The sequence below is a fragment of the Anser anser genome, assembly GCF_964211835.1.
Source record: "Anser anser genome assembly, chromosome: 3".
In the NCBI taxonomy this organism is placed as follows: Eukaryota; Metazoa; Chordata; class Aves; order Anseriformes; family Anatidae; genus Anser; species Anser anser.
The window spans coordinates 65,286,774-65,788,535 of record NC_139722.1 but is presented as its reverse complement, the minus strand read 5'-3'; the positions used below and the strand labels follow the sequence as shown (position 1 = coordinate 65,788,535).

The following is a 501,762-nucleotide window of genomic DNA, read 5'->3' as shown; positions in this document are numbered from 1 at the left end:
CAGTGACGCTAGCAGCACAAAGTAGCTATGGAAAAGAGTTTTAATATAGATCAGCTCAAGGCAAATTCCAGCCTGATTTATTCCGTATAAGCCCAGAGCCACTCCAGTGATCCTGGGACAGCTAACTTAAATTCAGAGTGCTGCCACTTATTTCAGGGGAAGCCCTCTCTGCCCACACCCATACAGCTGAGACCAGAAATCTTCCTCTCACATGTGCCTCTAGGCTCCTTCCCAGCCCATGAGACCGACCAAATGAAACCCTGGCCATAGGGGAGCAACTGCAGGGCAGGTGGGGCAGAGGTGGTGGGGCAGCAGGGCTTGGGGCAGGCCCCAGAGGGTGCAGAGGTGCACTGGTCCTTGGGGGATGTGGGGGCCTGTGGATGCCACCCACCAGGGAAACACTCATTGAAGGGGGCCCATCAGAACCGTTGGCTGCTGGCACTGGCTGCAGAAATGGCCAGGGCATGGCAGGTCAGTGTTCAGGGCAGGTCAGTAGATTAAACAACACTTGAGAGCCTCCCCAACACTGTTGCACCATCATCTGTAGTCAGTAAAAATCATAGCTGACCCTTCCGCAGCCTCTCTGGGCCGCTCATTCACATGTGTACAGGCACAATGTGGTTGGGGAGGAAAGTCCCTGGATATTTTGGTTCTGCTCCACCTGGAAACCGTGGCAGAGGAAAGCAGCTTCACCCAACAGCACACCTCTCAGAGACCCCCCCAGATCTCCCCACCGCTCCTGCCTCTGGTTTTCCCACTTGCCCTTCTGGCTTCTGGGGTTTTGTCCTTGCTGGGGCTCAGCAACCACGGCGACTGCTCAATGTGAGCTGTGCATAGTGCCGCTTTCCCACAAGTGGTTCAGTTTTTTTCAAGGGGAGGAGGAAGTGGGTTTGCCATTTTCACAATGACTCTCAGCTGTCACGAAGGAGGGGAGCAAGGAGGCATTAGTTCATCCTAAAGGATTTTAGATGAGGGTCTGCAAATTCTCGGGCATTTCTGAAAGGTCTCAAGAAACAAAGGTCCGAGATTTTTAGAAACTGGTTTAGTTTTCAGATTGTGCAGGCTCTTGCCTGCTGAAAAATCCAGCCATGTGAGTCTCTGCAGATGGCAAAGTCACGTACCTGCATCTCTCTGAGGGATGTAGCACCTTGAAAGGCTTTTCAGATGAGTAAAAACATCATGTGTCATGGCTAGCCCACCCAAGCAAGGGTGACTAAACTCTGTTTTTTCAGTTTTTTGGTGCTGACCAGTATTAGCTAACAGAAGAGTTTTGACTTCTCTGCTAGTTTCAAACGGAAAATCTTTCGGTGCTGGAGTTGTTCTGCATTCTCAGTGCCCCAGATCCCACTGCAATGTGCACAGAAGTGAGATTTTTTTTTCAGGCTTTGCCTCCCATTTTCCTGATTATGGTCCTTCTTGGTCCATGTGGTCCAGTCTTCATGCAGGTCTCCTTGTGTGGATGCCTGGGATTAAGCTCACTTAGGGAATTTTATTAAATAAATGACTCCCAGTTAGTACACCTGAAACTTTGAAATGTGCAGATGTTGCTGGCATTATCTATTGTGTGTATCTGAGTGGGAGCAGGTTACACGTGAGAGTAAAAAGAGCTGGAGTTTAATGGTCTAAATGAGCTTAATGGTTTAAAGGGCTGGAGTTTAGTGGTCACCACAATATCTCCCATAAAGCAAGAAAAGATTTCTGTTAACCAGAGGAAAACTCCTGAAGAGACAAAGTGTCATGTAATCAGTAATCAATACTGGCACAAATGGGTTCAATTCCCAGCTCCTGGACCACAGGGTGAACTTAATTCAGCTCCTCCACACCTGCTGCAGTTAAAAGTTACATGTAATTTTTTTTTTTCCACCAAAGTATCAGCAATAATTGGGAATAAAGCTTTTCTACACAACACAGCACTGTCTGGTTCAATAAAACAAATGAAGGTAAGCACCCTCTGCATGTAATTTGAAGAGCAAACACAAAATCCCACAGGTATCATTCTGTCCAGGCATTGCACTGCCAACCTGACCTTGCCGTGCCCACCCGTGCTGGCTTTTTAAGGGGTTTCCAGAGAGGGCAGGGAAGTTTTGCTGGGAACCACGCAGGAGGCTGGGGAGGTGAAGATGCTCAGTCGCTGCGAAGAAGCAGGAGGGCTGGGAAACATTGGTGCTCCTGGGGAGCTGCTGGCAGTTTCTCAGGGAGCTCTTCTTGCACTGAAGAGGACTCAGGCCAGAAGGAAGACATGTACGCTCCATGTGGGAACACTTTCTGTGCCCCATCCCTGCTGCTGAGCCCGGGGAAAAGATAGAAAGGGCAGGCAAGCGTCCTCCTTGAGCCCTGGAAGCCAGCAGGGGCTTGGTGTCCTGGGATGACATTAGCCCTGGGGATTGCCCACAGCAGGGTGTCTGGCTCTGTCTCTCCTCCCTGCAGGAATGACTTTGGGTTCCTGCCTTAGCTTCTCAAGAGGTCCTCAAGCATCTCAGCTCAGAGCCAAGTCTCTCTTGTATTTGGACTGGGAGGAAAAACATCAGGTCTGGTATTTTAACTGGTGCCAAAATGTGTGCGTGCGTGCATGCACGCACATGTGTGTGCATATATAACTTGAAACATATTGCTCATTTAATCCTTATTATATGTACTTGGTAGACGAAATTGTGCCAACTCCAGAATAGCAGGAATAACTGCATTTGTACAAGTTCAGAGAGAGGAACGAATCTGTTCTTCCCAACAGCGATGTCTCCCTGGTGATCCGCTGTCCCGGGCACCAGAGCATTGCAGGGAAGGCTGTGACTCCCCCAGCAGCCCCCCACATCTGCTCTGTGCAGAGCATGCCTCTGGGCTTCCCTGGGTGGGTTCAGGAGTGTTTCCCAGCCGGTCCCTTGGTACCACTTGCTGGTTGCACTCGAATGAGGATGGTACGTCTCCCCGTGGGCAGCTGCTATGGCAGACAGCACTGGCACAGACCTGTGATTTAGCTGCACACTGCAAAACCAGTGATGGACAGACCCTGCCCCACACATGTATCATATTTTAAACTGGAGATGCTTTTCAAAGAGCCTGCAGCGCCAGTGCACAGCCTCCCTGTGCCGTGCTGTCCTCTGCCATGAAGCTGGTGAAGCCACCCCAGCACGAACTGAGCTTGTCCCCTGCTCTTAGCCCCATCCCTGGGCTGTGGTCCTGGTGGGCACAAGCAGGAGGACGATGCCCCAGTATATGTTTGGAAAGTAACCCTTCCCCAGAACATGCTTTGCTCTGTGTACTCAGTAGTGATGGCTGTGAGAGCAGCACTGGCTGCATCACGTACTGACCTTTTGTCGAGCAGCTGACTTCAAAAACACTTATGGTAATAATGAGTCAATGTTTATCAAAGAAAAACCTCCTGCTCTGATAACAGTAACATGTACGTAATAAACAATTTTAATGTCTGCGTTCATTTCTCTGACTTCTGATTTGGTGTTTTAAGGTGTTTTTCGAAATCAGGCAGCAAAAAAGGCCATGGTAGCGCAAACATGGGTGCAACCACCACGCTCAGAAGCCAGCTCTGCGGGTACGAAGCAGTGTCACACTGCCACTGCCATCACACACACAGAAAGGCTGCATGGTCCCCGGGGGTAACAGAGGGCCGAGGACACCAGTGCACACCAGGGTCATCCCTAATGTCCTCCCACAGACATAGGGACACCACAGCCTGCCCCCTCCTGCCACAGCTTCATGGCAGCATGCGAAGTGAGGCCACTTCTCCCCCCGCCGCTGTGTTCTGCCCTGCTGGTACCGCAGCCAGGAGCATCCCTCGGCTCCCCTGCGGGACCACGAGGCCACTCCTCCACTTCTCCCGGGGGAGAAGACCTGCAGACACAGAGAGGAGGCCTTGTCTGCCCGTTGTGAGACGAGTGGGGTGGTACACCGCTAACAGCCTTCAGGAGTTAACACGGAGAGGTAGGTGAAAGCTGCTGAAATGCTGATGGATTTGGGACAAAGTTTTGATAAAAAGCAGATGGCACTTTTAGTCATTCTTTTTTCCACTCAGCAAGCGGGGCCAAACATTCAGAAAGTTGTCTGTAAACATATCACCCTGTTTTACAACCGCCTCGAAAACTACTGTGAATATGACTTTAATAACACAGGCATCCCCCGCGGGCGATGGCCTGCCCTTTATCGGCCTCATGTCTGTGCTTGGCAGCCCGGCACCATCTCTTGTCTTTGATGCAATTCTGCCGTGCCAGTTATTCCTGAAATAGCCCTGTTCCCTGGCACTCATGCTCAGTGCACGAACTTTATCCTCTTCCCATGCGTGCTTTGTAGCAAAGACTCCTTTCCATGCTCAAAACCCTCACCTTTGCGGGAGCTCTGCTGGATGATGGAAACTGATAACACATTCATTCTCATTTTCAGCCCCTCAAGACCGTTCCTGCCCGCTGGGGTTCCGCACTATCACTCTTATTCAACAAAGCGTTGAGCAAGCCATGGCTGCCTTCAGCCAGGTATGTACGTTGGGTGCCATACACAGGTGCTTGATGCATAGGACCGAGGCAATGTACCTCGACCTGCCTGTGTGTACATCATGCAGCGGCATCGTCAGCATCCTGCATTAGTTAATAGTTATTAGTTATTATTAGTTATTAGACTGCAGGCTGGCTGCAGCAGGTGATGCTTGCCCAGCCCCATACTGCGGCTTCCCCCAGGCCAGCTCTGCCCGACCGCAGGGGTCTGGGGGTTTCCAGCTAGCAAAAGTCTGAGCTTTTGAGCATTCCTCACTTGGGGATGGGGCATGCTGAGCTGTAAGAGCACTCGCAGTGAATTATTCTTCAGTTATGCCTGTTTTTGGAGCGAGCACATTTTCTGCATTAATTTCTTGACGTGAACATCAGGAGCTGTCAGACTGCGAGAAAGGCTGGGTTTAACACATTTTGCTTTTGCTGGAAACGTTCCTGCTTGGAGCCTGCACAGCAGCTCTGCTTGACACCTCCTGGTTTGCCATACGGCTCCATCTCAGAGCCTGGAGTCATCCTGCAGCCGGGAGGGACAGGTGCAGCTCAGACACTGAATAACTGCACAGGAGACACTCTTCTATTTTCTTTAATGTTGTAAATTACTATGTGATACAAGCAAAAAATAACTCATTCCCCCCTAAACCATACAAACTGGGGGAGCAGAATATAGGAGCTATCTGACCCTACAGGGAAAAGGGGCTGACGAAGTCTCTATAGGAAGGAGAGCAGAGCAGCATCCCTGCGTTGGCTGGTGCTGGGTGAGTGGCTGGAGGGGCACTAATCCCCTGCTCCAGTCCCAAGTCCCTGCTTCCCTCGGCCTCCACTGCTGGCTTTCAGACCAGGCTTGAGCAGGAAAGTGGCCGTGGTGCTTCATTTACATATAGAGCCTTTCTCATTTCTGCATTTCTGCCAAAAGCATGGTGAGAGGGTGACTGCCATCCTCCCTGCCCCACGCCTTGCCTCCACAGCCAGCCTGGCTGCCCAGGGAGCTGCTCTAGGCAGTGTGGGCAAGAGAGCTGGGATGATTTTTGCACCACCATTGATCTGGATCCGCTCCCCTGGGTGGCTGCCTGCTTCGCCTACCCCTAGAGTTAGTGCTAATCCCACCAAATAGCCCAGGCAGAGCCTCAGCTGCTTCCCTGCCACCTGCTCCACAGCATTAATGGCAACAGAGGCCCCAAAACAGCCCCTCTCACAAGAGGAAGTATCACTGCCACATTTGGGTCAATGAATACACCAAACCTCTGAGGTGCAGAGGAGGCTTGAGTGAAAGTCAGTTAACCCAGCTTCCTCCGAGCCACAAGCACAGTCCCTCCCTGAGACCTCCCAGCCTTGTGGCCAAGCTATTGGCGGCTTAACCGTGACGTGAAGCAACACAGGAGGCCCACAAGGCCCTAAGGAAAGAAACGTCTTTTGTATTCTGTAAAAGGTTGCCTGTGTGCCATGATGCCCCATCAGTACTGAAATGCTGTGGTCTTGAGGCAGAGCTTCTGAAGTGCTGCCTGCAGACATGTCTCTGAACCTACAGGAGCATGCATAGAAAAGCTTCTGTTACACTCACTAGCAGGAAAATTGCCTCAAGTCAGAGAACAACCCACCTGCAAAAAGCAGTCTTCTTTCAAGATTCAGAGCAATCACAGCTAAGAAGGCGGAGTATCTCCTAAATTTTTCTGTGCATAAAGACGTACTAATACCGCAGAGAACTTGGTGGAGCATTACATTTCATAGCTGCTTGTCTGCTGGGATGAATTTCAAGTGGAAGCAAAAAGCTTAGTGATCCAACTGCCAGACCCATGGACTGTCCAGTCCTTAGGGTTCCTGGTCTAAATGATGATTTCCCCTTTTCCCTGCATAGGTTCATAAGCTACTTGACTGGGCAAATGCAGGTGATTACAGCAACTGAACCATAATCCATTTCCAGAAAATTGATGAGTTTATTCACCTTGCAGATTCAGCTACCCAGAGACCAGTTTCCTTCAGCTCTCCAACCAATTCCTGGCTGTAGTAGCAGTTCCAGATTTGAAGAGTGGGTTCTTGGGATAAAATCACTGCAGGTCTGGTTTCTGGACCCACTGAGCAATTATCAGAAGCATTAGGAAAATGTGATATAAGCATACTCTAATACTTACCTTATGGTTATTAACCTGCATGCAGACAGAAAATCCTTCAGATTTATCAGTAATAAACTTCAAGAAATAAGTTAGGCAAACCTTTTGATTTAAAGAACATGTCCTCCACAGCAAACTAAGACCCTGAAGGAACTTATTCTTCAGGCTGTTGTCTAGAGGACATTTCACGACAGTTTATGTCTATCTTTGTAGCGGGCCTCTTCTGTGCCTCCAAGGCTGAGTTTGCATATTGCACTTTAAGTGGTAACTTCATTACTCTTGGCATGGGAAGACGTTCAACAAGGTGTTTCCTTTTCAGACATTTATGGGGATGGGATTACTTACCCAGAGGGTTAGCAGAGAAAGATTGAGCTGGCATAGTCCTGGAGAGGTCAGTGGGCCCAGACCAGCTCTGGCTGTGGCTTCAAATGCAATTAGAGAAGATGAGAGGAGCGGCATACTGAAGATGGCACTGAACTGCGCTCTCAGGAGAGTGAGGCAGGTCTGATTCGCAGCTTTTTTTGGTGTGACTTTGGGAAAGTCACTTAATTAACCGCTGTCAGCATTCACTGAACCTCCCTGCAGAGACGCTGGATCCCATCCCAGCACCAAAGATCTGATTCCTGTCATTGTTTGACCACACTTAGTCGCCTTTTGTTTTTTCTTGTTGTTGGTGGTGGTGGTGTTTGTTGGTGTGACAGACTTGCCCCACCAAGCTGAGAAAGCTCGGGGAAATAACCAAATGGGTGCAGAGAGGGTGAGTCATGGGGAGCCCGGGGGCTGGCGGCAGAGACCCCTGTGTGTAGGGCTGTGGTTGTGGGAGGTGGGAGAGTGGCTTGCTGGCCGCAGGGATGAAGTGGGCAGGTGTGGATGACTCAAGTGAAGGCTGCTGCAAAACAAGAGCTCTGAAGGTGAAATCGGGGGGGTTACTGGTAACACCCGGGAGTTTTATGGGTCAGCTCAAAGCTTCAATTTCCTTTCTGTAGCCTCCTCCTACTTGTTCTTGAGAATCACGCTGCTTCTGCCCTTCAGTTTTTTTCTTCATTCACTCTTACTCTCTTCTTCCATGTTTCTTCTTTTCTGTGTTTATTCTAGCTAAATGCTAAATGCTCCTTCTTTAGCCAGCTGATGAGTGTGATGTGAGTTTTCTTTTATAGACAGACTGGTGGGAAAATAACAAGTGAAAAAATAATCCTATTACAGCACCAGCTTTATGGAAGCATAATGGGCAGGGTGCTGCCTGGCAGGGGAAGTGTGGGCCTCCTTCCCCTTCTCTGCTTATTAATAACATAACATTCACCCTGTTTGTTAATAACATAAGTAATAATTACAAGCACTTCATATTAATTGAGAGCACTTTACTTGAGAAGCAGTTTTGTGAAAACAGGCCTATTTATAAACATCTCTGTGCAGAGGTAACATAGCTTCTTGTGTTGCTTGATTCAAAACAGTTCATAGAAACTGTTCTGATAAGAAACTCAAAGGCTGGCTGACATTATTACAGAAGGTGTCTTCTTTCTTTGGAAATGTTATACTTTTGTTGAAAAAAAAAACACACTTAAAATATCACCCAAACTAAAAAGTTTTTCAATAGGAAAAAAAAGTCATCACCGTTACTAGAGACCTTAAAATTTTCACTCTACCCATTTTCCAACCTTTCCGTGAGCTCCAGATACTTGGTCTCTGCGCCTCTCCTTTGTGCTGTTGATATATTACAGTCTCATGAAAGCTGCAGTCCAAATTTGTTCAAAGAGCACCAAAACTATGTTTTCACATCAGTAAAGCTAGGTACATTTTGAAGCAGCACGGCACTGTCACTGCCACCACACACACTTATGGCTCAAAGACCAGTCACTGGTAGCTGTGATGTGTCCATAGATGCAGGGGACCATCCCATCGGGGCATTCATGAAGCTGCTGGAGGGGCTTAAGGTGTTTCTGCCCATTTCCTACTTGTCACCATTCTCTTTCTGGAAGTTATAGCCAGTTACAGTGGGTGGAAGTTCGCAGCTCTGGCACCGAGTCCGCTAACTCTGTGTGGTGGTGCAGGGGTTTGGTGGCTGAGCTAAGCTGGAGGTTTTCCCCTGCCGAACATCTGGGAGCGCTCATGTGCTCCGCTTCACCTGCGGGCCCAGGGGAGCAGGGCGCTCACCTCGTGGGCAGGATCCAGCTGCTGGGAAGCACCCGTGTCTTCCCCGGTGCAGAACCGCACACTGAGCCACACCAGGCAGTTTCTGCTTCCACCAACACAGATAGTTTTAAACCAACAGTGATGAACTTTCATTATGCACCCAAGCCTCCGTTGTAACCTAGCTTATCCCTAAACAGCTATCCTTTCATTTTGTTTCAAACTGAAACTCTCAGGCAAGCCAGAAAAGGTTTTTCAGACCTCTTCTGCAAAAACACAAGCTATTCCTGTGTGTGTACCACAAGAAATGTGCAAGGATGAATGCAACATCCTTGCTTTTGTGGGACACATCTAGGACTCAGCTGAGCCCAGTGGTATTTCAGACATCTGGGGCTATCACATCTGTATCCAAAAGCACTCCATGGCACTCACACACTGCTTTTAGAAAACAGAATTCTGTATTCTTTGAAAAGTGACATAACTAGAAAAGAGACATTGTAAAATACTTTAGTAAGGTGGTGTCCTCAGTGCTGTGTCCCTGTCAAAGGACCAGGGTGAGAAGAAATAGCCTCAAACTGAGACATATGCTGACAAAAATCAGGAGCATTGCATCGGAGGTCTTGATAAAAGCTAATTAACACTTGTGACAGCTTACATCCTGTCTGACGGTGGAAAGGAAACACACCGTAGGCGTCCCGATGCTGACATTCATGCCTGGCATTTCCCCAAGCTATCACCACAGCACATGCAGCATCACCGGCAGCATGTCTGCGCACGGGCTGCCCACACCTCCTCCGGGCTGGGACAGCATCTCCTGTCTGACGGGGGTCTCGAAGGGACGAGGTGTGAACAGCCCTGCCAGGCCCATCAGGAGTGTCAGTCAGTAGCCCTAACCTTTGCTCGGGGTGTGCCAGCAGCCCCTCAGGACCTCCAGCCAGTACATCCCCATGCTCAGCAGCACAAAGCTGCCCGTGGAGGTCTGCTCAGATGTTCCTGGCATGGCTCTGCCTGGGCCAGCAGCTCCCCAGCACCATCTGGAGGCTGGCACAAGCTGGCAGTCCCCAACAAGCAGCCTGGACAAGGTCTCCCTGCTTGGCAGGGCGATGGCATTGAACAGCAGAGATGTCAACAGGTCACCTCCATGCCAGGTCGCCCCCATGCCAGGTCCATGCAATCTGCCAGTGTTGCCATGGCTGGAGTTTGGCATTTCCCTAGCATGCAGGGGAGGGCACTGGGAAAGACATCCTCTGCCCTGGGCATGGGGAGGACCTGGACATGCTGCTGGTACATCCCCAATCTCTTTGTCTCCATTCCCCACCCAGCAAATTCACTTTCCCCCTGTTCATTGCATGTAGTGCCAGACCTGGGCATGAGTCTCATGCTAGGAGAGTGTTTAGGGGACTAGGTCCATGATATCAGCACTGTCTGCTTACTGTCACTGGGGCTGCTGTATGCGGCACCGCCGCCCTTCAGCAGGTCTTGCAAGACTTCTCCTCATGTCCCTGGCACATGGCTGCTTCTGGGGCAGGTAGGGCAACCCTGTCTTCTCCACAGATGCTGGAGACTTTCACCTTGATCACCGGCAATGCTCTCCCCTGCAGGGATGAAAGGTTTGTTACCAAAGGCAAAGACAGAATGGTTTCCTTTCTGAAGACACATCAGAGAGCTGCATGTTTCCTTTGCGCTCACAAAACCAGTGCTCACCTCCTTCAACGTCACTGGGCACCAACCCCAGGTGAAACCGGAGCCTGGTGGTGGGAGCCAGGCTGGTGGAAAGGCAGGCTCTGCTCTTCTGGCTCTCATGGCAGTGGGCCTGGTCAGCTTGGCTAGGCCTGGTCACCTCGGCTGGGCCATGGGGAAGAGAGCAGGAGACAGCAGTGGATGTTGGACAGAAGACCTGTGGTGAAGAAACCAGGCAGGAGTGGGAGCACTGGGAATGCTTGTCTCCTCCTTGGCCTTGCAGGATGCCCACAGCCACCTCCAGGCCAGCCTGGAGACAGGTTCATCATGGGCCACGCTGACAGGACAGGGTATGGAGTCCACACCTGCCCCATGGGCACCAGGAGCTGTGCTCAGGAGAGGTGGGGAGTTGGCAGACAGGACACCACAGTGGTCCTGCAGGTGGGCAGCAGCAGCCCCTCTGGAGACCCAGACCCAGACCCAACAGCCCTCCTCCATTCCTGTGTCCCCTCAGCTCCTGGGCTGTGGGGTCACATAGTCAGAAACATGAGGTCTCTTTTCTAAAACATCTTGAGAGTCTGAATCACTTTTGTGCTTGGGATTCAGCAGTGGCAGCCCATAGGCTTTTTTCAGAGGATGTCCCCGGTGCTCCCCCTATTCCCGTTCCTGCCCCCAGCCTCATTTCGCACTGGCTCTCATGGACCTGCTCCAGCTCCATGTCCCTGGGTCTAAGAACAGGGTCTAAGCTAAGAACAGAGCTTACTACACTAATGGAAGTGTACTCAGTCATGAAGCCCACTACTCTCCAGTGATGATAGGAGCCTCTGAGAGCAGGAAAGATGAGAAACGGAGGGCTGCAGGGCCCTCCCAGTGCTATGATAAGCCCTGGGGCTGAGCTGAGCCATATAACTCTTGTCCTCCCCTTGCTCAGGACATGGTCCCTCAGGCAAGTGCCCTCTCCCTGACAGAGAGCTCCCAGCGCTCACCGAAGCTTGAAGAGCCAGGCAAGTGTCATCTCAGCAGGGTGAGAAGGCTGCAGGCTTGTTTGGGGATCAGACTCACGCTGTGCCATGGTGTCAGCCCATACAGGCTATTTCAGCCACCAGCATGAATGGAGCCAAAGGATTTCCACCCACCCCACTGCTGTGCTCTCACATCTGGCAAGCTTTTAAGCCCAGTTTTAAGCAGTTATTCACTGCCAGACAATTTCCTGCCAGCTAGAAAAGTACTTAGCATCCAAACTCAGCCAAGCTCGAGTGCCTGCAGCCTCACATGGGTGCAAGGGACCCAGACGGGCTCAGTCTGTAAGAAGACCAAGGTCAAAATGGGTAAGCACGATCAAACGACTCCTACTGCGTGACACCTGCTACTCCTACTCCTTCTCCCATCCACAAATCACCTCCCACAAACAGCATCTTTTGCTTCAGTCTCCACAAACTGGCTGATAGTAAATGTCAACCAAAGCAGTGAAACCTTTACAAATTTGCTACAGCCCTGAGCTCCCTGACACCACACAGCCTGACTGCAAGAGAGGCTCCAGGAGGAAGCAGCACGTCCCGTACACGTGGGTGTGCTCCTCTCGTTGCATGAGGGGAGGGTGGTACTGGAGTATTGCTTGTGTCTCTCATGCAGCTTATGATTCTGTCACCTGTTCTTCAGGGGGAAAGATATGTGGCAAATTGTGGGTGAGGCGGGGAACAACCAAATGAAGCTGCAGTTTTCTGACGTGGGCAAACCTTCATGTGCCTTGAAGGCACAGTTCACACCATATTGCCCTCACTCTGCTCTCTTGGAGGCCCCTGAAGATTTCAGTGTTACCTGTCAAGGAAACCACATATAAATGAGGCAGAAAGTCCAGCTGTGCTTCTTAACCTCCTGCAAAACAGACTGGGAGGCGCAGGATCCCAAGGCAGACTCGACCCCGTTCACAACATGCTGGAGGCTCTCCTTGCCTCTGCTTCCAAAGGTGTGCCATACCTGTGGGCTGAATGATGGAAGGCAAACGGGGAACAGAAAAGTGTCTTCAGCTATGAAGCCACGTGTGAACTTGCTGGATCAGGTGCCAGAATGGAAAATCTTGTCGTCATTCCCCCCCCCACCTTTGAGGCAGTAGCTGCCTTTTTCTGCTTTAGTGTAAATATCTATTGACTACCCAAGCCAACCGAGGACCCTGGCATAGTGTGGGTAGGACTGCACTCTTTTTTTTTTTTTTTAATGGAAACACAGGATCCTGAGCTTCTCTGCAGTGACCACATAGAGGCGGCCTGGCACTGGAGGGTAATGGAGAGGTGCCTCCTGCTCTTCCCAGAGTCCATGTCTATTGTCAGGTTCAAGTAAGAAGATAAGATCACAGCTGTCCTCCTTCCATGCCACAGCTCATGACCATCCCATAAAGCTTCCCCTGCCTTGCATTCATTCAGACTTTGCAGTGAGGCTTTCCCCAGCTGGGTCTGATTTCCCAGCATCACCAGAGCTGGCCTTTATCTGATGACTGTGGCAATGCTATATGTTGAGCAGGTGTCCCGCAGTCACTTGGCCCAAGCAAAAGGTCTCACAGTGTAGTCCCAGCATAAATCCAGAGTTGTGGCACTGAATTCCTCCAAAGGAACTAGCAGAATAAGGATAGGAATGCAGAAATTAGCCCTATAAAGCTGCAGCCTGAGCCAATGCTGCTGTTTTTGCACAGGAAAGAAATTGCAGTCATCAAGATTTCAAGCATTTGGTGAAAAGCAGGGGATTTGGGGAGCTCCCACTGCAGGATAAAGTACCTCCTGGGTGCTTCCTGCACAGTGTCTGTCCCTCAGTGGATGGCTATTTCATTTTAAATCAGTTACAGGCATAAAGGCAAACTATTCAAATAGTTAAAAAGCAATAGCTTAAACTACTGTTTTTCTAAGCCTCTTGTACCCACCATGATCCCAGAAAACTCATCCAAAAAGACTCTTTATCCCTGTCCTTGCTGTGTATTAACAGCATGCCAGTCCTTTCATTCTTAGAAATGCTCTTGATCAACACTGCTCATCTCTATGAGTGCTCATCTCTCTGCACTGTGTCTTCATATAGGGGAAATTTATCAGCAGCAGTAGAAGTTCAGTTTAGGTTTCCTTGAGACTGCAGGCGTGAAGCTGCACAGAGGTCCCCAGAGCCTACAGGTCTGTCCATAATACAAAACAAGCTTTGCCAGGGGGTGGCACAGAGCTTTGACCCTCCTCATGTTGGCTGTCCACAGTTTTGCTTTAATTTGCATAGATAAGGGAAGCAAGGAGAGGTTACTTGTTTTAAAGTCTCTTGCAGCTGTTTATTAGCAAGAAAAACACTTAAAATGAAGCCTCATTTGATATTACCACAGTCCGTGGATGGGCAGCCTGTAAATATTAGCTGTTTTTACTGCCTACTGCTCCTTACTGAACTCATGGGGCTGTCAATGGTACATGGTCCCTCTCCCCTCAAAAAGACTTCCCCCCCCACTGTGTGAACCTGTCCAAAACAGAGATGTGCAAAAGGGATTTGTGAGCCATGACACACAAACTGAATTATTGTGATGTCCTGTAGTGTCAAAACCCTGATGTTCAGGTGTATAAAAAACAATTAGCATAAGTATGGAGACTAATTTTAGCTCAGAAATGTGTTTGAAGCATTGGATCTGAAAGACTGTGGACACTCTGGTGTCTGCACTTTTTAAAGGGCTTGGAAACTTGGCAAAACTGTAGAAATATCCCATAAAAACTGCTGTAGGCTTTGAAAAATCTCTGTAGTGAGAATATGAAGGATATCAGCCCAGGTAGATAAAACAAGGAAGGTTAGGAGATGACTCAGGGTATGTGTGTGAATTTACTCACAAGGGGAAAACATCTGCCACAAGGACCTCTTGAATTTAGCAGAGGCAGGCACTAGGAGAAGTGGCAGCTGTCTGAGCTGGGAAAAGTAAAATATGGAAATAACCACACAGGTAGTAAGAGTTGTCGAAAGCTTGAACCACAGGGAAAAATATTATGAAGGTAAATGGTGGTCTGTCTGCCGAGATCTCCTGGTGGGAAGGAAGAGCCTCTTGGGGGTATGTGTGGGAGCCAGAAGCAGAAGTGTTTTAGTCAGACGCACGCTGCTGGGATTGCTCTGGGACTAACTGGCCGTAATTCCACGATGGACACGCAAGCAGACTAGATGGTTTCATGGACTCTTTCCTGGTTGTGTGGATGAACCTAAGTTTCCATGTTACCTGTTTTTTTTTTTATTGTTTGTTTGTTTGGAAAAAAGGGAAAAAAGAGAAACATCTCTCTCCAGCCTGATACTGCCTTATCCTACAAGCCACACCTGAGCACAGTTTCCATCAGCTTCAACAAAGTGCTGTTTGCATAATCCTGAAAGGCCAAGGCCAGAGCTCTGTCTTTGCCATTCTCCTGGCTCAGACCCTGACTTTAAAGTGCCACTCCATTTCTTCATTGCAAAAATTAGGGCCCATTTGCAAGACAGGAAAAGAATAAGCATCCAAAAGGCACCAAGAAATCCAGAGGCACCTTAAAGGAGAGCTCCCCACTTTCTTGGGCAAGCAGAAGTATTTAACTACAGACAATAACACTATTTTCTTGTATGCAATTGTAAAGTTGGTACCTGAAAAGGCTCTGGATCTGAGGTCCAGAAACCCAGTGATGAGCACCCATCTGTCCTTGGCTAACACCAATAACCCTACTTCCATGAAACAACATATATACACAGATTATGTCTCAAAAATATCAAGTCAAATCGCAGAATGTTTTTTCTTACTTCTTATACTTCTCTATTTTTATCTCTAAAAATAGTCCCTGAAACCCCCTACCTTAAGTGCTTTTTCAAAAAATAACAAAAAAAACAAGAAACTCTCCAGTCGGTTATAAACAGAGGATGGGAAAATCCTGCACTTGACTAATTGTAGTACCGCGACCTGACTTTGTTCTTCGGGGATTTCTCAAAGTTCAGCTTCTTCATGAGTTAAGAGCCAAACCGAAAGCGAAAATCTGGCTCTGTTTGGAGCTGTGCTACGCGAACCGCAGGTGAGCTGGGCAAATCTGCCACTCCACTTTTACTTACATGAACCAAGCAAAACAAACAGGTCTTTTTGGAGCTGGTTTGAGGAAGAAACTTGAAAAGAGTCCAATTTCTTAAGAACAGCTGGCTCAGAATCTCTTTTTTTTGGAAGGCTGCTGGGGACTTTCTTGGTGAAAATGGAAGAGGTGCAGGAAGTTGACTTACATGTTGGTTTTCAGCTGAGGAAACCTTATTTTTTTCAGTGAAAGGATTTTTTATTTGGTTAAACTTCTCGCAGTGCAAAAGTCATTTCCAAAACAGCTTTAGTCTTCCCTTCATTTCGTAAAGAGACAAAACATATGAATTTTTCCTCAACACTTGTGTCCCTTTGACCTGGCTGGGGCTCAGCACAAACCTGTCCTGGGGGAGCACCTGCAGCATCACTACTGTGCTCAGGAACCCAGACCATGCAAATGGACACATCACTGCCCCCATCCCCACCCCACCGAACTTCAGAAAGCCTAATGCAGACTTCTCTAGGCTGTTTTGGTTAGGTTATGAAGATATTTCCCAGGAAAGCAGTAGCAAAATCCTTGTTTCAGAAGGATTACTGATATCACTCAAAGCTGTAATCTTGCACCCACTGTGCTGGGGCTATAACCTGCCTACGCAGAGACCTGGTCGCCAGTTGGTTGTGGTGCCCTGGTTTGGCTGAGCCCCAGGCACTGTGCTATAATAAGCAAAGTTTATAATAATTATAGTAATGACTAGATCAACATGAGCATCAGTCAAGCATACCTACCCTCAGACCCCCAGAGCAGTCTCTCTATATTTAACATACTGACACAGTCACCTTTCATTAGCAAAACAGTTGATTGACTCTTTATCTAGCATTTAAGCATCTGTCACTGGCTTTCATATCAGCCATCTGATGTTGCCCATTTTATTTGTGAAAGGCAAGCATTCATTTCTGAAGGGTGACTGGTACAAAGCCTGTGCTCACTTGAGGAAGTCATTCACTGATAGCCACAGCTCTTGCACTGAACATTCAGTCACAGGCAGCTCTCTTCCTCCCACTCCACTTTTATATTGGGACTTGTCTCCATTCAGACCCCCATAACACTCTCTTGTCCAGATGCTACCTAGGGAGCAGGCCCTTCCAAACAAATGGGTGTGGAAGAAACAGCAACTCTGCTTATTTTACAGACTTTGAAGCATAATCATTCAAGAATATACTTAAAGCAGAAAGGGAATTTCCCTGGACAGGCTTCTTCTGAAGGGGGCTGCTAACACAGTCCTACTAGGGAGTCCACAGCACAGTAAAGTAAGGTCAAACCTTTAAATAGATTTCATCTGCTTCACAGACCATAAATGTTCCTCTGGATTCTGCTTGGTAAAGTGCTCATTCAGGGTCCCATTTTTTATTTGTTTTTTTTTTTTGTTTGCTTTTGTAAGCTTTGTAGGTGGAGGCAAATGAAGGAAGCTAGGCACATGGAGGGAAGCTATGCTTCTTAAGCCCTTTATCTTCACAAAAATGCATCAAGAGTCTAGTACACTGTGTAGGTCAACATTCAGAAAATGCTGCCACTCAAGCCAGGTGCCAGCTGGATTCCTAGTAATCTAGTATATAAATAGAGCTGGTTAGGGACTTTCAGCAAAGTATTTGCCCAGCAGACCAGGACAGCTCTTTTGTAGCAATAAAAGGAAAGGTTTTCTGAACCCTAGCAGACAGCATGTGTTATGAAGTACAGTGTTCTCTACTATCTAGGGGATTTTTTTTTTTCTTCGCATCTGCTCAGTATGTGCGTTTCTAAAGTCTGCATAGCTCATACATCTAGTAAAAATGATCACATCCTCCTTCTATGTCCTGTCCAGGTAATTGTGCCACATGTTGTAAATGCACCACAAAACAGGCTTGTTTCCCTGGCAGCACAGGAGAAAGGGACTCTGTGTGTCTCCCTGAAAAAGAGGGGATGGGAGGATTGACCCTGACTTTCAGAGAGGGCTCATCTCACACAAGGTCCAGCCTTACAGTATCGATATCCTCACCTGGGCTGGTCACACCAGCTCCCTTTCTAGCGCATAGAGGGAGATCCCCATTTTTACAACTTGCTTTAGATCTGCTTTAGGATGAGTTGATTATAAACAGCTGGCTGGCTGTGTTTTGTTGTGTGGGTTGAACGCCTAAACGCACGCATGTATGGGTACACCCACAGCCTCCCACCCACCCACGCACTGCCAACACAGCATGCTCAGTGTTCACGTTGTCCACCCTGGAGAAGATTTTAGCTTCCTACAAAGCTTCCCTGCATTCTGCCCTTTCATTCTTTCTGCCCGTTTGCTCCTTTCTGGGAGGAAGGATCTGCTTTTATTCTTGGAAAGACCCTCTGCTGGGGTAAAATTATCAGCTAAGCTCTAAATCCAGGGGGGAGAAAAAAATACCAACTTTTCTGAAAAAATTTCTGCCATGGTCTGACCCTGCAAACACTCTTGGACAGCCTTTCTGTTTGCATGGGTAAACATGCAGCCTTCTCACAGGTCAGCTAGCCCACCACAGCTCTTTGAGTTTTCGCTCTCCTCCTACATTCAAACAAGTTGGCGTTTCTTCATCAAGGCTGCACTTCTCAAATTACTCAGGGGGAACTTAACTTATCGGTCTGAAGGTCTGGGAAATAACAGAGGCTACACCTCCTGATTCAGCCTCAGTTGTACTAATGGACAAAGTGGCTCTTGTGTTTCTCATCAATACTATTCATTTCTGCTGAGAAGTGACTTGGCAGAGAGAGCTGACTGAAAAAGAGCAGAAAGATCTAAATGTATTCCTATCTAATTTCTTCTCAGAGTCTGTTCAGATGTAGTTTTTCATTTCCATTGTTTGGGGTAATTAAAAAAGTTTCAGTTATTGTATTAGGTAAACTTCCCATCAGAAATCCCCCTATAAGCAGAATTCTTACAAATTGATTTGCAATGTCACTTTTGTGATACTGAGATATGGCTTTGGGCTTTTTTCTGCTTAGAAGCACAAGGAGGAGCAACAGTCTTTCCTGGATCTTTGGGGTGTTTTTTGTTTTTGTTTTGTTTTGTTTTTCCTGGTAGAACTGTCGACAGTTGTAAATTTTGTCTTTGTTTTTCTTGACCTCTTCTTGGCTGACAGAAGAAGGTGAACAGGGGCTGAGCTGAAACTTAAAGATAGGCTATGCCCTTAACGGAAACATTTTCATCTACCTTCTTGTAGCAGACACATTAAAAAAGCTGAATTTTAAAGAGCCTTCAAAGAAGAAATTGAGTAATTAAACACAGAATTTTGACTATACGGTCGTTCAAGCATTTTTCATCTTGCTTATGTTATGTGAATGGACTAACGCAATAGTCAAACCCATTAACTCACTTTGTTAGTCATTCTTTAACACCACAAGGACTGTTATCTGTATGCTGCTCTTCAGAGAACAACCAAGATAAGGGTCTCTCTGGATATGACTGAGAGAACTGAGTGACATGGAAAACATTGGCTTTGGCAGAGAAGAAGTTCTTCTGCCTACAAGGACAGCAAACTCAGAGTCCTGCTGCAAATATTTAATGCAAAAGGGCAGTGTATGTGTCACAGGTTGAATAGGTTAGACAATCATTTCTTCATTGATTCTCTTTTGGGGGTAGAAAAAAATACCAGAAAAATATTCAGGGTCCATACAAATAATCTGTCCTTTGAACACTGTCCTCTTTTGTGCACAGGGACAGAAGCTGACGTACTGGTAAAACTGAAATGATCGCCAGCGTTATTATGACTCCTTATTTTTAGGCAAATGGTTCCTAATTAAATAAGAACCTAATTCAGCCTTCTCTTATACTTCTTTTGTCAAGAGAAAATAATGTTAATGAACCAGGGTCTTGGAATAAATAGTTTATTTGTAAAGACATGAGCATTGCAACTATTTCTGAAGCAAGTAACGATAGTTGCCATTAAAGGTAGAAACTTGGATTAGGTGGTTCGCCGGTCTGATACGATCTGCTCACTCCTACACTCCTACGCTTTATGGACACTTTTTTTCCCCCCATGAGATGGCTTAAGCCAAAAAATTCGTCTGTATTCAAGTCTTCCACGAGCTGGTGATTATTTGGATATAGAGGTTAGCTGTGGTCACCTGCAGGGGCTTCCCACCACCACACGTCTTCAGAGATCTTACTTTCAATTGCAACTACAAGCAGAAGTTCCAGAATAGCACAAGAAAGGATGTTCCCCAAACTGTTTCTAAAATCAGGAAGTAGAAGAAAGCTGTTAAGACCTCCAGAACTAAAACAAATGCTAACCTCATTCACAATGTATGCATTCTTGTTGGGTGCTTCTGCCACCCAGGCTTTTGGGCTTCCCCATCATTAAGTAGCTTTAAGGCTTAAATGCAATGCGACGGGACTATGCTTGGCTGTTCAGAGAACCACAAACCCTGATGATCAATCCACAGAACAGAAGCCTGCAGGCTGTTTGAACCTGTTGCTTGGGGATTAGCTCCGTGGACATCTCAATACAACCAGCATGGAGAAAGGTCAGGGTAGTCCCCTTAAATGGGCATCTTGTGGCTCAGAACTGGTTATACACCGGTTTCATCTCCTTTCCAGCACAGAGCACTTGGGCTGAGGGGCAGGGGGTGTCTGGAGAACCAGTTGGACCTCCCTGACCTTCCTCCTGGCCCTGGGGCCTGGGGTCTGGCTGCAACTGCTTCTAGGTTAGAAAATACTTGCAAAAGGCACATAGGCCTGATAAGTTTCGTACTCTGGAGAGAAGATTTGTTTGACTGATCTCCTCCAGTCTGTCTCCAAGGCTCTCTGTCTCGAGACTTCACAATAAGACGCCTCATATGGCAGAGACAAGAAGCACAGAGAGGTCTGTGAGCTGGATGGTAGGTCCCCAGCGACCAACCAGGGTTTGAGGAGACCTGGAGAAGAATGCGGCCACTCTGTGTGTGTCTTTTTCTCACCTTGCACAGCCCATCTTCTCCATCTTTTTTTTGTCCTGGAGGTGGGGAGGATGGCAGAGGTGCTGCTGTGCTAAGGTTGCAGTCAACCAAGGCTGTCAAGCAAGGGGAGGCTGAGGCAACTCAGGAACACGGCAGGATGGATGAAGTGCCCCAATGACTCGGCTTGTTCAATGCAAACCACACTCAACATATTTGAAATGCAGCCCGCATAAGTGTAAGCAGTAATGTGCAAAAGAGTTGTTTGTATCTGTGCTGACAAATGTAGGTTTTCAGAATTTCCCACGTGTATTCTGATTTCTGAAGACCTGCATAGGCTTAAAGTCATTTGTGAAAGTAACACCACAAGAGTGAAAGAATTCAGCCAGGGGTGGTGTTGACAGGGACACAAGAGAGAGATTTTGCTTCAGTTTGGGCTGGCTCAAAGCCATTTGCTAAAACATGAATTTGGCAACTGTAGGTTTTACTCTGAGATCCCAGCTAATCTGAAAACCCACCTCTGGCTTTTTCAAGTATCACTGTGATTTGTAAATATTGACGAAGTGTTCTGCTAGAATACCTTTCCGACTGCACCCATGCTAGTATTTCCCAGCCCCAACGTGAAATGTAAAGCTGGCAGCTGACCCTGCCCCTACTTTTGCCTGAGTGAACAAGAAGAACAACAGGTAGCAAACACAGCCCTAGGCTTGTGTGCACAGGGCTCCCCAGGCCTTTCCTGAATGCTGACAGCCACTGGCTTGGACTCAGGCAGTGATACCTCGAATTCCCTAGTACAAATGTGTTGCAGTGAAGTTGATCTCTGGCTGCAACTTTGTCAAGGCCCAACAAGTGAGCCTGACCCTTGCTGGAATAAATCTGGTAAACCCTGCTCCAGCTGCTGTGAGGATGATGCATGATGCTCAACGCGTACAAGCAAATGGAGAACTCTGGTCATGGGAATAGACAGGGATTCGGCAAGTTTCTCAAACAGCAAAAGTCACAAAGTTGTTTTCAAACGAATAGCACAAGCCAAGCTGAGTTATTTTACAGGCCACAAAATGAAGAGCTCATTTAAAAGAAACCAGGCATTTAAAAGAAACCAGGCATATCTAAGTTGTAGCAAACTTCAATGTTTGCACAATAAGCCACTAAGTACTGAAGCAAGACACCAACCGGCTGCCACAGGTCATATGATGCTCCCAGTCACATGAACCAGCTTTACAGAGAAAATCTCTCTGATGTGCCTTTCGGACACATTAGTCAGCAGACTTGCTGCCACGGCCCTTGTGGAAGGTTATCTTCCCCATTTTGTAGCATTATGTATTCTCAACCGCCTATTTTCAGGTATCCGCAGGAGGGTTGAAGAAAGAGATAGGCGAAGGCCTCCAAACTCTGTGATGTTGACAGTGGGCAAACTCTTACCTTTTCATACTCCAGTTTAGATTGTTAGATACCTAAAAATGGTTATACCGGGTCAAATTGAAGGGGCTGATTTTTCCTTGCTTGCTTACTTAGTTCAACACAAGCACGCAGACCCCTCTTCTAGTCTGTCAGCCTCCCAAGAAAAGACAGAAAGTGTAACCCCTCAGAACCTACCAATTTCTCTGGGAGGAGGAGAGTGTGAAGAAATGCCCCCAGCACTTTCTTTCCGAGTGCCCAGTGGGCTGGGGAGTCCTCTCACTGACACCCCTGTTATGCAGCCTTTGGAGGACCCCCTTGCTGACGTAATCACAACTGGAGATCTGCCTCTGTTCTCATTCCTTTTTTGCCTTTTGCTTGGTCAAACTGGAAGCATAAAACAGCAATGGCTGCCTGGGCCTGGAATTGCTTTATACTCACCATGCCCTGGGCAAAGCAGGGGAGGACCCACCTTACAGCATCCTCAGCAGTGTGATGGGAGCCTAAGGCAGCCACAGCCACCCTTGGGGATTACTCTTGACACAAACGCCTTGCCCAGAGAGGAAAGCTGCTTTCTTACAGCTGTCACTGAAGGCAGAGGTCAGGGCTGAGCGGGCCCACAGCTGCTTGCAGCTGCAGGACCATTCCCAAGGGGTTCCCGTTGGGACTGCTCTCAGGAGGGATCCAGGGACCAAACGTAGGTAGTAAAGGGTAGAGATAATAAGGAGAAGGATGTCATCTCCTCTCCTTCTTCTTGCTTCAGTGACTGTGGGAGCACAACGCAGCCCTTTCAGCACTCATCCAAGTGAGTTGCAACAGGCATTGATGCTAGGCAACTATGGCTGAGCACTGGAGAAAATAAGGAGTCCACAGAGCCACAGAGGCCTGGCTGAGACTGGCTTAGGAGAGCTGAGTGTTGGATGTTACACCCACCTGCTGAGATGCACGTCCAGGCCTTCTGCCAGGCCTTTCAACCTGCAAGCCCAACACAGTGGTTTACCTATGGATGTGGCCTTTGTAAGGTACCAGCACAGTCTTGAGACCAGATGAAGTGGTATGTACAGGCTTTTCCAAAGGAGGGGAAGTTCACACCATTGCACTCATCATTTTCCCTTGGCCCACCCCAACAGTTCCCAGGAGTAAAAGACAGATAGACGGCAGCTCAGCTACAGATTTACCATTATTTTATTCCCAAGCAGCTATTATAAAGCTGTCAGGAAACAACAACAACAACAAAAACACCCACCACCACCAAAACAAAAAATCAACCTAAACAAGACATGGGAATCCCAAGCTTCCTTTGTCATAAAGGAGGCATGAGAGCAGTACAGACCAATTCCACTGAAGGGAACCTTGATGAGTAAATGAAATGTATCTCGGTGCATAAAAGAAGAGAGTGAGAGCTACTGCTGAAGAGAGCAGTTTAAGAAGTTAAAGTTAAGGTGGAAGGAAAACAGTTGTGTTATTTCACTAGAGATGCACAAGGAGAATGTCCTTCTTTATCAGGAACTGAAAGAAGCTCTTTTCTATAGATAAAAGCAAGATGAAGACATCATTCACTTCCACTTTATTTCTTCATTTGAAAGATAGGCTTACTCCAGTTTTCCTCTTAGACTGAAGAAAGCATGCTGCCATCTATGCAGTGTATGCTACTCTGAGTATACTATATGTGTACCACCCATGTATGGTGCTGTCAGAAGTACTCAGCATCTGAGCCTATGGTGCAAGCCCCTTTGCAGTCAATGGGGAGAAAGAGTCAGTTCCAGCTGCACAAACCCTCTGATCTGACATAGGTTCTTACCTTAGGAGACATGGCTTGCTTTTTTCTGGACTACGGAGAAAGTCTAGCTGACTAACTTGGATGTAGATGTATCAGCTTAGACGGAGGAAATACCCAATGTGTGTTATGCCCATTACCTTTTGCACTGGCACAAGAGGTCTCTTTGGATCCTCGTGACACCCCATTTTGTCAAAGGCTGAGAGTGGCTGTGTCCACAAGCAATCTCAGACTTTGCATCCTCTTTGGGCAAAAGCTGTTATTTTGTGCTTGGGTTTGAACAGCACCTTGAGCAAGAAGTTCAGTCTTCATTCCTTCAGCAAACAGTTAGTTTTGCCACACACAAAATTGAGTATAATCATCATGCCCAAAAATGGAAGCATGTAAGTCTCATGCTTCTGTGATTTCAGCATTGGGATACCAAAGCTAGTGCAAATGGCAGCTGGAGGGAAAAGACAAAGACGTGTCATAGGTCAAAAGCCATGGCAGAGCCAGCCAGCATGTCTTCATAGCGCTGACTGTTGTTGATTTCCACCACCTAAGACTCTGGGTCTCCATTCCCAAGGCTCTGCCTCAATAAAACCACCCTCCAATAGAAGGCTGCCCTAAGAAGGTGACTTAGAAGTAAGTCCCTGCTGCTCCTCTCTGGAGATATGACGTAACTTTCTGCCTGAAGCACGTGCTGGGTTCTGGTGAGATACGGGTTTTGTGCAGTGAGATGGCAGTGTACCGATGTGAAGAGCAGGGGGTATTCAACTTCAGATGTTGCAGTTCTCTTATCCTTCTCTGGCTCATCAGCTTCTTTATTCTTACTTTCTGGTGAATTTTTGTGTTATTTTGCACCATTGTACTGGATTGTATGGCATAGCGTTTATCTACCATCCTGTCCGGACTATCTCAGGCTGGTGTCAGAATGTGGGAAGTGAAAGCAGAGGCAACAATTTTATTTAGACTGTGATCACATTATTCTGAATTGATCTTCTCCCCTTTGTAAACAGCTCATGCAGCAAGTGTGAAGCATCACAACAACAAGGCCAAGTTTGCAGGTGGGGTGGGCAAAGAGATATGCATGTGTAGGCAACTGGAACAAGAAGGGCAGATGCGCAAGGGTGCATCTTCTGTTTACTCCACACCAAATGGAAAGTGGTCAGTCTTGGTCACAGAAAACCACATATTTGCTTTCACTTAGGAGTTGTCTAAAACCAGTTAAATACCAGTCAGCAACATTCCTCTTAGGAATCCATTCTTCAATTTCAGGCTGTGACAGCTTTAGAAGAACTGTACAACCTGCATAAAATCTAGACAACATGACAGAGCTCACCAATAAATGGGATCTATACAAGTTGTAGAGATACAGGACTGAAAGAGACTGCTGAAAAGACTTCTTCTGGCTTTGTGCGCCTTTGCACCAGACAGCCTCTAGTCATTTTGTGATTTGCTGCTGTTAATGTGCTAAAGGAGGACAAGCAAGTCTGTCTTTTACCCCATCTCCTTTGTCCAATGCCACGTGCAATGGAGAGCGCCTCAGTGGAGGCCATTTTGGTACCACTGGGATGTGACCACGGTCCTGGTCTCCAACCTCCCTTTCTGTATGATCAGGGAGATGACCCCCTTGTCTCTGTTCCCCAGTTACATGTGGGGATACATGTGGGGACGGAGGCTTTTCCCTCCTCCAGAGGGCTGTGAGTTGAGGGGTAGGAGTGTGCTTTTGGAGCACACGGCACCACAGGCCTTTCCCCACCCTTTAGCCAGCAGCAAGGTGAGGGGACTTTCTCTAGGCAAGTATCTGTGGCTGTCAGAGCAGAGCCCAGATGATCTGCTTTGGAGTAGCCCTGGTGACCTCACTCAGACATTGCTGTGACTGATCTAAGGTACTATCCTTACACTGCAGCCCTGGAAAGAATTATACGGGTACAGAGAGACTCCAGGCAAACAGCAGCCTTAGGTTCAGCAGAATTAGGAATGGGAAAACGGAAGGAAAAAGACTATTTGTGTGTATTTCCTGCCTAAAAGCAGTGCTCCTTCATTCTGGAATGGGACTTCGCTGGTGCAGGCACATCCAGCACCAGCGGTGCTCCAGGAGAAACTTAGAGCCTGTGCTCAGAGCTGAAGGGATTTAGCACTTGGTGACTGACATTCAAACCCAATTAATTCTCGGTAGCCTCTTCAGCCCCTATTCAGTGAGGAATTAGTGGTCCTGTCAGATATGGGAGGAAGAATTTGTTGGGGAACACTTTACCTACCCCATGAAAAGTTTCCAAGTTGTAACATTTTTCAGAAGAAAATTATATTCAGATTGGACAAAACTCCAGTCTTGCAAGGTATTTCCCAAGAAACAGGAAGGGCAGATTTAAGAGCTGCACTCAACTAAACAACAGTGGGAAAACTAGGCTGGAGAGAAACTTAATGCCAGTCCCAGAACAACCACTATTGGGCCACTTCCCCATCTTTCGCTTCAAACTAGTAAAATGAAAGTTAAATTCACTGGGTGGATTTTTAATTGCAACAACATCCTCTGTGATGTCAGTTAATGGATGTTTGTTACATTGGGCCGTTGAGATAAATATCTCCACAAACTGAGGAAGTAACTGCCTTACTGCCCCTCTTGTTCCAGGAAATCATGAGGGAAACAGTAAGTCTAGTGAGGATCCATTTCCAGGAAAAAAAAATCAGCTTGGATGGGCCACAGAGAAATTGAACAGTGTGGAAGGGAAACCTAATCACAGCAAACTGTGTGATATCTCAAAGCAGGAATAAAGACGTGTTAGAAAGCATTGCATGGGTTGCGATGAGATGTATTCAAAAGTTCTGAGCTAAGAAAGGTACGAATATTATTTGTATTTATCTTCAGCCAACTCATCATGCATTCATTTCAAATACAGGACGTGACAGGGATCTTATGAAAAAGAGAGATACTCAGTCATATAATTGGAGACATTATCAGAACTCATGGAGACAGGACTGCTAACATAGGTTTGCCCGGGCAGCCATAAAGTGGACGCTTCCCCGTTTGACTCAGCGGTCAAAATCACTGCCTTTCTTCAATGCAGTTTCCCAGGTCTTTATTAGTAGGAAACCAAAGACATCTTTATTACTTTGTTTTGCAGACACATGCATCCTTTTACTTCAGGTTTCATTGTTTGTGAGCCTGAGTTTGAAAGCTGCATATCATTATATCCAACTTTCACTAGCATCTACTTTTCTTACTCCACTTACCCTCAGACCATGGTCTGAAAAGAGAAAATGAGAGAAAAAGAGAAGAATATCATATTTAGATAGGCATTATAGAATTCTTTTTCTCTTCTAATAATTATTTGGTATCTCCCTGAATATGTCATCCAAATGCCCTTGTCAGAAGCCCTCCCTCTATGCACCGAGACACTTGATCCTTTCATCGTTGTAAGGGTCGTGACAAAAGAAACAGGTCATGGTGGCTTGCACCAGCCTGCTATCTCAAAAATAAGGATGTATATTTGCATCTGAGAAGTCAGCCAGCTCCTCACCCAGCATCTCTGTCAACTGCTGCCTCCCCACCTCGTGGGATTATGTGTCTGAGTACAGGTGGAAGCTGTTCAGCTAACCAAACCATCTCCGTCCTCCCTGGTCTGTTGCGGCTGCTTTGACAGCTCTTAGATAGTCTCAGCACAGTGGCTGCTGCTGTTGCTGGATTGGTACTGACATGAGCTTGGCCTTAAAAGTTCCTGCATTTAGTTGTTATTTGGGCAGGCTGGTGAATAGTAATCAGGTTAGCCAGTAACAGTGAGGTGAGGCCCTGCGATGGCTGGGGAGTCTATGGCACAAATTAACTATGACATGTACAGGTGCTGTTAGGCATCATCAGATAATATTGGTTGATGTTTTTCTCTACATTTCTGTTATTGTTGTATATTTTAGGAGCAGATCAAAACATCTCCTGAATTCCTGTGAATTTTTAGCAGGATTCATATTTTGCTCTTTGTATTACAACACTGCTTATTAAAGTAAATGGTACGTTGCTCAATTTCCTGTGACCATGCATATCGCTTTTACTACACCAGGTTTGTGTAGAAGGAAGGTCTTCTTCTGCTTGAGCATAAGATAATTAACATGGTAAAAGTCAATACAGCATGGCACCATGATAGAGACATGACTAAGATCTCAATGATCCAGTCTCCATTTATGCTAGAGGAAGCTACACTAGCTACACATCTCACTGTGCCCCCATGTTATTCTAAGGCAGAGTTTTGAAAGTAAGAAGTCTGTCAAGACAATTAAGTTCCCAACTCCTATTTAAAATTGAGGTGCTTAAGTGATTAAAAAGGAGATATGTCCCCAGATATTTTGAGGATCCGGTCCTTGGCTCCACTTCCTCAACAGAGCCCTTGGGGTAACTCCCCAGCGCAACGCTGCCCATGGCTGCCAAAGCCAGCTCCAGCCTCCTCCTGCTGAAATGGTGCAGAGGGCATGGCAAAGGAGATAAGATCTCACAAGTGGGTAAATACTGTTTCCATCCCCTCTTCTCTTCTAAGGAACAGATATTTGGGTGGTACCTTGGCTGTATAGGGTAGAACCCTCACATATGTATCATTGTGAAAGAGTCAGTAGTTTCTGATGGAAATCCCCCATTCCGAAGACAGAAAAATTTGCTAAAAATAATAGAATATATCAAGACAGAAGGCTTTTATGGGTGTCCTATCATAAGGGCACAACCTGACAACAAATTTGGGGATTTTTCCCCATTTTTGTTGTCACCTTTCCCTGTTTAAAATTAATTTTGAACACTACTTACATCAGAATGGTGGCACTTTTTTATCTGGGTTGCATGGGGAGCAGGGCTGCAGGAGTCAGGACTTTTTCAGTTATACCTGCACCAATACAGAAACAGCAGCACAAACCACTGTGAGGGAAGGTATTTTTGGCGGGAGAATTAATTCTGCAAAACTTCCAAATGTAGACAACTTGTGGTATCTTTCATTTTGAGAAAAAGAGAACCAAGCAAATTGCATTTTGGGGAACTAGCGCTAGGATCTGATAAGCAATAATAAAGAAGAAAGAAAAAGAGAAGGAAGAGAAAAAAAAAAGACAGTGTCTGACTGTAATTTCCTTCTTAGAGGATTAACACTGTGTAAGAACTTAAGCAATTATTTCCAAGTTGACGATTTTTTTTTCAATCAATACAACATAATTCAGCATCTAGAAACCAAACCAGAAACTACAGGCATCTTTTTTTCTTAGTTTCTTTAAAATCACTTTATCTACATAGAATACTGGCCAAATCCTAGCCAAAATTCTCTCAGGTAAACTAAATAAAAATCTGACTTTGATGAAAGAGATGATACTGTTCCCATTACATGAGTTATTGGATTCTTCTCCCACTGTTAAAACACTGTTTGGGGTGTAAAATGGGCCTGCCTTGCAGGTACCTCAGTGTACTGAAAATCAAAGAGGGGAATTTCAAGCTCTGAAGTGATTGATAAGCCCCAGTCCCATTGATTTTTATTTGTTAGTGATCGCAGTAGAGGAACAGAAAAATGTATTAGTGACAAGGCTAAAGTAGTGATTTCTGTTGTGGGACCAAATGTTCACACTCCAGCTCAGCCTGTCCAGCTAAGCATTCGTGTATGCTCGTTGCTGTAAAGTGATGAACTGAATCAAGTGCTTTGATACAACCTGAGCTACTGTCTTAGTGTCGGCACAAACAGCGTCATGTTCTGTGGAAAGGGATGTTCTCTGACCAATCATTAGGATCTAGATTAACATGTCTACCTCCACATATACATCCTCCTAGTCATTACCTCAGTGAGTTGTTTTTTAGAAGATCAAATACGACATTTATAAAAATCAGTAGATACCTTTTACCTTCAGCCCTTCTTGTATGTTGAATATATGACAAGTTCTTGTGCATTCTGGCAGACCTTCAGACATGTATCTGTTGACAGAGGAACACCTTGGCACATAGTTGATAAATAAAATGGGTGGTCCATCTAACCGCCTTCCACGCTCAGTTTCCTCATTTTTGCATCTCAAAACTTGAACAAAACAGTGGAACAAACGGTGTCTTGTTTTCTGTAGACTCATGTCCTTTGTGCCTGACCTATATCTCTGCAAAGCCCTTGACCTCCCCCATGATCATATGGCATCAGACGCATCACAGCTACAGGCCCAGCAACTGAGTGGCCATGATAAACATGCTGATTTAGCAATTCACAACTGTCTAATGACTTTTTCTCAGTGAAACAAAAAAATTTCATTTTTCTACACACAAGGCGCTAACTTCTAAAATGTTTGTAGGAAATTCATTGCCTTGGAGAAGAGTAGCTCACTTGCCTGTTGTGACTGAAATTAACCCAGATACTAAAACTTACTGGGGGTGGTAGAGGGTAAAAGAACAGCTGGAAAAGAAGTGGAGTCACGTAAGTGTTGCCTGTGAAACTGGGAGCCTGAGATTAAAAACACAAAAAAGACAAAATCCAGCTAACTCTGGTAAAAGTTTTGTTTGTTTGAAGATAAAGATTTTGACATAGCCTCTGCTGTGACTGTGCAGGTATTCCTGTGCCAGGTCCCAAACCAAAGGACAGGCAAAGGGAGGGGAGTTACCTACAGAATCTAGCTAAAATGGTTAGGTCTGTTACCATATTGAATGGTCATTTATTTGTGAAATTGTTGCATTTCCTCATGACAATAAGCTGCATGCTTAAAATAAGTGACCATTTGATCTGGCTAGAAGGTTTCACATCACAATGTGGTAAGTAGAACTGCAAAGACCTTGAGGGACACAGGTAATGCCTAGAAAGTAACATACTGTCCTCACAGATGATGCATTTAAAATGCTTCCATTTGTCAAAGATTTCTCAATAAGGTTAAAATTAAGGTCTTCTCTTTGCTATGTGGCACATAGGAAGCAGAAGAAGCAACAGCTGCCAAACTCTTTACCGGGTTCTCCTGTATGTACTACTTTTCACCAGTAGATATCAAAGCATCCTACACTGTGCAGTGACCTTATATTTTCTGCATGTTATTTTAGGAGAAACTGAGGCAGAAAGAAGGCAAGCTCCATTTCAAATATTGTGTGGAATATTCAAGGGCAAAACAAAGCATCTCCTAGAATTAAGTCACAGAACCCCAATGCACAGATGCAATTACAGTTTTTAGCTGGACTAAAAAATCTGTAATTGGGGTATTACTGAACTATTTGTTTCAGGGGTAAGCCTGTTTAAGTATCATAGTAACTACTTGTTTTCATGCCTGTGTCATTCTTCAGGATCTTTCTTCAAGGTCAATACAGAAATATTATCTGCGTTGCTTATTCATGTCAGTCTCACAGTTATGACAGGTTTACATTGCAGCACACTCTCATCCAAAGAAAACTCTGGGAATGTGTGGTTCTGGAAGTAAACAGAAATGTTGCAGGGAGGAGGGACAACTGCCGGGACATAATGCAGGCCTCCCAAACTCCTCTTCTAGCACATCTGGCTCTCTTAAAATAGCACAGACAGGAGTCAATTACAGTGATATGTTGCATTTCATTGCCTGAGTTTAGCAAATGTTTTAGCTGAGTATAGCATTGGAGATGACTAACTCAGAGCTATCATAATTTCAGGGTGTTATGTTTGAAAGATACACTCTGGGCATCTGTGTGTACTGCAGTAAGAATAGCACTTTGACTTGTTACCTACCGGCTGGAAGTAAGACCACCTTACAAAAGTAAGAGCATCTTAGGTTTGGCATGACTTATCGAATAATGGGTGTTCATTTTTACTTTCTGAATATTATTCTATTAAGCTACACAAGGACAGGATCAGTTCACTCTGTTGCACGAGGAATGCTAACACTGAAACAATACGGTCTTTGGCCTACTGAAATACTACAGCAGTTGCTGGACTGTACATCTTTTGGTTTAGCATCTTGATATCCGGTGGTGTGTAGAGGTAAGAGGGTTCAATCTCCCTTTGGAAAGGGAGTACACATCTTGTTTCTAGTAAATTTCAGAGCATTTATTCTCAACTTGTCTTTAGATTGAAGACAAATAGGCACTTCTTTTCAGACCTGGGAAAGGGCTTTGTACCTATATCAGTTGCTCTGGTAAAAGATATATCCTCCTCATTGCAAACTTTCTTGCTAATACTAAATAAGGCAGTTCATGACTGTAAAACCACATGCAGTAATTGTTTTCAGAGTGAAAAATCCAAAAGAAACAAGTTAATCTGATAAATTGGTGAAAAGGTAAAGCTCAAACAAGCCTTTAAAAGGAAGTGGAAAGGGAGAAAAAAAAATCTTCCATTCAAATCTCAGCCACCACTGAGCTGGCAAATGGACAAGGTGGCAAGTAGTTGCCTTCTCTACATACTCCTTACTGTCATCTCTGTGCAGGACTGCAGATCTGAAAGCAAAGGCAGGGTTCAGAGCAGGCACACAGAGTGGAATAAGCAAATACAGACAGAACAGCACCTGGTCTGAGTGGCAGCAGCAGTAATTAAAAGCCAGCTTTGCAGGAATGCAGGCCTGAACAGAACAGCCCGGCTGTCGGGCTGAACCCTCTCAAGCAATGAGTCAATACAGCTGAACTCATCGCAGAAGACTTCTGCAGCCCCTGCTTTGCTCTCACGAGAAGGTAATCCCAGATCCTGCTTGCTCTGGGTGTTAGGAAATCCTCTCTTGTTCCCAGCCTGAAAGAGCCACTGTGCTTTTGCAGATGCAGAGGCTGGGATCTGGCTGCCCTGGCTCCGCATGGTTCTGCTGGTCAGTGCTGGTGCCTGAGGCCGGCCTGCTGTGGTTTGGGGCACCTCCATCCTCCCCACGTCCCCTCTGCAGAGCAACAGTCCCCTTTGCCCAGAGACCTCCTGGTGCCCTGTGGTAGGAGCCAGAGCCCATGCCAGGCGAGGCACTCGCTTCGTGAGATCCTCATAAGGTAGTCCCGCTTCAAAGTGGGACAGCAATACAAAAACGGAGTGTTTATAAAAAGCAGCAACACAGCAGCTGTTGCTAGTAGCAACAAAATGGCAGTCACCAGCTAATATGGAGATGTTTGTCTTGAATTTATCACCAGCTAATATGGAGATGTTTGCTTCGAATTTATCGTCTTGATTTTGATGGGCGGCCAAAAATTCATGAAGAACATTTTATTTTGCTGTGTGTGGATGTGCATACACAAGGACAGAGGGCATGACAGCAAATAAGTCTCCCAAGTACAGGACCAAATGTACTCAGGGGAGATTGATTCCAGCCAGCAAAGATACGCTTGGAAAGATTTACCTTGCCTGATGTTGCATTTGCCTGGAGGATTGAGTCAGGTGTGTGGTTGTAAATGTTTCCATACATGGTTCATTTGGTGGTGATGAGGATCTGGTTACCGGCATTTCTGCCTATTGCCTAGGAAGCAGGTACAACACAGGAACAACGTACTCACAAGGGCATCATTACGATGAACAGTTTGGGGATATTCTGTCATACCACCAGGGCTCAGAGAAACCCAATTGGAGATGAAATTCCAACTACTTCTGGTTATTCCTCCTGGGAGCATCCAGTGATAGCTGTGTTCAAGGCGATGGGCAGTTTCTGTGCCTGGAGCAGCTTCCGTGCTAGCACTGGATCTGGGAGGTCTTGCCACTCCTGAGCCTGGTTTTCTTCTCTAGCTTTGTATCTGTGTGATGCATATACAAAGAATCCTAAAATTACACTCAGGACAAATTTTCTTGGTCTTATTCTGGATTGGTTCCTAGGCCATTGGCAGCCTGCAGATGATTTTTTTATGTGTGTGTGTGAAAGTAAGATAACTTACACCTGAAAATCACATGCAAGTTGGAAATCAGTGTGAAATCCAGGTTCTCTCTTGTTTCCACTGATTCTCGTTTTGAGATTTGAGATGGTTTTGATGCTGAAATTCAAAGCAAAACACAAGGTGCAGAGGCAGGAGAGATACAAGTCTATGTCAACCAAAATCTAAAAGGAAACACTTGCATTAATCCTGAAAAGCAAAATCAAGATTCACACCTCTCTGGTTTCGGTAAGAAGTAAAATCTATTCCTGAAAGCAAATGAACCTGGCAGAATAGCACCATAACAGTTTCTGATTCATGAATGGACAACAGAAAGAAGCAAAATAAGTGAGAAACCTGCTGGAATAACACTACCACCAACAAAATGAGTAGCATCTCACTTTTGATCCTTTTTGAGTACCTTCAACCAGAAACCTCAAAGAGAATTGAATTGAAACATAGTCTCAAATATTCTCTATGGTTTATTATTTGTTGTTGTTGTTGTTGTTTATTGTAAGTGAGCAAGGGCTGAGATCTGCATCTGCTCAGTCAGAAATAACGGGCAACCTAAATTCACGGAGGCCTTTGTGCTGGCCACCTCAGGCAGCCCAAGGAATGAGTGGCTCTCAAGTACCTCTTGAGATATACCAGCAAGCTGAACACCAACACCAACCCTTTAAAAAAATGATCTACATACACTAGTTCTCCACATCTAAAAAACACCCAGTGGAAAGAGTCAGCTGATGACTTACAAAAATCTTTATAGCTGCCAAAATATTCTTGGGGGAGGAGGGAGTACCCATGAAAGATCAAACAAACCATCCTGCAAAACAAGAGCAAACAAAAAATGGGTGTCATGGGAAGGGCACAGAATACTCCCCAGACTGTATCTACAATATTATTTTTGTTCTGTAACTTCTTCCTGTGCAGTAGTAGCCCAGTATACAGAAGGGTGGTGCACCCACATTGCAGTCTAACCCTGATATCTGATTAAGGACAAAAATAACAGAGCAGATCTGGGAAAAAATGACAGTGGGTTTCACTTTCCAAAAGCAGGGGTAGCATGAACCCAGGTCCTACATGACTAAAACTGTAAGAATTCAGCATCATCTGGCTTCATGGATCTGGCTTTGAACTATTACTGGTAGAGGGTAGGGACTGGTCTGATTAGAGCTCAGACCATGCTCTCTCCAGTGATCAAACCTTGGACTGTGCCTGTGGGATGTAGGCAACACACTATGGACAGTGGTAAGAAACGACAGCTGCATTCAGAAGACATGTAGAAATGTGCCCCATTCCCCGCAATCCACACACTCTGTTCTTTGACTTTGTGGAGAGATCATGCAGAGCTTTCATCCCCCTCCCTCCCCTCCCCGGAAGAAAAAGAAAAAAGAAAAAAGAAAAAAGAAGAAAAAAAACCCTCTGACTTCGGCATAATTGCTTTCCTTATTTTGGTAAATGTTCCTACTGTTCCCTTGGGAGATTGCAATTGTGCCAGTGAAGCTGAAGCTGGAATACAATCGGTTTTCTGTATTGAGAGGCACTGGTGCTGAACTTGGCTCTTTCTGTGGGATTATATACGGGCTTGAACGAGGCAGTGCTCCGGGCGCATCTTGTTGTGAGCTTCTCACAGCTATACTTCTGCTGCTTTCTTGCTGGAGAGACGGCAAGACAATGGCAGGTTTCAGGATTTGTTCACACGCTCCCCCATTTCTAAGAGCCGTCATGTCAAACATGCGCTACTGTGGTGTTGAAACAAACAAAAGTGAGCTATGGCTGGGATTTTCCCATTTGTGGTTTGATAAGGAGAGAAGAAAAACAGACATTTCCCAGCCGCAGCAGATTACTTGTGTCTTTGTTCTTTTGTTTACCATCAGCTCTTGATTCCTTCCTTCTCCCAGCTGATGCTGCCTCTTCATTGCTACAGCTGGGTTCTTTCACCAAGCCACAGCGTGAGGTTGTTGCAGAGAGAGAACATGTCTGGTTTGATTGCAGTTAGAAAGATTTAGTCTCCATTTGGTCTGTGTTGGCACCAAGCAATGTATAAACCTTCTCTCCAAAAACTGGCTGGACAAAGTGTTGGGAGTGGGCCACAACAGCAGCTGGGAGGGAAAAAGGGAGCCTGGGCATGGTGGGAAGCAGAGGCATCAATCTGATGTCCTGGCTTCTATGAGGAAAATGTTTCACACCTTGAGGAGCAAATGCAGTCCTGAGAGGCCTGGATTTACCTGGGGTCAGCTGCTCTGCTCTGATTCACAGGAGGGGAACAGCTCGTACACAGACAGTCCCCCAAAACCCTTGTAAATCCTCCTGCCCCATGCCCTGACACTCATGTCAATGTGCCCTTGTCTTCGAGGGGGAGCGCATTCACTTAGGGATTGCCTGGGAGAAAAAAACATCACCTACAGACAGCTCCAGCTCCGTAGGGTTACTCCACCAAGCCATGGCTTTTCAGGATGCCTGCAGTTCGGATGGGGCGTGCTTGTTTGCAATGAAATAGGCTGCTTTAAAGTCCTTCTGGCACAAGTTATGTGTTTGTGATACACGGCATATGAGAGCTATAAAAACCAAATGAAATCATGAGAGTGAAAAAACAAACAAATGTTTTCCATATGTACAGGCGGTCCTATACACATACCTTCCGTGTACAATGCCATTATATCCTGCAAACTGTTAATAAACGGGAACTAATTAGACAGAGATACAGCAGAGCGTGCTAACTGGCAGCCTAGTACGTGCTATCAATACACCCCTCATTACTGTAGCTCTCCTCCTGGGAAATTCAGAGCATTATGCCCTGTGTACAGCTGTGTCCTATTTGTAATCTAAGCTTCTGGCCCGGCTAATCACCACCCATTAAACTCGCATTTTCTTCACCAGTCACATGTTTTCCAGATCAAACCCTGTGTCTTAACCGTGAAACAAATTGAACTCAGAAATAGGTCTGCACGCGTTGCTGGAAGTAAGGGCAAGGCAGAACTGAATGACAGAGGTCCCCTATCCCTCCTAGATGCTTAACAGACAGAAATATTCAGACACACTTTTACCAGACACGTGCTAAAAAATAGATGCTCCTTGTCGCAGAAGTCCTGCTGGGACTGTCAGCAGGGGTGCTGCAGCTGCCACGGAGCCTCGGAAGAAATCTGTGAAACCTTTCTGTGACTCTTGGAAATGCTCAAGAGGACACTGTGCAAGATGGCAATATTTTCCTAAGGATGTAAATCAACCCATGGAATTTAGTAGGGAAATGACATATGTGCTTTAACACCTAATGGGACTCTTAATTAACAAAAAATCAGTTACAGCAGTAACTAAACAATCAGTGTTAAATACACAGGTCTGTAGAGTAACTGGTTTTGATTCATCTAACTAAGTTTTATCCCTAAACAAGTCTACAGAAGGGTGTACCTACAGAAGCACAGAAATTTTGACCCTCCAGAGGACTTGAAAGGTCACTCCCAACACCTCCATCCCCACAAAACCAGAGTAGCTTTCCTTTTTCCCTTCTGGATGCATCTCTGTGTAACCAAAAGTGAATTTTGTACTCTGGATATCTGCCAAGCAGAACCGAGCTAAGACCAGCTGTCTGCTTCACACAGACATATCTGGGCCAATAGTCCACGGGACAGATCTGATGTGGTTATGCAAAGAGTGGCTCGCAGGGTGAATTCAGCAGCGGATGTAGCCGTAACATGCTATGACACAGCCTCAGCCCCGGCAGATATGAAGCAGAGCATCCTCCAGAGGAAGCAGCAGAGAGACCACAGTTCCACACGCCTCCTTCCCTGCTAAATCCACTGCTGAAATATTCCCAGCCCTTTGAAACCCAGCTCTAGCCCCTCTGCTTCATTAGAGGAAAAGACTGGTACCCAGAACACTGTATCTCAAATTGCCTGTGCCAGTGAATCAGCAGAGCTCACACCTGCATTTTACAAATGATGAGTTTTCATGATGACCCTGTAAGTAAGTCCTGTTGTCATTAAGTCCCTGTCCCTGATGGCTAAACTGCAGTAGGGAAGTGAAGTGCCCGGGCTGGAGGGAGTCAGTAACAGACCCTGAAAGGTACAGGGAGAGCAGAGGTGGATTTCTCCTGGCTTCTTTTGAGCTCTTCAGCTGAATTAATCTCTTATTGTTTGGACACGTACACATAGTTCTAATTAAGAAATATTTTATTTGAGAATGTTTATAACATATTGTTATATATTATTGTATTATTACATAACATCACTTCTATAAAAACAGAGTAGCATTTTAAAATTGGAGTGTTCTCCTTTTCAGGCAGTTTATTTTTTAAACTTCACTCATCTTCAGCAACGAAAATCTCACCACCCAATGTAACTTTATCAGATAATCCATTTCCAGCCTGTCCAGTCCTTGGAGACTCAAGAACTAGCTGGCACTTGCAAAGTGTGTGCCTACATTTGCTTGCAGACATTAAACCGTTGCCATTAGTTTTGCAAAAAAATATATATATATATATACAAAAACATTTCTCCGAATCTTGGCTATTCCACCCCCTTTCTTTTTAAATAGTCTAAGCATAAGTTGATTTGGCGGGGCATCTTTATGCTACAAAATCTCAGGTCTCCGGGTAGTCAAAGAGCAGACGGCACCTGCTGCCCTTTAGCAGTGAGCAGCTGCCCACACTGCAGCCCCCTCTGCACATCCCACCTCGCGATTGTGATGCAAGATGGAACCTTTACCTGGCAAGTGTCTCATCTTTTCCATGCATAACAGCTACAAGCTTCTCTTTTTTTTTTTTTTCTTCATCTTCTTTAAGGGAAAAAAAAAAAAAAAAAGAGAGAGTAGCTCCTCTAAAAGGAAAGAGGAAGGCAGAAATTTCACAGAATCTCAGTCCTGCCCCATGATGCTGCTTCCTGCCTGTGAATTTCCACCTGCTGTGGCGCGCTATATAAGGCAGCACGCGTGGGGTAGAACTGTTTAGTCGCCTCCGTCTGTCCAAGGGATTAGTAGCAGCGGGGAGCGATGCTGTCTCTCCTTTCCTCGGCAGTTCGCGGGAGGTGAAGGAGCTCTGGCGGGACTCGCTCCTTGGGTAAGTAAAGCCCGGGGATAAACGCGTGGTGTCGGGGTGAAGCTGGTGGGGTGCTCCAGACGCAGCTGTACAGAGACACACACAAAAATATGGGTGGGGCAGAGGCACCCACCACGAAGTGCGGCTCGTAGGCAGAGCTGCCTGGCTTGCTCAGCCTTGTGCTTGCACATTAACAACAACCTCACACAGCTGTCACTGCCTGATCGGTTTTTTGCATGGATTAAAAATGGAAAGTCACTTTTTTTTTTTGGATTTAATAAAGAGGTGCGCAGAGCTCAGGACTGGATGCCTTACAAAGAAGGGCTTTCAGCGAGTGCTGCTTTATGACTGACTTGGGTGGGATGTCTTGCTAGTTCGGGATCATACTGAATTGCCAGCCTGGCTTGCAGGGAAGAAAGGAAAGAAGGGTGCAGTTTTACAAAGCTCTTTGTCCCTTCCTTTTTCAATAAACAGGCAAACAAAAGGACCTAAGGAAACCAGAGCGTCCAGAGCGCCCCTGATTAAACTCCTAATGAAAGTGTTAAGCAGCTGTAATACTGTGAGTGTCTTTATTTTTTCAGCTCTGTCAACAGAGTGACTTTGAAAAGCCCTGATTCTAAGCTGTAGCATTAAATTACTCACGCACGGTCTTTGTTTTCTTGCCTAGTCAAAGACACTAAATGCTGGCAACATGGAGAGTTTGATCGAGTGCCCGTCAGAGGTAAGCAGCCTCTCCAGTCCCCCAGGTCTCCTCCAAAGGGGTGGCCCCTGGGGGAGCGCGGTGGGCACGGGGCAGGGAGGAGAGCAGGCAGAGCTCTTTGAAGGTGGATGTGTGCAGAAGAGCTCTGGGCTCCCAGGCAGTTTTGGGCAGGATCCCGGCAGGCTCTGAAGCCACCGAGGCAGCAGCCCCCTCCTCACTGGAGGAGCTGGGGAGGAGATGTCCAGCAGCAGGGGGAGGATGGAGAAGGGTGGGCTGTCCAGCTTGTTTCCAGCTTCTCTGGGTCAAACAGCAGCCTGAAAGAGCACTGGGGATGTGAGTGGCTGGGCAGGTCCGGAGGGGCTGGCTGCAGCATCAGCCCTTGCCACCACCACCACGGTTGGGCAGTGAGGCAGTGTCACAGCTGGGCCCAGGGGTCGTTCAGCAGGTGTCTGGCTTGCTCTGGTCGCTCCCTGGAGCCTCTCATGTTTTTCTGTGCGGCTGCAGCAGCTCGCTCACGGCCCTCGTGTAACCCCGGCGTGCTTCTTGCAGGCTGATGCCAAGAAATGCCCCCTGTTGGGACCAGCAGACACCGAGGATGGACTTTGCCACTTGGCTGGTGAGTTTTAAAAACAGAGGAACTGCTTTCTTATACAAAATGCTTGCAAGCTGGTGCTTCTGCAGAACTCTCCCGCTCCACCTCCCCCGGCACAGCTCAAGCCCTCAGCGCTGTCCAGGGGCGGCTCAGCCCCAGCGTGCCGCCGCGTGTGGGCGACCTCTCTCCCTTATGCTCCATGGCAGATGGCAGTGCTGGGTGCCAGCGTATCCCTATTCTGTGCTCCTCGGAGCCAAGTCTAATTGTGTTCGGCAGCATCAGAAAGGAAACGTGCTGCTTTCTGCCACGAGCATCGCCGCTGGGGTGTGGGCCTGCCGGTGAGCGCCGCTACCAGCGGTTACGCTCCAGGGCAAATAAACCCTCCTGGCAGCAGCGACCGCCTGCGCTTGTTTTCTCTCACCCTGCAAAACCTCAGCACCTGCAAAACAATCTGGAGGAGACCATTAGCAGGGCGGGTCTGGAACAAGCTTGCATGCCACACCATTTCTCAGGAGTGTCAGAAGCAAGGGTTTTATATGACTCTAACATTGGGTTACTTTCTCACAGCCTTTAACCCTTGACTATCGAGGACTTGTGCTAAGCCACAAATACAAATCCTGAGAACTTGTATAATTTCATTTTGGAGTAGAAGGCAAGTTCTTTAGAGTAAATTTGCAGAGGACAATGCTTTTAGAAAACTTTCTAGCAGAAAGACTCTACTGATAGGAAAAAAGCACAGCTCTTACCAATGCAACTGTCACCTCCAAATTCCTAGCATGCCCTCCTCTTTAAGGTGCAGATGCAAAACCCATGCTATGAGATTTGTGACCCTGAAGCCAATGAGGCCCAACGGTGATGCTCCCATCCTCTGGAGCAAGTATCACCATCCAGTGGCTGGCTGGCAGGGGGCAAGCTCCAGCAGGGCCACTGTCATCGCAGCACTGCTACTCTGGAGCTGGCAGAGCAGGAGCCATGTGTTGCCATTGCAGACTGTGGAAGAGGCTGTAAAGCACAAGTCCCTAGTTCCACCCATGCCCTTATACTGGCCACGGTCATGTCTGCATAGTGAGAATTGTTGCCATTACAAGCTGCCCAAGTAACATATCTACCTAAGATAGTTATCACAGAAACCTCTGCAGTATCAAAAATCTCTATAAACATCAAATATTTGCTGTTATTGCTGTGCCTTTTATGTCCCCGTTCTCTAAGAGGAAATAGTGACTAGAGCGCCAAAAAAACCAACACCAAAAACAACAAAAAACCAACAGGAAAGGTGGTGTCCTTAGAGGGATGGTGACAGCCCCACAGTTTAGGCAGTGGTTTCCTTAGCAACAACTTGGTTGTCTTTCGGTTTAATTTGAGGTGTTGTTTTGACATACATCTCTGCTCTTCACGCTGCATCACACAGCGCTGCACACAGATGAAAGGCAGCATAATTGCATAGTTCTGTTTTTTTTAAAAAAAAAATGTTTTTTGTTTGTTTGTTTTCCTTTTGCTTGCAGCAGATGGAATGAAGAAAAGAAAGAAGGTGATATCGTGGCCGTTCGCTCTGAGACGAACCTCTACCAGTGGGGATTCCCCGGGGCAGCTGGAGTCTGGCCTCAAGATCGCTCTGTTTGGCCAGCCTCTGGCAATTATTTGTGGGGAAGATGACACGCTGCCCCAGCCTGTCCAGGTAGGCGATCCTGGTGGTACATTTATCATACTTCTGGCTTCCAGCGGGAGGTGGGATCCCCAGCACTTGTGCTGCAGTGCTCAGGAGATGAGTGATTTTGGTGTTTCCCCTCCATACACACTTCTGAGAAGCTCGGGGCCCATCCCAGATGTAGAAAGAGTTAGGTTTGTGGGCTTTGTCCACCCCATGCAACTTTCACTGGAAGTAACGTTGAGTGGAGACAACCCAGGACCAGGAATAGGTGAAGTAGATCTGCTGCTTAGTATAAACATCTGTGATTTTACAGAAGTCATGTAAATGAATGTCTCAGCATCATAAAAATCCAGAGATTTCTGTATTTTCCCAAAAACTTGTTCAGCTATGGACTGCCACCGATAAATAACTACAAACTATCCTCTAGTTAAAAAATGATCTTGTGACAGTTCTCCCACTGAGATGGTTTTTCCAATTTTCCAGGCTTCTAAGCAATATTTGCTAGGCATGCAGCCTGGCTTGGGAGGGAGGGAATTTGAGCCCAGGCTTGAGCCACCTCTTGTTTTCTTCTGGAAGGAAACAGGGATGACTCCACTGAAGTTAGTGGAGTTCACTGGTACAAAAAAAAGTATGGATTGGGAAAAAAAAAAAAAACCAGCTTATTACCAGTATAATCTGCTTGGAGACAGAACTAGATGTTGACTTGTGTAAAGCAGAGTGTACCTCCAACCAAAATTTTTCTTCTGCTTCTAAAGGAGTGTTCACCTGCTAAAGGACCTTTCTTCACTCACAGTAACAGTTCTTCCATCCCTGCCTGTTTCTTTCCTGCAGGATCTCCTCGCTATATTGTATATGAAAGGACCTTCCACTGAAGGGATATTCAGAAAAGCTGCCAATGAGAAAGCACGAAAGGAGTTGAAGGAGGACCTAAACAAAGGCGAGAACGTTGATTTGAAAAGCAAAACTGTGCATCTGCTGGCAGTGGTCTTGAAGGTGAGTTGCTCTGACTTTCTGCTGTGGGTGACATAGCTAATCTGCACAGGCACATGTTGCAATTTGGTTTAGGTGTGGCTCCAGGGTAAAAAACAGAGTGAAACCAAATGAAAAGTTTCAGACATGGGAAAGTTTGGCATTTCCCTTTTCTGCTGGCTTTTCAGCTCCACTTCTTCTGCCACTGATTTCCTGTATGCCCACAGGAAACTCATTTCATTCTCCTCCTCAGCAAGGAATAGTGAGATTTAGGGGTGAACAAAAAGCAGAAAAGAGCCAGGACCTCTTAGTGTATTGATGCAAGCGTACTCAGCATGTACTCATGAAGCCCGCTGCTCCCCAGTGCTGACGGTCACCTTAGGGAGCATCCAGCTCCTGCTCCTAGTGAGCCCAAGTTGCGGTGATGCTGTCTATGTGCACAGGGGAAAATGTCCAAAGCCTCATCTGTATCTCTGGGCCTTGCAGGACTTCCTCCGAAATATTCCCTCCAAGCTCCTGTCAGCCGACCTGTATGAGAAGTGGATGCTAGCGCTGGAGAAGCCAAGCAAGCAGGAAAAAATTGAAGAATTGAGAGAGTAAGTGTTGTAACCAGCATGTTTTTCAACCAGCCTCCTCTGGAAATTGAGCTTCATTTGAAATCCTGTGGTGCTGCTCAGCTGCCCTGTGAGGCTGGCTCAGAGGCCAAGTGGCACAGGGAGGCACTCTCACAGCAGCACCTCCTGAAGGCGTTTGGGCTCTCCATAGTTATCGAGCAGCCCGGCAGGAGGGACAGATGGCAGTGAACGTGGTCACCATGTAGGGGGACGGGCGCTGAGGAGAGCCGGCAGGCCTGCTGGCTGTGAGGTCGGGCACGTGGGGCCACCTCTGTGTTGTGCCCCTCAGACAGAGCTGAGGTGGAGGCTGGCCAGAGGGCTGTGAGAGCCGTGGCACAGCCGCAGGCCTTTCACGTGCCGTCGGGAAGCCTCTGGTGACACCTCCTGACGCCACCTCAGCTGCTCAGCGGCACGGACGCCGTGACGCTGCCCTTCAGTCGGGATCTTGCAGTGCGAGGCCTTGTAATTAACCGCATGCAGCTGCCGTTGGGGATTTCTCAATGGTGCTTCTGCTCAGCAGTGAAAGAAGCGCACGCGTTCCTCTTTCTGGAGGAAGCGTCGTCTGCCTGAGTTTAATTGAGACTTGCTCAAATAAAGAAGTAGCGGCCCCCGCACCACCGATTAACGTCGCATTGTGTTTGTGCTCGCTTAGGGTGGCTGACAAACTGCCCAGACCAAACCTCGTCTTGCTCAAGCATTTGCTCTCCGTGCTGCACCGCATCAGCCAAAACGCCGCCAGCAGCAGGATGGACTCCAACAACCTCGCCATCTGCGTTGGCCCAAACATGCTGGGCCCGGGGACGGACAGCACGCTGCCACTGGAGGTGCAGAAGGAGATGAACGACAAGGTATGTTGGGACAGATCTGAGCCGTGCACAGGGATCCCACTGCCAGTGCAAAAGCCACACAAAACAAAACCGCACCGCTGAGAGGCGGGGGTGCCCCGCGTGCCGGGTGCCTGTGGTGTGACAGGCCAGGCTTCCTCTCCTCTGAGCACAAGCAGAGGTTGCCCTGCAGTCCCTGCGCTGCACCACAGCTCCTGGGCACCTCACACCCAGAGAGCAAGGGGCACCCTGGGGGCATCACCACCCGCACGCCCTCTGGCTGATGGAGTTCGGCTTGTATCGGGGCAGGCCACGCTGGGTGCAGCATCAGGCCTCGTGCTGTAGTGTGGACTCGGTCTCTGACTAGGCAAGGATTTTGGCAGGTCAGCATCCTTCTCTGTGCTGCCTTTCATCTTACATTAGGCAGGAACAGGAAAAACTGTGCAGTATGTTTTCAGCCCCTTTGACTGAAATATGGTTTTCTGTGTGCAGGTGACGGTGTTGGTGGAGTTCCTCATAGACAACTGCTCAGAAATATTTGGGGAAGACATTGTCTGGCCCACGAGTGCCTTGACTGAGGAGTCAACGGAGCACACAGACAGCTCCACAGGTGAGAGAACAGACTGAGGGTTATGACAGACTGGTGCTGCTGCTCCAAATTCTTTAATTTTATGTGCGAATACATCTGTGGAAACACAGAGAGTTGCAGAGGGTTAAAGACACTGTTGGTCTGCACTTCCACAGGAATATTTTCCAGATAGTTCCCTTTTATTGTCCAATGACCAGTAAAAACTAACAGGTGCTTTGTCCCCACAGAACACCTATGTGCTGCTCATCAGAATGATTCCGCCTATGACAGCCCAGATCCTGAAGCTGAATGCAGCTCCTGTACCTGTGAGGTGGAACATCCCAAAGGGAGAAGCACTGGTGTGAGCAGAAGATACCCAACATGCATGTCTGCCAGTTCACTGACTAGCTGTAAAAATGACATCAGCACAATGGACAGGAGGTACTCAGAGCCAGACCTGTCCTTTCAGAACCGCTTTGAAAGCAGGATGAGGAAACAGAAGCTAAACAAAAGTGAGGACAATTTTCCAGTTCAGCAGAAACAGCAAGGGTTGGAGAATGAGGCTCTGGAAAAACAGCTTGCAATCCTACCTTCACAGTTATCAACAGAATCTCTACCCAAAACATCCTCCAGTTGCTCCCTGGAGAGCTCTGATGGCTCAGTCTTCACCAGTTCCCCAGTAGTTTCACCTTCTAGTCCCAAAAAAACCTTTTTAAATAGGCCTCAGTCCTTTTGCACCAAGCCCAATGAAGACTGCAGCACACCTCGGCGAGAGATCAAAAAGCACTCCATGTCATTCTCTTTTGCAAACCACAGGAAAACACTAACAAAACCCCTGAGTTGGGGGCCTGGAAAAAATATGGCTTTCCAGAGAGACAGTTTCACAAGGAAAGATCAATTCTCTTGCAGAATTGTCCAGGAAAACAGCCCTGAGGATGACAAACCATTGCCTGTGCCATGTCAGCAAAGGCCACGTTTCAGGTCAGCTGATGAAGTCTTCAGAGAGGTAGACCAGAGGAATCCTGGAAGACCACCCTCTTACGAAGAAGCTACTAGAAACTGCCTGGCCACTCATGTTCCCTCCTGTAATCTCACAGTTCAGACTATGAGATTAAAGGTTTCAAACCAGGACGCTTTGCTGCCCGATCCATGCAGCAGCTGTGCACAGGGCACAGCCTGTGCAGCTCCAGGGGATCTACCCAGTGACAGAGTTCCTGCAGTGAAGGACTCTGATGGAGAAACTGAAACTCTCAGTGTTACTGTTGGAATAAACTCCCGTGTGAGTTTACCTGTGACCCCTGGAGTGTACCGATTGAGAGCCATGTCTGAATCCTATCAAAAGAACAAACACGAGTACGTGGCTCGGAGGTGCAGCCAGCCAATTTTTGAGGTAGACCAGATCCAATATGCTAAGGAATCCTATGTTTAAAGAGCTTATCCCCCCTCTTTGCACTGTGCAGAGTAAATATTGTAAAAACAGATATCTTGCTCACCCTTTGTAAGATTTTACTTTCAAGGGACCAAGAATAAGCTAGCTCCATATGAACTTTTTTTTTCTTGGAGGCTCTTCTGAACTGTTTGTCAGTTTGACATGTCACATTCATCCACCGTAAGAGGTGGGGTGGGGGGAGACCTGTGTGTATTATTATGTAAAAATATGAGTAAATATGCTGTACATAACCTTTTGTGTTTGAAAACTAGTCTATAGTTGATAAACAGTGTTGTATTTGTATCCATAAAAGGACAATTAAAAGGTAGGCAGGTCCAAAACCTGCCCCACCTTCCTTTTCTTCTCTGTATGGTCACAGGCTCTATGCCATGTGTGTATGTCAGGCTGATGCAATGCTTTGCTGATTTTCTGCATTAAGAAGTGGGTTGGCAGTTACCCCAGCAGGGGAAGAGCTCTTCTGTCATCAAGGCCATTTCTACACTCTTCCCTGAAGCCCTATGTACCTGCTGCCATTCCTTCCTCCTGCTTGCTGGTCATGAGAACAATCCGACCACTAACCAGCATTAGTATTGTGTACTGAGCCTGGGTTTAGAGCCACCGAAGCCCTACAAGGTCATTACGGGCATGTATCAAGTAAGCCTCGTGTGGTCTGAGGTGCCTTTATTTGAAAGAAACTGGACGGCTAATCAGAAAGAAAGAACATCTCCAGTTTTGCTTTTATAAGAAAAAAGAAGAAGAAGAAGAAAGAAATCTTGTAAGGAAATATTCTAGATTCCAGCTTTAACTAATCAAAATTGCAGTTTATTTGTAAAATGAAAAAAAAAAAAAGAAAGAAAAAGAACATCTCCAGGTGTTGTCCTTATAACCTTGTAAAAATGACTAGAAGTGCAATGTGTTTTTACATGTAGGAACTTGTTTTGGTTAGCACTTACCTTTATGGCTCAGTAAAGCCTTGAACCAGGAGCAGGCAGACTTTTGTTTTTCTCCTGTGTAACTTCACTACAATAAAACACTTTTCTGCATGACCACCACGCTGTCCATTGTCTCCCTTTAAAACGCTCAGGCACTGCAGGTATTGTACCTACTTTTATGCTATTTCATGGCACTGCAGTTGTGTGTGAATGACATGACATATCTAAGTGGGAAGGAAAGAAACTGACCGGCAGTATCTCTGTTAGTGATGTTGTAAGAGACTGCAGCCTAGATTTTGGGAACAACAACTTCTGTCAGGAAAACAAGTTACACGGCCACATAGCAGCAGCTGTCAGTAAGAAGGAGAGGGAGTCACAAAGAGGTGATGCTGCTCTGAAAGTGGCTGGTTGGAAAACAGTGCACAAGCATCTCAAAGAGGGTATTTGCTGTGTGTATCTGTTCACAAGACAGAGAGAAAAGGGGAAGGGAGTCCCTGGTGTGACAGGAAAAATGATGCAAGAAGGGCCATATGGGTAGGCTGCAGCTAGAGAATATGCCATGTCACTCAGCCCTTGTAAGCAGTGGCACTCTGCTCCCAAGGAAGCCAAAAGACAGGGCTCTGCTGTAAGTTGCAAGAGGCATTTGTCATTTTCTGGAATCCACAGCTCTTGACTCACAAAATCACAGCATGGCTGAGGTTGGAAGGCACCTCTGGAGGCCGTCTGGTCCAACAACCCTTCTCAAGCAGGGCCACCTAGAGCTGCTTGCCCAGGGCTCTGTCCAGATGGCTTTTAAAGATCTCAGAGGATGGAGACTCCACAACTTCTCTGGGCAACCTGTTCCTGTGTTTGACCACTCTCAAAGCAAAAGAATGTTTCCTTGTGTTCAGATGGAATTTCTTGTGTTTTAATTTGTGCCAGTTGCCTCTTGTCCTGTGTCAAACGGGAATGCCAGCTTTGTTTTGTAAAATACACACACGTTTTGCTGTTGTGGCAGAATGGGCGTGAGAAAACAATCCACATCCAGTGGAAAGACTCAGAAGGCACTGAACAGAAAACACAAATTTCAAAATATACTTAAACAACAACACAGTTACTTCTTCAGTAGCTGACACATTCTTTTTGACTGTGAAGAAGAAAGGATTCCTGAGAAAATTAAGGATCCCAGAAAGAGGAACTCCTTTCTGGCCCTATAACCACACCAGAAAACCCAGAATAAGCACAGACACTTCACCAGAGAAGAGGAACATATCCCTTTAGGTCCAAGGAGGTGTCCTAAGACAGACATGACAATCATACTCAGAAAGCTTACCTGGGCTCTAAATACTCGATACACAAGGGACTAAATCTTTCAGTTTCTGGGTAAGAAAGTCCATTCAGAACTTGTTTTAGGGCACTTCAACAGAGGGAAAAAAAGGAAGGTGAACATATCAGAGAGGAACTCTACACCTTGTTAACAAACAAGGGTAAAGTAAAGGAGTTTTATAAAAGACTAGCCCAGTCCCCCTCACCTTGCTCTTGTATTTCTTCAAGTCCAGGAAATACCATATGATTAAATAAAATCTGAATGTAAACAGATCCCAAAAGAGTTGTATTCCCTCATTAGCAGACAACTTTGGTCTTCCTCCATCTCTGAAAACTTGCCTGTTCAATCAGCATTATTTTCATGTCATGTCCCTTCACACAAGTGATTTCTCCTCTATATAAGCACTTAGGATGCCTCAAAAGGCTAGGATGACACACAAAACAGAGCTTTGCTTTAGCACTTACTCATCTGCCTTCAGCTCAGAAATAGCTTTGTCTTGCTACCAGTCCACCCTACTACATTCAGGGATCCAGCCCAATGTTCCTGGCATCCAAGAGAGAGGCCCTTTAACTGCAACGTCTAACAAGTGAATTATCTCAGTGACTCTGCCAAAGCTGCCTTTGACTCCCTAGTCAGAAGGATTAAGTACCCCTTTACAGAAGGGTCAGTTGGAGCTGGATTTCAGCACAGGAGAGGAGTGATGACACTAAGGATCCTATTCTCCACACGTTACTCCATCATCGGTATTGCTTCAATTGCTTCACACACCTGATTTTCTAAATAGGTTTTGTGAAGACACTTCAAATATACAAGGTGTGTAAGACCAAAAGAGGGAAAAAAAAAAAACCGAAAAAACCCACTATATTAAAGCAGAAGATCCAAGGCTTTGGACTGTAAAACGATAATGAAATTAAGTATATTGGTGCAGCTTGAGTTCAGTTTCTCATGTTTGCATCCTGCTGCTGTTTTTAATCACATGCTGCACTCTGTTCTTCCCCACAGGATGCACCTGTTCCGGGGAGGAACCTGTTCTGGGGAGAAACCAATGTTGTGCAGCCAAGAAGAAAATTTTAAGCCTGGGATTCCCCAGAATGGTTTGCCCTGCAGGGCTTTGAACATAGGGGTATGTCTCATTCCTAGGATTTGAAAGAACCAACAGAAGAACAACGGAGTTCCTCATGGAGCAGCACACTGCTCTCCTTCCTTCCACACGTTGTGCACCACTGAGTTGCAAACTCTTTTTCTGGGCAACCTGAATGAGGACTGCTACTTAAAGCAGAAGTCCATTATCATCAACTCTATGGCCAAGCATTAGTGAAGGCTGAGAGAAAAAGCACGCCTGCAGGTTTCAGAAGCTTTTGGAGTGGGACTCAGCTGCAGAGTGCAGGCTCTTACTATCCTGTGTGCAAGCATTTATGTGAGCTCATGTCTCATCTTCTGCATAGCCTGCAATTGGTGACCCCTCTGGACTCCTGTGACTGAACTGAGCACAAGTGAAATTCTGTTGCCTGAAAGTAGGTATCTACAGTCATTGGGGTACCTTAGGGCACCTTGAGGGATGTTTTAAGACATCAAAAGTAGATGCAGCTCTGGATGTGGTGATACAAGATCCATAGTTTTCTTCTTTGGATGACCTTATGGAAATGGAGGACAAGACTACATTCCCTGCATTGACTGGTATCACTTGGAGTTCAACAGTTAATATTAGGGAAGGCAGGGCATTGTGTTTGTCACCCAGAACTCTGTTTCTTTTAGGACTAAACCACTCTGTAGGATGTGGCTGTGCTCCAAAATGCTGACACCTAAAATAAAGCCAAGAACTTCGGATTATTTTTTTTTTGTAATAAAATTCTCTCTCTTCAGCTTTTTGTCTAGAAATAGATCTTTATATTTTCCAGTAGCACTAAACTAAAATGGTTTAGGGATTCCTGCCTGGACTATGTATGATTTTAAAATGTTAAAAGATAATCACAAAATTGCTGCCTTGTAACTCAGTTACATATTGCAGGGAGTTCCGTGTGGTCCATTTTCACCATAATGTTCCCTTTTGAAATCCGCTATCAAGTGCCTTCAACTACAAGAAGTATCATGTGAGACAAAAAAACACCTAAGGAAAAATGATATCTGGTTTTTAGTCTGAGAACAGGAGTTCTTGTTTCTCTGCTGCCTGTTCTGTCTTTGGCGCTAATCCATCACAGGAGAGCGGTTGGTTCGCTGCAGTACCACACCAGCCCTACTTGTTCCCAGGTTGACTCATTCCTCACCCATACACCACAAGTCACAATTTCAGCTTCCCCTTGCACCCATGCAGATCTCTTGACTCAGGGAACAACATCATTGCCATACCGAGGCCCAGAGATTACACCGCTTAATTATCACAGGGGTGAGCTTTGAAGGAACAGGTAGGCAGCTCGGGATCCTGAATGACAGTCTACAGCAGATAAGAGAGTTATCAAGTTAAGGAGCTACTAATTTCCAGTGCCTCTTCTCAAAGACCTTTTAAGCTCAGGTGTTCCCTAAAAGAAGATATGATTATGGTGTCAGGAATCATCCCCTACCACCTGAATGTGTCCAGAGACACTTCTTCCCACAGGATTCATACAAATGGAACCCCATCCACTTCATAAAAAAAGGACAAAAATAAAAAAATAAAAATCCTGAGTGGCTCACTGCCAAAACTGTGACAATAACAGGATCTTTCTTCCCTGAAATCCATTAATTTATTCCCTCTCTCAGGAAAAGAGGGTGTTTTCAAGTGTCATTCTTACAGTTCTGCATTTTTATTCAGTGTAAGTCATGTTTCCAATAATGTGCACAAGTCATTTCACCTCCCTATTACAACATGATCCAGACAGCAGTCCGGCTTCTCCATTGCTTTGCAGATTCAGGGGACAGTGAGAGCTGCATGGAGCAGGCATGAAAAGCTGTTTTTTTTGGTCCACATTTCCTCCGCAAAGCAGAATATATTTGTCTCAGATGGAAAGCAGCATAGAAACTCATTCACCAATTTAACTTAGAAACTCAGCCCTGAGATTGACCAAGTTAGCTTTGAAGTTTGCTTGGTCAACTGTGTGACCCAGCAAGCATTTTATGTCCAGAACTGATCACATCCAGCTGCAAAATCCAGGTGATTATAACATGCTGTTAAACTGCTAGCTTTAGCCAGATCACAGTTGCTGTGACTATCATGTGTCTCCACAAGGACAATTTCTGACTACAGGAAAAGGAAACCCACCTTGGTTAGGCGCTCTGGTTACATTTTTCTCTGAATTTTCTTACCAGTCTGTTCTTATCGCGTGTGTCATCAGAACAATGAGCGAAAACTTTAGAGGAACTTCTGAAGGCTAAAAATTCACAGGGGGAAGCAACTTTTTCAAATGGTCTAATGATAAAAGAAAGAAAAATCCAGGGAAGAAGGGCATCTAATGATAAAAATCTAATGATAACATAAAAATATCCAGGGAAGAAGGGTGTCCACTCCTGAAGAAATGATATAATCTTCATATGGGCAGCTGACTCTCGTGTATATAGAGACCGCAAGTCTCTTTCATTTTTTTTTCAAATTTTTTTTTGTCTCTTTGATACTTAGAAATGCTAATTATCTTGTCTTTTTTTTTTCCATAAAATGTATCGCTTATCATTCTAAATCAATCTCTTTCATTTGATGTGATAAATATAAAAATTTAAACCTCACTTCTGAGTGAAGCTTCTACAAGGGGAGAGGAGATCACAGATCATTTTCTGTATCTAACCCGAGGTGCTGGCATGTGAATCTGAACAAACAGTTCACAAATCCTGAACGGGGTTTGACTCGTTGAGCTCTGCTTCCTCTGTTGGGTAATAATAAGAAAAGGTTTCTATGAAAGACCTGACACTTTCTAAACAAAACTTGCTCTTTAGCCAAACAGCTTTTTACAGAACTGATCCAACGGCTGCTTGAAACTCTTCCTTCCTACAGCCCACAAACCTCTCAGCAACTTCCTTGACATATGCTACAGTCCAAATCCCAGCCCTGCACCTTTAGTATTGTACAAGTCAAGTTGGAAATTATAACACTATTTTTTAGGTTTTACTTTTTTTAATTTTAAGGCCAAGCCCAAGCAGAACCCGGGTGATCAGGGAGGATAATCTTCTGATAAAGATGAGAGATTTGCCTTCTTTTCCTCATGCTTCCTGCACAATCTTGGGCCATGCAATTCAACCTCATCATATTCAGGGAATAGGCCTGTCTACTTCCTCCATGCGCTGAAGAAGATGTTTCTTCACTCACCTTTCCCCCTTCTCCTCCAGGTGTGAATTCTGTCTCGCCGTCTGTGGTGGTTTTACTCAGGTGGGCAGCTGAGCTCCACCACAACCACTCTCTCACTCCCTCTCCTCAAAGGCAAAGGAGAGAAAATCTAATGAAAAGGTCTCAAGGGTTGAGATAAGGACAGGAAGATAACATTGTAATGGGCAAAACAGACTTAGCACAGGGAGATTTGTTAAATTTATTGCCTATTACTAACAAGCTAGATAAGTGAGAAACAAAGGAAAGAAACTAAAAACACTTTCCCCTCATCCACCCTCTTCTATGTCCTTCCCACGAGCGGCACATGGGAATGGGGGAATTGGGGTTGTAGTGAGTCTATGGCGCTTTGCCTCCACCGCTCCTTCATGGTCACTCTGCCCCTGCTCCACGCGGGGTCCCTCCCACGGGATGCCGTCCTGCCCGAACTGAGCCTGCAGGGGCTGCCCACAGGCAGCAGCTCTTCAAGAACTGCTCCCACGTGGGTGCATACCACAGGGCTATTCAGAAAGAGCAAACTTCTCCAGCACGGGTCCCCCACGGGCGGCAGCTCCCCCCAGACCCCTGCTCCTGCGTGGGCTCCTCTCCACGGGCTGCAGCTCCGGCCCGGGGCCTGCTCCTGCGGGGGCTCTCCATGGGCCGCAGCCTCCTCCAGGCCACATCCACCTGCTCCACCGGGGGCTCCTCCACGGGCTGCAGCGTGGAGATCTGCTCCGTGTGGGACCCATGGGCTGCAGGGGGACAGCCTGCTCCACCAGGGGCCTCTCCACAGGCCGCAGGGGAACTGCTGCTGCCTGCCTGGAGCACCTCCTGCCCTCCTGCTGCACTGACCTTGGGGGCTGCAGGGCTGGTTCTCACTCCTCACTCTCCCAGCTGTTGTTGTGAAGCATTTTTCCCCCCCTTTCTTAAATATCCTCTCAGATGCACAAACAACATCTCTTATTAGCTCAGCTCTAGGCAGCAGTGGGTCCCTTTGGAGCTGGCGGAAACTGGCCCTTATCTAACATGGGGCAGCTGCTGGATTCTTCTCACAAAAGACACCCCTGCAGCCCCCTGCTACCAAACCGTTGCGAGGTAAATCCACTACACTGTCATAAAGCTGTAACTTCGTACAAGCGCAGCTGGAGAGCTTTGCATGCAATTCACCAACCAGTTCGCTTTAGCACAAACAGCTATGAGGTGAGAAAGTAACCACAACGTCATTCAAAAATTTTGCAGAGCCCTGCACTCAGAGGAGTACTTAACGTTACATGACAAGGTATACAAATGCATATTTGCATTTGCATAAATGTAACTATGAGCTACAGACACCAGAAGACATGGCACTTGAGAAGTCTTTGGGTGTGTGAAGGAGAAGAGCAGTCACTTCTTAAGTGATCAGGAATGGTGGTCTTGAGATAAAGGCTGCAGACTTGTTCAATTATTTGATATCTGCATTTTCCACATGCCTCATGCACGCTCTTGGACTGTGCAGTTCAACCTCAGTAAAGCAAAGATGATACTGCTCTGTCTTCCAGAGATAAAGGGCAATTTCTTTCCAGATGGACAAACACAGATGCTGCAGTGATGGGGCAACAGAAGCAGATCAGTCTTCTGCAGATTTAGTGCAGTTGAACAACTACAACTACAACTACTCACAGTACAGGGAGATGGAAATTAAGGCGGAGCTTTCTGAGGCAAAAGGAAGACAACTGGGAATGCTTTGTTCAAGGAGGGTTCAACGAGGCCAGAGAGGGAGTAACGGTGCATGATTGACTGAAGTTTAAATTGGAAGGTCACCAACAATGGATTTTCCAAGTAGCGGTTTAATGAATGATAGTTTAAGTGTGCACCACTCTACCCTCTAAAATGCTTTCTCACTCTTCCCTAATTCTTTCTAGTCACTGTGTATGAAGTCCCAGGGTGGAATAGGGCAAGGACACAAGCCTCTTAAGCAAGTTTGTCATGAAAGCTTTGCTGAAAAGCAAAATTGTGGGGAAAATTGAGGGAAAATGGTGCTCAGAGTGAGAGGTCAAGTGGTAGGGGAAAGCAAAATTGATAATTGTGTCTTGAAATCATGAGTAATAAAATCCTGACTTTGCCTAGTCTTGGAGAAATTAAGGCTTTCAGAATGGGAATTTCACAGCCCTGCCCAGCCCCATCAGGACTGGGGTTAAGATAAAGCTGTAATGTTACAGAGAAAAGGAAGTTCAACTATTTTGGCTTGAAGACATGAGTGATAGGATCTGCATTTTTTTTCCTATCGACAATTGCAGATCAAGATTTGCAACCCAACTTAAAAAAAAAAAGTAATCTCACCACTGGAACTCAAGTTTAGCTCAGGTAGGATGGTGGCTTTTTTTTTTTTTTTTTTCCCCTTCGATGTCTCTCATTCGTCAGAATTTGCAAGCTTGCACATATTTTTTAAAACTAAGTGCCTCACTGGCTAGGCTTACGTGTAGGTAGTGGCTGTGTATCACAAACACATTAAACCCAGTGCCTAAAAACAACAGCAAAGACGACATTTGACGGCTGACAGTTACCAAGGGTATGATACCGGAGCAGTATTGCTGATTCCCTTTGATCATGTCACTGCAACAAGACAAAAGCAGGTTTCTGTGCACTTCTAGTAATCAACCTTCAAAAGCATTGGGGCAAAAAATACACGTCCTCATCTGGGCTCTGTGATTCTTTCATCTTTGCAGTCACACTGATGGCTTCCCATGCTGTGTTTTTATATTTCTGTCAGACATCTCAGGACATTGATTAGCAGCAGCACAACACTTTCCAGGATTTTCAGTGCCACCCCAAGCACTTCTAACCCTGGAGATTTACAAAATTTGGCAGGATGAGGCCACAATCTGATCCACCTTTGAATTTGTTCCTGCTTAGGCAAGAGGCCTACACTAGAGACCTCCAGAATCCCTTTCAGTCTGGATTGCTTCATGATTCTGCGATGTCTGCTTGAAGACAATGGCATTTTTGGGATTTGCTAACCTGCAAAGACCAAGCCCTTTCTCTCCACAGAATACATCCAATGCTTTTGCTCTAAACCGGTAACTTCGGAGTTAGCAGGGTTCTACTGGTTCTGGTCAGCCTTGTCAGTTCTCCCAAATTTAAAGGCCACAGTCCTCTGGGTTGGCTGGACAAAACTGCTGATTAACTCTGTGTGCCCAGACGTGAGCAAATACTGAAGGTCTGCTCTCCCCTCTGTTCCCAGTGACACTTGCACTGTGTTCCTGCAGCCTCCTATCTTCTTGTCCCACCACCCTGCTGTTAGCCCTGTAGTTCACACAACTCCCATTCCTGCACTGACTGCCAGCTGCCTGCTAATTACGAAACCATTCCTTCCTCTTTTCCCTTGCCTCCCACACTTTGCCTTCGCTTGTGGTAGTTTTTATTTATTCACTTATCTATTTCTTTTCTACAGGCTTCTCTTACTACACAGCTTCCCCTGTGCCTTGCAGGCTTCCTGTGAAGAGCTCTCTGCTACTCGGAGTCCTCATCTGTGACTGTCCATGGGGTGTTGTGCCGGAGCACAGACCCCTGCCATAGTAACATAACCGAGATAAAGTAAATAGCTTTTCATTGGTAAGTTACATTTGAACCAAGGATTTCTAAAACAAAGGCCATGGGTATTTTACATATTCGGCAAAGTAATCAAAGCTTTGTATCACCACCCACATAGATTAAAAAAAGCTCTAACAGTAACACTTAATTGCTGTTATGTTTCACTTAGTATTTATTTTATTTTATTTTATTTTATTTTATTTTATTTTATTTTATTTTATTTTATTTTATTTTATTTATTCAGAATCTGAAAACATATTCTCGTTGTTTGCCATGACAGGAAGTACAGAGGGGGTACCAAGGGACACTCCCCTATTTCCTACCACACTACATCTTTGCGGTGTCCAAATCCCACGCCACTTTGTGTGTGCGGGGAAAACAAACCAGAACAAAACAAAACGAAAAAGCTCGGTGTGTACGGAGAGCATTTTCGGCCGCCCTTCAGGACGCCGGCACTCCAGCCACCCCCATGCGATCCAGCAGACTTTTATGACCCCCCCGGCAAACGTTCGCCACCCGCTGACTGCGGATCAGGTTCAGACACCGCCACAAGCTTCACCCGACACTTCTCAGCCCCTCGGCAGCTCGCACGCGGGCGGAGGAACCACAGCGACGCCCGGCGGGCCCAACGCCTCCTCGCTTCAGCTCCACGCAGCCTCTCCCTCCCACCTCCCCCGCGGCTGCAGGGTGCAAAACACGCGTTAAAACCTAAAATTCAAGCGATTTCCACGGCCGCCCGCAGCCCCGACGCCGCTAGGGGCGCCCCGCGGCCCGGCCCGGCCGCTGCCCTGGAGACGGTTGAGGCGGGGCGAGGCCCGAGGCCGGCGGTGCCCGCGCCATGCTGCCCGCCCCGCGCCGGGAGGCTGCGGCCCCCAGCGCCGTCCCCTACTGCTACTGCAGCCCGCCCCGCGCCCTGCCCGCCCGCACCAAGTACCGAGCGCCGCCGGAGGCCGCCCAGCCGTGAGTGCCAGCGGCCTGCTCGGCCCCTGCCCCCTGCCCCGCCGCCGTCCCCGCTGCCCGTCCCGGGCACGGCAGCTCCCAGGTTGCCGGGGGAGCCGCGGGCTTGTCGGCATCTCAGAGCCCTGCTGGCTCGCCGAGGTGTCGGGGTGCGGGTTGCGCCTCTGTAACCGCGGCTGTTGTTGTTTGTTGTTGTTGTCCTTGCTGCAGGGAGAAGGAACCCGTCCGCTATGCCAACCTCATGTACGACCGGAGGGTGGTGCGCGGCAACACTTACGCCCTTCAGGTCGTGCCCGCGGTATGTTTTTTACGTACATCATGCTACGTAAAAGCTGCAGAAGCTCTGCTTTTATAGCTGGGTGAGCCTAAGAATGCCCCAAGACTTCAATTTCCCATTTCTGCAGTGTAATGGTGCAGAGCACGAGTCGTCGCTGCATCATCTGCTGCCATCTGCATTCGCAGTGAGAGCATCACCTCTCGGGAAATTTAAGCCTTGGGGTAAGCTTAGGCTCACCCAGCTATAGAGGCAGAGCTCTGTGGGCCAGCTTTATGCAAAAGGTGCTTGGGTGGAGGCAAAAGCTACAGAGAAAGACTTGGGAGTTCTGGCAGACAAAGAGCTTAACATGAGCCAGCAGTGCACACTTGCAGCCCAGAAGGCCAACTGTGTCCTGGGCTGTATCAACAGGAGTGGCCAGCAGGTCGAGGGAGGTGATTGTCCCCCTCTGCTCTGCCTTGTGAGGCCCCACTTGGAGTGCTGCGTCGAGGTCTGGGGCTCCCAGCACGAGAAGGATGTGGGGCTGTTAGAGGAGGTCCAGAGAAGGGCTACAAAGGGCTGGAGCACCTCTCCTGTGGAGAAAGGCTGAGAGAGCTGGGGATGTTCAGCCTGGAGAAGAGAAGGCTCTGGGGTGACCTTGTTGCAGCTTTTCAATAGTTAAAGAGTACTTACAAAAAGATGCAGAACGACTCTTTGCTCAGTCAGACATTGACAGGACAAGGAGAAATGGTTTTAAAGTAAAAGAGGGGAGATTTAAATTAGAGGTTGGGAGGAAATTCTTCACTCAGAGGGTGGTGAGGCACTGGAACAGGTTTTCCTTTCAGTCGACAAACACAGTACTGAATTTAAAAGTTAGTGTGGGTTTCTTTTCCTTCATCAGCAATAAAGATCTTCTATCTAACAAACAATTCTGCTGATAATAAAATAATTGGACTTAAATCCATTTGACCTTCTTAGAGCTTCACCTAGAAACTCTCAACTGAACAAGAACATAGCATTTTAATATGCTTTATCTTGTGAAGTTCTATATATAATATCCGCTTCCAAATAGCAGTTGATTGCTCTTGGTGTGAGATGCCATTAGTATGTGCCTATAGGTAGTTATCAGACCTTATTAGTTTCATGCCCTACAGTCTTAAAGGTAACTGACTCTTTAGGGTCAGTTACCATGAGAAGTAGATCTGAAATACTAGGCTTCTTGTGTTAAAAACAAACAACAATGTTCATTTACCAACAGAGAGAAATTAGTAATATTTCCAAGTACAAACTGTATGGTAATGTATTTTTTACGTTCATCCCTGTCCAGAGTACCCAGCTCGATCTGTTTGAGATTCAAAGGCAGAGAGAAGCAAGGAGGAGAGCACTGGCTAGAAAGAGAGCGAAAGAGCAAATGCAGCTAAGAACACCTGAGCCTGTGGAAGGCAGAGAGCATGTTCATGTGCAGACAGGTAAAAGGACAGATTTTTAAAAATTTGATCTGAAAACAAAAACTTGCTGATCTATATTCACTTTCTAAGTGGATGATGCAATCAGTAGATTCACAGATGGTTAAGGTTCTCTAAGCCTTACCACTACAGCACCCCTATTTTTAGTACTATCTAATTATTTATAAACTTGGCTAAACAGAGTGACATTTTTGCAGAGGCTCTGTTTTTCAGTTCTCAGTGTACATTCGTGAAGACTAGTCAGGATTACTTCATTTATTCTTTCATTTTCTACTATCTTCAGAGACGTTTTGGTATATGCCACAGATAGAGGTGTGGTTTTTTTAATCATTATTTTTTATTTATATTTTTCTGAAGAATGCAGTCATATCTAGGATTAAGATCACTATTGAAAGTTACTGGGGAAGGGGTAGGAGAAAGAGGATGGGTGGTGGCCCTAATTTAGAATCAGAGACTGCCCTATATGTGAGAAAACAATCTGATTTGTTGCAAAACCAAAATTTGGAGTAATCACGGGGTAAGTGTAATGTATTGCTGTGTTCCTCTGAAAAGCATTTCAGATTGGACTGACTTACAAATGGTCAAACAGCTGTGGCACATGCTAATCAGACATGGCCTTTGTTTTCTGAACGTTCACTGTGCCCCGGCGCCATTGAACCTCCTATACCACCTCTGATATATGCAGCAGCTTTTCACCATTGAAAAATGCAGAAGGCGGCTATCTGGTATAGGTATCTTGGTGTCTTATCCTTCCCATTGACTAGTGCTGATAATCTTAAGTCCTCCACAGACCTCATTTTATGAACCAGGCTATTTATCTCTGCAGTAGGGGACAGGTATAATTCAAGTCACGCGCATGTTGTTACAGATGTGTTGTTACCTCAAGGTCAGTGCTGGTGGGGCCAGAAGTAGACAATCATTCTTTAAACCCAACAGATACAGTGTTTTTCATACAACAGAGAAAAATGTGTTTGTTTTTTTTTAGTATTAATGGTTAGTAGATATATAATCTTTGTCCCTTTTTGAAATTGCCATATCCCGTTACATCTACCAAGAAATGTTTATTCTGCAAGGTGGGCTGAAATGGTCTAGACACTCCTTTGAAACCTGGTGATAGAAATGTACTTCTAGGAGTCATTTCCAAGAAGCACACCAGACATTACGAAGTACGTGTCCTCAGATGGCCTGTGCAGCGAACTGATCTGTGCTGTAGGTCAAATCTTTTTTTGGTTTGGTTTGGTTTGGTTTTTACTTCATAGAAGACATTTTACTGCACTATTTGGATATAATTCACCCAGTACAGTAATAAGGAGTGGTTGAGACTTAAAATAAAAAAGAATCCGATTTAGAGCATTCATTATGCTTTTATTTCTAGAGCTGTATTTGGAAGAGATTAGTGACCGGATAATAGAGGTTGATATGGAGTGTCAAACAGATGCATTTTTGGACAGACCACCCACTCCTTTCTTCATACCAGCCAAAACAGGAAGAGATGTGGCCACACAAATAGAAGAAGGAGAGGTATGAAGCAAAGTCGGGTCCACAGGTAGTGTCAAAACATGTCTCCTATATGAAACAAGTTTGAGGCAAAATTGAGGCAAAATCAGAAGGGAAATTCTCCTCACAGAACATGCAAAAGAAACCATGCAAAACTAAGGACGGTGCTTCTCCATGTGCATTGGTTCTGCTGCTTTCAGCTAAGAACTACAATGCTGAGAATGCTCTCCCCTGCAGAAACAGTGTCCAGCCTGAGAGGGGGTTGGAAGCACAGAAGGGAGCAGCAGTGGGGTGCAGGTGAGAGCTCTGCTTCTCCCTGGCAGTCCCCCACGTGGCTGCAGTTTGGGGTGTGTGGTGTCTCACTCCAGCCCACTCATCCTTAGTCCCGGGTGGCATTCACGCTTCCTGCCTTACTGACACTGGGCCCCCACCTGCACTTCTCAGCACCCGCTTCAGAAAAAGTGCTTTGTTCATCCTCCTTTTCTCCTTGCTGAGCTGTTGAGAGGGACTGTGGTCAGGGGTCATTTATCTCTGTCCCACTGACCCCCATCCCCAGCTGTTTGACTTTGACGTTGAAGTCGAGCCAATCCTGGAAGTGTTGGTTGGGAAGACAATGGAGCAAGCTTTGCTGGAAGTGATGGAGGAAGAAGAGCTGGCCCAGCTGTGGGCACACCAGCGTGCCTACGCTGAACTGCGCAATGCCGAGCTGGCGGAGGTGCAGCGCCTGGAGGAGCAGGACAGGCGGTACAGGGAGGAGAAGGTAAGGCTTGCTAGGAGCAAAACAGGCCTGTCTGGGTGCCCGTCAGACAAGAGGAAACTGCTTCCAGTACTGAAAGACAAGCTGTGAAGTAAGCTGGATGAATGTGAAAGGGTATTGTCAAGCTTGATATTCCTCTAAGCATTTTGGTGCTCAACAGCTGCACTGTTTGCTTTCACGTTCCAGCACTACTGTGCTGTTCTCTTCCTTTGGAGCCGTCATACTCAAGTGACCTGGTGTACTCAGACACCTGATCAGGAGGCCAAACCTGACAGCATTTTCCTCTGTACCTGGTGCAGCCGTTACTCAAGCCTTTTTGTTATGATAACTGCTAAATGAATAGTCAGAGTGCTTGAAAATAAGAGGCACCTTCTAGACTTTCACTGAATGCATGCATACACATACCTCTCAAGATCCCCAAATACAAAACTGCATTTATCTAGAAACAGCAATGGCAAGTCTTCAACAGTCTTATATATTGGGGTTTTGAATATTTTCCTGGACCAATCTAAGTGGTTTTTTGTTGTTGTTGTTGTTGTTTTTGTTTGTTTTTGTTTTTTCTTACGTCAAATAGGATATAAAATTGAAAAGGTGAAAAGTTTAGGAAATCTTCACCCAACCTCAGCTCATTCCTAGACCAACAGTCAGCTCTATCTGCAATAATAAAGTAATGAGTCAAGAGATCAGTGCATGATAAGGTATCAGAGAAAGATTTCATTTAGCCAGGCACAAGACCCTTATTTTACAGACTTGACAAAATTAAAAAGGTACACCAAAGGAATCCTCTAGTCCTTGTGGTACTCCATAGATCGAGTACAAGCTTGCTTTCAAGCACTCTTTTTTTATGATGAGTTTTTGTGAAAGTTGGAGGCCACAAATACTGGCTTCTAGCTTAGAAGTCTTAAGTATTGGTACTCTTGTTTATCTTCACTATTTATGAGTTTCACACTGTGATCATTCTTCAAAATCTGGATCAAAGGAGTAACAGGTAAAGGGCTGAAAGTTTTATGTGCCATATTGTCTTGACAGGAACGTCGCAAACTCCAGCACATGCAAATGCTACAGAAACAGAAAGAGACGACAGAGAAAATTGCAGCTTGGGCGTTTGCTAAACGTTACTTGACTGATCTCATTCCTTCAGTCTTCAACAATCTTCGTGAGAGTGGGTTTTTCTATGATCCTATAGAAAGAGGTTTGTCTTTTATTTTTATTTTTTTTATGTGAAGTGAGTAATATGAAAGTCAGAACAGCCTTAGAATACAGTTTATTGTCTTATTATTTAGAAAAATATAATAAGATTTCATTCATTTACATTTGTGCTTGCACAGATAGTTTTCAAACTCAGCTTTTTTTAAAAAGAAACATTATTGTTCACCTGTACAAGTAGTCAAGAATAAGCAAGAGCTGACAGTTTTGCTCGTAATGAGAAGAGGTGCTTTTGATTTGAGAAAAATAAATGGGTGGTTAGGATTGATAGAGAAAGAAAGAGAGGGGTCCAAATTATATTAAATGTATTTTGATAGGACAGACATACTATTCTGAATCTTCGTTAATGATTACCAAAGCGCGGGAAAAATAGTCAATAAGAATTAGGCTCTGAAAATAATTTTGGAGTTGTACATCTGTGACTCCCAAGCTTTTAGAGTCGGCAGCATTTCTCATGGGCTACCTTGCTGCATCCCACTTCCCCAGTCCCTGCACAGATGCCCAAGACCGCAGCTTGGGAATGGATACACTGTCTCCAGAAGGAGCCATGGAGCAAATGCAGAAATGAGTGTATTTTTCAAGCAGGGCAGGGTTTGGGACCACTGCATACAGAGTATGATGTAAGCAAGAGCTCCTTAGTCAGAGGGAACAAACATTTTCAGCAGACCAGAAGCCAGATGTACTTGGAAAACAGAGCAGGAAATGTTATTCTCCTGACTTGTTCAGGATAGTTATTTTCATCTGACTGGAACATTACTGTGCTGCTCGTTTGTGCTTGCCGTTCAAGGATGCCAGGCTCCTTTGAAAATCAGTGGAGTTGAGGAGACTCTGGTTCAGGTCCATAATAATGAGGAACTTCAGTAAAAGAGGGAGGAGATAAGACACCCAGTAATGCCTGAGAGGTTTCATCTGGCTCTTGCAAAGCAAGTGCCTTCTGGCAAGGATGTACATCCCTTAATGATCACAGCAAATGAAAAACAGCCTTGAGATCCTGTTGCTCATCCTTAATAAACAGATACTTTTTCTTGCTTTCCTCCTGCCAAATTCATACAGATATTGAGACAGAATTCCTTCCATGGCTGATGACAGAAGTGGAAGAAACACTAGAGAAGAAGGTTTTGGGAAGGATGATGCTTGACTGTAAGTTACCAAATCCTGGAATATAATCTGGGCTGCTTGTTTGTGGTTGTTCTTTCCCCAGTCAGAACAAATATGACATTTACAGGGTCAGTGTGGACTAAAGAAGGAATTAGGAAGAACTCCAACTGCCAAGTGTGTTATTTTGTTTATTTTTTTTTGTTTGTTTGTTTTTTGTTGTTGTTGTTTCTCTTCTCCATTTAAATATGTTTTTAACGTTGGGAAAACCACTATAGCAGCCATCTGGATAATTGATTCTCAGCTGAAATACTGAAAGTGTCAGACATGGTGCACTACTGGCTTTATACTGTTTGAGATGTGTTGCTGCTGGACGATGCAATACCTCTGGCAGAACAAGAATAGTTAAAGTATGCCAATTCTTTTCTCTGCTATAAAAACTTGTATTTCCCATGTGTTACACAGCCATCGTTGCTGTGCTGTTTTCTGTGTGATGCCTGATTTTGCCAATGGGACCAGAAAAGCCCATCCTTTCTAGAGGCACATGTATAACGTGAAAGTTTGTTAGTGCATTTGTGTGAACTCCCTGAGCTACAGAGTAATGTGCTACGCCTTTCATCCAAAGTGAAAGAAGAGAAGGATAATTTTGGCCGTGACTGACAGAGAAGTCAGGTGACCGACACTTTTTATCAAAACAAGAGCTTACTTCTTCAGCAGTCAATAATCATGTCTTTGCTTTTGAAATAGATTAAAATATCACTCTCTGCTGTCTTTCAGTCTAATTCAAGCTAAGTATGCAGGTTTGTTTCTTGGTCAGTCTTCAGAGGCTGCATTGAATACCTGGACAATCTAAACTCTGTCTTGTGTAGAAGCACAAAATTATGATGAGTGTGTGTCCACCTTGGTGGTCCCAGGTCAAACCACATCTTACACTTGCATTGTGTCTTTATTCTTGTGGTTTTACCTCTGGCTGTGATTTTGGGTTTAAATTACAATCGTGTTCATTTCCTTTGGGTTAATTTTCAGTTTAACCAGGACCCTGAATTTCCTTTGTTAAGGTCCAGTTTGGATGGTTACATCTGGCCTGTTAGTATTTTATCCTATGATATATGTGCTTATATGTTTACTCAAGGATCACTTCTTAAAGCAGCTCTTCAGAAGAGAGGGAATTTTCTCTCCTGTTAAGTAAGAAGTATTGTATGTGACCACTAAATAAACATCCCAAGGAAAATGTTGCTCTAGAATACAGTCTTGATGAGAACATCCATCATATTCCTGTTAAATCTTTGTGTAATTTTTACTGCCAGTAACCCTGGTCTTGCACCAGTTCTTAGAAGCACAGAGCAGTTGGAGCAGGCTAATAAGTAATACCAGCAGCCCCTGTTTTGCTACTTATCCTCTGTGTATCCTGGCTTATACCCAATCACGCATTGTTGAATAAACATTAACTCTGCAAAAGGAACTGTGGATTGCCTTCTCAAACAAGTTTTATAGAGGCAGACAGCCTCAGCTGAGATTGTGGCTTCTTCCCCATCTTATGCAAAAGCATAGGAGAAATCTCTAAGGATACATTTTTAACCTATTTGAATGTAGAAGCTACTTAAATGGTTTACATTTTATCACCATCCAATAAAAAAAACGTGAACTACAAGGGAAGCATCCACAGTCTAAGGTGGCTGTGTTTGCCCTCTGATGACCTTTCCTTCTTTTACTTGCAAAGCTCAACCCAAGAATTAACACCCTCTTCCTCTTCTGTATTAACACCTTCTTCCTTCATTGTTGGCCTTTTTATTTTCCATATTTAAATTATGTACTACAAAGTGAGTGTTGAGTTGTTGTTGTGTTCATAGATTTGGAAGGTGTATAATGTCTAGAAAAAATTACAAGGGCTAAGCATCAAAAATAATAAAGAGCAGATGCTTTACAGCTGCTTTTCAGAAAGAGAAAAACTTTTTGATGACTCCCACAGTTCCAGTACTACGCTGTGCCAAAAACATCACACTGTACGCAACCTGGCTGGTCCCCTTTCCTGGCAGGGTGACCTGCTTCAGAAGTGACCAGACAACAGTGAGGAAATGAACAAGGCAATCCACGTGAGCCATTTCAAATCACTGCTTTCAGTGCAAACTGCTCATTTGGTTTCAATTAGGCTGCACCAACAGGGAAGATTTTTCTTATTCAACTATTTTTTCATTTTAGTGTTATTTCTTTTTTTTTTTTCTTCTGCACAAGAATTCATAGGCCAGTAATATATAAATAATTTCAAATTACAGGGTTTTTACGCTGTGTTTGTTAACTGTATTTTCTCTGTTTCAGCCTTGATTCGTACAGTAGTTGAAAAACGCTTGGATGCATTTAGCCAAGAACCTCTGTCTGGTCAGACGGAGGCCCCCACTGAAGAGCCCGGACCGATAGACGCAGCCCCGCAGGAGGCTGATGAGACAGAAGCTGCTGACCTGCCAGTCACAGCAAGTGAGGAGAGTGACCAACCTGTTGCTGAGGAACAGCTTTCACGTCGCATCTCTTTCCAGTTAGAGGAACCTGATCGAGCAGAAACAGAGGACCTGGAAACTGAGTAACAAGCAGGCAAGTCATCGTCCTGTCTATTTACAAGTGTTGTGCTGTGTCCATTCCGAAGGATGAGCTTAAGCCACAGTAGAGCATTAAAGGATGTTTTCCAAATACTGGCATTGCTGATTTCAAGCTAAAAGAACCAAGGGAGGTTACTAGTGTAATGAGTGGCAGTGAAATTCTATCCTCTTCTACACAATCCAACCCATCAAAAACATGAGACATTTACAATTGAAAACTAATGCTGTCCCAAACCCCATGCAAGGACATGAGAAGGGTATTGAGAGCATCCTAGCAACTTCTGCAAGTGCTTTGATCATGTTTTCAGAACAGAAGTCAGTATTTTGCTTACTTTGAAATGTAACTACAAAATGTTACATTTTGTAACATGTTCTAAAACACGTAGAAACGTTCTGCAAAACTTAAATTTCTTTCCACTCATGTTATTCTCTCTTTCCCTGACCAACTTCTATGGGCATCTCAGCAGGTGGTAGGGCAAAGGCAGCTGTTCCTGAAGCTCTTCAGGTTCAGAGAGTTCTCTGCCACTGGGCACTTGTGCCAGTGCAAAATCCTCCTCAGCCTCCTGACTCCCGCAGCACTGGTGAGGGGCTGGAGCCTCGCGCTAAGCCCAGCCTCAGATTTCTTTCTAACCACCCTTCATGCTGCTCCTCCGCAATGGTGCCAGACACGACTGACAGAAGGCACCTGCACTGCCACGCATACCTGGCTGCTCCCTGGGCAGCTTTATAAGTGGGGCATTCCCGCTCACAAAAGTGCATCGGTGCTCCACTGCAGCAACGCCATTTCCTCTTTCTCTCCAGCACTTCTCCCAAACCAAAGCCTTGTAAGTTGCACCTCACAGCACCAGAGAGGTGGTGGAAGGAGAAACACTGGCTGATGATGTTCTCCTGGTGAACAAGGAGATCTGAAGTTCTGTGCTTTTGGTTAGAAACACAAAGAGGGGAAGCCTGCCAGTCTGTGCTCGCTGCTGCCTGGGGCTTTTGTGACCGAGTCCCAGGGCGGACATGAGTGGGGGAGGCACCAGCTCCTGCAAGCTGCTGTACCCAATTTCTGTGTGCTGCAGGGGGCCCACCAGACACAGCCGAATGCCAGAAGGAACCTTGTGCCTGGTGTCTGAGGGGGCTGGAAAAAGGACCTGGAAGCACCTGCCCTTCTGGGGAGAGCAGCTTGGTTTTAGAGCAGCAGTTATCATCCTCATTCATGTGCAGGCTCCTGCACCCTCCTGGTGCTGCCGTTTGCAGCCGAAGATGCTTGCTGAGGGTGAGCACTGCCTGCGCACTGCCACCAGGGCTGGGGTTTGGGCTTTCTGGGTCACCTTGCAGCACTTCAGTTCCACAGCCACCATGGGGCGAGGGTGGGTGCACGCACACAGGTGCACCCTCCCGTTTGTGTGCTGCCTGCTGTGTGAAGCTCCGGGGATTGTATCAGAGGGCTGGGAGGTGTGATCAGTTGATCCCTTGGCAGGGGTCCCAAAGACAGATGATAAGATACTCTTGAGAGAGCAAGTTATCATTAATAAAGCGTCATTACTGTATTCTTCTTTTCAGACATGTTAAGCATTCATTTTGCATACAGACAGATGCCATTTCTTGACAACAACCAACAGTCTGGTGGCAGAATGAGAAGCTTTGTTCACCAGCCTTTATTCTTGGATGTTAACACCTGCTCTTTTTGAGACTTCATTTTTTTTTTTTAATTGAAAAGCAATGCCTTTCATGTTGGATATCTCTACCCATATATGTTTGTACTTACACAGAATTCGAAAACTGTGACGGTTACTGTCATTCCCACAACTAACCTGTCTCTTGTCTCTCCCATCTCTTTCAATCCCTTCTTTCATCTTTGAACTCCCTTACCTCACTCATCTTCCACAGGTACCTTGATTCTGCCTACCAAGAGGCCGTAATTGCTGGTTGGCTTTCGTGCTGAGGGGGCTGAAGAAAAGAGGAGACATCGCCGATGAGAACTGAGAACACACGAGCCTTGTAGCTGACTTGTATGCATTCTTTATCAAACACCAGGAGCTGAATCATGAAAAAATCCTTGCGCAAGATTGTTTCCTCTCACTTCCATTCAGGTTGCTGCAGAGGCTCCATCCTTCTGTTGTATTTCTGCAGACCTAGTTTAGATAGAAATGACTTACCCAGTGTGGCCTTGGAAGAAAGTCGAGAATACATTTTTTCTGTTGTTACAGACTTCCCTTTTCTTACAGGTTTCTAGAACTGTACTGCAGTGTGCTCTATGTGTATGTCTTTGTTCTGATTTTAATGTATAGCCGTGATACTTCTGTACCATTTAGGCATACTATCCTGGAGAGGAAATTGATGGTGTCATTTACTATTTATTGCCTGCTTCTTCATTTGGAGGAAAGGAAAGAGGGGTAAAGGCTAGGTGATGAATTCTGCCTTGAATTGTAAAGGCTGGAAGGGAACTTTGGGGTGCTGAGAATTTAAAAACCTTCACACAAAGTGAATGTGAGGGGGGTTGGACCGATAACAGCCTTACCACAGAATGAGGAGAGCTATTTGAAGGTGGGAAGAAGCTCCGGTTCTAGAACGGCGCTTTACTTCTGGTGTTTACATTAAAATCAAACACAGTGGGTATAGTCCCAATTCTGAGGTAAGTGACGAGCTGGTTTCCACAGGAACAGAAGGGTGTCCTAATGTGATTGGGGAGTATCAAGGTTAAGTTTGCTGTAATAGGTTATGTCTTACGGAGCTGGAAAGCCACAGAGCAGGAACTTAACCAAACTCCTCACGACGCCGTCTCCTCCAAGCCCCTCTCCTTGATCCCTGTTCCCAGAAGGAGCTCTGTGCTCCCAGTCCCTGCTTGCAGCCCCGGCAGCATTATGTGTGGGTGTGGGTGAAGGATGCGGGAGAGGACATGGGGACAACGTGGCTAGCACTACAGGGTGGGACAGGCTGCAGCCACCCTGCCGCGACGAGGTGCCAGGCAGGCACCACTCTGACCTGCAGCGGGCGTTCATCCTGCGCCAGGGGCTTTGCGCTGGGCCCTGGGGACACTGGCCTTTTGCAAAGCCCACATATGTTAACAGTGTGAGGAGCCAACAGCAGTCACCCAGCAAAGTCCTTGGTAAGATCGTGGGATTCTGGGCTTTATAATTAATAAGCGACTTGATAAGTGGCACGTCGGGTCAGGATGCAGGCTGTGGGTGCTCTCCCCAGGCAACGCCAGAAACCAGGCACAGTGTTGGTTTTGGCACTGAACTTTGGCCAAAGGACCAGCTGTAGCTGTCAGGTACCCAGCGGGGTACTCTAAGGGTCAGTAAAAGCCCCAGACAGTTGCATGCATGCCCAGTGAGGCTGCTTGTCTCTGTACATCTTTCCCAAAAACTGCTGGTGACAATAAGACTGCATCCACGTGGTTTCCATCTCTTGCTTTCTCTGCAAAGCAGAGCCAAAGCATTGCTCCAACAACCAGCTCAGCAGTTTAGCTTTGTGTTTACTTCAGCAATTGTTTGAGAAGTGGGGAAGACATTGAGATCGCCTGTTCCTGATTTAATTTGGAAATCCTCTTGAAATCCTCTTGATGCTGACGGACCAAACCAGACTCTACGTTTCTCTTTAGCACTGTGACAGACTGGGAGCAATCTCTTGAGACCAAAATTCATGGCTGGTTTGCTGCTGACAGAAACCACAGGTTTCAAAGAGCTGAGGAGAGAACGGATAAGGAAAATACACCTATGAAAATACACCTTGCTTGCTTTTTTATATGCATGTGCTAAATATGAACCTCGCCTTATCCATCCTTAATGTCCATAGCCTTTGGGGCCCTCAGAAGCTGCATTGCTCTAAGAGCAGCATGCAGCAATGGACAGCACTGGCTGTGCGGTGTTCACAGAGCTGTGATTCCTGTCCTGCCCTGCAGGAGCCACCTTTACACCTCTGTGACAGTGCCTATTGCAGTCAGATACTGTATTCCAGTGCAGTTTCTCACTGCTGGGGTAGCTATCCCGGCACAAGATAGGAGATAGATATGGCCCAGAGTACGTTTCTGTGCTCTGGCTGTAATATAGCTTTACTGCAGCAGTGGAGTAGTTGCAAACTGCCTCACGTTGCTTCACTCCTCCTCCTCAGCTCCTCCAAGAGCATTTCGGCATCTCGCTTTGCCCAGGCCTTACGTATTTAGGTATGATTTTACAGTACATGCCATACGAAGTGAGGCTGAAGAAGTTGAATGTGCTCGGCCTGGAGAAGAGGAGGCTCGGGTGGATCTACTCGTGGTTTTCCAGGACTGAACCCGAGGCTGTGGAGCAGAAGGGGGGAGCGCTCTCTCCACAAGGACGCGCAGTGACAGGCCAAGAGGCAACAGGCACAGGTAGCTTGAGGGGAAGTGCTGCCGGCAGGCGTGCACACGCGTACCCCCCGGCCCCTCAGCACCCTGCTCAGGTCGCCGAGGTGCAGAGATGCGAGACAAGGGTGCAGGACAGGACGCGTGCAGGACATTTTAATGCCGTAAGGCTCCCTCCTTTACAGGACCAAGCTCTACCCGATGAAAGCCAGGACATTTCCGCGCCTCCTTAGCAGCCCCGACAACTCGCTGCTGCACCCCTGACAATTTCCGCGGCCGTAAAGCTGCGATATTTCTACTTCACCTTAAAAAAACACTAAAACTTTCCGGCCCGCGCAGCGGCCCAGCAATCCCCCCCGAGCCCGCGGCGGGCGAGGAGGGGAGAGGCGGGGAGGAGGAGAAGGGGGCAGGCGCCGCGTCCCGCCCGGCCCCCTCCGCCCCCCACCCCCGGCCCCGCCGCCGCCGCCCCGCCGCCAGGCGTCTCTCGGGGGCCGGGACGAGCCCCGGAGCCTGCACCGGAGCCGCCGCTGCGCTCCCCGGCCCGGCGCTGGGGCAGCGGGCGGCGCCCGCCGAGCCGGGCCATGAGGTGAGGGGCGGCCGCGCCGCGCCGGGCCGGGCCGGGCCGGGACCGCCGGGAGGGGCGGCGGGGCGGAGGGGCGGGGGGCGAGCACCGGCCCCGGGCACCTGCACGGCCGCGGGGAGGCCATTACGCCACAGGAGTCCGCCGTCGGGTTGGGTGGGTTTGTGCTTTTTTACTTTTCTTTTTTTTTTTTTTTAACTCGTCGCCCCCTCGGCTGCCGCTGCCCCACGCCGGGTGCATCGGCGGGCTCGGGGCGGGGGCACCTCTCGGCGTCGCCCCCGGCACCCTGCGAAGCCCCGGCAGAGGCTGCCCGGTAGCACCCCGGCAGCACGAAGCTGTCTGGGGGCTCGTTTCCGTGCCAGGAGCAGCCGCGGGCTCAGCCCGTGCCCACCGAGCTGCTGCCGGCTCGCTTCGGTCCCCGTCCGTCTCCAGCGGGCAGTGCCCAGCTGCCGCCGGCCCCCGGGGGAGACGCGGTTGCTTCCCGCCGGGGGGAGGAGGGATCTGCCGCACTGGACGGGTTGTTTGGTTTTTTGAAGGGTCTAAGTTTGTTAATGTTTAACTTTCAGTTTTGTTTTGCTCTCGTTGTTCTGTGGAAAGTCTGCGTCTCTCACAACCCAATGACAGTTTGGGTTTGTGGGCAGGTGAGTGCAGGACAGCCAAACTCTTCCCCAGCGGCTGCTTTCCGTGTTTGACTTGAGCATAACGTGCGTGGGCCTCCTTACAAAAGGCTAACCACCTCTGTAGCAGATATTTAAATTATTTGATGAGAGCACAAAGTAGTATCTGTCTATAAAACGTGAGCTTAAATATGATCTTCCACCTGCAGCTGATATCTTTAAATTTATAAAGGACAAAATCCAAGTTATGCTTTGGGTACATGATATGCATGTGTATGTATGTATATATACATGTCTATATGTATCACCTTGATGACAAGTGTCTTCAATAATAAATACAAATACCACCCACATCCTCTTTCTGAAAAGTGCTAGGAGAGGATGTGCATGGTGGTATTGCCAAAAGATTAGCAAATCCAGCTCTGGCAGAATGAGGAAGGAAGAAGCTCCAAATCTGTAGACCACTCAAGTCTCTCCTCGCTGCAGTCACAAAACTGCCATCAGCCTGTGGGACCTGAATCTCGGTTCTGCCAATGGTTGGCAGAAAATGTGTTTCGAGTCTCAGATGCCTAATCACGTGCAGCGATGCAAAGTGTCAAGTGGTGCTGCAAGGATTTGGCAACTTCTCTTAATTTCTTTGTCCTGGAGCCCTTGGGAGAAGTGGTACTGTTTTGACACTGGTAGAGCAAAGCGGTATCAGGATACTCCTAAAGCGTTTGGATCAGAGGCCAGTAGGGTTTCAAAGAAGAGGTCTTGAGTCCTCTTCCCTCACCACCTGCCCTGGCCTTCAGGTGATCTCTCTTGGGGGCTGACCGCTGTCCTGGGGCAGGCTGACTGCAGCACTAGGAGAGGGGACACACCTCTTCTGCTCCCTTACGTTGGGCATGGCATACTTCTCCTGCAAGACAGCAATATCTCGTTTTCTTGCAATGCCCTCCGCGTTGTACTGACCCACGTGTGCAGCACCTTCGTTATGCCCTGACCCTTCACTGGAGAGAAATACAAGTGCTGTCGTTGGGAATTCCCATTCACTGGCCCTTCCCGTCCCCGCTAGGGCTTTGGAGAAGCTGTGTACCAAGCACCGCTCCACCTCCATGCGTGCCCAGCTGTAGCACTGTAAAACACATAATGGGGCTGTGCCAGGCAGGTGGCTCTGTGTGGAGCATGAGCAATTCCTCTCTGGACAGAAGTATGGATACAGTGACAGGATCAGTGACAAATTGTGTGATTATTATTTGATATTGCGTGCATTTGCTGCCGTGGTGCAGCTATGCATTTTGTATATTTTCCACCATTAGTGTGCACTTACTTGTCCTGCATTGTAAGTCAAAGCAGTCAAAATCTCATTTGCAAACCTAATGGGAGCTGGTATAGATCCTGGAGTAGTATAACTGCGTAATAGGCCGGCTGCCACAGTGTTCTCATTTTTTTCTCGGTGTCAGAGTGCATCTCTGACATTTGAACAGGACCTGGTCATTCAGAATTTATGGTAAATACTGATTATTTACGTAAGAAGTAGATTATGGGTTGAATGGGAATAAAATCAAGAAACAAGATCAGAAGAACTACCGGTTTCTGTGGCCCTACGCATCATAGTGAGAACAGCAGTGGGAGGTTTTGGAGAGTTCTGTTCAGGAAAGCACATAAGCACAACAAGATAATTATTTCTTAAAGGCGGAAGGGGCTATTAAATAATGTACTTACACCTCCAAGTTTAACCAGGTTGAAGCCTTAGATTGGCTTCTTCAAGGTAAATTAAAATTGCTCTGCTTTTAAAATATGGAGTTAAATTGCTTTGAGTTCATTGCTTCTGAGTAGACGTTCTGTTTTTTAACATAGACACTTGTTCAGCATTCATTTTGCAGTAACATAAGCCAGCAGGTCACAGATTAATGCTCCCTGACTAAAGACAGTAATTTCTGTTTTCTCTCAATTCAATAATCTGCTCTGCAGTGAGGATCTCCTTGTTGTGAGGATCTGGGAGCACGCACGTTTCTTATTTCCCTGCCTGCCCCTCGGCCAGGATGGGGTGGCAAGGAAGCAGCACGAGATAATTCCCCCCAGACTGTCACAACATGCTTATTCCGCAGTGTGTTGCAGGGGCTGGGACCTGGGCCTCTGTCTCTTGTGCTCTTTCCCTCAAGCACTTAATTTCTTGGCTGATTATTAAAAACCAAACCCATCAACCTCCACCCCTCCCATAAGTGAATACATGCGCTGCACTTGAGGCTGGCTGTGCTGGTGTTTTATATAAGTTTCATTTGCTTGAGCACTTGACGTTACACCTAACTTTATGGACGTAAATAGTCCTCTTCAGTAAGAGTAATCTTGCTCACAAGATGTTTGCAGAACCAGAGCGTATTTAAAGCATGCATTGCCAGCTAGTTCCCTACTGGCTCCACCGAGTTTTTATTTTAAGATGTTCCTGCTTTCTAAGATAAGCATGAATCAAGTGAGACTGCTCCAAATGCCAAGGGAACAGCGGTCACACACCTACTTAAGCACATGCCACCGTACAACTGACCACACCATTTAATTGTCACTAAACCCAGAAGAAACTGTTTGTTCTTTTTCCATGTGTGTGTGTGGAAACAGGTAGGAAATCTCTTTAGAACGCTGCCAAGGATACTGCTATTTTGTGAGAACAAGTAGGAAATAACAAGGCTTAGGACAGACAGAAGGTCAGCCTCCTTGAATTCTGCATGGGGAAAATCCTGAAAGTTGATTGTAAAATTTAACTCCACACACGTCCCGAGAATAATCAAATAACTTGCTTTTAGCTCTGTTTTGCTGCTGACTTTTCTCTTTCTTCAATGCGTTCTTCTGAGTATGGGAATTCACTTTGAAAGCATGTTTAGGGTCACAGATGTCTCTAACATGAAGATGTAAAACAGACAGGTCTTTCCACTAGTCCTTATCTGTGTGTGCCTGATATTTGCTCTTTTCTCCTGGTTTTTCTGTCTGTACCATACAGATTGAACACCCTCTGTAAAATGGCATGAGTTGCAGTGCTAAATCAGGATCAAGGATGCCTTGGTAAACTAATTCTGTCTTGGAGGACAGAGATCTGCTTTTATCTTTCTCCTTCCTGTGCCTAGAACACTATTTTAAGGAGAAGCCGTTTCACAAACAACTTGAGACAGGAAAATCTATACTTCCCAAATAACGTTAACCATTTGTAATTCCAAGATGGAATTGTGATACAATACAGATTGCTTTATGAGGCATTCATTTATAATTGTAATGAGTTGGAAGGAGAACTTGATCACATTGATTACCTCCCAGTGTTTTCTCCCACTCAGAATATGAGATTTTCAAGGGACATCCCTGGACGCACTGACACTGTGTATTACCTTGCTTAAACCTGTTGAAAACTGCAATGAGAATAAAATGCAGAACTACAAAACACGCATTTCTAGTCCCTGTGGTGGGCTATAAAAGTGCTTAAATTACTTTAAACAACCCAGATCAGTCTGGCTGGGTTGGTAATTCAACGTCTGACTTATTTTTTGTTTTTCATCATTTTTTCCTATGGAGAGCCTCAGCTTTCAACTATAGGAAAAAGGCCTGGAGATTTGAGTTGATAATAAATCTTTGAAGACATTAAGCAAACATAAATGAAAACTCTAGTTCTTGTCCGTGTCAAGAGGCTTGATGAGTAGCTGTGAAGGGTAGGATCTGTGTGCATTTCATCTTACTCATCTCATCTTTGGTGCTGCTATTGGAGTATGAAAGAAAGTGTAAGGAGTGTCTCAGGCATATCACTGTGGTCTGCTGCTTGGAGAAGCACCTGGTCCTGACTCTCCAATGATTAAGTGCTGGAGAAGATGACGTCCCAGCTCTGCCTGACCTACAGGGGTCAGAGAGTAAGTGCTGACATTCATCCCAGCCCAACTGCTGGGACTCTGTACTCCACGTAATGTGGGTGAATTCCCCATCCCAGTCATTTTCTCCTTCTCCCGTAATTTGAGAGAGCCAGGAATGGGTCTGCCCTAGCAAGATGTTTCTTCATTGCCTGTTTTATGTGTATATCCTGGGGAGGAACAGGGGATTTGTCTCTTTTGTATGTTGAGATCTGATGGGAGAATGCCTTTCTCTTACAATACATCAGTCTTGTCTGGATTGGTGGTATTCTTTTTGCCTTAGGTGAGGCAAGGGGCTCCTGCCGGGGAAACCTGTGCACATGAGTAAGGTAGCTTAGCTGGTGGCTAAGCTGGTCTGGACCCCTGTGTTGCACTTAGAGCACTTCTATTATGTTGCACGTAGGCAAGGAAATACCCCTGTAGTCGACTTGATACCTAGAGCAGACAAAGACAATACACAGACAGCATTTCCTCCAAGTGTTGTGCCATAGCGCAGGTAACAAAGTCAGCAGAGACATGCTTTGCTTTTCTTCACAGCATGTCATAGAATTGCACTTAGGAAAATATGAGTGTAGTGGAATCTAATGTGGCGTAGCGTGCAGATGTAGTGCATTGAGTAGCAGTACGCGTTGCTCCTCCGCTCAGTCTCCTTTTTTCCAGGTTCCTGTTACTATGAATGGTGCTGAGGGACTTTTGAGGTGTAAGCAAGGGTAACTTCCGCAAGAGTATCATGGATGTCTTTCAGAGACAACTGCAGCAGCGTAAGTCCCACGTGCTTTTTTGGTCATTAACTGTCATGACTATTTTCTTCGTTGAGTTTAGCTAGAGTGTTACTTCACTGCAGCCGTACGTGATCAACAGCACTTGTTTGTCTTGTCCTGTCCTGTCCTACCCTACACAAGTAAGTAACATTAGAACCAATACAGGTTTTTTAAAGATTAAAATGAAGAAAGTGCTGCAAGGCTGAGCAATAAACAAGAGATTTATGAAGCATTACCATTCTGTTTTGCCAGTGCCTTGATGGATTGACACCCAAAGACATCAAGTATCTGAGTGTTATATTACCCTACGATAATAAACAATTGAGGGACCAGTGAAGTACATGTTAAAAACATAGCTAAGCTAGTTCAAAGTTTGCCTTGTCCCCCTAGAGGTGGCTGTTCCTTCTGTGCCAGGTAGAATCACCTCCAGAGCCATCTCTGTGTTTGTGGTGTGCTGAGTCTGGGGACAGAGAGTCAAGGTGGATGTGAAAGGAGGGGAAAGAGTGATGGCAAACAAAGGTTCGGAAAGCGACAGTAGGCAGGAGGCAAAGGAAAGATAATGAAATACCAGGAAGTATTAGCTGAAAGAAAGCAGTTACTAAAAACATAACTGAAGTTGGACTGAAGAATCAAAAGAGAAACTCTTAGAGGAGCAGAACAAAAACAGATCTGCTTTTTTCAATGTAAGAAGTTGTACTTGAATTCAGTTTTCAGTTAGTCTTAGGAACCAGCTCAGCTTTCTGTCTGGAGAGGTCTCTGGCAGCCTTTTCAATGTTCTAGAAAGTGGCAAGCTCTACACATGCAGCCCAGGATGCTTTCTGGCCTTTGATTTTTTTTCTTCTGTGTTAGTGAGAGTCATGGCTCACCTGCATCGCTGAGTAAGCAGAATGCATTAAACCCTTTCCAATACTACTAATGTTTTAAAGCAATTAAGTCAAGAAGCTAAGATCCACCATAACTCTTTTCTGCTTCAGCTCCTCTTAGGTATATCGTTGATCACCGCTACTAATTAAATAGGTGACTTAATACCTCTCACAATGAAACAGAGGCAGGTGATTTGCCTTTTGAAACACTACCTTTTTGTACGCTCAGTGCTCATCCAAGAAAAGCCTTGAGTTGCTGGCCAGAATGAATCCAAATGCAGCAGAATAAAACCACTCCTCCTCCTCCTCCTCATTCTTTCAGAACCCTTTCCGTGGAGGAGAAGTTTCACAACTAGTACACGATGTATCCAGGGTGAATGCATCACTTGCTTCGTGTAGACCTGGCAGCCAAAATGGTCCTTCCTCGTTCTGATGGTGCCAAGCACTGAAAAGGGATCGCTGTTCTCTCACAGCCCTCAGGGTGGGTGCTGACGACATTAAGAAAAACAGTGCCAGGTGAGGATTTCCACACTTGGTGGGGGCTGTTGTATCCCCCAATGAAGGAGGGTGAAACTAAGAATTTCAGCAAAACGTAACGCAGCCAATAGCACTGCTTCATCACAGTCAGTGAAACCGATACGTGTCTGTAGAACGTTTTAGTTTCAGTATCTGAGCACGTTCAGACCAAAATAAGCTTTACTGGAAATATTCTGACTGGTACATGACTCATTTGTTTTTACAAACCTAACGCTGTTTTCCTCACAAAGCAAGTAAATAAGCAGGCAAAGCTAGCACAGGTTTACTCTAAAATCTGTAGATCTTGAAATTCTGTACCTCTAAAAAGTATCCTCTGCTCACCAGGGGTAGGAGTAGGGATGATGGTGAAAAGTTTTTTACTGCTATAGTGACATTCACAGTGTCCTGTTTTGGAAACTTGTTGCTTTGGATTTTAACTTTTGCTTAGAACAAAAGCTTGCGGAGGAATTTTCAGTATTTTGGAGGTTGCAGATGGATCTTAATGATATTCTTATCACTGTTCATGCCCAGCAAGGCTTCTGGGCCTTATTACTTCTCGCACAACAGCTGCCAGTGACAAGAATAATTTTCACGCTTGGAAATCATCTTTACTTGACCTGTGTGCATTTCCATGCTGTTCTTCTCTAAAATATTCTGAGCATGAGTGATAGAGAGAATCATCTCCCTTTTTAATTCATGAGCTTGCTCTACAGATTTTTCACTGCATCTGCTAAGATATGCGGAGCTTTTTGATTAAGAAAAATGTTGTCTAGTTTTAATGCATTTATTGACTAAAATGAAGAGAGGCTGCCCTGGTCAAACATAGACAAAGAAGAAAAGAAGGATAAATAGCAGAGTAAAATGATTTATCTTATTCTATGAGAAACTAGAAGACTGTAGCTGATTTTTCTCCTGAAGTTGAGCTTAGAGCTTCAGTGATTTGTCAACATTAAAGCCTGAATCTCAGAACACTGTAGTCTCTACGTGCCTCAGCACCAATACGGATGACCGTTTTTCACAGGCATCTGCGAAAAGCAAATTTTAGGTTCTGGACCCCTGACAAAGATGAAATTCTGAGTTACAGAGTGCGTGCAAGTATGTAAGAAGTCATCATAGTGACTTAGTTGAGAAGGGGTTTGGGGTCTTAGTTTTTATTAAAAGAAGTTTGTCAAACTTTTACTAAGGTTTTCATAACATCTTTTATTACCGTTTAAAATAAAATTTATTAAAATTTTAAGGCATTTTAAAATACGACATTACAAAAATGACTATTGACTCCCTAAACTAATTTAAAACAGTATAAAAATTAAGTCATTTTAAATATTTTGTATGCAAATCAGTAGAACAGTTCACAAGATATTTGAAAACAATGCAGCATTTATTTATTTATTTATTTTAATCTGTAAAAATATTAGGAGGATAATTTTTTTTTCTTGTGAAATTCATTAATTCTTTGGGCTATATAAGTTTCTGAATTTTCTTTTTGGTCTGTGGTTTGCACTGATTGTTTTATTAATCAACCAATTTAATTTTTAAAGTTATAACCTGGCCATGGCTTTTTCTAAATTCCAGTCTGTTAGCAAAAGATGTTGTGGACCTATTTGGGTGCTAATGTTGCTGTTACAAGTCTAATAACATATTTTGGTTTCAGAATCTTGAATTGCAATAAGTAGCCATTTTTCAATCTTTTATTTCAACAAGGATGGTCTTTAAAAGTTGAATCTGTGGAGTTTACAGGACAATATAAAGCGTTATCTTTGAGAAAAATGTGAACTCGGCCTTCAGTTTGTGCCTGCAGAGCATTGACATCATAACGATTCCCCCCATGAGAATCTGGTTTGCTTATCATCAGTGACCAAATACTAGAAATCCTGTGGTGTAGGGTTTTTTTTGTTTGTTTTGGTTTTGTTTGTTTTGTGTTTTTGTTTTATAAGCATTTTAGTGAAGTTGAAGACCGGTACAAGTATAGTACACTTCAAAACCATCTAAGTATTGGAGAGTGGACGCTCTTAGATAGCCCAAAGTTCTTCCACCTGCAGACCTTACATCCCATATGAACACCTCACGGAGTATGTTCATATAAATTTTATAAATTGCTAAAATGACCTTTTGGTAACTTGGGGTGCAGATGTCAAATGTCTGAGTGGATTTGGGTTTTCATTAACTCACTGAACCATGCTGAATGAATGTTTCAGATGTCAAAGTTGAAGAGGTCATGCAACCGAGTGAAGAAATAAGGACAAATGACCTCTTGGTGAACTTTCAATGAAAGGCTGGAGATCACAGGATTTTTTTCTAGATTATCATTACAAGCTTTTCTACATCAGGGCAACTTTTAACTGAAGAAATGATGTATTCCTGTACTTACCATTCCTCCACAATACACCAAATTTCATGTAACTAATTTAGTATTGGTATGGGAGTTAATGGTCACTTATTTTTATGTGTTTTCTTCATTCTGTGGAGACAGTGGCTGAGAACTCATCCTTTACCAGCCTCCACAGGACTCTTCAGCGTTGGCCTTGTTATTCTGATTTCCTAATTCCTCTTGCATTCTCCAGCACTGAAAAAAAGAAGCTTGCTTAGGCAGGAGCCAGCCTCCTTTCATTTAACTTTCAGCTTTGCCAGAGAAAAGATGAGGACTACATTGCAGGATGAAATTACAAGGCTAAAATTTTTAACAAGCACAAACACTGTGCATTTAATGCCACTTTTTTTTTTTTTTTGGCTTCTTGTTTGAGTAACGTGCAAGGAGTGGCACAGGACCCAAGGGGGTTTGTGTACCGTACAGTTACTAAGAAGGCTTCCAGTCCAGACCTCTGAAAGGAAGAGGTCTAATTATAACTGTGTGCTACAAGCTGTCAGTCTGGGAAAACAAGAGGTTCAACAGATCAGTAGCTGACAGTGGGGACCAGCTTTTTCTCTTTCCTGTACCTCTGATATAGGTGGTTATGCTGGATAGGAATGGTGTATTGTAGTGAATTTGTGCCCATATCTACATTTATTTAGCAGTAATCTGTGAGCCGCAACTTGCTGATTTTAGGAACCATCATACGGTTCCTGAATCAAATGAAAAATGAAAGAAACAGATAAAGAACTTTTGGGAACCTGTGCAGCTTTCATTAGTGAAGTATATCTGCAATATTTGGAGGATTTGGATTTCTTTAGGGTTTAGGGTTGTGCACTACAGGCATCGCAAGCATACTATGAAAATGGAACCCCTAAAATGAACATACTCTTTATGAGGAAAAAATAAAAGAGAGATATCACTCCTTGAGTATTAGGCCCTGATGATTTAATGTAATGACTCTAGTTCAGTAAGCTATATTTAATAATTGAATTAAATGATAGTTTCCCAGGATTGAAATTTAAAGCTGTTTAAGAGGAAGAGCAAGACTCTGAAAGTGATATTTGATCAAATAATTTGTGTATGAGTATTTACATAATTTAGCAGCAATGCTACACTGAAATACAGTGGTACAGGACACATCTGGATGATGTAGGTACGTGCAAAGTTTATGAGTATATGAAGCTGGGAGATTTTAAATTACCATAATCTAAGCAAGATGTGCAAGGTAAAATATTGGCTTCCAGATGGTAAATCTATTTTAAAGATTTCCTGAATTTTACCTCTCTTGCTCTAGTACTTACTAAATACATTTACCCCCTTTCTGGTCACAGGTGTGATTATGGCTGTAAGTGGAATCGTGTGGGCCCGCTGACTCGTTGGCCTGCTGTAGGTTTCATTCATTTTTGGAAAGCTGGCAGCTTCTAATATGTTTTACTTGTAGTGAGTTTATGAAAGGAGATAGTGTTAAAGCCAAGACTTTCGTAAAACCTTTTTTAAGCTCCAGGAGGCTTGTTGACTTTTTGTGGTAGGCTGCATAAAGAGAATGCAGACAAGGAAGGGAAAATCTCTCTATCAATCTGCCCAACTGTCAGTGGCTTTCCTGGCCAAAAGCGAGTGCCTGTTCCTAAAGGGAAGATTGGAATTTGAGTCTAAAATGATGAGAATAGCTTAGCCAGTGTGTTGAGAAAGAACGTCTCACAGGAAAAGTGCTTTTTCACATGACTTCATACAAGTGGGTTTTGTGTTTGTTTTGTGCCAGCTCAGTCCTGAGTTTCAGCTAGTAGACCAGAATCCTCTCCACAGACTCATTGAAATGGAAATGTTTCTGCCCTCTGCTGTGGAATGCAAATTATTTTAGGAATGTTCCTGGGTCTTGAGGCTTTTTAAAACTCACACTTTTAAGATTATTTTTTTAGCTCTTTTTTAACTGATTCTCAGAACAAAACAAGGATCCAGAAAGATGATTGGTGCCTAGGACTTGACCCAGCAAAACACAGAAGCGTAGGTTTGTCTTCACATGTACAAATAGTTCCCTGTAAGCCAGTGGTGGTAAGACATGGGAAATGCAGAAATGCTTTGCTGGATCACGGTCAAAGAGCTGAGTGCTTTGCAAAGCCAAACAACACAGAAGCCCTCAGTGTGGAAGAGTGGTATGAGATGCTATTTGGTATCATTCCCTAAGATTTGGGCTACCTTTTGTTACTATCTTTTTAAAAAATACTATTTCATAGTGTTTCCTCTGTCAGAAGTGCACTGGAGATAGGCAAAGAGCTATACTTGCTGCACTGTCTGCCATAGGTCTTTTGCTGACCAGCGTAGACCGACATCAAGTGGTACAACGTTAGGAAAATGATGAGAGACAGTGCCGTATTTCAGAACAGGGAAAGCTGCCTAAGGAGCAAGACGTGGGAATTTTTGATCTTTGTGTTTCTAGGATTAAGACACAGAATATAAAGTGGATTTGCTTTTAATGCATATTGCGATTTCTTTTAAACTGAAGGTAGACTTGAATAGGTTAGGTTTATATATGGACCATATTTGATAGTGCTACATGTTGAGATGATCATAAGCAGGTTAGATTATTGATTGGTTGGTGCAGGGAATGTAAAGACAGGACCTTTTTAGGTATGCTGTTCAAGTTTAACACAGTGTAAGTCTGGCAAAATAAAAGCCAACTGATCCAAAAATTATTGAAGTCAATAGGATGTCTCATTGCCTGATCTCTTGAAGTCACTGGAAATTGACATTGCACTGGGTTGCTTCCATTTAGGCTTTAGAGGTGCTATAAAGTATCCTTCAGCAGCAGGCCTAGTTTATATATTTGTATGTATGTGTGTGTGTGCATACGTGCATTAAAAGGATATGAAGAAGGTATACAAAGTATTCTCAGTAAACGCATTAGAGAAACGGTATCCTTGAGTGCATTACTTATTCTCCACTCACTGTCTTCCTTAGGATTTTGCTCACCATTCTTGTACCTCTGCTTAGTCCTCTTAGTCCTTTGTAAAAGAGAAACGTTCCATATGTGACTCCTGATTTTCTTTATTTTTTACATTCACAAATAAAACTTCCATATGAAGAACTTCTGCAATATCCTTGAGCCAGATTTCTAGAGCTGGGACACAAGTGTTTATGTGTTACTATGTTCAAGTTCTTTTCTTAATCAGGGAAAGATGCAGAATACCATGTAATAAATAAAAAAATATTATAATGGTAAAATAGCTATACTGTTTTCTAATTATAAAAATAATTCCATGATTTGAAAAGATTATGTAATTTCACGAAAGGGACTCCATATGTAGTAGATATGAAATGCACAAAATTTTACTGTGGGATGTGTTTGGTGGATTGTAATCATCATATGCCAAATCCTGATTTTGGATGCACACGTGGGACTAATACTAACTTCGGAAAGTCGATGTAGGTTTCTCTGAATGGAGATTTTGGCCCTTTGTATTATTTCCTCCCCTGTTAATACTTAAATCATTTCTGTATCACTGTGATTTTCCTTCCTGTTCATGAATTCAAGAGAAGAGAAACTATGTCAGCAGAAATGCCCAGCACGAGAGCTAGCGACAGCCAAAAAAGAACAAGTAGGGAGCACTAATGGGATTCTAATGCGGTGCAGTAGATGCGTTGTCACCAAAAGGTGTGCTTTCTTCTAATGGATACAACCCGAGGCATAAGGTATGCTGAAAGTGAAGCCCTGGCAAACAGTTTCTGTCAGGGGGAAGAAAGAGTCCTTCCTGATTTAATCTTGGTGTAAGTAGGTTAAGTGTGGTTTTCCTGTCACGTCTTTGCTTGTGTATTTTAAAGACATCTGCAACCGCGCAACTTAGCTTAAATGTCTTGAAAGAAAATGCTTTTACTTGCATTTTACCTCTACTCAGTTAAAATGTCATGAAAGGTACTTGGGCAGTTACAAGCCATCTATTTTTACTTGGGGCTGTTGTGAATCTATAAACGGGTTGCACAGCACATTCTTCAGAGTATCTGAAATATAGCAGCATCCCCTTTACATCTCTATGAAGAGGGTGGAGAGGTGGCTTCACAGCGTCAGGAAAAGTCTTCCAGGGACTGATGAACTAATACATCTCTCTGGCGTGCAGCACAGCACTGAGGTGCGTTTATGAGCCATGTAATGTCAAATCGTCAGAAGGGCTGTGCCTGCACTGGTAATTGGCATTGGTTTTTGAGGCAAACTGTTGTGCCAAGAGCAATGTAAGGAGCTCTGTAACAAGCTCTGAGGGCTCGGGGGGTGGGGGCTGGGGTGTTGTATTCTGTAGTAGGTGCTGACTAGTTCAGAACAGCCATACTTCTAATCGCAGTGGATTCATAATTCAAAAATTATCATATAGGTCTTTGTCTCTGCATGACATGGGTTTCTTCTGCAGACAGCATGTTCTCCTGCCATCTGCAGATGGCATCACGGTGCAGGCATATTCATATCACCCACAGCATAAGCGTGTTACTATGAAAGCTTTTCCTGTTGCTGATACTCATCTATTTCCTTGTCTACGCCTGCTTTTCCTCCGACTTTCTGGACCATGATGCCTGGGAAGGCGGGTGTACATTTTCTGAAAGAGAGTCAGGTCCTAGGTAGAGCCCTAACACATGAGCCCACGTGACAGTGCCGTGGCATTGCGTGCAGGACAGCTGTCTCGAACGTCGAGCTCTCGTCTCACGCTGCAGATGTTGCAAAGGCTCCTCTCAGTCAGAGCAGTTTCCTGGCCCGCCTTGCAGTGGAGTTTGTCGTCTCTAGTGAAGACTTCGGGTGAGAACTACATTCAGAAACCTTAGCCAGGTGCCATCATCGCATTTTCCAGGCACGGAAGGACTAAAGGGGACCTTTTGTTGCCCCTCTTGCTGAGTCGAGCTCTCAATGCTCAACCACTGGCATGCAAGGTAGTTTTCAAGGCCACTGTAGGCAGCCCTCACGTGTCTTATCCGTGTCATGAACAGCGCCATAGGTCCTGTGGGGGCTGGTTTCCCTTGCTGTCTGTTTTCTTGTGGAACTCACCTTCCCTCTGGTGCAGCACAGGCCCTGATCCTCACGCAGGGCCTCACGGACCATACGTAGAAACTGGCCGGCTGATTTCATTTCTCCTGCATCCTCTGTACCAGAGCAAGCAGGGTAACAGATGTTCCTTTCCCAGTGGGGACCCTGGATATCCCAGGGCTCTCCCACTGCCACAGTGTACACCCACCCCAAGTCACACATGCTTGCAGTGTGCCCACTGCAGTGACTTGCGAAATACACCATGCATATTCTGTAAATTTTTGGCAATAGTAGAACACCTAAGAAAAACAAAGCCTGAAATCCTGCCTGGCTCATATACCAACGTATGCTGCAACATGTCCTCCTCAGTAGGCAGAACCAAATGCATCTTCAGTTCCTCTTACCAGTGCATGACCCATGTTCAGCACCACAAGGCATTGAACTTTTCCTCATCCAATGTGCCTGTAGTCTGTGCTTTGCTCTCTGTAAACATTGCTAACCATCTTTTATACCAAGTCCTACTCATCTTAAATTCATAAGCCAATTTCCTAACACATGAAAGCCCTCGAGAACCTCAGAATGCCTTGCCTCAAATTAATTCTCATGGCTGCAGTTTCCAAGTATGGGAAACATTTCCAACTCTGTTCCTCCTCCTCTTCTGCCCATCCACTGATGAAGAAAGACAGTATTTAAGGGCAACCACAGTCAACTTTTGGTTGTGTGGGCATCATAGTAGGTTTGGCTGATATACCTGCAACACTTCATGTAAAGGCCAATGTGGCGTACAAGGAGTAAAACCACAGAAGACTGGCCAACAGGAATGTCAAACTGAGGCCAAGGTGGCCAGAGGCCAACCACCTAAGTTTAGGTTGACGAGTAGCCAGTGTGGCCAGAAACCACCAGGCAGTGTGCCTAGCTGGCCCAGCAGAAGTGGCTGCCGTGGTTGTGCATGTGCCGTTCTGCATGCGTTGCAGCCCCCTGGGACAAGGGGCAATACAGCGTGCAAGAGGTGCCCTCGTGCACCAGAGGACTGGCCTTGAAGCAGGAGCAGGATTATGGTGGCTGTTTTCTGCGGCTAGAAGGACAGGGGTTTCGGGGTCTGTGTCGAGTGTAACTGCAGGGAAGGGCAGGTGCAGCTTATGAAGGAGCTTTTAGCTCTGCTTACACTCCCTTGCCTCTGCAAATACTGTGCTTATCCTTGCACCAGCAGAGATAACGTGACCGGCTGCTGGAAGAGGAGCAGCTCCTTGTGCTGGTGCACTCACCGCTCTACTGCCCTGCAAGTGGCTTGTGTTGCTGGGGCTGGGGTGCCCTCAGCAGGTGTTTGCTCTTGGTCTGAGGTCTCTGTGCCCTCCCCAAGTGCGGGACTTGGGCACTACGGGGTTGCTGCTGTTAACACTTGTTCACCAGAGGGTCGTATAGAGGAAAACAGAGGAAGTTGCTCAGGCTTTCAGGGCCTATGGAGAAACACGCTTTGGTGATTTATGGTTATCTTCTTCGTAGTACCCTCATTGCCTGGGCTGAATCTTCTGCAGCAGTCTCGTACCTTTGGCCACATCCTATGGTGACTGTTAGGAGCAGAGTACAAGGTGACCTGCCTGTCCTGGTAAGCAGCTCTAATACCAAGAGGGGCAGCAGGTAGATGGCAGTGTCACGGACTGATTCCTTCCTGGCAGATCCCAGGAGAAGCATGGGCAAAAGGGATGGCAGAGTGAACCCGGGCAATAGCATTTTTCTGCTGTGGTTTAGTAGCTGGTTCTGAGTAATGGGTGAACAGAGAGCCTCCTCACGCTTACTGTAGCTGCCCCCACCCCTGCAGGAGGTTATTAGAAGTGCCTCGCACGTTTGTGTTGCTTTGCACTGTGCTGCTCTTCATCCAGCTCAGAGAGTGATATGGTTTTGTGTGCTGCTGTGGATGGTCTAGCCAGCTCAGACCTTGACCTCTCCTCCCTGCCCTCCAGAATACGTGCTGCCATGCAGTGTTCCTCCGTCCCTATACTACTCAGTAGGCTGATGGGGTGTGCCATGGGCTCTGCTCTGGTAGAAACCATACCTATGGCAACTGCGGTGGTGGTAAATAGAGGATGCTGCTCTGACCCGACGACTTTGATGTCACTCAGACCTGTGACTGCCTCGGTGTGGTGAGGAATGACCTTCTGTCCCAGGGCGTGTGTGTACTCCTTCTCCATGCCCCCCTCCACGGCCACCAAGTGACACCACAATATAATTCAACCCAACCTTAATTGGGATGTTTGTAGGCCACAAAGTCACTAGAGTATAGCTGGGCGGCAAGTATGTGAGGGGCAGGGAGAGGATGGATTGAGGGTGGACTTTTACCTGAGAAGGGACTTCTGGCAGACCAGATGTGGGAGGATGAAGGTAAACTACTGACTCACACTGCATGAAAGGTCATAGCTTCTTGTCTTGTGATGGTTTACTAGGTGATTGCCCTGCAAAAGGAATGCCAGCAAAATTAAAACATTTTGCCTCGTGATTCAGTGGGGGAATGAATTCTTTATTAGTTTATGGCACGGCTTTGACAGCAATAACATGTAGTCTGCTGTGTTTGGGGATGAGAAAGGTTGGCATGTGTACGGTCACACATGGATGCCATTAAAGTCCACTGTTCCTTCTGCAAGACCTAAATTCATGGAAAGTAATACCACAGACAAGGGCCTCACTCTCAGCCAGAGTGGAATCCAACTGCAAGAGTAGGGTTTTTTAATTGTTTTGTTTTGTTTTGAGAATTAAAGTATTGTCTGGTTGGTGGAAATCAGGAATAGAAACCCTGCTCTCAGCATGACTGTTTTCATCTGGAAAGGAGGACTTACACATGTCCTTTGAGAATCCAGGCCCCTTTACTGCTTCTTTCTCGTGTCTGCACACAGTCCTAGTCTGAGACAAAAGCAAGTTTGTACTGAGCTCTGTGTTCAGTGGAGACAGCTGTTTTGGCAGAAGACAGAGGTTACAGAAGAGAAGTTGATGTGCAGGCACTTCTGTTTCATGCCTTGTCCTCGGTCTGCTTGATCTCAGAAATGATGCACTAGCAGCCTGGCTGTTCTCAACCTGGCATCTCGTAAAAAGAGAAACAGCAATACTGTAAGATTTGATTCATTTGCTTAAACATAAGCTTCCAGTGAGTGCTGTCTGAGCTGCCCTGGGTAATCCTGCCTGGCTTCTAGCTCCTGGCCCAGGAGGGACCCATTTTCCCATGTAACCAGTATTATCTCTGTCAGCCTCATGTGGGTGCTTCAGGTACCCTAGCACATCTCAAAGGGCACTGGATGCTTGTGTGTGAGCAACTGAAGTGTCTTTCCTTGTAATGTCTTCCCTGCTGAAGTCCTCTGATGATCTGCTCCCTGTCGGCTTTATCCCCTTGATGTTAGGGAATGTATGCTGCCCAAAGGTGGGAGGAATCTTTTTGGTTTTGTGTTGAAAATCTGAATTTTCAAGAATAAAGACTACAGTATGCCCATCAACTACCCTTCACACCCACCCCTTTAAAATGCAAAGTATGTACTTGTCATCTATTTGGTGAAGGCAGCATAGGCTTGAAAGACATGTTTAAGCATGTGGGAAGCGAAGACTAGGCAGCTGTTCATTTTTCAAAGTCAGAACTCTTCCAAATTCCAGTGTGGAGCGTCTATAAAATGTATTTTCTTTATGTATTGCCCTTTATGCGAGGATTGACAATTTAAATCCATGGTGGGTTATGTTGTGGTGAGAGACATGGTAAAACAGCAAGTCTGATTTACTAGCTTTACGTGTGTGATGGTTTGGGATGGGGTCTGTGAACACTTACAGATGAGGATATGTATGTTTACCAATTGTTAATTTGATAATGTCATCAGCATACTAATCATGTTGCTCAGTATTGATGATCCGTACGTACATCATTGGGGAGGGCGAGGGAAGCTCAGCGTGGCTGCTCGTGTATCCAGGGGCAAACACGATGTCCTCCAGCTGAGGTGGCAACTTACGTGCTTACAGTGGATCACCAGAACTGTCATCTTTATCTTCTCAGGCTTGAAAACGTAACCACAGTGTGCTCCTAAATGGCAGCAGATAGCTGGATCGCAGCTTCCTCACCCTGCTGGTGGGCAACCTGGCAAAGTCATGGCTTCTTTCTTGGCGTATTCTCATCAATCTCTGGCCAATTCCAGTCAGCAACAAAATACCATTGTCTTCACCAGCGTCAAGTTTTCACCCTAAATCACGTACATACACCTTCAGTCCCTGCCTGAAATTTTCAAGGCTTGTGCAGGGCAAGGCAAAATGGCATATGCTGATGAAATTTTTAGTGTTACTTGTAAAACTATTATTATTATTACTTGCTTTATTATTTCTGTTGCTCCAAGCAGCCTTATCCATGCACTGAGATCCCACAGTGTTAGAGACTGCAGACAGCTACAGAAAAGCAGACTCTGCACTTACAGTAAAGTCTGTGCTTATAGTAAAATTTCAGGCAAAAAAACAGTAGATGAATGAGGAGGGAACAAGATGAACAGAGTTCAGCAGGAAGCTGGAAGTCTACAGAAGTCTTTCAAGAGTGCAAACAAAATGCCTTATCCTATGTGTAGTTAATACTCCCTTTGACTTTGCTGCTGTGAGGACTCTTAAGATGAATACCAGAAATAGCAGGCTTAAACATAAAATGGCATGCAGTGGGGTAAAATATGCAGCAACTGAAAATTCTGCTTTTATAATAAATATCAATGAGGAAGTGGGATGTAGTGAATTGCTCTGACTTAATTACTATGCATTACTTTAATGTTGTCAATTCACATTGTGAAATGAAGTGGACTCATTTGTTCTGGAGTTAATAATAGATGGATTTACCCTTTTCCTCCTCAAATTTAAATTATTCCTTGCTAGATTTCCCTAGATATGTTTGCCACATTTCCTAAAGAACCAAAAAACTATGGATATGATAACTAGCATGAGATTTAAATATGAATGGCACTAGTTCAGAAAACTGATCTTTCTTTTTCGTTTATTTTATATAGGTTTCCTTTGCCTGATCTGTAAACATGTCCACAGACCTGCTATGTAAGTACATTTCTCTCATCCCGCAGTGATTTTTTTGTACCATATGTTTATATCAAATTCCCAGATGTGCTCATGGTTGATGTCTTTTATCTTAAGTATGAAGTCTGCTTTTACATATGCGTTTGTTCTGAGACATCTGTGGAACAGTATTACCATCATAATCAATGGGATTATTCTTGGAGTAAGGCATGACTTAATATGAGTAAAATTGTAAAAATCTGTCCCCTGTATAAGAACAGACTGATTCATTGAGGCTTTAAAAATCACAATTCTATTTAAAATGTTTTATCTATCATTGGCACAAATACCATCTGGGATTACTACCAAGTGATATGCTTGGGAGGTTTTAATCACTTTGTGAATTTAACTCTTGTGTTTCCAGGGCATCATTATCCATGTCACATCCAAATCTCACTCCTCATCGCTATTACCCATCCTTCTTTTCATACAGTAAAGAATATGCAAGTGGCATATTCTTACACTTTGCTGTCATAACTACTGCAAAATCTACTTCTTGTGTCTCCTTGATACTTGCACTCTCACTCCAGCCTATCTGCAGCATTAAGCATGTTTTCTATGCTTATTGCTCTATCTAAATACTTTCTTTTGGAGTCTCTCCAGTGCTCAGCTGCCATTTTTTAATCATTGCCTCCAAGGGTTGCCCAACTGCGTGCTGTACAGTATAAGAGAGGGTAATTTGGGGAACCCATTTTATCAGTCTTCAATCCTTCCTAAGAAGGAACAAGGAAAAAATATATATTTTTTGTCAATAACTGCAATCAATTGTAATCAATTAATAAACATAAAAGCATCAGCGGCTGACTGGCAGATAGCACCTGTTTGTGGAGGCGATGTATGTAGTTCAAGATCAAGTTATTTGAGAAAGTGAATTTTTCAGCCTTTGTTTGCCAACTGGCAATTCTGGATTGTACTTAGGTTCTATTAGATACAGAGAGAGCTCGAAAAAAGATAGATAAGGAAAGTAATATGCCTGACTGTGTTATATACAACAGGCAAACAGCAGGAGTGTAATGTTAAAGACAGGAGAGAGGGTAGGGTGACTTGTGCAGTAGTCCTGGTCAGATATGCTTAAAATTCCTCAACTCTGCTTGGTCATATAAGCTAGTTCATCCATTTCAGCTAATTTATGCTCTAGCAATTTCTTTTTTTTTTTCATCATCAGCTCAGTGTCAGCACTGCTCTAATGCTTTCCCTAATGATCAGTGGTTTGAGGAACCTAGCATGTGAGGAGAGGCTGAAGGAGTTGGTTTTGCTCAGCCTGGAGAAGTGAAGGCTTGGGGGAACTGATCATGTCTCCAGTATAAAAACAATGGTTATGGAGAAGAAGGTGGAAGCACTCTCTCCATGAGAATGCACCGTGGTGGGACGAGGCAACAGCCACAAGTTGCTTCGGGGTATATATACATTGCCTCTGGATATAAGAAAAAAAATCTTTACCATGGTGTTAACTAAATATTAGAATAGACTGCCCAGAGAAATAGCTGAATTTCCCATGCTGGAAATATTCACGATGTGGCTTGGCAGGGCCCTGGGTGGTTCTAATCTAAGTCCCTTGCCTTCACTAGGAGGGAGGACTAGTTGATCTCCAGAGATCTCTTCCAACTTAGGTCTTTCTATTACTCTGCACTTCTGTGTTACTTTATGTCCTCACCTATCTTGCGTGCAATGATCAGTTGTCCCTACCAATTTATTGTAGCCTGCCCCTGGTCTCCTCACTGTCATACCGCTTGTGCTGTGCCGGGTCCTGTGACACTCGGCCATGCTAGTAGGACGGACGCTTGTCTCACTCAGAGGTGTGTGAATAGCATCCAGGCAGTAGCAGTGCTCAGGGGACTTTCCAGCTTCCAGCGGGTGGAAAGACATACGCATGTGGGGTTTGTGACAGCCAGGTAGTGCCTTGGAAAGATGTCAGTACACAGGAGAATGCTGAGGAGTAACGTAGGAGATATGTACAGATGCGAATTGACTCTAGATCTTTATGCCTGCTTTTATATAAATAGATAGCACAGAGGCAGGCCATGAGCTTAGTAATTATGGTAAGATGCAACACCAAGGTGTATTTTGGGGATAACGTCTGCCAGGCTCTGTTCCGTGTAAGGAATTTGGATGTAACTAATCTGTTTATGGGGGAAAGAGAAGGCAGAGAGGGGTGTTTAGACATGTGGACCATGTGCCAGGTGGTCTCAGCACCAGAAAGCAGTCTCTGCTGGTAGCAGTAGACATGTAGCCTTAGCACCCAGTCCCTAAGCTTAACCACAGTCTGTCACTAATGCTTGGTTCAGTACAAGGTCAAATTCTAGGACTCGAAATCTTGTTCCAGATCACATTAATGAGGACTACATGTATAATACAAATACAAAATCTATCAAAATACAAAATCTAATACAAAACCAGAACAACCCCCCCCCCCCCCCCCTTAGATTCCTAGAGAAAAAAAATGCTGCAGGTGGGGGCAAATTACACATAGAAAATGTCATAGCTACACAATGCAAGGGCTGCTGTGGCCAGGCCTGAAATTCCAGTAGCTACCTCTTACAAGCCCGTGGAAATAATCCAGAAAAGCCAGCATCCCAATGAAGTTTCATCACGACAAATTGGAGATAGGGAAAGTTTCTCCGTTTCAGATGGAGAAGCTAGGGGCAGAAAGGAGAGGGGAGTTTATAAAATGTCTGGCAGCTATTGAGGCTCGACCAGTCAGGGAAGTAGCGGACTTCCCTTGGAGCTTGTTTTTCTTTTTATCCTTGGATGAACTAGCGTGCAGTACATTATGCCGCCTGAATGTAGGGGTTTGTCACGGTTGGCGCTGGGGCCGTCCCGGGAGTGTAGGAAGGCGATGAGTGTGAATGGAGCATGCGGTGGTCGCTGGGGCTCCAGCCCTGTCTTCAGGAAACCTGTCGCTGCTTCTCTGAGAGCCATGCAGGAAAGGAGGTGGGTCTTTGATCCCTTTGTTGTCGCTGCTCCCTGGGAATTTGCTGAAATCAATGCCCTGTTTTCCTGGAGAAATGAATGGCTATGCCTAACTAGCTTTGTGAAGCTCTGGGGAATTCACTGCCTCTGTTTATTGACAGCTGAAAAGGAGCACATGGTGCTGAATGGGTCCTCTTGTGAAAACAAAACAGAGCAGAGCTAGACTTAGTTGAACGCAGGGGCATTTGGAAAACTCTGCTGAAGGAAGATGGCATGTTTCCTGCCACCTTCTACTAGAATAGTGTGACTTTCTACTAAAAGTGCAATTTAAACTAAGGTAAGGGCTGTTTTGAATTCCTCCGCGTAGTATGATTATGAAATGTTTGCATTTGTATTCTTGAGTGCAAAAACAGTGTTTGCATTGTGTTGTGTCATGGGAAACACCTTAGTGACTCTTGTGCTGTTTTTAGCCTTTGTGTTATGTTCACTTATTCTTTAATTAACAGTGATTAATGAATATGAAAAGTAATAGGAAATTACTTGGCATTTGAGTCTTGCAGTCGGGTCCTTAACATCAGTCTTTTATGTAGGCTATTACATACAGAGCTTTATGTCTCCGAGAATCAACTGAATTGCATCAGATGATTTCTTGACCAGTACAAATCACTGTGTTAACACTTATGCACACAGCAGCTGAGTAACCAGTGGCCCTGTCTGGCAGAAAATCTGGGAACCTAAAATCCCTTGAAATGTAAGTGCATATTTCCAAACCTCTGTTTCTGTGCGTCGACTCAAATTCAAGAGCTGGATTTACCTTTATGTTTGCTGATTTTAGGGATATGGGTTTTTCATAAAGACAACAAAGAATAGCAACAGGAGGATGGTAATGAAGAAGCAGTTTTTTCTTCATGCAAGTCCGGAACAGTTTATCAGACCAAAGGAATTTGGTGTGTAATTCATATGTAAATTTTCTACTGAAAACAGGAGAACAGATCACCAGAGTTTCTATATTAGTTTCTGCAGTGACTGAAGAAGAAAGTTTCTCAGCTCATGTAGCTACAACATTCAGGTGTGGGCAAGTTCTGACGGCAGGAATAAAGTTAAGTAATGTCATCTCGTCGTTTGTGGGTAAGCTCCGGGTGGAGTACTAGCTATCACGCTGCCTTGTTCTTGGAGGGCAGCAAGAATTGCTGTTTTTGTGTTGTAAACCTGATTCAAAGCATCTCAGTGTGTGCTGTTCTATGAAAACTTTTGGGTAATCCCATAATTTCAGTGGGAGTGCTTGGAAATTTTCGTGTATTATTGCAGTAGCTTGTGTTCCTCAGTCTGGCATTTTTCCCTTAAGTGACTTTAAGCTAGTAATCTTACTAGTTCTGTCTCATTTTGCTCTTCTCTGCAGCAGATAACTTATCTGTTTTCCTTGGAAGCATCAAGGCTGCATATACAAACATGCTTTCTTTAGAATCCTTGGTGATCCTGAAAAGGAAAACATGTAGTTTAACTGTAAACCATCAGCATTTTTGCATGTGGGTTCTGCTTTTAAATTTCCAAGATTTTCAGAGGAAAAAGCAAAAAAACAAATTCATTTACGATTTTGAAAAAGATGTAAAAACATTGATGTCAAGCAGCCTGATATTTATACCTGTGAGCTGCCTAATGGCAATTATTGTTATACAAATGTTTCTTTTTTTTGGGGGGGGGACCACATGTAAGTGTATTTATAGATGGTAGGCATTGGAAGGCACTAAAATTTAGAGCTAAAACTAATTTAAAGCTAAAATTTAAATTAGAAAAGAGATGCATTTGTTGGTTGGTTGAATAACATAATCTAGATATGTTATAAAAATATTGGTCAGTGAAGGTTTTGGATTCTGAGTAGTTGTAATGGTGTAAATAAAAAAGAGTCACAGTCTTGGAAAGCTCAGTTGATCACAGCTTTTTTTCGTGAGTATAAGGGAAAGAAAGTACATTCGCATATGACACTGAAGTTAGCATTTGTGTTTGGTTAATTGGGTGATAAAGCAGGGAAGAATCACTTATGCCTAACATAATTGACTGGAAAGTGTTTAGCCAGATGTGTGAAGGAAACTGCATGAGGATGTTTTGGCAAGATAATTTTATCTTCACCTCTTCTAACTTCAGGGATTTGTGAAATATTAATATTTCTGTGATCTATTGGCGATGTTGAAGTACAAGGCGTATAAAGTAATTTATGCCCAACCAATAGAATAAGGTATACTTAAATACATCGTGGAGTATGTGACCATATACAGCTCCAAGTACATATGGATATTAAATGTTAGGGTTATATGAATACATATCTGAGGAATGGTGCATTTCCCCAAAGATAATGTCTTTAACACCTGTTGATCTTGTTCTTTGAGTTAGCAAAATACAAAAATGAATTGTTTGCAATTTTGCTTTGCAAGGTTGCTTCTTAGATTCTAGTAATAGACACTATTGTTTTTATTTTTTGATTTTTGGAAGTAGTTTAAAGAAAATAGAAATTAATCAGAAACAACTGTAGATAGAGTGCTTGGGTTTTATTTAATCACAAACCAAGATGACTGTCAACAGGAGGATAAGTAGGGCTTTATGGAGATACATTGTAATCTGAATTTAGAGTGCTTCATCTGCAGAACAAAATCTGTAATCATTTCTAAACTCACAAATTTTTGCAACTTTTAAATGTAATTCTCCAATAATACTCTAATTGTGTGCTATGTAATTCTATATTTCAGAGAAATAGATTCAAGGTTGTCCTTATGCCTGAAGAGAAGAATTATCATAAGGAAAACATATTATACTGCTGCCCAGTCTATTGATGCTATTTTTTAATCTTTTCCTAATCAGTCTATTAAAGAAGCTCAGATGGATGTAATTTCTTTAGTACAGTATCACTCAAGACACTAGATAATTATCCTTTGGTTCTTATTGAAAATCTTCAGGGTAGAAAAAAGAAGTGTGTGTTAGATCTCAGGAAAAGATAACAAGTAAACGGAAACAGATACGACAGTTGTATGTGTGAATGTTCTCTTCACAGAAATGGTTTTGTGTTTGTTCAGAAGCAGAGCTTCCCAATGTCTATACTTTTTAAAGAAATCACATCATGCCTTAAAAGAGGAAAATAATTTAATGGGACCATAAAAGCTAGGGTTAAGGGTCTCCTACTGACTTTATTCCCAGGAAAACGGGGATTGAAGCATCCTCTGCATTCTGGAAATCAGAAAATTAAGGCACTTCATGCCATAACAGAAATTGTTTGCTGTGTCCTCTGTTATTCAAGTTATGCAGAGGAAGGGTTAAAGCTGTTCTGCTAAGCAATTAGTGACCCTTCATTTATGAAAACAAAACTTTTAAAAGAAGGTACCTGTATTTCAGTATTCTAAATACTCTTCGGGATTCATGAGCTCAAAGCAGAATTAAAGTTTTTGTTCTTTTGGATGAACTAGAATGCCAAAGGAGGTTTGGAATGAGAAAACTAACTGGTTCCCCAGTTTTATCCACACTCAGTTTCTCTTAAATGTAGTGCAGATAGTGAGTGTTCTTCAGGTTTGGCCCTCCAAGGTCTCAATGCCACAACTCATCCCAAGTGTCCATGTATTCACTTCTCCACATCAACTTCCTTTATTCCTAATGTGGCTACTCACACATCAGAAGAGCTGAGCGTAAGGACTTCTGCCTGCAGAACTGGGTCCCATGGTCCCACTGTGATTTTATTCCCACTAGCTGTGCCTTGCTTCATTTAGTTAAAACTGCCCCTAAAGACTCCAGGTGCTCCAGCTGCAGGACGAGTAGAGCTTCTCTGTCATGCCACTCTTCTTCATTGTGTCCTACAGCAAGCACGTATTTCCTTCTCCAGAGTATGTCTACCTGCTTCATTCTTACTCCTAGGGAGAGACAGGTTTTGTGACCAAGCCATCTGCCATTCTCCTCCGGGCAACATCTGAACTTGGTGGCCAGTAACAACCAAGCTCAATGGAAAGTTTCACGGCAATGTGTTTCCACATAAAGGAGAGAGAGACCCAATCTAAGGTTCCCTTTTAAGGGAGTGTTGCAAGTGTTGGAAATACTTCAACAGATTAATATGAGGCATTAGTCATTAGAATCTCTACACTTCATTTATCAGAACTGAAACCGTGTTGTTGACCAGCCGTGAATAAAGTTGTTGGCCACATTCACACTCTTGATACAGTGTGTGTGGTTGTGTGCGTGTGTATTTATATTGTGTGTATGTGTATACATACACACAAGAAGACATGCATGCTTTTTTGTTGTTGTTTGTTAGAACAACAACAACAAAAAAAAGGAAATTTCTGGTGTCTCTGTTAAATTACAACAGTAGCATTAGCATTATCTGCTAAATGATCTCACACTAAAATAAATCAACCAGCCTGCCAAAAATCTCCCCCAAAGAAAAGTCCTTGAGACCAATTAAAGCCACTTCTGCTGTGGGTGGTAAAACCTCTGCTGCGAGGGGCGTAGAGCAGGGGGTCCAAAACGTGCCCCAGGAGCCACAGGGTGCTTACGAGCAGTTTGGCCGCGGCTCTCTTGATGGTTGCCTGCGTTCCTATGGATGGTGGGATTTTATTTCTGCTGTCTGCAGTACTGAAGCAGCGCGGTTTGGATGGTGCTGGCAAAGACCTAAAGCGGGGAGGTGGCGCAGCCAGGGGCCGCTGCCTGCACCAGCACCAGCTGCCGCTGGCTGATATGGGGGAGACGGGTGGACTGCAGCAGGGAGCCTTTGCTTGGCGTTCTGTGGGAGCACGCCGCACTGGCTGAGGCTGTTTCTTGTAAAAAAAAAAAAAATGGCAGTTGTTTCTGTGAATTTGCTGTTAACCTCCTTCCCTGTTTCTTGATCTAATTTTATATGACTTTATGCCAAGCCAGTGGAGGGAGGAGAGAAGGGAAAAAAAAAAAACCTCAAAAATCGAACTGCATTTTTCAATTTGATTGTTTGAAATGTATTCAGCTTTCAGCAACGAGAGAAGTCTCTTTGTTCATGCTGATTAGAAGCTATTACATGTAAACTACAGGAAGTGACTTCATTTGAACTGTACATTAAATATATGGATTCTGATAGCAACCAAACCAGTGTGGTGTACCAGAAATGTGACACATACATTTTAGTCCTGAGACTAACCAGAAAAAAAGTTGTTTTTTTTTTTTAACTTAGCTTTCAATCAACCAATGCTTTGATCTGAAGTCATTTTTAGATGAGTGAAGCTAACAAGAACTTTGATAAACTTGTTGTTCAGACTGCAGAGTGAAGTTAAACTTGATAAACACTCCAGCATGCTTTCCCTGCTGTTTATTTTTTCTTTTCTCTAAGTTTACAGAAAAGTCCTGTAAGGCACTGCCCTTTCAGGCATTCAAACCATGAAGGTAACCTTTCTATTTCCCCTCCATGTGAAGTTTGTAATGTACAGCAGAGCACAGGTATCCTGCTGCTGCACAGCCACCATGAGACCTTGCCGAAGCTGCTGTGTGCAGTCCCTTTTTGAATTTCGCAGCCCAGCTGTGCTCCTTGAATCTTCTTTAATTATTTTGCTCCTAAGGCTTGCTCGATGGAAGGACGACAGTAGAAAGCCTCGTAGGGGTCAGTGGGAGGAGGGCTTTTTATGGGAGGCTGGGTGAATTCTTCCTGACCGTGCCTGTGGTAGTACTGCATCGTCACCAGACGAAATCCTTACTGCTCCCAGATGTTCTCGACTGTCATCACGGTTACTCCCTCTTAGGAACTCGGAATGAATCACGGTCACTGTTATCATTTATGTGTTTGTATAACAAATAGTTTTGGAGTTCTGAAAAGTTTACGTGCTTGGACTCATGTCTGTCAGGAAAATGCATGTGTACTTTGCACTGGAAGCTTTCCTCACAGTCAGAGATGTGCTCAGCCCCTCCGGGTCCTTTCTCAAGCCATCCTTTCATCACAACAGCCGTGTGGGACAGGGTCATACCTGGGTAAGGCAGGAGCGGGTGCCTGGGCCGATTACCGGTGTTGGAGCACACGGAGGGTGTACGCTCCATACGAGTCGTCTTCGTTCACAGGTGGGGGCGCAGGGCCCTGACAGGGGCGATGGGAGGGAGCACGTCACTTCGACACGTATCGGTGCCTAGGGCCTGGGCTCACCTGCAGGGCCGGTCCTGGTGCCGGGGAGCAGGCGCGGCTTACCAGTCTGACCAGAAGCGTGGGGCGGCAGTAAGGCACGTTTCTGTTTTATTTCCATCTCCAAATATAGTAACTCGGTTTTTAAGTTCTACATTTTAGTAGAATGAGGTCATGTTACTATAAATGTGCTTAATGTTAAGAACGATTGCTGGGATGTTTGCAAGCCACCCACCACCGTTCCCTTCCCTGGGGAGTGGGGGCACTAAGAAAGGCATAGGCGCTCGTGCTCACAGTGCTGCTCATCCCTGCACGAGATCAGGACTGCTCCTCCACTGAGTTTCCCAAATAATACAAATTCACATGTGTATGAATGTTGAAGTTTGCAGTCTTTGCTCAGGTGAGCGGTTATGATTGCAAAGTCAGCCCCAGCTGTGGTTTCCTGATCCTTCCTTTTTTTTTTTCTTTTGCATAGCTGATCAGTTGCATCTGTCTGCTAATGCAAGGTTTTCTTTTATGAGGTAGAAGGGATACAAAAAAGAGAAATTGAAGAAAAGTTCACCTATTTTCATGCTGGACTAGGGATCAGTTATTACAACTAAAGACTGGAAGTCAGTAGAAAATGTAGCATGACAAAATATCGGAAGGTAAAGTTTTTAATAAAATTCTTATATAGTTCTGGTAATTGTAACCGGAGATCTACTTTACTATAACATAAACTGGATGAATTATTTATCAGTTAAGAGCTTCAGCTCCTTTGTAAATGCACTTTGTACATCAAACTTAGAACATGTAAGGCTTCTTTCATAAAGTTTTTTTTACAGAGGAAATGTGTGGCAGTGGTCCACAATAATGGGAAAATAACTTGGGATTAACTGTTTGCTAATTGAGTACTTTGAATTTTTGCCAAATAAATAATATTCTGGAACAAGGTTTTCAAGCTTGTCCAGCAATGGGTGCTTCAAAACAAACCACAGAGCAGGGAAACCTCACATACTTTTAATGTAAGAGGAATCAAGACTTACATACTGCAAATGCAATAAATGTTAGGAAATTTCAATAAGGTATTTGTGTGGCGTTCCTCTACATGAAAGCTGCACGAGGGTAATGGAGCAGTACAGTTTTACTTTGGGGTAAATTACTGTTGTTTGCTATGCAAATCCTATGATTGTAATTAGACTTGGATTTGGAGTGCTGTGTACACTGATCTTTGTTCCCTCCGTGCACGGGAGCTAGCTTTAATGCTGCAAAACAGCACAGCAAATCTGGAGCGCTGCTGGGCCAGACAGTCACTTCTCGCCGCGCATCTTTGGAAGAAATGGGCGTTGTAAGAGGAATGGTTTGCCTCCCTGCTCACAGCGCACCCGCGTAGTGCTGCAGACGCCTTCTGAGCCGCTGAAGGATTCAGGTACCACAATGTCACTTGACAGCAGAGGTTGGAGAAGATGCAGGAAGGCTGCCTGATAAGGATCTGGTTGTTAGCAAGCCATTTTAAAAAAGTTTTGCTCTACGGCTGATTGGCCAAGGAGCTGGTGGTATGTTCGGGCTCTCCCGGCAGAGATTGCTGTTCCTAGTATAGCTATGTATAGCTCCGTTATCTCTGCAACCGGACTTTGTGTAACCGCGGCCCGTGGCGCCTTGCCCACGCTAATGAGCTCTCCCTTGAGGCCGGGCTTGTGCCTGTGGGGGTGGCACTGCACGGGGACCGTGCCACCGTTTTGGAAACACGGGTTTGTTAACCGTGCTCGAGCCCAGCTGGCTGCTGCTACCCGCAGGAGCTCGGCCCCGAGCAGGGCAGACGGCCCTGTAGTCATCCGTGGGAAGAGGGAAGCAGGCCGGGCTGTGGTCTGCAGCGCTGGCAGAGGAGAGCTGTCACCTCCACCTGGAGCAGGGGGAAGCACCACCACGGTGGGAAAGGCGCAGGTGAGCCACGGGCACGGCGCTGGTGTCACAGTCAGCCCATTGCGGTCAGCCGGTGGGTGGGAGCCCGTTCTGTGGGCACCGTGGCCGCTGGCGATGCCTGCTAGCAGCCAGGCAGAAGCTGGCCCCATGGCATGCAGCAGAATGAAAATCTTACCAGGTACGGGATCTGCTAGCTTGTGCGGTTTCATCTGCAGGTAGATAAAAAGGGCATTATTTGGATCTTTGTAAGAATCTTTACAGGCACAGAGAAAGAACCAACAAGTACCCTGTAGGGGACAACATAGCACTGCTGCTCTGAAGATACAGTAAATGGCATGATCTGTTTTTTGGAGCTTGTAGTTCCTGTGAATTTGTTTCTATTATTTTTGTTGCCTACTCATTTAAGTAGCAGCAAAGCAGAGGAACGGAGGCAGTTCTATTAATCCCTTGCAGGCTTGTGCATTATCAAGTATTTCTGTAAACATGACATGGAATCCATCAATCTTGTTTGTGTAAATATAAGTTAAGGGAGCAGGGAAACTGTAAAACCACCAAGCAATATACTAATGTTCCCAACAAAAAGCAGAAAACATTCTTCACCAAGAGTGAAGAATTTCTATCAGACTGCATTTCAAACCTAGTGCTAATGCTGCCAGGTGTGTGTTGCTCCCATAACAGGATGCTTCATAGTTCAGAACACCTTAGAGGGTGTGAAAAAAAAAAAAAAAAGTTTTACCTAAGCAGCCAAGTGAAAACAGGGCATAAAATCTGTGTGTGTTGCAAACTGGTGCCACAGTGTACCTATAGTAATGTATACATTTCTTGCCTTGTAATTTAGCATTGAAATGCAAGGGATCCTGACTGAGCTGGTCTTTGACTACCTCCAAGGAAGAATATGAACTTGATAGTTTTGCACTGTTAGTTTTGGGGGAAGGAATCTCAAAGACCCCCACTCCTCAGGGGAATTTTTTAAGGCAGTGGGTACTCTCAGCAGTTACTGTATTTGCAGTGGCCCAATCCTGTGCTTGTGCCCAGCAATTTTCAGTGTGCAATACATTCAGAGTCAGGCTACCAGCATGCCAGTGCGGGGTGAGAAGTACTGTGCAGTGCATGTAATTCCAGAATGCCCGTTAAACTGCTAAATTAGCTGGTAATCTTCATATTCCACATCACAAAACACAGGCGGTCCTAAAGCAAGCATTGGGCAGGTCTGGGTGTTTCGAGGTGCTGCACGGAGACACCAGCCCAGAGTCACCCCCAGCAAGGTGCTTAACAAGCACGTGAACCCAGACGTACCAAGCTGCTCCAGGCTGAAGTGGGTGGGAAGGCTAATTAACTTATAGCAGTGTCCTAACTCAGATCTGCTTCCAGCTATGGAGTCTGCTGTTTTGTCATGTCCTCCAGGCCAGCACCCCGGTGTCCCAGGTTTTGGCTAGGCACCTTTCTGGCAACTATGTCTTTGTGCTAGTCTTATTTTCAGTTTCAGGGAGCATCTTCCACGTGTGTGTTTTAAAGTTCCATGTGAGAGTGTTAGATTTCCGTTGTTTTGAAACCAAATCCTCCCCCGGCGTGGACGGAGGCTGGTTGGGAGGTCAGCTCTGTGCTTGTGACGGCACCTGCAGGTGGTGGCGAGTGCCTCAGTCAAGAGCAGGGATGTCACCACCCGTCAGCGGGGCCTTCGCCAAGCTCGTTTTGTGGTTGCCACCGCTGTCTCTGGGAGTATTTGATCATGAGCCTTCCCAGTCAGGCCACTTCAAACCAAACCACCTGCTTGCATGGCAGCAGGGTTTAACCGACAGGATACCAGTGACGGATTTGGAGGCAGGTTCAAGGGAGGCCTGTTGTGTCCTTCTCCCCTGCTTTCTGCTCCTCGCCTACCCGCTGCCTGCCCCGGGGCCTCCACCGTGGCACTGCCCCGGGAGGGCTGCAAGGTTTGCTCAGGAGCTGGGCATTCAGGCGATGAATCACAGAGGCATGGCAGGGAGTGATAAGGTCGTGTACTTTATGATTAGATACATCCTCCCTCTAACAGCGGCTCTTTGTCTCCCTTTTGCTTTTGGTAATGTTTTTCGGCTATTTGCATACAACAACTCTCCAAGCAGGAGCTGTGCAACATGAAACAAAGTCGCTATTATTCTAGGTAAGCCCAGGAAGCTGGTAGAGGACCCCTAATAACTTGGTTGCCCTCAGAAGACATAGATTGTTTGTAATTTATTTAAAAGCCTATTATGTTAAATCACCATGAAAATATTTTTTTTTCTTGCAGCCTAGCTGTAAAGGACCTTCAGGTACATAAAATGCTGTGTAACAAGAAAAATCTATCCTGCAGCTGTATTTAGGGTGGGGTTTTTTTTGTGCATTTTCAGTGATGGCTGAAAATGTGGCTTGTGGTGATGCCACAGTGATGACAGTAGTATGGCATGTTCTTTATCTGTAATACTAGCAAAAAGAAAAAAAAAGTCATGGATTTCAGCTATTCGTAGTGCAGGTGTGCCACCTGGGAGCCATGACAAAAGAAAACTATTACATGGTCCCCAAAGTATTGAAAAATATGGACTCCTGCCATGTCTGCAGACTGACAAACACGTAGGTCTACCTCCTCATTTACAGCTAGTGAAGACACCAGAGAACTCAGTAGGAACACTTCAGACTTATTTGGGGAGATTTTGGACCAGACTCTTGAGGTGTGTAATTTAGTCTACTGCCTACTTGTGTTTTCAAATGGAAACTATTTGGAGCCACACTGAATATTGCTTCTGTGTCACTACCATCGTTTCTCAAAGACCATCTCCATTGTCTCTCCAGACGGTGTCTTCTGAGCCCTTATGCTTCTCTGAACCTCTTTGGCTACTAGCTCCCACCTGTAGTGAAGCCTCATTTCTCCTGGCCCAGTCTTTGCTACAGCTTCCTGTGGCTCCCTTGAACTCTCTTGGCTGTCTTGGCTTCCCCCTTCCATTGCTTACTGACACTTACTTGAATAGACTTGCTCACTAGAGTTGTCAGAAGTAAAACAAAGCAAGGTGGTCACGGATGACCAACATCATCTTTTCCTCTTAGCTCAATCATAAAGCATTGTTGGCTCACTGGTTTGGTTTCTACTGTCTATAAAAAGGTTTCGTGCAGTGTTTTTCCCATCGCCCCGTGTAACTCCATTGCCTGGATTACTTCTGTTGAAGAGTATCATGGGTGGGTTGTGTCCCTGCTCAATTCGAGTTTCCCTGGCAGCCAGTCTGAGCTACACTGAACCAAAAATACCGTACCGTGCTGGGAGAAAGTCAGTAGTTGCAGACATGTATTTCTCATTAGGGACTTCTCTGGATGGTTTCTGTGTTCTGCAAATGTGATTACTAAGAAAGGATCACTGGGAAATGTGGTGTGCCCGTTGTGTTTTCCATAGGCTGCACACTCTAAGAAGGCTGCCTTGCGTGGCGGTTGACTGAGTTGCAGCTGTAACTCCTATCACACCCATTTCTGTGTTACACCAAGGGTCTCATCTCCAACTAAAAAGGCTCTGTGTAAGCTCACAAAGTCACAGTGATCTTTCCTGGGATGCTTGGATCTCTGCAAGTTTCTTTGGTTATTACTAGTAATGTTGCCTTTCTCATTTATATATAAATATATATACCTTGATTTAAAGGTGTGCATACTGCGAGCTCCAGTTTTCCTGCCATCCTAGTCTCCAAAGGGACTGTTTGCAACACCTCAGAATGAGCTTTGTATAAATCTTTGGAGTCAGGACCTACCAATGCGCACAGGAGTGAATGCACAAACTGGAGGTCTTATTTTCAAACCTTCCTATTTCAGCTTTGGTTTGCAGATCTTTTCACGACTTAATGTAGAATAGTGGGGTAAAGGAAAAAAAAAAGATAATCTAAGCTGTGTTCTCAGGTGAGAAAATTAGAAGGGACAAAATTGGAGAGTAGCACAGCATTTTAAATAACAGGTTCTCTTTTCTGGATTTTTAGGGTGTGAGGATTGCGGTAAGAGCCTTCTAGGAGAATGCAAACTCCATGGACCCCTCATCAAGGCTAAAGACAGGGTTATTCCTAGCCGAGCCCGTCTTACCCTACCTCATTACCTTACTTTGCGAGTGTTGGAGCTGCGAGCTGGAAATCAGCAGAGTAAGTATTGTTGCTCTTTTCCCCACATTTGAGAAAGAGGAGGCCACTGGCTGTACTAACACTGGCTTGTTTTTATGAGTAACTTAATTGGGTATTAGCTGTACGAAGCTGAGCGTAACCAAAGCTCAGACTCAGGTACTGTTTTCTATGACTGATTTCTAGTAACCTCAATGCATAGACTGATGTCAGGACATTAGCCAGAGCTGGTGTGACATTGAACTGTGAGCAATCAGTTGGTTCTCTTGAGGAGATAGGCTTCTAATGAATGTTGAATTTGTATCTAATGGTAACAGCCATACACTATTACCTGTCTCTTCTTTTCCCAAGCATGCAAAACAGGAAAGAGTATTCAATAAAAGGCCAGAAACAAAATGGTAAATAACATCCCTCATCCACCACCCACCCCCTGCAGACTCAAAAGAACACAAGGTGTTAATGTACCTTTTACAGCATCTTCAGTTCACATTGTAGAGAGACAGTTGTTTCCTTTAGATGGCAGGACAGCTCGAATGTCCACATTTGAGCAGGGGAACTACATGCTCAGTGTGCAAATCTTACACAGATACCTGTGTAAAATTAGTTCTGTGTAGATGACATTTCAGAAAGAGAATGGCAAGAAGCCTGTTGTGTTGATCCATTGGTATTAAATTAGACCGGGTAAAATGGATAATTCCGAGTTTTTATAGATCCTCTTCTCTCATATTGGGAAACGACAACCTTGTCAATTATACCAACAAGCACAGCACTGTGATAACACCAGCCTGTACATTGAAGAGTATCAGCACATTTGAGTATTGTATGTTAATGTCTTGTCATGAGTTTTATGCACTTTTGCAAATTGTATTCAATGTAAGTCCCATTTTTAAAAAGCCTCTGTAAAGACTCGGATCCTTTTCAGACTCTTAGCCTTTGAATGATTTACCTGGTTTATTAGTCTAGAAGAAAAACTAATGTGTTCAGCACTATTGGGTGTCTCCATTTTCATAACTGTAATTACACAAGAAATAGCTCATTATGCCTGTATTAATATTAGACTGGTCTTATTTATTTATGTATTTATTTATTTATTTTTCATTCACAGTCCTTGGAGTATTTGCAAAGAAAGTAATACAGAAGAGAACACAGTTTGGTCCTTATGTTGGTCAACTGTCTACAAAACTGACCCGTTATGATGAGAGTAGGCTAGTCCTTCAGGTAAAAACCCTATGACTTAACATGAAGTACATATATGTCTTTGACATTTCATATTTATTTTAACTGGGCAGCTTGCCTTCTAATCTATTTAATTAATTGTACTTCTGATCTCCACGTATGAAGTTAAATCATATTACTAGATTGTACAGCATAGCCTGAAGTAACGATATGTTCCTATACGCTGAGTTTGCTTTCCTGCTTTCTAGTTTTACCACTTCCAGTGTGATTTGCCTATTGGTCTAACTGCTCTTGATTAAGTTTTCATGGAATATGGCTCCTGAAAGATTCCAAGGATAGTAGTCTTCCATAACAGAACGAGAGGATCTGTACTTAACACCATTCCACTGGGAGAGTTAAGTGTGTGCACTGAGTTAGCGATAGTGGCAGAAATATGCTCTAGGACACTTGCTTAGTAGGAAGGAGCAGTGCAAGGATGGGGAAACATTTCTTAATGATGTGATTGTATATAAACTTTGACAGACAGTGTACTAATTCAATTTATTTATTCAGTTGGTTATTTAGGGCTGTTACCATCCCTTGCTGTATATTCATGGAATCATAGAATTGTGGAATCACAGAACGGTTTGGATTGGAAGGGACCTAAAAGCCCACCCGGTTGCAAACCCCTGGCCATGGGCAGGGACACCTCCCACCAGACCAGGTTGCTCAAAGCCCCATCCAGCCTGGCCTTGAGCACCTCCAGGGATGGGGCATCCACAGCTGCTCTGGGCAGCCTGTGCCAGGGCCTCACCACCCTCTGAGTGAAGAATTTCCTCTTAACATCTAATCTAAACCTACGCTCTTTTGGTTTAAAGCCATTACCCCTTGTCCTATCACTACACTCCCTGACAAAGAGTCCCTCCCCAGATTTCCTGTAGGCCCCCTTTAGGTACCGGAAGGCAGCTATGAGGTCTCCCTAGAGTCTTCCTTTCTTCAGGCTTAACAACCCCAACTCCCTCAGCCTGTCTTCACAGGAGAGGTGCTCCAGCCCTTTGATCATCTTCATGGCTCTCCTCCGGACTTGTTCTAATATGTCCATGTCCTTCTTGTTCTGGGAGCACCAGAGCTGAATGCAGTACTCTAGGTAGTGTCTCATGAGAGCAGAGTAGAGAGCTGGTCAGATGCTGGTCACCTCATCTGGACCCTTTACACTACTGTTAGTATTTTTCCAGCACATGTAATGGCCTGTCTCAGGACCAGCCTAGTTTAGATATATCTACATGCACATTCTTTCTCACAGCAACACCTTGGGAGTAATGGTTGACTGTAGTCCTCTAAACCCCGGTCTCTGCATTTTGCTGCATGGGGTCATGCCTGGGCACACGTCTTTGTCATGCAGCATGTCCGTGGTCAAGGCACAGCCTCTCCTAGGACTCTCTGACAAGCCATGATTCTTCCAGAGTCTGTATTTAATATCAGGCCCTTCCACCCTCCAAGAGAGGCCAGCAGCAGCTGTCCCATGACATGCTGTATGTCTTCCTTTGAACTTTCCTCAGAAGCCTGGGACTGGAAAACAGTTTGCTGTGGAGGAAGGCATAGATGTAGATACTCCTGTAATTTCATTTCAGAATGAAAGCAATAGCTTCAGTAATTGCTGAAGATTTCATTTGCTCATGGAATTCATGTGAGTGGTCTGCCAGGAAAGGAACACTATTCTGCTGTGGGATTTTCCTTGTATGTTGATACCAGAGAGCATGTGTTCTTCTGGATAACTAAATTTCTTCCATCCTTACGTGACACTGTAATTCTTACAAATGCAGAAAAGGTACATCTCTAGCAAGTTTGTGAGCGTGGATGAGCTAATCACCCAGTTCCTTCCTCTCCACCAAGCCATTGTAAACCACACCCTATCCTCTATCAGTCAGCCCAGTTTGCTTTAAAGTGTACTCTGATAAGCACAGCTCTGGCTGATGAAAGGGCTGTTTCTTCACAAAAAGAGACTGAAGTCCCAGATTTTCTACATGACATCAGTAGCTGCCTTGGCATTTCTCTAGCAGCATTCTGAATGCAATCAAACCAGGACTTGACCATCAGGCATGTATTTTCATTGGAAACGAGGCAAAGTTAGGTAAAGTAGTTCCCAGAATCAATGGAAATGAGACTTGTTTTGTAATTAATTGTTAGTGTAAGTGGGTTTTAGAACAGATATATGCAGTGCTGACATGTTATGCAGCTTCAACTGTCCATGTTCCAGAGAGTGTGGAAAAGCAACTGTCTTGTATGAGAAGGTCGGGAGTGTTTGCCTTGTAGAGGCATTCTCTTGCTAAGGAATCTAGGAAGAATGAAGTAAAGCAAAAAGAAGGATCTTTCTGGCACAATTGTTCATTTGTATTTATTTTTACATTGTTAAGGAGAAAATGAGATGACTGTTAAAAAGTCATTATATTGTACGTTACCTCTTTGGACTTATTACACAAGCTGCATGATTGTTCCATGCAAAACATAGCATTAATGCATCACTAAAGTTTGAGATTATCAAGTACTCAGGAAGTACATTAAGGCACAAAGCTTATCTTCCTACCTGCTTGCACTTAGTTCTTATAATATTATCTTTATGTAACATAAAAAAATGAGAAATATAAACTGGAAACACATACAAAGACCTACAGCTATTTTAGTAATTGGGCGCCTCAGAAGGTACTCATTCTTTGCTTTCTTTTGCACTTGGTGTTCTCTGAGAGTGATCTATTTCAAAACAACCATGATTTCAAAGAATGTATCTCTGAGAGAAGGTAAATAACTAGTAGCTCTGATTCTAAGTTAAAGAAAATTAATGTGTCTCTGTACAGGACTTGGTTTTACCCTGTTCTTTCTCCCATCTTCCACCTTTATTTCAGGTGTTGAAAGATGGAGGGAAGTACTTTCTGGACACTCCCAATGAAGACTGTGGAAACTGGATGATGTTTGTCCGGCTAGCCCGGAACCAAGAAGAACAGACCCTTGTGGCTTATCAGCACTGTGGAGAAGTCTACTTCACGACTGTTAAGGTACTTAAACCCATATTGCTTCACCTGTCACTCACATGGCAGTTCACCAACAAAGATTCTGAAAGACCAACCCTTTTACAGATGAAAGATTGATTATATTCAACCGGAGCTTTACGACATACCACCCTTTATGTCACTTAATCCATAGTAAAGCAAGCAGTGTATGGGGTTTTCCAGTAAAAGGCAATGTGTACATACTGTTGTGGGTAGTGAAGAAACTGAGCAGAGAAATAAAGAAATATCATTTGTGGTGGTGGTGTTTAAACATGAATGCTGTAAAGTCTTACCACTCTTCAGTTCCTAGTAGGCACATGGAGAGATTATCTAGAAGTGTTACATTCAACGGTACTTTTTCTTGGAAAGCACACACACACTTCTTTCTTTTATTACATTTTTGGACACACGGTATGTTCTGAGCACATTACCAGGTGCTCAGAAACAGGATACTAAATAGCCTCTTTAAGTATGATTTTCCAGACTTTTTTTCATTTTATTTGTTTTAAATCAGAACTTGAACTTTTAATCAGAACAGAATTACTAATCAAAGCACTTTTTTTTTTTTATCAGAACTTTAATCAGAACTCTTGTTCATTTAGGAAACTGAAGTCTGTATTTTGAACATTCCTTGATCTTTTTTTTTTATCATTCTAAATAAATACCTGTATAGCATAGTGAGCAACATAAAAATAAATATAGAATACTAGTCAAAAGAGGTTACTGTGGAAATATTTACCACACAGTGATGGTGTGAGAGTAAGTTAATGGTGATAACACTTTATATCTTCAAAGTCTTTTATAACAATGTTAGGTATATTTGCCTTTGGATGAATAATAAAGCAATTAAAAAATCAATGTAAAACAGTATATACCACTCTGTGACAATGTTTAGGCGGTGCTTGAAATTCTGATACAGTCGGTACCATTTGAGATTTGGTATGTGATTTTAGATGCATGCTATACATGTAAAACTAACAGGATTAATAATACTGTATTTGGAAAGCATGTGCAAATGCTTTTCTAAGAAATTGTAGTTACAAATTGATAACTTGAAACTTCTGATACAATTTAAATACTGTATTGAAACAGCTTTCTGCTGTTTTCAACAATACTGTTCATTGGCATTAATGGAGAGTTGCATCCTATATATTAAAATGAAGAGTATTTTAGGATGAGCGATGCGTTTTGGAACCCTTTCTATGCATCATGGGGAGTTACTCTCTTTTTCTCACTCCTAAGTCCCAGTACCATTCATGGTACCATTACATCCTGCAGACAGTGTCCAGGTCAGTAAGGTGATAGCCTTTTGCTATACTTAGGCACACCCTGCTGGTCACATTGTGAGGCTTCCTTAGGGCTGGTTATGAAGATATTTTCTCAAGATATTTTGAATAAATTCTGTTAAGTTGGGAGTAGAAGTATTGTCTCCTCTCTCTACTGTTTTTACAGAGATATCAGTTTAGAATAAAGGTAGAAAAATTTCAGTAACATGAAACTACAACACAAAAGCATACATGTATGTATACGTCTAAGTGGCCTACTGACAGCACTGTTGGTGTACTTGCCGATCTAATGACTGCAATCCCTAGAAATAAGTGTTTTTTTAAAGCACTGAATTATGAGGAAGTAAAAATAATCCAGGTTTGCTCTCTGTTTCATCACAGGAGAATCTCTTGTGGGTGCTGTCATAGGTTTCTGTTATTACCACAGCTGAGACAGAGTAAATGATATCCTGTAGAAGATTAGGATACTAGAGGTTCAGAACTGAGATTAGGGCTTTCATTTTACTAGATTATTTCACACACTCACGCACTTGCTTCCCCTACAAAGTCACATTCACTAGGTCTCAACTTTCCACGAGGGAGATCGCTGCCGGTCCAGGAGGGCCAGGCAGGAAGTCCTGGCGGTATCGTGCTGTGCAGCCATTTTGTGGTGTCACTGGCCAAGGGCCCAGGGCAGCCCCAGACACGTATCTCTGTATATCTCCCCCATTTCCAAGTTTCTCTTCCTGATGGCTTAGTTTTCTCCATCTAAATAGACTATTCAGGAGCTCAATGCATGATTGGCCTCTGAATTGGTGGTTCTGCTTCACATCCTTTATTAATTGGAAGATTCACCACAGACCACTTCTGTTTAGACTAGGTTGTATCAGAACATACAGCCAACCCATAATGGTTGTAGTTAATAAGTAGGCTTGTGCTTGGGAGTTCAAAAGTTCAGTTTTGGACATTATGCACACAATTATCTGTCACCTTTTGCTATTCACAGACTGTTATCTTTTACCTACTGTGCTTATGCCATACTGATTTATAAAATAAGTCCATTTTGAGATGGCACATTATGTGGAATGAGACTCAGTTGCTATCCTTCCAGGCTAGTTTGTTCTTTTTAGTGGCATAAATTTAGTTTAGTTGAAATAAAACTACAAGTACAATGCAGATTGGCTGTACACCTATTACAACAATGTTGTCCGATTGCTTGTTTGGTTGGTCGGTTGGTTTGGTTTTGATTATAGATGAATAAAATGGTGTACAGGGCCAGGAAGTCATAAATCATGACCCCAAAGTTACTTTTCTCCTTTGCTTCTAAGTACATAATGGATTTTTAGCCAGTGAGTATAACCATTCAACTTTTTTTTTCTGTTTGCTGTATTATTGACTGAAAGTATTTGTAAGAGGAGGTCATAGTCCAGTCCCAAGAAGATCTGTGCAGGCATGACTGGATGGGAGACTGCAGAGTATGGACTCCCTTAGTCCTGCGTAGGAAGGCTTCAGCGAAATAAGAGCAGAGGTACAATTAGCACGTGCATAGTGAGCCTGGCCCATTAGAGACAGCAAGTGTGAAGAACTTCCTTAGCTGTCTTGCCAGAAATGTGCAAGTTTGACTTGCAGTTCACATATTAATTCTGTACCCATGCCCAGTAAGCGTGACACATCCAGGAGGCTTCCAAGCTGTTGTGCATTCATAATGCATTTTTCTTTTGCCTGTACCTGACAGTTAAGTGTTGTGTCCAGGGGGGCTTCAAGACATGAAGGAATAGGCATGCCATATTGCTCAGAAAGACTGCTGGATGTCTGGACATCCCAGATAAATACTTCTCACTGAGCGAAGGTCATGAGGCTGAGGCACCCTTCCTGCTACTGTCCCCCCAAAATCTCTGTACATACTCATATCTGCTTTTAGAAACTCTGAAAGTGTCAAACCCCAGCGGATAGTAATGCTCAAAAAACATTTGACTCTTGAAACTAAGTTATCAATAATTTAAACAGATTCAGTTAATGCAGCTTGGGTAATGATAACAAATTGTACTTTCTCCTCCCCCGATCTTCAATACAGTATTATTTTGTGTAGAAAAAATGGCACAAGTAAATGTGAACTATTTGTTTTCCATTCACAGCCAATTGAACCCCACACAGAATTGAAAGTATGGTATGCTGCCGATTATGCCAAATTTATGGAAGCTTCTGCAGTCTTTATTAAAGAAGAATCTGATGTCTGTCCATTGCCTCCAGTAGCAGTAAGTACCACTAATCTGCATTCAAGCCATCAACAGACACAGTAAATTACAGCTTGCTTACATGCTTCATCTGATTATGTAACTCTGGTAATGCTAGAGCAAGTCATAGAACAGGTGGCTAACACAAAGCCAAGAGCAATTTTAACCAAACAGCTATCCATGGAAAGGCTGCGCTTCATCTCCTGTGTTCATTATCCAGTGGAGCCATTAGAAGTATCCAGACTACAATGGGATGTGTTGGAAAGACTTGAGTTTGTCATTGTTTTTTACGTAACCAAACTGTCCAGCCTCAGACTTTTCTCACCAATTCCCCTTTGTTACGCTGTGATTGGTTGGTCAGATAATGCATTGGTTATTTCAGTCTTTCCTGGGTAAAAACTCTTCTTTTAATCCCAATACCTTTACCTTTGTATGATAGCTAGAATTCTTAAACTGATGGAAAAGGTGTCTAAGTGTTGAAAATGTGACTGTGAATATTGATACCTAAGCTAGAAGGAAATGTTAAACAGGGAATATGATTGAACCAGGAATTCAGGGGTGCTCCATGAAGGAAAGTAACCCAATTGATTCATAGAATCATAGAATAGAATCATAGAACCATTAAGGTTGCAAAAGACCACCAGGACCATCTGGTCCAACCATCCCCCTACCACCAATGTCACCTACTAAACCATGACCCTAAGCAACACGTCCAACCTTTCCTTGAACACCCCCAGGGACAGTGACTCCACCACCTCCCTGCGCAACTCGTCCCAATGCCTGACCACTCTTTCTGAGAAGAAATGTCTCCTCATTTCCAACCTAAACCTCCCCTGGCGCAACTTGAGGCCATTCCCTCTGGTCCTATCTCTAGTTATCTATGAAAAGAGACCGACCCCCAGCTCCCCACACCTTCCTTTCAGGCAGTTGTAGAGAGCAATGAGGTCTGCCCTGAGCCTCCTCTTCTCCAGACTAACCAACCCCAGTTCCCTCAGCCGCTCCTTGTAGGGATTGTGTTCCAGGCTGCACTTGCATTGAATTCACTTGCATTGAAGGTTTTATACAGTCTGGAAAGAAGGAGTGGGAGGGCCACAGCATAAGACACAGAAATGAGAGAGGAAGCCTCTGTTTGTAAACAAAGACAGAGTGGGCGTAGCCTCACTATACTCTCCAAAGCAAGCTAACCCAAGAACAAGGGAAACCAAGGACACTTTATAAGAAGCGTAAGTGAAATACAGAGACAGCTAAGGAAGTACACAGTTGTGTATTGTTTGGAAGTATATTTCGTCAGTGACTGTTGGTTTTGTTGTCGTCGTTTTTTCCAATTGTTTTTCATTCGAATTTTTAAAATGTCTATATTCAAAGTAAATTCAAGTGAATCCAGTAGAGCTCTTATTTCTACAGAAATAATAATTCCAAATAATACATTGCATTAAAAAAGAAAAAAACTGTTTTAATGCCTTTAAGCTAGGATAGGCTTGATATCCCCAAAGCTAAAACTTATTGAGTTTAAGAAAGTCTAATGCCAAATGTCAAGCTGAGTGAAGAAATCTCTCCTGGAGGCATTAACAAAGGGGCAAGCAGCATGGAGTCAGCCCAAAACAGGGAAATCCTGTGTGGCTAAACTACATTTGTGTGCAGAAACCCATCCAATTAGACAGGTCTCAGCTCTGGGATTTTTATTTGGTTGCAATAGCAGATAAATTATGTCAGTCCAAAGTTAAAGTACAGTTCTCAATTGCGTTTATAAGTAATTCCATAATAGGAACAAATAGACTTTGAAATCTAATACACAGAGATGAACAAAGGTGAAGGACTCAGTACTATTGCAGTAAATGCTAAACAAAAACGTGAAAATCAGTATTCAGCCAACCATTTTTTTTTCCTTATAGTTGCTAGACTCCTAGAGAGAATCCATTTCCAGCTGAACAGCTGTGCGGTAGTAAACTGAAGTAAATATCACTAAGGACAACAGGTCTTAGGAAAGCCCAGGAGAAGATGTAGTGTCAGTGAGAAGAATATGACCTTTCCTTAGAATGGCTAATAAGAAAGACCTGCTTCTGTTCTCATTGCAGAAAGAGCCCGTAGACCCTTGGATATGCTCCAGTTGTAGAAGCGCTTTTGCAACTTTTGCTCTGCTGGAATCTCACCAGTGCATCAATAAAGACCGAGTCCTTACCACAAGGTTCAGACCACCAAATAAATTGGGACCCGTAAAAGCAAAAAGCAAACTTAAAGGGAAACTGAGAGGATCGGCATTAGGCAAAAGCATCGCTCAGTGCTATGGGACCATTTCATGTTCCTCTGCTGCAAAGCTTAGTTGTGCCAGCTCAGGAAGCACTTGTGATGCTCTTGTGAGGTTTATGCCTAAATGGAGAAATGGCCGGTCTTCACTGTTGAAGGGAAAAGAAGTGAAGCAGCCAGACAGTTACTCTTGCCGACTTTGTGGGAAGATATTTGATTCCATTGAAAAGCTCACAGTCCACACTTACGCGCACAAAGGGGAGCGCCCCTACAAGTGTTCACAGCACGGATGCACAAAAGCCTTCATTTCCAAATATAAACTGCTCAGGTACAGCTCTGAAGGCAATCCTTTTCTTGTGGGTGTGTGGGGGAAAAACAAGGACATCTTTTGCCTCTTGAGTGTCTTAGTGACAGTTAATCCCAGAGTTCCAGTTTTCATATTCCTGTGCAGGAAGAATTGGTGAAAAGTAGTCTCCCTCAATTGCAGTTGCTACTCAAAAAGATTATGTTGAGCAATTTGAACCTTCTCTGTGCTTTATGATTAACACGCCTTAAAAAAAAAAAAGCTAGGCTTTTTACTAATAATTCAAGAACTTGTGAAAATGCTTTTCTTCTTTCTGTGTTTGAGTCTTGAGCTGCACTGTGTACCTAGAACAAATGTAAATGCTGGTAACGCTTTTTTTGTGTGTGTCTTAGGCACTCAGCCACTCATTCTCCACAGAAATCTCACCAGTGTGGCTACTGTGAAAAGACCTTTCATAGGAAAGACCATCTGAAGAATCACCTTCAGACTCATGACCCTAACAAGATGGCCTTCAAGTGTGAAGAGTGTGGCAAGAAGTACAACACCAAGCTAGGTTATAAGAGACACTTGGCTCTTCATGCAGCCACCAGTGGGGACCTTACCTGTAGGGTGTGTGCCCAGGAGTTTGGCGGTACTGAAGTTTTGTTGGAACACCTCAAAAGTCATGCAGGGAAACCAACTGGCAATACCAAGGAAAAGAAACATAAGTGTGACCACTGTGAGCGTCACTTCTATACCCGTAAAGATGTGCGACGTCACATGGTGGTTCACACGGGTTGCAAAGACTTTCTATGCCAGTTTTGTGCCCAAAGGTTTGGGCGGAAGGACCACTTGACTCGCCATACTAGGAAGACTCATCCACAAGAACTGCTGAAGAGCAGGTTGCAGAATGGCGACTCAGTAGGTCTCCTTGACCAACTTTTTCCATTCAGACTGAAGGAAGATGCCAGCATACCATCCCCTTTTCCTGAAAGAGTCTCTGCGCAGAATGGAATTTTGAATAGTCCAGAACCAGAGGAATACAACTGTTCACATCTTCATCCCCAGCCAAGCTTACAAACTGCTCTTCCTCTTGAACCTTCTCCTCATTTGCAAAGGATGGGCTGTGCAGACAGCCTTGCAGCTGTCCATCCCACACCGTGCTCAACAGCCATTCCTGCCAACCTGAACCTTCATCAGTCTAATAAATATGACCTTAGTTCTACCTCATTTGCAGCAGGATCCCTCAAAAATCTTCCAATCAGAGTGGATGTTAAAGGTTACAATGTCCATCTTCTAGAGGACCTGCCATTACCAGAACCTCAGTCTCTCCACAAAATCAGTCTGGAAGAAGCTTCCTCAGGGCCTGTAGGTGATATTCACAAGTACGCAGTGCACAAGGAGACAGAGACAGCAGCTGAAACTACCAGCATGCCTTTCATGGATCTCACTCATGTGATGAGTTTCTGGCAACTCCCACCAGGTGACAACCAGAACACTACTGGGGACATCACAATGGCATTTGGTCCAGAGGAGCCATCACATAGGCTGAATGGCCAACAGCAAGGTCTACAGCTAGCAACTGGTGGCATGGCCATAAACCAGCTGCATCATTTTCCTCGCTCCTTTCCATCCACTACAAATTCTGTAACGTTGCCTCATTTTCATCATGCCTTCAAATAACTATCCCTTTAAAAAAAAAAAAGACTGATTTACTTAAATCTGTTAGGAGAGGGTTTTTTGTTTGTTTGTTTTCATTTTGTTTTAAGAAAAACTGTCCCAAATGTTTTTTAAAGCATGTTATGAACATGGTAGTTCAATTCAGAATGTTAATAAACAAGAAGCTCTATTTTTCATACTACTATTAGTTTTTAGCATATGACAATAGTAGGACTAACATATTTCCCTCAACATCCTCTGTACTTTTGTTTCTTACCTTTCAAACAAACAGCTGAATAAATATCTTCAATAATAGCAAAGCATCATAACAGGCACAATGAAACTTTGGCTGCCGCAGTAGGAGAAATAGGGTTAGGGTGAATGGGAAGAAGGGGGAAATCACAGAAAAATAACTTTAATGAGCCAAGAATCACAATAAATGTATACACATGGAAACCTTAATATGAACAAGTTATCGGTGTGATCTAGATTTCTGTTAAGCACTTAATTACTGAATTTTAGGAATCTTTAATTTAAATCCAAATAATTCCAAGAATAAATCTTATCTCCTTGTTTCACTCTTTTAAAATGAAGAAAATTACTGTTGTGATTATGTTTAACCAGATTTTTTTTTTTCCTGAAGCACACTTCAGCGGTGTGCATCTCCTGCATTATTCCTATGGCTGGAAATAACTACCACTGCTGCATGACTGTGCCAGAGCAGCTGTCTTGTATGGGTGTGGTTTTCGGAATGGGGAGTGAATTTTCTCAAAGGTTAGCGCAAACATTAATTTTCACTTAGAACATGATCATCTAGCAAGATACAGGAACCTGGGTCTCACGCTAGCAAAGCACTTAAGCATTTGCTTAAATTTAAGCACGTGTAATCCCATTGGGTCAACAGCTTGCCTGATTTAACACTCAATAAAAAATAATGCTTCCTACCTAAGGGGCCTTTATTCACCTTTTGTTGATTTTTTTAAAAATGGCTTTTGTTTAGCATGGGAAATTATTCTTAATCATAGCTGTGTGAGACATGGACTCCTTGACAGAAAGCCAGCCCTGGCAAGGCAGCCCGCCTCCATCCAAGCTTAACCTCCGTTGAGTCAGGGGTAGGTCCCCATGCAGGAGGCTTGTGGTAGTTACCTCAGGCTGTGCCCTGTTCTAAACCACAGGTTGTGGCCCTATCTCAAAAGCATCTTGCGAAGTTAGTAGGTACGGTAATGGTCAAAGCCATCTTAATCATGTTTGTTTTGCTCAATAGTATTTGGGCAGTTAGAATTGGGCTTTCAGCCTGTGTTTCTTCCAGAGCAGCTTCACAGGGACTTCTCTTTGTTTCATGTGGTAAATTGTCCTTGTATGTTTCCAGTTTCCAGCTGGAAACTGGTGTGACAGTCCCATCACCTGACCAATATGTTAGCAGAAATTGCAAAAAAAAAAATCACATCTCCCAGTAGATGACATTAAATAATAAATAGGTAAATAAAAAGCCTTCCGAATTTACTTTCTTGCCTGACCCATACTTAAAAAAATAATAATAATCCCATTCTACTGTATGATGCCATTACTAGTGGATTTTGTCACAGCTGAAACAGGTGAATCTGAATACACAATGTCTTCCATTAAATTAAAAGATAATTAATTGTACGTAATGATCATTACAGATAAACCATGAAACAAGTTTGTTCTTGTCTCCCCCATTAATCACAGAAATATTTCCAGATAACTCCTAATAAAAACTATTTTTAAAATGATTGTTATTTTGCTTTTAAAGAACTACAATGACAGATATTAATATTTTTACAAGCTTATGATTATTTGGATTATGGAAAGGTGGTATTATTGCAGTTTGTGCAAGAATATGTTCTTCAGATCCATTTTTACTTCAAATGTTTTTGGCATAGAACAAAACAAAAGCAATTTTAAGATCATTTAAATTATGAGAATAGCAGTAGAAAAAGCGGGTAGCTGCACAGTCATGTCCAGCTAGCGGTTATTTCAATGACAAGTGTCAGAATAGTGAAAAAGTCTAAAACAATGTTACATGCACAATTTACAACTCATCTCATAATTTTATCCAGACGTGGAAAGGTGTGTTTATATTCATTTGCTGCATTGTTTTCCTTGTTCATGCAAATTGTACTCAGTTGCCTTTGTTCAAGCATGTGTAGTTGTGAAAAAAAAAAAAAACACCACAACACATTCTTGTAGCACTGTCTGATCATATGTTACTAGTAGACAATTTGTCCTTTTGGTTTGTGCTTCTATAAGAGGTGTAACTAATTATGAAAATACTTGTGTTTGAATTAAAAAAATAATGATAAGAAGGAACCATTACACAAACATTGAGCTAGCCTGACACCCCACGCTCTGTGAGCTGCTCGACTGCAATCAGGAACCAGAGCACTGGGCTGCCAAGAGACGCGTTGGTCCCTGGTCACAAGCTGTTCTGAAACATGCAAAGTTATGTTAATAAGCGGCATTTATCATATGTAACTATGGGTTAAAGACCAAGGCTCAGTTAAGCAAAACGAAGACAAAGAACCTTTGTAATAGTAAGACTCTTTAAAAGCGCACTATAGTGGTGTCTACAAGTAAAACACAGAAGCAGACCTTAAATAGGTGATCCTGTTGGTTTAGCTCTTCAGTCTATTCAATTTTTTTTTTTTTTCTAGATTCTTGACATTGTAAATAAGGAAGGTGCTCAGCAGTATTCTGTATACAGCGTATGGTAGAAATACCCTAGTGTGCAGCAAATTAAAGGACCTATTTTTGCCTGCAGATTAGCTGTTACCACTTCATTATAAGTTTTTAATTTATCCATTACAAAATTGTGTCTGCATTAGAATGTGGCTTAGTCTAGGCTGACATGAAAAATGCATGTAGCCAAACTGCGGGTCAAATATAGCTGTATTTAATTTTGCACAATTGTGGCTTTGGGTACATATATGCTATCCATACATCTCTTCCTTAAACCAAGGTAATTGTCTTTCAAGAGTATCCTAGCACCATCACACATCTACTTCAGAAAAGATTATTCTATTCAGGCTCCATTCATTAAAAACCACGGTCTAATCACATTAAGCCATCTCAGCATAAATGCTCAATGACAGTACCGTAATATAATGGTGTTACTGTGTTTGTGCCATACTACTATTTGTGTCCTTGATATCATCAAGTCTTGTATCCATAATATCCCTATTGCTGTAACCATGAGCACAATTCCTAGAGGCCAAAGAGAGAACTGTAACAGTTCAGTGGTCATCTCGTTTTTGACTACAGTCAGCGCCACATACTCCACACACAGACATGCTGCAAGTTGTGCTCATGCTGAGCTCTGCAAGAGTTTTGTGGCTGAAGTCAACGTAAGCAGGAGTAGATTCCTGTACTCCAAGGCACAGAGTGTACTACTTTTGATACCCCATCCCTGGAAGTGTTCAAGCCCAGGCTGGATGGGGCCCTGGGCAACCTGGTCTGGTGGGAGGTGTCCCTGCCCATGGCAGGGGGTTGGAATTAGGTGGTCTTTAAGGTCCCGTCTTAACCCAAAGCATTCTGTGATTCTATGATCCTGGTCTTATTTCTCTCCTGGAAAAACATTACCTTCCTTTAAGAAATGAGCTCTTAAAACCACCACATTCTGTGCACATTTTTGGAAGAAAAAGGTTGGGAAAATGTGTGGCTCTGCAGACCACTGACCTGCAGAACAGGAGGACCTGATCCAGGTCAGGCACTGACCCTCTGCGACATCTCCGGTTATCTTACCTTACATTATAATAGAAATGAAAATAGTTTATCTATCTATCTGAACACTGCTTGGAAATCTGTAGAAATAGTGTGATCTGTGGCAGCTGAACAACAGAATTACTATAATCAAATGCTGTAAAACTGAAAAACTTGGTGAACATTTGCTCTCACAGAAGAAAAATACTAATTTAAACAAGAACATGGAAGCCACATAAGCCTGTTGAAATAATGTTAAGGAGCTAACACTATATTATGTGGAACAAAAGAATCTACAAGCTCTGTGCACACAACTATTTCCCACCCCATATAGGAAAACATGTTCATTTCTTTTTTTTTCCTTTGGTTTTCTTTATGAATTGTTCCTGTCCTGTCAGACTCTCCGTTTTCTTAACCAGCACTTTGCTGTTAATTCTCAAGCTTTTTTTCTTTTTTTTTTTTTTACAATCAGTCTGAAATTGCTTCATATAATTGATGACTGAGTGATACATTTTCTGCTAGCAGAATTTTTAACTATTGTTGTTCAATAAAATGTTCCTGCCCCTAGAATTAGGTTTTCTGTAAGACACAGGAAAGTGATTTGTGGAATCAACACCCAGAAGTTCTAGACATATACAGAATATACAGGGGGACTTAAAAAAAAAGACATAGAAGCACTGCTTTAATATACTTGGGCTAACTTAATGCCCGTTGTATATTTCTAAGACAGTCTAGCTATAGGAATTGCACTGATTTCAGTGCCATCCTTTTTATAGTTATCTAATTGCTATTAGCTAGAGTCTAAGAGTAAAGTCTCGTATTTATTACTGCTGTGTCCAAGTGCTTTTCATCTTCATTTGCTTCATAAACATTTAATAGGAGAGAAATATTCCTTATGGGTTTTAAGTGAAAGCCTTATTGGGAATTGTTGGGCTAAAAAACCCCAACATACTGCATACTGGAAGTTTATGCAAGGTGGTCTAAGGCTGCTAATAAATGAGATGGCCAAAAATTAGAGGGTGATGTGATCCACCATATTTCTGGCTTACTACTAATCAATTTCTAATAGCAATTAAAATATTTATGGGAGAATGAGATTTGGTTTTTGGCTGAACATGAAGTGCTTTGAAGCTGATGTCCCATATATCACTTATCACTTATTTATCATTACCATTTATCATTTATTGGAAGATTCTATAAATACACACACACAACTTCAAAATGTTCATTCATCTTGTTCAATATATTCAAAGCAAAGCTTTAGGAAAAAAAATGCATGACACTGGCTCTTACTACATTTTGCTGAAACTATTGCATGAAATACTGGTAAGATCCATCCCCTTTTAGGTGATTATTCAATTAAATTTTGGCATCAGCTACAGGTAATCTCACAGGATAGCCTAATAAGCTTTTTAGCCTAGGAAAAAAACAAAGGAGAACAGTGAACTTCAGTTTGCTTTCTTTTTAATTGAAGGTGGCAACCCTTTTGTTATTACAGCCGCCTTGCAACGTATTGAGCTTTAGCACTCAAAGTGGAAGAGGAGCTGGAGGATTGCGTTGTTAAGGTCTGTAATGCTTCAGTAGAAAGCCTTAACACATCCTCGGCAAGCAGCCACTCTATCTTCTGTTGTCCATTTGCAGTCTGAAAGCAGTAGCAAGCCATATACTTGTTACTTGCATAGAAAAATTTAACTCCATTTTACATAAGATGATTAAACCAAAGCAATAGTATATAAAAAGGTTTACTTTTAAATATTCATGGTTAATATCTTTCAAGCAAATGTATGTATTTACTAAAATATTTTTAAATGTTTGGCATTTAAGCTTTTAGTGGCTACCCTACATTACTCTCTCTAGCGGTCTTCTTGCCCCTTCTCAGATGTTTGCTGCGCCTTCTCCCTCCTCCAAATAATTGCACAAAGGTTAAATTCATAACATTTTTAAGTCAGTGAAATCAACTTTATGAAACCTTTTTTTCAGTTAGCTTAAATACAGTCCGTGAGAACTAGACAAGTCTAAGAGCTGGTTGTTTTTGTCATTGCTTTTCAGATTGAATAGTCCTTAGAGAGATTTGCACTACTCAAAGCCATTGTTTCTCACGTCTGCTTTCTCAGCTATAAAGCACTCTTGGTTTGCACTGAAACTTAGCTCTTGGTAGCCCAATGCGCTCTCTAAAGCACCTGGAAAAGCTCAAGTTTTATAGAAAACACAGCAATTTCCAGCAGCCCATGAGGTGACTCTTCATTCCCAGGCTGGGGGGAAACTGTGCATCAGGGCAAGTCCACGACCATGGCATCTCTAGTGTATGTTTTCCATTGCTGGTCCCATCATGATATCCCATGCACATAGCAGCTAGCAGCCAGGACAAGTCCTTCTCTGCGTTATTCCATTCCACAGCCTACACAATTTCTAGCAAGCACATCACACCATACAGATGCTGTTTGGATGGGACAGTCACTAATAGCCATTCAGAAGAGAGAGAGGAAGAAGGGGCTGAACACTTGGCTAGTAACTAGCACGGGGAGGTGAAAGGGGATGTCTGAGATGTGGAAAGCAGAAAGGAACAACAGAGGGAAAGCACACTGCCAAAGGACAGCAAGGGAAAAATATTTCACATTTTCTCTCAGTGCCACTAGGAAAAGAGGAGCCTTCTCCCCGAGGCTGTCTAGCCAAGAGTGTAAGAGTTCGCTGGCTAAACCTTGAGAATGGTGGTGGTATCAGTAAGTCTCTGTTGGTGGTCTGTGAAACCCTGCACGATAACCGTAGGAGTTACTACACTGTTCATGTAGACACTCAACATAGATGGGCCCTGCAAAGACTTCAAACTTGAGTTCTTGCAACAGAATGTTTTGTGCACATTTCTGGTCATCCCCCACTCTAATAAGCTCATATCCCAGGTTCAAAATATCGTGCCAGCTATAGGGAATCCTTCTTGGCCACATTCCCTGCCAAGATCTGTTTCTGCTCTGGTGGGGGTGCCAGATGCCGATCATCTGAGCCATCCCCTTGTACTATGGTACCACAGCCATCTTAGGCAGGGTCTGTGAGGCCTAGTGGCTGATCTGGCATGGCTCTGCCTGGACCAACATGGAAACAATTCTGACTGCATGATCTAAAGAGCAGAAACACCAAACATCATGGTCTGGGAAAGGAAACAGTGAGGAGAAGGAAGAACCTCCACACCATCATCCTGACATGGTGATAACTGAAACAGATACTGGCATCTCCCTCAGACAACAGGAGCACAACAGGAGAGCACGAGACCTGCTAGAGAAGTCTGCATTGTCAAGAAGCAAACACCCTCAAGATGGCTGTTAAGGCAGAACATGGTCACTGCCTACTTGAGATGAAGCTACTCCAAACAAAGAACATTTCATGCCAAAACAACTCTCAGCAGCCTACACTGGGGACATGAGGAGCTCTGCAAAAATTTCAGTGCAACCAACTGCTTTAATTAAGACAAAAAATATTGATAATGTAAACAGTGCACCAGAATACTATACATACACAAAAGCAAATGAGGTAATACTATGTCATTGTGTTGGAAAAAAAAAATATATCCTTACCTGAACTCTCCTGAAGATTTTTTTCCAGGAGATACACCCAAAGGTTTTCTGTTTTTTTGTAGTGTTCCATGAGGGGTCTCTGCAAATAATTATGTAAAAATATTATTGGACATAAAAAATTCTAACATACATAAATTCAGCATAAACTCCAGAAAGGCAGTAATAAAAGATATGGGTATACAAAGATATTGATTTGTACTGGTAATACAAAGAGCAGTATGTATTATCATTCATGGATTACACAACAAATAGCCACTAAAATAACTTTATAAATCATCTTCTAATAGCAAGAATATTTTGTCAATCCTGTTTAAAGGGAACCATTTTAGGGATGTGGTGGTATAAATTTTAAGACTGAATTAACAAGGGAGAGTCATATCAAATGAACAACAAGCAAAGCTTGGTGCTTCACCTACGTGGACTTAAAGATATGTCATAAATCTTAACATCAACAATTAAAACTTATGGAATCATTTATGGGACAGAGGGAACTGGACATCCAGACTGCAAATTTTAGGTTTATGTTGGAACTTCTGTTTGAGAACCTCTAACCAAAAAGGCCAAGTCCCTTCTTAGAACCTACATGAAACCCTCTATGTATACAATTGGTGCAATGGATCAGGATAATGACTTGTAAAGCCATTTGATATCAAAAACATCCATTTGGAAGTGGTAGACTTCGTTGTAAGACAAATATAAATACAAAGATACAATACAAGACAAAGACAAATATAAGTATGGCTGATTGAAATCCTTACCTGGACTAGGTTTATCTGTATTGGCAGCTTCTTGTACTCTCTTCTGAAGTGATAATGCTGCAGTTGTTAAGGTTGGTTTTTTTCTCTGAGTCACTGGTTGCTTGCCCTAGTAAGAGAGTAAGATGCACAGTGCACACTTAAGTCTAGCAAGAAGTATATGGAGCCCAAGAACAACTCTCTGAATATTGATAAAGCACCAAATCATTGATGAAGCAGTGCTAGGAAGGAACAGGAAAAAGTACACCCCTCCCATTTGGAAGCTGTTTTTATGCCTGAAATAGATAACAAGGTTTTCAAACACCTTTTTTTTTTTTTTCTTTTTAATCACTATCCTCACTAAGGAATTGCTTAAATATTCCTACATACATATTTTTAATTACACTAAAATAGGAGCTTACTTCAAAACACTGCCAATAAGCTCCGCTTTTCTGATTCCCCAAAGGGGCCTAGCCCTTTGGCCTTGAGCCTAGTGTTCAGGAAGTAAATCAGCTATACATTTGCAAACAGCAGGGAAATCTAATGAACAAAAAGATATATCGATACCTTGCAAAAGCTGCCCAGATTTCAATTTCCCTGCAATTGTTACCAAAATTGTTGTCTAACATACTATCATATGTTTCATACTATCATATTCTATCAATTTTTATATCAGACAAAGGACTCCAGTTTCAGGTAACTCCTATCTACCTACTCCTATCTTGTCTTAAGAGTTTACCAACTTTCCTCTAACCTTAGGTTATATATTAGTACAGGTCTTCGCTCACCATAAAAGATATTTTGGTGAATCTGTCACCAGGACAATGCAAGTATGAATGTGTTTGCTTACCTCAGCCTGTCTGGTGGTCTTTGCAGCAAAGGCATGGCGAGCAGCTTGTTCTTCACAAAACTTGATGTGCCTTTGTGCTGCAGCCTCATTAAATCTTCTTGAGCAGTATGGACACTGAATGTAGTCTGATCATAAGAAAGGAACAACTTATGTCACAGCTTATATACTGCAACAGAGGAATTGCCTTACTTTACTGTAGCACTCAAGGTGCAGTTCAAAACCTGGCTCCATCAGGTATCCCAAATTAGAAAATTAGAACTACAAGAAAAGCACCTGGGATCCTAAAACCCTTGCTTACAGTATTAATACAGCAAACAGTAATAGCTTCCAGAAAGAAATCTCTAGGGATTAATAAGAGCAAATTTTACTAACTTTGACTTAGACCCCCTCCCTCAAAATCTCATAATTAAAAGGTCTGCAGAAAAAGCAATATTTAGAAATTCCTTGAATAGTCAAAAATATTTTAAGACTATTTTTAAGGGTGGTCATTAAGACTTTTATTTGTTTTCAAGAAATACATTTCCTTTGGACACTGGCAAAATGGTCCTCAAGAAGTTGTGCCTACCAGACACCAAAGAACCAGGTTACTGGGTGTGAAGCAGTACTGTAAAGAACACATAGCAGTGCTGCTTCCTAGAGTTGCTTTTGACAGTGCTACAGCCCGGATTCAGCAGAAAGCTGTTCAGCTACATTCAGCACTGGTGCAGTCCTACTCGTTTCAATGAATGGTCAGTGTTCAGGGTCAGTGTCCTTTTAATTCAACACAGTCGTGTTCAGCCCTTGCATTGCGCTAGTCATTCTCAAGCCATTCCTCCCTGCCCAACACCTTTCACAAAAGTATCTCAGTTGTCCTTATCTTAATATTATTAGGTACAAAGTCTTTGCAAATCGCTTTTCCAGATCAGCTGTGTGGGCAAAATGCTTCTGAAAATGGAGGAGGGAAGGGAGAGGGACAAGGCAGCTGTCTAACTTTGGGGTTGCGGCAGTGGGAACCAGCACAACGGGAAAATGGGGAGATCTGGGCTTGGACTCTGTTTGGAGGAGGAGAAGGAAGAAAGGAAGGGGAACCTCTCTCTCTTCTCCCCACAGTCCATGTCCTTCCTCTCCAGTCCTATGCTATAGGGTATACACACTGAGGTGTCACTAGGCCCCCCAGGAATTCTGTGTTTCCTGAAAAGCAGCTCTCTGATTCCCTTCTCCAGAACTCCCCCTGGTCTTGCACAACTCCAGTTTGCTCAAAGAAGGATAAGGAAAGGGAGCGGTTTGCTCTCGGAGTCAGACAAGAAATAACAGAGTAATCAAAGTACTCAACAGTAGAAGTTCAAAGAGGAGCATGACTCCAATCAAGGAAGGAAAATGTGTCCTGCTGCTTATACTGCATTGCTGTCATCTATAAGAGGAGGAAGACTGGAGTTCTCACAGCTGGTTTTGGTATCAGTCGTGAATTCCTGCTCTGTAAGGGAACTGAGAGAGCCCTCCATCCCTCTGCCTTTATCGCTCAGGAGGGAACCCACAGAGACCCTTTCCAAGATTGCTCCCACATTTCATAAATCACTTATCATGAGAAATATTGGCTGTATATGTATATTTCTGGATCTGTAATTTCTAATACAGTGAGCTCTGCGTAGAGACCACACCTGCTATTAGGAGTAAAACAGACTTTTTTTTTTTCTAAATGGCTTTCCCTCACTGCACAGTTGGGGTGGGGAGGTGATAGTGGAAAAGCTATCTCATGGGAGTGGGGAGGCCTGCGTACACTACATTCGGTTTGACTGGTGAGGGGATATGTTTCGCCCTTTGTTAGACGACGGTACAGTTTGTGCTAGAGTACAGGCATCCCAGCTTTATTCCTACAGCACGAATTATCAGACCCCAGACTTGCCACCTTTATAGGCTTAAAAGGTAGAATTAGTTTTCTCATCCTCTCCACCACCTCTTCATTGCTCTCCTACTCAACTTAAGCCAATACAGTTAATAGAGAAAAAAATAGAAAGTATGGATGGAATAAATGTTCACATTGTTTTCTGCAGGGAGGTGCAAAACTGAAGCCCAGCTGTGAATAACAAGAGCTCACTGCTTTTCTAAAAATCAGTACAAGATCAATAATTAGATAAACTAAACCACAAACCTGGATTGATACTTGGTGGGGGAGGAGGCGGAAGAGGACGGCCTTCTTGCATAGCTTTTGTGACTTCTTTGGCTGACTGAATAGCGTTAATAAAATCCTCATGCTGCTGTCTCCAGTTAGATTTCTTCACCTGCTGATTCTGTAAAGGAAATAAAGGAAGATACAAACAATATTTTCTCCCTGCAAGGGACAGAGAAGTGTCTTACAGTGAGGGTTCTTCCTTTCCCAGAGAAAGGAAAAAATGTTACAAACAAAAGAAACTTGCTTTTTTGAAAGGCACAGGAGAACTAAATTAGCCCTTTGCCATCCATTGACAGCACCAGAAGATGGATAAAAGAATAATGTCTTCCAGCAAAAAAATTCTGGTCATAGCAAACCAAAGGGTGCTTAAAAGGGAATAGAAAAGATACTGTGACGAGTGCCTTCCCTTCTTGCCCACTTTTCAGATTCTTCTTCTTGCTTTAAACTTGTGTGCACTTCTATTTCTTTCCACAACTGTCTTTAAAGGATATTTTACCATGTCAGCCTGCATGGACACCGAATCAGCAATCAATTAGCATCTCTGGGTAAAAATATCCACATATACGTACATGTGTATTCCCCTCATCATCACCATTACATGAAGAAAACTTTGAAGAGGAAGATGTCAGAGATTTGTGTAGTCTTTAAAATACATAAATGTTCATTTCCTAGATAAGCAAAGACACTTACATTCCCAGAGTAGTCACAATACCTACTACTTTGGCTTCTGAACTAAGAAATGTTTTCAAACACTAGCAGCACGGAGAGGGGGAGGAAAGAATTTGGCACTGAGTCAAGCACATATGTGAGACTCATCCACAACATCCAGGCTTTGTCCCGGGAGGAAACAATAGTTTCGCTGAATGAAAGACTTCATATGGAGATAACAAACACTCTTCAATTTTAACCATACCTTTTGTGGGGGCTGCTTCTTCACAGTACCGATTTCTGTTCCCTGCAGTCTCTGTTTAAAAGAATTGAAGGGCTTGCGCTTCTTGTTGAAGACTTTCTTGCATATTGGCTCATGTCTCGGCTGGGATGCAAAGAAAAATAATTGTTTGTGAGCTGAAGTCATGCTTTGTTAATGGTGCTGCTTAGGCTTTAAAATTACTTGTATTCAGGGAGCTGAAGCAGTACTTTTACCAGGTTCAGTTTTACTCCTGGAGGAGTTCACCAAAACTTAAAAAAAAAATGCTCAAGTACAGCTGCAGTTAAAAAAAAAAAAAAAAAAAGAAATTGAACCCATTTCCAGTTTGTTCTGCTCAGAGGCATGCTGGAGTAGAGCACAAATAAATATTTGCAGAGAATAACAGAGTGGGCCCGTGAACAGGAACTGTCTCATTGGACTCTCTCCCTGGCCCTGCCACACTCAGTTTTCTTTCTTTCATGGTTAAGAGGGAGAACAGAGTGCTTCTGTTCAAAGGGCTGATATTTACATTATTAGTTCTTTGAGCTTAGATAAAAGTATTCCAGACTCAGGGATCCTCTGGCAAACAACAGCACTGTTCATCCCATCAACACCACTAAAACAGGGACAGCTGCAAGCTGAAAGGGAGCTGCTGCTTAACAGCATGCAGTAACCCGACAATTCGGAATATCATCTGTAACTGGAAGTGTACAGAAGTTTTAAGTAGATATATAACCAGAGCTGAATTCGTGGAAGAGCCACGCCTCACAACAAAGGTTTTACGATTCAGAAGTGTCACAGATTTTTAGCATCAATCTCACTCCTCTGCAACTGAACGTCCAATTTTCTCTCTGTGAGGAACACAGTGAAAGGGAGGAAAAAACTACATCCTTACTCTGGTGCTGAGGATCACATCCATTTGAGTCCATCTGCAGGTAGCATGTTAAAGACCCCATTCCTATCGTCTTTTGCTTACTTCCCAGTTCTCAGTTACTCTTCTTGACCGTCTCACTACCCTCCCAGTGCTGTCCCCTCACCTGCCATTCTATTTCTTCCCTATCACATCTGAGTTAAGCCTCTGCCTGAGCAAGGCATTTCAGTTCCAGTTCACCTGGGCCAAGAATTGCCTCTTTTTACCATATCATACCTTTCTAGTAACTCATTTCCCTTTGAAGCTCCCTGCTCTTGTGCTTCAAGTCCTTACCATCTATTTCTAAAAGTGTTTGACAACAAAACCAAGAGGAGGACTCCTCTGCTGGGCAAACAGGGTAGCAGACACCTGCGTCTTGCTCACAGATGAGCACACCACTCCTGTATCATCAGAGGCATTGCAGGGCTTGTACCTCAGGCTACTCATACTGACAAGAAACTCGCCCCCTTCCCCCACCCCAAGACCACAGAGAAGCTGTCTATTCAAAGAAATTTGCCAGATTAGGCCATCATGTGCTTCGTGCATCTGATCTAAGACACCAGATGCGGAACTATTGGTTCCACCTTTGTCTTGACGCTCACAGTTACTCAGTTTTGCTTTTTTTCCCAGTCTTCTTTTTTTTTTTTTTTCTAATTTGTTTTTTAGTTATATCATGGGGCTGATCTGAGAGGGGGAGGGGTGTGTGCAGAGCCAGCCCTTTCAGAAAAATCCTGCAGTTGGGTTGTTTTAGGCAAATTGCAAAGCCACCCATTTAGCCTGTAATCCAGGGATCAGTGAGGTCAGTAGGAATCTTTTCACTCACTTCAGCAGGCTTTGGAACAGAGCCTGGTGCCTGCATTATGTTGTCAAAGGGACTACTTATCAGATGGTTTATTAGTCTATTTTTCCCAGGAAGCCTGAAATAACAAATTCTGTCTGGAAACCTGGAGCACAAAGGAAGCTTCAGGTTAGCAATTTATGTCTTCCCAAGAGATAATGCAGTATTTTAAACGTGACATGCAGCAAGCGGCAGTTTTTGGAAGAGCAGGTAAATTAAGATAATCTGCAATCTTGCGCTAAGTCACGATATTTTTATGAGCATTCACCTATTCTCTAATCAGTTTTACTAATGACAGCAGCTACTGGATCATTTGCTCTTTTAAACATGTGTTCAACCCATTTCTCCACTAATCAGCCACCTCCTTCTTCCCCAGCGCTCACCACCCCCTTCAGCTAACTGCATTGATGCTCCCATTTAAAAGAAAAGGATTGTTTTACCAGAACATCTTGTGCAAAATGTCTTCCACAGATTCTACAAGGAACCAAATCTTGACTTCCGGCAGCTGTATAAAATTCAAACCAGCAAAGTCTCAGTTACACAGTACAGGACTGCAGTAATATCGACAATACAATCAACGTGCAGGCTGAGCCTTAACGCGCTGAAACCGATTGTTTCTCTGTCAGAAAGGGACCTCTGCAGCCATGTGCCAGGGCTCCTTTTTGCAGGACCACTTTATTATCTTGCTCCCACAAAACACAAGCTTTCCCTTACTACGAGTGACAGGTTTTTGTTCTCCACATGACTGCTCAGGCATGTCCTTCCCCAGTGGCACCACAACTGGGAGAAGGGATGATTGAAGAGCACTTACTAAGTTGCTGCTGCATGAACTCTGGGAGGAAAATCAAGAGCAGGTCATTTGCACTCAGGTTTCTTTTTTTCTTTTAGGAAGTCATTAACAGCAGCGTAAACCTTTACCATTCCAGAAGCTACCAGGCTTCGCACCAAGTGTGACACCACCTTCATTCTGAAGACAGAATGTTTCCACGAGGCACTTAACAGCGTTCCAAGATGATCTTTCTTTCTCCATTCATTCTTTCCCCTACTTTTAAATCAGTAATTTTTGGAAAAACAAACACAAACCACAACCTAAGTTGTATGCAAAGTAGTTCTACGCCTTTATGACTCCACTGCTATTTACATATTCTCATTTCACTGCAGGGATGTTTCCTGTATCAAACAAAAACAGCTTTTAGAAAAACTTGAACATAACAAAGAGCCCTTTTCATGGGACTTGTAATCTAGAGGGAAAGACTTCTACATTTAAGCATTCCTTACCTGCTCTTGCTGCAACAAAAGAAATCTTTGTATTGTTGAGCAGGAGCAGATGTGTGAGTGCTTCTGTTACCTTTTCATTCATGTTACCATACTCCAAGGCTCAGAGTAGTTACTACAGTATTTCACTGATTAGAAGTGTAGATGAACAAAAGCAATTCTATGACTTTTTTGACTGTATTACCTGTTTAAATTTCACCCCACTTTTGTTCCCAAGAAATATCTTTCTGCACGTCTGTGCTTAGTCCAGACTACACTCTCCAAGTGTCTTCCTCTACCTCTCCCATTTCTTTTATCCTGCTCTCATCCCCTCAAATTTTGACTGATACAACCTAATTTTTCAAACAAACTTAAGTACAAGCACAGTATCACCGTATCAGCAACAAGAAGCCGGGAAAAAGGACAGCCTGCTCCAAAGGACCAGTGACCTTAGACGTGTTCAGTAGCAGATGAGGTAAGGACTAATAAAGGACATGTGCACTGTCTTTAGGAAATGATTTTCCTTTTTAGTAAATCACAAAATTACACTCCACTTAAACCACTGAACAGCATCTGTTACTCACTTGTTCCATTTATTTCCTTTGCTGGTATCTGACTCATCTTAATGTGATAGTTTCTCAAATGTACTCTTCAGCACTGCTATCGGAAGTCATGAGTGCTAGGTGGCCAGCCTTCGTTACTCAAAAGCTCACAGTTTATAGTAGGTCAAGTTCCAGGCATCAGCAAGCGCATAATGAACGATTATGACATAGGCAGAACCGACTAAAGCCTGTGAAACATATGAAAACTAGCACAGATATAAGCTAATTGAAAGCCCCAAAACTTTTTATGTAACAGCTGATTTCTGCTTATTTGGTTGATTGAACTTCAGCAACTCTATAAAATGCTTAATTTTGATGTTAATACTGACACTTGCATTCTGACCAGTGAGGAATAAACTTGTAGACTTAGTTGCCTGTTTATTCCTTCTCTAAAACCCCATTACTTTATCAACTAAAATATATTCTAAAAGCTTTTTTCCCCAATATAAGCAAGTACTTTGAATGGTTTCTGTACATTAAAGGCCGTCCGAGCTCTTCTGTTATCTTGTCCCTAGTTAGTATTCAGAAAAAAGAATATTTAAGATGCTTTGAATTTAGAAGTAGTCGATCTGCTCTACTGATGTGTTGGTTTCTGTGTTTCTTACCAGTAAAACAGTTAACCGCTCACGCAACAGCAGATTTCAGAGGGATTGACTAAAAATCTTGTTCATTTCAATCACATGTATGGACCAGTAACAGTCAACAGTAGTTCATACACATTGTACAGAAATTTAACATACCAAGTCTATCATGCTCATCCTCTGCCCACCTTCAGAATTTTTTTTTTTTTTTTTTTTTTTTTTTTTTACAAACAACTTTGTTGGATCACAAGTTTGTATTTCAGTGAAACCACACTGAATGCAAGACCTGAATAGCCATTGTCTTGATTTTCCTGAAATACTATCTGCAACATATTCTTCTAAACATTTGCTGTTTATTACACCTTGTTTGCCACACTACTTGGGCTGGCTGCTTGCAGCAATGTTGCTTTCAAAAGCAACAATAAAGGTTGACTACTGCAATTGCAATGCTCGTTGCAAAAAAATTAATTTGCTAAGAAAGGTCAACTCATGTTAGGTAACGTGTCTAGCTACACAACAGCTTTTCAGACACATTTATAAAATGTGATTTTACCTCTTTCATTACAGTATTCAGATTATAAATAACCAACCTAAGAAAGAACTAAGGAGTGGGTGAAAAATTCTTGATTTACAAAACTGTGCAGTATCAAGGCACTATATTTAACCATCAGGGTAAGGGAGAGAAGAGAAATGGATATATTCTTGAGTACAAACTCAAATAATTTAATAGAAGAATCTAATCAAATCAAATCTGTAGGATTCTGCTGATGTGCTGAATACATTCAAAATATATGAAACTTTTTGTTCGGTGACAGCTTATAAGAAAAATATAGGTTTTTAATTTAAATACATTTCTAGTGTAATGGAAGTTTGCAACAGTTGCCATGTCACTCACGACAAAATAGACATTACTAATGCATTGTTTAAGGAATAAATTCATTTCAGAAATTCAGAATGAATGACAAAATTTCTGGTTCTTGTTACAGTAATATCTGAATAACCCCCACAGTACATGACTGGCAACTCTATCAGTTAGCAGTTCCCTTCTTGATACAGACGCAAACTTAAAGATGTTTCCACAACAAAAGGTCCTCGGTTTCGTTAAGACAGCTTCAGTCCTTGAATGTTTTGTTTCAGATTGAGCAACTCTTTTTCTTGCCTTGTTTTCTCCAGTTTGAAGGCTAGCTTGTTGGCTTTCTTCTCCATTCTGCGTTCCTGTGCATGTGAACAATTACAAATGTACAAAATAGAAAACATTGCAATTAATGGTTCCAGATCATGAAAATAGCAGCCATCTGGCCAATGATCTTATTTATGGCATTATTTATTGGTAGTCAGATTCATCTGTTTACCTCTGGAATTATCATCTTTAATTTGCTGAAGTTTCTAATATGCTGACAATTTCTGGTCCTAGATAAAACTACTAGTTTATCAATGTGGCCAATCAGATTTTCCATGTGTCTTTTGGAGATTTTTCATTTTCTGTGATATGAAACATTACTACTGTTTTCTTTGCTTCCCTAAATAATAGTGATATAAAAGGTCTCCTTCCAAAGTTACCTACGTTAATAGTGGCCACAGTAACAGACCCCAAATTCCCATATAGGAAATTAGGATAGCAGAATTGTAACATTAGCTTTCTCTCTATTTTTTTGATCTTCTTTTGAAAAGAAGCAATAATTAGCCCTTCTGGCCAGGAAATTTTACACGTTAATTTCTAGACAAAAAACCAAAGGGGTTTAAGTTTGTAAGACAGAATTCTGAAGGTATAACACATTTTCATAGGGTTTATTTAAAATAGGGCATACCTTTCGCTCCTCTTTTATTGCCTGTTTCCTGGCTTTGCGCTCCTCTTTGCTTTCGTTTTTGGAACGAGGCTGTGTTGATGCTCTTGGCAGGTCACTGTCATTAATCATTTGCATACGCTCAATCTGCTTAGCCGTGAGACCTTTCTGAGGCAAGATATGTAGAGGAATTCCAGTCTTCTGGGAAATCTTTATTGGTTTGGGCTAAAATAGAGAGTGCATATGCATTAATGACCCCCAGCTTTCTCTCCAGGAAGTGTAGACTGCACTGCCTTATCTGCACAGAATAAGATTAGATTCAGATTTGACAGTAATAAACGTAGTACGAGGAACCTTGTATGTTCTTCCCTCAGAAAGATGCACATTAATCTCAAAGTAAGAAATCAAACACACCTGTAAGCAGAACTTGTCCCAGGGAACCAAAAAAAAAAAAAAAAACTTTTCTCCCTTTATTTAAATATTACTGAAAAAGGACTTAAGCAGGCACTTAATATTTTTTTTTATAGGGTTTCAGGAGAAAGGTTTCCTTTAAAAATCACACAGCTAGAACATCAAACTGTGCTCTACTTCTGATGGGGAGCTTCTGGAAGGCCAAAGAACTAGAGTACATTGTTTCAAATTGTAAAATTGAAATAGAAACCTATTTTCGAGAAAAAAACAAATATGTGGTTTTAAGAAATAAATTACATAAAGTTGTATCACACAGAGTGACACAACTTTCTTGTTAAGATTCTGCTTAGTTATTAAAGAAATTCTGAACTTCTAATGATATAATCACCTAGGTCTTAGTCAGATTTCCCTCTAATATATTTTTGATGTTTTATATATATCCAAACCCTTCTTCAGTGAAGAAGTAATACCAGAGGCCAATACCCTCCCCAACCTGTTTTTCTCCTCACACCTTCTTTTAAAAAGACACATCCACTGAGAAAGCAATCATTTTTGTCTCAAGTTTTCCCAAGCCACATTGTTACCTTGAATAAGTTTAATGATTTTACCTTTGATGGCTCCATAATAAGCTTCGGATGATTATATAAGTTTGAATATGTACCTAGGTCACAAACACAAAAAAGTAGCAATGAAGAAATTAGACAAATATATTATGAACTGTAGTACTAGTTAGTCTTTGAAGGCATAAAGTTGCAAGAATTCAATAATCTACATAAAAGCAATAGTTTTATTTAGCAAGAATTCTTGCTGCTGTGCTCCAGAAGCATATACTATTTTACCTCCAAAAATTGTTAGAAAAATTCCCAAATCACCTATCATTTACTTTGAAATCCTAGGAACAAATAAGAGAACTCCAAAATACTTACTCAAAATGGACTCACAATCCCACTTTTCTTTTGGTTCTTCAATAACTAGAGTAACTATTCCTTCTTTTTCTTCCTCACTTTCTTCATTTGCAGGAGAGTCTAAATCTTCACAGGGTTCAAGAGAATCCAATTTCACACAACTTTGAAGAATTCCAGAGGAAAACAGAGGCAAAAGAAAAAAAATGACCAAATTAATTTGACATTGGGAAGAAAAAAAATAAGGTTCACCTTTTCTTGAAAATGCTTAATTACGTAAAACCAGTCTCCCCTTAGTAAAACCCCAAGCCAAAAGTGAGCTATTCCTAATACAACTTGCAACAAAAATAAGCATCTCCAATACAAACTAAAACATGAGGCAAGAGACAGATGACAAAGTAATTACTCCTGCATATCAAAAGCATCTGGCACAGAATATTTGTGACTGTAGGGAGGGCAGAGGATATACTTTACAGCTTGTAAGCACTGCAGTGCTAGAGGTAATTATGTACTCCACTAGTGACCAGCCGTACTTCACTACAAAGGACACACTACCTTTCACTCTCAATCAGGGAGCGCAAGGCTGATATGTGAACATTTAGACATTTAGCTCTGAGATAATATCGCTTGTTTTTAAGAGAAAGTGAATATACTGTGGAAATTCAGTACATCGGCATGGGGCTGCTTGGCTATGCTCCAGCTGCACATGAGTAACAGTCACCTTTGAGTTTATAATCATGTAACTAGGTACACAGTGGAATCAGCTGCATACCAGCAGTGAAAGGATATACTTAGCTACAGAGTCTGTCAAGTTTCTCCTTATAACTTAAAGTTTGTTTTTAAGTTACACTAAAAAGGGAAGAGTGCCTTTAGACATTAGTTATACTAGACGTAATAAAATTATACAAAAGGAGCATTATGTCATATAAACCAACAAAATGTCTCCACTTAATTTCATCATCTACTAACTTCAGACTGATACTCAGCGACAAAAAAAAAAAAAGGGATACTACTCAAATGAAAATGTTTTATTGTGGGATGCAACCTTCAAGTCCCTGCACAGGAAATAACATACCCAAATTTTCAGCACAAAGCTCCTATTACATAACCATGTATGCAGAGCAGTACATCTGGGATTACGTACTTCTTTGCTTTCTCTTTGTAGTAGTCATTCAAGACTTCCTGCAACCGAGTGTTGTCCGTGTTAATATAGCCTTCTAATTCCACATTATCCAAGGCTCCAATTTCATCTTCATCAAACTGTTCAAAAAACTAAAATAAAGGAGTGGATACCTTTAATTAGACCACACTCATCATTCAACTTGTTGGTAACTTAAAGAGTTAAACGTTTCATTGTATTTGTCCCTTTTTCCTCTCCCCTCTCTCTTGCTGAACAACTACAAAACACATCTGTGGTAGGATTTCCTTCTTACTGATGATATTCTTTCATCATGGGAGTAACAAAGTTACTGCAAGATAATGTATATTTTTGAAAGATAACATATAAGTCAGCTTCTGCAAAATGTCTCTTATTTTGATTCGTTATCAATTGGTACATTAAGAAGCCTGTCACTGCTCAGAAAGAAAAGTTACACCCTATTTCCCCTGCTCTGGCATCATTTCTTGAACATATACTTGGCACAGTGGGGAGAATGGATGAAATAAGTTTCTGGTGCAGATTCACTTCTAATTTACTGTGTGGAAGGGAGCCTCTCAGAGAGAAGTGTAACAACAACTGTGAATGCCGATTATAGTCACCAGAATAATTTAACTATATCAATGTCAGACCTTTTAATACTCAGTTAACACTGCAACCTATTTAACACAAGCCACTTAGCGCACACAGTATTAAATGCGGAGTATCTGCAGGTAACGGCTGTTTGAGGCCCCACCTACCAAAGGCAGGAAGAATTTGCACAGGCGTACAGGACACCACCGTATGGGATGAACCAAAGAAACGTTTAGCACCCTTACGTTTAACAGTTACATTCCTGAGCTGCTTTACCTTCTCAAATCTGTCATCCAACAGGGTTAACTGCTCGTTCCTTCTCATTACTGAAGATGTCATAGAATATTCTGTGAAACGACTCCTGGTTTCTTCTTGCATAAAAAGAAATTCTTTTCCCTGTCCATTAACCCCATCATCTGATAAAGGACCTTCTGAATCATAATCGTTACAACAACTATCCTTTTCATCACTGTCATCCTCCACATCTTCCCATTCATCGTCATCCTCAGCATCTGATCCCCTAAATGAGAAGTATGAAACAGCTTTAGAATAATACACGGACCTTTCCACAACTCTGCCCAATGTTAAGTTATCTGATACAATTTGTCAATAACAGATTTAAGTTTTGAGAGGCAATGATTTAAAAACTGATTATTCTCAAGCCAGTAAAAGAAGAAAAAAGAAAAACTAGCAATGAAAGCGTTGCCACAGTCAGCATAATACTACTTTTACCTGAAAAATGAAAGTGTTTCTGATAACTGTTGGATCACACATCTGTACACGGAGAGTAAGGTTATGTTTATGTTCTACTAAATTTGTCAAAGTGGAAAAAAATACTAGAACTGGTAAAATTTATCACTGCTCGTAAAATGTTAAAGATACCAAAATAGAAACAATATGCAGTAGAGTATCACTTGAAACATTTCTAAAGGTCCTGGAAATACCAGTAGTAATATTGATCAAGACTAACAGAAGTACTTTAAATGTGACAGATAGTATTGTTTTTATATACAGTTCAGGAAACCTATGATATACGTCGCATATGTAAACAACTACTTAAGAGTGTGTGAGCTCAAGGTGTCAAGGTCTCTTATCTTGGCTACCACGTGAAATTTTGATTTTTTTAAGCTACTACCCACACAGTACATGGAAATACATTATTCCTTTGGCTTATATGTATTCAATTTGAAATCTGAAACCACTCTTGCTTCCTACAACACAACCACAAGAAATACCAAATAGTATCATTCCTATTCACTTGTGGCATAAACAGTTTTACAAAGCTGCACCTTTTCTTTGGTTCATTTGCTTGTAGAACAAAATCATCTTCCAGAATATTTTCTGGATTGTCAAAGTCAAAATCATCGTCAAGAGCTGCAACAATATCAGGGTCAAAATCCAGCCGTGGTCCTAGAAAGTTAAAAAGAAAAAGATGTAAGTATATAGGTTGCTGTGATATCATGAAGCTACCTTCCTGTATGAAAAGCAATCCAAATAGATTGTTAATTTGCACTAGGAAAAGATTAAACTTAAGAGTCAAAATAGCAAAACATTTGTAGATTTTATTCAAACTGCTAGGCAAATAACCATCCTCTTGTCAATTCTCCTCATTCAGAAATGTCTTAACCTTCCAAAAATGTATTTTTAATAGAGGTTACTTATAGAAGAAAAATTATCCAAATTAAGAGTACTGTATGACCACTATGTAACTGGCAGTGTGGAACTGCCAACCCTAGTTGGCTCCTACCCTCTAAAATCCCTTACTTTACAAAAGGTCAGAAAGCATTTCTCTACTGCAATTAACAGAAATGTCTCTAGCACCCTGCTGTAAAGACAGAGAGAACAATCACAATTAATTACAAAGAAATAAGATAGCTCAAAAGTGAATGTTCAGTACAAACACATATTCATAAAAAGCACACTTTAAGCCTGTAACACTGAAATTATGAGGCAAAGGAAACACCTTTCAGAATTTAAAAAGGGGAATTTTGAGTAAAAATCCAGTTCTGCACACGCATTCAAACAGATTAAGCAATAAATCAATAGCATTATGTACAGAGCATTGTTAGAACTATAAGACAACTTTTCCCTGTTCTATCTGCTACATATTAGTAATAACTCAAGGCTTTTTTCTCCTCTAAGCAATGCTGAGAAGCTAATTAGCATTGCCTCAGAGAAATAAGTCTCAAATGGAAACATAGATCTCCTATAGATTATTCTTTATGTCTGCTCATCAGTCTGTTCTAAAACAAAACTAGTAACACTATAATCAAAGCCATAATCACCAAGTAGTACCTAGATGGCAACTCATGCTATAGAAAAGCAAAAGACTTAATACCTGAAACAGGAGCAGCTTTATTTAGTAAGCCCACATCCTCTTCAAATTCTGTGGCAAATACTGAGGAAGGCAACTTAATAGACGGAGCCTTAAAACAAAAAAACAAACAAACAAAATCCATACCACAATACACTTGCTCTCAGTTGAGCTCAACAACATGCAGATAATCATATGACCAAAAGAAACTCTGTGAGTGCCACTTAAATATTATGACAAGCACTACTTTATTGGTGTCAAATTTTCAAAGTTATACAATGAAAGCTAGGTAAAGTGTTGGCAGTATTCGTTCCCATATCAATATTCCCTAGGTACTGAGATGTATCTAGGAAGCTTTTTGAGGAACAGAAGGCACAACAAAGTTTTTAATTTTCTTTAGGAGAACATTAACATACATTTGAAATTACCACTTTATTGAAAGGCTTGCTAACGTGCACCTTTAAAATAACTTTAAATCTTATGCAGTGTCACCAAACTGGACCTGAAAGGTACTTCCGACTAAGAACATCAGTTTGGACTAAAATTACAGTATTTTGTTAGACCAAACTCCCTCAATTAAAAGCGACTGACTGGCAACTGCATACTTTATTGCTTAAAATGACATTTCCCATTCCAACATTATCCAGCTATGCCAGCAATAGAAAACTTCATTCATATCCTCTCTGGGTTTAGATACAATCCGCTTAAAAAAAATAAAAATACCAGGTTATATTAGCAGTACCCCATATTCCTAACTCCCAGAGCATTCAAAAGCTTTAAAATTCTTCAGAACAAATGCCAACCCCAGAGCAACACAACTTGTTCAACCAAATACATCTGTAAGAGGTCAATACTCCATCAAGAAAAGCTTATCACGGGTACATAAGATATTTTAACACCGTGGTAGCAACAGACCATCAACAGACCTTGGCTTGTCAACTTTTATTTTTACTTGTAGGAAAGTCTGACTGTGGATCAAGAGCATCCTTCATATATAGACCACAGCCACTGTAACACCTGTTCAATATGATTAATTTGTCTACAGGCTGCTACTCTCAACAGTACAAAAATAAGATGATTAGTAGCAAAGTACAACTTACAGCAATTCGTTGAATTTCATCCTCTATGTGACCCTCACTTGTGATGACAATTCTGCTTTGCTGTCCACGCACAGAAGGGACAAGCTCCGAGGGACCAGAGGCTTCTTTCAGATGCTGCAAATAGTCATAGTCATCATCGAAGAAGACTCCATACTTCCGCTGCTCTTCTCTCCTCTGCTCATCATGACCCTTGGAATTGGAAGAAAAAGTGCAATTAGTTATTTAAGTCCACATAAAACTTATTAGCAAAAAGGAAAGCAATGCATTCATTGACAGTGCCTGAACTGCCTGAACCAACCAATCAAAAACAAACAAACAAAAAACCACAACAACCAGCCTAATTCCTCCGTGCTGAAAACAGCTTGCAGAAAAAAAAAAACAAAACGAAAGAGGCAGGAATAAAATTAGGCTTAAGGTATGGGTGAAAGTACATTGAAAAGGAAAACCCTGATTAAAAAAAGCACAGGTTATGTTCACTTACGTGAAAGAAATGTATTAGGAGTAAGAACTAGAGGTCTCTGAATTGGATCCAAGCGAACTTGGATCCAATTATGCTGACTCCACAGCAGTTCTTAGAGTCACCTCTCTGCTCATTATCCTAACGCACTGTAAATGAGAATGCTGTGACCATCTGCTTCAGCACCTGGATGCTGTCTGAGCACAAACTTAAAGAACTTCTTCTATAAGCAGCAAAACTAACAAAGCCTGCTTTTTCCAGGCTGGGTTGGTCAATCTTTGTGGATACGAATATATTTTAAAACAGAAATAAAGCAGTGTCAGCTAGTCCTCCTTAACCCACCAGACAGTAACTCACAACTATCAAATCCCTGCAACATCTCCTTCTTTTTAATAAGCTGGACTAAACAGTATCTCCTTTCAGGCTACGGGCTTGAATTGTACGATTGTGCAGCGCTTTCCCCTCCTGCAGCACCTCTTATCCGAGCGAACCCCAGCGTTAAAAGCAAACGTTTACTTTCTGGGCAGGCAGCAGAACTCTCTGTGGCGCGGTATCGTCGGCAGCGAGCGGGTCCCTCTGGCTCCTGTGCACTAGGTGAAACGTCACAGCTTTCTTCTTCTCTATGAAGGGCTTCTTCTTCTTGTGCGGCTGCAGGAGGACATTTGGTTAATCACCGGTAAAACACGAACGATGAGCACGGCCCCCCCAGCGCTGCCGCGGGCCCGAGGCTGCCCCCGGCCGGGCCGTTGGGGGGCCGTTGGGGGGCGGCACGCGCCCCCCTCCCCCCCCGCCCGGCGCTCACCATGGCGGCCCGGCCCCGGCCCCCTCACGCTCACGCGGACCCGGCCTCAGCGCGGCCGAGCGGCGGCCTCCGGTTTGGGACCAACCACCGGCCGAAAGGGGGGACCCGACATGGTGCCACCGCGGCAAAGGAGTCATTTTTCCTCAGTTAACAACAACGGCGAGCTTTCTCTGAACAAAGTCGGCATTTAAGTTGAGAGCGAGCCCCTTAAACGCATAAAGGGCACGTGGCCAATCTCCACAGACACACCCTCCCCAGCTCCCCCCCCCCCCCAGTTAGCGGGGAGTGGTTTCGCCCGCGGGCGGGCCGCAATGGCGGACGGCGGTGGGGCGGGCCAACGGGCCAGGCGCAAGCGCAGTCGCGGGAGGGCGGTGGCGGAGGAAGGGGCCGGAGCGGGCTGTCGAGGGGGCGTGGCTATCCGCCACGGGGGCGTGGCGATCCACCGAGGGGCGTGGCTTAACGCTCGGGCCCCGCCCCCCCCGCACCTATTCGGGGCGGTGCGGAGCAGTGCGGGGCGGTGCGGAGCCCAGTGCCCCGGCGGGGCTGGGGGGGGCTCGGGGTGCACGGGGGGGGGCGGGAGGCGCCCTCTTGGGGACGGCCGAGCTCTGCCGTGCTAAGGCAAAAAATAAATAAATAAAAAAATAAAAAGTGAACAAAAAGCCCTGCCCCTTCGCTCCCGGCTCAGCTTCCACAGCCCGTGGGGGGCAGCGGGGTGCTGGCAGCCATCCCCAAGGCCCCTCAGGAGCCGTGGTGTGCCCCGAACGTGGTCCAGGGGCACGGCAGCTTCTCTCAGCTCTGTTGCTCACAAGCACAAGTTAAAGTTACCTCTCTGGTATTTTAGGCCTCAGGGTTTTCTGCCCTACCTCGTAACCCCCCGCGCTGCGTTTCCTGCCTGCACCCCCACAAGAGCGTGAGGGAAGGCGCTGTGCTGTGTGCTGCGTGCTGCGTTCAAAACAATAGGCCCCCTTATCACGAGAGGCTGATAGTGTATGTCAACAGCGATATATCTGGAGATTAGTTTTAAAACTGAGAGATTAGGAGTAACAAACAGCATACGGGCTCCTTTGCTGATCCCTAAGGCTGAGTCACCTCGTTCCAATGGGCTTCGGATTTATCAAAACCCCAAATGTAATACCTGATGGACGTGATATGTGTGTGAGGCTGTCTCTCGGATGGCGACTCCACCTATATGTCTGTTTTCACCAAAGCCCTACAAGGCCATATATCCCCCTGCACACTGCCAGGCACCTCTGCTCAGGCACCTTGCAGGCCCAACACACCAAAAAGCATCTCACTGCAGAGGCAGTACTGCCCGAAAAGCACTGTGCTGGAAGTCCGCCTTTATCATTATCAACAATTTGCCTTCCATGTCAGAAAATCCATACTAGTAATTTTCAGTTCTTGCAAAGCAAAAGTTATTACGAAGTAATTACAGAGCGAAAGTTGCCATCCATCGCTTTGAAGGCCTGGCAGGCAGGCTGCAGGCTAGGCCAGCCCTCAGCTCTGCAGAGCAAACTTGTCTGGATGCTGTAGGTGGGATTGTGGTGCTGACCTGATGTCAATGAAGTTATTCCGCTCAGGTTGCTGATAAATTAACATCTGAAGCTGGGAGCATAAATTAGGCCTCTGAACCACCAAGCTACAACCCTAACTTTGTATTTTTGACGTAACTATCTCCACTTTGAACGCAACTCTGCAGGAGTACACCACCCACAACAGAGCTACCAGATATGATCAAAGGACTCCCAAAGTTTTAAGGAAGGTTTCAGGAACTTTCTTTCATTTCATTTCCATGCAGAGTGACTTTTAATTCAATCTCTGGAGATTGCTTCCCAGCAAGAAACTGCTCTCTGAATTTAACTCCATTACACATACCCATGTGCTTGCCAGAAGATTCACCAACAGAAATGTTTTCTGTAAAGATTTTCTGAACAATTTTATTGAGGTAATTTTCTTCATTTTATATTTACTTATATTCATTCATATATATCTGTAAGTCAAAGAACTAAACACTTGTCTAAGGCACTTGGAACTGTGCACAGCAGAGTATCCTACAGTACTGTACAACTAGGCAGCACACATTTTTTTGCTTGTGAAATAAAAACACCATAAAAGAAGCATAGTCTATGCTCTGTATAAAAAAAGATAGTACATATTCTATTTTTCAGATAACAATATTGGAATATATTTGTGTGTGTGTATGTGTTTATAGGTATATACTACCATACAGATAAAACCTCAAGAAGCAGCTATGATTTGTAACGTTCCCAGTTATTTACATTCACAAATATCCATACACCTGTGTAAAATGCAGTATCATACGAGCTACTTCTTTAGAGTTACCAATCACTTTAGGTCAAACAGCTAAAATACAAGTAAATGCATTAATTTTATAATTGTTATTTAAAATACTGCGTAAGCTGAGAAGTTTGGGAGTATTGATTCCCCATAGCCTCCCATCTTTTGAAAGTCATTGAACATGTGGAAAGTACATTTCAAAAGGCCAGCAATTCTAATTTGCTAACATTTCAGGTACATTTTTTATAGTCATCAATAACTACCCAGCGTGATGGGCAGGGGGGAATCACGTCAGGAATTTTGTTTGCTTTATTTTACTTGTACATGGGAACATCTAGTGAAGCTCAAGCAGATTACTTTGAGCATAGTTAGTTTCTATTTTTAATCATATTAATAAAAGCATTAAAGAACTGGCCCGATGCCTGTTGGTAGGTGACACTCTCCATTACATGCTGCAAAATAATAGTTCCAATGAATTCCCGTGAAAAGGCAGTACGACCAAAATTTCATCTCAGGCAATTGTAGCCACAATCCTGCTCACAGTAAATTCAGCATGTAGAAACCTCCTGGCTTTACCAGACCCTCCAAAGACCCTGCTGGAGCTGAACCACCAGCGCCTGCAGTGGATGGGTCGCCCAGCCCTCTGACCAGCGTCACCTCTCAGAGGTGCCCTCGCAGACTGGAGTGAGAGTTGAGTGCACAAGGATGCTCAGTACTGAGCAGTGCCCTGCGCCTGGCCGTCAGCTGCAGCTCTGCCACAGGAGACAGAGATTCTTGAAAGCCCCTTTTTTAAGGTAAAGGTGGGTCTATGAAACATGGCTTTACAGAGTAAAGCATTTGGAAGTGATGGTCTTCGTAGGTCCTTTCCAACTGAACTATTCTATTCTATTCTATTCTATTCTATTCTATTCTATTCTATTCTATTCTATTCTATTCTATTCTATTCTGTTCTGTTCTGTTCTGTTCTGTTCTGTTCTATTCTATTCTATTCTATTCTATTCTATTCTATTCTATTCTATTCTATTCTACTCTACTCTACTCTACTCTACTCTACTCTACTCTATTCTACTCTTCGAGCTGTATAAAAAACTGGAAAGGGACATAAACTTGAGCCACCTCCACACCCTTCCCACCCCAAGTCATCCAGATGCCCGTTGAGACAATCCACTGACATCTTTTAGTTTTGTTTAAAATCATACCAGCTAAAATAATTGTCCAAAACACAGTATTTCTTTAATTCCAAAATTTATACAAGTTTACAAATCAATATACCACCACACAAAGTAGTGAAAGGAAGAGAAGATATGTTTAGAAACATTTTACTATAACAATGCTCAAATATGGTTAAATTTGACATAGTATTGCAAGACTTTTTATATAAAGAATTAATGATTGAACAAGGAGATACAGAGAATACCATTAATTTCTTTGTTCCTATCCAATGCAATATTTAGCTTCTAGAAAACAATGAAATATTGGTGAAATGGCATATCTAGTTCGTATGAGCTCTATTTCCATTAAAATCCTGAAACAAGATGGGAACACTGACAAAATGAAACAAGACCTTATTAATCATTAAAGTTAATAAATAGAAACCTGTCAAAACATTACAGTGAAATATGTTTTTACTCTGTTCCTCCCTTTTTCTATATAGATACACTTCCATATTTTTTCCAGGTGCCTGTTAAACAGAAACTTTGATGTGTTCTGGGGAATTTATGTTTCTTTTTATCTGACCCTTGAAATATTTTATTATCAACCTAATAAAAACTTTCAGAATTGCTTTTATTTTTGTTGTCCATCAAAAGCTAGGTCCCAGCAGTGAGTATTGCACTGAGCTTTGTACAATAAAAATACAGATAGCAACAGTAATGGAGCTAAATGTGAGAGCTCCTAAAGGCAGGAGGCAAGTTTATTCTGTTTTTTTTTCACCCTGAGTACATCTTTATTTTAGTTCACAGCAGCGGCACAGGTCTTAACTCCATGAGATACAAATAAAAAATGATGATATGAAAGCAGTAAATATCGCAGTCCCGGTATACCTGGCAACTTAATGCACAAATGTAGGCTTCGAGCTTGGTTTACGTTACGATGAAAGCATTAGCATGCACGTGAGGAGAAGGGCTCACGCTCTTGTCCCTACTTTGGACGCCAGCAGTGCTCAGACAGGGGGTCCTTGGGGTGCAGGCTGCGGGGCACCCAGGCTGCCATGGCCCAGCCTGGCCTGATTAAACACGATGTTTTAATCATCTGTTCTGTGATGATACAAAACTGGGGCTCAGGCCGTATTTATAACCAGGCAGAGAGCTGCCCAAAGTACCGCCCCGCAGCAAGGAGCAGGCAGAGCTGTAGGAAAATGATAAATCCAGCAACTAAATGCAGCCTTGCAGACCTGCAAGTGGCTGTGAATACATTCAGTGATTTGGAAAAGACACAGCTCCTGGTCCTACATCATTTTAAACTACTGCTTGAAATAGTTTTTAGCTTAAATAATTACTGGCATTTAGCCTTTTTTTTTTTTCCTACTTTTTGACTCTGCACATTTATCACATTTCGAGGGACTTCAAATACTCTATTTTTCATTTGAAAGAACAGATTTCAACTATAAGGACTAACTATAAGGACTTTCATGCTACCTGAAAGTAGACAGGCATCCTAGAACCATTTCAATTGGTCTTGTGAAGAACAAATTAGGATTTGCCTATGCATCCATTCTCCTACACCTACAGCTGCAATGCACAATCATGCCAATAAACATGACCCAGGGGGTGGGTTCAGAAACCACAATTTCAGGTCACTCGTTTTCTCTTGTGTGGGTGTAGACATCTGAGTTCACATCTGACTTTGTGGAACATAGGTATGTGCGTAAGGTTTCTCACAAGTTTTGGATGACATTTAAACGAACTGTCCAACCTCATAAAAATTAACATCTTGATCTCTTTTAGCCAGCTCGACAGTACTACTTGTTGCATGAGAAGTGCTGTTTTTTTCCTTGGCCCTTTCTACATCTTCTATTTTTTTTTCCACAAGGATTCCTCACTCAGGAGTTTCTCAGAACTTGTCCCGATTTTTCCCTGCTGACAGGCATGCAGCATCATGGAGAGTTAGTTACATTACATATTCTTTCCAACAGGCTGTTGTAGCAACTTGAAGATGTTTGAAATCATCAATTCAGAGGACCAGGAGATATAGTAGAAGCTCTGCTTTAGGCAGGTCAATAAGGTAAAGCAAACTTGCTTCATAGTGACATACCGAAATCTCACTTTTTATTGCATGGGTAACACTTTACAGCTGTTGCTATCCTGCCAGTTGATATTTAGAATATAAAAATAATATGTACAATTCTAAGCCTGTGCATGAGTACAATACACAATGGATAGTTTATAGTTCTGATTCTGCATATATACTACATTTTTACATAAGTCCCAATAAAGGCAACTCTTTTTGTCCAGTTACATACATTTGCTTAAGTAGTTGGATGAACCACGGGCCAAAGAATGCATCTGATTATTTATCATGGAAGTATTAAGAAATTACATGAGAAATAAAGGATAACTCAGCATCTCCAGCCAGGCCAGTACCCTGCCTGTAGCAATGGCTTGTAGTGAATACTTTTTTTTTTTTTTAAAAAAAAAAAGAAACCAGGAGGAGGATAGCCTGAGTGATGCCTCACCTATGCATCCTCATGCCTTATGGCAAAACACAGCTTGAGAATGCCTGTGCCAGAAGTTGTATCCTCATCGCTGTGTCTTAATTCTGAAATGAGAAGGCGGCATGTTTCTTGCTGTCCGTGTTCCTGGTCTGGTGTGGAGGAATGTCTTCTTGCAGTGTCACTTGGTTCACTTCATCCTAGTAGCCTAACAAATGTTAGTTCACTTCTGTAGCCCTTGCACACCCTGGCATGTCAGTGGAATAGCTATCTGTTGTCAAGCTTATATGGTCTGACCTGACCTTGGCCAAAGCTATTGGTCTGTGCCCCAGCCATCTTTCTGCCTTGCGTATCTTGGCTACTTCCAAATGTTTGAAAGTGATTAAGGCAGCACTAATGTCTACTTAATTGTTCCAACTTGTCTTCTTTGAAGTATTGTGTTTTATACTTAAAAGTCAACATAGTAGACCTTTATAGGATTTTGGACACACACTTCCAAATTTGGCAACAAAAAAAAGAAGCCTTAAGCAGGAGAATTATTTATTAAATGCTAGTGTAAGTTTTTAAGTTTGGTCTTCGAATTCTAAAAATAAGAATAAGGATTCTACCAGAATTGCTGACAAACCTTCACTCTAATGGCCTGATCATTTCTGTATAATTTAGTGCCAAAGAATACATTTTCACTGCTTCCTTGATGTCAAAGTGGTGTTTCTATATTTATAAAATGATGGGCCATGCAGAAGCTGAACTCTTTTCTGCAAATGGAATCCTAATGCCTCTTATTGATTCCATTAAAAAAGGAAGGTGCTCGTCCCTCATCTTTGCTACAAGCATGTAGATGGCTATTTTATTTGGTTATTGATATTTTTGGATTGTACGTCATTGGATTTTTACTAAGATGTAAGCGATCCTAACAGTTATATAAATCTGTTGTGTTTTTTTTAAAGGTTTGTCAAATCATTTAAAAATAATAGGATGCCAGCTGTTGGAAAGCACTCTCCTGTTACTTCAAGTGCTCTTTACTAAAATAATCCACCACATTTATGCAAACCTGATCTTGCTGTAAATATCAGTAAAGAGGGAGATCTAATTAAAGCAACTAAATTGCCTTCCTGCCTTTAGGCTGACATCTAAAACAACAAAATCGTCAATTCTATAACGTAAAAACATTCCACAAGAATCTACTGCAGGTTCTGAGGTAAGAATCACATCTACACAGACCTTTTATTGCCTGAAAAAGAAATACTTACACTTCATAATTAAAAAACTAAACAGGGCACATAAAAGACAAAAATAAATTGTAATATGTACACACATTAGAAAGGATAAATAGCATATATATTGTAATACTGCATTAAATGTACGTATATGTGAATTCCAGACCCCCCCCAAATGTTGTGTACATTAATTCAAAGGATAAATAAGTGCTAATATATGACAGAGAATTCCTTAGTGTAAACAACGCCACAGGCTTTTTAATAGGCTTTTGTGCCAACTTACAAAAAGCATGTATTGCCTTTCACACTCCATACCACTTAATTTGAATAGCACTGTCTTCACATACACAATTTCAAGATAGTATAAAAAATTACGGATCTAAGAAGCATTCTTCACACTGAGCAACAACAGGCTGCAGACGCTCTAAGGATTTTCGGTTAGCTTTCACGAGACCGCGGGCTGAAGACACACTGATTCCCCCGCGAGTCCTTCCTAAAAGCAGTGCAAGGGTTCTTACATGTAAAACATCACATTAGCAATCACTGCTCAAACCTGCCGGTAAGGAATTCTGTGCCCCATTCCAATTCTGAGTTTGGACTCACACTAGCGTGATGTCGAAGCTGCCACTACTGCCTGCCATAGGTGCAGAAGATAACGATCCCTCTGGTTTGAATGACAAATGACAGGTGGAAAGGAGTGTTTCTAAACACAAATCGCTTCGTTGCATTCATAGTGTCGCGTGTCCTTTGTCCTTCGAATCCTGTTTACGTATTTCCGAGGATCCAGAGCACATCAACATTAAAAAATGAAAAATATATGACTTGTTCTGTATGAACATTCAATGTATTTTCTTGAAGCATGCTCATCAGGATTTTAAAAAAGACATCTGAGTTATAATAGGACTAATTTCTGGCAACTGTATTTACTGGCACCAGAGAAAATTACAGTTCTTCACTAAGTACTGATGACATGAGGACTTGTGGCTTTCTGTCTTTCTCAGACAGGCTGTGGCCACTAAAAACTACATGCACAGCTGCTCACACTCTCCTTTTTTTTTTTTCTTTTAAATGATTCCTCCCACTGGCCAAGTGCATCCCTACGCAGTGCCACCCACCCCGCTGCTCTCTGCTGACTGACAAGGGAAGTCTCTCCCCCGGCTCTCCCAGTCCTTCTCATGCTCCCCCCCTGAGTTACCCTCAGTCACAATGCCACAAGCTCTGATGAGATCTTGGCCGTAGGCTCTCAAGCGATTGTCTTCTGCTCTTCCTGACTTGTCAAGCTCCGAGGAAAAAGGCCATCAACTTGTCTCTGTGGGCTGGCCACAGGACCATGCTCTGTCTTAGCATCGAGATGTATCTTTGTTAAAACAAACACTTCATATGGGTTCTGCTCCTAGTCAAATCATTTGTCCATTGATAAAGACAAGGGCCACATCCTTCATTAACCTCAGGGCAAGCTGCAAGACACGCTCACACTCAGTCAAGTTCCAGTGCAATCTCGGGTCTTCAGGACGCAATGATTTCCCCAAAGAAAATTGTTACATGAAACATGGGATGTGGTCGAACAATTATGGACGATGAAACCTGAAATGATAAACCATTCAGAATTATATTTTTGCAACTGACACAGGGCTATGGTGAGGCTCAGGTGCTGGCATATGTCTGCCCATACCATAATTACCCATGGGACCTGCTATAGGGAACCTGCTTTGGCAGTGGGGTTGGACCCGATGATCTCCAGAGGTCCCTTCCAACCCCTACAATTCTGTGATTCTGTGATACTCGAGGCCACACCTCGAGTACAGTATTGAGCTTTGGGCCCCTCACTACAAGAAGGACATTGAGGCCCTGGAATGGATCCAGAGAAGGGCTACAAGGCTGGTGAAGGGCCTGGAACACAAGTCCTGTAAGGAGCGGCTGAGGGAACTGGGGGTGTTTAGTCTGGGGAAGAGAAGGCTCAGGGGAGACCTTATTGCTCTCTACAACTTCCTGAAGGGAGGTTGTGATGAGGAGGGGGTTGGCCTTTTCTCCCAGATAACTAATGATAGGACTCAAGAAAATGGCCAAAAGTTGAGCCAGGGGAGGTTTAGATTGGATATCAGGAAACCCTTTTTCTCTCAGAGTGGTCAGGCGCTGTAACGGCCTGCCCAGGGAGGTGGTGGAGTCACTGTCCCTCGCAGTGTTCAGGAAGCGCGTGGACGAGGAGCTATGAGATATGATTTAGTAGCTTAGTGGGTAGTATTGGTGATAGGAAGACAGCTGGACTAGATGATCTTGTAGGTCCTTTCAAACCTTGTGTTTCTATGATTCACCTGTTACCATGGTCCCTAGCACAGCTTTGCTTGGGTCAACCACCGCTCTTCCAGATGCTGCCTTGGCATGGCAGGGTGAGCGCAGGCCAAGGGGCAGACTGGACATGGGAGGACACTATGACAACTCGCCTGGTGGTGGTGGGAAAGACGTTAGCCCCAGGAATTCAAGCCATGCCAAGCCTGCTGGCCTTAGGGCTAGAGAAGAGCTTCCAGTCCACTTTGTTTACCAGCACAGCCTGAGTCACGTTGCATGTACTATTTGGAGATACTGTCAGTAAATCAGAAAAGCCTTGCTGAGCCATAAAACTTAACTTTCCATATTTCAATCCTTCTGCCAAATAAGGCTAACAAAATATTTAGGCAATTTTTTTAAAGTAAGAAACAAATTTTATAGCACTGCAGATGCTTTATCCTATTTTTGCCCGCTGTGGCAGATAAAGGCCCAAATACACCTTGCCTTTTTTTTTTTTTTTGAGTTTTAGATAAGGCGTATACATCACTCCAGATTACCTGTATGAAGGACAGAGAGACATGGGTTGCACCAAGGGTGTCACCAATCTTTTCTAGAATAAGTTGGGTGCCTACAGCAACAGCACTTCTAACTTAGCTTAAACAGAGTGAATCCAAAGGGAGACGAAGGAGGGTGCTGATACCAGGTCCTCAGTGTATCCATTACCAGATTTCTAAATCTGTTTAAATGGTTTTAAAAGTGCGTGTGTCCACGGAGCAGTAAAAGGTGCATCAACAGACAGAACAGTTAATGATCCACCTACCACAGCGGGTTTGGGAAGGTTTTTGACACATTTTCTCCTAATAGATCCAGAAAAAAGAAAACAAGCCCCACATTATCTCAGCAATGTGGTACAGCACAATACAGGGATGCAGTTTTCAAATACAGGAGATACACACAAAAGCTGACATTCACAAGGATGCAGCTCATCTGCTAAGTGAGGGCACAGTGCATTGCAAAAAAGACTTGGTGTTTTTGTATTTGTGTAGAACAACAATATATTGGACTATATATAGCATTTCCATTAGAAGCACTTTATAAACATCTGCTAATATCCTCTTCCCAAACTTTTGTTTATTCCTGTATTTTTAGAAACTCAGTTTCTTGGATTCTGTTACAAAATAACAGAAGGAATCAATCTAAATTACTAGGAGTAGAAAAACCATTCCACTGACAGTCATTACAGTAAATCATGAAAAATGAAAAACAGTGGCTTTTCTTTCCCAAGTTTAACATCAAATTTGAACAATTCAAAGATACTGTGAATACTGACTATAATAATAAAGCTTCTTATATTGATTAATTAACTGTATGTTGTAAGACATTTTTATTTAATAAGCAGCTTTATTTTTGTCTCATTCTATCATAGAACTTCACAAATAAATGTTTGTTAACCTGCTGCCCATACAAGTTTGCATTATCTCAGTCATCATCCTTCAAAACCTTTTTTTTAAAAAAAAGACTGACTTCCTCTCTGGCTCTTGTCTACAGTTTTCATAAAAAAATCACTTTGTTGTTGCATCAATCCAAATGTAATTGTGAACTACATCATTTTTAATGAGAGGTCCAGGAGGAAACTGAACCTCTTTATGTTCAAAACTGCAACTGACTTAAAACGCCTGCATTAATTTAGCTACCTTAATGGGCTTTTCCTAGTGTTACTCTATTTAGAGTTTTGTGCAGTGGCTCCACAACACATCCAGTGAAAATAAAGGGTAGGGAGGGAGCAGGGAGAATCTGATCTCCCTCAGGTTGAAATTCCTCCAGGATCCTACAGAATCATTGCCTATATTTATCACAATCTGGCCATGCCTATTTTTGACTCTATTTTTCAATGCCCTCCTCAAAAAATGTTTTCACTTAAAAAAAAATCCCTGAGATTTTTCGTTCAGCTTTCAAGAATCCTACTGTAATCAGTCTCAACTGTTTTCAATTCTAGTGAAAAAGTATCTGATTCTTTTTGTGTGACTCATGCGTATCCATACTTATGCTCCTATACTGCAATGCAACTCGGAAAATCAAACAACTTCAGCAAGGGGTTGCACTTCATCTCTCCCAGCACACAGAAAGATTTCAATTCCTGCTCATTTTCCTTTTCTCACTTGTGAAGTCTATTTTTTTTTAATTAATACTGCTATAGTTTTGAAGAAGATACACTTCCTACTACCTGAAAAGATAATGACCCCAGAAGCCAAACGAGAATATAGAAATCCATATCTGAAAAGGACGTTTTCTAATTGTCAGAATGTGACACTTCATTAAAACCCTGCCTCTTTTTTCATCTCCTGGCTTAGTTTTGCTCTCTGTGAAACTGGTTTATTTTTTGAAAATTCATTTTTTCATGTTATATCTACACGGAAGTGTGTATATATTATTACATAAAAAAACACGTTTTGGTGAAAAAGGAAATGCCAGAAATCACCAAACACCTATCTCTCGTTGTGAATTTTCATTTTGACACTCTCTTTAATTACAGGATTCACACTCACCTGCTAGGATCTTAAGTTTGACTGAAATAGTGAGACCTAGTCTAGGCCAGCTGTATCTGATAACTCTTTGTGAAAGTGAAGACAGTAATACTATGTTTGCAATGCTGGTTGATCCTAACAGCAAGTTCTGCTTGCTGGTGTCAGTTTTTAGCCTTTATAATTTCAAAAGATATGAACAGATGCCATGGGGCTGGCAGAAAGCACCTCTCTCCTCCCAGGAATAACTCTGCCAGTTTTTAAGTCCTACTAAAAACTATGGACACTTTAGAGCTCTTTAAACAATAATGCTTCAAACAACATCTTGGTGTTATCCAATACGTAGAATGAAACAACTCCTGATTAAAACATTACATGCAGCAAACAAAGAATATTAGAGTCTGCCTTGTTCCACAGAAACTGTTGGCAGGAGCCTACGTGACTCATAGGAAGTTCCCCATAATATCGATAAACTTAGGTTCAACACATCATCTACTTTTCACTTACCAAACATATCTGCAAAAATGCATACTTCCATGACCAAGGCAGTACTGCCGGAAGACCCTTTTATATGCTTGAGGACTGATAAATTCATCTGGGAGAAAAGCTGAGTCCTTTCAAAGGATTATTGTCTAGATTTCCCAATCTTTCTCCATTTAGCAACTAATCCACTGCAGTCACCTTCACTGCCCTATCAACTTCAGGGACTGCATCAGCAATACTGAGCATCCCACCAGAATCGGTGGTGGGATTCAGCTGGAATTCAAGGGGACTCATGGCAGGAATCTGTTGATGGAACTAATTATGAGACAACTGCAGAGGACCTGAAGAAAAGCAGATGGCAGCTGTCATCTCTCTGATGCAAAAAGATAGATTCACCCACCTGGTAAATTGCCGACTTTCCTCATGTACTTCCATTTCTGTGCTTTTAAATTCATTCAGTTCTTTCCGTATTGCTGCCTAATAAACAATAAATATATATTCAACCATAAGAAACATGAATTGTAAGGAAAGTACAGAGTCTGAGAGGAAGCTAGCCCTACTCTGGTAGCTCTCACACCTTTCTGATCATAAACATGAATGAATTCTTTCCACTTACAATTATTTGTAGCAGTACCTTACAAAGAAAACCAAAGCATCAAACAACAACAAAGAAAGACAAAATATACTGCAGTGGGCAAGCCAACCCCGCACTGCAATATGGCATTTGCTACAGATGAAAAAAGGAGAAGAAAGTCTGTTACCTCCACAGTCACCCGTTGAATATGCATCTGCAAGGGCACTGTATCGCCACGCAAAGCCCCAGAGGAGCCAATGAATCACAGGTCCTGCACGGTAATTGTACAAACAGCAGGATCCTTGTATCTCCCACTGGAGACAGGACTTCAGGGATGCAAGATGAATAGCACTTTTTAAGTGCGAATTAGTCACTTGGCTTGATTAATTTTATGAAAAATTGCATGAAATATTTGGACATTTCAGGCTTGTGTTTTCAGTTGGCAAATACTAAAGAGCAGCAGAAATTTAGTGCACTTTACAAATGCCAGTGCTTGTTGCTTACATTAGAAGAACAATAAGCAATTTACTTCATCAGGTAATTCATATAATTTCTGAAAAATTCTACTGTATATTAGAAAGGTTTTTGTTTCTATGACAAATGACTTCCTACCTTCACTGCTAAATGAAATGCCAGTTTATTCTTGCTCCCTCTTTTCTTTCCCCATTTTAAATAAAAACAGTATCATTTCATTAATCCCTAAAGAAATCTCATCTGGCATGCAAGCCTTTCAATGCAGAACAGACATAGAGCATGATAAAATTACAGCATCACCAGACTAAGGTCTCATAAATGAGAAATTTCATTTTAAGCAGGGTATGGTTCTGTTTAGCCACAGCAGCACACTTACACGAGGCTGCTGCAATAACTAGGAAAGAGAGCGTCATTTCTGAGCACCAAATCAGCAGCAAAACCACCAGAGCTCCAGCTCCATAATATTGTTACAGTACTATCTTCTGCTCCCACTGGAATTAGAAAAATGAATTCCTTGGGAGAAAAGGGCAAAGGAGTTTCCAGGCAACCCAGGGGCTTTGCCTTTCTGCTGAGGCCAACGAACATGGGGATCAGAAGCAGCCATGGACATCTGGTCATTACAAAATGAACTGAGATTAAAACCCATCACCCTAGAGTAGACAGGAAACTCCCCTGCTTGTTCTAGTGAAGCTTACCCATTTTTTTTGGTAAGATGGACCTCAGTGAAAGTGGAGGTGCTGCGTCCTCTAATCTTCCACAGAGTATATGAGGACTAGAGAGAGTTCAGTACCTCCCAGAGCCAACATCTTGAAACATTTTAGGTACATTTTTAATGTCTCCACCTTGACTTGCTATGAGAGTCTCCCTTGAATATCAGGAGAGCTGTCATTAATGCTAAAATACAAGCTAAAATAAAATTAGTGCTTCACAGTCCTCAGCCAGAAGACAATGGATTTGTGCACACATAACTTTTCATACCAAGCACATGTCATAGGATTACCATAAAAGTTGTTTCAAATCAAGTACTAAAAGGGCCAGAACTTGATATGTAAATCTAACATATAAAACTTTCCTTTTATGAAGTGGTGTAGGAGGAAAATGGATGAGTATTTTACGGCAATCTTTCGCCAATTTATCCTTTAAAAGGGAATCACAACATAATTTGTCCCATTCCTTGTAGTTAGGCAGAGGAACTATTAATTGCAGCATGTTTGGGGCAAACCTCCCAAGGACTGCTGCCTACATAGAATTATCTCCAAAATTGGTAATTATGGCCAAGAATCCTTAGAAAGATGGAACAGCTTCTACCTTTTACACTTGAATGGATTGCAAAAATAACTCTTGGTGATACTGATGCAGGCTTCTGCCTGCAGAAACTTTGCCTGAACTCCAATGATCATGGCTATCTTTTCCAACAGCACGTACCTGGCTTAGCAAGGCTTTAAAAGTGCAAGAAATTCTGGCCTGATCTGTTGTAAAAGAGCTGGCAAACACACCCTTAACAGGCATCTGAGTGAGTTTTCTTAGCTGCAAGCAGTAAATGCCCATCACCATGACAATTTTGCTGTCTCCAGCAGATGCAACGCATGATGCTTGCACCAAGAAATCACAGACCAGAAGAACCAACCAAAAGTGAAAGATGCAAGAATTTAATTGTAATCTAAATCTGCCCCTTGCCTTGTCTGCGGGAGTTAGCCTGGCCCAAGGCTTGTCAGCACGACGATCATAATCCGGAGAATCTGTGACCTCCACATACTCATTAAACCGCAGGATTCGCCTTGCTTGAAGTTCGGCCACTGTAGGCCTCAGGCTGAGCTGTAAGCCAAAGGCAGAAAATAGTACACTTAATAAGACATAATAGAAGAAAAGCCGAGGGTATGATGTAATCTCTAGAGAACTTTAATGGTGTTTCTAAATAGGGTCACTTTCAGGTGTCTAAAAAAAGGCACCACCCTGGGAGCACTGTATGGGAATGGGGGAGCAGCATAACCTAATTTCTTCAATTATAAAAATAGTCTCTGTCAGGCAGGTCACAGAGAATCTTGACAGTTATCCCTGGAATATTAATTGTGACTTTGCAACTGTCACTCTGTTTACCCCACTAGATGATAGGTCTGTCTGCATTTACGATTACACACTCTGGTATGTTCGGCTATAATACAGAAAATAAGCCTGATATGGAGGGACCTGCCTAACTGAAAAAAAAAATTAACATCTGGTGGTCAGGCATTCTATCTTAGTCATTACGATGCCCAGCCACAGGGTTCCAGTCACCTCAAACAACATTCATTTTAATCAGCTAAAGACAATTACATTAAGGAAAAAAAAAAATAATACTGCAACTATTTTTGCAGAGAAGGACAGACAAAGGAGACGTACAAAAATTTTTCCCATCCTCTCCCACAATGACACCCCAGAGCTGGAATAGCACATCACTGTTTTGTTTTGTTTATTTATTTATTTATTATTTTTATTTCACAGGGACAATGAGCACAATCCCATCTGGAGCAGGCAAGACTCCTGACGTGGCCAGGAGAAGGGTGAAGGAATGGGCACACACTGCTTCGCTGCCCTCTCTGCTGCCCAAGGGAAGAGTGGATCTATAGGCATGGCTGCCCTTGAACATATGTGACAGCGGTGGTCATGGTCACAGAGGAAACTCGCAGATCATTTCTTCCCCCTGCTTACACGGACAAATATTAAGCATGGGTAGACTGTATGCTTTTTTGAGGTATGGGAAACCAGAAAGAATGGGGTTTCTCCCTAGAAGGATTTGGCTGGTACTGCCTTTTAAACAGATTTCTAATATGGGGACATGACTAACGCATATTTGCATTAATGTATGTACACTAAATTTTTGAATCTTACAAAAAAATAATCCTATGCGCACAAACACACAATATAAAACAAAACAAACAAAAAAAACCACATCATCACCTTTCTACTGAGTCTACGTTTTATTTCTCTTTTGGCTTCCTGTTCCTCTTCTTCATTCTTCTCTGTTTTTAGAAGAGAGAAAAAGCAGTGAATATTTACATATTGTAACTTCACATACTTAATTCTCTTGGTTTAAAGCTTCAGGACTTCAAATCTTGGCTAATGTTTGCTCATAGTTAGGGGTGATCCTGCATGTATTCTCTGCTTTTTGATTTTGTGTGCTCTTACTTCTTTTCCCTATCCACATTTCCCCCCATTTCTGTGGACTTCTTGAGTCACCATGATGGGTCAGGAACATAGCAAAGAGAAGGCTTCCGTGTAACAGCAAGTAAGAGGTATTCTGAAAGAGCTGTCTAATGATTCAATTACTCATCCTAGTATTAAAATCACTATTGCTTTTACTTCCAACATGCCATCTCTTGATTAAGAGTCTAATTATTCATAAGGGTCAAAGAAAAAACTTTGCTCTGAGTATCTGAATCAGCCGAGTGTCCTCTACTGCTACAGAATGGAATGAATCAATGACAATTCTTTTTACTGTCAGCTGTTAGTGCAAATTGTTTTTGTTGCTTTAACATTTTTTTCTGACTTTATAATGAATGTATATGATTCATTACTCAGATATTCTTGGTTAAAGACCACTAGCTAAACCAAATGCAATGTATAACTTCTATGCCCTGAATGGGTACAACAGAAAATTGCACGTGCATTTTCTGAATGTACTTGGGAACAAAATTGAAATGTGCTATTAATAAATTTCTGAGCTAACCAAACTTGATTTCTTGAGTGCCACTGACAAGAACACTTACAAGGGCACATTCATATAGACTCAGCATTTTTTTAATTTGATGTGTGTTCTGAAGGATATTATCTATTTTATTGATCCACCTCATAGTTACATGCAAGCTTAACTTTGTTGTGGCTGAAATATACCACCTAGAAATATTTTTAGAATTCAGATCCTGTTTTATTCAAGGTTGGTAGTTATGGATTCCAAGTTGCAGTTCAAGGCTAACTATAAAGCTCATTTGTCTATTGTGGATGCAGCCAACCTGCATAGGCGAAAAGGCACTTTTAAATTCCAGCGTCGTTCAACACTCTGTCTGCTATGGCCAGCCTGTGGAGTTACTATAGGCAACCTAGCTGCAAAAGAGCTTCCATGTCATGGCTGGTATGCTGGAGGTAACACTGTGACAGGTCACCTAACAGCACTTGCACATTTCATTGCTGACTCAAAGGCTCTCAAGTAAGAAGAATACAGTGGAAAGGGGAAGAAGGACAAGTGATTAAAGAAAAAAAAGAAAGAAAGAAAGTGACGATAAGAAGAACCAGCCCAAGAACTGTTCTGGGAGAAGATCCCAACACCAACCCCAGATTTCTATTGGCAAGATGCAATTGCAAGGGCTTGCAGCCAGAATTAGGTTGGATCTATTGTTGATGGTGATTTTATTGAGATACCGAAATATGAACATAATTCATGGTTTATTAATAGCTTTTCTCTTAAACCATGAAGAAATGGATCTGTAAGGATCTGTAACTGACAAAACTGAAAAATGGAGAGTTAAAGATTAATTTACTTAAACTTTATTATTATTATTATTAACATATCTATCAATAACCAAGTTGTGTGTATTTGAGGACTTGACTTTAGAGAATAACTCTTTTTATGACATCTTCACCTAACAAAATCAAAAGCTCTCTAGCTTTTTTTAGGACAGGTAAGTCATCTGTAGGCTTTTGTTTAAACAAAATATTACATAGTACTTAAACATAAATTATTAATTTGGGGTTCCATTTACCTGGGATTTGTTTGACATACAAATTTTTGCCCCTTCAGGAACTGAATCACTTCAGTCCTACCTCATAGAAATTCTCCAGTAGCAGAAAAGATGCAACTGGATAATGCACATCAGTGGATATACACACACAGTTACACATTCAAATTGGTTTATTTCTAGAAAGAAAACTCAAGAGCTGACGTAAAGGGACTGAAATCTGGTGGCTGCTGTTAATGTTCTTAATCTGCTGTTTGGCCAAAGGCACCTGGTTCCTGGCACTGACCACTCTCCCTTGTACCTAAAGCACCTATTGCATCTCTCCAGACTGCTGAGCGGAGCGGTGCTCTACAGAAACACTGCTCTGACAGAAATTCTTACTAAGAATAACACTATAATGCATTTTTTTGTCTTTTAAAGTTTTGAAAGTTGCCACAGTGATTTAAAAAGATGCATTGAGCTAAAAATAATGGGCCTTGTGCTCCTTCTCCTTCAGGTGTCGTGGAAAATCCCTCCCAGAGGCTAAGTTCCAGCTGCAGGTATGAACTGACTGACTCGCCCAAACAGGAACATGTTAATGCACTGATACACCTTTCTGACTGCTTTCCACCTTAAAAGCAGATCTGATCTGTAGGATGTGGAGGAGGAAAACATAAACACAGTGTTCCCAGCTCCAAGTCCCCTCCTCAGGCTGCCACGGTTGCTGCACTGGCAAAGGACCAGCTGAGCAATCGCCCTTTGCTTACAGCACTCTCCAGTCAGGTCCCAGCGAGCTGTGGCTTTCCTCCTTCCCTGCCTGCAGCTCCTGGGAGGCACATCAGCATCAGCACACAGGTCAAACGGGCATTTGACTACCCACTGAAACCATTTTATTTAGTGCCATGGTCTCCGAGTTAAAAAGCCCAATGGTCGAAGTAGAACAAACAGCTTCCCTGGCATCTGTACGTTATCGCTCCTGCAACGCCTGCCCCATTAAATCCTGTCACCTTCTGTTTCTGCGGGACATCTGCTTCACAGCAGAAGGGGAGAAGAGAAGAGAGGATTTGCTCTGCCCAAGGACTGTTCTGCTCTTGACCAGAAAGCACTCCAGGAGCATGAAACTGAACTTTCCATTGTGTCCCTGTGGGGATTAGCTATGTTTAGACTTCTCTGTGGGCTTGCTGAGGAAAGAAAAAGAAAAGACAAACAAAGCGCCTCCCTCTTGGAATGCTGTGGAACGCAAAAAGCGGCTTCTAATTCCCGGTTTTACAAGAAAAGATAATCATTAATATTCCCTAACTAGCACCAAGGGCTAAACACTGCTTTCTACAAAGCCAGTACTGGCAAGCGTGCAGGTGCACCGGACAAGAAGTTCACTGTCCTTTACAGATACGGGAAAAAATACAATTATCTTAATCTAAAATTCCTGGAAGAATAAAAAGTTTCTTTGCTGTAATACAATGCTATAAATACTACCAGTTCAGAGCCAGTACAAAAGAAACCTGGTCTGTATTAAAACCACAAGGCTTTATCTGTTCCTTTGAGTGGACTCTTGAGCTATCATAACTTTGTTTTAGTGTGGGAAGACTAAAAAGTTTGGATAGTTTTATCCAAATTGTTTTTACACAAAGCAGCCTGCAATGTCTTGCAATTTTACTCCGTCACAGGATTTTCAGCAACTGGTTTATCTGGTAATATTATCAAAACAAATCTTCTTGCAACACAGATTTCCTCATCTTAAATGGAAATACAGAAAAAGAAGACATTCTGACTTTTTCTGAACCTCTTGAAAGATTTGGGCTGAACTTAATCCTGAAATAAACATTTGGACCTTTACCACTTAATGTAACCTCAATGTCTGATAAATATTACTCAAAACAATACTTTCCCTTGGATGCAGTTTACATACAAGCAATAATTTTCCCCACGCAATACTTAAAAAGGAGGAAGGAAGCTTTATGAAAGGAATCCCAACTTATTCACAAAAGTTGCCTACAACAACAAAGGCATTTAAGAGATGTAAACATTTCTGAATGATCCACAGGAAGGGAATGCCATAATTTTGATAAATGATATGCAGGTTTTAGAGCTGAGAAAGAACTTGCACTCTCAAAGGGCTCTGAGTCAGACTGTCATCACAAGCACTGTCTTTTCTTGTGTTTGCTTTGCTTTTTAAAGATTAACTTGAAATATTTTATATCTCTGTGATGAGCAAAAAGCAGTTGTGTATTCTACATGTGCTTGTCAGTGGCTCTGCTTTTGTTATTTATTTATTTTTCCATTTATATGTCTGCACTTCAGCACTTATTTTTGCTCTCCCTTGCACCTTTAAGCCAGACACAGGGAAGCAGCAGGGAAGGATGGCTGGCTACGGAGGAAAAGAACAGTGAAGGGGTATTGAGTGCAAAGCATGGTATGTTGCCAAAAACATCAAGTAAACAACCAAAAACATCAAGTAAACAAGCTGAAACAGGAGTAGAAATCTATTAACTGCTTTCCAGTCTTGAGCTACTTATTGCAAAATCAGTGACCAGAATAAACAATGAATGAACAATGAACAATGAATACACTATAAATATGTTGGTAGATCAGTTATCTAGAGATTAGCTAGACAGAGAGCACAAGAAGCCCAGCTGATGTTCCCACCTCAGTGTCCATATCCTGGAGCAGCAAAGATGTTTTGGAATTACGTTTCCCACATAGTTCAGTGTGAGCTGCTTGTCATGTCAAATACTTCTGTATTTCCCATTTTATCTTTATTATGACTATGCAATCTACAGGTTAAGAAATTATGCCCTTAGAAAGCTCATTCACGTTTTGTATTTGACATGAGTCCCTTGAACTTGTGCACAATAATGCATAAACAGTAGCTTCCCCTTTTCAATAAGACATGACACAATTTGACTTTGAAAAGCTTGCACAGTAGCAATAGGTTTTCATTAGCGCAGAAAGTTGCCTGAAAGCTAATAATTCTTATTCCTCCTTGATTTGCTGGCCTGAGCAGGTGACAGTGACCAGTCCACGGACTTTGTCAGGAAAACAGCCTATTAGCTTTTCTTCCATTGGCATGCTATGCACCAGGGTTACACAGATGAATTCCATATTTTTTTGAACAATTGTTGGAAATAACTGTATTATACCTGCTCTTTCAGTTACATCAGCTGTGGAAAGTTTTATATATATATATATGGTATATATATATACCATATATATATATATATATATAAAGAACAGATGAGTTCTGAGATTTGTTGCTATGCATGAAAGGCTTCCATGTGCATTTTCTTCCTTGTAAATGTTTGTATCATTTATTTCTTTGACGTAAGCATCAGCTACTAGCCACTCCTGCAGAAAGAACACAGGGCTAGCTGGAGCTGGGCATGGAAATTGTTACAGTGCGTGTTTAGATAACATCTATATTATAACATTTATAGATATAGATGTTCTATAGATATAGATGTTCTATAGATATAGATATCATATAGATAACATCTATATTATAAAAAGATTCATAAAGACAAAAAATGCCTGTTCTAAAGAGTTTAACAGCCTAAAAACAAAAACAGCATAACTAAATTGGAAAATAAGTATAGAAGGTAAAAATCCAGTTTTCCAAAGTTATTCCCCTGACTATTTGAAATACACAATACACAGACTTAAATTTTTCTACAGGGATACTGAAGAATGATTTAATCATCAAAAAGATATTCAGTAGGAAGGTACTATCCAAGTTTCAGTACTGAAGACAAATAAATACATTTATTTCAGAAATGGATATAAGTTATGGATATAATGCTGAAGCATTTGGCATATGCCTGTTCCCTTTTCTCTGAATACTTCACCTTTCTTCGTAATCCACTTTCCAAACTCTGTCCTTATATCCCACCTCCAAGTCTTACTGATATTCCCTCTTCCTCCTCAGAAAAAATAGGTGGAAGTTTAACCAGTCTTGAACTGCTTCTAAGGGGTATCTAATTCATTTCTGGGTTTTAGGACTGGCTTCAAGAAGTGGGATTGTGACAAGAAAAATTCAGCATCTTGAATATATGCAATTTTCACAGCTACCATTACAGGTTAGCATGTAAGTCTAGTGTTGACTTGTTATTTTCAAGAACATAATTTCTCTCCAATTATGGATCTAACACTAGAGTACCAATGACCAGGCCTCCATATGAATTCAACATATGCTGTGCTCACTTTCTAAGTAAGTATTAACTTAAACCTGAATAAAATACTTACGCTTTAGGATATTTCTTTGCTCTAGCTCTTCAGTTGTAGGCCTCTGGCTAAGCCTCCTGTAAGAACAAAGTAAGTGACTGATTTTAAACCAGATCTAAATAACACCTGACGATTTGTAATGCAGCTTAAAAGGTGTCTTATATAGCCATTCTTATAAAGCTATTCATTTCCAGTTGAGGTATTCAACCACAGACAATTTCCACATGTAGTTATAATACCTGGGCATGTAACCTCAGTACTGACTGGGTATTTCTTTTAACATTTATATACTCACCACTTGAATACATAAGTGATACTTGCACAATATTACAGAAATTGTACAAGCGAATTTAAATTCCTCATTTACAGGTATAATTTTATGAAAGAGTTTGTAAACCTTTTTTATCCCCAGGCATCATAATTACGATAAGCTGTGCAATCATAAGATTATTCTCAGGTATTTTGAATGCAAATCCTGTGTTTTTTTTTTAACAAAACAAAACATAAGCTGAGCATTCCTCATCAATTTGCAAGTACATTAAAATTGTGGAGTTTCTATTAAAATTTGATTTTATTTAGTTACTTATATATAAAAATGACCGTTTAAGAAATATCCGAGATACTAATTTTCTGGTCTATATAGCAGAGAACATGGTGGATATTGTCTTTGTGTTTAATAAACAAGTTCACTTGTTTGCTTGAGAAAAGGAGCAAGAAAAATTTCAGCAGTAAAATTGATGTTGCAGATGTCTTAACAGTTGGAAATCCCCTCTGCCCAGCAACCCCCCCCAGCTCACTACAGACCATTTGTGGCCTCATGAAAGCCACCTGATCCAAACAACGCTTAGCATTTCTGTGACACCTGGAGACAAAGAGGATGGTGCGGAGGGTGCTTGGGTGCTTGTGGCCATCGAATGGGACTGGAGAGCTGAGTTTTGACTCAAACAGGGACTTTCTGGTAAGGAATGGAGAAAAAACACTGTGATGGAGAGACTGGTTTCCAGCTACACTATGGGGGGATCATTTCTGGGAAAGAACTGCTTCAGCATCAGACCTTTTGTTTTTTTAACAGCTCCAGGTCTCATTATGTACAAAGTTTCCGTTGTGTTCATGTGATTTTCGGATTGTGAGGAGGTTTGAAAGGAGTGACCAACCCCATGCTGCAGGAAGTTCCTGACCCAGCACTCACTGGGCTGTGGGAACAGGACTTCCACTGCCTTCAGACACTTTCCCACCAGATCTCTGCTCTGAGGTGCTGATCACGACATCAGGAATTTTAAAAGAAGATGCCATAAACGTGGCTGTGATTTCATACCTGAGCACAGGTATTGCACCTGGCATTGTACCAGGCACCATAAGCTTTGCACATCTATTTCATCTCTGCGTGGTGAGGGTGCCAGCCTGGCAGAACTGGCAATGCCAGGCAGGAGAGCTGAGGGCAAGAATCAAAGAGCAGCTTGTTCACTGTAAGCCCCAGAGGGAATACAGATAAGCGGGATGTGATTACCAGAGCTGGAATTTGGTTAGGAAAGCACTGATAACAACCAGGCTTCTTTATTAGCAGGAGAAAAATGACCTTTGGGCTCTACAAAAAAAGATGTATACCTCTCACAGTTAGGGAATGAAATAAATTACTTAGCTAGCCATGCAATTCACGGAGCACCTCAGCACATGTGCTAAGTGCTGGTGCCGGGCTGCTGGGCTTCTGTACTGGAGTAGCACTGGCTGCATTGCCCAGTATCTGGAAATCTAACAAACACAGGACATCCTCCAAGTCTGCCTGGACGACATTGCCGAGCACAAGAGAAACAACGACAGGCCTGGGAAAATCCAGATGTATTGTAGTCTGTTCTCAGAGACTGTTATAACCAAAATTAACACTTTGGATGATTTTTTTTTAAGTTTGTAAAAATAAAAGTGAAAACTATTTTTTAATGCAATGTTCTCAAGTTCAGGAGCAGAAAGTAATCTATGTCCCACAGCAGTTAGGAGCATGAGAAAGACATGCTCAGAGATGAGCACACTACTGATCTACAAATTCAGTCTCTGTCAATTTCTTTTGTTGGCACCAGTACATGAATAATTAACCATTTAGAGAACAGGAGAAGGGTGGGAAAGAACATAAGGGAAGAACATGCACAAGCATACTTTATGAGTCTGAAACTACAGCTCTGACTGAGAGGGGGACACGTAAGTTCAAGTCCCTGCTAACCAACATGAGGAAAAGCTTGAACCATGGTACTGATTGTTCTGGAGTCACTTTTATTCCTATATAAAACAAACAAGCAAAAAAAAAAACAAACAACCAAACAACCAAAACAAAACAAAAAAAACCTCAGCCTCTGAAGCTCTCAGGTTTGTCTCCAGCAGAACAAAAATCTAACACTGACATTTTAAAGTTTTGTGAGAAATTAAAATACAATTTTCCAGACTGTTTTACCGTGAAGATCCTGCACTGCATATTGGGCTGAATTTAAAATGTGAACCCAATGTTATTCACCATCTTCCTCCACCTCCACCCAGTAAAAACACATTTACACTGCAACTAATACCTCACTAGCTTTGTTCCAATCTGATGTCTGATTTCCTGCCTCTCCTCTTCAGATGTGCACTGCAAGATGTTTTTGTCTTCTAATTCTTTCTTAGATGGTCTGTTGCCAAGTTTGATAGCAAGAGTATCCCTACGACGAATTTTACTTGCCAAAGAGCCTGAGGAAAGGAAGAGGAGGGTAAATTTAGTTCATTCATGCTTAGGTTACAAACACAAACTGAGTAAGGACTTTAATACCTCCCCAAAGCAGCCTTGTTCTGACATGCAGGTGAAGAATTTTAATTAACATCAAAAGGGAAATAGTTTCAACTCAGCTCACAACAATAAAAAGTTGGAAGACTTGCATGAAAAAGCTAACAGCCAAAATGACAGAGGAGTTTTACAAGGACAAATCTACATTTATGTGTCTTTGAAGTCTGATACATTATAGGCTGATTTATTTACCTACTTAGTACTGTTAGCAAAATGCTGCTCTTTTTCTTAAACTTTAAATGAAAATGAGAACAAAGTCTTGTTCTTTCATCTTTCTCCTCATTTTTTTTTTTCCCAATGTAATGCTACTTGTTTCTTGTATACTGCTTTCTATCTTTAACTAGCTTGTAAAAAATAAAAATAAAAAAATAGTTGAATAAAATGAAAAATACTCTGAGAACTTGCAAAGTATTCTAGGCAGGATGCCCCAGGCACTGAAGCAATCTCTTTATCCATAAAGCAGATACAGTAGGGACAACAAACACACCATTTTGCCTGTGTCAGCATCAGGCAGCTGTGGAACAACTTCCCTTGTCTCGTTATTCTGACAGAGAGGGCTACCTATGTCCTATGATGGCATGATTTTATGATGTATGACAGTTTGTTAAGGTCACAGGCTTCCATTTCACTTCTTATTAAGACACTGCTGCTGTCTGAATCGATGAATTTTTAGTTGCTACCACTTTGGATGGTATTCAGACCAAAGGGAGAACTGCAGAAGACTTCAGTGTCTCAAGCTATCTGGCACTTCACCATCTGCTGCACCAGTGTTCATGCTGTTACATGCCTTGCCCTTCGGTCTCCTGCAGGGCCTTCCAGAAGCTGCTGAGGACAGCGTCCAGTGTGAGCCAGTCCTCCTGGAGGTGGGTGTGCTCCTCTGTAACCAGCAGTCTGGAATGGTGGCTACATGATTTTGAGCCATTTTGGGGGCTCAGTTTCAAGCAGCAGCTGAGAGCTGCCATGAAGCAACCTCCCCAGTCACCTGACTCCCACAAGATCTCCAGTGCAAGTCAGTTCAAAGCCACAGTGGTGCTTTAAGGGTAAAGATTCACTACACGTATGAGCCCCAATCAATAAAACTTAGGGCTGATGCCCGAACGTGGAGGCCTTGTTCAACCCTCTTCTCCTGAACCTGCTCCTCCCACCTCCACTCCCATCCATGCAATGCTTGATCTGGTGCCACCATTGCATGGGTCCCAGCAGGTTTTTGATCACAATTGTCTGGGAAGGGAGAAGAAGGACACTCATTTCTCATTTACCACTAGGTAAAACACTACATCATCTAAAGCCATGCCACGCAGCCATATCCTGCTCTCTTTACTCTGCACTAACAGGGGTCAGGCATGGTCACATAACACAATGTGCAAAGGGTGGTCTGCAACTTGTCAGTGGGATGCCCTGCAGTAGCACCACATCCTGGAAGAGAATCACCCACAGACTGATAGGCTTGTTTCCAGCTCTGTCCCAAAGTCTTTGCTCTGCTGCAGGCCACAACTTAATGGGGTCATCTACACAACAACTCACTGGGCGTAGGAGTCATGGACTACACGCAACCAGTGAGCTCCAGTTAGCAATCTGGCTACCACAGCAGCTTTGCAGGCTCTCTGAGCCAGCCCAGGACAAATGCATATTAAAGATACCCTAAGATGGCCACCCCTTCCCAGTACCCTCTTCTTGTTAGGGGCTTACTTTCAGCACTAGCATTATCATCATCGTCGTCATCGTCATCATCTGTGTACAGTATCGGCCCATCAGAGTCCGAGTCGCTGCTGTGGCTCTCTCTGCTGCTTTCACTCTCAGCAGGGGCAGCAGCATCAGAAGCCTCCTCCAGTGGTTCAGAGTGGGTCTGGTCAGGTGCCTCCGCTTCTTGGTCATCCTTGGTAGCCAGGCTATGAATTCATAAGCAGACACGGTGTCACATTAACGCAAGCAGTAGAGAACACGAATGGGAGACAGACTGCATAAGCAAGCATGAAAATAAAAGTTCTGCTGCTTGAACTAACTTCTCTCTCTAAAACTGTATGTATGCAAAATATATGCAATGTATATATATGTGCATGGGTATATGTATCTGTTTATGGGTAAGTATGTTATGAAGAAAGATGCAAACAGTCTAAAAAGATGGGCTGCAAAGCCTTTGTGAAGAAACATGGCTGTTCCTGTTTATTTCTTGTGGGATGGGACCAATAGTACATAAAAGCTAATGAGAGGAGAAAAACAGCTCATAAAATTGGGGGTGAGAGGAGTCAGTCAGAGAGCAGGCAGACTTGCAAAGCTTCCTCTTCTAGAAGCCTGACTATTTACTGCAAATATAGTTTTATTGCTGTTGGGTGCAAAACATTCATTTCTATGACTGATAAATATGGAAATCAGCAGCAGAGGGCCCTCTGCCTTGGGAAAATCCTTTGTGTAAACGAAGGGTAGAGCAAAGGGAGAAGCAGCACAGGAATGTAACATTGGCACGGATGTACCAGCAAGGCTCCCTCTATTTCAAGGAAATTCTCTCGGTCACTGGCATCTAGACTAAAACCTCTTGGATTGTTATGAAAGACACTGGTTCTTGTGGCAGCGAAAAGACAGATTAATAAGCCAGTCACTTTTTAGCTGCCAACTATTTTGCTTAAAAAAAAATATAATTATGACTTTGCTCTTGACTAGATTTTATAATATCTGAGACGTAGAAAAGCTATTAGGCAGTAGCAGAACCAAACATTTACTAACCGTTGCCTAAAACTGTCATTACGTTTGCTAGTGAATTCAGCTACTGAACTGAGAGCTTTATCAATGAGATTTTAAACGATATTCACCACTAAAAAAGGTTTCGTTTCTGTTTTTTGTCTGCTTTTTAAAGAACACATTTATAATTCAGCATCCTTTCTTGCTTGCCTTTATGAGAGAGAAATAAAAGTGTTATCTGTGGCTAGCTGAGCTGTTGACTGCAGTGGTCAGTATTCAGCCAGGCAGCAATATAGGTCACACGTGATGAGAAATGCCGTCACGGGGAATCATTAAATATTATGGGTAAATGGCTCAAAGATGCTGGCAAGGGACAAATTGTGCTGGGATGCCTCTAAGAAATGGACACAGATTATTACCAGTCAGCATGCCTACAGCATCCTTTCTGCAAAGGTAACACTAGAAATGTGGGTTCCTGTAGGCTTTGCCACTTACCCATGACAGCAATGACTTACCAACGACCATCTCACCTTTTTGAGTCTTCTCCACTAGCATCTGGACCGCCGTCTTGGGCCGTACTGCTCAGGCTATCATCTGTGCCTTGCTCAGCCTGGAGAAGAGGTTTAGTATCTGATCCAGGGACCGATGGCCTCGCCACCGAGCCCTCTGGTGCATCTTGGGCATCTGAGGAGACAGAGGGCTGACCGGCTGCGGCAGGAAAAGGAGGTGGAGGCGGAGGAGGAGCCGTGGTGGGAGGAGGGGGTACAACCAGCTTGCTCCGTTGGTCTACGTCCTCTGTTTCAGAAATTACTATGGAAGGCTGCTCAGGCTCAGATTTTTCTGCCTTCGCTTCCAACCTGCTGGCTGTGGCACCTGAGGGGGAAGAAGCTGCCCCATCTGGTGCCGTTCGTGGGGCTGACTGCTTCCCAGGTTTTTTCTTGCCCCTGGGAGTCCCTGATGTGCCCGATTTGCTGGAAGTCTCCTTAGAGGCTTTGGAATGAGATGATGTGGACGAAGGAGATGGTGATGAAGAAGACTTGGAGACTGGTGTTTTTTTAGCATGTGAGGAACTAGAACTAGCTAAAATAAGAAAAGAAAAAGCATTTTACAGTCTTGCAACAATACATTTTTTGCACCTTTCTGCATGAATTGCCTTGTATGCTGATACTTCAAAAAATGAAAAAACTACACTTGATACTTCTATAGTTCTCCATCTATATGCTTGAGATGAGTAAATGCTGGAATTCACAATTCAGCTTTAGAGATGGGAAAACTGAAATGATAAATATTTGTCGAAGATCAGTGGAGGGGATCAATGTTAGATATAGGTGAGATTTTGATCCTAGCATTCTGAATTGGCCCATTAGAAGTTGCCTGGACATCATCCGCTACTTTTTCCCAAAATGTTTCTTGCCCTAGTTAAAAAAAATAATAAATGCTACTGGACCAAGAAAATTGTCTGACCTTTTCTATTATGTGATTTTTATGGTCTGAGCAGTAGGAGAACAATATGTCCTTACACCTTTCAATGAACATCAGGACCATTGAGGGCATCAGTTAATTACATTTCACAATGTTCTTGCAAGTGGTGTGCTTCTAATTAATGGCAAGCAGCAGAGGGACAGTAAAATGAGAGGTACTTTTGAGTCCAGATGGGTATGTCCATAAAACAGAGTTGGAAACCACTGATCTCATTCTGCACAAATGATCTCCAGAAGGAAAGAGGCACTGAAGGCCTTCTGTATATACTGGAGCTCTTTGTCTTGACAGTGACCAACTCAAGTAGCCTTGAAAATGTGGTGACACAAGATTTTGACGCTAGCTGCACAAGCTGGCCAGCGATGTTGCTGTCTGCTGTTGTGATACTATATTGAAGCATATATGGTTGCACCTTGGCTCCAGTCAGTGCCCAGGTTCGCAAGAGAGTTCAGCTAGCAAGGTATGCCCATGTGCATCCCAGCCACATTTCTGATTGCTGCGTTGATGCACGCATCATCTGGACTGGGAGCTTCAGCATTCTGACTTTCATTTTAAAAGCAATAAAACTGACAACCGCCTTAAAATTCAGTCCTCTTCATCAAAATGCATCCAACTCAAACACTTCTGCTGCAGTAAAAATACATTAACCTCAAGAGCACAAATGAAAGCATTATAAAGCTACACAGCAGCCTTGAAGCTAAGCTTACCGAGTAAAACAGAAAGCTGTAATAAAAATCTGCTGAAAGGCCTACTTTACTTAAAGCATTTAAATAAAAACAAAACCCCAGCAGATTAGGATAGAATCAAAATACAGATACCGGCCATAATAAGCTCACGATACAAAAATAGCTTTCACAGCGTGGCTGTTCTTAGTCTCAAAGAAGATGGAAAATAATTCAAAAGACACATTATACCGTTCTCTCCTGCAGCAGAATGTTATGGTTTATAAACATTTATAGAGCCGTGCGGCTTTCAGTACATCTGGAAAAATTTGCAGGAACTCATGGCTTCAGGCATATCAGTGTCCCTCTTTGTGCCGTGAGGTAACTGTACGGGGCACGGCGCAGGATCTACCGATACTGCAGTCACCAGCCACACCAACTGACTTCACTTACCAGCAAATCAAAAGGAAACAAAGAAATGTTACAGGCGGCAGTTCCTAATTGCAGTGGAAATAAATGGTGGCTCCAACCTGTGTATTATTTAGCAGAAACCTCAGTGAGTAAGTAGATGGTACTAACAAAGGGCTCTGGTTCTGATCCAGCAAAGCACTTAAACACAGGCCCCAGCCAACGAAACCAGTTATGTGCTTAAACTTAAGAACTCCAGCACAATACAAATATACAGCTGCACTATAATTATCATTGGGAAAACGTCAGAAGATGTTTCCATTGAATGAAACCTTACATTATTCTCAGAACCCTCCTGGACTTGCAATCAGATACAAAAACTTGAAAGAATTCTCCCAGAGAAATTCACCCCCACACACTTTCGCTCAGGTCAGAAGTGCTATTGCTATTGTTGCTTTAAGCTGGGCTGCCTGACAACTTTCTGTCAAGCCTCTTTTTCAGTAGAAAATTTGAATTTTGATTAAGCACAGAAATTTCACGACCATTATTTGCCTTTTGGCAAAAGTACATGCTTACGTTCATGTCCCCTTTCTCCCAACTATACTGTTTCAGTTTGGAAACCACCTGAGTAACCTCAGTTTCTCAAATCCTATTCTTCTTCATGGGACTAGATCACTGGTTGCATCACGTGTTCACTTTCATGGGGATCTGATGAACCTCTTGTATTAAATACTGCTCCCTATGAGTTCTCTTTATTAAGCATTGCCCCTATTTAAAATGAAAACAATGTACCTAATGCTGAAAGAAATTGCTAGTAGAAAATGTACCACTTTATACAAGAGGTACATTGATACATTTTATAGCTGTATGGTCTCAAGTATTGCATGAAATTTCATCAAGGCTACTAAAAGACAAATCTGGAATTTGAATGTGTTTTAATTTAAGAACTGAGATACCTGAGAGCTTGTTACCAACCACTTGCCTAAGCACTTCTCTATCTGATGGGTTGTTCTGTTTCTGAAAGGTCTGCTGTTATTAGGTTCCTTCACCTGGGAGGAACTGAGTTTTCCAGCTGCAAGTGAAATACAAGCAGCAAGTTCTGGGTTTTCAAAATGTTTATTCTTGTGGTCTATTGATGTAATAGGGACAGTTAATACCAAGTTAATGGATATTTTATGGCAAAGTTATTATTGTAACTTTAGCAGTCTTGCAATGTTTTCAAACAATCCTCTTCTGTGTGCTTCAAATACGAAACTTGCCAAAATGTACAAGTTATGAAGAAGTATACTTGGAGAGAAAACTGGAGTGACTGAAAGGCTTTGAATGACTGAAAGAGGATCGAAAACACAAGGTTTGTGTAAGTTGGCCAATGCACATATATATACAGTCTATTCATCATAATACTGCTCGCACTCAAATTATATTTGAATGTTTTCTTTTTGGTCATTGTCTAAACTACAACCACTCAAACTCCAGATCAGTACCTTAGAACAGCTACCTATAATCTAGCATCTTTACAGAATTTTGGATAAAAAGTGCAGTGATAAAAACATCTATTATGTGCCTGATGACTGACATTTTCCATTCTCAGTGCATATTTAGAATCACAAGAAGCTATCAACAAGCTCAGGGAAGTCTGTCTATTTCTAAGGATTTATAATTCTTCTTTTTTTAATTTTTTTTTTTAATTTTTTTTCTCAGTTAAAACAACCACTACTCAACAATCTTTAAAGATGTCTTCCTTGTTTTATCCTTTACCTCTTTGAAATCTTCTCATCTTGTCACATTAATTGGAATAGTTGTTACTTCCAGCAGAAAGTTACAGTAAAACCAAAATAGTTTTACTTTGGGGCAACTCAGATGTATTTGGTTTCAGAAGTCACCTTTTTCCCTGCTGATTCTTTGGCAGTTCTCTGGGTTGTTTTATTACCAACACTTACATGTCACCTGGGAATTCAATATAGTCTCTGTTGTGCTTGGTTTTGTGCATACATTTATTAGACAGTGAAGTGATTCATCTGATGTCTGGGTCATTTGCGGACAGCAGAACCAGAGCTCAGTGGGAAGCTAGCTGAAAACATCAGGGGCATGCTCTTTAGTAGCACTGCTATTTACAAAAGCAGAAGTTCTCACCAGACAAAGTCAAGCACCCCCATGCACATGCACCCACTGCAACAGGCACGGCCTGTGCAGTACTCACCAGCTTCCCGATTTGCACTGTGACTTGTTGGCTTTGGAGGTGGGAGAGGAGGCTGCTTAGCAGGAGCCTTTCCCTTTTTTTTAGCATGAGATGCTTCATTACTCTTATGGCTGGTGGTGGTGGAAGCAGCAATAGCATTTTTTGGTGGTAACGGAGCTTTTTTAGATTTAGGCTTAGACTTGGGTAGTGGTGGAGCATGGGATGCCGGTATTTCTGGGCAGTGATCAGTAGTGCTCTCTATGGATAAGAAAGTGAATAGAAGCCAACTGACACAAACATACGCCACATACATTTAATAGCAAGCTTGACAATGACTACTTTTTGCTGCTTGAGCTCTTGGGAATCAGCAGAGACTTCTTCATCTTCTGAAGTATTACTTCAGAAAAAAAAATTGCCATCTGTCTCCACTCAAGTCCTTCTCATTGAAGACTTTTGTCTGGCACTTCTCTCATTCTCACCTATTCTAGATCTCCAAGAACCTTTCTTAACTCCCAACATCCCCAACTAGACTGCTGGCTGCAAACAAAGCACGGGAAATGCCATTTACTCCTCTCACAAATTCCCTTAGATTCTTTCCAGTCCTCTTGAGATCAACAGGCTATAAAACTCAGATTCATGTGAATCTGAATGTGAACAGGGCCATACCCTCAGCCACAGGTTCAAATATGGCTATGCAGCTGAAATTTTCCCCTGCAGGAACCCATTCTCCTAAGCTGCAGCGTGCTTGCTCAGAGAAACAGCAACTTTATTTTGGGTATCTTCCCCAGGGTATTTCTACTCTTCAGGAAGAGATGAAGCTAAATTAAAATAGGATGTCATTTGCCATGGGAATGCTCTTCTCTCCTGCATGCTCTCCGAGTACTGCCACAAGGCTGCAGTTTTAAGAATTGTCAGTTACTTAGCCCATGGAAATCCTGACTTTATCTACATTGTGTAGTCCAGTAGGAATGGCTCTGCAGAGTGAAAACAGGTAACACTGAGGACCCTACGTCCATACTGTGTGCACATCATGAGGTCTTACTTTGGACTAGCTTCAGCCTAGTTCTGTAGACCACATACCCAGATGTGGTGGGAGCACCACCAGTCCCTGAATGCAACTTTGGTTTTAGTTTCATTCAAAGGGAACCTGGTTTGTGTGCTCTGCAAACCAAAGAATGGTAAGCAGGGATGATCTGGAAATTCACTTTAAAACTGCACTCCTAGCGCTAATGTAGATTAGCCATTTAGAGTCAGCACAAAATTTTGCAATATAATCTCTACAGTTGTTAGACTGTAGCTGGTAGTCAGAGGGGAATCTTTATTTATTCCATCACACCAGCTCTGTGCCCATTTGGGCTCAAGATAGCCTTTCCAAGCCTTTTGGAAAAAGGATTTTATAAAACCAAGAGCATACCATCAAAATCATATGGGCTTTACTTGCATGTTAGTATAATTTACAATGGTCAGGGAACAAAGAAGCCAAGCACATATCAAAAGTACTTCTAACAATCTCTTTTTTTTTTTTAATCACTCGAGAGGAAACCAATTCACTTCTTGAAGTATGTTCCTACAAAAGCCTTACTCTTACACACATTAAGTGGCCATTCCTGGATCTTCTGCCCATTCTCCACCCTCTTCCTTCCTCTGTGAAAGATTCCCAAGAGACAAGCAGCATCTTTTCATTTTAAGATTAGTAAATGAAAAACAAAAATTGTGTTGGACAATGATGACATTCTTTATCTGAGAAACAAAGCCTTTTCAAACTCTAGTTTAAGGCTTGTTAATATGAACCTAATGCATCACCTGCAGATATTAAGAGAAACATGCACACGTGTCTCTTTAACAACCAAAGGAATTAAGACTAACAGTCCAGTGTCTTCCTCCTTTATTTCCAGCCCATATAATCACATGATAGACTAATGTTTTTGCTAATGTTGTACAAGAACCATTGTTTTAAAGCTAGCAAGCAGATTCTTTGGAGCACAGATCCTTGTATGACCTCTTTGTTCTCCTACCTCTTTCTTCTGGACCAGAGAAAGACTTTGGAAGAAGAAAAAAACATGTTTGTTACATTTTGCTTTCCTCTTTTATAGCAAACAGCATCTCCTTGAGAAAGTCTACTTAACTTCATTCAAAGTTGAAAAACTGATTTAATTCTGAAAAAGCAGGACATTTTAAAACTTTAGTTCCATTATACAAACATAGCAAGATAAGATAAAATTTTGAAGGGCATGATGATCAGAAATAATTTTAAGTGTAAACCATTCCTTGATATACCTTTTCCTTATGGGTCCAGCATGTTAAAACTTCATTTACTAACAAGAAACAACTGCAAATTTGTGTATTTATACATTGCCACTGTGTTCTGCTTCCAGTCATATTAATACAAAAAATCTTTAGAAGAGAATAATAACCTATTGAAAAGAAATACTCCACCATATTCTAAGGAAATGCAGTGCAATTATTTAGAATCTTGGTCAATTAACATTCAACTATATAAGTGATTAAATAATGTGTCACAGAATTTATCTTATGTATTAGCAAAAAAAGTACAAAATACAAGGCTAAATCTTTACTTAGTTGCAAGTAAGAATATCTTATTGACACCCAACCAATAATTTCCAGTTCTGTAGAAAAATAACTAAAAGCTATAAACGAAAAACAAAATTAGAACAGTTCATTCAAAACAAAGTCCCTGCTTGCAGACTTCAGTTGTGATTAAAACTGGCAATTTATATAATATTGATTTTGACTGAAATACCTCACCATCCCTGGGATATCATCACTTTATCTAGGACAGTTCTTTCCATACTGTTATGTACATCATACCAAAGGCTGGCAGACTCTTTTTGCACAGCAGAACCCTATTTGCTCAGATAGTTACAGCTCCCTTGGAATCTTGACTGCACCGTATATGCCCTTTTCTTGGCCTTGACCAGCGAGTCATCTCGTATCCCCGAGGAAAGCCATGGTAAAGACAATTGCTCTTCCCATTGCTTTTACCATGTCATATTATCATATTATCTTTGTCTTTACTAACTTTGTTAGCTTCACTTTTTATCTCATCAGATACAAGCCCAATGGCCCTCAACGTTAGTCCAATCCTGCCATAACTGTTGTTTCTCACTTACTCTTGAGACACTGATTCCCAGCTCCCACCTGACTAGGCCATTACGCTAGCTTTTGCTGCCAACAAGCCATATGTTGAAGCAGACAGTATTTCATTGATTTTCCTTTGCTGCCCTCAGGTTTGGAAGGCCTTCCTTGTCAACATTCACAAATATACCTATCAACTGTCGTCTCCTACATTACACTCTATTATGATGCCAAAGCTGACAATTTTTAAGCTGCTGGCATTGTGTTTGTTATTCTGGTGCAGTCTCCTCTTGTTTTTCGGTGTCTAACCACAGCGTCCTCTCTTTTGCTGCAGGTCCACTGGGACATTTCTGTGTTTTTCTGTACTTATGTAAGACACCATAAAATAAATTCCTGGTCTGTGTGTGAGTAATGCAGTAATACAAACAGCTAATAATGAAACACTGGCACGCTCTTGAACAGCAACAGGAATGGTCTGATGTCTGTAAATGGTTCAAGATAAAATTATGTTGTAATTGTACCTCCCTAGCATGACTCTACTTGAATATGGGTCCTTGGTCTTCAAGACTGTTCTTTCTCATCTCAGTTGTGACTACCAAATCAAGGAGCCAGCTGAATCAGCTCAGTTCATCTATTTGTTCAAGCCCATCCCCAAGGTATCTCAGTACCAGCTGCGATGTATTTTTATTGTTGTTTCTTTTCTTAGTTTACAGATCTGTTCATCACAAACTGGACTTTTAACCAAAGGTCTCCAAATGACCATCAGATAGGAATATCTTTTATTCACTTCTGCCTTCATCAAGACGTCTGCTGTAAAAGCAATCTCCCCATAAATTATTTTTAATAGGAAAGCAAAGCAAATGTTAACATCTCATTAAGCATTTGGATCAATAATATGTTTATGCTTGGAACAAATTTTCCAAAGGCCAGATTTTCAAGAAAGCTCACTTTGAGATCAGATTTTCTTGTTCCCAGAAATTGTGATGGAGGCCAGGCTTTTAAGAATGCTGTTTTCTCATACAAACACGTAAATGATGGCCAGGATTACAAAATACTCAGTGTACAGCAGCTCTTGTAGGAACCCTTCAAGTCTCAAAGATTTTCAGAGATTCCAACATGCAGTATCCACTTATTCACTGGAATATCAAATGACTTATATTGGAAGCTAAATGTGGCACCGTTTGTAAACTGTGGACCAAATGGTGGTTCTGAAGAACTGTGTCAATCCTTGACATAGTCTTGGAAACCATACATAACCAGGTTGTATAATACATGTATGTTTTCTTTACTTTTGTAAATTTCTAAGGAATTGAAGGTCCAAGCTTTTTTACCCCAGGATTTTGTCATACAGTACTGACGCTTTTGTTTTTCCAGATAGAGCAGTGATACAAAGATAGCTCATGGAGAACCAATACTGCTGCAATGCAAGCATGTAATCTATATCCACTGCAAAGCACCCTTCTCCTGGAAGATGAGCATAACTCAGTGGAGTAACACTACATAAAATCGAAGTTGGAAATAACATATGATTTGTTGCCTTTTGCAGAATAAATCCCTGTAGTAAGTTTTGAGAATCGAGAGTTTCCTTTCCAGTCTACGCAGAGACCTGTGTTGTGATTAATCAAAACCCAGGAAGTTGTCGTTCAGAAACGTGGGACGACAGACAACACAAGGTGTCTTTTGTCTCATTTTTGGACTCACTGACTGTGCTGACGCAGGTGGTGAACTCATTCAGATGCTTTCAAAAACTTCAGATTTAACCGGCTTCATTTTTTGTTCCTGCTATTGCTACTAAAATTCTGTTTGAGAGAACACCCATTTTAATTGTTAGAAAGCTTCCCTTAATTTCCAGTCTAAACGTATTTAAAGCCACTGTTTATTCCTTTCTACTTGTGCCAGCATTGTCCTTCAGCCATGCTCTCTCCTGGCTGTATACCAACTTGTCACATTCATTGAATGCACTCAGACTAAGGCTCTGTTTTGCTAGGTTGAACAAGAACAGCTGTCTCATGATGCTCCTAGCAGCCCTATCTGCATTAATTCCAGTTTTGAATGCATCCTTCCTGAAGACAGATGAGCAGATCTGTACATCTGCAGACTTCCAGATCTTGCTTACTGTACAATGTCAACAGCACCCTGTGCAAGAGGCCTTGTAACAGAGACAATGTAGAAATCAGAAGGAGAAGGGAGAAAGGGCCAGGTGTAACATCTGACTTAAAGTAACCATGTTCAAATATTTCACATTGGTTCCAAGATAAAAAAGGAAACACAAAAAAACAACAACCCAAATCCACTGACTATCATTTTACACTGCTAACTACCCAACTGCGGTGTAAAAAGTAAGCTATTAAATCAAGACAGAATATCTAAAACATCTTCACTTTAAGCTGCATATTTCAATCTTTTCTTATTCTACAGAGACTTGGAAAGTGAACAGGCATGCTAGTTTCTACATTCCCTTATACTTTTTGTATAGATATTTTCAAACAATTCAATGGTTAGTCTTCTAAAATCCTGTCTACAATCCTACTCCTGGAGCCAAGTTAGGATATCTTTTCTATAAATGAAAAAAAAATAATAAAAATGGCAGCTTTACAAATTAGGAGCTTTCCTCTGCCACTCAACGTATGTGGGTGAAAGCCTGCACCTCTCACGTCAGCCTACTGGCATGAGATAGCCTGGCTGACTTAGCGAACAGTCTCTGCTCAAACAGAGCTTTATCTAGAGTAGCTTTCCTTTCAAGAAGACTTGGATTCAGCCTCATTTACATACTTCAGGTGATGAATAGAAGATATACTATTCTTAGAAGAACTGTTTATAGCCAGCAAATAACTCAGATGGACTGAGACCTACAAGAAGATTCTTTTGAGCCAGGCAAAAAAAAACAACACAAAAACCAAACCAAAACAACAAGAAAAAATAAAAACCACAACTTTTATGTATTGTGCTCGTAGATGATTCGATGATATACAGAGCTCAGGGCTGTAGGAAGCCAACAAGACACAGAAGAGGGAGAAAAGTCTGCTTTGTCTCTCACAGTGAGTGGTTTGAAGCCTGTTGAGAGGCTCCTGTATAAGACCCTGGAAGACAACATAAAGCAAAGACCTCTGAGAAAAAGAACCTAGAAAATTTTAGTTTGAAGAACATGCCCTTGTACGCAAACTAGAGTGCTGGTCAGCAAGTATGCATACTCATAAGACCAGAGCTTGTGATTCCCTTTTTCCTTTTCTGTTTATCCATCAGAAAAACAAAAGATTAAATTTAAAGGCAGAGTTAAGAGACAGCTGATAAAGTGTAGGGGAAAGAACCTCTGAACCCAACATACTATGACCTGAACGTCTGCTAGCTCTCAAGATGAGTTATCTGGTGGGGGAAAAGCATTATACACATGGATCCTATGAATTCATTTGGAAACAGGACGACAAATTGTTTCCTTCACTGAAAACACATGAGAAAACCTAAGAGGATCTCAGGTCTGCTATAAACGGTATAGGAACATTTCAGAAGCTTATGCTTCATGTCTCCCACAACACCCACAAAGGAGCTCTGGCTTCCTGCAGTGCAGTTATTTATCAGAGTTCTATCACACATACCTGACTGATGGTATGCAAAATGAAACTTCTTCTTACTTTTTTCCAGGCCATATCTTACTAATGGTTACCAAACCTTTCACTTCTTCAACCCCAAGATAACAATGAGATGTGAAATTATCTACCAGAATCTTGAAAATATATTTAGCTTCCCATGATAAAAAAAAAAAAATTACAAACAGAACTCAGATACAAACTCAGTGTTCTCTGATATGTCTGAATGCCAGAGACATCCTGGGAGGATAAGGAGGAGAAAAGGAGCTCTGACACAGTACCAGGAGTTTTAAAATGTGCAGCAAGTATGCTGTATCATCATGCTATGTCCCTGTACCTACAACAGCTACAATTTTGACATCTATTCTACTGATGTTGCTTTTGCTCTTCTCCACCACTGTTGTAGAGGACAGGAGGCAGAAAGCCTCTTTGGATCCCATATGGGATGCCCATACCCCACTGTGAACCTGGAGCACTGGAGTCTGCAGGGGCTGCAGATGTGCCAGAGGTCAGCAGCCCTGGCATGACAGCATGGTCCAGACTGCTGGCCAGACAACCAGCAGGTACTTTGGCACGCTGCCTGTCCACTTGCTGCTCTGCATCCCTTCCAGGGTGCTCACAGAGAAAGGCTACAGTTTAACTTTGTGTTTTCTGCAAAAGACAAATGATACTAGAGACTTTTAGTGAGAACAGGAAAAAAAGTAGTAATTCAGAATTCAAGCCGGTGCATGTATAATATGAATAAATGATCTAGAAAAAAAGATCCAGAGTCTGGTTTCTCCTCTGCAAAGTTTTATCACTCAATTACCTGTTTTTGTAAAACTGTCACCAGCTTCTTATTATCCTGCCATGAAGGAGAAATTTCCTTTTAAACATCCCACTCGGATGATTGACATATCATTACTACAAACAGTAATAGTTACACTATGAAATTTCCAAAGGGATTTTTTTCCCCAAATATGAAAGGCACCTGCAAGCTGACAAGCAGCAGAGGGGTGCAAGGTTTGTAGAGTTGTCTGGCAGCACAGGGATCAGCTTTCAGGCTTCTTCTTTACACCCTTCTGCTTAATTTGTTTCTGTGCTGTGTGGCTGAGCCTATCATTTGCCCTGTTGACACTCCGTTTCCGCGGCTCATGCTGAAACAGCTTTTTTTCTGTAACTTAACTTAACCCCTAACATATTCCCCATTCTTTTACGCATTGCTGCCAACTCTCGTCACTTGATCACCATGCGTGTCACCCTTTTTAAACTTCCAGTGTCAGCAGTTATCATATTTATATTGGAAGTTCATTTTCAAGACCCACTTGAACTAGAGAGCAAGTAAAGACCACCACAATTTCATAGAAGAGTTTTAAAATAACCTCATAGCTTTCAGGGGCTGAGATGCATTTTTAGGAACATTTTCCTTTGGCAGGAGTTTGAACTGCAGCATAGCGAGCTACTAAACAGCAGGAATTAATCCTGTCTTCAGGTCTTATAAACATGCAAAGTATATATAACTTCCTTTAAGATTTACGAACAAGAGTTCATGACTCTAAAAAGCCTAACATCAGCCTCTATAAAGATGAACTAGAATCCATTTTTTTGTGGCAGTCTGGTTAGTATTCATTCCACCCATCTCAGTTCTTCTGACAGAGGATTGTGATGTGAAATGGGAGCGTTTTATGGTCTGAGCAGAGTACACCACCCTAGGTATTCCTGCAGTCCTGGTGCAGCTCTGGTTTTGATGCTCTGTAAGATGGCAGATAAATATCAATATATAATCAAATAAATATCAAACCATCAGCAGGTCATTTCTCACTCTGCCAGTGGCTGTAGGTGCAACGCATGCTTATGGCACCTGCTATAAAAAAGCACCGAGGATTAATCTGCTAGGTGAGATTACTCTGTGGTCCTTACTCTTGCATCGAGTTCAACAGACAGGCTCACCTTCTTGCTTAATGTAGTATGAAGGGACTGGAGTGATAGTTATATATTCTTTGGCACCAAGCCTACTCCTGTACAGCAATCATTTCAAATTTCTTTAAGGTTAGCGCAATATATAGGGTGTGCAGAGTGTAATAACGAGTTTGAAATAGATACTGAACTTTCCCCTTTTCATTAGAGTTCTACATTCTGCAGAGTCAGCTAGATGGGATTTCAGAAATGGGATTTTAGAAATGTGTATGTTAAAAAAAAAAAAAAAAGCACCTTAGGAAAACTTCCAAAATCTGACAGTTCCAGAAGGCATAAAATAATAAGTGATCTGATTTAACCCCAAAGTTAACCTGAACCATTTTAAAGGAGTTTTCCATGGCTTTTGCAACTCTTTCTTCCTGACCCAATACACATCTGGTTCGAGTTGGCATCAAAAGATAGATGTATTTAAATGTCATGAAAAAAGCTAATCATGTATTTCTGGCTTGTTGGGAGACAGGAAGTACTAGAAATCTCATAAGAAAGGCAGTTTTGCTTAGATATCCAGCCACTTTTTACATAGTTAAGTGATTTACATAGTTCAGAGAAGAATTCAAATTGTTGTTAGTTGAACTGGCCCTCTCAACCTCCAGAGGCTCATTCATCACTAGGTAGAGGTTACTAGAAAACATTGGAAAGACTGCTCAGTGTAACAGCCAGCCATGAAGTTCTTGGTCTTTTGTATCCTTGCTCTTTCCTGTAGAAAAATCCAATAAATGGAATAGCATTTAAGAATGCTTTTTGGGGGGGGATTACGGAAAAGAATTGGTCCAGTACTCAAGATCCTAGAGAAAGAAGTTTATAAGCAGTCCAAACCCTTGTGATTCCACCTTAGCGTTTACCTTTTCTTTATTTAGTCAAGCTCCTTTACCAAGGTGAATCTGAATAACGGTAACAAAATTAATAAGGACCTTAGGATTTAGTGCATAATAAATATTAGCAGTATTATGTGCGTTGTATTTATAAAAAATCCTAGGGTCATAAAGTACATTTTCCATAAATGACCTAGGTTCATTTTGCAGTAGCAATATATTCCCTTGAATATTTCTGAAGAACTTGGAATACAAGTGTTCAGGATGTAATGAAAACCACTGGGAATGAGCTGCTGAAGTTATTTTCAAAATGACACATGGTTTTTAAGTAGCTTAAACACATTTGAACATTTAAGCCGCAAGCCACTTCTGCAATGATATTGCAAGGTGATGCATATGCACTTAGTGTCTTCTTTCACAAAAGGAAAACCAGAAACCAGAGCTTGCCCTCAGCTTCAAGGAAATGTTCACAGGGAATTTAGAAATCAAACATCTCTGCATGTATTTTCATGCGCAGACCATGCTTCTCTTTATTACCTTACTATATCCACAGTAAAAAGTGTGCCTACCAGTGATGAAATACTGATGTTTCACAAGTCTATCTTCTCGGCAGGTTCTGCTGGCATCCTTGTTGCAGAACAGAACTCACAGCACGTTAGTGTTAATGGAAGAACATGTTAATATTTTAAGCAGGTGAAAAACAGTTTGTGATAAATGTGTTCATTTACCTTTTTGATCTTCTTTTTTTCCTTCCAATGCAGAAGCTTTCTCTGATAAAGTACCATTATCTCCACTGGCTTTTACTATGTTTTCTTCCTGTATGGTTTCTTCACCAATGGCTATGGTATGTCCATTTGAAGTTTCAAAATTTACTGTTACATCACCATCTGAAATGAAAATGAAAAAGCCATTGTCTAAATTAACTACTTGCTTAGCACCCATTGACAACACACAACGTCTCTCTGCTTTCAAGTTTCCATGGAAGCAAAGAAGAAAGATTTACTGAAACGTAAAACACGCTGTAAATATGCTCTGAAAAGTAACTAAGGACCTCTGTAGGCTGCCAGGTCTTTGGGTGGATACCTCTGCTGGAGCAGGCCTACTTTCCAGATCTATCTTCATGACTCCATATTGGGGTGTGAACTCAATACACATTAGCATCCCATACTCTTCCTCCCCACATCATGGCTTATGCAGCTAAGAAACGTGTGTGTGTAACACAATGTAGCTGCACTATGTTTCCATAGGTCCCAAATCTGGACAGTTATGGGGTAGAGTTGCAGGACTACTATGGTGCATCCCAGTAGGTAAATCAGGCAGGAATTCTCAGAATATGAGTGCCCAGCTGATGAATGCGACTTTATTATTAATAAGTAAATATCCAATCTTAAGAACCAAGGTACGGTCCTCCTGTATCATATCACATACTGTTATTAAATTTTGCAAGCCCAATTCTTTCCCAGCTCTGATGATATTTTACTCACTTACCTGGACTAGCCCAGCTATGTTTGCTTTTTTCTCATGAAAAAAAAAAATTCTTTCTTGTCCTTATTTGTGTCTATATTCCTGAAAAATGCTATGTACTCTTGCTGGCTCACAGCTTTCACTATTCCCTGATTTCTGTTCTCTATTCCACGCACTTTAAAATCTCTGCTGATTTTCTTCTCCGGTCATTTCTCAGATTTGTTATCTTTATGTTGCTCACACCTCACCTGCAGTTCACATAGATGATTGCCTTCATCCTACAAGGTGCTCTTGCCATCCATTCAAAAATTATGCAACTTTACCTGGCATCTCTTCTGGTTCCTCCTGTTGTTTCTTCATTAATCATGGTTCTTCTTCTCCTCTTCTTCATTGCTGTATGCTGTCAGACTTGGATTTTGGCAGTTCCCTCATTTCAATACAATTATGCAGATTCTCTCTTACCCCCTTAGGCTGCTCAGTGGGTTAAGCTGATGGTTTCATTTTCACCTACACACTAACTTTAACTTGATGTGTACAAACAATGTGTAAAAACTAAGTTCTGCCTTCTTAACCTCGTCTCATTCACTATAGCTGCTATTTGCACAAGGCTTCCCTCTTACCTGACTGCAACATTCAGCGTCAGCTTTTTCCTTCCAGATCTTCATAAATCCACTCCGACCTTTCTGCCTCTGCTTGTAACACTCCCACTTTATTCACGTTCTGCAAACATCTCATCTACGCCCTTGATGCTTTCCACCTCCTTCGTCTTCATCCCTTGTGAAACTGTCACTTCTTCACATTTCTTACCTCTTACATTTCAATACTACGTGTCGTTTCTTCATCTAGGTTTCATCTCTGTAGTTATTCCTTCCAACTAGCTTCACTGCCCAACTGTTAACTGTCCTATATCTCTGTTTTTAGAGATTCAACCTATAATCTGTCCTATATCTCTGTTTTTAGAGATTCATTCAAACCAAACCTATATTCCTTCAAACTGCTCCTTAAAGATTATCATTTTCATCACACATGAAGCACAATGTGATGAAGGCAGCACAGACTGGACTGATGGCCTTCTTAAGAGGGGAGGAAGGGGTGAAATTTGTTCACCGTTACATCCTTCTCTCACTTTGTTCTGAGCCACTGGGACGATACAGCCTCTGTAAGGGATACAAAGTGCCATCCCCTTTTAAGAGTGGAATAGCAGGTCAAGGACACTAACGATCAAGTAACACATTTCATTAAGTGTCCCAACAGTCTAAATGAAATTTGCAACCATCAGTCAATAAAGTCACACAGCTGCCCAGAAAGCATGTAGCAAAAAATATACACATTCACAGATGGACAAATAGAGGTATGGAGAGCTTACATTTCTTGTTTTGAGTCAAAGACAGTGGCAGAGACAAGTTAAGAAGCCAGCTATGCTGGTTGTCGTAGTCTAGTAATTAGACAAACACTGTAAATACAAGTGATGTCACATGTCAACAAACAAATCCTTTACTTCCAAATATCAATGTGCACAATTCTTCAGCTGAGACAGTAATACAATTTCTAGGTGAAATCTGGTTTTGGAAAACATGGAGTTCACAGAATTCTTGGTAAAATGATGAATGCTTCAATTTTAAGCTACTGATAATTATTTCAATCATTTGTATTTTAATTACATTTAGATTTATAGAAGCTCAAGAATATTAGAAAGAATACCACTAGGAGCATTTCAGAAACATAATCAGACCTAGTGCATCAGTATTGACCATAGTTTACTCATGCTTTTCCAAGCACAAACCCTGGTTACCCGTTATTAACCTCAAATTGTTTTGAAACAAGTGGTGTCTTCCTCACAATCTCTTGTTTGTGCCATTTGTGAATACGGTTTGTGTGACAGTGGTGGGATCTGCATGATCCCAGCACTAGTACTTTTTGATATGTGAAATATCTCTGTTTACAGGGAGCATCAAAATTCTTGAGGATGTGACCAGAACTCAGATGGTGCATCCTGGCAGGAGCAGTTATGGAACATATATGTCTTGACTCCAACTTTAATTATTCAGCTGGCTCAAATTACCTTTCACACTTTCCAGCTTCTACTTACACCTATTTATACTACATGGAAACAATGCAATAGGGGTTTTACCATCCATTTTTAGCACTTAGGAGCTAATTTCTAGGTAATGTGTTATCACCTTGCTCGGGCATTTCCTTCAGCACTCCCCTTCTTATCAGCTCCTCTCTGCTTTGTCTTGTCGAAATCTTCCTTTCCAACACTAAAGAAAAAGCACAGTTAAGAATAGATTTATTCTCATACTTGTTGATGCTTGTGAAAAACGTAGAAAGACTTTTAAGAAACCCTGAGAAATATTGTTTCCTCTGACTCTGCAGGAGAAGTGGCCTGGGTTTTCATGGACGCCCTCTGAAAACATTCTCGCTGAACTTCAGCCACAGAAGGTGGGAATCACCTGATCCAATGTCTTCAGCTGAGCTAGACTCCATGAAGCTTCCTTTACAGTTAATAGGAAAATGTACTTCCAGAGTGAAACTCAACTCATCCTAGCACAGACATTTAATATTTAAAAGCACCTCTTTCTCACTAACTGGGGTGATTAGGTCAGCCAAAGATACCTTCATCTGTTTTTGTAGACGCTTTTTGTTGGGAGAGACTGCTCAGAACAAGCAGTATCCTCAGCCAAGTCACAAAGCTGCTCACAGAGTAGCCTTTGTGACACACAAGCTGTTTTAAATGAAAAAAAAAAATCTTAAACAGAAGTTAGAAAGTTCTGTTCTAAAATGGAATAACATTTTCATCCAGGCTGGTTGCCTGTCATGGAAAAAAATGCAGCATCCTGTTTTTAGGTTTAAAAAAAAATGCATACAACACACAAAAAAAAGACTGTGACATCAAACATTTTAATTATTATGTTTATTTCCCATGAGAAAATGTTAAATAGTTTTATAGGGAAAAGCATTTACAGATGGCAAAATAGAGTAATTCCCCACTCCATCCCATCCCCAAACCAGTACGATTTTGGTCAGTGATCTGGGAAGCCACTGCAATGATTTATAGAACCGTGGTGCGTGGTCCAGAAAATGTGAACATCACTGTTGTAAAATCTCCTTTGTTAGTAAAAGTTAATCACCCATCCTGATCCTGTTTACATATAGGCATCGAAACCCAAGTAATGTTTGGAGCAGAAGCTGAGATCACGCGGCAAAACTTCAGCAGTGCTGGACTTCATCCTATTAATGCTGTGGGATAGGGTAATTTATCTCATCAACTAATTCAAACACTCTGGTAATCCAATTACTCTCTAGTGCATATTTAACTGCTGTATGTAGATTAAATGCTGCAAGAGGTATTGTCCATCTCACTTGAGCTGGCCTAGTTCAAGTGAGCAGTCATATGGCAAAGTGAGTGCTACTGTGAGGCACACAAGAGTCCTCACCCACGTTTCGGCACTTCTGAGAAATTTACCCCCTGTGCACAGCAGTTGACAAACACCTCTCCCAGCAGCAGGTAGCTGTGGTTGCTGGCTCGCAAGCAAGCTGGCTGAGCTCAGACACCTAAAGGAATCGCAGCTCCCAGCTCTCCACTCCCCTTCTCTGCCAGGGGAGGGGATGGTCGAGCAGAACACGATGCAGATTCTTCACTTCTCAAATTTACAGCACTGGTTTTATTTCTCACACTGCAAAATGTGGGGATGCAGCAACTGCTCCACGTGGGATGCGTGTGCCTGCCAAAAAAACACCAGCTTCTGGAAGAACTGGTGGTAGTAACCATTGTGACCATCCTGGTTTAAGCTACGCACTCCTGTAAGATCAAGAGCTCATGAACGAGAGCAATATTGGCTCAAGAACGTATAAGCCGGTTTTAGAGCTGTACTTATATATACTTTGCGAAGTCTGTCTCTTAAAGGTCTAACTTTTGCTGTGTTCAAATAAAACGGAGCCCACGAGCATCACTGCACAGCTGCACAAGCCAACCTACCTACGCCAGTGTTGTTCCAGCTCTCCCGCTCAGCTGCCCACTCCCCTGTCCTCCCCAGTGCTATCAGTGGGACCTGGCCCCGTAGTTAGCCACCACGACAAGCTGTCCCTTAAACCAACACACCAGGAGTGCTCTTCTGCCAGTCTAACTCCCTCAACTGGCTCCTGGCACAATTGGTTGAACAGGAGTGTGGGCATAAAGCAGGGCACTAGAGAGGTAGGAGCACAGTGCCGCCAACTTAATTTGGCTTCCTTTATGCCGGAAATTGATCCTAACCATGATAAGCACCTACTTGGACTGTACTGCTCACAAAAACTACTGTTGGTGCAAAAGTCAGGGCAGAAAAGCATAGCTGGGAATGGGGGAGAGTATGGCAGCCTGAATGCAGATCAGTTGAGACTGCCCTGGGTTCCGTTCCTAAATTAAACAGGAGTTCTTCCAGTTTTCCCCCATAACTTTTTAAGGTATATATCCTGCAACTGTGTGCCACACAAGTTATTGGCACAGCAAACAAAAGACAGGAAAGTGCCCTATTCTAGCAAGGAGCTTTTCATGTAGGTCAACTCCCAGAAAGACTTCTGGAAAAGAGAATGGGAACAACAAAGCCAGAAGACTGTGGGCAGGCACTGACTGAGGGCTGTAATCATTCCAGAAAGTATGTGTATTTATCAGCAGAGTGCAATTTCCTTTGATATAGGCCCCAAGGATGAACTCTTTGTGCACGTACTTTATACCTGTTTTGTCACTGGCAATATAAATACTCCCTTATTATTATTTAAACTTTGCAAGTATAATTTACTTCCTACTTTTTTTCATCTCTGCTTCCTTTTTGCATCTGTTTTATTGTGGACAATGAAATCAGATGCTCTCTCATGTATTTCTTTTTGTGAGATTTAATCCAATACCGGTTGAAAACAATTACGTCCTTTCCCTCAAATTCAATAACATTGGATCTGATCCCCTCATCAATGTCTCTCTCTAGTTTTCAGGGTGATGTTTTTTGTTTGTTTGTTTTTTCAGTTCTACAACACTGAATTAATAATTGTACCAAGCTAAACAGTGAAGAGTCATGGAAAATGTCACATGGAATTAAAAGATGTTAACTCCTTACACTTCCACTGGAAGATCTCAAAGCATTTTATTAACATTACGTAGGTCTTGTGACATCCCTTAAATATAACTATCTCCATTTTACAGATTAGAAAATTTATGAACAGATAAGAAGCTTAAGCCCCAATCCTTAATCATCTAAAATGCTAGCCACGAGTGTTGTTTTTATTTAAACTGATAAAGCTCAGTTAATTCAGCTTGAAAAGATAATTTATTTAAAATTCACTACCTTTTGCTATATCTTTTAATTCCTACAAACAGGCAGAATTTAAATTTAAATAAAAGTGATCAAAAATATGTACCCTTGTGTAAGAGGAATGAGTAGACTGTCTACTTATGAACCTGTACTGGTTGCTGTTTAGACAGGTGGACTCATTATTTATTGCTTATTACAGTCTTTGGACTATATAATGCATTTCACATTTGCACAACCAACTATTTTGATTATCTAGCCCAACTGCACTGAGCTTTAAGGGTCTCAAACTATTTAGTTGTGCAAATCACATTAGACTACTGTTATGTTTCAGTAAACTCTCCTAAAATTATGTTATTTTTTACAAAGTCAAGCATTCAGAAGTTAAAAAAAGTTTTAATGAGGGCTGACAAGTGTGCAGATGGTACAGCTCTTATTTGCTTGTTATGTTTTACCTTTGCCACCCCTGCCTCATTTAGGATACAGACTGCACTGTGTTCAGTGAATGGTTTCTTTGACTAAATTTTTAACTTTACCTTACCTTTTAACTGTGGCTCTGACCTCATTTAAGAGGCAACCTAAACATTAATTTGAACAGAAAACTATTAGTTTTACCAAACTGAATCAAAGAGAGCACATTCTTCTCCTTGATGCCCATGTGAGATGCAAGTTGGGCAACTTTTGGCCATAGCATAATTTAGTCATAATAAATGTCAGCATGTTTGATAATAAGTGTATAATTCAAGGTAAATTTTCAGATATAATTTCCCACCTTAAAATTGTGATAATTCAAACAACAACAACAAAACACAACAAAAAAACAACAACAACAAACCAACAACCCAAGCCATAGGAATTCTGGTTGAATTGACTGTTTATAAAATCAACAGAAAGAAAGACATGACCACAGGTGATCTCCTGCTGAGCTAATGCCATAGACAACTGTAGAAACAGTTATCATCTATCTGAACCACCCGGGATGGGTATCACTATTTGTCACCTTTGAAACAGTTCAGTCTCCTGAACTCAGTACAGGAAGAGCACTGTACTTTGGTGCTTACACCACTGTCCCTCTTGGCATGCTCCTTCCTCTCATCACCTCTGTAACAACTTCATCATGGTCTTTCTCCTTCGCTTGAAAGAGCTTAATCTTCTTTAGTTTCCAGACCTAACTCTCTTCTCTTCCTTCTTCTATCAGAACTTGCCATACACTTTTCATGTGCTTCTCCCATAATCACACCTTTGTGTCTTTCTTCCTGATCTTCATTCCTGCAATGTCTGATCTTGCAGGTTATTACTATTCCTCACTTAGGAGCAGAAGGCTAGTACTATCCTTGAAGAAATATATGACAAATACTGTTATCTGTACCACCATCAGGTGGAAATCCTTAAGCTGAGTGACCAACGGATCTCATTAAAACAAATCTTTTCTGTCATATATGTATAAGCTCTCGTGAGGCCCCACTGAAGATACTGTGTTCAGCTCTGGGGCCCCCAGCACAAGGAGGAGATAGATGTACTAGAACAAGTCTAGAGGAGGTCCACAAAGACGACCAGAAGGCTGGAGCACCTCTCCTATGAAGAGAGGCTGAGGAAGGTGGGGACGTTTAGCCTGGAGAAAAAAAGGCTCCAGGGAAACCTCATTGCGGCCTTCCAGTACCCAAAAGGGGCCTACAAGAAACCTTGGGAGGGACTCTTTGTCAGGGAGTATAGTGGTAGGACAAAGAGTAATGGTTTTATACTAAAAAAGTGTAAGTTTAGATTAGATATTCAGAATAAATTCTTTACTCAGGGGGTGGTGAGGCACTGGAACAGGTTGCCCAGAGAAGCTGTGGATGCCCCATCCCTGGAGGTGCTGAAGGCCAGGCTGGATGGGGTTTTGGGCAACCTGGTCTGGTGGGAGGCGTCCCTACACATAGCAGGGGGTTGGAACTGGGTTTAAGGTCCCTTCCAACCCAAACCGTTCTGTGATTCTATAATAATGTGTGTGTGTGTGTGTATAAATTTATATAAATCTTATAGGCATCTGTGATATCTGTAAGTATATAAATATGTGTATATAGAAATATTACATATATGCACACTTCCCAACATTAACAGTAACATATTGTCTATAACAGTAAGCAATAATGAAATGGAAATAACAATTTCTCCACCTGTGTACATGTGCATATTGAGATCAATTGTACAAACGAGTCAGTCCTGCCTGTAAGTGTAATTGGTTACCAACCCTTGCCTGCTGAGGATTTTGGAGGTGAGGCAGGCTTACCTCTCAGACATCATGCTCCAGTAGATTTAAAAAATCTCGAGTCAAAATCTTTCTCCTACTGCAATCAAGAGTGAAGTTTCCACTGACTTCAGGTGTAACTAACAGAAAGCATGTCAATTTATCACGCTCTATGTTGCCTTGAACTGCAGCCCTCATTTACTTGAGTAAATTTTACTCATCCAAGGGATCCCACAAACGTGTATTTTTAGCCCAATATAAATAACAGTAAACCCAATCAAAATAACAGTCTACCTCAAAAGGCAGTTTCCATCACTTCCTAACTGCCTCCTCAAAAGAGAAGTCTTAGCGACATTCAGCAGCTACAAACCTCAAGCAGTTTAAAAAACCATCCTCTTATTTAAAGAGTAATGTGAGATTCTGGATATTCTCCAGTCATTAGTTTTGCCCGTCCAAGAGAAGCAAGAGAGAATTCCGATTTTTAATTTTTCTCTGACCCAGTAAGAGCTAAAATTGCCTCCTGCTCCCTGTCTGCACATACCGCCACACTGGGGCTTTGAAGTGGCATCTATTTCATGCCAAGACAAACTGCTGCCTTGCTTGCCTTCATATAAAAACACTGAGGCAGGGAACGGGGAGAAGCCCTTGAGATAATGCCATCTCCTGTTTGATTTTACTTAATTTTGAAAGCCCTATGGGCAGAAAGTATACAACCAGTGCCCTGAGAACAGATTTTCTGAGATGCAGCATGGAAAATATGTCGCTGAAGGAAAAAATTCCAACCATCATTCCTACATTGGCCCAAATACTTCCACATCACATCTAGTTCTCCATGTTTTTTGTTGTTTGTGGTATTTGCTGTTTATGAATATCTTTCAGCTGCTAGCATAATACAGGCACATGAGATTTTGTCAACACACTGCATTGTACAGCCCTGTCAAATCTGTAACAAGAACCTTTCCAAAAGCTGACTGAAAACCCAGTTACAGCAATAGAAATTCTTATCCCTGTTAAGAGAATAAGCAATACATGCAACGATCATCATACTGCCTCCCATGGTCTCAGAACAAGAGATTAGCCTCCTGCATATGAGATACACGTACACACACACACCATTCTGCAATGTAAATATATCTCTGTCTGAGTTATCTGAGGAAGAGGATTTCCTGTAGGAATTTTATTTTGTACGGATGTTTTCCCCATTCTCATATTAGATAAGCAAGTTTCTTCTGCTGTGTCAATTAACCAGCAACAAGGGGCGACTTGCCAACTAAATGCATCTTTTTAATCTCTGCTGGCCCTGGGTCTGTTTCCTCAAGAAATACAAGGATAACTTTTTTTTTTTTTCTGAAACAACCATCTGAAGCAGGATGAACACAATCCAAATTGGTTTTAATTTCAAATTCCAGCCTCACAGGAAAGACGTATACAAACGTAAGTGGTTCCATACCTTCCTTACATAGAGCTTAAAAACAAATGAGTTATCTCCCTACAGCTCTGGGGTTTCCTGACAGCAAAATAGCCCCCAGGCACGTCAAGATATGCTTACAGCGCAAGCTAACCCGATTTACACTGAATAGCTATAGCTCATTCGTGATGCAGCTGGGGCTGGCACCCTGTCTTGTTTCTGGGATTTCTGAGGACACAGTCCCTTAGTGCTGCAGAAACAGCATGATTTATCCCTATCATTTCTCTGTATGGAATTATGTGAGGAGGTCATCTGTGTTTCTGGCCAAGACAGAGGAGGAACTGCAGGAGGACACTGGAAGTCAACACAAACGACTTATGTGTACTCCTGCCAGCACTACCAGTATTACTAGTAGGCAATCAGTACAAATGAAAGATATATCTAGCTCAGAACAGGCTACTAGCATAAGACCAGTACAGCAAGACTTGGAAGAAAAAGTTCTGATGGTATACAAGACAGTAAATGACAATAACATCTAAACAAGGCTATGAACTAAATTTGCCTTGAAGATGTACTCAAAATCTTCACTCCGTAGAGATTAGTCAGTATGGTCAATTAGGTGCCACTTTCACCTAGCCAAAGGTTACATCTTAGAGAGCCACAAGGGGTAAAACTCCAATATAACAAGTAGATGGAAATTAATTTGGGAACCTTTCATTTACTTTTAAAACTTACAATTCATGTCATCCAGATTTACTTTCTTTTCATCTCCCCAGCTTATTTCTTAGGTGAAAGTTGAGACATTCAGATATTACATAACTCCCAGAATTTCACTTTTACAGAAAAAAAAAAGGCAGTAAATACTGTGATGGTTGGCAAAATGCATGTAACCTTACAAATGCAAGCTGGTGATACACTGAATGTACAAAAGAATACGAAAGCTTCCAAAACCTGAAATTAATACCCCATATCACTATATTTGCACAATCCCACTCAAATGAGTGAAATTTTACAGCATGGTGGGATAGCTCATTAAATCCTTATTAAAAATAGAGCATATGGACTCTTTAGAGAAAATAAAAACAGTCTACTGAATAATGAAAAAATATAAGAAGTTCCTAAACCTGTGTATAAAATCATGTTCTATTCACCAAGACATGCACTGAATTTGCGGTTTGTATAATTTAGATGATTAGAATGGTTTTGTGTTTTACTAGCTGAGTTTTACATTACTTTATGTTATTAAACATAAGAACAGCTTTTACAGTATAAAGCTTGGGTACACACTACATGGTTATCTAGCAGGATGTTATCTAAACAATGAAATAAAAAAAATGATTTTTTTGTAAGGATAATTTAAAAGTCTAGATAGAAGATATTCAACACAAGATACATTAGGCACTCTAGCAAATCAATTGCGCTAGTAGATTTCTTTTTTCAAAAAGAACTATTAAATATAAAGTTCAGTGACTGAACTTAAGAGTGGGGACTTTAATTATTTAACTGTTACCTCCTCCTGCATTGAACTTTTCCCATGCCCTACAACATTTATAGAGATACTTCATTTGTGCCGACAATTAACTTCCACTTTTCAATACATAATTATATACAGTCATGTATTCAATTGACCAAAAGAGCTCCCGGTTACATGATCTATGGACTACATTGATCTTTCACCACTGACTCTATTACTCTTCTGACGATTCGTAGTGCAAATTCTCCTAACATTCATGGATTTCTCCTTGCACGCTGGTGCTCCTCATTTTGAAGAAAAGATTTATCACAAAATAAAACTCTAACCTTGGAAAAATAGACAAGGAAATCTACATTATTTTTTTAGCTTCCAGATCTGAAAGGCAGTGATGCATAACTGCAGTTGAAATAAAAAAAAAAAAAATCAGTTGTCTAAATTTTAAGTCTTCCAAAAGAGTGGGTCTGTGTTGCTCTCTACTTCAGTATCCTCTATTGACAGTAATCACAATGCAAGACCACAAGTCCAAGTGGTAACTTTTGCAGAAAATTAAAAACTACTACTTCTTGTTATGGTTCACTGTATTAGCTTTCTGCTGGATCAGGTTGGTGATCTACTCATCACAGAACGGGTGCCGTTATGCAGGAGGCAGTGGAAAACAGAAATGCCTGAGATAACTGAGAAGACAAAGTATCACTTGAAAATTAGCTATAAGGTAGTTGAGATAGACTCTGCTTCCCAGTAATTACCTCCTTCTTAAGAGTAATAAACACAGCTATGCATTGAGAGCACACAGGGGCAAAATCAGAGACTCACTGTAAAGTGCTCAACATATTCTGCTGTAACGCGAACAATACTGTAGCTCTCATGCATATAAATGCAGCAAACTTCAGGGAAAGAGGTAACATCCCTTATTACCAACTGGTGTTGCTGTACCGCACCTGAAAAAGGCATTTTGTGACTCAGAGTTTGTTTATTTAAACCTATAGCATAATTTTAAAGCCAGATTTTTATTACAGTTCTGAAATTATTTAATGTTTTCTGTCCATTACATCGACTGTTAGGCATCTCCAGTGTTCAGGTCCTCAATCTAAGATGCCTTCATCCTGAATAACTTTATCTGAAGTCAGTGCCAGTGGTACCTGTGGATTCCTCACACCTGTGGAAGGACCTGAGGGACTAAGCTATCATAAACAACACAAGCAAATTCAGTATATGCAAGTAACAAAGCAGGTACTTTTGGAAACGCTGAGCTCAATTTCTTTGTGCCTCATTTCCTCCTTTTGTAAAAGAAATATGAACGTGTGTTTTGCCTTGGTATTATATGAATTGACGTCATGCTTGTACGATTGTATTGAGGCTGCTAAAGATATCATAATGTAAGAAATACTGTATTTAACGTGAATATATCAGATATAAATTGGTAAAAAATGACTGCAAAATGATACATGCATTGTTATTTAATGGCTTAACAATTTAACATAAGGTAATGTGTGGTGACAGTTTGGGGAATGTCTGTATACAGTAATAAAAATACTGATTATTCTGAAGAATTCAGTGCATATCTCACCATGTACCTCCCTAAAGGTAGAACATTCAGGAGTCATTAACTAGGAAGAACTTTGCCCTAGAAATATGATAAAAGTACTAGGAAAGCTGAAGGAAACTGGAAGCAAGGCAAGAGTTATCAGGCTTAGGAGAACTTTTTGATTGCAGTTGTAGAAGAAATTGTGTTGGGGGTGTCACAGGGTACCCAGAGGAAAAGGATGGTTTCCTTTTGCCTTCTGAGTAAATATAGCATGTTTTAGAAGTTACACTGAAAAACAACAGAGTTCCATTCTGTAATTGTTATCAGTTGCTGGGTTTAAAATATAAAACAGTGTACTCCTGAGAGTTCAGAAGAGACTATTAGGGACATTTTGGGAGGTTAATATTGGTTTTCTAACCCAAAGGCATGGAAGACAGTGGACAGAGAACTTGTACTGTGGAAATGAATCTGAAAAGCCCATAGATGCTCCATGGACTCTGATAAAGCTCAAGTTGAGAAAAGCATAGCATCAAATATCTGACTCCCAAAATAGAAGTTGGGGATTTTTCTGGAGAAACCTTGGACAGAGCTCTGACACACAGAGACATACATGCATGATTGGGTTCAGTTTCCTAAGCATGACTTTCTACAGCCACTTGAGATGTCCCAAGATTTTGGGGATATCTGCAAAGCGATGGCAAACATGATGCAAAACCTTTAGGGAGAGCAGCCAGGATGTCCAGAGCACCTCAGGTGGCACCAAGCACCTGTGTTTAGGTGACTGAATCCCAGCCCTCCATCTTGCTCATTTTCAGAAGGAACATAATTCAGTCACAGCATTTTATTTCAGACTGTTCTTCAAGCCTATCCAATAGGGGAGTGAAGGGGCTGAGCAGACAGTATGAAGGCAGTGGTAGCAAATCTGATCCTCGTTCTCCTGCTGGGCATGACCACATATGCTTCTCACCTCTGAACAGACCAAACTTCCGTCCCCACGAAGGCAGGGTTTGTTTCATAACCCAAGCCATTGGCTATTAGGAGAAGACAGAGACACTTCCAACATTCCTGAGAACATGTAGCATACAGTCCAGTGTTTCTTAGTTAAAAAATAACACTTTCAACATCAAAAGAATATCATATATAATGAATATTAAATGAACAAATTGCACATTTTTGGTGACAGGCTCAGGACAGAAGCTGAGTAAGGTGTTTCCTTGCCAAGAATCAAACAGTTTTTGCGTATGTCAAATACCGTGCCTAAATTATTTCTGCCATCTAACATCTAAGACCTTTTCAAGTATTATCCTCAAAGCTATTACTGCATTTCTTACTATTTGTCACCAAAGGACCACGTGCATACCTGCCGATGTTTCTCTGAATTTGTCACTGGTCTTCTTCTTCCTCCATTTCCAAGGTTTAAAGATTTTGCCGATGGTAGAGAGTTTGCCCTTTCTCTTGAAGGGGGGAGTTTGGGATCCTGGGGCTGGTCCATCAGAGTTAGCGATTGAAGCCTTATCCAAGCCATCAACTGCATAAACAAAAAAAGCAAAGGTAACTGAAGGATGGAAAATAAAATGGTAGCTAACAGATAAAGCGCTCCATTATCAGACTGCAAAAGGCTGTGTGGCAGTCCCCATTTTTCTCTTCCAGAAGGCACACCTGTAGTCAGAAGCCAGTCCTCACCTTAGCTAGCCCCATGCTTCACTTCTGCTCAGCATCCCCACTAGAGCCAGCCAGAGCGGGCTGCTCACAATGTGCCTCTGGCATGTGTGCGTTTCTCTGGTTCTTCTTCTCTGTTGAAGTACTCCTTTCAACACATGTTTATGTGACATTTTCTCTGTCTTTGGTAAAGCTGAATAACTAGCTATCATGATACAGAAAACAAAATCCGCACAATGTAAAAACATAAACCGTTTCTTTGGAGTAAAGCAAATCCCCTTTTAAAAGAGCTCTAATGATAACTGTGCTGGCAGCAGAATGGAAATAGTTCAGTTTGATATCCCTGGTAATCAGTCACGCACAGTGGAGCATGCCATGAGTCAGGCTTTATACTAAGAAAATGTATTTAACAATAAGCTTTTGCGCTGTAGCCAAAATATAAGGAAGGATCACTTTTCTGCAAAAACATATTGAGTGATATCAAAGCCAGTATTTATAATCAATGGCTGTAACATTGAGTTTTGTGAACCAAATCAGTGCTCGTTGAACAACACGCAGCAGCATAGAGTTAAAAAAAATTTCCCAGAAATTTCCCTGAGAAGTCTACTATTATCTATTTCTATATAAGAACTACGGTTTCTTAGAGCATTCCACTCCTGATCCTGCAAACACTTCAAATGAGCTTAATTTTATTCACGTGAGTAGCTTCACTGAAGTAACCGCGATCACTTACGTACATAAAATTAATCACAGGCTTAAATGTTTGCAGCATAATGGCTCTGTAATTGCTGTCATTCATCTAAACATTCCAATTATAACCAGTTTGGAACAGAGCTGATGCCACTGTCAACAGTAATAATGATAATCATAGACCATTAAATCAGAAAGTGCTATTCAAAGAACAAAATATCGCTGCTCCCATTTTACAGATGGAAAATATGAGGCACGGAACAGTTAAGTTTTTAATTTCATGTCTGTCAAAATGGCTTCCTAAATCCTGGTACTGTATCTTAGCTGCTAAGATATGTATTCAGACACATAACATCATGGTGAAATCTTATTACTCTGTTTCTCAGACAAATGGCATTTAATGAGACCTATATTTGTCCTAGACTTTAGATTGATATAGGATGCTAAAAAAAAATCTTTTCTGTGAGAAAGCTGATGTCATGCAATCAGAGTCCAAAAAACTTCATTCCCAATGTCTTGAAATGAAGTACTTGGAAAAAAAGATCCATTGTATAACTTAATTGAAATCTATGAAGTTAAAACCAGAGATGAATTTGTATGAAAATGATAGCATTCAAATCAATAAATCTGAGTTATGCCATAAAATGCAACAAATTCTGTACTGTCAGAGGGACAGAGCAAACAGCTTAAGAAAATTTCCAGCAGAAATTACTGTTATTCAGATACATCAACATTTAAAGTTATTTTTCAAGTGTTTTCCCTGGGTACTTTCTGGCCTATAACACAGAGATAAGATGGAAGAAAGGTGCTGAAACGGGCTTTAAATGTAAAAAGCCAAGATTTTCATACGGGCCAGGCTAGGTCTATCCATCACTTGCGTACAAAACCCCCATCTTCCTTGCTTGCACATCCTGGAAAACGTTATCAGGGTGATCCTTCGGGAGGTTTAAGACGACACTCCTGTGCAATGGATGAGCCCCTAAGAGGTGGGTCAGAGAGTCTGAGCAAGAGGTGGGGATCAGAAGACCATCAACGCAAGCCAGCAAGCAGCTTGGCAGGCAGAGAGAGACATGGGACAGCAGCAGGACCTCTGCAGGGGTGTCCTGTCTGGAATTAGGGATTGCATTTCTTTCTAGGTTTCCAGTCACTGCCTGTGGAGTTTATAATCCTGTATTGAATACTGAAGCCTCTGCTGCAAACTGTGGACCTAATGGAGAAGTACGTAAGATAACAAGATACAAGATACATAAGATAACATAAGATACAAGTACATAAGATAACAAGATACAAGATAAGAGAACTGAATTTTTCTTGGCAATTCCAGGTGATACAAGGAGGTGCAAGGGCCGCAGATGGTGGCTGGGGAGAGCCAGGTTGGACATGAAGAATGCACTTCCAGGAGGAGGGTGCAGGCTGGGGAATCCCTGCCTTCGGAGGTTTCCAGGGCTTAGTCAGGGCTGTCCTCATCTCCTGTCAGGAGTAATCCTGCTCAGAGAGGCTGGACTAAGTCACCTCCCAGTCAATGCTTCTGCAGTGCTGAGGGATGTGGAAAACCACAGTTGCTTGTGAAATCCGTGCTAGCAAACCCAAAGACTCAGGAGCGAGGTGCTGAAGGAAAGAGATGAGGATCTGGTGGCTGAAGAGCTTTGTCCCGGGACAGGAGCCAAGCATTATCTCATTTGCAGAGGCAGTCCATGAGTTCATTAGTGAAAGGCTACCCGCTCCTTGGCTGCAGCAGGACAAAACCCATGTTCTTGTCTTCACTGGCTTTGAAAGGCCGGGTTATTGATGTGAAGAGCCTGCGCCCTGGTGATAGACAGCACAGTCTTTATAAATACTAGAACATAGCTCTTTTCAACTCCTCCTGGGTCATGGAGTCCAGCCTGGTGCAGGCAACCACTTTCACAAAAGGCTCATCTGAATTTTTTCTCCTGTGCCTGCCAGAGGGAATGGAGGATTATGGCTCCAATAGTTCCCCACAGAGAAACATGGATTTGGATCACTCCTTCCCTCTGCCCTCTGCTGAAAACATTTAACTCTGAAATAATGATATTCATCCCAGCTAAAGAAATCTGTCTGCTTCAAATTAGCCAGCATACCAAAAAAAAAAAAAAAAAAAGGATCAATTCAATTCAGTGGTGAATAATTCTGTCTAGGAAGACTGCAACTCTTGAAAAGGGGATTCAACATTAACTCCTTCTGACCATAAAACACGAGGAGTTTATTTATCAAATGAGCTCCGTAAGTGCTCATAATTAGGAATTTACTCATCCATTGACCTTGTACCACTTCCTTCATTTGGAAAAAAAGGATCTAAATATGTATCTGAAATGAAAGAATAAGCATGGCCAAACATCATAGGTTGGTTTTAGAAATAATCTGAGATAAAGTAACACTTCTAGGAAAAAGGACGTATTTAAATTCAAAAGCAATAGTAAGGTAGCATATTTTAGCAATTAATAAGTTGCGTAGAGGGAAAAAAAAATTTCAGCAGTGACGTTCCACAGCATACATGGAAAGATCTTTTCAAAAGCTATTAGTTCTCATCTTCGAAACACTCAGCAGGAAATTGGTGTTTAAGATTTACACTGTTTGCTTTATAGGTCATGTATTATTTAGGAATAAAGGAGTGTATTTTTCACCTCAGAGAGCTTATGTACCTTCTATTAATCATTATAAGCACTATACGCTTTCACTCAGATGAAAGGAAACACCTTAGTTTTCCAAGATTAGAGGAATTCAGTCACTTGTGTTATTCTTTCTATTTGTACAGTGTCTTGAAGACCTCCCTTCTTCCCACCATCGTCAGAAAGCCAATGAGTCATTCCACTGCCCTCAACAAACATAATTTTTAAGTTTGACATTAGGACTTCTGACTATACTACCTGCATAGTCTATTTTGTTATATCGCTGTCCTTTATACTAGATGCAGATTTTAAATCTGAAGGATAAGTGTCTGATTATACCAAATGTTGGAGAAAATGTAAGAAGGTTCATTTAAATGAAGTTTGCTTTTAAAAAATAAATAGCTTTATTGTTGGCTAGCCAGACACATTTTGGAGGTTGCGTACTATTTCACTGGACTTCCTTTATGGAAACTCGTGACAGTGCTGCAGTGCCATTCGTGCTTTGATTCTGGGGGACAAAAAACAGTGGGCTGGAGAATTACACACACGTTCTTCTGAACTGAGAGTCCGAGAATAAGAATGTTACAAAATGGAGTTTGAAAAGCACAGTTTAAAACAGAAAACAAAAAAAAAGTAGGGAGGGTTATCACTGGAGCTTTACACATTGATATTCTAGCTCTAGGCTCCTGGATGAGTTCTGTGCTGATGCTCCCCAAACACTCACTGTAAGCAACAGCGTGCCTCTGTCAGTCTTTCTGTTTGCATCAGGACTTTGCTTCCGAAGGAAACCTCCAGACTGCTTCCACTTGCTAAGCTTTGGTTTGTATTTCACAGCAGCTATGAAGAGCATGAACAAGTTTTGTTAAGCATGCAACTGAACTGGAAGATGAACTCCAGGAGGGCATCTTGTGCTCCATGTGCTGAGGAGCAATCAGTCTGGGGTACCAGGCTACAGCCAGCTAAAACCAAAACAGCTGCAACTGTTTTACGTTACACACTCGTTCCCACCACACCGCAATGCCTGCCAACGTAGACATAGTCTGAATAAACTGAGACAATGCACTGGTACCAGCAGTGCTTCAGTCAAGTAATTTGAAAGGTTCAAGGCATTTGATTCTGCACTGCTTGACACAGCTATTTCTGACCTTTCTTGTAAGCTGGAGGGTGGCATTTAAATCAGTACCATCAGGGACCTCTCACTCTAGGTAGCAGAAGATGCAAGAGAAATAAATCAAAAATCATCATCCTGTAAGTCTATTAACCATTCCTGTTGATGTCATCCCAAGCATTCCTGTTGATGTCATCCCAAGCATTATATCATAATCTCCAAGAGGAAATTCTGTTGTAAAAGACCAACTACAACACTGAGACACTGCAAAGCCAAATCGCGCTGGCACAGGCTCGATGAAAGAAATAAAAAACCCTTCCCTGAGCTTGCAGGCAGCCAGCAAAGATTAGATTGGTTTAGGGATGACCTTAACTTTCCTATAAACAACCAAAGATGGAAATGCCCGAACACATCTGATCCTAGGAAGGCTACTTGGAAAAAACAACTTTGATCTCTGTAGCTGCCTGGGAGACACTTTTCTGCTCTGAATGATCTCCAGAGGTGTTGTGCAGCTGCAGCAGCTGCACGGATTATATGCAGTTTTTCCATAGCACAGTGCATTTCAGCACTGCAATGTTCACGTCAGCACTGAAACACGCAAATACCTTCTTCAGGTAAGAACTCAGAACTCACTTTACAAAATGCAACAAAAACTATCCATCAAATTGTTTCAAGCAAGTCTACTATAAATGCCTTTGAAATAAATAGCTGTGATTCTACTGGTTCCATGCCTTTTGGTCTAGAATGCATTTAGACCATTTCTTTTTAAAGATTTGCTTTAAAGATAATTCATGAACAGAAAAAGAGGGCTAACCTTATGCAATAGGTTGTGCTGTACTTTTTATTCTTGGCAGTGAAAGTGGAAAGCCAGTAGAAGAATCTAACCTCACTACTGGATAATCAGAGTCATGCAGATTATATATAAACATATATATGATGTTGTTATGGCATTCTTATTCTAGTAGAACCACATTTTAATAGGTAATGGATCATAATTTGTTGCTTGTAGTTTATTGCTAGTAACTTCTGTCAGTGATGATTTAACAAAGATAAAACCCAAGTAGCTTAAGTAGCTGGTAGATGTATACTCAGATTTTCTTTTAAAGAGTCCTTTACTGAATCTGAATAGCTTTAATTAGTCCATATTCACATTTAGTCCCAATGAGAAGTTTATTAGGTAGACTTTGCTGTGAGTATGAAATATCTTACAAAATTGCTGTTTAATAATTCTCATCTGAAATGTGGTTTAAATAACAAGTACACTGGAATCAATGCCTCCAAGCAAATTTTAATTAGTTTATTCTTGTCACAATGATACTTGTTATCCTGGAGTAAAAAAGCTCTTAGGGATATACCCAACAACAGAAATAAGGCAGAACTTAGGTCCCTATGCCAAGAGTTGTGCTATTGGGAACCTGAGGAACTCTGATCAGAAGTGCCCTGACTCTGAAAGTGCAGGTGCTGCAAGTCATGAGATTAAAATTATCTGAAAACTCTGCTTTACTGCACATAAAATATAAGCCCAAACCAGACTCTCACAGCAGACTGGCTTTGGCGATGAAGGAATTTTCTTCTCTACTCTTCCATCTGCTCACTCCTGACCCTAAAAAAATAATCCATCCTTTCAGTTGTAAAAAATGCAACTGTTCATTGGGCTTGATCTCAAGTAGATCTCAATGATCCAGACAAAAATCGTCTCCCCTTTCTACCCTCTTTCCTTTTTTAAAAGATTACTTTTAATCTGGGTCACTGTAGTGATGTAGTCTTCAGCACAATCCTACAAATGCTTGAAGTGTCAGGATCGGATAAGGAGAGAGCTGTGGCATGGGCCAGATTGGACTGGGCAGACAGCCTAAATCAGCTGCAGCCAGAATACCATGAAACTGTAGCCACGGACCTGACAGCACTAAACAGCCTAGCACATACCATGTGCCTGAGCCCAGATTAATCCACTAAATGAGCATGCATTTGCCTAGAGTATTTACAGGGCAGGCAGAAGACTTGGGTTCCTCCTCCTCCTTCCCAAATGAATAGCATTGCAACCTCCTGTCCTTTCCTTCTCAAAGAACACCCTACCTGGCAGTGTGAGTAATGGTCCTCTGCAAAAAGCATTTTGGAGGCCATTCAGCCAACAGCAAGAGCCGGAAGAAGGCGATGCTGTACTTGGGTAGCTACATTAATTAATTTATAGAGATATGGGAAATCACATGTACATCATTGATGCAATAAGTATGGGCCTTCTGCAAGAAAAATTGTTGCTCTGCTTAGATGAGAATATACAACACCACTTGAATCACCAAGCAGGAAAAGGCACAGAACCAAGTGCTCCACTGACACGCCGTGGTAGGACCGGTACCTATTACCTTCACTGGCACTGGGTATCTCACTTGCAATATTAATGTGGTATCACCCCGTCACCCTTAAATTGTGTCAATATAACCTTTGTTGCAATACTCAGGGGATTGCCATATCTAATCATGAATGAATTGAGAAATGCAACAGAAGATGCAATGGCTTCAGTTGAAGGTTACCTTATGTGTGGATTTAGGTCTGCAGGATTTCTATACTTCCTACCTACCAGTTAGCTGGTTCAGTTATTTTTCTCTTCCTCTCACTGCACCCAGCTGTCCTGCAGGGATGTGCTGCTAAAGTCATCTTGGTTTATTGAGACCTCAAAACCTCTTTCTGACAGTGTTATAATTTTCTATACAGTCTTGCCAAAGGGAACAGAGTTTGAAGTCACGGTTTTCATGCCAGCAAAATCAACATGTTTGTGCAGCTGTATATTATCCCAATTTAGTGACAAGAACAATAACTCATCAACTTGCTATAGAGTATGGTAAGCCACTTATTCCTGGAGCTTACTGGAAAAAAATCAAGACACTGCGTGGTAAAATGTTTGACGTGGTCATTAAAAACCAGAAGTCATTCTGACACTATCAATGTCATTTTCAATAAATCTCTCTAGTTCTGTAACGTTATATCAATTTTTCTTGACCAAAACCAGATGGAAAGACAAGTCTTTTTTCTTTCTCTCTTTTTATTTTCTACTTGGAAGGGAAAAAAATGAAACTAATCCCCAGAGGATAAACTGACAAACGGGAGAGCTATAATCTACCTCAGAGCAGCACAATGAATTGGCATCTGAATGCTTTTGCCTTGCCATACATCTGGAGTTTAACTTTGGGGAAACTCTGTCATGAGCTAATTGACTTGATTGTGTTTTAATTAAATGAAAGGAAAGAGCTGAAGTTCAAACGTAGGCGGCTGAATGGTAGTTTCCATATGGAACTGCCAATGTTGCAAAATGTTAATTGGGCCTCCTGCTGGCAATGAGCTAAACAGGGTGGGCAGCGGCTACTTCAGATGGATTCTGGCTGCTGCCTGAAAGCAGCCGGCATGGGTAGCGGGGGGATCCTCCTCGGGTAGCTGCAGCCTGAGTGCCCCCCGGGCTTCCGCAAGGGTATATGCAGAGACACCCTTCGGGTTGTCAGAGTCGCACATGGACCAGCAATGCCAAAGTTCAGAGAGATGAATTTTTATAGGGGTGAACCATGCAACTCCCATTTCACCACAGGCAAAGCGTTACCTTGCTGCAGAAAGCCAGAGAAACGGAAATCCAGTTTTGCATCTGCGGACAACAGGCCATATTCTGCTCTCCCCTTTGGTAAGTCCCTGCCTAGGCTCTGCAAAAAGCACAGCCAGCACCGTACTAATCCTGTACAGGCACTGCTAAACCCCTTGGAGAACAGCATGTTAGCGTGGAAGCTAGGAGAGGCACACCCTGCCACCCGCTCCTTTGATGCTGTGCACAGAAGAGGAGGATCATGAGCCAAGTCACACGTTTCAGATTTGCCTGAGCAATGGTGCTGTCTCCCACATGCATTTATTCCAGCTCTTTCTCTCAGCTGTAAACCTAGGATTAATTTCTTAGAGCCTGGACGAGCTTGTTTAGCTGTTTGTCTTTTTACTTTGCCAGATTAAACTGCCCTTGCCATACCTGTGCAAGGCTCCCAGCTACATCTGCACAGGCATTTGAGCAAATGGGGGGTGTTCTGTGGTGCATTAACACTGTGGTTTTACCTCTGTAATCTCACCTACTCTGTTTTCACCTGCTTCTCGTGTCAAAACATACTAGGATTTTGCTTAGGGATTGAATAAAAATAAGGACCTGACCTTATGCTTGTAATATGCCCACAAATGTGTTTGCAAATTAAGAATTTACATTTTGGCCTCATGCAGTCCGTATTAGCACATCTGCACTACTTCCTGCTCTCCAGCCCAGTGTTTAACTTCCATCCCTTTGCCTTACCAAGAAAGGAATAAACAAATGCTTTGCAATCCCGTTATGCAGGTCTGAAAGTGATCTGGCTGCAAACGTCTCGATACCTGCTCTCTGACTGGAAGGTGGCTGGCTCAGACCAAAAGAAAAGGGATCAGCAGTTCAACACGGGCCGCTTGCTCCTCTCTTCTCAACCCCAATACTCCAGTGAAAAGAAGCAAATGGAAAATTTCCAGACAGTTACGTTTTCCAGATATATGAAACATCAGGTCAAAGGTTGCATTCTAGATCCAAGCAACTTCCACAAAAATGGGGAAAAAAATCCAAGCAGAGTAACAGAGATGTGGGAGGACAGAAACAACAACAACACAGTACATGTGAAAGAGCATCCAAATTGCTTTGAAAGGCTGAGGATTGAAAATTAATGCTGTGTGTCAGAATATTAAGGGATAAATCTCCTTAAAGTACAATGGTATATATATTTCTATTTATAGTTTTAAAACCTTTTTGGATAATTCTGTAATTCAACCTAGAAGTGCGCTGCACATACTCATCTTGTTAAATTCCCTAATGATATTTTTAATGTCACATTTGAAAACCAGAACTGCAGAACTGGAAATATTTCCTTACTGACTGACTTTTCTTGATGTCTTGATGTAGTCCTAATACAGGGGAGTAAAATACCTACAACAAATTTACAACAGATATTTTTAGCTACAGGCAAGTGATAAAACTTCCCAACAGATACTGGCTATCGAAAATAATCTGAAGTGAGTACGTGGCCCCTCTTCCTATGCGGTAATAAGCAGGAATAAAAACAAAAACATCTTTTGCGGTAATTAATACGTATGTACTACTGACGCTGAGATAAAAGCCGGCCAAGTGTGCCACGTGGAAGCCTTTGGCCCTGTTCCCACTCCTCCAGCTAGCTGCAAAGTTACTCTCCATCTGCTCAGCGGGGCCAGCAGCTCCTGTACCACCTGTCCTAGCGGCAGCCCCTGCCGAGGAGAGGGAAGACAGGGGAAGGCCGTGCCCCTGGGGCTCCCCGGTGCTGGTTTGTCCTGACGAAAGGGGGGCAAACGTAATAGCTACGCTATGTCATCACTAAACTGGAATGTGCCATCCCCAGAGCTCCCAGGAATTTGATGAGAAATACAGTCAGTAGGAATTTGTTGGAAGAAAAACTGGAAGAAGCACGGCGAGTGACAGCCTGGTTGCCTGGCGCAAATCGTGCTGGGCAGTCCTTGTCCCCTCGGCCTGCTGAATCCCTGCAGCTCTAGCTGCTAAATCACGGCTCCTCTCAGGAGCCAGCCCGGGGAGTGAACCAGCACACCCTCAGACGGTCTGAGCGACTCACTGCTACAGCTGAGTCAAAAACCTTGCAAAACTGGCAAAGCACAGCCAAAGTTACTCTGGGCTTTTCCTCAAAGGCTTTCTGGCTTCACTCCCCTCCATACCTAAGCAGCCACAGCTCGGGGCTGCTTCAGATCTAAGCTGGCTGGTTCACCTGGAGCCTGACATCATCCCGAGCGAGGATTTTGCGCTGCCAACAGCTCATCCGGCCTGCTGTGCAGGCTAACCAGCTCGGCTGCTGATCTCTCTCGGATGCCTTTCTACCCCTCCCTCAGCACACGTGGAAAGACAGAGGTGTTTCCTCACAGCTCGCGCCCAAAGAACCGCACTGCTCACCACGGTGCTATGAGCAGTGGGACGTCTCCAGAAAGCATCAACACTGCCAGTGGAGTAGGTACGCAGATATGGCTTTCTAGAGATGCTGAGCCCACAGGCGTATTTCCAGCTATTTCAGCCTGGGTTCTCACAGCGTCTTGGTGGAAACCTCAGCTGAACAACCATGTCGGTCGCTCTTTGTGAGGCTGCACCTCATCACTGTGCTGAGCCAGCAGAAAAAACAACTGTTTTGTACAGAATTTTAAAGACAAATCAGCTCCTTTCTACTTCACAGGAGGGCCAGCGAAACAGCGTGCTGACAAGACTGAGCTGTGTGGTGTGCCACGGAGCTCAGTCAGGAACAAGCAGGAGGGGACAGGAGGGGATGGGGACGAGTTTGGGAAGAGACGGAAGAGTTTTAGCAGGAAGAGTGCCCGAGTTCACCGCCTGTGGTGTAAGGTCTCACACAAGGATACAAGAGCTGAGAGGAGAGGCCCTCACAGCAGCACGCCCTGACCCCCACACCACATCAAAGGCTCGCGTGATGACCGCCTGGAGCACTAACAGTGGTGGCTGTTTCCTTCTTCCACATGAAGGAAGCCGGGGAAGGTAGTTACGCATCTCTCCTCCCCCGCTCACCCATCCCAATTCATTCCTGACTACCCAACATCCCTGCCAAAAACAGTTCTGCATGAACACTGCATGTGTGCTTTTCCCATTATCGTACATCTTTAACCAAGTCTTCCACAGTTAATGCGTATATAAATCTGAAAGCAGGCTTGGTTTTGGGGGACTCCCATCCCAACACTTCCTCACGTTTAGGTAAAATAATAAGGAGCTCTTGATTGCAATTAACAGAACATTTACTTACAAAAAATCCTAGGATCCATCTGATCAGCTGTGTAATTAAATTCCCTGCACACAGCCCGGAGCTCGCTGTACTGCCATTTAAAGGTGACGTTTTCTTTCATACTGGCACTACTTCAACACCTTTTTTCTAGCACAGGAAACAGCATACTGCACTTGTCCACAAGTGTGCAAGTCAAACCTGTAGCAAATAGTTTCTTTCTGTGGCCCAGCTGGCCTCTGAACCCAGCAGAGGTCAAGGACACTTTTAAATCCAGCTAGCAAATTTCTGAGTGTTGCTGTCACTGCAAACGTTTTTGCAGGCTATTAGTCCTGCAGTCTTTGTAGAGAAAACTGTGTTTATTTTAAGTTTATTTTTTAGCTGCCTTTAAACTGTTTGCCTTTGTTGCTAGATACTAGCTTGGATAAACAGAAATAATACAACTCCAACGCACTCACAAGAAACTACTTATGATTAAACATAGCTCCTCTCAGTCAAAATGTCAATTTGTCAATTCTAAAGCTACAGCACGCAAAAACCGTTCATATTTTTTCTGTGTGTATAATACCAGGATCCTGAATACAGCTGAAGTTATCTTATTTGCTAGGAGAAAATGGGAGTCGCCAAGTTGCAGCTGACTTTTCTTCAGCATCATGTTTCATTACTCTCCTCATGCCCCGCTGCACAGCACACAGCTGTTTTATTCCCTGCATCTTGTTCCTTATTAGGGCCAGGGTGGAGAAAATCAGACACAAGCTGACATATTTGTCAGCCCAGCTGCTCTTCCTTTACCAAATTAAACTCTGAAGCTCAGGGGCGTTTTCATGGAAAAAAAGGTCCATATGCAGTTTGCGATAGGATTTAGTTACACTTTAAATAAATAAAAACAGTATATTCCCTTTCCTACACAATCACGAAGTAGTAATTCCATCAAGCAAGCTAGTGGCGCCGTAAAACACTACAGAATTACAGAATCATCTTTAAGCAGATTTGAAGACCGATCGGTATACATTTTGAACTTTATTTTTTCCATTGAATCAGCATTTATGGGAGGTGCCCCATGAGCTGCCCCAGGTGCTGAGCCTGGAGAGGTGAGCAGAGCAGCAGCTGAAAGTAGCCTGGGTGCCCCTTCAGGTCTCTGTTCCTGGAGGTCCCTGACAAAGCCAACCAGAGGGTCTCATGGCTTGGTGAGGCCTTGGATGGGGAGAAGCCATCCTGTCATCAGAAAAGGTACTGAGAACTTGCTCAGCTTTTACAGCAGAATTTTCCTTTTTCCCTTAGGGGAAAACAACAACTCTAAGAGCACCATAAACACAGCAAATACATAATTGATACAGCATGAAACAAGGAAGTGGGGAAATGAATGTATTTCAGGTCCCCACTTCTCCTCTGCTCTCCATTAATAATAAATGACTTGTATTATCACAGTGCTTAAGAGGTGTAGTCATAGATCAGGACCTGTTTGTGACAAGAGCTGTACAAACAAAAAAAACAGAGACCATTTTTACACCAACTCTAACTACAAAGTGAAAGAGAAGAGCTTGAATAGCAGAGTTCTGATTTTTCATCGCCACCTGCTCACCTGTTGCATCTTAAAGATTTTTTAGATATCAAAAAAAATTTGTTTTGCTTTTTTTACAGCATATAATTTTCTAAAACTTCCCTCAGTCACACATTGACATTGAACAATCTTTGTAATCCATAGGCTAAAATAAAGCATCAACTTGAATTTCTACGAACAAGTTTAAACTGAATTATTTTAGCTGGAAGTGGATGAGCATCCCTTGAGCCTCGAAGCAGCTATACAACACAAGACCCCATTTTGTTCCTGACAATGCATATTTATGCTACACCATCAACATTCACGCAGTGCTTAGCTTCAGCACACAGCATTGATCTGAGTTTCAGCAGTGATGCTCCGTTGCCTGACATGGAGGAACTGCAACCACCCAGCTCCGTCAGCACGTGCCACTGCTACAAACATGAATATTTGATTCTGCAGTACCTTGGTGAAGAAAACTTGAAATATTGTGGCCACTGCAAGCAATACAAAAATCAACTTAAAACCAGCTATGAACATGAGTAACTCAACCTCAATATCATTCACTGTTGTACTTTCGTTGACAATAAGGTCAAACTTAAAGCTGCCCTAAACATTTGAAAATTTCAGAGTATTGCTGCTTAATGATTCAGAAGAAACAGAGTGCCACTGGAGAAATGAAGCAAAGCAAAACAGGGTCATGGGCTTGGAGACAGCTGAAGTTCTTGAACACGTCGGAAGTGCAGCTGATATTGTTGGATATTTCTATAAAATGATCTGCTGGGAAGAGTCAATGTTTCTGGTAGCACATCCTCAGGAGGATAATAGTGTATTAAAGAATAACCCATTCATACTTGAAATATAACACACTTCAAAGTGAATTGAACAAGCGTAACATTTAAGAGCTTATAGAAGAAATTCACACACAATTTTGTGCCAAAGATAGGAATAGGATTAGGCAGTAAAAAGTGTGTATAAGGTTGAGGACAAAGCTCAAGTTTTCCCACTTTGTGAGCACTGTGGCCACATTGATCCAGACAAACAAAACACAGAAGTGTTAGTATTTAGTTGTGTGTTTAAAAGGATTTGATTTAAAAAAAAAAAAGTACAAAAAGCCTGAGTGTCACTGGAAGGCTCTGCAACTATTGCTAGCAGCTCAAACCAGCACTGGAAATTCAACATCATCCCAAGTAAAGTATGTACAGCATCAGGGTTCAACAAATTCACTTTGGCTTTACATAAGCTCTCTGAAGTTTTCTTTTTTAAACTACTACCAAATGTTTTCCTAGGGAGGGAACATTATGTGATAGAGCACACGACTGTTTCCAGAGGTCCCTGGGAAAGCAAGCCATCTCTTCGAAAAGCCCACAGGAATACCCCAGAAAGTGCCACTCTCAGTTTTTGCCTGCCCTGACTGCTCCTCAAACTCTCATTGTGGGCTTTCACGTGACAGATTTGGCAGCTTGCAGGCACCACAACAGAGAGCGTGGGCTATTTACCCACTCATCTAATAAGCTATGTGGATCGGTTCTCCCACAAAGAAATGAGCCTCAAATGCTGAGTTTCCTCTGGAGGTGTTTGCACAGGTGTCCTTCTCTGGGGTTGCTCCCAGCAGGCTTCTGGGGGTCCCTCCTTTCCCCCCGGCCACGGCTCCCTGGCATTCCCCGCTGTCCGACACAGCTGCACAAAGCAGCCGCAGGGATTGCATCCCGATCGCATTCCTGGCTGGAACACAGCAGGCATCACAGCCTGGCTGTTCCCCCAGCACCCTGCTCGCCCCCAGAACAGGAGGCAAAGGAAAGCAGGGAGCCCACAGCCGACGGACACCCTCGCTCACGTGGGTGCTGCAGCTCTGCAGCCTCATTTCCTCGCCTGAAGCCTGCTCAGCTCTGCACTTCCCTGCCTGCCAAAGGCACGGGGCCCCTCCAGCAGCCAGCTGCAACTTGCCTCCCTCAGAAAACACCTCCCAAAAAACCCTCTTTGACACGCCAAACAAAGCTGATGCGTAACTTCATCTCCAGCGCAACAGGCTTGGTGTAAAAGCAGGTTAGGAAACAGAGAGGCTAACAATTATTTTTTAAAAGAGCGCTTTCAAGCAGCTTGCAAACAACTGACTCCAAGCTTCCTGAGCTCAGGGGAGTGGTTGTGACATTCTGGAAATGAAAAGGAGTGATCAAGGGTTCAATCACTTCTCTTGGCTTAAAAAAAACGTTTATAATTCCCCCTAAACCTCCCTCCTGCTCGTGCAAACATTCAAGCACTCAGCATTTCCAAGCCCCATGCTCACTCCCCGGCTCGCCTCCTTCCACCCCAGCTGGCTGCCAGGCTCGGGCTCGGCGAGAGGGCGGCAATTTTCACCCGGCAGGGACCCAAAAGGGGACGGGCAGGGGACCCCGCACCGCTCCCGCGGTGCTCCTGCCAGAGGTATGTATGATGTAACTAACTCGAAGCTTCTTGGCAAATCTCACGGCAATTTCATGCTTTTATGAATAGCAAGTCACTGGGAACCGGTTCTCTATTTAAATTTTTTCACTTAAAAATAAACCCAAAGTTTTCAGCTTCGTGTTTGTAAGAGACAGCTTGAGATAGCAACCTCCAAGTGGCAAAGAAAGAAAAGAAAAGGAAAGGTCCAGAGTCTTATTTTTGATGCGTCATGACCTCATGAGCTTGACCCATCATTATTGAATGTCTAGTGTCAGCAGTAGCATGGAGACAACTCTGTGACCACGAGGGAACGCACAGGAGCCAGCAGTGACCATATAACCTCCTATTTTAAAGGCTGCCCTATGGGGTTCAGACAGGTGTCCAGCAGCAGGAGGCCCAGCCGTGGCAGGGTAATGATGTTAACAGGATTGCCCTGCCATCCCCTTCTTCTCATCCAGCTTTACGCTTTGACTTGACTGCAGCAGCTCGGCCAGGTTTCTCTCGGTCCCTGTCACACCACCAGCTCTCCAGAGGCCTTCAGACAGACACAGCCCTGTCACGTGGAGTGAGGCTCCCGGTCCCACCAGCGGCCTGCCCGCCCAGCTCCAGCACCAGCACTGGCGTCCTCCACAGTCAGCACCCCCACGGTCTTAAACCTGCCTTCAAACTGATTTCAGAACCATAGCTGCTCTGGAGCTCACGGCCCTGCATGCTGGCTCTCGGAAAGGACCTTTGCCTCCATGAAGTATTTTGATGAACCCACCTATTTCCTGGCTAAAACAAGACAGAGCTTAAATGCAGAGCTGAATACACGCTGGCAGAATACTGCCCTTGGTGTGCTTCAGTCAAGCTTTTCAAGAACATAGTTGACATTTTATATGGAGTCAGAGGACTTTTGGGGGGGGGTTATTTGGATATTTTGTTTATAAGCATGAAAGCACCCGCTAGTAAAAGCAGGTGACTAATGGGTGAAAATGCCTGGTGGACAATAAAAAACAGAACTTGTTTGTGTTTTTTTTGAGAACAAAGTTATCATCAACAATTTCATTTCAGGTCAAATTTAATGTTCACTGTAACACAGATGGCTCTCTTCTCAGGTAATTACAGCAAGACTAGGTGACATGGAGGGCTCTGTCCACCAGACTAAAGGACCCCTTTTACCTCTTATGACACAGCTTATGGCACCTACCCAGCTTCGGTGAGACCTAAGCAAAACCCTGCTGTAGCAGGGTTTACCCTAAATCCACTATATCCTGCTACAGAGGAGCTCTGAGGAGTGCTGCTCAGTGTCTCATGTCCCAGTTCTTTAAGTGGTTTTAGACAAAGAACCATTTGCAGTGATCGCTATCGGAGCTCTGGCGTTTCTGTTTTAACTGATAAGAGACAAGAAATACTTTGAAAAATGTCACAGTTTTCTTGAAAAGTTCACTACAGAAGTTTACACCAAGAATATAATATAAATCTTAATCGGATAGTAAAAACTTCTACAAATATATGTGGCTGCACACACGTGTGTAGCTCTCTGTGGGACTCCAGCCCCAATCCTTGGGTTAGAAAAGGAAAGTTCCTGTCAGTATGTCAGGAAAAAAAAAAAAAACCTCTTTACTTTGCTGTCTCCTCTTGAAGGGTGACCTGGTGCACCATCTCAGTATTACCCAAATTTCCCTTCTCCCTCACCCCAAACACATTCCTTTTTCTTTACCCCCTAAAGAACAACAATTTTTGGCTTGTCTCAAAAGTTCTGCTACCATCCCTTGTGTAAAAAATTAAAAATGCCAAAAATGGTGGGAGCACAGAGTGAGTTATAAAGAAATAGAGTAAGACAAAATAAACCCCTTGGGAATCTTAAGTTTTCCCTGCATTAACATCTGGGCATGGAAGTAACTGCTTGAACCAATAAAAATGGGCTACGTGCTGGTATTTATTTATTTTTTAAATGAGATTGAACTGCCTGGTATTTATTTGTTTTTAAGAAATGGCTAATTTAATTAGCTCTGCCTCCTCTGTTGTTCCTCCACTCTCCTCTCACTGCCATGTGGAATTTAGTGCATAAAGAGAAAGAGTAAAAAATTAAATTGGAACATAGTAATAAAACCTGCGGCCCCATTAACACAGAGGGTGTGTCAGTTCTTCGGGGTTAAAAAAAACCCGATCTCTGCTGCCAGACAGCTTTGTGCCGCTGAAAAGACACTGAAGGCTCAGTTCTGCCCTGCTGGTATACAACCCATGAAACAAGCCCTCAGGGAAAAAACAGGTTGCCAATTATGCTAAACAGCAGCATTCCCATCCAGGGACTGTCATGATGTAATTATGTTATCTGCTAAACCACAGGCAGAGTAACAGAGATGTGGGAGGAGAGAGGAGGCTGTTCCCATTGACAAACTGAAGGGATAGCAAGCAAGTTAACCCTGTGCTGTGGCTAACTATCTCCAGATGGAGTCCTCCACCACCCTCAACTCGCTTAATGAAGGACTTTATTTGTTTTTTGGTTCACCTCATCTTCTACGGATGTTTCTTGCAGTGTTTTTCTTCTGCGGTTAAGCAAACCCTGGATGTACTGCAGGCTGAGCAACACGGAGAGAGATGTTTTCTCTACAGGGACAGCTGGCTGAAAGATGTGAATGCAAAAATCCGGGGCCTGACTTTGTTCATTTCTGCTCACTTAGTCACTTGGTCTATAGCTTTCAGTTCACCAGGTCTTGTATGCTCCATTTTTAGTGAGGAAGAGAGGATGACAACATTTACCACCCAATGGCCATTTTCAGGACTGGTTAATGCCCATGGAAGACTTCAGAGTTGGGAGAGACAAACCTTCCTAGTCCATGCCAGGGCAATGAGCTGGGGCCTTCACTCCTGTGTGCTAAGAGATCACACGAACACTCCCTACCCCACTTCAGGGCAAAGTCAGTGGAAAAGCTTCAATTGCCCTGGTGCAGGGTTTCAGCTAGCCGTGCTTATTCTGCACCGGGACGCAGCTTGGGAAACACTCACACACTAGCTATGCAAGGAGCAGCTTCTGCGTAGGGGAAGGTAAGCAAGCACCTGGGGGTGGAACTAGCAGAATGAACAGTACCAGAGGGGAGTTAAGGCAGAGGTGTTGCTGTAAGCACCCAGGATGTATTTTTCAGTTTCAGGTGTCTGCAAACTCCCCCAAACTCTTCCAGCAAAAACTTTTGTCCTCTCTTCAGAATCATGTTCACCATACAGTAAACATGATGGCGCTGTCAAACAAAAGGCTTTAAAAGCCAAGCGTCATGGTCATGTAGTTTGTGCAATGCTTTGTAGTTCACATCTCCTTTTTCCTGCTGGCTCATGTTCTGCTACTCTCCCTGACTTCCCTTCCAACTAAACTATAGACCATCTTTCATTTTTGCCTGGTGCTTGTCCAGCTCTTGACAACTTGGCTTTATCCACAGACCTCAAGTTGTCCATGTTATTGTTCACTCACTTGCACAGACATAGCTTCTTTCATGTCTCACAATCGGGCCTTATGTAGTTCTTCCATATTCCATTTCCGTGTTTCAAAAGTGGCAATATTCAAGTAAGAAACAACAACAGCATTTTCTTCCCAAGTTACCAAATCCGTTATCTTCTAAGAAGAGTTGGACCAGCCTTCAAAACTTCTCAATTCCAGTATTTAAGCACAGGAACTACTCTACAACTAATGAAGCTGTTTTAAGTCACATATGGATTTTTAATACAAATTATTAATACTAGTATTTTCCTTCTTTTTATGAATCACTTGAACAATTCATCAGAAGAGGAGGACCATGCACGATGGTCTAACACACAGGACAACAAAGCCACTACACCCTTCTTTGTGTCTACATAAAAGAGGCCAGATTAACGGTGTACTAGAACACTACTTCACATTTTCAGAACAAGAATACTCGTAGCATCTGTGCCAAAACCAACACTTCCTTCCACTCAGAAATGCAATAAATCTACAAAACTGCAAGGAACAAGCCAGTAATCTTCAGACACATTGAATACATTTACAGGAAAGGAAATACACAGCCAGTTTTGAGCTATTACCAATGAAATAAATTATAACACATTATACATGTATACTTTAAACGTGCCCAATTTCTTGGCAATTAATTGTTTGGTGTTTTTTTCCTCATAAAGACAGCCAGTATCTAAAAATCATTTCCCACCAGCTTATAATGACTTTAAGTGGTTACAAGTCTAACTGCTTGTCTGTACCCCACTGAATCTACGTGTTTCATAAACGCAAAATGAAAGTGTCAGTTCTTTGTTGACTCTCAGGATTTGGGGAGGGGGTGAATGGAGTGGGAGTGTTTAAAGAAAAAAAGCCCCCAGGAGATTAGTTCTCAGCCTGGCTGACTTTATATTGCTTGTTATGACAGGTAAGCTTCAGGTAAGTTGATCTCTGGGGGCTATAAGCAAGAAAAATGTACAGGATGAAAGTCACAAAGCTGACAGGCCCTTCCTATTTGCAGCTGCATTGTGTTTTTGCCTCAGGATGCTACTGCGTTGGTTAACATCGCCTGTTTGGCAGCCAAACATAAGAAATCTCCATGCGTCCATTAAACAGCAGAGGCTGGAGACCTACAAGCCACATTGAGGTTTACCAAAGCCTCATGGGTCACAAAGGGCTCGTTAGGAGTAAGTATCTCAGGCCTCTCACTCGCTATAGTATCTGCAAAAACTGGCTGGGGGCATATTAGGACGTAAATTGGGCCTACAGCACCGTGACTCCGCCATGAACTGCTGTGCCTTTTGGCATCGGTGCAACAACACACATCGGCATAGATTAGGATCTGGGATACATCAGCAGAGGTAGCAGCTTGCTGAGGACAAAGACAAGGACGCTGGCACACAGAGCTGGCTTCCCAGACCCAATTTCACTCCCGCTAAGTGCTATTTTATGTAGCTCAGGTAGCTACCAAACACAAGCTTGGATCCAGATCGCTTTCTGTTGCCTACCCTGGTAGTTGCCTTGACCACCGTTTTCTGCTGGTTTGGGCAGTGAGAGTGCAGACATCTCACAACACGAATTAAAAAGCACATTTGCAGGGGTAGGGGTGCAGGTTGAGCTCTGGGAACAGGCCCTGCTTTCCTGACAGCTTGCAGAGCTAGGAGAGCGGTACCACAGCCCGGTTCTGTTCAAGGAAACATCACGCAGATTCGCTGGTAGCCAAAGCAGGAATCAGAGAGGGAAAAGGCAACACACACTTTGCAGTTTACATCTTTTCAATGAAACTTCATTTTCATAAGGGTATTGTTGTCACAGGCTTTTGTATAAATAGTCAGACCTGCCAAGTGACAGTGTTATCACAGGCTTACCGTATTATATAGAAGCGTGGCGTCCAACTCACAGATAGCCAATCACCATAAACCAGACAGTAAGTCAGTATCTTCACATTTTTTCTCATTTTATTTGCATGCGACCTGTCTGCATATCCCTGACTACCATACAAAATGGCAGTGCAACCAAGATCCTCATTTTTCCCTAGCTTTTTTTCCCCACTTGCACTGGTCATCACAGCTGTTTAAAGCAGTGAGAAAACACAAAGGTAAACTGGACTTTCACTTTGGACAGAGACTTTGTTTCCAGGTGCCTGAAAAACAAGCCATAGAAGAAATTTGTTCCTATGCAGTAACCTTGTATAAGGCCTGTGAGCAACTTAAGTCTGAAATCAAATTCCCTAATAATGAGACTCCACGTGATGGACAGGGGTAACTGCATTGTCTGTACAGACTGTTAGTCCAAAACACCGTATGGATTGCAAATAGGCAAGGCTAAATTGATTCACAAAGTGTAACGTTATAACCCAGCCCAGAAAATGGAAAAAAAGGCACCAAAAAAGCCAAGAGAGGACACCCAGCTCTGTTACCCATGAGATTCTAGTCAGAGATGGTGAGAAAACAGCTCGTCTTTACCACCTGTATCAGTTTGATGTTCACAGTGACCTTCCTGACTTGTTTCGACTGAAACATTTCCATAATACAACATTATACAAAATAACATGCTCTAGAGCCACAGCATAGTTTTAGATTTGCCAAAAAATACACCTGGCAACCTAGGAGTTATAGAGATCACCTGAGAACAGACGTAAATGACCCAGTTCGGTTCATTGGTTCAAAGGCACACTCAAAGCTTGCCTTTGATTCTGTTTTGGGGAAAAAAATAAGAAACCCTCACTGTCTGCCTACCTTGCCTGATGATGGTCTGTATTCCTGTTTTCTTTCTCTTCCTCTTTGCACGTATTTTTAACATCAGTATCATTATGTGGCTTGAAAACGGATCTGACCAAAGGCTTCTCAGTAACGTTGGCAGAACCAAATTCTGTTGACTCACAAGCACATGCAACATTAAACTGCCTGTTACCAGAGCCAAATAACCATCACCGGCAAACTTCCACCTCTATTTTTCCCCCTATGCCTAGCGCTGACCTTGCCCAGACACATGAAAATCCCTCTATCACACTGCCATGGTTCCCATCAGAAAGAGCACAGGACCAGGAATCCCACTTAGGCCAACTAGAGAAGGCAATGAAGGGACTCTTCAAGAAGCACTCCTCCTCCACATGGGACTGAATAGTACCTGGTTTGGGCATTTCTGTGGATCAGAAATGTTTTTCTAGCCATTGCTACGACTGAAAAACTACAGGCAGAAGTAAATTCCAGAGGCAGGCTAAGTATCGGCTGAAGTATTTGTAAAAAATGCATCAGTGATTGCTCCAAAGCCTTAAATGAACTCTATTTTTTAATCATCAGCATGTTCTAAAAGAACTAAAGCAAAAAAATAAATCCCAACCCAGCAGTGATTCAGAAGTATTTTTCAGAAATGTTAACCACTTCTTCATTTTTAGCCCTAGAAACGCATCATTGTCCAAAACAATTAAAGGATAACTCTAAGGGGGTAAAAACACACGAAGAGAGATATTAACATTCAAGCATTTCCTGCTTTTAATAGGTGGGTCTGTGATAGGGCTCAAGCACTGACGAGGACTTGGGAGATCTTTTTTTTCTCCTTCTGGTTGTGTCTTAGGCCCACTGAGTGATTTCAAGTAGGCTGTCCTGCTACCTCAGGCTCAGTCTTCCCATTTAAATCAAGAAATATTATGAAAACAACTGGAAAGTGTTTTGGAACCTGTAATGAGAAACACCATCTAAGAACAAGGCATCACTATCCATGAGCAGTAAGAAAGCTGAGGAAGAGGACCTAGGAAGGAAGGACAACTGATCCAAGGGGCGGCTGAGATCTTACAGGGTGGGATCAGTTTTCAGCGTGCCTTAGCACAGGGGGCTCAGGGGGCAAATGAGAGCTCCTGGGAGCTTCTGGGGGAAGTATCGGGGTGGCCATCTGATAACACTATTCCACACAAAACCAGTCAGCACACGGGGCTTTACAGCCCCATCAGCGTTGACCTCCTTGAAGTCAGTTCTCGTTCTCCTCATAGCAGATGAGGAAGGTGATGGTTAATGCTGCAAACAGGTGATCAGTGACTACCAAACATCAGCACATGAAGCCATCTCAGCCAGCATGCCTGAAACGAAAAGTCACCTCTGCTGGCAGCAGCAGGGGAGAACTCTTGGCATCCTTGAAGCAGCCTCAAAGCGAGAAGAGGTGACACGCTGCCCCATAAATAAATACTGATTCACTTCACATGGTCACACTTGGACCTTCCCTGACAGCACAAACCAGAACATGGTTTTGGGTACTGAGACCCACATTTACCCAGGAGTTTCTATTATTTTGGTGTTTCAGCTCACAACACACAAGGACCAACTTTTAAAAGGTCTAAACACTTACAGATCCCATTAGCAATAGGTGAATTTGTGGCTACCCATTCTGTCTGAAAACATGGGCTTTCTGGGCCTTTGACAAGGTATCTAAAGTATTCAGTCCCTCAGCCCAAATCCTGGGGCAAACTGTCCACTTAATTAGTCCAAATCCTGGAGCTACCACATCTGCAGCCCCATCTGACAACACAGGTAAGATGAGAAAGAGTTTCCCATGCTCAAGATCCAAAAAACCAGAAAAGCTTTGGATGCAAATTTAGCAGAATCTGAAAACAGATTTCCCTTTACATCGTACTTATAACTCTTCCAGAATTCACAAAACCATAAAGAAGGGACAAAAAAAGAATAGGATTCCCAGTGCAGTACTGCAAGGATTCAGCCTCAGAGCCCTCAGTCAATTTAAACCTGAGAAAAAAAAACACCAACGATGATGCTCTCTGCCAAGAACTTCCTTTGAGACTGTGGGCAAGTCATTTAGTGCTTCACCTCAAATGGGACTTGACTTTTTAGCTAAATATCTTGCCTTTCCTTTCTTTAAAGTGCACTGGTAACTGAAATGACCTGCTAACAGGTGTGTTGTGAGTAGCTCAGTGCACCTGTAAATGCTTTGAGATACCCTGCTGTAACGTGCAATGATGTCAAAGTTCTTCCACTTTTAAAAGGAAGAGAAGCTGGAAGAGAAAAATAAATTTTATCTTTTTCCCCAATTAGGAATTATTACTATAAGCGCTTTGTCTGCACCTTCAGATTTGCAGTGGACTGAGTCAGGATGAAAATTTAAGGCTGTTGCTGAATATCTCCATAGGAGCAGAAATTCTTGCTCCAGCACAGCATCATCAGTACAGCTCAGAAGTAGCTACTACTGTGGAGTGCTGCTGGAATAACTTCTCTTCCATGACAAACCCTGATATTGCTGCACGGATAACCAACTAATTTGGCTGTCAACACCTGGAACTGCTGAAACAAACATCAGTTTTCCATTTCATTACAGAATTAAGATAAGTTTGCCCAGTTAAGGCAATTACAATTTCTCTGCACAGACACAGGTGAAGCTGCTGTTTTCTTGTCAATTAAGAGGAAATCCCATAATGCCAAGAGAGATGAAAAAGAACAGTCTGAGAAACACGTTAACTTTTGACCTATGGTAATTATTTCACTGAGTGCCAAAGTCAACAAACAACAGGATCCTGAGAGTAACTGCTTTCATCTCATGGGGTGAGCTGGGTGGGAAATGGTTTTCCTGTGCTGTCGAAGTACATTTTCATGTCCTGGAAAAAAAAAAAAAAATCTGGTCTATAACAGGATGAACCCAAGCCTGACAATTTGTGCTCTGTTTCTACTAAATGTATAAGATGAAAGGAACTCCCACCCATCCCACAGTAAACAGACCCATGGATTACGCACATACGCGGCTCTTTGCAGATCAGTACAGGGATCTGGCCCCCGTCTTCAGCTCACACAGCTGAACACCCTGACATCAGGGCAGGAGGTTCTTGAGACCTGCCCTTTACAGCCTGCTCCTTCCCCTCTATACACTCGGCTGTGCTCCACAGACTCCATGCTGAACTGACGGATGCCCTTCTAGGAACACCTGTAGATGTGTTTTTACCATGCCTCATTTTTTGACAAGTCATAACTGCAAAAAAAAATCACCAGAAATCTTTTCCACCCCATTGAAAATACCCTTTTTCTTTTTTTTTTTCCTTTAAGTGTTTGCTTCGCAATATGACAATCACGCTTCCACTTGAGGACTCAGCTGTTTGCCAGTACTCTGTGTGGTACTGAATCACCCAAGAACAAACCCAAAAGGAAAAAACGCACAACTCTTATCTTTTGATAAGCTGTTTATCAGAAAGAAGTAATAGCCTTTGCATATGATGGCTGATAACCCCAAAAAGCACCAAACCCTAGCCAATGAATGAAGAGAGAGCACTTTAATCAAGTCCTGCCAGGCATGGGATAATCACAGAAGAGGAAGGAAGACGAACAAGGACAGTATGCACTCATCCTTTTCCACGTATCTACGCTGTCTTGCTATCACTGGCCAATTCCTTTTTTCTGTCCACAGTTGCAGACCACGACAAATAACAAACAAGCTTTAGAAAATGAATCTAAATGCCAGCGAAATTGGAACTGAGAGGGAGAAGGAACAACAGATTGCCTGCTGGGTGTCCCCAGACAGCTAAGACCTGCTTTGCTGTCCATCTACCCATCACAGTTAGGGGAGGAGACCAAAGCCCTGGTTCTTCCATCCAAAATACTTGAACACCCACAGCCGACAGCAAACCCCAGGGAGAGAGCATTGCTGCATACAAACGTTGCATGTAGAAGTTGCTGGAAGGCAGTGGGACACAAAAACACCATTCCTCCTCTCTGCACAGAGCTCTGCTCTGGCTGGTGTGAATAAGCATTTGCTGAGTTGAGAACTTAAGAGTTTTATAGGAAAGCCTCAGTCTTGCACTTAACCCAGCGGGAAAGTGCCCACAGGACGTCGGGCTGTTTAAATATTTCAGTTTATATTTCCCTTTCCAAGAGTAAAATCTTTTATTTAAAGTAAATCTTTAAAGAATGGAGGAAAAAAAAAAAAGCAGGACACTGAATTGTGCTCATACTGAGTATTGTATTATACGGTATATTGTATTTATTATAATACCTTTTCAGGAAAAATCTTTTATTTGAGTTTTCTGTATCAAACCATTTTCAGCCTATCAGCCCAGCTGAGGCCCCGCTGTGATTCACCAGTACCGTGCCCTGCTGTGCCCAGAAAACAGTCCCTCTGAACCCCACATGGGCACATGAAGGGCATGAGAGAGCAGGATCACAACCCCTAAAGGCTGGCGTGTTTGGGGAGAAGAACGGAGCCAACAGGCAAGCGACTTCTCACAGCTGCTTTTGTTTGGCTCACTAGGGATCTGAATGCACTATTGATTCCTTGGCACTAAAACACTAAAACTGTGCGTACAAGACAGGGATCTCCTTCAACTCTAATCTCTAGCAGCTGTCAAAGACTTGAACAGCTTGTCGTTGGCCGGCGTGCCAAAATCAATGAAGATTTTAGGATTCCTCGCGTAAGGGGCGATCAGTCTCAATCAGAAGCAATGGGAGCCAGGCCCCGCCCTGACTGAGCTGGACCAGGCATCCCAAACTTCGTGATACATCGAGCATTCAGACCATGCCCACACAGCAGATGAGAGAAAATACACAGTTCTGCCCCCCACGAACGTCCCTGCCCCAAGGGCTTCTCGTTGAGGGCATGCTCTCCCAACATTTCTGATGGGGCTGAACCTGCAGCGGGACTGCTCTTCTGCGAGACCTCCTGAAGGCTCCAGCAGTGTCTCAAGCCCACTGCTCTTGAATGGGTGATGACAAGAATTTATTTGGCTGCACCAAGGTAGCATCGTTATAATCCGCACCTTCAGATAACTGCATCTTATTGCTCCTGATTTGAAATACCATTTTCTGTTAGGGAAATATTCAAGGGTGACGTTTTTTTCTTGTAGTTAAACCTACAAATCCAGCCCAGTTACAGCGCAGTCACATTCTGCGGAGACAACGCAAGCCCAGCTATGATTTGTCAAAATACAGGCCCCCCTCCTGCCAAAATAACCCCAAAATACACTTTTGCACATAGCAGCTCAGACGCGTTTTGGTACAGGAAGTTTAACAAAAGCTTTTAACCCGTACATCTGTTTCCTCACAGCTGTTTCCTCAGTGCCTACCTCGGTACAATCCTAACGTGCTGTCTGCCGGGCGAGACCTTCAGCAAGATGGGGAAACGCATTGGAAATGGTCCAACGTAACGCTTGGCAGAAGAAGAAATCGTCCAAGATTTTTTCCTGGGGTGGTATGAGGGGAAAGCTGCACCACGGACAACACAACGAAGCTTTGCTAAAACGTAGGTGTTACTGCTAAAGCTATACTTGAATGTCCCATGAAGAGAAGAAAGGGGGGAAAAGGGAATAAAAGAAATCTGTTGTACTGTCTCCTGGTAGACAGAACATTCCTACGTTAAAAGCAGTGAGAGAATTAAGAATGAAGTTCAGAAGACAACTGATACAGAGGACTACAATGGGATTTATTTTTTTTTAAATGAACGCAAGGGAAATAGACGTGGAGGAAAAACATGCGTGCGATGCCATTTCTGCAGGAAACTTCAGACCCTGCTGGAACTAATTCAGCCCCTACATCCCACGGCTGCGGGAAGGGACCCACGGCTCCTTCCTACCTCCAGAAAGTCACTCCGCAAGTAACTGCGGCTCCTCCATTAGTAACACTAAGACGAAGTTCCCCTCACATGCTCTTTATTTATTCCCAATAAATACCGCTCACACAGCGAACCGTCCCGGAGCCGAGCGCAGCCAGATGGGCGGGTTACCAGCCGCGCTGCCGGGCGAGGTGCCAGCAGCCCTTTCCTTCCCCAACTTTTTTTTTTTTTTTTTTTTTTTTTTTTAATTTTTCCCCGTTTTGCCCCCTTCTCCTCCCTCCTATTAGTTACCCGGGGGGCACGGAAAGAGGAGCCCGGGGCCGGGCCGGGCACGGGGGGCTCGGGCAGCTCCGGTACTCACCGCCGGGCGGCTCGGGCAGCGTGGAGACCGAGGTCTGTCCCATGGCTCGGCCGGGAGGCGCCCCGCCGTCACGCCGCCCGCCGGGGGCGCAGCCTCCTCCGCCGCGGCTGCTCCCGGGGGGCCGGGGCCGGGGCCGGGGCCGCGCCGCCCGCCGGCTGGCGGGGGGCGGCTGCTCCCGGAGCGGCGGCGGCGGCGGTGTCCCGGCGGCCGCCCCTCATGCTGCCGGGGCACGGCTCCGAGCGGGACGGAGGCCCCGGCGCCGCGCCCACCGCGGCCCCCGCCCCCGGCACCGCCTCGGCCCCGCTCGGGGCCCTCCCCGGGGCCGTGACGGGTGGTGGGCCGGGACGGCAGCCCCCGGCAGCCAGCTCTCTGCTCCGAGGAGTGGAAGAAGGGACGCGGCCAGGGGGATCAGCCAAGGGGGACGGCTCGGGGCAAATGGAGGCGTCCTGCCTAGCACCGGGGCAAAGGGAACAAAGTTTCTAGTTTTCGTTATTATTTTTCGTTTAATGCGTAATCCAAGCCCTGCTGCGGGCTTAATCCTAGAACAAACAGGCAACTGTTAGCCGATGGAGGATAAAAAAAGAAAAACACACAAAAAGATCCCAAACATCTCAAGTGCCTGGTGGCTATTGCCGCTCAGTACCTAGGAACGGGCAGGAAGATGCATCACATGGGGACACGGAAGGCTCTTGTGAAGAACATGCCAGGGAACGTCTGTTAGTGAGACACAGGGTGAAGTTAGCACGGTTTTGAGTGGCATGGGAGTCCTAGAGAGGGTGGCTGAGGAGATTTCTGGCCTTCCAACATCACGGTGTTGGTACTGCGATGGTGTTTTGGGAGACGCAGAACTGTGAGGCCCGTGCTCAGAAAGCAAATAAGGTTAACAGCAGCAGCCGCTTAGCCTGGCATCAGTCATGGGCAGAAGAGTCTTGTAGTCAACTAAGACACGGCAAATAGACAAGAATACAACTAACACCAATCTTCATGTTTTTTATAGAAAACTAGTCTTAGTAAACAAACCTATTCCCTTGTTCGATGCGATTAACACTTCCAGTTCCCAAAGGTACTGGCTTGAGTGTAACAGACTTCCATCAGGTATTTGATTTAGTACGAGAGGAAAAAGCGAGGACAACACAAAATTGCCAAAGCACAAACAGATGAAGAACTAGATAAACGAAAAGAAGACCAATTGCTTGCGGGGAACTAACATTTAACGAGGGTGCTTCTGTTGGAGAGCTGTAGGGAGGCTCTCGGTGCTTTCATCGGCCATCTAGAGAGGAATTATTTCAAACAGCTCTGAAAGGCTAAATAAATCACTCCTGGCAGCAATTTTAGGTGGAGTAAATATTACCAGAGTGATAACGAGGACAAGGCAGTCAAAGACTTATCTGGATTATTTAATAAACTCAGGTCGTTCAAGTAAGTTTGAATAGGGTCAGAAGAACGAAGTCAGACACGAAGGATTGAGCAATGCAGCCTGCAGGAGCTGTATCTGAGAAAGCTGATGCATGTGAGCTGCTGCTGATGCAAAGGAAAGGTAATATTCTCATTTGGATGTGCAAATAGGAAAATGGTAAGTAGAGATACAGTTACATCATTGTGCTTCTTATCAGACAAAAAACACTATACAGTGTCTAGTGCTGCTGTCTGCAGCTTTAGAAAAACCCTGAAAGTTGGGAGACAACTCAAAGTCCACAAGATGAGATGCAAAGTGCAACACGTGCTCTCCAGCAAAAGGCTTGGTGTGGATGTACACAGGAAAGACTGACACAGGTGCCGCATTTCAATATACAAGTGTGAGAAGAGCAAGTATTACAGCGCTCCTGGCAATCCAGGAGTCCCCTGCAGAGCACAGCATTGTAGAAAAGTGACAGGGACATGTACAGAGACACCAGACTGAGCTATGCAGCAGGAGTTAAGAAAGACACTAGAGGAGATGCTCTGATGATCCCTCCTTCCACGCAAGGAAATGCTTCCTGAAGCTTCTTAAACAACTGAATCCTAGCACGTCTTTCTCAGAAGAAGATTTTTTTTTTTCCCCAACAATTCCCCACATTTATTACCTTGAAAAATGACTTTAAAAGGGTTTGTTTTGAGAAACTTGAATTCTCCCTTTGGAGTTACTTGTAAACAGGAACATAAAAGTGCTCCTGTCTGCCTCTGGTGGATCTCATTAATTTTATCAAAGGAATTTGTGTTCCCCTACCCAGTTTACAATGCAAACGTATAGATCATCTGTCTGCAATGATTCCTGTGAAGGTAATAAACTCCTCAAAGTCTATTCGTAAGCACATAAAAGGGGTATAGCTATCACATCCTCCAGTCCTGGTGAATTAATTGCCAATACTTTTTTTCCCCCCCAAAAAAAATTAATTGCTGGTTGTGATTTTCTTTTATATCATTTCTTTGCAGCCATCTCATTGCAAGGGTCCTGTCACCACCATACCTCAGTGGTGGTTAGCGGTATGTTGCAGAACTACTCTGGTAGGACTACTACTCTACAAAATCAGGGAGTTCAGTTCTAGTTTAGGGAAGATAAATATTAATTTATAATACTAACAGACTGTAGGCATATCATATAGAATAAGAAAATGAAGCTTCTGATTATAAAATGTACCAAAAGAGCAAACATTCAACAAGAAATAATTTGCTTGCATTAGCACATTTAAAGGTCTTATTAAGGAGATTTATAGATCCTTTATTCAGCCTTTGCAAAGTGGGCAATAGCAAACACTCTCTCGTTTCCAAACAGGGAATACTAGTTAAATATGAAATATTCATAAAAAATAAAATATTTAAAATAGCACTGATCTATAGAACACTTATGTCTCTTTCTGCTTTATCTCCTACCTAGAGATGCAAAAAAAGTAACATATATTTGTTCGGCTACTCCAGTCACAGTCATTAGTGGTCTTAAATTGGGGAAAAAAACATCACTTTTCTGCTTAAATCTTGCTTTTTAAGGTGTTAGATTGAAGAATTCACCTTATGACTCACTAACAAGAGGGTACTCTGAAACTTCAACAGTGTATGAGAAGACACCTACCAGTATCAACTATGAGAGAAACTGGACAGTCAATTATATATTACATTTCTCATATGTAGAGCTATATTTATGCAATTGGCTCCACATAGAAGAGATTCTAGCATCCTACTGACATTCCCCTATGAGCATCCACATAAAATACATACATTTAGTATTCAGTTGTCTAGAGACTTTCAATCTACAATATGATAGAGATATTTTAATCTGTGTAGTAAATTTCTTGCGACGAAGCTGGCTTTCAGGACAGTTAAAAGTTTAAGAATATGATAATGTTTGATAACAATTGATTCTAGCAGAGATTTGAGATTGCAATTAATACATTTGTATGAATTCACTTTTTTTTAGATGTTTTTTCCACTTCATCTTTAAAAAAATAATGAGATGAGACGCAAATGGACTACCCAGTCGTTTGTAGTTGTTACGGTCTTTGAAGAACTGAAGTTTCCTGAAGTCCAGAATTACAAGCAAAGCTAAAATGTCCCAAAAGATAAAAGTGAGAATTTCAGGATTAAAATTTCCACTTTAATTTTAGCCAGGGCTAATCTTGTACTGAGGAAAATGCTGCAAGAAGATGTTGAAACATGGACATATATTCCAGCCAGGTGGGGAAGCTGAGGTTCAGCTGATGGGTGGCACAGGTCCCAGTAAGTGGTGCCCAGCTGCCCTGACACAACATTCACATAAATGTGGTCAGTGGATGCAGTGTCCTAGTTAGGTTTTGGTGTCAGAACTGTGGTTATCTGATTGCATCGTGCTACCTGCACCTTTCTTCCCTTCTTGTCCCAAGTTATTGTGTTGGGTACCGTAGGGAATTCTGTTAAACTCCGCACTTGCTCAAATCTTCCACCAAAAGAGGAAGAATAGCTTCTTCGTGAACTTCAGAAGTGTTTGTAGAACACAAATACTGCATGTTGTATAAATGGCTAGAATGAGATCTCTTTACTGGAGAGAATGTAAAATTTCAAAATAGTTTCCAAGGGAGAGTGGAATAATGCACAGCTTTTAACCTCTCTCATACATCAAAGAACAAACTCCATCCCATCAGTAAAGCTTCAAAGAAGGCTGTATTTCAGTGGGCTTATTATACTGGGACGACTGATGGCACTACATGACCTACAATGTGTAGGATGCTGTTGTCCCATCTTTAGAGCTCTTTAGGATCACATTCAGTAAAGAGGCATTTTTAAAAAGTGAATTTATATTACTCTTCCTTCAGTCAGTGAGATTAAGTTATGGCACTAAACATAACAGAAGCTATAAGGAGAGGATACCTTATTTAACCAGAGGATTCAGAATGCAAGACTGGCAAAAGTATTCAACCTAGTAAGAGGAAAAAATATTAATCGAAATATAAATATGAAATAAAATACAGTGCAGAGCTGGTAGAAGAGGAGCAGCACTGCATCCTACAGACTGTAGAACTGTGTAATTAAGTGAACAAAGCAAAGGTTATGATATGAGCAAACATGAACAAGAAGATAAATATTTTTTTTTAGTCATAGTTCACACTAAGGTTTATAACAAGGACAATGAATTTGTACCTGCTTGTAGAGAGCTTGCAGCTACAAACAGGAGGAGTCTGGAGAGGGCACCACACGAGCCCGTTTGCTCAAGACTAGAACATCGACTGGATGTAGTTCTTAAACAGGCGCTGTCAAAATAAAAAACCCTAGATTGTTCTCTCACTTGGAAATAAATTTTTAAAAATATTTCAAAAATATTTTATAATATGTTTGTGTCCTTTTTTCATATTGAATAGCCATTCAATAACAATTCTGTGTTCTCGCAGTGTCACCTCCCATTTCCCATACACAAATACAGCACAAAAAGAGTTTGAAGTCTCTTTTTAAAAGGAGGCCATTGTGTCTGAGAGATCATCAGCAATCTACGGCTTCCCCTTCCCCCCTCAAAACAACCCCACATGCATACTTTCTGCATAGTCGAATGAAAGGGAGCTATGCAGAGCAGCTAGCTGAGAGGAACCTCTGTAGTTCAGTCTTTAAATTTGGAAGCTAGGGGTTCAAAGCCTTAGGCCAATGCAATTAATATGCTAATGAGGACTATTCTGATTAAAACAAATAGTGGGCATTCCTTGGATGAGATCTGCTTGTACAGCAGTAAGGCTGCGCTGGGAGACTGCACTAGGCTGGCCCTTACCTAAGAGAGGTCTGAGGGGCTGAGACTTTTATCAGTGTTCAGGTGATCTTGGCTCTGTTTCAGTATCTCCTCGTATTTGCCCTCCCCAACTTGCTGCCATCGCAAGCACAGCTGGGCAAACTTACCCGTGGCAATTTGGCACAGGCAGTTTTTCTTTCTGCTCACAAATCATCTGCAAATAGGCTGTGCATTTACAAACTTGTTTGCTAGCCTAAATTATTCACCAAACACTTTGTAGGCAAATTTCAGACGGTGGTTAATCACGTAAACAATTCATTGCCACAGCAGTTCAATAATTTATCATCCGGGCCGTGTGCTAGGCACCCTCGGCTGTGTGGCCCTGGCGATGCTCTCTGACTCGGTGCTGTCTGTACCTAGAGGGAACTTTCACAATAGCTGCCTCGATATGATTTTAAATGGTTGGTGATGAATGCTTATAGATCTACCCATGTGATTGTAACATCTGATTTGTAGCTTTTGTTGTACCCTTCGACTTACGTTACTCGTGCCCGGCAAGTTGCTCTAGGGAAGGCTTCTACAGAAGCGAACGTTGCGAGTATATTGAAAAATCCCCGTGTTCATTTTAATAACAGTTTGCAGTTTCTCGTGGCACAGAGCTTTTAAAGTAATTTACATAATGCGTGTGGTTGAAAGGCAGAAAACAGAAAGAGCGTGGTCCTGGCACAGATGTTTCTGGAGGCATGGAAAGTAAACGTGCTCGCCTCCTGCATGCACCGTGCTCCTCAGCTTCGGAAACTGCCCTGCTCTCCTGCTGCGCCGCCTTCTAATAGCTTCTACATGCTTTCCCTCCATCCCCGTTACTTCCCACAATGTCTTTACAGTGTTTTCCTTCTTTAATGTTCTTTAAGAGCAAATTCTAAATTCTATGACATTTCTCTATTCTGTGTTCATTGCCAATTTTTTTATTTTTTTTTTCCCACTTGAAAATACGTGAAGTCAGTTGCTGTTTTGCTTCAGCAAACCTGACCTACACAGGAACCTTCCATTACTCACAGACTCAGAGTATTTCAACGAGTATTTGGGGCATTATTACTTTCACATCTACTATTTTAGGCGTTACTGGCTACCTGAAGCCTTATGACACAAGTAGCAGGAGTGGTGTACTCTAGGTTTTAGAGAATTTCTGAGCCCAATTGTGCAAGATTATGAAAGGTGATCAAATGAACAGTTCAGACAATGATTAATTAGACCCTTCTGACACCAACAGTGCTGTGTTTTGTTTTGTTTTGAACTTACTGAAAAGTAATACACTATTAAAATGTGTTCTTCAGGGCTCAGATTTTGTTTTACTCTTTAAACAAGAGCAAAGCACTCTGCTGTGCACGCAGGGAAAAAAAGCTAGCTTCTGTCTTTGCTTAAAGCACAAAGGGGAACGGACATACTCAATCCCACTTTGTCCCTAACCCTATACCAGATATTCCTGAAAAAAAGACGAACCCCACAGAGATGTCCCATGATGTATTACCCAAAGTCTGTAAGGTCTTACTTACTGAAGTGAATTGAAGCACCTCAATATACTTATTGAAATGCTAAAGTTCAGGTTTAAATTGTAAACTGTAAATGTTCAAAAACTCTTCTACATTTTTACTGTTGTCAATAATAAGAACTATCAATATTTGTGCTATTCCTATGTGTTCTCTTTTGTGCAGTCCCGGCAGCTGCCTGTTGCGCTGAGCTTCGCGGTGCAGTGACAGCGCTACGATAGCACATGGCAGCGTTTCCTTTTTCCAAGCAGAAAACAACCGTCAGAAATTTTCCAATCAAGTGTGTATTTATCACCGGGTATCAATTTTGTCTGTGGTTCCAGATTTACGATGAAAGGCAAAAAGGACTGCATTAAAAATTATTAATAGCCTTCCGCCTGTCCTAGTTCAGGCCACTGGGGAAGAAGAGAGCGCTGGTGTAAAAATGCCATACCGGGTTGTGGAATTCCTCAAGAGCTGGGGTTTTGCCAGCTTTCCAAAGACTTCAGCCACTTGGAGTTCGTATCGGTAGTTACAATAAATAGAGTGAGCAGGCCCCACTACTGATAGAAGCTGGCATGGTCCCAGCAGAGAAAATGAAGCAGCTGGAGGTCTGTTCCTACTGTGGGACACCACCACACCTCCTCCGCCTCTTCTTCATCGTAGCAGTGCTCCCAGCACAGGAACACCCCAATTCAGCACCGCAAGGAAAGGCTCCCACCAGCTTCACTGGCTGGCTTGGATATTTTTTCCCTCTTCCATTTGTGCTTAATGGCAGCCTCCTGGCTGTTGCTGCCGCAACAAAGCCAAATTATCCAGGAGAACTTATCCAGCCTGTCCAGCAGTGCCTCTTCCCTTCAGTCAGCTATGATACCCGTCCCACTGCACCGACCATTTTCTGTAGGAAAACACAGCTTTCTGTTCTTCAGAGCATGTGTCGTGGTTGCTGGCTGCAGCTTTCCCTCCACGTCTCCAGGCTTCTTAATGAATCACTGCTTTTTGGCACCGAAGCAACATAAACACATCATTTGGGATGTCTCTGCCAAACATACGTACACTTAGAGCAGGTTTTGAATGATAGAAAGTGAAACATTTAATGAAATGTTCAGGCTGCATAGCTGAAAGTTGCAAAAAAAGCCAGAAAATGCACATCTGAAGGTCACAACGGTACCATCAGTCCAACAGTGGGGTTCGCCTGGTATATTTTGTGGGACGTGTGGAAGGGGATTTACCAGGAATGCATCAGCTACAGCTCCCACCAGGAAAACCAGTAACAGAAAGCAGCCTAGGAGCAGAGGCCCACTGACCATGGTGGCTGCTAGATGCCTATCTCTTTCCTTCCTCGTCTGCTCATTAACTGACTCAATGTAACTATACATAGCACGGCAGATTTTTACACTGATTCCTCCTAGCCTATATGAAGGGGGAAAAGAGACATCATCAACAACAGTAACAACAAAAAATTAGCAAATTCAAAAATGAAGTTTCTCAGCTGCTTAAACCAGCCACAAGTGAACACCCTGAATGCGCGTCCACTTGCTCTTTCTGGCTTGAGCGAGAACTGAGAAAACTCTCATCTTTGGAAAAGCTGAGAGTGTTTGGCACAACCGTTCCTCTAGTTCCTCTCCATTCAATGAGATTTTGGAATGAATTTCAATGTGCTGCTGGACTATAATTAGCTCCGAAGGGCAGGAGACCACAGGGGACCAGCTCCTTCCCCTTCAAATGGGCAGCTGTAAAGACACAACCTTAAATAATATTCTGAACACCAGCAACGTTTGAAACCTGGACCTGGGCCTGATTAACTGCCAGAAGTCAGAATAATCTCTGCCTTTGTTAAATCAAAGTCATTCCCTATGATGCGAGTTAACTACAGAAGTCTCTAGACCAAAAGTACAAGTTCCAGCCTTCAGTTTCATGTCCCCCTTTTTTCTACTATTACGAAAATATGCATCTTTTTCTTTCCCTACTGGGAAAATGCATTTTTTTTCCACTCTCCCATGACTCAAAAACATCCGAAAGATTCTTCCTCTAAGCTTAAGAAAAATGGGGGGGGGGGGAGAACTTCACCTTTTGGCAAAGATACAGAATGGAAATTTTTTACTCAAAAGAGGATTTTCAAAAAAAAAAAAAAGTAAGAAGCATGTGAAAACAAGGGGTTATAATGGAAACTATTTTCATAGCCAGCTCTAAAGTAAGCACTGCTGTTCCAGAGACACATGGTACTGATGCAAACATTGACCCGATGCCAAAATCCCTAGCATGTTAGTGGAATCCGGAAGCGCTGCGATATTAAATACACCTCTAAATGCATGTCAGACATCTCCCCGTGTCTGGTCCGCTTACTCTGCGCGGCACGACGCTGCACGCTTAATTCATTGGTACCCGCAAAGCAGCTAACAGGCCAGCAGTGGAGGTGCTCCCCTTTCCGCGGGCTGGGCTTTTTGCTGCACAGCATGCTCCCCAAAGGGTCTTCTGCAAGCCTGACCTTACTATTCCCACTTGGCAAATACTGAACCCATATCCTCTTTCCATCTGCAGCACTTATACGGCGTGTTTTATTGCAGTGTTTGAGCACCCCTCTCCGGTCCTAGGGGATATATTATTATCCTCAAGGTCAGATTTCCACATTTCATCGGGAGTGTTGTGGGGAAAAGCAGGGGAAGTGCTGCCAGCTCGTGTCACGAAGGGACAGATCTGCTCCCCAGCACAGGGTTGGCCACCCAGACGACATCCAGAACAAAAATTCCTAAATCTCTGTCTCAACCTCACCTTCTTAGGGGTGTCTGGCTGGCTACAGAAGCAATGAAGGTATTGTGCTCAGCCGCGTTTCCTTGCTGGCAGAGCCTGCCTGCTATTTTCTGCCTGCTTACTCCAGCTGCTCCAAGGCATTTAGCCCAGCCCTGGGCAGTTTTCTCCTACGGCTATCAAGGAAAAGTCCCTGTTTGCACCTACCACAATTACAGCTGTGGTACTTGGCCTGCATCTTTGCCGATTCATTAGAAAAACCCACAACGAGTAAAAGGGTTCTAAATGAGGGTGTAAAATGAATCTCCTGCTTTTGTTCAGCCTGATTATTTATTTGTTTGTTTGTTTGTTTACTTCTGATCCGTGGATTTGTGGCTTTTGCTCAATGTTCCTGCCTTGCAGTGAGACGCAAATACCGATGGGAGGCTTCCCTAAGGAGGGGTGCTTGCAGAGCATCCCTCCCTGCCACTGGAATTCTCTGCAGGTTCCAGAGGGCAGTGACATCCCCTCCAGGCTGGCTCTGCTGGGGTCTTGGTGCTCTGCCTGCCCGCAGAGGTAGCTGAGCGCCTGCAGAGCACTGATTCAGGCTGGTTCTCCTCTGCCAGGTCTGGTGCAAGCTCCCCATCTCTTGGTCTTCAAAACCAGCCACCGTCTTTCAGTATCTTCAACAACTTTCCCAACTGGATGTAGTTCTGCTGTTGACAGGTTTTACCTAACAGCCTCTGCTAGAGCCATCCTCGATGCCGGGAAGCACATCCTCCCTGCTGAGGGAATGGCTGTGGATAGGGAGGGTTACAGAGGCTCAGGCTTCGCACCCTTTCTGATGGGTGTGGAGGAATGCTGCTCCAGTAACCCGACAACAGCTCCCTTGAGCAGGCTTTCTATTTCTAATGAGTCAGAAGGCGTGGCGAGGTTTGCCTAAAATGACTCCCATACACATCACACTTGGTCTCTGCGTGCTGATAGTTTAAATCAAGTGTAAATCTGCGGGGCTGATTTTGCTTTTTAAATTCTCGTGCATCATTCGTTTGCGTGCTGGTGGCCAGGGGAACTGGCATGCTGTAATCACGCCAGTCATGTTGGGTTTTTTGTGCTGATCCAGATCATTTTTAGCTCAGGTTCATTCAGTTACAAAACCCACACAGAAGGAAACTAATTACATAAACTGAAGCAGGAATGCTGTATTGTTCTTGTGGAAAGTGCTTTTACCAAGACTAAACATCAATATTACACTTTTTTTTTTAAACTACCTGCTTAATACAGCAGATCGTTAATGCAGCACATTTAGTTAGTTAAAATGAACAAATTTCATTAAATCAAAATTTAGAGGCATTAAAGCCAGATGGGCTACAGGGGAAAAAATGCAGAGACTTTTAGAGCTAATGTAAATGTAATATTATTGTTTTCAGCTCAAATTCAATTAAATAGGGTTGACAGAAGCTTTCACAAAAATGCCCAGGAAGAAAACTTGTCTGTAAAGAAAATCAATTTAAAAGAAACCATACTTCAGATATATCCATAGTTCTGTGGCTCACTGAATTACAAAGTCATCAACAAAGCTGATGTGGGAGAGCCAGCACCGAGATCTTTACTGGTATGTTACTTACTGGGAGAAAAATGACTTAATTTTACAGTGTTTATTGTGCCGAAATGTATTTGAGTGCTGAAAAAAGTTAATGCAACCAGACTCATTCGCAAAGGAAGAAAACACATTTTCAAGAACACGGCCTGCCCGGGGAGGGAAGGGAACTGCACCGCTTCCCTGGGCAGCCTGCTTCAGTGCTTGACCACCCTTTCCATGAAGAAACTCTACTTAATATCCAACGTAAACGTCCCCTGGTGTAACTTGAAGATGTTTCCTCACTTCCTGTCACCTGCCGCCCGAACTGGGCCCACTGGCTGCAGCACGGATACCTTCAGCTGTGGGGTTTGATCGGCAAAATCCAGCTTGGCATCGTGCTCCAGTGTTTTCTGTGAAGTCCCTTGAGCCAGCGCTATATGGTGTAGGGCTTTCCTGTCACTGGGGCATGCGATGCTGGCTCAGTGATTGTATTTGTCTGAATAGTGTTAAGAAAAGGGAAAAAAAAGAATACCAAAAAAACTAAGACACACAAGATCACTCCATTTCTATTTTAAAACAGTTGTTGTGTACCACAGTAAATAATTATTTTCCACCAAAATAGCAAGTAGAAGTCTATATAAAGTCTCATCTAACCATATGATGTACCCAAGTACCCTCAAGCCCACATCCCATTCACTCAAACTCCTAAAATGCAATGCAAGATGTCAGAGGCTCCAATTTTCTCATGATCTCCACAGCAAGTACGAAACTCGACCTTGATTTACACGTGGTGATAAAACCCACTGTCTGCAAATTTATGAATGTAGCTGGCAGTCATTAAGTGCATTATGCAGAGGTCATGTTGATGGTCCCTTTGTTTATTCCTCCTATCTAATGATCCATTGCTGAAGATGTGCCGAAAACTCTCAGCATGTTTTACAACTTATTTACGTGACTGAGAAGCGTGTACTGTGTTTGCCATCCTCATTAGCCCAAACTGCTGAAAATAAATCAGAGTGCAGAACTGGCATCTGAAGAAAACACAGAGACTTTTTTTTTTTTAATGTGTGCGGAGAAAATTCTTGCCCCTTTCCAAAGCAGCTCTTAGGAGAGAGCGCCTTTTAGTCGAGTGACAAAACAGGGCCACCTTCGTTTTGTGCAGCTGAATTCCACAAAAGCCACATGAATCAGCATGGGATAAGACATCTGTGGACAAGGGCTGGATGATTTTAAATACATTTATTTAGTGAACATCTTTGCATAGTAAACATCATAAGTCTAAACTTATGCTTATCCATGAGTAGGTATGCTAAACTAATGCGAGTCAGTTGAATGTTGATGCAGGTGAAAAGGCAGAAATTTCTAGCCAGCACTGCTGAAAATTTTCTGTGTGCCCAGATTTGGTGTTGCAGCATCCTGTTAATCCTAGGCCATTTTTATAGGTATGAATAGAAGTTCCAACAGAGAGACCTGGTGCCATTCAGATCCACTGGAAAAGTGTGGAAACGTATCATACAGACCTGTTTACCAGTCTAATAGAAAGAAAATTAAGTATCTGAGTGTTGAGAGATTCTGTTACTAAACTAGTAGGTAAAGAAATTATGGTGCAGGCAGCCTGCACAGATTTGGTATTTGCTTATCATGTGATAAATATTAGGTGGTTTTATAAATAATTGTCCCTGTCACATTGACTTTGCTAATATAAAGTAACTGGATTCACAATTCAAGCAAGGGATTTTTGATCTGTGTAAGCTCTCTAGTAGCACTGGTTAACTACAGGATCACATCGCTTCAGTAAGGAAAACCCATCCCCTCAATGACGTTACTTTGGGCTTGCCTGCCTGTTAATTTTCGCACTGAACGTCATTTGTCTGACAGCAAAGCCTTTGAAGTGCCATGATATTTTGCACCTCCCAGGTTAAAGCTCACTAAAAGCTAAGCCAGCCCTAAAGGACAAATGAAAACCCAGAATAAGAGGAGCGTGACCTTCTCTGCAGACAGAACATTTACATGCAGACATCATTAGTCTGCTGCTAATAGCTTGTTACTGAATTGCCCAAATGAAAGCTGAACATCACTCAGTGCATCTTTGGTGCCATATCACTGAAGTCACTAAAGTGTATTTCAGTGACAATCAGTTTTATACCTAATATATCACAGACTTGCTGGTGCACAAATAATTTTAACACTTGAGTAAGCGCACAGAGCTGGCTGGGATGAAGTTAACATCTCCTGCAGCAGCCCATACAGTGCTGTGCTCTGCACTTGTAGCTAGAGCAGCAGTGGTATCACACCAGTGTTGTGTCTACTGCTGAGCAGTGCTGGCACCACATCAGGACTCCATCCAACCCCCCCAGAGCCAGCAGGCTGGGGGTGGGCAAGTGATAGGGAGGGGACATCACCAGGGCAGCTGACCTAAACCAACCAAAGGGATATTCCATACCACATGATGTCACATTCAGCAATAAAAGGTGGAAAAAGGATGGAGATGGGAGCGGTGGGCTCTCGTGAAAACATGTCCTCCTGAACAACAGCTACGTGCATTGAGGCCCTGCTTCAAGGACGTGGTCAGGCATCGCTCGTTGGTGGGAAGTAGAGAGTAATTCCTTTTTCCTTTTCCCTTTAGTTAATTTATTTAATAATAATTTTCCCTTAGTAGTTATTTTTCCTTTAATTAAATTATCCTTATCTCAAACCATGAGTTGTTTCTTTCCTTTTCTTCTTCCCCTCCTCTCCTGAGGAGGGGGAGCGAGAGAGCGGTTGTGGTGCAGTTCAGCTGCCCAGCAAAGTAACACCCCCACAAGAGCTCACACCTTCCCTCCCCGACACCTTCAGCTGCTGCTGCCAGCCAAAGACAGACAAGGGGATCCCACAGCATGGAGCATCTTCTCACTCCCAGATGCATTCTGCTGACTCTTCCCCACCTTGAAAGGCAAACTCTGGTGTCCTGTGACCGTAATTCTTAGATTTTTTAACAACTGTGTTCCTAAAACGTGCTGTAGAGAAAATGCACATACCCTACTGCATGCTGCATAGATGCTGCACATACAAAAAAAATATCCTATCCCTGCTTTAATTATAATCAAGCCTTTATGAAAGCTTGACTACCAACATTAGACTACACTTTTAGAGGAGAAATTTATGTATATTGTATATTATAATTTATCTATATATTATATACATTATATATATATAATTTATGTGTATTGTATATTATATATAATTGCCAAATTGTAAAATAGTTGAAAAGAACAGAAGTGTCACGGGCCCTAAGGTATAAAATCCGTTTCTTCCAGGAAGTTTTCAAGTTTTGAGAGTTACAGCAAAATTCCTTGTACTCTATTTTATACAATTTGCTTTCTTGTGCATTTTTGATTGGCCTTTAAAAAGCTGACACATTTTCTTACGTTAGAGTTCAATCTAAGAAACCCGAGCACTTTTCATGCCTCACTGCTCACTGGTTATTAGTATAATCTGCAGGAAACAACATAACAATAGGTCATTGTTCCTCAATGTGAGCAAAAGGTTAGAACAACAGCCTACGCTCAGACCTGGCTTCTTGACTCCCCTTCACAATGAAGAAAGCACATGTTGTGTGTAGTAACTCTGAGGGTATTCCCACTGTCTTCAGTGTTTTATGCCACTTGTTGCAGGCTGAAAGAGAGCCAGGTATAGGGGCGTGCTCCTCCTGAAAGCACTGTGTAGCTGAAATGGTGTGAGATATGGGAGCTCACCAACTGTGTGGTAAGGCAAGTCTCAGGCTCCCCATCCTTGCAATGTTTGAGTACCTCACAGAACCCAGCAAACAGGCCTGCTACAGGCATAATCTAGGGGGTAGCAGGATATCCGCTTGATAAATTATTCCCTTTCACAGAACTGTGGTTAGACCCACAAACACTCAGCTCCACAGTCCGCAGCCCTCCCCTTCACTGCTGCTGAACCACACGAGCACCATGGAAGGCTTTCCTCCTTGGTACCAAAACGTCCACACGGGTCCCAACATGGCTGCCTGCCCCCCAGCCGTGCCCTGTCAGCACTCACACCGCTGGGTAAGTGTTGCCCAGTCCCTTTAACACAGTCCTGGAGAGCAGCCTGGTGCTTCTTGAGGAGCCTGCCCGCTTTCAAGTGATACGGGGCTGCCAAAGGAATGCATGCCTGGGGGAAACGCCTGTGGACAGCGAACCTTATCCTCCCTCATAGGGTGGCTCCATTCCCAAGAGAGGAGCCTGGACAACGCGGTGCTGGGGAGCAAGGTGCCCAGCTGTTTGGTCACAAACCCCATCTGTAAGCAGAGGTGCCCCACACACCTCCTCACCACTCTCAGGGCTCTCCCCCCAGGCCAAATCTCACACACGGCCGGCATTCGGACGGGGGCACCCTTTCTGTCTACCCACACAGTAGCTTGGGCAGGGCACAGAACAGTGCTGGCAGCCTCGACTCAATTCCTTTTTCTGCATGAAGAGATTAATTCCTGCTTCTCCTTCCTCCTGATGGCCAAGCCAAGCAGACCTGTGTGCTGGTGCAGTACAAGTACTCAGGGACTTCTGTCCTGCCAGCTGGGATTAGGGGGAAACACTGGTGATGCTTCAAGCAGAGCTCTTTTTTCTAGTACTCCTTCCAGAAAATGCTTCAGCGTTTTCAGTGCCCTACTCAGGAGGCTGTGTTATCGCACACTGTGTTATCTGAGGCCTAACAAACTGCTCCTTATTTCAGACACTGTGGAGTTTGCAGACCCTGGTACACGCTGACCCTCACCACAACCTGCTGGGCTGCCTCCAGCTCTGTGCCCCAAGGGGCCTCTCCTGCAGGGCTGCCCCTGCCTTAGGATCCTTAGGTGCCACCCAGAGAAAGACATCGTAAACCTGAAGGATGACAGGGCATTAAAGTTCCTGCTGACAATCTTCACATGAAGAATAAAATGTAAATAAACTCTCACCAGATCAGAGGAGAGAAACATGCTATCTACATAAAACAACAGCAATATAGCCAGGAAGTGGTTCCTTGCAGCCTGAACAGCAGCACCAGTAATTTGCCTTTTAAGCAGCCAGATTTAGTCAGCAAGCCCTTCCTACCAGACAAAACAGCAAAGTGATTTTTTTTTTTTTTTATCCCAGTCCTCACTGCAGCCCTGTCCGAGTTCCAACCGCATCGCCAGGCTGACAGCAACACTGAGAAATGGGGATGATGCCTGATTTCAGACACTGGAACAGCACCAAAATCCGCCCTCCGCTGGAGCAAGTGGAGATGATGGATCTAATTGGTTCTGGCCTCCCCCACCAGCCCCACTTGTTAGTACTTACCGCATAAAAGTACCATGAGTTAATGTGTTACACGCGAACCCTGGCCAGTGCTGACTCCACGATGATGAGAAAGAACTGAGCATCTTTCGTTTCACTACTGCACGCGCACTGAAAAACACTACAGTGGGCAGGATTTCAAGAAGCCTTTCTCATGCTGAGAGGTAGCCAAGACTTGTATGTCTCCGTGTTACCACGCTGCAGTGTCCAACAGCTGGCAATAAAGGCAGATACAGCTAGCTCCCCTGTAAACAGGAGCTTTATTAAACTGGGAGGAGGAATCGTGAGCTTTCATTAGGAAGCATCCTGCTGGAGGCTTTCTAGCACCTGGGACCCCTGACTTTCAGCCTATTTAGCAGTCCGTCAGCTGTAACTTCTGAAATACTGTTTTTCCCCTGATGGTATTCGGTAGTTACCTTCCTTTTTCTAATCTGTACAGTTCTCAAGGTACTTCTACAGATAGATCTTGGTGATGATTAGTCACAGATGTGAATGAAAAGGTCCAAACTAATGTTTTCTAGTAAGAAACATTATTGAGACAGTTTTCTTTGCAGGATTACACTTACAGAAGTGCAAAGGTATTTTAGGGTAAGATGCAAAGAAGGTTCAGAATATCAGAAATTTTGCTTTGGTCAGTCCTTCACAGTGACTCCAGTTGCTGAGTTACAAAGCTTACCTGAATACTCCCTAGGTTTTCATGTTCCAGGCAAGATGGGGGACACCAGAAGTTATCGAACATCCCAGGAGCTGTCACTCCAGTGCTCAGACCAGGGTAAGACACTATCTTTCAGTGTTGCAACTACATTAAAAGAGTGCATTAGCTTTCTGGGACACAGATTGTTGGCTGACCATGTGCTTCCAACATTGAGCTTTTATGCAAGTATCTTTCAGAATCACTGCTTCTCAATGCTGAGACTCCCAATCTGTAACTATGACCTAATTAATTCCCCCCCCCGATTACAGAGCCTTTCATCTGTCCATATTGAATGCATCAGTTTCTCACCTGAAAATAGTTTTATATTTTCATGCTAGCCACTTCTAGTAGCACCATACGGCATGGAGCAGAGAACCAGCTCTTGCTGGATACCTCCTGAATCACACCAGATGGGTGACAACAAATTCCCAAATTACATTTGTATTTTGAAACCCAGTATTTAGGCACTGGATAACTCATTTGATACATAACATATTAATTGGATAATATCTAGGGTCTACACAGCAGAACCAAGCCAAGCATCTTCCAATGCAGCAAGTTAGATGTACGAAATAATTCCCCCAAACCTGTTTTTCCTCAAGCCCATGTTAATTGGAATTATTTATATTCAGTCCCTTCATTCATTCTGGCTCAGTCTCTGTATCATCTGTTCCATATTTTTGCTCGGGGTGGACGTCAGACTCACCAGCTAATGATTACCAGTGTACCTCACTTACTGCTTTTAAAAATTGTTATAACAGATTAATAATCACTTCTTTAAAAGCATGCAGCTCTCTCACAAAGGAGACAAAAGCGCTCTTTGGTAACAATCCCCCATCCACTATGACACACTAACACATCTTGCAGCAGTCTGGGACCTCTCCAACTCTCTGCTCTGCTCGTGTTCCTCCTACACGTAGAGGAAAGGTCCATCCAGCCCAGCACTCCCCCTCCAGCAGTGGCCCTCAGCAATCCAGCTTTCCACAGGCTCCATGCGGTGGCTGAGCATCACCTCCACAGGTCAGTGTTCGTGTGCTGCAGGGTGCCTTGTTTTGCTCAGGAAGCATTTTTGCTCCCATGCATTTGCAATGCCTCCTGAACCGCACAAAGCATGCGATGCAGCTGTGCACAAATATGGCAAAGAGATAGCTTGTTCTATAAATGAACAAGCAACAGAATGTGATTTAATGTAACATTCACTAAAACGGGAGGGAAGAATCGGGAGCAAAGTGGAGGAGCTGATATGCTTTTTTAAGATGGTAAGATGGACTAGTCATCTTTGACACGGCAAAATCCAAAATAGCTGAGAGACCACTTCTCAGCTGTGGGAAGTGATCTCGTACCAGTCGTGAAGAACATCCAGTTTATGTGTGTTCGTGCCTAGCCAATGTGATCAGGGAGTTGACAAGGACGGAAATCATAGGTCACATGAAAACTTTCTCTGATATCTCTCAGCTGAAAAGAAGCCCAGTTTGATACAGGTAAGTTTTCTCTTCCCTAATTTGTTTGTTCTGTGTTTCTAGAAACCAAACTGGTGCTAAAATTTCACCCTCTCCCCTTCCCAATAGTGTGAGACAGCAATGGGGCACCCACAGGGGAAGCAGCCTAAGCCCCCAGTGCAGGTGCGGTCTTGCCAGTGCTAAAGCTGAACCTGGAAGATGATGCGCAGGCAAATGCCAGATCTGAGCACAGCAACCTACTTCCATGGCATCAGCTGCGGAGCTGGAGCTTTACTGCACAGTGCGTAGCACAACTCGTGAAAGTACAGAAAATAAGTACTCCAAATCCCTCTGCAAAGCCTTGGGAAGCTTCAGCTGCCAAGCTACTAATATTTTTGAAACACTTTTTTCCCTTTTTCGTTCTGCCTATAATACAACGCGACTGTGAAGGGTGGCAGAAGAAGAAAAACAAACAAACAAACAACAAGCCTCCCAAGTTGTGCAGGTTTGCACAGAGCATGAAGAGCAGTGTGGAAACGGGAGTAGAGGGCACCAAGGGACTTACCAGGACCAGTAGCAGGCAACAGACACTTTGCATCCTACCAGGCCTTTAGGTGTTTCCTAAGCCATAAAAAGGCAAAGGTGCAAAAGTCAAGAGGAGAAAGAGCGAGACTGAGGTCACACAGCTCCGTCCACACTCTGCTGCTAAGTTTGTTTTTGTTGATTTTTCAGGCAAACACACATCAGCTGTCTTTCACGACAGTGACAACCCTCTTCTCCATCGGCAGTCTGAGATACTACCTGAGGCGCCATTTATTGACCCGTGAAAAAGCTTCAAGGCAAAGCAAAGGAAGCCGAGACCATGCACAAGAGGCAGAAATGCCACAAAACCATGGTTCAGTGCTGGTCGCGGGAAGGATGCTAACTTCTGCCTTCACCTGGTGCTCACCCTGAGGTGGTCCTCTGAAATTACTGCTCAGCCTGTCTACATCCAGAAGAGGTGCACAAACTTCAGCATATGGGAGCCATCAGCACTAACGGATGAGAAAAGCTAGATTTGCCCTCAAGGTTTTTTTAATTTAAACAAACAAAAGAAGCAACAAAATCCAGCTGTGATTGCAAGCAGCGGTGAGGGAGCTTATCTCAGGTCAATCTTTACATCAGTCGAGCTTTTCATGGCACTGAATTAGCCAGGCATTGCGTCACGTAGACAACAGCATCACAACGGGTAAGAGGGCTGCAGAGAGAAGCAGCCTTTACCAACGCACGCACGGCATTGCTAATGCGACAGCAAAACACTATTCTCAGAAAAGTGCTTTTAAACAGCGGCCGTGCGATCTGCCCCCTCACGCCAGAGGCATATCATTAGGTTGTTCACACACGGTGCAGAAGAAAGAGCGATGCAGGCAGCCACCGGAGAGGGGAAGGGGTCCCACCACCCTCTCTTATCCCTCCCTGGGAACATTTTGGGGTGGGAAGGTGGAAAGGACGCTGGCTATTCTTTCTCCTGAAAGAACACTCTACATTATGCTGAGCAATCTGGCTACTTTGCCAGTATCATACGTGCCCAGCTTACTTTGCAGGCAAGTTTCCTGAACACAGTATGAAAGAGTACCCACAGCACCTACGGAATTTGAGAGGCTGCCCAGGTGACAGAAATTTAACTGAAAATCCAGAGCTCTGCATACAAATACTTCAAGTCCTGTGATATGTGTGTTAAAGGTTCAATACCCAGCACTAAAACAATGACCATTAATAGATGTTGCATTATTTTGAAACGGAGGACAACAAAATAATATTCGTCACCCTCAGATGTTCCTGACATTGCAGAGGAACTCGCTCACCTTGATGGATCCCAAAATCTTGCTCAAGACTTCACCACAGCCTCAGAGCCTCCTACTTGTAGGTAAGAAATAGCACTTTTCCCACTGTCTAGGCTGTCTAAACTTGCAAATGCCCTGACACAGTCCACATGGGGCGCTGAAGGGAAAAAAAAATATTGCTGGGCTTTGTAGGAAAAGTAGGCAAAGTGGAGACTGCTACTGGCTCCCATTCCCACCTTAAGCCCCAACCCACCCTTGTTCCTAAATTCTGTGATGTTTTAGGTCTCCTGAAGCCACGCACGTCGAAGTAAGCAGCCACTTTGACCTCTTGCAGACACCCCTCAAAACCTTAAGCTGCCCTGTAGGAAATGCATGCGTATGCCTTCCAGAAGACATATAACACATTACAATCACTGTGCTAAGTGACACGAACTAGGGAATTTAAAAGTTACATTTGGCAACCTGCCCTTACTGCGCTCTAATTATTTCTTAATATCCCAATTTAAGGGCAGCACGTTGGCCCCAATTTTAAATTGTCTGGCATTTATAAGTTTGTGTCACGGAATTAAACAGTTTTCAGATTCTCAATTGAAAACTGCTGATTGTGTATTGCCTGACAAAGCAAAATGTCTCCATTAGAATAATGATTTATTGTAAATATGGTAGTATTAAGGCTGACTATTCTGGGCATTAAAAATGCATGGAAAAAATCCATTGAAAAAAGTGTTATGTGAGCTGTCATAATTTGTCAGTTTAATGCCTTTGTCATTTGCATCTCTTTTTAAAATGCCAAGAGCAATTAAACCTTATCCCACCACTAGAAGTTGCCAAATTTCATTTGAAATTAAAACAGAATAATGCGTCATGTTAGTTATTTTAGTAATATTAAATAACAAAAACAGAAACAGAAAAAAAAAGAAGATAAAAGGCGACATAACTACTGCAGCTACAAACAAAGAAGCGAAAATACACGCACTATTTCTGCGATACATGCACGCACGAGAGCTCCGTAGGCTTCCTGCACTAACAGACCTTTTCCTTTGGCAGCAAGGCCCCAGCTCAGCAAAGCAAAGCATCCCTGGACTGTGCTCTAAATGCCAACGAGCAGCTCCCAGCAGCACGCGTTTTCTGCTGGTTCGAGATAGCCATATTGTCGGCTCCTCTCTCCACATGGCTTCCACGCAGGCCTCCGTAACCAAACACCCCTCGCTTTTTGGACCGCCTCAAGCCCCAGGGAGAAAGACAGAAGGGACTCGTGAGTCAGCAGGAGCTGCAGCGAGGATGAATCCGTCCCAACTTTGTCTCCTGTGGCAATACCAGCTGCTGTCACATTTGTCTTGGAATTTGTGGAATTTTGTTGGAATTGTGCTCTGCTAGCACAGGTTAAGCAAGAGATTAGAGGCTTACTTCTGGAGGTGTCTCCCACTGCATCTGCATCCCTGCAGAGCGTAAAGACCCTGGGATTGTCTTTGTGATTACGAAATATCCTGGTACTACTCAGAAAATTATTTTAAAGGGTTTTATCATTTAATAAGCTATTTTTTGATAATTATGTTACAGAAACATTGATGCTGAGCAAACTAAAAATAACTAAACAATTGCTCTGGCCAGCTCAGTTTCTCCTGGGCCCTTTGCTTTATTTGAAAACTAGATGTGATCAGGGACCTCATCCTGCCGCAAAATCCATTGTTTGAGCCATGTGTTCCCAGAAACTCAGATACCCCATTGCTGACAGGCCAGGGTCGAGGTCATCTGGCCCCTCCTGCCAGCAGAAGGGGATGAGAGCAGCCGGGTTGCTTTGCTCGGGACTGGCACGTGTCTACTGGGGGAAGGCTGCGAGGCAGCTTTACAGTCCTAAGCATTTTTTTTTTCCGATTTTGCTGTGGGAGGAAGTTTTATAAATGTTTCATATGAAAATATAAAAAATGGTTAAACACTGGGAGGGGAGGCTTTTTGGTAGAATTCCATCCAGTCTGCTTTTAGAGCCCAAAGCAATACCCCTGCAAGGCACTCCATAATTAAGCAGTGAATTTCCTACAAGATTCACAGCTAGAGACAATGAACGATGATTAAACGGCACCAGACTGGATCCTTATTATCAGCCACCTGCTTTTTGGTCACATGATGTTGCTTCCCCCTTTGTGGATAACTTCAAGCCCCTCAATTTGGGGTCTTCCAAGCCCCTGGAGCCCAGGCTGCTTTTATCTGAACCATTTGTGCCAGTGCCTCTTAACACAACCTTTCCTCCTCCTGATTGCTTGTGCTCTCAGAGTGGTTGGCTCCTGCAGCAATGGCCTGGCTAGAAGCATGTGAGGAAACAGTACCTGTCAAATCTGGGTTTCTACGTCCGTGCACAACACTTCCTTCTTCACAACAGGTGGCAGTGATGATTCAGAGCTCAGAACAGGGGGGGTCTGAGGGCGTTTTGCCAAAAAACGCACAACCAGTAGACGTAAATATAAGGTACAAACTCAGTACCTGATGGGCCGGTGCTTGCTAGCTCTTTTGGTCAGGGAACAGAATCAGAATTTGTTAGAAAATGAAATCTGCATCACACCACCCCTCCAAAGCAGCCAGAGTTCGTGGAGCTTCTTTCTAAGAAGTGTTGTGGAGGCTGGAATTGTTGCTGGAGTATGATGAGCGTGCAGTGCAACCACAGCATTTCTGGCCACAAGGATACCCAAGAACCACTCTAAGTAGAGTTGGTGGACCATCACTACGTTAGAAGATGCGCCGTCGTTTTAGTCCTACACAAGTTTCTACAGTTACTCAGAGGCTACATCAATACCAACTTGAAAACAGACTGGGAGCTGCATCCTCACGGGAAAGTTTAATCCTGACAAGCATTTTCCAAGAATATGACTTTCTAAATGTACTGTTCCAGCTTCTGGGTAAAGGGGCATACGCCATGGGTATTATTCTAAAATTACAGGAGGAAGAAAGTCAGCTTTCTAGGAGACAGTGGTGACCTGTGACACACTACAGCATCTGCCTCAACTGAGGCCATGAATGCAAATAGGAGGCAAATAAAGACACATAGTGTAGTGTAAAAGAGCTGATCGTTGCTTTGTACTTTATTGTCCAAGTGCAAACCATTTTGTGATCTATAGCAAACAGCACGTGAACCCAACAGAAGTCAGCATGACTTCACTGATAACCATGCTTTGCAAAGATACTGAGTGAGCTTATACATAAGTGTGGGATGGAGATGAAAGAGATGCTGATGTGGTTTCCAAAAGCACCTTCACACTGTCAGAGAAAAAAAAAGGAGGGGTAGGGGGAGAAAATAAACAAGAATACATACACAAGTCACCTGGGCAAGGTACTACCCAAGGTCAAAACAGAAGCTGCCAGCAGGACAAGGCTGATTTTGCTGCTGGAGTTTGGAGTTGTCATCCCGTTAAGAGCTGGCAAACCCACAGTTACACTGCCAATGTCTGCACGGCAAGTGGTTTTGTTTCCAAATTGATACGGACGGAAAGGGACAATTCAGCCAAGCCTAAGCCATGGATGGCCAAAGGATTTCAGAGCCCTTTATGGGCACCAAGTGAACCTTACAGAACATGGTGAAGCTGTTGGGTCGGCTGATTCTGCACACAGACAAGCTGCTCTACATCGGTCTTTGAACATGGAGAGTTTATGAGAAAACCAGGAACATAATCTGAATCCCAAATCTCAGCTTCCTCTTCCAACTACCTGAATGTTTTTCCTTATACTTTAATAGGATGTCCACTGTTTGCCACAAATACAGGTAAGACATTCCAAGGTATCTGTAAGGTCAAATTCTTAACGAGCTTTCAATCCTGGCACTCTTACATCTAAAGGATGCTAAATAAGTCCTATTGACTTACTGAAAGACAAAAATGATGCATTAATTCAAAAGCAAGGGAGTTACAGCCAGCAGACAGCTTCCTGTGTCTCCTAACCTTCCTGTGACACGTGTCACCATGCAGAAGAAGGCTCAGCTGATACTTGCTATTCACCCTGCCCCGCCACGATTGAGTACAGTCTTGCTTCTGTGGGCTAATCTAAATTTCACTGCTGGTCAAAGAAGAACTTCAATGTGCTAGTGGACCAAAGATAGGATATTCGATATCCAAGATTGCCAGTCCCTTTATGTCCTGGTTCCAGTTAGGACAGAGTTAAGTAGCTCATAGTAGCTGGTAGGGTGCTATGTTTTGGATTAGGATGAGAAGAGCGCTGATAACATGCTGATGTTTTAATTGTTGCAGAGCAGTGTTTACACCAGGCCAAGGACTTTTCGGCTTCTTGCTCTGTCCTGCCAGCGAGCAGGCTGGGGGTGCAGCAGGAGCTGGGAGGGGACAGACCCAGGACAGCTGACCCAAACTGGCCAAAGGGGTATTCCATACCATCTGACGTCATGCTAAACAATATATAGGGGTGGCTGGCCGGGGTGGGGGGGCCGGCTGCTCGGGGATAGGCTGGGCATCGGTCAGCGGGTGGTGAGCAATTGCATTGTGCATCACTTGTTTTCTTACACATTATTATTGTTAATACTATTACCATTATCACTATTATTATTATTATTGTTATTATTATTTTCCTGTCTTAATAAACCGTCTTTATCTCAACTCACAGGCTTCACTTTCCCGTTTCTCTCCCCCCATCCCAGAGAGGGAGGGGGGAGGGTGAGCGAACGGCTGTGTGGTGTTTAGCTGCCAGCCGGGTTAAACCACAACAGTCTTTTTGGCGCCCAACGTGGGGCCCGAAGGGTTGAGATATCGACAAATCTGACCAGAGTGTGTTAAACTAAAATTGGTATAAGTATTGGACCTGCTTAATAGTTGCTAGTCACGATGTTGATTGCCTTAATCTCCAGTCTGCTGTACCTGTATTCCAAATTGAGTTTTATGGTGCGTTACTTTCTGTATGTGCTCCCTGTTGCACTGTTTATCCTTTCCGGGCCCTGGTTTAAGATTGTTATGGTACTGTGCGGTGTAACAATGGCTTATGAAATGATGAAATATCTGGTCACGACTTTAACCTGGTATTTGTACTCAGCACTGACGTCGACTCTATACTTTGGAACCCATATCTCGGAAACTATTAGCAATTACACCTATTGCCTGTTTTCGTTAGGGAGCCAATCTGTGAAGGGGACAGGGGAAGACATGTTTCCCTACCTGTTCACTCTCCCTTTCTCCTTCACCACCACCCTCTTATCCCCCGAGTTAGTTACGGTGGTTCTCCGAGATGTTGAATATCCTTGGGATACTCAGACCAGCCTGCTCTTGTTGTTATGTCTCCTGAATGCGCTTCAGATTTTGTGGAGGGTTAAACAACTACTTAGGAATCTCATCCGGAGATCTGTCTTGAGGCGGGATAGTTGCGAGTGGCAGGGAGTGTGGGAGGATATGGGCAGGTTTCTAGAGCAGTGGTCACCTCCAGTGTTTTGGACATTCACCCCTGAACAACTGCAAAATCCTAAAAAGCTGGCAGAATGCTTGAAAAAAAGGTGTCATGACTCTGGCAGTTCCAAAGTGACACAAATCACTGTAGCGTGCTGGGGTCTGGCTTGTGCCTATCGAGCTGCAATTGATGTTATTAGCAACCTAGCTCCAGCTCCTGCAGCCGCTCCAGTTCCAGCTCCTGCAGCTACTCCAGCTCCAGCTCCTGCAGCCGCTCCAGCTCCAGCTCCAGCTCCTGCAGCCGCTCCAGCTCCAGCTCCTGCAGCTACTCCAGTTCCAGCTCCTGCAGCCGCTCCAGCTCCTGCAGCCGCTCCAGCTCCTGCAGCCGCTCCAGCTCCAGCTCCTGCAGCTACTCCAGCTCCAGCTCCTGCAGCCGTTCCAGTTCCAGCTCCTGCAGCCGCTCCAGCTCCTGCAGCCGCTCCAGTTCCAGCTCCTGCAGCTACTCCAGCTCCAGCTCCTGCAGCCGCTCCAGCTCCTGCAGCCGCTCCAGTTCCAGCTCCTGCAGCCGCTCCAGCTCCAGCTCCTGCAGCCGCTCCAGCTCCAGCCCCTGCAGCCGCTCCAGCTCCTGCAGCTGCCCCAGCTCCTGCAGCTGCCCCAGCTCGTGCAGCTGCTCCCACTCCTGTGGCTGGGTCAGAGAAACGAGCTGTAGCAGTGCAAGTTGACCCCGCAGAGGGTATCCCAACCCCTGTGGCAGACCCTGTGTCTGGGTCAGAGAAACGAGCTGTAGCAGTGCAAGTTGACCCCGCAGAGTGTATTCCAAGCCCTGTGGCAGACCCTGTGTCTGGGTCAGAGAAACGAGCTGTAGCAGTGCAAGTTGACCCCGCAGAGGGTATTCCAACCCCTGTGGCAGACCCTGTGGCTGGGTCAGAGAAACGAGCTGTAGCAGTGCAAGTTGTGCAAGTTGCCCCTGTAGACAAGGTGAAAAAATGGTATAGAGGCTCAGGTCGTTTAAAACGCAGACAGTCTTCTGCTAAGTCTGGGCGAAGTGAAGACGAGGCTGGGCCATCAAAGGTGCAGGAGACTGAAGATGAGGATGAGGATGGCGAAAAATCAACAGTAACTACCCGGACTCCATACCAGCCATCAAAGGTGCAGGAGACTGAAGATGAGGATGAGGATGTCGGAAAATCAACAGTAACTACCCGGACTCTATACCAGCGTGAGCTACGAGATGTGCGAAAAGATTTTGGTCGCTGTATAGGCGAGCAGCTTGTCACCTGGCTGCTCCGGTGCTGGGACACGGGAGCCAATTATGTGGAATTGGAGGGCAAGGAAGCCAGGCGGCTGGGATCCCTTGCTAGGGACGCATGCATTGACAAAGCAATTGGAGATGGAGCACAATCTCGCAGCCTCTGGAGGCGTCTCCTGTCAGCTGTGAAGGAAAGGTATCTCTTCAAGGAAGAACTTGTATGTTTACCAAGCAAATGGACCACCATGGAGAAGGGAATTCAGTACCTGAGGGAATTGGCCGTACGGGAAGTAATTTATAAGGACCTAGATGACGCACAAACATCCACAGATCCAGATGCAGTCCAGTGTACACCACCCATGTGGCGGAAGTTTGTACGGAGTGCCCCATCATCATATGCCAGCTCATTGGCAATACTAGCCTGGAAAACGGAGGAGAATCCCACAGTGAATGAAGTGACTAAAATACTCCGGCAGTACGAAGGAAATCTCTCCTCTTCCCTAAAGGCCTGTGTCTCAGCTGTGGAGAAACTCTCTGAAGAGGTCCACCAACTTAAAGAGAATTTATCTTCCCCTCCACCTGAACGAACCAGTGTCCACCAGCTAAAAGAGAATGCTTTAGAGAAACTTTCTGAAAAGATCCACCAACTTGAAGAAAGATTATCTTCCCCTTCACCTGAACGAACCAGTGTCCACCAGCTAAAAGAGAATGCTTTGGAGAAACTTTCTGAAAAGATCCACCAACTTGAAGAAAGATTATCTTCCCCTTCACCTGAACGAACTAGTGTCCACCAGCTAAAAGAGAATACCTTGGAGAAACTTTCTGAAGAGATCCACCAACTTAAAGAGAGTTTATTTTCCTCCCCACCTGTACAAACCAGTGTCTCAGCTATTAGGGGTAAACGTTCATCTATGCAAGGAAGACAATATGGTGGGCACACACACCGCGCCACCCTGTGGTTTTACCTACGTGACCATGGAGAGGACATGAGAAAATGGGATGGAAAATCTACTGCGACCCTAGAGGCACGGGTACGTGAATTGCAAAGGAAAACAATTGGGAAAAAGGAGTTCTCTGAAAGGTTTGCTGCTCCAACTTCCAGCAGGCAGTCCTTTAAACACAGAAATGAAGATTCTGACCAGGACTAGAGGGGCCCTGCCTCCAGCCAGGGGGAGGAAAGGGACAATCGAGTTTATTGGACTGTGTGGATTCGATGGCCTGGCACGTCAGACGCACAGAAGTATAAGGCTTTGGTAGACACCGGTGCACAATGTACTCTAATGCCATCAAGCTATAAAGGGCCAGAGCCCATCTGTATTTATGGTGTGACGGGGGGATCCCAGCAGTTAACTGTATTGGAGGCTGAAGTGAGTCTAACCGGTAATGAGTGGCAAAAGCACCGTATTGTGACTGGCCCAGATGCTCCGTGCATCCTTGGCATAGACTATCTTAGAAGAGGATATTTCAAGGACCCAAAAGGGTTCCGCTGGGCTTTTGGCATAGCTGCTTTGGAGACAGAGGACATTAAACAGTTGTCTACCTTGCCTGGTCTCTCAGAGGACCCTTCTGTTGTGGGGTTGCTGAGGGTTGAAGAACAGCAAGTGCCGATCGCTACCACAACTGTGCACCGGCGGCAATATCGCACCAACCGAGACTCCCTGAGTCCCATCCATAAGCTAATTCGTCAACTGGAGAGCCAAGGAGTGATCAGCAAGACTCATTCACCTTTTAATAGTCCCATATGGCCAGTGCGAAAGTCTAATGGTGAGTGGAGACTAACAGTGGACTATCGTGGCCTGAACGAAGTCACGCCACCACTGAGTGCTGCAGTGCCGGACATGCTAGAACTCCAGTATGAACTGGAATCAAAGGCAGCCAAGTGGTATGCCACAATTGATATCGCTAATGCATTTTTCTCCATCCCTCTAGCAGCACAGTGCAGGCCACAGTTTGCTTTCACTTGGAGGGGAGTCCAATATACTTGGAATCGGCTGCCCCAGGGGTGGAAACACAGCCCTACCATTTGCCATGGACTGATCCAGTCTGCGCTGGAGCAGGGGGAAGCTCCTGAACACCTGCAGTACATCGATGACATCATTGTGTGGGGTGACACTGCAGAAGAAGTTTTCGAGAAAGGGAAGAAAATAGTCCAAATCCTTCTGAAGGCTGGTTTTGCCATAAAACAGAATAAAGTTAAAGGACCTGCACGAGAGATCCAGTTTTTAGGAATAAAATGGCAAGATGGACGCCGTCAAATCCCAATGGATGTGATCAACAAAATAACAGCTATGTCTCCACCAACTAGCAAAAAAGAAACACAAACTTTCCTAGGTGTCGTGGGGTTTTGGAGAATGCATATTCCAAATTACAGTCTGATTGTAAACCCGCTCTACCAAGTAACCCGTAAGAAGAATGCTTTTGAATGGGGCCCTGAGCAACGACAAGCCTTTGAACAAATTAAGCAGGAAATAGTTCATGCAGTAGCCCTCGGGCCAGTCCGAACAGGACCAGATGTAAAGAATGTGCTCTACACCGCAGCCGGAGAGAATGGTCCCACCTGGAGCCTCTGGCAGAAAGAACCTGGGGAAACTCGAGGTCGACCCCTGGGGTTTTGGAGTCGGGGATACAGAGGATCTGAAGCCCGCTATACTCCAACTGAAAAGGAGATATTGGCAGCATATGAAGGAGTTCGATCTGCTTCGGAAGTGGTCGGTACTGAAGCGCAGCTCCTCCTGGCACCCCGACTGCCGGTACTAGGCTGGATGTTCAAAGGAAGGGTCCCCTCTACGCATCATGCAACTGACGCTACATGGAGCAAGTGGGTTGCACTGATTACTCAGCGGGCTCGAATAGGAAACCCCAGTCGCCCAGGAATCTTGGAGGTGATTATGGACTGGCCAGAAGGCAAATACTTTGGGATATCACCAGAGGAGGAGGTGGTTCGTGCTGAAGAAGCCCCCCTGTACAACAAGCTACCGGAAAATGAGAAGAAATATGCCTTGTTCACTGACGGGTCCTGTCGTATTGTGGGAAAGCATCGGAGATGGAAAGCTGCTGTATGGAGTCCTACACGACGAGTTGCAGAAGCTGCTGAGGGAGAAGGTGAATCGAGTCAGTTTGCAGAAGTAAAAGCCATTCAGCTGGCTTTAGATATTGCTGAACGAGAAAAGTGGCCAGTTCTCTATCTCTATACTGATTCATGGATGGTAGCAAATGCCCTGTGGGGGTGGTTACAGCAATGGAAGCAGAACAACTGGCAGCGCAGGGGCAAGCCCATCTGGGCTGCGGCATTGTGGCAAGATATTGCTGCCCGGGTAGAGAACCTGGTTGTAAAGGTACGCCATGTAGATGCTCATGTGCCCAAGAATCGGGCTACTGAAGAACACCAAAACAACCAGCAGGTGGATCAGGCTGCTAAGATTGAAGTGGCTCAGGTGGACCTGGACTGGCAACATAAAGGTGAATTATTTATAGCCCGATGGGCCCATGACACCTCAGGCCATCAAGGTAGAGATGCAACCTACAGATGGGCTCGTGATCGAGGGGTGGACCTGACCATGGACACTATAGCACAGGTTATTCATGACTGTGAAACATGTGCTGCAATCAAGCAAGCCAAACGGTCAAAACCTCTTTGGTATGGAGGACGATGGCTGAAATATAAATATGGAGAGGCCTGGCAGATTGATTACATCACACTCCCTCAAACCCGCAACGGCAAGCGCCACGTACTTACAATGGTGGAAGCAACCACCGGATGGCTGGAAACATATCCTGTGCCCCATGCCACCGCCCGGAACACTATCCTGGGCCTTGAAAAGCAAGTCTTATGGCGACATGGCACCCCAGAGAGAATTGAGTCAGACAACGGGACTCATTTCCGAAACAACCTTATAGACACTTGGGCCAAAGAACATGGTATTGAGTGGGTGTATCACATCCCCTATCATGCACCAGCCTCTGGAAAAGTTGAACGATACAATGGACTGTTGAAGACTACACTGAAAGCAATGGGTGCTGGGACATTCAAAAATTGGGATACACATTTGGCAAAGGCCACCTGGTTAGTCAATACCAGGGGATCTGCCAACCGAGCTGGACCTGCCCAATCAAACCTGTTACGCACTGTAGAAGGGGATAAAGTTCCTGTAGTGCACGTAAGAAACATGCTGGGTAAAACAGTCTGGGCTACTCCTGCCTCAGGAAAAGGCAAACCTATTCGTGGAATTGCTTTTGCTCAGGGACCTGGATGCACTTGGTGGGTAATGCAAAAGAATGGGGAGGTCCGGTGTGTACCTCAAGGGGATTTGATACTGGGTGAGAATAGCCCATGAGTTGAATTGTAGTATGTTAATTATTATATAATAATGTATGTCATCACTACCATGATTGCTATATATCATAGATGAAAATGGTGATTAATTAGAATGTATTGGACAGAGTGTAACCTGAGCATGACATAAATGGTATGGAATAAGGGGTGGATATCTGTCCTGGTTCCAGTTAGGACAGAGTTAAGTAGCTCATAGTAGCTGGTAGGGTGCTATGTTTTGGATTAGGATGAGAAGAGCGCTGATAACATGCTGATGTTTTAATTGTTGCAGAGCAGTGTTTACACCAGGCCAAGGACTTTTCGGCTTCTTGCTCTGTCCTGCCAGCGAGCAGGCTGGGGGTGCAGCAGGAGCTGGGAGGGGACAGACCCAGGACAGCTGACCCAAACTGGCCAAAGGGGTATTCCATACCATCTGACGTCATGCTAAACAATATATAGGGGTGGCTGGCCGGGGTGGGGGGGCCGGCTGCTCGGGGATAGGCTGGGCATCGGTCAGCGGGTGGTGAGCAATTGCATTGTGCATCACTTGTTTTCTTACACATTATTATTGTTAATACTATTACCATTATCACTATTATTATTATTATTGTTATTATTATTTTCCTGTCTTAATAAACCGTCTTTATCTCAACTCACAGGCTTCACTTTCCCGTTTCTCTCCCCCCATCCCAGAGAGGGAGGGGGGAGGGTGAGCGAACGGCTGTGTGGTGTTTAGCTGCCAGCCGGGTTAAACCACAACACTTTAAAACAGCTTATTTACTGGGAGGCACAGTCTGCAGCCCCAGCTGTACAGCCGACATAATTCAGGGTAACAATTAACCACAGCTAGCTCATTACGGCTACAATAATATTTCAAGTGCAAAGAAGTCACGTAAATCCCCAACAAAGATGAAACAAGGCCTCCTGGTTTTGTCTGAGGGTAGGATCGCGTGCACGGCGTGGCACCTCACCGCGGTGTGGCTCACCCTGCCAAACCCCTGCCCCCAGGCACCTCGCACCAGCACGCTTTGTGGTTATGAACTAGCACGTGAGACTCGTCCACTTTAAGGTGAGATGCCAGGCAGGCAGGACAGAGCGGAGGAAGAGCTCTGGGGGAAGGGGTAGTGCTGATCTCACTCCTTCTGGCAGGAAATCCCAAAAAAAGCATCACTTGGGAGCACGTCTGTTTCCGCAAGCTCCTCTCTTCCTGCTACACAAGTTTCTTGCTACTTCTATATTCTCCTTCTTTCCCATGAGTTATTTCCAGCCCTCCCTTGTTGTTTTTTGTTTTTTTTTTTTTTTTGACGTGAGTGTTGTTATATCATCACTGTCTTCAGCCGTGTGCCTGGATCGAAGCAGAGGCAGGCAGCAAAGCTGCAGCCCAGGACCTACTGGGGGAGGCGGGCAGGGGTCTGCTGGTGCCCCCCCTGCAGCAGCAGGCACTCTCACAGCTGAATACCTGCGGCCAAACTGTCAGGGACAAGTGCTGCCAAAACAGGCAAAAAAATGCCGCTAGAACTGCCCTGCCGTGTCATACACAGATTGATGAATATTTTATTGTTATTCCAGGAAAGGCTTTTAAAAGAGCACACGAGACAACAGTTGTGTGGAGCCGTCTCAGTGGCATGGATTAAAAATAAGCAATCCAGCACTGAAATGAAAGGACTTCTTAAATGAAAACCTTGTTTCTTGAAACCATGAAATAGCATGGACCTAATCAGCTGATCTATTAGCAACACTGATCTTTCTAAATAACAGTTTTGGCCAGAAAAATGATTTTGATGATGGCACAGAATATGACTGATGAATTACAGAGATATTTCTGCTATGTGGAGCAGGGGATGGAGTTTTGCCCAACAATTATCCATGGTCTGACTCTGAAAGTCTCTTTGGCAGCATGATGAATGTAATAACAAAGGCCTGATTCACTGACACCGATAGCTAAGTTGTTATTTCTGACACTCGGTGGCTAAAACTTGCAGCTCAGCTAGGACTCTGCAGTTCTGTGCTGCCAGAAATGGCACCTCTGTAAGAGGAATCCAGGCAGGTAATCCACTCTGTATACGTTGGCATGGTTACATTTCTACTGACGAGCTACTGGAGAACAAACTGGTGGGGCAGTTAGTTTTGTGGCTGCAGATAGCCCGCTCCTTTCTGTTTGATCACCAACTGGTAAGTGCCCAGATTTCAGCACAGGGCGTCCCTGTGAAATGAAGGGGGGAATGGACCATGCCCACAGAGGTGCCAGCTGTGCGCTTCCCATGCTGGCACCCAGCTCTGGTTGCAATTAGGGGTCAAGTGCCCTAAAAGTCTTTCTGCAGATGCTTTGGGAACAAATTGACCTTCTCAGTGAGGCTTACTGCCACCAGTTGTTGGGTTTTCTTACCTGGTCCTTAACTATTCTTCCACTGTTTTAATTACGTTCAACTGTATATAAACTGTTTTCTTAAAAACAATAACTAACCAACCAAAACAGAGTATCAGTCACTGTTTCTGCACGAAATTGAATAAATAAATAAATAAATCGGGAGCTATTCAGCAAGCTGGCCTTATAAGAGGCTTTGCAAGTAGTTGGCAAAGTTGTGCAGAGGGCAAAGCCTTACTTACTTTAACTTCCAAATTTTGCAGACCTCAAGGAAACTGGAATCTTCCTAAGGCGGAAAAAAAATGCATAGGAAAATCTGTTTCTATGGTTTTCAGATACCAGCTTCCCTCTTCACCCCCCGTCCAAAAAAAAAATGGCCTTTAAAATAAATGTGACTCATTCCAGAGCAGATTCTTATAGCTGGATTAAAGTGATAGCTCTGTCAAGACTTCAATAGTATTAGTTGCTGATGCTGGAGAGTTTAAAAACCTGGAGGAATTAACTGCTTAGGGTATCTCTTGCCCAAAGGCATTCTGTGCTGGGGAACAGGGATCCTTCCCCTCTAACTGGAAAATTCTGCCTCGTCATGGAATATCAAACACACGTTGTTAGCATTTATTAAGTTAAGTCTTTTCAGGAGCTAGCCAAACCACCAAGCGCAAAGAGTATTCCTCATCTTACTTCACAGAAATGAACATTATACAAGGACCGAGTCAGTTTTTGAGCCCACAGGTACCAGCAATGTAAATTTCCATGATGCCAACATTTTAATTTCAGAAAAAGGGGATATTTTTGGTCTTGCATTTTATAGAGATAAGAGCAAGAATTTGTTTGTCATAGAAACTGATGACAACACACCTGAGAAGGGATTGACCTGGACAGCTGAGCTGATATAGGTACGAGTTTTCCTATTGTTATATGATTTTAAAAATAATAATAAAAAATGAAATAAAAAAGCTGCACTCATAGTATCACTTCTGAAATCTACTGTAGAATTATTTTCATACACTGTAGAGGTGATCATCACTTTTAAGGTTAATATTAGACAAATCAGATGATTGGAACAGGTTTCAAAGGTCACTGAGTCTACTGCAAATTCTATATCCCAGTACGAATTGTCCTACTATCAGTGAATCACTGAGACACTGACACCTTCAAGTTTTACAGCAGTCAACGCCACATGCAAAACATCCATTGCAAAAAGCACTTTTTGTAATGCTTAGGGATACAAGGTAATGCACGAGGGAAATGCAAATAACCCATTTCATCACATATGCAACGCTGGTATTGTGTGCACCTCCTTAGAAACCATGCAGCGCATTATTTGGCATGAAAATGCATGATCTAAAGTTGGAACATCAAAGAAAACAATAAAAAGTGCAAATGTATTCAGCATTTTATGTTCTAGATATAAGAGAGAGCAAACTAGTACATAGAGGGAATAGAAGCAGCTTAAAATAATGCAGGTATGAGATACGCACTATCCACTTTGGGTCAGCTTTTTTAGTTACCTATACACACCTATTGCAGTCTGTGAAAGATATTTTCCTACTCAGCTATATGCATTTCCCATTCCTTCCACATTTCCTGCATATAGCTTTTCAAACAGAACCGAAAACCTTAAGAAGGCAGATCCTACATTACAGTTTTGATCACATTCCAAGGAAAAACAGACTTAAAACAGAAAAGCTGACTGATAAAGGGTTAAAAACTTAAGCATGTCACATTTTACACATAGAAATTTGCTCTAATAAAGGACATCGGAACGGAAGGAGCTAAAGGCTAAAGAAACACATCTCCTGCAGCAAGTGAGAGAGGAGGAAAACGAGCCCCGTAGCTCCACTAAGAAGGAAGATCTGTTTTATTTCACTTACCAGCATTATCCATTTTCCCCCCTTCGGTACTGAAAAAGCAGAGTTCCCCAGAAAAGCAGCCAGTACGGTCTCCTTCTCGCTGCTGAAGCTGGCTGCCCTTCTCCTGGTTATTAGACCTTGCTGGCAGTCAGAGCATACTTCATGCACTGACTGCAGTAGACATCACCAGGAAATTTATATCTCCAAGGATGACAAACAGCCATTAGCTCCATTATAGGCTGATTAAGATTGTGTGAGCCTATCAAGTAGATACTTAAATCCCCCAGGGTTTTACCTCTTCGGGGAGAAAACAAAAGAACTCCGAGCCTATAATATTGAATATACGTTTCTGAAAAGTAAAAGCAGCACTAATGAGGATATGTTTAATGGGTAGGGAGGCAAAACTTTAAATAAAAAAGGGGATATATTACAAAGCAAAGGGCTATGATTTATCAGTGACGCAACAGCAAAAGTTTTAAGGAAATAAAGGGGAAGGAATCTATGGCTGAGAAAGCGTTAGGTTAGACTACAGTCTGCAGCCCTCAGCTGTGGCTGTGCTTTAAATCCTACAAGTTCTGCACCTGACGTTCTCTGTGGTTCGTGAGGAACACAGAAGATGTGCTTATCTGCAACTGCATGCCAATCTGTTAATGGTCTCAAGACATCCATCATTATACTGTTCATAGCTAAATGTAAGGAAAGGGTGAAGAGAAACAACAGGGCTTTACTTGTTTTAATGGTAAAGTAAAAGCACGCTGGTTGGTGAAGGGACTAGGGTCAGTAAAATCTGAACAACCATATGCTGGGATGAACAGGTATTACTTCTAAACTTTCAACACCACACAAGTCTCTGATGCACAGAATTTTTTCCCATAGAAAAACAAACAAAACCAGAATAGACTTCTAAACATTTCTCTTTCATACACTTCTAGAGTTTTCTCCTTATAAATTAAAAAAAAAAAAAGTAATTTATTTTAATAAAAAATCTCTCTCCTGGTAGCAGAGGGTGAACAGAAGCAGTACTTGGAGGCTACAGTAAATCTGGGCTCCATCCCCCTTTTGCCACTGATTTTCTGTGTAACCCTAAACTGGGCATTTGGTGCCACTGTGTTTGCCCCGTGGTGAAACTGAGACCATTATACATTGAATTTGGTGAAATTCATTGGTGAAACATAACGTCACAAAGTACTGACACTACATAAATGTCACACAATGTCCTCGCCATGTTTTTCTCCTTCTTTTCGATAATTCACTCGGCTACTCCAATCCTCTCTACTGCAATGGAAATGAAATACAGATTTTTGTGTCTGTACTATATTGACACGAAACCCCTCAACCTCAGAGCATCACATGAGCAACAAAATACATCGTCCATTCATCACCCCTTCACTGCCCCTTTGATCTTTTTTGTCCTTTCTAAATGTTAAATGAAAAGACAGTTGCAGCCCTGATCCATTTGCACTGATAAAGCAGTGGAGAGAATCAATGGCTGAGAGCTAAAGTCATCAGCAAGAATGGAGAATATCTAGGGCACGCTGGATATATTCTGTATTACAGAAAGGAAGCGCTTGGAGGGCTAAGGAGAGAATAAAGACTAGAAATCTGTCACACTTCATATTAAGGTTCTATTTATAAGTGGCTTATAAAGAGCTTATAAAAAAAAATAGAAGCTATCATGAGCATGTTGCATTAGTATGTGTTTCAAATAGCTGTAACCACACCGATGCAAGAGGTTAAAAACGACCAATTTACCTATGGAGCCAACCAAGGGCAAAGTAAGCTGTGTGAGAGGGGAGATCCCCTGGTTTGGAGACGGGGGTCTGCAGAGCTGCAACACCTACAGCTGTCTGAGCCCAGACAAGACTCGGGAATGGTGACAAAGCCAAGTCAGGGCAGAAGGGCATGCAAGCATCTTAAATCCTAGTGACTATTTCTATGTAGCAGGCAGGTCCCAGTGTGTGCACCACGGCTGACCCCCACCTGCAGGGCAGGTGGGCTTCATGGTGTCCCTCGGGGTGCTGGACCCCCAACCACGCAGACGAGAAGACCTGTGGGAGCACGCCACGTGTCCCCTCCTGCCCACGCACACGTGTCCTTCCCAAGAAGCCCTGGAAGGTGATAATGTGTGCCAGACCCCACCCTGACATGCAGTTCAGATATAGTCACAGCCTCAGGTCAGCTGAGGATCAGGACTGCAAGGTGCTAACTAGGGTGTGGGAAGTCTCAGTTGCAACAGCTTGATAAGCCATGAGTTTGGGTGCTTTATCAGGGCTGTGTGACAAGTAAAACGTTATTAACTCTTGAAAGATGACTAAAAATGGAAACTCAATATGATTTGTGACCTATATCTCTGCCGTTTGAACATAAAATATCTCACTAGGAACTTTCCAAAAATAGAAAACTTTACAAAACACACCGCAATTTTTTCTTGTAGGCAATTAGATTATTGAACAGGAATTAACAGATGTGTCTGATCAGATGCAGTTGTTGGATCAAAGCCATATCTCCCTGACTGCACACAGGCAAAGGAAGGATACAGATACTAGGCGGGGTTGAATAGCAGGCTGTGACTGCTATTTAAAAGCCAAATATGCGTATATTGCAGGCATAAACTAAACTCTGAGTACAGAACAACCCCGTCACAATCCATAGCTGCACGATACCGCAATACCCTAGTCTGTTAAGGGACAGTTTCGGGTAAGGACTGAGAGACCAGGTCTGCTCTGCTTCCCAAAATCTCACTCTCCACCAACCGGTGTCACAGTTTCCTCCAGCTACGAGGTGGCTCTGCCTCACCGTTCATCTCAGCCGTGGGCTCTTCAAGGCCTGGGCTCAATTCCTTGCCTGGCCTCAGACTTCCTGAGTGATTTTGTGCAAGTCCCTGCAGCATCCGACCTCCCGCAGGAACGCTGCGCGCCCTGCTCGCTCCCTGCACCTGAGCTGTGTGGGGATAAACACGCCAGAGGCCGTGCAAGGCCCAGTGGTGCCGTGTTGAGAGCAGATGAGGCAGCTAGCTCGGATAATCAGTGCCACCTCCTCGAGAAGAAAGCACTGTGGAGTACATTAGGAGCGCAGCTAATGACACAGCCCCCTAATGATCCCGTTCTTCAGTGTACCTGATGTGCGCAGCCCGCTGCAGTAATGACATTTCGCTCCCAGGAAAATCAATGAGGATTCACAGAGGCTCAGCAATCTGCCCAGGTAAGAAGCAAATACAGAAAGCAGGGTAAACAGATACCTCGCCGCACGGCCATCAAAAACACTTTAGGTTGACAAACCCACAGAATCGATGCACAGCTTCAGCTGTGGTGTTTCCAATCATGACAAAGGCGCCTGAGAATACATTTAGAAAATGTAGAAGCTGGCTTGGCTGGGCGCAGATCTGTCACTGCGAAGCTCTGAGTCGGTAAGATGCCATTTCGGGCAAAATGTTGCGCTTCGCTTTCACTGTGTCTGTTTCTTCCCACGCAGAAACCATCGTGCAGGTGTCTCTGGGAGAAGCTGTCCTTGTTTTTAGATGCTGTGGGTTTTTATAGTCAACGCCAACTCCCTAAACACACAGCTCCACGCGATTCCTCTGAGTACCCACTAAGCCTCAGGACAACGACCTCTCAGTGCAGGGGATTTGTGTCCGTCCAAGAGGTGTTTCCTTCTGTGAAGCACCCTCCTGCTCTTTGCCAACAGCGGGGTGGTTTCATGGGGGAGAGGAGGAAGGGCACCTTGAAGGTAAAGGAAGGGGCTCTGCTATAGCCAGATTCCAATCTTCCAGCCAGTAACCAAGATTGCCACTAACACTAAGAGAGTGTGTTGTACAACGCACCAAAACCCGTGATTAGGAACATCCCTATAACGCAGTAATTAGACTCACGTTCTTCAGGCCCTAGGTACACGAGGGAGAGCCTCTCAAGGAAGCAGTGAACCTGTGTACCTGCAGTACATGTTGTGGTGTACCTGGAGCACGTTTCCCAGGGCCCGGGACATTGTTTGTGTTTGTGACATGGCAGGTCCGGCCTCAGCAACAATTCCCAGTGTCAGCGGGAGAAGGGTTTGCAAACACCTTTCCCCCACCTCGCAGAGACAGAAGAGTTTGAGAGCAGGATAGCAACAAGCAAAGATGCTCTTTGCCTGGGAAAAAAGCTACAGTTCAACCTGGAAACGTTGATTAACAACACGTGGCTCTAAGTGCAGAGGAAGCTTTACGTTGCTGAGAAAACAATGGGAGCCCTTGGTTCCCCAGGAAGATTTTATCCTTGAACAGCCCGGCCAGATACCGAGTTGTGATTCTTGCTTCAAGCTGCAAGGGGAGAAGCAACACCATTGAAGCCAACAGATTTAAACTGATACAAAACAAGAAGAGAGTGGGATCCAGACAGCAGCGTGTGGTCTTTGTAGGTGGGGAGTTTCACAGCACAGATGGGTTTGCAGAGGGAGCAGGAAGGGGCTTGGCACAGCAGCGCATGGTGCAGGGAGAGCATGGAAAGGCTGGGTGGAGGGAGGCACGGGGGCGGTGGGAGGGGAAGGCAGAGGCACGGGGTGAGGTTGAGAAGGAAAATTCAGCATGTCGTGAAGTGGGGTGCTCGGCAGGAGATACAGGAAAGGACAAGAAGAACACCCCTAAAACACTCCATTCTTTAAATAAACTCTAACTTGTTCCTGAATTGCTGCTTCTAACAAACATACACCTAGAAAGAAGTGCAGTATGTGTTTGGTTTTACTCTTCCAGAGACAGCATCTATTTGCAATGAACAAGCCACTGTTGAAAATTTCCGGAAAAACAAGCACCTGTTTCTCTCCTTTGGTTTTCCCACCGATTGTGCTGTGGCATCAGGCAGCTCCGTACCTGCCTCGCTGCCCACCCAGCCATGGAGACCTGCAGAGGACTTCTTGTAGCTGGTTGTGCTTTAACGAGTTATTCCATGCCCTGACACAACCAAAACTGAAAGACCTGCTTGTGTGACCACAGACACGGCTGCACAGCTGGCAGGGGGAGCCCCAGAAACAAGCCGGCTCATGGCTTCCAACATTTTTACTGCTCCTTAGACCAGCTCCGAACTACTGGCAGACTGGCTGCCTTCAGAGCCCAATTAAATCTACTCAGAGCCAGGGTTAATTGACATGCTGGTAAAAACGTCTGAATGCTCAGACTCATCCATGCCCTCTCCTCCTCCTCGGACAGCCATGACTGCTGTAGCACTTACCCTTCTTGCCCTGTCTCCATCTCACACCCGCGTACACATGCACCCCGAGCTCTCAGAGCCCCCCGTGTGCCAGCTCCTGCATGCCTGAGCGGGGCTGGAGGGAGGGTGCATGGGCCCCAGAGGGCCACATCTTCCACAGAATTGCAATGTGTTAACCCTCAGAAACCAAACGTGTCCTGCTGTTTGCTATCTGACATCTCCCCAAAATGGAAATGACTTGAAAAAATCGAATGGCTATGGAGGAATTAGGGATATCATGTTCTTCTGCGAGAAAGACTACAAGACCTGGGCAGATATTTATAATCTCTGTGATTGGTGTTCATCTGTTAATATAACATATTGCTCACATAAGTGAATTCTGTCAAGCAAACTGAAATAGCCTCTCTCCTTTTCTCTTTAAATATCACAAACAAGTGCACTGAAACATGTTGCAATTCCTATGGAAACAGAGATGAGCTTCAACAGAAGCCTTACCTCAGAGCTTGGCCTTTGCTATCCAGAGTGCCAGACTGAATCAGGCACAGGAAACGGGGCAAATCAGGCCAAAATAAGAATTTTGAATGTAATTGTAGAGGAGAGGGATGATATAATCCTCAGTGTTATCCAGTAATAAGAAAAACTAGAAAATCTGTATCCATATGTACAATGTGCAACAAATTCCCGGACTCAAAGCCCATTTTATGAGCTGCAAGCTTCCCACACCTGGACTAGGCAATTATCAAGCCTGTTTATCAAATGTTCTGGCTTTGAGAATCCATGAACATCTTTGAATGTTCTGAAACCATCGTGGTATTTGGCTAGATGCAATATTTGTATTTGGACAGATTTTGCATAAAGAGGCAAAATTGAAGCTCCGGCTACAACAGCCGCTCTCGGCATTTGACTGGATGAGGATGGCTCCTGTGAACGTAGATGCTGCAGCCTTCTGCTGCATAAGGGACAAAGTACCAGGTTAAAAAGAGGACGTTCAGTCTGGCGGAGACAGTCACAACAAGAAACAAAGGTTGGAAACCGAGAACAGGCAAGTAGGTAGCTATCAAGTAGATACTTGAAAGCAAGTATCTATTGCAACAGCAAATGTGATTAAGCTACCAAGGCTACCTGTGGGTTTTCTGTCTCTGGAGGTCATCACATCGTAACTGGGTGTCTTTCTGGATAACACCAATCAAACAGCAGTTACTGAGCTCAACAGAAAGGTAAATGAGAGTAATTTAAGGGCTTGTATTGCACGAATCAGACCTAATAACCCCTCTGTCATTGGTGCTATGAATCTGTGTAAAAAGGCCAGTCTTCATTATCCCTGCCGAAATGAAATACCAGACTTCTATCATGCCTTAATGACTGCATGTAATAGATTTACAAAACATCTTTACCCTGCTCCTCATCTTGGGACCTTATTCTCAGCTTCTGCTCACTACTTTTCCTCTTTTTTGTTCTGCAGATTTCTCTCTTGTAATCTTACGTACAGTAAAAAGAGAGGGAATTTAACCTTACTGAGAGGCATAAGTGTAGCTTTCTTTCTGTTTTCTCTTAAAATCTGTGAACAGATAATTCAGTAAAGGGAGACCAAGGAGAGACAACATATCCTGGTCTGAGGAGCTGAGGTGAGATCCCAAGTACAGTCAAACCAGCACCAAAATTTCCATTTTAGTAGGGCCAGGACTTTATCTCTGCACATAAAACCTGTGGTCAGGTTTGTGTTAAGGATAGGAGTATGAATAAAAATGCAAGAAGAAAGACTCAAGCAAGGGAATTGAGGAGTGAATTTGAGATATATATTGACATTTGGCTTAATCCCTCTCTCCCACTTGGAGTAAAATTTAGGCAAGTGACAGCTAGACAATTATTACTTAAATGTCAAATGCCACTCTTAGGAATATCATCAAATAAATACTGAGAGAGAAAAATAAGTCTTTCAAAAACTGAAAGCTGATGAATAACAGCTATTGTGAATGGTCTGTACATTATAAACTGTACATTTTGCCAGACAAACTTGACTGCCTCTTTGGAAGTTAGTGTTTTATAACTTTATTCGTGAGAAAGAAATCTGAATAAACATAAATTAGGAACAACCAGAGGAGACACCTGAAAAGATCCAGTAAAGACAGCTATAACTTCAGTTTGTTTCCTTACTATCTCTTCCCCTGAGGTCCAGCTAGTTATCACATCATTCTCACTGCTAAGGGTTGGCTTTTGTACTCCATTCTCTACATGAAAAAAGTAAAATCCATCAGCCAGAGGTTGCCATTAAATAAAGGCATAAAATCTCTGTGCTGCCAGATGTTCTGCAATGTTAGAAACAAGAGAATGGCAGGAGGACTTAACCAAAGCAGAGCAAAGGACACTGCTTGAGTGTGTCTCCCTAAATGACTTTAAGAGATATCTCACCATATTTATATGTGAAATTGCTTTCTTTACTACTGAACTAGAATTGCGTTCTCTCTTAATTGCAGCTTCTCTTCCACATGGAAGGGATTCACTCTACCCACTTAAAGTCCAAGTCATGGCATCTGTCTGAGCAACTGGTGTCTGTATGAGGTCCGACAGACTCAGGTCTCATCTGTTCAAGTTTAGGATTACTATCCTAAACTGAGTTTCCATGGATTTGCAAGGATTTTGCTTTCCTCCTATGTGGGCAGGAGCGCGAGCTGAATGGGCTGTGTAACTGTGAACCATGCCCAAGTGGATTAATCTACATCATGCCCGCAGAGACACCTGAAACAAAACACCCATGCTTTTCCCTGTGTCTGCTTCACCTGCTGTTTCCTGATGCAAAGTGAGATATTTATGCACTAGAACTTCCTATATTTGATCAAGCTCCTCGAGGGATCCGTCTAGACCAGCATCACGGCTCCAGATACTGCCAGTACAAGGTGCTTCGCACTCGCACCAGAGGATACTTTTTTAATGACTAATAGTCAGAGACTGACTTCACTTTTCAAGCGCAGAAAGTGTGGTGAATCGATTGCCTGTTGATGGATGTGTTACTTAACCCTCAGAACCCTTGTTAGCCATACAAGTGTCTGTTCTCTTTCACTTTTGCTAAGTTCCTGTCCTCACTGCTTTAGGTACCGTGTAGAAGACTGCTGTACCTCACACAGCTTGGTGATTTTCCAAAACCAGCAGCAAAGCAGATGTTCAAACGCACTTCAAAGGTAACGAAAGGACAGGTATATTCCAATTCTTATAAAAATACATTTGCCCTGGAAAAGGCTAGTTAATTGCATTAGTTATTTTCATTGTGATTTAATAACGAACGTGTTTGCCAGAACTTACTGCAAAACGTGTGTAACAAACACAGAGCAAAACTGATATCAGCAAAGTACGTCAGACAAATTGGCAAGCTGGAAGCATGCCATATTCAGGTGTTGGGAAAATATGCATTAGCGACAATTTGCTTTTGGTGAATGAGCAGACAAGATAAATATTTTCCAGCTCAGGATGCGGTTGTGTCACCATAGGCCGTACTTTCAACAGACCGTGTTTGTCCAACGTGTCAGAAGAAAAATGACCCCTCGCAGCTGTTTCAGGTAGTACCGCTGACAGGTCAGCAGCTGAAGCTTTTTATCCTGAGTCAAAACTCTGACAGCGTTCTGCTGCACACAGAGGCAGGGGGTAACTGTTGGTGATGCACCACTGCTTAGAGGTGCATCACGATGAACTCAATGACATGTTATAAATGTTATAAATCTGGTTAAAAACATTGGGAGCAAGTGCTACTTTGCTCAAAATCATGAGTGTCCAGGTAAGAAGGACAGAAAGACCAGAAACTTTGACCGAAGAGGCCACAGTGAAGCCAGGGGAACTATGGAAAAACATCCCCCAAAAAATCTAGGGAGAGCTTCTTCACCAAATGCCAGCTGAAAAAACGACTGAGCTGTGAGCAATGAAACCATGCCCTGTTGTTTGTCTCCTCCTGTCTTCACGGAAGCAGGAGCTGGTGTACAAACAGATGAAGAAACCAAAGTGACTCCTGTTCCTACTAACAATTCCTTCTCCTACGTGAAACAGTGTATAAGATTGCATAAAAGTTCAAAAAGGGACCAAATACGTATTGCAAGTTGGTTTGTGATGTTTCTTTCCTTTCTTAGCTATAACCCAAAATACCCTGTTTACCGTAATATGCCTTTCACCTGGGCATCCATTCCCGGAGTGTCATGTGAGGCAGTTTAATCCTTTTTGTGGCAAACAAGTCAGTACTGTTTTCCTGGGGTGGTAATCAGGCCTGAAAAGAACTCCAAAGTGACATTTGTATGGCATTGTTCCTTTTATTTTCCCTTTACAATAGCACCCACTTGCCGTTGCAGTGCCTATTTGGTGCGCAATCTAGGATGCTGTAATTAACTTCTGAACACAGGTCTTTATACTAAGGCATCAGCAAAGGTGTGGGAGGGAAAATGATGTATCCTGCTTCATTTATTTCTAAAAATAACAAAATTTCATCAGGAACTTGCTGCTTGAATCGACCCAGAGATCATATTTAGAAATGCAGGGAAAGCTGCCCTCTTGAGAGCAATATGGAAAAGCTCATTAAAACTGTTACAAAAGGTGGTTAGGCATTTTAGAGCTACACTGCCCTTCTCTTTACATTGCAGGGTGGCGAGAAGCATAATCTGCTTTGTTTCAGTGAGGAGGAGAATATTATAGAGGGACCGTGGCAAAAAGTATATTTGAAATATTCTTTTTATCTGCATTATTGATAATGTTTGAATTATTAAAATGTAATGAATTTGAAATAGCTAATTATTTCACTGCTGATATCTTTTTCCTTTGTCATTGCAGTCAGTATGGACAATGGGATTACAATGGGGATTGTTTCTTCTTTTATTCACAATTTCCCATCTTGGTTATCAAGCACAGGCATACTGGCTTTCTATAATATCCTTCCTCTAATTTGCTTTCTGTTTAGCAACGTGGGACTGTGTCACGATCATACATAGCCATAACCTCCCAAACCTCCTGCTCTTACTTGCCCTCTCATGCCACAGTTTTCAAGTTGGAGAGTCCTGAACTCCAAGAGTTTCAATGAAAGCTTGAAATGGCATATTTCTATGTGTTAACTGCTGTGTTTCTCCAAAGCATTTTTTCAGACATGTTTATTCTAATCCATGCAAAACCTTACTGTTGGGCACAAATTACTTGACAGTGATTAATCTTTCAGGCACGTTGGAATTTTACTGATGTTTTGATAATGCTTTACACGAAAATCAGCCCAAAGAAGGACTATACCAACTAATGGAAAGCTGCATTACCCCATTGTTTGAGCTTGCGACTACTGCTTTGACTCCCAGTGTTGTCCTCTCAAGCGCTTGCATCTTTTCTGGCTTGCTAAAAGTTGCAAATTTTGCAACATTCAAATCAAAACTAAAATATCGAGTAGAACTGGGTCAAGGACAGCCCTCCGCAAGATTCTGCTTGAGATGCCCTTTTAATCTGACAGAAAACCACTGAGAAATATTTTTGAGACAAGTTTATCAAACTGTTGTACACCCACTTCATGGAGATTACATCTAGGCCATGTTTCCTTAGCTCATCAGTAAAACACAGTCCTGTGGAGCAGTCTCAAAACCTCTTTGAAGTCAAGACATATCAAATCAAGATACATCTAGTGTTTTCCTTCAGTAGGCTACTTAACCCTCCAAAAGTAGAGAAGCGAATGGAGTTGCCACTCATTTGGTCTCATTTATTTATTGACTTTATTGTCTTCAGTTCAACATACCTCACTCTGGAACCTTTCTGAGAGGAAATTTAGTGTAACTGGTCTCCACCTTTTGTTACAAAACACCATGCTGAGACCAGGGCACTGCCAAGCAACAGTGATTCGCAGGATGTCCCCCTAACGAGCCACGGCTATCCACTGAGGCAGGTGCCCTAGGTCCATGCAGCAGGCTACTCTGCTGCAGCTGTGCCGACACGGTCATTGTTTGCCTATGTGGAAAAAACAACACATCCAGGTTGTTACTAAAATAAATAAGTTTGAAAAAATGTTTTGGAGGAACACTGCAGCTACCACATAGAAATATGGTGGTAAATCACGTGCCTGCCCACTCCCCCTTTCAATACACCTTTTACAAAGGAATACCAAGTCACTCATTAATGCATTTCTTTGCAGCAGAGAAGCTTTCTTCACACCCTACTTGCTCCCATTCCCACCCCTACCCCCCAAAAAAAATCCCAAACAACTAATGTTTAGTGATTATCCTACTGTCTTGATAAAGACCTATGAAAGCACAGAACAAGAGTTACCAGGACAGGATTTTTTCTCGGGTTGCATCAAGTTTTTCATGAATTCATACCTCTTTTTAGTGGCAGTGATTAGCCAATTTACTACAGCTAATTTGGAGCAGGAATAGCATGGCCTATTTGTCAAGCCTGAGAATTTCCCCATACTAGGTTCTGATTAATGTACAGAAATCAATAAAAAACATCAATCCATCCTGTCCCTGAAAATCCTACAAACTAAGCATAAGAACCCACAGAGAGGCCCAGCAAATACAGGGGAAGAAAACAATGTAAATGAAGTGGTTATGATGAGCACAAACAAAAATCAGTTGGGACGGTACAATCTCTCAAGCTGCTGTCATGTGGTCTACGAGATACCCTGGCAGAGATGAAGTTGATCGAAAAAGATTGTGCTTGCCCTGCATATTTCAGTGAGCCCATATTAAATAAAGGACCAATCCTGCCAATGCCTATCCATGTGACAAATCAGACGTGCAGTCCGGCCATCCTCTGCACAGTTATACTAGACTTATAACATTTCAGGAATTTAATATTTTTAGTGACTTGGTATTCATTTTACCATACTTCATGTGGAAAACAATTATGTTTAAAGTTAACTAAGCAAACTATATATGTATATATATATATATATATTTAACTAGACCAGTCCACAAAGAGACTGTCATATTACAAATTCAACTATCACATTTCTATTTGATGACAGCAAAGTTGGGTGCAATTGGTATACCTTCTAATCTGCTTAGCCAGGACATGCTGATTCTCTGATATACGTCTCCAACAGGCTTTTATGTCCATATCAAGAATTAAATCATGTTGGCAGCATTTTGAACAGGTAATGTAAAAGGAAGCGTTCAGATACTACATCGTCCTAAGGCTGCAACAAGCAGTGAAGTAGGCCACCTTATTTATTGCATCTTTAGGTCAAGGATATGTCTGAATCTGAAATAAGTTGGTGCATAATTTTCAAATCAGTAAAGAAACAACTATGCTGTTATGTCCTGACGTAACAATATTCTGCTGTAAGGATAAAACTACACACTTCGTGACCTGGATGGAACTACACCATGCCTCCTCCACCAAAGTCCAGGACATGAAGACCTTTCACCATGCTGCTCTAGCAACACAGTCTACCCCAAAGTTTTCAGAAAGCCAGCAGCGGTCCTGACTGTTCTTGAGGCACTGAAGCTGAAAGACACAAAGCACTTCTTGTGGTTGCTGTGGGGTGAGGCATTTGGGGCTCATTAGCCTTGTAAATGCTGCAATGGCTGTTTGGGGGGTGATTGGAGGTGTATGACTGCTAGATGCTTGTACTCAAACAGAACTTGGCTAGTAAGAGAGACTGTAAGGGCACCTTTTTTTTTTTTTTCCTGTTATATTAATCTGTACAACTCTATGGGACATGGCCAGAACTTACAGATATAATTTACTGAATTTCTGATTTTGTTTGTACTACTCTAATGCCATCATTTTATAGGACATGGAGTACGTTCTATAAAATTGACTCAGTGAGAAATGACTAAGACATTTTCATGATCATTTCAGCCAATATTGAATAAATTATTGAGAGATGATTTGGTAATTTAGTAAGAGTGTTCTTTTTATGTTTCATTTGGAAAACAATAAAGCATGAGGATACGACAAGGGAAAATGTCTTTGTTTACTTGTAGTCATATTTAGTCTTTATACTTCTGTTTTTTCTCATAGAAAAGAAAATTCTGCTGCACATGTACTAGCATACATGAATATTTTGATGTTATCTTTGATAGTTATCAATTGTATGTGAAGCACTTAACATTGCTAGGGTGTTTATCATGAAAGACAGCCTAAAAGCAAAAAACCTAGACAGGGCATCCTCCTCCAAGAATAAAGAAAGAAAAAAGTGTTTTTTGTTTGTTTTTGTTTTTTGTTTTCCTGCCATGAAATTGGTTTTGAATTGCAAATAATGAGGGATGTTTCTGTTTTATGCTTCTGGGGAAAGTCATTCCAATTCCAGAATGTCCAGGCTGAGAGAAGGAATTCCTATTTTCAGGATCTTTCAGTTAAGGGATTTTACATCTGCCCTTAGAGCTGCATACATAACCTTTAAATCTCTAGCAGGCCAGGAAAACACCAAGATGAGCAGCATCTGCTTCCATGCACATTGCCAACCGAAGTCTAAGTATGTATTTCTGAATACATCGTATAGATCCCATTGAGTTTCATTTTAGAAAAGACTACTTCAGAGTTCAGCATGTACAAAAATTTCAGTCTGATTCTTTTTAATGGTTCTTTTTCAGAAGACTACATAATAAATGAAGAACTCAGCCTGAAAGTCTGCATTTATGACCTTGCTGTGGAGCAGGGTCGAAGCACTCTGTACGAATACTGGAAAATGTGGCTCTAATTAAAGCGGACTTCTCTCATAATGGATCAATGTCCAGGTGTGCAACAGGCTTCCCACCAAGGATAATAGCTTCTGTTAGTTCCCAAACAGCACAGACAACAGACCTTGCTCACCTGCTCCTCAGCAGTTTCTTTGACGGATCAATACAGAAACCACAAGCCTGGACCAAAGTACAGCAGAATCAATGCTGCAAGGAGATCCCATTTCACCAGTGCGACCGATAATGCCGAGCCGGCAGCATTGCCTCGGCTGAGCGAAGAGCAGATGACTGATGATAACATTTTGTATTGTTTAAATACATATACATCGTATTGCTTAAAAGAAAAAGAAGGTAAAAAAGGGGGGGGGCTTCAGGAAGTGTAAAACAGTGCCATGCTATCCTATCCCACTCCGGTTTTATGCCTTTAAAGACTGCTGAGTTAGCATTTAAAGACACCAAAACTAACAAAGGCTCTGCCAGGACGTGCAGAAAGGCGCAGACGTGAAACAAAGCCGGCTCTGAGCTGTCTCTTAAGGCTGCCGCAGAAGGGTTTGTGCGCCCACAACAGCAAAGCCGGCATTTTAAATTCTCCGCGCCGCGGGAAGGGCTGGGATGCGGCAGGACAACCGCCCCACCTAGCGTGCCGGCCCCGTGCAGCGGCTGCCTGCCGGCCCTGCGGCATCGGTCACAGGGATCACAGAACCGCAGGGGCTGGAAGGGACCTCGAGGGATCGCCGGGTCCAACCCCCAGCCGCACGCGGCTGTCCCCCGGCCGCCAGCCCCGCAGCTGGGGGGGTTCGAGGGGCCGGACAGGTGAAGGGGCTTTATACATTCACTGCACAGGGAGAAATAAAAAAGATCACTCCTATGTGAGCGAGACTCTCTTCCATAACTTACTTTAATGCAAACCAGTTGTTTAAAAGCAACGACCTTCTCACTCGCTGTTTTCTGTTGTAGGCACAGTGCTTTTCGGCTGTTCAAAAAATCCCGAGACGTGGACAGTTTTTCTCCTCATCTCCACGGATGGGCAGAGCTGGTAAGGGTTCAGCACGTCAGCTCTGCTGGCCAGCACAGGCAGATGGGCTCCTGCAGTAACCAACCATTGATGGTGAGCAATTATTTTTCCCCGCTTTCTCCATACTCATTGGGTATTGCAATACTAAAGGTCTGGAGAATAAGGATTTTCCACTGAACAGGAACCAAGGGAGCAGAAGCAAAAGGTGGCTTGCTGGGGATAAAATGGAAGAGGTGGAAGAGAATTAAATGATTTTTCTAGTCAAAAAAGAAATAAAATTTAAAAGAAGTCACTTGCTCTGTTTGTGGACATAACGGTGGGATTACCAAAGAAGAGAACCAACACGCTCCTCAGTCCCACTCCCAGGAAGGAGAGGTGGGAGTAACTCCATGCACCACGGACACTTCCACCCTGTCCCTGTCCTGATCAAGATAACAAGGAGCCCAAGCAGGGCTCTCATCCCACAAGGAAATCCTCTCGCATGAAGCTAAGCTGCCTGGACACCCGACATCCTCAGGTGTACCTCCACCGTGCTTTCACAGAAAGAAGTTAGAAGTTGCTCTATAACACTACCTACTATCAAATGGTTATAGATGCTTTCCGCTTGCTCCTTGTTTATTTGCCCTTGGAAAACAATCTCCCAGTACTTAGGATGGCACGTTTATTTTAATCATTGCTAAGCCTGGGTGATCACAAGATGTCTTAATACTTCTCATGTCTATTCAAATCAGCACTTTCTCAATAGACTGGAACTGGGAAATGAAACAAAACAAAACAGCCTCCCCAAGGACTGTGGTATCGAGCTACAAGTCACCTTGTCTTTGTAAAGCATTGTGAAGGGCCCTTTTTGGGATAAAAGCTGCAGCAATATATTTCAGCCTGAGCCAAAGCCCCTTGAAGACGACAGCAACACTGCCAGCCACAAGTGTACAGACATGAATCAGGCCTCCAGAAACATGAGGATGACCTACAAAGAATATTATAACTTAATTTAGAAAAGAAAAAAAAAAGGAAAAAAAAAAAAGAGAACGGTAGATTTCTATGTTTCTTTCTTCTAATTTCTGAATGCCTGAGTATAACAGGATCATGTTTTCGAAAGTTTTCTGCAGCAAAGAAGCCCAGCAGCCACTAAAACCAACAACGGAGGAGACGACTGCCAGAGCCCAACCAAAACAGCAGTAAAGGCCAGGAAGCCTTAATGAAATCTCAGACCAGAAACTCCGCTTCGGCCTTCAGCAGCAGCGCCCTGCTGGGGTACGAGGCGGCGGCTGCGCAGCGGCTGAAGGCGGACAGTGGGTGGCTGGGTGGCAGCCGCGGCGAAGGCTTGGCTGGGGCAGGCTGGCACGCTGCCACCGCCCGAGCTGCGTGCTCCTTGGAGCAGTGCTCTCTGCTAAAAGCATTGGGTCCTCTTTTCCTCAAAGCCAGTGTACTCCCCGGGGGATAAAAATGCCCATGTAACATACTAACGCTACACCAAGTACACTGCAATCCGAGGGAGATCATCAGCGCAGGCTGGCGGGGGGAAAGGAAGCGGGTGCTCAGCCTTTTCTCCTTCAGCGGCAGCCTGAAAGCCCAGTGACCAAAACCTGCCGCCCTGCTGGGAGCAGGGGGCCATGCAGCAGCCTTCAGCCTTTCTCTTGCAGATGCCCCATCGGTACCAACCGGGTCCTTCCTCACCTGTGACTGCATACTTGTATTTTCTAGCAGGGAAAGCAAGGCCCTACCAGCCTGGCAGCTCGATGTTTCAGTCACTTAGACAAATGGCATTTAAATGAACTGGGCTGAACTGAGGGTGGGTAATTACATTCTTCACATAGACACACATCGTCATACCAAGAAACTGTCAATGACTATGGACAGGGCACACCCAGTGCACTCTTACTCCTTGCATATCCCGAGTTCTCAACAGAGGAACCCACACTGCAATTTTACATGTAAAATATACTCCTCTGCTATAAAACACCCTGCAGGTGTGTATCAAAGTTTTTCAACGCCCACTATCCTTGCGACTCGAGCTATGTTCAGTGCTGTTCTGAAATTCCTGGGCTCAGAGAAGTAAGCTTTGGGAAACTGCACTCTTCAGAGCAGCACCAAGGGAAGACAAGCAAGGAATTTTGGTGCCCTGAAACACCCCGGCCTTTGCTGCAGGAGTCCTCAGTGCCAGAGTGAATCACGCAGACATCTGGCATCTAGCAAATGCGAAGGAAACTAGCTTCTGATTTCTCCTCAATACAATTACTACACTGCCAAATCACTTCCATAGTAATCCCAAATTGCCTCCAAACATGAAAGCTATTGCTGCAACAACTCTGTTTCGAGAAGATTAAGCTCCCATGAAAAAAAAATGGAGATTAGGCCTATTGGAAGGTATGCATATTTTGATAGCTTTTATTGACATTTAAAAGGATTAGTATCAGAAACTATTCGCGTGCATTTTTCAAACTCATACCCTTTTTATGAATGTGCATAATCTGGAGCATCTAATCCTGAGTCTGAGACAGACGCACATTTGCCATCTACAGAGCTCTTTCTGGGCTTTGTCTCCCTCATTGTTATGATAATCAGTGTTTGTACAAAAACATTTTGCATCAAACCTCATTTACTTCATGCATAATATGCACAAAGTTTAGTTTTCTGGGTCTTATTTCCCCTACGGGGTATACATGGAACAAACTAATTGAAGCAGAAGTATGAAGTTACTTGGCATCATGTCTTTAAAACCAGTGATGGGCTTAGAAGACAGACAAAATTTATTCGATGGACTTCTCACTGCCAAGATCCTGTTGACTAGAATTCATCTAAACATCATAAATATTCATCTAACTTCATTTAAATGTATATTTATCTTAATCCTAGGGTAAAGGTGAGTGTAACACGATTCTTCAAAACACAGAGGGAGAACTTCCTCTGGTTTTGCCCTTTCCCTTCTCTCATCTTGTTGTCAGCTATTCCTTGGCTGCTCTAGAAGATTTCTTCCCTTCTCATTTGCTTCCCTTGGCCTTTAAGGAGGAGGGAACACCCTTTATAGGTGGAGAAGACACCCTGCCACAGACAGGAAGACACAGATGTGGATCTTCCGTCCAGCCAAAACCCAAGATTCATCTTTACCTCCTTAGCCCACTGTGTACTTGGCCTAAACACATGACAATAAACATATATATATATAATAATAATAATTAAATAAAACATACCACACCACAGCTGCAAAGGACCCTGTTTCTTGTCAGTGCAAAGCTGTTTCTTCCCACATCCTTTTTAGCGTGTTTGCAGTTCTGACTCTGAGCGCCTCCAGCAGCGTGGCTTTCCCTGGTTCTCCCAGGAGACTATTCCGCAACCCAATAAATCCCACTCCCAAGAAATCTCTTTTCTACACATCCCTGTCTATGCTCATGCTGCTTTGCCAGTCTTGGCCTAGAACTAGGGCAACCAGAATCTTCTTCCCCACAGAATTTAGGAAATACTGCAATAAAGTTGCAAAAGCTGTGTGCTCCACTGGGTTATTCTTACTTGACAGGAATTGATGTGATACCAGCTTGTGTGCTTCTTGCAATAGATAATTTCTGATTTTAATAAATGATAACTTCACCACCAGAGTGCAAAAACATCCCAAACAGAAAATATAATTACAAACTCTACGGAAGACATAAAAAAAATAGTAAAGAAGCTCTTTCTATAGACTACTGACACTGAGACCCATACTGACGGGTCTTCAGCCCCGAATTCAGCAGACCCATTACAGACATCTTTTCAGCATTCACTCTGTCAGAGATGTTTCCTCTGCCTTTTCAAGACACTGGCAACTGTGCAATTTTAGACATTGTAAAAAAAAGTGGCTTTGTTTGCGTTTTACTTAACCCAGCGTGAGTTGGGAGCGATTTCAGCGTAGCTGCCGTGCTTGCTGTTGGGCAATGACCTTGCTCTCTCGAGATCATGTGCCACCACGTCGCCCAAGGACGGGCGAAGCTGCAGAGCTGCCACCTCCTGGCGCTGCCCCATGGCCAGAGGCTGGCGCTGGGCGTCCCCGCGGCAGCTGCAAGGGGAGGAACTTTCTTCCAGGCTCTGGCGATGGTCAGGAGAGCTCTGACACGGAGCCAAAAAAGGGCTGGTGGCATGTCTGAAGCCCCGAGCTCACCCCGAGGTCTATCAGCCTGATAGCTGAAATAAAATAATTCATGCTGTTGTTTCCCTCCGGGCCTGGCTGACTCTGCACGACAAGGCCGTAGCTTTCTGTTGCTTTCTGACAGACCATTAAATGCACAACACGCTCCTTCGGAGGTCAGTTGTGACCCTCAGATATGTGGCAGCTAGTGGGAAGGAAACCTCTTAGGCAGAAATATTCCCCTCTCGGGAGAGCTGTTTCAGAAACCTGCTGTATTCCTTTTTCAGAACTGCTCCTGCCCTTCCTCTCACAATTTAACTCGTTGTGCTAGCTAGATGGACTTGGCTGAAAAAGCAGATTCTGCTTTGAACCACGTTAGAAGGCACTGGCCTCTTTCTTTAAGGAGAAATATATTAATATGTACTAGAAGCTCTATTAGAGTTTAAAAATATGTTTGTCTTTCTATCCTAGAGAAAAACCTACCGTACCATATACCCAGCGATAAACATCCATGCCACACAGTGTTGGCTTGTGAGCTACAATCACCTACACAATCATATACACATTGACTGGCTCACCATGTGAAGATCCCTTTGGACAAATCCCAAGTTGATCAGGTAAATAAGAGAAAGCTCTGAAAATGAATGAATCAGTCCTTTGGAAAATTTTCTCCAAAATGATTTTTGCTATTTGCAGATGAGAAACCATTGTTTATCTCTCAAATTCCAAAGAGTATGACAAAATTCATAGCAGATGTGCCTCCAAAGACTTAAATAGCTGGGTAGCTAGGTGGCAGCATATTTTTTGTATTTGCCATCCACTGAAATAAACATCATGTGAAATATTGCCACTCGGTTTTGTTTGCAGCAAGGCATAACAGGAAGATACCATTTAAAAAAAAAAAAAAAAGTTCAGGACTCAAAAGTCAAAAGGATGGAAGGGGGATGCTGTGTCCCTGGGGATCTGTAAATCTCCCTCTCTGCTCACTCCTAAGAACTCGGAGTTGGGAGTCTATTCAGAGAAACACCATAAAACTGCAGCCCAAGTAATGAAAGCAGCACACCATGCTCCATCCCTGGGGCTGGAGCAGTTAATGTCGTGTCTTGGGATGTTCTCAGGACTGCCACTCGTCCGCTATGGATTACACTTGCGCCAGTTGTGTAAGCAGAAGGACATATTTCAAATCCAAGCACTCTGATCTTGCCCAAACTGCTCTTAATCAGAAAAGAAAATCAGAATTATGTCTTGCAGACATGGCCTTTTCACGCCTTGCTTGGGTAGTACTCCTCTTTTTTTCAGATTAAAAATAACCACCATTTCAACAGTGGCTTAAACCGCTAACATTAGCTGTCAACAACCACACTAGGCAAGGGTGGAAATAAATAAATAAATTAAAAAAAAAAAAAAGAAAAAAGATGACTGCTAATTATCCTTTCACTCACAAAGTTTAAATATAGCTGCCCCTGACTGCACACAAAGAAGGCCTACAATTAGGACACGTTCAACTACAAATGCACCACAACCCCTTTCTTTACTCTGCTTGTAGATGATACAAGACAATACCTCAACACCAACTCCCGTCAGTGCCTGTAATTTTCTTGAGGATGGGGTATATTAGTCACAGATGTATCTTAAAAGCTGTGATTCTCCACCAAAAATGGGAAAAGAAAACACGTGCACTGGGGGGGTACCTTTGTTCAGCACGCTCTCTAGGTTCTGGCTCCATGAAAATACTGAACTTTCTTACTCCTTTAAGAGGCATTATAACCTTTAAAGAATTTGTTATCTACTAATTTGACCATAACAAAATAAAATGGCAGTGATCACACGTTCCCTGTGCAGGTGGTTGGGGTGCATGAAATTGCCAAAGTGAAATTTCTGTGCCAGGAAAATTCTGACACTTCCCTGCTGCTTTTGTTCCTATTCCTGCTCCCCAAATCAGAAGAAAAAAAATCATATATTGAGTTTTCATATGATGAAACTTTCTAAAAATTGCCGAATGATTTTATGAAGTGACAAGTTAACATTTTCAAACTTTGTCAAGTATTTCTCCTGAAAAATACAGACACCTGACTGATATCAGAACTGTTTAGACAAAAAAGTGAGATTTTTACAAGACCATATTCCAGCAGAATGCATTTTTATTCAAAAAATATTTGCTAACTTAACAACTTTAAATAATGAAAGAGTTGTGCCAGAGCTCAGCCTTTTCACTGGGGCTTTGGGCAACCTGGTCTGGTGGGAGGTGCCCCTGCCCATGGCAGGGGGTTGGAACCGGGTGGGCTTTAAGGTCCCCTCCAACCCAAACCAGTCTGTGATTCTGTGATAAGATTCTGCAAATGTTAAAAAATATGGGGCTGTAAAATACATTTAATTGAAAATAACCATTCAATGCTACATATTCTGAAAAATAAAGCTTTTAATGAAAATATGACGACTATTTTAATGAGAATTCATATTCACACAGTGTTTTAGCATTTGAACAGCACTCACATTGCCATCACTGGCAGAACACTTCCTCACTCGCCTCTCAGCCCCCAGTGTTTTGGCTGCGTATTTCTCTGAATACAGCAAAGTGGTTTTAACACAAGAAATAACACAAGAAATGGGAAGGGCAATCTAGTCTCTGTGAGAAATATGTAAGAAACATAAGAAAGAAGAGGGGATAGAAAAATACCTTACCACTGAAGCTGTCAGTGGTTTAAGCTGCTCCTTAGCCACACTTCTTACAAAATACTCTACTTGAGAGCAAGGCCAACTTGCAGTTTATCATCTTTGAGTTAATGAAGCTTGAGGCTATATTACAGTCCATGATACAGATAAACCTTACTAATATTTCACTGTTTCAGCCTTTCAAAACTCAAAAATCCTACTAACATCGACGGCACTCAGAATTCATACAACACTACGTATCAAAAGTCCACTTCTGCCTCAAAACTGCGCAAAACCAGGAACAAATTTTCTTATCTGACTACGGAGGGAAGTGTTGTCTGCCTATAAACTCTGCTTGTGTTTCAGGAATACCACGATGCTTTCCACGTGAATGAAATTCAAAAGCTTCTCTTATTGTACTGGGTTTTAAGACTAACAATTTTAAGACTTTTTTTTTTTTTTTTTAAATCAAAGGCAATTGTTGAAGACAGACACAGAAAAATTAAAAAGTAATAGAACTCAAACCAACAAAATCAGGATTTCCTATTTTTTTCTGGGTATTTTTTGTTTTGTACCACTTGCTTTGTACTTGGGAAAAACTTTGGCATCAGTTAAAAATTGCATCTTACTAGGTAAAATCTTAGTCTTCTGTTAGAATATATTCAGTGAGAACCACTAAAAATTCAGAGGCAAGACTAATACCAATGTTAGTTAAAACTGAAATCCTACAGGATTTCTGGCAATGAAAAATTCCCACATCCCAGGCTGGAAGAGGGCAAGAAAGCTAAGAGGTGTATAATAACAACGGATTTGACTGATGAAATACTTAGGTTCTAGAAACAGTTTATATTTTTTATTTATTTATTTTTTAAATCTGATTTCTTGCATTCAGCAAGAGAAGAAGTAAAAATTCATCTTCAGTCACTTAATAACTTATTCTGGCTTCTGACTTGAAGTGAGATCTGATACTAAATGGTTACTTGCTAGAAGCCACACATCAGCAGGAAGTGCTAAATGCCAAAAGGGCCTTCAGAAACTAAAACACACACAGTGGCAAAATGATGAACAGATCACAGAGTGAGCTACTGATCTGTTGCTGCAAAAGACGCATTCAATCACACGCTGCAAATGTTTGCAATCCAATCTCTACTTAGCCAACCACAATGGTTATTGCCACATTTAGAAAATATTCTTTTTTTTTTCATCCAGACCAAGTCTGAATATTTGGTTGCAAAGTTGTTGTTCCAGAAACTGTGTCATATGTAAATGTCGTATTGTAAATTGTAGAGTTAACTTGAATGCTTAGGCTGAGCTCATATCAAGAATTTACTCCAGTTATCCTGCAGGAGCTGGTGTGGAATAATGTCTTTTAGTCCAGCATAAAACAGGCAGGCTCTTCGTTGCATAATGTTTAATTATTCCTGGATTTTTCCTCAGCACAGTCTGGAAACTACAAGTTACACAGAACAATGGCAGGAATCAGATTTAACATTATGGGATGATGGTTTTAGCATTTTTCCAGTTTATTACAAAGAAGGAGGTGCTCCGATTGTATAAGTACAGGTCAAATTGTATATGCTTGTGATTGCTGCCTATTCCTGACCGTTCAAATTTCCAAATTGGTGGGAAAATGTCAATGTGGATTTAGGGAAATGACACAGTCCAGTCACAGGTGTTGAGTTTAGTCTCTAAATCACAAGAATGATGATTTGTCTTAACTTTGACTATAGTTTTCTACCCTGAATTATCTGCCTTATCTTGCCAAATTCTGTAGTTTGATTTATGTTGTAAAAAATCCAATGGAGAAATGTTTTCCCCTAAGTCTTGTATTTTCATATAATGTACCAAAATGAGTTGCTTTAGTTGTGAGTGTACTTCCACATCAAGAGGCAGTGCCCCCCTTGCCCCCATGTGATAAATGAAAGACACAGTCTTCCTAACAGCCCTCCCAAAGCACATCTGATGTCTTCTTTACAAACACTGAACTCCATTCCACAGACCTTGGTAGGACTCTTGTTTGGTGTATACGGCAATAAGACCCAAGAAGCTGGAAGCTGTAGCCATTTTGGCAAATATTTGTACAAACATACAGAAATACAAGCAGATATAAACGGCCACTTACCTACCCATCATTTATCTTTTTCCCTAGGTTTTATGCCCCCAGATAGCCAGGCCGACATCTAAAATAAGAGTTTTTTTTGGGGTTTCGCTCTTGCTAGATGCTAAAATATCTCCAGTTGTCAAAAACGTTTTATTTTCTTTGCATCAACCAAAACCTTTGCACTTTAAGAAGAGAATCTGAAATTTGCAAAATGGGGCGCTCTGTTTACAAGAAGCTCCAACATGTCCAAAATTCATCAATTTCCTTCCCATCCAACATCAGCCACTCGGATGCTCTGATCATGGCATGAAGGGGGTGATTTTAAGCCACCTCTTCACCCACCCTATTGTGGGGGCAGCAGAAAGAGTAATCCTAGCTGTTACGCATTATCATTTTGAGTAAGTTAATGTGCAAACGACCACTTTGCTAGCCCCAAATTCCCAGAACAAACCTGGGATGCATGAATCTTGAGTCAGGACTGTCATTTTCTCTCAGCCTTTCACCTGAAAGGTGTGCATGTGGTGTACGGCTGATATATTGAAGAATGCTGTCTGAATTTTCGGGTAGATTTTTTCATCTGTCAACGGAAAGACAGGAAAAAAGGACTGGAAACAAGCATTAGGAGCTCACCTCTCTGTCTGAAAGGTGCACTTCTTAGCAGTGAAGGAAATTATCTGACATGTCTACTTCTTGCTAAAGAGTAAGACCTCAAGAGGAACTGCAACAATATGACAGTGTCAATCGCACAAAGTACACTAAATGGAGTGGAGAAATGGTTTTTTTTGACTTCTGGTCTGAGAAGTAAAGTTCCCTTTTCACGAAGACGCACCTCACCACAAACCTCACCACCTTCGAAATAAAATGCAAGACTCTTTGCTTCAGGCCGTATAGCAAAACCCACAACAAGAGAGCAAACCAAAAACTGCCTACGTGGACATGCAGATAAAGAGCGGGCATGGCTACGTGTTGGCTGTGTGCTGCAGCAGCTGGGGTTCGTGCGTGAAGCCTGTCACGAAGTGCGCTGCAGGCAGCTGACACAAAACAGAAGCATCCCCTGGGACCTGGGTCCACCACTCGGACTCAGAGCTGCCCTTGGCCCCACGGCCACCAAACCTGGGTTTTGAATAACTTCGGGGCTTGCATTTGAATAGAGTCTGCATTTCAAATGTAGTTCAGTCCCCTCTGTGCTGGGCAAATCAAGAAAAACAGCTAATGTGACCTGCCCGTCAGGTGGGTTTCAGTCTAGTCACTCGATGTGGGAGGCCATAAGGGTACACAACCCAAGCAGTGGTCTTGGAGTGGCACCAATATACTGCTCTGACATTTTAGGAGAGTGTCTTTTCCTCACCAATCTCCTAGAGATGCTCTTACAGCCCCTTGTCAGGCAGGGTGTGCCAAGATGCTTAAATGATTCACATCTATGCCCTCCACAAAGCCTACGGACTTGTATGACACTAAACCTTTTTGGGTATAGATCAGAAGCCGAGGTCGTGCTACCCTTACTCATGCCGAGGATGAGTTTTTTCTCCCCAGGGTTGCACCAGAAGTAGTGTCTGAAGGTAAAGGCTAGGCCTGACACAACAGTGGGTGGTGTGACGCAGCCCAGACAGGGAAAGACAGCAAACCTCTACTGCTAACCCTAAATTAAAAGACCAGCTTTAAAAAGTAGGGGAAAACCAAAAATTTATTATCCTCACTAACTGGACTGTGGCTGATGAAGTGAGATTCTGTATGGCGATACCAGGAAGTTGCTGCTTTCAGCACATGCTAGCAACAGAGGAAGGGGGGGGTGGTAAGAAAGCAAATGCAGCACAAGCATTGGGAAGACCTCATCAGACTCGCTGTGCTAATGAGATACGCGCAGCTCTGACCTGGAATAACAGACAGGTGGATTTCACAAACTACTGCCAAAGCTGCTTTTAGAAAGGCTGATGTGTTTTCCTTAACTAGAAGGGTCTCTACAGATGTCATATCTTGACAGACCCTGCATTGAGAGTGGTGGGTCGGGAGGTGGCAAAACGATGGTGCGAACCGTTGGTAGGTACCAACCCATCACTGTGGGTGCGTGAGCAGACAAAATCATCTTCCCAACGCAACCAGCATTGGAATTTAGAAAATCTAAAAAGAAAAAAGAAAAAAAGAAAACACACAACAGAAACTGCAACTTGTGACTAACAGCTGGAGCTGAACTACTCTAGGAACAGGCAGTAAGCAAACATTTTGCAGGTCATTTTAAATGCAAGTTGTTCTTTTCTAAATGGGGCAGCTAAAGCACAGGTAACATCTGATGTAAATGTGTGACCTACTTTAAATTAATCAAATGATGCAGCCAGAGAAAGAAGTAGAAGCAATAATAATAAGGCAGTTCATACGGTTCCCCTAAGTGCTTCACATTTCTGTCCCCATTATGGTCGCTCTCCAGGTTAGTGGGGGAATGAAAAAGCAGGTTATTTTAATGGCATCTCTGTACAAAAACAATTCTCTGACCACCATGTTAAAAATTAAACAGCTTTCAATCTTTAATGCGTGCTTTCTTTTTTATAAGGCGAATCAACAGTTGTGTGCCAGCACATAAGTATTTTTATTGTGCCCAGTGAGCAACCAGAAGGATATACAGGAAGCAGCAATGGCGATAATATAGAATGAAAGAAATGATTTTGAAAAAATAAAAACCAGAGAAGGCAACACTTGTCACTTGCTGGCAGGAAGCACATCCTCAAAATTAAAAGAAAAAAAATCTAGTAGGGCAACAGGGAGGCCTAAATTTTCTGCTTGAGAAAACTACGAATAACTATGCATCTTTGGAAACACCACCATTTTTACCTCTACTGGATTTACCGTTCTCATTTAAAGCACCCAGCTCATCATTAGTAGTCTTTGAAGTCAAGCTGACAACCAGCGTACTCTAACACTGACGTAGGCTCAGCCCTGTCCACCTGTGACGATCCCTCTGCGTCCAGGTTAAAACGCCTTGCGTACACATCGAGCTGGAGGGTGCTGCTCATGCAGCGCCCTCCCCGATGAAACACCTTACACCTAAAAGTAGTCCCTTCTGGTTTGGTCACAGCGCCGACACTTCCTCCCTCCCCATGCCCCACATGTGCTTGAACGTAACTTTTATAGAAAAACAGAAAAACGTAAAGCCAAAAATGATGCAGAAGATGGCATGCATGCTTCTTTTTGGTTGCAGCCTCTGGCCCTGAGAGTTCAATCTGCTACAGGCTCCTTGCACCTACCTGACTATGCAAGCCTCCCTCCCTCTCTACTTGTCAGGTGCCCTGATATTTGAGCTTCCCCAGGCAAATGGTCTGCTTCATCTTAATGCCCCCTGAGGAGCACACATGAGAGGTGCAGACCCAACCATGCACCGTGCTGTCCAGACGATGCTGTGGCACAGGAGGTCCCTGCGTGCTCTGGGGCCCTCTGAGCTGCTCTGCCTCGCTCACACAGCCCCGATGGTGATGGGGCTCACAGCTACCTCTGTGCAACAGTGCATGAGCCCATCCAAAATATCTGCAGCACCAGGAACATGTGTGCTCACAGTCTCATTTTAGTCAGCAGGGCAGTGCTGATCTGTAACCGAGCAAGCACATGTTTCCAAAATGTGAGACCAGAATTTCATTTTCCTTAATACCCAGCCTCAGGAAACAGCCTGAGCAAAGAACAGCCTTAACCAAGTATGTATTTATTTTACTTTGGCCACTTCTAAATATCCACGCTGTAAAGTAGGATCCTCGCTTCCTCTCGTTTACAGAGCGGAGTTACTCCTAATCCTGCAGGAAGCCTGCTTTGCCTCAGAGGGCCAGCTTCCAACCCCGCACCACCCCACGCGCGATCGCTGGGGTTAACCCCAACAGGAGGAGCGCAGCGAGCGAAAACCCTGAAGGCAACACCAGCGTGTGGAGCACAATCCCAACACGCAACACGAGTGAAATCAGTGAGGTGACAGCAGGAAGAGTCCTGGTGCCGGCATAACCCTTCCCGGGGGTCTTCTGCCCTGCCACCCGGGGAAGCTGCAGCCCTGGGGTCTGCAGAAAGCTGACCCCAGGAGCTCGACGCTGGAGGGGCAGAGCTGGGGGGCAGCAAAGCGGGGACCCCCCGCGCTGGGCGTCCGGGGGAGCCTGCGAGCCGCCTCCCCCCGCTCCCTCGCCCCCTGCACCCCCTTACCTGAGCCGCCCACGTTGGACCTGAGCAGGCAGCTCCTCCGGGAGGAGGAGAAGGACGAGATGTCGCTCTGGGAGCGGCCGCGGGGACCGGGCAAGGGCCAGGAGGGATGCGGCTCCCCCGCTCCGGTCCCCGGCCGCCCCGCCATCGCCATCGGGGAGCCGAGAGAGGGAGGGAGGGAGGCGAGGGAAAGCCCGGAGGGGAGGGCAGAGGGAAAGTTTGCAGAGGAAGAGCCGCCCCTCGGCTCCGACCGCCCCGCCGCGGAGCCGCCCCGCCGGGAGGGCGATGGGGTTTTTTTTGGGGGAGCGATTTCGGAGAGGCTGCGAGCATCCACACCCCGTGGTACCACGGGGGGAGAAGAGCCCGGGGGGGTGCAGAGGGATGGAGGGAGGGGACGCGGGGGACCCCCGCGTCCCCTCCCTCCATCCCTCTGCACCCCCCCCTATAGCCGCGATGAGTCAAACCCGCACCCCGGCTCTCTGGCTGTGCTGCAGGGACAAGTTTGCAACCCCACACCTCAACTTTTTTTTTTTTTTTTTTTTTTGCCCAGCAGGCTAGGAAGCTTTTCATCTCAGAAGCAGGATCCCCGTTCAGCTCGGTGCAAAGGGAAACCGAGCCCTGCGGTTTCTATTCTTTGTTTGTTTGTCTCGCAGACATACTTTTCGAATGTGATGCGACGTCAGAAGAATGGTTCCACTGCTTTTTCTGGGCAAGCGAGTTCACATCCTGCCTTGAAGAAAACCCTAAGTTTCTTTAATGGCAAAGATCAACAGGGCATTTTAAACATTTTAATATTTTTAACCCAGCCATTGTCACATACCCTACTACCCAGTGCAAAGTCCCATTCAGACCACATGGAAACACCCTAGCATCTACTCTCACCAGGTCTGAGCCAAATCCTATCAGGTCTGAAATGTGCCCATGTCCATTTATTTTCTGGCTCCTGCTTTCCGCCCAGGAACCGGGCACTCCTTGCAATGCCAAGCCCTCACAGCTCCCCAGGTGCATTCATTTCGCAGCCTTCCCAGCAGTCACACCACTCGCCATTCCCCGAGCAAGTGATCCAGTACATGAGGCTCACATGTCAGCAATTAAGCAGGTCTTTTCTGCTCAGCAACCACCCAGGGGACTGCCTTCATTAGTTCCTCTCCTCCTTCTCCATCTGCAGAGAGCTTTCTCAGTGGAGCTGTGCTGGGAGAGGCAGGGGCTTCTCCTGGCTGGGAGCTCCATGCTTGCAGACCTTCCTGCGGGGGCCAGGTTACTCCAGTATTGCACAGGAAAAATTGCGTTTAGAAAGCTTCCTGTAAAGTCACGGACATCGGTCCTGCACTATTCACCACGTCTCATAATGTACTGTTTTCATGATTTACCCCTTACAGCTTGCATTGTTACAGGTGTGGCTGTGCACTGAGGACCTTTTCTCTCACAGGAGATGTCAGCAGCTGTGCATGTGTGGGCTGGTGACATTTTCTGAACCTGTTTAAGACTTAATCGGAAGTGTACTCATGACTTCTATTTAATGAACTGTTTTCTACCTTTTTTTTTTTTTTTAATTCAAAGGATGTGAGAAAGGTCATTAAACAAAATACACAGTTCATGCTTTACATCTCACTAAAGTCAATAGTTCACTGATGGTGGTGAGCTTTGAGTGAGACCCCGGAGCTTTTTTTTTGGATTATTTTTCCTTCAAAGTATTTTGGGCCACAGAGTAATTGTAACTTTGTCGTTCTGTAAAGAATAAGCTTCAGAGTCTACTTTAAAACTCCCACATTAAGGAGCCACTCCATATCTAATCCTTTGTTGTTGGCAGCAATCAAAAAGAAAAGGTTGCAGAATACGAAGAAATCTAAAGATAAACTAGAAAAGATACCATAGCAAGAGGTCAAAGGTGTTTAAGAGTTTCTTTTCAGAAGCAAAATGACAGAAATGAAGGTAAAAGAAGATCCAGAGAAAGTAGGTCAGCATTGAATACGAAGAGGCAGAAGATGAAAGAAAAACCTGAGGGCTCCTACATGTGATACCAAAGTGCACTTGTAGATCAGAGTAATGTGAACAATCGGTCAGAAAAATTATATCGTGGAAGTAAAAATGTTTTTTTATCACCCCATAACTTACACTCATAGAGGTATATAACTGAAAATGCCATCCCCCTCCACACCCTCCCCCGGCAAAAAAAAAAAAAAAAAAAAAGGTACTTCCCTTTTTTACACAGCCCTTTCAATAATTTTGGATGAAATGTAACAGCCATGGTTAACAGCTCTGGAAACTGAGGTTCTATTTCCCTTGATCAGGAAAAGCCTTAGCAGTATACATCTTTCTGACGTGGAGAAAGATTAATTTAGTTGACTGCTCATTTATTTATTTACTTATTCATTAACTGTTCTGATAAGATTGCCAAAGAAATCGTCACTCGTTGTGATGATTTTGGAAAGCTGTTATTTTATGATTAAGCCAAATTATTTCACAAAGACCATCCAGTGGCCACTAGGGCCTGATGAAAATATATGCAATTTGGGCATCAGAGAGTGGAGAACCACTAGCCTGGGCAAAAGTGATGCTGGAAAAAACATGTTTTAAAGAAGGTGCCTGCAACCCATGATCTGCTGCACAAGTGCTGAGCATCACCTGCTGAGGTGAGTGCGGTGATTTTATTCAGGTGGGCAGCTGAGCTCCACCACAACCTCTCTCTCACTCCTCCTCCTCAGGAGGAAAGGGGGAGAAAATTAGATGGAAAGGGCTCAAGGGTTGAGATAAAGGCAGGAAGATCACTCAAGAATTACTGGCATGGGCAAAACAGACTCAGTGTAGGGAGATCAGAGAAATTTATTACCTTTTTTAGTAGAATGGGTGCTGCAGTCAGTCTGTAGCACTTCGCCTCTGCTGCTCCTTCATGGTCACTCTGCCCCTGCTCCACGTGGGGTCCCTCCCACGGGATGCCGTCCTTCTGAATTGATCCTGCATGGGCTTCCCACAGGCAGCAGCTCTTCAAGAACTGCTCCCACACGGCTCCATACCATGGGGTCCATCCCCCAGGAGCAAACTGCTCCAGCACGGGTCCCCCACGGGCGGCAGCTCCCCCCAGACCCCCTGCTCCTGCGTGGGCTCCTCTCCACGGGCTGCAGCTCCGGCCCGGGGCCTGCTCCTGCGGGGGCTCTCCATGGGCCGCAGCCTCCTCCAGGCCACATCCACCTGCTCCACCGGGGGCTCCTCCACGGGCTGCAGCGTGGAGATCTGCTCCGTGTGGGACCCATGGGCTGCAGGGGGACAGCCTGCTCCACCAGGGGCCTCTCCACAGGCCGCAGGGGAACTGCTGCTGCCTGCCTGGAGCACCTCCTGCCCTCCTTCTGCACTGACCTTGGGGGCTTCAGGGCTGTTCCTCACTCCTTGTTCTCCCAGCTACTGTTGCACAGCAGGTTGTTTTGTTTTCCCCTTTCTTAAATCTGCTCTCCCAGAGGCACAAACAACATTGCTTATTGGCTTGGCTCTGGCCAGCAACGGGTCCCTTTGGATCTGACTTGAACTAGCCCTTATCTAACATGGGGCTGCTGGACTCATCTCACAGAGGCCACCCCTGCAAGTCCCCTGCTACCAAAACCTTGCCATGTAAACCCACTACAGGAAGGCAGTTTCAGCACAGGCTTCCTGTGAAGCTGTTCTGGTGGCTTCTATGATTCTATGATTCTTTAATGAAATCTCTCCTTGACACATTTGGAGATGCCTCTTCCCCCCCAAAGCCATCACCTCCCAGCAGGAGCTGCAGAGCACAGAGGTAACTAACACCCTGCTCTTCTCGGCTAGGGAAGGAGAGGGAAGGAAGGCCTGTGGCGGGGCACTGAAGCCACATTTGGAAGCAGGCAGGACAGGCAACGCCAGCAGCCTGCTGGGGCTGCCTCTGAGGCGGGTACTGGCAGCAGAGCCGACGTTCAGTCCTGGTGCTGGCTGCAGGCCCCGGTGCTCCCTGCAAGTGGCTTTTTGGGTAAACACTGAGGGAGAAGGCTGGGTGTTTGGGACAGTCACCAGCCGTGCATGGCCAGGCACTTCCAGCCCATGCCCATCCTCCTGGGCATGAGGAAGGGCAGAATGTCAACCAAGACAGAAATCAAGTACTCAATTACTTTTTTTTTTTTTTCTTAAAATTCTCCTATTCAGGTAACCCTTGCTGATAAGAGCAGCCAAGTGAAGGAGTACTGACGGGCAGGAACACCTCGACTCGTGTGCTTTTCCACACAAGAAGAGGAGAACCACGAGGCTCACTCGCCCAGCCTGGTGGCAGGCAGGGAAGGAGCAAAGTTATGGGAGGGGTGCGCAGATAGCAGCAGGAACCACCCAGGAGGCCGGCACACACCGGGGTAACCGTGGCCGGGTCGAGCCCGATCAGCCGCGGCTGGTCTCGGCCTCTCGCTCCAGGCAGGGGCCGGCCCCGCGGGCAGGAGCCACCGCCCCCGGCCCCGCCTTGCGCCCGGCCCCCGCCCGGCCGCCTGCCGCCGCCATGTCCGCCCCGCTGGGGCTGCTGCTGCTGCTGGTGCTGCCCGGGCTCCTGGCCGGGCGGCCACGCTACCAGCCCACCTGGGGCTCGCTGGACGCCCGGCCGCTGCCCGCCTGGTTTGACGAGGCGAAATTCGGCGTCTTCATCCACTGGGGCGTGTTCTCGGTGCCCAGCTTCGGCAGCGAGTGGTTCTGGTGAGCTCCCCGCCTCGCCCCCCGCCCCCGAAATGGCGGCCCCCGCGCCGGCGGTAGCGGGGCTTGCCCGGGGAGCAGCGCTTCGGGGACGGGGGTCACAGCCCAAGGGGGTTGTACCCCAGGTGGGGCCGAGCAGAGAGACCCCGGGCTTCATGGCCCCGGTTAGGAAGGGGCTTGAGGCTGGTACGTGCGGCCAGCGGTGTGTGCAGCCTTGGCACTGCTGAGCGGGTGGGCTAGCGTCAGCCCGGTGAGCAGGGGGACCAGAGCTGGTGGATGCTTTTTCTGCAATGTTCGTGAAGGAGATAAAGCATCAGAGGGAGACCACTCAGGTGCCACAGTGAAGGGTCAGAAGAAGCAGGTTGCCCCAGGATCTGTGCAGGACAGGTGTTGCAGATCCCCACAGCCTCTGAGAGGGTTTCGAGCAGCCCTTGCGAAGCCTGTCACTCCCCGCATTGCTTCCTTTGCTTGGCACACGGCCTCCTGTTTTCTTGTGCGCCTTTTGTGCTGGTGCTTCGTTTATGTGGTATTATCCACTTAACGGAAAGCCCAGATCCTTCAAGTAGTTGTAGTTCAAAGGCTGGATGAAACCTTGGGTTTGTTGAGTGCTCGCTGGCTCGGGCCCTTTGGCTGTAGCCATTTGTTTTGCCACCTTCTTTCCGTGCTCTACCAAATACTTCCTGTAGGACTTGGAGTGAGGTGCCCTGCATCATGTACAGTATGAAGGTTAACAACAGCTCTCCAGCAGAGCTACAATAAAGTTTAAATGCAACTTTCGTAAAACAAATCAACTTCCCTGTAAGCAAACCAGTTTTTTGAAGGCAGTGTTTGGCTTATTTTTTACAGAGTTGTGTTTAAGGGTACCAGGAGTTTTTTATTTACTAAGTAATGACTCTGTGGGGTGAAAAAAAGCTAAGTTTTGGATCAAGCCTTACTCTGAGTGCTGTGCTCCCAGAGTAGGATTCGTACACAGATTCAAGCTCAAATATTAATTTTTTTATTGTTTTTCTAAAAACAACCAATGGTTCTTCTTAGTTGATAAAGTTGTTTATGTCCCTGTTGCCTCCCATCCGTAGGTATGTATAGGTGTGGAGCTGCTCCAGGGCCTTCTGGCAGCATGCACAGTCAGGTGGCTGAGGTCCTTTGCTGACACCTTCAAAGGGAAAGTCAAAAACCCCAATGGTCACCCAGTCTGCCTTCTTCCCTTCAGAGCTGCACAGCCTTGGTCAGTACAGTTCTAAAACTTAATCCTGTCAGAGCAGAAGTGTTGACAAAGGAAAAGAAGGAGGGATGTTACCTCTCTTTATGCAATTACATACTTTAAAATCAGAGGTGTTTTTTTTTCAGGTTCTTGCATGGAAGAAGACTGTCACAGCCTCTTCTTTTTTCCTTCTTTTTTTTTTTCTCTCATTGGCTGCTAGAGATTGCTTGCTTACGCTGAAGTCTGTTTGGGAAGGTTACAACAAGTTCATGCAGCTGCTGTGGTCATGCAAAGCTGAGGTCAGAGACCAGCTCAGGATGGGAGAGAGAAGCACAATCTGAAACATTCAGATTCTGTTCTTCTTTTTTTTCCTTTTTCATTTAATTTTTTTCTTCCCTTTTTCATTTTTTTCTCTTTATTTTCTTTTTTATTTTTTTTCTTTTTTTTTTTTTTCCTTTTCTTTATCTCACTTTCAAACTGTATTCATTTATGCCTTAATTTGCCAACAGGAGCTTTGCTGCTTGGCTTAATTCATAGGGAGGTGAATGCTTTCAAACCTTGTTCCCCTAAATATTAGCAGTCACAACATATATTGTTAGAAGGCCTCCAGAAATAAGGCTGTTCATTCTGTAAGGACTGTTGCATGATGTCTGTAGAATTCCTCTTTCATTGCTAGGTAGGGGAGAGAGAGAGAGAGAGAGCAGTCCGAAAAGAAATAATGCTGTATAGGCAGTTTATGAGCTTTGCCCGTGGTGAGGGTGAGAGACCGCCCTCAGGCCACAGCAGCTCCAAACCTTGTTGTGGATGGGAACAGTTGGAGTAGTGACATTACTGGACCAGGACTAGACAAATGAAATTCTGTGACCTTTCCAAAGTGAAATGACTAAAGGGTGCAGAGTATGGGGAAAGAGGACAGAGAAAAGGAAGTCTTTTATTAGTAATATTGCTGTGTTCTGAAGCAGTTTATCTGGTTGCCAGTGTCATATGCCTCCAGTGTGCATGACTCTCGGCACGAACACAAGTAAGAGCTGATCATTTCAGTTCTCTCTTCTTTGTCTAAAACATCACCAACATATGTGGTTTTTATCTGTATTTTGTAGGTGGTACTGGCAGAAGGAAAAGAGAGAGCCCTATGTGAAATTTATGGAGGCAAATTACCCACCTGGGTTCAGTTATGAAGATTTTGGGCCACTGTTTACAGCAGAATTCTTTGATCCCAACCAGTGGGCAGATATTCTGAAGGCTTCAGGTGCAAAATATGTGGTCTTAACTTCAAAACATCATGAAGGTAAGTGGAAAGCTTGTGAACGTTAGCAATTGTTGCTTTTCTGTTAACTGAAGAAAAATCCCCATGACTTCCCGGCCTGCTGAGAGAGAGAGAAAGAGAAAGCTACAGTTACCTGCCCCAACCCAGCCAGAGAGTTTAAAAATGCCTAGGAAATGTGTTAGAGTCAGGAAAATGCATACACAAAGCTATGGTCATGAAGCTTGCATAGAAGGAAGAGGAGATTGTGCCGTGTTTCTCTTCTTACAGGTAAGACTGCCTGAAATGGTGGGGGCAAGCGGGGTGAGCTTCTAGACGAGTTAATTTCTGAATTAACTAGACGAGTTAATTTCTGATTGTTGTGTAATTTATTGCTCAAGAAAGCACAAAAGTGCATCCTGCACTGTTTCATGTACAGAGAGCTGCTGTGTACAGGCAGTTAACTAGCTTTGTGGGTTTCCCAGGGAATTTAGCAGTATGTTCCAAGAGTCAAGATGCTCTGCAGAGAAAAGTAAAGAGGAAGTGGTTAGAAGGCAACATAATATCAAAGAAAAGTGTAAAATACTAAGCAGCAATATGAGGGTGCGTTTAGTGAATGTGTTGGGGAGATGTGGGCTCAAGAGTTGCAGCTAATAACAAGTGAATTTTAATCCCATCTCTGACAAACAAAATCCTGATCCTGATGATGCCAGTGGCGTAATTCCCACTGACTTCAAAAGAACCAAGATTCGTTTAGGCTGTCCTGTAGCCTTGGGCATGAATTTTTAGCTTGTTTGTCTGGTTGATATGATTACACGTTTCCAGTTCACAAAAATACTGCAAGATTCATTAGGCAATGAGCGTCAGGGTGAGAGCGGAGCTATAATAATAAAGTGGCTTAGGTCTGCAGCGCAGTAGTACCTGAAGTGCTCAGGCTGGATAGCTGAATGCCTGAAAAGTTAAATCTCTCCTGATACCTAACGCTGATATTTTAAAAGCTGTTTCAAGAGCTTTTGCACTCTGCTTATATACATGTACTGAGTTGTTCTAAACATCGAGACAAATGACTAGTGAACATTTGCATAAGATGTAAACAGAAGGGAGGAGAGTAGTCTGAACGCAAATGATAGCTTGTGTGTTTTGCAACAGGGAGTGTTTCATCTTCCAGTTGTTGAATGTGCATTCAGAGTTCGTATTTACCGCGTTCCGTGAAACTCTAGTTGCCTCAGAAGTTGCTGTAGTTTTGGTTAATTTAATTGGGACATTTGAATGGAGTGAACAACTAAAGAGGAAGGAATAATTATTCTGAGCAGTACAGTACTAGAAAATGCACGTTTATGTATAAAATCTATAAATGTATCAGGCATTGTATTCTGATGTTATGGCTACTGCCACAGTGCATAAACAGATTATAGGCATGCTTTATACCATGATAACCATGTTAGTACGTGTATTATTTTTATTATTATTTCGTTTTCTTTTGCAACATACTTCTAAATCACTTCCCAGAAGGAAGAACCGTTATGTCCCCTCTTCTGCTTCTTTCTTATCTTTTAATTTTCTTTTTGCAGGCTTTACTTTGTGGGGTTCCAAATATTCTTGGAACTGGAATGCTGTTGATGTGGGACCAAAACGAGATCTTGTGGCTGAACTTGCAACATCTGTTAGAAACAGGACCGACTTGCGTTTTGGGTTGTATCACTCCTTGTTTGAATGGTTTAATCCTCTCTTCTGTGAAGATGCCACCAATGTCTTCAAGACAAGAAAGTTTCCAACCAGTAAATCATTACCAGAACTCTATGAAATTGTGACCAAGTACCAACCAGAAATAGTTTGGTCTGATGGGGATGGAAATGCACCAGATACTTACTGGAACAGCACTGGCTTTCTAGCTTGGCTGTATAATGACAGGTGTATCATGATGCTATTTTAGCTCCTAATCTGAAATTCTGCTCTGTGTCTAGTTTGTCTCATTTTCTGTGTATTTTGTAGAACCTCTAAACTCTGCTTATGGGGACTTCATTAAATCTTAATTTTCTTGAAACTCAGAGTGCCAAGAATCCAGGTCTTCCCTAAAACTATTGAAGCTTGCTTTAGAAAAAGTCTTCTGTACTTTTTTTTTAAAACCACATTTGCAAATTCACCAGTTAAGATGGCAATGGTTATTCTACCTCGTCATTTTCTTTCCTGAGTATTGTCTGCTGCATAGGCAAACAGGACAGGGGGATAATTTGAGAATAGGGGTGCGTTGTTTCAACACACACTGAACATCTGGCAGTGGATACGAAGTGCAGACTGCTTTCTGGCGGGCCTCCTTTGAAAGTCCGCAGCATATTTCCCCAACAATGCCAATCTGGGCTTTTTACTAGCAGAGGATGAGAACTGGATTCCTGAAATTGCACTTTACCTAATAGTAATGAATTAATAGCGCAGAAGTCATCAGAATGTTAGTTTCTGGGAGGGACATGGTGGTGGGGAGAGATTATGCTAGCCGTGACTGTAATTTCTAGAATAAAAATCATAAACTTAAGTATTCCTTGCTTTCAGTCCAGTTCGGGACACCGTTGTGACCAATGACCGCTGGGGAGTCGGCAGCATCTGTAAGCACGGTGGCTTCTACACGTGCAGTGACCGATACAACCCCGGACACCTTCTGCCTCACAAGTGGGAGAACTGCATGACCATTGACAAGTGGTCCTGGGGGTACAGGAGGAACGCGAAGCTTGGCGATTACTTCGCAATTGAGGAACTGGTGAAGGTACGGTGGGAGAAAGGAGTTGCCTCCAACTGCTGGTTATTACGTTAGACTGTACGTTTCAATTATACATCTATTTTAAGGAAAATTATTAATTAAATAATGAAGCAATGAAATAATGTTATTCATTTGCAGTCTAACAATGGCAGCATGAAATATCCGTGTAATTCTTACTAATTTTATAGAAAATACTATGAAAAATATTATCTAGTAAAAATTCAGTCAGTTTCTTATAAGCTATTTCCTCTGTGAGGAACTGGTCAAAGACTGATTTGGATAATCTTTGTTCTAGGATTTTGTTTTCTAGTAACTGCACTGTTGAGTTGACAAGAAGCAAACAGCTGCAGTTTCACGGAGACTCCTGTCTGAAGGCTATGTCTCTTTCCCCCTTCTAGCTAGAAATGTTTTATAACTCTTAACAGTCTTTTATCTGGTAGCTAGAAACGTTCCTTCATTCCACTTCATATTTAAAAAAAAAAAATAAAAATAAAATAAAAAATGAAAACAACCCCCCCAGACATACAGATAGCCTGCATTAATGGAAAATTGATTCAATTTGCTAGTCTAACGTATTAAAAAAGAAGACTTGAAGCTTGGAAGAACTGAATGAAAGGAAGACTTATCTTTCGGATAAAATGCATTTAATTGCAAAACTCAGCTAGTGAAGAGGAAGATTGTTGTTGTTGCTTAATCCAAATCTGTCCTTTGTATTGTCCTTGCAAAAGATAATTTCAAACTGAAGTAACCTTTCTTCAGAGGAGAAGGTCTTCAATTCATTTAATAGCTTGTCTCCAGTTGTCTGTTCCTCAGACTTGTGTATCTCAGGCTGATCTCTGGAGGGCAGTGTGGATGGAAACACAAACATTTATGGACTCCCTAGAAGGATCATCAATCTGTTTGCAGATTGTCAAGTTCATAACATGGCATTAGTGTAGACTCAGTGCTAGAACGTGTGATCTTTAGAGGCTGAGATTTAAAAAAAAAAAAGGTATTAGTAAAATTGTCTGCCTCTTTTTGTTTAAGTTGCTTCATGGATTAATAGGTCTGGGAAAAGCTCTGCTCCAGGATGAACGAACCCTTTGAAAATCTAGATTTTCAGTAGGATTTTTTTTTATTAGTACCATGTGCACAGACATGAAAACACATTCAGCCTTCCATCCCCTCTTTCATCCTCTTCCAACCCATTCTTTTAATGGTAGGAACGTTTCATCTGAATCCCAGTCTGTGCATTGTGTGTTACAGAAATAGTTAGGTACAACGTGAATTTTACAGGCACTAATGTCTATGACTACTGTGCATAAAAATGAACACCCGTTCTGTCACTGGCTCCATTTGCAAAAGGTAGACTACTAGGAAGATCCTAACAGTACTCTCAGAGACAAGATTTATTCTTTTCTGCATAAATTATTGAGACTGCTTCATTTTCTTCTGAATATTTTATGAAAACTGTACTAAATATGTAAAGCTTCATAGTGTTTTACAGATGTCTCCATAAAACAGGGAGAGCATCAAACAGAGGAAGAATATGAAATTGCTTTTCCCTGCTTCAGTAAAAAATGAAGTGGCATCTACTAGCCCTGTTTTCCTCTCACGCAGAGAAATAATGCTGTAACTGTTCTATGGGGAAATCTCTCATGAAATTGAGAAGTCAAAATGTTAAAAAGTTGTAGGATCTGATTCTAATGTAGATTCAGTCAGACGTACTGGTGTGAAAATGTATTTGGGGCTACTTCCTGCCATGCAAATTGACAGTAGAGCTTTGTTTTATGGGAGCTTCAATTTTGTATCGACTGTTGGGATGACGTCCAAAGTCTGAGCACGCAGCAGTAACGTGCCTCGTCCAATCCATCATTCTGAAGCAGCACACCGGGCTTTAGTAAGAACTTCAAATATATGATTTCATTTGCCGTGACCATATGTTCTGCGTATGTGTTTAAAAACATTTCAGCAACTTGTAGAAACAGTGTCTTGCGGAGGAAATCTCCTGATGAATATCGGGCCCACTCACGACGGTCGCATCGCTGTTATATTTGAGGAACGCCTGAGGCAAATGGGTGCCTGGCTGAAAGTCAATGGAGACGCCATCTATGGGACAAAGCCGTGGAGAGCGCAGAACGACACGGTCACACCAGACGTGTGGTAAGGCTCCTGAATCAATATCCAGGCTGTGTACAGCAGCGTGTGTGGAAATCGCTAAATTCTTAATGGTGTGATACTACGGAAATCACCAGCTTGCTTTGTGTGCGCTGAAGAAATGAACCCTTTTGTCTATTTAAGAAACTGCATGGAAGTGTGTATAAAAATGTAGGTGGACAGTGGGTGTCAGAGAATGTAGTCCTGGGATGACGCCAGGGCTGAAAGGAGGGTTGCAAGAGTTTCCTTAATGATCTTGTGCTTATTAGTGGAGCTGGAATCAGAAACAATAAAAAATATTAAATAAAAAATCCAGACACACAAAACTGCCATGAGGTGGTGTTTATCTGTGTAACAGGAATGCTCTCTCTTTAGAGAGGAGAGAAAGGAACTAGAAAACTAGAAAAATCCATTTCTTTTTAAGGTAAAAGCACATAGGAAAATAATAGCAATTGTTTGGTCAGTAAAAAGCTCAGCCAGCCTCTGAGCTCTGCTGTGCCTTTGTGCTTCCCAGCTGCTATAGCTCCATAATGATCCGTGAGGCTTTTGTTCTGACCCTCTTCTCTGCCTCACTCGGCTTTCTTTAGTCCTGCTTCAAGTAAGCTTTTGCTATCTGGCCATAGCCTTGAAATTGTTGAAGGTTTCGTAGAACCACTTTTGAGAAAAATAAAAAAATTGTAACTAAAATGAAGGAAGGTGGGAGAAATATTTCAAACGTATGGTGCAAGATACACAAGGATATAATGTGGATGATGTCTGCTGAAATTCAGTTTTTAAAAAATTAACAATGCCCAGTGGAAGCTTTGTTGTTGCACGTGCTCCTAGGAAATTCTTCAGTGTAAAATCTGTATATTTGTCTGTAGAAGTGAATTACAACATTTTTCTGAATATAACCCACAAGTATCTGTTAATGATTCACCTTAACCCCCCAGATCTTCCTTCTCATATGACTAGGCAGCAGTGAATTATAATAAGCTTGCTAAAGTTACTACAGATGTTTACTTCTAAGTAAACTTCTTTAATAATCTCTATTACCTCCAGTTTGTCAGCATGTGTTTTCAAGGAATAATACTTTAATAAAGGGTATAGACCATATGAAGTGAAGGTTATGCATGTGAAAATGTAATTAATGCTGACTTCGCAAATCATTTATTTTCCAGTCTTGAAAGCATGATACAGATTGCTTCAGAAAATTTACAAGGAAAGACTGAAATGTGTTTCTGTTCCCCATTTCCAACCAGGTACACATTCAGACCCACAGATGGCAAAGTTAATGCCATCTTCCTTAACTGGCCAATCTCTGGGACTCTGGAACTTGGTGAGCCACAGGCTAAGCTTGGAGAAACACAGGTAAAAAGATTCTTCCCACCCTGTGTTTAGAACAGAGAGGTTTTTAACACATTACGAGAAATGAGCATACTCTGAAGGGATGTGGAAAACAACTCCAGGATTTGTCATGTTCCATCAGTGTTTATTTTAGTTTCTGGCATCTTTGGGAATGCATACAGAGTACTTTGGAAGAGACCCAGCAACATGTTCTGGGACCTTCCTTGTCATAGTCCTCCCAGTGGGATGTTTCTTCTTAAAGTTAGACTGAGTTGTTGCTGGGATATATCTTAGCTTTCAAACTAAGGATCATAAAAAGAGGCTAAATATCAGGAAAACAACAGGGCCACCTCTCTCATTTCCACTGTAGAATCTACCCCAGGATGACCTTTCTTTATAAATATCCACTCTCATGATACTGTAATTGCTGTAATGGTCCAGTGGTTTCATGTGCACAAAGGGAATGCACCCAGAGGCTTCGGTCGCCTGGGAGTATAAAACAGTTACTGGATGTGACTCTAAATGTGCACTTCAGAGCAAGCAGGGGTCAGAAGCTGAGGATGCTGATACCATACCTCCAAGTAGCCTGACCCATTAGAAGCAGAATTATAGAGCAGAACACGTGGTGCTCAGGACTTAATATCCACACTACTGCACTTAAAGGCTTTGCTTTGGCTTAGGTCAGTTCTGGTCTCACGCCCTGGATGCCCACTAGCTGTTGAAACGCACTGTGTTTTTCTGGATTGTGGCTTCTCGTATGGTGTCATCTGAAAAAATACCTAATTTCCAGTGAGATGGCTCTGTGAGAAGGTGAAGAGAGTCACTTCAAGAACACTCCAAACATCGTGTAGAATACAAATGTAGATGTATCTTGCATTTTGGAGAGGCACCTGGACTATCTGTGCACAAAAAAATCTTGTTCCTCAGGGGCAGAGACATTTTCAACTGTTTCCTTAAGCTGCTCTGCTATTTTTAGCATTTCACAGTAGCTAGCGTACAAGTCTCCCTGCAAAACATTGTTTTTAGTGGGGCAGGTTCTTCAGGTCAGCTCTGAAATGTCTGGCTGCACTCTGTAAGAAATGTTGATGCTTATTCACAGCTACAAGCTCCACCACAGGAAACAGGCATTTCATAACCTGCCTACCTGCTGAGACCCAAATCCCATCCCAAATACTTCTGACAAAGGTTTATGTACCTTTTACAGACCTACGTACTGATTTAGACAAACTATCGCTAGCTTTATTACTTACATACCTACTTCACAAATCTTTTTCCTTTACTTTTATTCATTGTCTTACATTAATTTGGTTGTTAATAGCATTTATGGATAATCAAATAGTAGTGACGGAAGAACACTTCCCCTGATGAAAATGCAATTATATGCACTTTGAAAAGCCATTGTTCTAATTGTACTGCCGGTTCCTATTTCAGGTGAAGCTTGTTGGCTACAAGGAGCCACTGAAATGGATTGCATTAGGAGAAAAGGGACTGATGATAGCTCTACCTCAGTTAACACTTAAGCAACTGCCGTGTCAGTGGGGCTGGACCTTGCAACTGACTGACATAAAGTGAGCCATACCTTGGAGCCTTAGGTAGTAGGGTTTGTTTTTTCCTGCCCATCTTCTTCGCTGCACTGTTTTTAATTCTTATTTGCTTGACTGAGAAATATCAGTAACAGTCTATCTTTATTAAAAAAATAAATTGTAAAAGGTGGAATGAAATGAACCTCAAATGAAATCCAGCACTAGATCGTTATGTCTGTGTACAACTTGCTTCTTCAAACTTGCGTGAATAACTGAGCATCCACCTTGCCAAGAAACTGGCCAAAAAAAAAAGAGGTCAAGTTGAAAAGGAGGGAAGAATAAGGGCAGTAGATGTTTTTTTTTAAAGCGATGAGACAGAACAAAAGCTAGATCAAGCTCATATGCAACGGATCAGAGAGCTGCACACCTAAGATAGTTGTACACCTTCTTTAAAGCAAGAAATCTAACTTCCACAAAACTGCAGTGTGAAAACCTGTCAGTTTTAGAGAAAAGAATGAACTTCCCCATTGTTTGCTACAACCGGTGGCTGGTAGTTTCAGATGAGCTGAATAATGCATCTGCAAGAACAATCTTATGAAGGTGAGGAATTCATCACCAATGCATGGAGGCAATGCATATGTACACTTTAATTTCTTTATCATGAGAATCACTGATTTTACACACTCCTACCTTTGAGTAATTCTGTCTGTTGAGTAAAGGGGAAGTTCTTTTTCTGTTTTGTATAATTTCATAGGTTAAGGCTGACTCCTGTTTACATCCATTGTTTTTACAGTTACCAGGGTGCCTTCTGTGGACTACTAAACAATCAAAACCCCCATATATTTCAACAATATTTTTTTTTGAGAAATAATGAGGAGTTGCTAGGAATCCTCAGCTTTGGCAGGAAGACAGCATCTTAAGCAGAGAGTGGATTGTGTCCAATTTGAAAAATTCCCAAACTCATCATGTGTCAGGATTAGTAATTGTAGACCTGCTGCAATGTGAGGTTTGCAAAAAGGGGGAGATACAGGACAACAAAAAGCATGAATAGTTTTACGTAGACTTATTTTCCTGAGTAATGGTAATAAATGCCCAACTATTACAGATTTTAAGTAATGGGCCAATAAGGTATTGCCTTTTCTGCTAGTAACGTTATCACACACAAATTTTACATTAAAATATTTTATTACAATACAGACAATTGGGCTCAAAATTAATACAAATTAAGCTAAAATATTTACAAGTTAATGTGTACAGTGTAGCTGTTTGAACAGCATAAACAAGAACTTCTAAAAATCCACATTCTTTTAAGTAACAAAGAGAGCACCCCCCCCAGCCTGTTCAAGAGGCATGTGCATCCGTTGGCAAAGGCTTTCTGAAGAATGAGAAACCCTCTGGAATAACATTTGTAAAGTCAAGGAAAGAAGAGTTTTTCTTTACAGAAAGAAAAATCTGGCGGAAGAATAGAAAAGCCGTACTTCATACTGCTATTCTTAGATCACCGTCATTCGTGTTTTTCCCAAAACCTAACACACCCCAGACAAACAAGTTATTTTTTCTTAAATATCTTGTAATACTGCCACCAGATGCCTTCCAGATGCAATAAAAATAATCAAATGAATTATGCAAGAGTTTAACAACTTTTTAATAGAAAAGTCTTTACATACAGTGATTCTTTCAACAAGAATATTTTTAATGGGTGTCTGAAACAGAATTCTATTAGATAGAACAAATATGGGCTCGCTCCCAGTTTTTTCAGTATGTTCTTTCTGCTGGTCTACCACTCCTACACCATTATAAAATTAACCCAAATCTCATCAGTAGTCACACGGGCTGTGTTATAAATACATGATCTATTCCTATTAGTGCGCAGCTCATTTCTCTAGTTGCTGAGGGGTACTAAAAGCTTCGTAAACATTAGCAGCAAAATCTTTCACTTGTTCCATCATCAATAGGTCCTGGAAGAAATTTAAGGAATAAATTTGCTTAATCAAAAACACACCCACCACTTAATCAAAAGCACACAGCCACTTCTCTGGTTTTGCTGCAGTACATGATTGCACTCATCATGAGAAAAGCACCTGGCACTCCCACAGAGATTTAACTCAAATTTCTTCCATTAGAAAGGTTGATGAAGAGAACTCCAAATAGAACAAAGTTGAGACTTTTTTTTTTTTTTTGCTTCTGCACAGTTTAGTACAAGGAAGAGATTCCACGAGAAAAAAGAAACATCTTTTTGGAAGATACAACTTTACAAAAAGTTTAAGTTATGCCAGTTCCTACTTTTTTTTTTCCTAAGCCATTGAAATTAAAGTGTGGTATGCTACCTAAAAAGAAATGTACATCTCAAAATTTTATTTGGGATCTTTTAAATAAAGTATGATTTTTACCTGAACAAAGTGACTGGGTGTTTCACTGCATACTGAATGGATCTGTCCATTTATTATTGGAATTATCTTGGCTAAAGGAAGACTGACACTGGAAAGACTAGAAGAGAACAAAGATATTGACTTAGACCCGCTCTGATATCAGTAAAACTACTGAACGGTGATTATTACAGTTCTAAATAATTACTACTTCAAAAGTAAAAGTTGGAACAACTTAGTTTTGCATAGATCACAAACTGGAGTATACAAATGAAGGTTTTGTCCCTATTAAGTCTTTCACTGAATACAGAGAACTACCAAAGCAAATTTTATCTTGCCTGTTCGTGTTCCTATCACACAGTTCCACGCTTGCATTGCACGCAAGGGAAACACGGTTTAGCTGCAGCCTGTGTGTGTGTAAGCAGTTGTTAGAAGTGTCAGTTTGCCATCTCACACTCTTTCAAACTCAAAACCAAGAGAGAGCCAACCTAAAGCCTTCTGGATATTCTAAGCATTGCAAATAGTCTACATTTAAATACAAACTTATGACTCAAGAGCCATTAGTTATTAAAATAAACATATATAAGCTAGTTATTATTCAAAGTCTTCATTTTAATATTCTAGAAATTATATCTCTAGGATTTGAACTCAGCTTTCAGATTTCTAGCACACTGTACTGTTTTAAAAGCAAGTTAACTTCAGAATAAAAGCTACATTTTTACAGTCTTTTGGGAAGAGGCAGAAGATCCTGAACATTAGTATTGTTTTCAGCATACCAGTCAGAAAACAAGAACTCTGTAGGTAGTTATGCTTACATATAGTTGGAGAATATGCCCAACTTCCTTGAGAACTCCAATAATTAACAGTCAGAAAGCGGGGCATACAGAGCTGTCTTTCTCCTGGCCTCACTGGGGAGTACTACAAGTACATCTTTCAGTAGTCACCACCAGTGGTGTAAATCCTCCACCCTAGCAAGGCAGTCTGCTCGTACAGCGCTAGGAAACACTGGTAAGTATAGGTCTGCCGATTTCTGTTGTTACATCTGCAAGTTATGGTGGGGAAGGTACCTCAGGAAAATTCTAGCAAGCTCGTGAGTGAGAAGAAACATGCAGTAACTCCTAGGTCTCTGCTTGACTGAAGTGAGGGGATGGTATTAAGTCTTGAAAAACAGGAAACAGAAGTCTTTCCAGCATGAGAACTTCAACAAGGCAAGGAAATCACTAGCTCTTTTTAGAACTCACTATGAGGCCAAAAGACTTACTATGTAAGAACCACAACAGAAGGAGACATTTACCTATTTACAGAGCCGTTCTGAGACAGGTCCTGTTCAGTAGGTCTAAAGAACTCCGCCATGTTGTCCAGCAGCTGACTGAATCCTCTGTTTAAACACGTGCTCAAAACTGTACTGAAGTCTGGACTGAAAAAGTAAGTAAGTGCTGTGTTCATTCCTAGGATTCATTTTTTCATTCCTAGGATTTATTTTTCCAAACTAAAAAATCCGGCAAATCTCAAGAGAGACCGGCTCCCCAAGTGTCTCCACAGCAAACCAGTCAACAACCTGAACTGTACCCTCGAGTTACTGAAAGACATAAACCTAAAGCATTCCTCACTTCTCTATTTCTTACTATGCAGTAACATAGAAGGGACCTGTCCTTAAAATGCCCCAGATCTCTAGCAGTTAAATTCTAAGAATGTTTTGGCTCAGTTCACTCCTATTCAATGCTTACCATAAAAGCCTCACTGCAGTAGCTCCTGTAGAAGGATGCATACGACCATTCATAAAACCATGCATTAAAAACAAGTTCTGATAAGCCAAAACTGGTGTTCATTTTATCAGAGCAAGTAAATGCAATAAAATTACTCTCAATTTACCCTGGTATAACAGAAGAGAAGTACTCCTCTGTTCCTACATAAGTACAGAAAATGTGAGGAAGAGATACAGGAAAGATGTCCTCATCATCTTATTAAGGCAGGATTGCTTTTTATAAATGAATTTCAGAACACTCGTATTTTGAAAATCCCAGCCTGCGATTAGTGAATATAAATCAATATTTAATGCAGCACGGTGGCTGAACGGTCACATTTTGCAAATGAAAGTTCACCAGCTTTTTATATGAAACTAACTGTCTTATATAAACTATAGTTGCAAGGAGGAGTTTAATATGCATAAAGAGTATTTCTGCATACCTTTCTAGCATATCTCTAGTTTCATTAAGTAGCTTAATTGTAGCAGTGTCTCTTTCTGTGAGTCCACAGGCCTGGAAAAAGCAAAGACAGATGCTATTTAGTGAGAAATATATTGGCAACTCTAAGAGCAGAAGTAGAATAGTTTTGCACCATGGAATTAAGTCAAGATGAGTGTTAAGTCAAATCTATTTAAAAGAAAAGATTTGTGATAGTAAATCAGATTCTTTATAATTTGTGCATGTGCACAGATTGCTGTTTTTTTTTTTGTTTTTTTTAGTACAGCAAGAAATGCCAGACTAATCAAGCAGGATATGTTTTCTACTTTTGACTACCAAAACTGACATAAACACTGCATGTTAGCATAAGTTAATGGATTAATGCATGCGGTCACACAATGAAGCCTCAGTTTCATCTTTATACCAGCAATAATACAAATTAAGAACAAGTTTTCACCAAGCAGTGATGTGGCTGGAGACAAACACCTTCAGAAAATTTCAGAAATTAGTGTTACAACTGAGATTAGATACACTTCTCTCTTGACTCCAAGACTTCATTTTCCAGCCCAAAACAACCAAAGACTCCGGCACACCATCACTTTCTTCCAGCAAAGCGTCTCTCTCAGAGATGCTACAATTGGCCACGCTCTTTGCTGGTACACAAGTACAAGGTAATGCAATTTGGCTTAGGACTACATTAAGCTGCACTGTGTTACAGCATACGTCACAGACTGAAAGCAACTGATCTGGCGATGTTCCTGAGCTCATCGCTGACGTGCTGAGGAAGACCCTTGTTTTCAATCGAGTCTGAAGAAGGTAAGAGATAAGGACACTTGACTTGCAAAGGAGGAGGCCCGGTCATTTGTCAAAGATACAGTTACCCTGGTGCAACTGGAGGACTGTTATGCATCCCTCCTTCTTCAAAATAAACAAAGGCAGATGAAAAACTGAAACAAGTACCTGGGTAGCCAAGGGGTTTTCTTCATCTGGCATCAGATAATGACATAAGGGAGAATAAGGTGCACTCTGATCTGAATCTTTATGTTCCACTACTTTCCTGATATCTTTAAGTTTCTGTTCCAGCTCCAGAAGGGAAAGGGCATGCTTAAGGGAAATACTGGAAAGGAAAAAGCGTTAATTTTGCAGCCAACATTGTAATGATGCATTGTTTATCTGCTGATGATATGCTCACAAATAACAGGATCCCAATCTGCAAAGTTGGTTTGCAATGTCAGGCTCTCAGCCTGCCAAAATCTTCGCCTGAATAAAGTCAGTAATGCCTCCCTTGGTTTTGATTCTAATAAAACTCATTGTTTTGGGAACTGTCATCACAGTAAAGACGAAAAGTTAACCACAGAAAAATACAGACTCTTACCTTCCAAAAACTTTATGCACAGCTTGTTTAACAATAGTTATTAACTCAGTCAGTCCTAGAACAAGAAAAGTGTCAGAATTATTCTAAGGTTTCACTCAAGTCTAGAAAAAAGTAGCATTTTGTAAGTGTAGTGGTTTATAATAAGCACCATACCATCTCCTAAAAGGTGCTGAATACTTGATAAATATTGCTGCTGAACTTCAGGGGGAGCTAGCGGTGTCTGTGGGGAAAAAGAAAAGTTCTGTGACACGTCAACAGTAGACAACAACACAAAATCAATTTCAAACAGGTTGCAAACACTTTCCTTAATATTTTAATACCATGTAGCAGATGGATTCCCCCGTTATCAATGCAGCTCTAGAAAACAACTACATTTGGTTTCTCTGCTAAAGAGAGGTTCCTTCTTATCACAGTAGTTTCAAATCAGAATAAGGAGATGAAAAATTTCTTCAAAGAAAAATTGAGAAAGAGGACATCAAAAATAAATCATGACTTCCCTGTCAGTTTGCTGTGGCCATCCTTCCAATCACATGTGAATCATCACAGTCAGACATGTAATGGCCAAGCACCTGCCCATCCACCTACCAACTTTTTCTTTATACTCAAGCAGACCGCAAGGAACAGCAGGACGCTTTTCAGAAGATCCAGATATGCACTTACAGGTTGTCATATTTGAATTGGGAGACCAGAGTCCCAAACCATCTCCTCTCTCACCAGTTGGAGGCTGTAGCTTCTGATTCTCCCTTCCTGCCATCAGCCTGTAGGTCTTTGAGTTCTATGGCACTGCTCTCTTCCATACTATACAGACATCTCTTCCATTTTTGTAGCACAGAAGAATCTTAAAAATCTTTCACTTTTCATTCTTGTAGGAAAGTCTCTTAAAAAACTGTATTGCAAGTAGAATGAGACCCTCCATCATGCTAAGAATTAAACCTAGTGGAATAGGATATTTAAGCTCAACCCTAACCAAAGCCATAGAAGTCTCCTGACAGAACAGAAGCTTTCAGGAACTGAGAGAGAATCCCCGTTTGCTCCAGCAGAGCGCCTCAGAGTTGACCCTGTCAACCCACTCCTCTACTGGAAAAGTTGCAGAAAGGACACTTCTACTTCAGATGCTCTTGTCTAAAAAAGTTTTTTGGACTTTGCAAAATGAAACATGACCTCCATCATCTCTGGCCTCCCTAATGAACGCTTTTCTAAACCCTTCAGACCTGCCTTCACATGCTGCTTTTCCCTGACTCTCAGGAAGAGATATCACAGAGAAGCATATGACAAGTAATCAAGATTTGCACCCATTATTTTCAGGTGATCTGTTCAATAATTTACAAATCTTACTGTGGGTATTTGCTTACTCTAGGATTTACTGTTATTGAGCAATAGGTACAACATGTAAACAAAACCCATTCTACTTTGCTTGGCCCCATCAAGAAACATTTAGGTAAATGACCTTTTGGAGTTAAAACTAGTCAAAAATTCTAAGACAATGATTTTCTTTAACTCCAGAAAAAAAAATAACTGGGGGAATTAATGTGCAAGCTATGAAGAGCTAAGCATTTATACATACTTGCTTACATATCTTGGATCATTCATACAGTTTTACTGTTTCACAAAAGACTAGTGAACGCGAAAATTATTTTAGTTTGGTGTTCAGATATGAAGAAGCCTTCTTTAAGCAATATAAATGCAGACAAAAATGTATTATTTGATATTGCTAGTATTTTGTAAGCAACAGTATCACTAAATCATCCAAATTTAGAAACTCTAATAATTTATCGATATACCTTACTATCAGTAATGCTTTCACATCTTCCACTCTTAGAAAACTCTCGGTTTCATTCAAGCTATGCCCTTTTTATCAAAGTAATTCTTTCACCTCCAAGAATGTGGAATTTCAACTTTTCAAACAAAACAAGAAACTTACTGTGCCGTTCTTGCAGACTGCAGCATTATCTAGGTAGATGTAACCGCCAATAATATTTAACTGGACTCGCAAAAGAACTACTAGCATACAGGTACTGTACACTGCTACAATACTTCTTGTGAAACCTTGAAAAGAGACAAAAAATACTTCAAAGTCAATGAAAAAAGTGTGAGTCAGGAGGAAGAGTACTCTCCAAGACTCAAGAAGTGCTAACGATTCTTAAATACATAGCAATTTCTCTCATTGGTTGTCATAACACGTATTTTCATAACACACCCAAAACGTTCATGAGTCTAACATGCACAGCAGCTACAGCTACGGTGTTGTTCCATTTAAATCCAAGAATCATAGAATATCCCAAGCTGGAAAGGACTCACAAGGATCATCTAGTTCAGCTCCTGTCTCCACAAAGACCACCCAAAACTCAGACTACATCTGAGAGCACTGTCCAAACACTTCTTGAACACCATCAAGTTTGCTGCCATGACCACTTCCCTGGGGAGCCTGTACCAGTGCCCCAAAGTCCTACATTAATATAATTTAGCATGTTACACAAGTAATTTTGGAAAAAAAAAAAACAACACTGTACAAGCTGCTCCAGAAGGTGCATCATGTACCAGTGCCGTCAAATCCTCCTTCGTTATTAGGCCACGAAATACACAGAGTATGTTAGCCCTCATCATGCAGTCAAGACACAGAAGGCATAACAGCAGTTTCAGAGAAAGAAAAATGTTACCTAAGGCAGAAGCAGATAATATCTACATAAAGAAAATGAAAATGAGCATCAGTTACCAGCCACCAGATAGCAAAGGATGTGTGGAAGTGACAAATAAATTTGGATGAGCACTGAGTAGCAAGGACACAGGAAAAAACAAACCAGATCAAAAGCAGGATCTATAGGTGTGTTGTGAAAAGAAGATAACTCTAAGGAAGGAAAGAAAACCAGAGAGGCAGTGGTGGTGGCGGGGATAACAAATGGCACTAAGGAATCAAAAGTAGTGAACAAAAAAAATAACAGCATCTCAGTAATATTTCACTGCATAATTATCTGACTTCACTATTATTGTTTTCCTTCCACTGCTTCCACCAGCCAGTACATAAGATGATGAACGACAGGGTTCATAACCACTGCTGTGGTGGTTATCTCAAACAGGCTCAAAAAGAGAAAACCACTGGCCATATAATGGCTGGCCTGCATTTCTGAGAGATGTGATTTTTCTGTGGTGGTACAGAAAGTCTGCACAAAGTTTTGTTGAGCAGGATAACATGAGGGCCAATAAGATTCTTCAAGGTGGTTTTTGAGCATCTGATTTCCCTGGGGGATATTAAAAAAATCCTTAATGAGGAGCTTTGGCAGAGCGTGGAGGAGTTTGCTATGTAGTATGCTACATTATCTTCGTATCTACTGAAAGGACGACTCACTGTAGTGTGAAGTGCGCATTTTAAAGGGTATAAAAGATTTTAAAATTTATATTAGACATCATGTAGATGTAATCTTTTATTTACACTTACTTATTATCTTTAAATCCTCCCATATTTCTAACTTGTTTGCTGGCCTGTGGGAAAAATAAATGCAAATATTAGCCATTGTATATTTTACTTGGAAATTAATAAACATATTAAAATAACTGCAGTGCTCTAAGGCAAGTTCGTTTAACTATTATAATTATTCACATCAGATTACACCTACATTGATTTGCCTCATTCAAGAAAACAGTATATAAACTATGCATTACGAAGTCACAGGAAAAATAATCACATTTCAATGTGTAAGTATAGTGTTTATTGATGCCAATTACATACAGTTATATTATCAATTTTGAGTTCCTACGTTAAGCAGTTAGAAAAAGCCCACCGATGGTACAAAGCAGTAAGTCTTTTCTGGGGCCTTGATCCTGGGTATATTTAACACAGACTTCGGTTCAGTAAGTATGCACAGGTAATCTGCTTGTGCGTAAGCAGCACAGGATCAGAATTTCTATCCTACTTTCTTACAGGATTTACCATTGCCTGGCTTTCTATTAAAGTTCAGACTTGATCACCTAAAAACAAATAGATCATGACCATCTGTGGAAAAGGAGTCTTGCATTACCCACGTAAATGCAAGGGTTTGTTCTTTTCTTCTCTTGAAAAACATTTACCTTTTTGACCTGACTGATTCCTAAGATTATATATATTCTGCAGTCTAAAAGCAAGACTGCAGATTGTATAGAATCAAAGAATATCCTGAGTTGGAAGGGATCCACAAGGATCATTGAGTCCAGCTCCTAGCTCCACACAGGACCACCCAAAAAGCAAACCCTATGGCTGAGAGTGTTGTCCAAATGCTTCTTGAACTCCAGCAGGCTCAGTGCTGTGACCACTGCCCTGGGGAGCCTGTCCCAGTGCCCCAGCACCCTCTGGGTGCAGAACCTTTCCCTAACCCCCAGCCTGACCCTCCCCTGTCCCAGCTCCATGCCGTTCCCTCGGGTCCTGTCGCTGTCCCCAGAGAGCAGAGCTCAGCGCCTGCCCCTCCGCTCCCCTCGTGAGGGAGCTGCAGGCCGCCATGAGGCCTCCCCTCAGCCTGCTCTGCTCGGGGCTGAACAAACCAAGGGACCTCAGCTGCTCCTCGTACGTCTTCCCCTCTAGACCCTTCACCATCTTTGTAGCCCTCCTTTGGACAACCTCTAACAGTTTTATGTCCTTCTTGTATTGTGGTGCCCAAAATTGCACGCAGCACTCGAGGTGAGGCCACACCAGTGCAGAGCAGAGAAGGACAATCCCTTCCCTTAACCAGCCAGCCATGCTGTGCTCAGTGCACCCAAGGACATGGTTGTCCCTCCTGGCTGCCCGGGCACACTGCTGGGTCGTGTTCAACTTGATGTCAACCAGAACCCCCAGATCCCTTTCTGTGGGGCTGCTCTCCAGCCTCCTGTCCCCTACTCTGTGTGTGTATGAAGACACCTGGACCACCTAAGACGTATGACATATTTAAAACTACTAACCAGACACAATTTTAACAATACAGCAGCAGAAGCAGAGGTAAGAGCAAGCTAACCATCCAAGAAATTTAATCAACCATTCCCTTCTGTTAAACACTGTTAGTAAAGAATGGCTACTGGATCTCTATTGGGGAGGAAACAATTTGTGAAAGTAACTTAGGGAAACATTTGGTAATTTCTTGGGATCAGAAGTAATACTTAAATATTTAGCACAGATGGTTCAGATTAACCTGTGCTTAGATTGTACAGTAACATAATTTATTAAAAGAACACACTTTTCATTAGAAATCATTTCTCCTTACAGGCCCAGTTAACCATTACGGAATGCTTTTATCTTTCTGAAACAAACGTATGTACTTTGCCATTTGTTTGACCATTATATCAATTACATAAACAATTAGTTTTTAAGCTCATTGCTATCAAATAAGGCAAATGAACAGATATTATAAACTATTAAATCTTTTAAAGCACTATTAAACTCCAGAAAGTAGAGAGAGAGCAAAAAAAGATAGCTAGAAGAGATACAAGAAGGATCCATAGCACGTACAAGGACAGTTTACACACCTTACATTATGCAAGCAAAATCAACAGTTTTAAAAGCCATTCAAAAGCCAAACAAAGAGTTAAAAAAAGAAAAAAGAGAAGATACAGTAATACTTCTGTAGGTGAAACACATGACAGGACTCAAAACTACACCTTTTACTTATAAGTGGTAAGTTTTCCATGCCAACTGAAGCAAGACAAAGAAGCCAGTGCATCAACATCAGCCAACTACATTTCCACCCATTATGTCAAAACATACTTAGAGCTCATGCTTACCAAATTTCTCCTCACAACATAAGGCAACAACCAGGTAACAGCTTAATACTGTGAGTATTAAGCCTAAGTGGAAATGGATATTTTAGTCTTCATTTGCTGCAACTGACTAATACGCAGCTGCTACTCAACTTTTATTTCACATTTCTTTATTTGGAAAACCATTATTGGCTACAGAAGCAAGGCAGCAAGTAATGCAAAAATAAACTACAGGTTTGGATTAAAGGTTAGTGTTGAGTAAGTGGGAGATAGGTAACACCTACAAGACTACAGCAGCAACTACTTCACCTGATCTCACTCAATCACATTGCTTTGAGAAGAGGAGGAGGGCAGACAGAGCAAGAACATCAGTGGTCTTGTGTGGTGCTCCCTGCTTAAAAATTTCTCTGGAAGACTGACAATGTCCAACCTAACCTTGGCCATACCAAATTACTAAAACACTGTAAAAAGGATTTAAATTTAAGAACTGAAAGGATTTTAAGATAAAGCAGTTGATTTAAGGAATAACATAAGATCTTCTCATAGATAATATAACAAAGTGACTGTATCTTCAGAGACATTAAGAAAGGTAAATCTCCACATCTACCCTTTTATATATTGACTGACACTGGAAGGGTCTGGAACCCTTTGATTCATCTTCTGAAATCAAAGTGGAAAGAAAACAAATCTATACCTTCACGTGTAACACAAGAAAGCTCCTTGAAAGACTCTCTTTAAAGATAATTCTGAAGCCTTGTTTCACTCAACCTCTTCTTTACCCTTTCAGATCAAAAAGGGTAAGCATCTATTTAAAACTTTCTAAAGGTAAATCAAAAAAAGAAGCATTAAGACACAAACTCTAAGATAGACTCTAAATGGATGCCCACACTTACAGGATACTCATGACCGCAGCTGCATGTATTACTGGAATTCAGAAGTGTGTCACTGTACCTGTAAACTGCTCCAACTAGTCAGACAAGTTAGAGATACCAGATATATTTTGCTAAAAGAATATATGCTACAGAAAATAAACTAAGCCATTACTTGTCTTTAACAGGGAACAAGGGACTACAAGCATTTGTAGAATATTTTGCTGTACAGTTCAGAAGACAAATTTGATCATCCACAACATTTCTTGTTCATTCAGGTTAATTTTTTATTAAGTAAAGTTTTTATCTTGGCAAACACATTAGATGTTCCATAGAAGCTAACTTTTTTCCAATTTCCTGTTGTTTGGGATAAATAATCCTCAATTACAGTAGCCAGTTCTTAGATCCACTATTACAAAAACATAATTTAGGCTGTAACTCCTATTTTAAATATCACATTCTGTTGTATTGTTGTAAGAGATTTTTTTTTGACTGAAAAAGACAATGATAGGATAGGTAATTTATTAAATGCTGGACAGATTAAGTTAATGCTATATAAATAAGTTAGTGGGAGGTAAACTGGAAAGACAGTCTTGAGTGAGTCAGAAACCCTGTGTTAACTTCCTACGTAACACTTCTACTCCTTGCTAAATGCCAAGCAGCATTTAAGGTATGCTATTATGCATTTTATGTATTTAAAAAATATGCCATTTGTTCTTGCAGTTATAATGAGAACAAAGGTGTTTGCTGACAGGGATTGATGTGTATAAAGTTATGAAATGCCCCTATTGCTTCTTATAGCTCACTTCCATTTGTAAACTCATTTTGGGTACTTTCCACTACTGTTCACATGTCTGACCTCGATGAGATTACATAAACATTTTTACAAAGGCAACAACAACACAGTCAAGACGCAGATTAAGAGAAGACTAGATACTGTAAGGACTTTATCTATCCTAAATAAACACAACAAAAACCATGGCTCCCATTGCAGCATCTTAAAGTAACAATTATTTCCAGTAATGTTTGTAGAATGCCAGCCATACCTGTCAAACTTTATCTAACATGACACACAATATTTATGTGGTAATTTCAAAATATTTTAAGTGATTCATTGGGACACAAGAACAAAATGCTTCACACTCTCTACATTATAAATACATCAATTGAAAAAAAATGATCTTGTGATCAAAACAAGTTATATTTAACACAATGAGACAGTCTTACCTATTTTTAAGAAGAGATGTGAGACTCTCAGAATTTAATTGATGCATTAAGGTATCCCTCAATGTTGGGAGCATTGACAGCACTGTTATTAAAAGAAAAAAATACAAAAAAAAAACCAAAATCTGTCAACATAAAAAAAAATCATAAATCCATACCCTACTCTCTCTCAATAACTGCTACAGCGTTGGTCCTATTTGCTCAACAAGCAAAGCTGGGAGGACAAGCAACACAGGAAGTCCTGGAAGTACTCAGAAGTGCAATTACCTGCTTGCCTCTTACCATTTTGGGCACAATGATGCCATTGTGTGGCTACATAGCTTTTCTTAGTCTGTCTGCAGATATGTGCTCACATCCTGCATGTCTGCATAAACATGCCTTCAACTCTGCTGAAGAAAATCTGGTGAAAATCTACACTGCTGCATTTCTCCAAATGGGAAGAAAAATTTGACTTTTTTAATCTTTTTTTTTTTTTTTTTTTACAAGAAAACTCAAGAAAGATACATTTTAAACAAAGGAAAGCTGGTGGGATGAAGTCCTTGACTTTCAGAAGATTCAAGGTCTCATCTGCTGTTGTACAATGGAAACAGAAAACAGTAAATAAGCATGCAGGTAACATAATAAATACTATGAACAAAATATGAAAAATCTTGACAAGAATGCATGCTGCCAGACAGAATGTACTTTGCACAAAGAATGGCAAAGAAAAACTTAGTCCTTGCAGTAAAATCAATCCCAGCACTACCAAATGGAAAAGATAAAAATGAAATACAAATTGGTCAGGGTAAACAAGGGACACAGAAACCATTTGCAGCCACTTGAGAAGCCATTACAAATTTCAACAGAAGAAAATGCTGCCCAATTTGTTTTAAAGAAATACAAGCCATTCAAAACTATTTGTAAGAATGACAGGGTTTATTATTATTATTATTTTAATTCTACCCATGTCCTCTCCACAATCTAAAGACAAATGCCAGAATAAAATCACTTTTCATTTTTGCTCCCTATATAGTGAGGTACCTTTTAACTGTTCAAGTGTAGGGGTTTTCTGGACTGATATGCTTCTTATTTGTAAATAAAAGTTACCCACCAAGATCTCTGTGTAGCTTACTACCAGTTTACTATAATGAATACGATAATTAATTGTGCTGTAAATTCTGGGTGCTGCTTCACACCTTATACTATGTACAGTTTAGGGCAATATACCAAGGGTCTTTAACTGACAAAAATCGTAGCCTGTATGTATATTTGTATGTATTATAAATGGGGATATTCAAGCTAAGGGTTGACATGACCCCCCAAAATCTCTTCAATCCTCTGTTCTTCAGATTCAGTAAGATGACTATATTTATGTACTAGTATTTAATGAAGATTTTGAATTCTTGTTCTTCTTCATTCCTGACCCTATGTAGTATAAATCCCCAAATAATTCCACCTACTGAGAACAGTAACTATTTCCTTATCTTACCTGTCATATTGCACGTCCTCTGATTACTTTCAAAATGATACTGCCTTCGTGCTTGGGCGATGTATTCAGCTGCCTCTCGTTCTTGGATTTCTCTGATTTTCTTCTGTCCATATTTTCCCAGTAAATAAACTCCTACAGAGAGATTTTCAGATTACAAGCTGCTTTAAAAACGTGAGCAAAGCCCCCCTTCAGCCCTTTTCACTGGTTTTAAACCATAAGGGTGAGTGTTTTTGAGGGAGATAAGCAGGTCTCAAGCATTTTAATGGTAATTAGCAAAGGTAATAATCAGAAATAGCATTTTCAAAATGAAGTAAAATGTAAAGGGTAAGGCCTTTAATCAGTATAAGAAACATTTCTAAGAGATAAGTTTCCTTTCAAACAAGGTATTTTTGGTACTACAGCAATATGAGCAACTAGGATTGAAGGGACTGAAGAAAATATAACGAAGAGAAAGGTGTAGGGTAACAGAAACAAGGAACAGAAAAGAAAATCAAACGCACAAGCCTGGAGAAGGATGAAAAGAAAGGTTTTTCTTTCAAGATATCTTTCTAAAATTAGCAGCAGAAGGTAAAGATAAAACTCAAGTCTTAAAAATCACATAAGAAAAACATTTCAGGACCAAACAGAGGAAGTGTTGGTCCGTAATGTGTACATAGGAAGAACCTTGGCTAGCAGGGCCTGAGCGTGGCCCTCAGCGCACCACCAGCTCCAAGGACTCCTCCGTTCCCTCTCCCCATCCTCAGGTCTTACTTCTTACCATGCCTGCTTCCTACGCTCCAGCTCCGTTCTCCTGCAACCCTTGAGGATCTAATCACCCTACCTCACCCTCACTACCAATCTCCACAAAGACCCACCAAAAATATTTGCTCTTCACTTCCTCCCCTCCCACCACGCATCCCTTTGAAGACTCCCCCAGCCGCTCTTCCCACACCTCTGGGGGTCTGCAGGCATCCCCAGCCTGCCCGCAGCCCTCTTCTCATCCTTCCTCATCGCCACTTCCCTTTCTGAGCCACCCCTCGAGGTGCCGCTATGCCTTCTGTGCTTCCTATCAGCACCTTTGCCCGCTGCAGAGAGGGTGGGGAGGAAAAGAAACAAGCAGAAAATGCTGCTGTACAAGTTGGGCAATCCCCTAAATACTGACATCCCTCCACAGAGTGCCAGATCCAACTCTTTCAAAGTCAATTATGCTACATAGAAGAAATCTGAGTATCAAATTGAGTCTTGTTGTCCAGCAAGCACTTTCAAAAGCCATAAACAGTTTGAAATCCACTTTTCAAGATCCAAAATCATTATCTGAATGAAGGAGGCTTTTAACAGTTACTGCACCCTGGAAGTTATGGAGCTATTTTTATAACCCGATCCACAAAAACTAACACCACCGCCCCCGATTCTGAGTTCCGCTACATTTTTAGATCATTAAAACCTTTCAATATGTTCGCCAGAACTATCATCAGTATTTCAAGAGGCTTGCCAACTCTGTGCCCTAATATTTATGGTCACAAAACAAATCTGGTAATTTGTATCAGTAGTGTGCTTCCTAATAGGCAACTACAAACCAGATCGGTTCAGAACTACTGTAATCACTTTCATTTATTTTCTCAAAGCCTCAAAATAAAAAGAAGTGGAAATCAGTCCCTCCTGCCTCAACCTTTCGGCAGACTGACCACTTGTCACAAGCGGAAGATTCGCCCCATCAGACACAAACTCAATATTATGGCTCCATAGACATTAAATACAATTTTACCACTGTAAACTGTTAACCAAAACGAGACTTCAAAGCTAACAATTATTTTTCTCCAAAGAATAATCCACTCCTGCCAAGAACGTGTATCTCGGACATGACCTTCAGTGTACCGATTTTATTTTTGCTGCTTACTGAAACAGCAACGATTAGCTTTTTTTAGCATAAGCAAAGTTTTTCAAAACAATATTTTCCAATCATTTCTTTCCACCTCATTTTCCACAATGCATTCAGACATAACCGTTCATCCAAAAGACAACATTCGTTTCATTTTTCTGCCCCAAATAAATCATTTACCTCCATTTTTTTTTGGCAGAAAGGTTACACAGGTTTAAAAAAAAAAAAAAAAGGCTCTTGTATGTATACAGGGCCCAGGCAGTCACGAGACCACAAGAAGCAAAACAACTCAAGAGGAATCATGCGCATACCCTAGAGAGATAGGCTGGAGCAGCACCTTTATAATTAAGACTGAGACAGCTAATTGCTTAACAGTTGATTGTTAAAGCAGCGCGAGTGTTCTGCGCTACCAGCTGCTGCGTCTCACCAGGGTCCGAAGTTGCATTAGCAGCCGCCCGGGTTTAACAAGGAGTTTCCAGAAAAAAAGACACTCAGTTCAAGCGATGCAACACCAGATATCAGCAGCTGTATTTCTCTCCTCCTGCCCAGAACGAAGAGGTAACTTTGACCCATCATTAATCGATATCGCACACTCCAGTTTCACCTTTGAGAACACAACACGTTAGAAGCTAGCCAAGGGAAAAGCTGCATCATGCACGCAGCTTAAGGAAACAAACAAACAAAAACACACAAAAAAAACCATGCATGTGAGCAGCAAACTGAGTCTGTTACTAACTGCATGGCTTGGAAGGGCTCTCCTCAGCGCCTCCGAGCAGCTGGCAGAACTTGACGCTGCACTTGGGCAATTCCAGCCCCGAGACAAGGGATGCCTGCACACAGGTCACTCTTGCCTGCACTCAGCAGCAGAGCCCCTGCGAGCTTCCTGATCGTGGGATATCTCCACGAGCTGCCAGCCTGGGAGTCTGCATGTGTGCACGTTTTGCTTTAGAACTACTGTGTGTATCTGCGTGGACATACAGAACAGTAACTCGGAAGACTAGAAAATCATGCAGACTTAGAAGTCCAGGCTGAACGCATTACATGACGGTACCATCGCTTAGAGCTGGAAGCGGGACCAGAGGAAGCCACGTCCTAAGAACTGCCATAACGTCAACATCAGCTAACGTGATGGTAAGAAACTAAATGACATGTTGAAAATCTCTGTTAAGAACAGAGGAAACACCATTTTTTTTTTTACAATAGATAAGGTATCTCAATTTTACCTCTCAATAGGGGATAGGAGGTCAGCAAAACGTATCAGCAGCAACATTTTGCTCCTGTCTAATTAGCTACACAGTTGTACAGATATAACTTCTTGTAGTACCTTTCCCCTATGACCCAAACAGAACCAGGAGTTAAGAAAATTGAGCAATGATGAGACTGCGCAAAGGATAATTTCTATGTAAATCTTTTTTTTCTTCTTCATGTATGAACTACACAAACAACTGTAGTCCCAGCATTTCTGAACCACACACGGTTCGGAAAATACAAACAAGGATTATGGCAGCTGACATCGATGAATTCAGGTACAGGAACCTCAGCAAGGATCTCCAACTACATTTCACACTGAACTCAAATTGATCTACAAAGTGAAATGCGTTTACATTTGTACTGGCTGTCCTACACCACGTGAATATCGGGGGTCTACAATACCCATCTTCTGCAGAAGTGACACTTGATTCTCCTCTGAGCAGCGAACTGAGATAATTATCACTGCTGGGTAGTTTCTTCCCATCCAAACATAAGTAACGGAAGCAGCTTACAAAATCCACCGGCTCTCACATCTTCATGCCAGTGGCCTCAAACAGGTGGGATCTCTCTTATATCGCGTAAATTATGACTTTCTCCCTCAGCCCCTTCCTTTCTTCACAGGTGGGATGGAAAGGTGAGCAGAAGAGTGGAACCAGTAACTGGGAGGCAACAAGTTTCAGGAAATCTCCTCCTGACCCTGTGTAACTTTTACTCTCGCTGCCGTATCTCCCTCCTCCCATACCCCCCAAATTCAGTTCCAAGAATTTCATTATTTAGAAACGGTGCTAACACACAGAAGCCTGGATCCTTTCAGAACATCAGCAGCTCCCTAAGTTGTGATTTGTTCTTATGTTCAAGTAGACCATGCATCAACTGACATACAATCATCTCATTATGGTTAAAAATCATGTATAAAACAGGAAAGCACCAAAGCCTTATTCTGTTGGCACCACTGACTTCTACCAAAACCCATGTAACGAATGCCCTTTCACTCGTTCACAAGCCAACGCAACTGCCTTGGGCAAGCAGACAGACATCTGAACTGAAATGCTCTTTCTGCAAGCCGAAGGTTGCAACAGATGAAATTGAGTAACAACTCATTCACCACTGAAATCAGAACCATACATTTCGAACGCGCTGAACTTGCTCTTCTACAGCAGCGAGGATTTAAACAGTGAATCATTTTGTAGTATCCATTTTAACTTGCCTTCAGTGCTGGGCACTGAAATATAAACCACTTTAAATCTACCCATCCATCAAGAACAAGTGAATCTATCATGTCCTTGGAACTCAGACATGCTAACTCTCTCTTCTTTAAATAATGTTTCTGATCCCTGAACACTAGATTTTTACCCGCTGGAAGAGATTCAAGTATGTTCTTGCTAAAAGAACAAACCCCTGAAGAATGGGTTTGTCTAAGGTCTTCGCAAAGTTGAGGTCTTCTTAATCAAAGCGAAAATTACACACAGTTCATCAGCTTTTCCATCAGTCTGAGCTCTTACCTCAAGGGTTTTCCAAGAGATTTTTCTGTTTATGAAGATATGAGTGTTGGGAGTCACACAAATTACATTAACGACAACAGCCACTGATAACACGCATGGAATTTGTAAGCAGAGAAAAGGTACGAACCAACTCAGACGTTTGTGGTTCTTCAGTAATGCAACACTGATAAAACATTGTACCAGTAATAATATAGAGATTCTCCTGTGTTGTCTAATGAATAATTAAGTATTCACATCAATCTCTGAATGCTTGCCAGTCAAAGACTTAAAATCATTAAGCTTGTGATGTCCCATTTTCCTTTGTTACATCCTCCTTCCCAGAAACTGCAACTACAGCTCTTAAGAAAAATACATCAGAGAGACGTAGCGTCCACTCTCTGACATTATATCAGCAGATGATTAGGCTGCTTTTCTCACATCATTCAGCCAATTCAGAATATTCTGTCTTTAAATAAAAGTAATCAGGTGAAGTTGCATTCTACCTTTCAGCTTTAATCAATGTTTTTTGAAGAATCAGTTGTGGATTCTGGGGTTCTCATTCATTAGCAGTGACGTGACATAACTCCTCGAGTTAGATTAAGGTCTGATCCATAACTAACACACAGATGGCCAAAGCACACGTGATTCAGCTGCAAAACAAGTGTAGTGTAGCATTCTGCAGTAAATCCCTCCATCTCCCCAGCTGCCTTAAAACATTATGGTGCAAATTGCAGCTGATGGCAGCTCACGATGTTCTCCTGCTCGTGGTTGCTCCAATTTACCACAGAGTCCCAAATTTTTATCTTTTCAGTGTACTTCACACTGTCAATAGCATGTCAGTGAGAGTTGTACCAAACTGTACCTCAACAGCATCCACCGTAAGCAAAAAACTGCAAGTTCAGTGACACTAGGATGGTTCCCGGGCTGACAGAAGGCCACTTGTGTGTGATGAATTTAGGATTTCTGGCTATCAGGACTACTGAGAGCCATCAGCCCCATGATATCTGCTTGCCTACCCAGACACTGTTCCACGTTGGCTAGCTGAAACCAGGCCAACTTGTGCTTTTACTAGGCCCATTTGCCCACCTGGCACTCCCACACGGGCAGTGAAGGGGGGGGGCACAGTCTTCAGCTTGTCACGTTAAAGTAAACCAGCTCAGCTTGCCATGGTGGGCTGTAAGCGGGCTCAGAAGCTGGTAACCATTACTTTCTGCTGTACTTGTAGAGCCAGAAAACCTGCATGAGAAGGGGTAAAGGGGCTCGACAGCTGCTTTCAGTAACCGCTGCCTAATTTATTGCTGAAGGAGTTCACGCTGAGAGGCTGCGGAGGCCACAACAGCCGAGGGGAGTCAGAATTACATCCAGTCACCTCCACAAGAGCCCTCACCTGAATCAAAAGCTGAGAGCCAAGATGTGCTGCAGAAATACTTCAGCCCCCGATATTTAACCCCCTGGGCGTGTTCCGGGGGGTATAAGCGAGCCAAGCCTTCCTCGGCAGCTCAGTAACACTTAAACCCGTGCCACCTGCAGGGAACGCACGCGGAGGTGACGCCTGAGCAGGCAGAGCCGCGGCTGCACCTCGTGAGAAGCGCCCAGTCTCGGGAGACCCCCCCTTTACCAGACGCTTACACGGCACAGGGACGGACCCGAGGCGCCGCTCCAAACCCGGTCCCGGCTACCAATAACCCCGTGCCGGCCGGGAGGGCTCCGAGGGGCCCGGAGCCAGCCAGCAGCGGGACGCGAGGGGGTTTTTCCTTCCCCCCCCCCCGCGCGGGACGAGCCCCTCCCCGGCCGCTCACCGCCGAGGAAGGTGCCGAGGACGAGGCATTTCTTCTTGTGCCGCTTGAGGAAACTCCAGAGGGAGCGGAGCATCCTGCCCGCCCGGCTCGGCTCAGCACGGCCTCCCCTCGCCTCCCCGCGGCGGCGGAAGGGGAGGTGGCGGCGGCGGCCCCGGCTCCGCCCGCGGTGCCTCGCCGGGCGTCCCCCGGAAACGGCGCCGCGCTCCGCCGGGGCCGCCATGGAGGACGAGGCGACGCGGCTCGGCTTCATGGAGCGGGCCCTCCAAGTGGTCGGTGCGGGGGGCGGCCGGGCGGGCTCCGCGTGCTCCCCCCTCTCCCTCCGCCGCCTCCCGGCTCATCCCGGCCGCGTGTGTCCCCCCGCAGGCCCGAGGAGCGCTGGAGGTCGGGGAGGTGCCCGTGGGCTGCCTGCTGGTGTACGAGGGCCGGGTGCTGGGGGAAGGGAGGAACGAGGTGAACGAGACCAAGAACGTGAGTGGGGGGGGAGCGGGGATCGGGGGGGGTCTCGGCCCCGCGTCCCGGGGAGGCTGGGGAGGGTCGGGGGGAGGAGGCTGCGAGGCCGTCCCGGCGGCACGCTGCCCCCAGCGGGGCCGGGAGAGGTGGGTGTTACCGGCAGGCTGGCACCGAGCCGGCGTCTGGGATGGAAAGGCCCCCGGGATCGTCACGGCCACCCGCCGGCCCGACCTGCCGCGGCCCGTCGCTGAACGGCCTCCCTGCCTGCCCGTCCGGGGACCCGAGGACTCCTGCTCCACTGCCTCTCCGCAAAGAAGGGCTTCCCAATTTCGGATTGTGCTATAAGCTTTTCGAAAGGTCATGACATGTAAACTGAAAATCCAGCTCTCTTGCTTTTCTAGGAAAACTCCCATACAAACAGAGGAATCGTTTTGGAAGGGGAAAGGAGAAGACAAGGAGCTGGGAAGTTGTGCGCGGTTGCAGAGTGCACAGGCTAACAAAACCTGATGTTTGATTTCCACTCTTGTTCCTTTCACAAAAGTATTACCTTTAGATTTTTAGACCTGATGCTTGCAGTTTTAGCTATAAAGTTAGATCTTATGCATGCTGAGAGACACGTTAAAGTCAGTGAGGATTTTGTGCAGCTCTGTAAATGGATCTGATTGCAGGATCTGGCTGAAATTTATATTCAGTGTCTCTATTCTCAAAATGTGATAAAAGGTGCAAATAAATCTGGTAGGTTCAAAAATATACCAGAAAAGATGAACTATTATACTAATTTATGTTATAAGACATTCATAACGTATTAAAATATTTTTTTAACAACTCAAGAAAGTTAGGTGGCATAGAAGATAGGTATTTCAAATTCTGTCTGTGTAAACACCATAGGAAAGCAGATACTTTTTGGGAAAATTGTGCTAGAGTTATTGCTGCATACAAATCATATGATGGTAAATGAGCAGAACATAACTGGTGAGACTAATAACAAAATCATAATCAATTTAAAATATTAGGGAAGTTTTCTGCCTTTTTTTTATATTAGCATCAGGTTTGCTTGAATGTACGTACATAAGTCCAAGTGTCCTGATTTCAAAAATTCCAGCTGCATTTTGGAAACAGTAAGCTGTTAGCATCTTTGAAAGCCAAGTCAGTTTTAAGTTTCTGTTTAGCTCAAGTTGCAATTCTTTTGTCACTTAATTTTCATAAATGTTTACATTATAGTGACAGGAAACGCTGGATGTGCTCGTTGCATCCAAATTTCCGATCATGCAGTTAGTTGCTCCATACACTGTGAAAGAAATTGTGAGCTCCAGAAAGGCACTTACTATGAAATGTGGATGTGGGAAAGTGTTTTCAGTTTTCTCTTAAGGACTTCTGGCATTTTTTAGGAAAAATCCTGGAGAGGAAGGGAAAAAAAACAAACAACTCTGAAACCACTGAGGCAGTTCCAGCAGACATCATAAATTTGTCAAGTTCCACTTTAAATCTAATTTTTTGCCTCATCTCATATTGGAGGACTTCTCCAGAACATCATTCCTTAGATGGCTAGAAAACATCTGATTTCCAGTTTAAACTTTTTAAGATCCATTTATATCTGTTCTCCCGCCAGCATCGTCCTGTGTTTTACATAGCTTGGATGTATTTAAAGTCATAACCCTTCTCAGCTTTTGTTTTTCCCAAGGCTCTCAGAAGACAAGCTCTCTTTTTGTGTTCATTCTAATTCTTCTGTACATCCATGCCAGTTTTGATTCACCTTTCTTGAATTCAGTTAACCAGAACTGTATATTTTATGCCAGATGGACTTTCTCTTGGGGCTCGTTTGATAGCAGTAATACTTCCACTCTCCCTGGAAGTAAGTCTGCCTCTCTTTTTTGGAGCTGCCTTTGTCTTTAGTGCCATTTTGTTATACTTAGTGTATTGTTTTCTCCCCACTCCTGCCTTTTAGGACAATCCACTTCTTGAGTGATTCTCTGACACTCTCTTCTGATGATGTCTTCATCACATGTTGCTAGCTTTTTTATCTAGGTCTTTCTCCAGTTAATGCCAGTGGCCCAGATGAAAATGTTTATAATCAAAGTGTTTATATCAAAATAATCTTTGAGCATCATTGCTGATAAGTTCCCTCTAGGCAAATATTTCCCCTCTCAGTGCAACTTCTCTTCTTTGCTTGCCCACCTTAGATTTTCTGTACTGTGCTGTTTTCCCCAGACTGACAATACTTATTTACGTTGTGCTATGCCAGATACTTTTTTGAAGCCCAGAGAGTAGGGATCGATATTTCTTTTGCCTAGAAAAATACATTTGTCAGAGAAAGTTACTAGTTTAATTTAGTGCCAACTACTGGATGCAAATCCACATTGTATTTTATTTTGTTTCCCTTTTACAGACTAGTCCTTATATTACGCTCAAAGTTTGTTGCGCTGGTTGTTCTGCTCTTGAGACCAGCCTGGATCTGTAGTTGTCAGAATTGTTTGTCCTTCCTGTTTTTTGTTGCAGTGACTCTGCTCTGACAGGTTTCAGTGGTGCGATACTCTTCCCTTGATGTATTAAAAGCATAGCTATGGGACTGGCAGCCATTTGCACAAGTTCTTTGGTATTTCTGTGATGGATATGATCTGTCAACTTGGTTTTTGCCCCTGTTCTGTGCCTCAGGTATTTTCAGCGTTCTGATGTCTCAGTTCTGTATCTCACATACTGTAATTTCTATACTCTTATTCTGCCTTTCCACCCCATTCTCAGTGTCATCTTTACTGAAGAGCCAAAATATTAATTTTGTTTTGGAGTAGTGTTGTATTTGAGTCTCATGCCAAAGTCACTATAGTAGCTCTAACCTTTTCACACGTTTCGTCTCAAGACATTTTTACTATTTACATAATTTATATTACGTGGTCGACTTTTGGTGATTCTTACTTTAGTCTTTGCTTGCTGACATCCAAAATGTAGATTCATGATGGCATTCTTCATCCCTAGAAAACTTTTTTCCACGTTTGAAGAAACAGTCATTTATCCAGTTAGGTCTGCAGTCCTTCCCTACAGCTTTGCCCTTGCTCAGAAGTCAAATTACCACTAAGCTTTGTGTCAGATAATCTTCCTGTCTTCTTCTGTAAGTCCCTGCATCCTCTGATGTAACTGGCTGGCGTTAGGTGCAGGTAGTATCTCCTTTACTCCTTCATCCAGTTCCTAAACTGCTTGTTTTGTCAAAAAGGTGTAGTTGCTGAAAGCTTTCAGATTTTTTCAGTCTGTTTCTTGTCACCTTGCATACTTTTTCTGCCCTGCGTGTCCACAACAGAACACACTAACATTAGAGATACTACTTCTTACTCTGTGGGAGTAATTTTCAAAATCACTGATCATCATCATACTCTCCTGGAAAAAGTTGATATTGGAAGACAGGAGTTTACATACAGTTCTGTTTTTTTTTAATTTATTTATTTATTTATTTATTTTTTAGGAGCATGGCTGTGGCGTCAGCACTTCAAAATAGTTAGGCATGTCACTGCTTGTATCACTGGGCAATAGTGCAACGAATGTCTGTGTAAGACGCTCGTTCTCAACAGCCTGGCGATAGTTCTCGAGCTCGTGCCAGTTCTGTGTTCCCTCTGGCAGCTCCCACATTTGTTTGCTTGTTCGCAGTCTTGCCTCAGACCAACCTTAAAATTCTCTTCCTTATAATGTATGTGACCCCTCCCAACTAGAGCTTTTTTTGTCTTTTGGCATCTTTATTTCCATGTATGTCGCAATCGTATGTTTCTCACTGAAATGTTCTTTCTTCTAGGTCATTTGTTGATACATGCAGGCTTCTCATCTTTGTTATCTCCTCTTGGGTCATTGTAGCATATGTCTTTGCCCACAGCATCTTGCATGTACAGTACATGATAATTGGAAATTAAGTATTGTTTGCACTCAAATTACTAATGAAGCCGCAGGACAATATAGAAATTGGAGCTTTGGCCCCCTTTGTTCTCACTTGTTAATGCTTGTCTGAGTTTCAGAGGGTGCTGATGATGTCTTTATTTGTCTGTAAAGGCATTTGTACAGTTTGGGGTACTATTTTAATAGTGTCAAGGCTTTTTCCCTGGTGACATCAACTTGTCATTCCTCCTTGGAACACCATTCACCACTCTCTAACAGTTTTCTTTTCCCCTTTCTACTTTTACCTGCTTTTGTCGTTTTGGCTTTACAGTGACATAAAAGACTGGGGCAAATTAAAAAATTATAGGGCTTACAGAACACACTGAACTGAGTCAGTGACTCAAGATGAAAATCATCTTTTTTCATATGTTATTTTACACACAGCATGTCAGTAAAAAATGAGTATCTGGACACAGCTCAATATAAATTAAAACCTTAAGGCAGACCTAGAAGGCCATTTTTTTCCCCCCGTGTCTTGTCTTTAGGAGTGACCTTTAGCAGATGCTTAGGGAAGAAGCTCAAGAAACAAGAAAAGACTAGTGTACAGTCTTCCCTTGCATAGCCTTTCCACTTTTGGAAGTGAATAGCTTCAGGACTTCCAGAACCCAAGACTGTCTGGATCGTTGCTTCTGATAGCTGTCTGTGCACATATCCTCCATGAATTTGTCTAAACCTTTTTTGAACTCTTTTATGTTGTTGGCTTCCATGGCATCCTGTGGGAATGAGTTCCTCAATTTAATTACGAGCTTTGTGAAGGAGTACTTCCTTCTGTTTGTTTTAAATTTGCTGCCTGCTAATTTCATTGGGTCCCCACTTGTTAGGGGAATTAATAGATCAAAATTTACTGTGTTTTTCCACATTTTTCATTATTTTTATAAACCTCTGCCATAATTGTCTTTACTTGGAAAACTAATGGTGTCATCTGGTGATTTAAGAGACATAGTCTCTTTAGTCTCTGTACGGAGACTGTTCTGTAACTTTGACCACCTTTTTTTTCCACCCTGTGGCAAATGTGTTCTGGCGCTGCCATAACTTGATGAGGTGAGGACAGCAGAACAGTATGCGTCACTGAAGTTGTGGCTGCACTGGGAACTAGTAATGTTTTGTGTTATAGTAGTGTAATAATCTTTTTTGTGTCTCTCTTTTCTGTTACCACAGAAGCTGGTATGACTTACACCGACTGCGTGGCTCTTCTTAACTTTTGCTCCTGAGATCAGCAGAGGCCTAAAAGCCACTTTGTTTACTCACTATACAAAGCAGTGTTGTAGGCTGGAGTCATGTTGTGCTCTGGTAACAAGGGCTGATTGCTTGTATTTTTTTAATTCATGCTCAGGAGTTGAAAAGCTACCATGATGTTTATGTCTCTGATTTGAGGGGCACAAAATTAGAATAGCCTCAACTTACACTTTGAGTTACAGGAGCTGTAGTAGTTCTGAGGGATCATTCTGCAGGAGGGCATTGCATTTAGTATCTCCATAATGTGTCTTCACTGAGACTTCAGCTGATGTGATCTATTTATTCAACAAGGGAACCTTCACGACACCATTTCACTAGTAGGTCTGGAGGAATCATGTCTGCATATTGATTCAGATCCATGTTTTTATTCCTAGTGGGCTCATTACTATGTTAGCTGAAATTACAAGTGCATGCCTGGAATAAATTTCTTGCCTGCTTACCAGGCTTTGGTTTGTGTCTCGGAGACAGCAAACTCTTCCTTTCAGCTGAAGCTATACTGAAAAGATGCACTCAAAGAGCATACCTAATGCTCTCCAGCTGTTGATGGGAATATACTCCATGCGACTAAACTGGAGCTAGTCCAGTGTGAACTCCCTTGAATTGGTGTCAAGTCCTCAGCACTGTTCTGCTCTGTGGACATGCTCCTGTTGTTAATGTAGGCACAGGCAACGTAGATCTCTGTAGGAGTTTTAAAACATTTTTAGACAATATTAAACTTGCCACTAACTTATTTATACATGAGTCCTTTGCCATATAGTGTACAGCAACTTGCAGTTATCACCATTTATCTTTGCAGTACTGAAACTAACCCAAATTCATGTATTGAGAACAAGTTATCTAAGATCACACAAAGACATATGTAGCAGAAGTAGAATTTGTATTGCTGAAGTCTTAATCTAGCTCCTGGATCAGAAACATCCCTTTTCCCAAGAAGATTAAAAAGAAGGAAAATACAGTCTCAATTCAAATACGTATCAGGCTCTGTAACCAGAGACTCCTTTCATAGCTAGTACTTTGTCATGTTTTTACTGTAACATTTGATCGGAAAAACACGCTGCTGCGGCCATTACGGAGCAATACTGGGAGAATACAGATTGTTCTGGAGCTCTCTGCAATTAAATTCAGCACGTCTATTGTGTTCACATTTTTGTGCCATACCTATTGCTGTGACCTCTGTGCTACTTACCATTCAGTCATCTTGGATTGAAAAAAGAGAAATCAATATTCTTGTAATCAGGCATGTGCTGCAGTCCCTGCCTATTAGGTGAGAGACTTGCTGTGTATGTATGTATTTCTGACCAGTATTAAACCTCATGCAAACTGAAAGTGCTGTGCCTACATAGTAGGCCAGTCAATTCCAGAAATGCACTGAAATTATTAAGTAGTCACAATATATTCAGTTCTGTGCAGGCATACTAAAATTGTCAGAGGGAAAGGTACCAGCTAAGAGCAGTTTCTTACTATTGCCAGAGAAATTCACCTGACCTGCATTCTTGGTCTTGGAAGCAAGCTGTGGGCTGGATGAGTTGTTCTAGTGGGCTTTGTGTGTCCCGTGATCTGCAAATAGAGCTTTTCTTATGCTGGCTTGACAGGGAGGAGAATTTCCAAGCAGACTCCTCTGTCTATAAACAGGTAGAAGAAAGAACAGGTGTGTGCTTCTGGATCTTGATGTGCTGCATATGAGATTGAAGTTGAATGTATTCTTACTTGGGTTACGTATTTCTTCTGCAGTTTGGGCTGCACAGAATTGAAAATGTTTTCTCATAAAATCTCTTCTGCAACTTGACAAGCAAAATGGTGTGCTAACATGGGACTTCTCAAGAAAGCCTTATGTTACTTCTTCAACAGAAGTGAAAGTAATTGCACTACTAATAAACCAGACATCAGGCTATTGTGCCTTTGACTTGAACGAATAATTTTATGACACTGTATTCTATTCCCATTGTGTCTGTATAAGTGAGAAGTTTAAAGTGTGAATCAATACAAACTTTTAAGAAAATGTTTATTTTTATCTCCTAGGCTACTCGACATGCAGAAATGGTGGCAATTGATCAGGTCCTGGACTGGTGCCGGCAAAACAATAAAAATCACGAGGAAGTGTTTTCAAACTCAGTACTGTACGTAACCGTAGAGCCGTGCATCATGTGTGCGGCTGCTGTGCGCTTGATGAGTATCCTTTAATGGTTTTCATGCTGGGAAACCACACATCCAAATATTAGTTGTTTGTTAGCGAGCCTACAGAGAGGGGCTGGACACTGTCAGGCAAAGCCAACAGGGTTACCATCTTATTGCTTGAGAGTCTGTGCCATCCTCCATTTACTGCATGGTAAGTAACGAGAGATTCAAGAACAAAAGAGGAATGGCGCAGTTACGACAAACAATGATTTCTCTTAGGGATATAAAAATACACTTTAGAAATAATTGCTATTACATAAAATCAGCTAGTCTCAGTTCAGTGTTCAGTTCTGAACAGTGTAAGAGGTAGTAAAACGGCTTTGTATGTCTCTGTTTTGGGATTCATGCTTCTGAGGAATGTCGTGCATCTTAGATTATTCAGAAATAAGTTTTGATTTTAGGAGGGAGGAATTACAGTGCAGACTAATGTAGTTTGAAAAGCACAAGCACATTTTAGTGAAATTTAATGACTAATCAGGCTACTTTACTTCCTGCTTGGTTTTCACTTAATACCTTAACTCATTCACATAAATTCCACGGGTCATATATGGCTGTCAAAATGAGCGATTTGGAGGCTGTGGCTCAGTTTTGAGCATCTCATCTGATGATATGGTAGACACAGGAGAACCATTTGAAGTAAGCTATAAAATGTTTTCCTTTGTTTAGAGCTAGGGTACTATGCCTAGCTTAGGGTACTATGCTTTGAGAATGTTATGGAGCAGTTTAAGGGGTTCCAGATGAAAGATGATCAGATGTCCAGTAAACTTGACTTAACAAGAAAACTGTAAGTCCTTAAAGAAAAGAAAATTGAGGGAAAGCCTGGTAATCATAAATTATTTAAAAGGATGCATCAAAGAAGAGAGCAAAGAATTATGGTACAAGGTAAAGAATAAGTGTATCTAAAAGATGGGCAGTACTCAGAACAGTAACAGCTGCAGGAGGAGACAAGGGAAAAATTGTTTTAAGCTGTAGAATATATAAACATATAATCAATAAAGATCAGGTAGCAGCAACTTACTAGTTTGTTTTTTTTAGCTGAACCACTGGAAGTGATTGCATTCATGCTCCTGGTCTATTCATACATGAGGTGAAATGCATTACCTTAGATTGACTTCATATAGTTCAAATCCCAAAACAAATATGGACTGCAAAAGTGGCAGAGGTTTAGGTATCAGGAGATTTTTCTGAACCGTAAGGATAATGAAGCATTGGAACAGAGTAGGGAGAAAGAGACATCTTTGTCCTTTAAGATTAGAGTTCTTAGAATTTTTTTCTGCACTTAACATTTATGATTTAATGAATGTAAAAGGTAGTACATTTCAGCATTGTAAATAAACACTAAAGGCTCTAGGTTCAGAAAGAATTTAAGTCAGCAAGACAATACCATTTAGCAGTCTACTGTTAACATATTAAGTAAGCATCTTTCTGTCAGGGTGTTTGTGAGACTATCATCTGAATTAATTTGTATTGTTCATACTGCAGGAGTGTTCATTTGCTAACATTGGCATGTGGTATTTAATTTTTCTGTATGTTCAGAGGAAAGAAAGGAGAAGATTCATGATCCTGCAGATCCTTCATTTGTTTCTTTAGGCAGCTGCAATGGGATGCATAGGTGTAATGAATTCCTTTCTATTGTGGATGGGGATTTCCTTTAGTGTTAGTGACATTTAAATGCTTTGTTATTAATGTTCATAGATGGGAAAAATATTTTGGAAGGACCAAAAAGGTCTAAGAGGTGACTATTAGGAATAAAAAATTGTGTGTGAAAGAATGTTTTCTGGTAATTTCTATAAATACCCAAATATACATCTCTTACATTTCCAAGTGCTTGCCAAGTATATGGTGTAAGTTGAAAATGCATGAAAGTAACTTAAGTAAAACTTTTATGCACTAATTTTTAAGAGAGTTTTACCTAACTTTTAAGTTACTAGGGAAATGGTTTATTCTACTGAGTCTTGACATTGTATTTTTAAAATATATTAGGTATTCAGCCTGGAAAGATGATTTTCTGACCCCCAAATAGTTAAAGGCACGTGTTAAGTTAGCGGAATAGGCAGTACAGTTGTTTACAATTACTCTATACTTAAGGCATTATTTTGAAGCATGGACTATGTTATTTTCAGATGCACTCATAAACATTATTCTAATTTGAACAGTGCATTTCTGGCTATTATGCCAAAGAAGCAGTGGAACTGTTAAAAGCTTTCTACAGACAAGAAAATCCTAATGGTAGGTTTCACGTTAATGGATCTGTTTTGTTCCCAACTTAAAGCAATGCTGGCACTCGTATTTTGCAATTCACTTCTGATGTTTCTTCTCCCTTTCTGTTTCTTCATGGCAGCACCAAAATCAAAAGTACGGAAAAAAGACCGTCGTAAGTAGGCCTACGCTGATGTGAAACAGAAGTTTACAAAAACATTGTGTGTGAAGGTTTCTTCAGCATCCTTCTTGTATGGTCAAATTAAACTATGTTAAATATGTTCTATGTGGTGTTTTTACTAATGAGATACTACCTGTTCCTGCGTCTCTGCCTATGTCTGTGATTTCTTGTTATTATATATTACCAAGCAGAAGAGTAAGTGACTCTTCTTGGGTGAGGAGAAGATTTATGGTTCCAGTTGAGATGTTTACAGCCAGATGGACCCACTAAAATGAAGCCATTCTGTACAGCACATTCTAGTATATTTTCTTCTGCCTGGAGAAGCATCTTGCATTTCAATAGCAAATGTTTGCTTAGGCAAGTACGTATATCTCTTGGAAGGTTACATTTGTGAGGCCTTCACAGTCCTGGTGCATATGTTTAATCAAAAGACTATAAGGCACTGTATGTTCCTTGAAGATTTGAGATAAGACTGTTGTAACAGTTCTTCATTGTTTTTTACACCCCCTCTAGCGTACACCAAAATTTCAAACAAGTTCTAAAAGTCATATAGATATCTAGACATGGATATATGCAAAACAGCACATTCCAATTTGCATATGCTATTGATAATAAGCATAAACAGACATCACTTGGCTTTTCATACAGCAACATTTTCATACAAAGTTGTGGAGAATGTGAAATCTCATCAGACTATCCAGTCCTCTCATGAATATTAGCACAAGAAATGCTTTATCATTAAGAATCTGCTAAGAGTTATTCTCAGCTACTACGTTATACTAATTAAAATGGTCAGATACATGTGAAAACAAGGACATGAAATTGCTAATAGAATGAATAAAATATTTGAGATACTGTATCTTTTCATAGTGCTGGTTGTTTTTGTCATTTCCATGTACTTTGCTTGGCCATGCAGTAATTTATAATCCAGAAGAGGGCCTTGCAGTTCCACTAATGAATTAAGAATACAAGCCCAGTTCGATCTTGATTATGTTGCTCTTAGTGGATAGTTATCTTAAACACGAAATGTAGTTTAAATAATTGATATTCAGAAATTTGAGAAATGCCTTAACTTTTTTTTTTTTTTAATGTGGAAGAGTGGTTTAGAATTCTATGACTATAAAAATTGAGTACAATTAAACCTTTTGGATATTTCAAATGAGTTTGTTCTGGTTTTTTTAAGAGCATTAAAATCATTACTTTGTCACCATTGCTCCTAATAGTCTAGAATTTATATTTTTGTATTTACTTACTGTTTACACAGTGAAAAGGGAAAGGAGCATTTTTACCGTAATACCTAATCTCAGAGTTTAGAAATACTCTTCCTTTAACGTGAGCCCCTTAAGTTACATCTGTGACCTATCCTGTCCTCCTGACCCCATGACCATTCCTTACAACACTCAGATATTTTTCCCTCCATAAGGAAAAGTAGTTATGACTACAAATAGAGATTCTTTTACCTTCAGAGCTGCAAGGGCTCATGAAACAGACAGTGATGGTGGAAAAGCTATTTAGAAAAAGACCATTTTTAATGACTGTGATGACCAAAAAATGGTCACACCTGGGGTTACTGTGTTTGGTTAGTAATACAAGGTAGCTATGTCTGCATACAGATACGTATATTCTCAGCTGGACTATAATTTTTCCGTATCTTGAAGAAGTCCAAATTAAAGGAAGACTTTAGGCTTCTAGACTCTCACAGACACCAATGACAGTAGGAAATGGAAGCTACATATTGTTTTGGACCAGAACCTAAGTCTCTTGGCACCTATTCGTCTGCAGAGTGACTAAGAACACTTTCCTTCCCCACTGTGTTGTTTCAAAGAAGAATGGTGTTGATATTTGCATATTATGACAGTAGGAGCCACATAAAAAAGCAGACAGATTATTGGTAATAGAAAGAACATTTTAAAAGCTGTGTCCAATTCCACAATCCTTAAACATGGAATAAAAAATACTTTTTAACAGGAATTGGTAATAACCTGTTGTTTAAAAAGCAGTTTAAGTCCTGCTCTGAGCTCAGGGAGACTGAAGAGGGTGTCAAAAATTTCTGTGAAGAGCAATCAAGGATAACAGCGTGCATTTTAGATAATGGACAAGAAAGAAGAATAGCATAGCAAGGTAAAAAATGTATTACAGAAAAGTTGCAAAAGATTCTTCTGTTTACTATTTGCGGTAGTAGTAGTATTGGAAGACACATGCAGATGCATAGTTTTAAGTACAATACTCAACTATCTTAGGGAACAGACTGCTAAAAGGTTACATTGAAAGCAAAAATGCAGCCCATTCTGCTTAACATCCTACTACTTATGTGAGCAAGAACAAATGCAGATGCACAGGTGTTTTTATAAGAGAAACTACTTGTGTTTGAAGACAAGCCACTCAGCAGAGCCATGGCATGACATCTTGACAACTCGCATGTGTTCAGCCATCTCGTTCTCTCTTCCACCTATTCCTCAGTGCTATTCCTCTCTACCTGTAAACTGCCAGGCTCCCACAATGGTAGCGGCAGCTCCTGCTGCTCTTCTTGTGGGCAGGCACCCAGAGAGGCTGCTCCTATTTGTCTCTACCTGCCACTGCCTTCAGAGGTGTGCCTGGGGCAGTTGTTTCTGTCTCAGACATGTTGCAGCTCTTCCTAAGTATGAGTGGACCGAGAGCCTTTTCAGAAGGGGAAATCATTCCAGTTATTTTCTGTGAGCAGGTGACTGCTTCTGTCTGATCTGAGCCTTCTCAAGGCCAGACAGCGAGATGTCTTGTTCCGAGCTAGGGCTGCAATACGTTTGGCCCTATTTCCCTCTCTCGGAAACATGTTTTCCTGCAATATGCATCAAGAAGACGGAGCACACAACCCCCTTAAACTTCTACAGTAAGTTTTGAGTTTGTTGTTCAGAGTAAGATTCACAAACCTGAACGCTTCACAAGAAGGACGTCTGAGATCCTGGGCAGCCAGCTCTCGGTTCAGGCTCAGAGTAACATCTCCGTGGCCAACCTTTACACATGGGCTGGAAGAAGGCAGAAGGTGGCCACCGCTGTTACAACCAGATCAGCAGACCACCTTTGCTGGCCCAGATCAGAAAATGATCTTACAAGAAACAGTATTAATGAAATAGAGAAAGAAGAATGTCAGAAAAAGAATTAAATTGTTGTTGGATTGCTTATTTAGCAAGAAGGAGACAGTTGCTCATGGCTGCAGAAGCATAGGCTTGGTTTGTAACTGTTGCTACCAAACAAGATCTTGCAGCAAACCAAGCCGGAGGCACCCCAGGAGTCAATAGCTGATTGATACACAACCTGTAAGAAGTGTTGCTGTCTGCTTGCTAGGGGCCTGGACCTAAGGCTTTGGCTCTAGCCCTAAAAGAGTGTCAAGTGCAACAGCCTTAATTGTTGCTGCCACCTGGAAAACCCAGAGCAGCAGCTTATAAATGCTGCTATTCATTTTCACAATGCTTTTACTTATTTATATCTGTGTCTGTTGCTGCATAGCAGGCCTCTAGAGCAGCAGTAAATATATTCAACTGGTTTACTTAAAGAGGTTTAAATGCCTCACATCACAGTTTTTCCCTTGCTACTTGATAAATAAATATGTAGGCTTCAGCATTACATTTACCTTGGACTGTATTTTTGCCAGTTCATCACAGGCATGCATGGTTTTATTTCAGCATTTGGTTTGCTTGTCAATAGTCTGACATCAAAATATATTGACCCAGCTAGGAGGGCAAGGAAGCAAAACAACACGGCTTTGTCTCTGCTAAACCAATTACAATGACAATCCAAGGCTATAATAAATATGTCTTGTGACTTGCACACTAGAAGAGAGGCTGAATTTAAATTATAGCTTTGGGTTTTGAAATGCTCACTGATCCATTCCACTCCTATTAAGAGCGCCTTCCGCTCTGCGAAATTAAGTGATATCTTTACATGACAGTTTAATTAATTTATTTTTCAATATGTACATTTATGGAGTTTCTCCATTAAGCTTTTGAAATGTCTGTAGGTCCTATGCGTTAATGTAAATGCGCCATGGCCCATAATTACCTTTGGCAGGCTTAGGGCACTGATAAAAAGATTATATTTTTAAAAACTAAAGTCTTCAAACTTCCCCAGCGCTTGGCAGGAAATCTATTTCTGTGTTTTATTTGGAGCAAGACTGGGGAGCCTGCAGCCAACAACTCCAGTGTAGGCAGTAACTGTTACATTTTAGAAGAAAATACATTTGACACTAAATGAGAGAAGGAGAGAGGAAGACAATTAGTGCTAGAGTACTAGAAGCAGCTGTTTGTTTGTTTTGCCTTGTGGCTGCCAATATATACCCTTATCATTAAAGTGCATCTCAAAATGGGGTATTTTCTACAAAATTACTTCACAAAACATGGATCTTTGTCTTCTTAAGGGGCTGCCCCAAAATGAGTTTATCTTCCTTTTTCACAATAGCTCTGTGATAGCCAAGAATGCCGGATTCTCCCCTTGCCTCCTCCTCCTTCCTTTCTAAAAATGAACTTTTCAGGGATATGAAGAACTCAGAGAAGTTTGAAGGAGAGCAGATGGCCAGCAGTGATCCAATAGGATGTAAAACTTCAGTTAGGTAGTCGCTTGGCAGTCAAGTGCAAGTGAGCCTGTGATGTTTCCATAGCGATGTTTTTACATGGTGCCTTACTTTTGTCTTTTGAAAATCTAAGCGGTTTAAAAAAGGACGATAACATAAAATGGAGGGCTCTGCAGACCTGAATTTGTGGCGTGGTGTAATTAACTCTGCCCTTCCCTGTCTGTGCAAGCAGGGAACCAGAGCAGCAACTTGGGCTCCTCACCACTGACGAGAGGCGCAGAGACCTCAGCTGCACTTACCCTTGCCAGCTTCAGCTCGTGTGGTGCTTGTGTGGGCTGCTCGAGTTGCTGGATAAAGTAGGGGCAGTTTCTGAAATTAAGAAATGACTCAGATGCTAGTGTTGTTGGGGAGGGATTGTTCAGCCACCCATTTTTATGGTGTCAGGATTTCACATTTACATAAGGTGGAAGGTTTTGGGGGGCACTTTTGTAATCTTCAGAGCTTTCTCTACAAAAAGGAAGCAGTGTAATAAAAATTGACATGACTTTGATTCCTACTTTCTCCTTTTGAAGTCTGAGAGGTAGCCATTAAAGTTGCATTAATTTGTGAGGTTATAAACAACTGCCATTATCAGTGCAGCCATATTGGGTGAGAGAAACAAGATTTGTAGGGAGAAGCAATATCTTTTACTAAGCCAAATGATACAGTTGGAAAAAACAGGCAAGCTTTTCAACAACCAGCCGTGGGGACACTGCGTTCAATAGCTTACCGGCTTTTTCCCCACACCTAATGAAAGTAAAATGAAAATAAGTACATGTATCCACATACTATCTCCCTGCACACCTACATCTGGATAAATTTGACTATCACCTGGTCTGACTAAGAAAAGAAGTTGGAGGAGTCTGTGGACTCGTGGCAAACTGCTCTGGAATCCCCAGCAGCCCCCCTCTGCTGCCTTTGCACAGATGGGTCAGGCCAGAGCTTTGTGAGGGCCCTGAGCAGTTTTCCTTTCCCGCAAGACTCCCAGCAAGGTGCTCGGTACAGCACCACACTTACCTCTCGCCCTACGGGATGCGTGTTGGCGTGCAGGGGATGGCAGCGGCCCCGCTGCTGTGGCTGTGACCGCTGTCTGGAGCAGGGGGACTCCCAGGGAGAAGCAGCTTCCTGCTGGAGTGCTGTGGAACAGAGCAACGGTAAGTTGTGTAATCTGTGATTTACAAATCCCCGAGTGAACTCCCATGAAAGCTGTGGTACAAGCAAATGAAGTATATTTAGCCTGGGAACAAAATTACCTAGCTGCCTTCCCGTGCTCTGGCCTCACCTGTGAACTCAGAGTTACCCAGCAAGGAAACCCTCCACTTGTGTCGTGGCCAGTCTGTTATTGCTAAAGCTGACCCTGCAGACAGCAAGGAATTCTTTTCTAAGAAATCCATTTTCTCATCCTCTGCAACTTATTTCCAGTCATGTTGTGCAGCACTTGTGCTGGCAGCAGCAGTAGCAGCCTGAATGAGTCACTCAGAACGGCACCTGGCAAGTGCGCTTCTTAATAGTTGAGCGCTTATCCTGTCAGGGAGCTCCATCAGGACGTTTGAGCTGCCACTTACAGCAGGGAGGGCTGAAAGCTCTCTGCAACGGTGGCAACAAAACCCTGGTTACTTACACTGTAGGGCACTTCAGTAGCATTTCCACCACCAGAAAAATCTGGCAGCTTTGGCGTGGGCAGCTGCAGCTTGGGGAGTTTTTAAGTATGGGTTTCCATAGTCCTTGCAGAACTGTTGCTCTCCTGTGCAGCAGAGGGCAGCTAGGGAACTGCCTTTTGGTGGGCTGGAGCTGGGCCAAGTGGATCGGCTCAGGTGCATCCCTTTCCCATCTTCACCTGAATCTTGTGCCATGGCTGTTTCCTCAGTGCTCGTTCGCTTCACTGTGTTGTACTGGCAGTTCGTTTGGTTCATTCCTGCAGGGCGTATTCAAGGTAGGGCAACTTGTAAATCCTCCTGCTACCTGTACCCTAAGACAGGGTTACAGAATGCTCCCATTTCGAGCCACCTGCCTGCTCATTTCATGTTTCCGACCACTGTTGGACAGGGCTATTCAGCAGCCAGCAGGACTTTTCTTGCATGCTGAGTTAGTTACAAAACTGAAGGATGCCTTTGTGGCTGGTGCTACGCTGAGTTCAACGCAGCCATACTGAAGCACATGCCTCCCTCTCCGTCTTGCTGCACATTTTTTTCATTCTGTGCCCTTTTTCTCCCTTCCTGCCTTCCAAAAGCCATACACAGCCGCACCATATAGCTGAGAGCAACAGTGATGAGGAGCCCCTGCCCTCCTGTATTTCTGCTGCTGCTGTTAGAATAATGCCAGTTCCTACAGAGTGATAACCCACAACGAGCCTAATGAAACAGCAATCTGGCATTAAGATGCGTATATAGTTGCCATTTGTTAAATTGACAGGTGACATTTGGAACATGCAGCCCCTATTCATTTTTAAAGCTAAATACTCTTTCAAAATAAAGTCTTTGCCATGAGTTTTAAAGATTTCCAGCCTAGACAGGGCCAGCTGTGCTTTTACACAATTTCTGGGCACGAGGTCAGATTCTTAGCAGCTGTAATTTTTTGTTGCAATGAACTGGACATGTCATGAACAATAAACAATTACCTGCCTCATAGATTACCTTGGACTCTAGTTTTTGTTTTTAACCTTTTCATGTAGAACTATTTATACAACAGGAAACAGAAGGTTTTGACACACAATTTTTAATTGACTTGAATTTCATCATCTGCTACCTAGTCCTACTCTTCTGCATTTTTTATATTTACAGTAAGAAGACGCCAAAGGGATTCTCTGAACACCAATAATTTGAAATTTGTTCATGAGCAACAAGACTCACCTTTCTTACAAACTAATACCTCAGACACGTTATATTTCAGGAACAGTTAAGAATGTCAATGGACTGAGCTCATCCAACTGAAGAGCACAGAAATCATGGCAAGGACTCACCATTCCTTTCCACCTTCAAATTGATATCAACATATTCAATAGTATACTTATGATAACTTCCATTTCCAAACCCAGAAATGCTCAGAAGAAAGAGGTGCTCAAACTTTATCAAAGTTGTACTCTTATCAAGCACTTGGCTGTTACCTCATACTTACCAATTTTATTGTCCAGAGAACTCATCTCACCATTTCTTATTTAATGTATTTTCCACATTACTCCATTTTAACACTAGGATATTATTCCACTACTGCTAAGCTGCCCCTTCAGCTTATTTTTGCATGTAAAAGAGGAAAAATGAGGCCTTCTAATATGGAGAAAAGCTGATTCTAGATGGCTAGTATTGACCAAAGAGAAGGAAGCACCTTCTGTGGATATATGCCAGGCACAAGAGCAGAAGATAGCGTAGTTCACCTCATGTCCTTTCAATGACTAAGCCAAGGTTGTCAAAAGGCAATGTCTCTTGACAGATGCTTTCCCCAGCAGCTAAGGCAAGAGCAGCCAAGAGTGTGGCCAGCAACCCTCTCACACTGCATCGGATTTGCCAAGAGTCACGGCCACACGGGAACCACAAGAGGAGCAAGAGCCTGCAGAATGTTTGAGTCACAGGGACATTTTCTTTCTTCAAGTTAAAAGAAAATCTTCAATGATTTACATATGAATTGCTTCTAATGAGGACACACAAGCTCAGTTTTCCAGCAGACTTTCAACAAGGCCAAAATTAAGGATACAATTACATGGCAGAATACTAGACTGAGATCTTCATGGTTTTTATGTCAACAGTGAAGTCAGCCACTGCTGGTGGGTGGGAAGCAGCTCTCTTTAGGGATGTTGAGCTGGTTGATTTTCTGATTACTTCAGAGAATTTTAAAAATAGCAAATTATAATAACAGGCCTATAGACTCTGTAGCAGCTTTCTGATTAATGTGAACCTCAAGATACATGCTAAATTCTCGTCCATAAGGTATGCTGTTTAGAAATTTTCTGGATGCTATTTTAACCTATGTCTTCTGAGTCACATTAGTCAAAAGAATTGGCCTGTAATTTAATTATTGCAAATGGTGCATCAATGAGTTATTTCCTAGGAAAGAGAGTTAAGAAAACCCTACACTGCAATTAATGCTGAAATGGAACCCTTTTTCTTTGGTCTTCTGAAATGTTTTCCGTATGACAGGAGCCAAGTGAGACTGAAAGAGTTTTGAAAATTCTATTAGAAAGTCATCTTCACCCAGAGCTTTCCCAGAGACCAGAGGTTTTATGACTCCTTTTTATTTCTTCCTCTGCTATGGGACTACCTAACTGTTCTCTAATTTCCTGCAGAATTATAGGTATTTCCAATTTACTTAAGAGACCTTGAGTCTGTTCAGCTGTGCAAATGACTCAGATTAGTTACAGGATTTTAGAATTCAAAGGAGACATCGTTAAGGTCCACAGAGTTTGTAGCTCATACAACAGATGACCATACACAGGAACAGCATAACACCCTGTGCTTTCCTTCCTGAACTGTACTGCCAGAAGTTCCTAGACATTTCCTCATGGCTCTTAATCTCTGCTTTTCCACCATTTTGTAAGCAAAAGATTCTCAACTTTTGCTTCCTGTAGAAATGTAAGTAAAAAGCAATTGTGCACCTGAATCACATCAAATGAGAGACCCTCACTATCCTGCTTCCTCAATACCATGCAGCTTGATGATTCAAAGCAGATGAATCAAGAAAATCAGCAACATTAATGATTCTTCATGGGATTTCAGGGCTGTCCCATACTGAGGCAAGGAACCTGGAAAGGTTTTCAAGCCCTATGATGTTTGAAAGCACTGTGAGGTGAAGAGTATTGCTTGTTCTGTGATCCACTCCTCCAACCTTCCTTCTATACTGTCGGCTTTGTCAGCTCTGTATATCATGTAGGTAGTTTGTTTTCGGGCATTCACACTCTACAAATGAAACTCAGGTCTTTCTGAACTTGCTAGTAGCCTGATCTGTGGTCTGCCCATGCCTGACTCATCCAGAACACCTAACAGAGAGCTTGGGCACTTCCCTTCAGACATCTTCTAGAGCCTAGCCCGCAACCAAGCTAGACTCAAAAGCTGTGCAGATGGCACACAAGGTTTGAACTTGTGAATGAGCTTAGAACCTCTTACAGAGAGTTGGACTATACCACGTGAGACACTTTAGAAACTCGGCTGAACTAGGTTACCGTTGCCTTAACACTTTCCAAGGAGTGCCTTCCGGGGATAGCATTTCATGCAATCTCAGGATATTTCACTTGGTTCTATACAGCGTGCCTATTTTCTTCCTGACAAAAGGAAAAGGTGAGAAATAGAGGGGACTAATAAAAAATGTCACAGAAAGAAAAAAAATCAAATAAACCCAAAAGATATGGCAAGCCAATGTGCTGCACATGCAAAATGCTAATATGCAACATCATTAAAGCCTTGATCCTGTGAAATGTGTAGGGCATTCCTGGCAGCCTGTTTTGCTGACAGTCCTATTTCTAATACATCTCTCTCCTAATTTGCTTCTGCAAAAAAAGTTGTGTGTGTTTTGTTGTTGTTGTTGTTGTTTTAATTACTTTGGGGAAAAGGCAAGGGGAATGGGTGCAATGGAGTTGCAAGAAAAATAAAAGCTATGAGCTTGAATTAATTAAACAAATGACCCATGCAATCAAGGAAGATGGTGGAGACCAGGTTTCTGCACTTGAGCTATTCCTGGAGGCTGAAGGGAGAACAAAGGGACTGAGCTGGTTCTAACCTCTACAGCAGGTTGCACCAGAAGATCTGTACCCTCTGTCCTCCAAGGCAGAGAGCAGACACAAGGAGATGTAATTATAAAGAGCCACACAGTTTACATACTCTACTGATCTTAGCAGCAGCCCCTCTTTAATTCATGCTGTGTTTGGGGAGACTCAAAGTCTGGCATGCCAAAGTTTGGGATTGGGCTGGAGGCAATCTTTGTGCTGTGGGAGAACCAGTTGTTTCAAACTATTTCTAGTGCACTGTGTTCTCCACCACTTCTAGCCACTATCTAGGAACCTGTGAACCGACGCTTGTGTTGGCAAGGTGGCTTCTCTACTCCAGGTAGACTCATGGTGGGAAACCCCATCTGTTGTAAAAACCACTTCTCTTTATCCAGCCCCTCCTCCCCTCTCCCTCTACAAGCCCTGCAGGCTCAGTGTCTCTGTATCCCACTGGAATCAGTCTGTATTTACCTGGCTGTACATCTGCTCCTTTTGTTGAGTGTACAGCACCGTGTTGGGCTTTGGTGATCCCACCAGTGCTTGACCTGCTCAGAATACATGAGTTCACAGACACCAGGAACCTCTCCTCCACAGGATGCCTATGTAAATACATCGTGTGTGTGTTTAGTTTTAAGACAAGGTTTGGGCTTGAGCGTGACTGATAGAGCAGACATACCTTTTATTTCCAGGGTGCGTTTTGAATATGTTTGGTGTCTGAACTGACCACCATTTTCAGATCCTATGGCTCTTTCTCTGTTCCGGTATGAATAACAAAGGCAAATAATCCAGTTCTCAGTGTCTTTGCCTGAAGAGATATAAATCACACTCTAGGTATTATTTCTTCACATGTTATGTCATTTGCTGAACAATTAAGTGTGCGTTACTGAGGGATTAAAAGTGAGCCAAGGCTACAGAACATAATGCAACTTCACAGCAAGAGATGACAATGCAATTCTTTAATACCTTAATATTATTTCTTGTAAAACCAGATGATGTAAAATCAATTCCATGCTAAATTATGCTTTCATCTTCAGTCCTTTTAAACTTTAACCAAAAAAAAAAAAAAAAAGAAAAGAAAAGATGCCAATGGTCCATAAATAATCTCTAGATAATGTGTTAAAGACCTATGGTAAATGGCACTCTTACAAACCCATATTTATATTAAAAAACCTCATATGTATACTTTACATAAACTATCAACTGCAGCAGCTGAAAGTAAAATAAATGTGTTGTGATGAATGTACATCTACTTTACCATCCGTTACATATCATCTTTGTGAGAAAAATACTTTTTTTTTTATTCTAAGCTATGTATTTTAAAAAGTTAACACAAACAAACCGTATATTTTAGCTGTATCAAAATCTAAATATCTACATCCCAGAAACAAGCAATTGCACAGAACTGTATTGTAAACTATGCACGGATGAGTAATAAACCACTAAAGTTTTAAATAGAATTCCACAGAGAAAAGATGCCTCAGGTGTGCATCTGGATGCTTGGACAGGTAATTTAACGGATTCGTCCTTGTGAAATTCCAATTTTTTTTCAACAAATGCAGCTCTGGGGTGTAATTCGGGACAGTATCTTCATAATATAGGACCGTTCAACATTCAGAGTGCTAGCACCCAGAGCGGATCAAAAGGCAGCCAGGGGTTTTGCAGGGTCTGGCTTTTGGCTATCATCTCCCTGAAAGCCACCTGAGGGGCGCAGCAGGGCAGTGTCACAAAAAGCCTTGGCACAGGTGCTAGCTGCTTGAGAGGTCTGAAAACCAGGATGAACCACCCCTCTACTCCCAGCAGAGTGTCTTGATCCCCTCCTCTGTAGGGAAAGCATTCTGCTGTTGCTAGCACAGCAATTGCGCTGCTGAAAAATCGGCTTCCAAATAATTTAGTCTTTACTTAGCGTAAGAAAAAAAAAAAGCTACAAGATGAAGGCTAATGAAATACTGGAAAAGGGAATTACTTTACAGTAATAAAATACTTTGCATGTTTCTAAGGGCACAACATCATGACAGGTTTGTACAGGGTCTTTCAGAGCGAGCTTTCTGAGGACCCTGTACCTGTACACATAGCCTGGTAGTGGAAAAGCTGCCACACTAGCCTACACCATGCTAAGAAGGCAAGCCACAAGTTAACCCAAGACTCAGCATAGCACGGGCAGCTGGAGAAAGCAAACAAGGAGAGGGAACAAAGATGTGCCCTTCCTTTCTACATTAACCTCGCGCATGAAGATTTTAGTAATGGATTTTGAGACTAAAGTGGAACTGCTACATTTTCCAGCTCTGTAGTCCCACTACCTAGCTCACAAGGCTCTTGATGCCCTTCCCATGTACATGCAATATTCCTCGTTTGGATACTTTTTGAATTAGTTAGACACCCTCAGCCATAGGTAAGCTAGACAAGGATATGCCTCAGTGCGTAACTGGCAAACTGTGATGGGGAGGACGAGTGCTTGGCAAGTTACACCAGGGGCACAGATCAGGCTCCTGGTAGCATGGAGACCTTTGCTATTTATTGTGACGACACCTAGGAAAGGAAGGATGCAGCGCAGAGCTCTAGGTTTTACTTCTCACCTCTTCCACTGACTGTACAAACAGAGTGATAACTGCTCGGCCTCTCAGTTTGCTCCTCTAAATTACAGCGCTCTCAGGAATACATCAGCTGGGGGGTTAGAGGCTCAACTTGTACAAACCAATTTTGATTCCTTCCATCAAGTGTCTCATTAAGTGTAAAGTGCCTCCGGGGAAAGGCAGCTGATTAAACAGATTCCTCTGTGACATAATGAATTTACAAAACCCCTCCAGTTTTGCTGGGAGATGTTTGGGGAAAAAGACGTTCAGCCACCGAGGGCGAAGTCCACTGAGGGGAAGAATGACTCCATCCCCTCCCCACCTTCGGGCCCGGCAGACCTTCCCCACCTGCCTGGGGGGCCGAGAGGGGCTTTCTGCTGGGCGCTGGGCGCGAGAGGAGAGGCCGGGAGGCCGGGCACCCACACCACATCACACAGCTCACAGCCGGAGCCCAGCTCTGCCAGCGTCCCCACGCGGCTCCTGCACTAAAGCCCCGAGGCACAGCTCCTCCAGGCGGGCTCTGCTCACGCAGGAGGCGCGGGGAAGGAGGACGAGGCGTTTCCCCGCGTTCGGATCCTGTTTTCAATGTGACTCAGCTCTGCAGAGTCCGTAAGGATGACATGGGCTGTGCTTTATTAGCAGTTAGGTTAATGTTTGGAAATAAAAAGACTGATGGTTTTATCTGTTTAATGATTTGGTGCTGCCAAGAGCAACCATAAGCACAGCTCAATGGTGCATGAAGAGAGTACAGGCTGACATTCATTTCCCACCACTAAAATCCAAACATTAGCACACAAGTTGTGCAGCAGGCTGGCAGGGGCAGGCAGCCAGCATCGCAGCTATTGGCGTGACTCAACGATAATCATTTTTCTTCATGGGGATTTTAAACCTCCCTGCAATGGACCGGGATAGGGATGGGCGAGGTGGGCTAGTTTTGAAGCCTGGCGGTTCATTTGTGTTTGCCCAGCTTCCTATGCCCTCGGCTGAACTAAGCTACAGAGCTGAGGACTAAAAGACTCCTCTCTTTTTCTCCCCTTTATTATTTCACCTGTGTGGATGTCCTTTTTTTATTTCACATTTTAAATCCCCTCTATCCAGGCATATTCTTTAGAAAACAGGAGCTGCAATGCGGACTCACCGCGTGCAGCCAGGCACCGCCACTGGCCTGCCATATGCAGCCAGCAGCAGATACAGCAATTTATTACTGCAAAGCTATCGGATGGATAGATCCTGCGGTCAGCTGGCATGGAGGCAACGCTGGGTCTGGCAGGTACCATCAGAGCAAAGAGCAGAATAAGAGACACCGGGAGCCAGTGGACACAAGGACGTTGTCTCAACAGATGATAGCTTCCTCAGCTAGTGTTTATCGCCATTTATCACAGCGTAAGTGCAACTGCTCGACTTATTGATCCTTTGAAATTTACGTAGAGCAGAGTTTGGCCATTTTTGGCCGAGTCACACACAACACATCTCCTTCTGTGCACAAAGCCAAGGGAGAGAGAACCCACTGAAATAATCACGTTGGAGTCGCACTCCAAGCAAAGCTTCCTTGGATGTGCAAACACATGCCTCACCGACTTCTGGGAAGACGCGTGGCTGTATATATAATGGTCCAGCTGGCCCAGCAATGCCAACGAGTAAATATTGTGCAGTTGTAAGAGTGCTGCATAGCTCACAACTAGCCCCACAAAGTGCTTTTTGTAAAAGCGCCTCAGGCAGCCCAGCAGCTGCTCGGGGAGCTGTCACACAGGCAACAGGGCCAACCATGTTAAACAAGAAAGAGCTTCTGCAGGGCTGGCAGACCTGAAGCACTAGGTCTCCAAGACCCCTAAAGCTTCTGTTGTTGCCCCACATCTTATTTATTTCCCCTATTTTTATTCTATTGGTATCTACTATTTCCAGTCAAAAGGGCAGTATCAGCAGCCCATGTTCTCAGCCACCTTCTTATATGTCTGTGACACTTCTAAGACAGAAAATGCTGCCAGGAGTTACCCATGACTTTCACATGCCAGGTCAACACTTCAAATCTTTTCCCCTCTGCCAGAGCTACACTGTTTGCTAGCACAAAAATAAGCGGAGTCTGAGCTCTTCCCACTCTCCCTGCCTTTCCCCATATACTTAATAGAAAAATAGCTGGAGCACAACTCCCACATATTGCATGAGATCCAGACTCCAGCAGCCCTAAAACAGGCTTTTTCCTGTCCTAAGTCTATGCTAGAACTAGTCAAAATTTAACACTTGCAAGATTATAATGTCTTCAGAGCAGGGGAAATGGGGGGAGGGAATCCAAACAAACCTGAACACACCCGAAGATATGCTGCTGCTTCCACAACTAACAGAACCCCACGACGCTAAGCACCTCATTTAAAAAAAATAAAAGTCTTTCCACCACCTCTTTAACCCCAGCCTCAAGGCCACCTCTGCTCAACAGCTACATACTTTCCCTCCAGCTTCACATTTGCAGCCTTGCCATCCTAATGAGAAACCTCTGCCAGCTGGATCCAGCTCCCACAGCAATCTCTGTAATGAGGACAGGCATCTTGGGACCTACCTGCCTGGCTCAGAAGAAGAATTTGGTTTGTTTTTCCAATCCCCCATGCTGCATAGAGTCCTCTGAGGCCATGATAAGTGAATGCCAGACCACCTGGCAGCAAAAGCAGAAAAGGAGGGGACTGTCAAAGATCTGATGTGTGGGAGGTAGCCAGGGTGGGAGGAAAGAGTTAATCGGGAAAGGGTTAATCAGCCCTTGGATATGAGCACCCAGCTTTGATCCCAAGCCTGTGAAGAGGGTGCAGGGTGCTGGTGCGTGTCTGATGAAACTTCCTTTTGGTTATATAGCTTCAGTTCTTTACTACATTTCTTTTTTCCCCATTTCATTTGCTGTATTTTAGTCACAGCTAGTTGGGAAGGGGAGGCTTCACTTTCTCATGAAGTTACTGTTCAGCCAAAGCCCAACTTTAAAAATACATTTTCTAAATATGCACTATTCACTCTTGTCCTCAGTAATTTGGTTGGCAGAAATAAGAGCTGCAAAAGCAGATCTTGTCAGTCATTCTCAAGCCTTCCATAATATGGAAACAATCACCTGCCATCTAAATTGTATTTTTAAAGTGGCATAGTGTGCTTAATAAGATGCACACACCTGAAGTTTCAGCCTCTTTTTGTTTTCTAATAAAAACGTATTTGTGGTGGTTGCACAAGTGCACAGGTGAGATAACTGATCATAGACCCATAGGACGCTTTGGGTTGGAAGAGACCTAAGAGATCATCTAATTCCAACCCTCCTGCCATGGGCAGGGACAAAACCTTCCAGGTAGCCCCTAAAAAAACACCCAGGCCTGTTTTCTATCATTTTCTGTAAACACACTGCATGTATCTGTACACATGCATGCACTTTCTATTTGGCAGACACCCACTGGTGCAGCTTCAAACTTCTGTCTCATGAAAGCCAAAGGATGAGTGTAAGCTCATGTGCAGAGGAGGCAATGCATAGCACCTTGCAGCTCTGGAAGTGCGAGGCACAGGTGTTTGCTCTGTACCATGTCACATTGACTCTGTCACACAAAGGGGCAGCTGCCCCTGGATGCAGACTCTTTGGAATTCAAGCCATTTTGCTCAGAAGGTGAAATTGAAACGATATACAGAAATATGGTAGCGGATACTCTCAGTTGTATGGTGTTGTCTGTGCAGCACAACAAAGAAGCAGAAACAGTGTTGTACTTGCTCCTGACCCACAGGACATGGATAGGTATGGGCCTAATGCAGAGGAGATTTTGCTATTTTCTATTTTCAGGCTAAGATTTAGGAAGTGCAGAGGAGGATTAGGGTTTAGTCACATACGGTCATCACTTTCGTGTTCTGGACACGTACCCTACTTCATGCAGCCAGTGCCCACTCATTTCAGACCTGTCTTTCTGAACCAGTGAGCACCAGTGACTCTAGCTGTACTCAGTGAGACATGGAGGCACTCAGCAACCAAGGAAATCTGGTGCTTGGGTCCAAAATTATGTTTGAAGAATGATCCCAAAATAAGCAAAACATTTGTTTTCCACTAAAAGGCCTCCTAAGAATTAAACTGGAATTATCCTGTGATAAACTTAGCTACAGTGTTTCTGGGACAGAGTGTCCAGAGGAGGAGCATTCTTCACCTTATCATCTGAATGTTTCAATTCTGACCCCAAACACAAATTTGGTGCCAGGTATAGCACCGTGTTTGTGGTGTGTTGCAAATGTCAGTTTGCAAGGGAATGTGTTGGCTTATGGCATAAAAGTAAAAAGCACAGAGCTCTAAGTTCAACTGCATTTGCCTTTGCTTGGAAAAGAAATAATTATTCTATTTGTTTTGCTTCCAAGATGTGAATAGCAAATGTCTTTCTCACCTCACTGAGAGGAAAAAATCACACCCAATATGGTTAAGGTGCACCCCTTTTTACTAAGCAGTGTGACAACCTTGCAATTTGAACAACTTTTTTTTGGCTGTGACTCTTTTTTTTTTTATAATGTGATTTCTGCTTTAAAGATGCCTCATGCACAAATGTCTTGGGTTGTTTCCTACAAAATGGCAGAGCTCATAAATAAAAGGAATAGGCAGAGCAGCAGAAATGAAACTTATTTGAAATGTGCTTTTAGAGGAGCTGATTTAGCTGCAGTCTGGAGGCAATACGCTTTAAAATGAGTGGGGCTGGTGCTGTCACCACGGCTCAGAGTGGGCAGCCTTCCCATAGGGTCTAGGCACCTGCAGGGAGCTCTTCTGGGAGTATGTGACCTCTGATACTGCCGTGGCTGCTGTTTTCATTTATTTGTTTTATTGCTGTAACTGAGATCACCTCCAGCTCAGATATACCTTCTGGAAAGCCAGTGGCCAGTTGAGGGTTTGATATTTGTGTCCTGTGACCAAAGACAGGGTTTGGGGAGGACAACGGGATCACAGCAGGTGTTTCTACATGGAATGACCCCAGAATTGCTGTTTTTTGACTCTTCTGGGGACCCTCCCTCCTTTTTTCAGCCACTGGGTGCCATGACACAAATTTCCTGAGGTCCTCATGGTGGTGTCCTCCGACCGCAGGCCTGTGGCAGGGAGCCCTTCAGCACAGCCAGCGCTTGGTAGTGTCAAGTTCCCCTCCTCCCCTCTGCTTCCATGGCAGCAACCTGTGTCCCTGTGCCCCGACTTGGCCGCAGTCCCCCATGGTAACACGATCCACAAAGGGAACATGAGAAGGTGTTTTCTGGGCCAAGGATTTTCCCCTGGCAGGTTTCAGAAAGGCCCATGTCCTCCTCTCTGCTCTAGTGTTACTCCAACCCGCCTCTGCAGCCTCGACTGTCCTGGCATCACCTGGCAGTCCCTGCCCCGGGTAGGTTTCATCCTGGCTGCGCTACTTCGATCAATCAGAGCAAATCAACTGCAGATCGGGGCAAGTTGCCACATGGGCTGGCATGCCCGGCTCACGCCTCACCCCTGGCCACACGCTGGACTAACTTCTCCTCAGCCTGCACTGCTTTCTCAGCAGCTCTCTTCTGACTGCAACGGTGCTGGTGGCAGCGTAGGAAACTCAGCTGTCTAGGTACACACACACAGAAATCCTGAATTTGAGCACTGGATGTATAATTTTTTACGTCTATTGAAAGCTCATGCCCTTCATTGCTGGCCTCCCTACACATTCAGTGACACATATGAAAGGCAAGAATTTTGCCCACACGCTTTGGAAAGGGCTGTTTTCCAGGCAGCGCTCACCACATCTAGTTTTCCCCATATTCCCCTCATTTGGGTTGTCCCCAGCACGTTGAGACACCGCTCAAGCCCACACGTCTGTCTCCTTTCACCCCTGCCGCTTGGGAGGGCCAGGCACGAGGCCCAGAGGGGAGGAAAGCAGCCTCGGCCTGACCCGCCACGTAATGGCTGCCGCCTGTCAGGGCGGCGCTGCATGGCGAGCGTCTCCACCCGGTGAGGTGGAGCAGTGCCCTGGCTGTCCCAGGGCGTGATGGTGGCGGTGGCCCTGGCTGGTCCCGGGCGAGCTGTGGCCATGGTTTCCTCCCCAAAAGTCTTGTGCTGAGCACAGCCCACTGGGGGCCAGCGCCAGGGGATTTCACGTGCGATATAAACTGCCCTAGCAGGCATGCTGTGGGTGAGTTAAGGACATACTTTCAGCCTTAATTCTGAGTTTCCTAGGTTTTGTCAGTTTAAGCCAGATTCCTAATGTTATTTTAATGCCGTTGTTTTGTGTGTGAATAATATGCTTTCTATGCCAAACCACAAGCCCTGGAACCAATATCTCATAAAAATGCCTAGAGTCCAAAGCTAATAGCTGTTATTCATCTGATCGAGTGATGCCTAAAAAGTTACAGATTAATGCTGCTCCCAGTGGGAAGGTAAAATCAGGCTTGCTGTCTGCTGGGACTGGGTGCTGTTTCACACAGCATCTGACCAGGGTCTGGGGCACCCTTTGGGGTTGCTTAGCCCCAGCCACAGGCTCTATCTGGGGTGCCTGTGGGCAGAGGTGTGGTATGAGGGGTTTACATGAGTTTTTCCTTAAAAACACCCTCGCCCTTCCAGCAACATCCCACCAAGCGATGGGTCACTGCAGCTCACCCTCACCCAGCCCTGCCTTAGCAGGCTGTGATTCAGGGGACACCAAAAAGGCGGGTGGACACTAGCTCACTCCCCCGGCCGTCAGCATTAGCACAATGGTGGATGTGATGAAGTTGGGTCTCGGATCTCTGCCAGCCTGGCCCAGGGCAGGGACTTGCTCAGATGGGGTGGTGTTGAGAAGGGATGGGAAACGGGGGCGAAGCTGTCCCTGTGCACTCGTCTTCACTTCAGGCTGGGAAATCGAGCCACAGGATGTCAGTGCAGCCTGTGCGAATGCCAAGCTTTCCGAAAGAAATGACTATCTTTTCTCAAGAGCACGGAGGAAGATCTCTTTCCCGGAACATCTTATTTAGGAAACTCACATCACGATGGCAAAGCAAAGCGGAATGCTTATTTGGGAATAAGAAAATGAGATGTGGCCTGAAGTCAGTGCCTGCGTGTAGACACCGCAGCAGAAAGCTGGAGGGCAAACCAGAGGCAGTTGTGTGCTCACAGATACAGTGCTGAATGGGCTGGAGGCCCAGACAGCTGCTATTTGCTGCCTGCGTCCTCGGATACTCGCTGTGGATTTGTAAAGTATTGATTATTTTCCTGTTACAACACAGAGGGATTAGCTAGATTAGCTTCTGCAGAGGTGAGAAAGAAATGTGTCATATAGACTGTTTGTTTTGCTCTAATTGGATTCACAGCCTCTTTCTGAATAAATCTTGTTTTACTCTAGCTCTTGCGGTTTTTCATGGCCATGAATGCTGAGGAGCTCTTCTCAGAACAGGCAAGTGATTCTCAGCTCTGGTGGCGAAAGTGAAGGGATAGTGCTGTGGTCACCTGAGAGGCAAGTAGCCTGCAAACAGCATGGCCAAGGAAGCTGCCATGGTCACATCCCAGTTAATGCTTCCCGATCACAGACAGCTGTTGGCAGAGCTTCTTTGCAAAGAGAAATCTAAGCTTTTCAGCCCTTCTGGATGCAACTTTCACACCTGCTCTGGGCAACATGCCTGGAGCATGGCTGTGGTGCTTATCAGAAAGTGGTGTATACTGGTCCCCATTCAGCAGGGTGAGCTGCTCTGTATACTAAAATTGCGTCTGATTTTCAGCTGCAGCACATCATCTTTCCTATCTGGTGCAGAAGACTGTAGAAAAATTAACTTCATCTCCTGTTTTTCCTCGTCTCCTTGCTCAGAAACGTGGAAAGTACCTGCAGCAGGGGTGGCTTCTCAAATTCATCCTTTAAAACTCTGGAAACAAAACAAGTTCGTATGGAAAGGAAATAAATGCATAGTTTAAAAAACCTAGGTCTCTATAGTGGTAAAGTGCTAAGTGTCCTTACTCAGTCAATCCTGCTAAACAAGTAAATGCTTTTTACTCCTTCGTGCCTTGCACTGTGAAAGCTTTTGACATCTCTTTGCTGGTCTTTGTGTTTGAAGCTAGGCTCTCTGTCTCTGAGTCAGATGGGTATCAAAACCCTCAGACCAGCTGGACAGTCTGCACAAGCATTTCAGAGTTAAGCCTTATATTTGAAATTCTTCCACTCATTTCATGTTCCTACAGAGAATGAATGAATGTTACATCAGGAAGTCAGACTTCTATGGAGAGCACCTGCTCGTGCAGTTTCCAAAGATGTCCTGTGTTTGTGGATCCCTATGGGTCTACACAAACCTGTGAGTTGTCTGAGACACTTGGGTTGGTTGTACTGGAATTTGTGCACATATATTAAACTTGACAGAAAAAATTTCTTTCATTGCTGTTTTGGTCACGTTTCTATTTTCTGTTGGCTTTATTATTTAATATCTGGATACTGAAGCATAAAATAAATCCATATGCTCTTATGGTACATTCACTTTTTGAGGTGGGTATTTGAGTGGTTTGACATATAGGCTGCCATAATTTTCAATAATACCTTTTGTCTTGATCGTTTGCTCATTCAGAACTCATTTGTTTTAGTACTTTTAGAGCCAATGGGAGGTGCTAAATAAACATTTCAAACTGTAAATAAAGTTACTGGCCAACTGTGAATGGGTAAAATTAAGTAATTTTTCCAACATCACACATGTAAGCAGAGGATCCAATTCTGCAGAACAGCTTTTGGATTCCTCCTCTTTCACTTCCTAGCTTGTCCTGCTAGGAACATTTACTACACATCAGATAAGCCTTTTACAGCCTCCTTCCCTGCACTGTTCCCTAAAGCAATATATATCTTGACAAAAAAAAAAAAAAGTCTCTTTTTTTTTTTAATGGTATGATCATCTAATTCAAAGGAACTTTTTCTGATATGGGCCATACAGCCCATTTTTTTCCTTATCTTCATTCCAGAGTGTCTCAGCCATCTTACTAGAAAATTTCCCCTCAATACTCAGCCTGAACTAAACATGTAGAATTTTCCTAGCAGGGAAAATTCCAGTCCACAAAATGAAATTAAGTAAAAGGAAAATAGCTGAGATCAGTCTGCTACTAGAAAATATGATACAACTTGGACAACGGGAATCACAGCAATACAGGACTCACTGTATCTACTGAAGTTTGCCACCTCTGCAAAGATGATGCCAGTTGATTTGATTACACAAAGAAGTGCTATACAGATTTTTAGGGCAGAAAGTAGAAGAAAATACTGTTTTTAATGGAAACCAATGGTGGAATTGGGAGAGTCAACGGTAAAGATATTGCTTTCCTGTCACGCTACACACACAGCACAGTGGGAAAGGCTCAGTAGTACAAGGGAGGATGGGACGGGCTCTCAGGGTGCCACAGTTAAAATGTTAAAATGGGGAAGTAACAGGCTACCAATCCCTCCCTTACTGTTCTGCCAGGGGGCAGTGGAAAGATGCTAGTCTTCTCCAGATTGAAAGTAAAGATTTATGGATTACCTTATACAGAATTTAAAAAAAAATAGCAAGATGGCTTTTGGAAATGTAGCATATAGCAGAAAGATCCATTTGTCTGTTGCTTTCTTATCAAACTGGAAATTGAAGAACTCTGTATAAGCTGAGGAAAAACCGCAACAGTCCTCAGCACAAAATTCAGTTAAATCTCTGTCTTCAGTAGCTTCCAAATCACAGAAACCCTGGGTGGAGGGGAGAGGGGGGAGCTGAGGAGCTTGGGGCTTTAAGAAGCCAGGGCAGAAAATTATGCATCTCTTCAAGAGAAACTGAAAATATCACTTAATGTCTCCAAGCAGATAAGTTCATAAATGAGCCTGCCTGATTGTGGACTGGCTTATTCGTCAACTTAGTATTCAGGAACGGGAACAATTGCCATAGCAACATTCCCATCTTCTGACATGTATCATGCAGATCATGTAGTCAAGGCAGCGCAGCATCCTCTCACACATGTGCTCTATGAACTTTTGTATTCCTGATAATATTAAAGAGAGAAATATGTCTCATGATTGACACTCTTGCCTGTGTTTCTTTATGATTCCTAAAAAAATATATGGAAATGCTTCCCTTCCCCCATCCTCCTCCTTTGAACTGTTTTCTCTCCATCCCACTGAAATGATGAGAACAGCTCATGCCCCAGATCTGCAGATATATGTTCCTGACAGTAGTCCTACGCTATGCAAATGCGTAAACTGCAAAATGTAGAGGCTTTTAAAAAATTAAGTATATCCAGCTGAATCTAAATTCTGAGTAAAAGTGCTGAAAGGATTTAGAAATCTTCCAGTACCCGCATAATTAATGCTCTATTAAACAAAGCCTTACATCTTTTTTCTTGTTCTTTTTTTTTCTCTTTCCTTTTTTTTTATTGTTTTGTTTTGAGTTAGTCTGAAATCTCCAATCACACATGCCAACCATACCTATGGTACTTGCCAATATGTATGTCACCCTATGGGAGCTGCGTTCACAAGCACAGCAGCGTTATTTGCTGGAAACGGTGCTTCCAGCCAATGTCCATCTAACCCCTGGAATAGCTTGGGCTCTGTGGACCTCCTGCTGAAGGAAAGGTCCTTCTGCACATCACACAGAGCTAAGATGTGGTCCAGCACAAACAAGATGCTGCATCTGTGCAGCAAAACCACCTTTGTAACCTTAACATCAGCAGGCAGATATTTGACTTTACAGGTGTTCTTGGTTTAATCGTATCGTAGGCCATCCAGTGGACCACTTTCTAAGCTTAGCTCCAGTCCAGTTTTGTGGCTCCCTCCAAAAACCCCATAACGTTAGAAATAGCTGGAATATAGTATGTAGGTCAGGTTGATGGTTGGACATGGTGATCTTGAAGGTCTTCTTCAACTTAGATGAGTCTCTGATTCTACAATCGTACCGCTACACAGATATGCCTCTAATTGTGCCTATCCCAGCAGTGGTTCTGACATTTAAAGTATCACAATACTTCTGCATGAGGGTTGGCCTCAGCAGCTCCTTCCATTTTCAAAATCCTGCATATATCTACGGTCTCTGTAGAGAGAGACTTAAACCCAATTTCACTGAGTGCGTCTCTCTGGAGAGGCACCAGCTGTTGGCTACAATTAGGTGATTTTTTTCTAACCAGGTTACTTTATCTTCACTTGTTGTCTCTTACACAGCTTCCGCAGAGCTGCCTCATGAGTGTTCACTGCAAGATGTCCCTGTTGCATGGGAGAAGGTGCCACTGTCTGTGCCAAGAGAGTTGCTTTGTATAATGGCTCTGCTGGAGGCAAGTCACCCTCAGATGGGCGCGAGGGTATGGCCAAGCCTGAGACCTTTGGGGGAAAACGTCCTGAGTGTGCCCATCCTGTGGGACACAAGCCCTGCTGGTCTGCACATGTGGGATTCCCCTTAGCACAGGCTGGGGAGCTGCCCCATGCACACCTGGTGCTCTTGAGCTATAAGGCTCACATGTTTTGCTAGTAAAATCCATGTACACTGTAAATCTAATTTCAATTTTACAGCTTTTTGTAATGACCTTTTTTTTTTTTTCCCTTTCATTCCTGTCCTCCCCGCCACTCCCCTCTGATATTTAGGGTCACTGTACAAAGCTTAGGCACCCTTCTGCCCCAGGGAGGGTGAATGTCATTATGCTGTGGTCAATATTACTTAATGGTTCACCTGGGATTACATCTTGAAGGAGTCTCTGTGGTTCTCAGGTTTGAGAACACTCTCTTCTTCTGTGTACTCCACAGCTGATTGCTCAAGAAATTATCATTCAAGAAATTCCTTCTTTATAACTTGTCCCATGGTGACTCTTGGTCATACTATATACAGGTAGTTGAGGTCCCCCATTATCATAATTTTTGCTGCCTAAGTATTTTTCACTTAATTGCCACCTTCTGCTCTGTGACTAATAATAATCCTATTCTGTAAAGCCACCCCTAGAGAAAATGGTTTGCAGCTTAGTACCAGTAGCAGACGAGGGGTGACCTTCCCCTCTTTTATCCCATTACATCTGTCAGGTGCAAACTTGGAAGCCAAATTGGGAAGCGTTATTAAATAAGAACAAATTATTTTATTTTACATAGCAAATAAACTAGGACAATTACATGTAGAAGGCTAGCCAGGCACTGCTCTGCCTGCAAAATCAAATTAAATATCCAGAAATGCAGAAGCAAAAATTTCTTAAGCAACGCAAACTGCACTGAGTTGCACAGTCTGTAAATGTTATCTATCTGTAACTGCCCACAGTGGAGCGCAGAGTGCTGCAGCTGCAGATTGTCCCTACTGCTACAGGCAGCATGTCCTGCAGCTCAGAAGCCGTACACCGAGGGGAAAAGTGGAAGCACAAGGAGCTGCAAGTTTGGGGATAGGATGGAATTACTGTCCATGTCGAGAATGTTACCTTTCATAGCTCCTGATTTCTTTCCATGGTAAGCAAGTAACTGTCATTTAACATCTGATTGTCATTACTTGTTTCTACAGAAGATCGTGTGTGTCTGTGTTGCCATGTGTGTATATATGGATGCATGCATGTGTGCTGAACTTTGACATACACAATATACATACTGTGGAGACCATTTGCATATTAAAAAAGCAAAGAGATATTGTGTCCTAGTTCTGACTGTACTGTAGCAGTCTACTTAGAATGCACACTGCAGAGATACTTCTCCACTCTAATGGTAGATGTTTACTTTTTAATACTTAAGCTATATATGAAATGCCAAACTTGGACAACGTGATTAGCTACAATACAGGTTATATGAAACAGATTCTATTTTACTTCTGTCTCTCTTTACACAGCTCTAAGGAACAGCAAATAGCTCCTCTGGTGGGCCAAGAAGTCTGTAGCCTACCTTTCAAATTTCCGTATTGGCATTTATTGTGTTGAGGTTCAAGTCCTTTTACAGCCGTGGTCTGAACAAGAAAAGGGCATTTAAGGGAGTAAGACTACATCTTGCTCTTCTGGGTTACATTAAAATCCATTGATTTCCATCTGTTATTTGAACAAAACAGAGTGCATTTTAGATAAAAATAAAATTGCTTATATTGGAGAATATACATTAAATATATTTGCTGTTTATGGTCTGTAAATTGGACAGTTCTGTTTTTAGAGTTTTTTAATAATACAAGTAAGAGGAGGTCACTGTACTCAAAAGACTCTAAGCACAAAAAGCTCTTTCATTTCACTACGTCATTAGGAACACTGCAGAAAGCATCCCACCTGCAAGTCTGCTTGCACCCTCATTCAGCAAAGCCTCTGCATTGAAAAGCACCTGTGCCTATGCTTTGAATTCAGCATGTGCTTAAGGATGTTTCTAAACAGATGTTGACAGCTAAATCTGTTTACTTTCCAGACTAATTTCATTCCCCTTTGCTCCTCTTGCTTCAAAAAAAGAGAGATCATTACTCCTGCAGAAATTAACCAAACCTGCAAATCCTTTTATTTCTTGGGACTTCTGAAATAACTCAAAGCTGTATGTGCAAACCCCGCCTTTAATACTGCAATCAGACACATTGAAGACATTTGCAGTTTTACAATACATATGAACACCTTGGGCCAAATATAATGGCCCAAATATGTAATAAAACTCCCGGGTTTTACTGCAACACCTGTGACCCTCATTTAAGTGGTTGGCTAAAGCAGCATGTGAAGCTTCAAACCACAGGAGCAGTGCAGAGCAGCTGGGATACCCTAGTGGATATGACCTGTTCTACTAGTATGCATCAGGATTTGGTTAGGAGCTTTCTTTTGTTGCTGCTGATGGAAAATATCTGTCACCATCATTTGACCCTGTTCACATTAAAAACAGGAGCATTAAAAGACAGGATTGGTAACATATCTCCTCCAAGGCTGCATTCCGAAGCGACCACACTTACACATCTCTCACTGCTTGCTCCTTTATTCCCAGGGCAGGAACAACAAACCTACCTCAGTGATGTTAGCCTCAGGTTGATGGTCTTTTCAGGACTATATTTTATCTCAAGTTTTAGATTATAAATCCTTCTTTCAGTGTTCAGTCTAATGGTATCAGAGTCCTCAAAGGCTACCCAAGCTTGTATCAGAGCCTTGCAGACTGGCCAATCTTTATAGAAAGTAAAAGGTGAAGAAGAAATTGTTGTCATGGTTTGAAATAGCCTTTCAATAGCAAATTCAAAATGAACAATTAAATAAGAACATGTGCCTTATCATTACACGCTGCCATTTTGTATATCATTTGTATATCATATCATTACTAGCAATACAAAGAGCCTTTGGGGAGCCTGTGGAATGGTTAGCCATTTTTCACTCTACACACAGTGTCCAAGTAGACTTGACGTGCACTGGTAGCAATTTAGCAAATACTACTGGTGGGCAGAGAAGCAAAGAAACAACTTAATATTGGGGAAAATGTTTGTCAGCTCCCTTTAAAATAAGGCAACGGTTGCTATAGAGAGAAAGCAAAATATGGCTTTATCACACACAAGTCAAATTACAGACTAAAATAATTTCATTCTGAAGCTGCGGCAAAAGTTAGCAAATTATGGCAATCTCTTTGTAACAGAGTGGTATGAGAGCTGTGCAAATACATTTCAGGGTATCTAAATGCACACAGAAAGTGAGAATGAGCTTTGTAAAGCCAAACAGGACATACAGTCGAACTCAAATTCATGGCAACTCTGTGGCTAGTCATTCTATCCAGCTTTAAATAAATCTCTTTTTTTTTTAATGTTTTATACTAAGTCAAAAGAGTATTATTAAGATTGCAAAGTCAGGCATTCAAGAGTGAGGTAATGTCAAAATTAAGGCCGTCTGTTCAACCTTAATTTGGCCCCTTGCGAGTATGAATTATGATATTGCCTTTAATTAGATGATCACACAATATTTTTTCCTCTGCCTCATTCATAACACATGATGGATGGTGCTCACTGAATGATGAAACCATATTTTGTTTTTTCCTTGTGGTTCAAGGTGTGGCAGCCTGCCTTATTTACTGCATGCTATATTCTTCTCTGACAACAAAACTAATGATTCCTTCACAGAATTTTCTATGTGGTTTATCATTATAGCTATGACATACTTAACAAATATTAATAATTTAATTTTACTGCGGTTCTCGAGGGAAAGGCTAGGAGTCTTTCCATTTAGCTTATTCATCTACAAGCTATTGCTCAAGTTTTCCTCAAAGCTTTGTCCCCTTCATATTTGCTCTAGGCAGCTTTATTTGCATCAGCTTTGGGGAGGTATTGACAATACATGGGAACCAAGATCAAAGTCCCCATTCTGGTGCGTCTTGGAAGTCAAACTCTGCATATGCATAAGCACTTTGGAGAATTAACTGTGCGCTACAGGGAAGTGCAGGCATGTTTTCCCTACCACCTGGACAATGACAAGTAGATTTTTGTCATAAAGTAGAAAGTGTTACTAACATAATTGCTATCCTTCCACAGAACCAGTTCCACAGCAGAAGTAGGGAAAAGTTTCTAGACATAGAAAAAAAAAGTCTTTTTCACAGACTTTCACTTGGAAATAGATGACTTGTTCTGACAAAAGTTTTCCACCAAAAAAATAGTTCCCCCAAGAGAAATACCTTTCAGGGACAATTTCAGCCAAGATGGTTGAAATTTGGCAAGTTTACAAGTGACTTTTACTTTAGTCATCATTCATCCATCATCTTTCTTAAGCATGATGGATTGTGTAATTCTAAAGGGAATGAACACAGTCTAGAAGAGCACACTCTGGCTACACAGGCCCCTAAGTTATTTATATCGTTGTTCATACATCATAGGTTGGATTTAATGCTCTAAAATTTTTTTGACTTTAAATACTATGATTCAAGGCTCATAGGAGGTGGAGAACTTTCTGAGACCTGAGAAGACAAATTGAGTTCAGATCTTCTCCAAATACTATAAATTTCCTCAAACCAAATTAAACCTATCACATTGTGTCACATACATTGCCGTTGGCTAATATTCCCAACCTCAGGGGTTTAAGCCCATAACTGGTATCTAAACTTGGCAGTCTGTTTTTCTGAGGTGCTGAATATTCACAAATTCACAGATAAAAGGGAACATAATTTTAATTTTCCCTATGTGGCACCTCTGAACAGAAGTCTTCTTCCTCTTGGATACCTATCTGTGGATTCAGTTAGTCATTAGAATCAGCAGAGTATGTATAGCTGTGTGGCATTTTGGAATTTCTTATTTTTACCTAACCCTTTTCCATCAGAATGAACTCCTGAATTCAGTGATGGAAACAATCCATGTGAAATAAATTAAAAAAAAATCACAAAAATGTGCTAGGCTTAACAGCAGAACATGGTTTATGCAAGTTCTCCAAATGACCAGTGTAAAGGGTTCGTGCTTTGAGCTTCCCACCCTAAGCCACAGTTGATAATCTCTTCACAATGCCATGTGTGTCACCGTTACTGCTGATGTCAGAAAGTACGGCTACAGTCTTTAGCACATTTATTGTCCATCAGTACTTTCACATGCTACCAAAGCTTTCAGGAGCAGTGACTTTAAACAGCTCATACCTCACTGAAACACGACTGAATCCATGTTTTCTTCTCTTCCCGAGTTTTTAAAGCCTGTTGCAAATAACAGACATCCAACCACCTCCAATAACAACCATCTATTACAATCAAGCCCAGTTATCTGTGGATAGAGTACCCATGTTGCAGAATTACTGTGCATGTGTGCCAACTCCGCTCAGGTCCAGCAGAGCTTAATAACCTTATTGCAAGGCCACATGGCTATAGCTAATTTGCTTCCAAAGCCAGTTTGAGTGCACAGGCAGGGAACTCATTTTTATCTGGCATGGAGCCACGGAACCCAAACCAGTTCCATGCAGAGCTGGGCCAGGTTTCTTTGAGGTGCCCTCCCAGTTTTGGGAGTGCTGACCATTTTTTGTGCTCTGCTCAGTCAACTTGGGACCAGCAGGGTTTACTGGTACCAGCTCAGTGCTGGTCTTGTCAAGAGAAGATTTAGGGTTTTGCATCCCCCACACACTGACGAGAGCTCTTAGCTCAGCCACAGCAATGCACAAATGAACGTAGTCAGCCCAGGTCCAACGCTCTTCCTGAAGCAGTAATTCCCCTGCTCAGCCCCAAGCACACCTTGCAGACACCCAGCAGCACCGACACATATCACTGGGCTCGATGTAGCCCTGTGTGCATCTGCACTTGCTCTCCAGAACACCTTACTGCCTCACGGTAGCCAGAAGCCCCCTTACCGGGCTGCACTAGCACCACGTCCTCTGACAGTGGTGACCTGACCATGCAATGGCAAAGAGCAGACAAATGCAGGATGCATTAGCTTCTCCTTAGACTTACCTGACTGCAGTGACATGACAGTGCCTTCCTGTAGAACATTCATTAAGGACTGCACTTGTCATAATAGCTTGGCTGGAAAGGTCCAACTATAGGAGCATTCACTCAGATTTCATCTGTTTGATGAAGTTTATAGAACCCATATTTTAAATTTCAAGGTTCAACACCCACCTCATGTCCTTTAACGTAATTTCATCCGGAGCAGCTAGGCATCAGTACTCATGAAACTAAATTATCCTGAGCTGGAAATGCTGCTGGTTTTGTGTGGTTTTCTGCCCTCTCCTTCTCTGGGACCTTCTCCTGTGAACTCCGTCTCCTTTGTCGGCCCACATATTTCCATGTACTTTCTAGTAACTTGACTAGCTTTGAAATCTGCAACTCTGACCACCAAATTAAAATTATTGAGAGGATAGACAGTCACAAAGGCAATGCAACCACAGAAGCCTTAGTTTTGAAAGAAACAATCAGAAATCACACTGTTGAACTACTGCATCGTTTCTATGATCACGTGTACATGAACAGTAGTGGATTTAAAAAAAATACTGGGGAGCTGTGTCATGATTTGCATGAGATCAGTTTTCCCCAGAACTGTTCCAGAGCAGGAACATATTTAAGTTATATTAAAATTCTGCAGGAATCCGTGTAAAAAAAACACACATTAACATATACCTTTAAAGTGCTCTATATGTAATAAAATAAATACACCTAAATACACTAATGAATATGTGTGATGTGAACATCAGGACATTTGGATCTTTAAGTTACTTTTTTATAAAATAATTTCTTGCTGAAAATCAGCAATTAATTCTACACATTTTTTCTGCCTAGTACAGTTCCCTTTCAATTGCCTGATAATTAAACAGAATTCTGTCAAATTTCGACCATTGCTAGTATTTTGCAATGGAATTCCAGACACAAACAGGCATATTCCTGATACAACAGGCATTTTCTTACGTGCCTTCCTAAAGTAAGGCTTAAATGTTCTCTCTAGTGCTATGCTAATGGCTCAGCCCATGTATTGAGAACTTACAACTTGAAAATGCAGAATCAGGTCTAGTACTAGGAAAATAAGAAGAAAAATCCTCACGTAGAAATAATATCGTATACAGCTGACACTGGAAAACCTGAAAATAAAACATTCAAATGCCATCAGTCTGTCTAGAATTTCAAGAATCAGCATGAAGAAACATAAACCTGGGGGTAACTTGATCTTTATTTAGGCATATTTAAGAAAAGTTGCATCATATTCAGATAGTCTAGCACTGCAAATAAATTTTTACCGGATTGATAAATTATTAACATCACTGATTTAAGGCAACTGTTACATGTTACATTAATATTTCAGTCAGATTGAATTCTTTTTCGGATACATTCATGCAATTAACTGTAATATATTTTTACACTATACTTTGAATATATAGGATTGTTTTGCTTCCCCATATTAGACCTATCTGGTTAAGCTTTTCTCAAACAATACAAAGAATGGACTTGTTCTTCTGGGTGGAAGTGGAAAGCTTTAATGACTTAATGATTTAATGACTTATTTGATGCAAGAAATGCATGTTGAGAATGCTGTGGAGATAAATACACATCTTTTATGTGTGTATCACATGCAAGCATGGAGAAATAGGAATGGAGGTTGAAACATAATTATTATTCTTAGCTAAAATCATTTTCCTTCATTAAAAAACCCAAAATATCCTTGCACTGAGCAGAAGGCCCACTAAACTGCCTGGTTTCCAGAAGATTCCTCTCCGTGCCAACCTCTGTCGGGGATGAGAAATCTTCCATGGAGCCATGAACAAGCCTCCATGTTGCATCTATTGTTCAGTCCATTTTTGTCTTCTCTTTTTCTTCTTCAATACCTGAAAACACATGGAGAACAGCTTTCACAAATCTCTGAATGAATAAAAACGAAGAATTTATCTAGAGAAGTTTCTTCCAACGCATTAATCTTTCTTTTCCCTTTATTGCTGTTGTTTCTCCCCTACTTGCTCACATGCTTTTGCATGTGTTACCTCACCTGCTGCGAATGAAAAGAGCGTCTGCACACCTGATGGCAGTGGCTGTCCAGTAACGAACCGCACAGCCCTCCCTCCCTCCGGACCATTTTCAGATCAGCCGTATCCCCTGCCGCACGCTCAGCCTTTGACTGCTGCAGGGGACTGGGAACACTCAGTTCCCTCGGCTCCTCTGCTCACCTAAGAGCAAATTGGAGTAGATGTTATTAGAGCTGAAGCTAAGCAGCCGACTTTATTTGAATGCAAGTTTTAAAAATTCTGTTTCAGAATTCAGTAACTTTAGCCCTCCCCCCCCCCCCCCCCCCCCAATTTCAACGCTGGATTTTTAACAACTTTCACACACATCTCCCTTTTTCGAGAGCACAGGAATGAAGAGTCGGTTACTGTTGATAGGGTGCCTCTCTCTCCTTGCAGTGGCCATGTCTTTCAGTAATATCAGGAGGGCTGAGTTGACCGTAGGGCTCCTTAAAGAACTGGTCCTTGCTGCAGGACTTTTCTCTTGTCTATGCTGAGCAAAGTCTGGGCCAGGCAGCAGATTGTGTTTTTTCTGGCAATGAAAACATTCAGCTATTTCATATGCCTGTTCCTGGACAATGAATTACTATTGGTATCTGACAAAAGTATTGTTCTTCTGACTAAGCCCTCTCTGCCAAACATCTCAAATAAAAATATTTCTTTTGGAGATTTTTAGGCCTGCTGCATGTTGGAAAAGACAGACCTCTGAGGACTGAAGGCAAAAAAGAAGTAATTTTTGAGAACGTTGAGAGGAAAATCCAGTCACAAGTAAGATCACCTGCTAATGCAATCTATGCATAAATGGCAGTTACACCAAAAGTCACTTTCAAAACATAGCTAATTAATTCCAGGATGGGAAACAGTAAGAGCCGTGTGCAGTTAGAAAGCACAACTGCAGAGTGGCCTTTGTTGAAAGAAGCAACACGGAAAGAGACGGGTCTGCACACTGCCAGCAGCACAAGTACAATGGCCCTGGGTGTCGCTGGCAAACCGATGAAGAGCCATAGTCAAAGGTTTAACAACCAAAACAAGAGGCTGGGTCCAAAAGATTACAGTGGGTTTACAAAGCTGCTCCAGAGCCAACCTCGAGCCTTCTGCGTTTTGCTGTAAGGAACTTTTCCAATAGTTTTAAATGAGCTGTTTTATTTGCCTTTTAAAAAGAGCCTCTTTCCTTTCTTCTGAATTGCTCTACTGCAGATGCATCAAATACTTTGGCAGGAATGCAGATACCCTCAAAACTGTGGACAGACACTGGCTTGTAGAAAGGGCAAATTTTTCCTTGCCTACCATGTTTGTGGTTTAACTTGGAAAAACTAACTGCAAATCATTTTGTCAGTAGTGAGATTTTATTTAATGCATCTCCAGAGGAAAAGGAAAAAAACCTCCGAACTCCAGCAACCCCCCCTCACCCCAGAACTCTCATGGCAGACTGCTTTAGTTTGAAAGCTTACTAATCAAAAGCCCCTTTTAAAGGTACAGCTCTCAAACGATATTTTCCCAAATCTTGCATGGAGACAGATTGGCAGTATTTTAAATTTCTGCTGTCATACACTTCAGGTTGGGTTTATGCAAAGTATCTCAAGCATAGCAACACAGCAGGTGACTCATGGCATTTTCTGGTTTGCAAGTGCTTGAGCCACAAGGGAGTTTGGATCAATATTCTTTAACCAAATCAAGGAAATAACAGAGAGGATAATAAGGCCATGGTGAAGCTATTGAAAGAATGGCCTGATTAGCCTCAGCTTTTCTGGGGTGGAGGGCCACAAGAACCAGAGATTTTGTTAGGCATACTGTGGAATAACGAGGGAGATTTTCCACCTTTTACTTAGTCATGGACTTGGTAAGAATATGTGACTCTTCACCACACTACTATGCTTCATACAGGACTTCACACAGGTCAAGTGAAAGTATTCCTTGTGGCTACCTTTTTTAGAAACTTCTTTCCTAAATTAACAAAAGTAATTAAAATAGACATGACTGTGACATCCAAGTGAGGCCTCAAAACCACACTTGAACACTGCAACCAATGATCGCTGGTTCTAGGGTACAACCAAGGAAACTGCTTTGCATCTGCTTGCTAACATGAGCAAATGTTAAGTAAAACTGATTTGAGCTCCTGGAATCAGGCTCTATCTAGCACTAGAGGACTTGTTAAAAGAGATTTGTACGTGCAGTAAGCTACCATGTGAATTTACGTTTTATTAACAAGTGCACACTATGTTTCCCAAACGGGGAGGCAGGCTGTTCATATGGTCACAATCCATTATGGGCCCAATTAATGTAATGACAGAATTCCCACTGAGCAAGTATTTCACTCCATTTGTGACTTGCTCCTGAGGAGATTATGAATGTTGTTTGCTTATTTCACACATTTTGACAAATGAAAACCATCTTTCGTAGACTAAAGGCATCTACTTTTAATTGTGTGTTTGTCTTATTTTCCCTTTTCCTTTACTCAGCATTGGCTGGCCTAGGCATGGTAGATGAATGTAGAGTAGACCGAGTTATGTTTACCCTCCAATAATGTGATCTTTCATTCCTATTATTTGATCAATGTGAAAATATTAATTTTCCTTGAGTAAATTTATAAGCAGAAAACACCTTATCTGAGAATACTTATATATACCTTATATCTGAGAATACAGTTTTTTATTTCTAACTCTAACATTAACAGCATTCCTACAAAATGATACTTTATTCTAGCTGCATTTAATGGGTTCATCAGCTAATAAGTGGGTTGTGAACCAAGTGGGTTGTAAACCTTTCAGGTAATTGCCAACAGGTCTTAAATTAGTATTAGAAGTTATAAAAAAATACATAGCTCATTCATAGCTCATCATGCTTTCCAGCAGCCACTCCATTCATTTGACTGCTTTTAAGAGCAAGTAAGCAAGAAGTTTCAATGGAACTTCTGTCATTTTCCTTTGTTTTAGCCTACTAAAAATCTTGTTGACTTTCAGAGGGGCATCTTCAAGTCCTGACAGAGCATTTCATGAGCTAATATTCCTAAAACAATACTCACATTTTTGGGTATCCCAGATGTAGTTGTTCAGAACCTCTCCCATCAAGTAGAAAATGTTAATTATTACAGTAACAGCTGCGAAAAAGATTATTTTGACACCTGGGCTGAGGTGCTCAAGAAGCGGGTACACCCACACTCCTGTAACATGGTGAATCCAGCACACCCTGAAACAGAACAAAAACACCAAGTACTGACTCTTACAGCCCTGTTTTTCAGAAATAGTTTGGCTTAGCTACTGTAACCTAAAAAGAAATCATTTGAAAAGACAGTGAGTCGCAACTAAATTCAGCTTCTTGGAGTGCCCGGATGATATCTTTCAAGAACAGACATTAAAAACGATGAAACAAAGATTGATTTCCTGTATTGTTACAGCTTTGTTTTAAATTTAATATGAGCACTTGACCAATTTTCAGGTTCTGATGTAGGCAGGCATTTCCTTGCTGCCTTTACATTTACAAAGAATATACCCTCCTGTTTATACAGTAGCACGGAAAGAGCAGCACTCCCTCAATTCCAAGCAAGTTCTTTTCCCAAGGGGTATTCAGTGTTCTTGAGGGTCTCCTACACAGCCTGACTCTTGGCTTTCTGGAGCATCTTTGTTTTATTTTGTATACATTTGTGTGTGTCTGCTGCTTTCCCTCTTCACACCTGGCAAGTGGCTCAGTTTCTGGGTTTGCCAGGAACACATGGTTCAGCTTCTCTTTAAAACAATAACTTTTCAGCACCTGTGTTTTAGACTGCTCCTCTTTTCCTTTCAGCTACCTGGTATCATTTGGGATCTAATGATTTTTCTCTAGGTGGGATAAACATTAAAAAAAAAGAAGAAACCCTGTCATCAGTGAAATTCTGCCTACTGCACTCAATAAAGGAAAAGGAACGATGGTGACTCACTGGTGTCACAGAGATTTTTAGCGTTCAGCTACAGTGGAGATCATTGGTACACTAACCCAAGAGAGAGTGTGTCAGCTCTACTGCAATGCAGCCTGAAGAACCTCTCCAGGTACGTGGTTTCTCTGTGTGTGACTGCAATGGACACCTGCACTCTCTGAAAGAGAGTTATTGCACTGAGATCTGAAACGGTGAAGTAAGAGGGGAGCAGACGGAGTCCATACATTCCAGTAGCTGGAACCTAAGAAAGGGAAATGCTGCCAAAAACCTTAGCAAACATCACAGAGGCTAACTGGGAAAAGGCTCAGCAGAGACCAGACTGGGGCCCTTGCGCTGCTGGGCTCTCTGTAAGAACGTAGATCTTTTCTTCTCTGATCCTGCAATTTGAGAGAGAAGCATACAGCGAAGCACAGCTAGAGAGAAGACTAAGCAGTTGCAGAGACGATTACTGATGGGGATTTCCATGTCCATATGATTTGCTTCACTTGCTGATACTGCTGTTTGTTTAAGGAAGACTTTTGATCACTACGTCAACAGTCATAGGCTCCTGAAGAGCAGAAACACAAAAGTCTACTCAAAAACACTGTAATAAATGCCTGTCACACAGAGAGTACAGCATCCCTGTTTGATGATTCTCCCTCACACTGGAAATGTTCATGGTTGTCATAGCTTCCCTCCTCCTTAGAAAAGCTTTTATTACAGCCAAACCTTTAGCAGTTGCACACTTCATGTAGGAATTTACATGTGTTGGTAAATTAATCTGCATGATCTAAATGCAGACTAAAAACACTTTCTCCAAAGGAGTTCACATATGGAAAATGATCTCTATACTTTACAGTTACTTTTCACAACTTTGTTCTGTGCCAGAATTAAACTGACAAGATAAAGGTAACTGTGAAAAAATAAAGGGTTACTGTGTAATCCATGGTAACAGGGATACCACGTTCCACTTGGTCAAAGAAAAGGATGGGATAGTTGGTAGAAGGTTATGGGGTGTCTTTTACTCTCAGGTTGGCTTAGGAGGGAGTGTCTATTATTGCCCAGCATTTTTTGGTTCATTTACTTTTGTTTTATGATCATTTTGTGAAAAACAAGCTCCAATGAAAAAAAAAAAGAAAAAAAGCCAGTGTCTCTTTTTCACTTTTCTCTGGTGTGATGAAACTGTCCATCAGTATAAGGACCTTTACAGAAGGACTTTTCAAGGGATGTTCTAAACGGCACCTATGTGCCCAAGTTCATGAACCAAGCAGAAGTGACATTTACTAGAACGCATTTATGCTGGAAAGAAGAAATATTTTCTCAATCTGACCAGTGAGTCACCGATGAGCTCACAAATGTCAGCTGTGTCTGGTTAGTTCAGAATCTTCGAGTACATTTTATGAACTCCGTTCTTTGCTGCCCAGAACGGCAGCCCGTTATTTGTTTGGTGACACTGCTCGTGTGTTCAACCTATCTGTTGTACACCTGTCCCCGGGGCAGTGACAACGTAGGAGCTCGTGCTTTGAGGACAGGAGGTACCGAGTGCCGCTGAGGAGATGACTGCCACCGACTCACCTGATCAGCCACCCTGATCTTCCCTGCTCCCTGCGTTTTGATGGCATGGTGTTAGCCTTCTCTCCACTGAGCACTGACACGCCGACTGCTCCTGCGTTGCCTGCACCACAAATGGCAGCAGCAAGAGGATGATTGCTACCATGGAAACCTCACCTGATGGCCTTTCTTAGCGGGTTCGTTCCTGCTTGAGTACAAGGTAACTCAACGCTGCACAATAAAGAGCTGATCAACCAGAGGCATAAAGCCTCCATACAAGATTGCTGATTACTAATGTTAATGAATGCCTTTAACATTGCAATTCCAGTAGTCATTATTCCCGGCCAACCTCATTATTAGATAAGCACAGGGGAGCATGTATTAAGATTTACTTAGGAGTGCAAATCTAGATCCAATTCAAGACCCTGTTACTGAACAGGTATAAAAAAAATGGGTTGTTTAGATAAAAATATACTGATGGGAAAAAGTTTAAGCTAAAACTGGGCTGATTACTTCTGAGAAGATAAAATTAACTTAGAACCTCCCTGTGGTTTGGTTCTGTGACAGCCCATGTAGATGCAACCGTGCATTTTTCAAAGAGGAATATCCTACAGGTGATAGAGCTCATTTTTTTCCATTTGTTAGAACTGGTAAGAAAAAAAGGAATGGAGATATTCCCACATTGTATTCAAATTAAAATGTATGTTAAAAAAATTGTGATTTTGGGAGATTTTCAAGCAGATGGTGTAGAAAACAGAAAAAGCTATTTGAAAACACACACTATTTCTTCTTTTTAAAATATCTGTCAAAAAGCTTGACTTTGTAGCTGTTTTTCACTTTTAGTATACAGTGGATGTTGTATATCTCACCTATCAAAGTAATGAGTCTTCCTGTTTGCCGTTTTTCCAGCAATAAGTCTGTCTGAGAACATGAAAATCAGGCAGAGAAGATACACGTGCATTTCTTTGGCTACAGATTTTTTGTTGATGAAGAAAAGCAACTACTTCAAACAACTGTGGGAACCTTGTGTGAAATGTAGTCCTGGTACAAGCAAGCTCAAAAGGTGGATAGCATGGTAGATGACCGTGACAACTGAAAGGTTTTGCAGTGGGAGCCAAGTTGCAGAAAGTGGTTGCTCCTTCATGATGGCTACACGGCTATGTCAGTTTGAAAACACTTGCTAAGGCATCACAACTTGCTGGCACTTCGTGGCCTGGACTCTGAGTCTTCACCCATTTCCTGACCAAATTGAATCTTTCAGCTAGATCTGCAGCTAAACAACAACGACTACTATGTGATCTGGAAACAGAAGTGCTAGGTGGAGGGCTGCAGAACTTTTCAAAGAGCAGGGAATGAGAGGACACAGAAAAACAACGCATGCCATAGAATGGCTGAAGAGCTTCAAATGCTCTTCCTCCTAGCAGAAGCAGCACTATAGCAGAACTCAGAGGCAAGAAATTCAAATCTAATAAAGGACACATCTTTCTGCATGATGTCTAATTAACCTCAGGAATGGTCCGCCCTATCTTGCAGCGACATATCACTGAACTCATGAAATTAAAAAAAAAATAGCATACAAGTTTGGAAGGATGTCATGTTTCCATTTAATTCACTCCTCTGCTCTGGGCAATATCACGCAACTCTAGGAAGCTTCTGAAGTCAGGAGACTGTACAAGCAATAAGAATGTGCACAGTTGTGCTTAAGTTCGAAGAGTACACAGTGTATAAACTATCAAGTCTGCAGGAACCAAGCATCCAGTTTTTGATGTAGGTTTTGGAAGAAAGCTGTCCTTACAGGCTGGTCATTCTAAAATGGCCTGCTGAATCTTTTTCTGAAGCATCTGACATTAGCAACAGTCACAGTCTTGATACGTGACCACTCTGATCCACTGCGGTAACTCCTTTCTGGTTACTTCTTGCAGCAGTGCAGAAGCAGATCCTTTCCTACACCTTCTGTGCCATTCCGGTTTCCAGTGACTGGCACAAGGGATGGCTGATTCTCTGCCCCCAAACAGATCCCAAGCTAGTTCCTGTTGTGGCTACAATTTATCAAATGACAGGACATGGGCACTTTCTACACTTTTATTTCATGATCTTTCCTAGCGTCACTCTCCTTTTCCACAGAAAGGGAGAACTTTACCCAGAACTATTAAATTGTGGAATGTCTCCCAAAGGAGGTGACGGGCTTACAGCAGCTGAGTCATTCAAAACTCAAACGAACAAATCATTTGTGGTTACAGACTAGGGACCAACCCTGTGCTTTCAGAGGCAGGAGCACAATGACCCACACTAAATCTGTTCTACTCTTGGTTTCTAATACTGACTGAAGTGATGTGAGGGACATTTTCATCAATCTTTATGATTTTTTCTTCCAAAAACATAGGGCAGCTTATTCTGCATCTAACCGGAACTGTTAAGTTCTCATCCATCTTAAGATGTTGGGATCTTTATAATGTCAGCCAAACAGGTGTAAGCCACCTACAGTAGGAATGTGTAATGTTTAGAAATTTTAAATACTAAAAAATAAATTCAATAAATAGTCATCAAGAAATAAAAGCAATAATTTCCTCTTTTCCAATTTCTTATGCTGGATTCTTCTCCACTGATCTGACTGCTGCTGAACAGTACCAGAGTCACAGGACTGTCCTCCTGGTATGGAATGGCTGATGCAGTCAGAAGACAAATCCTGGAAAACTGCAGCTGCAAATAATGTCACACAGTAATGTCACGCAAAACGTACTCAGCATGACACAGTGTTGTCATCCTTTGAGATGAACGAAGCTTAGCAGAAATTTTTGTTTACGTACAGGTAGCTAGAATGACAGAAACTCTGCAGGATTTGGAAGTCATCTATTTTGCTAAATATTTAATTTTAAATATAGAAATGGTTGCTATGCTTTCTTGAGCTATATTTTAAGGAGCTACACAAGCAAGTGAGAATGTATTATCTATGCATGTCATCTGTGATTGTACTGTTGCTTTGACTGAAACACTTGAGGATGTGGAGGTGGAGGGGAGCCAGAATGTAACAGTCCATAATGGCCACGTCAGACTTAATGGGCTGAGGATCCGTGCAGACTTCTCTTGCTGAAAGCACTTTTGCTCTTCCACCCTTCTTCTGGGTCAGGCACAGGGGATGCTAATCTTCTCCTGGCCTATTTCTGCTGCTTCTACTTCTTCCTACTCTTTCCTGCTCTGAGTAGTCCTGGCTCCAACTCTTTTCTCCTCCTCTGCATTGTCGCATCTATCACCCACCTCTCTGTCAGCCTTCCACCCCAATTTCAAAGCCCGTCTCTCTCTTCCCCTCCAAGCTTTTCCCACTTCCTTGCACAATTTCAGCTTCCAAGCTGCTGACCTGTGAGCTGCACATTTCCTTAGCCATGCTCTCTTTTCACCAGTGGTTCATCTCTTTTACTTGCCTCAAGGACTTTTCACTTGGTTTTCCTCAACCATTGATTGCTCTGATCCCTACTGAATATCTCGCCCCAGAGCTCACTTCCAAAAGCATTTATGGCCCTCTCCTGACATACAGACACATAACAGACCCTAGTACAGCCATGCTGTGTCTCCTGCTCTATCTGTATCTGTCACTTCCACACTCAGCCACCTCAGAAATCCTTCTGGTTTCTGAATCCTGCCTTCTTAATAAATGTGGCTGCCAATTCTCACCAAGCTTCACTCTTTTGCTCCTCACCCTTCCCTTCTCAATTTCAAGGTTTGTCCTAGCAGTCAGCATCCCTATCCTTTTGCCAACAGCTGCTCTTTCTGATCTTCCTCTCCTTCTATGGAGAACCGCTAATGGAAATCCTACAGCAAGGCTGACAGCAGCTATCTCAAATCCATTCCAAATTCTCAGAGCGTACATTCCTTTCTTAAATTCACTCGAGAAGAATTCAGCAAATTATACCATCTAAATGCTTTCCCTCAGCACATCTACAGAACTCTCCTAAAGTCACTTAAAGTCAAACTTTACTTTCAAATGAAAGTTTAAAGGTACCTGAGATATAGATTTATCAGCTTAATAGATTTATGAATTGAGTCCAATCTTGGCACATGTGGAGAGAACTTCTAGTGGACTTAAGATAGCAACGAGAGAGCAGATCAAGCCTTTTGCTCCCAAACACGTAGCCCTGCATGACTACAGCAGTGGAATCAAATTCTTAGGGTCTGATTGTCTGGCATCCTCAACTACTCAAAAGCAGAGGGAACAAGAAAGCTATTTTAAATACATGTATTCGTCTCAGTTTATTTTAGGGACATATTAGGCTCTGATATTAGTTGCCATGAGGTCATTCTTATTACAAGGAGCAACACATTTCTGGCTCTTTTCTGTTCCTTGACAACCAGCTCCATACTCCCATTGGCAGTATTTTCTGGTAGTACTGGCAAGCTCTTGGGTTTTCTTAGCACTGTCTAGATTTAACAATTCAATACAAATTGTGACCTTTTCAAGCCATGTTAAATAAAGCCAATTGGCCTTTCACAACTTAACCCATGGCCTTGATCCTGAAAGTCCATGTATGGTGTGCAACAGGCAATGCAAATCTGTGAACGGTGTGCCTGAGCACAGTTCCTTAAGAGCAAGGCAGAGCTCTCCCTCCACAGGCAGTACATGAGCTAAGTGTGCCTACCAAACGCTCCTGATTGAAGAGTGGGAATGAAGGCATAAATTAAAAAAAAAAATATATATATTTTTTTAACTCTTCAAGAAAGGATGTTCCTCAAACAACATGACTCTGATGAACGCTTAGGGGATATTAAGTTATTTAGCTATATTCTTCTAACTTTGGTGATTCTATTCAGATTTTTTTCCCACTTTCTCATTTATCAAATACATATAAAAAAGCTCTCTATTCCACCATCCCTTCCATATGTGAAAGATTCAGCCACATATGAAGCAAATCAGAAGATCTCCTCTACCTGGAGTAGAAAAATGCATTAACAGAGTCTAAACTAAACAATATCCTCCTGCGTGCTCCTTTAGAGTAAAAGTGAGACTTGACGAATCATGCAGCATGGTAAGAAAGTTTCAGATGAGGTGGGGAGACTTCAAAATTCACAGGTAAAAAACAGAGAACATCTGATTAGCAACTGCCTCCATTTTATACCAAGGGAGTTTCAGTGAACACAATGCTGCTGAGGGAACAATGACGTACGGAGAAGGACTCTAATGCTCAAGCAGAAGATATCTAGCTTCAAGGTAAAAAAAAAAAATAAACCAAGAACTATGCACCAGCAGGGGACCCGGGGACCCACAGACAACCAAAGATACAAAGGAAGGAAGTTCCAAAAGGCTGCATGTAACTAGGTCATTTGCAGGTGTCATCTCATTGTAATGCACTGTGCTAACCTTGAGGGGTCTACAGTGTACAAGAGCAGCAAATCCTAATGATATAATTACAAATTCTCTAAGTGATCACAGTCAGTACTTCAATATGGTTACCTAGCAGTAGGAAGATAGTGAACCTTAGCTGTGAAAAGTATGCACCCCTGAGTGAGATGGATGAGAAAAACACACTTTTCATACTTTTCATACTTCTATTCCCCAATCTGTGAACATCAAATACACTCTATTGATATTGTACCATGATTTACCCTGCAGCCTCAGCCAAATCTTGGACAGAGGCTTCCAAAACAGTTGCAGGCTGCAGACGCAGAACTTGCAGGTGATGATGGCATCGTACAGCCTGTGTGTCCCTCTGGTCTTCCCGAAGACTTCCTTTCATAAAAATGGATGGAGTAATGGGCTGCAAGTGTGGATTTTAGCAGGGCTACCATTAGGTAGAACAAGCAATTGTCTCGTATCATCTTCTGCAGAATCCCAACTTGGTAGAAGGTGAGTCACTTGAGAGTAAGCCTATCCTTAAACAGCAAAAGCAAACGGAGATGACAGTAGCCTGTAACTGAGTATCTGCTTAGTAGTTAATTTCTTAATGCAGAACCTTTTTCCTCTGCTTTATTTGTCCTACAATTTCCTTTTACATTGTACTTATAGCTGTAGGGTTCAGATGCACTGTAGTAGGCAGGATCAAGCCATATGAGAATCACACTGATACTGTAACAGCTTCTTAAAAGAATTTAAGACACCTCTGGTTTTATTTCATTTGCAGAACCAGGTTGCTTCATTTTTTCTATTTCTATTGAACATTATTGCATGTGTCTACTCAGATGATCATGAGGAAACTGTCACTGACATACTAGGTCAGATCACAGGTACAATAACTCTACCATCTTGTGCCTAGGCACCTTCAGAGGAAGGTGGTAAATAAATAGCACAGTTACTATTATCATATAAGTGTTAAAAGAAGTTCCTTTCTCTCGAAGAAATCATTATGTGCCTTTATGCATGAGACTGTTCTTATCTTAAAATTGAAAATATTATTCTAGCGTAAGAAGTATATATGCATGTTTATAAAAGTAAATGGCAGAATATGACTAGCATCCTGGGACACAGCATCCCACTTCAGCTGGATTACAGTCGTTTTACGATCACTTGATGTGCGTTGATGTATATGAATAACGGCTTCTCTTTCATTGGACCAAAGGGAAAAATAGCATGGCTGAGCAGTATTACAGTACTGCCTTGAGCCTGTGTTCCTCTCTCATTAGTTTGATCTCACTTGACTGGTGGTAAAAGCAGTATTACCCGTAGTTTTGGAAAACATCCTCTGAGCTGAGGGTTGTTGTGATGTGAGAAGAAGTAAACAGGAGGTCATGAAATGCTTGCAGAAAGGATAGAGGATATATGGTATCAAAGGAGCACTGTTAGCAAAACAAAGGCTTAGTCAAAAATAAAATGCCAGAAAGACCAAAGTAAATTAACTCCATCATATAAGTCAGGTGCTTGAATAAAAACTGCCCAAAGACAGAATTTAATGTTGTATAGGAAAGGTTATTGCTGTTTAGTTTTTCACAAACATTTGCGTTTTTTAAAATAAACTGCAGAATGTTTGGATTACTAGGTTATTCTGCAATCAATTTTACAGAAAGAATTTATGAACTAGTAAAGAAAAAAGACAGTGTTCTATCTTTTCTGTTGCCGCATAAATACCGATGCAGGAAATCATTTGCCTATTCTCGATTTTATTTGATAGAACAAAACCCCTAAGCAATAAAACGAAGGTCCAAGAAAAACATTTAGCTTGAAAAAAAAGGTCGAAAAATGTACCCTTGGAAAGACCACTGCTTACATGGGATTGTTCAACAAATTCCTGTTGTGTGAGGTTTGGCATATACTTTCTAAAAATATAAGCATCTGGGGAAACCAGACAAAGCCCAGGTCTTGGACCAAACGAGGCATGCAGCGTGAATCTGTTAGCGATTATATCCATAATGAAATATGTGCCCAAATTTAGCAGTACAAAACCCCCAATACAATATGAAAACACAGCATGTACAGCCCTTACCATAAAATATAGCCAACAGCGAAGGTGCACACTGCAGCCAGTCCGCAGCTCCTGCTGGGATACTGATGATGTGTTGTTCTCATCTCGATTAATATAAAGGGCAAAACTGTTGTATGCTAAAAAAAACACAACACAAAACAACAGGGGAAAATCAGGTGATACAAATGATTCTCACTGCATTTCCATGCTAGTTCTGCAACAAGAATCTTAATCACAAAAACCTAAAGACAGTTTCTGGATGGCTAGAAAGAAAAGGTAATATGACTCTATAAAGCAGATCAATAACCCAAATGCTTAATATTACCTCTATAACGTTCAATTGTTTGAGAGAGCGAGGGAAAACGGAGTGAGCAGAACATGCATTTCACGTTGGCCAGGGATCCAAGGAGGACACTCAGTGAGTGAAAGCAGGACATGGCATGAGGGGACATGGATTCCGAGGGGACACGGATCCCTGTCCTAGCTCAGCCCTGCAATTGCTCTGTGATGCTTGCCACATCATTTTGGTTATTTTGACCATTCAAGTTAAGAGGCAATGTGTCTGATTTTCAGAAGCTCTAGGCACAAACAATGCCAAATGTATGAATATAAATGGAGGTATTTAATGCTTCTGAGAATCAGGTTTAAATGTATCTCAATCTGGGGACTTGAGAACAGGGGACATATTTTCAAATGATAGCCTCAATACCTTTGTTCCTTCATCTGCAAGGCAGGAGCAATTATCTTCTTTGGAAAGGTGGTGTGAATCTTAATTTGTTAGTTATTGTGCAAAATGGTTTTAGATTCCCAAATGAAACATACGAAAGCCAAAGCTGTAAAAACCTTTTCAGCCACTTGTCTTTATTTAGCTGTGAAAGGCCTTATTTTGTCACTTTTCCATACGCATTTTCCTACACTGTCCCTTCTGAGAAGGTCTGTTCATCCGATTAACGTCAGCGGCATGAAAAATTGCATCTAGCCTGCCCCCAGCACTTGATGTCTAGATCTCAGAGTGCTGGCGGGCATGAAAATATACACAAGCGAAGCACAAGCGTGTCGTGAAATAAACCCCATCATTTCCGAATACGCACCTCACCTAGAACCAGCATTACTGCACACTCCAGAAACATGTTCTGCCTTGCCACCTCGGGCCCACACTATGGCTGGAAACGAAGGTTATGGTTTATGTTGGCCACAACCCACCGTTAGATGTGCACATGTAGTACTTTGGGGTGGTGGAGGGCTGGACTGGTACATTTGCAGTAGTTATGCTGTAGACCCTCACGGACATGAAGGCAAGACAGACATGGAATAGAAATACCTTTGCGTGAATAACAGGTTCCCATGAGAAGAAACAGTGGGGTACTGAGCCTTTAACAAATGTGGAGAATGAAGAATTGTTTGAATGGGAAATGATAAGATAATGGAAAGGCTCTGGCTCACAGATGTAACATAATTTGAATCGGGTAACTGCTCTGATTTTCAATACATTAGTAATTAATGACTGGCATTTGGAGAATGTCAGGTGGATAATACAGCAGTTAGGGGAGCTTTCAATATCTTCATCTTTTAACAACTTGTTCCGCCCCCACCCCTTTAAACAGTATAAAACAGCATCAAGGGAACACATAGATGTTTTACATGCGTTCTGTAATAGAGGTGCCCACTGTTAGAGGAGAGGTCTATTAATTGCGCTGTACCTCCAGAGTCCATTAACAGGGACTGACAGCAATACAAGCCCTGGAGGTTCACTTCTAAGTCTTGCATCGGGGTGAAAAAGGTCTTTAGACAGAGATCAGTACCTCACTGCACAGCCCCCAAAACCCTGTAGCTGGAGGCTGTGCAAATGTTCCCTGCCCTGGCTCCATAACCTCTTCAGAGGCACAAACAGAAGACAGCAAAGACTTTTAACTCCCAAACCCACCCTTGGTATTTCTTGTGTGACGTATTCTTGGGATACAGTCACTTAGTCTTAACTGCTTGTAACACACATGACAGTTGCAGAGCTTGGGAACTGTACTTCTCAATTGAAGTGTTTGCCACTTTGGATACTGCTTGTCGATGCACTCTTCGCTGATGATAACAACTCAGTAGCTTGCCAATTAAAAAGCAGTTAAAATGATTTCAGTAACTGCTCTCTAATCCAGAATCCTTTTCTCCTTTCTTTTTTCCTGTGGTTATATAATAAAACAGGTCATTATTTTCCTAAATTCTTCTTTCTGCTCTTTTCTAAAGGTAAGAAAAAAAAGAGGATAATGAGCTATAGCACTGAGGAGTTTATGTACAACATCCTGTCAAAAAGCACAGTGCAATTAGAAGCATAAGGAGAAAAAACAGAGACATGTATCTTTAATCTTAATCACTTAGAGCAAATGCAGGTGCTACCTGCAAACAGCACAGTTTTAAAAAGCCAAGGATGAACTTCAGTTTAAGATAGTCTAGTAAAACCGCCACTTAAAAAAGCTACTTCAGATGCTTTACCCAAACTACAACAAAGATAAAATTTCCCTTTCCTACGCTTCCAGCCCCTTCAAAAACCTTAATTTAAAACACATAACCCTTTGCAAGCAGGGATACCTTCTGTCAAACAAAACTATCTCCAAAAACTCAAGCTATAAATACCAAATGTGAATCAGCCTGGCACCTGGACGAAGGCCTAGTAAAGGTGACGGGGGGTCAAATGTGCTTGGAGTGAGATCCACCGGGAGCAGTAAAGGTGCAGAAGGCCAGAAAATTCATACCCTCTGATTTTTGAATAAACTTGGGACAGCTGGAATCTGACACTTAGAAAATAATGTTGATGCGCCCTTGACCTGTTTGTTAAAGATCATGCAGTGCTCACCAAAGATGCCCAGTTAGTATCTTGGGGACTGATCCCATCTACTCACCATCGGGCTTGGTACAGGCCTGGGAAGGACAGCACATTTCCCACCCTGCTTGTCAAAGTATCTCTAGAGGCTTACTTAAGAGAAGACTCAGGCATGAGGAGGTTCAAAGTGGTGAGGATGATTAGTCACTGTAGCAGAAGCTGTCATTCTGCAACATTTAAAGTCTTAAAGAAAAGGGCAACTTATAGAGTATAGTGACTGGTATAGTGTATTATAACAGTAGTAAACTATGCTATTATGAGCAAAAAATACTATACGGATAAGGCATTTTTACTACTACCGAAAAAAAAGGAAAAGGAGATTTGACAGATCTGCTAGCAAGTGCTGGTCTCTGCAGAGCAGCAAACTGCAATTTCCTCCCCATTTTACATCCACCACTCAGTGCTGCTGCCTGAAGTTTGGTCACCTACAAGTGGGGAGGAAATTTGACTTGCCGAACCTTCAACTGCTGGTAATGATGCGTGAAGACAGACAGAGACCAGCTTGACTCACAGAGCCCAGGTGGAATTTGCAGGAAGGATATCATATGGATAATCTGATCCAGGAAACTCTCTGAGACTGACTCCGAAGGAGCAGCCTCTAAGTGAAGCTCAAGTAGTGGACCAAAAACCAGCCCGAGGGCTGCAGGTGGTTAATTTCTTGAACCACTGCAACAACTTTCTGAGAGAAATTCTGCTTGAAAGGCACAGTCTTCAAAAGGTATTTTTAAAATATGCATCTCGCCTCACATGGAATATATGTGCCTAATGACATATTAGACTGGAAGAGCACATTACGAACAGGCAGCACATCTGAAATGTTGGCTTGACAAACCGAGATTTGATGGAGGGCTGCGCTTCTGCAACAGGTAGCTGGAAGAAGAGATTTTATGTAAATCAAGTACATTAGGAATGAGTTCTGTAATAGTCTTTAGGCAAATTAAATGCTTGCTCTTGAAAGCCTGATTGTATGTTTTATCTTCCAACTCGTAAGTGCTGCTTTTTTTAACACTGTTTTCATCAGTACCTTGACTAGCCTTTTGTCCTCCCCTAACTGTGCTCTAAGGGGAACTTTAAAGCTCTTTAGAAGGTGCTAAATCAACAGCTTTGAGTATCTTCTGTCCTTAGCACAACCCATGGCGCTGCTATCTTCCCACTAAGCCACCCGGTCCTGATCTGCAGAGGTTGACCAGAATTACCTTTAAGACCAGGAGTGCAGTCTAAAAGAGCACCTGCCTCCTCGGATTCCCAGTTAGTGTGCAGAAGCTTTCCTGGAAGCTTTCCTGGAGTAAGGAGCCTACGTGTACATGCTGATCTATATAATTTCTGCAGCCTGGGACCTGGAGGGCTGCTCCCACACCTGCTGGGGAAGCTGCCCTGCACTATGTCACCACCACGCCAAAGGCTGCTGATGCTGCCATGAATCTGTCTGAGGCCCCTCCTTGGTGCCCTCTGCGGAAATGGCTGTGCAAACTGCTGCATGTCGGCTGCCTCCGTTTTCTGTCTTCCTAAATTCCTCTCAAAAATCTAGTTTCCATCAGTAGGACGCCATCCTTCGCTTCTTTTTCCGAGCTCCCAACTCGATTATGCGTTGTTAAACAGCTGCTGCATGTCAGAGTGAGTGAAGCAACCTGTCTGCATCTCCTTCTTACTGCTCAAGAGTTTGTGCAGCTCCCGAGATTAAAGACTTTACAGAAATGATCAGCAAAATAACCCATGCCCATTCCTCTTAATTTAAAGTCACAACCAGTGTATTCTCCCTAGAAACCAATACTAGTAGGCCTAAAAATCTCTACAGCTGTAGTCAGCACCATTTGTAAAGTAATAGCAGTAACAAAGCTGCATTTTCCGCATGTTCCTACTGGAGTAAAGTGGAGAAGCAGATCAGAAACTAGTAAAACAAGGGGCATGATCGTGATTTACTTGTTGAGAAACTTCTGAGAAAGGAACAGCTGGCAAGAGAGTATTTATGTGTCATCTGAAGGATGATACCTTCCACCAAGGCAGCCTAATCCATAAAGAGAGCAGCAGGATATCAGAACTGGGTGCATAATAAATCGGAATCCTTGAGTGAGTCTGAACCCTTCTGAGACTGAAAGTGCTGGTAGCACTTTTCCTTTTACAAATGAGAAATTATGACTATTAACTGAGACACACTGATGCACAGGATGCACTCCAAGGCAGCCACAGACAGCTCATTAATTACTATTGTAGGTTGGAGAGAGGAAGAAGTATTCCATGATCTGAACAAAGACTAATACCATACAACGCCGCAAAACACACAAGAGCCAGAGACAACCATTTGCAATCAATATGAGTGTAGAGTCCTTTGAAAAGAAAATTAACACTTCCTCCTTAATGCTAGCCCCTCTTTTCCTCTTTTCTGTACATAAATTCAGTGGACACGGCGTACGTTATGTAATCAGAATTGTATCATTTTCTCCACACATACCTACAGTTGACGGGTTTGTTCTCCTTGTTCCTGACATATGCAGCATATACTATATACTGAAACAGCACTGTCAGTCTGCTCTCACCCCTGTGACTGTATTAGTGTCAGGGAAGGTTATATATAGGTGCTTATCTATAGAATTTCCACAGTGCCAATCACTGAGGCACTTCAGCACCTCAAAAGCTTTACTAAACATACCCTTGCAGCAGTCCTGCTCTGTAGGGGCAGGATGTCCTACCCCTGTTTTGCAGAAGGGGAAGACAGAGAGGGAAAGCCTCACTCAAGGTCACGTAGGGTAGCTATGGAGGAACGGAGGACCACATCTTATTCCTCAGTTTCTGTGCAGGGTGTCGGCCTAGGAAGAGCAAGCATGTACACAGAAGTAATAAAATTTTGGTAAGAAAGCACCTCTACTCGTTCAAGTTTACAGCTCTGAGACATCTTGGCCCTTTTCGGCGTCTCTCAGTGAGATCACCTCTTTCACTGTCGTGGTTCCTCTCTGCATTTGGAGGTTTCTCAACTGTTTCCCTCTGAGCTGTCCGTCTCCCATCTCAGCTCCCACTGCTTCAAGCTGCTGCTTTGCAGCTCTTGTCCTCCTGGTCCGAGGGACTCCCTCTGTGCCTTCCTCACCCCGATTCAGTAACTCCTGGGGCGATGCATCCTCACTTCTGTCTTGGCCTCTTTGAGTTATCCGTCCGTATGTTTGGCAGGTGCAGATGATGCCTTAACTTAAGACACAACAAAATCTTGGTCACTTGGACTCGAAACAAGATGGTGGCAGGGACAGGATGGGATAGGATGTGGCACATCTGGTATAGCAAAATTAGGTAATACCAGTGCCATGATGCCAGCTGAAACAGCACTGTCATGTTACACGTTTAATTTTCTTTACCTCTGTACGATTCAGTATGACTGCTTTTAATACATGTCACGTATCCAGGTACCATGAAACACATGCAAAATACAATGTCATGTAAGTCACCTCTCCCTCTCTGCTGTGACTCCTTAGCCAGACTTTCTGTTCCTTCAGGGACGTGCCCGAACTCCCCAGTCAGCTCCCAACAGCGTGCCCTGCACTACTGTTAGGAGACTTTTGAAGTACGAGGGCAACCAAAAAAGCTCAGCTCCTGTTCAGTCAGCTGCAGCTGAGCAAACTCTTGTGAGCCCCACTTTACTCTCAACCTCAAGTCCTTATTTCTGCCACAAAATCATTAGAAAACATGCCAGTAAGGACTGGAACATATACACACACACATGCATGTCCTGTGCAAGGATCACTCACTCATTAATCAAAATATCAGGCAAAGTATTTTTCTACATATTTTGTTCAGCCTGTTTGCCTCTTACCGGTTAAACCATTTGCCCTACAACTTCCTAATCTACCATTTGCAAAAAGGTTTATCCAGGCAAAGAAATATTTTCTCGTGTCTTACAATTACCCTTAAAATCAATGTTTATAGATATAAATGTACAGACTTACGTGTAGAACAGATTTAATTTACACGAATGATTGCTGGGTGTTTATGCAGGTCATGATGAAGAAGTGCTAGTAAATTCATTGAGCCTCATGTATTCCTAGCACAAATGTAGCTACAGAAAGCTTGCAGATGTATTTTAGCAATGGTTTAAAGCAATTCTACTCATATGGAAAATAGTATTCCTCTCCTTGAAAAGCCAGTTCCTTCCATATCATGAGGCCAATTACACAGGCCTCAAAAGGAGAAAATAATTTGTATGAATATGCTTTCTAAAGCTCTTTTAACTGATTTGAAAAGTTTATCTATACATAAAATGTGCCGTGTTAGGTTTTAGTGTCTGGCATTCTTCCACGGCTAGCACTAAGGCTTTCACAGAAGGATATTTTTGGCTTCATGATAGCAAAAGGATCCTCTTTCTAACCTGAAGACATTGGACTTTGAATCTGTCTCTGGTCCAGGACTGAATATTGCTTGTCCTGGGCTTCAGGCCAGTGTAATTTGGGGAAAGAAATTCCACATTTGGGAAAATCAAGAATCCATTCTTTGGCAGTTTCTTTTTCAAATGGTGGCTCTTTGATGCTATTTGGAAATTTAAAATCTTGGAAGCGGTTACTGAGGAGCTGGATTTATTGGGTGTTGTGCAGGTGAGGTAGCCAAAGGTCAAATTTTCGTCTGTCACATGGTAACTGCAACTTATCTGCAACTTGGTTCAAACAATTTATTTCACGGGCATTATCTATATTTAATTATTTCTTTATATTATACATGCAAATTCCTTTGGTAAACAATTCTGCGGGGAGTGACACAATTTCCTAAGCCTTTTTGCTCCCGTATTACAGAAAGAAGTAGCACAATAACACGAGCGTGGTCTCATTACTGCACCCAGCAATCTGTCTGTAATCAGCTTTGCATGACATGCATTGCCCTGCGTCTTCTAAACAGCGTGCACTCCACTGCAAGGCAGACGTGCGTTAAGAAACAGCTTCCCAAGCAGCTGTGGCCATGCCCCTGGCCAAACACTGCAATAGCACCAGCTCCACGCTCCTCCAGCCTCTGTGCTGACACTGGGTAGCTGCCTGCCTTTGTTGGTGGCAGCCTGGGCAGCAGGTATGGCTGGAAACCTTGTTGAGGGGGAAAGTGAGGCTGTGCAGGAAGGTTGGCGAAGACAGAGGGAAGTACGCCCCCTGTGTGTCCTCTAGAGCTGCTTCTCCTCTGCAAACCAGCCTGGGGAACACCCTGAACTAAGGTCTTCTGTCACGAAAACACACTGACAGTCCCTACTTATTTTGCTCGCTATATGATGTACTTTATTTAGGAGAATCACTGTGCTTCAAACTCAATTAGTCCTAAATGCTATTGTTCATGTTAATACAATTGTTATTTTGATTGATAATAAAAGCCTACACTCCATAGTAAAAGCAGCAATGTCGGACACAAAGACATTACAAAATCTATAACCTGACCCTTGAAAACCTGCCTTGAACCATCAGGCTTGACTTATGAGACTAGTTACAACAGCGCTTCATGCAAAAAGCATTAGGTTAATGCTGGATCAGGCAATGTTGCCAAACACACCCTGGCATAATTAATCAAGAATATTTCAAAAACAGATCACCTCCAAGAGGTTATTGATTTCCTGTCACGACACGTTTTCCTTATGAGGTGCTACAATGCTATGTATCTGAGATGTGCTGGCATGTATTTTTCAGTGACTAAGCCTTGATCTATCTTCCTGGATTCCTGCCACTGGTGCATTGACATCTGCAACTACTCATGTTTGACAGTCTCATGCATGAGCTATGTGGCTTCCAAGTTGGACGGGATTAGTACAGGAGACTTTCTGAATACTTCAAATGTAATTGAAAGCAGATAAATACAAGGGTCTCAAGAGGGTGGCATACTTTGTACAAATGGTATCACATTCAATCATGCATATACATGCTTAGAATGAGAAAGATCGCAGTGTTAACCAGCACAGTATGCGAGGAAGTTTTTCCCCTTGTTCTAAAATACGTATGAATCCTGATAACGTCCCATTTTTCTAAACTCCACATATACTGCATGGCTGAAGTGTGGCTGCACAAGCACGCAAATGTACACATTTGGGAGAAGGGTCGGAGAAGAGGAACATGTATGGAGACTGGCAGGTGTTTTGCCTTTCATTCATGCTTGAACTAAGGCGCTTGTCTTCTGTGAGCCATGCCTGCTATACGATGACAGCTGAAGACAAACTACGCATCAAGTAATCTCAAGATTATGCCGTTATAATATAAAATGTCAGCAAATGAGAAATGATATTTTCTATTAGAGCAAAATTCAACTTTATTCCTTACATAGAACACATTTTTACTTACCTGTTTTTCTTGGTGAATGTAGACATTGATATCCTCATCTGTAAATGCATGTTTGTATATATTTACTGAATATTGTAAAATAGAGGATGTAAACTCTGCTGTACAGTTTATCTTCTACGTTGTCTTTTTTAGATTTTGAACTCTGCAAAAACAAGTAATCTTCCTTTATTGCAGATAATGCAGAGCTTGATAAACTCTTCTCATGGGAAATAAACTACTGTTTCCTGCTGTCAAATACCTATTGAGGATTGCAGTGATGGGTAACATATCATAAGCACAAGAGGACTATGATGCTGAATATATGTGATACCAAAGGGCTTCAAGATAATCAGTTTGTAGCAGAGCTACAAAACTTCTCCGTGTTGTCTTGCAGACTCTGTCCTGATTTTTTCTGTTCACTTTAACCTTGGTAAGCCTGGCTCTGATTCCCTCCTTAAGAGCTCTGTCCCCAGCCAGGCTGGTCTCGCTGAGGTATCAGTGACCTGCATGGCCTTTCTATTCCAGATGTGAAACAAGAAGAGATGGAGATGTGATGTGATTCTTCTTCTTATCACATGGTAGCATCTTTCCTAGTAAGGAGGGCAGCAGAACTGTAGCATGTGTGGTGTCAGTGGTTCCTCAGAGAGCAGCAGGTGAGGGGAAGAGTTGCAAGAGGATAAGTGGTCTCACGTCTCATACACTGGGGAACCCTGGAGAAAAGAGGACTTCCTACTCTGCCTGGCGTTGCAGTTCTGCCATGGAATGAAGTCCTCAAAGACTTCTGTTTCAGCCTCCCAGCAACAGCAAATCTGCTGAGGTCCTAAGCAGCTGGTGTAAGGTACCCCTTGGTCTCCTTCCCAGGACCCTGCTAAATGTGGTCAGAGGAGTTTATCAGCTTGGTCATAACTGCAGGATCGTAATGCATTCTTCTGGTATCAGAAATCTTATCCACATTCCCCTACTGCTACAGGGATTCAAGACAGGACTTCCTTTGGAGCACCTGCTCATAAAACTGTAAAACAAGGCAGCTGTAAAGTTTTGCCGTATATCTTTCAGCTGGTCTGATCTCTTCTGTGTTGGGAGATGGATGCTCGTATCAGGACTGAGGTCACCCACACATGCAAGTGACTCATGACACCGTTCTTTAAAGGTTAGAAATATCTTATTTTACTGGAAGGTTAGCCAAACACTGAAGGCTGCAGTGTCTCTGTCCTTGGAGATATTCAAAGCCTGACTGGACAAGGTACAGTGCAACTGGCTTTAGGTGGCCCTGTTTGAGCAGAGGAGGTGGACAAAACGATCTCCAGAGCTGCCTTCCCACCTTGGCAACTCTGATTCTGATCCATGATCAGAATGTTCTTGGGAACATGATCTATGTTCCCAAGTGCCTGTCTGTTTGGTTACTGGCCTTTACATCCAGTCTTGTCAGTCCTCCCTACCTCTTCTTCCATCTCCCCTTCCTGGCCAGGACTGGGACCATAAAAAGTTGCTGCATTTTTATGCATGGTCTCGATACTATCTCCTTGGTTCTCTGGGGGGAGAGCAGAAAGGGAGAACTGAACTGCCCTGACCTGCAGCATTTCACCACTGTGTACTTAAGAAATCTCTTTTGTTCACACTCAAGGTATTTTCTAAATACAACAGTCCTGTAATTGTCAACACTTTGTAGCTGAGGAACAGAGAGACAAGAGGAAGGCATCAGCTTCACATGCAGTTTCCTCATCGTTAATGATCACACCGTGTGTGACTGTGTTTGAGGTGGAAGATTATGGAGATGCTTTTCAGGTGGGAACAGATCGGTCAGTCACTGGATGTGTTTCATAATGTTAGCTATAACATCATTCTGTTTCAGCTAAAGTACTCACAGTGTGAGAATCGCAGAGTAAACCCATACAAACGGGGATGATCACTACAGACATTCATTGGTGAAGAGAGATAACAACAACCCTGACATGCCTGAGACTCACTCTTATAGAGGCCTTACACTGGAGAATGGCATCTGCTGGGAAGGGCAAAATGCACGTTTGATTAAGAGCACCCCAATTCCACAGCAGCAATATTTCCCACTTGGAGGGCAGTAAGATTAACCTTGTTGCTAATGGAAAGACGAGGAAACCTGCCAAAGATGCTGGTGTGGAAGCCAGGGTGGCTGGCTAGGCGGGCACAGAAGGTGAGGTGAGATCTGCTGCAAAAAGCAGATTTACTGTGAAAGGCTGGTTAAGGCCTCCATCTCCAGACCCAGAGCTGCAGCTACATCAGCTGCACTAACTGAAAGAGAGACTTGCTTGAAAGGCATATTTGGGTCTGCACCAAGCCTGGACTACAAGGTATGAAGGTATCTACACGGTATCCACGTGGCGTATATAGCAAGGATGGAAGAAGCCATTCTACCAGGCCCGAGAAGGAGGACTGAGTTAAGAGCATTGCAAAGACAGGCCAGGAGGAAAAAAGACTTACTAATACTGTCGACTTATTATCAGTCACTGGCTTTCCCATGTTACATGCTTATTTTTTCACTCCCATCAATAAAGCTGCCTTTGCTTTAAGCCCATGGAGCCACTGCTAGCAAGTACCTATACACTGCCTATTAGGGGCACCCACGTGTGTGATTCACTTCTGCAAGTCTCTATGTGGGGTCCCGAGCCAGTGTTATTTTCAGCAAGAATACCAAAGTGATTGAATCTGGCCCTTTCTACTGATAAACAGGTTACATGAGGTACGTCCATGCCAGGCTGGGAACTTCAGTCCTTTTGTTTCTCCTCTCGTGCTGCGGCTACAACACGTTCTCAGTGTGTTACTGAACTTTCCCTTGCAGAAGTATCTGTTTTTTCTGTGTTTTGTTGGTGGTGGTGGTTTTGGACTGGTGTTAGTATTTTAATTACTTGACCTATTAGCCTCCAAAACTGTGGGGTATTTTTGTTTAAGAATCTTTTTTTAGTCTTGAACCAACTTCTTAACGCTCTCCATTTCTGAATAAAATTTAAAAAAAAAAAAAAAAGACTATCCCTCGGAGAAAATGTTCAAGAGCAGCAGAACTACTAATAAAAGGCCTGAAACTATATTATAGTCCTTCAATAAATCCTAAACTTTAAAGAGGTAACTCTAGTAGATGCTATCACTTCTTTCTCACCTCAGGAATAACAGTTACTATTTTACCATGTTGCCATTTTACTGCAAGCAAAAAAGCAAAACAAAACCAAAAAATCTGAGCTTTTAACAAAGGGGTGAGAAGTATACTGAGGCTCCAGCCAGCCCCCAATCACTGCGGGACCAGCAGGGATTACTATAGTACAATTCCTTGTCATGTGGTATATTTTCAGTTTTATCAATAATTAAGTTATCTTTTAATTGTCACTATGCTCTATAAAACTCCTCTTTACCCTTGATTTCTGTGAGGCTTGGATAAAAAAAAAGTAAGTAAAAGCACTTTATCTGTGAAGAAATGCATGCAAACAAAGAAAGAGCATCTTGTCTAAACCAAAGCAAGAGGAAATCAGTGATGGATTTCGTTCTGGAATGTGGATGTTGGCAGTGCCTTCGACTGGGCTCAGCCCACATCACCACACCTCTCCCATGTCCGGAGGTCAAACTCGGAAAAGTCCTGGTGTGAGGTCCACAGCTACATAAGGGCTTGAAGGTACTGACCTCACATGTTCATGGCAGCGGGAGAAGAAAATCCCGTGGATAAAATCCAATAGTTTAAGGACCCAATCTAAGCACGTTATTTACAATCATTTTATTAAATATGAGTGTATCCGCCTCTGTAAATGTCAGCGTAGACATGCTAGAAGAAGCACGAGAGGAAAAGCCAGAAGAATATTTGGGCTGTTGCCTGATAAATTTATTCTTGTTCTGACCTCTCTCTGCTGTTGAAAGCAGAGAGCAACTGGGACTTAAAACTAATGGACTGCAGCTCCAGGGCAACTTTAGACAGGGTCCATGAATGTGAGCCCAGGGTTTGCAGCATGCATCTCGGTGACTCATGTGATTGGGATTCAAGGATTCATGGCATGCCTTCAGCTAGGCATATCTTGGGAAGCAGAGAGGATGCAGCAGTAGGTTAGGGAGCCAGGCAGATACACAACAATATTTGGGAGGGAGTTGCTGTACTGTTTCCAAAATCCCCTTCCTAGGAAAAGTCACAACACATTTAGGAATAACCACGAGACCAAGGTAGCTAACAGAAACTGGCACTTTGGTCTCCCCCTCCAGTCAGCCTTCGGAAGGGATGAAGGAGCTGAAATGACTCTAGCAACATTAGTGGCTGACCTCAGGCTGGCTATGGACGTACTATAAAGCGTCGTGCCACGACCGACATCTGAACAGACGCTCGCTCCATCACCCCCACGCAACAGCTGGGAACCCGGCAAACACCAGCCAGCCTCTAACACTCCCCATAGCAGGGAAGCACTGCCTGTGTTTTAAAGAGGACCGAGCTATCACAACTGGAATCATTGGCATGCTACCTAAGTGGCAGCACTAGGAACTGCGCCTTGATCCTTCAGGAAACCTTCTCTGTGGACCGTTCTCCTCTGCTGCGATAAAAGCTCCTTTTTTTATTTTATTTTTGCGAAAAAGTAAGGAATTCTTCTCACTCTGCATCTGGGAGAGGTCAACAGCTCCTCTAACCAGTAAATCCATGCCTGAGAGTTGAGGATTGCAGATTAATTAAATTGTAGGTATTCAGTTGTTTACAGCTGGTTTTGTGCAGGGAGGGTTAATAAAAAAATCTTCTATTTTTCAGAAAGGAAAGCAGTGTGGATTTAAGCTTTCTTTAATCATGAAAGAAAAAAAAGTATTTGCAAAAAAAATCTGTTTTTTTTTCCCCTTAAAATAAGAAAAATAATTAAAGTATATATTTGATTTCAACTGAAAAGCCATTTTTCATTAAAAAGTAGCCTGAGTTTAATATGTGACCAGCCCTGGTGGTAAAGTAATTGAACAATATTATTGAAAAAATGTCCCGGTGCCTTCTAGAATTCCTTTGTGAAGAACAGATGCATCTAATGGGACTGAAATATAGTTGAAATAGGAGAAAATATTTGGAAGACCTTGCTAAAAGTAATTTTTCATCAAAGACATTAGCACTCTATTTGTCAAAGCATTCAGAAAGCTCTTTAATTCTGCTAGACTTGTTGTTAACACTGCTGCCTATGTTGGGACAGTAATAATCTCCCATTTAATAAGAAGCCACATTATTTAATTTTGGGTGAGGATTTGCAAATGGCAGTCTATTCATTCATTTATATATTCCAGATGTATTTAATAGTCTTCAAACTGCTTGGGGCTGAAAGTGGGGAAACAAAAAATAGATTGACTGGAATATGGCAACAGTCTTCAGTACATTATACCATGCTTTCTGCCCTCTGAGGAGTCTGAAATCATTTCAACTTCCATTTCACTGTCTTGGTTTTATTGAGAGGAAGGAAACCTCTCGCCCTGGCCTCATTTGGGAAGAGCAATCACCACCTGAAGCGTTCTTTCTCTTCCTACATTTATCCATCTTTCCTGCATGGAACTCCTCTTTACCTTTCTGCTGCCAGCCTCACATTGCCTGGGTGCTGCTCTGCTCCTCCAGTCTCTCTGTGCTTGTGTGGCACGGTGTGAGGAAAGGTGTTAACATGGGCTTCATCACTGGATGTCGTGTCTGGCCTTTGGTGGGGAAGAAATTCTTCTTCTTAATGCTGTGTTCCAGCAGCAGCTACAAGAGAAGCTGCCTCATCATTCACAGCCACAGCGAGAGGCAGGCTTTCTAGAGACAGCACAGCTATTAATTCCTCCTATGAGGAAAGCTCATGGAAGTTGGAGAAAAAGCATTGTTGGTTAAGGATGCTCAGGTTTAAAATGTGCAGTGAGAGGCAAGTAAATATGTCATCATTGGTATTTTCAACAGTGGGAAAGCCAATATTTTCCCAGTCTTGTAAGGATGAAAAAAAAAAAAAAAGAGAAACTGGAAGCAGTGGTAAAAAACAAACCTACTGAGCACCCTAAACTCGGAACATAAAGGATCCCAGACAGAGTGCAGAATCCACTAGAGACATTGCATTACACGTCTCAAGTGCCAGTTCTTGCTACTAGTACAGCATGAGGTATTTATGCTCCCTGCTTACTTCTCAATGAGAGATGGGCAACTTACCTTGCATCTCGAGCAGGCGTGTGTGAGGCAAAAGCACACAGACAGACATAGCAGATGGAGAACATATGAGTCAAAGCACGCTCTGTAAACAGAAGTTACAGAGGAAGATAGGTGGAATGAAAATTATTTTTTATTAAGTGCTCTTAGCATGTCCTTAGGAGCCAGTTCCTTTAGCATTAGGAAACAGTTCTTCTTGTAAGGAACTCCAAACTATTTGTTTTACTGATTGCTTTGCTAGAGATGTAAGTTTTGGGAATCCGAACTGTAAGATGAAAGTTCAGCACTGATAATGATGTTTGCGTAGGATGTATGTATCTTAGCCTGGAGGCTGACACAGGCTGAATACATAACATTCGAGCTGTGCATTTCAAAGAGAATATACACAGCTTTCCAACATTTTCTCATTTCCATTTCAGCTTTTCATTCTTTTTAAATGTCTTCTTAGGGAAGAATGAAAGATGAGGCAAGTTCCTGGATATTGCTTTTTTTCACTCACTGACATTAAGAAGAGAAAATGGCAGAAAGATAAAATGGGAAGAAGAAAACCCATACTGGTAAAAATCCAAAACACTGAAGTTTAAGTTTTGATAAAAACCCAGAGATTTAAACAACATTTATGAAAATGAAAAGTTTCTGCCAAAGGACAATGGTTTATTTTCTTTGTTGGAAACAGCTTTTAATAATTCTATTATGCATTTGATACCTTCCAACTATAAAGTGCTATCGGTGCAAAAATTTTAAATTGAAACAAGTTACATAAGGTATTTAAATTATAATGTCCATACATAGATATATTAGTATATACTGTCTATATAAAACTCCTAGCATTTTACAGCTAAGATTTCAGCAATCTTAAAATGTCATGCGTCTGCAAAATACCATACTTTGTTGTTTTCACCGTAAGCACATATGTCTGAGAACTATATGGACCTTCTAAAGATCTTGACGAAGTATTGTGGTTTCTAGAGGTACACTAGCTCTTTATACTATTTCCAGAAAGAAATTTGATGTAAAGCCTGCATATAACTAACCAGTAAATGTATGTGTCTCCTGGCAGGTCAGTTATTCTCAAGGTTTCCACCCAAAGATGAAGTCCTAAGATTCACTCTGCTTTCCCTTGTCTCTGCTCCTCATGTTTGAATTCTGATGTTTGCTTGCTGAAAGGATGAGTTAGCTCAGAGTTAATGGTGCTACATTTTACCTGCCTGAAGAATGGCCGGCAGAGAGGGCCGCTTTTATTTCCTTTAAAGCCATGTTGCCATAATATTGTATTGCATTTGATAGTCAGATGACTCTTACAGTCCACATAGAACTGGAAATGATGTTACTGCTTTTGTTGCTCAAATAGTCTTTTTTCAAAATGACTGGATTACCTAAAACCACTTAGATAACCTTGGTGCAGTTTAGATATACAAGAGAACTTAGTATAACCAATGTTTTCTGCCAAATGTTATTTTTTAACACTTCCTCCTATGAATCCTAAACCACTTTTTGTTATTCATCTCACTAACCATTCATGGATGAATGGCAATCGCTGAATGTCTCAGAAACAACACCTTGAAAATGTCATTCAAATCAATTTCTCAACAGCATGAGAGGCTAGGAGGTAATTCACACTTCTTTTATAATAATATTCTATAAGAGGTACTGTAGTCATCTGCCTTCCCCCACCCCCTCCAAAAGTAAAGGACTATAAATTCATTCTCATTTAGCGCAGCCAAATGTAACAGGCTGAGAAAAACACTGCAGGCAGAATATACTATGAAGACTGCTAAGCTGTGGGAAAAAAAAACACCTCCACCATTGCCCCAGAACTAACCCGTTCCCCCAGAGCAGCAGGCACATGAGGAGAAGGATTCTGCAAGGCAAAACTGGAAAATTTCCTTCCTCCTGTATGGAGCAATCTATCCACAGCCAGCAACTCCAAAAGCATCGAAGCCCAGTGCCTTGAACGCTGCCTCCTTCCATCAAGAGGAGTTCAGAACCCGCTTTTGTCTCCCAAATATTATCTATGTATGAACACCCCCAGGGTCCTTCTTCCTGAAACTTCCAACAGGATATATACACTTTAGCGTTTCAATGATCTCCTGATCCTCAGATGTCAAGACAATATTATTCCAGCATTCATTAATATCCAGCTCTGCCCTGACTCTAAAGCAAGCAGTGGTTCAAGTCCCAAAGCTGGGACAAAGGGATCAGAAACCCTACGGCTAAAAGACTGTTTCTTCCTTTCAGGTGTCAGCTGGTGAATGAGGAGGTACCAGCTAAGAAGCTCGTACCACAAGATCAGTCCCACATCTGACATTTGAGATCAGTTTCTGGCAGCCGCACCACGTCCCCTAAGCACCCTAAACCACTGCAGCAGCAGATTCGAACCACAGCAGAAGAAGGAATGAAGCAACCAAACCCAAACCATCTCTTTTCAAAGTCTGCATGTATTACTGAGAGCAGGTGTAAAAAAAAATACGCTGCCTCTTTCCCTGATCAGACATGCAGACCAGGCACATTCCTGTAAGTCAGTTACTTTCAGGCAAAACCTCTGATAAATCTTGCAGCTAAGGGTGGACCCACTTTGTAGCACAACATTTGAACCTGAGCTCTTTGCTTCTGGTGACTTCACATGAAGGATGCTGGCACCACACAGTCAAGGACGCCGTAGCTCAAACTCCTCTCAAGGTGGACGCTGCATAATCTCTCTCTCATTTCACACACAGAACAGAACAGTCTGCACTTGCCGTGAGCCTCAGCCTTGCAGGACTGTTGGGGAGCTGGCAGATATTCTGCTGTATTTCAGTGCTTCTCCAGCTCTCCCTGTTAGAACAGCTTCGTGCTCTTTTAGTCTGACTGGTGCCTCACGTAGGAAAGATTACTCTTCCCTTCCATCATGCCTGGAAGCAACAAAGCAGACTTGCAGGCCAAAAAAAACCCAACCCAACCCTTTTGAATTCTGTTTTTCAGCATTTTCCATGACGATTCCCAGTCTCCAATACACGGCTGAGGAATTCATCGCGTGCTCAGCTGGTAAGACACTCTTTTCCCCACAGCGTATCTGCTAGCACTGCTGAGCAAGAGCACCACCGTGCAGCATCTCCCTTGTCATGGAAGACACACCCTGGGGAGAAGGGGAACTTCTACAGTGCCATTTTCTGGGCTGCTGCACTGCCAGATAGGGCTCAGGTAGGTCAGGGAGCTTCAGAGGCTGCCTGGGATGAAAGCAAAGCTTTCACCTTTTCCTGATGTATCAGGAAGAATTTCTGAAGTGAATTGCTTGTGTTCTAAGGCTTGGACCTACCCACAGAAGCAGTAGAAAATTTAAACCGGCTGTGGTGCTCCGTAGCTATTGAGCTGTTCACACGGCCTGTCCTTCTGTCCCACCAGCGAACATTTCCTGTTAAAAGAATTTCTGGCAGGGCCGCTTCAGTCTGTGCAGGGGGCAGAAAGTCAACGCACTGATTAGCAGTCGCTTTGCTAAAGAGTACCCCACAAACCAGGTCTCATCTATCTGTTTGCCTTCACATTTCTGCTGGAGCCTCTATAATTAATTTAAACAGATATAAGCACTTCTTCTCTCCTTTTTGATGCCAGTTCTTCCAACAGGCTGTGCACTGAAGCTGCAGCAATTTCAAAGGCTTCCGCTCCCTGTGCGGAGCGGAGCAGCTGCAAGAATAGTTTTTTGAAGAGGAAATGGCACCCAATGGGACTGGCAGGCGGCTGCGAGCTGAGCTCAAACAGCCCCCGAAGTCCTTGGGAGCATCTGAGGACATCAAAAGACAAAAGATCCAGGCTGGGAAAAGCCTGAAGAATTAATTTAACAGACTCCCCCCTCCAACCCTGGAGCTTTCTTCTTGCAAGCAGCGTGTCTGGGAAGAAGTCTTCCTCACATTTGGTTCTGATGATCCCACTCCCATTGGAAAGCTGGAAATACAGGGCTGCACACGAGGGGCAGTCGCATTGCTTGTTAATTTTTTACATTACAAATGTTTAAATGGATAAATCTATATTAAAAAAAACGCATTCCTGTATATCATTAAAAAGCTAATATATTTCTATTAATATAAATGTAGTTAATATAAATAAGCATACTGCCATATTTCAAAGTGACCATAAACTACTCACGGTGCTTCATGCATGTGTAAGTGGTTAACAGATGGACTCATTGACATGATTGATCTCAATAAAACTGTACTTTTTATGATAGCTGGCAAACACATTCCTCTGTTATTTAGGACACAGCACACACATTCCTCCTATCTTATTTAAGAGATGTATAGAAAACAGTACCTTTGTTTCATATACATGAGCTTGTGCACAGGTGCACACGTGCTCTCCTCCCAAAGTGTGTAAGGTCAGTGACTTGGAGTCGAACTTTGTAACCTATGTGAACTTCTAGAGCTGATTCAACAGGCTTCAGACTGAGCAGCAGGGCATTCGCTGGAGCCCTGTGGCCACTGCCACTCCTGCAGAACTACCATAGCTGAAGCATGCTCCTGAAACGGCAGTCAGTTTTCATGGCAGGCTCACAGATCAGAACTATTAGACCAAGTGCATGTTCTTTTCTGAAAGCTGCATGCTTCCTTAATTCCCTATGTATAAATAGATGCCATTTTACTAGACTCTGCTACCGCACATCATCGAGAAGTTGTCTAGAAAAAGAACTGACACAACACATCCTGCAAAAGCCTCTTCTTTGTCAGATCGCACTAATTATACACCCACTGCATCAAACTTCTCCATCTTTGTCCTCCTAACTGGCAAATTCTGTCTTTCCCCATCAATTTCACACCACTCTTCTCTCTCTTCACTTCTCAATTTTGCTTTTCGATGAATTTAAGTTCACATACGTACAAGTCTGAGTTAAGCAGTGTGCAGACATATTGTGCATGCCTGTTTGTGCACCCAACTCTGCACACCAATTGTCACAGACCTGGGCAGTCTTTTTTCTGAGACCTTGCTGTGTTCGGCAGGACAACACGGCGTACTGTCAGGAACTGCCCTGAAACAATTTTGCTCTATTATCAGTTTTACTTTGTGATTGATTAACATTAAGCCACACTGTTCTGGTATTGCCCAACAAATTATGATATAGCATTATATTGTGACTATTTATTATACATTACTATGAATCAACTAATTAACTTAATTAAAAACATTTCACTTTTCCTAAGCATACAGGCTGCTTAACTGAGTTATTACATGATGTGGAAAAATAATACAGGGAACTAAGATGAGCTCGGTGGAATAATTTTCACTGGCACTTTTCTCTCTGAAGTACAAGGTACTCTGACACTCCACGACATCTCACTTCTTAGTTGTATTTTAGAAGTCTGACAGGGTCAGGTGTTGAGAAACAAAAATCCCACAGCCAGTTGTTTAACTTAGGACAGCAAAATTAAAATGCAGAGCAAGAAATAAACTAAAATGGTCTCATACTTGAATGGAATATAAACATGCTGCTTAATTAGGTCACTAAGCATATGTTTGTTTACTTGGATATTTTCTCTCTGGCAGTTCATCTTTGGGTAACGCAACTACCTCACTTCAGATAGGGGAACTCCCATGGCAAATAACATGAAATGTATAATTTGGGGGCTGGAAAAGTGTATTTATTAGCACTATGTCAAGCACTTGATAATGAAGAGAGCTGACGCGTGAGAGCAATATGTAGCTCACCGGCTTCTGTGTCGGACTGGTGTCCGCACAATATTTTTGCTTAGGACAGCAGAGCCATCTTAGGACAGCAGAGCCAGCAGGGAGCTGGCTGTGACTCTGAATTTCTGCCTGTCCCTGATTTACCTTCTTGATTGATTCCAAGGCAGAGATGGGTGTTGGAGCTTCTGATGCCTAATCTGTACATATGGAAAATCTTCCTGTGTTGCAAACTCTGAGGCACAAACAATCTTGCCGCCTACATTCACCTCAATCCCTACATAATTTTTTTTGGAAGAGCTGCAGACGAGAAGCTTTGAAATCTTGCACTGTTCCCCTAAAGCTGACCAAGGAATTAGAAAATAATTACAGCTTTTAAAGTATTCTGTACAGTTGATCTGAACAGAAACGGCATCAGCAGCTTGGAGTGCCAGTCTGCGTTCAGAGGGACCCTCTCCCTAAAGCTGTCTGGAAGCAAATTGAGTTCCTGATTTTATTTCAACTGAACAAACTCCCATTAGTCCACTGTACCCTGAAGGCATGAAAGCTACCTCTCAGCTTTGCAGTGTTGGCTAACCCTTTCTGCTGCAGCACATGGGGCCTAGAAATCCCTCTATCAATCAGCTGTGCACATGCTATCTAAAGCAGAGCCTTTCTTTATTTTAAGAGTTGAAGAAAGCCAGTCACTAGGAAGAGTTGGAGAAGCATACTTCACTACTGTGATTCACAACTATCTGCTAATGCTGAGGCTCAGGAAGGAAATTCTGAATGCTGGGATTCACAGGAACATCCACAGGCACAGAAATGCTAAGCCTGACCGCGTCTGCTCAGAGCCCTGCCATCTTGTTATTACTCTGTTCACCTCCTTTCTGGCTCTGTCACAGAGTTCCCTCTTTTACCAACCCCTACACAACTCTCATGGGACTTTAGTCCCATCCCTTACCAATCTCTCTGTGCTGCATCCTCATCCACCTGCTTTCCACACGGTTGTTTCTTTCCTGTCCCCCATGCTCACTACCAAGGAGCTGGTATGGGTATAGAAGAGGAAGGTTTGCAACAACTCAAAAGCCTCAGATTGCCACACACATCTAAGAGTCTTTGATTTGGGATCCTGTGCTTAAGTCCTGGATTTCCCAAGGAATATGGGACCAGCCACTCAAAGTCAGAGCTCTGGCATGTCACAGCGCCAGGAAAGTGTAACATGTTTTGAGTCCTGCCTGGGAAAGGCTGTCTCTTGCACAAGGTTCACAAGGAAATCCGTCAAGCAAACAGCTTGAATGTTGCTGTTTCATTCATCATAAGCAACGAACCTGACTGCTTGTAAACAACATTACCTCACTTGAATCTGCATGTTGCAACAAACCTGCAAATTATTTTTTTAGAAAAGCATGTTATTTGTAGAGTCTGGAGATGTATTTGATCTCCAGTACTCTGAGATACTAGCAGGATAACTGAATGTAGAAAGAAAAATGGAGGAAAACTAGACCGTTAACTCAAGAATACCTTTGGTCACCTAGCAAAGAAGAAAAGGGGACAAATCTATGTTAATAGAAGAGCTTGAGCTAAATCACTTAAAGGCATGCCTGCACACATGCATTCACTACTTACAGTTCCCATACTGCCAAAGCGATCCTCAGCAATCCAGAGGAGCACTGACATCAAAAGTCAAGGTTGCTCCCTCCTACTTGCATTGGGTTTACACGGCAAGGTTTTGGTAGCAGGGGGCTGCAGGGGCGGCCTCTGTGAGAAGAATCCAGCAGCTGCCCCATGTTAGAGCAGAGCCAGCTCCAGCTGGCTCCAAAAGGGACCTGCTCCAAAAGGGAGAGAAGTTTGTGCCTCTGGGAGAGCAGATTTAAGAAAGGGGAAAAAAAAAACCTGCAATGCAACAGTAGCTGGGAGAACAAGGAGTGAGCACCAGCCCTGCAGCCCCCAAGGTCAGTGCAGCAGGAGGGCAGGAGGTGCTCCAGGCAGGCAGCAGCAGTTCCCCTGCGGCCTGTGGAGAGGCCCCCGGTGGAGCAGGCTGTCCCCCTGCAGCCCATGGGTCCCACACGGAGCAGATCTCCACGCTGCAGCCCGTGGAGGAGCCCCCGGTGGAGCAGGTGGATGTGGCCTGGAGGAGGCTGCGGCCCATGGAGAGCCCCCGCAGGAGCAGGCCCCGGGCCGGAGCTGCAGCCCGTGGAGAGGAGCCCACGCAGGAGCAGGGGTCTGGGGGGAGCTGCCGCCCGTGGGGGACCCGTGCTGGAGCAGTTTGCTCCTGGGGGATGGACCCCGTGGTACGGAGCCATGTGGGAGCAGTGCTTTAAGAGCTGCTGCCTGTGGGCAGCCCCCGCGGGCTCAGTTCGGGCAGGACGGCATCCCGTGGGAGGGACCCCGCGTGGAGCAGGGGCAGAGTGACCGTGAGGGAGCAGCAGAGACGAAGCCTCAGGGACTGACCGCAGCCCCCATTTCCTGTTCCCCTGAGCTACTCGGGGGGAATATGTAGAGGAGGATGGATGGGGGGGAAGATGTTTTTAGTTTGCTTTTAGTTCTCACTGCTCTAGTCTGTTACAAATAGCAAATAAATTACATTAATCTTTCTACATTGAGTCTGTTTTGCCCATGACAGTAACTGGTGAGTGATTTCCCTGTCCTTATCTTAACCCTTGAGCCCTTTTTCATTGTACTTTCTCCCCTGTTCCTTCAAGGAGGGGGAGTGAGAGGCGGTGGTGGACCACTCTGCTCTAGGCAGCAACACGCTCAGTCCTTCTGAGGACACAGTGCATGCGCAACGCGATCCTCGCTAGGAGCCTGGGGAAGTGCCACCTCTGTGGGACTGAAGAACCAGGTGCCCAGTTCTGACAAGCCTGCCCTGAGTCTGGAGCATGTCAGAAGCTTGCCCTTAAGCCAAACCCTGATAGATACCTGACAGACCAGCAAACAACATACCTATGCAACATTGTCTCTTTGGCAAAATTCAGCCCCTTGCTCTAATGATGAAGGTGTTGGAACACCTCCGATATCAAAAGGAGTGTTTTTTCATAATCCAGTTCTGATAAACGGCTGACCTCTGTTTCTGAAGTTCCCTTCTGAAAAGATTGGGTAGGAAGGTGACTCCTCACAAGGAAAATTTCAGGCTATCCTTTTTATCTTGATGAATTTAGAAGTAACTGAAAGTGTTAGGCAAACTTAACTATAGACACTTCTATGCATAAAATTTATCTTTATAAAAAGATGCACCAATCTGCATTTCTCTTCATTTGATTTAGCCTGCATCCCATTTTCCCTCTATACCCATCCTTTTCCTGTTTGTTTTAAGAGCACAGGCTGCTGGGAACGTGTATCCAGCCTTCATGTCTTCAGAGGTCCCAGCACACTTCTGGCGGTGGATAAAAAACCTTCCTTTTCTTGCATTGCAGGCCCAAGCCCCAGCTGAGACTCAGGGAAGCCCTTCTGAGCCGGCTGCAGCACGGCACAGGCGCTGTGGTGACAGCAGATCCTCCTCACCACGGCAGACCCCTCCTTTTATGGGCCTGAGTCGAAAGCAGGACAGGGTTTCAGAAACCTGCAGCCTCCGTTCCCCCCCAGATCCCACTTCCCGGACGCAGACTTTAAGGACAGGCGTGTTTTTCACAAACAGCCTGTATTTTCTGGACAGAGTGCCTCAGCAGTTGTTCCTCCTCTATCAGCCTCACGTCATCTCCTGGGATGAGTTCTTCTGATTTCTCAACACAGATTACTTGCACCTGGACGGGAATGACAGGGTGTTGGCAGAGACGCCGAGCAGACAACAGGAGCGGGGAGAACCCTTGCCAGGCTTTGTGTGTGCAACTGCTGAGTCAGTTCAACAGCCTCAGATACCCCCACCCCACAAACACAGGTGCAGATGACCATAGAAAAGTAATCTTAATTTGGCTGCAGCCCAAACTCCAGATTCCTCTTGGCTCCCCCGAACACTTCTCCCACATGACCTCATCTCCCATGCCCTTGCAGCAGATAGCCAAGCAGGCAAAGCACAGTGGATTTCCTAAACATCCAGGAGCTGTGGAAGTGGGAAGGAGATGAGAGCCTGATACAGGAGAGAGGAAGAGCAAATAGGCATGCCTGGGTCTGGGCCTCTGACCCTCAGACTTCCCCCACGCCCATTAAAGTCCAGGAGCCACATCCTCAGAGCTACCGGGTTGCCTTTGTGTCCTTCCAGCAGCAGCACAGGGCTGCAGGAGCTCCCCATGTGAGGAAGACTCTGCTAGCGTCAAGCTGCTCTGCACAGCGCCCTGTAGTCCCTGCTTTGTCCCCATTTGGGACAGGATTAGAGACTGCTCCATACCAACCTTGTGGGAGGCTCAAGCTGTCACCAGTCAGCCCCAGTCCCTCAGGGAACTGGTCAGGCCCCTGCCCCTCTCTGCCTCATGCCCCCCCACCCCCCCCTGTACATGAGGACCTCAAGTCCCCAGGCTTGAGGACTGAGGGCTACTTTCTGCACTCATCCCAACACATGAATTAAGGCCGAGTACAGCCATGGCATGCAGAGCTCACAGATACCCAAACACAAACACCAAGGGCTAAGGAAGTTAGGTTTGACCTACACGACCCATAACTGTGCTCTTGACTACCATGCAAGCCTTTCCTACATTAACCTACATTATCCACCTCTTTACAAAAGAAGGGAAAACCCTTGCCTTTCTAATCCCTTCCTAACAATTAGCCAGTCCACGTGTTTACCCGTTGCTAATGAGACTCATGGAGCCGGACCCAGTGGCAATGCACAACTCCTGAACAAAGGCTGTGTCCATGCTGCGTTTAAGTTTCCAGATGAAGCCACTTCAGCTGCACAGCCAATGAACTTTGTAACTTGCCTCATTTTGTTCTGGGAGACTCCTGCTTTTTCCCCCTTTACTGATATCTCACAGAAAAGTAATTTTGTTTTTGGTTTTTTGCTACTTTTGATTATGGTGAAGCAAAACAGATCTTGGAGTACTTCAGATAGTGGAAGTTTCAGGAATTTACTTGCTGTTTGAAACAGGGATGTGGACTAGGAACCTCTGCATACCGCCAGCCGTAGGGACCACTGCTTCAACAGCTATGATTTGGTATAGGAAAATCAAAATCTGTAGCACTCAGATGTGTATCACATTTCATGACGCATATTTAAGAACCACCCATTCCCTCATCTCGTGTTTAGCATATCCCATGTGTTAGGGCAAAAAATAAAAACCTGAGCAGAAGGCACGAGAATGACAACACCATCGGGAGCCTCCTGCTGTCGGAGGCTATATAGAGGGGAACTTTGTCAGTTTGGCTGAGCTTCAAATTCGCCCTCAATATGGTACAACTGGCTTAGAAGAGATGGGACAACAGGGTGAGGAAGCTTGCCACCGGAGAACTAACAACATAAGCTGGTGGCTACTTTCATCTTTGCTGGGCTCTCACACAGACTGAGCAGTAAAGGGAACACTAATAAATACTACCAGGTGTTATGTACAGTGCGTGCCAAGCTAACATCAGACTACAAACAAACAGCAGGGGGTGCGACCCCGTGGGACAGGCCACCATCAAGGAGTGGCATGCAGGTGTCTGCACCCTGTGGAGCTCCTGGTGGGAAGGAAAACATCAACTGCGAGAGGAATTCCTTTTTTAACACAGTGTGAGAGGGTGCTCTGCACCTATTTAAATCTGAATTGTGTGAGCAGTGGAAGTGAAAAGGGAAGGGTAGGCAAAGTTAGGACTGCATGTAAAATTTCCTGGATCAGATGGGAAAGATTCCTATTTGGCATCTGAACACGCTGCGGGAAGCACTCTTGACTTTGTGTCTATACTTTCGGCCTCCTTTAGGGCTACAACCTTGCGTAAGAGACCTTTGCACAGTAGCCATGAAGTTGCTTCACAGTCTTTGCTGGCTCCTAGGGACAAATACTGAGTGGGAAGCTTTACTCTTTCTGTCAACCTGGACCGCAGTCATTGCAACCTTCCAGGGTTGCAGACTGTGTCCAAAGAGCCTACAGACATCCTCTTGCACATGGGCTCTGGGCTAGGCTTTAGTTTGAAATCATGCTGTGAACTTGGGAGAAAGGAGGTGAGTGTGAAGGAAGATATGAGAACAGAAGGGAAGGACAAGGCAAGAGCCAACAGTACGATGGAGAAACAGAGATATATGTGAAAGTTGTCCTCATCAGAAACAGAACAGAAAATTGTTGACATGACACCCTACGTGAAACAGAGCTACAAAAAAATACTAGTAGCAGCGTTGGAGGTGTGCATGATCAGAGAGTAACAAGGAGGAAGGAACATCCTGAATCTGAATCACTATCTGTCCTCGAAACAAACAGCTAATTAATTTTTGTTTTTAAAAGCTGGAAGAGATCACTGATCATTTGAGCATGTTTCAGCATGATTAAAAACAAATAAGGACAAACCTAGCTTACAAGTACCAGCAAGCCATGTTTGGGATGATTTGTTTTTATTAGAATTTTTTTAGAAAGAGCATTTATAAAAATCCAAATATAGATTTGCTGCTCCGTATGTATGGTAAGTAGAACATTTGGTTGCACTGTGGTCATCTCAGTGGTATTAACCTGCAGTCTCGTGATTCATTATTTATAACATCACTCTTTGTGAAGTACCAGGTCACAATCATCATAAAAACAGAGATATTTCACGTCAGTACTAAAACTGTGATCAGCCTCGAAGAATACAAAAGGAGGAGAAAATAAGTCACTCAAATGGGCAAGATAATTAGATTCTGCGGGAACACACAAGAGGACAAGCAGATCATGTCAACAGGAATTTTGGCTCTAATAGCTTAAAGTGTGGATAGAAGCTCTCATGTCATGTTTGTCAAAAGACCGTACACAACAGCTCCACCATGTAAGCAGTTGCCATAACCTTCTGTGGACCTGCAAACAGCAAATCAGTGAATGTGCACTACTGATCTCAGCTAGTAAAATTCTGCCCTGCTCCCACTTGTTCAAGTTGTGGCAGTTCCAATTCTCATTAAACAGCATGAATCCAGGGTAAGGATCACCCCCCACTCTGTGCTTGCACAGTGCCAAGCATGAGGGGGTGGAGGACTCTGGGTGCCACACAATACAAATAATAGTGATTCATCTTTCTGATGCCTCACTATTAGTTTGATTACCTGGCTTGATTCACCTGATGTCTGTAATGGCTTCCGTGGGCTGTCAGAAGCCTTATTTCATTAAGATGTTTCTAATGGTGAAAAAAAAACAACACACCTGCTTCCTCAGAGGATTGGTTTGAGGCAGAACACAGCCTCTCCTCTTAATGCTAGCGTGCACAAGTTTGCCTGAGCTGTGACTGAGGTGAAGAGGAAGGTTAGGAATGCAAACTCTGTATCTGCAGCCAAGAGTAGCTTATCTCTACTTCAGGTGAGAGTTATGTTTTCGGGGAAACAACGCCCCAAACTGTGCTACTGCTTCTCACCCCTGCAAGGGGCTGGAGGTTCCTCCTGCTCCCTGAGCACACACGGGGCATGCTGCAGCAAGCAAGTCCCAATGCCCTCGCTCTGCTCTAAGCCATGTCCTTGGCACACTTGCTGCTACAACAGTTCTGTGGAAGCAGATATTTGTTCATTTTAATAAAGCCTTGCATCTATTAATTCATCCTGTCCACATTCTCATCAAGATCCAGACTCCCTCTGTGGCTGTCTGGGACATTTGGAAAGAAAGCAACGCCTTGTTACTCCAGCCATACTCATCTATCATTTGTTTTCACAATAAATCATTTCTTTTGTTTCTTTACAAACCCTTACTCCATGTCGCAGTTTGATCAACCCACTACCTATTTCTACCTTCCCTATATTCATTTGGTTTAGGTATTGTGCATTTACCTGTGCTGGACTAGTATTCAGCAATTTTCAGGCTGTTCAGCATCTTTTCAGGTCTTTTCATTTTTTTTTGTTTGTTATTTTTTTTGTTTGTTTTTGTTTTTAAATCTGGAGGTTAGCCATTTGGCCATCCAGCACATTCACCCCGCAACTTTAATTCCCAAGAGCTGATGGCTGCTGTGATAGCCAGCCTCCTTAATCTCAGAGTACTGTTTCTTTCAGTATAAGGAGTAAATTGTTGAGGAAAAAGTAAAACTAAACAGAAACCCAAATTTTAAAAACAGTCCTCATGCCTGCCTCTTCTACTTAAATGCTAACAATATCTCTACCTATCTTTGCAAGTGTAAGTTTCGAAAGTTTTTCTTCCAATAACCAGTCTGATTTTGCTGAACAACTCCTCCCCCCATCGACAGGATTCCCTTTCATTTCTTATATCCCCCTCCACTGCATGCTTTTTTCTTCTTCACATCCTGCCATTGTCCTTTAACCATGCTTGTAAAAAATGTTTGTGGAAAAACTGCGCCTCTCTTTGGCCTCCACTATTTCCGTTCTCTTCTGTCCAAGACCTATGACCAAAATCCTCCTAATCATTAAGAAAGCTTCTAAACTGTACAAATAACCAGAGACAGAAACACCTGACAAAATTACATCTTGTGATCTAAGCCAGTTATAGGCAGAGGATCAACCTCGACTAATTACACAGTTATGAGCTGTTTCAAAAGCCTTCTTCCAAGCCCACAGCTAAAGCTGGCGAAAGTCTTCAACATTAAACTCTTGCAGCTTCTAAAAGCAATGTCACATCTCTTTTCCTTTTTGTGCACGATTTTAAGTGATCTAAACTGTGAAGTTCAGTCAGTCACAGCTCCAACCGCACCTCCGATCACCTGCGAAACATTCACAACGTAAGGCAGACAGGTTACATAGTACGCTCTTTCTTGAGGAGTACAGGCCATTAATCTCTCTTGTGTAGCCAGTGTGAAGCAATTCCCTGTCAGCAGACACAGAAGAGGAGATGGGAAGATAACCTTTCCCTATCTGTGTTGCAGCAGCCTCTGAAGGCTGTTAATCTCTCCAGAACGGCCATTACCATGATGGCTCTGCATGCTGCGCTTGAGAACAGTGACATTTCATCAGCTGCCTGCTAGAGATGCTGAATCAATGGAGAATTACTTTACAGTTTTCCAGGGACAGACATGACTAACAACGCATGCTGTATCTGCTAAAGCTTCTGCACTGCTCACTCACACATTATTAGTATTTTTCCCATGTGCTTATATTCCTGTGTACTCCTCCTGAAACCTCTCTCAGACGTACCAGCCTGTAACCTACCCTGTTCTGCTGCAGAACCTCTGCTCAAATAACCTCACCATAGCAAATGCACATCTTGGCATCTTGCTTTTCTGGGCTTGCGACAATGGCTCATAGTCAGCATTTTTCTACTTCTCCATATTGGAACAGAGCAAAAAGCCAAATGACACCACTTTAGGTCACACACAGTTAAGTGAAGGTAACCTTGAATCAGGATTGATGTTAGCTACTGCTTTGTTCTGCAGCCACCTGAAGGATCCATTTCCTAAGTCACTAAGCATGGGACAGACTTTTCCAAAGTTATCTATATAACAGAGCCCACATTCCGCCTTTAAGTGAGGGAGGAACTCAGGAGCCTAAGACCCATGTATGTTTGAAAAGGTAACTTTGAAATCAGAGAATGAGAGGAAAACTCTGCTGGAAAGGGACCTCTGGCAATAGCCTAGCCCAAACCTGCTGCTCACAGAAGGTGTTAACTACAGCAGGTTGCCCAGGGCAGTGTCCAGCTGGGTTCTGAGTATCTCCAGAGATGGAAACCCCACAGCTTCTCTGGGCAGTATGATCCAGTGTTTAGTCACCTTTACAGTAAAAAAAAAAAAAAAAGTTTTTTTCTTATGCAAAAGTAGCTCAGGATATCATTGAAATATTTCTCTCTCTTCTCTGAGTAACCTGAAAAGCTGCCTACTCATCTGGGGGAAACTCCCCCAGCAAGTGGGAAGCGTGGGTTCCCTGCCCTCACACATCATCATGATTTTTTTAAGACAATAATTTATAGCATGGATTGCTAATTCTGAAAATGGATGTTTATTACTGTGTCTGTTTTCTAGCAAACAGCAGAAATTATGCAAACATTGTGGAAACAACATTAAAGAAAGCCTGTATCTCAGCAGTCCATTTTCTTTCCCTCTTTTCCAGCTTCTAGTTACCAGTGCTGATGAAGTGGAAGAGTAGAAGATTTAGCAGAGCTTTGTTCTTCCTTTTATTACTGTATAGGGTACTGATGATGCTATCTGCCTCTGAGGTTCATAAGCAGGATGAAAACAATGCCAATGTCATGCCTATCCCTTAGAACCTAATGTTCAGTCTAAGACCTGCATACAGCATCTGTCTGTACATCACAAAAAGAAGAGCTTTCAGATGGGACTTGCAGCCAGCCATCAGGCCCACTGGGATTTTTCACCAGTTTGTCCATCACATCTCCACCTTTCTCTCGTGAGGTTATTTTTTTAATCACGCTTACTAATATCAGGATTGGTTGAGTAATCTTCCACACCGTAGCTAGCATTTTCTTCACCAACATAAATTGGTAAATTCAGAGACTTGTTGATCCATTTTACAATAGTTAGCTACTCATTATTACCCCCAATTAGGCTTCAAAATAATCAAAAAAAATAATAAAAAGGTGGGAAATAAATCTTCCGAAGTCTGGAAGCAAAGCTCCTGAGTACAAAGAGGATCACTGCCAAAGAACCAACTGAGGTGACTTCTACACAGAAAGGGTTGTTTAATACAAAATGCATTTTGGTTGAAGTAGTATCACCTATGCTGCCAACATGCTTTATGACCTAAAAAATAGCTGATTATGAAATGAGGAAAATGATGGGATAATATAAATACAACCAACTTCCAAAGCAGTAATTAAGGTAATGCTATAAGATAGTCCATGGCCAGACAGGGAATTATGGGTCTTTTTTTGGTAAAGCTGAGAAATGGATATGTCAGATCAGCTACCTAGTACAATAAAAATAAGACAGCTTCCAAAGTAACTACAAAGTGTAATAGATGTACTAAGTCATTGACTGCAAAGGTTAGAGACACCTGGGCCAAGACAGGATTATCTTTGCTGGATTTTTATATGGAAATAAAATGTCAGCTGAAGTCAACCTTGTCTGTACCAGTAAATTATATTCTATTATTATATAAAATAACTCAACATGAAAAGATTAGGGCAGACAAAGACTACTACATTTAAAGGACCCTGATGTTAACTGGAACAATAGAAAATGATATGAAGTTAAGGATGACAGTGCTACATGCCATGTCAAATTTAGCTCATGTGAACTAATATGATAGCTAAAGGATGTTCAAGTATAGCTTCCAGATGGAAGAGGGAGAAAAAAAAAGTCAGAAAAAACTTGCTTAAGATGATTTTTTGGTGACTTTATTACTGGAAGGACATAGTCAGCCAATTAAGACTACGCTAAAAAGAACGTAGCCTCTTGCAGGAATTGTACCCCACCAAACAGAGCTCCTTCCATCCATCTCTACATATATGCACAGAACTGTCGGCAGATACCGTGACAGAATAAATGTAAATACGGGAAGTTAGCCATTTCTACCACTTTTAAATATTATGAAAAGAGCAACTGATATAAGGACATAATTGGGGTAAAGCTCAACTCACTAGCTTCTCAGTTACAAAAGGTTTTTGCTAAAATAATGTCCTATACTGCTTTCCAGTAGAGACTGCTATATTGCTTATGCTGGATTGCTCAAGGATAAAGAGGTGTTAGAGAGACACCTTGACTAATGAGAGGGCTGAGCAATCACCAACCACATGACGTTTAACAAGAGCAAATGCTGGACTCTGCACCTGGGATAGGGCAACCTATACATATCCCTATACGTATTTATATACAGAGCAGGGGACAGGAGGCTGGAGAGCAGCCCCACAGAAAGGGATCTGGGGGTTCTGCTTGACATCAAGTTGAACACGACCCAGCAGTGTGCCCTGGCAACCAAAAGGCACAACCATATCCTAGGGTGCACTGAGCACAGCATGGCTGGCTGGTTGAGGGAAGGGACTGTCCTTCTCTGCTCTGCACTGGTGTGGCCTCACCCCAAGTGCTGTGTGCAGTTTTGGGCACCACAATATAAAAAGGTCATAAAACTATTAAAACTATTAAAGAGTGTCCAAAGGAGGGCTACAAAGATGGTGAAGGGTCTAGAGGGGAAGACGTACGAGGAGCAGCTGAGGTCCCTTGGTTTGTTCAGCCCCGAGCAGAGCAGGCCGAGGGGAGGCCTCATGGCGGCCTGCAGCTCCCTCACGAGGGGAGCGGAGGGGCAGGCGCTGAGCTCTGCTCTCTGGGGACAGCGACAGGACCCGAGGGAACGGCATGGGGCTGGGACAGGGGAGGGTCAGGCTGGGGGTTAGGGAAAGGTTCTGCACCCAGAGGGCGGTCGGGCACTGGGACAGGCTGCCCAGGGCAGTGGTCATGGCACTGAGCTTGACAGAGTTCAAGAAACATTTGGACGATGCTCTCAGCCATAAGGTCTGATTTTTGGGTGGTCTTGTGTGGAGCCAGGAGCTAGACTCAGTGATCCTTGGGGTCTCTTCCAACTTGGAATATTCTACGTGATTCTGTGATTCAATGAAGTAGAGTTTAAAAAAAAAAATCTAGTTGCAATGGAGACATTTATAGTGTCCTTCAGTAAAACCAAAATGAAAACAACTAGCAGTAAGATATTAAAGTCTGAAGCACAAAACTTCTGAATTAAATCAGAATACTTGTTAATCAAAAGATACATGCTTTCATTATGGACAAATAGATTTATGGATGAGTCTTTAAGAGGAACTTATTAGATTGCTTCAGCAATTAACATACCATTGTCAAATGCATTATAAATAAAAATATGGATATCAGAAACAGTCTATCTTCATTCCAGAACACAGAGAATTCATTCCATAAGCAGGAAAAAGTGGTCTTCAAGCCCTTCTAGCACTAGAACTGGGTATTTGCTAATAATTTCTATCTTGGATTATGAGTATCAATGTCTTTTGAATTGTAGTTTTCCACTGATAAATGCAACTACTGTACCACCACCCTCATTACAAAGTAGGAATAGAAGTGGAGGGCAAGACATACATAGGAGAAGAAAACAGAAATATTGTATTGAAACTTTATGACGCTGGACCTTCTCTCAGGCATGTTTTGAACGATAAGCGACATGTTTTGAAGCTGCCATGATGTGGCCAATAAGCTGTACTGAAGGTGAGAGCAAGACTGCTGTATTGAATTTAAAGGTGACCGTAAGGGCCGTTATGCTCAAGCTCTAGCCAGCATAAATGAGCAAGAATCAGCATGCAAACATAGAAAACCTTGACCTTTTGTACTGCCTGGTCATAACCAGAGCCACTAGCATCGGGATCCCAAAATGTAATGAAGACTAAGAGATGTGTCTACGCAGATACCCTACTAAACCTAACTCAGCACTGGCGGTTTATGTTGGCAGGAAGTTCCTCAACCAAAATACACTACAATGACAAAAATATTTTTGTTAAGTATAACCCTGGTATAGCCACATCCACTTTGGTATAGAAAGGAAGCAACACCAGACAACCTAAATCAACACTGCCATGGCAGGAAGAGTTTCATAGATAACCAGCTTCCATATGTTAGCTACCGCATAGTCTGCCACATTTCTTCTAAATCAGTCTTAGATACAAACTGATGTAAGGGGCTGGCGAATGGCAGCTGTAGTGGGAGAGAAGGCCTTCTCTATCCTCTGCCATGAGATACATCCTTGCTGCAGGAGGAACTCTCCAACAGCCTTCTTCATGTTCAGATTTTCCCACTATTTTGCCACAACAGCTGAAGAAGTGTCATCAGGCTGGAGAAGGCCACTCATACCCCCTTCGCCATTTCTTCTCTACAAGCATTAGCTTGAAGGGGAAAAAAAGAACAACAGAAATACAGGAGCTATAAAATATACTATTGTAATAATAGTATTTTCTTAAAACTCTTTGGGAGAAAGGGCAAAGAAAAAGAGCACTGATTTTACGCTCTTCTTCACATTCCTTTCCATACACCACATCCCCAAACAGGACATAACACAGCAATGGAAACAGTGAGCTATGGTTTTCCTGCCATATGGCCCCTTACTTGTCCACCTGAAAGTCCTGCACTCTGCTGAACTGAACTGGGCCCAGAGAGACAATGTAAAGCCCACTAGTATTAGCTGTATATGAAGTTATAAAGCTAAATTGCTTGAAAGCACTGTATAGGTATGTAAGTCTTACGGTGTTTTTTTTTTTCTGCCTTTTTTTTTTTCTTCCAGAAGATATAGAACTGGATAGAACTGGTGTATTTTCACTTTTCCTTGTAGAATGCTAAATACTGATTTAATTCTCTTTTCCAGATTCTTACACATTTTCAAAGCCCACTAACACAGTTTGTTTTAGGAAGAACTTGAATTCTGACCTTTTTATCAATTACTAAGAGAAACTGAGAGTTACACCAACTTTTTTTTTGTTGTTCTTGTTAGTTTTTGGTTGTTTCTCTGGGCATTTTTGTTTTTTAAAAACAATGGAAAGGAAATCATGTGTTTCTATAACTGGCCAGGGTTTCTCTATCACATCAGAAAATATTTTTGAAGCTTGGATAAAAAAAGAGTGACCAAATGTTTAAATAACCTTTTTCTTCCTGGCAAAATTCCAAGTATTTTTCTTCAAAAAAACTGTATTTGCCATGACTTTTAAAGAACTGTCAGAGGTTTGGCCACACATCTTCTATTAATATAAAGAAAAAAAAAAGATGTGGGCAAACCTTTTCATCCAATTTCCTGAAAATTTCAACCTTTGATAAAACAGAACACCAAAACAAAAGTAGTAATAATGTGGTTGATGTTAACTTGAATGGTTCAGATGTTTAAGCTTTATCTGATTCCATGCTTCCTGAATATGGATAATTTGGTTTCTGGAATAATAGCAGTTTGGATAGTTATTTCATTATTTCATCTCAACTGGGTTTTTGAGGAAATGTTAGTTGATTTGTGGGTATGTTGTTCTTATTTACCAAGGAAATATTATATTCAAATACAGCAAAGGCTTTTTCCCATTTGTGTGGTATCTAAAATAATAACAATTCAGCAGTATCCCTGGAGGATTTCTAACTGACAAAATCCTTCCAAGGGTTATTTTATCCTCTGTTTTTTTTTTGTTGTTGTTGTTCTTCTTGCTTCCAGTTTGTCAGCAATTGAATCAATAATTAACTTGGACTGTCATGCTCTCTGTAATATAAATAGATCATTTAAAATAACAACCCTGAAAACCCCTATTTTCCTTAGGTTACACAACATCTCAAAAAAAGTAGACTGAAAACCACCACACAATTGATTTCCATGTTTTGAGTTCTGAGGGAAAGTCGTCTGCAGGACTTCTGTGCCTATTCTTCAGAGGCTTAGGATGAATGCAAAGTGACCACTCTTCACATGTTTTCTAAAGTAGTGTATGACGGTTGTTTTTTCAACTGCCTATGAACGTGGCATTTTATTGCTATCCTTACAAACACCTTTGATGGACAGGTTAGGACCTATCAAAGAATCTCCTTTCTCAGGGGCTCACAAAAGATGACAGCAGGCAAGTACGCACTGCTTTCTAGGCAGCAGTCATCCTAAACTCCAATTCATATGACTGATATTAGCAACAACAGATGTCTAATCTATTAATATAAAGAAAAGAAAACAATCCTCACTTGTATCTGCTCTCTTCAAAGCTCTCTACTTATATTAGCTGTGTCATTCTGTTTCTTAGGGAGATCATACAGTATATTTCTTACAATTTTAACAAGATGGGAAAAACAGTGACATGACATCAATGGATATAAATGCAGTTGCAACTAAGACTGTCAAAAATTTCTTGACTTATGAAAATAGTTTTGCCCAGATTCAGAAGGGTTCAATTATTATGCCTCATTATTTCTGATATATTATGGGGAGGAAAAAATACACTGAGAATGATACGTGGCAAACAAAAAACATGGAGTCTGCCAGCAATACTGACTGCAGCATTCTACGTTTAAGCATGCAGTGATGTGTGATCTTATTTCTGGAGATATGCTGTACTATTTGGTCTAAAGAGAACATAGTGTTGTTAAAAAGACAATGGAATATAATTACTGAGAGGTTCTTTTGAGAAGGATCACAGGAGGACAACGTAAAAGCAGGAAAAAAAAAAACACGATTATTAGGCTTAGAGTTTTGTCATTACGGACTTTGCTGTGCTGAAGACAATTTACTACATTTTTTTTCCCTTCATGATTTCTTAAAAGCACAAGGAGTGAAATAATACTAAATGCAAGTTTTCTAGACTGAGATGAATAGCACACCATGCCACACGTTAAAACTACAGTCTGGTTCTAATAGCTCAATAATTCTTTCCCCATGGGCAAACACTGAAGAAGTACCAAAAAGGAAATGACACTCTGACCCAGCTCGGGCTAAAGATTTTGGTGTTCACTTTGAACATGGGGGATCAGTTTAGGGAAACAGCCTTTCTATGAAGGGCCAGTTTAATAAACAGCAGAGAATGTTCCCTGCTGAAACCGCCTGTGCAAATCTACACTTCAGACCGAGGAGGTGCATTACGTTGTCCTCACTATCGGGGACCTGGCTGCCCTCTCCACTCCTGTATCCTAAGAAGCAGTTCTGCAGCTCAGCGATTTGATGAAGCGCTTTCTCATGACATTCTGGAAAATGATTCAACTAATGGCTTGGTGGGCAGGTCCAGTTTTTTGCCTCATTGTCTGTGTTCTGACTCCAACTCTGTATAATATTTTGGAGAAAGTTCGCCTTTTCTGTACTGTGCCGAGTAAATATTTTGTCAGTTGTTAAGGATGAGCTACAGAGTAAGACCCGGCAATGTATCCAAATTCAGCAGCAAGACTTGGAACTGCGTTAGAGCTTTTTCCAGATTGTGATTTGTAATGTATTTCAGAAGCCAGCAGAAAACCAACCACTTGAACTATTACAGAAAGGCTGAATGAACCCTTTTCAGAGCACTGAAAATGTTTTTTCCGCACAGTTGGGAAAAAAGAAAATCATTAACGCTAGCAGAAAGGGCTGGGTGACAAACAGGGAAGTTCACTTCCCAGCTGGCCCGTGGTGTGGCACCTTCTCTGACCAAGAGCTGCACCAGGGACAGAAACCTTATTGGGCTGAGGCAAAAATACTGCACAGGCCAGGGCCAATGTAAGGTTTTGAAAGCTAACTGCATGTGCCACAGACACATCCACACTTGCAGTTCGGGAGGAATGAGCAAGGAAAATGCAAATAAAGGCTGCCTTACTTCCTGTCGCCAAAGTGGAGCTATAGAGAAGGCACAAATGAAGACTAAACAAAGACTCATTTCAGGAACCTAATTATTTGATCTCTGCTGCAGCCAGGCAATTATTAGAAGTGATCATCACTAAAACTGAATTCCACTGCTTAAGCTTGGAAAACATGCAGCTTATAACGTACGGAATAAAGAGAATGAAAAGTCAACGCAACTGTGCAGCTCGGCGTCAATCTATAACAATGTCATGGTAACCACTTGTTTGTACATACTATGTTATGCCTAACTTAAAATCTCTACAGTAATAATCTGTGGAGAAAAAAAAAAGAAAGAAATAGATCCATATACAAGGTGTTGTTGTTTGGATCAATGAAGAAATAAAATAAAAAACCCTTCCCTTCCCTTCCCTTCCCTTCCCTTCCCTTCCCTTCCCTTCCCTTCCCTTCCCTTCCCTTCCCTTCCCTTCCCTTCCCTTCCCTTCCCTTCCCTTCCCTTCCCTTCCCTTCCCTTCCCTTCCCTTCCCTTCCCTTCCCTTCCCTTCCCTTCCCTTCCCTTCCCTTCCCTTCCCTTCCCTTCCCTTCCCTTCCTCCTTCTTTCCTCCCTTGCTTCATTCCTCCCTCCCTTCTTGCCTTCCTTCCCCCTTTTCCATTTTTTCTCTTTCTCTCCCTCCCTGTCCCTCCCTTCCTCCCTTTATTTTTCCCTCTCTGTATTTTTATGCTATTTGGAGGTACAGGCTTTACACGGGAGACACTGCTAGCAGAGAGCAACACTTCCTCAATCAGGAATTTTTTTAGATAGCGTTTACAATCAAGCCTGGCTAATTGTTCTAATCGCAAACTGACCTTCCTTCATGCGTGCTCAGAGCGAAGAAAACCAGTCCTTGAGTGAAGGTGATATAGGAAAGCTACAAGAAGGCCAGAAGGATTTAATTTTTGTTGCAGCTATACTTTGCTATTGGCAACAACATCCAAAATGTCTTGCTGAATTATCAGGCAACAAACCGAGGCATAAATTGATAAAATCTACTGATTTCAGTTTGTAAGAATAATGATTCTTGACAAAATTTACAATTTGCACTGTGAAAAACATTTTCAGTTTTGTTTCTTTAGCACGTTCATAAGCTTACCTTCTTGCTCTCCCTCCAGCCTCAGGGACATCACATCAGACAAAAAAAAAAGAAGCACCAGCTTTTATTTCTTCTCCAGACAAACATGCCCTAAGTACTGGCTTGCCCCAGAAATCCTCGATTTGCTATCCTCCCATCCCATCTGATTTCAGGAGCTTCCTGCCACGCTCTCAGGCCAAGGGCACCCACGTACCACCACCTTTCCCTCCCCATCCACTGGGTCTTCTGTGCCGTCCCCCGAGCTCTGGGTGTCCCTCCACGCCACATTACAGCCCCTTCCTCCTCCTCCTCCTCCTTCTCCCCCCAGGGCTTTATACACTCTTTTCCCCCCATCCTGTTCCTTTTCCTTCCGTCCACCATCAGTCTTTTCTGACTCATTGGGACTGAAACAGAAGTGACACAACCAGCTGAAGAAGCCGGCGGCAAGGAGCGTGGTTTGTCCTGTTTTCCTGCAGTGGCTCAAATGGCAGCGTCTGCTGGCAGCCGGAGCCTTACAGATAGAAAAAAATTGCTAGAGGAATATAAAACTTCTGAGGAAAGTCTAGAGGAAAGTGGTTGGTGGGGTGTCTCGTGACACATGCTGCTCTCTGTTTTGAGAAAGGCTTCTTAATCAGATTTCATAAGGAGTCAAAACTACAGATAAAACAACAACAACAAAAGATTTGGAACAGATATTGCCAATCCATTTCATACTTTTTGGGCTACTTCTGAGAACTACACTGCAGACCAGCCAGAGCCCAGAAAGTCAATACAGGCTGCAAGATGCACCCTCCTGGTGCTTTGGCTCTGGATAATGCCAAATCCTCCTGGCATCATGAATATAATGAGGCCAAAAAGAGGAAGGAAAATGCTTACCCGATTAATTCCTACATGTTGGGAAAAAGGCATGAGATGGCACAAGGATCTCTGCCTGCTCCTTAAGGACTGCTGAAGCAGGTGGGAAAAGAAGCTCTTTTATGCTTAGAATTTCTTCATATAAGTGAACACCACAAGAGGGATGGGACAAAGCATTAAACCTGCAGCCTCCTTTCAAGGTCTGCTCCTATTTTCAACCTACATTTATATATTTATCAGTGTAACTTTGCTCACTTAGGGAGGCCCAGGCCACGGGACCATTTCATTTTTCTCAGCTTGTGGAATTCTAGAAGACCATCCAATAAGAAATGTTATTTATATACACATTCAACCAAATCCTGAAGGCTTTTATCATCTGCTCTCGCAGGCAAATGTCAATGTCCATCCCAGAATATAAGCAGTTTGCCTGAAGAGAAAATGGGTAAGGATCTAATTTCCATTGACTTCAGCATCAGAAAATCTTTCATCCCCTGCCACTTCCTTAGTGCCCTTCTGCTGTCCCAAGTACTATTGCTTATAGCCAGCTGTTTGAACTATTGTTCAAACATTGTACTCGCCCGAAAAATCTACCAGTGCCACAATCAATAACAATACGTATGGCAATGCTGCAACTATTTCTTACATTTTAATTATTTGTTACTCTTAAGGAACTGCATTAGCTCATACATCATCAGTAAAGAATTTAAATTCTCCTAATCAGAAGGGACACAATAAACTGTCACTGCCTCTTTCTGGTATGCACACGATATTTCAGTGAGATTGCAGGTGCAAATCTTCTCAGCATTTCAACAGCCAAAGTCCTTTCCTTTTGTGTCAAATTTGTGCTATCAATAAGAAACACCACTGAGCTCCCAAGCCATTTAGGCATGTGTTTCTAATTATTCTCTTTCCGTCTGTTACCCAAAATAGAAATTGCATTAGTATATAAACACAAGTTTTCTCAGTCATGGTTTATCTTTTCATCTTCCTGCTGGCTCAATGAATGAAGTCCTAAGAAGTTATTTATATATGTTAAAAGTTATAGCCTGCTTATGTGTATTTACTTGCATATAAAGCCAAGAAAAGACTATGCTTAAAAAGTAAGTATAGTCCAAATAAAGGTCATCGCTTCAACAAAAAAATAAAAGATATTGCTTCCCTCAGTAGTCTGTCTCAGTGAGGTGTGTTCCACATTCTTATCAACCATAAAACCTGACTGAGGTTAAGTGAATGAAGGGAGAGTCAGCAACTAAGTAAGGAGATAGCAGATAACAGAATCAGGAAATTAGGTATATGCCAACAAAGGATTAACTATACAGACACAGTCCTCTAATCTACTCTATCTGGCATCTGGCCTGGAAGAATTTGCAGTGCATGTACACTCACTACCTACATCTGGCTTCAGCGGTGCATATGCACATGCCTATCCCCCAGTTCCACCACGTTTCTGAAAACACACCGCAGACATCCATTTTTTTGGCATGTGCATGTTTAAGTTACTTGCTTTTAAGAAACATCATTTCTGGGATATCTGGCAATTCAGACTGCAGTACTTACTGCTTTAAGCCTAGTGACTGAAAGCAAGTTTCTGCAATTTTGTTTACTGCTGTGAAGAAATTCACACTGCATCTTGACAGCACATAAGATGACATATGATGAGGAAACAGCTTAATAAGGCAGGCAAATATCAAACAGCAATTCAATACAGCTTGAGAAAAACATTTTATAATTTTGCTTTGAAAAGTTCCATTATATGTATTTAAAAATCTGTGAGCATGCTTCTTAAAAAGCAAACCATTGGATAATTCCTTGCTGCACTGAAAGAAATGACCAAACTTGTGTTGATGTCAAAGGGGTAAGACTTCACTGCATACATCAAAACAGTAACTACATCAAATGATAAATAGCAAAATGTTTTGCAGGGTTGTAGAGTATGTTCAGATCATGATAAGTATAAAGACAGTATTAATTTAAAAATTTTTCAGAGGCAAGAACTGGATAAGTAACTTTTCCTTACTACGTGCAATATCTAGCATTTTGAACAATGCAAATTTCACCCCTCTTGAGGAAATAATAATAAAAAATACTAGAACTTTATTTCAAGAATGATCCAAGAGAACTAATGAAGCAGTCTCAACTTCACCAAAAGGAAGACAATGTAGCAGACATCCTTACTTTTTTTTTTTTTTCTTTTATGCCATGGGAAAAGGAATAAAACAGTGAAAAGCTAGAAGCAGCTGGGGAAGGTTCTTCTTGCACAAGCTCCATGAGGACAGTTGTATGGTTATCCTCAAGGATAATGTATACAAAAGTAGAGATTTATCTCACAGCACAACTGCAATTTCACACCACACGCATCCCGGTGGGCAGCCTGTGTAAATCACTGTAGTTTTGGCAATATAAACCACAGCACAAGTCTTTCTAGCCAATGGCACAGAAAAGATGCAGGAGGACTTCAGGAGAGCCTACCATCTCCATTGCTTCCTTGGGGCACGATTGTTGAACCTTTCAGAGGCTCCATGCAGCACCTTGCCTGCAGTTCCAACACGTGTAAACTAAGTATTTCTTCACATTTAATTTATAAGTATCTTTTTCACATTGTCATCTGACCTTCCATTCAGACACCTAGTCAGGACTCCTTCTCCCTAGAAATCTGGAAGGACAGGATTGTTGTGATTTGAGCTGTGGCAACACCTTTCGTTTTCATCTAAGATGTCAGAAGATTGCATTTGGGAGGGATGAGAAACCAAACTGAACTGAACAGTGGGGTGGATTTTTAAAAAAATGTACATGTATGGCTAGTCTCTAGCCTTAATTTTGAGAACTGTGATGAACTACAAGTCTATGGAGGCAAACTTGACAAATTCTTAATCAAATTTTTCCTTTCAGAGTATAAATTACAATCGTTTCCAAAATTATCTTCCACACACCACTGCAACAACAAACACAAGTCCATGCTGATGAGAATATCATCTCACTGGCTGATCTAATCTCACTGAGAGAAAGGGAGGCTTATAAAAAATGTTTAAAGACTAAACATTACAGCTAGTGCCAAGTTTCGCTTGACTCATGCTATATGGAAGCAGAGGCCCAAATAGCCAATGTTCTTGTCTGCCAGAGGCCCACGTTCTCATGTACAAACACATTTTACAAACATATTTGCCAGTCATATTTCCAGGAATCACTGAGTTCTATTAAAGAAGACATTTAGTAGCTCATATGACACCATATACTATATTTAATTTTCTCTTTAAAATGCATTACGATATGTTTTCTCAAATATAATTTACTCATAAACTAAACATAATCCCGATGGCTATGAGTACACAGAGGTCTATGTGTGACAGACATTTTGGAAAGGAAAGACTTGAATTCATTGTTTCTGAAAGGTCATAAAGTTTACAAGGTCAGACCGGAAACTTTCAAATAATATTAAAAAAACAAAACAAAACAAAACATGAATGTATAGAGGTAACAAACATCTGTCAGGCCACAGTTCATACTGCAATTCCAAAGCAACACAAAGAAACGCATGCAAATAGCATTCCAGTTTTGGTGTTTCTGGTGAGATTTTAACTAACCGGGAAATTTTTGGTTAAGAGGAAAACAGAAAAAAAAAAAGCTATGAAAACTCATCATATTCCAGCTCCATCCTCCCTGACTGCATTGCCGAAAATAAGATAGAAACCTCTGGCATTTCTGATCCTCCTTCTAGAGGGAAGCAGAGAGTCGGTCTTCCTTATCCCAGTGTGTAGGCTGTGCAAGTGTATGCTGGCATTTTGAGACAGAACAGGGACGTATCGGAGGCCAGAAAATCCCTTTCCATAGGTTGTCCTCACTGCAGCAGACCCGTGGGACGAAGGAGAGAGGAAGCAGCACGGGGTGGCAGGCTGCGGCTTGGGCAGGAGCCCAGGCTGCTGAGTGCGCAGAGCCTGGGAGCGGGACCGCGGGGAGGGCAGGGCACGGCTCCGCCCGACCTCATCGAGAAGGAATCCTGGAAAATGTAATCCTGGGATCTGCTGGGATTTGCAGACCTCCATAGAAAGGCATATTTGGAAGGAGCGCAAGAAAGGAGCAGTCTCCTTTCTAATAACTGAGGGAAGTCTGAGAGAAACGAGAGCTGGTGCTGGTCTCTCCGGAGAGCAGGGACACAGATCCCCATGTTGGACTATCCCTGTCGAAGCCTGGGAGGCAGCCAGCAACTTAACCACTGCAACACCTGGGGTAGCATTAAACCCTGCGAGCAGGCGTTTAAACAAAACAAAACAAACAAAACAAACCTTATTAGAAGTGGTTTTAGTTGCTTGTTTGTTTGGACTTCGCCACTGGGGAAACAACTTTCTTCAGAGCGAAGCTGTATTGTTTGTCTTGAAAATAACTTGATAGGCAAGGCCTGCAGGGAGGATTGGCCTGTAACACGCAGGAAAAACACACGCAATGCTAATGGATTCAAAGGTTAAACCAGAGTCAATGAGGAAATTAATTGGGTTAATGAATGCCCTCAGCCACCCACCCACCCCTTCATCCAAACATAATGGCGTAGCTGCACTCCAGATCCAGGTACATCCCCAGGCGGGACGAGGAGACCCAGACACCCCAGCAGCACCGTCAGAGGCATCACACAGACACGTAGGTGGAGAGCCCTGAACGTGCAACCAGACCGGCAGCCTGACTGACCTGGGGCCGGGAGAGGCCCTGCTGGCTGCCGTTTGGCCTCCTGCAGTGCACAGGTTACAGGATTTTGTTCTGCAGCTGAAGGAAGCTATTCTTTTTAAGTATGTGGTGTCGCTGAGCCCAGCGTGATCAGGTTTAACTTAACTACAGGCCATAATGCAGGCGGAAGGTTTGCCTGCTTCCCCAGCCACCTTTATAGCTGGGCTCTCTCACACTGCCCCCTGAAAAGCCGAGGCAGCTAAGTCACGGTTTCAATTCAGGCAACATTTTGGGCTGCTTCACCAGCTCTAGGTGGCCCTGCTTCAGTGAGGGGCTGGGCCAGACGACCTCCACAGGTCGCTCCGGCCTCAGCAGTCTGTGATGCCGGGTGGCTTCTGAAACGACCTCCCAGCCTTCTCCTCTCCGATCCCAGATTCAGTAAACAAACTCCAGCCAAAATTCCAGTTCACAGCTGGTAATCAGTTTACTGTGACTGGCTTATTGAATGTCATCCCTCTGGATATATTAAAAAGAGGTGAATAATGGCTATGCAGGCTACTGTACGTCCATATAGCAGCAGTGCGTTTGGGCCTGTCATGTGTGAGACCCTGGAAAGATAGATGCTAAGGCAGGGCTATCTGTGCTGGATTTATGAGCATATACAATGTACCTTTGCTAAGCTCTATCATTCTATCCAAAAAGGAGAATCAGAGACTGTTGTATCTTCTGGCTTATTTGGGGCTATGAAATAAAAAGAGAAACAATAATGCAAACTCCCATTCAGGTAAACTGAGCTGCAGAACTTGCTGTCCTTCCTGGGGAAAAGCTTTTTCGAATGCAAAAAGAAAAAGGATCGGGAGGGCTTTAAAATGAGTCCAAGGCCAGGAAGCCATAGCCTTAAATTCAGCAGCACTGACAAGTAACGAGCTCACATCTGTCTCTAATAGCACCAGAAGTGGTTGAAGTGTTACACCTAGTCAGCTAGGTCAACTGTGTGTAAACTATTTATTGTATACAACCTATTTTCTCTGTCAGGCTTTCCTCCTAAAATAAACAGCACTGTGCTCCATGAAAGGCAGATGGTGACCATCTCACGTTGTATGCGTGCTGATGTGCTAGGGACGATCAAAATGATCTACGAGGGGATGCTGAACCCGTGCATCTGCTCACAGCTCAGGTGCCCCTGATTAAAAGAGGGTATTGGAGCAGGGGCAAGAAGATCCACCAGTGCTACTGGGAGACTGCAGAAGATCTCCTGCAAGACTCTAAAGGGTCTTAGGCTGATCAGTTTATCCAAAGAAGGTAATCACAGAATCTCGCCCTGCACAGAAAACAGTGATACAAAACAACAAATAAAGGGCTCTTATTTCTTATTTCCAATATTCTATTTTCTTATTTCCAATATTTTATTGGAAACCACAACAAGCTGAAGTCAGACAAGTTAGAAATTTGGAAAAGAATTAGCAGTGACAGTGAGTAATGACAGGAGCAAGCTGCTAAGGAACAGAAGATTGTTTATCTCTTCAGTTCATGACCAAAGGCTTTTCTGAAAGATAAACTTCAGAGAAACTAAAGTTACTGGGCTCACTACAGGTACAAGTGAAATGTTAAACGCGCCTGTGTTAAATGGGAGGTCAGACAAAATGATCTAATATTTTTTCTGCCCTTAAATGCCATGAATGTCTGGGTTTGTCTGCGTGGTATTTGGTTGGTAGGTGAGAACTCACTCTGTTTCTGAGTCTGGGTGAATCCAAGCCAGCAAGGAACCTGGAGCTGTGTAGCTGTGGTTAGCACGGTGCAGAATCCAACCTAATAAACTTGCTCCTGGCTTGGAGCTGGCTGATGTCCGGCCAGCTCTGAACACAGAATAGAGTTGCATGTCTGCAAAATACCATACAGACACACCTACCCCAACCCAGCAAGCCAGCCGCCCTCGCGCATTTTCGCAGATAAGGAGACAAAAGGCATGTCTGTGCCACGTCCTGGAACGCGGTGCAGAGATTTCGGAGATGGCACTCACCATGCCGGCTGCGCAGCCCGCGGCAGCACCCTCCCCTCCATCCCACCGAAAGAGCCTGGCAGAGGGACCAGCCTGTCCCCTGGGGCCCAGCGTGTGCTGACCAGGCTGCGCTGCTTGCAGAACCAAATCCCTTTGTTGGCACAGGTGCTCTCCTACGTGGTGCTGGCAAACAACCGTCCACAGTGTGGGGTAGGTGGGCACAAAGTCTTCTTGCTGCGTGTGCTACTCCGGGGCAAATTATATCACAAATTAACTTTTTCCTGAGCAAGAATGGGGGCTCAAAACGTGCTTACTGGTCATGGCTGGAGCTTAACTGCTCCAAAAGGACCACCTGCATTCCCCTTCTGTCAAACTCTCAGCACCTCCTCTGTGACCTCTCTCGTTTTCGCAGCATGACCCAAACTAAAGCAATTCTGACTGCAAAAGGAGTGATGTGGTCGCACACTTTTCTGTGCTAGGCATCTGAAGAGTAAAATAATGAACAAGATGATAAGAATGTGTATTGGACAGGCAAAGAAGGCCAAACAAGGTTAATAGATGCTAACATCATTGTCACCACCCGGCCTACCTTAACTGAAAACAGAGTAAGCAACACATTGAAAACCTCAGTTTCTCAGCACAGAGCTCTGCACCAAACTAGAATAGCACAGCTTAAGCAAAGAAGACAGAACATGGTCCTAAGGGAAGAGTGTTTTCCAAAAGACCTTATGCCACAGGACAGAATTCATGATGTTAAGAAGTTATTCAAGTAACACTGCAAACCAAAAGCGAAATTCAGACATCCACTCCACTTGGCATCAGCCTGCCCAAAACAGTAAGAGCTGGGAAGGAATTAATATGGGAGAAGGGATTAACCACTTCTCCATAAAAATTAATGTAGTAAAGTACTTTTAAAAATATCTTAAGATTTGGAAGAAGCACCAGAAGTTTACAAAGAACTCAATTAAAAAATAAGAAATACAAATGTAGAAAACAATCAATATAAGCTAATGTGTCAGGCAAAACTCCTTGGTACCAGGCTGTACTTACTGTGAGACACAGACTCTCCTAGGAACAACCGACCCTCCGTCATGTGGTTTTAACGTCATTTGGTTCTATATTCAAAGAAATACTGCAGCTCTTCCAAAGACTAATAAGCAGTAACTGTATTCAAAGTGCAGTAGCTACGGTTCTATAAGAAGTCCTGAAGTTGTAATAAGTGTGAAAGATGAAACTGAAAAAAATCACTGATACTAAGTACATGGCACTGAATGTTAAGCCTTTCCTTCAGCGTAGTAAAGCAGGTGACACGTCCTACACTCACAGCACTGTCATGTATTTCACGACATTTGGGTTTTTTTCTTAAGGCATCAAATCCTCAATTTACGTGATTAGTTGATAATCCCAGGTTTTATTCAATAAAAAAGGTATTCCAATCCTTCATGATGTGAAGAAGAGCTTAAAACAGACCATAAGTATTGAACTACAAAGGCAAAACTTCAAAATTTGCATTTTTCTGAGCTTCTGCTCTTTCTAATCCTGACCATTCATATGTTAATGCTTGCAGGCTTACCTTCCAGACCACTGACACCTGGTAAAGAGCCCAAAAATACTGGCACCAATACAGGATGCTCAGGGTTTATCCACATGTTTCACACTGAGACTACGTAAAGAAATACTCAATGAGAAGGACTGGTGCATGAGCAGTACTAGCACATACGACTTTCTCCACAGGATAGCTCCTGAAAGCATCCTGTGTAGTTATGTGGGTGGACAGTTCCTTGAAAGAATAATACCCAGTTGAATGAGCAGAGTATTTGGAAAGAGGCACTGGGAGTGAGGGGTGTTAAGCAGTACTTCAGCTACTGCAGATACACTATAAAACATGTTAAACATTTGAAAAAGGCCTATTAATGGCAGAAAAGAGACATCTAGGATGATAGCAAGCAAAGTTAGGTTTTTCTGTAAGACTTTAAAAGTTGAAAATTCTCCTTCTTCCATCTCTATTGTGCACCAGTACGATTCTCAAGAAAACACCACCCCAGTTGCTGTGCTAGGAACAAAAACAGGATGGATATTAGACATTGGAAACTCTCCATTTGCCTTTACCACAAGTTGTTGGTTTTTTTTTCCCTTCATAAGAAGGGCAGCCGGGCATTCCCTTGAGGCAAACAGAGATGTTTTCAGAACATCATGCAACAGGAATACTCCCTGACAACATGTCTATAATAATATGTTCTGAGTACAACTTTCTGTGCTGTACCTCAGGCTGTTTGGTGGTGGACATATTTTTATGCCCATTCATTGCCTTGAACCTGTGTAGGGACCAATGCAACTACACAACAGCCTTTAAGAAGCAGGACGTCTCATTTGGCCACACATATGCTCCTAACTAGTCAACACGTCCATAAAAATTTCTGAGAAAGTATCTATGTATCATCATTATCCAGTTTCTCAATCAGCAAGGTGGAAAAGGTTATGATGAAAGAAATGTACTTAGTCACTCAGTATCTGGCGAGAGGAAAGATTCCAACCCACTCCTCATCCCAGCATCTGGTTTCCTTACACAGCCTCTCTGTGGCCAGGCTTCGATAAAGAAGTAAAAAGTGAGACAGTGCCAAATGCCATCCACGGCTCTGCTGTGGATAGACTTGCAAAGGGAAAAAAAAAATAAAAGGAAGGAAGATATTCTGGGTTCGTTTCAGTCCCCCAAGGCTTCACTCAGCACACAGCAAACATAAGTACCACCCCAGGCGGTGCTTCCCCAAGCACTAACAACAGGTCCTGGGCTCGAGGGGTGTGCTAGACAGCCAGGCTCAGGTTTGGTAGATGCCCTGCTATGAACGCAGCAAAAGGAAGGAGATTTTTGACTCTCACATGCTCTCAGAACAGCTGCCTTCTCTTTGCATCGCTGTGAATCACAGCTGCAGTAGCCCTGCTCACTGAAAATAAAATTTCTCTGTGCTGCTGATGGTCCTTTCCTTTTCACATCTGGAGACTGTTAACTGTTTCCCATGTGGTCTGAGTTTTAGCAGCAAAAACACTCCAACAAATTCTAGTAAAATTGATTTATTTTTATTAACTGGACACTGGATACCAAAATAATGCTGTAGGAGCGACTTTATTCTCCCTTCCTCTTCAAATTGACATTTCACCTCGACCTGTTCTATGAAATAAATAGTAGGGGAGCCTCATGTTTTAGCGGTTGGAAGTTCAGAACTGAAAAGGTCAAAAGCTGAAAATAATTTAACCGTGACATCTCTTCTGCTTAGGAGAGCCTAAGTACCTGTGAGCAGCAGAAGTCTCAGCTAAAACTCAAACTTGATTCTGTGAGGCTGTGACTGCCCCATGGCTACCAACAGCTCAGAGCAACCCCTCTTTGTGCAAAGTCATGATTTGCTGACATGGGAAGAATTATAGTAGCAGAAATGGAACACATTGCTTCAAATCTTCAAGGAACAAAATACTACAGGAGCAAAAAAAGTACACACATATATATGTGCATTTTTTGCAACTGCACGAAAGAAGAATCCAGATAAATACAGCAAGGGGGAATGCAGAGTGGAGCTGGGAAAATGGTTTTAAGCTGCTAGCATGGAGGAAAAATTACCCACGTCTTGGATAGCACAATTTACTACTCTTCCGGGCCCTCTTCCCAAGCCTTTCTGCTGCCCACGCTGCTACAACATTTGTTGCTGTGTGAGGGGCTGACAACCCAACGCACCCTGGGCTGCAGCCTGAGGCTTTCTGCTGCTGCTGCTGCGGCAGGGGAGCGTGCTCCCACTGCGACTGTGCTAGGGAGGGGATTTCATTTGGGGATTTACGTCGTGGAGAAAGGTGATGGAGTGCAGGATGCACAAAGGCTGTGCTTGGATGGCTTACATCTAATTTATGCATGGGTGTATAGAGGCATGAACTGCTCAGAGAAGGCTGCCAAACACACCAGGCTCCAGCTGTAACGCGGTGCAGCAAACCTAAACGGCTCCTGCCCCAGGCAAGCACTGGCTTCTGGAGAAAAGGTTTATTGCTCAGCCCTCATCAGCACATACTCGGGAAAATGAAAGAGAACGGATTTTATTTCTACTACAAATCATGCACAGCACCAAAACCCTTTGTTGCAGTCAGAAGAAAAGCAAAGGTCTTCCTGTTATATCCCAAAAAGTAAGACCTTTTTTTTTTTTTTTGACAGACCATAAGCTTTGAGATTATGGAACAGAGTATCATTTTAAGAGTTTTAGATACCATTCCCACTTAAGCAGAAGAAATGTGAAAATCGTAAGATAGTGGAGAGATTCCTGCAGTATAAGAAATTATCTTTGAAGATTTTGAAAGCAGTGCCACCGAGCCTTCCAGCCCCTAGGTCAATGCGAGCCACTGATGCAAGAGCTCGGGCAGGGAGGGAGTGCCTGCCAAATTCCTCCTAACTGGTAATAAGGACAGCTGAAGACACTGGCCTCTGAAAGAATACAAAAGATTGAAATGGTGGACTAACTTCTTCAGAAACACCACCACCACTTCTGAGGGGAGCAGGAGATCTAGAGGCACGGACAGATAGAGGCTGATAGCTATAAATAGCCCCAAGCTGGCAGCACTACAGCAGTAACAGAAGCCAGACTGTGGTAACAGCCGGCTTCGCTGTAGAAATTTTCATCTTAATGCCATCTTCCTTCTTGCCTTGGGAGACGCACTCAAAACAGGTCTGGATAGTATATTAAAACTCTATCGTGCTTTCAACAAGGTTTCACAAGGTTACACGGGTAATTTTTCAACAACGTTTTAGAAAACTACATTACTTTTCTTTGGTCCAATCTCTACGCAATAACCTATAAAATTCCTAGATTTCACTGCTTATATGACAATGCCAAGGAATCTGACCTTAAAATACAGTTTATATACATAGTAAGTTTTCTTTACAACAGCAGTAAGGAACCTTATACTGAAAGCGTTCAGATAAATTAGCCAGATTAAAGAAGCAAATATCCTTCATTCCTTTTGCTGATGTTGTTGTTTTAAACTGATATATGTGATTTATTCCTTCAGAATCGATGTCACACCTCAATATATTAAAAAAAAAAAAAAGGAAAGGAAAGAAAAGAAAAAAAGCCTAGGTAAACTGTCTGCAATACCCTTGTAAAGTTTAATTAATTTGCTTGCAAAGTGACCTGAGTTCTCTGGAAAGATTAAGTACTACTTTCTCTTCTTAGTAAAGGTTAGAATATGGTTGGAAATTCTGCTGCAGTGATGCTAAAGAGGTTGTTTCCCACAAATATAACAGAAACACGAGATTCTCATGTACATCACATCTGCGTTGCACACAGAGCGAGAGCATGGGCTAGAAGCAGAGAGGAGTGAAGTCCCACCACTTTTGTAACCTTCTGACGCTGTGGGGTTTCTGGGGCCCACATTTCCTGCAAGAGTCAAGGAGAATAATTTGCTGCTGTCACTTGTACTGACAGTAATGGCCTCATCTGTGTCATCTGTCAGGGGACTAAGCAGGGACTAGCTCTATTTAAATGTTGTGTGGTAGAAACATTGTCAGAGACTTTTAAACACCAGCAATTTTACATATTGCTATTTATATTTTGAAATTGCAGTCACAATGCCATTAGAGCGTTCAGACTCGCCTTTCTCTGCCTGACAAGGTATAGGTGGGATGTTCCATGTACAAGCCAATTTGATATAATTTGCTTTCAGGTTCACTGCAAAATGTTCTTCTTTACACTGTAAAGAGGCTTACCACTTACCAAGAGGCTGTACAGTATTATATTACATGGTAATGGTATTTCCAGAAAAAAAAAAAATGAATTGCACACGAATAAGGCAATGAAAATATGCAGGTAACCATGGCTACTGTTGTGAACTAAATAACATTTTTTATACAGCTGTGAATATTTGTATTGTTGCCAGTTAAGCTGTAGAGTTCAGATTCGAGACAGGGCTAGTAAACACTGAATCCTTGCCTGAAGAAAGGTACTTCCCAAAGTGAATGCAGGCCTCTACATCATGTCACTGACCATTTTAGTGCATTTTTTTGTCTAGTAAACACTTCTCATTTGAAATAATCAAAATACAACCCTTCATAGCCAGTAGTTTGTGATACACTTTTGCACAAGTTACCTTTTCTGTCTTAATGATATTTTTACTTCTGTCCCTCTTGCCACGTACCTGCAACTGCAGTTCCATAAAGGCTTTTTAAATATCTTTGTCTCAATAAAAGAGACTTTTGGAAGATCTTAAAGAAATTTCCAAGCAGAACTCTCAAATTTTCTTGGTTGTTTTACCAATGGTAACATCCGTCTGGACAGCAACAGAAAAATCAAGTCCAAATGACAGGGGAGATGAGAGGGGCCTTTTCTGCTTTGACACTTTTTTGAATTTCCAAGTTCATCCTTTTTAAGTTATCCTTTTGTTTACATGTCAGAGTCTTTCTTCTCAAATCATCAGTCATCAGAGGACGAATGGAAAACTAAGGGATCTTTCGTCTGATAAAAAGGTACGCCCAAAAAAATTATTTGGAACAAGTTGATGGTAGTTGCTATACTAAAAGAAAACAAAAACTCAAAAGCAGCTAGTGAGATGAACCTGTACTTCCAGTAATATAAACAAACCGCAAATAATGAAATGCCTGTTGTAACTAAGTGAAGGAGAACTTAGAGCAACATCTCCCTGTTCAAAGATCGAGTCACTTCTTCCTTCCAACAGAGCGAGAGTTTGAAACCCAAGTGAGTGCTCTTTCACTCCCTATGAATCTGTCTTCCTTGCCCAGTTCGGAGAGAAAGGATCAGTTCTTAGTAAAAGCCCTGGGTAACAAAGTAAATCCAGATTCACTTTGCAGTTCGATCTCTAACAAACTTCGGTAACCTCAGGCAAACCACAAATTCTGTGTTTCAGGTTCTCCTCTGTAATGTAACTCATTTCTCCCAGTCTTTACCTGTTTTGTTCATTTACACTGCAAGAGGTTTGAGAAAAAAACATTCATCTGTATCAAGTGCTCAGCTTAAAGTTACTCGAGATGTTCTTTACAAAGGTACTGTCGTTGTCATTACACTAATAGCCAACCTACCATACTAACATCCTACGATCCTAGCAAACTGAGGACACGGAGAACACGACTATGGGAGGCTCAGCAGCAGAAGGCTTGGGCAAGCGACTGGGAGATCTGAAGAGCCCCAGGGATAGGGGACAGAGGAGCAGTGAGAGTACAAAGCACTTCTTTTGTTTCTGTATGCACAAAAAAGTCAGACAAAATCGCTCTGCCAACAATGATCCTGCATAGTGGTCACAGGAAACCAAACGAAGCCGAATTTCTGCATGTTGGTCTAGAATAAATGGAGGGTCGCATTTTCAATATATGCTGGGTACTTGAAACTTCTCTTTCAAGCTTTTCCTCAGTGATGTACAGTACACACAATTATCACCTCCACGTTCTATGTCTCTCTCCAGCTGACTACTATTAACACCTCTTTATTTCAATATTTGGTTTCCTCTACTTTGCTCGCTTTTCTGTCTTTTCCTCTTAACAACCTCTAAGACCATCACTTTTTCTCCTAGCTTCTGACACATGCGTTTCTTTCTCCTTCTAATTCCCTCTGATTTTTCATCTTTCATTCCTCTGTTTCAAGAGCGAAGACCAAAATGACATCCCCCTTATGTCTCTGATCTAAGAATACACATATTCACCTTTCAAAATGACTTGCAGCTGTATTTTTAAACAACTTGCAGCCAACGCACATTTGTTTGTTAATGGGAACATCAGTAAATCCGTGTACTAGTAAAAACACATTTGAATGGATGTTTCCTTTTTAGAATATGATATCATTTCCCATTTCATTTTAAAAAGTGCCTTAAAATACAAAGTTCAGTAGACCAACATACATATTTAATCTTTCCCATAAATAGTTCATGAAAATTTTCTACATTACATATTGTATTTGCAAAAGAAGCCACAAAAATGTGCATAGTAGTGACTCAGCAGTTTGGAACTCTGCATATAGGGTTTATAGAAAGCTGGTAAAACTCAAAATAACAGAATAAAAACCTAAAAGCCCCAAGATGCAAATAAAATTTCTTCCTGTGGGAAAAAAACTTAAGGATGTGATTTGAATATTAGAGCCATTTTTGATAAGGAAGAATTTCCTTTCCAGGCTTATTTGAACTTTCTATACTACGCATCACATCAGCCTACAGTGTTTTATGAGATACTAGTAGCCTGAAATTTAGTGTACAACCTTAGGTTATGTTATTACTGGAGTGGAGGTCACTTTGTTCTACAGAAGAATGGACAGCAATACCAGCTTCTAGCTCTTAGCTGTGTCTGCACCCATGAACCTCAAAGTAATTTGTAAAAAGGCCCTTCTCTTCTTCATTGCAACTGAATGAAGTGGATGCTAAGGCACATGAAAGGGAAATATCTGTGAGCACAGTGGTATTCTGGTCTGGGGCTGCAGCTGCCCTGCTTGGGACACCTCATAACCAGAATCGGGCACGGTGATATAAATCCTGTAACAGTCACCACTGTATTGTTAACTCTCATTACAGAGCCCCACAAAATGCAGATGTTAACTAATTAAGACACATAAAAGCTTGCTTTTGATTGAACATTATGCAATTTCTGTCATTATTCAGTAAAATAGTGGCAGAACCAGGAATGAAACTGAAATCTAAAAACAGAGTTTAAACAGCGCCTCAAATACACAGAGTTACTTGTTTTGAAGAGAAAGCAAGCTATGCAGAGTTAAAGGACACCAGTTAATATTGCAACAAAACTGCAAGAGGACACACTGGCCACCGGCCTGCCTTTTGCCACCTTGAAACACCTCTGTGCCCAGTGCTGCTTCTCCATGGTGGAGCTTTTCCCTGCTCAGGGAGCTGTGGTGTCAGAGGGATGAACAGAGCCACCTTCCCACCCTCACGGTCCCTCTGAGAAGTGCCACCTCTGGAAGGCCACTCTTTGTGCCGGGCAGGGCACCAGGCTTGGACGGTGGTGATTTAGGTGAACATCCAAAGATAAACAGGGTTATCGCAGACCCGTGTGACTAGTGGCAGTGGCATACACATCTCTCAAAAATGCCCCTCTGGCTACACCCCAAATTTGAATCTCTTGTATTTGAGGAGTTACTAAAACGCAGTTTTAACTTACTTGTTTCTGTGTGGGAAAGTAAAAACATGGGGACTGAACTGCACAGCAGGGCAGAAACCAGGTTATGTCAAATGCTCATAGGGCACCATGAGCAAGAGTAATTCCCAAGCTCATTCTGAAATCCTTGATTTCTACAGATCAGTGTGCACAAAACATTACTGCTGTGGCACTACTTCAACATATTAATCATCTGAATATGAAATGCTTTCTCCAGAAATGCTGTCTGTTTCCAAATACAAAGACGTGTAAAAAGACAGCAATTAACAAAGAGAAAAGTTACGTTTAAAAAGTGGTAATTTGTTACAAAAACAATGTCAAAATATTTCCTTGTATTAGCATTCCTGTAGCGCTAATGATCTCGTGATGGAGGGAGAAGTAATATCTTTCATTTCACCAACTTCAAGGGCTGGAAAAAGCATCTAAGCTTTTGGGCTGAAGCTCCCTTCACCAGGTCTGCTGATTCCTCTGGTATCGTGTCCATGAGAAATAACCCACTTTCCAACAATGATAAATAGGTAAAAATCTGGTCACTGAGTTAGTGCATATGTCTTCAATTGAAGGAAATGCTGTCTGCCAAGCTTCAACCAAGTAGATCATAGGTCTGTGAAAAAAAGAATCTAAAAGCATGGAATCCAGTTGCTATAGCGGCAAATTAAACAAATAAATGAGATACCATGGAATGCTGCAAAATATTTGTGGTCTGATTAAGTCATATTTGCCACATGTGTGAATACTAACAGCACAGTTTAGTACAGTGGGTACAACATAGTACAAATACACTTTTATCATATATACATATTAATTCTTATCTGAGTAAGTGCTAATGAATGTTAACAAGCGTGTCCAGGGATACAAAACACTGCACTTTATTGTAATCATAAGGTGAACTACAGTCCTCTTAAACGCATAAAGACAGACAATAATTGCATGTTAAGCTATTATGTCTTTGAAACAATACTTGCATCCTTTCCTGTGTTTGCATGGCCTGCTGAAAAGCTAAGGCTTTTTTGTAGTGATCACTTCTAAGATGACTTGCAGACGGGGTGCTTTAGAATACATAACCTGTAGCAGTGAGCTGACATACTAAACTTTCTTTAACATGAGCAACACCCCCAATATATAATTTTTTTTTCCCAGTGAAATGTTCTCCTTTCTTGATAAAAGACGCTATTTGAATATACTTATTGTTAATCACAATCCTGTATCAGTCACAGTTTGATCTTATCATCTGCCTATGTTCACTGGAAAAAAAAAAGCACAAGAGAAAAAACAGAAATCTATTATGCTGAAAGATAAAGCAGGCACCTGATTTTAATTAAGAGAGAAAAGGGCATGCAGATTGTTATCAAAATGCTTATAAATTATTGACGCATTTTGCACTGATTTAAAAGTTGAACATTATTTTATAATCTGCAAACCGCATATCTGAGATATTGTGTGGTAGCAACAGAAAGATGTACCAGCTTAAGCACCCCGAAAGAACTGTGCATGGCTCCAGCAGTGACCGGGGTGAGCAATATAAGCTGCCCTGAACATGAATGGTCAAACGAAACTGGCATTCTTATTACTGTCAGAGTTATGGGGATGAAGTGAATGGGTTTCTGTCCCACTCTGCTGCTGGTTTAACAAACAAACCCAGCGTTCCAGGGCCAAACCCTGGTTCTAGGAAAACACTGCTCAGTACATTCTCCACACCCAGAAGAAGACAGAAAGTCTCAGACGCCCTTTGGACATCTTTTTGGGGCTTTTCATTGGTCGTTTGTTTTGCGCCCATAGTAATCGCTTTACCAAACATTTCTATGAGCAACTTCATTTGAAAATCTGTTTCTGAGCTTTATTATTACTATTACTACTATTATTAAGTTCAGGGTTACCCATGACTTTTTCTGTTAAAGCAGAAAGGGTTGAAATGCAGACAGTACTCTGTCTTAGCACTGGTGCCTTAAAAACGTGATCTTCCAGCATGCTCGCATCCCTCAGCAAGCAAATAGCTCATTTGACTGCTGTAACATGCAACACAACTCACACTTCACAGCTAGTTTGGAAAAATAAAACACACTCTAAACAGGCTTGTTTTCAGCAGCAGGTCTGGAGGGTCAGATTTTTGAGGGTCAGCCGAGACAGTGTACTGCGTTGCCAGGTAAAAACAGAGGTACAGAGGCACCTGTGCCATTCTACAGACAGCACCCAAATAAAAATTCGTATGAACACAGGCCTTGTACTAACAAGTTCCACGTGGTTTTATCCCTAAATATTTTACAAGGATTTGAAGCTCCTGGCATTTCACCGTGCAAAAATTACTTCGTCTACCCTGTAGACCTATGTTCAACAGCAACAGAAGCAATTACACCCCTCTCAACAGCAGCATCACTGAGCCATCTCCTTGCTCTCACCTCCTCTGATTAGCAGATTGCAGGGAAGTTTTCCCAGGGAAGTGATGGAAAGATATGGTAAGGAACTCTTACTCATACTCTTCATTTCCTCTTTTTTAACTTTTTCCTTCTTTCTTTGCTTCCCCTTTCCTCGTCCTTCCCCTCCCCGAGATCCTCTTTATCATTTTGTCTCTTCCATTTTGTTTACATTACTTTCTGGTTCCTTTTTTATTCACTTGCCTCAGCTGCCTTTTTTTCTTCTTTTTAGGTTGGAACAGTATCAACTGACTTTTATATTCTTTTCTTTCCTCATACCTATCTTTTCCTCTCGTCCAACTATCTTTCCCTAACCTCTTTTTTTGCTCTCTTCCCCTTTGACAGCCACTGTCCTTGTTTCGGTGTGGACACCACGGGCTTTCAGCCTCTGTGCTAACAGGCTGAGTTACATCACCTTGTCAACAAAGGAAGGCAAGCTTCAGAAAAACATCTGATCTGGGGAGCTTGGCTCTCACGCTTTTCATCTGTAATGCTCACCTCTAGAACAGAGCTCACAGGTTTAACATAAAAACTCAACAATATTTTACTAAAGGTCTATCATTACTGTGTGTTGGGTGCTTATGTGTGGGGAGGAGGCTGTGTGTGCGCTTTTTGTAGATTACTAGAAATAACAAATAACCAGAAACATTCAGCACCTGTGCTCAGTTAGAAAGCTGTCTTCAACTTACTGTGAAGAGTCTCCTCTGGCAGCTATACAGCGTTGTTAAGGCCAGCTTCCCACTCCACAAAAAACACCGTGCTGTTACTGCATTAGGTGAAAGGGGTTTCCTAATGGTCTCAGAGGATGCCACCCACGTAATTCTGTCTTCTTTATCTAGAAGCCTCTCTCAATTTGGAAGTGCTAGCTATCACAAATTTTGACATACAACCAATTTCCAGGCCCTTCACATAAGTAACAGAAAATCAAAAAAAAAACCACAACATTTTTATGCGATTGCTCTTCTTCTCCCCAGAGTGGGGGGATAATTGCTCCTACTGTATTCATGCTCCAGTTGTGAAGCTGGCAGATAATGAGGACAGATACCAGACACAGCAGCTTAACTACAGTATGAACATGCAAGGAGTGTACAGATCCAACAAGATTATTCTCACTCTTTTTTATAAATACTCTGAGTCCACAAGGGACCAACATCAATGCTATTCTTTTCTTCAGACAGATGTTTAAATCATAGCCATCTAAAACTGGGTATTCTGTGGGAAATGAAGTTTATAATTAAGCTACAAATTTTCCATGATTGCTACCAGAAAACTTTGCAAGCTATGTAACAAGTGGCAACTACCTCCTGGAGCACTGAAGATCTTATTCACACCTAACATAAGAAAATACTACAGATGATTCAAGAAGAGCATTTAAGTTGTAATATCTTTGAGAGCCCTAAACTGGATTGAGAAACAAATCTAGGAACAGGTTAGATTTCTAGACATAAGCGTGAGACATTACCAAGGTGCAGTATATAGAGTAAAAATAGCCCACATATGGGATGTTGGTGTATTAGGAAATCCTCAAGAAGAATACTATACTACACTACTTCAAATGAGTCATTTATGAATAGGATTTTAGGACAACACACTGGATGAAAACACTTTGCTGAAAGAAAGGTCATCTCCTTGTTTGTACATCAGAGTGAGCATGCTGTAGCAACTGACCCGACTAATGAGGATGAGGCAGCTTCACCAAAAATTGCCAGTTTTAGACCTTTGAATCTCTACAGATCAGATTAACACGAATTTTAATTTTTGTGTGGCTTTTGTATTTTTATGCTCACTGAATCATTAAGGAAAAAAGCTTTCAACCAGAAAAAAAAAAGGAACAAACCAGCCAAGGCCACTGAATCTAACACAAGACTGCCAGGAAGAGCAAAAATCGGATAGGTGGCGGGAAGGACTCTGTACCACTCTCCAGTGGGCTGAGGTTTTCAGCCGAGCAGCCAGAAAGAAAAAGAGAGGCAACTTGACAAAGAAGAAAAGATGTGTCACTTGGACAGGCTCCTTCCTCTCTTGTTTGTGTCTGCTATTTGTCCCTGGTTTTGTGCAACCTCGAGTGCCTTTGTTTCCAAAAAGTGGAATGAAAAGAATAGATTACTGAACGGAAAGAGTGCGTACAGATTGTAGTGGCACATAACCGATACAATAATCAATTTTCCAGCTCCTCAGAGTCTGACTGTATTCCCCTTCCCCAGCCTCTCTCCTCTAAAGAGTTTTCTTATGAAGACAATTCTTTGTTTCCGACCTCCAGAGACATTAAACTCTTCACTAAGTAAACTCTATCTCTGTATTTTACTTTCCTTGCCACAAACAAAAGATGATTCACATCTTTAAAAGGAATTTGGGACAGTGTCTATGAAAAACACAGAAGGACTCTTGCTGAAATGGTATGCTAACTTGGATAAATACTGTATGCAATCCTGCCATGTAACCTGGCTCAAAATCAACAGTGCTCAAGCTTAAATTAATTCAGACTACAGATCTGTTTATGTGGGCATCAGTTAGAATAAGGGCAACCTCTAGTTTTATAGTCTGTGCTAATATCAGACAGAATATCACTTTTGGAAGCAGATGCTCTCCATGCATCATCCTACCCAGTCCCAACACAAAAGGGTAAAACAAATGAACAGATATGAATTCTATTACTGTGACATACCAGTTTTAATCACTGAAGGTTAGCCTTTAATTAAAAATGCCTAACACTGATGTAGATCACATAGACGGACATCAGAAATAGGGAAATAATATTTCTCATAGAAAATAGGTCTATGGAATTAGGGGTTGATGCGGATTCAAAGTGCATGACAGTCTCAAGAACATGAACAGCATCTTTGATGGAAAAGTTCAGTAATTTGGCAGCTAAAATGGTAGCCAGCAAAGATGAATTTGTCTGCATAATACCTAATAAATACAGGAAGTGAACGTGACACTTCAGAAACAGACCCAGGCTTAGACATAGCCTTATTCTTCAATAGTTGTCTTTACAGAGGTAGATTATTCCTACTGATAGAAACTTAACATCAGCTATTCAGGTGTGGTCCTTCACGCAATAAACACAGATGAAGTCCTTGCTCTGCTAAAATCAACAGCGACCCTGCCCTTGACCCCCCCATGATTTCTCAAGTCTTAGTGATACCATTGGTTATGAATGAATCAACTGACTGAGGTGATGAAATATAAGAGCCTTATGGCACAGTACAACTCTATTAGTCATGCCTTTCACAAGTGTACAAATCTGTATGTATGGGGTACCATCTGGTACCACAAAGTGCCACTGACTACACAGATTTTTCTGTAGACAAGAATTGTATTTTTAACTATTATGGCATATATATAATAGAAATATCATTCTTAAAAACCAAAGGCAATTTTATAGTCTGGTGAATAGTTTGTGATTTGACATTTGTGTACTGTGATGAGCCTTCTTCCGTTTCTATAAAACTTTATAAACAATATTAAGAGTAATACTGAGAGTGAATTGGTAATGGGATTGCATAGCCCTGGGGCTCATTTCCCTTATGCTTTCCATTTCTAGAGAGTTGGTTTTTTTTTTTATAATTAGGAATATTTTTAATATTGAAAAAATGTTTCTGTGAAAGAGTGGTATGAGTGCTAGCAAGACATTAATATCAATTCAATAATTTTTTTTTTTTTTAAATTATAGACAAAGTTCTAACTGCAGAGAAGGGATACAAAGGTGGGAGAAGGAAAAAGGGTGAAGAGAACTTATTACTGTAAACTAACAAAGCAGCAGACAGTGCTGCACGGAGTACTTCTGCTTGGGCTAATGCACTTAATCGGGCCAGCCCTTCAAACAATTTCTTCATATAGCCTTAAAGATAGTCACCCTAAAATGGTTTTAAAGTATGCACACTCCAGAGTATTTTGATATATGTCCGTATTACTATTGAGAATGGTTGCTATTATTAGAGCCACAGATTTTATGACTTATCTTTCCTTTTCACCATGTAGATTTTGCAGGCTGATGTTGACAGTCGAGCAACTTGTTACAGCTAGTTATAATAAGTGTCAGAAACTTCTGAAAAAATGACTTTTCATTTAAAGTAGGGAATCTTCTTACCATGGAAGACCTTCTTACCATTTTAGTTGAATTCTTCCACTTTTTGTGGCTATTTTTTCTAAGCACGTGCTTAGGGAAAGTAGTAGGAAAAAACCTGGACAGACTGTTTACATGTGAAATTAGCATTTAAGCTCAAATCATTAGGAGCTGCACCAGGCACTGTAGGGAATGTTCACAGAGAACAGGAACTCATCAACAACAATGTAGTAACAGAAAGACCCAACTCTTCCTGTCTGATTTCATTCTGCCAAGGGTAATGAATCTCTTCTGTAAGTTTTGTTGTACAAGGTTAGGCTTCAGCACAGCCACTCTTGAGTTCAGAAAAATTATCACCAAGCATGCACAGCTGCTGTCAAAATGTACAAGAAAAGATGAGAATAAACATTTACTTCAGTAGAAAACAATAGCTGTGGACTTTGACTTTTCTGAAACTCTGTTGCTAGAGGTCCTACCTTGGCAAAAGCCAAGGGGACCTTTATCATGTTCTCTAAAAGCCACCGTGTCAAAGTTGTAACTCCGCTAATAAATGAGGCCAGCATTCTCAAGGTAGTTTATGAAGAACAATTTCTCCCCAGAATCTCCATCCTCATCCCCCAAACCCCGGCAATGCATCAGAATTAATTATTATGAAAACTGGTGAAGATAAAATGATGGCTAAAGCATCAAAAAGAATTGGACTGAAAGGTGGTGAAAAGCCCAACAGTCATGAGCCTTCCCTGTGACTGAGCTGAAGAACACTTGGATAAATGGAGACTGACACAGCAAACAATTCCTTTACAAAGAACTTTCAAAAATGCCTTCTACAATATTCAAAGCTGAAAATAAAAATGTCTAAGATGACTGCATGCAATTCATTTCAGCAAATGCTACTATGCCCAAAAATTTCAAACAGAAGACTTCTTCAAATCTACCAGTAATTATGTACTTCTAACAAAGCGACAGGAACTTGAATTGCCTTTTAGTTATGGCACAGAAGAGACTTCCTGAATACACAGGACCACTTGTTCTCAAATGCTTCATTTTCATGAAAAATGTTACAGGTTAGGCACTTTCAGTATGTGGAATGTCACCTGGAAGAAACATCGAGTTGGCACTGATGTGGTGTTGGAAAAAATGTACGTATGGCTTGGTAGCACTTGCAAGTGTTCGGTTTGTGACCTCAAAACTCAAAGGAGGACAGTCCAAACAAACACAGTAAGAGTCACCGGTCTCTTTGCTCAGCTCTACACATACACATCATCATGCCATTCTTCTCACAACATCATTAAAAAGTGCAGTATCTAGCAGAAGCTAATGCTCCTCTTACCAGTAGGAACTCTCATACTGCTCCTTTAACACAAACAATTTAGGGAATGAATATATAGCAATGCCATCAGCCCCACTCCACAAAGGAGCAATTTATCAAGGTCAACAGCAGTGGACAAATCTTGATCTGCTGTGGATCTGCTGAAGGATAAGCTCTGTTGTCATCTACTGATGAACAACAGTGTAAAGTGGCTTGCCATGTCTTGCTATGGAAAACAAAATACTAAAGAAATATTTTGCACCAACAGAGCAAAAGAAGCAAACATTACACCTTTCAACTCCAAATACTGCATAAACTGTAGTAAGCACCTGTTGCAAAAATGTACCCCTTACCATTTAAACATACAGTTGAGAGAAATAATGTCCTACCTGACATACCAGATAGGGATGAAAAGTTCAAATTTCTTCTCAGAAACTACTTCTATGAGTACAGATTCAGCAATTTTAAAACTACTACACCTTTACCTTAATGCATGTAATTCCATATTTAAAAAAAACAAAACTCTGATACAGGTTCTGCTTTATGAGTGTGGTATACTTGAGAAATGAGAAAGTATTTTGATTTTTTTTTTTTTTTTACAAACACAGAAGTCCAAAAAACATAAAGAGATTTTCTGAACATGTATTTTTACCAAAAATATTTCATCACAAATAACACTTTTTACAGAGTTGTAAAGAATCGTTCAAATGTTTCTGTCATTTTGCAGCAAGATTTGTCAAAGTCAACACTTTTGTTTTGTGGAGAGTATCTTTTGATTAAATTTCTTCATGACCAGGATGGCATTACTCTGGGAAGGGTACCCTATCACAGAAAACAGCCCACCCCCAAAACTAGCCTGGGATGTAGGAGGCACAAGTTCTAATCTCCACATTGTTTCAACCTAATAGGGATTCAAACGACTCAAGGACTCAAGGAAGGAAAGATGTTATTCTCGCTTGCAAGCAACGTTCCTTAATCACTTCGGAGAAGATTAGTGCTAAGTGTACACAGAGTCATACACATAGAATCTTAGACTTTTATTTACACAAGGAAGCATTTGCATCACTTTACTCACCATTCCATGATTTAGCCATGCTGGTATAAAATTATCGAGCAGCTTTGGGTAAACCAGTTCCCTGTCATAGATATAGATGCTCCAAAACATCGTCACGACAAACTAGGAAAAAAAAAAAAAAAGGAGACATAATTAAATAAATGTTTCTGAGCAATTAGCTACATATTCTAGATTGCAAAGTGGGGCATTTAGCAAATGATCTATGGACAGATATAGGTACAATTGTTCTTTGACCCAATCTTGCTTTAATCAATAATGTGAACCTGGATTATTCTTTGCATTCACTGTTCCAATTTTTTTTTTTGACTTTCAGCCTGGAAAAAAAATCTTTTTTTTTTGACTTATGTGCCTGTGGCCAAATTACAACTGAGTACTGTACTTTAGTAGCAGATGTGGTGCATAAATAATGTTCCACCACTAATGACAGAAAACAAATGGAAAATCAGGCAAAATATCACTTGGAATTCATAAAACATATAAGTATGAAGCATTCATCCCTGAACGGAAGCCTATAAACTCATCTTAGCACTTTTTAATGTCAGCCATCAGAATAGCATTATTAAAAAAAAACATTAACACTTCAGCCAGTCTGCACACAATTCACGGACTGAGATGCACAGAGAAGAGTTCCAGTATTCCCCTCGCTTGTCAGTACAAAATTTGCCCTAGCTCTTGTCAGAGACTATTTACTTGGAGCCCAAAGAACGACCATTATTTTCTCTAAACTGAGGGCAGGACAGATGGCTCAGATAAAGTTTGCGCTAGGCTCAACATTTGCCAAATTGTCACTAATTCATTAAAGATAATCTGATGTCTGAAAAGCAAAGAGAATATAAAACCACAGAAAATTACAGAAATAATAGTTTTAGCTTACCTTAGCTAGGGAAAGAACAGTCTGTAGTCTTCTAATTAAAACGCAATTGCTTTTTTTTACCTTGAATTTGAGCTCTTATTGCTTACAGCAGTAAAAAATGGTATCTAGGCCAGGAGCTTTTCAATGACAATTTTGAGGGGATCTCTACACTGTAGCAACATGTCTGAGTTTCAAGTTTGAGAGACAACAGATATGACTTTCACTGAAATCAGCAAGGAAGTACTCATATACATCTGAACTGATTTGGCCCATGATCTTACTTAGATGGATTAGGACTAATCTTGGAGGAAAAGATGAGAGAAAGTGCAAGAAACATGGGGTGAGCACAGCGAGGTCAGCAAATTACGAGTATGTGTGATAGCGTGGGTATAAGTTGTTTCATATGCTTCTGAGTCTGTAAAGCTAAAACCGAGGTTACAGTTTATCGGTGGCACCTTGTTCTAGCCCCAGGAACACACGCCTCGGTCAGACAGTTATGTGAATGATCCGAAGCAGTATGCTGTTCCCTCGGCGTGCATACAGTACATAGTTTCTTGGTTTCCAGCACACTCGCCCATCTGTTACGACAGCTATCGGTGCCTGCTCGGAATAAGCTCGGAGACCATTTGACTAGTACGCAGAGGCCAGGAAAAAAAATAGGGTATGATGGACAGCCCGAAAAATATTGCAAGTGTAAAGTACCCCACAAGAAGTCTCTCTTCTGGCATTGGCACAGCCCAGCTCTTTACACACCTGCTGACACATGAGTGCCAAGATAGGAATAGCTGAACAGCAGGGAAAATGGAAGCAAAGTATCCTCTTCTCTATAGGCTTCCTAGAAGTCATGCATTATTACAGTGGGTCTCTGAGAACCTGCTACGACCAACTGGGACATAAAACCTCACGGAGATTCAGGCACACGAACAAGATTAGATAATGCTTTTTTCCAAAGAAGTCTTACAGCAAGGAAAATCACCCAGAACTACGTTGAACCTCATTGCACTGAACACAATGGCATGTTTTGATCTGCGATTTCTGTGTGGAGCAGCATAAAACAATTGACTTTGCCATGGAGGTAAAGATAGGAAAAGAGGGGATGCGCCATCTGTCCCTTTACCAAAGTCAGCCAATGGATGCAACGAGATCAGCCTAGCTGGTTGCAGCCATCTGGAGGTACAGACGGCAAACGCTGCTTAGCGAAGCACTATCGCAAGGTAGACATAAGGTAAAGGAAGTGCGCAAAACCCAGAGCGTTACAGAACCAGCCTGTCCCAGAGGATGACCAGACACGAGACAACACAGCGCCCTGGGGAAGATCCCTCCCAGTGTCTGGATGGTTCACCTTGCCTTTCTTTACAATTCGTTCATTTGGATAAAATGAATCCTGAAAACGAACTGTTGAACTAAAGTGAACTATAAAAATAAACAATTTGGATAAAAAAAGTTATTATGAGGACTTCCTATTTAGATCCTTTGGCTGCTTCTGAATTTGTTCTTTGATTAATAAGCAGTCCTTGCTCTGGTACTTCAGAACCATCTCTACTATTCCTACACTGTGCTACTGGTAAAACGTCACCTGAGCTGGGCTTTGCCAAGGTCACACACAGCCATGCACTACAAGGCCACTGCAAGGAGCTGCTTCTTTGCGCTGCCTATGTAAGGCTCAGAATTGCCTTTCTTACGCTTATAATCCCATCTTCCTTGTGGCATGGTTCATTACTGTTAGGGCCAGAGTCATGGTACTGCCCTCAAAAGCCAAGCTGAACAGGCTGCTCAGAGGCAGCACATAATGATTATTTCTGGGAGTCCAGTACTTTTATTTTCTTTTGTTCCCGAGCCAAAATGGCACAAATGCCACTCTTCCACCACCTCTTCACACAAACTTGAGGTCTGGAATTCGAGGAAGAAAACGGACACCAGGAATTGCTTTTACACTTCTTTGCACAGAATTACCCTAAGACTGCGAACCTTTTGAAGACACTGATGATTTGGTTAAACAATATAAGGTTAAGCACCATAAAAAACCAGAAGAGTCCCTCTTTTGCTGCTTTTCCTATCTAGGGTCATTACAGACCAAAGGGAACGTCAAATTTGCAAACAAACCTTGGAAATTGTTTGAAAATATGGAGTAGCTACAGACATCTAGAGTATCACTAAATAAATACACACCAGCGGAAACAAAAAACAAGTCTGAAAACAAAACTTTTTTTTCCCATTTAAGGAGATTCTCCTTAAGCTTTTGTCTTCTGTCTCTGAAGCTTCAGAGAAGGACATGAGAACATGTGGCACTGCCACAGGAGCAATTTTAGAGGACAAGCTGGGAAATGGTTGGTGAGTCAAAAAGGAAAACAAGAAGCTTTATCAAAATACTGTGCATAGAAGCAAAAAAGGAACTAAGAGGGGGAAGCCAGTGAAACGAATTGCATAATTTGCTGTTTTAGATGAGCCCAACCAAGAAATGTTATGCAAAACAAGAATGAACCCAGTGGATCTTTATTTTCCTGCACTATGTATCTTTGGTTTTGGCTGGGCTGCACAGTTAGGTTCACTCATTTCCTGGATGGCTTCACGACAAAGTAAAAAAAAACACTCTGACCTTGACAAAATTACATCTAAGTACACGTTGTGCAGTTAAAGGTAAGTTTTCTGGCTGTCTCCCAAGACAGCTGTGGTTAAGTGCAAGTATAAATATATCACTTGGGAGCATCGTTGAGGGTTAAAGGCATTACATATAGAAGTGAATTGTTATTAAAAGCAGACTGCCATAAGTGCAAACTGGCATGGTACTACTGGCTTTATGTGGGATCTAGCGCTAGCACAGAATCACACCAACTGAATTTGAAAAGGGCCAATGAAAGAAATCACAAAGTGTGAACTGAAAACCAGGGAGGGCTCTCCTTGGAAAAGAGAGATCAGCAGTCAGCTGTACTGCTCGCTCATGCTTCCCTCACCAGTTGCTATTTCACCACCAATGAGGGCAGAATCTGGAATAGAGAGATTTTGGCATGGCAGAATCAGTTATGGAAATAAAAGTGTTTTGTAGTCCAGTAAAATAACACGGTAAGTAGAGGACTGCAGCAAATGCCTACACATCTTTCCTTGGGGTAAGATCCCTAATCAGCGTTATTAATTGTCAACAGAAGAAGGGTGATCAGCTTTCCTTTTGACTGCACTAGCGCCTTCTTAAAATACCACAGAGAAACCAGAGATACGGAAGCATGCCTGGCTTTCTGTCTTTAGCATCACAGCTTTTTAAAAGCATTAAAGTATAATTTATGCAAATGAGATCATTCTTGCCAGTTTAGACTCAGGCCCAAACTGAGCTATTAAAACTACATAATAATGTACAGCCTGTGATTTTCTAGACAGCAATTGCTCTTCTAATATGTAACAACATCAATTTTCTTTCTTCGTTCTATTTCTATTAGACATAGTCTTAAACACCTAGAAATGCCCATTCTATCTCTTTCTCTTCTTGTATGGTACAAATGAATCACAATAACCATTGATAAAGCCATATACAGTTTACACGAAACACTAAGTAGCAAAAGAAACTTGGAAACTCCATGATCCATGTCAAACAAATAGAAAAGAGTAGGGATAGTTTAAAACACTGGTATAGGCTTTGAATTTTACGCTTGCCTTACATTTCTTTAGTAGTGTAAACTATTCCCAACACAAATCTCCTTCAGGATGATAAAGGGGTGGTAAGTGCACCCAGTATAAACAAGAATTGGTAGTAGACTTCTAAAATGCCTATCGCAAACTTTTTTTTTTCTGTGGATGCTTCCTGATCTCTTAGGCATTTGAATAGTATCCCAGCCTTATAGGAACCTTAAAAAGGGCCAGGAAGTGTTGCCCAGCGACTTCATATGGAATAACACTTTACTGCACAGAAAATTGGTTTGTTGATTTCTGATTTCATTCTCTTAAAAGCTACACTAAAAAGAAGAACAATAGGTACACAGTAGTCATTAGGTCCTTCAAAGAGGTTCACGTTTATTGCTTGATGCTCCTAAACCTAATAGCAGGTTGGCAACTCTCGGTTTTATCAGAGCCCCTGGAGATACGCAATGCATAGCACAACACTGGAGAAATTTGATTTGCTGCAAAGATTTTGCAAGATTTGATTTGTTGCAAAGCCACCCAAGGAGTTTGTTTGCCCTTGGGCTGGTTCTTTCCTTTCCTTTGGAAGGTGGGAGGAGGTTGGTGGTCAGACTTCCCAGGTGGTTTACATGTTACACTTTTTAAGGAAGTACTAAAAATGAAATGCTGTAGTTTGTTACGTGTTTTTTCACACATCATTGTTTGACTTGGGAGTGGAAACCCCTTTTCTCATCTATATTTCAGAGCAAGTCATCTCAAGGGCTTCAGTAAGCAGGAAATAAAGAAAAAAAATGTGTTGAATAGCTCTTGAAAAACTACAGTTAGTGGGCTTTAAAATGTTCCCCTAGTATTTGCATTATTCCCTAAATATGCCCTGTGTAAAACACGGAGCAATAAGAATAATTTAGATGTTAAGGTAACTGACAAGTATTTAAGCATGGCCACTGTACTGTTACATCAGAAACCCAACAAGGATTTTATTCACATCTGTTCAATTTTTCTGTGTGAATATTCCCTCATGCCGCTACTGGAAAGCGCTGAGAAGCTCCGTGGAGAGCTACGTGGGTGAGATTCAAAAAAAAAAAAAAAATCTGCATTTGAACTTACATTGTTCTTTTTTTTTATTTTTTTGGAGTGAAGAAGCTGTGTTGTGGTTTAACCCGGCTGGCAGCTAAACACCACACAGCCGTTCGCTCACCCTCCCCCCTCCCTCTCTGGGATGGGGGAGAGAAACGGGAAAGTGAAGCCTGTGAGTTGAGATAAAGACAGTTTATTAAGACAGGAAAATAATAATAACAATAATAATAATAATAGTGATAATGGTAATAGTATTAACAATAATAATGTGTAAGAAAACAAGTGATGCACAATGCAATTGCTCACCACCCGCTGACCGATGCCCAGCCTATTCCCGAGCAGCCGCCCCCCCACCCCGGCCAGCCACCCCTATATATTGTTTAGCATGACGTCAGATGGTATGGAATACCCCTTTGGCCAGTTTGGGTCAGCTGTCCTGGGTCTGTCCCCTCCCAGCTCCTGCTGCACCCCCAGCCTGCTCGCTGGCAGGACAGAGCAAGAAGCCGAAAAGTCCTTGGCCTGGTGTAAACACTGCTCTGCAACAATTAAAACATCAGCATGTTATCAGCGCTCTTCTCATCCTAATTCAAAACATAGCACCCTACCAGCTACTATGAGCTACTTAACTCTGTCCTAACTGGAACCAGGACAAGCTGTTAAGAGAATATGGGAAATAAGGGAACTTTAACTTTTTTCCTGCAGACACTCTGTTTTTTAGTAACTTCCTCCTAACAAGTACCCCTGGCATATCAGAATTTCACTGGGTATTTTCTTGCACATAAATAGGTCTTTAAAGAACAAAACCAGCATTAGACATTTGCTACTTTCAGGCAAACCCTTCCTACTCATAACCACATTAAAGAAAAGTGGTGCCAGCCTGTGGTGGGTCTGCTGTCCCACCGGCACTGGCTAGTGCTTGGGCACATGGTAGCTGCAGTGCAGTGACGGCTGTCAGAGAGGGTAAGGTTTTGGGAAGGAGCTGCCTTGGTGTGTCTTACATGTTAGACATGTAAGCCTGAGGCAGGGCAATGAGGCCAGTGTTACCTTCTGAAGCTCTGTTGTTTGTCTCCCAGTAGCCAGGAGAAGAAGCAACACTAAAAACAACCTTTTTAGGCTTTCTTCATTAGTAGTAAATTGAAAGAACATGTGGTAAACAATTGTTCCACCTCCCCACTGAAACATTACCTTTAGGAATTAAGAGCATCTGTTCAAGGAGCATGGCCATTCCTTATTATTTTCTATTTTTTTGTGTGTGTGTGTGTGTAACAAGTTGTTTCTGCATGAAACCACTGAGAAACAAGCTAGCTCCAGGTATGCAAAATGTCCCTTGGGAACTGTGTAAATTTTGCAACAGTACAATTAGAGCAGGGGATGACTAGTGGTGATTCCTTGCTTACTAGTGGCAAGCAAAACACTGCATGAAAGAAACCCACAAAACATGCAGCCGAAAATTGCTCTCAGAATTGCCAAGCCAAAACGAAGCTAATATTCTCCAAGATCTTGAAAGTTTCAAGGTCAGAAACACTGCAAGGGTGGAAAAGTACACCGACATCAGAACAGCGCTAAAACAGAGGCAGGAGAGAATCCTTGTAGATTGTTTTGATGCTTACACACTTGTATACTGAAAAAGGCACTTAAACTCTTTAAATAAAGACAAATAATGTCATATTGTTCTCTTTCTTCACTTCTAGTATCAACATGGTAGGAAAATGAGCTGCTGCTGATCACAATCACTACTACTTCATAATTCCCAAACTCCCTCAAAATATACATGGAACATACATATCTCTGCACACATAAAATACCTATTTGCAAGCCTGCTTATACAGAGATTTTTTAAAATGTATTATTTGATACTAATTCCTCTATCATGGCTGAAGAACTGCAGTTTGCTATCCCAGCATGAACTGTGGCAGTTCCCAAGAGGTAGGCCAGCAAGTATAGTAAGTGAAGGCTACCAAATGGGTATTTATGCAGGAAACACCTTCACAGTGTTTCAGACACACTTTGCATTTTCTAACTTCTTGCAAAAGCATTCTTTATTTCTTCATATATTGTGAAATCTCACATTACCGAGAATCACATCTAATGAAGCATCTCTGAATATAACAAATTATAAATGATATATTGATAAGTTGGGTTAAGTGCTGTTAATTGAAAACGAGTGTTCAGCTTTATTGAAACAGTACAAACTTTGAGGCAGTTTTCTAGTAGTTCTACAATGAAAAAAGTGAATGTATTTTGAACTACTCTACATCGAAATTAAAAATCAAAAATCAAGCTTCAACCCAAATTATAGTAAAAGCAGTACTTTAATGAAAGGTTCTCCATTCTTTTAATGTAGCCTATACTTAGAACTAATCTGAGACACACTTCCACATAAAAACATAAAATTCTGGATTTTCAGACTTTTTCAGTGTGTGGTATGAAACACCTCAAGACATTGAGCGCCTTTTGCCACTGAAAGAGAAGTGCAGTGTCCCAGTGGAACAGAATCCAATCCAAAGAATAGTTTTCCTTTGAAAAAGACATCTAAAACCATATTATTCCGTATCTTCTGTGTGCCTTTTTTTACATTACCGACTAACTCCTTTTTTCCTACCCCATTTCTTCTGTCAGCTCCAAATCCCCCATGGGATTAACAAGGATCAACGTGGATTTTAGCTTCCCTTCTCCTCCATGACAGGACTGCACACAGCCTGGGAGCTCCAGTCAGGTCGTTATGGTGTAAAACATGTCAGTCAGCACTTTCTTTCCAACTGATGATGACACAAAAAGCAGAAGAAGCCCAGACTGATTCTTAAGAACCCACCAGTAGAATTCACATTTGAAATCACTTCTACAATCTACTTCCTATAGTAAAGTACATTTTTTAATGAACCAAAAATAATTTCAGCAACATCAGCGTTCTCTTACACCTGTGATAAATACAGAGTAGTAAAATCACCTCTACCATGTTTCTCTTTCTCTGTAGTCTCCTGTGAAGAGATGTAAAAGCCTTTCAGGCAAAAGACAACCAGCAAACACCACCACTCACCCAGCCTGTGAAGATGTGCGCAGATTAACACCACACTTACCACTCCGATGGGGAAAGCCAGAACAGCCATCATCCAGTCGCGGAGGGAAATGAGTTTTTTCAGCTGCCTTTCTTGTTCTTGACTGTCATTTCCTTTAGTGAGAAGACTGGAAAGGTCGGTCAATACACAGATCCCGAAGAAGACAGCCTGGATAACCTGCACAGAAACAGGAACACATCTTCAGCAGTGGAAACACCAGACTTTGGCAAGGAGCAGAGGCAGATGCAGGCACAGGTGAGGAATAGCGCCTCAGAACAGTGTCAGGAGTGGGGAAGTTACCTCAGTTACTTCAAGATGAGTAGAATTTGTTCACGTTAAACATAAAGGCCCCTTGTGCTTCCAGGCTGGGAGTTATCTGGGTAAGTACAGTATTCACCTAAACCAGTTTTCCAATTGTTTGTCCAAAAGGTTCACATTCTGAGCACACTGAAATAAACACTCTGACCAGGATGCCAGTGCAGGGAAAATACACTAAGTAGGTAGTTAGTAAAATTAAAAGAAACCTGATTTTGCTGTTGGTAGGTTTCATGTCCATTACCTCAGCTGGAAGACCCTGCTTGCTTTTCATGTTTCTGGGGGAGGCTGTGCAAATGGAAGGACTGTTTCGCTGGTGGTAAGCCCACCCACGCCTCAGCCAGGTGCCACCTGCCTGGGGGCTGAACTACAACGATCACCCCTGCTTCGCCCCATAAAGCTAGGCCCCAAAGCCTTCATCTCAGCAGTGGAAAAAGCGAGAAACGCTGCCTGTAAAAACAAAGGAAATAAAAAAGATGAGCGCTTCTTCTTCATGTGCCAGGAGCCAAACCTGGAGACCCCCCCCCTGCCCAGGAGCGAAGAACGTGCCTGAGGCCTCCTGAGAGACTCGGCACGCACCACAGGCGCCGGCGGATCCATCACTGCAGCTCGGGTCACCAGCGACACACGAGCAAGCTGCAGGAGTCAGCCAAGCTCTCACTTCGTGATGGCAGTCTGCCATTGGCCTGTCCTCTTTTTTGTGTGTTTATGTGTGCAACACTGTGAGATTATCTCTTGTATTAAATTGTTAGTTTAATCACCTGAACTCACCGATTTGGTTCAAACTTGACTTGGTCTTAGCTTGATACTGTGTTTTTCTTCCTTAATTAGCTGAGTAAAATTGTAGTAAGTTAGCTCAGGAATGCTCTTGCCTGAGGACGTATCAACTTGCTCATCCTTTTTAGTACAGTTCAGAAAAAGTGCACAGAGTTTGTTTACTCCCAGAGCTTGAAGCCCGGGTCACAAACCCACATGCATCGGGTAATCTCAGGTAAGAAATTAACAAAACACGGGCTTGGTTCCCAAACTGCATAGTGATTCATCAAAAACCATACACATACACTTAAAATACATACTAGATGTTTTTTCCAAAACAAGCCTGGAGTACCAATGTAAAAGTCTAATTGTAAATCTAAGCGTTTGCCTGACTGCGAGCCTCATACTAAAAAGCAGGCCGTCTGTAAGAAATAAGAATAGCACATCCCTAGGTATTGCAAGATACAATTTATTAGGTGCACGTATCTTTGCAGAATTTGAACTATAATATAAGTAAGAAAACTCCTCAGGATACAGAACGCTAATTCGGAATAGGGGAGGAAAGAAGGAGGGAGGAAGGAAGGAAATACCAAAGAGATGTTGACTACTAGAAAGAAATCCAGAGAAGCGAAATGGTTGGATGGCTTAAAGTACATTCCCTTCCTCAACAATCCTCACATAACCCAAATACTTATAAATTCTGGCTGTAAAGCTGTGAACGACAGACGTTCAAATGGCCCCTGAATATCCTGTCATCAACATAATAAAGGAGCTGCTTGCAATTCTGCTTCCATTGCCCTCCCCTCTCCCTGCTGTAGCTCCATATAATTTGCTTGATAAATAGCACAGAGCATAGACCAGCAACATTGCAAAACATTCCCTGAAGCCATGAAATATGACAGACTACTAATGTTGGACCTGAGTATTCAGCTAGAAAAAGGTATAACTTCAAATGACTTTGGAAAAGTTAATGTTTTCTATGTAATTCCTGAAAAGCATTTTAAATCAAAGTAGGTGCTCCTTGGAGCTACATAATCGCACAAAGTCCTTATGCATTTTTTCATGTTATTTATTTGAAAGAAGCACTTAGCAGAAAAAAAAATCTTCCCATCCTCAGCCCTGTTTTCCACCAGACAGATGGCCTATTTGGAGAGAAGGAATAGAAGCACTAATTATGTATTTGCTTGACTTAAGAGGAGATATGATACCATCTACACTATTCGCTCAAGAGTGTGAATGCCAAAGAAGGAAAGAGATTCAAGACAGGACTGAAAAAAAAAAAAAAAGTATACCTAACAGTAATGAGATCAATCTGGGTGTAAAGAAGTTTAGGCTGAGTACCAGGAAATATTTCCTAACAGGGAGTTCTACCAGACCATGAAATAGTTTCTCAGAGGAAATGGTGGAAGCCTCATTGCTTGAGTCATTCAAACTGATATTGGACAAAACATTCAATAATGTACTGCAGGGAACAATATTACGCTGGCAGGGCTTGAACGAGTGACTAATAGATTGTTTGCAGCTCTAACTATGATTCCCTGAAATGGTCTCTCTCCAAAGTAACACAGACTCAAACAATCACACACCCACTTTCCAAGGGAATTGGAATCGTACATCCACTAATCAATCATAAACCGAACAGCTTCTCTCCCCATTATCCTCTTACGAACACACCATTTCAAGGGAAAATACAATGATATCATAGGGAATAACTGAAAATTCCTAAAGGAAAAGACAGTACCCGAAGTCTTCAGCAAGTAGCTATGAAAGAAACCATTCTACAAAAAGACTAAAAAATAAAAATACATATAGGAAAGAGAAAATTACGTATTTATTGAGAATTGCTGAACATTCAGAGAGTGAAAAAATCCTACAGTGTTCAGGGAGCAACATTTCCAGCCTATTCATACAAATAGCATGTGTACAAGCATCACAATACTTTCTTTCCTTTCTAGAATGTGCAAGAAAATTCATCTGACAACTGTCAGCATTCAGGATTAGCCTGAGGACGGCCAGGGCTGCCTGAGTCTCAACAGCATAAACTGAACAGCCACAGTTAGTAACAATTTACATCCTTTGGGGGTCTGGCATAGGGAAAGCATAGGATGCTCACAGAAGGCTCAGGGGAGACCTCATTGCTCGCTACGACTACCTGAAAGGAAGGTGTGGGGAGCTGGGGGTCGGCTTCTTCCCAGAGATAACAGTGACAGGACTAGAGGGAATGGCCTCAAGTTGCGTCAGGGGAGGTTTAGGTTGGAAATGAGGAGACATTTCTTCTCAGAAAGAGCAGTCAGGCATTGGGACGGGTTGCCCAGGGAGGTGGTGGCGTCACCGTCCCTGGGGGCGTTTAAGGAAAGGCTGGACCCGGTGCTTAGGGATATGGTTTAGTGGGTGACATTGGTGGTAGGGCGATGGTTAAACCACATGATCTTGGAGGTCTTTTCCAACCTTAATGATGCTATGATTCTGTGCAGCTAATGGCAGTTTATCGTATAAAACAAATTTCCAAAGTCCATACTCCTCAGCGTGAATGTTGCATAAGAGATGTAAAAAGTTCATAGCGAGGGAGAAGAAACTCCTTTGTAGCCGTATGCTCCAAAGCACCCTGACCTTACCTCAGATTTAGGATCGCATTTTCAAAACAAGGACCTTCTTTTGAGAATCTGCAGGTGGTGAATCTATACAAGAAGCAGCCCCAAATGTTAAGCAAATAAGTGATTTTTTTCTTCTTGGAAATGTAAATAATAAGAGTGCTTCAGAGCAAATATACTCCAATTTTTGCCTCTAACTAGAGTTTGAAGGAAAACAGTGATTAAAAAATGACAAATGCAACATGACAGGAAACAGCCACACCTTCCTTACACCATGTAACAGTGATAAAGAGGCAGAAACTTGTAAGCAGAGGATGGAAAAACAAGCAAATCATTGACAAGGGTATAAAATACTAACTTCCTGCTGACCCCATTTTTTCCACTGAAGCCTAGAGGGGCAAATGCTACTGTGCTTGATACTACAGTACCTCTAAGCTTTGTTATGTAATGGCAAGTAAAGCAAACAGCCATCTACAGGTATTTTAGTAACACAGAACTCTGAGGAGAGACAAAACTTGTTAAAATGCTGCAGGAGAAAACAGCTATGAATAGAAGATGAAACCAAGCAACCAAGAAAGCTTCTCAAACAGTGATATCTGTTCAGACTATGTATCAGAAAAAATATTTCATTTTTTATTGCACCTTATGAATGATTAGGATCAAGTAAGCTAATTGTACATGTCTGTCTCCTACAAGATAATAACGGTTTGCTTTAGTACAGTTGTCTTCCACAAGATGCTCGCTGAAAGATAGCAGCCAACAACCCCCCCACATTCCCCCTGACTTCTTAGAGGCAGCCTTTTGGGTTGAATGACCGAAAATATATTTCCTCATAAACCTTTCTTCAGTCCATGCAGCTTCTCTTCTGTCCCATGCCGTGGAGCCCCACAGTGCAGATATATAAATCTCTGCACAACTGAGGTCAGCAAAAATTCTGTCACCGTTCTTAGCAAGGCAGAAAACTCCTACTAAATTCACTGAATCTAGGATTTCATTGCCTGTGGATTGTTCTTCTTTCAGGCTACCTCACAATGAGAAGCATTCCTTAGAGCTCAGAGCAGGAGAACTGGAAAAGGCTGTGGAAGTACCACCACAGCCTTATTCAAAGGTACGTTTTGCTCTATATTCTTTGACAATGGAGAATTCACTGTCCTCCAACATATCATTTTTAAATATTGCCAGCATTTACAAGGTGTTACATGCACCCCTCTATGAAATAAGGCATATGAGTAGGCTGGCAAATAGGCAGGGCTGCCAGAATAAAACATGCAAGTAACACTCAAAAAATTAGCAAGAAATAACAAAAAAGGATGGAAAATTAAGTAATGTTCAAATTTTCCAATCTGTGTTTTCAGAACTTCCTTTCTGACTTCCTTTTTGAATAAATGGAGTATGATTTACAGCTCCAAAGTATGTTACCACTCCTCATCACCTTGTGCCACTTTTGTTTTCCTTCCTCCAGCCTCTATATTATTATTCAATATGAAAATGCGTAGTGTGATTCAGCAATTAGGATGACTGTGTTGTAAGAAACTGAAATAAGTTAAGTCAGATTTTTATCTCTCTGCCCTGACTGGACTCTGTTTTGGGACCATGCTTAGTTTCGATTGCAGTGTATTAAACCATACCCAGGCACCTGTGGATATCCTGCATCCTATAACACATGCGGACATCCTGCAGCCTGTAAAAGCAGCTCAGTGAGCTGAAGTTGCAATACAATGAGCTGGTCCAGGTAAGGCAATAGCAACAAGGTATTTTTGATAGAAAACGTACTGTGTTTACAGAACAAAGCCATGGACTGTAGCTATTTATTAATCTGTTACTACTCTTGACTGCATGAAGCTACCGATTCTCGTCTGCTGCCACTCCACTGGTGCTCATGGGCACATGGCTTTTACTCTTGACATTCCTCCTCTCCTCTCTGTACCTTTGTTAGTTTGAACAGCAAGCAGAAGCTGGACAATATGTAATCAAGTGTTAAATCTTTGTACCAGAGAAGCCACTGGCTTTAGATAAGAAAAGGACAACTCTTTGTGCTTACAGACAAATGAAAGACAGAAATAAAGTCATAAAAGCAAGAAGCAACAGCATTTGAGGTATTAAAATACACACCAGTGTAGTATGTCTAATTACTAAGTTTACAATTAAGTAAATTGAAGTGCAAATACCTTGAAGAAGTATTGTGTGTTACACAGAATCATTACTCCTTTGCAAGGAATGGGGAAGAAGACTCGTATTTTAAAGGCCGGAGGTAGAAGAGCAGTGTCACCCTAGAAGGTTCAGCCCTCGTATCAGTTTGGGAGCAATCTTCTTCCACACTGACTGCAGTGCCATGGCTGTTTTGTTTGTCAGAGCAGATTTCAGTGATGTCATAGCCCAATGCAACACAGACAAGGAACGCATCCCCTGCGCATCACAAGCCAGCGGCCTGAGAAACCAAATACACAACGTACAGGCAAAAAGGTAAGGGGCAAGGGAACAAAATCAGAGAAAGCCAAAAGAAGACTAAATGCAAATGCCATCTACTTTGCTCTAAGTTTTTTTCATGGTTAAGCATCTTGAAATATGTTTTTCTTCCTTCTTTTTCACTTACACAAATTAGAACTTAAACTCCACCAGTAAAACATTACACTTATTTCTATCAGAGGAGCCATTAGAAATTTGGTAAGTGCACATATTTCACACTGATGGACAGCCTTATAAATATCTAGCATAATCCTCATCCAAAACAATGACTCATGTCTCCCTTTACAGCCTTCGGTGGGGGGTAGGTTCCTGTAACCAGGATGTCACACATGAAGCCAAGCCCTTACTAGGAAATGTAACTTCATTTTCATGATTTAGTCATATGACATGAACCAGAGCTTATAAAACATGCCTAATCCCTTACCATACGATATATGTTTGGGGACTGTTTTAAATATCCTTTACTTTCTACATAACCTCCTGTAGCCTTTTCCTCTGAAGCCCACCAGGACTGTCCAAATGTAACCAAGGAAGGACAGGGTTTTAAACCAATGAGATTTTACAGATACAGAAAAGAATAAAGTCCACCGTGCAATTATTATGCATGGAAAATAAATCTATTTGTCTCCTGGGTCTAGTTTTTATAGGTACTAAATCATTTGAGCCCAAGTATTTAAGTACCTACAGTGGAACTGTGGAAAGGGGACACAGCTGTGTAAGTTAAAGAAAGACCTTGTATTTCCAAAAGGAGAGAAGGACTGCAAAATTCTGCCTGTTGGAACACAAGATGTGTTTTTATCTGGACAGACAGAAAGCAACTTTTTTTCTGGAAACTACAGCAACTTAAATAAGAAATCAGAAATCTAAAACAGATGTGGGTGCCTAAAGTGTAATTTTTATAGCATTGCCTTTCAGTCTCTATTAGAATTCACAATTGCCAGCAAATGAAATAAAACAATCTAATATATAATATAACCCTATTGCATGCACCTCTTCCTTTCTCTCTCCATCATTCCACGACTTTACCCAGAAAAACACCAACACCTTACTGTGCTACGCTTACTGGAGAGGTTAAGTCTCAGACCATTCTGTCTTAACATGATTCTTGCCCATCTTGTAATGGTTTTCAAACACATGCCACACAGTTCTCACAGAGCTAATGTGGTTGTGCTAACGTAGTTTTACAAGTACGCTCCTTAATACTGTCAGAATTTCTATAAGAACATTTATAATTACTTACTACAACAGACTAAACTGAAATTTTGTAAAGTATCAAAATATTTGGAAATGCTTTAATGTTTAAAGGCAAAAAAAAACATATTTCATTTTGCGTTTCACACGGGTAAAATGCTCCCAACAACAACAACAAAGTTGCCCAAGTGGACGACAATTGAGAAACTTATTTTGAAGTACGACTATATCTCAGCTGCGTTGCATAGATGACATTTCCAGCATGATCTCAGCATGAGAGACTATATGCCATCTGGCTCAGAAGTGTTAACAGCATGGAATCCACTACCACTATCAGATGAAGAGATGAAATGGACAAACACAGAAAGAGGCATCAACAAAAATTTGACCAGATGCTCAGAGAGTGTTAAATTTTCTCCAATCTTCTGCATTTTTTTAGCTGTGTCATTCCTCTCCAACCTCATGTCCACCCAAGTCTTCCTTCTTCCTCTAAAAACTACAGGCATTTTTCTGGATGCTTCTGAGTTATAGATCCCTGAATATCTTATTTTGATCTTAACTAATACACTCAAAGAAGCACTAAGTTCATTGTTGCAGCATTTAAGAAATTATTATTCTATTTTTATCTTTATCCTTTTGATTTTAAATTGTTTTGACTAAACTCATTTTCTAATAATCCCCATTTTCTTTCTTACTCTCTTGCACTGTGTATAGAAAAGCTGCCATTACTACTTATTGTATCCTGCTTATAAGACACTATAATTTCATTAAACTTATATAATCCATTCAGCAAACATGTATAATACAGTTTATTCAGAATAGATTATGATTTTATTAGGTTATATCTTTTATGTTTCTCTTTGCTGAAGCTTAATCCTATTAGGATTATACACTGCTCAGAAGGTTATGTCATTATTTTGGCTTAAATGCTAGTTTTACACATTTCAGCATGATTGGTACGGTCTCTGCAGCAGTGGCCTTGCACTCAACCAGCAGGAATGGCAGCTCTCTAGACAATGTTTGGGATAGCTAGCTAAGAAGCTAAGACTTGTTCTGCAGCTGTCTGTGCTAAACTGAGCTTTAGGATAGGGTTTCTGATGGCTGGAAAGTCCCTAGAGCTTTGCAGGTTAATTACCCCCAAAAGAAATTAAATTTTATTAAATACAGACTTCCTCAAAGAAATGTCTTGCTTAAAACTTCAGAAACTTCTGCATTGCACCAGCTTTTTCATGTTTAGAAGTACTATGTGAAAGCCACTAGAGGGAAGCAATTTTGGCAGACCAAATTTGAAAAAAAAAAATAAGTAGAAGCTCTTTAACATGAGAGTCACTGCCTTTGCTTTTTATTTCTTCCCTTTTTAATGAATAAGGTAACAGCTGCTTTCTAAATTGCTGAATCTAGAAAAGGCAATGACTGATATATCTCAGCAACATGGTTACAAGAGCTGGAAATGCAAATGGAAAAGGATTACAATTTTCTGAGACACAGCAGCCACAGTGCTGCCCTACCATGTCTGCAGGAAATAAAAGGTTTTAATCCTTCTGTTTTCTGAGCACTGTAAAAGCAATAATGAATGACTCCTCACACCAGTCCAGCAAGGTAGAATATTAAGTGATACTGTCTCAGTCGGGCAGTTCTCCCTCTCTCCAGGGAAGGCAGGGGAAGGAAACATTATGCCACCTCTTCATACAACCAGCCTACCAACAACGCACAACCTAGGTAAGTTGCAAACCCATATTGTGAAAAATAGCTCAAGTCTCCAGTTGGGGTAACCTTCAGCTTTTGCTTAAAGCAACTTTTCTTCTTTGGCTCACTGCTGCAGCAGCTGAAAGATAACTTATGAGGGACACGTAAAGTATGTTCATAAATAAAGTTATTACTAAAACAAGGATGTTTTGTAATTAGACCACAGCAAAGGATGCTGTTATTCAAGCTCCACTTTAAAAAAAAAAAAAAGGAAAAAAAAAAAACAGCGAACATAATCTTGTATATTAATTATGAAACACATGATTAAATGAAAACTGATCTAACATGTTGTACTATCCTCACAGACAAGACTATTCTTTACAAAACATTTCAAAAAAGGCATTATAAGTTATAAAGAGTTGCATTTCAGGGGAAAAAAAAGGTCTTCATTATCTCATATCTCTAATGAAAACATGGGAAAAACCCTGACATAAGCTAACTGTATTTAAATTAAATAATACGAGGGAGGTTGAGTGTTCACTAGGTGTGTGGCATTTCAACCCTGAATAATATTACTTCCCTGTGTACATTGTCTTTCACAGAAATAAATCTGAAAGGAAACCGAGGATTTGTTTCCTGACTGTCCACTGGTGAAAGTGAGGTATGGGGCAGCGCGCTGCTCAAGGTCATGCAGGGAGCCAGCAGCGGAGCCGGGAAGTGAACTGCCGAGCCCTGACCTCCAGGCAGCTCCCTGTCATTAGATCGTGCTCTTTCCCTTGCAGCTGCGCTCCTTACAGTGAGAGCTATTTCAACTGCGTACGAAGGAAACACTCCTGGCTTTCTCAGAGAGGTAGCGTGGACTGTTTCTGTCTCCCCAAATACAGCCACACAACTGCTAGTGTAAATACAAATACTTTTCTTCTTATTCACCTCATATTAATCATAACTTCCAAAGACCTTTTTTTTTGCTTTAATGAATCTTCCAAAGTTTTCTAATGGTTACATACTCTCATCCTGATCTTGTGCTAACCAACGAGTTAGCACGTTCTGAAATATGACAGCTCTGGAGAGTTTGTCCATTACACCATTCCCACCTTCACTCTTCTTACCCTTTAGTTCATAATACCACTGATTTTGAGCAACATTAGCACTGAAAAAAATCTTTTTTTTTTCTCCTTCACTTGTTCTGCTCCATGTGAGTAAGTCTGAGGAGCTGCAAGATCAGCATGTTGCACACCTTACTTCCCTGCATCCCCACAGGACGGAGTGCTGGGTAGGAAAAGCACGGCCATCCCATCTGTGTCCTTCACACTGTCTTCAGAGGAAGGTCCTGAAAACGAAATGGCCTGGAGCCCTATCTTGCCACACAGGCCTGTGAAGGCAGTCACAGCTCAAACCTCTGTGCCTATCATGGGACATGCTCACACCACCCATGCCTATCAAGGGACATGGCCCACAGGTCAGCTGGGCAGATCACATCAGGAAACGCACAGGCATCACGTATCCTCTGCTAAACCTCTCAGTACTCCAAGACCAATGACTCCGCGCAGCGAGTAGGTGTGGTGTCCTCTGAATTACCGCTCCAGTTGCAGTCACAAGGCAGCTGGGGATAAGGGCCGGGCCGTGCACATGCCAAGAGTGCTGACTCACCAGAGGAACTCCCTGGGCAGTCCCGGGAACTCCCCAGACAGTTTCTGTGAGAGGAGATAATGGACTGAAGGCTGCGGGAGTGCAGGAGCCCGCCCCGACCCCACCAGAGACAGAGGGCTCGATGAAGGTCCCCGGGCAGCCCCAGTCCAGCTTCGTGTCAGCCAGGTAAGTGAGGGTGTGACAGGGGCTGGGGCGGCAGGGAGATCCCGGCAGCCCTGGGAGCAACACGGGGAGCTCCTGCCCCACACACGTGAAGGAGCTGGTGGCCTGGCAGGCACTACTCGTGTGTTCGGGTATGTTCATCACTGGACGGGGCAGTTCTTGCACACGGCTGAGTCGACAGAAACTCACCATGTGTGCACCAGAGTGGTGGCACGGGAGCACAGGCCAGCTGGATTTTAAGAATTCACCAGCCAGTGGTTTGGGGAGTCTGATCTGAACCAGCTGAAAACGCTGTTACGAGCACACTCACAACGGAGCCTCCTATCACCACGTGGCCACACTGTCACAACAGTGACAACATTTACACAAGAGCATTACCTCATGCGGATGATCCACACTAGATCCTTTAGCTAACACGTACGCCAGTGTTTGTGTAACATGGACCAGAAGGATCTCTATGAAAACGAGAGCCCACCACCACACACGATGTCCACAATGAAATCACATGAGGTTTGAAATACTACCCCAGAGTGTAAGGGCATTTGTCCAAGGAAGTGTATCTGACGCCGCAGTCGGATATTGTGTAAGGTAGCAATAATTCTGGCTTGCAGAATACATGCTCCTTTCCCAAAATACCTACCAAATAACTGCATTCCAGTATCCTGCCCCACTCCTCACAACACAAAATTGCTGGTTACACAGATAATGTTCATAAGCGTTGGTGGTTTGTGGGTAATACCCATTTATTTATAATCTGGCCATAATCCATTACAGCACCAGACACAAACACTCCACTGGTAGGAACAGGCACATCCCTTCAGGCCGTCCATAAACATGCAACAAGAAACTTCACACCAGTCTCTGATCAGAGCTCCTGACCTGCTCCCTTGGCATGCCTGTCCTGAGACTAACAGCCAGACTAGGTCATGCTCATCCTCTTGCATTTAATCAGCCAGGAATCCTGGCTCCAAGAGTTGTTACAAATTCCACAGTACACGGCCTGAACAGGGACCCAAACCCCTCAGCCCTCCTGCCACGACAGCAGGGCCAAGTGCTCAACACAGAGCTGAGATGAGTCCCACCTGGTCGCTGCCTAAGGACAACCATGTGGGACTCTTCCTCCTGTGTTCAGGAAAATGTGGCGTGGGCTAGGCCTGTATCCACAAGGAGGTTTAGGTGTGACACTGAACAGGGTGCTTTGATACCTGGCTCCTGAAGTGGAATTCACAAACCTAAGTTGTGCACACAAAATTCAATTTCCAAAAAGCAGACCATAAAGGGGAGAGATATTTTAGAAAAAAATAACTGGATATAACTGGTAAGGAAAGGAACATGTCCAGAATCCCTCCTACAAGGTACATGCATGCAGCACTAAAGTGACTTCAGTTAGTTACTTGTGTGAGACTGGTATTCACAGCTTGAAGCCCAAAAAGGTGTTAGGTGTGTAAAGAGTCAGCTGTTATCTCTAGGAATTGCTTTCTGTAACATATGGTGGAAGGAAAAGACAAATTATTAGTATCGACTTTAATGCAATGCTGGAAGTAAGTATAGTACTTGTTAGGGAATGCACCTTCTACACCCATTTCAACCCCAAACGAGCCTAAATAATAATTCTTAATTCAAGAAGACATATATTAGTGACCATGTCAGAGACCAGGATGTTCCCCCTTCCTTCTAAACTGTGTCAGTGTGAGAGCCCACAGATATCTTTGGAGGCTTATACTGAGGTCCCAGTCCTTCACCTACATTCCATGTGGAAAACCTATTTGCTAAAATGCCTTAACTTCATCTGGAACAAGAAATAGAAACCAGAAATCGGGACTACTTCCTTCTGTCCCATCCTTCTGTACACAACATGCAAACTGGACAGAAACACTCTATTAGCATAGCTCTCTATGAATGCTCAGTCTACAATCTTGATTTTAAAATACTCTGCCTAGGGGAAAAACTCTTGGTCAGAAAAACAATATTCTCTGCAGGTCTCACTGCAGAATTCAGATGTATCATACTTCTTAAGGTATTCTTAAGGTATGAAACCTCGAGCAACACACATACCAGAGCTGTCTTCAAGTTCCACTTGACTCAATTTACCTTGTTCTTCCCACCCCACTGAAGGGAGGAGGCAGGGGTGAGCTCTGGCCACGTCCAAAGCTCTGTATGAGTCTGCTGTCAAGACTGGACCCTTTGACTTCTTCACTTCTATTTATAAACATAGTTAGGTATTACAAGAGCCAGACTACTTAACCATGAAGACTGTCAAAATAGATAATGTATTGTGTCTCACTGAATTACAAACTGGCTGGGTGCCTAGCCTTTTGACTTCAAAGGTCCACTCCATCATAGCTCAAGCAATGTCTTCTATCTACTTTAAAAGTTTTGACAACAGTTAACTGTGAAATGACTATATGGATCATCCAAATTGTATTTGTTAATCATTCTGTTGGTAAACTGCACCAGTTACTAGATCTGATGCCAACTTAGGAAGAGCAATACTTTACCAGAAAATGCAGCTATGACCTTCATTCTAACAGGATAACGCTCAGCGGTGGTCTGTTGTGGTATCCACACTGACGTGTGCTCAGAGAAGTGAAGGTGTTAACTTACTCTACGGGTTGTCTGATAAATTGCTTTCCTCATGTATGTGGGGAGCCCATGTGCATCCACAGTGGGATCAGGATTAGTATTACATTTCAAAGAACAAAGTACTTAACTGTAGTAACAGCTACAGCACAGTAACTGTTTTTATGAGACCCATGAAATTTTATTTACCTCAGTGAAGGCATTGCTTGTATCTGCTTCCATTAGTTAGAAAACTAATGGCATTTATGGGGGTTAATATGAGTTAATAAACCTATAAAAAACCTGCAAGAAAATCTACAACAAATACAGCAAATCTAATATAGATAGGAAAACATCCCCTTTTGAGAGGAGAACGCTGAAATAAAACAATAACCCAGAAAAATACACATTGACTCCAAGTTAAAATATCACAGCTTGCTTTTATATAAGATTGTACTAGCTGATCTTTTGGAGGAAAATATAAATTAAATACTGCTTTGATTTATAAAATGCCTGACATCTGATTGTCTGATCACTAACCTGCACACGCACTGAATGAAGTGCAAGCACATTCTGTTGCCCCAGAAAGAGATTTCTCTTAAAGATGGAGCTTTTATCCAGCTATGGATGTTGACAAAACATATATTTAAAAGCAAAATATGATATAGTACAACAATATCATAGGATTATCATTACTATAAAACTACAAGCTTCATGAATTTCATCTCTATATTTACAACGTTTGTATGAACGCAAAGATAAGGTGAGCACATCAATACATAGTCAATTTGAAAAGCAAGGACAAAAAAACCAACAGCATAAAGAAAAGCCACATATTTTAACCTTGTGTTTACCAATCATGTATGCTAACAGGTAAACCATCATATCATGATTTCCATATTGGGTCAAAGAAAAAATAATCAATTTGTATATCACAGCATTACGATGGCATTATAAATGTCTCTCCATAAACATTCTTCTCACACTTTTTTTTCCCCCCCAGTTTATATTTCCCAGGTTTTCAGACTAAAGATGGAGAGAGCATGAGAGAGACTCTTGCCTAGAGATTTTTTTAAAAACAAAAGAAAACCATAAAGCAGAGACCAACTGATTTTTGAGTACACTTAATAAAATCTGGTTCAGTCCTCAGAAACTATACAGTATGCTTCTACCTTCTTCATTCTTCTTAATAGTAACATTTCATAAAACTCTATAAAAGAGCTTTTCCTTACAGGTCAAAAAATTTATTCAGATCAAAGCCAGGAGTAAGATTCAAAACTGAGAAGATCCCAATCAGTGACCATTTCATAACAAGGCAGGAATAGTACGTTAACTTCAGTGTTTGTATAATAGCACATGAGGAGCAAAAAAACAGCAAAGTAGGCAAATCCAAAGCCATTTACTGCTTACTAATTCAAACCAGCACTTTAAAATCAGCTGGGAAAAAATACAGGAAAAGCTACTGTAGCTGGACCAAAGAAAAACAAAAGGTAATTTCTTTGTGCCAAGACATACTTAGGAAGCAGATTGCTACATTCTGCACAACTTCCCATTTCTTCCATGAAGACCCCGCTGAAGAGCACCTCAGAGAAATAAGGCATGAGGCACTGTTGCCACATAAGCACCGCAGAACAGTCACACTGAGTGCAACCTCCCGTCAACCACGGACAGAAAAAAGGACTCTCGTATTTTGGAACATAACCTGACTTGCAAGGGCCGAAACCAATAGAATGGCAAACTCTTCTCTAAAGAAATGAAAGCCTTTTTTTGCTATATTCCTTTTTTTATTATTATTACACTAAGAATGGGGGGAATAAACTGGTGCATTTATTTTCTCTCTTAATAGATTATTATCAGGACTGGTGACAGGATGAATTTGGATAGAAACTGGAATATATGAAAACTATTCCAACCAAAAGTTTGAAATGTTTTAACTAAATAAATGAACTTTAATAGTGTTGCACATGCAAAGAAAAGCATATCACATTGTGTATTTAAATCTGACATACTCAACAAATGAAATGTTTTCTGTAGTATGTAAAACCAGACTTCTTGTTTCTTTTCACCATGCCCTACAAGATTTTAGAACTCATAGATCTTAGCCTCCCACACCTCATTGTTATTCGCAGACGAGGAGAAGGAAAACCAGCTTTCCTACTTTTTAACTTCTAGTTGTTTTCTCTGTTAATTTGTCTTTATCCTATTTGGATGAATAAGTTATTGAACTAAACTAGTGAATAACAGAAAGAAATACTTTACATCTGCGGAGAAGGCTACTGTTGTCAAAAAGAATAGTAACGAGGCAAAACCTCATGCTTTTTGCATTATTGCATTATCTGGTGCTTAAGCATTATTTTCATTATCTCTGTGGTGCGGCTCCTCTTTAAAAACTTCAGTAATACATATGCTGGCTAGATACAACAAGACCTACAGAAAAACTTGGATGTGGAGCCCATGCCCATAAACAATTCCAAAAATATGCTGTATCAGGCTAGATGACAGATTATGAGCACACATGCTACGTTATCATGACCAGCAAACAGGATCATCAACAGCGAGATCCTTAACAGGTAACACGATTGAGCAGTTCTAAAACACAATAGAAGGAGATGGATGTGTAACTGCAGAAGGGTATTAATGTACTGAAGAGTGGAGGTTTTCAAGCCATTAGTCAGGACCCAGCTGGACAATGTCCTAGGAAACGTGGGTCAGTGTTGAGCATGATCTGAATAAGGGATTGGACTAGATGACCTCCTGGGTTCCCCTTCAACCTGAAAGATTCTGTAAGTACATCAAGTCTGCGTGTTCACATGAGGGAAAGTCTTTAGTTATGTCAAGGACTGTGAAATTTCTTCCCTGTTAGCAAAACACAGATATGTTTTGAATGACTGCATCTAATTATTACATTTTGAACATTTCTGAAGTATTTGCACAATTTACTGAAGGACTTTTCCTACAGCCATTATAGGTTTAAACTTCACATGAGGACATTGGTGCAGACAGTACAGCAACAGTACTTGGTCTTGCTCAAGTGTCTCCCTGCTGGTGCAGCACATTAAATACGTTACTCAATTTGGGGGAAAACAGTCAGGGGACTCTCACCAACTGAGAATTTGAGCTTAAACTCATATAATGGATGATCACTAAGTAATATGTACTAGGTAGCATTTGATTGCCATTTTGTATGTTCATACAAAAACAGTAATAACAAAACTGGAGATCATTCTGTGACTACAATGGCAGTAAAGATAATCTAGGCTCAATTCACCCATCAGAATAAAGACAAGCTATTTTTGCATGTTTCAGCATGTTTCTGTTACTGACACACAGAAAGAGTGAAGACAAGTAGCTGGTTATTTCATTGCAATTTGATGTCTAACAGGTCAGTAAGTTCTCTTGACAGTTCACACAGTTCACACCAGTACTCCCTTTTGAACTGCTGTACATTTCACATGTAATCACAAGTTGATCTCTCACCTCTGTGGTGCCAGTCCAAAATCTGCTTTTATCTCTACAAAACCAAAAAACATTTAAAACAATGGTTTTGTCTTTTACATGTAATTTTACAGTCCACTATTTTCCAGTCATATGAAGAATTCTTAGATCCTGTGTCCAAGTCTCGGTTCACGTTAAGGTGATGCTACACATTCTTTGCTGAGGTGTTCATCGTGGTATGTGATCCTGGATCCTTCCAAGTCCTTGTCTAGCAGCAAACTGACACCAATTCAACTTTTGCCAAGATTAAACATTTGTTGATTAAAAGTTTGTTATGTAAGTATCCGTGAGAAATTTGTCACTTACTTATCTGGAAGACAACTTGCACAAAATACAGCACTAATGTATTTTCTTGAAAAAGTTTATAGAAGTCTTCTAGCTAGCCCTTCCACCAGATAATGGTTTATTATTGAAGTGCTTAACAACTTGGGGAGTGTTCTAAGGACTTGAATTTCCATAGGTTTTTCATTGCCATCTGTGTGCAATGTAGACAAGATGCTAACAAACTAGGATGGAAATGTTTTCTTTTCACTTTGTGGAGTCATTTGTCAATGAAAATGCAATACACAAGAAAGAGATATGCATGAGAGCATGTAGTCACAGAGTTGTTTTTTGCTGGAAAAGGCTGAAATCAAAGCTTCAGTTTGTCTTCAGAGATTAGAGTCACGTTAAAGGTGTAGAATTCAAAAATTGGCTAGCCTCAAAAGAATTCTATCGTTCTTCACTGCTGCTAATTAAAACTGATCAATAGAGAAAGGACCCAGAATCTCAATGCCTGTTACAGCACCATGATCACATCTACAGCGGTCTGAAGAGATAGATATACTTAACCAGGAGAGAAAACAAGAACATGGTGACTGCGGTAGAAGGGATTGTTTTGCTACCTCTCCCCTTACAAAAAAAATATGACCTACATATCCTATACATATTCCATTTCACAAGCAATATTCACCCTCATTTTGTTACTTTTCCTCCTCTGTTCAGCCCTGTAGTACATTCTGGGTGGGATCTCACAAATACGTGGTCTTTCTTGGGATTTCTGCTCCACTGATGCCAATAGGTGCCTAAGATAACTGAAGCAAAGTTTTTGAAAAATCCCACTTTTCCTAATCATACGTTGTATGAAATGAATATGTAAAGTCTAAATGAAGGACTTTCATGTAAGTCTCTCTGAAGGTCCATAACCCAGTCTTATATGCCCTGTCAGGTGAACTTCAGTTCACTGTGGTTTTTTTTTCTTATTTTTTTCCCGGACATTCAGAACATTTGATAAAATACATGGATGCTGGCTCCATATGCTATAAATTAAGATAAGGAATATTTTCTAGTGCAGTTACACAATATCACATTACTGGTTTATTTGAAGAAACTGTGAAACAAATTTACAGCTAGTAAACGCTGCAGCAAAGTACTCATCCTTTTAACATTTATAGCTCGGACTTGAGAAGAAATTGAAAATGAAACCTACTAGACTTCATAACACACGGCAGAAAGCACAGAAAATCATGTTTTGTTATACTTTATGACATTACCAATGAAGCAACAGTAGCTAATTTTATTGTCACATTTTATAGATAAACTGAAGCACACAGTTTACGAACTAACTGTGATGACATGTTAAGGCACAGGAGATTCTGGAATAAGAAGACAATCAGAACTGTGGACAGAACTAGCCTCCCTGAATAATCCTTCTGCCCTTGATAGAAGACAGTTGGCAGAAATTCTTCAGGATTTGAATACCTGCCTCCTTTATAGACATCTTTGAAAGGTCACACTTAAATATAGTTATACACACTTCTAAATAAACACCACTTGCTTTTCCTTCCTGTTGATAAAGCTATGTCCACGTGGTAAGTCTATCATGGAGAAAAGTAATTTTCATGTGGCAACATGAAAGATAGTTAAACATGAACATAGTTAAAGACTCTGGAAACAACTGGAAAAGTTGCAGTATAAATTTAAGATTGTTCTCCATGCTTCGGTTTGTCTATTTACCAGATTAAACATGTGTTTTTAACTGGCTTCTGCCTCACATGAGACAGAGCCTTCATCCATCCTAAGTCTAATTTCCTATTGCCTTAAACATTCAAACTTACCTACATCTCCACGTAAAATGAAGATAAGCTACTAGCAATATCAAATGATACTGACGTGCATTCACTTTACTAAGACGTAAATGGCAACACAGGGTGCAAGCCAGAAGCCTTAAAACAGGATGAAGAATGCACAGAAGTTCAAGCGCTAACAAAGCTAAATTCTGAACTCATTTGGAAGAGAGAGGAACAACAATGAAACTAGCATAATTTTCAAAGTGAAATTGTCAGAAGCAAATTTGGACTATGATTAATCAAGAATATAAGCACCTAAAATTCTTTTGCTGCCATGATTGTTTACTACTAATTAAGCAGATAATTTTTTCACACTCCATTTGCAGCAACATCTTCTGTTTGAAGTGTTGTAAAGATGTTGTGTTTGTCCAATACAGAAACAAACACTTGTAAATTTCCCTTTTTGATGGTTTTACACTTTGATCATGTCAAAGTGAATTTTATGACTTTTATGACTTCAGAAAACCTGGCTTTTAGATATTTAATCAATTTCCTGGTCTTAAGCACAGCGAGAAATGGTCATATGAAGTGTTTGATGACCACCAACTTCGGCTCTTTACATTGTTGCTCTGTGTCACAATTGAGGCAAGATAAAAATAAAGCTGTGGAAAAGTCAGGTTAAGTACAAATATTAATATTGCTTCCCTTTGCTGCTGTGGTTCTTTGTAAGACACTTTGACATACTTGGTGAATGGAAAAGGTCTGAAGCATGCTTTGTTCACAGAACTGCAGAAAGAGGAAAGGAGGGATGTTTATAATGGAAGTGGGTCTGATTAAGCTTAAAGCTCAAATCAGATAAATTATTTAGGATACAAATTTTCAAATGATAAAAATCTGAAAGCTGCTGTCATATGATTACACATTTAAATGGCAGCTACTCCCACAGCTAAGTGCATCTGGAAGCTATCTCCTATGCTTAACTGAAGTCCTGCGGAAGCAGATACATGACCTTATCTGAGTGTCAGGTGCAAGGCAGTCTTCCAGTGCTGGGGTCCAGGGCAGTATGAGCCATGCTCTACAGCAGAGTAAAGGAACTGACACCAAACCTTGCTCTGTGATTCCTGAAGTTTGTTATTGGGGTACTTTTGCTCTTTTTTATGTTCTTCTAGTATACAATTTTGCATCTTCAGATCTTCTTTATACATCAATTTTCCTTAATTAAGGCAAAGACCTTTTAAATCCACATAGCTGAAGGAGATACTAGGAAATTACTCAGAAAAGATTAATTTCATGCTCTGGGATGGGAATGCAAAAAATGTAGTCACAAAATATGCTTGGACAACATTCTTGTAAGAAAAAGAGTAAGCCATAAACCATTATAATCTCCACAGAAAAGTGCTAATTAATGAGATAACTGAAAATCATAAACAGAAATCTACAAAAAATATTAAATTGCAAAGAGTTTGTGAATTAACTTGACACGTTCCACTTCAGCGTACCATCATGACACTTCCTGTTGTACCCCATGTCCTTCTTTCTTTTTATATACAATCATAAGAATATATATATACATTCTGTCTTGCATCTCCAAACCTTTGCGCTAGGGCTGGCATTGTTTTTTTCCCCGAAACAGGGCGACGTGCTCAGCAGCTACGAGAGCTGGATCCCTGCTTCTGGAATTCCTCATGGGCTGCTGCAACGCAGCTGCATTTATGAGCAGGCAGAGGAGCATGCCCAGCCCGGCCCCGCTCCCCTGGATGAACGCAGACGCTCAGGAACCAAGTGGCAGACCGTGTGTGGGCAGTGCTTGGCTGCGAGGCCTCTCTCATCTGCCCACGACTGCTCCCCATCTCCCCCCAGAGAAAGGCAGTGAGCCGCACGGAGCCCTTTGGGCTACTTCTCCGACAGCATCGCTATGGAGCAGCGGTAGCCACGAAGCAGGGTCCCTACGCACAGATGCAAGGCGTACATAGCCCTAAGTGTTTACATAACCACTAATAAATATGGGCACGCACAGAATCAGGATCGGATAGACAGCCAGAACAATATGTTCCTCTCTAAAGAGCACAGACAACAAGTTCAGCCCAGCTTTCGAGAAGAAACCTTCACATACAGAGGCCCAGTTCCGCAAAACAGGGTCTTTATTCATGAGGACTGGGGGACTGAAGAAATACTGACAGTATGGTTTTTGCAATCTCCTCCACTGTAACTCACTGATCCTTTACAAATTTTTAAACAAATAATGAGTAACAACATTTGAGAAAAAAATTGTCCAGCACAAGCGAAGCAACAGTCCACGGTCATGAAATGCATTCCTCACTTCTCCCTCCATTCAACTCTGCAGCTACATGAAGACGGCAACACAGTAAACAAGCCTCCTCCTCCTCAACACACTTCAAGTCATTCTTCCCACACACAGCTGCCACTATCATGCATATTTCAAAGCCTCCATCTGGGCTTGACAACTGTACCTTCCTCTCTCCCAGCCAAAAGAGATACACGTCCTACTCAAACATGCAGGGACGATATCGCGCTGTTTATTTCAGAAGAGAAGCTGCCACTGGTGTTCCACAAGTAGGTCATGTGGGTGGAAGCCCCCATGCTAACCTACATGCTAACCGCGGAGGTGAGAGCTACCATACATTCATCTTTCCCCCTTTCCAGCTACAAGTTGTCTCCAGGCAGAATGGGGGGATTCGTGGTAGTTGTCCGGGCTGCTGAACGCCTGATTCTTCTGGATCAACATCTACTGCTCACGCAGGGATTGACTTCACAGTGTGTATGCAGCAGGTTCAACATCTCCCAGAACTTCCTGATTTATGCTGCATGTGCTACACAGTGCAGGTACACCTCCTTCTGCCCAGAAATAAACAATAAACCCCACGGCTGCTGCTGGCCTGGAGGATGCCCTCAATTTGGCATATACAGGGACCAGATCTCTGGTCTGGGGCCTCCTCCCTTCCTCCTCAAGGTCAACTCTCCGTGCTCCAGCTATCCTTGATGCTCTGCTGCAATAACCGCCCACTCTGCACTTGCGGTAGCAGCCTACGTTCTGCCATTTAAATAGCTATTTCTCTTCCTTTCTCCCTCATCAACAGTCTGGCCGCAGCACACCCTTCCTGTACCATCACATCCACCTTCCTAGATCCACCAGGCAAACCAGCACCCTGTCCCTCCCCATCTCTTCTCCTGCAGCAAGCTGAGCATGGTGCCTGTTGCTGCAGCTCTGGGAAGGGCTGAGGCCAAAGTAGGACGTGGGGCTTATCTTGAAGAGCAGATGAAGCTGGGGCAAAACGGGAGTCAGAGTTGAGCCTGGCTGCTCCCAAGGGGCAGCAGCTGCCTGCAGTAAGAGTGCAGCCCTGCACTCACTCCTAATGGCAGGCACCGTGCCCCTACAGATAGCCACACGCTTCCCACCTCTTTGTGAGTAGCAGCGGCAGCACCTGAGTCAGTGGGTGCGATGGGGAGGGCTGGGGGTGAGGTTTCATTACCCAGACAGTGCTGCTGGAATAGCCAGTCCCAACCCCAGCCCCACCCCGTCCTGCAAAAAAGCCCAAAGACTGAAGGGAGTGATCACCTCCTGGACCACCTGAGATTAGCGGTGTTCTAAAATATAGGTTATACAACTAAGATAACACCACGAGGATTTTAATGACTATATATCCAGCTGATCTGATGCTTCTCTGCAGAGGGATGTTGTGAAACTTCGTTAGCTAATACCCCCTAAGTGCTTTGAGATCTTGTAACAAAATAAATTGGCACTACAAAGCAATTTTACTCTTAGCAAGATACTGGCTAGCAGGATTTATTAATTTGGTCCTAAAGAGAAATCAGAAGATGTCCGTCTACGTGTGCATTGCATCTTTCTTGGCTGATGGAGAACTAAAGAGTTTATATGGAAATAAGAGTATACCAAGCAAACAGACAAGGTTGGCTATTTGGAATAGTTACTCTTCACACGTTTATAGTATTTACCTATGCTTTCTTTTGTGAAGATCACCAAGGAGGAAAACCGCAAAGAAAAACCCAGCAGAAAGACACTTTCCACCCAGAGCACTGACTCATTATAGGTGCTATGGAAGAGACGTGGCCTAAATCTTCTGCCACTCTGCAGCCACTGCCTGCCTTCCTATTCTAACAGCATTTCCAACACACTGAGATATGGCTTTAATTTCTATAACCTGATCATTCAGGTTTTAAAATTTTTCTCTGATATTTCTCATAGTGCTTTGGAGGTCACCCAGGCATTTTATGCAGACTGCCGGTACGCTTAATCATTTCAGTGGCTTCCTGCAGTAAATCAGGAGACATTACATTAATAAAAGATGGGGCTGTTCCAGGTCTGATTCATAATGCTGAATGCCCATCCACCTGGCTTAAAAGAGTCCTTTAGAAAGGTCAGTTTACTCTAAGGAATTCTGAATGGCAAGGACGTGTCTTCTCTGACACAAGACTCCTGCAGAATATATACACTCCAGGCCGGCAACCCGAGGGGTGCAGAAGACACCGGAATGATTCAGAACCAGGGCTCAAAGACGTGTGGGCCACAACCCAGCCAAGGCCTCCTCTGAAAATGCACCACTGAAATACAGGCACACCATGCAAATAAGCATCTCGTTCAACAGTTTTACCCCCACATTGCCGTGCTTCTTTGCCTGGAAAACTCCATTTAGACACATTCATTGAGCACACGACCCAAAACAGGTAAAATATCAGGTCTAGGAGGGAAAAACTGGCCAAAAGGAGACTTCGCTTGTACCACATTCTTATTGTTTGGTTACTTCTTCAAAATATGTACTAATCCCCATAATCTCGATGCACCTAAAATAATAAAAAAAGAGATTAAACCATTTTCAGCGAATATAGTTGGCAAAATATTGCTGAATGACAATTTCTCACTGCAAATGCCAATTTGTTTACAATGTAATTTTTTCCAAGTATCTTAATGAAAACAATCAAGTGTTTTGTTTTCACTTGGTCAGTCCAACTGCACTGAAACCGTGAGTTTGAAATACTTTTTCTAAATCTTTTTTTTAAATGAGAAATTGTGAGATTGATTTCTCCTTCCCATAGAAATTCACAATTGCTAAATTTACTGTCACATCAGAAGAGACTTAGAATAATAATAATAATAAAAAAACCTTCAATATTTCAGGGCCTTATCTTGCAAGATGCTGAAAACTCTCATATTTCTAGCTTACAAGCAGCATGGTGAGTGTCACCTCCCATCCAAACCAAGCAGAAGGAATGTGGATAAAATGGAGTGAATGCCTTCCTGTTAGCTGCCAGAAGTAATGCCAAAATACCTCTTACAAGATCCACAGACCTTTTGTGACATTTTTTCACTAGGCCATTGTGAGCATTGGTTCCAATGGCAGGGCACACAAATTGAACCCTGTGGTAAGACAAAAGACTCCCTGCAACAAACTGCATCGACACAAATCTGCTCCCATCGTAGTGATGCTCTCAGCCTGCAGCCCACTCTGTGCTGGTCACAGGGAGGAAAGAGGCTAACCAGGGGGGCTACAGACCCTGTGTGGTCATCTGCTGAGCGCTCCTTGTTCCAGCTGTCACTTGACTATTTGGCTGACGTATCTTGCAAGACATTCTTGAGTCTAAACCTCCTGGCCCAGTCAGAATTTTATTTGTATTGGCATACATTTTAGAGACCTGTTTTTACACTTACAAGACACTATGGTAAGATCCCTAAGGACTTTACTGGGCACTGCACTGGAACCCCAAACCTTCCCTGCCTGAGTAACCACTCTGGTGACAAATGTAAACCACAGGTGGTCTGTGAGCAGCAGGCAGCGTTTCAGTCAGTTCACTCATTTCTCAGGGAAATTTCAAGCCCCGGAAAATTGCTACGTTACGTGATAAAAGGTGTACACTCACACACACAAGGGTGCAGAGGGAAACCGGTGCCACAAACTGAAGTCAGACCATGGCCTCAGGGGACCGTGCTTCTGTGGTGTCAGCACCCAGAGCGGCGAGGGTCCATATGTGAGGGTCAGTGCATGACCCCTGTGAGCACCCTGTGGTGGCTGAGTGACCCCAGCCACTTGCCACAGGTACCCCCACTCTATTTCTGGGCATATTTCCCACCAGCAGGCCTTCACCCTGATCAGCAAGAAACAGGAGCAGGAGCAGGGTGTTGGTGGTGTGCACACCAAGTGCTGCTGAGCGTTTCTGCCTGTGCTGATCTCTGTGGTAGGCCCTGCATGCATGTACATACGTGTCATACAGGTGTGCTTCTGCGTGCCTACTGGGCACGTATTTGACCTTGCTCCTGGCTGGACCCGGGGGCACGGAGCTGTGGCAGGCTCGGCTCTCTCAGACTTTTGGGTCGGCAGCCCTTAACAAGAAGGAATATTCTTCCCTGTAGGTTTGAATAGGAAGTTACCGCTGTGAAATGCAGATTTCCCTCTTCCCCCGTTCCCACATTCTGAATTGCAACATACGTGTCTGCATGCACTCCCAATCCGCCCACACAAACAAAGGATAAGTACTTATATACGTTCACATGAAAAAAAGCAAGCTTCCTCTATTAACAACAATAATGGCTGATAAGCTAAGCAATGTTTCAAAATATTTTTGTTCATCTCACTGCACGCAGCAGATTTCAAACCTCACAATTACTATTACAAGATGTGTTTACTTGCTAGGAAATATAAAATACAATTAAAAGAATTTCAGCATCGTTTCAAATATACAAACTGCCAAGAAAGAAAAGACATAAAATGACTGAATAAACAGTGACTGACGATTCCCTACATCATTTTGATTTTTCCACTGGAACATCAATTTTTATCAAGGACCTGCTTCTAAATTGGAAAATTTATCACAAAAATTTGCATGTCAGACTACCAAAAAATGACAAGATTTTAACACCATAACAAACATTAGGCTCTTGATCCATTATGCTTAACACTTATGGGTGTTTTTTCCTGTAACAAGGATGCTTAAAAACTTGCTCAGAAGCAGAGAGCAAAGCTAAGATACTTATGTAACAACCTGATTCCAAATGTGGTTTCTTTGAGGCTATCACTAGTCTGAAATCAGGCTTTTCTGGTGAAAGGTGGCTGATTCTTCGTTGTTACGGGCCTATGCTGGGTGCTTTAAGAAGACACGAGAATGACAATAAGTAGATGAGGTATTGGGGATGGACGGGATGAGGACAGGATGAGACAATGTAAGGCAGTGAACGCACAGGGAAAAAAGACAGGATGCGTGAATGGTGCGAAAAGTATAACGAGCACCATGGGGACAAGAACAGAAGCACTAGAGGGGAAAACAGGCTTCTGGAAGGGGACTGGGTGTGCAGTTGGAACTCGGAAACTGAGCCGAAAGATGATGGACATGGTGCTGGTACGAAGAGATGAGAAGGAATGAGGAAAGGAGTGCTGCACAGGCAGGTTCCCACATGGAAGAAAGGGAAAATGTGAAACTGGGGAGCCTGGCTGGGTGATAGGGGACACAAATGGAACAGGGCGAAGTGGGAGCACTTGTGTTCATGAAGCCAGCAGCCGATGGCTAGAATCATCCCTTGCACACCCTCAAAGACATTCATGCTTTGCTTTTATGTTGTTGGTTGAATTTTAAAACTGAGAAGTTCAGATCCCACTGGCTCAAATCGCCGAAGTAGAGAGAGGTCCTTCTGACATTTTCTAAAATACATCTGCATAAAATACATCTCATAATTTTAACTCAACCTCATACTTCATGGGAACAAAACAGATTTTAATTAATTTGGCAATACCATTTTTGTAGCTCCTGCCTCAAACCATGAGAAAAAGAAAACAAAACCTAGCTTGAAATGCCACATGATTTAATAGCATAGGATATTATCTCTGGTAATTTAGAGGTGTTTAGCTTCTGAAACTATGCTGGCATTGAGTCAAGGAGATTTGAATACTAATCTTCTATAATCACATGTTAGAATTAGAAACAATCATTAGCTTCTTAATAAATACAGGAATATCCCTTTCTAGCCCTGCTAGGTCATGAGGCAGCTGACCTGAAAGCTGCCTGCTCTCCCTTCTTAGCTCCAGTTCTTTGACACTCGAAAACTGAACAGTGTCTGGTACCTCAAACCATTCTACCTACGGTTCATTAACTGGTCACCTAAGCAGCCTTCAGTGGTTAACAGGCCAATTTACTCTTCTGTGTGCACAGCATATGGAGAGATTAGAGCACAGAGCAGCTTTTATGAACACAGCTTAATATTTTCATATTGCGTGCGGCGTAAGTAAATAACAATTATCTCAAATGTACACACCGATGCACATCCGTCACCAAATACCCCAAATCCCCTTCAGCCTCCTGACCGTCCAGTTCACCAGCACAGTGCTTGCACCAGTCCCACGTGGTAGAGGTCTCCTCTGTGACTCACACCTCCTTAGCACTCGCTTCCTGGGACGTATAGGAAGGCCGCTAATTGTGTCTAGTGCTCATGCAAATTCTCAGTTCTTGGAACACTGCTAGAACAAGTAAAGTAAGGTCAAGAAAGTTTTCGCAGCGTGGAATTTCAATTCGTTTGGGAGCCTAAGTGAACAGCAAATGGGGACCTCTGCATCTGTCAGTGCATATGGCTCCCAACAAAGAGCAAAGTTTCGCAGGCACCCTGCGCTGCAGAGCAGAGGGCTAAGCCGAACACGTCCTGCAGGGACGTGAATCCGCGCTGCCAGTGGGGGCCGTGGGGGTGGCGGTGGTGGGGTGTCGGAGGAAGAAATGGGGAGAGGACGAGGAAGTCCGAGGGAGCCCCAACACACGCTGGTTTGGGTGAGAAATACTGGCCGCTTTCTAACTCCACACCTTGTTTTCCCTCATTTCATCCTCATAGCTGGCACACACCCAAACACCAGCTTGTCACAGCACTAGGCGCGTCAGATGGCGTGCTCTCTCACCTGCTCACCCCAGCGCGACGTGCTGTCATCTCTTCCTGTTCTCTCCCACTTTTTCTACTTGCAGCCTTCACAGAGCTGAGCCTGCACCGGCATTTGGGCATGACAACTTGCGTCTTCTCTAGGGAAGAGAGCCCTACTGCAGTGTCTCAGGATCACACACAGATGCTAGCCTGAATATTAGCTGTATGAAATGCTTCTATCTCTTCAGCCACGAGCTTGTTAAGCATCTCACAGAGAAAACATTCCTTCAGCATTCATGCATTTTACCAATTTATACAGCAGCATTAAAAGCAGCTTCTTTTTTCTTCCTCTTGCATCTGAAACAAGTACATTTAGGAACATATGCCACCTGTGCTCTGCATGCGGAACTCCCACTCCTACTTAATTCTAATAATACTTGCAATAATAATAATAAATAACATTTTGTTACTTATGTGCTGCCAGGGCCAGAAGGCTTCAAGATACCTGATAAATATATACAAATAGAGGAAAGGAAAAAAAAACAGTAAATTCACCCTCAGGTACACAAAGGTTTAAATATATATATAGATACAGACGGCACTGCTCAAAACCAAAAATAAGCCAGAGCAAAACTGAAATTCCTTGCAAAGCCCTTATACAACCAACTCAAACAGTCTGAAGCATCTAGCAGCATTTGTGCAGGTAAATTCTCATAAATTGTTTCATTTACACTAATTCATTGCAAAAATGTACCACTCCTTGTGCTTTGCTAGCAAGGAATTAGCAAGGGATTTGACATTCTCCCCTCCTGCACATTCTGTTCTGCTTTATCAGGACACCTAATATTCAGCTAGTAAAAATCCAGCACTACTAGTTTTGTTTTAAGCTCTACTGTAAGCAGTCCTGAAACACCCTGAAATGACCAACCTTACAGACAACTGTGGCAAAAATACCTGAGCTATGTCAGTTGCGCACAGATTTCAGTGGAAATTATGATATAATTGCACCCTTTGACAAGTATTTGTTTGGAAAACCCTACTGTAAACAGGATGCTTGCAAGGACAGTGGCAAGACAAGATGTTCAGGGATTGTTGCATGAGGCATTCAAATGTTTCTTTCCAACTTGAGAGGGAAAACAGGGACTTACCTAAACTGCCAGAAGGAGCCTTCGTACAAATGACAATCAGGTTCTGATTTCCTCCCAGAACTTCATATGAGCTTAGCCTGTTTCCAGCCAATAGAATCTCTACATTTTGCAGTATATTGCAAAACAAACAAACAAAACAACAACAAACAATGCCAACTATATGTCAAGAGCATGTAAAATACCCTGAGATAACTGGTAAATTGCTGATGAAAATCCTCAAACCACTTAACCCCAGTTCAAACTGGGAAAGGGACTTGCTTTTAAGTCTTACCAAAATGTGTTATTTTATTTTACTTTCGTTTGTTCCTCTTTGAAATAGCTAGAAGTTTTACTTCAGCTTCCCACTGTTTTATTTGTTTGCTTTTTTCCCTTCAGGCTGCTGCTAAGTTTTCCATCCACTAAAGCTAAACACACCTTTTTCAGTTGTAGTAAACGTCGCTACGCTGAGTTGAAAAAATCTTGCATCTTATATAATAAAAAGGTAACAAAGGATGTAAGGCTTTGAAGACTAGTAACAAATTCAGGGCTTTTGAAAATATGGGATAGGTAAAATGTAGTTATTCAAATAAATGCAGGTGAATAAGACAAAACTTGAAAAAGTTTCCATAAGAAGCAAGAAAGCTTTCCATATTCACCCCATTCACAGAGCGAACAAGAAGTTTGTGTTTCACTTGGGTCTTCAAAATAAACCAAGGCATTGCCAATTTTCTTTCTGCCTTATAAATCACATATAAACCTGGACATCCAAGGTGTGAACCTGACCCTCAGACTCAGACAATTGAAAGAAAACAAACAAACAAAAAAAAATAGAGAGGAATTAGACGTTTTACATGTGTATATTGCAAGCAATAACATCCCTCTGGTTTCAAATACAGGAATGTGTCCAGTATCGTGTGAAGTTATTACACGCCAATATTTCTTTCACTCTTAATTCTGCTGAAAAAATATAAACGTGTCACTGGTGTTGGTCATGTAGTTGCATTAGCAATTACAACTCTAAATGACAAGGAATTCTCCACCTGTGCCGAGCGCCTCCCAACATCAGATTCTGTATTAAATTAGCTCCATTAGAAAAGTGTTTTCTAGATACTTACCGCATTAGGATAGGTAGGCACTGACAACTCCACTTATTAAATATGGAAAGATGCAGCACAGAAATGACTGCATATAATGAAAGCAACCTGAAATATTTTGATTTTATTGCTTTGTTCACACACTTGTCAATCTTTTGTAATACATCTACATTATACCATATTTCATACATTGCAGAATTGCCTATTTTTTCAACTTGATTTTATTCTATTTTATTGTCATTGTACTTTGTTCAAATCTGCAAACAAGTTTATTTTGTTAGGAGGACATAATGGCACATATTATTTTTCCATCACACCGATAATAAAAGATTATTGTGTGTTTCCCTATTTTCAGATACCATGATCGATTTTTTTTTCCACCCGAAGAGCGAAGCAAGCAACAACCTGCATGGACTTCTACCATGCAATTTTAAGTACAGCCTCAGGTAGATCTAACTGCAAAGAGTCAAATGGAATTTGATTTTATTTAAAATATTTCTAATTTGAAAGACTAAGTCTGCAATTTACTATGTTATTTGAAATATTACTTAATAGGCTATATAGATCTCCAGTACAACTTAAGAAGGTCAATCTCTCAATTTTTTTTCTTATATAAGCTTATATGGCCTCATTAGTATAACAAATATAGTATCAAAAACACATACAGCAATTAAATATTTTATTATTGATTTATATTCACAAAGAATTAGTACAGCCCAGAACCCCAGCTTTAACTTCATAGAAATTCTTTGAGATACACTGGGTGTGTTGTCATTGTGTAAATTTATTGTTTAAAATACTTAATAACTTTGTCATATGGATACATATAAGAAAAACTGAGTTATTCTTACCATTAAAATAAAATTATGAAGAAAATCCTTCAACTGCAATGCAATGTAAATAGGATTTTTTTCAAAGGGAACAGAAAATCTACTAAACCAACTGCTTGAAGTTGTCATCTTCTGGTACTGCTTTGGCAAACTTGGACTTTTCACTGTTTTATAACATAGCACTGTTATCTATCACTTACATACTCCAAGTTATAAAATAATATTACTGTCGTTAGTTAAATCTATCACCATAGTAAGTGATCCCAATTTGTCCTCTCTTCTACTCGCCTCCCTTCCACTGCCAACCCTTCTGCCAACACTAATATTTCATGACAGCCATAACTTTCCCAAGAATTCCCAAATTAAATGTTGAACATACTTAAGTCCAATTGTAAAATAAAGACATGCTAATGTAATGTGAAAACAGAATGCTTCATACGGCGCTCGAATTTCACTGAACTTGTGCTACCAAAAGCAAATGGAAAACATGGTCTCTCGATAACAAACGGTGATACCATTATGTTTTTATTACTGCACTGACAGCACTACACACAACTGTTTCTCTGACATGTTTATAGCCAGAGAGGGAACAAGAAAGCTCTAAAAGACGTACTTATTAAAAGGCTCCTTTACCTATATTGTTGCCTATTCTCTCAAACACATTAAGCACCATTAAGAAACCTCACCTTGTTATTCCTAAAGAAGCAAGCCCTTAGTTTCTTCCTCCATAAATTGATAAACACTGGTGCCTGCATTCTGTGCTATAGTAAGCACACAGATACCTAGACATGCTGATGAACTACCTCTGGGAGTCATACAAGATAATATCTTACACTTCTGTAGTCTCTTTACACAGAAGCCATAAAGCACTTGACAAAGATGGGTGAATATCAGGGTAACTTCACAGATGACGAAAGAGAGGAGCAGAAGGTGAAATTCGTTTCAGTAAAGGAAATCCTGGAAAAGAGTCATGCAATTATATTCCATAGAGTGTGGAATACGTTTTCACCCGTGTCCTCTGTGTTGCAGCAAGTTCAACCCATACAGTTAGCAATGAAACTCGCTCAACTTCAGGTAGCGAGCCAACCGCGCAGTCTGGAACGCAAACTGCCTTTTGATCTCCAGACCTCAGCGAGAAACTGCAGCAGCTCAGAAAGGGCACGAAAGAAACTAAAGAGTTTACAGCAGTAAAGCAAGAGGATCTCGCTTATAATCTGTAACAGATGCGGTGAATACATGCAGGATAATACCACATAGAGGAGAAGTCAAGAATTTACATCTGTATTTATGAACACAGTATGAAATTTGTGAAATATTTGATTATATGGATAATGAATGACAAAGAAAACCAACGTAACTTTCTAAACTCTGCTTTACCTCAAATACCACTACCTGGTGGCCAGCTAATCAACCTTAACTTCCCTGAATTTATAGATTCCATTTCACAAATGATTTCAGAGCATCTACAGTGAGGACTTTCAAGTGCAGTGCCAGAGAAGCACAAGCCCAGAGCAAAATCTGTATTTTGTAAATACTGAATTAATATTAGCGGTAAGAGTCTATGTACTGTAATAGAGTACTACTAACACTGAGGCATTGTGATTTCATAAGGTAAACAATACATCTTCTTCTAATATAAAATGATCTAATTTTACAGCAGGCGATGACTACATAGCCTGTTTGCAATCAAGCTGACTTTTTGACTTTTACTTAAGGAAAAGCCTCAATTTATTCCTCACTTCTGACTTCTTCTGGCCACTGGCATTTATTGGTCATGCTCTTTCCTATCCATATGGCTAAATTCAGAATGGGCACAAATAATCTATAATTTTAGCCTTGCTTTGTTAAGCAGATATCTTTTTTTCTAATAACTGTACCTCACACGACTTAATAACTAATAAACAAAAAATGTAAAGGATAAATGACAGATCTACAAATTCTAGTTCCTAGTTGGTAACTTGCCCCTCTGCATTTTTCCAAAGGCAAGAAATGAACTAAGTTTTGATGACTTATTTAAACTTAATGAAACTAAATCTAAGGATATTTTCTACACAACAAATACAGCATGTATTAGCAAAAAATAAACTGCAAGCAAAACTTGTAATTGTTTTTCTGTGGAACTCAATCTGCCAGCAACGTATAAAAGTAGATACACAGACATCTTGCTATTTCTTTTACGGGAGTAATAAAAATATATGGCCAGACAGATTTATATATAAGCAAAATGAATTTCTCCCTTGCCTTGGCTGCCCTGAATCGAGGTATGAATACTCGTGTTAACATTCTGTTATTCAAAACAGGGACATTAATCATAATCATAAAACATAACACTTGAGACTGCTTCCAAAAAGCCAGTCTTGTTTTTTGTCTCTGTAACTACCCTGATCAGCCTGTCAGAGAGCCCCTATGATTAAAAAATCCAAACAGGATTTTGTTATTGCAAGCATATGTGCGTGCAACAGCGTATCTTGGTTTATTCATGCCTGTTTGAAGAATAAAATTTCCACAGAAACTGCACAATAAAAGTTACAAGCTATTTAGATGAGGCACCCCTTATTAAAGAGATACATACTTAGGATGAGATACTTTTCTGCTAATTAACACACAAATCTAAACACAAAAAGTAGAGGTGGTCCTCCTTTGGCACCCACAGGCTCCACTTCATTCCAGAATACAAATTGCGTTTATTTTTTGTCTCCTCTCGCGACAATAATAAAAGAACCAAGAGAAATAAAACTTAATCCCTACAGCATTAAGGATCCTGCCATTTTAGAAAAGTTGTCAGAAAGGGATCCCTCAACAAATGTGTTTATAAAGGCAGGTGCGTGATTACAGTGTCTGCAGAACGACCCAGTTATCTTTAATTTGGCTACTTCCAGCACTTAGAGAGCCGAACAAACAGAGGTACAAGTAGGGAAGATTTCTGGAAGATTTATGCAGCTGACAAACTTGTTGCAAAGAATCCTTTTGTACTGGCATCATTTTCACCCTACGATAACTTTCACTATGAGGCTCAGCAATGAACTTACGGATAATGGTGCAGGGAACGGTGGAGCAATCCACTACTGAAGCACCAAGTGGTGAATCTAACAAAGGCAGCTATACAGGAGATTTTAGGCAGATCTCTTGGTGTATCCCACCTAAATCCAGTTCCTTGCCATTCCCACAGGAACTAACTTCGGAGCTTGGTTTGTATTGTGAGGCTAAATTGAAGCAACATGTTCTAGTTTTGAAGTAGCCTGAATGTTAAATTCAATAATTTGATCTGCTGGGCCCACTAACTGGTCTTGGCAGCAATTCTTTACCTCTCTGCATCTCCCTTTCTTCCTCTGTAATGACACTGGTACTAAGCAGAAGTCTGTTCCACTTTTGGAATAAGCGAGGCAAGCACCTATCACCTTCACATACTCAGGAGAAAGCCCCAAGTGGAGAAATGATCATTAGTAACAGTGAGGAGCATCACCAGTGTACTGACAAAGCATACTTTCAGTACATTCTCCATTCCAGTACATTGCTTCATAAACCAGAAAAATATGGAAATAGAAACATGTCTATGGTAATAGACAGGGATGTTTCGGGAATGTTGCCACCATATTAGCAACTGCAAAGAAACAGAGTCAGTAATTGGAATGACAGCAGTTAGAAGTCATCAATAGTGCTTATTTTCCTTCATAATCCAAGGACAGGTGAGATTAAGCAGGAATACTGGCACCCAAGACAATATTACTTAGCTGTAAACATCCAAAATGTTATGGATGGACAGGTACCATACAGCTTTAGCTTTGTATGAAACAGTTTCCTCTTAATGCTTGACTTCTACAAATTGTGTTAAGTGCTGTTCAGATCAATAAATACATTTAGAATATTTTACTCTGTCTAGTGTTTCAGTGTCCAAACACTAGATTTTCATAATTTGATTCAAAATTCTATTACATGCAGGATAATTTTAAGTCATTTCACATAGTACCTCTGCAAAGCCAGCTACCTGAATCTCTGAGACGTTTACTGACGCTGAGACTGAGAGGAATGCTCCATTATAAATGGGCAGGTGAAAAAAATCCAAGTGATTTTTCAGATTCAGTTCATAAACTCACTTTTCTCCAAAAGTGGTAGCTGTTTTTGGAAACAGATTTTCTACGTGCTTCTATGATGTCAAAGATGAAATCTCTGCTTGTGGAGGTACAATCTGTAGCAGGAACACGTCTGCCAAGACTCTGGCATGGCTGCTATTTTGTCTAGACAGACTCTGAAAATGACTGACAGAGGAACACTGCACATGGCTGAGGAAGCTGAAACTTATGGAAGAGTTTTTCGAGACTAAGCCAACACACAGGATTTTGGAAGTGTGCCTAACATCTTTCAACCTCTCCTCCTGGTATCCTCCTCACGAATCTAACAGTATTTTGTTTCTTCAAGTCTCCCAGTTGTCCCGGGAGAAGTGAAGGTATATTTGCTTAGATAACACACGACCAGGGCCTTTTGGTCATAAGTAAACATTGTCAACAAGCGGGGAGGTCTATCTGCTGGCAAGTCACTGAGAAAAGCATGCAAGCAGTTGTGTCTGTTATTTGGAGGAGTGAAGACTGTAAGGAGCTATTAACCTTTTCTCACCTATACAACTTGGTAACTATGAGAAACACATGACAAGCATCAGCTAAATGACAGAAATGACTAGTTACAGCTGATCACTGTTCTAAACACTTCAAAATGCACTCTATATTTACCTTGACCTTTAGGGCCACGTCAGAAGTAGCCTGAACCACGTGTGTGTTTTGACAGGAAAGTCCACATGAACTTGCCATGGACAGCAGACTGTAATTTTGCAGAAGTAATGAATATAATGTACTGTCAAATGTTATTTTCAGTGTATGACAGCCTCAGTTCACTTAATCCTCAAGCAACTGTCAGGGCTAGAAGAGGGAAGAAAAAGGAGGAAACTCGAAACCACATCACTGGCTTTTAGCTTTAGCTGGTTTACAACCAATTCAATCCCCACTGAAGTCGATCCCTAATTTACTGGGATTCGGTGCTAACTTCTATCAATTACTATCATTGCCTGTACTGTTCAGTAGCCTGAGAGAATAAAAAAGGCGAATTTAAACATTAGTTTGTCTCCCAGGAGAAAATCAGGCCTTAAGACACCGCTTCAAAGTAGCAGTAAAGCACTAGTTGGGGTTGTGGATCCCCAAACATCCGGCCAATTTTTCACACCCAACACAAAAATTGTCCTGGCTACATGAAAAATACGTGAGCTGCTTCTTCTCTCTAAATAAAAATGGACCGCGATGAACCTTTGCTTAACCCTGATAAGGAAACTTCCACGCTCCACCTACGAGGTTAGCAGTGTATAACTTTGGTCTCCACAAACCCAACCTACGGGCTGGATGTGGGGTGCTGAGGCTGCTCACACAGCAGCAGCAGTACTTGTGAACCTAGAAGCAAGCTGTAAGAAGCACTGGAAGCACGGGGAAGCACTGAGATACTGGCATTTTGAGACATTTCCGTAGCTGCAGGAACCGTAAAATGCCCGTAGACTCAAAGAAAAGGAACCGAAGGGGGCTGTTGTAGGCGCTGAGGGGAAGCAGCTCCCTCATTTCCGAAGGCAGAGCGCTTTCCCCTCCCCTCCCGGCCCTGCTCCCGCCCCTCCCCTCCCACCGCAAGGCTCCGAGCGAGGCCGCGCCGCCGGCGGAGCCGGGGCCAAACGCGGCCCCGCTGCCGCACCGGGCTGGTGGCGCTCCGGCGGCCGTCCCCGGCCCGGATCCGGGGCGGAGAGAAGCGCAGCGAGGCGTCCTTTGTGCCACGGGCTCCGGCGGGGAGCCGGGGAGCCGAGCCGCCCGGCGCCTCTGCCTGCACCTGCCGGGGGCCGAGCGCCCCGGGGCGCGGTGCGGGTCCCCCTGCGCCGTCCCCGCCTTGAGGTCGCCGCCGTTAAACGGGCAGGGGCACGCACACACAGAGCACACGCACACTTACCAGGTCTATGAAGGTCAGGAATTTCCAGCTGCCCCCGTAGGTCTGGTGCGCGGGCATGTCGATGGCCTTGTAGTTGCAGAGGATGGAGCAGTAGGACAGCAGGATGGCGGCGCGCAGCACCTGGCACGGCACCAGCGCCATGTTGCGAGCGGCTCACGGGGAGGCGGCCCCGGCGGCGGCGGCCCCGGTGGCGGCGGCGGGCGGCGTGTGGCGGTGCCGGCCCAGCCCGGGCTGCGCTTCCGCCCGTGCCCGGCCCTGCGCGCCGCTGCCGCCCGGCCTCCCGGCGCCCCCGGCCGGGGCGGAGCGGAGCGGAGCGGCCGCGCCGGTGCCCGCTGGGGCCGGGGAGGGCGGCAGCGGCCCCGGGGAGGCGGTGGAGGGAGGGGGGGGGCGCGGTGCCGGGCTCCGGGCCCGGCGGGCAGGTGAGGGGACGGAGGGGAGCGGCCCTGGGAAGGAAGGGGTGTGTGGGGGAAAGCTGTTTTGGGTGCCCCACTGCTGAGTGAAAAATTAAATCCGGCCGTAATTGCGGTTTTTAATCAATACAGGGGCCGGGGGAGCTGGGGCCGTCGGCCCCACACCGACACTTTATGTAGAGCGAAGCGCAGGGCCGCTGGTTGTAACCTGCAGAGCGGCTGGCACCGTGTTAGGTTTGGGCCCTCGGCCTTGCCCATGGCTCTCCTGGATCTCCATATTGGTCTTGTGGCATCTGCGCAGGCCCTCAGACCTGGTCCTCTTCCTTTAGTCCAGGAGAAAACAGAAAAAACGACATGGCACTAAAAAAGTACCTCACAGGCGCAAAATCAAGTGCAAGATGGCACCTGTGGAGGTGAGCACCCATGTGGTGTGAGGGATCACCATGCCAGGCTGTGCTCAAGGGCAAGGTCAGTTTCTGTCAGCTGAGGTTTGATCTGGAAGGCAGCTTTGATGGCAGGAGCAACTGAGGGGGTCCTGTGCTTGGGGCTTCTGCACCCTGAAAAGGAAAGGGTCTTAACGTGCTTGGTCGCGGGCTACACATTAAATTGTTCCACCATATGGAAAAGTTGTTATAAACACACACAGTGATGCCTGAGCTTGGATAGACAAATGTCTTCTATAAATACAATCTTCATACAAATATCTCCATACATCTGTCTTCTGAAATAAATATTTGAACAATAAAAATTTGAATCAATGACTGTGCAATGTGTTCCCTACTTTTATTCATTACATAATGAGTAAAATCTTAATCTTGCATGCCTCTTAATCTGGTATCTGCTGTGTTCAAGTTCTGCTAAAACAAAGGACCATTTGGGAGAACACGTGCTAGCAGCTATCGTAGATGAAATTAGGACAGTTTAAGACCCCTGCTTCTGTAGAGGAACTGTAATTCAGGCTTGGTCAAAGAATCCACTGGGAGCATGGAGCACAAATTTCCCACCAGATCATTCAGGCTATCTTACCAATCAGTTCTGAGCCACAAGCAAGCACATTAGGCAATCAGACCCTCTGTGGTATGTATTAAAATACATTTTACAGTCTAACAGGCTAAAAGGGTTTGGTTTCACTGAAATCTTAAGGTCCAGTGTAAGAGGTAGCGATGAAACGTAATGGTCTGCAATACAATAGGAGACCGTGCTTATAGCTTCCGTGCTAATAGCATCAGTAGTGTGCCCCAGTGCAAGTGGAACAGCACCGTTGCTGAGAACCCGATGCCTGAACTGCATGTGTTGAAGGCGGTTTCACTTCAGGCTAGCTCTTACTTGGACCTGTGGACTGAGTGTTCATTGGAGGCCAGAGAGCTTTAAGTGAACCCCTGAAACACATCTTCTGTTCTGGTTTTATTCAAAAGGAATCCAGCTTGCTTTGTGATGGATGTCAAGTTACAAACCAAAGCGCGGTGTAAGTCTGGATGATCAAGAGATTTACTGCTAAAATACACTCTTGATCTGTAGTGCTGCTGCAGAGGCACCCTCAGTGTGCGAGTCTTGCTGCACTGCAGTTCTGTAAGCTCTTAGAGGCAAGTAACTGTGCAGAGCTCTACAGCATGACTGATCACGGACGTACACATGCACACACTTGTGTCTTGAGATCTGCCTCTGACATGAAGAATTTGGGGCTGTCTTAAGCCTTAGGGGGTCTGTCCTCTACTTCTCTAAGTGCACCTCTGTGTCACTAATACAGTACCACAGACATGAGTCCTCGCTGAACACGTCTTGAAAACCACCATTCCTGTTTTGCCTTTTAGTCACACACTTTTAAACATCCTCCAGGGTTTGTGCATCCTTAAAACTTTTTTAAAAAGAAAAAAACTACTCAGGCTTTTTGGAGCCCCATTTTAATGCTCTTCAATTCTGCTCTCCAATCTTCCTTAGAAATCTCAGCAAAACTTGCAGAAAATCCTAACCTCACACGAAGAAAAACTTCACTCGGCCTTGTAATCCAAGGTGAAAGTCTAAACGAAGCAGAATGTATAAACACTTTTGTTCCCTGTTTTTTTTTCTTCAGTCATGAAAATCTCAAGGCAGGCTAACTAACATGCCGGGCCCAGCCAAGCTTCTTCCTGGTCAAAGACTCTTCTTTATTAAGCATTTCTAGACCTCTGAAAGGAAACTGAATTCCTTTGTGGGTGGGCTGTTTGTGCCTGTGTCCTTTTTGAAGAAATATCTGTTGAATCTCTCGACAGTATTATAATAAGGACTAATTAGATTGTAGGCTGCCATTAGCCTTTATGTGCTACTCCAGAGTTTATACTCGCCGTCTGTTGAAAGCAAAGCGGCAAGGTCTTTTTTGGCTGTGGTTGAAATGGGTTTGCAGTGGATTTTTTTCTCCTGTGAGATTTGGTCTTACTGTTTTTCAGCAAAGTAAAAATGAGTAATTTACTAATTTGCCCTTTCTGTTGCTACATGAATGCAACTTTTCCATATTTTGTGATATCTTTAGATCTCAGTTTTTTGATTATGTACATAAGTAGTAGTAAGGTGGACTATAAACGCGTAGAATATGATATTCAGTACCAAGCTGTGATTTTTTCAGGTAAATTGTACATTTTTCCAATTGTAAATTGTGAAAAGCCTCAACTGAATTTTCCAAAGTCACATACTGTAAGTTTGTTTGAAAGTGAGAGTTTGACTTGGATCATGCTTGTCATTCAGAAGAGGTGGAATATGGGTTTAGAAAGGAGAGAGAGTCAGAAGCACTGGTATATCTGGGATGGGGGATGTTAAGAAACACTAGGTACTACGGGGAATAAGAAGCAAGATGCCTGCAAATATGTCACAGAACTGAGTGGAAAAAACATCTGAAAAAGTGGGTTTCCCATCCACTTGTTATTAGGAAATGCATTTTTTGCTGTTAGGTACTTTGGGAGAATAGCATGTAACATCTAGCAGGTGAGAATGCTTGTGTGGATATTTTTTTCTCTCTTTTAATTTTTTTTTTCTATTTTTTTCTTTTTTAAATGAACAACATTTGAATTTCTGAACAGCATTGTATTTTGTATTAAGGAAAACATTGGTGAATGATCTTTTAGAGATATTTTGAAACTTTTGGGTCTCCTTTGCCTTCTCTTATGCAATTGCTTTAGATGGAAGTGTGCTGTTCACAAGGAATTATGCCACAAGCAGTTGCCTCCAAAGAATAATACACAGTAATGCATGCTTGAACTCATAGGAAATTGGTAAGTGCTGCCTCATCACAGTGTGTTCTTGGCAATGCACTTGATACTGCAATTCTAATATTTGAGGCAGAGTGTACAAACTGTGCCAAGGTAAGTGTACTTGGATGTGTGGGAGTGTGAGTCCCACAGAAGCAGAGATGCAAAAATTAAGCTTTCTTGCAATGGATATAAGTGAAATTACTGGCAACACTGCAAGTTAAAGATCAACAGGCAATTTTTGAAAATAAAATATCTTGCCTTTGTCTAAGACAGAGGAGTCTTTAGAAATGTTCTAAGATTGTATGTATGTATTTAATATATGGCTCATCAGTCAGGACAGCTATCACTAAGGTAGTAAATGACCCCATGTATCAAACGAGTATGCAGCTCAAAATCCTTGGTAAACACTGCTATAACTGAGCCCACTGTTAATAGCACTAATAAAATTCAGTCAAGTTTTATTCCTTCATTCCCTATTTTTACTTTCTTAAATTAGGGAAATTTACTTCGTACAGATATAAATGAAAAAATTGAGGGATAAATTAAAAAGAGAATAAAATCAAAAGAACACATTTGTGTGAGGTCTAAAGAGCAATGTGTTTAATAACACTTCTGGAGCTACTTGATGACTGAAAATATTGTTGCTAATTTTGTTTTAAGTTTAGGTTTAAGAATGGCAGTGAAGTTACTAATTGAACATTTTGTTCTGGCTAGTCTACAGTATATATCTATCTATACCTTATAGTGGGAAATAGAGCTGGAGCAGAGACAACCAGGAGATAAGTGGAACAGAGTCTGGGGGAGCTGGAAATTCATTCATCCCCTCTGCAAGTTAAACTTTGTTTTATCCTGTAAGACCATGAACTTTCTTGCTATAAATGAGAGACAAGCAGATAAAATTTGCTGCATTCAGCCTCTCTGTTAAATTAGAATTTCTTGAAGTGGTGATTTTTAGAACGAAAAAGCCTTATTATACAAATCAGGAGTTGTGTATGTGTATGTGAATGTGTACATTGCTGTGTAAGTTGATTAACTTTTGTCAGTAGGACCCTATCATACTGCAAAAACAAGCAAACAAGTAAAAACCCCACCACAAAAAAGCTCTGAAAATGTAAGTGAAAAGGGAGGCAAACACACACACTGATGTGATACAAAAACTGAACTGCAAATTGGGTTTAGGAAAAAACCATGAATAACTTTCTCCACTGTTCAGCTTTCTATATTTTTGTAGTCTTATGATCATTTCATTGGGATTAATTGAAGAGGACAGAAAGATAATATGCCTTAAAGGAGAAAAGTAAGGGAGAAGCAAGAGGTCTAGACCAACCTTCAGAAAGAAACCAGCTGTAGAGTATTGCACATTTGAGCTCTTAGATAAATCAGCACGAATGTGAATAAATGAACTCATTGAAATGATTTTGAATTCTCTCACAACCACCTCTTTCTGCATTATGATGCTTGCTACCCACCTGCTGGAACAAAATTAAATTTTTTTGAGACAGCTGCATCATGGGAATTTCTCTACAAGTGCATGAAATAACCATAATTCTTGCTTTCCTGAATGACAGTACAGTTCTACAATACACATAAACCGCTGCGGAGGACACAATGGAATAAGAGATACATAACGGGTGTGTACAAAGAAAAACTAGTACTTAATATTTGTGAGAATATTTTGGCTGCCACAGGTCCTGACCCCAAATCTCAAATTCACTAATTGAATGAACAAATCATAGAATCATTAAGGTTGGAAGAGACCGCCAAGATCATGTGGTCCAACCATCCCCCTACCACCAATGTCACCCACTAAACCATGTCCCTGAGCACCACGTCCAGCCTTTCCTTAAACACCCCCAGGGACGGTGACGCCACCACCTCCCTGGGCAACCTGTCCCAATGCCTGACCACTCTTTCTGAGAAGAAATGTCGCCTAATTTCCAACCTGAACCTCCCCTGGCACAACTTGAGGCCATTCCCTCTAGTCCTGTCACTAGGTACCTGCGAGAAGAGCAGCTCCCTCAGCCGCTCCTCACAGGACTTGTGTTCCAGGCCCTTCACCAGCTTCGTAGCCCTGCTCTGGACACTCTCCAGGGCCTCGATGTCCTTCTTGTAGTGAGGGGCCCAAAGCTGAACACAGTACTCGAGCTGCAGCCTCACCAGAGCTGAGTACAGGAGGACGATCACCTCCCTGGTCCTGCTGGCTGCACTATTCCTGATACAAGCCAGGATGCCGGTGGCCTTCTTGGCCACCTGGGCACACTGCTGGCTCATGTTCAGGCGAGCATCAACCAACAACCCCAGATCCCTTTCCTCTGCACAGCTTTCCAGCCACTCTGCCCCAAGCCTGTAGCGCTGCATGGGGTTGTTGTGGCCAAAGCACAGGACCTGGCACTTAGCTCATGTAACTTGAGCCACAAGTTACTTTGCCATCATTTTCTGTTTACAGGAGGAACACACTTGTATATGCTTCACAGATTCATCATGAAGAGAAAGCAGTTTAAGTAGAAGCAAAGGAGTATTATTACAAGGTTTAACAGTATGTGGATAGAGTCCAATAGAATAAACTAGAAGAGGATGAATTGGGATGTCATTTGTGCAAGTAATCGCAGAGATAAATAGGATACCTTTGAAAACATTTAGGTGCCTTTTTTGACTAAATTATCTAGTAAATCTGACTAGTTACTATAGTAATTGGCAATTGCTAGGGGTAATTAAAAACGCACAAGATTTCAATTTATTTATTTATTTATTAAAAAAATGTTTATGTGAATGTAGGTGCCAGAATGTCCATGTGAATGTCCAGAAGTTCTGGTTCTGGACATTATGCACAAAACATAGCCTATTTTCAAGCATCTTCAAGTCTTGCATGTACTTATTCAGCCACTAACCTAGCAGCTTTATCATTTATGAGCAGCCCAGGTGGCACACTGGGATTCAGAAACCAATCTCAATCTTTGGAACACTACATTTAATTTTGACTGGTTTAGATTAATCACAAAACTGACCTTTCTCTTCATGTTTTCTGAACCTAAACAGTCCAAAGTTTGGGAGTGTTTTTATTTGGGGTAGATTTTTTTTTTCCTCGTCATATAAGAGAGATCTTTCTATCAAAGTAAATGATATCATGAATATTTAGAGCAACAATTAGAGAGAGGGATCTTTAAAAATTTCAAGGATTCCTGATGGAAGCTGGGGAAATTCCATATTTTTCATTTTGTCACTGAAAACCTACCCAAGTGTGTCTATTATCCTAGTAAAGGATTCATTATGGGACAACAGCATGCTGCCTATTAAAGAACTGAATAGAGTATGATGGATTCAGACAGAAGACATCCACACTTTTCCTTCTTCCAAGACCAACACAGCTAGTTAAAACCTTATTAACTGTAATACAATGATGTTTCTTCTCTTGGGACTTACTTGCTTGTAACAAGGATAGGGTGTATTGCAGGGGAATGCAAACAACTAACATTCGGTATTAGTGTAAATTTCAATTGGTTACCTAAATCTCTATGAACTGAATCATCTTTACATAAGTCAGCTTTTTAAGATAATTAATATAATGGGAATGCTTAACTACTGTGTCTTTTCCACTTATCCAGTATAGTTCTGTATTTTATGAATAAGTTAGCATAAGTTTTAACACTGTCAGTGGATCTGAGAAGAAAATTTGACCCTTCTTCTGAATTTAATGACATAGCTTCCAGTGATAAAGACAGATGATCAAACCAGTGCTCATGTAATTTATTTATTCGAGGCCAGTGTTCCAGCATCATTGAAGGTTTCAAACCAAGGTGTAGAGTGTAGTTTCTATGCCACAACTGGTACTCAGTACACTTTGAGTAACATCATTTTTCTCTCAGTATGAGCAGATATTCTTAGTATTCACTAATGTGCCAGTAAGCCAAAAGGGGAAAAAAATGAGCAGAATATTAAAGTAAAACAAAAAGCAGCTCAAAAAAAAAAAGCTGTGCATGCAAATTAAAGTATTCTATGGTGGCAGGAAGTGATTGCATCCTAAGTCCTTTACCTTTTTCACAGGTTTTGCGTTATTCTCTAAACTCTAAAATTATAGCAATGGATCAAATAACTTTCATAAAAACAAAACAAAATCCACCGTTATTAGGCTGAACAGATATACCATGTAGACCTTGTTACTATTTGCTAATTTTCAATTAATTCATTAAGATCATCTCTCATTTTTTAATTTTCAGTAATCAGTGTCACTCTGTTATGAAAGCACCTCTGCAGTCTAGACGGTACATACTCATTTATGTGATAAATAATGGATAAACACTGAGTGTGCCATTAGCCGTTAATGCAGTAGATTGATTCCCTGCAGCACATACTCTCTGTCCTTGTTTTAGCACTTATGCCACCTGTCTCTTGCACTTACTGCATGATGCTTCAATAATGCGAATGGGGTTCCCTGATCATTCTTAATTTAGCTCATTTTTATTACCTCATAAATAGATTGGCACTGATATGACAGATGTGCAAATCAGAAGGTGCCTCACTACTACATTTATGATTGCTATTGCTGCTTTATCCAATGGTTTTAGTACAATACAGATTACTTGTGGATAACCAGATAGAATCAGACCTTTTTTCTTTTCACAGATTTCCATTTTAACATATTGCTACTGCTTTGTCTGATGGCTAGGACAAGGACTAGCTATTTAAAAGCTCTGTTCCCATTTCCTTAAGATACAGGAATGGGGATTCAAAGTGAATTAAAACAAACTCAGTATCAGAAAGACACCAGGACAGATTTGCATTCAACCAAGATTTTGAAGGAACTCAAATGTGAAATTGCAGATTTGCTGACCAAGGTGCTCCACCAGTTATAGAAATGGCTACTGTACCAGATCGCCAACGTAACTTCCTTCTGCCGAAAGGGCTCTTAAAGAAATCTGGGGAACTACAGACCAATGAATGACTCTATTCCTGATGAGACAGTAGAGTATATCTCACAGAGTTAGATACCCGATCACACAGATAAACATCGACTGTTGTGAAGAAGTCAGCATGTCTACTTTAGTAGGAAAGGCCATTTGAAGAACCTGCTCAAGTTCTGTGAGGGCAGTCAATAAGCACAAGGATAAAGGGTACTGAGGAGAGATCTTTCATTTTCAAAAGATCTTTGACACGATTCCACACCAAGGTTTACTACAAAAAATTAATTTCCCATGGGGATGGAGGAGGTCTTCTCTTACAGAATCAGACCTGGTTAAAGGATTGTGAAATTTAATGAGTTTGATGAGCGCTACTAAAGGTGGGGTCAGTTACTGGTATTAAGTGGTTTAACCAGTTTTATTCAACATCTTCCTGAGTGATATGGAGTAGGATGTATGCAGTGAATTATCCAAGACTTCTTTTCAGTAATGAAATGCAATGTTAATAATAAGGAATACCAGAAACAACTTAAAGAGTTGGGTGAGCAGGCAAACAAGTGTCAAACTATCTTCAGTGCAGACTCTATGGAAAAATAATCTAAACTCCATGCCTGCACAATGTGAAGTGAAAAGTTATAACTCTGGGAAGAGATCTTGGAGTTACCATTGACATTTTCTTGAAAACATCTGTGTGGGGTGGCTGCCAAAAAAAGCCAGTAAACTATTGGACATCATCAGGAAAGGTATAGTGATCAAGACAGGAAACACATTGCTATTTTATAAAACATCAGTGCACCCACATTGTAGGTGCTATGTGCTTCTGTCGCTACAACTCAAGAAGACATGGTGAAATCAGAAAAAAAATGTAGAAAAAGCAGCTAAAAGGGTTGAGGAGAACGAGCAGCTAACTCATAAGAGTCTGAAAAAAATGGGAATTTTCACTTAGTAAAGACAAGAATTGAGGGATATATGTTCTAAATCATGAAGACAGCACAATACTAAAACAGATACTCAATGAAACTAGCAGAATGTTAATTTAGAACGTCTTTTAAAAGTAGTACTTCACAAAGCAAACAGTAAACTTCTGAAATCTGTTGTCTCACCCAAAATTCCATCTCCTTATACAGCTGGAGAGAGAATGTTGGGCTAAGTGGACCATTGGCCTGAAACAAGGGGCCGTTTTTATTCTCATATTCTTGTGCAGCATTTGAGGCTAACCTAGAGAATGTCTAGTGCATGTTGTGCCTCATATGCACAACTTTTGTCACAGTTTTCAGTCAAAACCAGGAAAATAAGGAAAAAAGTGTGCTTCACACACGCAATACAAAGACTGATGAGCAAACTAGAGGTGCTGCAGTAGTCAATGGTGCATCCCACAAGTTAAAAAGGAGGAGATTCAGAGTAGAAGATGTACACAGGAAATGGGGAACACAGTTTCAGCCTCACTATGTGCCTCAGCATTGCCAATGGGATAGTAGTTGACTGGTGTGACTGTTGTTATTCTCTGTGAATTGGACATCTTTGACCCATGACAATGTGTTGGATATGGCACAGTGAAAGATTAGGACAAGAATGTCCACTATACTGTAGGAAAGATGGATGAAGGAAAGCACAGGAAAGGAAGGACACAAGAAACTGGAAGATGAACTCTTTTTCGTGAAAAATTCAGTGGTTAAAGCAGTCACTTGGTATATGAGAAAGTTTGGTTCACTTCTTCCCAGTAGCAGAACATATTACAATCTGTTGCTCTTGTTGTTCCACTTCTTGTTCTCTCCAACATGACAGAAGATATGTTTGGGTGGGGGAAGG

General features: G+C 42.6%; 11 protein-coding genes across 27 annotated transcripts; 5 read left to right on the top strand and 6 right to left on the bottom strand.

Annotated features, from left to right (window-relative positions):
* The first annotated feature begins 38,160 nt into the window (after window positions 1-38,160).
* TAGAP (T cell activation RhoGTPase activating protein) lies at window positions 38,161-46,682 on the top strand. 2 transcript variants are annotated; one of them, XM_083830230.1, is made up of 10 exons: window positions 38,161-38,310; window positions 38,764-38,848; window positions 38,957-39,010; window positions 39,539-39,605; window positions 41,087-41,256; window positions 42,061-42,222; window positions 42,685-42,794; window positions 43,465-43,660; window positions 44,129-44,246; window positions 44,453-46,682. In XM_083830230.1, the coding sequence occupies exons 2-10, from the start codon at window positions 38,822-38,824 to the stop codon at window positions 45,631-45,633; spliced, it is 2,085 nt and encodes a 694-aa protein (XP_083686356.1). In that variant the 5' UTR covers window positions 38,161-38,310; window positions 38,764-38,821; the 3' UTR covers window positions 45,634-46,682. The 2 variants fall into 2 exon arrangements, with proteins under 2 accessions (XP_083686356.1, XP_083686355.1); XM_083830229.1 differs by having other exon boundaries at window positions 41,084-41,256.
* Window positions 46,683-56,425: 9,743 nt separating this feature from the next.
* RSPH3 (radial spoke head 3) lies at window positions 56,426-67,868 on the top strand. Its single transcript, XM_083829384.1, has 9 exons — window positions 56,426-56,665; window positions 56,873-56,960; window positions 58,243-58,384; window positions 59,757-59,902; window positions 60,435-60,638; window positions 61,665-61,827; window positions 62,895-62,981; window positions 65,253-65,522; window positions 67,403-67,868. Exons 1-8 carry the CDS (start codon window positions 56,544-56,546, stop codon window positions 65,513-65,515), a joined length of 1,215 nt encoding a protein of 404 aa, XP_083685510.1. The 5' UTR covers window positions 56,426-56,543; the 3' UTR covers window positions 65,516-65,522; window positions 67,403-67,868.
* Window positions 67,869-70,269: 2,401 nt separating this feature from the next.
* On the top strand, window positions 70,270-118,677 carry PLAGL1 (PLAG1 like zinc finger 1). 7 transcript variants are annotated; one of them, XM_083829378.1, is made up of 10 exons: window positions 70,275-70,425; window positions 75,560-75,660; window positions 76,846-77,039; window positions 89,395-89,437; window positions 104,342-104,497; window positions 105,579-105,691; window positions 108,529-108,678; window positions 112,073-112,192; window positions 114,247-114,743; window positions 115,112-118,677. In XM_083829378.1, exons 4-10 carry the CDS (start codon window positions 89,419-89,421, stop codon window positions 116,379-116,381), a joined length of 2,325 nt encoding a protein of 774 aa, XP_083685504.1. In that variant the 5' UTR covers window positions 70,275-70,425; window positions 75,560-75,660; window positions 76,846-77,039; window positions 89,395-89,418; the 3' UTR covers window positions 116,382-118,677. The 7 variants fall into 7 exon arrangements, with proteins under 7 accessions (XP_083685502.1, XP_083685504.1, XP_083685503.1 ...); XM_083829377.1 differs by lacking the exon at window positions 76,846-77,039; XM_083829376.1 differs by lacking the exons at window positions 75,560-75,660; window positions 76,846-77,039 and having other exon boundaries at window positions 70,270-70,425.
* ZC2HC1B (zinc finger C2HC-type containing 1B) lies at window positions 116,355-132,541 on the bottom strand. Of its 2 annotated transcripts, XM_083829385.1 has the most exons (8): window positions 130,746-132,541; window positions 130,472-130,536; window positions 128,290-128,409; window positions 127,356-127,494; window positions 125,228-125,352; window positions 124,402-124,507; window positions 123,644-123,722; window positions 116,355-121,719 (listed from the first exon to the last, which is right to left on the bottom strand). In XM_083829385.1, the coding sequence occupies exons 1-8, from the start codon at window positions 130,786-130,788 to the stop codon at window positions 121,695-121,697; spliced, it is 702 nt and encodes a 233-aa protein (XP_083685511.1). In that variant the 5' UTR covers window positions 130,789-132,541; the 3' UTR covers window positions 116,355-121,694. The 2 variants fall into 2 exon arrangements, with proteins under 2 accessions (XP_083685511.1, XP_083685512.1); XM_083829386.1 differs by having other exon boundaries at window positions 129,179-132,541.
* A 633-nt stretch (window positions 132,542-133,174) lies between these two features.
* Window positions 133,175-142,210, bottom strand: LTV1 (LTV1 ribosome biogenesis factor). Its single transcript, XM_083829383.1, has 11 exons — window positions 141,968-142,210; window positions 141,682-141,813; window positions 140,709-140,897; window positions 139,633-139,720; window positions 138,584-138,704; window positions 137,571-137,814; window positions 136,710-136,837; window positions 135,590-135,729; window positions 135,272-135,324; window positions 134,277-134,477; window positions 133,175-133,683 (listed from the first exon to the last, which is right to left on the bottom strand). The coding sequence occupies exons 1-11, from the start codon at window positions 141,968-141,970 to the stop codon at window positions 133,570-133,572; spliced, it is 1,413 nt and encodes a 470-aa protein (XP_083685509.1). The 5' UTR covers window positions 141,971-142,210; the 3' UTR covers window positions 133,175-133,569.
* Window positions 142,211-145,473: 3,263 nt separating this feature from the next.
* Window positions 145,474-290,145, bottom strand: PHACTR2 (phosphatase and actin regulator 2). Of its 6 annotated transcripts, none has more exons than XM_083828763.1 (13): window positions 289,812-290,145; window positions 198,754-198,921; window positions 187,658-187,738; window positions 184,742-184,900; window positions 174,587-174,823; window positions 170,368-170,917; window positions 168,851-169,050; window positions 166,911-167,067; window positions 164,380-164,435; window positions 158,387-158,448; window positions 157,127-157,264; window positions 154,802-154,878; window positions 145,474-150,715 (listed from the first exon to the last, which is right to left on the bottom strand). In XM_083828763.1, exons 1-13 carry the CDS (start codon window positions 289,960-289,962, stop codon window positions 150,700-150,702), a joined length of 2,052 nt encoding a protein of 683 aa, XP_083684889.1. In that variant the 5' UTR covers window positions 289,963-290,145; the 3' UTR covers window positions 145,474-150,699. The 6 variants fall into 6 exon arrangements, with proteins under 6 accessions (XP_083684889.1, XP_083684891.1, XP_083684890.1 ...); XM_083828765.1 differs by lacking the exon at window positions 289,812-290,145 and adding an exon at window positions 261,995-262,903; XM_083828764.1 differs by lacking the exon at window positions 289,812-290,145 and adding an exon at window positions 226,577-226,818.
* Window positions 290,146-293,973: 3,828 nt separating this feature from the next.
* Window positions 293,974-307,065, top strand: FUCA2 (alpha-L-fucosidase 2). Of its 3 annotated transcripts, XM_083828770.1 has the most exons (8): window positions 294,351-294,488; window positions 295,562-295,710; window positions 296,787-296,974; window positions 298,501-298,840; window positions 299,477-299,687; window positions 301,633-301,823; window positions 303,059-303,167; window positions 304,575-307,065. In XM_083828770.1, the coding sequence occupies exons 3-8, from the start codon at window positions 296,830-296,832 to the stop codon at window positions 304,713-304,715; spliced, it is 1,137 nt and encodes a 378-aa protein (XP_083684896.1). In that variant the 5' UTR covers window positions 294,351-294,488; window positions 295,562-295,710; window positions 296,787-296,829; the 3' UTR covers window positions 304,716-307,065. The 3 variants fall into 3 exon arrangements, with proteins under 3 accessions (XP_083684895.1, XP_083684896.1, XP_083684897.1); XM_083828769.1 differs by lacking the exon at window positions 295,562-295,710 and having other exon boundaries at window positions 293,974-294,488; XM_083828771.1 differs by lacking the exons at window positions 294,351-294,488; window positions 295,562-295,710 and adding an exon at window positions 295,866-295,985.
* Window positions 305,833-326,448, bottom strand: PEX3 (peroxisomal biogenesis factor 3). The gene is made up of 12 exons (XM_083828772.1): window positions 326,238-326,448; window positions 319,849-319,980; window positions 318,384-318,465; window positions 314,024-314,067; window positions 312,512-312,636; window positions 310,744-310,810; window positions 310,591-310,645; window positions 310,176-310,332; window positions 309,220-309,290; window positions 308,327-308,449; window positions 307,057-307,153; window positions 305,833-306,624 (listed from the first exon to the last, which is right to left on the bottom strand). The coding sequence occupies exons 1-12, from the start codon at window positions 326,308-326,310 to the stop codon at window positions 306,541-306,543; spliced, it is 1,110 nt and encodes a 369-aa protein (XP_083684898.1). The 5' UTR covers window positions 326,311-326,448; the 3' UTR covers window positions 305,833-306,540.
* Window positions 326,374-336,490, top strand: ADAT2 (adenosine deaminase tRNA specific 2). The gene is made up of 6 exons (XM_083828775.1): window positions 326,374-326,506; window positions 326,601-326,705; window positions 333,855-334,005; window positions 334,540-334,646; window positions 336,167-336,239; window positions 336,352-336,490. The coding sequence occupies exons 1-6, from the start codon at window positions 326,456-326,458 to the stop codon at window positions 336,390-336,392; spliced, it is 528 nt and encodes a 175-aa protein (XP_083684901.1). The 5' UTR covers window positions 326,374-326,455; the 3' UTR covers window positions 336,393-336,490.
* Window positions 336,491-336,646: 156 nt separating this feature from the next.
* Window positions 336,647-347,064, bottom strand: LOC310896462 (uncharacterized protein). 2 transcript variants are annotated; one of them, XM_083828774.1, is made up of 4 exons: window positions 342,255-347,064; window positions 341,990-342,108; window positions 341,233-341,302; window positions 336,647-339,392 (listed from the first exon to the last, which is right to left on the bottom strand). In XM_083828774.1, the coding sequence occupies exons 1-4, from the start codon at window positions 342,364-342,366 to the stop codon at window positions 339,382-339,384; spliced, it is 312 nt and encodes a 103-aa protein (XP_083684900.1). In that variant the 5' UTR covers window positions 342,367-347,064; the 3' UTR covers window positions 336,647-339,381. The 2 variants fall into 2 exon arrangements, 1 of the variants encoding a protein (XP_083684900.1); XR_014581509.1 differs by having other exon boundaries at window positions 336,647-341,302; window positions 342,594-347,064.
* Window positions 347,065-367,666: 20,602 nt separating this feature from the next.
* AIG1 (androgen induced 1) lies at window positions 367,667-491,722 on the bottom strand. The gene is made up of 6 exons (XM_083828773.1): window positions 491,428-491,722; window positions 454,643-454,798; window positions 446,030-446,131; window positions 381,354-381,469; window positions 371,530-371,693; window positions 367,667-368,336 (listed from the first exon to the last, which is right to left on the bottom strand). The coding sequence occupies exons 1-6, from the start codon at window positions 491,566-491,568 to the stop codon at window positions 368,299-368,301; spliced, it is 717 nt and encodes a 238-aa protein (XP_083684899.1). The 5' UTR covers window positions 491,569-491,722; the 3' UTR covers window positions 367,667-368,298.
* Window positions 491,723-501,762: the final 10,040 nt, after the last annotated feature.

Excerpts from the sequence above, each read along its gene's own strand:
- FUCA2 (XM_083828769.1), top strand. The coding sequence starts at position 294,298 with ATGTCCGCCCCGCTGGGGCTGCTGCTGCTGCTGGTGCTGCCCGGGCTC. Across the intron at positions 294,489-296,786 it reads TTCGGCAGCGAGTGGTTCTG|GTGGTACTGGCAGAAGGAAA; the intron begins GTGAGCTCCCCG and ends TGTATTTTGTAG. Across the intron at positions 299,688-301,632 it reads CAATTGAGGAACTGGTGAAG|CAACTTGTAGAAACAGTGTC; the intron begins GTACGGTGGGAG and ends AAAACATTTCAG.
- AIG1 (XM_083828773.1), bottom strand. The coding sequence starts at position 491,568 with ATGGCGCTGGTGCCGTGCCAGGTGCTGCGCGCCGCCATCCTGCTGTCC. Across the intron at positions 446,132-454,642 it reads TGGCTTTCCCCATCGGAGTG|TTTGTCGTGACGATGTTTTG; the intron begins GTAAGTGTGGTG and ends TTTTTTTCCTAG. Across the intron at positions 368,337-371,529 it reads CATCTGGGATACCCAAAAAT|GTATTGAAGAAGAAAAAGAG; the intron begins GTGAGTATTGTT and ends ATGTGTTTTCAG.
- PLAGL1 (XM_083829376.1), top strand. Across the intron at positions 104,498-105,578 it reads GCGAGCTGGAAATCAGCAGA|TCCTTGGAGTATTTGCAAAG; the intron begins GTAAGTATTGTT and ends TTTCATTCACAG. Across the intron at positions 108,679-112,072 it reads TCTACTTCACGACTGTTAAG|CCAATTGAACCCCACACAGA; the intron begins GTACTTAAACCC and ends TTCCATTCACAG.
- ADAT2 (XM_083828775.1), top strand. The coding sequence starts at position 326,456 with ATGGAGGACGAGGCGACGCGGCTCGGCTTCATGGAGCGGGCCCTCCAA. Across the intron at positions 326,507-326,600 it reads TGGAGCGGGCCCTCCAAGTG|GCCCGAGGAGCGCTGGAGGT; the intron begins GTCGGTGCGGGG and ends GTCCCCCCGCAG. Across the intron at positions 334,006-334,539 it reads GGCTGCTGTGCGCTTGATGA|AAATTCCACGGGTCATATAT; the intron begins GTATCCTTTAAT and ends ACTCATTCACAT.
- LOC310896462 (XM_083828774.1), bottom strand. The coding sequence starts at position 342,366 with ATGGATTTCTTAGAAAAGAATTCCTTGCTGTCTGCAGGGTCAGCTTTA. Across the intron at positions 342,109-342,254 it reads GGGTAACTCTGAGTTCACAG|CACTCCAGCAGGAAGCTGCT; the intron begins GTGAGGCCAGAG and ends TCTGTTCCACAG. Across the intron at positions 341,303-341,989 it reads CGCATCCCGTAGGGCGAGAG|AAACTGCCCCTACTTTATCC; the intron begins GTAAGTGTGGTG and ends TCTTAATTTCAG.
- PEX3 (XM_083828772.1), bottom strand. The coding sequence starts at position 326,310 with ATGCTCCGCTCCCTCTGGAGTTTCCTCAAGCGGCACAAGAAGAAATGC. Across the intron at positions 314,068-318,383 it reads ACATCTCTTCTTAAAAATAG|GCCAGCAAACAAGTTAGAAA; the intron begins GTAAGACTGTCT and ends TTTTTCCCACAG. Across the intron at positions 309,291-310,175 it reads AAAACCCCTTGGCTACCCAG|GCCTGTGGACTCACAGAAAG; the intron begins GTACTTGTTTCA and ends TGCTTTTTCCAG.
- RSPH3 (XM_083829384.1), top strand. The coding sequence starts at position 56,544 with ATGCTGCCCGCCCCGCGCCGGGAGGCTGCGGCCCCCAGCGCCGTCCCC. Across the intron at positions 56,961-58,242 it reads CCCTTCAGGTCGTGCCCGCG|AGTACCCAGCTCGATCTGTT; the intron begins GTATGTTTTTTA and ends ATCCCTGTCCAG. Across the intron at positions 60,639-61,664 it reads GGCGGTACAGGGAGGAGAAG|GAACGTCGCAAACTCCAGCA; the intron begins GTAAGGCTTGCT and ends TTGTCTTGACAG.
- PHACTR2 (XM_083828763.1), bottom strand. The coding sequence starts at position 289,962 with ATGGCGATGGCGGGGCGGCCGGGGACCGGAGCGGGGGAGCCGCATCCC. Across the intron at positions 170,918-174,586 it reads CAGTGCAAATCGGGAAGCTG|CTAGTTCTAGTTCCTCACAT; the intron begins GTGAGTACTGCA and ends TTCTTATTTTAG. Across the intron at positions 157,265-158,386 it reads AACGTAGACTCAGTAGAAAG|CTCAGCCTGAGGCCTACAGT; the intron begins GTGATGATGTGG and ends TTTGGCTTACAG.
- TAGAP (XM_083830229.1), top strand. The coding sequence starts at position 38,822 with ATGAAAGTGTTAAGCAGCTGTAATACT. Across the intron at positions 39,011-39,538 it reads TGATCGAGTGCCCGTCAGAG|GCTGATGCCAAGAAATGCCC; the intron begins GTAAGCAGCCTC and ends TGCTTCTTGCAG. Across the intron at positions 39,606-41,083 it reads TGGACTTTGCCACTTGGCTG|CAGATGGAATGAAGAAAAGA; the intron begins GTGAGTTTTAAA and ends TTTTGCTTGCAG.
- LTV1 (XM_083829383.1), bottom strand. Across the intron at positions 140,898-141,681 it reads TTCTGCTGCCTGCCCAGAAA|GGTCATGATGAGCAGAGGAG; the intron begins GTAAACGTTTGC and ends TCCAATTCCAAG. Across the intron at positions 133,684-134,276 it reads CAATAAAAGAGGAGCGAAAG|GAACGCAGAATGGAGAAGAA; the intron begins GTATGCCCTATT and ends TCACATGCACAG.
- ZC2HC1B (XM_083829385.1), bottom strand. The coding sequence starts at position 130,788 with ATGCCTGAGCAGTCATGTGGAGAACAAAAACCTGTCACTCGTA. Across the intron at positions 128,410-130,471 it reads ATTTTGCACAAGATGTTCTG|CCGAGACATGAGCCAATATG; the intron begins GTAAAACAATCC and ends TTTGCATCCCAG. Across the intron at positions 121,720-123,643 it reads AAATCTTCAGGAGAGTTCAG|ACTGCAAATGGACAACAGAA; the intron begins GTAAGGATATAT and ends TACTGCTTTCAG.